Source organism: Pseudophryne corroboree, chromosome 1, assembly GCF_028390025.1.
Source record: "Pseudophryne corroboree isolate aPseCor3 chromosome 1, aPseCor3.hap2, whole genome shotgun sequence".
Taxonomy (NCBI): domain Eukaryota; kingdom Metazoa; phylum Chordata; class Amphibia; order Anura; family Myobatrachidae; genus Pseudophryne; species Pseudophryne corroboree.
Window position 1 is genome coordinate 1,231,439,540 of NC_086444.1, and position 509,945 is coordinate 1,231,949,484.

The window sequence follows — 509,945 nt, forward strand, 5'->3', positions numbered from 1 at the left end:
TATAGACTGACAAGTAGCAGTACAGGTCATAGAGTGACATAGTGCAGTATAGTGCATAGCGGCACAGTGCAGTATAGTGCATAGCGGCACAGTGCAGTATAGTGCATAGCGGCACAGTGCAGTATAGTGCATAGCGGCACAGTGCGGTATAGTGCATAGCGGCACAGTGCATAGCGGCACAGTGCAGTATAGTGCATAGCGGCACAGTGCAGTATAGTGCATAGCGGCACAGTGCAGTATAGTGCATAGCGGCACAGTGCAGTATAGTGCATAGCGGCACAGTGCGGTATAGTGCATAGCGGCACAGTGCGGTATAGTGCATAGCGGCACAGTGCATAGCGGCACAGTGCAGTATAGTGCATAGCAGCACAGTGCAGTATAGTGCATAGCGGCACAGTGCAGTATAGCGCATAGCGGCATAGTATAGTATATAGCGGCACAGTACAGTATAGTGCACAGCGGCACAGTATAGTGCATAGCGGCACAGTACAGTATAGTGCATAGCGGTACGGTATAGTCCATAGCGGCACAGTACAGTATAGTGCATAGCGGTACAGTATAGCGCATAGCGGCACAGTACGGTATAGCGCATAGCGGCACAGTACGGTATAGCGCATAGCGGCCCAGTACGGTATAGCGCATAGCGGCCCAGTACGGTATAGCGCATAGCGGCCCAGTACGGTATAGCGCATAGCGGCCCAGTACGGTATAGCGCATAGCGGCCCAGTACGGTATAGCGCATAGCGGCCCAGTACGGTATAGCGCATAGCGGCCCAGTACGGTATAGCGCATAGCGGCCCAGTACGGTATAGCGCATAGCGGCCCAGTACGGTATAGCGGCATAGTGCGGTATAGCGCATAGCGGCCCAGTGCGGTATAGCGCATAGCGGCCCAGTGCGGTATAGCGCATAGCGGCCCAGTGCGGTATAGCGCATAGCGGCCCAGTGCGGTATAGCGGCCCAGTGCGGTATAGCGCATAGCGGCCCAGTGCGGTATAGCGCATAGCGGCCCAGTGCGGTATAGCGCATAGCGGCCCAGTGCGGTATAGCGCGTAGCGGCCCAGTGCGGTATAGCGCGTAGCGGCCCAGTGCGGTATAGCGCGTAGCGGCCCAGTGCGGTATAGCGCGTAGCGGCCCAGTACGGTATAGCGCGTAGCGTCACAGTACGGTATAGCGCGTAGCGGCACAGTACGGTATAGCGCGTAGCGGCACAGTACGGTATAGAGCGTAGCGGCACAGTGCGGTATAGTGCATAGCGGCACAGTGCAGTATAGTGCATAGCGGCATAGTGCATAGCGGCACAGTACGGTATAGCGCATAGCGGCACAGTACGGTATAGCGCATAGCGGCACAGTACGGTATAGCGCATAGCGGCACAGTACGGTATAGCGCATAGCGGCACAGTACGGTATAGAGCATAGCGGCACAGTGCAGTATAGTGCATAGCGGCACAGTGCAGTATAGTGCATAGCGGCATAGTGCATAGCGGCACTGTACGGTATAGCGCATAGCGGCACAGTACGGTATAGCGTATAGCGGCACAGTACGGTAATAGCGTATAGCGGCACAGTACGGTATAGCGCATAGCGGCACAGTACGGTATAGCGTATAGCGGCACAGTACGGTATAGTGCATAGCGGCACAGCACAGTATAGCGCATAGTGACTTTATCGGAGCCTCGCTGCTCTCTGCCATGTCCAGACTGGAACCGGCGGCCAATGTCATCCTGCGAGTGCCAGGTATCGTTCTCCTGGATCTGCTGTACCGCTGGGACATCCAGGAACTGGCAGAGTCCCCGCATCCCACCTACCTCACCTCTGTCTTCAGGACAACATACCTGCAGTGTGCCTACTACCTGGGTAAGACGCAGCACTGTACATGGCTGTAGTGAGTGTTGTAGTGCAACCTTTATCATTAGTGAACTACAATTCCCAGCATCTATTGCCAGTCATCAGCAGTTGTGAGAGCACCGTGATGTCCGCAGTAGGGGTGGCGGCGGCAGCGGGGCGCGTGTTCTACGGGTGGCGGCAGGATGATGCCAGTAGTAGGGGTGGAGGCAGGGTGATGCCAGTAGTAGGGGTGGAGGCAGGGTTATGCCAGTAGTAGGGGTGGCGGCAGGGTGATGCCAGTAGTAGGGGTGGCGGCAGGGTTATGCCAGTAGTAGGGGTGGCGGCAGGGTGATGCCAGTAGTAGGGGTGGAGGCAGGGTTATGCCAGTAGTAGGGGTGGAGGCAGGGTGATGCCAGTAGTAGGGGTGGAGGCAGGGTGATGCCAGTAGTAGGGGTGGCGGCAGGGTTATGCCAGTAGTAGGGGTGGAGGCTGGGTGATGCCAGTAGTAGGGGTGGAGGCTGGGTGATGCCTGTAGTAGGGGTAGCGGCAGGGTGATGCCAGTAGTAGGGGTGGCGGCAGGGTGATGCCAGTAGTAGGGGTGGAGGCAGGGTTATGCCAGTAGTAGGGGTGGCGGCAGGGTGATGCCAGTAGTAGGGGTGGCGGCAGGGTTATGCCAGTAGTAGGGGTGGCGGCAGGGTGATGCCAGTAGTAGGGGTGGCGGCAGGGTGATGCCAGTAGTAGGGGTGGCGGCAGGGTGATGCCAGTAGTAGGGGTGGCGGCAGGGTGATGCCAGTAGTAGGGGTGGCGGCAGGGTGATGCCAGTAGTAGAGGTGGCGGCAGGGTGATGCCAGTAGTAGGGGTGGCGGCAGGGTGATGCCAGTAGTAGGGGTGGCGGCAGGGTGATGCCAGTAGTAGGGGTGGCGGCAGGGTGATGCCAGTAGTAGGGGTGGCGGCAGGGTTATGCCAGTAGTAGGGGTGGAGGCAGGGTTATGCCAGTAGTAGGGGTGGCGGCAGGGTGATGCCAGTAGTAGGGGTGGTGGCAGGGTTATGCCAGTAGTAGGGGTGGAGGCAGGGTTATGCCAGTAGTAGGGGTGGCGGCAGGGTGATGCCAGTAGTAGGGGTGGAGGCAGGGTTATGCCAGTAGTAGGGGTGGCCAATTACTGCCCTCCCCTCTCCTCCCCTACACCTCCAATCTCCCGGAGCAGGTGGTATACACCCGCCTCCCCTCCTTCCTTGCCACCCGCCCCCTCCTAGACCCTCTTCAGTCTCTTCATTCCACCGACACAATAGCATGCCTGAAAAGCACAGAACTGCGCTAAAAACAGAACGCGGGGGGTATAATGAATGTGCACTTTGCTCTGACGCAGGGACCAGCCCAACCCAAGAGAAAATCACTTTTTGTTGAGCTCTTTTTATATACATTATGAAGTCCTATAAAACTTAGGGACAAGCTTCATATAATAGACATACATAAAACATATAAAAGCAGGTCATCACATTCTTTCAATATATATACGGGGTAAAGTACCCCATACAATTGTGGCTCAATGCAGTCTTCCTTCAGGTATCATCCAATATACTGACATTAATGCAAGGTGTATACATCTGACTGAGATTATTGGAGGCTAAAGATGTCCTCAACATTCCGTATCAGCACACAGAGATTTGAGCACAAGGCATATACATACAGCCGCCATCAGTAGAGGATGAGAGCGTCCTCAGAATCCACCTGACACCTCTACCAAAGCCAAATATAAGAGGGACTATAGCAATCCCTAACTTGGGGAGTACCTTCTTATGGAGGCTCGATTGGTCAATAAACGCCGTAGTCTGTGGTGAAGTGCGGTCCAGGGCCCGATATTTATCAAGTCCTATTTAGTTTCTACGTCTTTAGTAATGCTGACGGTTTCATCAGAGGGTATGCAGAGCATCCAGGATGTTTATATTGCACATGTAGCTTTTCTGACGTGTTTGCCAGTACAGTTCCCTTGTGCATGTTCCGCACATCTTCCCTTTTCATGTACAATGAATATAACAGGAATTGGAGTATGCTGATAGTTGTGACATTCCTCCCTGTTCCCCCAGCTCACCTGGCCTGTGCAGTCCTGCTTCTACTACCTCTGTGGTGCCTGGTCAGCATCTACCTGTATCTTCTCACGGTGCTGCTCCTGTACGTGGCTCACCAGATGGTCAGGTGAGTTTCCACGTGGCGTATCACGTATGTATGTACAGCGCTAATCCCTGACTGTTGCTGAGGGGGAATTCATTCCAATTTACAGCCAGTGGGGGGGTCAGTGATGCAGTGTAAGTCAGGCAGTGAGGAGGCGGAGTGTTGTTATACAGAGCCGCCTGCTGGGAGCGCTGTGCGGGTCTTATGGCCATAATTACTACTCTTGATCTCTGTGATCCTTTAGCTACGTGGTCCCCCCCCTTCCCTGCGCTCGCTGCCCCCACATCCTTGCATTTCCCGTGTTCCTCTCCAGCCCAACTTCTTCCATTCACCACGTCGCACTATAAACGGTTGGCGCCTTTATACCCGATTGTCCCCCCGCTATTTGCTCACATAAGCTCCCCGGTTCCGCTTCTCCTGCACGGTCACCAGTCACCCTCCATCTGCAAGTAGTGTGCCAGTAGTCTCTGGGATTTCATCCATTCCATAAGCCTGTGAGAGATAGGGCACCTTGGTGATATTCAGAAGACAAGACTCCGTTGTGACAGTAGTAATATGTAGTAGTAATGTTGATGACGTGACGTTCTCCCAGTAACCGGTGTCTGTCTGTGTCGCCTCCCTTCTTTGTTTCCCAGAGATTACATCCGGCAAGAGATGGAGACGGGAATGTCGGGGTCTGTGTACGATGACCCGGCCTCATTGACTCGAAGCGTCAGCGCACTTGTTGGTAAGCACAATCCCATAGTCTGGTCTGTACAGATAGTATAAGACTAGGGTGGTCATTCCGAGTTGATCGCTCGCTAGCAGTTTTTCTCTAACGTCCTAGTGGATGCTGGGGACTCCGAAAGGACCATGGGGAATAGCGCTCCGCAGGAGACTGGGCACAAAAGTAAAAAGCTTTAGGACTACCTGGTGTGCACTGGCTCCTCCCCCTATGACCCTCCTCCAAGCCTCAGTTAGATTTTTGTGCCCGAACGAGACGGGTGCAGGCTAAGGGGCTCTCCTGAGCTGCTTAGTGTAAAAGTTTAAAGTAGGTTTTTTATTTTCAGTGAGACCTGCTGGCAACAGGCTCACTGCACCGAGGGACTAAGGGGAGAAGAAGCGAACTCACCTGCGTGCAGAGTGGATTGGGCTTCTTAGGCTACTGGACATTAGCTCCAGAGGGACGATCACAGGCCCAGCCATGGATGGGTCCCGGAGCCGCGCCGCCGGCCCCCTTACAGAGCCAGAAGAGTGAAGAGGTCCGGAAAATCGGCGGCAGAAGACGTCCTGTCTTCAATAAGGTAGCGCACAGCACCGCAGCTGTGCGCCATTGCTCTCAGCACACTTCACACTCCGGTCACTGAGGGTGCAGGGCGCTGGGGGGGGGGGCGCCCTGAGACGCAATAAAAAACCTTTTTTTTGGCAAAAAATACATCACATATAGCTCCTGGGCTATATGGATGCATTTAACCCCTGCCAATTTTTCCATTAAAAAGCGGGAGAAAGGCCGCCGTGAAGGGGGCGGAGCCTATCTCCTCAGCACACTGGCGCCATTTTTTCCTCACAGCTCCGTTGGAGGAAGGCTCCCTGACTCTCCCCTGCAGTCCTGCACTACAGAAACAGGGTAAAACAAGAGAGGGGGGGCACAAAATTGGCATATTAATATATACAGCAGCTATATTAGGGAAAAACACTTATATAAGGTTATCCCTGTATATATATAGCGCTCTGGTGTGTGCTGGCAAACTCTCCCTCTGTCTCCCCAAAGGGCTAGTGGGGTCCTGTCCTCTATCAGAGCATTCCCTGTGTGTGTGCTGTGTGTCGGTACGCTGTGTCGACATGTATGAGGAGGAAAATGGTGTGGAGGCGGAGCAATTGCCTGTGTTAGTGATGTTACCCCCTAGGGAGTCGACACCTGACTGGATGGTCTTATGGAAAGAATTACGTGATAGTGTCGGCACTTTACAAAAGACTGTTGACGACATGAGACAGCCGGCAAATCAGTTAATACCTGTACAGGCGTCTCAAACACCGTCAGGGGCTATAAAACGCCCGTTACCTCAGGTCGATACAGACACTGACACGGACACTGACTCCAGTGTCGACGGTGAGGAAACAAACGTATTTTCCAGTAGGGCCACACGTTACATGATCACGGCAATGAAGGAGGTTTTGAACATTTCTGATACTACAAGTACCACAAAAAAGGGTATTATGTGGGGTGTGAAAAAACTACCCGTAGTTTTTCCTGAATCAGATGAATTAAATGAGGTGTGTGATGAAGCGTGGGTTTCCCCCGATAAAAAACTGCTAATTTCTAAAAAATTATTGGCATTATACCCTTTCCCGCCAGAGGTTAGGGCGCGTTGGGAAACACCCCCTAGAGTGGATAAGGCGCTCACACGCTTATCAAAACAAGTGGCGTTACCGTCTCCTGATACGGCCGCCCTCAAGGAACCAGCTGATGGGAAGCTGGAAAATATCCTAAAAAGTATATACACACATACTGGTATTATACTGCGACCAGCAATCGCCTCAGCCTGGATGTGCAGTGCTGGGGTGGCTTGGTCGGATTCCCTGACTGAAAATATTGATACCCTGGACAGGGACAATATATTATTGACTATAGAGCATTTAAAGGATGCATTTCTATATATGCGTGATGCACAGAGGGATATTTGCACTCTGGCATCAAGAGTAAGTGCGATGTCCATTTCTGCCAGAAGAGGGTTATGGACGCGACAGTGGTCAGGTGATGCGGATTCCAAACGGCATATGGAAGTATTGCCGTATAAAGGGGAGGAGTTATTTGGGGTCGGTCTATCGGACCTGGTGGCCACGGCAACGGCTGGAAAATCCACCTTTTTACCCCAAGTCACCTCACAGCAGAAAAAGATACCGTCTTTTCAGGCTCAGTCCTTTCGTCCCCATAAGGGCAAGCGGGCAAAAGGCCACTCATATCTGCCCCGGGGCAGAGGAAGGGGAAAAAGACTGCAGCAGACAGCCTCTTCCCACGAACAGAAGCCCTCCCCCGCTTCTGCCAAGTCCTCAGCATGACGCTGGGGCCTTACAAGCGGACTCAGGCAAGACGGTGGGGGCCCGTCTCAAGAATTTCAGCGCGCAGTGGGCTCACTCGCAAGTGGACCCCTGGATCCTGCAGGTAGTATCTCAGGGGTACAAATTGGAATTCGAGACGTCTCCCCCTCGCCGGTTCCTGAAGTCTGCTTTACCAACGTCTCCTCCCGACAGGGAGGCGGTATTGGAAGCCATTCACAAGCTGTATTCCCAGCAAGTGATAATCAAGGTACCCCTCCTACAACAGGGAAAGGGGTATTATTCCACGCTGTTTGTGGTACCGAAGCCGGACGGCTCGGTGAGACCCATTTTAAATCTGAAATCCTTGAACACTTACATAAAAAGGTTCAAGTTCAAGATGGAGTCACTCAGAGCAGTGATAGCGAACCTGGAAGAAGGGGACTATATGGTGTCTCTGGACATCAAGGATGCTTACCTCCATGTCCCAATTTGCCCTTCTCACCAAGGGTACCTCAGGTTTGTGGTACAGAACTGTCACTATCAGTTTCAGACGCTGCCGTTTGGATTGTCCACGGCACCCCGGGTCTTGACCAAGGTAATGGCCGAAATGATGATTCTTCTTCGAAGAAAAGGCGTCTTAATTATCCCTTACTTGGACGATCTCCTGATAAGGGCAAGGTCCAGAGAACAGTTAGCGGTCGGAGTAGCACTATCTCAAGTAGTACTACGACAGCACGGATGGATTCTAAATATTCCAAAATCGCAGCTGATTCCGACGACACGTCTGCTGTTCCTAGGAATGATTCTGGACACAGTACAGAAAAAGGTGTTTCTCCCGGAAGAGAAAGCCAGGGAGTTATCCGACCTAGTCAGGAACCTCCTAAGACCAGGCCAAGTGTCAGTACATCAATGCACAACGGTCCTGGGAAAGATGGTGGCTTCTTACGAAGCGATTCCATTCGGCAGATTCCACACAAGAACTTTTCAGTGGGATCTGCTGGACAAATGGTCCGGATCGCATCTTCAAATGCATCAGCGGATAACCCTGTCTCCAAGGACAAGGGTGTCTCTCCTGTGGTGGTTACAGAGTGCTCATCTCCTAGAGGGCCGCAGATTCGGCATTCAGGATTGGGTCCTGGTGACCACGGATGCCAGCCTGAGGGGCTGGGGAGCAGTCACACAGGGAAGAAATTTCCAGGGCTTGTGGTCAAGCATGGAAACGTCACTTCACATAAATATCCTGGAACTCAGGGCCATTTACAATGCCCTAAGTCAGGCAAGACCTCTGCTTCAGGGTCAGCCGGTGTTGATCCAGTCGGACAACATCACGGCAGTCGCCCACGTAAACAGACAGGGCGGCACAAGAAGCAGGAGGGCAATGACGGAAGTGGCAAGGATTCTTCGCTGGGCGGAAAATCATGTGATAGCACTGTCAGCAGTGTTCATTCCGGGAGTGGACAACTGGGAAGCAGACTTCCTCAGCAGACACGATCTTCACCCGGGGGAGTGGGGACTTCACCCAGAAGTCTTCCACCTGATTGTAAACCGTTGGGAAAAACCAAAGGTGGACATGATGGCGTCCCGCCTCAACAAAAAACTGGACAGATATTGCGCCAGGTCAAGGGACCCTCAGGCAATATCTGTGGACGCTCTGGTAACACCGTGGGTGTACCAGTCAGTGTATGTGTTCCCTCCTCTTCCTCTCATAGCAAAAGTACTGAGAATCATAAGAAGGAGAGGAGTAAAGACTATACTCGTGGCTCCGGATTGGCCAAGAAGGACTTGGTACCCGGAAATTCAAGAGATGCTCACGGAAGACCCGTGGCCTCTACCTCTAAGAAAGGACCTGCTCCAGCAGGAACCATGTCTGTTCCAAGACTTACCGCGGCTGCGTTTGACGGCATGGCGGTTGAACGCCGGATCCTGAAGGAAAAAGGCATTCCGGATGAAGTCATCCCTACCCTGATCAAAGCCAGGAAGGATGTGACCGTACAACATTATCACCGTATTTGGCGAAAATATGTTGCGTGGTGCGAGGCCAGGAAGGCCCCTACAGAGGAATTTCAACTGGGTCGTTTCCTGCATTTCCTGCAAACAGGACTGTCTATGGGCCTAAAATTAGGGTCCATTAAGGTTCAAATTTCGGCCCTGTCAATATTCTTCCAAAAAGAACTAGCTTCTGTTCCTGAAGTTCAGACGTTTGTCAAGGGAGTACTGCATATACAGCCTCCTTTTGTGCCTCCAGTGGCACCTTGGGATCTCAATGTAGTTTTGGGGTTCCTAAAATCACATTGGTTTGAACCACTCACCACTGTGGACTTAAAATATCTCACATGGAAAGTGGTAATGCTGTTAGCCCTGGCTTCAGCCAGGCGTGTTTCAGAATTGGCGGCTTTATCCTATAAAAGCCCTTACCTAATTTTTCATACTGACAGGGCAGAATTGAGGACTCGTCCTCAATTTCTCCCTAAGGTGGTTTCAGGGGCCCTCATTCCGAGTTGTTCGCTCGCAAGGCGAATGTAGCAGAGTTACACACGCTAAGCCGCCGCCTACTGGGAGTGAATCTTAGCTTCTTAAAATTGCGACCGACGTACGCGCAATATTGCGATTACAAACGAGTTAGCAGTTTCAGAGTAGCTCCAGACTTACTCTGCCTGTGCGATCATTTCAGTGCTTGTCGTTCCTGGTTGACGTCACAAACACACCCAGCGTTCGCCCAGGCACTCCCACCGTTTCTCCGGCCACTCCTGCGTTTTTTCCGGAAACGGTAGCGTTTTCAGCCACACGCCCCTGAAACGCCGTGTTTCCGCCCAGTAACACCCATTTCCTGTCAATCACATTACGATCGCCGGAGCGAAGAAAAAGCCGTGAGTAAAAATACTTTCATCATAGTAAAGTTACTTGGCGCAGTCGCAGTGCGAACATTGCGCATGCGTACTAAGCGGATTTTCACTGCGATGCGATGAAAAATACCGAGCGAACAACTCGGAATGAGGGCCAGCATTTCACTAAAACCAGCCTATTTTGGTGCCTGCGGCTACTAGGGACTTGGAGGATTCCAAGTTACTGGACGTAGTCAGGGCCCTGAAAATATATGTTTCCAGGACGGCAGGAGTCAGAAAATCTGACTCGCTGTTTATCCTGTATGCACCCAACAAGCTGGGTGCTCCTGCTTCTAAGCAGACGATTGCTCGTTGGATTTGTAGTACAATTCAGCTTGCACATTCTGTGGCAGGCCTGCCACAGCCAAAATCTGTAAAAGCCCATTCCACAAGGAAAGTGGGCTCATCTTGGGCGGCTGCCCGAGGGGTCTCGGCTTTACAACTTTGCCGAGCAGCTACTTGGTCAGGGGCAAACACGTTTGCTAAATTCTACAAATTTGATACCCTGGCTGAGGAGGACCTGGAGTTCTCTCATTCGGTGCTGCAGAGTCATCCGCACTCTCCCGCCCGTTTGGGAGCTTTGGTATAATCCCCATGGTCCTTTCGGAGTCCCCAGCATCCACTAGGACGTTAGAGAAAATAAGAATTTACTTACCGATAATTCTATTTCTCATAGTCCGTAGTGGATGCTGGGCGCCCATCCCAAGTGCGGATTGTCTGCATTACTTGTACATAGTTATTGTTACAAAAATCGGGTTATTGTTGTTGTGAGCCATCTTTTCAGAGGCTCCTTCTGTTATCATGCTGTTAACTGGGTTCAGATCACAAGTTGTACAGTGTGATTGGTGTGGCTGGTAAGAGTCTTACCCGGGATTCAAAATCCTTCCTTATTGTGTACGCTCGTCCGGGCACAGTATCCTAACTGAGGCTTGGAGGAGGGTCATAGGGGGAGGAGCCAGTGCACACCAGGTAGTCCTAAAGCTTTTTACTTTTGTGCCCAGTCTCCTGCGGAGCGCTATTCCCCATGGTCCTTTCGGAGTCCCCAGCATCCACTACGGACTATGAGAAATAGAATTATCGGTAAGTAAATTCTTATTTTAGCAGCCGTGCAAACGCTATGCCGCCGCCGCCCACTGGGAGTGTATTTTAGCTTAGCAGAAGTGCACACGAAAGGAGCGCAGAATGGAGGCAAATTTTTTTTTTGTGCAGTTTTAGAGCAGCTCAAAACCTACTCGGCGCTTGTGATGACTTCAGACTGTTCGGTTCCTGTTTTAACGTCACAAACACGCCCTGCGTTCACCCAGCCACGCCTGCGTTTTTCCTGGCACGCCTGCGTTTTTCCGAACACTCCCTGAAAACGGTCAGTTGACACCCAGAAACGCCCACTTCCTGTCAATCACTCTGCGGCCAGCAGTGCGACTGAAATGCATCGCTAGACCCTGTGTGAAACTACATAGTTCGTTGTAATAGAACGACGCGCGTGCGCATTGCGCCGCATGCGCAGAAGTGCCGTTTTTTTGCCTCATCGCTGCACAGCGAACGAATGCAGCTAGCGATCAACTCGGAATGACCACCCTAGATCCTGACACTTCTCTTCATGTATATTTGTCACCACAGCTTACTGATGCCGTTCACTATCCAGTTTCCACTAAGCCTCAAATATAACAGCCCAAAGCATTTGGTCTCAGGGCCTAATTCAGACCTGATCGTAGCAGCAACTTTGTTAGCAGATGGACAAAACCATGTGCAGTGCAGGGGAGGCAGGTGTAACATGTGCAGAGAGAGTTAGATTTGGGTGGGGTGTGTTCAAACTGAAATCTAAATTGCAGTGTAAAGATAAAGCAGCCAGTATTTACCCTGCACAGAAACAAAATAACATACCCAAATCTAACTCTCTCTGCACATGTTACATCTGCCCCACCTGCAGTGCACATGGGCCCTCATTCCGAGTTTATCGCTCGCTAGCTGTTTTTAGCAGCCGGGCAAACGCATAGTCGCCGCCCACGGGGGAGTGTATTTTCTCTTTGCAAGTATGCGAACGCCTGTGCAGCCGAGCTCTGCAAAAACAGTTTGTGCAGTTTCTGAGTAGCTCTGGACTTACTCAGCCGCTGCGATCATTTCAGTCTTTTTGGTACCGGAATTGACGTCAGACACCCGCCCTCCAAACGCCCGGACACGCCTGCGTTTTTCCTGCCACTCCCAGAAAACGGTCAGTTGCCACCCATAAACGCCTTCTTCCTGTCAATCACCTTGCGATCGGCCGCGCGTATGGATTCTTCGTTAAATCCATCGCTCAGCAACGATCCGCATTGTACCCATACAGCGCGCATGCGCAGTAGAGACCTGATGGCAGCGCAGCAAAAATCGTCAGCGAGCGATCTACTCAGAATGACCCCCATGGTTTTGCCCATCTGCTAACAAAGTTGCTGCTGTGATCAACTCTGATTTACCCCCTCAGTCTTGCATATAACCCCACTCAAAATACATGCGTAATATCATGCTGGATAGAAGAAGCCAGTGTGAAACCTCTGCGAGCAGGGCCCTCACCACCTTACGTCTCCCGTCTGGCCCCTGTCTGTCTACCCCTCTCGTATCTGTTATGTTTTATGTGTTATTTTGTAATGTGACATGTGGAATCTGGACTCCATCTGTGTTCATGGTCATTGCAGCTGAAGAGCTCATCCTTGGATTTGCACTGCATTTATTGTTGCTGTGCCTAATTTGTACTCGTGTATTCCTACATATGTCGACTATCCAGCGCTGTAGGATTTGTGGCAGCGGAAACGATGATGATGGTGCTGAAGTTAACGCATCATGGTGGTCATTCCGAGTTGATCGCTAGCTGTTTTCGTTCGCTGCGCAGCGATCAGGAAAAAAACGGCACTTCTGCGCATGTGTATGCGTCGCAATGCGCACACTCGTTTTACTATTACAATGAGCGATGTAGTTTCACACAAGGTCTAGCGAAGCTTTTCAGTCGCACTGCTGGCTGCAGAGTGATTGACAGGAAGTGGGCGTTTCTGGGTGTCAGCTGACCGTTTTCAGGGAGTGTTCGGAAAAACGCAGGTGTGCCAGGAAAAACGCAGGCGTGGCTGGGCGAACGCAGGGTGTGTTTGTGATGTCAAATCAGGAACTGAACGGTCTGAATTGATCGCAAGTGCTGAGTAGGTATTGAGCTACTCTGAAATTGCACAAAATTAATTTGTAGCCGCTCTGCGATCCTTTCGTTCGCACTTCTGCTAAGCTAAAATACACTCCCAGAGGGCGGCGGCGGCATATCGTTTGCACGGCTGCTAAAAACAGCTAGCGAGCGAACAACTCGGAATGACCCCCATGTCCACTCTTCACAACACAAATGCTGTTGATGCCATGTATACCACTGTCGGACAGAAGTCGGGTGAAAGGGTCCACTCGGGTCCAAATTGCCGGTGCTTTAACCCTGGTCGCGAGAAAGGGTCTGGGGTGACCAGGCTCGCCCCCCGGCAAATTCCCGGGCCCTTTCTGTCTGACAGGAGTATTACTTGGCAGCATCTGTATTAATAGAAAATATCCGCACAGTTCAGTGATTGCAGGTGTTGTGACTGAAGTTCTGTTATTCCCATACTAGCAATCACATGAAAGCGGCAGTGTACAGGCATTTCCAGGCAGAAGTCCGGCGTTACCCCCGGATGCTGTAGCTACCAATACAGTGATTCTGTCCAGGTGGAGCGCACTAATAAGACTGTAAAAGTCGTCTTCATACAGAAATCTTAATCTTGTAGTGAAGTCCGACGTAGTAATTCCTGTAATGATCATACATTGTGACTGTAGTTAGCAGCCCCGTTATTTGAGCCCGCCCGGATTTTGTGTGCCGTGGCCCTTTAACTCAATGATCCCTGGAGACCTCCTACAGCAAGGAGAGCAGGCCCACGTTCATGCTTTCTCCGTGCGAGCTTCTTTCTTATTCCGCACAGGGAAATGTTATATTGCTTATATGGAGACATTGCAGGAGACCTCTAAACCATTTACATCTGTTCCCCTGCCGACGGCGACTTCCGTGTTCTGCCTGCAGTCTGCGCAGATCCGTCTGTAGTGCCTATGTGTAGGGATCGGGGATTCCTGTGATGGATACAGATGGTGATCTCTCGGGGTTGATCTATTGACTGTAGATTCCATTGGCTGAGTCAGCCAATTACCCACTGTCAGCGTCCATACACGTGGAATTACCCACTGTCAGCGTCCGTACACGCTGTAATACCGATACAGAATGGTGCGTCCTTCTACGCCACCATCGGTGGCACTATGTAAACTTGTATCAGCCCGGTCACAGCTGCAATGTCTCCGTCTGAACACGCCATCCTGTGCGACTGGGAACTCAGCCGCTTGCAGTGACGCGCCCCCCGGCACTCCTCTACCACGCCTACTGAGCGGCCCATGGGTACATGTGCTAGTTGCCGCCTCCCAGTCTCCACCCATTTCTGCCACATTTTTGATACCATCTAAACCAGGCGTTCCCACACTCGGTCCTCAAGGCACGCTAAGTCCAGATTTTGGTGATATCCAGGTTTAAGCCCAGATTGTAAAGTAATTAAGTCACATGTGCTCAAGTATGGCTTTCCTTAAAACCTGGATTGTTAGTGAGCCTTGAAGACCACGCTTGGGGAACTCCTGATCTAAACCAATGGCATCAACACACTCCTATGTAGAGCGTGCACCATGGGGGAGGAGTTTCAGAAACAGGCCCCAAGTGTATCTACCACCAGCTCCCGAGGCTGCTTCTTACTGCCACACTGGGAAGCCAGGATCTCTGACACAGACCCCAGAGCAAGACTGGTCTTGGGGTCTCCATGCTACAGTGGAAATCAGCCTAGGGGTCCATCTGTAGGTTAGTTGAGCACTTGCCTGTTTATATAATGTTTTCCCTGCAGCTTGTAGCATCTGTGGGCTGAGTGGTGGTTAGTCACAGTATTCAGCTGCTCAGCCGCGATCATCCTTGGCGTTGAACGTTGCGTCTGGAGATATTGCACTGCACGGTCTATGCACTGGCAGCGGAATGGCCCAGACGCATCTGTAACTTGTCTACTGTGAGACTTCTGGCTGCCTCTGATCATGGTGTGTGTTGTGTCCTTCCTGCAGGACTGGTGATGGTGGGCACACTCTGCTCACTGCTAATGCGGACACGCCAGCTGTGGCTCTTCAGTGCCCCCGCCCTGCCCCTGTTAGCCCGGATGGCAATGCTTCCTCTGCTCACTTTGCCTCTTCTGAACACGGTGTCCACAGGCCTGTCTCTGATGGTGGTGTTCTACATCGGGCTGTCCAGCCTGCGAGTGCTCCTCAGCCTCTTCCAGGAGGCCTGGGAGGAGGTGTTACAGGTACGATGAGGGGGGGCGGGAGGAGGTGTTACAGGTACAATGAGGGTGGCGGGAGGAGGTGTTACAGGTACGGTGAGGGTGGCGGGAGGAGGTGTCACAGGTACGATGAGGGTGCCGGGAGGAGGTGTTACAGGTAGGATGAGGGTGGTGGGAGGAGGTGTTGCAGGTACGATGAGGGTGGTGGGAGGAGGTGTTACAGGTAGGATGAGGGTGGTGGGAGGAGGTGTTACAGGTACGATGAGGGTGGCAGGAGGAGGTGTTACAGGTACGGGCGGGAGGAGGTTTTGCAGGTACGATGAGGGTGGCGGGAGGTGTCACAGGTACGATGAGGGTGTCGGGAGGAGGTGTTACAGGTAGGATGAGGGTGGTGGGAGGAGGTGTTACAGGTACGATGAGGGTGGCGGGAGGAGGTGTTACAGGTACGGGCGGGAGGAGGTGTTACAGGTACGATGAGGGTGGCGGGAGGAGGTGTTACAGGTACGATGAGGGTGGCGGGAGGAGGTGTTACAGGTACGATGAGGGTGGCGGGAGGAGGTGTTACAGGTACGATGAGGGTGGCGGGAGGAGGTGTTACAGGTACGATGAGGGTGGCAGGAGGAGGTGTCACAGGTACGATGAGGGTGCCGGGAGGAGGTGTTACAGGTAGGATGAGGGTGCCAGGAGGAGGTGTTACAGGTAGGATGAGGGTGGTGGGAGGAGGTGTTACAGGTAGGATGAGGGTGGCGGGAGGAGGTGTTACAGGTACGATTAGGGTGGCGGGAGGAGGTGTTACAGGTACGGTGAGGGTGGTGGGAGGAGGTGTTACAGGTAAGATGAGGGGGGCGGGAGGAGGTGTTACAGGTAGGATGAGGGTGGTGGGAGGAGGTGTTGCAGGTACGATGAGGGTGGTGGGAGGAGGTGTTACAGGTACGATGAGGGTGCCGGGAGGAGGTGTTACAGGTAGGATGAGGGTGGCGGGAGGAGGTGTTACAGGTACGATGAGGGTGGCGGGAGGAGGTGTCACAGGTACGATGAGGGTGGCGGGAGGAGGTGTCACAGGTACGATGAGGGTGCCGGGAGGAGGTGTTACAGGTAGGATGAGGGTGGTGGGAGGAGGTGTTACAGGTACGATGAGGGTGGCGGGAGGAGGTGTTACAGGTAGAGATGTGCACTTGAAATTTTTCGGGTTTTGGGTTCGGTTCCGCGGCCGTGTTTTGGGTTCGACCGCGTTTTGGCAAAACCTCACCGAATTTTTTTTGTCGGATTCGGGTGTGTTTTGGATTCGGGTGTTTTTTTCAAAAAACACTAAAAAACAGCTTAAATCATAGAATTTGGGGGTCATTTTGATCCCAAAGTATTATTAACCTCAAAAACCATAATTTCCACTCATTTTCTGTCTATTCTGAACACCTCACAATATTATTTTTAGTCCTAAAATTTGCACCGAGGTCGCTGGATGACTAAGCTAAGCGACCCTAGTGGCCGACACAAACACCTGGCCCATCTAGGAGTGGCACTGCAGTGTCACGCAGGATGGCCCTTCCAAAAAACACTCCCCAAACAGCACATGACGCAAAGAAAAAAAGAGGCGCAATGAGGTAGCTGTGTGAGTAAGATAAGCGACCCTAGTGGCCGACACAAACACCTGGCCCATCTAGGAGTGGCACTGCAGTGTCACGCAGGATGGCCCTTCCAAAAAACACTCCCCAAACAGCACATGACGCAAAGAAAAAAAGAGGCGCAATGAGGTAGCTGTGTGAGTAAGATAAGCGACCCTAGTGGCCGACACAAACACCTGGCCCATCTAGGAGTGGCACTGCAGTGTCACGCAGGATGGCCCTTCAAAAAAATACTCCCCAAACAGCACATGACGCAAAGAAAAATGAAAGAAAAAAGAGGTGCAAGATGGAATTGTCCTTGGGCCCTCCCACCCACCCTTATGTTGTATAAACAGGACATGCACACTTTAACCAACCCATCATTTCAGTGACAGGGTCTGCCACACGACTGTGACTGAAATGACGGGTTGGTTTGGACCCCCACCAAAAAAGAAGCAATTAATCTCTCCTTGCACAAACTGGCTCTACAGAGGCAAGCAAGATGTCCACCTCATCATCATCCTCCGATATATCACCGTGTACATCCCCCTCCTCACAGATTATCAATTCGTCCCCACTGGAATCCACCATCTCAGCTCCCTGTGTACTTTGTGGAGGCAATTGCTGCTGGTCAATGTCTCCACGGAGGAATTGATTATAATTCATTTTAATGAACATAATCTTCTCCACATTTTCTGGAAATAACCTCGTACGCCGATTGCTGACAAGGTGAGCGGCGGCACTAAACACTCTTTCGGAGTACACACTTGTGGGAGGGCAACTTAGGTAGAATAAAGCCAGTTTGTGCAAGGGCCTCCAAATTGCCTCTTTTTCCTGCCAGTATAAGTACGGACTGTCTGACGTGCCTACTTGGATGCGGTCACTCATATAATCCTCCACCATTCTTTCAATGGGGAGAGAATCATATGCAGTGCCAGTAGACGACATGTCCGTATCCGTAATCGTTGGCAGGTCCTTCAGTCCGGACCAGATGTCAGCATCAGCAGTCGCTCCAGACTGCCCTGCATCACCGCCAGCGGGTGGGCTCGGAATTCTGAGCCTTTTCCTCGCACCCCCAGTTGCGGGAGAATGTGAAGGAGGAGATGTTGACAGGTCGCGTTCCGCTTGACTTGACAATTTTCTCACCAGCAGGTCTTTGAACCCCAGCAGACTTGTGTGTGCCGGAAAGAGAGATCCAAGGTAGGTTTTAAATCTAGGATCGAGCACGGTGGCCAAAATGTAGTGCTCTGATTTCAACAGATTGACCACCCGTGAATCCTTGTTAAGCGAATTAAGGGCTCCATCCACAAGTCCCACATGCCTAGCGGAATCGCTCTGTGTTAGCTCCTCCTTCAATGTCTCCAGCTTCTTCTGCAAAAGCCTGATGAGGGGAATGACCTGACTCAGGCTGGCAGTGTCTGAACTGACTTCACGTGTGGCAAGTTCAAAGGGCAGCAGAACCTTGCACAACGTTGAAATCATTCTCCACTGCGCTTGAGACAGGTGCATTCCACCTCCTATATCGTGCTCAATTGTATAGGCTTGAATGGCCTTTTGCTGCTCCTCCAACCTCTGAAGCATATATAGGGTTGAATTCCACCTCGTTACCACTTCTTGCTTCAGATGATGGCAGGGCAGGTTCAGGCGTTTTTGGTGGTGCTCCAGTCTTCTGTACGTGGTGCCTGTACGCCGAAAGTGTCCCACAATTCTTCTGGCCACCGACAGCATCTCTTGCACGCCCCTCTCGTTTTTTAAATAATTCTGCACCACCAAATTCAAGGTATGTGCAAAACATGGGACGTGCTGGAATTTGCCCATATTTAATGCACACACAATATTGCTGGCGTTGTCCGATGCCACAAATCCACAGGAGAGTCCAATTGGGGTAAGCCATTCCGCGATGATCTTCCTCAGTTGCCGTAAGAGGTTTTCAGCTGTGTGCGTATTCTGGAAACCGGTGATACAAAGCGTAGCCTGCCTAGGAAAGAGTTGGCGTTTGCGAGATGCTGCTACTGGTGCCGCCGCTGCTGTTCTTGCGGCGGGAGTCCATACATCTACCCAGTGGGCTGTCACAGTCATATAGTCCTGACCCTGCCCTGCTCCACTTGTCCACATGTCCGTGGTTAAGTGGACATTGGGTACAACTGCATTTTTTAGGACACTGGTGAGTCTTTTTCTGACGTCCGTGTACATTCTCGGTATCGCCTGCCTAGAGAAGTGGAACCTAGATGGTATTTGGTAACGGGGGCACACTACCTCAAGAAATTGTCTAGTTCCCTGTGAACTAACGGCGGATACCGGACGCACGTCTAACACCAACATAGTTGTCAAGGCCTCAGTTATCCGCTTTGCAACAGGATGACTGCTGTGATATTTCATCTTCCTCGCAAAGGACTGTTGGACAGTCAATTGCTTACTGGAAGTAGTACAAGTGGTCTTCCGACTTCCCCTCTGGGATGACCATCGACTCCCAGCAGCAACAACAGCAGCGCCAGCAGCAGTAGGCGTTACACGCAAGGATGCATCGGAGGAATCCCAGGCAGGAGAGGACTCGTCAGAATTGCCAGTGACATGGCCTGCAGGACTATTGGCATTCCTGGGGAAGGAGAAAATTGACACTGAGGGAGATGGTGGGGTGGTTTGCGTGAGCTTGGTTACAAGAGGAAGGGATTTACTGGTCAGTGGACTGCTTCCGCTGTCGCCCAAAGTTTTTGAACTTGTCACTGACTTATTATGAATGCGCTGCAGGTGACGTATAAGGGAGGATGTTCCGAGGTGGTTAACGTCCTTACCCCTACTTATTACAGCTTGACAAAGGCAACACACGGCTTGACAAATGTTGTCCGCATTTCTGTTGAAATACTTCCACACCGAAGAGCTGATTTTTTTGGTATTTTCACCAGGCATGTCAATGGCCATATTCCTCCCACGGACAACAGGTGTCTCCCCGGGTGCCTGACTTAAACAAACCACCTCACCATCAGAATCCTCCTTGTCAATTTCCTCCCCAGCGCCAGCAACACCCATATCCTCCTCATCCTGGTGTACTTCAACACTGACATCTTCAATCTGACTATCAGGAACTGGACTGCGGGTGCTCCTTCCAGCACTTGCAGGGGGCGTGCAAATGGTGGAAGGCGCATGCTCTTCACGTCCAGTGTTGGGAAGGTCAGGCATCGCAACCGACACAATTGGACTCTCCTTGTGGATTTGGGATTTCGAAGAACGCACACTTCTTTGCTGTGCTTTTGCCAGCTTGAGTCTTTTCATTTTTCTAGCGAGAGGCTGAGTGCTTCCATCCTCATGTGAAGCTGAACCACTAGCCATGAACATAGGCCAGGGCCTCAGCCGTTCCTTGCCACTCCGTGTGGTAAATGGCATATTGGTAAGTTTACGCTTCTCCGACGACAATTTTATTTTAGATTTTGGAGTCCTTTTTTTTACTGATATTTGGTGTTTTGGATTTTACATGCTCTGTACTATGACATTGGGCATCGGCCTTGGCAGACGACGTTGCTGGCATTTCATCGTCTCGGCCATGACTAGTGGCAGCAGCTTCAGCACGAGGTGGAAGTCGATCTTGATCTTTCCCTATTTTTGGAACCTCAACATTTTTGTTCTCCATATTTTAATAGGCACAACTAAAAGGCACCTCAGGTAAACAATGGAGATGGATGGATACTAGTATACTTATGGATGACGAGCGACTGCCGACACAGAGGTAGCTACAGCCGTGGACTACCGTACTGTGTCTGCTGCTAATATAGACTGGATGATAATGAGATAAAATTAATATATATATATATATATATATATATATATCACACTAGTACTGCAGCCGGACAGGTATATATTATGTAATGACGGACCTGCTGGACACTGTCTGTCAGCACTGCAGACTCCTAAAGTAAGCTACTAGTATCAAGAAGATAGAAAAAAAAAACCACGGGTAGGTGGTATACAATTATGGATGGACGAGCGACTGCCGACACAGAGGTAGCTACAGCCGTGGACTACCGTACTGTGTCTGCTGCTAATATAGACTGGATGATAATGAGATAAAATTAAAATATATATATATATCACACTAGTACTGCAGCCGGACAGGTATATATTATGTAATGACGGACCTGCTGGACACTGTCTGTCAGCACTGCAGACTCCTAAAGTAAGCTACTAGTATCAAGAAGATAGAAAAAAAAAAAAACACGGGTAGGTGGTATACAATTATGGATGGACGAGCGACTGCCGACACAGAGGTAGCTACAGCCGTGGACTACCGTACTGTGTCTGCTGCTAATATAGACTGGATGATAATGAGATAAAATTAAAATATGTATATATCACACTAGTACTGCAGCCGGACAGGTATATATTATGTAATGACGGACCTGCTGGACACTGTCTGCAGAATGCGTTTATAAAAACACCACACGACGAGTGTTTAACTTTTTCAGGCAGACAATCACAATATACTGGTGGTCAGCAGACAATCACAATACTGGTGGTCAGTGGTCACTGGTCAGTCACACTGGCAGTGGCACTCTGGCAGCAAAAGTGTGCACTGTACTTAAAATATGTACTCCTGCTATAACTGCTCCCCAGTCTCCCCCACAATTAAGCTGTGTGAGCAGTGAGCACTCAGCACAGTCAGATAATGATATACAGTATTACATATGATGCAGCACACTGGGCTGAGCACAGATATGGTATGTGACTGTGTCACACTGTGTATCGTTTTTTATCAGGCAGAGAACGGATTAATTAAACTGGTGGTCACTGGTCACACTATCAGCAGCAAGTAGTACTCCTCCTAATAATATGCTCCCCAAAATTTGTGTCTCTCTCTAGTACTCTAGTCTAAACGGAGAGGATGCCAGCCACGTCCTCTCCCTATCAATCTCAATGCACGTGTGAAAATGGCGGCGACGCGCGGCTCCTTATATAGAATCCGAGTCTCGCGATAGAATACGAGCCTCGCGAGAATCCGACAGCGGGATGATGACGTTCGGGCGCGCTCGGGTTAACCGAGCAAGGCGGGAAGATCCGAATCGCTCGGCCCCGTGTAAAAAAACATGAAGTTCGGGCGGGTTCGGATTCCGAGGAACCGAACCCGCTCATCTCTAGTTACAGGTACGATGAGGGTGGCGGGAGGAGGTGTTACAGGTACGGTGAGGGTGGTGGGAGGAGGTGTTACAGGTACGATGAGGGTGGCAGGAGGAGGTGTTACAGGTAGGATGAGGGTGGTGGGAGGAGGTGTTACAGGTAGGATGAGGGTGGTGGGAGGAGGTGGTACAGGTAGGATGAGGGTGGCGGGAGGAGGTGTTACAGGTACGATGAGGGGGGCGGGAGGAGGTGTTACAGGTACGATGAGGGGGGCGGGAGGAGGTGTTACAGGTACGATGAGGGGGGTGGGAGGAGGTGTTACAGGTACGATGAGGGTGGTGGGAGGAGGTGTTACAGGTAGGATGAGGGTGGCGGGAGGAGGTGGTACAGGTAGGATGAGGGTGGCGGGAGGAGGTGTTACAGGTACGATGAGGGTGGCGGGAGGAGGTGTTACAGGTACGATGAGGGTGGTGGGATTAGGTGTTACAGGTACGATGAGGGTGGCGGGATGAGGTGATACAGGTACGATGAGGGTGGCGGGAGGAGGTGTTACAGGTACGATGAGGATGGCGGGAGGAGGTGTTACAGGTACGATGAGGGTGGCGGGAGGAGGTGTTACAGGTAGGATGAGGGTGGCGGGAGGAGGTGTTACAGGTAGGATGAGGGTGGCGGGAGGTGGTGGTACAGGTAGGATGAGGGTGGCTGGAGGTGGTGGTACAGGTAGGATGAGGGTGGCGGGAGGAGGTGTTACAGGTACGATGAGGGTGGCGGGAGGAGGTGGTACAGGTAAGATGAGGGTGGCGGGAGGAGGTGGTACAGGTAGGATGAGGGTGGCGGGAGGAGGTGGTACAGGTAAGATGAGGGTGGCGGGAGGAGGTGGTACAGGTAGGATGAGGGTGGCGGGAGAAGGTGGTACAGGTAGGATGAGGGTGGCGGGAGGAGGTGTTACAGGTAGGATGAGGGTGGCGGGAGAAGGTGGTACAGGTAGGATGAGGGTGGCGGGAGGAGGTGTTACAGGTAGGATGAGGGTGGCGGGAGGAGGTGTTACAAGTACGAGAGGGGGGCGGGAGGAGGTGTTACAGGTACGATGGGGGAGGTGTTACAGGTACGATGAGGGTGGCGGGGGGGAAGTGTTACAGGTACGATGAGGGTGGCGGGGGGAAGTGTTACAGGTACGATGAGGGTGGCGGGAGGAGGTGTTACAGGTAGGATGAGGGTGGTGGGAGGAGGTGTTACAGGTACGATGAGGGTGGCGGGAGGAGGTGTCACAGGTACGATGAGGGTGCCGGGAGGAGGTGTTACAGGTAGGATGAGGGTGGTGGGAGGAGGTGTTACAGGTACGATGAGGGTGGCGGGAGGAGGTGTTACAGGTACGATGAGGGTGGCGGGAGGAGGTGTCACAGGTACGGTGAGGGTGGTGGGAGGAGGTGTTACAGGTACGATGAGGGTGGCGGGAGGAGGTGTTACAGGTAGTATGAGGGTGGTGGGAGGAGGTGTTACAGGTAGTATGAGGGTGGTGGGAGGAGGTGTTACAGGTAGGATGAGGGTGGTGGGAGGAAGTGGTACAGGTAGGATGAGGGTGGCGGGAGGAGGTGTTACAGTTACGATGAGGGGGGCGGGAGGAGGTGTTACAGGTACGATGAGGGGGGCGGGAGGAGGTGTTACAAGTACGATGATGGGTGCGGGAGGAGGCGGTACAGGTAGGATGAGGGTGGCGGGAGGAGGTGTTACAGGTAGGATGAGGGTGGCGGGATGAGGTGATACAGGTACGATGAGGGTGGCGGGAGGAGGTGTTACAGGTACGATGAGGATGGCGGGAGGAGGTGTTACAGGTACGATGAGGGTGGCGGTAGGAGGTGTTACAGGTAGGATGAGGGTGGCGGGAGGTGGTGGTACAGGTAGGATGAGGGTGGCTGGAGGTGGTGGTACAGGTAGGATGAGGTTGGCGGGAGGAGGTGTTACAGGTACGATGAGGGTGGCGGGAGGAGGTGGTACAGGTAAGATGAGGGTGGCGGGAGGAGGTGGTACAGGTAGGATGAGGGTGGCGGGAGGAGGTGGTACAGGTAAGATGAGGGTGGCGGGAGGAGGTATTACAGGTAGGATGAGGGTGGCGGGAGAAGGTGGTACAGGTAGGATGAGGGTGGCGGGAGGAGGTGTTACAGGTAGGATGAGGGTGGCGGGAGGAGGTGGTACAGGTAGGATGAGGGTGGCGGGAGGAGGTGGTACAGGTAGGATGAGGGTGGCGGGAGGAGGTGTTACAGGTACGATGAGGGGTGCGGGAGAAGGTGTTACAGGTACGACGAGGGGTGCGGGAGGAGGTGTTACAGGTACGATGAGGGGGGCGGGAGGAGGTGTTACAGGTAGGATGAGGGGGGCGGGAGGAGGTGTTACAGATAGGATGAGGGTGGCGGGAGGAGGTGTTACAGGTGCGATGAGGGTGGCGGGAGGAGGTGGTACAGGTAGGATGAGGGTGGCGGGAGGAGGTGGTACAGGTACGATGAGGGTGGCGGGAGGAGGTGTTACAGGTACGATGAGGGGGGTGGGAGGAGGTGTTTTAGGTACGATGAGGGTGGTGGGAGGAGGTTTTACAGGTAGGATGAGGGTGGCGGGAGGAGGTGTTACAGGTACGATGAGGGTGGCGGGAGGAGGTGTTACAGGTACGATGAAGGTGGTGGGATTAGGTGTTACAGGTACGATGATGGTGGCGGGATGAGGTGATACAGGTACGATGAGGGTGGCGGGAGGAGGTGTTACAGGTACGATGAGGGTGGCGGGAGGAGGTGTTACAGGTAGGATGAGGGTGGCGGGAGGAAGTGGTACAGGTAGGATGAGGGTGGCGGGAGGAGGTGTTACAGGTACGATGAGGGTGGCGGGAGGAGGTGGTACAGGTAAGAAGAGGGTGGCGGGAGGAGGTGTTACAGGTAGGATGAGGGTGGCGGGAGGAGGTGGTACAGGTAAGATGAGGGTGGCGGGAGGAGGTGTTACAGGTACGGTGAGGGGGCGGGAGGAGGTGTTACAGGTAGGATGAGGGTGGCGGGAGGAGGTGTTACAGGTAGGATGAGGGTGGCGGGAGGAGGTGTTACAGGTAGGATGAGGGTGGCGGGAGGAGGTGGTACAGGTAGGATGAGGGTGGCGGGAGGAGGTGTTACATGTACGATGAGGGTGGCGGGAGGAGGTGTTACAGGTACGATGAGGGTGGCGGGAGGAGGTGTTACAGGTACGATGAGGGTGGTGGGAGGAGGTTTTACAGGTACGATGAGGGTGGCGGGAGAACGAGTTACGGGTACGATGAGGGGGGCGGGAGGAGGTGTTACGGGTACGATGAGGGGGGCGGGAGGAGGTGTTACAGGTACGATGAGGGGGGCGGGAGGAGGTGTTACAGGTACGATGAGGGTGGTGGGAGGAGGTGTTACAGGTAGGATGAGGGTGGTGGGAGGAGGTGTTACAGGTAGGATGAGGGTGGTGGGAGGAGGTGTTACAGGTACGATGAGGGTGGCAGGAGGACGTGTTACAGGTACGATGAGGGTGGCGGGAGGAAGTGTTACAGGTAGGATGAGGGTGGCGGGAGGAGGTGTTACAGGTACGATGCGGGTGGCGGGAGGAGGTGTTACAGGTACGATGAGGGGGGCGGGAGGAGGTGTTACAGGTACGATGAGGGTGGCGGGAGGAGGTGTTACAGGTACGGTGAGGGGGGCGGGAGGAGGTGAGGGGGGCAGGAGGAGGTGTTACAGGTACGGTGAGGGGGGTGGGAGGACGTGTTACAGGTAGGATGAGGGTGGTGGGAGGAGGTGTTACAGGTAGGATGAGGGTGGTGGGAGGAGGTGTTACAGGTACGATGAGGGTGGTGGGAGGAGGTGTTACAGGTACGATGAGGTTGGTGGGAGGAGGTGTTACAGGTAGGATGAGGGTGGTGGGAGGAGGTGTTACAGGTACGATGAGGGTGGTGGGAGGAGGTGTTACAGGTAAGATGAGGATGGTGGGAGGAGGTGTTACAGGTAGGATGAGGGTGGTGGGAGGAGGTGTTACAGGTAGGATGAGGGTGGCGGGAGGAGGTGGTACAGGTAGGATGAGGGTGGCGGGAGGAGGTGTTACAGGTACGATGAGGGTGGCGGGAGGAGGTGTTACAGGTACAATGAGGGTGGTGGGATTAGGTGTTACAGGTACGATGAGGGTGGCGGGATGAGGTGATACAGGTACGATGAGGGTGGCGGGAGGAGGTGTTACAGGTACGATGAGGGTGACGGGAGGAGGTGTTACAGGTAGGATGAGGGTGGCGGGAGGAGGTGTTACAAGTACGAGAGGGGGGCGGGAGGAGGTGTTACAGGTACGATGGGGGAGGTGTTACAGGTACGATGAGGGAGGTGGGAGGAGGTGTTACAGGTACGATGAGGGTGGTGGGGGGAGGTGTTACAGGTACGATGAAGGTGGCGGGAGGAGGTGTTACAGGTACGATGAGGGTGGCGGGAGGAGGTATTACAGGTAGGATGAGGGTGGCGGGAGGAGGTGTTACAGGTAGGATGAGGGTGGCGGGAGGAGGTGGTACAGGTAGGATGAGGGTGGCGGGAGGAGGTGGTACAGGTACGATGAGGGGTGCGGGAGGAGGTGTTACAGGTAGGATGAGGGGTGCGGGAGGAGGTGTTACAGGTAGGATGAGGGGGGCGGGAGGAGGTGTTACAGGTACCGTGAGGGGGGCGGGAGGAGGTTTTACAGGTAGCATGAGGGTGGCGGGAGGAGGTGTTACAGGTACGATGAGGGTGGCGGGAGGAGGTGGTACAGGTAGGATGAGGGTGGCGGGAGGAGGTGGTACAGGTACGATGAGGGTGGCGGGAGGAGGTGTTACAGGTACGATGAGGGGGGTGGGAGGAGGTGTTTTAGGTACGATGAGGGTGGTGGGAGGAGGTGTTACAGGTAGGATGAGGGTGCCGGAAGGAGGTGTTACAGGTACGATGAGGGTGGCGGGAGGAGGTGTTACAGGTACGATGAGGGTGGTGGGATTAGGTGTTACAGGTACGATGAGGGTATCGGGATGAGGTGATACAGGTACGATGAGGGTGGCGGGAGGAGGTGTTACAGGTACGATGAGGATGGCGGGAGGAGGTGTTACAGGTACGATGAGGGTGGCGGGAGGAGGTGTTACAGGTAGGATGAGGGTGGCGGGAGGTGGTGGTACAGGTAGGATGAGGGTGGCGGGAGGAGGTGTTACAGGTACGATGAGGGTGGCGGGAGTAGGTGATACAGGTAAGATGAGGGTGGCGGGAGGAGGTGGTACAGGTAGGATGAGGGTGGCGGGAGGAGGTGGTACAGGTAAGATGAGGGTGGCGGGAGGAGGTGTTACAGGTAGGATGAGGGTGGCGGGAGAAGGTGGTACAGGTAGGATGAGGGTAGCGGGAGGAGGTGTTACAGGTAGGATGAGGGTGGCGGGAGGAGGTGGTACAGGTAGGATGAGGGTGGCGGGAGAAGGTGGTACAGGTAGGATGAGGGTGGCGGGAGAAGGTGGTACAGGTAGGATGAGGGTCGCGGGAGGAGGTGTTACAGGTAGGATGAGGGTGGCGGGAGGAGGTGTTACAAGTACGAGAGGGGGGCGGGAGGAGGTGTTACAGGTACGATGGGGGAGGTGTTACAGGTACGATGAGGGAGGTGGGAGGAGGTGTTACAGGTACGATGAGGGTGGTGGGGGGAGGTGTTACAGTTACGATGAGGGTGGCGGGAGGAGGTGTTACAGGTACGATGAGGGTGGCGGCAGGAGGTATTACAGGTAGGATGAGGGTGGCGGGAGGAGGTGTTACAGGTAGGATGAGGGTGGCGGGAGGAGGTGGTACAGGTAGGATGAGGGTGGCTGGAGGAGGTGGTACAGGTACGATGAGGGGTGCCGGAGGAGGTGTTACAGGTAGGATGAGGGGTGCGGGAGGAGGTGTTACAGGTAGGATGAGGGGGGCGGGAGGAGGTGTTACAGGTAGGATGAGGGGGGCGGGAGGAGGTGTTACAGGTAGCATGAGGGGGGCGGGAGGAGGTGTTACAGGTACGATGAGGGTGGCGGGAGGAGGTGGTACAGGTAGGATGAGGGTGGCGGGAGGAGGTGTTACAGGTAGGATGAGGGTGGCGGGAGGAGGTGTTACAGGTACGATGAGGGGGGTGGGAGGAGGTGTTTTAGGTACGATGAGGGGGGTGGGAGGAGGTGGTACAGGTAGGATGAGGGTGCCGGGAGGAGGTGTTACAGGTACGATGAGGGTGGCGGGAGGAGGTGTTACAGGTACGATGGGGGAGGTGTTACAGGTACGATGAGGGAGGTGGGGGGAGGTGTTACAGGTACGATGAGGGTGGTGGGGGGAAGTGTTACAGGTACGATGAGGGTGGTGGGGGGAGGTGTTACAGTTACGATGAGGGTGGCGGGAGGAGGTGTTACAGGTACGATGAGGGTGGCGGGAGGAGGTATTACAGGTAGGATGAGGGTGGCGGGAGGAGGTGTTACAGGTAGGATGAGGGTGGCGGGAGGAGGTGGTACAGGTAGGATGAGGGTGGCTGGAGGAGGTGGTACAGGTACGATGAGGGGTGCGGGAGGAGGTGTTACAGGTAGGATGAGGGGTGCGGGAGGAGGTGTTACAGGTAGGATGAGGGGGGCGGGAGGAGGTGTTACAGGTAGGATGAGGGGGGCGGGAGGAGGTGTTACAGGTAGCATGAGGGTGGCGGGAGGAGGTGTTACAGGTACGATGAGGGTGGCGGGAGGAGGTGGTACAGGTAGGAGGAGGGTGGCGGGAGGAGGTGGTACAGGTACGATGAGGGTGGCGGGAGGAGGTGTTACAGGTACGATGAGGGGGGTGGGAGGAGGTGTTTTAGGTACGATGAGGGTGGTGGGAGGAGGTGTTAAAGGTAGGATGAGGGTGCCGGGAGGAGGTGTTACAGGTACGATGAGGGTGGCGGGAGGAGGTGTTACAGTTACGATGAAGGTGGTGGGATTAGGTGTTACAGGTACGATGATGGTGGCGGGATGAGGTGATACAGGTACGATGAGGGTGGCGGGAGGAGGTGTTACAGGTACGATGAGGGTGGCGGGAGGAGGTGTTACAGGTACGATGAGGGTGGCGGGAGGAGGTGTTACAGGTACGATGAAGGTGGTGGGATTAGGTGTTACAGGTACGATGATGGTGGCGGGATGAGGTGTTACAGGTACGATGAGGGTGGCGGGAGGAGGTGTTACAGGTACGATGAGGGTGGCGGGAGGAGGTGTTACAGGTACGATGAGGGTGGTGGGAGGAGGGTTAACAGGTACGATGAGGGTGGCGGGAGAACGAGTTACGGGTACGATGAGGGGGGCGGGAGGAGGTGTTACGGGTACGATGAGGGGGGCGGGAGGAGGTGTTACAGGTACGATGAGGGGGGCGGGAGGAGGTGTTACAGGTACGATGAGGGTGGTGGGAGGAGGTGTTACAGGTAGGATGAGGGTGGTGGGAGGAGGTGTTACAGGTAGGATGAGGGTGGTGGGAGGAGGTGTTACAGGTACGATGAGGGTGGCAGGAGGAGGTGTTACAGGTACGATGAGGGTGGCGGGAGGAGGTGTTACAGGTAGGATGAGGGTGGCGGGAGGAGGTGTTACAGGTACGATGAGGGTGGCGGGAGGAGGTGTTACAGGTAGGATGAGGGTGGTGGGAGGAGGTGTTACAGGTAGGATGAGGGTGGTGGGAGGAGGTGGTACAGGTAGGATGAGGGTGGCGGGAGGAGGTGTTACAGGTACGATGAGGGGGGCGGGAGGAGGTGTTACAGGTACGATGAGGGGGGTGGGAGGAGGTGTTACAGGTAGGATGAGGGTGGCGGGAGGAGGTGGTACAGGTAGGATGAGGGTGGCGGGAGGAGGTGTTACAGGTACGATGAGGGTGGCGGGAGGAGGTGTTACAGGTACGATGAGGGTGGTGGGATTAGGTGTTACAGGTACGATGAGGGTGGCGGGATGAGGTGATACAGGTACGATGAGGGTGACGGGAGGAGGTGTTACAGGTACGATGAGGATGGCGGGAGGAAGTGTTACAGGTACGATGAGGGTGGCGGGAGGAGGTGTTACAGGTAGGATGAGGGTGGCGGGAGGAGGTGTTACAGGTAGGATGAGGGTGGCGGGAGGTGGTGGTACAGGTAGGATGAGGGTGGCTGGAGGTGGTGGTACAGGTAGGATGAGGGTGGCGGGAGGAGGTGTTACAGGTACGATGAGGGTGGCGGGAGGAGGTGGTACAGGTAAGATGAGGGTGGCGGGAGGAGGTGGTACAGGTAGGATGAGGGTGGCGGGAGAAGGTGGTACAGGTAGGATGAGGGTGGCGGGAGGAGGTGTTACAGGTAGGATGAGGGTGGCGGGAGGAGGTGGTACAGGTAGGATGAGGGTGGCGGGAGAAGGTGGTACAGGTAGGATGAGGGTGGCGGGAGGAGGTGTTACAGGTAGGATGAGGGTGGCGGGAGGAGGTGTTACAAGTACGAGAGGGGGCGGGAGGAGGTGTTACAGGTACGATGGGGGAGGTGTTACAGGTACGATGAGGGAGGTGGGGGGAGGTGTTACAGGTACGATGAGGGTGGTGGGGGAAGTGTTACAGGTACGATGAGGGTGGCGGGAGGAGGTGTTACAGGTACGATGAGGGTGGCGGGAGGAGGTGTTACAGGTACGATGAGGGTGGCGGGAGGAGGTGTTACAGGTAGGATGGGGGTGGCGGGAGGAGGTGTTACAGGTACGATGAGGGTGGCGGGAGGAGGTGTTACAGGTAGGATGAGGGTGGCGGGAGGAGGTGTTACAGGTAGGATGAGGGTGGCGGGAGGTGGTGGTACAGGTAGGATGAGGGTGGCTGGAGGTGGTGGTACAGGTAGGATGAGGGTGGCGGGAGGAGGTGTTACAGGTACGATGAGGGTGGCGGGAGGAGGTGGTACAGGTAAGATGAGGGTGGCGGGAGGAGGTGGTACAGGTAGGATGAGGGTGGCGGGAGAAGGTGGTACAGGTAGGATGAGGGTGGCGGGAGGAGGTGTTACAGGTAGGATGAGGGTGGCGGGAGGTGGTGGTACAGGTAGGATGAGGGTGGCTGGAGGTGGTGGTACAGGTAGGATGAGGGTGGCGGGAGGAGGTGTTACAGGTACGATGAGGGTGGCGGGAGGAGGTGGTACAGGTAAGATGAGGGTGGCGGGAGGAGGTGGTACAGGTAGGATGAGGGTGGCGGGAGAAGGTGGTACAGGTAGGATGAGGGTGGCGGGAGGAGGTGTTACAGGTAGGATGAGGGTGGCGGGAGGAGGTGGTACAGGTAGGATGAGGGTGGCGGGAGAAGGTGGTACAGGTAGGATGAGGGTGGCGGGAGGAGGTGTTACAGGTAGGATGAGGGTGGCGGGAGGAGGTGTTACAAGTACGAGAGGGGGCGGGAGGAGGTGTTACAGGTACGATGGGGGAGGTGTTACAGGTACGATGAGGGAGGTGGGGGGAGGTGTTACAGGTACGATGAGGGTGGTGGGGGAAGTGTTACAGGTACGATGAGGGTGGCGGGAGGAGGTGTTACAGGTACGATGAGGGTGGCGGGAGGAGGTGTTACAGGTACGATGAGGGTGGCGGGAGGAGGTGTTACAGGTAGGATGGGGGTGGCGGGAGGAGGTGTCACAGGTACGATGAGGGTGGCGGGAGGAGGTGTCACAGGTACGATGAGGGTGGCGGGAGGAGGTGTCACAGGTACGATGAGGGTGCCGGGAGGAGGTGTTACAGGTAGGATGAGGGTGGTGGGAGGAGGTGTTACAGGTACGATGAGGGTGGCGGGAGGAGGTATTACAGGTACGATGAGGGTGGCGGGAGGAGGTGTTACAGGTACGGTGAGGGTGGTGGGAGGAGGTGTTACAGGTACGATGAGGGTGGCGGGAGGAGGTGTTACAGGTAGTATGAGGGTGGTGGGAGGAGGTGTTACAGGTAGTATGAGGGTGGTGGGAGGAGGTGTTACAGGTAGGATGAGGGTGGCGGGAGGAGGTGTTACAGGTAGGATGAGGGTGGCGGGATGAGGTGATACAGGTACGATGAGGGGGGCGGGAGGAGGTGTTACAGGTACGATGAGGATGGCGGGAGGAGGTGTTACAGGTACGATGAGGGTGGCGGGAGGAGGTGTTACAGGTAGGATGAGGGTGGCGGGAGGTGGTGGTACAGGTAGGATGAGGGTGGCTGGAGGTGGTGGTACAGGTAGGATGAGGGTGGCGGGAGGAGGTGTTACAGGTACGATGAGGGTGGCGGGAGGAGGTGGTACAGGTAAGATGAGGGTGGCGGGAGGAGGTGGTACAGGTAGGATGAGGGTGGCGGGAGGAGGTGGTACAGGTAAGATGAGGGTGGCGGGAGGAGGTATTACAGGTAGGATGAGGGTGGCGGGAGAAGGTGGTACAGGTAGGATGAGGGTGGCGGGAGGAGGTGTTACAGGTAGGATGAGGGTGGCGGGAGGAGGTGGTACAGGTAGGATGAGGGTGGCGGGAGAAGGTGGTACAGGTAGGATGAGGGTGGCGGGAGAAGGTGGTACAGGTAGGATGAGGGTGGCGGGAGGAGGTGTTACAGGTAGGATGAGGGTGGCGGGAGGAGGTGTTACAAGTACGAGAGGGGGGAGGGAGGAGGTGTTACAGGTACGATGGGGGAGGTGTTACAGGTACGATGAGGGAGGTGGGGGGAGGTGTTACAGGTACGATGATGGTGGTGGGGGGAGGTGTTACAGGTACGATGAGGGTGGCGGGAGGAGGTATTACAGGTAGGATGAGGGTGGCGGGAGGAGGTGTTACAGGTAGGATAAGGGTGGCGGGAGGAGGTGGTACAGGTAGGATGAGGGTGGCGGGAGGAGGTGGTACAGGTACGATGAGGGGTGCGGGAGGAGGTGTTACAGGTACGACGAGGGGTGCGGGAGGAGGTGTTACAGGTACGATGAGGGGGGCGGGAGGAGGTGTTACAGGTAGGATGAGGGGGGCGGGAGGAGGTGTTACAGGTAGGATGAGGGTGGCGGGAGGAGGTGTTACAGGTGCGATGAGGGTGGCGGGAGGAGGTGGTACAGGTAGGATGAGGGTGGCGGGAGGAGGTGGTACAGGTACGATGAGGGTGGCGGGAGGAGGTGTTACAGGTACGATGAGGGGGGTGGGAGGAGGTGTTTTAGGTACGATGAGGGTGGTGGGAGGAGGTGTTACAGGTAGGATGAGGGTGCCGGGAGGAGGTGTTACAGGTACGATGAGGGTGGCGGGAGGAGGTGTTACAGGTACGATGAAGGTGGTGGGATTAGGTGTTACAGGTACGATGATGGTGGCGGGATGAGGTGATACAGGTACGATGAGGGTGGCGGGAGGAGGTGTTACAGGTACGATGAGGGTGGCGGGAGGAGGTGTTACGGCGGGAGGAAGTGGTACAGGTAGGATGAGGGTGGCGGGAGGAGGTGTTACAGGTACGATGAGGGTGGCGGGAGGAGGTGGTACAGGTAAGATGAGGGTGGCGGGAGGAGGTGTTACAGGTAGGATGAGGGTGGCGGGAGGAGGTGGTACAGGTAAGATGAGGGTGGCGGGAGGAGGTGTTACAGGTACGGTGAGGGTGGCGGGAGGAGGTGTTACCGGTAGGATGAGGGTGGCGGGAGGAGGTGTTACAGGTAGGATGAGGGTGGCGGGAGGAGGTGGTACAGGTAGGATGAGCGTGGCGGGAGGAGGTGTTACATGTACGATGAGGGTGGCGGAAGGAGGTGTTACAGGTACGATGAGGGTGGCGGGAGGAGGTGTTACAGGTACGATGAGGGTGGCGGGAGGAGGTGTTACAGGTACGATGAGGGTGGTGGGAGGAGGTTTTACAGGTACGATGAGGGTGGCGGGAGAACGAGTTACGGGTACGATGAGGGGGGCGGGAGGATGTGTTACGGGTACGATGAGGGGGGGCGGGAGGAGGTGTTACAGGTACGATGAGGGGGGCGGGAGGAGGTGTTACAGGTACGATGAGGGTGGTGGGAGGAGGTGTTACAGGTAGGATGAGGGTGGTGGGAGGAGGTGTTACAGGTAGGATGAGGGTGGTGGGAGGAGGTGTTACAGGTACGATGAGGGTGGCAGGAGGAGGTGTTACAGGTACGATGAGGGTGGCGGGATGAGGTGTTACAGGTAGGATGAGGGTGGCGGGAGGAGGTGTTACAGGTACGATGCGGGTGGCGGGAGGAGGTGTTACAGGTACGATGAGGGGGGCGGGAGGAGGTGTTACAGGTGCGATGAGGGTGGCGGGAGGAGGTGTTACAGGTACGGTGAGGGGGGCGGGAGGAGGTGAGGGGGGCAGGAGGAGGTGTTACAGGTACGGTGAGGGGGGTGGGAGGAGGTGTTACAGGTAGGATGAGGGTGGTGGGAGGAGGTGTTACAGGTAGGATGAGGGTGGTGGGAGGAGGTGTTACAGGTACGATGAGGGTGGTGGGAGGAGGTGTTACAGGTACGATGAGGTTGGTGGGAGGAGGTGTTACAGGTAGGATGAGGGTGGTGGGAGGAGGTGTTACAGGTAGGATGAGGGTGGCCGGAGGAGGTGTTACAGGTAGGATGAGGGTGGTGGGAGGAGGTGTTACAGGTAGGATGAGGGTGGCGGGAGGAGGTGTTACAGGTACGATGAGGGTGGTGGGAGGAGGTGTTACAGGTAAGATGAGGATGGTGGGAGGAGGTGTTACAGGTAGGATGAGGGTGGTGGGAGGAGGTGTTACAGGTAGGATGAGGGTGGCGGGAGGAGGTGGTACAGGTAGGATGAGGGTGGCGGGAGGAGGTGTTACAGGTACGATGAGGGTGGCGGGAGGAGGTGTTACAGGTACGATGAGGGTGGTGGGATTAGGTGTTACAGGTACGATGAGGGTGGCGGGATGAGGTGATACAGGTACGATGAGGGTGGCGGGAGGAGGTGTTACAGGTACGATGAGGATGGCGGGATGAGGTGTTACAGGTACGATGAGGGTGGCGGGAGGAGGTGTTACAGGTAGGATGAGGGTGGCGGGAGGTGGTGGTACAGGTAGGATGAGGGTGGCGGGAGGAGGTGTTACAGGTACGATGAGGGTGGCGGGAGGAGGTGATACAGGTAAGATGAGGGTGGCGGGAGGAGGTGGTACAGGTAGGATGAGGGTGGCGGGAGGAGGTGGTACAGGTAAGATGAGGGTGGCGGGAGGAGGTGTTACAGGTAGGATGAGGGTGGCGGGAGAAGGTGGTACAGGTAGGATGAGGGTGGCGGGAGGAGGTGTTACAGGTAGGATGAGGGTGGCGGGAGGAGGTGGTACAGGTAGGATGAGGGTGGCGGGAGAAGGTGGTACAGGTAGGATGAGGGTGGCGGGAGAAGGTGGTACAGGTAGGATGAGGGTGGCGGGAGGAGGTGTTACAGGTAGGATGAGGGTGGCGGGAGGAGGTGTTACAAGTACGAGAGGGGGGCGGGAGGAGGTGTTACAGGTACGATGGGGGAGGTGTTACAGGTACGATGAGGGAGGTGGGAGGAGGTGTTACAGGTACGATGAGGGTGGTGGGGGGAGGTGTTACAGGTACGATGAGGGTGGCGGGAGGAGGTGTTACAGGTACGATGAGGGTGGCGGGAGGAGGTATTACAGGTAGGATGAGGGTGGCGGGAGGAGGTGTTACAGGTAGGATGAGGGTGGCGGGAGGAGGTGGTACAGGTAGGATGAGGGTGGCTGGAGGAGGTGGTACAGGTACGATGAGGGGTGCGGGAGGAGGTGTTACAGGTAGGATGAGGGGTGCGGGAGGAGGTGTTACAGGTAGGATGAGGGGGGCGGGAGGAGGTGTTACAGGTAGGATGAGGGGGGCGGGAGGAGGTGTTACAGGTAGGATGAGGGTGGCGGGAGGAGGTGTTACAGGTAGGATGAGGGGGGCGGGAGGAGGTGTTACAGGTAGGATGAGGGTGGCGGGAGGAGGTGTTACAGGTACGATGAGGGTTGCGGGAGGAGGTGGTACAGGTAGGATGAGGGTGGCGGGAGGAGGTGGTACAGGTACGATGAGGGTGGCCGGAGGAGGTGTTACAGGTACGATGAGGGGGGTGGGAGGAGGTGTTTTAGGTACGATGAGGGTGGTGGGAGGCGGTGTTACAGGTAGAATGAGGGTGCCGGGAGGAGGTGTTACAGGTACGATGAAGGTGGTGGGATTAGGTGTTACAGGTACGATGATGGTGGCGGGATGAGGTGATACAGGTACGATGAGGGTGGCGGGAGGAGGTGTTACAGGTACGATGAGGGTGGCGGGAGGAGGTGTTACAGGTACGATGAGGGTGGCGGGAGGAGGTGTTACGGCGGGAGGAAGTGGTACAGGTAGGATGAGGGTGGCGGGAGGAGGTGTTACAGGTACGATGAGGGTGGCGGGAGGAGGTGGTACAGGTAAGATGAGGGTGGCGGGAGGAGGTGTTACAGGTAGGATGAGGGTGGCGGGAGGAGGTGGTACAGGTAAGATGAGGGTGGCGGGAGGAGGTGTTACAGGTACGGTGAGGGGGGCGGGAGGAGGTGTTACAGGTAGGATGAGGGTGGCGGGAGGAGGTGTTACAGGTAGGATGAGGGTGGCGGGAGGAGGTGGTACAGGTAGGATGAGGGTGGCGGGAGGAGGTGTTACATGTACGATGAGGGTGGCGGAAGGAGGTGTTACAGGTACGATGAGGGTGGCGGGAGGAGGTGTTACAGGTACGATGAGGGTGGCGGGAGGAGGTGTTACAGGTACGATGAGGGTGGTGGGAGGAGGTTTTACAGGTACGATGAGGGTGGCGGGAGAACGAGTTACGGGTACGATGAGGGGGGCGGGAGGAGGTGTTACGGGTACGGTGAGGGGGGCGGGAGGAGGTGTTACTTGTACGATGAGGGGGGCGGGAGGAGGTGTTACAGGTACGATGAGGGTGGTGGGAGGAGGTGTTACAGGTAGGATGAGGGTGGTGGGAGGAGGTGTTACAGGTAGGATGAGGGTGGTGGGAGGAGGTGTTACAGGTACGATGAGGGTGGCAGGAGGAGGTGTTACAGGTACGATGAGGGTGGCGGGAGGAGGTGTTACAGGTAGAATGAGGGTGGCGGGAGGAGGTGTTACAGGTACGATGAGGGTGGCGGGAGGAGGTGTTACAGGTACGATGAGGGGGGCGGGAGGAGGTGTTACAGGTACGATGAGGGTGGCGGGAGGAGGTGTTACAGGTACGGTGAGGGGGGCGGGAGGAGCTGAGGGGGGCAGGAGGAGGTGTTACAGGTACGGTGAGGGGGGTGGGAGGAGGTGTTACAGGTAGGATGAGGGTGGTGGGAGGAGGTGTTACAGGTAGGATGAGGGTGGTTTGAGGAGGTGTTACAGGTACGATGAGGGTGGTGTGAGGAGGTGTTACAGGTACGATGAGGTTGGCGGGAGGAGGTTTTACAGGTACGAAGAGGGGGGTGGGAGGAGGTGTTACAGGTACGATGAGGGGGGCGGGAGGGGGTATTACAGGTAGGATGAGGGTGGTGGGAGGAGGGGTTACAGGTACGATGAGGGTGGTGGGAGGAGGTGTTACAGGTAGGATGAGGGTGGTGGGAGGAGGTGTTACAGGTAAGATGAGGATGGTGGGAGGAGTTGTTACAGGTAGGATGAGGGTGGCGGGAGGAGGTGTCACAGGTACGATGAGGGGGGCGGGAGGGGGTGTTACAGGTAGGATGAGGGTGGTGGGAGGAGGTGTTACAGGTACGATGAGGGTGGTGGGAGGAGGTGTTACAGGTAGGATGAGGGTGGTGGGAGGAGGTGTTACAGGTAGGATGAGGGTGGTGGGAGGAGGTGTTACAGGTAAGATGAGGATGGTGGGAGGAGGTGTTACAGGTAGGATGAGGGTGGTGGGAGGAGGTGTTACAGGTAAGATGAGGATGGTGGGAGGGGGTGTTACAGGTAGGATGAGGGTGGTGGGAGGAGGTGTTACAGGTACGATGAGGATGGTGGGAGGGGGTGTTACAGGTAGGATGAGGGTGGTGGGAGGAGGTGTTACAGGTACGATGAGGGTGGTGGGAGGAGGTGTTACAGGTAGGATGAGGGTGGTGGGAGGAGGTGTTACAGGTAAGATGAGGATGGTGGGAGGAGTTGTTACAGGTAGGATGAGGGTGGTGGGAGGAGGTGTTACAGGTAGGATGAGGGTGGTGGGAGGAGGTGTTACAGGTAAGATGAGGATGGTGGGAGGAGGTGTTACAGGTAGGATGAGGGTGGTGGGAGGAGGTGTTACAGGTAAGATGAGGATGGTGGGAGGGGGTGTTACAGGTAGGATGAGGGTGGTGGGAGGAGGTGTTACAGGTACGATGAGGGTGGTGGGAGGAGGTGTTACAGGTAGGATGAGGGTGGTGGGAGGAGGTGTTACAGGTAAGATGAGGATGGTGGGAGGAGTTGTTACAGGTAGGATGAGGGTGGCGGGAGGAGGTGTCACAGGTACGATGAGCGGGGCGGGAGGGGGTGTTACAGGTTTGATGAGGGTGGTGGGAGGAGGTGTTACAGGTACGATGAGGGTGGTGGGAGGAGGTGTTACAGGTAGGATGAGGGTGGTGGGAGAAGGTGTTACAGGTACGATGAGGGTGGTGTGAGGAGGTGTTACAGGTACGATGAGGTTGGCGGGAGGAGGTTTTACAGATACGATGAGGGGGGTGGGAGGAGGTGTTACAGGTACGATGAGGGGGGCGGGAGGGGGTATTACAGGTAGGATGAGGGTGGTGGGAGGAGGTGTTACAGGTAAGATGAGGATGGTGGGAGGAGTTGTTACAGGTAGGATGAGGGTGGCGGGAGGAGGTGTCACAGGTACGATGAGGGGGGCGGGAGGGGGTGTTACAGGTAGGATGAGGGTGGTGGGAGGAGGTGTTACAGGTAAGATGAGGATGGTGGGAGGAGGTGTTACAGGTAGGATGAGGGTGGTGGGAGGAGGTGTTACAGGTAAGATGAGGATGGTGGGAGGGGGTGTTACAGGTAGGATGAGGGTGGTGGGAGGAGGTGTTACAGGTACGATGAGGTTGGCGGGAGGAGGTTTTACAGGTACGATGAGGGGGGTGGGAGGAGGTGTTACAGGTACGATGAGGGGGGCGGGAGGGGGTATTACAGGTAGGATGAGGGTGGTGGGAGGAGGTGTTACAGGTACGATGAGGGTGGTGGGAGGAGGTGTTACAGGTAGGATGAGGGTGGTGGGAGGAGGTGTTACAGGTAAGATGAGGATGGTGGGAGGAGTTGTTACAGGTAGGATGAGGGTGGCGGGAGGAGGTGTCACAGGTACGATGAGGGGGGCGGGAGGGGGTGTTACAGGTAGGATGAGGGTGGTGGGAGGAGGTGTTACAGGTACGATGAGGGTGGTGGGAGGAGGTGTTACAGGTAGGATGAGGGTGGTGGGAGGAGGTGTTACAGGTAAGATGAGGATGGTGGGAGGAGGTGTTACAGGTAGGATGAGGGTGGTGGGAGGAGGTGTTACAGGTAAGATGAGGATGGTGGGAGGAGTTGTTACAGGTAGGATGAGGGTGGCGGGAGGAGGTGTCACAGGTACGATGAGGGTGGCGGGAGGAGGTGTTGCGGGTACGGTGAGGGTGGCGAGAGGAGGTGTTACAGGTAAGATGAGGGTGGTGGGAGGAGGTGTTACAGGTAGGATGAGGGTGGCGGGAGGAGGTGTTACGGGTACGATGAGGGGGGTGGGAGGAGGTGTCACAGGTACGATGAGGGGGGCGGGAGGAGGTGTCACAGGTAAGATGAGGGTGGCGGGAGGAGGTGTTACGGGTACGATGAGGGGGGTGGGAGGAGGTGTTACAGGTACGATGAGGGTGGTGGGAGGAGGTGTTACAGGTACGATGAGGGTGGCGAGAGGAGGTGTTACAGGTAAGATGAGGATGGTGGCAGGAGGTGTTACAGGTAGGATGAGGGGTGCGGGAGGAGGTGTTACGGGTACGATGAGGGGGGTGGGAGGAGGTGGTACAGGTAGGATGAGGGTGGCGGGAGGAGGTGTTACAGGTAGGATGAGGGTGGTGGGAGGAGGTGTTACAGGTGGGATGAGGGTGGCGGGAGGAGGTGTTACGGGTACGATGAGGGGGGGTGGGAGGAGGTGTTACAGGTACGATGAGGGGGGTGGGAGGAGGTGTTACAGGTACGATGAGGGTGGCGGGAGGAGGTGTTACAGGTAGGATGAGGGTGGTGGGAGGAGGTGTTACAGGTACGATGAGGGGGGTGGGAGGAGGTGTTACAGGTACGATGAGGGTGGCGGGAGGAGGTGTTACAGGTACTATGAGGGGGGTGGGAGGAGGTGTTACAGGTACGATGAGGGTGGTGGGAGGAGGTGTTACAGGTACGATGAGGGGGGCGGGATGATAAGTGTGAGCTCACACCCTGTAAGTGAGGGGGGTAGTGTATCAGAAGGTTCTCCCTACGCTGTGTGTCCTGTAGATTACATGTGCCTAGTGTTTCCAGGCGGTAACCTATTCCCCTCTGCTAGGTGACTGAGCCGTACCGATTAGTGGCTCTGGCGATGTCTCTCTGGTCCCGGCTGGCTGTACCCCTGATCTTCCTGGTCTTCTGGCTGGTGTTATTCATCCTTCACCTACACAACACCTTGTCTGCTAAGGCGGGAATGCTGGGGCTCCAGGGGTCAGTCTTCATCTTTCTGAGCAGGTAAGGCTATTCTCTGCCTGTAGTGATTGTACTGGCTCCTCTTTATTTAGGAGACTCCAGAAGAGTGGTCAGTTTATTCCTAGCTATCCTTATCTCCATGTAATGTTTCTCTGAAGGGCACTAAATATGACTGCCATATGCCCACATTTCTCGCCATGTCATGGTGGTAGAGGGTGAGGATGTCACAGTGCACAGAGCAGACACAGGACACATTGGCCGGGATATAACGAAGTCCGAGTTCTGCGGTCGCGCAGGATGCCTGCCGAACTCGGACCTTTAAGGTCAATCATGTACAAGGCTAAACCATGCCAAACATGATTGACCATTTAAAAAAATCGTCCAAGTTCGGCTGGAATCCCGCACAGCTGCCAAACTCTGACTTCATTACATCCGCCGATTGTCTGGCAGCGAGATACAGGGAGTCTGCTGCCCAGACATAGGAACACATCGCTCTCACCATGTCCATGTGACGGCAGAGAAGGGGAAAGATACAAAGGACGTCACATAGTGTACACACGTCACATTACCTGACTGCCAGTGTGTCTGTGTGACATTCTACAGTGGTGCTGCGTGTCTCTGTGTATATATCATTGTGTCTGTGTATATTACTCAGTGGTACTGAGTGCTGCGTGTCTATATATATCATTGTGTCTCTGGGTATATTATTATACAGTGTTGCTGAGTGCTGCGTGTCTGTATGTATGTATCATTGTGTCTCTGTGTATATTATTATACAGTGTTGCTGAGTGCTGCGTGTCTGTATGTATGTATCATTGTGTCTCTGTGTATATTATTATACGGTGTTGCTGAGTGCTGCGTGTCTGTATGTATGTATCATTGTGTCTCTGTGTATATTATTATACAGTGTTGCTGAGTGCTGCGTGTCTGTATGTATGTATCATTGTGTCTCTGTGTATATTATTATACAGTGTTGCTGAGTGCTGCGTGTCTGTATGTATGTATCATTGTGTGTCTGTGTATATTATTATACGGTGTTGCTGAGTGCTGCGTGTCTGTATGTATGTATCATTGTGTCTCTGTGTATATTATTATACGGTGTTGCTGAGTGCTGCGTGTCTGTATGTATGTATCATTGTGTCTCTGTGTATATTATTATACGGTGTTGCTGAGTGCTGCGTGTCTGTATGTATGTATCATTGTGTCTCTGTGTATATTATTATATAGTGTTGCTGAGTGCTGCGTGTCTGTATGTATGTATCATTGTGTCTCTGTGTATATTATTATATAGTGTTGCTGAGTGCTGCGTGTCTGTATGTATGTATCATTGTGTCTCTGTGTATATTATTATACAGTGTTGGTGAGTGCTGTATCTCTGTGTATATTATTATACAGTGTTGCTGAGTGCTGCGTGTCTGTATGTATGTATCATTGTGTGTCTGTGTATATTATTATACGGTGTTGCTGAGTGCTGCGTGTCTGTATGTATGTATCATTGTGTCTCTGTGTATATTATTATACGGTGTTGCTGAGTGCTGCGTGTCTGTATGTATGTATCATTGTGTCTCTGTGTATATTATTATACGGTGTTGCTGAGTGCTGCGTGTCTGTATGTATGTATCATTGTGTCTCTGTGTATATTATTATACGGTGTTGCTGAGTGCTGCGTGTCTGTATGTATGTATCATTGTGTCTCTGTGTATATTATTATACGGTGTTGCTGAGTGCTGCGTGTCTGTATGTATGTATCATTGTGTCTCTGTGTATATTATTATACGGTGTTGCTGAGTGCTGCGTGTCTGTATGTATGTATCATTGTGTCTCTGTGTATATTATTATATAGTGTTGCTGAGTGCTGCGTGTCTGTATGTATGTATCATTGTGTCTCTGTGTATATTATTATATAGTGTTGCTGAGTGCTGCGTGTCTGTATGTATGTATCATTGTGTCTCTGTGTATATTATTATACAGTGTTGGTGAGTGCTGTATCTCTGTGTATATTATACAGTGTTGGTGAGTGCTGTAGCTCTCTGTGTATATTATGCAGTGTTGCTGGGTGCTGTGTCTCTGTATATTATTATACGGTGTTGGTGAGTGCTGTAGCTCTCTGTATATTATGCAGTGTTGCTGGGAGCTGTGTCTCTGTATATTATTATACAGTGTTGCGGAGCACTGCGTGTGTCTCTGTATATTGTTATCTGGTGTTGCTGAGTGATGTGGGACTCTGTGTGTATTATTATGTAGTTTTGCTGAGTGCTGCGTGTCTGTATGTATGTATCATTGTGTCTCTGTGTATATTATTATACGGTGCTGCGTGTCTGTATGTATGTATCATTGTGTCTCTGTGTATATTATTATACGGTGTTGCTGAGTGCTGCGTGTCTGTATGTATGTATCATTGTGTCTCTGTGTATATTATTATACAGTGTTGCTGAGTGCTGCGTGTCTGTATGTATGTATCATTGTGTCTCTGTGTATATTATTATACAGTGTTGCTGAGTGCTGCGTGTCTGTATGTATGTATCATTGTGTCTCTGTGTGTATTATTATGTAGTTTTGCTGAGTGCTGCGTGTCTGTATGTATGTATCATTGTGTCTCTGTGTATATTATTATACGGTGTTGCTGAGTGCTGCGTGTCTGTATGTATGTATCATTGTGTCTCTGTGTATATTATTATACGGTGTTGCGGAGTGCTGCGTGTCTGTATGTATGTATCATTGTGTCTCTGTGTATATTATTATACGGTGTTGCTGAGTGCTGCGTGTCTGTATGTATGTATGTATCATTGTGTCTCTGTGTATATTATTATACGGTGTTGCTGAGTGCTGCGTGTCTGTATGTATGTATCATTGTGTCTCTGTGTATTATTATGTAGTTTTGCTGAGTGCTGCGTGTCTGTATGTATGTATCATTGTGTCTCTGTATATTATTATACGGTGTTGCTGAGTGCTGCGTGTCTGTATGTATGTATCATTGTGTCTCTGTGTATATTATTATACGGTGTTGCTGAGTGCTGCGTGTCTGTATGTATGTATCATTGTGTCTCTGTGTATATTATTATACAGTGTTGCTGAGTGCTGCGTGTCTGTATGTATGTATCATTGTGTCTCTGTGTGTATTATTATGTAGTTTTGCTGAGTGCTGCGTGTCTGTATGTATGTATCATTGTGTCTCTGTGTATATTATTATACGGTGTTGCTGAGTGCTGCGTGTCTGTATGTATGTATCATTGTGTCTCTGTGTATATTATTATACAGTGTTGCTGAGTGCTGCGTGTCTGTATGTATGTATCATTGTGTCTCTGTGTGTATTATTATGTAGTTTTGCTGAGTGCTGCGTGTCTGTATGTATGTATCATTGTGTCTCTGTGTATATTATTATACGGTGTTGCTGAGTGCTGCGTGTCTGTATGTATGTATCATTGTGTCTCTGTGTATATTATTATACGGTGTTGCTGAGTGCTGCGTGTCTGTATGTATGTATCATTGTGTCTCTGTGTATATTATTATACGGTGTTGCTGAGTGCTGCGTGTCTGTATGTATGTATCATTGTGTCTCTGTGTATATTATTATACGGTGTTGCTGAGTGCTGCGTGTCTGTATGTATGTATCATTGTGTCTCTGTGTATATTATTATACGGTGTTGCTGAGTGCTGCGTGTCTGTATGTATGTATCATTGTGTCTCTGTGTATATTATTATACGGTGTTGCTGAGTGCTGCGTGTCTGTATGTATGTATCATTGTGTCTCTGTGTATATTATTATACGGTGTTGCTGAGTGCTGCGTGTCTGTATGTATGTATCATTGTGTCTCTGTATATTATTATACGGTGCTGCGTGTCTGTATGTATGTATCATTGTGTCTCTGTGTATATTATTATACGGTGTTGCTGAGTGCTGCGTGTCTGTATGTATGTATCATTGTGTCTCTGTGTATATTATTATACGGTGTTGCTGAGTGCTGCGTGTCTGTATGTATGTATCATTGTGTCTCTGTGTATATTATTATACGGTGTTGCTGAGTGCTGCGTGTCTATATGTATGTATCATTGTGTCTCTGTGTATATTATTATACGGTGTTGCTGAGTGCTGCGTGTCTGTATGTATGTATCATTGTGTCTCTGTGTATATTATTATACGGTGTTGCTGAGTGCTGCGTGTCTGTATGTATGTATCATTGTGTCTCTGTGTATATTATTATACGGTGTTGCTGAGTGCTGCGTGTCTGTATGTATGTATCATTGTGTCTCTGTGTATATTATTATACGGTGTTGCTGAGTGCTGCGTGTCTGTATGTATGTATCATTGTGTCTCTGTGTATATTATTATACGGTGTTGCTGAGTGCTGCGTGTCTGTATGTATGTATCATTGTGTCTCTGTGTATATTATACGGTGTTGCTGAGTGCTGCGTGTCTGTATGTATGTATCATTGTGTCTCTGTGTATATTATTATACAGTGTTGCTGAGTGCTGCGTGTCTGTATGTATGTATGTATCATTGTGTCTCTGTGTATATTATTATACGGTGTTGCTGAGTGCTGCGTGTCTGTATGTATGTATCATTGTGTCTCTGTGTATATTATTATACAGTGTTGCTGAGTGCTGCGTGTCTGTATGTATGTATCATTGTGTCTCTGTGTATATTATTATACGGTGTTGCTGAGTGCTGCGTGTCTGTATGTATGTATGTATCATTGTGTCTCTGTGTATATTATTATACGGTGTTGCTGAGTGCTGCGTGTCTGTATGTATGTATCATTGTGTCTCTGTGTATATTATTATACGGTGTTGCTGAGTGCTGCGTGTCTGTATGTATGTATCATTGTGTCTCTGTGTATATTATTATACGGTGTTGCTGAGTGCTGCGTGTCTGTATGTATGTATCATTGTGTCTCTGTGTATATTATTATACGGTGTTGCTGAGTGCTGCGTGTCTGTATGTATGTATCATTGTGTCTCTGTGTATATTATACGGTGTTGCTGAGTGCTGCGTGTCTGTATGTATGTATCATTGTGTCTCTGTGTATATTATTATACAGTGTTGCTGAGTGCTGCGTGTCTGTATGTATGTATGTATCATTGTGTCTCTGTGTATATTATTATACGGTGTTGCTGAGTGCTGCGTGTCTGTATGTATGTATCATTGTGTCTCTGTGTATATTATTATACAGTGTTGCTGAGTGCTGCGTGTCTGTATGTATGTATCATTGTGTCTCTGTGTATATTATTATACGGTGTTGCTGAGTGCTGCGTGTCTGTATGTATGTATCATTGTGTCTCTGTGTATATTATTATACGGTGTTGCTGAGTGCTGCGTGTCTGTATGTATGTATCATTGTGTCTCTGTGTATATTATTATACGGTGTTGCTGAGTGCTGCGTGTCTGTATGTATGTATCATTGTGTCTCTGTGTATATTATTATACGGTGTTGCTGAGTGCTGCGTGTCTGTATGTATGTATCATTGTGTCTCTGTGTATATTATTATACGGTGTTGCTGAGTGCTGCGTGTCTGTATGTATGTATCATTGTGTCTCTGTGTATATTATTATACGGTGTTGCTGAGTGCTGCGTGTCTGTATGTATGTATCATTGTGTCTCTGTGTATATTATTATACGGTGTTGCTGAGTGCTGCGTGTCTCTATGTATGTATCATTGTGTCTCTGTGTATATTATTATACGGTGTTGCTGAGTGCTGCGTGTCTGTATGTATGTATCATTGTGTCTCTGTGTATATTATTATACGGTGTTGCTGAGTGCTGCGTGTCTGTATGTATGTATCATTGTGTCTCTGTGTATATTATTATACGGTGTTGCTGAGTGCTGCGTGTCTGTATGTATGTATGTATCATTGTGTCTCTGTGTATATTATTATACGGTGTTGCTGAGTGCTGCGTGTCTGTATGTATGTATCATTGTGTCTCTGTGTATATTATTATACGGTGTTGCTGAGTGCTGCGTGTCTCTATGTATGTATCATTGTGTCTCTGTGTATATTATTATACGGTGTTGCTGAGTGCTGCGTGTCTGTATGTATGTATCATTGTGTCTCTGTGTATATTATTATACGGTGTTGCTGAGTGCTGCGTGTCTGTATGTATGTATCATTGTGTCTCTGTGTATATTATTATACGGTGTTGCTGAGTGCTGCGTGTCTGTATGTATGTATCATTGTGTCTCTGGGTATATTATTATACGGTGTTGCTGAGTGCTGCGTGTCTGTATGTATGTATAATTGTGTCTCTGTGTATATTATTATACAGTGTTGCTGAGTGCTGCGTGTCTGTATGTATGTATCATTGTGTCTCTGTGTATATTATTATACAGTGTTGCTGAGTGCTGCGTGTCTGTATGTATGTATCATTGTGTCTCTGTGTATATTATTATACGGTGTTGCTGAGTGCTGCGTGTCTGTATGTATGTATCATTGTGTCTGTGTATATTATTATACAGTGTTGCTGAGTGCTGCGTGTCTGTATGTATGTATCATTGTGTCTCTGTGTATATTATTATACGGTGTTGCTGAGTGCTGCGTGTCTGTATGTATGTATCATTGTGTCTCTGTGTATATTATGCAGTGTTGCTGAGTGCTGCGTCTCTGTGTATATTATTATACAGTGTTGCTGAGTGCTGCATCTCTGTGTATATTATACAGTGTTGCTGAGTGATGTATCTCTGTGTATATTATTATACAGTGTTGCTGAGTGATGTGTCTCTGTGTATATTATACAGTGTTGCTGAGTGATGTATCTCTGTGTATATTATTATACAGTGTTGCTGAGTGATGTATCTCTCTGTGTATATTATTATACAGTGTTGCTGAGTGATGTGTCTCTGTGTATATTATACAGTGTTGCTGAGTGATGTATCTCTGTGTATATTATTATACAGTGTTGCTGAGTGATGTATCTCTGTGTATATTATACAGTGTTGCTGAGTGATGTATCTCTGTGTATATTATTATACAGTGTTGCTGAGTGATGTATCTCTGTGTATATTATGCAGTGTTGCTGAGTGATGTGTCTCTGTGTATATTATACAGTGTTGCTGAGTGATGTATCTCTGTGTATATTATTATACAGTGTTGCTGAGTGCTGCATCTCTGTGTATATTATTAGACAATGTTGCTGAGTGCTGCGTGTCTGTGTGTATATTATTATACGGTGCTGCGTGTCTGTGTATATTATTATTATTATTATTATTATACAGTGTTGCTGAGTGATGTATCTCTGTGTATATTATTATACAGTGTTGCTGAGTGATGTGTCTCTGTGTATATTATGCAGTGTTGCTGAGTGCTGCGTCTCTGTATATTATTATACAGTGTTGCTGAGTGCTGCATCTCTGTGTATATTATTAGACAATGTTGCTGAGTGCTGCGTGTCTGTGTGTATATTATTATACGGTGCTGCGTGTCTGTGTATATTATTATTATTATACAGTGTTGCTGAGTGCTGTGTGTCTCTGTGTATATTATTATTATACGGTGTTGCTGAGTGCTGCGTGTCTGTATGTATGTATCATTGTGTCTCTGTGTATATTATTATACGGTGTTGCTGAGTGCTGCGTGTCTGTATGTATGTATCATTGTGTCTCTGTGTATATTATTATACGGTGTTGCTGAGTGCTGCGTGTCTGTATGTATGTATCATTGTGTCTCTGTGTATATTATTATACGGTGTTGCTGAGTGCTGCGTGTCTGTATGTATGTATCATTGTGTCTCTGTGTATATTATTATACGGTGTTGCTGAGTGCTGCGTGTCTGTATGTATGTATCATTGTGTCTCTGTGTATATTATTATACGGTGTTGCTGAGTGCTGCGTGTCTGTATGTATGTATCATTGTGTCTCTGTGTATATTATTATACGGTGTTGCTGAGTGCTGCGTGTCTGTATGTATGTATCATTGTGTCTCTGTGTATATTATACGGTGTTGCTGAGTGCTGCGTGTCTGTATGTATGTATCATTGTGTCTCTGTGTATATTATTATACAGTGTTGCTGAGTGCTGCGTGTCTGTATGTATCATTGTGTCTCTGTGTATATTATTATACGGTGTTGCTGAGTGCTGCGTGTCTGTATGTATGTATCATTGTGTCTCTGTGTATATTATTATACGGTGTTGCTGAGTGCTGCGTGTCTGTATGTATGTATCATTGTGTCTCTGTGTATATTATTATACAGTGTTGCTGAGTGCTGCGTGTCTGTATGTATGTATCATTGTGTCTCTGTGTATATTATTATACGGTGTTGCTGAGTGCTGCGTGTCTGTATGTATGTATCATTGTGTCTCTGTGTATATTATTATACGGTGTTGCTGAGTGCTGCGTGTCTGTATGTATGTATCATTGTGTCTCTGTGTATATTATTATACGGTGTTGCTGAGTGCTGCGTGTCTGTATGTATGTATCATTGTGTCTCTGTGTATATTATTATACGGTGTTGCTGAGTGCTGCGTGTCTGTATGTATGTATCATTGTGTCTCTGTGTATATTATTATACGGTGTTGCTGAGTGCTGCGTGTCTGTATGTATGTATCATTGTGTCTCTGTGTATATTATTATACGGTGTTGCTGAGTGCTGCGTGTCTGTATGTATGTATCATTGTGTCTCTGTGTATATTATTATACGGTGTTGCTGAGTGCTGCGTGTCTCTATGTATGTATCATTGTGTCTCTGTATATTATTATACGGTGTTGCTGAGTGCTGCGTGTCTCTATGTATGTATCATTGTGTCTCTGTGTATATTATTATACGGTGTTGCTGAGTGCTGCGTGTCTGTATGTATGTATCATTGTGTCTCTGTGTATATTATTATACGGTGTTGCTGAGTGCTGCGTGTCTGTATGTATGTATCATTGTGTCTCTGTGTATATTATTATACAGTGTTGCTGAGTGCTGCGTGTCTGTATGTATGTATCATTGTGTCTGTGTATATTATTATACAGTGTTGCTGAGTGCTGCGTGTCTGTATGTATGTATCATTGTGTCTCTGTGTATATTATTATACGGTGTTGCTGAGTGCTGCGTGTCTGTATGTATGTATCATTGTGTCTCTGTGTATATTATGCAGTGTTGCTGAGTGCTGCGTCTCTGTGTATATTATTATACAGTGTTGCTGAGTGCTGCATCTCTGTGTATATTATACAGTGTTGCTGAGTGATGTATCTCTGTGTATATTATTATACAGTGTTGCTGAGTGATGTGTCTCTGTGTATATTATACAGTGTTGCTGAGTGATGTATCTCTGTGTATATTATTATACAGTGTTGCTGAGTGATGTATCTCTCTGTGTATATTATTATACAGTGTTGCTGAGTGATGTGTCTCTGTGTATATTATACAGTGTTGCTGAGTGATGTATCTCTGTGTATATTATTATACAGTGTTGCTGAGTGATGTATCTCTGTGTATATTATACAGTGTTGCTGAGTGATGTATCTCTGTGTATATTATTATACAGTGTTGCTGAGTGATGTATCTCTGTGTATATTATGCAGTGTTGCTGAGTGATGTGTCTCTGTGTATATTATACAGTGTTGCTGAGTGATGTATCTCTGTGTATATTATTATACAGTGTTGCTGAGTGCTGCATCTCTGTGTATATTATTAGACAATGTTGCTGAGTGCTGCGTGTCTGTGTGTATATTATTATACGGTGCTGCGTGTCTGTGTATATTATTATTATTATTATACAGTGTTGCTGAGTGATGTATCTCTGTGTATATTATTATACAGTGTTGCTGAGTGATGTGTCTCTGTGTATATTATACAGTGTTGCTGAGTGATGTATCTCTGTGTATATTATTATACAGTGTTGCTGAGTGATGTGTCTCTGTATATTATTATACAGTGTTGCTGAGTGATGTATCTCTGTGTATATTATTATACAGTGTTGCTGAGTGCTGCGTGTCTGTATGTATGTATCATTGTGTCTCTGTGTATATTATTATACGGTGTTGCTGAGTGCTGCGTGTCTGTATGTATGTATCATTGTGTCTCTGTGTATATTATGCAGTGTTGCTGAGTGCTGCGTCTCTGTGTATATTATTATACAGTGTTGCTGAGTGCTGCATCTCTGTGTATATTATACAGTGTTGCTGAGTGATGTATCTCTGTGTATATTATTATACAGTGTTGCTGAGTGATGTGTCTCTGTGTATATTATACAGTGTTGCTGAGTGATGTATCTCTGTGTATATTATTATACAGTGTTGCTGAGTGATGTATCTCTCTGTGTATATTATTATACAGTGTTGCTGAGTGATGTGTCTCTGTGTATATTATACAGTGTTGCTGAGTGATGTATCTCTGTGTATATTATTATACAGTGTTGCTGAGTGATGTATCTCTGTGTATATTATACAGTGTTGCTGAGTGATGTATCTCTGTGTATATTATTATACAGTGTTGCTGAGTGATGTATCTCTGTGTATATTATGCAGTGTTGCTGAGTGATGTGTCTCTGTGTATATTATACAGTGTTGCTGAGTGATGTATCTCTGTGTATATTATTATACAGTGTTGCTGAGTGCTGCATCTCTGTGTATATTATTAGACAATGTTGCTGAGTGCTGCGTGTCTGTGTGTATATTATTATACGGTGCTGCGTGTCTGTGTATATTATTATTATTATTATACAGTGTTGCTGAGTGATGTGTCTCTGTGTATATTATACAGTGTTGCTGAGTGATGTATCTCTGTGTATATTATTATACAGTGTTGCTGAGTGATGTATCTCTGTGTATATTATTATACAGTGTTGCTGAGTGATGTATCTCTGTGTATATTATGCAGTGTTGCTGAGTGATGTGTCTCTGTGTATATTATACAGTGTTGCTGAGTGATGTATCTCTGTGTATATTATTATACAGTGTTGCTGAGTGATGTATCTCTCTGTGTATATTATTATACAGTGTTGCTGAGTGATGTATCTCTGTGTATATTATTAGACAATGTTGCTGAGTGCTGCGTGTCTGTGTGTATATTATTATATGGTGCTGCGTGTCTGTGTATATTATTATTATTATACGGTGTTGCTGAGTGCTGCATGTCTCTATAATATTATTATTATTATTTCTCTGACGTCCTAAGTGGATGCTGGGACTCCGTAAGGACCATGGGGAATAGCGGCTCCGCAGGAGACTGGGCACAACTAAAGAAAGCTTTTGGACTACCTGGTGTGCACTGGCTCCTCCCACTATGACCCTCCTCCAGACCTCAGTTAGAATCTTGTGCCCGGCTGAGCTGGATGCACACTAGGGGCTCTCCTGAGCTCCTAGAAAAGAAAGTATATTTTAGTTTTTTTATTTTCAGTGAGATCTGCTGGCAACAGGCTCACTGCAGCGAGGGACTAAGGGGAGAAGAAGCGATCCTACCTGACTGGAGATAGTTTGGGCTTCTTAGGCTACTGTTCGCCATTGCTCCTCATGCACACCTCACACTCCGGTCACCGAGGGGTGCAGGGCGCTGGGGAGGGGGGGGGGGGCGCCCTGAGCAGCAATATTAAACACCTTGGCTGGCAAATCTACACAATATATAGTCATATAGGCTATATATGAGTAAAATACCCCTGCCAGAGATCCATAAAAAAGCGGGAGAAAGTCAGCCGAAAAAGGGGCGGGGCTATCTCCCATAGCACACTGGCGCCATTTTTTCTTCACAGTGCAGCTGGAAGACAGCTCCCCAGGCTCTCCCCTGTAGTTTTCAGGCTCAAAGGGTTAAAAAGAGAGGGGGGGCACTAAATTTAGGCGCAATATGTGTATACAAGCAGCTATTGGGGAAAAAATGACTCAGTTATAGTGTTTATCCCTGCATTATATAGCGCTCTGGTGTGTGCTGGCATACTCTCTCTCTGTCTCCCCAAAGGACTTTGTGGGGTCCTGTCCTCAGTCAGAGCATTCCCTGTGTGTGTGCGGTGTGTCGGTACGGCTGTGTCGACATGTTTGAGGAGGAAGTTTATGTGGAGGCGGAGCAGATGCCGATAAATGTGATGTCGCCCCCTGGGGGGCCGACACCAGAGTGGATGGATAGGTGGAAGGTATTAACCGACAGTGTCAACTCCTTACATAAAAGGCTGGATGACGTAACAGCTATGGGACAGCCGGCTTCTCAGCCCGCGCCTGCCCAGGCGTCTCAAAGGCCATCAGGGGCTCAAAAACGGGCGCTACCTCAGATGGCAGACACAGATGTCGACACGGAGTATGACTCCAGTGTCAACGAGGTTGAGACATATACACAATCCACTAGGAACATCCGTTGCATGATCTCGGCAATGAAAAATGTGTACACATTTCTGACATTAACCCAGATACCACAAAAAAGGGGTTTTATGTTTGGGGAGAAAAAGCAGACCGTGTTTTGTTCCCCCATCAGATGAGTGAATGAAGTGTGTGAAGAAGCGTGGGTTCCCCCGATAAGAAACTGGTAATTTCTAAAAAGTTACTGATGGCGTACCCTTTCCCGCCAGAGGATAGGTCACGTTGGGAGAATATCCCCTAGGGTGGATAAGGCGCTCACACGTTTGTCAAAAAAGGTGGCACTGCCGTCTTAGAGTACGGCCACTTTGACGGAGCCTGCTGATAAAAGCAGGAGGCTATCCTGAAGTCTGTATATACACACTCAGGTACTATACTGAGACCTGAAATTGCCTCAGCATGAATAGGGCTGCTGCAGCGTGGTCTATTACCCTGTCAGGACAGGGATACTATTTGCTAACCATAGTGCATATTAAAGACGTCGTCTTATATATGAGGGATGCACAGAGGGATATTTGCCGGCTGGCATCCAGAATTAATGCAATGTCCATTCTGCCAGGAGGGTATTAGGGACCCGGCAGTGGACAGGCGATGCTGACTTTAGAAGGCACATGAAGATTCTGCCTTATAAGGGTGAGGAATTGTTTGGGGATGGTCTCTGGGACCTCGTATCCACAGCAACTGCTGGGAAGGAAAAAATTTACCTCAAGTTTCCTCACAGCCTAAGAAAGCACCGTATTATAAGGTACAGTCCTTTCGGCTTCAGAAAAGCAAGCGGGTCAAAGGCGCTTCCTTTCTGCACAGAGACAAGGGAAGAGGGAAAAAGCTGCACCAGACAGCCAGTTCCCAGGATCAAAAATCTTCCCCCGCTTCCTCTGAGTCCACCGCATGACGCGGGGGCTCCACAGGTGGAGCCTGGTGCGGTAGGGGCGCGTCTCGGGAACTTCAGCGACCAGTGGGCTCGCTCACAGGTGGATCCCTGGGTTCTGCAAGTAGTATCACAGGGATACAAGCTGGAGTTCGAGGCGACTCCCCCTCGCCGTTACCTCAAATCAGCCTTGCCTGCTGCCCTCGAGGAGAGGTAGTACTGGCGGCAATTCACAAGCTGTACTTCCAGCAGGTGAAAATCAAGGTACCCCTCCTTCTACAAGGCCGGGGTTACTATTCCACAATGTTTGTGGTACCGAAACCAGACGGTTCGGTGAGACCCATTCTAAAATTGAACTCCTTGACGGTTCAAGTTCAAAATGGAATCGCTCAGGGCGGTTACTGCAAGCCTGGACGAAGGGGATTACATGGTATCACTGGACATCAAGGATGCTTACCTGCATGTCCCCATTTACCCTCCTCACCAGGAGTACCTCAAAATTGTGGTACAGGACTGTCATTACCAATTCCAGACGTTGCCGTTGGTCTGTCCCCGGCACCGAGGGTATTTACCAAGGTAATGGCCGAAATGATGATACTCCTTCGAAAAAAGGGAGTTATAATTTCTCTAATGTCCTAAGTGGATGCTGGGGACTCCGTAAGGACCATGGGGATTAGCGGCTCCGCAGGAGACTGGGCACAACTAAAGAAAGCTTTAGGACTACCTGGTGTGCACTGGCTTCTCCCACTAAGACCCTCCTCCAGACCTCAGTTAGATTCTTGTGCCCGGCTGAGCTGGATGCACACTAGGGGCTCTCCTGAGCTCCTAGAAAGAAAGTATATTTTAGGTTTTTTATTTTACAGTGAGATCTGCTGGCAACAGACTCACTGCAGCGAGGGACTAAGGGGAGAAGAAGCGAACCTACCTAACTGGTGGTAGCTTGGGCTTCTTTGGCTACTGGACACCATTAGCTCCAGAGGGATCGACCGCATGGAACCGGCCATTGATGTTCGGTCCCGGAGCCGCGCCGCCGGCCCCCTTACAGAGCCAGAAGCAAGAAGAGTCCGGAAAATCGGCGGCAGAAGACATCAGTCTTCACCAAGGTAGCGCACAGCACTGCAGCTGTGCGCCATTCCTCATACACACTTCACACTCCGGTCACTGAGGGTGCAGGGCGCTGGGGGGGGGCGCCCTGAGCAGCAATAAAAACACCTTGGCTGGCAAATATATCACAATATATAGCCCCAGAGGCTATATATGTGATAAATACCCCTGCCAGAATCCATAAAAAAGCGGGAGAAAAGTCCGCGAAAAAGGGGCAGAGCTATCTCCCTCAGCACACTGGCGCCATTTTCTCTTCACAGTGCAGCTGGAAGACAGCTCCCCAGGCTCTCCCCTGTAGTTTTCAGGCTCAAAGGGTTAAAAAGAGAGGGGGGGCACTAAATTTAGGCGCAATATGTGTATACAAGCAGCTATTGGGGAAAAAATCACTCAGTTATAGTGTTAATCCCTGCATTATATAGCGCTCTGGTGTGTGCTGGCATACTCTCTCTCTGTCTCCCCAAAGGACTTTGTGGGGTCCTGTCCTCAGTCAGAGCATTCCCTGTGTGTGTGCTGTGTGTCGGTACGGCTGTGTCGACATGTGGGATGAGGATGGTTACGTGGAGGTTGAGCAGAGGCCGATAAATGGGATGTCGCCCCCTGTGGGGCCGACACCAGGGTGGATGGATAGGTGGAAGGTATTAACCGACAGTATCAACTCCTTACATAGAAGGCTGGATGACGTAAAACAGTGGTGGGACAGCCGGCTTCTCAGCCCGCGCCTGCCCAGGCGTCTAAAAGGCCATCAGGGGCTCAAAAAAGCGCCCGTTACCTCAGATGGCAGACACAGATGTCGACACGGAGTCTGACTCCAGTGTCGACGAGGTTAAGACATATACACAATCCACTAGGAACATCCGTTACATGATCTCGGCAATGAAAAATGTGTTACGCATTTCTGACATGAACCCAAGTACCACATAAAAGGGGTTTTATTTTTGGGGAGAAAAAGCAGCCAGTGTTTTGTTCCCCCATCAGATGAATGAATGAATGAATGAATGAAGTGTGTAAAGTAGCGTGGGTTCCCCCGATAAGAAGTTCGAGGCGACTCCCCCTCGCCGTTACTTCACATCAGCCTTGCCTGCTGCCCTCGGAGAAAGGTAGTACTGGCGGCAATTCACAAGCTGTACTTCCAGCAGGTGAAATCAAGGTACCCCTCCTTCAACAAGGCCGGGGTTACTATTCCAAAATGTTGTGGTACCGAAACCAGACGGTTCGGTGAGACCCATTCTAAAATTGAATGCCTTGAACACTTATATGCGAAGGTTCAAGTTCAAAATGGAATCGCTCAGGGCGATTATTGCAAGCCTGGAGAATTTCATGGTATCACTGGACATCAAGGATGCTTACCTGCATGTCCCTATTTACCCTCTTCACCAGGAGTACCTCAAAATTGTGGTACAGGATTGTCATTACCAATTCCAGACGTTGCTGTTGTTCGGTCCCCGGCACAGAGGTATTTACCATGGTAATGGCCGAAATAATTATCCCATACTTGGACGATCTCCTTATAAAGGCGAGGTCCAGGGAGCAGTTGTTTGGCGGAGTAGCACTATCTCGGGAAGTGCTACAACAGCACGGCTGGATTCTGAATATTCCAAAGTCGCAGCTGGTTCCTACGACGCGTCTACTGTTCCTGGGTATGGTTCTGGACACAGAACAGGATAAAAAGGGTTTCTCCCGGAGGAGAAGTCCAAGGAGTTGGCGTCTCTAGACAGAGACCTCCTAATACGTATACAGATGTCGGTGCATCAATGCACGTGAGCCCTGGGAAGGATGGTAGCTTCTTACGAAGAAATTCCATTCGCCAGGTCCCATGCAAGGATTTTCCAGTGGGATCTGTTGGACAAGTGGTCCGGGTCGCATCTTCAGATGCATCGGCGGATAACCCTGTCTCCAAGGGCCAGGGTGTCGCTGTTGTGGTGGCTGCAGAGTGCTCATCTTCTAGGGGGCCGCAGATTCGGCATACAGGACTGGGTCCTGGTGACCACGGATGCCAGCCTTCAAGGCTGGGGGGCAGTCACACAGGGAAGAAACTTCCAAGGCTATGGAAAAGTCAGGAGACTTCCCTACACATAAATATTCTGGAACTAAGGGCCATTTACAATGCCCTAAGTCAGGCTAGACCCCTGCTTCAACACCGGCCGGTGCTGATCCAGTCAGACAATATCACGGCAGTCGCTCATGTAAACCGACAGGGCGGCACAAGAAGCAGGATGGTGATGGCAGAAGCCACAAGGATTCTCCGATGGGCGGAAAATCATGTGTTAGCACTGTCAGCAGTGTTCATTCCCGGAGTGGACAACTGAGAAGCAGACTTTCTCAGAAGACACGACCTCCACCCGGGAGAGTGGGAACTTCATCCAAGAGTTTTCCAAATGATTGTACACCGTTGGGAAAGGCCACAGGTGGACATGATGGCGTCCCGCCTCAACAAAAAGCTACAAAGATATTGCGCCAGGTCAAGGGACCCTCAGGCGATAGCTGTGGACGCTCTGGTAACACCGTGGGTGTACCAGTCGGTGTATGTGTTCCCTTCTCTGCCTCTCTTACCCAGGGTAATGAGAATAATAAGAAGGAGAGGAGTAAGAACTATACTCATTGTTCCGGGTTGGCCAAGAAGAGCTTGGTAACCAGAACTCCAAGAAATGATCTCAGAGGACCCATGGCCTCTGCCGCTCAGACAGGACCTGCTGCAGCAGGGGGCCTGTCTGTTCCAAGACGTACCGCGGCTGCGTTTGACGGCATGGCGGTTGAACGCCGGATCCTGAAGGAAAAGGGCATTCCGGAGGAAGTTATCCCCACGCTATTTAAAGCTAGGAAAGAAGTGAACGCAAACCATTATCACCGCATATGGTGGAAATATGTTGCGTGCTGTGAGGCCAGGAAGGCCCCAAAGGAGAAATGTCAGCTAGGTCGATTTCTGCACTTCCTACAGTCAGAGGTGACTATGGGCCTAAAATTGGGTTCCATGAAGGTCCAGATTTCGGCTCTATCGATTTTCTCCCAAAATAGAACTGGCTTTACTGCCTGAAGTTCGGACTTTTGTTAAGGGAGTGCTGCATAGTCAGCCCCCGTTTGTGCCTCCAGTGGCACCGTGGGATCTCAACGTAGTGTTGGATTTCCTGAAGTCGCATTGAGTTGAGCCACTTAAATCCGTGGAGCTACAATACCTCACGTGGAAAGTGGTCATGCTGTGGGCCTTGGCGTCGGCCAGGCGTGTATCAGAATTGGCGGTTTTGTCATGCAAAAGCCCTTATCTGTATTTTATATGGATAAGGCGGAATTGAGGACTCGTTCCCTATTCCTTCCTAAGGTGGTATCAGTTTTTCATGTGAACCAACCTATTGTGGTGCCTGCGGCTACTTGGGACTTGGAGGATTCCAAGTTTTCTGGACGTAGTCAGGGCCCTGAAAAATATATGTTTCCAGGACGGCTGGAGTCAGAAAGACTGACTCGCTATTTATCCTGTATGCACCCAACAAGCTGGGTGCTCCTGCTTCTAAGCAGACTATTGCTCGCTGGATCTGTAGCACGATTCAACTTGCACATTCTGCGGCTGGACTGCCGCACCCTAAATCTGTAAAAGCCCATTCCACGAGGAAAGTGGGCTCTTCTTGGGCGGCTGCCCGAGGGGTCTCGGCTTTACAAATTTGCCGAGCTGTTACTTGATCAGGGTCAAACACTCTTGCAAGAGTCTACAAGTTTGATACCCTGGCTGAGGAGGACCTAGAGTTTGCTCATTCGGTGCTGCAGAGTCATCCGCACTCTCCCGCCCATTTGGGAGCTTTGGTATAATCCCCATGGTCCTTACGGAGTCCCCAGCATCCACTTAGGACGTTAGAGAAAATAAGATTTTACTCACCGGTAAATCTATTTCTCGTAGTCCGTAGTGGATGCTGGGCGCCCATCCCAAGTGCGGATTGTCTGCAATACTTGTATATAGTTATTGCCTAACTAAAGGGTTATTGTTGAGCCATCTGTAGAGAGGCTCAGTTGTTATCATACTGTTAACTGGGTATTGTATCACAAGTTATACGGTGTGATTGGTGTGATTGGTGTGGCTGGTATGAGTCTTACCCGGGATTCAAAATCCTTCCAATTTGTGTCAGCTCTTCCGGGCACGGTATCCTAACTGAGGTCTGGAGGAGGGTCTTAGTGGGAGGAGCCAGTGCACACCAGGTAGTCCTAAAGCTTTCTTTAGTGGTGCCCAGTCTCCTGCGGAGCCGCTAATCCCCATGGTCCTTACGGAGTCCCCAGCATCCACTACGGACTACGAGAAATAGATTTACCGGTGAGTAAAATCTTATTTATCCCGTACTTGGACGATCTCCTTATAAAGGCGAGGTCCAGGGAGCAGTTGTTCGTCGGAGTAGCACTATCTCGGGAAGTGCTACAACAGCACGGCTGGATTCTGAATAGTCCAAAGTCGCAGCTGGTTCCTACGACGCGTCTACTGTTCCTGGGTATGGTTCTGGACACAGAACAGGAAAAAGGGTTTCTCCCGGAGGAGAAGGCCAAGGAGTTGTCATCTCTAGTCAGAGACCTCCTAATACAAATACAGGTGTCGGTGCATCAATGCACGCGAGTCCTGGGAGAGATGGTAGCTTCTTACGAAGAAATTCCATTCGGCAGGTTCCATGCAAGGATCTTCCAGTGGGATCTGTTGGACAAGTGGTCCGGGTCGCATCTTCAGATGCATCGGCTGATAACCCTGTCTCCAAGGGCCAGGGTGTCGCTGTTGTGGTGGCTGCAGATTGCTCATCTTCTAGAGGGCCGCAGATTCGGCATACAGGACTGAGTCCTGGTGACCACGGATGCCAGCCTTCGAGGCTGGGGGGCAGTCACACAGGGAAGAAACTTCCAGGGACTGTGGTCAAGTCACGAGACTTCCCTACACATAGATATTCTGGGACTAAGGGCCATTCACAATGCCCTAAGTCAGGCTAGACCCCTGCTTCAACACCAGCCGGTGCTGATCCAGTCAGACAACATCACGGCGGTCGCCCATGTAAACCAGCAGGGCGGCGCAAGAAGCAGGATGGTGATGGCAGAAGCCACAAGGATTTTCCGATGGGCGGAAAATCATGTGTTAGCACTGTCAGCAGTGTTCATTCCCGGAGTGGACAACTGGAAAGCAGACTTTCTCAGCAGGCACGACCTCCAACCGGGAGAGTGGGGACTTCATCCAGAAGTCTTCAAAATGATTGTACACCATTGGGAAAGGCCACAGGTGGACATGACGGCGTCCCGCCTCAACAAAAAGCTAAAAAGGTATTGCGCCAGGTCAAGGTACCCTCAGGCGATAGCTGTGGACGCTCTGGTAACACCGTGGGTGTACCAGTCGGTGTATGTGTTCCTTCCTTTGCCTCTCATACCCAAGGTACTGAGAATACTAAGAAGGAGAGGAGTAAGAACTATACTCGTGGTTCCGGATTGGCCAAGAAGGGCTTGGTACCCAGAACTTCAAGAAATGATCTCAGGGTATCTAGGGGCGTGGCCTGGCTGGCATCGAGGAAGGTCGGGTCTCTGCTGAGCTCCAGCCGGCAATACATTAAAATACACCCCTGAGCTGGATTTGGAGGCCCACCTGCAAGGGAATAGTCCCCTAAGCCTTGCCACATCACCCTGCACCCGGAGGAAGAGGCTGCGGAATCGGGGGGACCCTGCGTTGCCCCCTGCGGATTGCGGCCTACCTCCGCCCCAGAAGCCGGGGCCTCGATTTTGGAGCGGCGCCGGCGATCCGTGGGACCCGGTGCGGCGACCCTGCGGACTCCCTCCCCCACCTGAAAGGCACTCCCTAACACCAGAGGACTCACCCATCGGGCGCTGGCCCTCACGGGAGACCGGTGACCGGACGATCTGCGGGAGGTGAGGGCCGAGACGTGTGTGGCTGGCGGCCGGCGGCCATCTTGTGGTTGGCGCCGCCCGGCCTTTGGACTCTACCTAGCCGATCCCCGGCCTCTCCGGGCGCCTGCCCTTCAACCCCCGTCTCACACATCATTGCTGGCAAGATCTCTCCCCCCGCTGGCGGGGATCAACGACCGGGGGACCTCCGGAGGGCCTGTATCTCGCTGATAAGTGGCGGCCATCTTGGGACTGGCACAGCACTCATCTCACTCCCTGACTGGGGCTGGCTGTAACTAGGGCTCCCTCTTGTGGCGAATACTGGAATAGTCAGCTCACAGCCACTATACCTATATTTCTATAACCCTGCCTGTTCTCATATCTCCTGTTTGGCAGCCGGGAAGGAGTCATTATATTGGCCCTCATTCCGAGTTGTTCGCTCGGTATTTTTCATCGCATCGCAGTGAAAATCCGCTTAGTACGCATGCGCAATGTTCGCACTGCGACTGCGCCAAGTAACTTTACTATGAAGATAGTATTTTTACTCACGGCTTTTTCTTCGCTCCGGCGATCGTAATGTGATTGACAGGAAATGGGTGTTACTGGGCGGAAACACGGCGTTTCAGGGGCGTGTGGCTGAAAACGCTACCGTTTCCGGAAAAAACGCAGGAGTGGCCGGAGAAACGGTGGGAGTGCCTGGGCGAACGCTGGGTGTGTTTGTGACGTCAACCAGGAACGACAAGCACTGAACTGATCGCACAGGCAGAGTAAGTCTGAAGCTACTCTGAAACTGCTAAGTAGTTAGTAATCGCAATATTGCGAATACATCGGTCGCAATTTTAAGAAGCTAAGATTCACTCCCAGTAGGCGGCGGCTTAGCGTGTGTAACTCTGCTAAATTCGCCTTGCGACCGATCAACTCGGAATGAGGGCCATTATACCTTAAAACAACAGGTGTGATGCTTTAACGGCCCTGCCGCCATCTGCTGTGCCCGGAAGCTGCGGACTCGTCGCTGTGGATGCCTGGCTCCCGCTGCCTCACCCTGAGCCTTTTGACATATACGACACGCTGCTGTGACGTTCAGGAGTATCACACTGTGACACCTTTAACACGTTGTTTCTGGCAAATCCGATCCGCTACGTCCTGATATGCCTGCTATCTTCATAGCAATGTAACTTTCCAATACCCTCCCGACGCTGATGTGACCTTCATTAAACTGCTCACTGCGCCCTACATGGCTTCTACTCTACGTATCTATTTCTAGCGACTTCATATGGAGAAATTCCTGGTGTCCACCCCAATGTCCTCGACTGGTCCTATTTCAAGCACACGCGAGGACACATCCCACAGAAATTCCTCGGACTCCGACTGCTCCACCACCCGATCTCGGTCCCAAAGAAAACGTACTAACGCTACAACTACTAAACCGCCTAAAATGAAACCCACTGACATTGCTGCAGTTCTTGGACCTCTCTTAGACGAAAAACTGGCGGGCCTTAAAGAAGCTATTGATTCCACCTTGGCCCAGCTGACTCAACACAGTAGCCGTTTGGATGATGTCGAGCAGAGGGTCTCCACATTGGAGGATGATCTACAAGCCGCACAGTCTACTATAAAGACCCAGACCACGGAAATCAAAGGCCTCACGGAAAAACTCGACGACTTGGAAAATCTGAGCCGTCGGAACAACCTGAGGGTGGTGGGCATCTCGGAGTCGGTGAGGGGCCACGCGCTGCTGGACCTTCTATCCAACTGGCTACCCGACAAATTAGGTATGGACCTTCAGGGTTCACCTCTGGCCATTGAAAGGGCACACAGAATTGGCCCTGAACGCAGAGAATCCGCGGGACGCCCTAGACCTGTTATCCTACGGATTCTAAACTACGCGGATAAAGCCAGGCTCTTAGACCATTAACGAAAGTCAGAGAACCTCCTCTATAAGGGAGAAAGACTGCTCATCTTCCAGGACTTCTCCACTCATGTCGCCAACAAGCGCAGAGAGTTCGCCCCGATTTGCAAGCGACTGTTTGAAGACAACGTCAAGTTCTCACTGTTATACCCTGCTCGTCTTCGGGTCTTTGTCAATGGAAAACCATGCTTCTTTGACGATCCGATGGCGGCAAAGACCCATTTTGCACACCCTGACACTTGACTGTCCACCCTTACTTAAAGCTTGCATATCTTTATAACCGCTTTAATCAATAGGTCACACAATGTTCGGGATATGATTTAGGCATGCTATTTGCGCATGCTGAAGGCTATGCCTCCCATTGTTCTATGTCTGTTAGTTTGATATTTTTATCTGTTTGTTTGTTTGCTCGTTCTGCCTGCTGGGATAATGTGTCTCGATCCTCCATAGGTTGGCCCCTCCTTGCTCATTGGGACGGGGGGGGGGACACCATTTCACCTATACGATTTTGATATTCTGCTTTCAATCTACGGGGGTAGGATAGCATAGCTACCCATGCTGCCACTCAGACCTCAACTCCGGTGACAGCCCCACTTTTAGATTTTAATATAGTTTCGTGGAATGTAGAGGGTCTCAACAGCCCCATTAAACGCAAGAAGGTGACTGCACACCTCTCGCCTGTCCCCCCAAGTCGTGTTCCTACAAGAAACACACTGGGTGCATGATTCCCCTGTGTCACTAAAAGCCCCCTGGATTGGGGAATGTATATCTGCTCCTTACACCAATAAAACCAGAGGGGTTGCTATACTCTTTCATAGAAATCTTCAATTCTCCATCCTTAAAAAATATATCGACCCAGAGGGCTGATTTATCCTCCTAGATGTCTCCATCGACAATGTGATATATACCTTTTTGAATCTGTATGCACCCACTGGCTCTAACAATCTCTTCTTTGCAGATATCCTTCAGAGAGTCCTGTCCTGGGGCGGCAAAAATTTAATTTTAGGGGGAGATTTCAACACGGTCGTTGATCCATCCATGGACAGGTCGGGGGGTGAGTACCAAAAAACCCGGATCCTCTTCTACTCTGCTTTCCTCTCTTTGCTCTCAACTTACCTTACTAGACCCTTGGCGTACACACCATCCCCTTCAACGAGATTATTCTTTTTATTCACACCCGCACTCCACCCACTCTCGCATTGACTATCTATTTCTATCTAAACACCTTTTCTTTAAAGTCACCCACACCTCAATCAAGGACATCATTATTTCAGACCACGCCCCCATCACCCTGTCCCTACATTTATCTCTACCCCAGAACATTTCTAAATGTTGGAGATTCCCAGCATATCTCATACACTCAGAGGATTTCTTATTACATCTCAAACATTCCTGGCATAATTATACTACTGATAACTTGGATCAAATTTCTAACACTCCACTCTTTTGGGGGGCCTCTAAGGCAGTCCTTCCAGGCCATATTATTTCCTATGTTAATTCTAAGCGTAAGAAATTCAACACCAAATTGCAGGAACTTAGCGCGGCTCTCACACTCGCATATCGCACCTACAAACAATGTGACAATCCTACCCATAGAGAAACGTACCTCATGGCAAAACAAATCTATGATACCTTTCTCACCGAACAGGCCCAGATCAGCTATGATTACGGCAGAAACAGGTTCCATAGGTGGGGGAACAAGTCTGGCAGACTCTTGGCCAACTTGGTTAGGGGGCCCCGAAACAAAACATGGGTTAACTCGTTGCACAGTTCTGGAGGTGTTCTCTCTGATCCCACTGACATTTGCCCGGCTTTCATGAGGTTCTATAAATCCTTATATACTGCCGACACTGATAACGCAACTGATGGTCAACTATTCCTGGTTGAGGCGCAGTTACCAAGGCTGGAGGTGGAGGAAAGGGACTCGCTGGATGCTCCCATAACTGACGATGAGGTACGGGCCATCATTAAGTCCTTACCCAATGGAAAGAGCCCTGGCCCTGACGGCTTCAGTGCCGAATTTTATAAGATGCTGGATGCCGATATACTCCCTACATTAACACGATTATATAACCACATCCTAACAACAGGGGAGACTCCCCTTCGTTTTAACGAAGCCAAGCTTATAGTACTCGCAAAACCGGGTAAAGATCCTGCCCAAGTAGGGTCATACCGCCCCATTTCACTCCTCAATCAGGACTTTAAAATATTGACCAAAATCATAGCTAATAGGTTGCAAGCCTACCTACCCCGCCTTATCTCACCCGCGCAGATGGGGTTTGTCAAGGGTAGACAATCCACACGAGGAGTGCGAGCGGCCCTGACTGCGATATCTCACACCCGCTTCAATCAGGCCAAAAACAACATCATTGTGAATTTGGACGCAGAGAAGGCGTTTGACAAAATTGCCTGGCCTCACCTATCCCGAGTACTCGCCCACCAGGGATTCGGCGCAGCGTTTTGCAACTTGGTTCAGACCTTGTACAATAACCCAGTGGCACAGGTCTTAGTCAACAATGTGACATCTCCATCCTTCACGTTGGAAAGAGGCACTAGACAAGGATGCCCCTTATCCCCCCTCCTTTTTGACCTAGCATTAGAACCTCTTATACGCCATATTCTGCTACACCAAAACTATAGGGGCATCGAGGTGGGTACACAGGAATTACGGGTGGTGGCATTTGCAGATGACCTCCTCCTTTTTATGTCAGACCCTCACCGTACGATCCCACAGCTGATTGCTGTGATTGATCGTTTCTCCTCTTTTGCAGGGTTTTCCATTAATTACAGTAAGTCGGAGGCACTAGCCATATATGGACAGGCGAGATTAGGTTGGGGGACCACTTTTCCCTTTAAATGGGCGAATACACATATTACCTATCTAGGCGTTGCACTCCCTACTCACCCCTGCCACCTGTATAGGCTTAATATCACCCCGGTGCTCCATAAGATTAGAACCGAACTTGGTCTCTGGCAATCCCTCCCCCTTAACATGCTAGGGAGATGTAACCTATTTAAGATGGCCAGCTTCCCAAAACTCCTCTATGTTCTACAGATGACCCCCCTTCTATTATCCAAGTCGGATATATCTTCTCTGAATACCTCTATCTCCAGATACATCTGGGCTGGTAAACATCCAAGGATTAGCATGAAAAAATTGTCCCAGACGGTACCTAGAGGAGGAATCAATTTACCTGATGTTAAACAATATAATCTTGCATGCCTCCTCCGCATTGCTATGGACTGGCTTGGAGACAATAATTACTACACAGACTCCAGCCTAGACTCTCAACTTTGCGCCCCCTTATCCCTCAGTTATCTTCTCCATGCCAAACCCTCCAAGTTGGCGCTACATATCACCACTAACTCATTACTACTCCCCATAATACAGGCGTGGCAAATGGCGAGGAAATCTCTCAATCTTCAACACCTATACTCACTCTCGATGCCCCTTATAGGCAACCTGGAGTTTCAGGAGGGAGAGGCTCTGCAACCCTTCATTGCCTGGCACTCTCTTGGCATCCGCAATCTGCGCAACTTGCTTCATTCCTCTCGCGTCCCGCTGTCTTTCGCAGAGGCACGAGGAAAATATGGCCTGCCCCCTCACCACGAGTTTGCCTACTTCCAGGCAATACATTATCTTAAAAATGTACTTTCTAAATTGACGGGGAATGACTTTCTTAACTCTCTAGATACATTACTCCAATCAACATGCTACTCTATATCAACCATCTATACACGTATCCGTCATGAACTCATTCCTGACACGGACCTTCCAGAGCTGTCCCAATGGTCCTCCCACATCTCAACGGTAACCCCTGAATCCCTTCTAAATCACTTTCAACTCACCCTAAAACTTATCCCTGCAAGCTCCTATCAAGAGATGGCCTATAAAATGCTCCATAGGGCATACATCTCACCTAAACGCCGATCTTTGATGGGCATCTCAGAAGACAGCAAATGCACTAAATGCTCAACGGAGGGGGCCGACCTCTTCCATTGCTTCTGAAAGTGTGCTCTGGTGTCACAGTTTTGGCATGAGGTACATCATTATGGAACCACCTCCTTAGGCATATCCTTTAGTTGCACTGTTTCTTGGGCATTGTTTGGGTGTTTGACTGACCAGCCAGACATCCCCAGGTCTAACAAAAAATTACTTATGATACTATCTGCGGCTGGCAGGAAGGCAATCCTACAACAATGGATCCACAACATACCTCCTAATCTTTCGATGGTGACCTCTAGATTATTTTTTCTATTCACCATGGACTGGCTGGAGGCCTCTATCCATAAGGAGAGGCTCACCCCTGCCTTGTTCCAATGTTGGGACACATACATTCTGACACTACCCTTACACACTAAACAAGCCATTGACAAATGCTTTCAATCTACCTCATGGTACCTCCTCCACACCTTAGCCCAACCTAACCCCTTGAACATCTGATTTACCCTCTCTTCTTTCCTTTTTCCGGATTCCTCCTCTGCTCCGTTTTACTCTCAATCGTCTACCGGGTTGACTAGAAATATGGACCCTCGATATGGGAAGATTGCTCTGTGGATGGATCGACGGCCCGTGTCCCATAGCAGGCATTACATGTTAGTTTATTTTCTTATGTTTTAGATATTATGTATATGTTGAGGGAATTCGAAATACTCTGTCCATATTGGCGGAGAACCGAGGTTTAAACCACCCCTTTTCATCTTTAGTCTGCTCCGCTTGGAGAACTAAAACATATCCTCAATTCCCTGATACCCTTAGTTATACATGAGTTACCTTTCTTGGAAGGGTATAAAGGTTTTATGTAGAGAAAAGTTTGAAAATATGTTTTGATCTCTACCAGGTTTTATATGAGACTGAATACTTTATATCTTCCTGTCTTTTGTCTAGAGGCTTATATTTCTCTAACGTCCTAGTGGATGCTGGGGACTCCGTCAGGACCATGGGAATAGCGGCTCCGCAGGAGACAGGGCACAAAAAGTAAGCTTTTAGGATCACATGGTGTGTACTGGCTCCTCCCCCTATGACCCTCCTCCAAGCCTCAGTTAGGTTTTTGTGCCCGTCCGAGCAGGGTGCAATCTAGGTGGCTCTCTTAAAGAGTTGCTTAGAAAAAGTTTTTAGGTTCTTTATTTTCAGTGAGTCCTGCTGGCAACAGGCTCACTGCATCGAGGGACTTAGGGGAGAGAAGTGAACTCACCTGCGTGCAGGATGGATTGGCTTCTTAGGCTACTGGACACCATTAGCTCCAGAGGGAGTCGGAACACAGGTCTCGCCCTGGGGTTCGTCCCGGAGCCGCGCCGCCGACCCCCCTTGCAGATGCTGAAGATTGAAGAGGTCCGGAACCAGGCGGCAGAAGACTTTCAGTCTTCATCAGGTAGCGCACAGCACTGCAGCTGTGCGCCATTGTTGTCAGCACACTTCACACAGCGGTCACGGAGGGTGCAGGGCGCGGGGGGGGGGGCGCCCTGGGCAGCAATGTATAATACCTGTATGGCGAAAAATACATCACATATAGCCCTTGAGGCTATATGGATGTATTTAACCCCTGCCAGATATCACAGACTCCGGAGAAGAAGCCCGTCGAAAAGGGGGCGGGGCCTATTCTCCTCAGCACACCGCGCCATTTTCCCTCACAGAAATGCTGGTGGGAAGGCTCCCATGCTCTCCCCTGCACTGCACTACAGAAACAGGGTTAAAACAGAAAGGGGGGGCACTGATTTGGCGATATGAATATATATTAAAATGCTATAAGGGAGGAACACTTATATAAAGGTTGTCCCTGTATAATTATAGCGTTTTGGTGTGTGCTGGCAAACTCTCCCTCTGTCTCCCCAAAGGGCTAGTGGGTCCTGTCCTCTATCAGAGCATTCCCTATGTGTGTGCTGTATGTCGGTACGTGTGTGTCGACATGTATGAGGAAAATGTTGGTGAGGAGGCGGAGCAAATTGCCTGTAATGGTGATGTCACTCTCTAGGGAGTCGACACCGGAATGGATGGCTTATTTATGGAATTACGTGATAATGTCAACACGCTGCAAGCCGGTTGACGACATGAGACGGCCGGCGAACAAATTAGTACCTGTCCAGGCGTCTCAAACACCGTCGGGGGCTGTAAAACGCCCATTTACCTCAGTCGGTCGACACAGACCCAGACACGGACACTGATTTCAGTGTCGGCGGTGAAGAAAAAAAACGTATTTTCCTTTAGGGCCACACGTTAAGGGCAATGAAGGAGGTGTTACATATTTCTGATACTACAAGTACCACAAAAAAGGGTATTATGTGGGATGTGAAAAAACTACCTGTAGTTTTTCCTGAATCAGATAAATTAAATGAAGTGTGTGATGATGCGTGGGTTTCCCCCGATAGAAAATTATTGGCGGTATACCCTTTCCCGCCAGAAGTTAGGGCGCGTTGGGAAACACCCCTTAGGGTGGATAAGGCGCTCACATGCTTATCAGAACAAGTGGCGGTACCATCTACAGATAGGGCCGTACTTAAGGAGCCAGCTGATAGGAGGCTGGAAAATATCCTAAAAAGTATACACACACATGCTGGTGTTATACTGCGACCAGCGATTGCCTCAGCCTGGATGTGCAGAGCTGAGGTGGCTTGGTCGGATTCCCTGACTAAAAATATTGATACCCTTGACAGGGACAGTTTTTTATTGACTATAGAGCATTTAAAGGATGCATTTCTATATATGCGAGATGCGCAGAGGGATATTTGCACTCTGGCATCAAGAGTAAATGCGATGTCCTTATCTGCAAGAAGATGTTTATGGACACGACAGTGGTCAGGTGATGCAGATTCCAAACGGCACAAAGATGTATTGCCGTATAAAGGGGAGGAATTATTTGGGGTCGGTCCATGGGACCTGGTGGCCACGGCAACTGCTGGAAAATCCACCGTTTTTTACTCTAAGTCACATCTCTGCAGAAAAAGACACCGTCTTTTCAGCCTCAGTCCTTTCGTCCCTATAAGAGTCATATCTGCCCAGGGATAGAGGAAAGGGAAGAAGACTGCAGCAGGCAGCCCATTCCCAGGAACAGAAGCCCTCCACCGCTTCTACCAAGTTCTCAGCATGACGCTGGGACCGTACAGGACCCCTGGATCCTACAAGTAGTATCCAAGGGGTACAGATTGGAATGTCGAGACGTTTCCCCCTCGCAGGTTCCTGTAGTCTGCTGTACCAATGTCTCCCTCCGACAGGGAGGCAGTATTGAAAACAATTCACAAGCTGTATTCCCAGCAGGTGATAATAAAATTACCCCTCCTACAACAAGGAAAGGGGTATTATTCCACACTATATGGTGGTACTGAAGCCAGAAGGCTAGGTGAGACCTATTCTAAATCTGAAATATTTGAACACTTACAAAGGTTCAAATCCAGATGCAGTCACTCAGAGCAGTGATAGCGAACCGGGAAGAAGGGGACTATATGGTGTCCCGGGACATCAGGGATGCTTACCTCCATGTCCCAAAATTTGCCTTTCTCACCAAGGGTACCTCAGGTTCGTGGTACAGAACTGTCACTATCAGTTTCAGACGATGCCGTTGGATTGTCCAAGGCACCCCGGGTCCTTACCAAGGTAATGACCGAAATGAGGATTCGTCTTCAAAGAAAATGGACGACCTCCTGATAAGAACAAGGTCCAGAGAACAGTTGGAGGTCGGAGTAGCACTATCTCAAGTAGTTCTACGACAGCACGGGTGGATTCTAAATATTCCAAAACCGCAGTTGTTCCGACGACACGTCTGCTGGTCCTAGGGATGATTCTGGACACAGTCCAGAAAAAGGTGTTTCTCCCAGAGGAGAAAGCCAGGGAGTTATCCGAGCTAATCGGGATCCTCCTAAAACCAGGAAAAGTGTCAGTGCATCATTGCACAAGAGTCCTGGTAAAAATGGTGGCTTATTACGAAGCGATTCCATTCGGCAGATTTCACGCAAGAACTCTTCAGTGGGATCTGCTGGACAAATGGTCCGGATCGCATCTTCAGATGCATCAGCGGATAACCCTATATCCAAGGACAAGGGTGTCTCTCCTGTGGTGATTACAGAGTGCTCATCTTCTAGAGGGCCGCAGATTCGGCATTCAGGATTGGATGCTGGTGACCACGGAGGCCAGCCTGAGAGGCTGGGGAGCAGTCACACAGGAAAAAAAAATTTTTTTCCAGGGAGTGTGATCAAGTCTGGAGAATTCTCTCCACATAAATATACTGGAGCTAAGAGCAAATTTATAATGCTCTAAGCTTAGCAAGACCTCTGCTTCAAGGTCAGCCGGTATTGATCCAGTGGGATAACATCACGGCAGTCGCCCACGTAAACAGAAAGGGCGGCACAAGAAGCAGGAGGGCAGTGGCAAAACTGCAAGGATTTTTCGCTAGGCGGAAAATCATGTGATAGCACTGTCAGCAGTGTTCATTCCGGGAGTGGACGACTGGGAAGCAGACTTCCTCAGCAGGCACGACCTCCACCCGGGAGAGTGGGAACTTCATCGGGAAGTTTTCCGCATGATTGTGAACCGTTGGGAAAGACCAAAGGTGGACATGATGGCGTCCCGCCCGAACAAAAAACGGGACAGGTATTGCGCCAGGTCACGAGACCTTCAGGCGATAGCTGTGGACGTCCTGGTAACACCGTGGGTGTAACAGTCGGTGTATGTGTTCCCTCCTCTGCTTCTCATAACCAAGGTATTGAGAATTATAAGACGTAGAGGAGTAAGAACTATACTCGTGGCTCCGGATTGGCCAAGAGGGACTTGGTACCCGGAACTTCAAGAGATGCTCACAGAGGACTAATGGCCTCGGGAGCTAAGAAGGGACTTGCTTCAGCAAGTACCATGTCTGTTCCAAGACTTACCGCGGCTGCGTTTGACGGCAGGGCGGTTGAACGCCGGATCCTAAGTGAAAAGGCATTTCGGAAGAGGTCATACCTACCCTGGTCAAAGCCAGGAAGGAGGTGACCGCACAACGTTATCACCACATGTGGTGAAAATATGTTGCGTGGGTGAGGCCAGGAAGGCCCCACGAAGAAATTTCAACTAGGTCGATTTCTGCACTTCCTGCAAACAGGAGTGTCTATGAGCCTCAAATTGGGGTCCATTAAGGTTCAAGTTTCGGCCCTGTAGATTTTCTTCCAGAAAGAATTGGCTTCGGTTCCTGAAGTCCAGACGTTTGTCAAGGGAGTATTGCATATACAGCCCCTTTTGTGCCTCCAGTGGCACCGTGGGATCTCAACGTAGTGTTGGGATTCCTCAAATCATATTGGTTTGAACCGCTCAAATCTGTGGATTTGAAATATCTCACATGGAAAGTGACCATGCTGTTGGCCCTGGCCTCGGCCAGGCGATTGTCAGAATTGGCGGCTTTGTCTTACAAAAGCCCATATTTAATTTTCCATTCGGACAGGGCAGAACTGCGGACTTGTCCCCAGTTTCTTCCTAAGGTGGTGTCAGCGTTTCACCTGAAACAACCTATTGTGGTGCCTGCGGCTACTAGGGACTTGGAGGACTCCAAGTTGCTAGACGTTGTCAGGGCCCTGAAAATAAATAAATATATATATATATATATATATATATATATATATTTATATATATATAATTCCAGGACGGCTGGAGTCAGAAAGTCTGACTTGCTGTTTATATTGTATGCACCCAAAAAGCTGGGTGCTCCTGCTTCTAAGCAGACTATTGCTCGTTGGATTTGTAGTACAATTCAGCTTGCACATTCTGTGGCAGGCCTGCCACAGCCAAAATCTGTAAATGCCCATTCCACAAGGAAGGTGGGCTCATCTTGGGCGGCTGCCCGAGGGGTCTCGGCTTTACAACTTTGCCGAGCAGCTACGTGGTCAGGGGGGAACACGTTTGTAAAATTCTACAAATTTGATACCCTGGCTGAGGAGGACCTGGAGTTTCTCTCATTCGGTGCTGCAGAGTCATCCGCACTCTCCCGCCCGTTTGGGAGCTTTGGTATAATCCCCATGGTCCTGACGGAGTCCCCAGCATCCACTAGGACGTTAGAGAAAATAAGATTTTACTTACCGATAAATCTATTTCTCGTAGTCCGTAGTGGATGCTGGGCGCCCATCCCAAGTGCGGATTGTCTGCATTACTTGTACATAATAATTGTTACAAAAATCGGGTTGTTATTGTTGTGGGCCATCTTTTCAGAGGCTCCTTCGTTGTTATCATACTGTTAACTGGGTTCAGATCACAAGTTGTACGGTGTGATTGGTGTGGCTGGTATGAGTCTTACCCGGGATTCAAGATCCTTCCTTATTGTGTACGCTCGTCCGGGCACAGTACCTAACTGAGGCTTGGAGGAGGGTCATAGGGGGAGGAGCCAGTACACACCATGTGATCCTAAAAGCTTACTTTTTGTGCCCTGTCTCCTGCGGAGCCGCTATTCCCATGGTCCTGACGGAGTCCCCAGCATCCACTACGGACTACGAGAAATAGATTTATCGGTAAGTAAAATCTTATTATAGTGCATATTATGTTGTACAATGCTAACTATATATTCCACTCGATGTCTCAAAATACTGTATATCTATTCTGTATGGTGTGAGATTATAATAAAAATAATTTGAAAAAAAAAAAAAAAGAAATGATCTCAGAGGACCCATGGCCTCTGCCACTCAGACAGGACCTGCTGCAGCAGGGGCCCTGCCTGTTCCAAGGCTTGCCACGGCTGTGTTTGACGGCATGGCAGTTGAACACCGGATCCTAAAGGAAAAAGGCATTCCGGAGGAAGTCATTCCTACGCTGATTAAGGCTAGGAAAGATGTGATCGCAAAATATTATCACCGAATATGGCAAAAATATGTTGCTTAGTGTGAGGCCAGGAAGGCCGCAACGGAGGAATTTCCACTGGGTCGATTTCTGCACTTCCTACAGTCAGGAGTGACTACGGGCCTAAAATTGGGTTCCATTAAGGTCCAGATTTCGGCTCTGTACATTTTCTTCCAAAAAAGAACTGGCTTCACTGCCTGAAGTTCAGACTTTTGTTAAGGGAGTGCTGCATATTCAGCCCCCGTTTGTGCCTCTAGTGGCACCGGGGGATCTCAACGTGGTGTTGGATTTCCTGAAGTCGCATTGGGTTGAGCCACTTAAATCCGTAGAGCTAAAATACCTCACGTGGAAAGTGGTCATGCTGTTGGCCTTGGCGTCGGCCAGGCGTGTATCAGAATTGGCGGCTTTGTCATGCAAAAGCCCTTATCTGATTTTCATATGGATGGGGCGGAATTGAGGACTCGTTCCCAATTCCTTCCTAAGGTGGTATCAGCTTTTCATGTGAACCAACCTATTGTGGTGCCTGCGGCTACGTGGGACTTGGAGGACTCCAAGTTACTGGACGTAGTCAGGGCCCTGAAAAATATATGTTTCCAGGATGGCTGGGGTCAGGAAAACTGATTCGCTATTTATCCTGTATGCACCCAACAAGCTGGGTGCTCCTGCTTCTAAGCAGACTATTGCTCGCTGGATCTGTAGCACGATTCAACTTGCACATTCTGCGGCTGGACTGCCGCATCCTAAATCAGTGAAAGCCCATTCCACGAGGAAGGGGGCTCTTCTTGGGCGGCTGCCCGAGGGGTCTCGGCTTTACAACTTTGCCGAGCAGCTACTTGGTCGGGGTCAAACACGTTTGCTAAATTCTACAAGTTTGTCACCCTGGCTGAGGAGGACCTAGAGTTTGCCCATTCGGTGCTGCAGAGTCATCCGCACTCTCCCGCCCGTTTGGGAGCTTTGGTATAATCCCCATGGTCCTTACGGAGTCCCAGCATCCACTTAGGACGTCAGAGAAAATAAGATTTTACTCACCGGTAAATCTATTTCTCGTAGTCCGTAGTGGATGCTGGGCGCCCATCCCAAGTGCGGATTGTCTGCAATACTTGTATATAGTTATTGCATAACTAAAGGGTTATTGTTATGAGCCATCTGTAGTGAGGCTCAGTTATATTTCATACTGTTAACGGGGTATAATATCACGAGTTATACGGTGTGATTGGTGTGGCTGGTATGAGTCTTACCCGGGATTCAAAATCCTTTTCCTATTGTGTCAGCTCTTCCGGGCACAGTATCCTAACTGAGGTCTGGAGGAGGGTCATAGTGGGAGGAGCCAGTGCACACCAGGTAGTCCAAAAGCTTTCTTTAGTTGTGCCCAGTCTCCTGCGGAGCCGCTATTCCCCATGGTCCTTACGGAGTCCCAGCATCCACTACGGACTACGAGAAATAGATTTACCGGTGAGTAAAATCTTATTTATTATTATAATTATACGGTGTTGCGGAGTGCTGCGTGTCTCTGTATATTGTTATCCGGTGTTGCTGAGTAATGTGGGTCTCTGTGTATATATCATTGTGTCTGTGTATATTATTATACAGTGTTGCTGAGTGATGCAGGTCTGTGTGTATATATCATTGTGTCTCTGTGTATATGATACAGTGTTGCTGAGTGATGTATCTCTGTGTATATGATACAGTGTTGCTGAGTGATGTATCTCTGTGTATATTATACAGTGTTGCTGAGTGATGTATCTCTCTGTATATTATTCAGTGTTGCTGAGTGCTGTTTTTGTGTATATTATACAGTGTTGCTGAGTAATGTGGGTCTCTGTGTATATTATTTTACGGTGTTGCTGAGTGATGTATCTCTCTGTGTATATATCAGTGTGTCTCTGTGTATATTATTATACAGTGTTGCTGAAGTGATGTATCTCTCTGTGTATATTATTATACAGTGTTGCTGAGTGATGTATATCTGTGTATATTATACGGTGTTGCTGAGTGATGTATCTCTGTGTATATTGGGGGTAATTCCAAGTTGATCGCAGCAGGATTTTTGTTAGCAGTTGGGCAAAACTATGTGCACTGCAGGGGGGGCAGATATAACATGTGCAGAGAGAGTTAGATTTGGGTGGGGTGTGTTCAATCTGAAATCTAAATTGCAGTGTAAAAATAAAGCAGCCAGTATTTACCCTGCACAGAAACAATATAACCCACCCAAATCTAACTCTTTCTGCACATGTTACATCTGCCCCCCCTGCAGTGCACATGGTTTTGCCCAACTGCTAAAAAATGTCCTGCTGCGATTAACTTGGAATTACCCCCATTATACAGGGATGCTGAGTGATGTATCTCTGTGTATATTATTATACAGGGATGCTGAGTGATGTGTCTCTGTATATTATACAGTGTTGCTGAGTGATGTATCTCTGTGTATATTATTATACAGTGTTGCTGAGTGATGTATCTCTGTGTATATTATTATACAGTGTTGCTGAGTGATGTATCTCTGTGTATATTATTATACAGTGTTGCTGAGTGATGTATCTCTCTGTGTATATTATTATACAGTGTTGCTGAGTGATGTATCTCTCTGTGTATATTGGGGGTAATTCCAAGTTGATCGCAGCAGGAAATTTTTTAGCAGTTGGGCAAAACCATGTGCACTGCAGGGGGGGGCAGATGTAACATGTGCAGAGAGAGAGAGATTTGGGTGTGGTGAGTTCAATCTGCAATCTAAATTGCAGTGTAAAAATAAAGCAGCCAGTATTTACCCTGCACAGAAACAATATAACCCACCCAAATCTAACTCTTTCTGCACATGTTACATCTGCCCCCCCTGCAGTCCACATGGTTTTGCCCAACTGCTAAAAAATATCCTGCTGCGATCAACTTGGAATTACCCCCATTATACAGTGTTGCTGAGTGATGTATCTCTGTGTATATTATTATACAGTGTTGCTGAGTGATGTGTCTCTCTGTGTATATTATACAGTGTTGCTGAGTGCTGAATGTCTCTGTGTATATTATACAGTGTTGCTGAGTGATGTATCTCTCTGTATATATTATTATACGGTGTTGCTGACTGATATATCTCTCTTTGTATATTATACGGTGTTGCTGAGTGCTGCGTGTCTGTATGTATATTATTATACAGTGTTGCTGAGTGCTGCGTGTCTCTGTGTATATTATTATACAATGTTGCTGAGTGTCTCTGTGTATATTATTATACAATATTGCTGAGTGCTGCGTGTCTCTGTGTATATTATTATACAATGTTGCTGAGTGCTGCGTGTCTCTGTGTATATTATTATACAATGTTGCTGAGTGCTGCGTGTCTCTGTGTATATTAATATACAGTGTTGCTGAGTGATGTATCTCTCTGTGTATATTATTATACAGTGTTGCTGAGTGATGTATCTCTCTGTGTATATTATTATACGATGTTGCTGAGTAATGTGGGTCTCTGTGTATATTATACAGTGTTGCTGAGTGATGTATCTCTGTGTATATTATACAGTGTTGCTGAGTGATGTATCTCTGTGCATATTATTATACAGTGTTGCTGAGTGATGTATCTCTCTGTGTATATTATTATACGGTGTTGCTGAGTGATGTATCTCTGTGTATATTGGCCCTCATTCCGAGTCGTTCGCTCTGTATTTTTTATCGCATCGCAGTGAAATTCCGCTTAGTACGCATGCGCAATAATCGCACTGCGACTGCGCCAAGTAATTTTACAATGGAGATAGTATTTTTACTCACGGCTTTTTCATCGCTCCGGCGATCGTAATGTGATTGACAGGAAATGGGTGTTACTGGGCGGAAACAGGCCGTTTTATGGGCGTGCGGGAAAAAACGCTACCGTTTCCGGAAAAAACGCAGGAGTGGCCGGGGAAACGGGGGAGTGTCTGGGCGAACGCTGGGTGTGTTTGTGACGTCAAACCAGGAACGACAAGCACTGAACTGATCGCAGATGCCGAGTAAGTCTGAAGCTACTCTGAAACTGCTAAGTAGTTTGTAATCGCAATATTGCGAATACATCGGTCGCAATTTTAAGAAGCTAAGATACACTCCCAGTAGGCGTAGGCTTAGCGTGAGCAACTCTGCTAAATTCGCCTTGCGAGCGATCAACTCGGAATGAGGGCCATCATACAGTGCTGCTGAGTGATGTATCTGTGTATATTATTATAAAGTGTTGCTGAGTAATGTGGGTCTCTGTGTATATTATACAGTGTTGCTGAGTGATGTATCTCTGTGTATATTATTATACAGTGTTGCTGAGTGATGTGTCTCTCTATGTATATTATTATACAGTGTTGCTGAGTAATGTGGGTCTCTGTGTATATTATACAGTGTTGCTGAGTGATGTATCTCTGTGTATATTATACAGTGTTGCTGAGTGATGTATTTCTGTGTATATTATTATACAGTGTTGCTGAGTGATGTATCTCTCTGTGTATATTATTATACAGTGTTGCTGAGTGATGTATCTCTGTGCATATTATTATACAGTGTTGCTGAGTGATGCAGGTCTCTGTGTATATTATACAGTGTTGCTGAGTGATGTATCTCTGTGTATATTATTATACAGTGTTGCTGAGTGATGTATCTCTGTGTATATTATTATACAGTGTTGCTGAGTGATGTATCTCTGTGCATATTATTATACAGTGTTGCTGAGTGATGTATCTCTCTGTGTATATTATACAGTGTTGCTGAGTGATGTATCTCTGTGTATATTATTATACAGTGTTGCTGAGTGATGTATCTCTCTGTGTATATTATACAGTGTTGCTGAGTGATGTAATCTCTCTGTGTATATTATTATACAGTGTTGCTGAGTGATGCAGGTCTCTTTGTATATTATACAGTGTTGCTGAGTGATGTATCTCTCTGTGTATATTATTATACAGTGTTGCTGAGTGATGTATCTCTGTGTATATTATTATACAGTGTTGCTGAGTGATGTATCTCTGTGTATATTATACAGTGTTGCTGAGTGATGTAATCTCTCTGTGTATATTATTATACAGTGTTGCTGAGTGATGTATCTCTCTGTGTATATTATTATACAGTGTTGCTGAGTGATGTATCTCTGTGTATATTATTATACAGTGTTGCTGAGTGATGTATCTCTGTGTATATTATACAGTGTTGCTGAGTGATGTAATCTCTCTGTGTATATTATTATACAGTGTTGCTGAGTGATGTATCTCTGTGTATATTATTATACAGTGTTGCTGAGTGATGTATCTCTGTGTATATTATTATACAGTGTTGCTGAGTGATGTGTCTCTGTGTATATTATACAGTGTTGCTGAGTGATGTATCTCTGTGTATATTATTATACAGTGTTGCTGAGTGATGTATCTCTCTGTGTATATTATTATACAGTGTTGCTGAGTGATGTATCTCTCTGTGTATATTATTATACAGTGTTGCTGAGTGATGTATCTCTGTGTATATTATACAGTGTTGCTGAGTGATGTATCTCTCTGTGTATATTATTATACAGTGTTGCTGAGTGATGTATCTCTGTGTATATTATTATACAGTGTTGCTGAGTGATGTATCTCTGTGTATATTATACAGTGTTGCTGAGTGATGTAATCTCTCTGTGTATATTATTATACAGTGTTGCTGAGTGATGTGTCTCTTTGTATATTATACAGTGTTGCTGAGTGATGTATCTCTCTGTGTATATTATTATACAGTGTTGCTGAGTGATGTATCTCTCTGTGTATATTATTATACAGTGTTGCTGAGTGATGTATCTCTGTGTATATTATTATACAGTGTTGCTGAGTGATGTATCTCTCTGTGTATATTATTATACAGTGTTGCTGAGTGATGCAGGTCTCTTTGTATATTATACAGTGTTGCTGAGTGATGTATCTCTCTGTGTATATTATTATACAGTGTTGCTGAGTGATGCAGGTCTCTTTGTATATTATACAGTGTTGCTGAGTGATGTATCTCTCTGTGTATATTATTATACAGTGTTGCTGAGTGATGTATCTCTGTGTATATTATTATACAGTGTTGCTGAGTGATGTATCTCTGTGTATATTATACAGTGTTGCTGAGTGATGTAATCTCTCTGTGTATATTATTATACAGTGTTGCTGAGTGATGTATCTCTCTGTGTATATTATTATACAGTGTTGCTGAGTGATGTGTCTCTGTGTATATTATTATACAGTGTTGCTGAGTGATGTATCTCTGTGTATATTATACAGTGTTGCTGAGTGATGTAATCTCTCTGTGTATATTATTATACAGTGTTGCTGAGTGATGTAATCTCTCTGTGTATATTATTATACAGTGTTGCTGAGTGATGTGTCTCTTTGTATATTATACAGTGTTGCTGAGTGATGTATCTCTCTGTGTATATTATTATACAGTGTTGCTGAGTGATGTATCTCTGTGTATATTATACAGTGTTGCTGAGTGATGTAATCTCTCTGTGTATATTATTATACAGTGTTGCTGAGTGATGTAATCTCTCTGTGTATATTATTATACAGTGTTGCTGAGTGATGTCTCTTTGTATATTATACAGTGTTGCTGAGTGATGTATCTCTCTGTGTATATTATTATACAGTGTTGCTGAGTGATGTATCTCTGTGTATATTATACAGTGTTGCTGAGTGATGTATCTCTCTGTGTATATTATACAGTGTTGCTGAGTGATGTATCTCTGTGTATATTATACAGTGTTGCTGAGTGATGTATCTCTGTGTATATTATACAGTGTTGCTGAGTGATGTATCTCTGTGTATATTATTATACAGTGTTGCTGAGTGATGTGTCTCTGTGTATATTATTATACAGTGTTGCTGAGTGATGTATCTCTGTGTATATTATTATACAGTGTTGCTGAGTGATGTATCTCTGTGTATATTATACAGTGTTGCTGAGTGATGTAATCTCTCTGTGTATATTATTATACAGTGTTGCTGAGTGATGTGTCTCTTTGTATATTATACAGTGTTGCTGAGTGATGTATCTCTCTGTGTATATTATTATACAGTGTTGCTGAGTGATGTATCTCTGTGTATATTATTATACAGTGTTGCTGAGTGATGTGTCTCTGTGTATATTATTATACAGTGTTGCTGAGTGATGTATCTCTGTGTATATTATTATACAGTGTTGCTGAGTGATGTATCTCTGTGTATATTATTATACAGTGTTGCTGAGTGATGTATCTCTGTGTATATTATTATACAGTGTTGCTGAGTGATGCAGGTCTCTGTGTATATTATACAGTGTTGCTGAGTGATGTATCTCTGTGTATATTATTATACAGTGTTGCTGAGTGATGTATCTCTGTGTATATTATTATACAGTGTTGCTGAGTGATGTATCTCTGTGTATATTATACAGTGTTGCTGAGTGATGTATCTCTGTGTATATTATTATACAGTGTTGCTGAGTGATGTATCTCTGTGTATATTATTATACAGTGTTGCTGAGTGATGTATCTCTCTGTGTATATTATTATACAGTGTTGCTGAGTGATGTATCTCTGTGTATATTATTATACAGTGTTGCTGAGTGATGTATCTCTGTGTATATTATACAGTGTTGCTGAGTGATGTATCTCTGTGTATATTATACAGTGTTGCTGAGTGATGTATCTCTGTGTATATTATTATACAGTGTTGCTGAGTGATGTATCTCTCTGTGTATATTATTATACAGTGTTGCTGAGTGATGTATCTCTGTGTATATTATACAGTGTTGCTGAGTGATGTATCTCTGTGTATATTATTATACAGTGTTGCTGAGTGATGTATCTCTGTGTATATTATTATACAGTGTTGCTGAGTGATGTATCTCTGTGTATATTATACAGTGTTGCTGAGTGATGTATCTCTGTGTATATTATACAGTGTTGCTGAGTGATGTATCTCTGTGTATATTATTATACAGTGTTGCTGAGTGATGTATCTCTGTGTATATTATACAGTGTTGCTGAGTGATGTATCTCTGTGTATATTATACAGTGTTGCTGAGTGATGTATCTCTGTGTATATTATTATACAGTGTTGCTGAGTGATGTATCTCTGTGTATATTATACAGTGTTGCTGAGTGATGTATCTCTGTGTATATTATTATACAGTGTTGCTGAGTGATGTATCTCTGTGTATATTATTATACAGTGTTGCTGAGTGATGTATCTCTGTGTATATTATACAGTGTTGCTGAGTGATGTATCTCTGTGTATATTATACAGTGTTGCTGAGTGATGTATCTCTGTGTATATTATTATACAGTGTTGCTGAGTGATGTATCTCTGTGTATATTATACAGTGTTGCTGAGTGATGTATCTCTGTGTATATTATTATACAGTGTTGCTGAGTGATGTATCTCTGTGTATATTATACAGTGTTGCTGAGTGATGTATCTCTGTGTATATTATACAGTGTTGCTGAGTGATGTATCTCTCTGTGTATATTATACAGTGTTGCTGAGTGATGTATCTCTGTGTATATTATACAGTGTTGCTGAGTGCTGCGGGACGCCGTACTGCCTGATTGGACTGACGTTCACAGTCTCGTACCTGGCTCTGGGAATGCTGAATCTCTGCAAATTCTTCCTGTTGGGGTTTGCGGCCTTTGAGAATGGGAATGTCGTGCACAGGTGAGTGTGTGCTGCATGTACAACGTCTGATAATGCCGGCTCCTCGTGTGCACTACATGGCCAGAGTGTGCAGACACCCTCTCTCATTGGTCTGTTGCCATATCAGCCACACCCTTAGCGAGCGGCTGCAAATGATCCTGCATACGTCTGCGCGGTCACACATAGGCAGTAGCATGGCGTATAATGAGCATCCAACTGCATGCCAGACCTTATCGCCCAACAAGTCCCAACCTCACAAAGGGGCCCAGATAGCAACCTCTCTGCCCATTCGTCATGCAGAGATCACAGTTGCTACAGCGCTGACAGTAACATAACTACCATTAGACCTATAAGATGCGTATAGGTGCAGATTGCAGCCCCGAACAGTGTAACCATCCTATTTATCAATATGTGGCCTGTTTGCTAATGCCATCATTGACTAGTGACACCACGCTCATTCCATTGGTAAGTTGTGCAGTGCATTTAGCTTCCCGTGCCTCTTCCGGCTCTCGCAGTGCGTGTGTGACCTCATGCAGTGCATGTGCAGTAATGCCTACACAGAGGAGTGACATGCTGCATGTCTGGCTGCACAGGGGAGTAACATGCTGTGTGTCTGGCTGCACAGGGGAGTAACATGCTGCGTGTCTGGCTGCACAGGGGAGTAACATGCTGCGTGCCTGGCTGCACAGGGGAGTAACATGCTGCGTGTCTGGCTGCACAGGGGAGTAACATGCTGCGTGTCTGGCTGCACAGGGGAGTGACATGCTGCGTGCCTGGCTGCACAGGGGAGTAACATGCTGTGTGTCTGGCTGCACAGGGGAGTGACATGCTGCGTGTCTGGCTGCACAGGGGAGTAACATGCTGTGTGTCTGGCTGCACAGGGGAGTGACATGCTGCGTGTCTGGCTGCACAGGGGAGTAACATGCTGTGTGTCTGGCTGCACAGGGGAGTAACATGCTGCGTGTCTGGCTGCACAGGGGAGTAACATGCTGCGTGTCTGGCTGCACAGGGGAGTAACATGCTGTGTGTCTGGCTGCACAGGGGAGTAACATGCTGCGTGTCTGGCTGCACAGGGGAGTAACATGCTGTGTGTCTGGCTGCACAGGGGAGTGACATGCTGCGTGTCTGGCTGCACAGGGGAGTAACATGCTGTGTGTCTGGCTGCACAGGGGAGTAACATGCTGTGTGTCTGGCTGCACAGGGGAGTAACATGCTGCGTGTCTGGCTGCACAGGGGAGTAACATGCTGTGTGTCTGGCTGCACAGGGGAGTGACATGCTGCGTGTCTGGCTGCACAGGGGAGTAACATGCTGCGTGTCTGGCTGCACAGGGGAGTAACATGCTGCGTGTCTGGCTGCACAGGGGAGTAACATGCTGCGTGTCTGGCTGCACAGGGGAATAACATGCTGCGTGTCTGGCTGCACAGGGGAGTAACATGCTGTGTGGCTGCACAGGGGAGTGACATGCTGCGTGTCTGGCTGCACAGGGGAATAACATGCTGCGTGTCTGGCTGCACAGGGGAGTAACATGCTGTGTGTCTGGCTGCACAGGGGAGTAACATGCTGTGTGTATGGCTGCACAGGGGAGTGACATGCTGCGTGTCTGGCTGCACAGGGGAGTAACATGCTGCATGTCTGGCTGCACAGGGGAGTAACATGCTGCGTGTCTGGCTGCACAGGGGAGTGTCTGGCTGCACAGGGGAGTAACATGCTGTGTGTCTGGCTGCACAGGGGAGTAACATGCTGCGTGTCTGGCTGCACAGGGGAGTAACATGCTGTGTGTCTGGCTGCACAGGGGAGTAACATGCTGTGTGTCTGGCTGCACAGGGAGTAACATGCTGTGTGTCTGTCCGCACAGGGGAGTAACATGCTGCGTGTCTGGCTGCACAGGGGAGTAACATGCTGCATGTCTGGCTGCACAGGGGAGTAACATGCTTCGTGTCTGGCTGCACAGGGGAGTGACATGCTGCGTGTCTGGCTGCACAGGGGAGTAACATGCTGTGTGGCTGTACAGGGGAGTGACATGCTGCGTGTCTGGCTGCACAGGGGAGTAACATGCTGCGTGTCTGGCTGCACAGGGGAGTAACATGCTGTGTGTCTGGCTGCACAGGGGAGTGACATGCTGCGTGTCTGGCTGTACAGGGGAGTAACATGCTGCATGTCTGGCTGCACAGGGAGTAACATGCTGCGTGTCTGGCTGCACGGAGTGACATGCTGCGTGTCTGGCTGCACAGGGGAGTAACATGCTGTGTGTCTGGCTGCACAGGGGAGTAACATGCTGCATGTCTGGCTGCACAGGGGAGTAACATGCTACGTGTCTGGCTGCACAGGGGAGTAACATGCTGCGTGTCTGGCTGCACAGGGGAGTAACATGCTGTGTGTCTGGCTGCACAGGGGAGTAACATGCTGCATGTCTGGCTGCACAGGGGAGTGACATGCTGCGTGTCTGGCTGCACAGGGGAGTAACATGCTGTGTGTCTGGCTGCACAGGGGAGTAACATGCTGCGTGTCTGGCTGCACAGGGGAGTAACATGCTGCGTGCCTGGCTGCACAGGGGAGTAACATGCTGCGTGTCTGGCTGCACAGGGGAGTAACATGCTGCGTGTCTGGCTGCACAGGGGAGTGACATGCTGCGTGCCTGGCTGCACAGGGGAGTAACATGCTGTGTGTCTGGCTGCACAGGGGAGTGACATGCTGCGTGTCTGGCTGCACAGGGGAGTAACATGCTGTGTGTCTGGCTGCACAGGGGAGTGACATGCTGCGTGTCTGGCTGCACAGGGGAGTAACATGCTGTGTGTCTGGCTGCACAGGGGAGTAACATGCTGCGTGTCTGGCTGCACAGGGGAGTAACATGCTGCGTGTCTGGCTGCACAGGGGAGTAACATGCTGTGTGTCTGGCTGCACAGGGGAGTAACATGCTGCGTGTCTGGCTGCACAGGGGAGTAACATGCTGTGTGTCTGGCTGCACAGGGGAGTGACATGCTGCGTGTCTGGCTGCACAGGGGAGTAACATGCTGTGTGTCTGGCTGCACAGGGGAGTAACATGCTGTGTGTCTGGCTGCACAGGGGAGTAACATGCTGCGTGTCTGGCTGCACAGGGGAGTAACATGCTGTGTGTCTGGCTGCACAGGGGAGTGACATGCTGCGTGTCTGGCTGCACAGGGGAGTAACATGCTGCGTGTCTGGCTGCACAGGGGAGTAACATGCTGCGTGTCTGGCTGCACAGGGGAGTAACATGCTGCGTGTCTGGCTGCACAGGGGAATAACATGCTGCGTGTCTGGCTGCACAGGGGAGTAACATGCTGTGTGGCTGCACAGGGGAGTGACATGCTGCGTGTCTGGCTGCACAGGGGAATAACATGCTGCGTGTCTGGCTGCACAGGGGAGTAACATGCTGTGTGTCTGGCTGCACAGGGGAGTAACATGCTGTGTGTATGGCTGCACAGGGGAGTGACATGCTGCGTGTCTGGCTGCACAGGGGAGTAACATGCTGCATGTCTGGCTGCACAGGGGAGTAACATGCTGCGTGTCTGGCTGCACAGGGGAGTGTCTGGCTGCACAGGGGAGTAACATGCTGTGTGTCTGGCTGCACAGGGGAGTAACATGCTGCGTGTCTGGCTGCACAGGGGAGTAACATGCTGTGTGTCTGGCTGCACAGGGGAGTAACATGCTGTGTGTCTGGCTGCACAGGGAGTAACATGCTGTGTGTCTGTCCGCACAGGGGAGTAACATGCTGCGTGTCTGGCTGCACAGGGGAGTAACATGCTGCATGTCTGGCTGCACAGGGGAGTAACATGCTTCGTGTCTGGCTGCACAGGGGAGTGACATGCTGCGTGTCTGGCTGCACAGGGGAGTAACATGCTGTGTGGCTGTACAGGGGAGTGACATGCTGCGTGTCTGGCTGCACAGGGGAGTAACATGCTGCGTGTCTGGCTGCACAGGGGAGTAACATGCTGTGTGTCTGGCTGCACAGGGGAGTGACATGCTGCGTGTCTGGCTGTACAGGGGAGTAACATGCTGCATGTCTGGCTGCACAGGGAGTAACATGCTGCGTGTCTGGCTGCACGGAGTGACATGCTGCGTGTCTGGCTGCACAGGGGAGTAACATGCTGTGTGTCTGGCTGCACAGGGGAGTAACATGCTGCATGTCTGGCTGCACAGGGGAGTAACATGCTACGTGTCTGGCTGCACAGGGGAGTAACATGCTGCGTGTCTGGCTGCACAGGGGAGTAACATGCTGCGTGTCGGGCTGCACAGGGGAGTAACATGCTGTGTGTCTGGCTGCACAGGGGAGTAACATGCTGTGTGTCTGGCTGCACAGGGGAGTAACATGCTGGGTGTCTGGCTGCACAGGGGAGTAACATGCTGCGTGTCTGGTTGCACAGGGAGTAACATGCTGGGTGTCTGGCTGCACAGGGGAGTAACATGCTGCGTGTCTGGCTGCACAGGGGAGTAACATGCTGCATGTCTGGCTGCACAGGGGAGTAACATGCTGTGTGTCTGGCTGCACAGGGGAGTGACATGCTGCGTGTCTGGCTGCACAGGGGAGTAACATGCTGTGTGTCTGGCTGCACAGGGGAGTAACATGCTGCGTGTCTGGCTGCACAGGGGAGTAACATGCTGCGTGTCTGGCTGCACAGGGGAGTGACATGCTGCGTGTCTGGCTGCACAGGGGAGTAACATGCTGCGTGTCTGGCTGCACAGGGGAGTAACATGCTGCGTGTCTGGCTGCACAGGGGAGTAACATGCTGTGTGTCTGGCTGCACAGGGAGTAACATGCTGTGTGTCTGGCTGCACAGGGGAGTAACATGCTGTGTGTCTGGCTGCACAGGGGAGTAACATGCTGTGTGTCTGGCTGCACAGGGGAGTAACATGCTGTGTGTCTGGCTGCACAGGGGAGTAACATGCTTTGTGTCTGGCTGCACAGGGGAGTAACATGCTGTGTGTCTGGCTGCACAGGGGAGTAACATGCTGCGTGTCTGGCTGCACAGGGAGTAACATGCTGTGTGTCTGGCTGCACAGGGGAATAACATGCTGTGTGTCTGGCTGCACAGGGGAGTAACATGCTGGGTGTCTGGCTGCACAGGGAGTAACATGCTGGGTGTCTGGCTGCACAGGGGAGTAACATGCTGCGTGTCTGGCTGCACAGGGGAGTAACATGCTGCGTGTCTGGCTGCACAGGGGAGTGACATGCTGCGTGTCTGGCTTTACAGGGGAGTGACATGCTGCATGTCTGGCTGCACAGGGGAGTAACATGCTGTGTGTCTGGCTGCACAGGGGAGTAACATGCTGCGTGTCTGGCTGCACAGGGGAGTAACATGCTGCGTGTCTGGCTGCACAGGGAGTAACATGCTGCGTGTCTGGCTGCACAGGGAGTAACATGCTGTGTGTCTGGCTGCACAGGGGAGTAACATGCTGTGTGTCTGGCTGCACAGGGAGTAACATGCTGTGTGTCTGGCTGCACAGGGAGTAACATGCTGCGTGTCTGGCTGCACAGGGAGTAACATGCTGCGTGTCTGGCTGCACAGGGAGTAACATGCTGCGTGTCTGGCTGCACAGGGAGTAACATGCTGCGTGTCTGGCTGCACAGGGAGTAACATGCTGTGTGTCTGGCTGCACAGGGGAGTAACATGCTGTGTGTCTGGCTGCACAGGGAGTAACATGCTGTGTGTCTGGCTGCACGGGGAGTAACATGCTGGGTGTCTGGCTGCACAGGGGAGTAACATACTGTGTGTCTGGCTGCACAGGGTAGTAACATACTGTGTGTCTGGCTGCACAGGGAGTAACATGCTGGGTGTCTGGCTGCACAGGGGAGTAACATGCTGGGTGTCTGGCTGCACAGGGGAGTAACATGCTGCGTGTCTGGCTGCACAGGGGAGTAACATGCTGCGTGTCTGGCTGCACAGGGGAGTGACATGCTGCGTGTCTGGCTGCACAGGGGAGTGACATGCTGCGTGTCTGGCTGCACAGGGGAGTGACATGCTGCGTGTCTGGCTGCACATGGGGAGTAACATGCTGGGTGTCTGGCTGCACAGGGGAGTAACATGCTGGGTGTCTGGCTACACAGGGGAGTAACATGCTGCGTGTCTGGCTGCACAGGGGAGTGACATGCTGCGTGTCTGGCTGCACAGGGGAGTAACATGCTGCGTGTCTGGCTGCACAGGGGAGTGACATGCTGCGTGTCTGGCTGCACAGGGGAGTGACATGCTGGATGTCTGGCTGCACAGGGGAGTAACATGCTGGGTGTCTGGCTGCACAGGGAGTAACATGCTATGTGTCTGGCTGCACATGGGGAGTAACATGCTGTGTGTCTGGCTGCACAGGGGAGTAACATGCTGTGTGTCTGGCTGCACAGGGGAGTAACATGCTGTGTGTCTGGCTGCACAGGGGAGTAACATGCTGTGTGTCTGACTGCACAGGGGAGTAACATGCTGTGTGTCTGGCTGCACAGGGGAGTAACATGCTGTGTGTCTGGCTGCACAGGGGAGTAACATGCTGTGTGTCTGCCTGCACAGGGGAGTAACATGCTGTGTGTCTGCCTGCACAGGGGAGTAACAGAGGGAGTAACACTAATGCTGCTGGCTGTACAGACTGGACTCCTGGATCTGCAGGTCCTACAGAGAACATTCCTTCTCAGCATCATCCTCTTCATCGTGGTCACCTCCACCCTCCAGTCCATGATTGATATAGCAGATCCCATAGTGCTGGCCCTGGCTGCTACTGGTAACAGGTATTGTGTGTGTGTGTGTGTGTGTGTGTGTGTGTGTGTGTGTGTGTGTGTGTGTGTGTGTGTGTGTGTGTGTGTGTGTGTGTGTGTGTGTGTGTGTGTGTATTATACAGCGCCACTGCCCTTGGAGTGGGTGTAGGATCAGGATAGATGTGTCGTTGTCCCTGCAGGTGGTGCGTTCTGGGTCTATACTGCGCCCCCCCAGCACAGAGGGGAAGTATACCGCTCCCATCATCCTGTAATCTAGCAGCGCAGTGGCCGTCGTGTACCGCTCCCATCCTCCCATCATCCTGTAATCTAGCAGCGCAGTGGCCGTCGTGTACCGCTCCCATCCTCCCATCATCCTGTAATCTAGCAGCGCAGGGGCCGCCGTGTACCCCTCCCATCATCCTGTAATCTAGCAGCGCAGGGGCCGCCGTGTACCGCTCCCATCCTCCCATCATCCTGTAATCTAGCAGTGCAAGGGCCGCCGTGTACCGCTCCCATCCTCCCATCATCCTGTAATCTAGCAGCGCGGGGGCCGCCGTGTACCGCTCCCATCATCCTGTAATCTAGCAGCGCGGGGGCCGCCGTGTACCCCTCCCATCATCCTGTAATCTAGCAGCGCGGGGGCCGCCGTGTACCCCTCCCATCATCCTGTAATCTAGCAGCGCGGGGGCCGTCGTGTACCCCTCCCATCATCCTGTAATCTAGCAGCGCGGGGGCCGCCGTGTACCCCTCCCATCATCCTGTAATCTAGCAGCGCTTGGGCCGCCGTGTACCCCTCCCATCATCCTGTAATCTAGCAGCACCGGGGCTGCCGTGTACCCCTCCCATCATCCTGTAATCTAGCAGCACCGGGGCTGCCGTGTACCGCTCCCATCCTCCCATCATCCTGTAATCTAGCAGTGCAAGGGCCGCCGTATACCCCTCCCATCATCCTGTAATCTAGCAGCACCGGGGCTGCCGTGTACCGCTCCCATCCTCCCATCATCCTGTAATCTAGCAGTGCAAGGGCCGCCGTGTACCCCTCCCATCATCCTGTAATCTAGCAGCACCGGGGCTGCCGTGTACCGCTCCCATCCTCCCATCATCCTGTAATCTAGCAGTGCAAGGGCCGCCGTGTACCCCTCCCATCATCCTGTAATCTAGCAGCGCGGGGGCCGCCGTGTACCCCTCCCATCATCCTGTAATCTAGCAGCGCGGGGGCCGCCGTGTACCCCTCCCATCATCCTGTAATCTAGCAGCGCGGGGGCCGCCGTGTACCGCTCACATCTTCTCATCATCCTGTAATCTAGCAGCGCGGGGGCCGCCGTGTACCGCTCACATCCTCCCATCATCCTGTAATCTAACAGCGCGGGGGCCGCCGTGTACCGCTCCCATCATCCTGTAATCTAGCAGCGCGGGGGCCGCCGTATACCGCTCCCATCATCCTGTAATCTAGCAGTGCAAGGGCCGCCGTGTACCCCTCCCATCATCCTGTAATCTAGCAGCGCGGGGGCCGCCGTGTACCCCTCCCATCATCCTGTAATCTAGCAGTGCAAGGGCCGCCGTGTACCCCTCCCATCATCCTGTAATCTAGCAGCGCGGGGGCCGCCGTATACCGCTCCCATCATCCTGTAATCTAGCAGTGCAAGGGCCGCCGTGTACCCCTCCCATCATCCTGTAATCTAGCAGCGCGGGGGCCGCCGTGTACCCCTCCCATCATCCTGTAATCTAGCAGCGCGGGGGCCGCCGTGTACCCCTCCCATCATCCTGTAATCTAGCAGCGCGGGGGCCGCCGTGTACCGCTCACATCTTCTCATCATCCTGTAATCTAGCAGCGCGGGGGCCGCCGTGTACCGCTCACATCCTCCCATCATCCTGTAATCTAACAGCGCGGGGGCCGCCGTGTACCGCTCCCATCCTCCCATCATCCTGTAATCTAGCAGCGCGGCGGCCGCCGTGTACCGCTCCCTTTCTCCCATCATCCTATAATCTAGTAGCGCGGGGGCCGCCGTGTACCGCTCACATCCTCCCATCATCCTGTAATCTAGCAGCGCAGGGGCCGCCGTGTACCGCTCCCGTCATCCTGTAATCTAGCAGCGCGGGGGCTGCCGTGTACTGCTCCCATCATCCTGTAATCTAGCAGCACGCGGGCCGCTTTGTACCGCTCCCATCATCCCATCATCCTGTAATCTAGCAGCGCGGGGGCCGCCGTGTACCGCTCCCATCCTACCATCATCCTGTAATCTAGCAGCGCGGGGGCCGCCGTGTACCGCTCACATCCTCCCATCATCCTGTAATCTAGCAGCGCGGGGGCCGCCGTGTACCGCTCCCATCCTCCCATCATCCTGTAATCTAACAGCGCGGGGGCCGCCGTGTACCGCTCCCATCCTCCCATCATCCTGTAATCTAGCAGCGTGGGGGCCGCCGTGTACCGCTCCCTTTCTCCCATCATCCTATAATCTAGCAGCGCGGGGGCCGCCGTGTACCGCTCACATCCTCCCATCATCCTGTAATCTAGCAGCGCAGGGGCCGCCGTGTACCGCTCCCGTCATCCTGTAATCTAGCAGCGCGGGGGCTGCCGTGTACCGCTCCCATCCTCCCATCATCCTGTAATCTAGCAGTGCAAGGGCCGCCGTGTACCCCTCCCATCATCCTGTAATCTAGCAGCGCGGGGACCGCCGTGTACCGCTCCCATCATCCTGTAATCTAGCAGCGCGGGGGCCGCCGTGTACCGCTTACATCCTCCCATCATCCTGTAATCTAGCAGCGCAGGGGCCGCCGTGTACTGCTCCCGTCATCCTGTAATCTAGCAGCGCAGGGGGCCGCCGTGTACCGCTCCCATCATCCTGTAATCTAGCAGCACCGGGACTGCCGTGTACCGCTCCCATCCTCCCATCATCCTTTAATCTAGCAGTGCAAGGGCCGCAGTGTACCCCTCCCATCATCCTGTAATCTAGCAGCGCGGGGGCCGCAGTGTACCCCTCCCATCATCCTGTAATCTAGCAGCGCCGGGGCCGCCGTGTACCCCTCCCATCATCCTGTAATCTAGCAGCGCTTGGGCCGCCGTGTACCCCTCCCATCATTCTGTAATCTAGCAGCGCAGGGGCCGCCGTGTACCCCTCCCATCATCCTGTAATCTAGCAGCGCAGGGACCGCCGTGTACCGCTCCCATCCTCCCATCATCCTGTAATCTAGCAGCGCAGGGGCCGCCGTGTACCCCTCCCATCATCCTGTAATCTAGCAGCGCAGGGGCCGCCGTGTACCACTCCCATCATCCTGTAATCTAGCAGCGCAGGGGCCGCCGTGTCCCGCTCCCATCATCCTGTAATCTAGCAGCACGGGGGCTGCCGTGTACCGCTCCCATCCTCCCATCATCCTGTAATCTAGCAGCGCGGGGGCCGCCGTGTACCGCTCACATCCTCCCATCATCCTGTAATCTAGCAGCGCGGGGGCCGCCGTGTACCGCTCACATCCTCCCATCATCCTGTAATCTAGCAGCGCGGGGACCGCCGTGTACCGCTCCCATCATCCTGTAATCTAGCAGCACGCGGGCCGCCTTGTACCGCTCCCACCCTCCCATCATCCTGTAATCTAGCAGCGCGGGGGCCGCCGTGTACCGCTCACATCCTCCCATCATCCTGTAATCTAGCAGCGCAGGGGCCGCCGTGTACCCCTCCCATCATCCTGTAATCTAGCAGCGCGGGGGCCGCCGTTTACCCCTCCCATCATCCTGTAATCTAGCAGCACGGGGGCCGCCGTGTACCGCTCCCATCATCCTGTAATCTAGCAGCGCGGGGGCCGCCGTGTACTGCTCCTATCATCCTGTAATCCTAGCAGCGCAGCAGCCGCCGTGTACTGCTCCCATCCTCCCATCATCCTGTAATCTAGCAGCGCGGGGGCCGCCGTGTACCGCTCCCATCGTCCCGTCATCCTGTAATCTAGCAGCGCAGGGGCCGCCGTGTACCGCTCACATCCTCCCATCATCCTGTAATCTAGCAGCGCAGGGGCCACTGTGTACCGCTCACATCCTCCCATCATTCTGTAATCTAGCATCGCGGGGGCCGCCGTGTACCGCTCCCATCCTCCCATCATCCTGTAATCTAGCAGCGCAGGGGCCGCCGTGTACCGCTCCCATCCTCCCATCATCCTGTAATCTAGCAGTGCGGGGGCCGCCGTGTACCGCTCCCATCCTCCCATCATCCTGTAATCTAGCAGTGCGGGAGGCGCCGTATACCGCTCACATCCTCCCATCATCCTGTAATCTAGCAGGGCGAGGGCCGCCGTGTACCGCTCCCATCCTCCCATCATCCTGTAATCTAGCAGCACGGGGGCCGCCGTGTACTGCTCACATCCTCCCATCATCCTGTAATCTAGCAGCGCAGGGGCCGCCGTGTGCCGCTCACATCCTCCCATCATCCTGTAATCTAGCAGCGCAGGGGGCGCCGTGTACCGCTCACATCCTCCCATCATCCTGTAATCTAGCAGCGCGGGGGGCGCCGTGTACCGCTCACATCCTCCCATCATCCTGTAATCTAGCAGCGCGGGAGCCGCCGTGTACCGCTCCCGTCATCCTGTAATCTAGCAGCGCGGGGGCCGCCGTGTACCGCTCACATCCTCCCATCATCCTGTAATCTAGCAGCGCGGGGGCCGCCGTGTACCGCTCCCATCCTCCCATCATCCTGTAATCTAGCAGCGCAGTGGCCGTCGTGTACCGCTCCCATCCTCCCATCATCCTGTAATCTAGCAGCGCAGGGGCCGCCGTGTACCCCTCCCATCATCCTGTAATCTAGCAGCGCAGGGGCCGCCGTGTACCGCTCCCATCCTCCCATCATCCTGTAATCTAGCAGTGCAAGGGCCGCCGTGTACCGCTCCCATCCTCCCATCATCCTGTAATCTAGCAGCGCGGGGGCCGCCGTGTACCCCTCCCATCATCCTGTAATCTAGCAGCGCGGGGGCCGCCGTGTACCCCTCCCATCATCCTGTAATCTAGCAGCGCGGGGGCCGCCGTGTACCCCTCCCATCATCCTGTAATCTAGCAGCGCGGGGGCCGCCGTGTACCCCTCCCATCATCCTGTAATCTAGCAGCGCGGGGGCCGCCGTGTACCCCTCCCATCATCCTGTAATCTAGCAGCGCGGGGGCCGCCGTGTACCCCTCCCATCATACTGTAATCTAGCAGCGCTTGGGCCGCCGTGTACCCCTCCCATCATCCTGTAATCTAGCAGCACCGGGGCTGCCGTGTACCCCTCCCATCATCCTGTAATCTAGCAGCACCGGGGCTGCCGTGTACCTCTCCCATCCTCCCATCATCCTGTAATCTAGCAGTGCAAGGGCCGCCGTGTACCCCTCCCATCATCCTGTAATCTAGCAGCACCGGGGCCGCTGTGTACCGCTCCCATCCTCCCATCATCCTGTAATCTAGCAGTGCAAGGGCCGCCGTGTACCCCTCCCATCATCCTGTAATCTAGCAGCGCGGGGGCCGCCGTGTACCCCTCCCATCATCCTGTAATCTAGCAGCGCGGGGGCCGCCGTGTACCCCTCCCATCATCCTGTAATCTAGCAGCGCGGGGGCCGCCGTGTACCCCTCCCATCATCCTGTAATCTAGCAGCGTGGGGGCCGCCGTGTACCCCTCCCATCATCCTGTAATCTAGCAGCGCGGGGGCCGCCGTGTACCCCTCCCAACATCGTGTAATCTAGCAGCGCGGGGGCCGCCGTGTACCCCTCCCATCATCCTGTAATCTAGCAGCGCTGGGGCCGCCGTGTACCCCTCCCATCATCCTGTAGTCTAGCAGCGCTTGGGCCGCCGTGTACCCCTCCCACCATTCTGTAATCTAGCAGCGCAGGGGCCGCCGTGTACCCCTCCCATCATCCTGTAATCTAGCAGCGCAGGGACCGCCGTGTACCGCTCCCATCCTCCCATCATCCTGTAATCTAGCAGCGCAGGGGCCGCCGTGTACCCCTCCCATCATCCTGTAATCTAGCAGCGCAGGGGCCGCCGTGTACCACTCCCATCATCCTGTAATCTAGCAGCGCGGGGGCCGCCGTATACCGCTCCCATCCTCCCATCATCCTGTAATCTAGCAGTGCAAGGGCCGCCGTGTACCCCTCCCATCATCCTGTAATCTAGCAGCGCGGGGGCCGCCGTGTACCCCTCCCATCATCCTGTAATCTAGCAGCGCGGGGGCCGCCGTATACCGCTCCCATCATCCTGTAATCTAGCAGTGCAAGGGCCGCCGTGTACCCCTCCCATCATCCTGTAATCTAGCAGCGCGGGGGCCGCCGTGTACCCCTCCCATCAACCTGTAATCTAGCAGCGCGGGGGCCGCCGTGTACCCCTCCCATCATCCTGTAATCTAGCAGCGCGGGGGCCGCCGTGTACCACTCACATCTTCTCATCATCCTGTAATCTAGCAGCGCGGGGGCCGCCGTGTACCGCTCACATCCTCCCATCATCCTGTAATCTAACAGCGCGGGGGCCGCCGTGTACCGCTCCCATCCTCCCATCATCCTGTAATCTAGCAGCGCGGCGGCCGCCGTGTACCGCTCCCTTTCTCCCATCATCCTATAATCTAGTAGCGCGGGGGCCGCCGTGTACCGCTCACATCCTCCCATCATCCTGTAATCTAGCAGCGCAGGGGCCGCCGTGTACCGCTCCCATCATCCTGTAATCTAGCAGCACGCGGGCCGCTTTGTACCGCTCCCATCATCCCATCATCCTGTAATCTAGCAGCGCGGGGGCCGCCGTGTACCGCTCCCATCCTACCATCATCCTGTAATCTAGCAGCGTGGGGGCCGCCGTGTACCGCTCACATCCTCCCATCATCCTGTAATCTAGCAGCGCGGGGGCCGCCGTGTACTGCTCCCATCATCCTGTAATCTAGCAGCACGCGGGCCGCTTTGTACCGCTCCCATCATCCCATCATCCTGTAATCTAGCAGCGCGGGGGCCGCCGTGTACCGCTCCCATCCTACCATCATCCTGTAATCTAGCAGCGCGGGGGCCGCCGTGTACCGCTCACATCCTCCCATCATCCTGTAATCTAGCAGCGCGGGGGCCGCCGTGTACCGCTCCCATCATCCTGTAATCTAGCAGCGCAGGGGCCGCCGTGTACCGCTCCCGCCATCCTGTAATCTAGCAGCGCGGGGGCTGCCGTGTACTGCTCCCATCATCCTGTAATCTAGCAGCACGCGGGCCGCTTTGTACCGCTCACATCATCCCATCATCCTGTAATCTAGCAGCGCGGGGGCCGCCGTGTACCGCTCCCATCCTACCATCATCCTGTAATCTAGCAGCGCGGGGGCCGCCGTGTACCGCTCACATCCTCCCATCATCCTGTAATCTAGCAGCGCGGGGGCCGCCGTGTACCGCTCCCATCCTCCCATCATCCTGTAATCTAACAGCGCGGGGGCCGCCGTGTACCGCTCCCATCCTCCCATCATCCTGTAATCTAGCAGCGTGGGGGCCGCCGTGTACCGCTCCCTTTCTCCCATCATCCTATAATCTAGCAGCGCGGGGGCCGCCGTGTACCGCTCACATCCTCCCATCATCCTGTAATCTAGCAGCGCAGGGGCCGCCGTGTACCGCTCCCGTCATCCTGTAATCTAGCAGCGCGGGGGCTGCCGTGTACCGCTCCCATCCTCCCATCATCCTGTAATCTAGCAGTGCAAGGGCCGCCGTGTACCCCTCCCATCATCCTGTAATCTAGCAGCGCGGGGACCGCCGTGTACCGCTCCCATCATCCTGTAATCTAGCAGCGCGGGGGCCGCCGTGTACCGCTTACATCCTCCCATCATCCTGTAATCTAGCAGCGCAGGGGCCGCCGTGTACTGCTCCCGTCATCCTGTAATCTAGCAGCGCAGGGGGCCGCCGTGTACCGCTCCCATCATCCTGTAATCTAGCAGCGCCGGGGCCGCCGTGTACCCCTCCCATCATCCTGTAATCTAGCAGCGCTTGGGCCGCCGTGTACCCCTCCCATCATTCTGTAATCTAGCAGCGCAGGGGCCGCCGTGTACCCCTCCCATCATCCTGTAATCTAGCAGCGCAGGGACCGCCGTGTACCGCTCCCATCCTCCCATCATCCTGTAATCTAGCAGCGCAGGGGCCGCCGTGTACCCCTCCCATCATCCTGTAATCTAGCAGCGCAGGGGCCGCCGTGTACCACTCCCATCATCCTGGTAATCTAGCAGCGCAGGGGCCGCCGTGTCCCGCTCCCATCATCCTGTAATCTAGCAGCGCGGGGGCCGCCGTGTACCGCTCCCATCCTCCCATCATCCTGTAATCTAGCAGCGCGGGGGCCGCCGTGTACCGCTCCCATCCTCCCATCATCCTGTAATCTAGCAGCGCGGGGGCCGCCGTGTACCGCTCACATCCTCCCATCATCCTGTAATCTAGCAGCGCGGGGACCGCCGTGTACCGCTCCCATCATCCTGTAATCTAGCAGCACGCGGGCCGCCTTGTACCGCTCCCATCCTCCCATCATCCTGTAATCTAGCAGCGCAGGGGCCGCCGTGTACCGCTCACATCCTCCCATCATCCTGTAATCTAGCAGCGCGGGGACCGCCGTGTACCGCTCCCATCATCCTGTAATCTAGCAGCGCGGGGGCCGCCGTGTACCACTTACATCCTCCCATCATCCTGTAATCTAGCAGCGCAGGGGCCGCCGTGTACTGCTCCCGTTATCCTGTAATCTAGCAGCGCGGGGGGCGCCGTGTACCGCTCCCATCATCCTGTAATCTAGCAGCGCGGGGGCCGCCGTATACCGCTCCCATCCTCCCATCATCCTGTAATCTAGCAGTGCAAGGGCCGCCGTGTACCCCTCCCATCATCCAGTAATCTAGCAGCGCGGGGGCCGCCGTGTACCCCTCCCATCATCCTGTAATCTAGCAGCGCGGGGGCCGCCGTTTACCCCTCCCATCATCCTGTAATCTAGCAGCACGGGGGCCGCCGTGTACCGCTCCCATCATCCTGTAATCTAGCAGCGCGGGGGCCGCCGTGTACCGCTCCCGTCATCCTGTAATCCTAGCAGCGCAGCAGCCGCCGTGTACTGCTCCCATCCTCCCGTCATCCTGTAATCTAGCAGCGCAGGGGCCGCCGTGTACCGCTCACATCCTCCCATCATCCTGTAATCTAGCAGCGCAGGGGCCGCCGTGTACCGCTCACATCCTCCCATCATTCTGTAATCTAGCATCGCGGGGGCCGCCGTGTACCGCTCCCATCCTCCCATCATCCTGTAATCTAGCAGCGCGGGGGTCGCCGTGTACCGCTCCCATCCTCCCATCATCCTGTAATCTAGCATCGCGGGGGCCGCCGTGTACCACTCCCATCCTCCCATCATCCTGTAATCTAGCAGCGCGGGGGTCGCCGTGTACCGCTCCCATCCTCCCATCATCCTGTAATCTAGCAGTGCGGGAGGCGCCGTATACCGCTCACATCCTCCCATCATCCTGTAATCTAGCAGGGCGAGGGCCGCCGTGTACCGCTCCCATCCTCCCATCATCCTGTAATCTAGCAGCACGGGGGCCGCCGTGTACTGCTCACATCCTCCCATCATCCTGTAATCTAGCAGCGCAGGGGCCGCCGTGTACCGCTCACATCCTCCCATCATCCTGTAATCTAGCAGCGCGGGGGGCGCCGTGTACCGCTCACATCCTCCCATCATCCTGTAATCTAGCAGCGCGGGGGCCGCCGTGTACCGCTCCCGTCATCCTGTAATCTAGCAGCGCGGGGGCCGCCGTGTACCGCTCACATCCTCCCATCATCCTGTAATCTAGCAGCGCGGGGGCCGCCGTGTACCGCTCCCATCCTCCCATCATCCTGTAATCTAGCAGCGCGGGGGCCGCCGTGTACCGCTCACATCCTCTCATCATCCTGTAATCTAGCAGCGCGGGGGCCGCCGTGTACCGCTCACATCCTCCCATCATCCTGTGATCTAGCAGCGCGGGGGCCGTCGTGTACCGCTCCCATCCTCCCATCATCCTGTAATCTAGCAGCGCGGGGGCCGTCGTGTACAGCTCCCATCCTCCCATCATCCTGTAATCTAACAGCGCGGGGGCCGTCGTGTACCGCTCCCATCCTCCCATCATCCTGTAATCTAGCAGCGCTGGGGCCGCCGTGTACCGCTCCCTTTCTCCCATCATCCTATAATCTAGCAGCGCGGGGGCCGCCGTGTACCGCTCGCATTCTGTAATCTAGCAGCGCAGGGGCCGCCGTGTACCGCTCCCGTCATCCTGTAATCTAGCAGCGCGGGGGCTGCCGTGTACCGCTCCTATCCTCCCATCATCCTGTAATCTAGCAGCACGCGGGCCGCTTTGTACCGCTCCCATCCTCCCATCATCCTGTAATCTAGCAGCGCGGGGGCCGCCGTGTACCGCTCACATCCTCCCATCATCCTGTAATCTAGCAGCGCAGGGTCCGCCGTGTACCGCTCCCATCCTCCCATCATCCTGTAATCTAGCAGCACGCGGGCCGCCTTGTACCGCTCCCATCCTCCCATCATCCTGTAATCTAGCAGCGCGGGGGCCGCCGTGTACCGCTCACATCCTCCCATCATCCTGTAATCTAGCAGCGCGGGGACCGCCGTGTACCCCTCCCATCATCCTGTAATCTAGCAGCGCGGGGGCCGCCGTGTACCCCTCCCATCATCCTGTAATCTAGCAGCGCGGGGGCCGCCGTGTACCCCTCCCATCATCCTGTAATCTAGCAGCGCGGGGGCCGCCGTGTACCGCTCACATCTTCTCATCATCCTGTAATCTAGCAGCGTGGGGGCCGCCGTGTACCGCTCACATCCTCCCATCATCCTGTAATCTAACAGCGCGGGGGCCGCCGTGTACCGCTCCCATCCTCCCATCATCCTGTAATCTAGCAGCGCGGCGGCCGCCGTGTACCGCTCCCTTTCTCCCATCATCCTATAATCTAGTAGCGCGGGGGCCGCCATGTACCGCTCACATCCTCCCATCATCCTGTAATCTAGCAGCGCAGGGGCCGCCGTGTACGCTCACGTCATCCTGTAATCTAGCAGCGCGGGGGCTGCCGTGTACCGCTCCCATCATCCTGTAATCTAGCAGCACGCGGGCCGCTTTGTACCGCTCCCATCATCCTGTAATCTAGCAGCGCGGGGGCCGCCGTGTACCGCTCCCTTCCTACCATCATCCTGTAATCTAGCAGCGCGGGGGCCGCCGTGTACCGCTCACATCCTCCCATCATCCTGTAATCTAGCAGCGCGGGGGCCGCCGTGTACCGCTCCCATCCTCCCATCATCCTGTAATCTAACAGCGCGGGGGCCGCCGTGTACCGCTCCCATCCTCCCATCATCCTGTAATCTAGCAGCGTGGGGGCCGCCGTGTACCGCTCCCTTTCTCCCATCATCCTATAATCTAGCAGCGCGGGGGCCGCCGTGTACCGCTCACATCCTCCCATCATCCTGTAATCCAGCAGCGCAGGGGCCGCCATGTACCGCTCCCGTCATCCTGTAATCTAGCAGCGCGGGGGCTGCCGTGTACCGCTCCCATCCTCCCATCATCCTGTAATCTAGCAGCGCGGGGGCCGCCGTGTACCGCTCCCATCCTCCCATCATCCTGTAATCTAGCAGCGCGGGGGCCGCCGTGTACCGCTCACATCCTACCATCATCCTGTAATCTAGCAGCGCGGGGACCGCCGTGTACCGCTCCCATCATCCTGTAATCTAGCAGCGCGGGGGCCGCCGTGTACCGCTTACATCCTCCCATCATCCTGTAATCTAGCAGCGCAGGGGCCGCCGTGTACTGCTCCCGTCATCCTGTAATCTAGCAGCGCAGGGGGCCGCCGTGTACCGCTCCCATCATACTGTAATCTAGCAGCACCGGGGCTGCCGTGTACCGCTCCCATCCTCCCATCATCCTTTAATCTAGCAGTGCAAGGGCCGCCGTGTACCCCTCCCATCATCCTGTAATCTAGCAGCGCCGGGGCCGCCGTGTACCCCTCCCATCATCCTGTAATCTAGCAGCGCTTGGGCCGCCGTGTACCCCTCCCATCATTCTGTAATCTAGCAGCGCAGGGGCCGCCGTGTACCCCTCCCATCATCCTGTAATCTAGCAGCGCAGGGACCGCCGTGTACCGCTCCCATCCTCCCATCATCCTGTAATCTAGCAGCGCAGGGGCCGCCGTGTACCCCTCCCATCATCCTGTAATCTAGCAGCGCAGGGGCCGCCGTGTACCCCTCCCATCATCCTGTAATCTAGCAGCGCAGGGGCCGCCGTGTACCGCTCCCATCATCCTGTAATCTAGCAGCGCGGGGGCTGCCGTGTACCGCTCCCATCCTCCCATCATCCTGTAATCTAGCAGCGCGGGGGCCGCCGTGTACCGCTCCCATCCTCCCATCATCCTGTAATCTAGCAGCGCGGGGGCCGCCGTGTACCGCTCACATCCTCCCATCATCCTGTAATCTAGCAGCGCGGGGACCGGCGTGTACCGCTCCCATCATCCTGTAATCTAGCAGCACGCGGGCCGCCTTGTACCGCTCCCATCCTCCCATCATCCTGTAATCTAGCAGCGCGGGGGCCGCCGTGTACCGCTCACATCCTCCCATCATCCTGTAATCTAGCAGCGCGGGGACCGCCGTGTACCGCTCCCATCATCCTGTAATCTAGCAGCGCGGGGGCCGCCGTGTACCACTTACATCCTCCCATCATCCTGTAATCTAGCAGCGCAGGGGCCGCCGTGTACTGCTCCCGTTATCCTGTAATCTAGCAGCGCGGGGGCCGCCGTGTACCGCTCCCATCATCCTGTAATCTAGCAGCGCGGGGGCCGCCGTATACCGCTCCCATCCTCCCATCATCCTGTAATCTAGCAGCACCGGGACTGCCGTGTACCGCTCCCATCCTCCCATCATCCTGTAATCTAGCAGTGCAAGGGCCGCCGTGTACCCCTCCCATCATCCTGTAATCTAGCAGCGCGGGGGCCGCCGTGTACCCCTCCCATCATCCTGTAATCTAGCAGCGCGGGGGCCGCCGTTTACCCCTCCCATCATCCTGTAATCTAGCAGCACGGGGGCCGCCGTGTACCGCTCCCGTCATCCTGTAATCCTAGCAGCGCAGCAGCCGCCGTGTACTGCTCCCATCCTCCCATCATCCTGTAATCTAGCAGCGCGGGGGCCGCCGTGTACCGCTCCCATCGTCCCGTCATCCTGTAATCTAGCAGCGCAGGGGCCGCCGTGTACCGCTCACATCCTCCCATCATCCTGTAATCTAGCAGCGCAGGGGCCGCCGTGTACCGCTCACATCCTCCCATCATTCTGTAATCTAGCATCGCGGGGGCCGCCGTGTACCGCTCCCATCCTCCCATCATCCTGTAATCTAGCAGCGCGGGGGTCGCCGTGTACCGCTCCCATCCTCCCATCATCCTGTAATCTAGCAGTGCGGGGGCCGCCGTGTACCGCTCCCATCCTCCCATCATCCTGTAATCTAGCAGTGCGGGAGGCGCCGTATACCGCTCACATCCTCCCATCATCCTGTAATCTAGCAGGGCGGGGGCCGCCGTGTACCGCTCCCACCCTCCCATCATCCTGTAATCTAGCAGCACGGGTGCCGCCGTGTACTGCTCACATCCTCCCATCATCCTGTAATCTAGCAGCGCAGGGGCCGCCGTGTACCGCTCACATCCTCCCATCATCCTGTAATCTAGCAGCGCGGGGGGCGCCGTGTACCGCTCACATCCTCCCATCATCCTGTAATCTAGCAGCGCAGGGGCCGCCGTGTACCGCTCCCGTCATTCTGTAATCTAGCAGCGCGGGGGCCGCCGTGTACCGCTCACATCCTCCCATCATCCTGTAATCTAGCAGCGCGGGGTCCACCGTGTACCGTTCCCATCCTCCCATCATCCTGTAATCTAGCAGCGCGGGGGCCGCCGTGTACCGCTCCCATCCTCCCATCATCCTGTAATCTAGCAGCGCGGGGGCCGCCGTGTACCGCTCACATCCTCTCATCATCCTGTAATCTAGCAGCGCGGGGGCCGCCGTGTACCGCTCACATCCTCCCATCATCCTGTAATCTAGCAGCGCGGGGGCCGTCGTGTACCGCTCCCATCCTCCCATCATCCTGTAATCTAGCAGCGCGGGGGCCGTCGTGTACCGCTCCCATCCTCCCATCATCCTGTAATCTAACAGCGCGGGGGCCGTCGTGTACCGCTCCCATCCTCCCATCATCCTGTTATCTAGCAGCGCTGGGGCCGCCGTGTACCGCTCCCTTTCTCCCATCATCCTATAATCTAGCAGCGCGGGGGCCGCCGTGTACCGCTCGCGTTCTGTAATCTAGCAGCGCAGAGGCCGCCGTGTACCGCTCCCGTCATCCTGTAATCTAGCAGCGCGGGGGCTGCCGTGTACCGCTCCCATCCTCCCATCATCCTGTAATCTAGCAGCACGCGGGCCGCTTTGTACCGCTCCCATCCTCCCATCATCCTGTAATCTAGCAGCGCGAGGGCCGCCGTGTACCGCTCACATCCTCCCATCATCCTGTAATCTAGCAGCGCGGGGTCCGCCGTGTACCGCTCCCATCCTCCCATCATCCTGTAATCTAGCAGCACGCGGGCCGCCTTGTACCGCTCCCATCCTCCCATCATCCTGTAATCTAGCAGCGCGGGGGCCGCCGTGTACCGCTCACATCCTCCCATCATCCTGTAATCTAGCAGCGCGGGGACCGCCGTGTACCGCTCCCATCATCCTGTAATCTAGCAGCGCGGGGGCCGCCGTGTACCGCTTACATCCTCCCATCATCCTGTAATCTAGCAGCGCAGGGGCCGCCGTGTACTGCTCCCGTTATCCTGTAATCTAGCAGCGCGGGGGCCGCCGTGTACCGCTCCCATCATCCTGTAATCTAGCAGCGCGGGGGCCACCGTATACCGCTCCCATCCTCCCATCATCCTGTAATCTAGCAGTGCAAGGGCCGCCGTGTACCCCTCCCATCATCCTGTAATCTAGCAGCGCGGGGGCCGCCGTGTACCCCTCCCATCATCCTGTAATCTAGCAGCGCGGGGGCCGCCGTGTACTGCTCCTATCATCCTGTAATCTAGCAGCGCGGGGGCCGCCGTGTACCGCTCCCGTCATCCTGTAATCCTAGCAGCGCAGCAGCCGCCGTGTACTGCTCCCATCCTCCCATCATCCTGTAATCTAGCAGCGCGGGGGCCGCCGTGTACCGCTCCCATCGTCCCGTCATCCTGTAATCTAGCAGTGCAGGGGCCGCCGTGTACCGCTCACATCCTCCCATCATCCTGTAATCTAGCAGCGCAGGGGCCGCCGTGTACCGCTCACATCCTCCCATCATTCTGTAATCTAGCATCGCGGGGGCCGCCGTGTACCGCTCCCATCCTCCCATCATCCTGTAATCTAGCAGCGCGGGGGTCGCCGTGTACCGCTCCCATCCTCCCATCATCCTGTAATCTAGCAGTGCGGGGGCCGCCGTGTACCGCTCCCATCCTCCCATCATCCTGTAATCTAGCAGTGCGGGAGGCGCCGTATACCGCTCACATCCTCCCATCATTCTGTAATCTAGCATCGCGGGGGCCGCCGTGTACCGCTCCCATCCTCCCATCATCCTGTAATCTAGCAGCGCGGGGGTCGCCGTGTACCGCTCCCATCCTCCCATCATCCTGTAATCTAGCAGTGCGGGGGCCGCCGTGTACCGCTCCCATCCTCCCATCATCCTGTAATCTAGCAGTGAGGGAGGCGCCGTATACCGCTCACATCCTCCCATCATCCTGTAATCTAGCAGGGCGGGGGCCGCCGTGTACCGCTCCCATCCTCCCATCATCCTGTAATCTAGCAGCGCGGGGGCCGCCGTGTACCGCTCACATCCTCCCATCATCCTGTAATCTAGCAGCGCGGGGGCCGTCGTGTACCGCTTCCATCCTCCCATCATCCTGTAATCTAGCAGCGCGGGGGCCGTCGTGTACCGCTCCCATCCTCCCATCATCCTGTAATCTAACAGCGCGGGGGCCGTCGTGTACCGCTCCCATCCTCCCATCATCCTGTAATCTAGCAGCGCTGGGGCCGCCGTGTACCGCTCCCTTTCTCCCATCATCCTATAATCTAGCAGCGCGGGGGCCGCCGTGTACCGCTCGCATTCTGTAATCTAGCAGCGCAGAGGCCGCCGTGTACCGCTCCCGTCATCCTGTAATCTAGCAGCGCGGGGGCTGCCGTGTACCGCTCCCATCCTCCCATCATCCTGTAATCTAGCAGCACGCGTGCCGCTTTGTACCGCTCCCATCCTCCCATCATCCTGTAATCTAGCAGCGCGGGGGCCGCCGTGTACCGCTCACATCCTCCCATCATCCTGTAATCTAGCAGCGCGGGGTCCGCCGTGTACCGCTCCCATCCTCCCATCATCCTGTAATCTAGCAGCACGCGGGCTGCCTTGTACCGCTCCCATCCTCCCATCATCCTGTAATCTAGCAGCACGCGGGCCGCCTTGTACCGCTCCCATCCTCCCATCATCCTGTAATCTAGCAGCGCGGGGGCCGCCGTGTACCGCTCACATCCTCCCATCATCCTGTAATCTAGCAGCGCGGGGACCGCCGTGTACCGCTCCCATCATCCTGTAATCTAGCAGCGCGGGGGGCGCCGTGTACCGCTTACATCCTCCCATCATCCTGTAATCTAGCAGCGCGGGGGCCGCCGTGTACCGCTCCCATCATCCTGTAATCTAGCAGCGCGGGGGCCGCCGTATACCGCTCCCATCCTCCCATCATCCTGTAATCTAGCAGCACCGGGGCTGCCGTGTACCGCTCCCATCCTCCCATCATCCTGTAATCTAGCAGTGCAAGGGCCGCCGTGTACCCCTCCCATCATCCTGTAATCTAGCAGCGCGGGGGCCGCCGTGTACCGCTCCCATCATCCTGTAATCTAGCAGCGCGGGGGCCGCCGTGTACTGCTCCTATCATCCTGTAATCCTAGCAGCGCAGCAGCCGCCGTATACCGCTCCCATCCTCCCATCATCCTGTAATCTAGCAGCGCGGGGGCCGCCGTGTACCCCTCCCATCATCCTGTATTCTAGCAGCGCGGGGGCCGCCGTGTACTGCTCCCATCATCCTGTAATCTAGCAGCACGGGGGCCGCCGTGTACCGCTCCCATCGTCCCGTCATCCTGTAATCTAGCAGCCCAGGGGCCGCCGTGTACCGCTCACATCCTCCCATCATCCTGTAATCTAGCAGCACGGGGGCCGCCGTGTACCGCTCCCATCGTCCCGTCATCCTGTAATCTAGCAGCGCAGGGGCCGCCGTGTACCGCTCACATCCTCCCATCATTCTGTAATCTAGCATCGCGGGGGCCGCCGTGTACCGCTCCCATCCTCCCATCATCCTGTAATCTAGCAGCGCGGGGGTCGCCGTGTACCGCTCCCATCCTCCCATCATCCTGTAATCTAGCAGTGCGGGGGCCGCCGTGTACCGCTCCCATCCTCCCATCATCCTGTAATCTAGCAGCGCGGGGGCCGCCGTATACTGCTCACATCCTCCCATCATCCTGTAATCTAGCAGCGCAGGGGCCGCCGTGTACCGCTCACATCCTCCCATCATCCTGTAATCTAGCAGCGCGGGGGGCGCCGTGTACCGCTCACATCCTCCCATCATCCTGTAATCTAGCAGCGCAGGGGCCGCCGTGTACCGCTCCCGTCATCCTGTAATCTAGCAGCGCGGGGGCCGCCGTGTACCGCTCCCATCCTCCCTTCATCCTGTAATCTAGCAGCGCGGGGGCCGCCGTGTACTGCTCCCATCCTCCCATCATCCTGTAATCTAGCAGCGCGGGGGCCGCCGTGTACCGCTCCCATCCTCCCATCATCCTGTAATCTAGCAGTGCGGGGGCCGCCGTGTACCGCTCACATCCTCTCATCATCCTGTAATCTAGCAGCGCGGGGGCCGCCGTGTACCGCTCACATCCTCCCATCATCCTGTAATCTAACAGCGCGGGGGCCGTCGTGTACCGCTCCCATCCTCCCATCATCCTGTAATCTAGCAGCGCGGGGGCCGCCGTGTACCGCTCCCTTTCTCCCATCATCCTATAATCTAGCAGCGCGGGGGCCGCCGTATACCGCTCACATCCTCCCATCATCCTGTAATCTAGCAGCGCAGGGTCCGCCGTGTACCGCTCCCGTCATCCTGTAATCTAGCAGCGCGGGGGCTGCCGTGTACCGCTCCCATCATCCTGTAATCTAGCAGCACGCGGGCCGCTTTGTACCGCTCCCATCCTCCCATCATCCTGTAATCTAGCAGCGCAGGGGCCGCCGTGTACCACTCCCATCCTCCCATCATCCTGTAATCTAGCAGCGCGGGGGCCGCCGTGTACCGCTCCCATCATCCTGTCATACTGTAATCTAGCAGCGCGGGGGCCGCCGTGTACCGCTCCCATCCTCCCATCATCCTGTAATCTAGCAGCGCGGGGGCCGCCGTGTACTGCTCACATCCTCTCATCATCCTGTAATCTAGCAGCGCGGGGGCCGCCGTGTACCGCTCACATCCTCCCATCATCCTGTAATCTAACAGCGAGGGGGCCGCCGTGTACCGCTCCCATCCTCCCATCATCCTGTAATCTAGCAGCGCGGGGGCCGCCGTGTACCGCTCCCTTTCTCCCATCATCCTATAATCTAGCAGCGCGGGGGCCGCCGTGTACCGCTCACATCCTCCCATCATCCTGTAATCTAGCAGCGCGGGCACCGCCGTGTACCGCTCCCATCATCCTGTAATCTAGCAGCGCGGGGGCCGCCGTGTACCGCTTACATCCTCCCATCATCCTGTAATCTAGCAGCGCAGGGGCCGCCGTGTACCGCTCCCGTCATCCTGTAAACTAGCAGCGCGGGGGCCGCCGTGTACCGTTCCCATCATCCTGTAATCTAGCAGCGCGGGGGCCGCCGTGTACCGCTCCCATCATCCTGTAATCTAGCAGCACCGGGGCTGCCGTGTACCACTCCCATCCTCCCATCATCCTGTAATCTAGCAGCGCGGGGGCCGCCGTGTACCGCTCACATCCTCCCATCATCCTGTAATCTAGCAGCTCGGGGGCCGCTGTGTACCGCTCCCATCCTCCTGTCATACTGTAATCTAGCAGCGCAGGGGCCGCTGTGTACAGCTCCCATCCTCCCATCATCCTGTAATCTAGCAGCGCGGGGGCTGCCGTGTACCGCTCACATCCTCCCGTCATCCTGTAATCTAGCAGCGCGGGGGCCGCCGTGTACAGCTCCCATCCTCCCATCATCCTGTAATCTAGCAGCACAGGGGCCGCCGTGTACCGCTCACATCCTCCCATCATCCTGTAATCTAGCAGCGCAGGGGCCGCCGTGTACCGCTCCCGTCATCCTGTAATCTAGCAGCGCAGGGGCCGCCGTGTACCGCTCCCGTCATCCTGTAATCTAGCAGCGCGGGGGGCGCCGTGTACCGCTCCCATCCTCCCATCATCCTGTAATCTAGCAGCGCAGGGGCCGCCGTGTACCGCTCCCATCCTCCCATCATCCTGTAATCTAGCAGCGCAGGGGCTGCTGTGTACCGCTCCCATCCTCCCATCATCCTGTAATCTAGCAGCGCGGGGGCCGCCGTGTACCGCTCCCATCCTCCCATCATCCTGTAATCTAGCAGCGCGGGGGCCGCCGTGTACCGCTCCCTTTCTCCCATCATCCTATAATCTAGCAGTGCGGGGGCCGCCGTGTACCGCTCACATCCTCCCATCATCCTGTAATCTAGCAGCGCAGGGGCTGCCGTGTACCGCTCCCGTCATCCTGTAATCTAGCAGCGCGGGGGCTGCCATGTACCGCTCCCATCATCCTGTAATCTAGCAGCACGCGGGCCACTTTGTACCGCTCCCATCCTACCATCATCCTGTAATCTAGCAGCGCGGGGGCCGCCGTGTACCGCTCACATCCTCTCATCATCCTGTAATCTAGCAGCGCGGGGGCCGCCGTGTACCGCTCACATCCTCCCATCATCCTGTAATCTAACAGCGCGGGGGCCGCCATGTACCGCTCCCATCCTCCCATCATCCTGTAATCTAGCAGCGCGGGGGCCGCCGTGTACCGCTCCCATCCTCCCATCATCCTGTAATCTAGCAGCGCGGGGGCCGCCGTGTACCGCTCCCATCCTCCCATCATCCTGTAATCTAGCAGCGCGGGGGCCGCCGTGTACCGCTCCCTTTCTCCCATCATCCTATAATCTAGCAGCGCGGGGGCCGCCGTGTACCGCTCACATCCTCCCATCATCCTTTAATCTAGCAGCGCGGGGGCCGCCTTTTACCGCTCCCATCCTCCCATCATCCTGTAATCTAGCAGCGCAGGGGCCGCCGTGAACCGCTCCCATCCTCCCATCATCCTGTAATCTAGCAGCGCAGGGGCCGCTGTGTACCGCTCCCATCCTCCCATCATCCTGTAATCTAGCAGCGCGTTGGCCGCCGTTTACCGCTCACATCCTCCCATCATCCTGTAATCTAGCAGCGCAGGGGCCGTCGTGTACCGCTCACATCCTCCCATCATCCTGTAATGTAGCAGCGCAGGGGCCGCCGTTTACCGCTCACATCCTCCCATCATCCTGTAATCTAGCAGCGTAGGGGCCGCCGTGTACCGCTCCCGTCATCCTGTAATCTAGCAGCGCAGGGGCCGCCGTGTACCGCTCACATCCTCCCATCATCCTGTAATCTAGCAGCACGCAGGCCACTGTGTACCGCTCCCATCCTCCCATCATCCTGTAATCTAGCAGCGCGGGGGCCGCCGTGTACCGCTCACATCCTCCCATCATCCTGTAATCTAGCAGCGCGGGGGCCGCCGTGTACCGCTCCCGTCATCCTGTAATCTAGCAGCGCAGGGGCCGCCGTGTACCGCTCCCGTCATCCTGTAATCTAGCAGCGCGGGGGGCGCCGTGTACCGCTCCCATCCTCCCATCATCCTGTAATCTAGCAGCGCAGGGGCCGCCGTGTACCGCTCCCATCCTCCCATCATCCTGTAATCTAGCAGCGCAGGGGCTGCTGTGTACCGCTCCCATCCTCCCATCATCCTGTAATCTAGCAGCGCGGGGGCCGCCGTGTACCGCTCCCATCCTCCCATCATCCTGTAATCTAGCAGCGCGGGGGCCGCCGTGTACCGCTCCCGTTCTCCCATCATCCTATAATCTAGCAGCGCGGGGGCCGCCGTGTACCGCTCCCATCCTCCCATCATCCTGTAATCTAGCAGCGCAGGGGCTGCTGTGTACCGCTCCCATCCTCCCATCATCCTGTAATCTAGCAGCGCGGGGGCCGCCGTGTACCGCTCCCATCCTCCCATCATCCTGTAATCTAGCAGCGCGGGGGCCGCCGTGTACCGCTCCCTTTCTCCCATCATCCTATAATCTAGCAGCGCGGGGGCCGCCGTGTACCGCTCACATCCTCCCATCATCCTGTAATCTAGCAGCGCAGGGGCCGCCGTGTACCGCTCCCGTCATCCTGTAATCTAGCAGCGCGGGGGCTGCCATGTACCGCTCCCATCATCCTGTAATCTAGCAGCACGCGGGCCACTTTGTACCGCTCCCATCCTACCATCATCCTGTAATCTAGCAGCGCGGGGGCCGCCGTGTACCGCTCACATCCTCTCATCATCCTGTAATCTAGCAGCGCGGGGGCCGCCGTGTACCGCTCACATCCTCCCATCATCCTGTAATCTAACAGCGCGGGGGCCGCCGTGTACCGCTCCCATCCTCCCATCATCCTGTAATCTAGCAGCGCGGGGGCCGCCGTGTACCGCTCCCATCCTCCCATCATCCTGTAATCTAGCAGCGCGGGGGCCGCCGTGTACCGCTCCCATCCTCCCATCATCCTGTAATCTAGCAGCGCGGGGGCCGCCGTGTACCGCTCCCTTTCTCCCATCATCCTATAATCTAGCAGCGCGGGGGCCGCCGTGTACCGCTCACATCCTCCCATCATCCTTTAATCTAGCAGCGCGGGGGCCGCCTTTTACCGCTCCCATCCTCCCATCATCCTGTAATCTAGCAGCGCAGGGGCCGCCGTGTACCGCTCCCATCCTCCCATCATCCTGTAATCTAGCAGCGCAGGGGCCGCTGTGTACCGCTCCCATCCTCCCATCATCCTGTAATCTAGCAGCGCGTTGGCCGCCGTTTACCGCTCACATCCTCCCATCATCCTGTAATCTAGCAGCGCAGGGGCCGTCGTGTACCGCTCACATCCTCCCATCATCCTGTAATGTAGCAGCGCAGGGGCCGCCGTTTACCGCTCACATCCTCCCATCATCCTGTAATCTAGCAGCGTAGGGGCCGCCGTGTACCGCTCCCGTCATCCTGTAATCTAGCAGCGCAGGGGCCGCCGTGTACCGCTCCCATCCTCCCATCATCCTGTAATCTATCAGCACGCAGGCCACTGTGTACCGCTCCCATCCTCCCATCATCCTGTAATCTAGCAGCGCGGGGGCCGCCGTGTACCGCTCACATCCTCCCATCATCCTGTAATCTAGCAGCGCGGGGGGCGCCGTGTACCGCTTCCATCCTCCCATCATCCTGTAATCTAGCAGCGCGGGGGCCGCCGTGTACCGCTCACATCCTCCCATCATCCTGTAATCTAGCAGCGCGGGGGCTGCCGTGTACCGCTCCCTTCCTCCCATCATCCTGTAATCTAGCAGCGCGGGGGGCGCCGTGTACCGCTCACATCCTCCCATCATTCTGTAATCTAGAAGCGCGGGGGCCGCCGTGTACCGCTCCCATCATCCTGTAATCTAGCAGCGCAGGGGCCGCCGTGTACCGCTACCATCCTCCCATTATCCTGTAATCTAGCAGCGCGGGGGCCGCCGTGTACCGCTCCCGTCATCCTGTAATCCTAGCAGCGCAGCAGCCGCCGTGTACTGCTCCCATCATCCTGTAATCTAGCAGCGCAGGGGCCGCCGTGTACCGCTCCCATCCTCCCATCCTGTAATCTAGCAGCGCGGGGGCCGCCGTGTACCGCTCACATCCTCCCATCATCCTGTAATCTAGCAGCGCGGGGGCCGCCGTGTACCGCTCCCTTTCTCCCATCATCCTATAATCTAGCAGCGCGGGGGCCGCCGTGTACCGCTCACATCCTCCCATCATCCTTTAATCTAGCAGCGCGGGGGCCGCCTTTTACCGCTCCCATCCTCCCATCATCCTGTAATCTAGCAGCGCAGGGGCCGCCGTGTACCGCTCCCATCCTCCCATCATCCTGTAATCTAGCAGCGCAGGGGCCGCTGTGTACCGCTCCCATCCTCCCATCATCCTGTAATCTAGCAGCGCGTTGGCCGCCGTTTACCGCTCACATCCTCCCATCATCCTGTAATCTAGCAGCGCAGGGGCCGTCGTGTACCGCTCACATCCTCCCATCATCCTGTAATGTAGCAGCGCAGGGGCCGCCGTTTACCGCTCACATCCTCCCATCATCCTGTAATCTAGCAGCGTAGGGGCCGCCGTGTACCGCTCCCGTCATCCTGTAATCTAGCAGCGCAGGGGCCGCCGTGTACCGCTCACATCCTCCCATCATCCTGTAATCTAGCAGCGCGGGGGCCGCCGTGTACCGCTCCCATCCTCCCATCATCCTGTAATCTAGCAGCACGCAGGCCACTGTGTACCGCTCCCATCCTCCCATCATCCTGTAATCTAGCAGCGCGGGGGCCGCCGTGTACCGCTCACATCCTCCCATCATCCTGTAATCTAGCAGCGCGGGGGGCGCCGTGTAACGCTCCCATCCTCCCATCATCCTGTAATCTAGCAGCGCGGGGGCCGCCGTGTACCGCTCACATCCTCCCATCATCCTGTAATCTAGCAGCGCGGGGGCCGCCGTGTACCGCTCCCATCCTCCCATCATCCTGTAATCTAACAGCGCGGGGGCCGCCGTGTACCGCTCCCATCCTCCCATCATCCTGTAATCTAGCAGCGTGGGGGCCGCCGTGTACCGCTCCCTTTCTCCCATCATCCTATAATCTAGCAGCGCGGGGGCCGCCGTGTACCGCTCACATCCTCCCATCATCCTGTAATCCAGCAGCGCAGGGGCCGCCGTGTACCGCTCCCGTCATCCTGTAATCTAGCAGCGCGGGGGCTGCCGTGTACCGCTCCCATCCTCCCATCATCCTGTAATCTAGCAGCGCGGGGGCCGCCGTGTACCGCTCCCATCCTCCCATCATCCTGTAATCTAGCAGCGCGGGGGCCGCCGTGTACCGCTCACATCCTACCATCATCCTGTAATCTTGCAGCGCGGGGACCGCCGTGTACCGCTCCCATCATCCTGTAATCTAGCAGCGCGGGGGCCGCCGTGTACCGCTTACATCCTCCCATCATCCTGTAATCTAGCAGCGCAGGGGCCGCCGTGTACTGCTCCCGTCATCCTGTAATCTAGCAGCGCAGGGGGCCGCCGTGTACCGCTCCCATCATCCTGTAATCTAGCAGCACCGGGGCTGCCGTGTACCGCTCCCATCCTCCCATCATCCTTTAATCTAGCAGTGCAAGGGCCGCCGTGTACCCCTCCCATCATCCTGTAATCTAGCAGCGCCGGGGCCGCCGTGTACCCCTCCCATCATCCTGTAATCTAGCAGCGCTTGGGCCGCCGTGTACCCCTCCCATCATTCTGTAATCTAGCAGCGCAGGGGCCGCCGTGTACCCCTCCCATCATCCTGTAATCTAGCAGCGCAGGGACCGCCGTGTACCGCTCCCATCCTCCCATCATCCTGTAATCTAGCAGCGCAGGGGCCGCCGTGTACCCCTCCCATCATCCTGTAATCTAGCAGCGCAGGGGCCGCCGTGTACCCCTCCCATCATCCTGTAATCTAGCAGCGCAGGGGCCGCCGTGTACCGCTCCCATCATCCTGTAATCTAGCAGCGCGGGGGCTGCCGTGTACCGCTCCCATCCTCCCATCATCCTGTAATCTAGCAGCGCGGGGGCCGCCGTGTACCGCTCCCATCCTCCCATCATCCTTTAATCTAGCAGCGCGGGGGCCGCCGTGTACCGCTCACATCCTCCCATCATCCTGTAATCTAGCAGCGCGGGGACCGGCGTGTACCGCTCACATCCTCCCATCATCCTGTAATCTAGCAGCGCAGGGGCCGCCGTGTACCGCTCCCATCATCCTGTAATCTAGCAGCACGCGGGCCGCCTTGTACCGCTCCCATCCTCCCATCATCCTGTAATCTAGCAGCGCGGGGGCCGCCGTGTACCGCTCACATCCTCCCATCATCCTGTAATCTAGCAGCGCGGGGACCGCCGTGTACCGCTCCCATCATCCTGTAATCTAGCAGCGCGGGGGCCGCCGTGTACCACTTACATCCTCCCATCATCCTGTAATCTAGCAGCGCGGGGGCCGCCGTGTACCGCTCCCATCATCCTGTAATCTAGCAGCGCGGGGGCCGCCGTATACCGCTCCCATCCTCCCATCATCCTGTAATCTAGCAGCACCGGGACTGCCGTGTACCGCTCCCATCCTCCCATCATCCTGTAATCTAGCAGTGCAAGGGCCGCCGTGTACCCCTCCCATCATCCTGTAATCTAGCAGCGCGGGGGCCGCCGTGTACCCCTCCCATCATCCTGTAATCTAGCAGCGCCGGGGCCGCCGTTTACCCCTCCCATCATCCTGTAATCTAGCAGCACGGGGGCCGCCGTGTACCGCTCCCGTCATCCTGTAATCCTAGCAGCGCAGCAGCCGCCGTGTACTGCTCCCATCCTCCCATCATCCTGTAATCTAGCAGCGCGGGGGCCGCCGTGTACCGCTCCCATCGTCCCGTCATCCTGTAATCTAGCAGCGCAGGGGCCGCCGTGTACCGCTCACATCCTCCCATCATCCTGTAATCTAGCAGCGCAGGGGCCGCCGTGTACCGCTCACATCCTCCCATCGTTCTGTAATCTAGCATCGCGGGGGCCGCCGTGTACCGCTCCCATCCTCCCATCATCCTGTAATCTAGCAGCGCGGGGGTCGCCGTGTACCGCTCCCATCCTCCCATCATCCTGTAATATAGCAGTGCGGGGGCCGCCGTGTACCGCTCCCATCCTCCCATCATCCTGTAATCTAGCAGTGCGGGAGGCGCCGTATACCGCTCACATCCTCCCATCATCCTGTAATCTAGCAGGGCGGGGGCCGCCGTGTACCGCTCCCATCCTCCCATCATCCTGTAATCTAGCAGCACGGGTGCCGCCGTGTACTGCTCACATCCTCCCATCATCCTGTAATCTAGCAGCGCAGGGGCCGCCGTGTACCGCTCACATCCTCCCATCATCCTGTAATCTAGCAGCGCGGGGGGCGCCGTGTACCGCTCACATCCTCCCATCATCCTGTAATCTAGCAGCGCAGGGGCCGCCGTGTACCGCTCCCGTCATTCTGTAATCTAGCAGCGCGGGGGCCGCCGTGTACCGCTCACATCCTCCCATCATCCTGTAATCTAGCAGCGCGGGGTCCACCGTATACCGTTCCCATCCTCCCATCATCCTGTAATCTAGCAGCGCGGGGGCCGCCGTGTACCGCTCCCATCCTCCCATCATCCTGTAATCTAGCAGCGCGGGGGCCGCCGTGTACCGCTCACATCCTCTCATCATCCTGTAATCTAGCAGCGCGGGGGCCGCCGTGTACCGCTCACATCCTCCCATCATCCTGTAATCTAGCAGCGCGGGGGCCGTCGTGTACCGCTCCCATCCTCCCATCATCCTGTAATCTAGCAGCGCGGGGGCCGTCGTGTACCGCTCCCATCCTCCCATCATCCTGTAATCTAACAGCGCGGGGGCCGTCGTGTACCGCTCCCATCCTCCCATCATCCTGTTATCTAGCAGCGCTGGGGCCGCCGTGTACCGCTCCCTTTCTCCCATCATCCTATAATCTAGCAGCGCGGGGGCCGCCGTGTACCGCTCGCATTCTGTAATCTAGCAGCGCAGAGGCCGCCGTGTACCGCTCCCGTCATCCTGTAATCTAGCAGCGCGGGGGCTGCCGTGTACCGCTCCCATCCTCCCATCATCCTGTAATCTAGCAGCACGCGGGCCGCTTTGTACCGCTCCCATCCTCCCATCATCCTGTAATCTAGCAGCGCGGGGGCCGCCGTGTACCGCTCACATCCTCCCATCATCCTGTAATCTAGCAGCGCGGGGTCCGCCGTGTACCGCTCCCATCCTCCCATCATCCTGTAATCTAGCAGCACGCGGGCCGCCTTGTACCGCTCCCATCCTCCCATCATCCTGTAATCTAGCAGCGCGGGGGCCGCCGTGTACCGCTCACATCCTCCCATCATCCTGTAATCTAGCAGCGCGGGGACCGCCGTGTACCGCTCCCATCATCCTGTAATCTAGCAGCGCGGGGGCCGCCGTGTACCGCTTACATCCTCCCATCATCCTGTAATCTAGCAGCGCGGGGGCCGTCGTGTACCGCTCCCATCCTCCCATCATCCTGTAATCTAACAGCGCGGGGGCCGTCGTGTACCGCTCCCATCCTCCCATCATCCTGTTATCTAGCAGCGCTGGGGCCGCCGTGTACCGCTCCCTTTCTCCCATCATCCTATAATCTAGCAGCGCGGGGGCCGCCGTGTACCGCTCGCATTCTGTAATCTAGCAGCGCAGAGGCCGCCGTGTACCGCTCCCGTCATCCTGTAATCTAGCAGCGCGGGGGCTGCCGTGTACCGCTCCCATCCTCCCATCATCCTGTAATCTAGCAGCACGCGGGCCGCTTTGTACCGCTCCCATCCTCCCATCATCCTGTAATCTAGCAGCGCGGGAGCCGCCGTGTACCGCTCACATCCTCCCATCATCCTGTAATCTAGCAGCGCGGGGTCCGCCGTGTACCGCTCCCATCCTCCCATCATCCTGTAATCTAGCAGCACGCGGGCCGCCTTGTACCGCTCCCATCCTCCCATCATCCTGTAATCTAGCAGCGCGGGGGCCGCCGTGTACCGCTCACATCCTCCCATCATCCTGTAATCTAGCAGCGCGGGGACCGCCGTGTACCGCTCCCATCATCCTGTAATCTAGCAGCGCGGGGGCCGCCGTGTACCGCTTACATCCTCCCATCATCCTGTAATCTAGCAGCACCGGGGCTGCCGTGTACCGCTCCCATCCTCCCATCATCCTGTAATCTAGCAGCGCGGGGGCCGCCGTGTACCCCTCCCATCATCCTGTAATCTAGCAGTGCAAGGGCCGCCGTGTACCCCTCCCATCATCCTGTAATCTAGCAGCGCGGGGGCCGCCGTGTACCCCTCCCATCATCCTGTAATCTAGCAGCGCGGGGGCCGCCGTTTACCCCTCCCATCATCCTGTAATCTAGCAGCACGGGGGCCGCCGTGTACCGCTCCCATCATCCTGTAATCTAGCAGCGCGGGGGCCGCCGTGTACTGCTCCTATCATCCTGTAATCTAGCAGCGCGGGGGCCGCCGTGTACCGCTCCCGTCATCCTGTAATCCTAGCAGCGCAGCAGCCGCCGTGTACTGCTCCCATCCTCCCATCATCCTGTAATCTAGCAGCGCGGGGGCCGCCGTGTACCGCTCCCATCGTCCCGTCATCCTGTAATCTAGCAGTGCAGGGGCCGCCGTGTACCGCTCACATCCTCCCATCATCCTGTAATCTAGCAGCGCAGGGGCCGCCGTGTACCGCTCCCATCCTCCCATCATCCTGTAATCTAGCAGCGCGGGGGTCGCCGTGTACCGCTCCCATCCTCCCATCATCCTGTAATCTAGCAGTGCGGGGGCCGCCGTGTACCGCTCCCATCCTCCCATCATCCTGTAATCTAGCAGCGCAGGGGCCGCCGTGTACCGCTCCCATCCTCCCATCATCCTGTAATCTAGCAGCGCAGGGGCCGCCGTGTACCGCTCCCATCGTCCTGTCATCCTGTAATCTAGCAGTGCAGGGGCCGCCGTGTACCGCTCACATCCTCCCATCATCCTGTAATCTAGCAGCGCAGGGGCCGCCGTGTACCGCTCCCATCCTCCCATCATCCTGTAATCTAGCAGCGCGGGGGTCGCCGTGTACCGCTCCCATCCTCCCATCATCCTGTAATCTAGCAGTGCGGGGGCCGCCGTGTACCGCTCCCATCCTCCCATCATCCTGTAATCTAGCAGTGCGGGAGGCGCCGTATACCGCTCACATCCTCCCATCATCCTGTAATCTAGCAGGGCGGGGGCCGCCGTGTACCGCTCCCATCCTCCCATCATCCTGTAATCTAGCAGCGCGGGGGCCGCCGTGTACCGCTCGCATCCTCCCATCATCCTGTAATCTAGCAGCGCGGGGGCCGTCGTGTACCGCTTCCATCCTCCCATCATCCTGTAATCTAGCAGCGCGGGGGCCGTCGTGTACCGCTCCCATCCTCCCATCATCCTGTAATCTAGCAGCGCTGGGGCCGCCGTGTACCGCTCCCTTTCTCCCATCATCCTATAATCTAGCAGCGCGGGGGCCGCCGTGTACCGCTCGCATTCTGTAATCTAGCAGCGCAGAGGCCGCCGTGTACCGCTCCCGTCATCCTGTAATCTAGCAGCGCGGGGGCTGCCGTGTACCGCTCCCATCCTCCCATCATCCTGTAATCTAGCAGCACGCGTGCCGCTTTGTACCGCTCCCATCCTCCCATCATCCTGTAATCTAGCAGCGCGGGGGCCGCCGTGTACAGCTCACATCCTCCCATCATCCTGTAATCTAGCAGCGCGGGGGCCGCCGTGTACCGCTCACATCCTCTCATCATCCTGTAATCTAGCAGCGCAGGGGCCGCCGTGTACCGCTCCCATCCTCCTGTAATCTAGCAGCGCGGGGGCCGCCGTGTACTGCTCCTATCATCCTGTAATCTAGCAGCGCGGGGGCCGCCGTGTACCGCTCCCGTCATCCTGTAATCCTAGCAGCGCAGCAGCCGCCGTATACCGCTCCCATCCTCCCATCATCCTGTAATCTAGCAGCGCGGGGGCCGCCGTGTACAGCTCACATCCTCCCATCATCCTGTAATCTAGCAGCGCGGGGGCCGCCGTGTACCGCTCACATCCTCCCATCATCCTGTAATCTAGCAGCGCGGGGGGCGCCGTGTACCGCTCCCATCATCCTGTAATCTAGCAGCGCGGGGGCCGCCGTGTACTGCTCCTATCATCCTGTAATCTAGCAGCGCGGGGGCCGCCGTGTACCGCTCCCGTCATCCTGTAATCCTAGCAGCGCAGCAGCCGCCGTATACCGCTCCCATCCTCCCATCATCCTGTAATCTAGCAGCGCGGGGGCCGCCGTGTACCCCTCCCATCATCCTGTATTCTAGCAGCGCGGGGGCCGCCGTGTACTGCTCCCATCATCCTGTAATCTAGCAGCACGGGGGCCGCCGTGTACCGCTCCCATCGTCCCGTCATCCTGTAATCTAGCAGCGCGTGGGCCGCCGTGTACCGCTCACATCCTCCCATCATCCTGTAATCTAGCAGCGCAGGGGCCGCCGTGTACCGCTCACATCCTCCCATCATTCTGTAATCTAGCATCGCGGGGGCCGCCGTGTACCGCTCCCATCATCCTGTAATCTAGCAGCGCGGGGGTCGCCGTGTACCGCTCCCATCCTCCCATCATCCTGTAATCTAGCAGTGCGGGGGCCGCCGTGTACCGCTCCCATCCTCTCATCATCCTGTAATCTAGCAGTGCGGGGGGTGCCGTATACCGCTCACATCCTCCCATCATCCTGTAATCTAGCAGCGCGGGGGCCGCCGTGTACCGCTCCCATCCTCCCATCATCCTGTAATCTAGCAGCGCGGGGGCCGCCGTATACTGCTCACATCCTCCCATCATCCTGTAATCTAGCAGCGCAGGGGCCGCCGTGTACCGCTCACATCCTCCCATCATCCTGTAATCTAGCAGCGCGGGGGCCGCCGTGTACCGCTCACATCCTCCCATCATCCTGTAATCTAGCAGCGCGGGGGGCGCCGTGTACCGCTCACATCCTCCCATCATCCTGTAATCTAGCAGCGCAGGGGCCGCCGTGTACCGCTCCCGTCATCCTGTAATCTAGCAGCGCGGGGGCCGCCGTGTACCGCTCCCATCCTCCCATCATCCTGTAATCTAGCAGCGCGGGGGCCGCCGTGTACTGCTCCCATCCTCCCATCATCCTGTAATCTAGCAGCGCGGGGGCCGCCGTGTACCGCTCCCATCCTCCCATCATCCTGTAATCTAGCAGTGCGGGGGCCGCCGTGTACCGCTCACATCCTCTCATCATCCTGTAATCTAGCAGCGCGGGGGCTGCCGTGTACCGCTCCCATCATCCTGTAATCTAGCAGCACGCGGGCCGCTTTGTACCGCTCCCATCCTCCCATCATCCTGTAATCTAGCAGCGCAGGGGCCGCCGTGTACCGCTCCCATCCTCCCATCATCCTGTAATCTAGCAGCGCGGGGGCCGCCGTGTACCGCTCCCATCATCCTGTCATACTGTAATCTAGCAGCGCGGGGGCCGCCGTGTACCGCTCCCATCCTCCCATCATCCTGTAATCTAGCAGCGCGGGGGCCGCCGTGTACTGCTCACATCCTCTCATCATCCTGTAATCTAGCAGCGCGGGGGCCGCCGTGTACCGCTCACATCCTCCCATCATCCTGTAATCTAACAGCGAGGGGGCCGCCGTGTACCGCTCCCATCCTCCCATCATCCTGTAATCTAGCAGCGCGGGGGCCGCCGTGTACCGCTCCCTTTCTCCCATCATCCTATAATCTAGCAGCGCGGGGGCCGCCGTGTACCGCTCACATCCTCCCATCATCCTGTAATCTAGCAGCGCGGGCACCGCCGTGTACCGCTCCCATCATCCTGTAATCTAGCAGCGCGGGGGCCGCCGTGTACCGCTTACATCCTCCCATCATCCTGTAATCTAGCAGCGCAGGGGCCGCCGTGTACCGCTCCCGTCATCCTGTAATCTAGCAGCGCGGGGGCCGCCGTGTACCGTTCCCATCATCCTGTAATCTAGCAGCGCGGGGGCCGCCGTGTACCGCTCCCATCCTCCCATCATCCTGTAATCTAGCAGCACCGGGGCTGCCGTGTACCACTCCCATCCTCCCATCATCCTGTAATCTAGCAGCGCGGGGGCCGCCGTGTACCGCTCCCATCCTCCCATCATCCTGTAATATAGCAGCGCGGGGGCCGCCGTGTACCGCTCCCTTTCTCCCATCATCCTATAATCTAGCAGCGCGGGGGCCGCCGTGTACCGCTCACATCCTCCCATCATCCTTTAATCTAGCAGCGCGGGGGCCGCCTTTTACCGCTCCCATCCTCCCATCATCCTGTAATCTAGCAGCGCAGGGGCCGCCGTGTACCGCTCCCATCCTCCCATCATCCTGTAATCTAGCAGCGCAGGGGCCGCTGTGTACCGCTCCCATCCTCCCATCATCCTGTAATCTAGCAGCGCGTTGGCCGCCGTTTACCGCTCACATCCTCCCATCATCCTGTAATCTAGCAGCGCAGGGGCCGTCGTGTACCGCTCACATCCTCCCATCATCCTGTAATGTAGCAGCGCAGGGGCCGCCGTTTACCGCTCACATCCTCCCATCATCCTGTAATCTAGCAGCGTAGGGGCCGCCGTGTACCGCTCCCGTCATCCTGTAATCTAGCAGCGCAGGGGCCGCCGTGTACCGCTCACATCCTCCCATCATCCTGTAATCTAGCAGCGCGGGGGCCGCCGTGTACCGCTCCCATCCTCCCATCATCCTGTAATCTAGCAGCACGCAGGCCACTGTGTACCGCTCCCATCCTCCCATCATCCTGTAATCTAGCAGCGCGGGGGCCGCCGTGTACTGCTCACATCCTCCCATCATCCTGTAATCTAGCAGCGCGGGGGGCGCCGTGTACCGCTCCCATCCTCCCATCATCCTGTAATCTAGCAGCGCGGGGGCCGCCGTGTACCGCTCACATCCTCCCATCATCCTGTAATCTAGCAGCGCGGGGGCTGCCGTGTACCGCTCCCTTCCTCCCATCATCCTGTAATCTAGCATCGCGGGGGGCGCCGTGTACCGCTCACATCCTCCCATCATTCTGTAATCTAGAAGCGCGGGGGCCGCCGTGTACCGCTCCCATCATCCTGTAATCTAGCAGCGCAGGGGCCGTCGTGTACCGCTACCATCCTCCCATCATCCTGTAATCTAGCAGCGCGGGGGCCGCCGTGTACCGCTCCCGTCATCCTGTAATCCTAGCAGCGCAGCAGCCGCCGTGTACTGCTCCCATCATCCTGTAATCTAGCAGCGCAGGGGCCGCCGTGTACCGCTCCCTTCCTCCCATCCTGTAATCTAGCAGCGCGGGGGCCGCCGTGTACCGCTCACATCCTCCCATCATCCTGTAATCTAGCAGCGCAGGGGCCGCCGTGTACCGCTCCCTTCCTCCCATCATCCTGTAATCTAGCAGCGCGGGGGCCACCGTGTACCGCTCACATCCTCCCATCATTCTGTAATCTAGCAGCGCGGGGGCCGCCGTGTACCGCTCCCATCCTCCCATCATCCTGTAATCTAGCAGCACGGGGGCCGCCGTGTACAGCTCACATCCTCCCATCATTCTGTAATCTAGCAGCGCAGGGGCCACCGTGTACCGCTCCCGTCATCCTGTAATCTAGCAGCGCAGGGGCCGCCGTGTACCGCTCCCGTCATCCTGTAATCTAGCAGCGCGGGGGGCGCCGTGTACCGCTCCCATCCTCCCATCATCCTGTAATCTAGCAGCGCGGGGGCCGCCCTGTACTGCTCCCATTCTCCTGTAATCTAGCAGCGCAGGGGCCGCCGTGTACCGCTCCCATCCTCCCATCATCCTGTAATCTAGCAGCGCAGGGCCCGCTGTGTACCGCTCCCATCCTCCCATCATCCTGTAATCTAGCAGCGCGGGGGCCGCCGTGTACCGCTCCCATCCTCCCATCATCCTGTAATCTAGCAGCGCGGGGGCCGCCGTGTACCGCTCCCTTTCTCCCATCATCCTATAATCTAGCAGCGCTGGGGCCGCCGTATACCGCTCACATCCTCCCATCATCCTGTAATCTAGCAGCGCAGGGGCCGCCGTGTACCGCTCCCGTCATCCTGTAATCTAGCAGCGCGGGGGCTGCCGTGTACCGCTCCCATCATCCTGTAATCTAGCAGCACGCGGGCCGCTTTGTACCGCTCCCATCCTCCCATCATCCTGTAATCTAGCAGCGCAGGGGCCGCCGTGTACCGCTCCCATCCTCCCATCATCCTGTAATCTAGCAGCGCGGGTGCCGCCGTGTACCGCTCCCATCATCCTGTCATACTGTAATCTAGCAGCGCGGGGGCCGCCGTGTACCGCTCCCATCCTCCCATCATCCTGTAATCTAGCAGCGCGGGGGCCGCCGTGTACCGCTCCCATCATCCTGTCATACTGTAATCTAGCAGCGCGGGGGCCGCCGTGTACCGCTCACAACCTCCCATCATCCTGTAATCTAACAACGAGGGGGCCGCCGTGTACCGCTCACATCCTCCCATCATCCTGTAATCTAGCAGCGCGGGGGCCGCCGTGTACCGCTCCCTTTCTCCCATCATCCTATAATCTAGCAGCGCGGGGGCCGCCGTATACCGCTCACATCCTCCCATCATCCTGTAATCTAGCAGCGCAGGGGCCGCCGTGTACCGCTCCCGTCATCCTGTAATCTAGCAGCGCGGGGGCTGCCGTGTACCGCTCCCATCATCCTGTAATCTAGCAGCACGCGGGCCGCTTTGTACCGCTCCCATCATCCTGTAATCTAGCAGCGCAGGGGCCGCCGTGTACCGCTCCCATCCTCCCATCATCCTGTAATCTAGCAGCGCGGGGGCCGCCGTGTACCGCTCCCATCATCCTGTCATACTGTAATCTAGCAGCGCGGGGGCCGCCGTGTACCGCTCCCATCCTCCCATCATCCTGTAATCTAGCAGCGCGGGGGCCGCCGTGTACCGCTCACATCCTCTCATCATCCTGTAATCTAGCAGCGCAGGGGCCGCCGTGTACCGCTCCCGTCATCCTGTAATCTAGCAGCGCGGGGGCCGCCGTGTACCGTTCCCATCATCCTGTAATCTAGCAGCGCGGGGGCCGCCGTGTACCGCTCCCATCCTCCCATCATCCTGTAATCTAGCAGCACCGGGGCTGCCGTGTACCACTCCCATCCTCCCATCATCCTGTAATCTAGCAGCGCGGGGGCCGCCGTGTACCGCTCACATCCTCCCATCATCCTGTAATCTAACAGCGAGGGGGCCGCCGTGTACCGCTCCCATCCTCCCATCATCCTGTAATCTAGCAGCGCGGGGGCCGCCGTGTACCGCTCCCATCATCCTGTAATCTAGCAGCGCGGGGGCCGCCGTGTACCGCTTACATCCTCCCATCATCCTGTAATCTAGCAGCGCAGGGGCCGCCGTGTACCGCTCCCGTCATCCTGTAATCTAGCAGCGCGGGGGCCGCCGTGTACCGTTCCCATCATCCTGTAATCTAGCAGCGCGGGGGCCGCCGTGTACCGCTCCCATCCTCCCATCATCCTGTAATCTAGCAGCACCGGGGCTGCCGTGTACCACTCCCATCCTCCCATCATCCTGTAATCTAGCAGCGCGGGGGCCGCCGTGTACCGCTCACATCCTCCCATCATCCTGTAATCTAGCAGCTCGGGGGCCGCCGTGTACCGCTCCCATCCTCCTGTCATACTGTAATCTAGCAGCGCAGGGGCCGCCGTGTACAGCTCCCATCCTCCCATCATCCTGTAATCTAGCAGCGCGGGGGCTGCCGTGTACCGCTCACATCCTCCCGTCATCCTGTAATCTAGCAGCGCGGGGGCCGCCGTGTACAGCTCCCATCCTCCCATCATCCTGTAATCTAGCAGCACGGGGGCCGCCGTGTACCGCTCACATCCTCCCATCATCCTGTAATCTAGCAGCGCAGGGGCCGCCGTGTACCGCTCCCGTCATCCTGTAATCTAGCAGCGCAGGGGCCGCCGTGTACCGCTCCCGTCATCCTGTAATCTAGCAGCGCGGGGGCGCCGTGTACCGCTCCCATCCTCCCATCATCCTGTAATCTAGCAGCGCAGGGGCCGCCGTGTACCGCTCCCATCCTCCCATCATCCTGTAATCTAGCAGCGCAGGAGCTGCTGTGTACTGCTCCCATCATCCTGTAATCTAGCAGCGCGGAGGCCGCCGTGTACCGCTCCCATCCTCCCATCATCCTGTAATCTAGCAGCGCGGGGGCCGCCGTGTACCGCTCCCTTTCTCCCATCATCCTATAATCTAGCAGCGCGGGGGCCGCCGTGTACCGCTCACATCCTCCCATCATCCTGTAATCTAGCAGCGCAGGGGCCGCCGTGTACCGCTCCCGTCATCCTGTAATCTAGCAGCGCGGGGGCTGCCGTGTACCGCTCCCATCCTCCCATCATCCTGTAATCTAGCAGCACGCGGGCCACTTTGTACCGCTCCCATCCTCCCATCATCCTGTAATCTAGCAGCGCGGGGTCCGCCGTGTACCGCTCACATCCTCTCATCATCCTGTAATCTAGCAGCGCGGGGGCCGCCGTGTACCGCTCACATCCTCCCATCATCCTGTAATCTAACAGCGCGGGGGCCGCCGTGTACCGCTCCCATCCTCCCATCATCCTGTAATCTAGCAGCGCGGGGGCCGCCGTGTACCGCTCCCATCATCCTGTAATCTAGCAGCGCGGGGGCCGCCGTGTACCGCTCCCATCCTCCCATCATCCTGTAATATAGCAGCGCGGGGGCCGCCGTGTACCGCTCCCTTTCTCCCATCATCCTATAATCTAGCAGCGCGGGGGCCGCCTTGTACCGCTCCCATCCTCCCATCATCCTGTAATCTAGCAGCGCAGGGGCCGCCTTGTACCGCTCCCATCCTCCCATCATCCTGTAATCTAGCAGCGCAGGGGCCGCTGTGTACCGCTCCCATCCTCCCATCATCCTGTAATCTAGCAGCGCGTGGGCCGCCGTTTACCGCTCACATCCTCCCATCATCCTGTAATCTAGCAGCGCAGGGGCCGCCGTGTACCGCTCACATCCTCCCATCATCCTGTAATGTAGCAGCGCAGGGGCCGCCGTTTACCGCTCACATCCTCCCATCATCCTGTAATCTAGCAGCGTAGGGGCCGCCGTGTACCGCTCCCGTCATCCTGTAATCTAGCAGCGCAGGGGCCGCCGTGTACCGCTCACATCCTCCCATCATCCTGTAATCTAGCAGCGCGGGGGCCGCCGTGTACCGCTCCCATCCTCCCATCATCCTGTAATCTAGCAGCACGCAGGCCACTGTGTACCGCTCCCATCCTCCCATCATCCTGTAATCTAGCAGCGCGGGGGGCGCCGTGTACCGCTCCCATCCTCCCATCATCCTGTAATCTAGCAGCGCGGGGGCCGCCGTGTACCGCTCCCATCCTCCCATCATCCTATAATCTAGCAGCGCGGGGGCCGCCGTGTACCGCTCACATCCTCCCTTCATCCTGTAATCTAGCAGCGCGGGGGCTGCCGTGTACCGCTCCCTTCCTCCCATCATCCTGTAATCTAGCAGCGCGGGGGGCGCCGTGTACCGCTCACATCCTCCCATCATTCTGTAATCTAGAAGCGCGGGGGCCGCCGTGTACCGCTCCCATCATCCTGTAATCTAGCAGCGCAGGGGCCGCCGTGTACCGCTACCATCCCCCCATCATCCTGTAATCTAGCAGCGCGGGGGCCGCCGTGTACCGCTCCCGTCATCCTGTAATCCTAGCAGCGCAGCAGCCGCCGTGTACTGCTCCCATCATCCTGTAATCTAGCAGCGCAGGGGCCGCCGTGTACCGCTCCCATCCTCCCATCCTGTAATCTAGCAGCGCGGGGGCCGCCGTGTACCGCTCACATCCTCCCATCATCCTGTAATCTAGCAGCGCGGGGGGCGCCGTGGACCGCTCCCTTCCTCCCATCATCCTGTAATCTAGCAGCGCGGGGGCCACCGTGTACCGCTCACATCCTCCCATCATTCTGTAATCTAGCAGCGCGGGGGCCGCCGTGTACCGCTCCCATCATCCTGTAATCTAGCAGCGCAGGGGCCACCGTGTACCGCTCCCGTCATCCTGTAATCTAGCAGCGCAGGGGCCGCCGTGTACCGCTCCCGTCATCCTGTAATCTAGCAGCGCGGGGGGCGCCGTGTACCGCTCCCATCCTCTCATCATCCTGTAATCTAGCAGCGCGGGGGCCGCCTTGTACCGCTCCCATCCTCCTGTAATCTAGCAGCGCAGGGGCCGCCGTGTACCGCTCCCATCCTCCCATCATCCTGTAATCTAGCAGCGCAGGGCCCGCTGTGTACCGCTCCCATCCTCCCATCATCCTGTAATCTAGCAGCGCGGGGGCCGCCGTGTACCGCTCCCATCCTCCCATCATCCTGTAATCTAGCAGCGCGGGGGCCGCCGTGTACCGCTCCCTTTCTCCCATCATCCTATAATCTAGCAGCGCGGGGGCCGCCGTGTACCGCTCACATCCTCCCATCATCCTGTAATCTAGCAGCGCAGGGGCCGCCGTATACCCCTCCCATCATCCTGTAATCTAGCAGCACGCGGGCCACTTTGTACCGCTCCCATCCTCCCATCATCCTGTAATCTAGCAGCGCGGGGGCCGCCGTGTTCCGCTCACATCCTCCCATCATCCTGTAATCTAGCAGCGCGGGGGCCGCCGTGTACCGCTCCCATCATCCTGTAATCTAGCAGCGTGGGGGCCGCCGTGTACCGCTCACATCCTCTCATCATCCTGTAATCTAGCAGCGCGGGGGCCGCCGTGTACCGCTCACATCCTCCCATCATCCTGTAATCTAACAGCGCGGGGGCCGCCGTGTACCGCTCCCATCCTCCCATCATCCTGTAATCTAGCAGCGCGGGGGCCGCCGTGTACCGCTCCCTTTCTCCCATCATCCTATAATCTAGCAGCGCGGGGGCCGCCGTGTTACGCTCACTTCCTCCCATCATCCTTTAATCTAGCAGCGCGGGGGCCGCCTTGTACCGCTCCCATCCTCCCATCATCCTGTAATCTAGCAGCGCAGGGGCCGCCGTGTACCGCTCCCATACTCCCATCATCCTGTAATCTAGCAGCGCGGGGGCCGCCGTGTACCGCTCACATCCTCCCATCATCCTGTAATCTAGCAGCGCAGGGGGCGCCGTGTACCGCTCACATCCTCCCATCATCCTGTAATGTAGCAGCGCAGGGGCCGCCGTTTACCGCTCACATCCTCCCATCATCCTGTAATCTAGCAGCGCAGGGGCCGCCGTGTACCGCTCCCGTCATCCTGTAATCTAGCAGCGCAGGGGCCGCCGTGTACCGCTCCCGTCATCCTGTAATCTAGCAGCGCAGGGGCCGCCGTGTACCGCTCCCATCCTCCCATCATCCTGTAATCTAGCAGCGCGGGGGCCGCCGTGTACCGCTCCCATCCTCCCATCATCCTGTAATCTAGCAGCGCGGGGGCCGCCGTGTACCGCTCCCTTTCTCCCATCATCCTATAATCTAGCAGCGCGGGGGCCGCCGTGTACCGCTCACATCCTCCCATCATCCTGTAATCTAGCAGCGCAGGGGCCGCCGTATACCCCTCCCATCATCCTGTAATCTAGCAGCACGCGGGCCACTTTGTACCGCTCCCATCCTCCCATCATCCTGTAATCTAGCAGCGCGGGGGCCGCCGTGTTCCGCTCACATCCTCCCATCATCCTGTAATCTAGCAGCGCGGGGGCCGCCGTGTACCGCTCCCATCATCCTGTAATCTAGCAGCGTGGGGGCCGCCGTGTACCGCTCACATCCTCTCATCATCCTGTAATCTAGCAGCGCGGGGGCCGCCGTGTACCGCTCACATCCTCCCATCATCCTGTAATCTAACAGCGCGGGGGCCGCCGTGTACCGCTCCCATCCTCCCATCATCCTGTAATCTAGCAGCGCGGGGGCCGCCGTGTACCGCTCCCTTTCTCCCATCATCCTATAATCTAGCAGCGCGGGGGCCGCCGTGTTACGCTCACTTCCTCCCATCATCCTTTAATCTAGCAGCGCGGGGGCCGCCTTGTACCGCTCCCATCCTCCCATCATCCTGTAATCTAGCAGCGCAGGGGCCGCCGTGTACCGCTCCCATACTCCCATCATCCTGTAATCTAGCAGCGCGGGGGCCGCCGTGTACCGCTCACATCCTCCCATCATCCTGTAATCTAGCAGCGCAGGGGGCGCCGTGTACCGCTCACATCCTCCCATCATCCTGTAATGTAGCAGCGCAGGGGCCGCCGTTTACCGCTCACATCCTCCCATCATCCTGTAATCTAGCAGCGCAGGGGCCGCCGTGTACCGCTCCCGTCATCCTGTAATCTAGCAGCGCAGGGGCCGCCGTGTACCGCTCCCGTCATCCTGTAATCTAGCAGCGCAGGGGCCGCCGTGTACCGCTCACATCCTCCCATCATCCTGTAATCTAGCAGCGCGGGGGCCACCGTGTACCGCTCCCTTTCTTCCATCATCCTATAATCTAGCAGCGCGGGGGCCGCCGTGTACCGCTCACATCCTCCCATCATCCTGTAATCTAGCAGCGCGGGGGCCACCGTGTACCGCTCCCATCCTCCCATCATCCTGTAATCTAGCAGCGCGGGGGCCGCCGTGTACCGCTCCCTTTCTCCCATCATCCTATAATCTAGCAGCGCGGGGGCCGCCGTGTACCGCTCACATCCTCCCATCATCCTGTAATCTAGCAGCGCAGGGGCCGCTGTGTACCGCTCCCATCCTCCCATCATCCTGTAATCTAGCAGCGCGGGGGCCGCCGTGTACCGCTCCCATCCTCCCATCATCCTGTAATCTAGCAGCGCGGGGGCCGCCGTGTACCGCTCCCTTTCTCCCATCATCCTATAATCTAGCAGCGCGGGGGCCGCCGTGTACCGCTCACATCCTCCCATCATCCTGTAATCTAGCAGCGCAGGGGCCGCCGTGTACCGCTCCCGTCATCCTGTAATCTAGCAGCGCGGGGGCTGCCGTGTACCGCTCCCATCCTCCCATCATCCTGTAATCTAGCAGCACGCGGGCCACTTTGTACCGCTCCCATCCTCCCATCATCCTGTAATCTAGCAGCGCGGGGGCCGCCGTGTACCGCTCACATCCTCCCATCATTCTGTAATCTAGCAGCGCGGGGGCCGCCGTGTACCGCTCCCATCCTCCCATCCTGTAATCTAGCAGCGCGGGGGCCGCCATGTACCGCTCACATCCTCCCTTCATCCTGTAATCTAACAGCGCGGGGGCCGCCGTGTACCGCTCCCATCCTCCCATCATCCTGTAATCTAGCAGCACGCGGGCCACTTTGTACCGCTCCCATCCTCCCATCATCCTGTAATCTAGCAGCGCAGGGGCCGCCGTGTACCGCTCACATCCTCCCTTCATCCTGTAATCTAACAGCGAGGGGGCCGCCGTGTACCGCTCCCATCCTCCCATCATCCTGTAATCTAGCAGCGCGGGGGCCGCCGTGTACCGCTCCCATCATCCTGTAATCTAGCAGCGCGGGGGCCGCCGTGTACCGCTTACATCCTCCCATCATCCTGTAATCTAGCAGCGCAGGGGCCGCCGTGTACCGCTCCCGTCATCCTGTAATCTAGCAGCGCGGGGGCCGCCGTGTACCGTTCCCATCATCCTGTAATCTAGCAGCGCGGGGGCCGCCGTGTACCGCTCCCATCCTCCCATCATCCTGTAATCTAGCAGCACCGGGGCTGCCGTGTACCACTCCCATCCTCCCATCATCCTGTAATCTAGCAGCGCGGGGGCCGCCGTGTACCGCTCACATCCTCCCATCATCCTGTAATCTAGCAGCTCGGGGGCCGCCGTGTACCGCTCCCATCCTCCTGTCATACTGTAATCTAGCAGCGCAGGGGCCGCCGTGTACAGCTCCCATCCTCCCATCATCCTGTAATCTAGCAGCGCGGGGGCTGCCGTGTACCGCTCACATCCTCCCGTCATCCTGTAATCTAGCAGCGCGGGGGCCGCCGTGTACAGCTCCCATCCTCCCATCATCCTGTAATCTAGCAGCACGGGGGCCGCCGTGTACCGCTCACATCCTCCCATCATCCTGTAATCTAGCAGCGCAGGGGCCGCCGTGTACCGCTCCCGTCATCCTGTAATCTAGCAGCGCAGGGGCCGCCGTGTACCGCTCCCGTCATCCTGTAATCTAGCAGCGCGGGGGCGCCGTGTACCGCTCCCATCCTCCCATCATCCTGTAATCTAGCAGCGCAGGGGCCGCCGTGTACCGCTCCCATCCTCCCATCATCCTGTAATCTAGCAGCGCAGGAGCTGCTGTGTACTGCTCCCATCATCCTGTAATCTAGCAGCGCGGAGGCCGCCGTGTACCGCTCCCATCCTCCCATCATCCTGTAATCTAGCAGCGCGGGGGCCGCCGTGTACCGCTCCCTTTCTCCCATCATCCTATAATCTAGCAGCGCGGGGGCCGCCGTGTACCGCTCACATCCTCCCATCATCCTGTAATCTAGCAGCGCAGGGGCCGCCGTGTACCGCTCCCGTCATCCTGTAATCTAGCAGCGCGGGGGCTGCCGTGTACCGCTCCCATCCTCCCATCATCCTGTAATCTAGCAGCACGCGGGCCACTTTGTACCGCTCCCATCCTCCCATCATCCTGTAATCTAGCAGCGCGGGGTCCGCCGTGTACCGCTCACATCCTCTCATCATCCTGTAATCTAGCAGCGCGGGGGCCGCCGTGTACCGCTCACATCCTCCCATCATCCTGTAATCTAACAGCGCGGGGGCCGCCGTGTACCGCTCCCATCCTCCCATCATCCTGTAATCTAGCAGCGCGGGGGCCGCCGTGTACCGCTCCCATCATCCTGTAATCTAGCAGCGCGGGGGCCGCCGTGTACCGCTCCCATCCTCCCATCATCCTGTAATATAGCAGCGCGGGGGCCGCCGTGTACCGCTCCCTTTCTCCCATCATCCTATAATCTAGCAGCGCGGGGGCCGCCTTGTACCGCTCCCATCCTCCCATCATCCTGTAATCTAGCAGCGCAGGGGCCGCCTTGTACCGCTCCCATCCTCCCATCATCCTGTAATCTAGCAGCGCAGGGGCCGCTGTGTACCGCTCCCATCCTCCCATCATCCTGTAATCTAGCAGCGCGTGGGCCGCCGTTTACCGCTCACATCCTCCCATCATCCTGTAATCTAGCAGCGCAGGGGCCGCCGTGTACCGCTCACATCCTCCCATCATCCTGTAATGTAGCAGCGCAGGGGCCGCCGTTTACCGCTCACATCCTCCCATCATCCTGTAATCTAGCAGCGTAGGGGCCGCCGTGTACCGCTCCCGTCATCCTGTAATCTAGCAGCGCAGGGGCCGCCGTGTACCGCTCACATCCTCCCATCATCCTGTAATCTAGCAGCGCGGGGGCCGCCGTGTACCGCTCCCATCCTCCCATCATCCTGTAATCTAGCAGCACGCAGGCCACTGTGTACCGCTCCCATCCTCCCATCATCCTGTAATCTAGCAGCGCGGGGGGCGCCGTGTACCGCTCCCATCCTCCCATCATCCTGTAATCTAGCAGCGCGGGGGCCGCCGTGTACCGCTCCCATCCTCCCATCATCCTATAATCTAGCAGCGCGGGGGCCGCCGTGTACCGCTCACATCCTCCCTTCATCCTGTAATCTAGCAGCGCGGGGGCTGCCGTGTACCGCTCCCTTCCTCCCATCATCCTGTAATCTAGCAGCGCGGGGGGCGCCGTGTACCGCTCACATCCTCCCATCATTCTGTAATCTAGAAGCGCGGGGGCCGCCGTGTACCGCTCCCATCATCCTGTAATCTAGCAGCGCAGGGGCCGCCGTGTACCGCTACCATCCCCCCATCATCCTGTAATCTAGCAGCGCGGGGGCCGCCGTGTACCGCTCCCGTCATCCTGTAATCCTAGCAGCGCAGCAGCCGCCGTGTACTGCTCCCATCATCCTGTAATCTAGCAGCGCAGGGGCCGCCGTGTACCGCTCCCATCCTCCCATCCTGTAATCTAGCAGCGCGGGGGCCGCCGTGTACCGCTCACATCCTCCCATCATCCTGTAATCTAGCAGCGCGGGGGGCGCCGTGGACCTCTCCCTTCCTCCCATCATCCTGTAATCTAGCAGCGCGGGGGCCACCGTGTACCGCTCACATCCTCCCATCATTCTGTAATCTAGCAGCGCGGGGGCCGCCGTGTACCGCTCCCATCCTCCCATCATCCTGTAATCTAGCAGCGCAGGGGCCACCGTGTACCGCTCCCGTCATCCTGTAATCTAGCAGCGCAGGGGCCGCCGTGTACCGCTCCCGTCATCCTGTAATCTAGCAGCGCGGGGGGCGCCGTGTACCGCTCCCATCCTCTCATCATCCTGTAATCTAGCAGCGCGGGGGCCGCCTTGTACCGCTCCCATCCTCCTGTAATCTAGCAGCGCAGGGGCCGCCGTGTACCGCTCCCATCCTCCCATCATCCTGTAATCTAGCAGCGCAGGGCCCGCTGTGTACCGCTCCCATCCTCCCATCATCCTGTAATCTAGCAGCGCGGGGGCCGCCGTGTACCGCTCCCATCCTCCCATCATCCTGTAATCTAGCAGCGCGGGGGCCGCCGTGTACCGCTCCCTTTCTCCCATCATCCTATAATCTAGCAGCGCGGGGGCCGCCGTGTACCGCTCACATCCTCCCATCATCCTGTAATCTAGCAGCGCAGGGGCCGCCGTATACCCCTCCCATCATCCTGTAATCTAGCAGCACGCGGGCCACTTTGTACCGCTCCCATCCTCCCATCATCCTGTAATCTAGCAGCGCGGGGGCCGCCGTGTTCCGCTCACATCCTCCCATCATCCTGTAATCTAGCAGCGCGGGGGCCGCCGTGTACCGCTCCCATCATCCTGTAATCTAGCAGCGTGGGGGCCGCCGTGTACCGCTCACATCCTCTCATCATCCTGTAATCTAGCAGCGCGGGGGCCGCCGTGTACCGCTCACATCCTCCCATCATCCTGTAATCTAACAGCGCGGGGGCCGCCGTGTACCGCTCCCATCCTCCCATCATCCTGTAATCTAGCAGCGCGGGGGCCGCCGTGTACCGCTCCCTTTCTCCCATCATCCTATAATCTAGCAGCGCGGGGGCCGCCGTGTTACGCTCACTTCCTCCCATCATCCTTTAATCTAGCAGCGCGGGGGCCGCCTTGTACCGCTCCCATCCTCCCATCATCCTGTAATCTAGCAGCGCAGGGGCCGCCGTGTACCGCTCCCATACTCCCATCATCCTGTAATCTAGCAGCGCGGGGGCCGCCGTGTACCGCTCACATCCTCCCATCATCCTGTAATCTAGCAGCGCAGGGGGCGCCGTGTACCGCTCACATCCTCCCATCATCCTGTAATGTAGCAGCGCAGGGGCCGCCGTTTACCGCTCACATCCTCCCATCATCCTGTAATCTAGCAGCGCAGGGGCCGCCGTGTACCGCTCCCGTCATCCTGTAATCTAGCAGCGCAGGGGCCGCCGTGTACCGCTCCCGTCATCCTGTAATCTAGCAGCGCAGGGGCCGCCGTGTACCGCTCACATCCTCCCATCATCCTGTAATCTAGCAGCGCGGGGGCCACCGTGTACCGCTCCCTTTCTTCCATCATCCTATAATCTAGCAGCGCGGGGGCCGCCGTGTACCGCTCACATCCTCCCATCATCCTGTAATCTAGCAGCGCGGGGGCCACCGTGTACCGCTCCCATCCTCCCATCATCCTGTAATCTAGCAGCGCGGGGGCCGCCGTGTACCGCTCCCTTTCTCCCATCATCCTATAATCTAGCAGCGCGGGGGCCGCCGTGTACCGCTCACATCCTCCCATCATCCTGTAATCTAGCAGCGCAGGGGCCGCTGTGTACCGCTCCCATCCTCCCATCATCCTGTAATCTAGCAGCGCGGGGGCCGCCGTGTACCGCTCCCATCCTCCCATCATCCTGTAATCTAGCAGCGCGGGGGCCGCCGTGTACCGCTCCCTTTCTCCCATCATCCTATAATCTAGCAGCGCGGGGGCCGCCGTGTACCGCTCACATCCTCCCATCATCCTGTAATCTAGCAGCGCAGGGGCCGCCGTGTACCGCTCCCGTCATCCTGTAATCTAGCAGCGCGGGGGCTGCCGTGTACCGCTCCCATCCTCCCATCATCCTGTAATCTAGCAGCACGCGGGCCACTTTGTACCGCTCCCATCCTCCCATCATCCTGTAATCTAGCAGCGCGGGGGCCGCCGTGTACCGCTCACATCCTCCCATCATTCTGTAATCTAGCAGCGCGGGGGCCGCCGTGTACCGCTCCCATCCTCCCATCCTGTAATCTAGCAGCGCGGGGGCCGCCATGTACCGCTCACATCCTCCCTTCATCCTGTAATCTAACAGCGCGGGGGCCGCCGTGTACCGCTCCCATCCTCCCATCATCCTGTAATCTAGCAGCACGCGGGCCACTTTGTACCGCTCCCATCCTCCCATCATCCTGTAATCTAGCAGCGCAGGGGCCGCCGTGTACCGCTCACATCCTCCCTTCATCCTGTAATCTAACAGCGCGGGGGCCGCCGTGTACCGCTCACATCCTCCCATCATCCTGTAATCTAGCAGCGCGGGGGCCGCCGTGTACCGCTCCCTTTCTCCCATCATCCTATAATCTAGCAGCGCGGGGGCCGCCGTGTACCGCTCACATCCTCCCATCATCCTTTAATCTAGCAGCGCGGGGGCCGCTGTGTACCGCTCCCATCCTCCCATCATCCTGTAATCTAGCAGCGCGGGGGCTGCCTTGTACCGCTCCCATCCTCCCATCATCCTGTAATCTAGCAGCGCAGGGGCCGCCGTGTACCGCTCCCATCCTCCCATCATCCTGTAATCTAGCAGCGCAGGGGCCGCTGTGTACCGCTCCCATCCTCCCATCATCCTGTAATCTAGCAGCGCGTGGGCCGCCGTTTACCGCTCACATCCTCCCATCATCCTGTAATCTAGCAGCGCAGGGGCCGCCGTGTACCGCTCACATCCTCCCATCATCCTGTAATGTAGCAGCGCAGGGGCCGCCGTTTACCGCTCACATCCTCCCATCATCCTGTAATCTAGCAGCGCGGGGGCCGCCGTGTACCGCTCCCTTTCTCCCATCATCCTATAATCTAGCAGCGCGGGGGCCGCCGTGTACCGCTCCCATCCTCCCATCATCCTGTAATCTAGCAGCGCAGGGGCCGCCGCGTACCGCTCCCATCCTCCCATCATCCTGTAATCTAGCAGCGCAGGAGCCGCTGTGTACCGCTCCCATGCTCCCATCATCCTGTAATCTAGCAGCGCGGGGGCCGCCGTGTACCGCTCACATCCTTCCATCATCCTGTAATCTAGCAGCGCAGGGGCCGCCGTGTACCGCTCCCATCCTCCCATCATCCTGTAATCTAGCAGCGCGGGGGCCGCCGTGTACCGCTCACATCCTCCCATCATTCTGTAATCTAGAAGCGCGGGGGCCGCCGTGTACCGCTCCCATCATCCTGTAATCTAGCAGCGCAGGAGCCGCCGTGTACCGCTACCATCCCCCCATCATCCTGTAATCTAGCAGCGCGGGGGCCGCCGTGTACCGCTCCCGTCATCCTGTAATCCTAGCAGCGCAGCAGCCGCCGTGTACTGCTCCCATCATCCTGTAATCTAGCAGCGCAGGGGCCGCCGTGTACCGCTCCCATCCTCCCATCCTGTAATCTAGCAGCGCGGGGGCCGCCGTGTACCGCTCACATCCTCCCATCATCCTGTAATCTAGCAGCGCGGGGGGCGCCGTGTACCGCTCCCTTCCTCCCATCATCCTGTAATCTAGCAGCGCGGGGGCCACCGTGTACCGCTCACATCCTCCCATCATTCTGTAATCTAGCAGCGCGGGGGCCGCCGTGTACCGCTCCCATCCTCCCATCATCCTGTAATCTAGCAGCGCAGGGGCCACCGTGTACCGCTCCCGTCATCCTGTAATCTAGCAGCGCAGGGGCCGCCGTGTACCGCTCCCGTCATCCTGTAATCTAGCAGCGCGGGGGGCGCCGTGTACCGCTCCCATCCTCTCATCATCCTGTAATCTAGCAGCGCGGGGGCCGCCTTGTACCGCTCCCATCCTCCTGTAATCTAGCAGCGCAGGGGCCGCCGTGTACCGCTCCCATCCTCCCATCATCCTGTAATCTAGCAGCGCAGGGCCCGCTGTGTACCGCTCCCATCCTCCTATCATCCTGTAATCTAGCAGCGCGGGGGCCGCCGTGTACCGCTCCCATCCTCCCATCATCCTGTAATCTAGCAGCGCGGGGGCCGCCGTGTACCGCTCCCTTTCTCCCATCATCCTATAATCTAGCAGCGCGGGGGCCGCCGTGTACCGCTCACATCCTCCCATCATCCTGTAATCTAGCAGCGCAGGGGCCGCCGTATACCCCTCCCATCATCCTGTAATCTAGCAGCACGCGGGCCACTTTGTACCGCTCCCATCCTCCCATCATCCTGTAATCTAGCAGCGCGGGGGCCGCCGTGTTCCGCTCACATCCTCCCATCATCCTGTAATCTAGCAGCGCGGGGGCCGCCGTGTACCGCTCCCATCATCCTGTAATCTAGCAGCGTGGGGGCCGCCGTGTACCGCTCACATCCTCTCATCATCCTGTAATCTAGCAGCGCGGGGGCCGCCGTGTACCGCTCACATCCTCCCATCATCCTGTAATCTAACAGCGCGGGGGCCGCCGTGTACCGCTCCCATCCTCCCATCATCCTGTAATCTAGCAGCGCGGGGGCCGCCGTGTACCGCTCCCTTTCTCCCATCATCCTATAATCTAGCAGCGCGGGGGCCGCCGTGTTACGCTCACTTCCTCCCATCATCCTTTAATCTAGCAGCGCGGGGGCCGCCTTGTACCGCTCCCATCCTCCCATCATCCTGTAATCTAGCAGCGCAGGGGCCGCCGTGTACCGCTCCCATACTCCCATCATCCTGTAATCTAGCAGCGCGGGGGCCGCCGTGTACCGCTCACATCCTCCCATCATCCTGTAATCTAGCAGCGCAGGGGGCGCCGTGTACCGCTCACATCCTCCCATCATCCTGTAATGTAGCAGCGCAGGGGCCGCCGTTTACCGCTCACATCCTCCCATCATCCTGTAATCTAGCAGCGCAGGGGCCGCCGTGTACCGCTCCCGTCATCCTGTAATCTAGCAGCGCAGGGGCCGCCGTGTACCGCTCCCGTCATCCTGTAATCTAGCAGCGCAGGGGCCGCCGTGTACCGCTCACATCCTCCCATCATCCTGTAATCTAGCAGCGCGGGGGCCACCGTGTACCGCTCCCTTTCTTCCATCATCCTATAATCTAGCAGCGCGGGGGCCGCCGTGTACCGCTCACATCCTCCCATCATCCTGTAATCTAGCAGCGCGGGGGCCACCGTGTACCGCTCCCATCCTCCCATCATCCTGTAATCTAGCAGCGCGGGGGCCGCCGTGTACCGCTCCCTTTCTCCCATCATCCTATAATCTAGCAGCGCGGGGGCCGCCGTGTACCGCTCACATCCTCCCATCATCCTGTAATCTAGCAGCGCAGGGGCCGCTGTGTACCGCTCCCATCCTCCCATCATCCTGTAATCTAGCAGCGCGGGGGCCGCCGTGTACCGCTCCCATCCTCCCATCATCCTGTAATCTAGCAGCGCGGGGGCCGCCGTGTACCGCTCCCTTTCTCCCATCATCCTATAATCTAGCAGCGCGGGGGCCGCCGTGTACCGCTCACATCCTCCCATCATCCTGTAATCTAGCAGCGCAGGGGCCGCCGTGTACCGCTCCCGTCATCCTGTAATCTAGCAGCGCGGGGGCTGCCGTGTACCGCTCCCATCCTCCCATCATCCTGTAATCTAGCAGCACGCGGGCCACTTTGTACCGCTCCCATCCTCCCATCATCCTGTAATCTAGCAGCGCGGGGGCCGCCGTGTACCGCTCACATCCTCCCATCATTCTGTAATCTAGCAGCGCGGGGGCCGCCGTGTACCGCTCCCATCCTCCCATCCTGTAATCTAGCAGCGCGGGGGCCGCCATGTACCGCTCACATCCTCCCTTCATCCTGTAATCTAACAGCGCGGGGGCCGCCGTGTACCGCTCCCATCCTCCCATCATCCTGTAATCTAGCAGCACGCGGGCCACTTTGTACCGCTCCCATCCTCCCATCATCCTGTAATCTAGCAGCGCGGGGGCCGCCGTGTACCGCTCACATCCTCCCTTCATCCTGTAATCTAACAGCGCGGGGGCCGCCGTGTACCGCTCACATCCTCCCATCATCCTGTAATCTAGCAGCGCGGGGGCCGCCGTGTACCGCTCCCTTTCTCCCATCATCCTATAATCTAGCAGCGCGGGGGCCGCCGTGTACCGCTCACATCCTCCCATCATCCTTTAATCTAGCAGCGCGGGGGCCGCTGTGTACCGCTCCCATCCTCCCATCATCCTGTAATCTAGCAGCGCGGGGGCTGCCTTGTACCGCTCCCATCCTCCCATCATCCTGTAATCTAGCAGCGCAGGGGCCGCCGTGTACCGCTCCCATCCTCCCATCATCCTGTAATCTAGCAGCGCAGGGGCCGCCGTGTACCGCTCCCATCCTCCCATCATCCTGTAATCTAGCAGCGCAGGGGCCGCTGTGTACCGCTCCCATCCTCCCATCATCCTGTAATCTAGCAGCGCGTGGGCCGCCGTTTACCGCTCACATCCTCCCATCATCCTGTAATCTAGCAGCGCAGGGGCCGCCGTGTACCGCTCACATCCTCCCATCATCCTGTAATGTAGCAGCGCAGGGGCCGCCGTTTACCGCTCACATCCTCCCATCATCCTGTAATCTAGCAGCGCGGGGGCCGCCGTGTACCGCTCCCTTTCTCCCATCATCCTATAATCTAGCAGCGCGGGGGCCGCCGTGTACCGCTCCCATCCTCCCATCATCCTGTAATCTAGCAGCGCAGGGGCCGCCGCGTACCGCTCCCATCCTCCCATCATCCTGTAATCTAGCAGCGCAGGGGCCGCTGTGTACCGCTCCCATGCTCCCATCATCCTGTAATCTAGCAGCGCGGGGGCCGCCGTGTACCGCTCACATCCTTCCATCATCCTGTAATCTAGCAGCGCAGGGGCCGCCGTGTACCGCTCCCATCCTCCCATCATCCTGTAATCTAGCAGCGCGGGGGCCGCCGTGTACCGCTCACATCCTCCCATCATCCTGTAATGTAGCAGCGCAGGGGCCGCCGTTTACCGCTCACATCCTCCCATCATCCTGTAATCTAGCAGCGTAGGGGCCGCCGTGTACCGCTCCCGTCATCCTGTAATCTAGCAGCGCAGGGGCCGCCGTGTACCGCTCCCGTCATCCTGTAATCTAGCAGCGCAGGGGCCGCCGTGTACCGCTCCCATACTCCCATCATCCTGTAATCTAGCAGCGCGGGGGCCGCCGTGTACCGCTCACATCCTCCCATCATCCTGTAATCTAGCAGCGCAGGGGGCGCCGTGTACCGCTCACATCCTCCCATCATCCTGTAATGTAGCAGCGCAGGGGCCGCCGTTTACCGCTCACATCCTCCCATCATCCTGTAATCTAGCAGCGCAGGGGCCGCCGTGTACCGCTCCCGTCATCCTGTAATCTAGCAGCGCAGGGGCCGCCGTGTACCGCTCCCGTCATCCTGTAATCTAGCAGCGCAGGGGCCGCCGTGTACCGCTCACATCCTCCCATCATCCTGTAATCTAGCAGCGCGGGGGCCACCGTGTACCGCTCCCTTTCTTCCATCATCCTATAATCTAGCAGCGCGGGGGCCGCCATGTACCGCTCACATCCTCCCATCATCCTGTAATCTAGCAGCGCGGGGGCCACCGTGTACCGCTCCCATCCTCCCATCATCCTGTAATCTAGCAGCGCGGGGGCCGCCGTGTACCGCTCCCTTTCTCCCATCATCCTATAATCTAGCAGCGCGGGGGCCGCCGTGTACCGCTCACATCCTCCCATCATCCTGTAATCTAGCAGCGCAGGGGCCGCTGTGTACCGCTCCCATACTCCCATCATCCTGTAATCTAGCAGCGCGGGGGCCGCCGTGTACCGCTCCCATCCTCCCATCATCCTGTAATCTAGCAGCGCGGGGGCCGCCGTGTACCGCTCCCTTTCTCCCATCATCCTATAATCTAGCAGCGCGGGGGCCGCCGTGTACCGCTCACATCCTCCCATCATCCTGTAATCTAGCAGCGCAGGGGCCGCCGTGTACCGCTCCCGTCATCCTGTAATCTAGCAGCGCGGGGGCTGCCGTGTACCGCTCCCATCCTCCCATCATCCTGTAATCTAGCAGCACGCGGGCCACTTTGTACCGCTCCCATCCTCCCATCATCCTGTAATCTAGCAGCGCGGGGGCCGCCGTGTACCGCTCACATCCTCCCATCATTCTGTAATCTAGCAGCGCGGGGGCCGCCGTGTACCGCTCCCATCCTCCCATCCTGTAATCTAGCAGCGCGGGGGCCGCCATGTACCGCTCACATCCTCCCTTCATCCTGTAATCTAACAGCGCGGGGGCCGCCGTGTACCGCTCCCATCCTCCCATCATCCTGTAATCTAGCAGCACGCGGGCCACTTTGTACCGCTCCCATCCTCCCATCATCCTGTAATCTAGCAGCGCGGGGGCCGCCGTGTACCGCTCACATCCTCCCTTCATCCTGTAATCTAACAGCGCGGGGGCCGCCGTGTACCGCTCACATCCTCCCATCATCCTGTAATCTAGCAGCGCGGGGGCCGCCGTGTACCGCTCCCTTTCTCCCATCATCCTATAATCTAGCAGCGCGGGGGCCGCCGTGTACCGCTCACATCCTCCCATCATCCTTTAATCTAGCAGCGCGGGGGCCGCTGTGTACCGCTCTCATCCTCCCATCATCCTGTAATCTAGCAGCGCGGGGGCTGCCTTGTACCGCTCCCATCCTCCCATCATCCTGTAATCTAGCAGCGCAGGGGCCGCCGTGTACCGCTCCCATCCTCCCATCATCCTGTAATCTAGCAGCGCAGGGGCCGCTGTGTACCGCTCCCATCCTCCCATCATCCTGTAATCTAGCAGCGCGTGGGCCGCCGTTTACCGCTCACATCCTCCCATCATCCTGTAATCTAGCAGCGCAGGGGCCGCCGTGTACCGCTCACATCCTCCCATCTTCCTGTAATGTAGCAGCGCAGGGGCCGCCGTTTACCGCTCACATCCTCCCATCATCCTGTAATCTAGCAGCGCGGGGGCCGCCGTGTACCGCTCCCTTTCTCCCATCATCCTATAATCTAGCAGCGCGGGGGCCGCCGTGTACCGCTCCCATCCTCCCATCATCCTGTAATCTAGCAGCGCAGGGGCCGCCGTGTACCGCTCACATCCTCTCATCATCCTGTAATCTAGCAGCGCGGGGGCCGCCGTGTACCGCTCACATCCTCCCATCATCCTGTAATCTAACAGCGCGGGGGCCGCCGTGTACCGCTCCCATCCTCCCATCATCCTGTAATCTAGCAGCGCGGGGGCCGCCGTGTACCGCTCCCTTTCTCCCATCATCCTATAATCTAGCAGCGCGGGGGCCGCCGTGTACCGCTCACATCCTCCCATCATCCTGTAATCTAGCAGCGCGGGGGCCGCCTTGTACCGCTCCCATCCTCCCATCATCCTGTAATCTAGCAGCGCAGGGGCCGCCGCGTACCGCTCCCATCCTCCCATCATCCTGTAATCTAGCAGCGCAGGGGCCGCTGTGTACCGCTCCCATGCTCCCATCATCCTGTAATCTAGCAGCGCGGGGGCCGCCGTGTACCGCTCACATCCTTCCATCATCCTGTAATCTAGCAGCGCAGGGGCCGCCGTGTACCGCTCCCATCCTCCCATCATCCTGTAATCTAGCAGCGCGGGGGCCGCCGTGTACCGCTCACATCCTCCCATCATCCTGTAATGTAGCAGCGCAGGGGCCGCCGTTTACCGCTCACATCCTCCCATCATCCTGTAATCTAGCAGCGTAGGGGCCGCCGTGTACCGCTCCCGTCATCCTGTAATCTAGCAGCGCAGGGGCCGCCGTGTACCGCTCCCGTCATCCTGTAATCTAGCAGCGCAGGGGCCGCCGTGTACCGCTTACATCCTCCCATCATCCTGTAATCTAGCAGCGTAGGGGCCGCCGTGTACCGCTCACATCCTCCCGTCATCCTGTAATCTAGCAGCGCAGGGGCCGCCGTGTACCGCTCCCATCCTCCTGTAATCTAGCAGCGCGGGGGCCGCCATGTACCGCTCCCATCCTCCCATCATTCTGTAATCTAGCAGTGCGGGGGCCGCCGTGTACCGCTCCCATCCTCCCATCATCCTGTAATCTAGCAGCGCGGGGGCCGCCGTGTACCGCTCCCATCCTCCCATCATCCTGTAATCTAGCAGCGCGGGGGCCGCCGTGTACCGCTCACATCCTCCCATCATCCTGTAATCTAGCAGCGCGGGGGCTGCCGTGTACCGCTCCCTTCCTCCCATCATCCTGTAATCTAGCAGCGCGGGGGGCGCCGTGTACCGCTCACATCCTCCCATCATTCTGTAATCTAGCAGCGCGGGAGCCGCCGTGTACCGCTCCCATCATCCTGTAATCTAGCAGCGCAGGGGCCGCCGTGTACTGCTCCCATCATCCTGTAATCTAGCAGCGCAGGGTCCGCCGTGTACCGCTCCCATCCTCCCATCCTGTAATCTAGCAGCGCGCCGTGTACCGCTCACATCCTCCCATCATCCTGTAATCTAGCAGCGCGGGTGCCGCCGTGTACCGCTCCCTTCCTCCCATCATCCTGTAATCTAGCAGAGCGGGGGCCGCCGTGTACCGCTCACATCCTCCCATCATTCTGTAATCTAGCAGCACGGGGGCCGCCGTGTACAGCTCACATCCTCCCATCATCCTGTAATCTAGCAGCGCAGGGGCCACCGTGTACCGCTCCCGTCATCCTGTAATCTAGCAGCGCAGGGGCCGCCGTGTACCGCTCCCGTCATCCTGTAATCTAGCAGCGCGGGGGGCGCCGTGTACCGCTCCCATCCTCCCATCATCCTGTAATCTAGCAGCGCGGGGGCCGCCTTGTACCACTCCCATCCTCCTGTAATCTAGCAGCGCAGGGGCCGCCGTGTACCGCTCCCATCCTCCCATAATCCTGTAATCTAGCAGCGCAGGGCCGCTGTGTACCGCTCCCATCCTCCCATCATCCTGTAATCTAGCAGCGCGGGGGCCGCCGTGTACCGCTCACATCCTCCCATCATTCTGTAATCTAGCAGCGCGGGGGCCGCCGTGTACCGCTCCCATCCTCCCATCCTGTAATCTAGCAGCGCGGGGGCCGCCATGTACCGCTCACATCCTCCCTTCATCCAGTAATCTAACAGCGCGGGGGCCGCCGTGTACCGCTCCCATCCTCCCATCATCCTGTAATCTAGCAGCACGCGGGCCACTTTGTACCGCTCCCATCCTCCCATCATCCTGTAATCTAGCAGCGCGGGGGCCGCCGTGTACCGCTCACATCCTCCCTTCATCCTGTAATCTAACAGCGCGGGGGCCGCCGTGTACCGCTCACATCCTCCCATCATCCTGTAATCTAGCAGCGCGGGGGCCGCCGTGTACCGCTCCCTTTCTCCCATCATCCTATAATCTAGCAGCGCGGGGGCCGCCGTGTACCGCTCACATCCTCCCATCATCCTTTAATCTAGCAGCGCGGGGGCCGCTGTGTACCGCTCCCATCCTCCCATCATCCTGTAATCTAGCAGCGCGGGGGCTGCCTTGTACCGCTCCCATCCTCCCATCATCCTGTAATCTAGCAGCGCAGGGGCCGCCGTGTACCGCTCCCATCCTCCCATCATCCTGTAATCTAGCAGCGCAGGGGCCGCTGTGTACCGCTCCCATCCTCCCATCATCCTGTAATCTAGCAGCGCGTGGGCCGCCGTTTACCGCTCACATCCTCCCATCATCCTGTAATCTAGCAGCGCAGGGGCCGCCATGTACCGCTCACATCCTCCCATCATCCTGTAATGTAGCAGCGCAGGGGCCGCCGTTTACCGCTCACATCCTCCCATCATCCTGTAATCTAGCAGCGCGGGGGCCGCCGTGTACCGCTCCCTTTCTCCCATCATCCTATAATCTAGCAGCGCGGGGGCCGCCGTGTACCGCTCCCATCCTCCCATCATCCTGTAATCTAGCAGCGCAGGGGCCGCCGTGTACCGCTCACATCCTCTCATCATCCTGTAATCTAGCAGCGCGGGGGCCGCCGTGTACCGCTCACATCCTCCCATCATCCTGTAATCTAACAGCGCGGGGGCCGCCGTGTACCGCTCCCATCCTCCCATCATCCTGTAATCTAGCAGCGCGGGGGCCGCCGTGTACCGCTCCCTTTCTCCCATCATCCTATAATCTAGCAGCGCGGGGGCCGCCGTGTACCGCTCACATCCTCCCATCATCCTGTAATCTAGCAGCGCGGGGGCCGCCTTGTACCGCTCCCATCCTCCCATCATCCTGTAATCTAGCAGCGCAGGAGCCGCCGCGTACCGCTCCCATCCTCCCATCATCCTGGAATCTAGCAGCGCAGGGGCCGCTGTGTACCGCTCCCATGCTCCCATCATCCTGTAATCTAGCAGCGCGGGGGCCGCCGTGTACCGCTCACATCCTTCCATCATCCTGTAATCTAGCAGCGCAGGGGCCGCCGTGTACCGCTCCCATCCTCCCATCATCCTGTAATCTAGCAGCGCGGGGGCCGCCGTGTACCGCTCACATCCTCCCATCATCCTGTAATGTAGCAGCGCAGGGGCCGCCGTTTACCGCTCACATCCTCCCATCATCCTGTAATCTAGCAGCGTAGGGGCCGCCGTGTACCGCTCCCGTCATCCTGTAATCTAGCAGCGCAGGGGCCGCCGTGTACCGCTCCCGTCATCCTGTAATCTAGCAGCGCAGGGGCCGCCGTGTACCGCTCACATCCTCCCATCATCCTGTAATCTAGCAGCGTAGGGGCCGCCGTGTACCGCTCACATCCTCCCGTCATCCTGTAATCTAGCAGCGCAGGGGCCGCCGTGTACCGCTCCCATCCTCCTGTAATCTAGCAGCGCGGGGGCCGCCATGTACCGCTCCCATCCTCCCATCATTCTGTAATCTAGCAGTGCGGGGGCCGCCGTGTACCGCTCCCATCCTCCCATCATCCTGTAATCTAGCAGCGCGGGGGCCGCCGTGTACCGCTCCCATCCTCCCATCATCCTGTAATCTAGCAGCGCGGGGGCCGCCGTGTACCGCTCACATCCTCCCATCATCCTGTAATCTAGCAGCGCGGGGGCTGCCGTGTACCGCTCCCTTCCTCCCATCATCCTGTAATCTAGCAGCGCGGGGGGCGCCGTGTACCGCTCACATCCTCCCATCATTCTGTAATCTAGCAGCGCGGGAGCCGCCGTGTACCGCTCCCATCATCCTGTAATCTAGCAGCGCAGGGGCCGCCGTGTACTGCTCCCATCATCCTGTAATCTAGCAGCGCAGGGTCCGCCGTGTACCGCTCCCATCCTCCCATCCTGTAATCTAGCAGCGCGCCGTGTACCGCTCACATCCTCCCATCATCCTGTAATCTAGCAGCGCGGGTGCCGCCGTGTACCGCTCCCTTCCTCCCATCATCCTGTATTCTAGCAGAGCGGGGGCCGCCATGTACCGCTCACATCCTCCCATCATTCTGTAATCTAGCAGCACGGGGGCCGCCGTGTACAGCTCACATCCTCCCATCATCCTGTAATCTAGCAGCGCAGGGGCCACCGTGTACCGCTCCCGTCATCCTGTAATCTAGCAGCGCAGGGGCCGCCGTGTACCGCTCCCGTTATCCTGTAATCTAGCAGCGCGGGGGGCGCCGTGTACCGCTCCCATCCTCCCATCATCCTGTAATCTAGCAGCGCGGGGGCCGCCTTGTACCGCTCCCATCCTCCTGTAATCTAGCAGCGCAGGGGCCGCCGTGTACCGCTCCCATCCTCCCATAATCCTGTAATCTAGCAGCGCAGGGCCGCTGTGTACCGCTCCCATCCTCCCATCATCCTGTAATCTAGCAGCGCGGGGGCCGCCGTGTACCGCTCCCATCCTCCCATCATCCTGTAATCTAGCAGCGCGGGGGCCGCCGTGTACCGCTCCCATCATCCTGTAATCTAGCAGCGCGGGGGCCGCCGTGTACCGCTCCCTTTCTCCCATCATCCTATAATCTAGCAGCGCGGGGGCCGCCGTGTACCGCTCACATCCTCCCATCATCCTGTAATCTAGCAGCGCAGGGGCCGCCGTGTACCGCTCCCGTCATCCTGTAATCTAGCAGCGCGGGGGCTGCTGTATACCGCTCCCATCCTCCCATCATCCTGTAATCTAGCAGCACGCGGGCCACTTTGTACCGCTCCCATCCTCCCATCATCCTGTAATCTAGCAGCGCGGGGGCCGCCATGTACCGCTCACATCCTCCCATCATCCTGTAATCTAGCAGCGCGGGGGCCGCCGTGTACCGCTCCCATCCTCCCATCATCCTGTAATCTAGCAGCGCGGGGGCCGCCGTGTACCGCTCACATCCTCTCATCATCCTGTAATCTAGCAGCGCAGGGGCCGCCGTGTACCGCTCCCGTCATCCTGTAATCTAGCAGCGCGGGGGGCGCCGTGTACCGCTCCCATCCTCCCATCATCCTGTAATCTAGCAGCGCGGGGGCCGCCTTGTACCGCTCCCATCCTCCTGTAATCTAGCAGCGCAGGGGCCGCCGTGTACCGCTCCCATCCTCCCATCATCCTGTAATCTAGCAGCGCAGGGCCGCTGTGTACCGCTCCCATCCTCCCATCATCCTGTAATCTAGCAGCGCGGGGGCCGCCGTGTACCGCTCCCATCCTCCCATCATCCTGTAATCTAGCAGCGCGGGGGCCGCCGTGTACCGCTCCCGTCATCCTGTAATCTAGCAGCGCGGGGGCTGCTGTATACCGCTCCCATCCTCCCATCATCCTGTAATCTAGCAGCACGCGGGCCACTTTGTACCGCTCCCATCCTCCCATCATCCTGTAATCTAGCAGCGCGGGGGCCGCCGTGTACCGCTCACATCCTCCCATCATCCTGTAATCTAGCAGCGCGGGGCTGCCGTGTACCGCTCCCATCCTCCCATCATCCTGTAATCTAGCAGCGCGGGGGCCGCCGTGTACCGCTCACATCCTCTCATCATCCTGTAATCTAGCAGCGCGGGGGCCGCCGTGTACCGCTCACATCCTCCCATCATCCTGTAATCTAACAGCGCGGGGGCCGCCGTGTACCGCTCCCATCCTCCCATCATCCTGTAATCTAGCAGCGCGGGGGCCGCCGTGTACCGCTCCCTTTCTCCCATCATCCTATAATCTAGCAGCGCGGGGGCCGCCGTGTACCGCTCCCATCCTCCCATCATCCTGTAATCTAGCAGCGCAGGGGCCGCCGTGTACCGCTCCCATACTCCCATCATCCTGTAATCTAGCAGCGCAGGGGCCGCTGTGTACCGCTCCATCCTCCCATCATCCTGTAATCTAGCAGCGCGGGGGCCGCCGTGTACCGCTCACATCATCCTGTAATCTAGCAGTGCAGGGGGCGCCGTGTACCGCTCACATCCTCCCATCATCCTGTAATGTAGCAGCGCAGGGGCCGCCGTTTACCGCTCACATCCTCCCATCATCCTGTAATCTAGCAGCGTAGGGGCCGCCGTGTACCGCTCCCGTCATCCTGTAATCTAGCAGCGCAGGGGCCGCCGTGTACCGCTCCCGTCATCCTGTAATCTAGCAGCGCAGGGGCCGCCGTGTACCGCTCACATCCTCCCATCATCCTGTAATCTAGCAGCGCAGGGGCCGCTGTGTACCGCTCCCATCCTCCCATCATCCTGTAATCTAGCAGCGCGGGGGCCGCCGTGTACCGCTCCCATCCTCCCATCATCCTGTAATCTAGCAGCGCGGGGGCCGCCGTGTACCGCTCCCTTTCTCCCATCATCCTATAATCTAGCAGCGCGGGGGCCGCCGTGTACCGCTCACATCCTCCCATCATCCTGTAATCTAGCAGCGCAGGGGCCGCCGTGTACCGCTCCCGTCATCCTGTAATCTAGCAGCGCGGGGGCTGCCGTGTACCGCTCCCATCCTCCCATCATCCTGTAATCTAGCAGCACGCGGGCCACTTTGTACCGCTTCCATCCTCCCATCATCCTGTAATCTAGCAGCGCGGGGGCCGCCGTGTACCGCTCACATCCTCCCATCATTCTGTAATCTAGCAGCGCGGGGGCCGCCGTGTACCGCTCCCATCCTCCCATCATCCTGTAATCTAGCAGCGCGGGGGCCGCCGTGTACCGCTCACATCCTCTCATAATCCTGTAATCTAGCAGCGCGGGGGCCGCCGTGTACCGCTCACATCCTCCCATCATCCTGTAATCTAGCAGCGCAGGGGCCGCTGTGTACCGCTCCCATCCTCCCATCATCCTGTAATCTAGCAGCGCAGGGGCCGCTGTGTACCGCTCCCATCCTCCCATCATCCTGTAATCTAGCAGCGCAGGGGCCGCTGTGTACCGCTCCCATCCTCCCATCATCCTGTAATCTAGCAGCGCGGGGGCCGCCGTGTACCGCTCACATCCTCCCATCATCCTTTAATCTAGCAGCGCGGGGGCCGCCTTGTACCGCTCCCATCCTCCCATCATCCTGTAATCTAGCAGCGCAGGGGCCGCTGTGTACCGCTCCCATCCTCCCATCATCCTGTAATCTAGCAGCGCAGGGGCCGCTGTGTACCGCTCCCATCCTCCCATCATCCTGTAATCTAGCAGCGCGGGGGCCGCCGTTTACCGCTCACATCCTCCCATCATCCTGTAATCTAGCAGCGCAGGGGCCGCCGTGTACCGCTCACATCCTCCCATCATCCTGTAATGTAGCAGCGCAGGGGTCGCCGTTTACCGCTCACATCCTCCCATCATCCTGTAATCTAGCAGCGTAGGGGCCGCCGTGTACCGCTCCCGTCATCCTGTAATCTAGCAGCGCAGGGGCCGCCGTGTACCGCTCCCGTCATCCTGTAATCTAGCAGCGCAGGGGCCGCCGTGTACCGCTTACATCCTCCCATCATCCTGTAATCTAGCAGCGCGGGGGCCGCCGTGTACCGCTCCCATCCTCCCATCATCCTGTAATCTAGCAGCGCGGGGGCCGCCGTGTACCGCTCCCTTTCTACCATCATCCTATAATCTAGCAGCGCGGGGGCCGCCGTGTACCGCTCACATCCTCCCATCATCCTGTAATCTAGCAGCGCAGGGGCCGCCGTGTACCACTCCCGTCATCCTGTAATATAACAGCGCGGGGGCTGCCGTGTACCGCTCCCATCCTGCCATCATCCTGTAATCTAGCAGCACGCGGGCCACTTTGTATCGCTCCCATCCTCCCATCATCCTGTAATCTAGCAGCGCGGGGGCCGCCGTGTACCGCTCCCTTTCTACCATCATCCTATAATCTAGCAGCGCGGGGGCCGCCGTGTACCGCTCACATCCTCCCATCATCCTGTAATCTAGCAGCGCAGGGGCCGCCGTGTACCACTCCCGTCATCCTGTAATATAACAGCGCGGGGGCTGCCGTGTACCGCTCCCATCCTGCCATCATCCTGTAATCTAGCAGTACGCGGGCCACTTTGTACCGCTCCCATCCTCCCATCATCCTGTAATCTAGCAGCGCGGGGGCCGCCGTGTACCGCTCACATCCTCCCATCATCCTGTAATCTAGCAGCGCGGGGGCCGCCGTGTACCGCTCCCATCCTCCCATCATCCTGTAATCTAGCAGCGCGGGGGCCGCCGTGTACCGCTCACATCCTCTCATCATCCTATAATCTAGCAGCGCGGGGGCCGCCGTGTACCGCTCACATCCTCCCATCATCCTGTAATCTAACAGCGCGGGGGCCGCCGTGTACCGCTCCCATCCTCCCATCATCCTGTAATCTAGCAGCGCAGGGGCCGCCGTGTACCGCTCCCTTTCTCCCATCATCCTATAATCTAGCAGCGCGGGGGCCGCCCGTGTACCGCTTACATCCTCCCATCATCCTGTAATCTAGCAGCGCGGGGGCCGCCTTGTACCGCTCCCATCCTCCCTTCATCCTGTAATCTAGCAGCGCAGGGGCCGCCGCGTACCGCTCCCATCCTCCCATCATCCTGTAATCTAGCAGCGCAGGGGCCGCTGTGTACCGCTCCCATCCTCCCATCATCCTGTAATCTAGCAGCGCGAGGGCCGCCGTGTACCGCTCACATCCTCCCATCATCCTGTAATCTAGCAGCGCAGGGGCCGCCGTGTACCGCTCACATCCTCCCATCATCCTGTAATGTAGCAGCGCAGGGGCCGCCGTTTACCGCTCACATCCTCCCATCATCCTGTAATCTAGCAGCGTAGGGGCCGCCGTGTACCGCTCCCGTCATCCTGTAATCTAGCAGCGCAGGGGCCGCCGTGTACCGCTCCCGTCATACTGTAATCTAGCAGGGCAGGGGCCGCCGTGTACCGCTCACATCCTCCCATCATCCTGTAATCTAGCAGCGTAGGGGCCGCCGTGTACCGCTCACATCCTCCCGTCATCCTGTAATCTAGCAGCGCGGGGGCCGCCGTGTACCGCTCCCATCCTCCCATCATCCTGTAATCTAGCAGCGCGGGGGCCGCCGTGTACCGCTCCCATCATCCTGTAATCTAGCAGCGCGGGGGCCGCCGTGTACCGCTCCCATCCTCCCATCTTCCTGTAATCTAGCAGCGCGGGGGCCGCCGTGTACCGCTCCCATCCTCCCATCATCCTGTAATCTAGCAGTGCGGGGGCCGCCGTGTACCGCTCCCATCCTCCCTTCATCCTGTAATCTAGCAGCGCAGGGGCCGCCGCGTACCGCTCCCATCCTCCCATCATCCTGTAATCTAGCAGCGCAGGGGCCGCTGTGTACCGCTCCCATCCTCCCATCATCCTGTAATCTAGCAGCGCGGGGGCCGCCGTGTACCGCTCACATCCTCCAGTCATCCTGTAATCTAGCAGCGCAGGGGCCGCCGTGTACCGCTCCCATCCTCCCATCATCCTGTAATCTAGCAGCGCAGGGGCCGCCGTGTACCGCTCCCATCCTCCCATCATCCTGTAATCTAGCAGCGCAGGGGCCGCCGTGTACCGCTCCCATCCTCCCATCATCCTGTAATCTAGCAGCGCAGGGGCCGCTGTGTACCGCTCACATCCTCCCATCATCCTGTAATCTAGCAGCGCGGGGGCCGCCGTGTACCGCTCCCATCCTCCTGTCCTACTGTAATCTAGCAGCGCGGGGGCCGCCGTGTACCGCTCCCATCCTCCCATCATCCTGTAATCTAGCAGCGCAGGGGCCGCCGTGTACCGCTCACATCCTCCCATCATCCTGTAATCTAGCAGCGCAGGGGCCGCCGTGTACCGCTCCCATCCTCCCATCATCCTGTAATCTAGCAGCGCAGGGGCCGCCGTGTACCGCTCACATCCTCCCATCATCCTGTAATCTAGCAACGCAGGGGCCGCCGTGTACCGCTCCCATCCTCCCATCATCCTGTAATCTAGCAGCGCAGGGGCCGCCGTGTACCGCTCACATCCTCCCATCATCCTGTAATCTAGCAGCACGGGGGCCGCCATGTACCGCTCACATCCTCCCATCATCCTGTAATCTAGCAGCGCAGGGGCCGCCGTGTACCGCTCCCATCCTCCCATCATCCTGTAATCTAGCAGCGCAGGGGCCGCCGTGTACCGCTCACATCCTCCCATCATCCTGTAATCTAGCAGCGCAGGGGCCGCCGTGTACCGCTCCCATCCTCCCATCATCCTGTAATCTAGCAGCGCAGGGGCCGCCGTGTACCGCTCACATCCTCCCATCATCCTGTAATCTAGCAGCGCAGGGTCCGCCGTGTACCGCTCACATACTCTAACGCGTCGCTGTGACCTTTGTGGTGTCTTCCTTCAGGAGTCCATGGAAACACGTGCGCGGAGTCGCCGTATGCCTCTTCCTGCTGGTGCTGCCGTCTGTCATGGCATACAAGATCTCCTCTCTCTTCCATATGGACTTCTGGCTGCTCATCCTTGTGTCCAGCTGTCTCCTGACTTCCCTGCAGGTAACCAGTCATGGGATCTGGGAGGTTCTCTCCACACACAGTTCCCACAGAGTATATCAGGAGATGAGGGATGTGTCAGTGAGGAAAGGGATGCATGTGACAGGGGCAGTGACATGATGTGAGGAGGGGAATGGAGGCAGCAGGAAGCCACAGACTGAGAGTTATATAGTGGGAGGAGCAGGGTCCCCAGCAGCACATAGTATATCAGGAGATGAGTGATGTGTCAGTGAGGACAGGGCTGCATGTGACAGGGGCAGTGACATGATGTGAGGAGGGGAATGGAGGCAGCAGGAAGCCACAGACTGAGAGTTATATAGTGGGAGGAGCAGGGTCCCCAGCAGCACAGAGTATATCAGGAGATGAGTGATGTGTCAGTGAGGACAGGGCTGCATGTGACAGAGGCAGTGACATGATGTGAGGAGGGGAATGGAGGCAGCAGGAAGCCACAGACTGAGAGTTATATAGTGGGAGGAGCAGGGTCCCCAGCAGCACAGAGTATATCAGGAGATGAGTGATGTGTCAGTGAGGAGAGGGCTGCATGTGACAGTGACATGATGTGAGGAGGGGAATGGAGGCATCAGGAAGCCACAGACTGAGAGTTATATAGTGGGAGGAGCAGGGTCCCCAGCAGCACAGAGTATATCAGGAGATGAGTGATGTGTCAGTGAGGACAGGGCTGCATGTGACAGAGACAGTGACATGATGTGAGGAGGGGAATGGAGGCAGCAGGAAGCCACAGACTGAGAGTTATATAGTGGAAGGAGCAGGGTCCCAGCAGCACAGAGTATATCAGGAGATGAGTGATGTGTCAGTGAGGACAGGGCTGCATGTGACAGGGGCAGAGACGGGATGTGAGGAGGGGAATGGAGGCAGCAGGAAGCCACAGACTGAGAGTTATATAGTGGAAGGAGCAGGGTCCCCCAGCAGCACAGTTATATCAGGCGATGAGTAATGTGTCATTGAGGACAGGGCTGCATGTGACAGGGGCAGTGACATGATGTGAGGAGGGGAATGGAGGCAGCAGGAAGCCACAGACTGAGAGTTATATAGTGGGAGGAGCAGGGTCCCCAGCAGCACAGAGTATATCAGGAGATGAGTGATGTGTCAGTGAGGACAGGGCTGCATGTGACAGGGGCAGTGACATGATGTGAGGAGGGGAATGGAGGCAGCAGGAAGTCACAGACTGAGAGTTATATAGTGGGAGGAGCAGGGTCCCCAGCAGCACAGAGTATATCAGGAGATGAGTGATGTGTCAGTGAGGAGAGGGCTGCATGTGACAGTGACATGATGTGAGGAGGGGAATGGAGGCAGCAGGAAGCCACAGACTGAGAGTTATATAGTGGAAGGAGCAGGGTCCCAGCAGCACAGAGTATATCAGGAGATGAGTGATGTGTCAGTGAGGACAGGGCTGCATGTGACAGGGGCAGAGACGGGATGTGAGGAGGGGAATGGAGGCAGCAGGAAGCCACAGACTGAGAGTTATATAGTGGAAGGAGCAGGGTCCCCCAGCAGCACAGTTATATCAGGCGATGAGTAATGTGTCATTGAGGACAGGGCTGCATGTGACAGGGGCAGTGACGTGATGTGAGGAGGGGAATGGAGGCAGCAGGAAGCCACAGACTGAGAGTTATATAGTGGGAGGAGCAGGGTCCCCAGCAGCACAGAGTATATCAGGAGATGAGTGATGTGTCAGTGAGGACAGGACTGCATGTGACAGGGGCAGTGACATGATGTGAGGAAGGGAATGGAGGCAGCAGGAAGCCACAGACTGAGAGTTATATAGTGGAAGGAGCAGGGTCCCAGCAGCACAGAGTATATCAGGAGATGAGTGATGTGTCAGTGAGGACAGGGCTGCATGTGACAGGGGCAGAGACAGGATGTGAGGAGGGGAATGGAGGCAGCAGGAAGCCACAGACTGAGAGTTATATAGTGGGAGGAGCAGGGTCCCCAGCAGCACAGAGTATATCAGGAGATGAGTGATGTGTCAGTGAGGACAGGGCTGCATGTGACAGTGACATGATGTGAGGAGGGGAATGGAGGCAGCAGGAAGCCACAGACTGAGAGTTATATAGTGGAAGGAGCAGGATCCCCCAGCAGCACAGTTATATCAGGCGATGAGTAATGTGTCATTGAGGACAGGGCTGCATGTGACAGGGGCAGTGACATGATGTGAGGAGGGGAATGGAGGCAGCAGGAAGCCACAGACTGAGAGTTATATAGTGGGAGGAGCAGTGTCCACAGCAGCACAGAGTATATCAGGAGATGAGTGATGTGTCAGTGAGGACAGGGCTGCATGTGACAGGGGCAGTGACATGATGTGAGGAGGAATGGAGGCAGCAGGAAGCCACAGACTGAGAGTTATATAGTGGGAGGAGCAGGGTCCCAGCAGCACAGAGTATATCAGGAGATGAGTGATGTGTCAGTGAGGACAGGGCTGCATGTGACAGGGGCAGTGACATGATGTGAGGAGGGGAATGGAGGCAGCAGGAAGCCACAGACTGAGAGTTATATAGTGGAAGGAGCAGGGTCCCCAGCAGCACAGAGTATATCAGGAGATTAATGATGTGTCACTGAGGACAGGGCTGCATGTGACAGAGGCAGTGACATGATGTGAGTAGGGGAATAGTGGCAGCAGGAAGCCACAGACTGAGAGTTATATAGTGGGAGGAGCAGGGTCCCCAGCAGCACAGAGTATATCAGGAGATGAGTGATGTGTCAGGGAGGACAGGGCTGCATGTGACAGGGCAGTGACATGATGTGAGGAGGGGAATGGAGGCGGCTGATATGAGATTACTGTATATATCGCAGCCCTATATGAAATACAGATCCCGTTGCACATTCTGTACTCACTGCTGCACTCGCTGGTTTATGACGCTGGTTATTCTGCCTCTAGGTCCTGGGAACACTCTTTATTTATGCCCTGTTTATGGTGGAGCTCTTCCAGGACAGTCGGGTGGGGCAGATGGATGAGATTATTTACGGCGTGAACGGCGTGAGCCGGGTGCTGGAGTTCCTGGTGGCGCTGTGCGTGGTGACTTACGGCATGTTGGAGTCCATGTTTGGCGAGTGGAGCTGGTTGGGGGTCTCGATCCTCATCGTCCATTCTTACTTCAACCTCTGGCTGAGGGCGCAGTCTGGATGGAGAAGCTTCCTGCTGAGGAGAGACGCCTCTAAGAAGATCGGATCTTTGCCCAGGGCCACTAAGGGGCAGCTGAGGGTCCACAATGACATCTGCTCCATTTGTTACCAGGTAGGTGATGCCGGCGGGGTAGTAATACAGGGTAAAGCCACTTCCAGGCATTAATGCATTTAATAGCCTAACGTCATGGAGACGGTTCACGGGGACTGTCCCATCTGCGTGGTGACAGGTGACATTATGGAGAGCAGAGCTTGGTACATCCCCGCCATGGAATGAGGTAGAGAAAGAGATCCCGCTGTGTCCACACTAATTGTGCAGTATATTGTGGAATGCGTTCTGCTCCTGGTTTCATCACCGTTACACTCGTCTTCTCCAGCTTTCTTGCCTGATGAATGCATGAGAATATATTCCTCTTTCTCTCCCACCTTGCAGGAGATGTCCGTGGCAGTCGTCACCCCATGCAGCCACTTCTTCCACGCGGACTGCCTGCGGAGGTGGCTCTACGTTCAGGACACCTGCCCCTTGTGCTACCAGCAGGTGAAGCCACCTGGTGCTGGCAGATCGGATACAGAGTCCCTGACGCAGGAGGAAGACGCAGACCCTGGATCGGAAACCGGTCACGCTGGAGCACAGGAGGAAGTTAGGCCGGAGATGGAGGCGATGGAAGGATCCAGTACGGTGGAGCAGGTCCATGCCGGGCTGGCAACAGCTGCAGGAGGACACGGAGGTGTGGTGGTGACCACCGATAAGGAGATGGTGGGAAGGTGAAGGGGTGTTGATGATTAAACTTGGAAAGTGCAATAAGCCAGAGATGAGACTGAAGAGTAGATGAAGAACTGAATAAGGCCAGGGACAGAAACGTGTGGACTCTGAAGAACTGAGCCTCAGTGATGGGATTTATGTGGATGCCTTCAGGAGATGTTGGGAAAAACCTTGCAAATATGGAGGAGAAATGACAACCACTTGCTGGTGTGATACTGTATATCAGGACCCACTGTGACTTTCCAGAAATCCTGTGTCTTTCTAGTAGAGAGCAGTGGATGAGGTAATGGAGGTACTACAGGGATTAACTATTACAGATGTTAATTACAGCAATGAGGAGAGCCACATCTCTTCCAACGTGGAACAAGCAATGAGGAATCAGTCTGTACGGATTTTAGCCACTTGATCAGTGAGACCACGGCACAAACCTCTATGTGTAATACAGTAATGAAGCCATAAACCCAGCTGGACTGGTGGCTCCTGGGGAATGGAGCAGCACATTGTGGCTGCAGGTTCTTTTGTTTATTCTAGAATGATACAATTTAACAAGAGTCCTTTATTAGGATCAGCACAAGAATTTAGCCTTCAGATGGAGTCGTGCAGCAATTGGCGTAGCGAGCCAGTCAGTCACAGGCCAGGTTTTCCTGGCTTTATGCATTACTCTCACTGAGCCATAACGAGGACTCGCGTCAGCTGCACATCTCCCTATTCTACCTTGCCTTACCTCATTTTGTTATACCTTGCTGCCTTCTCCTCCAAATGCACTATGCATAGTAATGTACCAAATAAATATGACCGCCAAACAATTGTCTCCTCCTCTGTGTCATCTTATTTCCACGTTGCCAGATACTAGAATGTGTTTCCAATGTACTGTACTAACTGTACTGTTTCCAATGCCTGTACTAACCTGTGTATAAACCATTCAGGGGCTGCTGCTGAACATCACATATTAGATTCCGGTCACACGCTTTGCTTCATCCTCACTTGTTTCCTACAGAAGAATGGACATTTCTCTAACGTCCTAAGTGGATGCTGGGGACTCCGTCAGGACCATGGGGAATAGCGGCTCCGCAGGAGACAGGGCACAAAAATAAAGCTTTAGGATCAGGTGGTGTGTACTGGCTCCTCCCCTATGACCCTCCTCCAAGCCTCAGTTAGGTTTTTGTGCCCGTCCGAGCAGGGTGCAATCTAGGTGGCTCTCTTAAAGAGCTGCTTAGAAAAAGTTTTTTAGGTTTTTTATTTTCAGTGAGTCCTGCTGGCAACAGGATCACTGCATCGAGGGACTTAGGGGAGAGAATTTCAACTCACCTGCGTGCAGGATGGATTGGATTCTTAGGCTACTGGACACCATTAGCTCCAGAGGGAGTCGGAACACAGGTCTCGCCCTGGGGTTCGTCCCGGAGCCGCGCCGCCGACCCCCCTTACAGATGCTGAAGATTGAAGGTCCGGAAACAGGCGGCAGAAGGCTTTTCAGTCTTCATGAAGGTAGCGCACAGCACTGCAGCTGTGCGCCATTGTTGTCACACACTTCACACCAAGCGGTCACGGAGGGTGCAGGGCGCTGCTGGGGGCGCCCTGGGCAGCAATATTTTATTACCTTAAGGCAAAAGAATACATCACATATAGCCATTAAGGCTATATGTATGTATTTAACCCATGCCACTTATCTAAATCCACGGGAGGAAAGCCCGCCGAAATAGGGGGCGGGGCTTATTCTCCTCAGCACACAGCGCCATTTTCCTGCTCAGCTCCGCTGTGAGGAAGGCTCCCAGGACTCTCCCCTGCACTGCACTACAGAAACAGGGTAAAACAGAGAGGGGGGGCATTTTTTGGCGATATACTGGATATATTTAAGCTGCTATAAAGAACAACACTTATATAAGGTTGTTCCCATATATATTATAGCGCTTGGGTGTGTGCTGGCAAACTCTCCCTCTGTCTCCCCAAAGGGCTAGTGGGGTCCTGTCTTCGATAAGAGCATTCCCTGTGTGTCTGCTGTGTGTCGGTACGTGTGTGTCGACATGTATGAGGACGATGTTGGCGTGGAGGCAGAGCAATTGCCGATAATGGTGATGTCACCCCCCAGGGAGTCGACACCGGAATGGATGGCTTTGTTTATGGAATTACGTGATAATGTCAGCACATTACAAAAATCAGTTGACGACATGAGACGGCCGGCAAACCAGTTAGTACCTGCCCAGGCGTCTTAGACACCGTCAGGGGCTGTAAAGCGCCCTTTACCTCAGTCGGTCGACACAGACCCAGACACTGAATCTAGTGTCGACGGTGATGAAACAAACGTATTTTCAAGTAGGGCCACACGTTATATGATCACGGCAATGAAGGAGGCTTTGCATATCTCTGATGCTGCAAGTACCACAAAAAGGGGTATTATGTGGGGGGTGAAAAAACTACCTGTAGTTTTTCCTGATTCAGAGGAATTAAATGATGTATGTGATGAAGCGTGGTTTAACCCAGATAGAAAAATGCTAATTTCAAAAAAGTTATTAGCATTATACCCTTTCCCGCCAGAGGTTAGGGCGCGCTGGGAAACACCCCCTAGGGTGGATAAGGCGCTCACACGCTTATCAAAACAAGTGGCGTTACCGTCTCCGGATACGGCCGCCCTCAAGGATCCAGCAGATAGGAGACTGGAAACTACCCTAAAAAGTATATACACACATACTGGTGTTATACTGCGACCGGCCATCGCCTCAGCCTGGATGTGCAGTGCTGGGGTCGTCTGGTTGGATTCCCTGACTGAAAATATTGATACCCTGGATAGGGACAGTATTTTATTGACTATAGAGCAATTAAAGGATGCTTTCCTTTATATGCGAGATGCGCAGAGAGATATTTGCACTCTGGCATCGAGAGTAAATGCGATGTCCATATCTGCCAGAAGGAGTTTATGGACGCGACAGTGGTCAGGTGATGCGGATTCCAAACGACATATGGAAGTATTGCCGTATAAAGGGGAGGAATTATTTGGCGTCGGTCTATCGGATCAGGTGGCCACGGCAACTGCCGGAAAATCCACCTTTTTACCTCAGACCCCCTCCCAACAGAAAAAGACACCGTCTTTTCAGCCGCAGTCCTTTCGGTCCTATAAGAACAAGCGGACAAAAGGACAGTCATATCTGCCTAGGGGCAGAGGAAGGGGTAAGAGAGGGCAGCAAGCAGCCCCTGCCCAGGAACAGAAGCCCTCCCAGGGTTCTGCAAAGCCCTCAGCATGACGCTGGGGCCTTACAAGCGGACTCAGGAACGGTGGGGGGTCGACTCAAGAATTTCAGCGCACAGTGGGCTTGCTCACAGGTGGACCCCTGGATTCTGCAGGTAGTATCTCAGGGTTACAGGTTGGAATTCGAGAAGTCTCCCCCTCGCCGGTTCCTAAAGTCTGCTTTGCCAACGTCTCCCTCAGACAGGGAGACGGTATTGGAAGCCATTCACAAGCTGTTTGCTCAGCAGGTGATAGTCAAGGTACCCCTCCTACAACAGGGAAAGGGGTATTACTCCACGCTATTTGTGGTACCGAAGCCGGACGGCTCGGTAAGACCTATTCTAAATCTGAAATCTTTGAACCTGTACATACAAAAATTCAAGTTCAAGATGGAGTCACTCAGAGCAGTGATAGCGAATCTGGAAGAAGGGGACTTTATGGTGTCCCTGGACATAAAGGATGCTTACCTGCATGTCCCAATTTGCCCTTCACATCAAGGGTACCTCAGGTTCGTGGTGCAAAACTGTCATTATCAGTTTCAGACGCTGCCGTTTGGATTGTCCACGGCACCTCGGGTCTTTACCAAGGTAATGGCCGAAATGATGATTCTTCTGCGAAGAAGAGGCGTATTAATTATCCCTTACTTGGACGATCTCCTGATAAGGGCAAGGTCCAGAGAACAGCTGGAGGACGGAGTAGCACTAACCCAAGTAGTGCTGCAACAACACGGGTGGATTCTGAATTTTCCAAAATCTCAGTTGACCCTGACAACACGTCTGCTGTTCCTGGGAATGATTCTGGACACGGTTCAGAAAAAGGTGTTTCTTCCGGAGGAGAAAGCCAGGGAGTTATCCGAACTTGTCAGGAACCTCCTAAAACCAGGGACAGTGTCTGTACATCAATGCACAAGAGTCCTGGGAAAGATGGTGGCTTCTTACGAAGCGATTCCATTCGGCAGATTCCACGCACGAACTTTTCAGTGGGATCTGCTGGACAAATGGTCCGGATCGCATCTGCAGATGCATCAGCGGATAACCTTATCGCCACGGACAAGGGTGTCTCTTCTGTGGTGGTTGCAGAGTGCTCATCTGTTAGAGGGCCGCAGATTCGGCATACAGGACTGGGTCCTGGTGACCACGGATGCCAGTCTGAGAGGCTGGGGAGCGGTCACACAAGGAAGAAACTTCCAGGGAGTATGGTCAAGCCTGGAGATGTCTCTTCACATAAATATACTGGAGCTAAGAGCGATTTACAATGCTCTAAGTCTGGCAAAACCCCTGCTTCAGGGTCAGCCGGTGTTGATCCAGTCGGACAACATCACGGCAGTCGCCCACGTAAACAGACAGGGCGGCACAAGAAGCAGGACAGCAATGGCAGAAGCTGCAAGGATTCTTCGCTGGGCGGAAGATCATGTGATAGCACTGTCAGCAGTATTCATTCCTGGAGTGGACAACTGGGAAGCAGACTTCCTCAGCAGACACGATCTACACCCGGGAGAGTGGGGACTTCATCCAGAAGTCTTCCACATGATTGTGAACCGTTGGGAAAAACCAATGGTGGATATGATGGCGTCCCGCCTCAACAAAAAACTGGACAGGTATTGCGCCAGGTCAAGAGATCCTCAGGCAATAGCTGTGGACGCTCTGGTAACACCGTGGGTGTTCCAGTCAGTGTATGTGTTCCCTCCTCTGCCTCTCATACCAAAAGTACTGAGAATTATACGGCAGAAGGGAGTAAGAACGATACTAGTGGCTCTGGATTGGCCAAGAAGAACTTGGTACCCGGAACTTCAAGAGATGCTCACGGAGGATCCGTGGCCTCTACCTCTAAGACGGGACCTGCTTCAGCAGGGACCGTGTCTATTCCAAGACTTACCGCGGCTGCGTTTGACGGCATGGCGGTTGAACGCCGAATTCTAAAGGAAAAAGGCATTCCGGAAGAGGTCATTCCTACACTGGTAAAAGCCAGGAAGGAGGTGACTGCACAACATTATCACCGCATTTGGAGAAAATATGTTGCGTGGTGTGAGGCCAGGAAGGCCCCCACGGAGGAATTTCAACTGGGTCGATTCCTACATTTCCTGCAAACAGGATTGTCTATGGGCCTCAAATTGGGGTCCATTAAGGTTCAAATTTCGGCCCTGTCGATTTTCTTCCAGAAAGAATTGGCTTCAGTTCCTGAAGTCCAGACTTTTGTAAAAGGAGTACTACATATACAGCCCCCGGTTGTGCCCCCAGTGGCACCGTGGGATCTTAATGTAGTCTTGGATTTTCTCAAATCCCATTGGTTTGAGCCGCTCAAATCGGTGGAGCTGAAGTATCTCACATGGAAAGTAACCATGCTACTGGCCCTGGCTTCAGCCAGGAGAGTATCAGAATTGGCGGCTTTATCATATAAGAGCCCATATCTGATTTTCCATACGGACAGGGCAGAACTGCGGACGCGTCCTCATTTTCTGCCTAAGGTGGTGTCAGCGTTTCACCTGAACCAGCCTTTTGTGGTGCCTGCGGCTACTAACGAGTTGGAGGATTCCAAGTTGTTGGACGTGGTCCGGGCATTGAAAATATATATTTCAAGAACGGCGGGAGTCAGAAAGTCTGACTCACTGCTTATATTGTATGCACCCAACAAGATGGGTGCTCCTGCTTCTAAGCAGACGATTGCTCGTTGGATTTGTAGCACAATTCAACTTGCACATTCTGTGGCAGGCTTGCCACAACCTAAATCTGTCAAGGCCCATTCCACAAGGATAGTGGGCTCATCCTGGGCGGCTGCCCGGGGAGTCTCGGCATTACAACTCTGCCGAGCTGCTACTTGGTCAGGGGCAAATACGTTTGCAAAATTCTACAAATTTGATACCCTGGCTGAGGAGGACCTTGAGTTCTCTCATTCGGTGCTGCAGAGTCATCCGCACTCTCCCGCCCGTTTGGGAGCTTTGGTATAATCCCCATGGTCCTGACGGAGTCCCCAGCATCCACTTAGGACGTTAGAGAAAATAAGAATTTACTTACCGATAATTCTATTTCTCGTAGTCCGTAGTGGATGCTGGGCGCCCATCCCAAGTGCGGATTGTCTGCAATACTTGTACATAGTTATTGTTACAAAAAAATCGGGTTGTTATTTGTTGTGAGCCGTCTGTTCAGAGGCTCCTACGTTTGTCATACTGTTAACTGGGTTCAGATCACAAGTTATACGGTGTGATTGGTGTGGCTGGTATGAGTCTTACCCGGGGTTCAATATCCTTCCTTATTGTGTACGCTCGTCCGGGCACAGTATCCTAACTGAGGCTTGGAGGAGGGTCATAGGGGGAGGAGCCAGTACACACCACCTGATCCTAAAGCTTTATTTTTGTGCCCTGTCTCCTGCGGAGCCGCTATTCCCCATGGTCCTAACGGAGTCCCCAGCATCCACTACGGACTACGAGAAATAGAATTATCGGTAAGTAAATTCTTATTTATAGTGAGGCCTTATCCTAACTACTGTATATAAATGTGTTCTATTAATCCTGTCCTGAATTCCGTCCATTCCCACCCTCTAATAAACCCAATTCTCTGACGCAAGAGACCAGGACTCTGCTGCACTCTCAAGTCAACCAGTGCCTACAGGTGTGCCAAGCCGTAAAAGCGTGGGGCACAAGTCTGTCACTCCCATGCCCCAACATCCCTCACTGATGTAGTTGTAGATGGGTCATTTTACACAACGTCAGTGGTAAATGCAGACAACGGGCAAGCTCACAGTGACCAATCTGCAAAGTGCACACAAGCCATCCAGCACTTTCACGCTGCATTTTTTATGGAAACGCGCAAACTCGTCTGTGCTGATTCAGAGACGCGCAGATGCAGCGCGTGCGTTATACAGTGTGCGCTCAGAGGGTATCTAAAATGTTGTGGAGAAGTGATGGGTGTTCCTGGGTTGTGCTCCGCTCAGGGAGCGTGTTATGCGAGTGTTGCAGGAGTGATGTGCAACTGCGCTTTTGCATGCAACTCTGAGTCCGCCTCTGCATGTTGAAGGCCCCTCAAGCACACAAGCACCTTCTTCTGGTTAGAAAGGATGGGCACCTGGCTATAGATTGTCCCAACAAACCGAGCTGCCGATTCAGAAATAATTTTGTACTCTAGTAATTGTCTAATTTGTGTCGCCCTAGTGCTTTATAAGCCTCTTACCTAGCGTGTTTACACTAAAATAGCTCTGTCACTGCAGGAATGTGCGAGGAAAATGTGATTGCGATACTTTTTCTTTCCACCACCAGGGGGAGCACTGGGGCCAGTTACTGTAAACTATGATCCTCTTCATGCGTATGGCATGTACTACTTTCAGATAACCACTAGATGGTGCTACTGTTACAGTATTTAAGATAAAGTCCTGCTTGGCAGTGTGACTCCTTGATGGCGCCATAGAATTGTCCCAGATGTAAATCATCCGTAGTAGCCGGCACGTTGTCCCTTGTGTCCCCAACCTACAGATCTCTGACGCAGTATAGTTATTTTATAAGTGTACGGAAAGCATGCGGGTGGGGAATGCTGCCTCGCAGCGCTTGGGTCATGGCTTTGCATGTTTACCCCGTGTCTGCATTTGTGCCTGTCTCCCCTCCAGAAACATACTGTTACTGGGAGCTTCATTGGCTTCTGACTGCGTTATCTCTTACGTTTGTCCCCATGCGTGCTGCGTCTGACCGGATTGTGGTGCAGACACGGATTGCATTGCGTGTGTAAATCATGTTACACGGCGATCTGTGGCCCTAGCTAAGTCCAGCAGGCAACGTGGGGCAGATATAACGCCGAGTAATATTCTTGTTATCACTCGTTGCATATGATAGATGCTGCTCCAGCCAATCAGCTTCTAACTATCGTTTTTCAAACTCATGACAGGATCTGATTGGCTGGAGCGCCATTCATCATACGTAACGAGTGTTATCCCTCTTTAGTAAATCTGCTCCAGTGTAGAGTATTTCCTTTATCATGCCGAGGTGAATTCATCTAATAGAGGGAGTCTGCAAAAGGATATCGTGCTGGAGCCTCCTGTATATATGGCTGTACGTGACCTATAATCATTGCTGGCGGTGGGGCCCCCGGAAAGTGTAATCATTGCTGGCGGTGGGGGCCCCCGGGAAGTGTAATAATTGCTGGCGGTGGGGCCCCCGGGAAGTGTAATAATTGCTGGCGGTGGAGCCCCCGGGAAGTGTAATCATTGCTGGCGGTGGGGGCCCCCGGGAAGTGTAATCATTGCTGGCGGTGGGGGCCCCCGGGAAGTGTAATCATTGCTGGCGGTGGGGCCCCCGGAAAGTGTAATCATTGCTGGCGGTGGTGGCCCCCGGGAATTGTAATCATTACTGGCAGTGGGGCCCCCGGGAAGTGTAATCATTACTGGCAGTGGGGCCCCCCGGGAAGTGTAATCATTACTGGCGGTGGGGCCCCCGGGAAGTGTAATCATTACTGGCGGTGGGGCCCCCGGGAAGTGTAATCATTACGGGCAGTGGGGCCCCCGGGAAGTGTAATCATTGCTGGCAGTGGTGGCCCCCGGGAAGTGTAATCATTGCTGGCGGTGGGGGCCCCCGGGAAGTGTAATCATTACTGGCAGTGGGGCCCCCGGGAAGTGTAATCATTACTGGCAGTGGGGCCCCCGGGAAGTGTAATCATTACTGGCAGTGGGGCCCCTGGGAAGTGTAATCATTACTGGCAGTGGGGCCCCCGGGAAGTGTAATCATTACTGGCGGTGGGGCCCCTGGGAAGTGTAATCATTACTGGCGGTGGGGCCCCCGGGAAGTGTAATCATTACTGGCGGTGGGGGCCCCCGGGAAGTGTAATCATTACTGGCGGTGGGGCCCCCGGGAAGTGTAATCATTACTGGCGGTGGGGCCCCCGGGAAGTGTAATCATTACTGGCAGTGGGGCCCCCGGGAAGTGTAATCATTACTGGCGGTGGGGCCCCCGGGAAGTGTAAGCAGTGGGGCCCCCGGGAAGTGTAATCATTACTGGCGGTGGGGCCCCCGGGAAGTATCCTTTATCACCCCATATCAGAGAAAGCCACTTATTCAATGAAGAATAGTATGCGGTAAGTTTTGTTACTTGTTACTCTGTAACAGAGGGCAGGAGAGATCTCCGGCTCCTGCGTTCACCTCTTAATAAATAGGAGTGATACTAGCTACGCGTGGAGACTGCAGTTTGTGCATCAAGTTGGGGTAGAATCTTAATAAACAGTAAAGGAAAGCACGGTCATATTACCGTCTGCGTGAAAACACACAAATTTTATACGTTCGTGGCGTCGGCTGTATCTTACCAGCACACGCCTTACTGCAGAGGTCATATCAGAGCAAAGCTTTCCCCATAAATGTAACACGGGGGTGGGACCTGCGGCCAGTTACAGTGATCTACAGCCCTCCTCATTCATCATATGTTTCTCTCACATCACCTCTAGATGGCGCTACTGTATAGAGTTTAAGATGAGCTACTTTGCAACTTGACTCCTTGGTTTGAAGATCAGATTTACTCTAGAAATTAATGTTTACCTTACTTATTATGTAATTCATACTTGTTCCCTATTTCCCATAAAGCATCCTGAAACCGTGGAGTATTGGGGAATGTGCGGGCTAGTGATGTAAGTGAGCGGACATAGGATGGGATGCTCCGGCCGCCTTGCAACGTTTATAGGGATTAGCTGTAGGACTAGGTCCAGCTGCAGATTCCCAGGATCCTCACCCTTAATCCTAGTGAGCAACCTTCAATCTCAAGGAAATGGAATTTTATGTAAAGGGGTCAAGGGTGCGAATTATGGAGTAATTTTCTCTATGCACCACTAGAGGGCGCTGTGTGTGCACAGGTCTATACATGGGGCTTATTAGCATCATTCTGAACGTCCCAGAGAGTCGGCTCGGGCTTATTCACAAATATAGGACGGGTAGAACGCATGAAAACTAAAGCGCACTTTGGTGGCGTACTTTGGAAGCAGTTTCCCTGCATTACGCTTGTTGTACTTATTGTAGCACTGAGTTACTGGGAATGTTCTGCGTTCTGAAACTAGTGTAATAATCAACTAAACAGCTGAAATCACGTAACTGAGACCGGTTTACATTCAACACAAAACACGACTTTGGTTTTTAAATCTAAGTTCTGAACTGACAACAGACCCGAGCCGGAACCCCAAAATGTCTCAGAACCGGGGCTCCATTCAGATCGGAACCCCTAAGTTCAGATGTGTTCGTATTTCAGCAAAACCGAGCGGCACATCTACACTTTAAGGCGGTTTTAGAACGCACTGGTGCGTAAGCCACTAATTGTCTGTCTTGTATGTATGGTTTATACCCCTATTAGTGTCTGGAAAGCTTTACACCAACCAGATTAATTTTGTTGTGCCGTTTGGTGGAAAAGAGAACGTTGTTTGGATAATAGAATCTTTTATCGGCGTACACTGTGCTGCGCAGTCACATAAACCGATCTGACGGAGATAGGACCTTACTGTCTACAGGTATTGTCTCTGCTGGTCCAGGTTCTGTCCATCTGAGGTCCGCGCCCTGGGGGATATCCGTAACTGCATCCATAGGTCACGTTGCTGTTGTTACTGCAATTATACCTACAGTACAAGATGCTTCTAGGAAAGAACACTCACCTGGGGTCAGTCAGAGCACTAACCTCCCCAGTATATGACATTACACTGACCGATCACTGGCTCTGACTGATGTCTACTGGGAGTTGGGTGATTGATTGGGTAGCTGTTTGAGCTACATAGAGCGTAATCACTATCGGAGGACAGTATCTGTTTAACAGTGGCCGCCATTTAGATGCCAGTTTTTGATGTGTAGAATGATATGTAAATGAGCATTGCAGGTAATGTAGATGAAAATATGAAGAAACCTCTCAGGATGTTGGGGAGAGGGTGCGATGCCTCTAACAGGGGATTCAGCTCATACTATGCAGCAGTTCTTGTATCTGGTCAATGACTGGGATTTACAATTCTGCAGTTTCCATGCAGCCACCCCTAGTTCTCAGGGCCAGTGGTGCCTTGGAGAAGGCAGCGTTGCACCCATTCTCTGCAATGCACCTAAGGGGAGGGAGGGGAGGGGACCTGCTAATGCCATTAAGTAGGTGGTGCACTCCCTGGCCAAGTTTCCTCAGACAATAGGGATTAGCTGGAGGACCAGGTACGGCTGCAGACTCCCAGGGTCCACGTCATTAAAGCCAATTGTGGCCAGACCTGGCTGCAAATGTTAATTCTACAAAATTATTGATTACTTTCCAGTTCTTAGAGAAGGTACTGTTTGGTCTACAAGAGGACTTGAACATCAAACACATTGCAGGTGCACGGTAGAGCTTCCATCCCTAGAAAAGGGCGAAGCAGCAAAGACTGCGGTGTGCACCTTTTTCTGATGTAAAAAACCACGGTCTACTGTACTTAAGGAGCAATAGGCTCCCTAGAACTCCAATAAATCCAACACAATAGGATTACCATGGGAGGACTTGTTCTGGTTCATTGTGCTCGTTGAATATAATTTTTTATCTTCCTGTCTGATGACTTGTCTGGAACATCACAACGGAGTGCTGGACAGGCACAAATTCTTTTACTCTTGTGATTGCCCTAACTTCTATAGGACTCCCCTTTGAAACAGTCCAGCGAGAAGTCCTGTGGTGGTAGGAGGGTTGCTCCAGGAAAAAGTTGGTGCCCCTCATGTGATCAAATCATAAGATCTTGATGCACCCATTGCATGATGTAAGCCATAAAGATGATCTGTTTTGTTCAATTTTATCTCCGAACCCCACCAATGACACTGGCCCATGTCTTGCCATCACCTCTCGCTGCTCAGTCATTTTGCGCCAGAGGTAGGCCATTGGTTCTGATGTAGATGGACTCGGGAAATGTGTGCAGGGTCATTCACTCCTGATTACAGTCACCACGATACAGCCTGTAGGGTTTGGGGCACACAACGATTTTACCTCAAACATCAGAACTGCTGGTCTCTAAAAGAGTCATCCGTTCCTGATAGATATGTTGGCGCTTCTGACCAGCTGCACTTTTGGTATGGCCATTGGTGAGGATTCGTACAGACGGTGGCGCTGAGATTCTGCACTTGCCAGAGGTGGGTCCTTCTGGCTTTTCCACTCAAATTTAAATCTGATAATGTGTTGGGCAAGGCTGGAGGACTTCAGAGCATTAATAACGGAAGTGCTGGTGGAAGGAGATTTCATGACGTGCAGCTGATCAGGGAAATGTACAGGCCATGGGATGGTGGAAATGATGGTATGTAGACTTTTTATTTGTCTTCTGGCATCGGCAGTCTGGAAGGCTAGTGGATGCTTCATTACCCTTATTTGTCCAGAACAGTCATAGTTTTGGACACTGAAATGGTTCATCTAGTATCCTAACATCCAGGCTCAGGATACCGCACACCCTAAATCAGGCATTCCCAACCTCAGGCCACAGTGCAGATATTAGTGATATCTAGGCTTCAGCTCAGATGGTTAAATCAAAATAACTCAGGTAAAGTACTAATTAAGTCACCTGTGCTTAAGCCTGGATATCAGTAAATCCTGGACTATAAGTGTGCCTTGAGGAATGAGGTTCGGAATGCCTGCCCTAAATGAAGCGTGTGTGCATTGTGAATGGAGAGACCTACCTTGGCCACCTGTTCTCCTGACCACTGATGGCAGACACGGGTGTTACTGAGTAGGTGTTTCTAGAGTCACATCTGTAGTTACTGACTGTCTCCCCCACACACCGGAGAGGCCCCGGCCGGGCCTAGAGCTAGCTCCAGAGCTGGTCATCGTTGGGGGGGGGGGGGGGGTGATGGGACAGCTCAGGCAATCCATATAGAACGTAATGGGAATAACAAAATCATCACTCAGCATACGTTACTCAGCAAATCATGGTGGAGGCCTTCAAACACGCTCAGGCACAGCAGGTGATGGGCTATCACCAACATGGCAGCGACTGCGGATGCCCGGAATGTATGTGTCACGATGCGGGGTCGCCATGTCGTACAGAGTCTGCCATTACTGACTTATCACTATTGCCAGGAGAACATTTCCTATATCTCCCTTCCCCGGGGTGATCTGAGGATCTGTGCCAGGCTATAGTAAGATGTGATGGGGTGGGCATGTCACCTTACCCAGCTGGGGCACCCTCAGATACACGTGCTGGGTCTCTAACCAATGGGCCCTGTGAAGTCATCCACATTTCATGTATTTATTCAGTTATTAACCATTTTATATATATATATATATATGTATGGCGCCAGCATAAGAGCGGAGAAGTGAGCCAGTGGAGAAGTTGCCCATGGCAACCAATCAGCACTGAAGTAACCTCTATAATTTACATACTATAAAATGATACTGAGCTGCTGATTGGTTGATGGGGCAACTTCTCCACTGGCTCACTTCTCCGCTCTTATCACTGCTTAGTAAATGTCCCCTTGTGTTCTGTAATCCTGGCCCAGTCTGCAGACCCCTCTGGATTGATTGGAAGCCAGACCACCAGTTACGGGCCTGTTAGAAGGCAGCTCCGGTGAACTTGTGGTATGACCTACGCAGATGCACCCTGATGATGACTAGTCCTGGGCTGAGCATATACGCAGTACGACTGTTACAAAGGCTTACAATCTAATGGGCAGATGGTGGCATGACGTTAGTCTTTGGTCATAGGCAATGTACGGTAAGGTGGGTGTCCAGCAAATGCAGAGCCTAGAGAAGGCGAAGGAACGCCAGGAACAGATGGATCATTGGCAATAATAAATACGGGTGATAGTAGTGTTGGTTGTCGGACTTACGGGTCTATTTACTAAGCCTTGGATGGAGATAAAGTCCCAGCCAACCAGCTCCTAACTGTCATTTTTGAAACCTAGCCTGTGACATGCCAGGTAGTTGCTGATTGGCTGGTACTTTATCTCCATCCAAGGCTTAGTAAATAGACCCGTAAGTGAATCGCTAGACATTGGCCCCTTGCACACACTGATTGGGCCCCCTCATCTCCGGAGTTTTGAAAGTGGAAACTTTTTGTTTTTGTTTTTTTATTTCCTTCTCTATGTGTGATAGGAGACGCATGCGTTGCGGGGACGTCACGGTCCAAACGGGGGCGTGACGACCTGAATCAGGCCTCATTGTGCAATAGTCCTCACAGCGATGTGAAATATTTCTCTGATTGTACAGTTGATTGCGGTGTGTTTGTAGCGTACGTTACGTGTACTGGTTGTTACTGCGGGGCTCTGTTTATATCTCTCCAGTAAAACTTTTTCTCTCTTCATTTAGTCTTTTTGTCTTTATTTGTCTTTCATCATTGAGGTGGCGGCGTTCATTGGCCCTCATTCCGAGTTGTTCGCTCGCTAGCTGCTTTTAGCAGCCGTGCAAACGCTAAGCCGCCGCCCTCTGGGAGTGAATCTTTGCTTAGCAGAAGTGCAAACGAAAGGATCGCAGAGCGGTGGCAAAATATTTTCAAGCAGTTTCTGAGTAGCTCCAGACCTACTCAGCGCTTGCGATCACTGCAGACTATTTAGTTCCTGTTTTGACGTCACGGACACGCCCTGCGTTCGGCCAGCCACGCCTGCGTTTCCCCAGGCACGCCTGTGTTTGTATCTGACACGCTTGCGTTTTTCCACACACTCCCCGAAAACGGTCAGTTACCGCCCAGAAACACCAACTTCCTGTCAATCACTCTGCGGTCAGCAGTGCGACTGAAAAGCGTCGCTAGACCTTGTGTGAAACTGCATCGGCTGTTGTGAAAGTACGTCGCGCGTGCACATTGCGCCCCATACGCATGCGCAGAAGTGCCGCTTTTTTGCCTAATCGCTGCGCTGCGAACAACGGCAGCTAGCGATTAACTCGGAATGATTCCCTTTGTTTCATGATGTCCTTGCTCCCCAATCTCATACCCGTGCTCCTGATGTGGTACTTGGCGATCTCGTGCGAGGCGATTTGGCGTCTGTGTAAGTGGACGGTACGTGGCATCATCCTGCCTCGGCAGACGAAATCTGAATTGAAGACATTTGGATCCCATATAGCCGTATACATTCCCATCTTATCTCCACACCGCAAGCTGCGACGTGTTCCAGGACATGTTCGGGAAAGGCCACAAGAGCTGGAACCTTGCACAGAATTTTTGTTTATTAACAATGTGGGGGGGGGGGCCTCGGATTCTGCGGAGATGAAGCCGTTCCATGCACAGACCCCAACATGTCGGCGTGTGATGAGTATACAGTGTGCGCCTTCCGCAGCCAAGACGTCAGTTAAGCCCCTTTCCCACCAGGCTTACGCCGCTCTGGTTTGTTTGACAATGGGGAATTTTAATCATATTCACATGTGTTTCTCCCATACTAAACCCCAAAAATGGAGGAAGAGCAGGATGAATGGCACTTATAGTAACAGAGGACTTGGCTGGGGCTGCCGGCCCGGGATTACTTGTCTTGCTTTTGAGAAATATTTAGTATTTTTCACATTAAGCCTCATACTGTATATGAGACAGAAACGTGGAGGCATCTGCTGGGGCAATTACTGCAGATCTGGAGGATTTTTTATTTACAGGAATTCAGATGAGAAAGCCCCCTGATACATTGCACAGGGATTGCGGTATGATAGCACACAGCATGGTGTGCTGAATGCCAGATGGGAGCAGAGAGGTACCATCAGTGGATAACCTCGATGGTGGGCAACCATCTGTAAGGGAACTATCAATGGTTTTGCCCATCGATGGTCCCCATTACTTTAGTATTGAACTAGTCCCGGGCCAATCAGAGCCAGGGGGCGTGGCTACACAGGCGTTGGGGGGTGGAGCTATGCTCCGTTTCTCTGACACCCAAGAGAGAGAAAAAATAAAATTTGATAGCTCTAAACCATCTGGTTCTCCCCCATTGATGATTTTGAATCATCGATGGTCGATGGCCATTTCTAAGCAGGGGACATCCCACCCATAAGCTCTCAGAGGTGAGAGGTCAGATGAGTGTGAGGTGCAGGTAGAGAAAGCTGGTTAGATTGTATCGGGTGGTTGGTACAAGGTTTGGGTAGATTATTATGGTGCCAGGAGGGGTAATTGCCTCATAGATGGGCTGGTTCACAGGTTCTCAAACTCAGTTCTCAGAACGCCAAACAGTGCATGTTTTCCAGATCTCCTCACATATCACCAGTGAAATACTTAGCTCCGCCTGCAGATCTTTTGAAACATGTCAGTGAGTAAGGAGTACACCTGTGCACCTGCCAGGTGACCTGGGAAATGTGTCAGTAAGTAATGAGTACACCTGTGCACCTGCCGGGTGACCTGGTAAATGTGTCAGTAAGTAATGAGTACACCTGTGCACCTACTGGGTGACCTGGGAAATGTGTCAGTGGGTAATGAGTACACCTGTGCTCCTGCTGGATGACCTGGGAAATATGTCAGTAAGTAATTAGTACACCTGTGCACCTGCTGGGTGACCTGGGAAATGTGTCAGTGAGTAATGAGTACACCTATGCTCGTGCTCGGTGACCTGGGAGATGTGTCAGTAAGTAATGAGTACACCTGTGCACCTGCCGGGTGATCTGGGAAATGTGTCGGTGAGTAATGAGTACACCTGTGGACCTGCTGGGTGACCTGGGAAACGTGTCAGTGAGTAATGAGTACACCTGTGCTCCTCTACGGTGACCTTGGTAATGTGTCAGTGAGTAATGAGTACACCTGTGCTCCTGCTGGGTGACCTGGGAAATGTGTCAGTGAGTAATGAGTACACCTGTGCTCCTGCTGGGTGACCTGGGGAATGTGTCAGTGAGTAATGAGTACACCTGTGCTCCTGCTGGGTGACCTGGGAAATGCGTCAGTGAGTAATGAGTACACCTGTGCTCCTGCTGGGAGACCTGGGAAACGTGTCAGTGAGTAATGAATACACCTGTGCACCTGCTGGGTGACCTGGGAAACGTGAGCTGTCCGGGGTCCTGAGGAATGAGTTTGAGAACCACTGGGCTACTTGTACCGCAGCATGGTATTTCCATGGGGTGAGTACGGCATAATGGAACATGTGATGTGCAGCTTTTCTCATGCACGTGTCCCAAAAGACTTTTCATAGTTTCTCTTTAAACACAATTGGGGGATTATTCTCTAAGTGGCTGTAAGTTTAAGGGCAGTTTACCCCCACGTTCTGCTTATTCACCATGTACAGAATACCTCCTCTCCCCGTAGCTTTCTTACTAACTTTGCACATATGGAAGATAGATAAGACATGTACATTATACCGCAATGCAGTCAGTATGTTGACAGCAAAGTGTTGTATTTGAAGTGTTGGAAGCAGGTGTGTCGCTGAAAGCAGCTGCGTAAATACGATTCACAACCTAATTTGTTTGTACGCAATAGCGATGTTCACGCAACTGAGCAATTAGCGGTAGACGGCGCATGCGCCAAGGTACCTTTCATGTACATACAGAAAGATAGCGTCTGCGTCGCTGCTGCCGACTCTCTCCGTGAGCTGTATCCAACCCCCACTCCTGTCCATCACCAGAGTACGTGTAACAGTGAGTACGGATGTACCTGCTATCTATCAATAACCCAACATCACTGGTCATAGTGTGAGTCATCTGCTGGTGCCTATATACAGTAACGCTGCATTATCAACACATACATAATTTCCAACGCCATCTTCATTAAAGGAGAGAGGTTCTTCTGATACAGTAGGCGACTTCTTCTCAGCCTCCTTTAAACAAGTTTTTGATACTTTGGTCACACGGCAGCAGCATGACACAGGAAAAGGTGGCCATCCAACCTCCAAGCATGCCCACAACATCTAGAAGCAATAATAAACTGTTACTCGTAGCCTTCCAGCATGGAATCTCAGAGGAATAAAGGATGCGTCTATCTGCCACGATATTACAGGTGCTGTAAGAGGGGATATAACTCTCTGTATCTAGCTTAACATTCACCTGCAAGAACTGCAGCTACGGATATGGCGTCATCCTTACGGTAGTCACCGTCTCCTACTCAACATATGATGTTCTGTAGGTCTTGTATTGAGAATTATGATGACCCAATAAAGGCAGGTCATATTGTACAGAGATATAGAACATACATTCAGATCACAGTATTTAGCAGGAACCTCTACTGTGTTGAACCATGCAATTGGAGACTACAGTGTCCAAGGACAGTCCAGAGCTCATGGGAAATTCCAACACTCAGAGCAAGAGAAGACCAACCTAGACAGCAGGGCGTGGCATTTCTCTCGTCCCACCAGTGTCGATTGGAAAAGGCTTGTCCAAATACTGGAGCAGTTGAAAGTAACATTGGCTTGAAATTCGTCTCCAGGATCAGTCTTCCCTTCTTATGACCTTCAACTGATTTATGTTAAGACTAAGGATGGCCATCTACTGTCCCCACTTTTGTGACAGACCATGTGTACCAGGGCTGACACCAGGAAGTCATCACCGTAATGCCATCCTCACCCTAAGTCGGTGACCTGCGGTGGGGTGACGCAGAGCCTTTCCTGTCATTACGTTTGTGCCAGAGTTTTTACTGTATAAAGTATATCAAAAATACAAAGAATATATTTGAAATATCTTCTTTGCATTATTCAAATCACTTTTATAGCCAAAACTCTGGAGTAAAAAGTTTATGGCAGGTGAGACAGTGCCCCCTCCCCCCCACCCCACTACTCCACTCATCTCTGATCAAAGCTCACACTATTTCCAAAGGTTTATATTGCTGCAACTGTGTATAATGCCCAGATGTATATACAGCTGCACCTGTGTATAATGCCCACATGAACCCTTTGGCCCATATATTGCGTGTAAATCTGGCTCTGGTGCTAGCCAGTGCCTCCTGAGCCATTTAGCTGCTGTTGGTGCCCATGGTGTATTCATAACTACTGTATTGCCTAAAGACTAACGCAGATTATTGTCTGGGACAGTACATGTTTTCTGCTAGCAAGATTCACCAAGGCTGCTTAACCAGCAACAATGAGGACAATATCTGCATAAAAGAAGATAAACTAGTGTATCAGAAGAAGAAAAAATACTTCCATCAGACCTTCAACCAAGAGAATGAGACTGCCTAATGGATTTGCAGTTGGTTATAAGCCCCCAAACTGAAAAAAAAAACACTTGTTCCACAAGTCAGAGACTAAATCCATGGGGGAACCATAAAAAAGGCTTCATCTCAAGATTATGGGTAACAGTTGGTGGAAAGTATGCATTCTTGATAGCTAAGAAGGTGCATTAATTACATACACCCATATGGTAGCATATTAAAAACATTACTGGATTATTAGTTCTACACTAAAAAGGTCTACAGTCGATAGGTATCCAACTAATGCTCAACAGGGACAGAAGGTCAACACCAAAATAGGTAGACACTATTTTATTTTTTTCATTTTTTGGGTGTTTTGTCACTTTTCTGTCACAAACAAGCCCCATTACTGTACTGCGTATCCGCGCATGGTTCGGTTCGCTCGGCCTGCGGGCAAGGTGCCTCGCTCTGCTACCGCTGCACTCGCCACAGGTTACTGTTCCCAATCGCAGTCCACGTGGATGGTATGTAAAAGTTGAAAAAAATGAAAAATTAAAAAAACTTGTGTCTACCATATGTGGGTCGACAATTGTCATGTCGACCTTTTGACCCTGTTGAACTTTCAAACTTTTGACCATGTCGACCTAATGCATGTCTACCGTTAGTGGTAGACCTATTAACTGTAGACCTTTTTAGTGTAGATGTATAGTACGGAGACAACTGAAGTGTCTTAAAGCCAGAACCCCCAGAACCCTGCCTGAATTATTGATGCCCCTCCCCAAGTTGACAATGGTTAATAGTAACCCCTCCATTGTTTAATATAACCCTTCCCTTCACCTCTTTTCCACTCTCTGCAATGCCAGGTCAGTCTGCACTAAACTAAGCTCCATCTCTGACCTCTTCATCTCTAGCTCCTTCAACGTACTCACCATCACCAAACCTTGGCTATCTCACACTTTTATCACCTGCTCCCTTTTATAGAAGTCTTTCTTTCTCCCATATTCCCTGACACTATTCCTCCAATTAGATAGTGTTGGGGTTCTAATTCCCCATCACTACTGTATATCTGCTGTGACATTCTCCCTGAATCCTCTTTCCTTTTTCTTCTTTCAACTCTACTCTGTCTGCCTCTTCTACCCTTTCCACATTTGCCTTACCCCCTGGTCCAGTGTCCCAATTACTGAATGACCTCTCTGCCTGGCATTCCCACTTTCTCACCTCAGATCTCCCCTCCCTTAATTTGGGTTTCTTTATTACTTTAACAACCTGATAAATTATTCCAATAATCCTGCTGCCTGTAAGCTTCTGTCCCTCACATCTTCATTTGGCCTCTCTCAATGGACCTTGTCTTCCTCAGCACCAACTCCCTTGGTTTGGTCTTCTCTCACTACTTTCCTATCCTTGGCTTCAACAATTACACCTTCCCTCTCTCCAAGCAACAACTCCTCTCCTTCAACATTCCCCATCCCTCTGCTCTTGCTCCATCTCTGAAGGCAACTCTCACAAGGCATAAACTTCTTGATACTAATGCTATTTCTCTGACGTCCTAAGTGGATGCTGGGACTCCGTAAGGACCATGGGGAATAGCGGCTCCGCAGGAGACTGGGCACAACTAAAGAAAGCTTTAGGACTACCTGGTGTGTACTGGCTCCTCCCACTATGACCCTCCTCCAGACCTCAGTTAGAATCTTGTGCCCGGCTGAGCTGGATGCACACTAGGGGCTCTCCTGAGCTCCTAGAAAGAAAGTATATTTAGGTTTTTTATTTTACAGTGAGATCTGCTGGCAACAGACTCACTGCAGCGAGGGACTAAGGGGAGAAGAAGCGAACCTACCTAACAGGTGGTAGTTTGGGCTTCTTAGGCTACTGGACACCATTAGCTCCAGAGGGATCGACCGCAGGACCCGACCTTGGTGTTCGTTCCCGGAGCCGCGCCGCCGGCCCCCTTACAGAGCCAGAAGCAAGAAGTGTTCCGGAAAATCGGCGGCAGAAGACTTCTGTCTTCAACAAGGTAGCGCACAGCACTGCAGCTGTGCGCCATTGTTCCTCATGCACACCTCACACTCCGGTCACTGATGGGTGCAGGGCGCTGGGGGGGCGCCCTGAGGGCAATATAAGACACCTTGGCTGGCAAATCATCACAATATATAGTCCCAGGGCTATATATGTGATAAATTACCCCTGCCAGAATCCATAAAAAAGCGGGAGAAAAGTCTGCCAAAAAAGGGGCGGGGCTATCTCCCTCAGCACACTGGCGCCATTTTTTCTTCACAGTGCAGCTGGAAGACAGCTCCCCAGGCTCTCTCCTGTAGTTTTCAGGCTCAAAGGGTTAAAAAGAGAGGGGGGGCACTAAATTTAGGCGCAATATATGTATACAAGCAGCTATTGGGGGAAAAATCACTCAGTTATAGTGTTAATCCCTGCATTATATAGCGCTCTGGTGTGTGCTGGCATACTCTCTCTCTGTCTCCCCAAAGGACTTTGTGGGGTCCTGTCCTCAGTCAGAGCATTCCCTGTGTGTGTGCGGTGTGTCGGTACGGCTGTGTCGACATGTTGGATGAGGAAGGTTACGTGGAGGCGGAGCAGAGGCCGATAAATGGGATGTCGCCCCCTGTGGGGCCGACACCAGAGTGGATGGATAGGTGGAAGGTATTAACCGACAATGTCAACTCCTTACATAAAAGGCTGGATGACGTAACAGCTGTGGGACAGCCGGCTTCTCAGCCCGCGCCTGCCCAGGCGTCTCAAAGGCCATCAGGGGCTCAAAAAACGCCCGTTACCTCAGATGGCAGACACAGATGTCGACACGGAGTCTGACTCCAGTGTCGACGAGGTTGAGATATATACACAATCCACTAGGAACATCCGTTACATGATCTCGGCAATGAAAAATGCGTTACACATTTCTGACATGAACCCAAGTACCACATAAAAGGGGTTTTATTTTTGGGGAGAAAAAGCAGCCAGTGTTTTGTTCCCCCATCAGATGAGTGAATGAAGTGTGTAAAGAAGCGTGGGTTCCTCCGATAAGAAACTGGTAATTTCTAAAAAGTTACTGATGGCGTACCCTTTCCCGCCAGAGGATAGGTCACGTTGGGAGATATCCCCTAGGGTGGATAAGGCGCTCACACGTTTGTCAAAAAAGGTGGCACTGCCGTCTTAGGATACGGCCACCTTGAAGGAGCCTGCTGATAAAAAGCAGGAGGCTATCCTGAAGTCTGTATATACACACTCAGGTTCTATACTGAGACCTGCAATTGCCTCAGCATAAATAGTGCTGCTGCAGCGTGGTCTGATACCCTGTCAGATAATATTAATACCCTAGACAGGGATAATATTTTGCTAACATAGAGCATATTAAAGACGTCGTCTTATATATGAAGGATGCACAGAGGGATATTTGCCGGCTGGCATCCAGAATTAATGCAATGTCCATTCTGCCAGGAGGGTATTAGAAACCCGGCAGTGGACAGGTGATGCTGCCTTTAAAAGGCACATGGAGATTCTGCCTTATAAGGGTGAGGAATTGTTTGGGGATGGTCTCTGGGACCTCGTATCCACAGCAACAGCTGGGAAGAAAAAATTTTACCTCAGGTTTCCTCACAGCCTAAGAAAGCACCATATTTTCAGGTACAGTCCTTTCGGCTTCAGAAAAGCAAGCGGGTCAAAGGCGCTTCCTTTCTGCACAGAGACAAGGGAAGAAGGAAAAAGCTGCACCAGACAGCCAGTTCCCAGGATCAAAAATCTTCTCCCGCTTCCTCTGAGTCCACCGCATGACGCTGGGGCTCCACAGGTGGAGGCAGGTGCGGTGGGGGCGCGTCTCGGGAACTTCAGGGACCAGTGGGCTTGCCCACAGGTGGATCCCTAGGTTCTGCAAGTAGTATCACAGGGATACAGGCTGGAGTTCGAGGCGACTCCCCCTCGCCGTTACCTCACATCAGCCTTGCCTGCTGCCCTCGGAGAAAGGTAGTACTGGCGGCAATTTACAAGCTGTACTTCCAGCAGGTGAAATCAAGGTACCCCTCCTTCAACAAGGCCGGGGTTACTATTCCAAAATGTTGTGGTACCGAAACCAGACGGTTCGGTGAGACCCATTCTAAAATTGAAATCCTTGAACACTTATATACGAAGGTTCAAGTTCAAAATGGAATCGCTCAGGGCGATTATTGCAAGCCTGGATAATTTCATGGTATCACTGGACATCAAGGATGCTTACCTGCATGTCTCTATTTACCCTCTTCACCAGGAGTACCTCAAAATTGTGGTACAGGATTGTCATTACCAATTCCAGACGTTGCCGTTGGTCTGTCCCCGGCACCGAGGTATTTACCAAGGTAATGGCCGAAATAATTATCCCGTACTTGGACGATCTCCTTATAAAGGCGAGGTCCAGGGAGCAGTTGTTCGTCGGAGTAGCACTATCTCGGGAAGTGCTACAACAGCACGGCTGGTTCTGAATATTCCAAAGTCGCAGCTGGTTCCTACGACGCGTCTACTGTTCCTGGGTATGGTTCTGGACACAGAACAGGATAAAAAGGGTTTCTCCCGGAGGAGAAGTCCAAGGAGTTGTCGTCTCTAGACAGAGACCTCCTAATACAAATACAGGTGTCGGTGCATCAATGCACGCGAGCCCTGGGAAAGATGGTAGCTTCTTACGAAGAAATTCCATTCACCAGGTCCCATGCAAGGATCTTCCAGTGGGATCTGTTGGACAAGTGGTCCGGGTCGCATCTTCAGATGCATCGGCGGATAACCCTGTCTCCAAGGGCCAGGGTGTCGCTGTTGTGGTGGCTGCAGAGTGCTCATCTTCTAGGGGGCCGCAGATTCGGCATACAGGACTGGGTCCTGGTGACCACGGATGCCAGCCTTCGAGGCTGGGGGGCAGTCACACAGGGAAGAAACTTCAAAGGCTATGGAAAAGTCAGGAGACTTCCCTACACATAAATATTCTGGAACTAAGGGCCATTTACAATGCCCTAAGTCAGGCTAGACCCCTGCTTCAACACCGGCCGGTGCTGATCCAGTCAGACAACATCACGGCGGTCGCTCATGTAAACCGACAGGGCGGCACAAGAAGCAGGATGGCGATGGCAGAAGCCACAAGGATTCTCCGATGGGCGGAAAATCATGTGTTAGCACTGTCAGCAGTGTTCATTCCCGGAGTGGACAACTGAGAAGCAGACTTTCTCAGAAGACACGACCTCCATCCGGGAGAGTGGGGACTTCATCCAGAAGTCTTCCAAATGATTGTACACCGTTGGGAAAGGCCACAGGTGGACATGATGGCGTCCCGCCTCAACAAAAAGCTACAAAGATATTGCGCCAGGTCAAGGGACCCTCAGGCGATAGCTGTGGACGCTCTGGTAACACCGTGGGTGTACCAGTCAGTGTATGTGTTCCCTTCTCTGCCTCTCTTACCCAGGGTAATGAGAATAATAAGAAAGAGAGGAGTAAGAACTATACTCATTGTTCCGGGTTGGCCAAGAAGAGCTTGGTACCCAGAACTCCAAGAAATGATCTCAGAGGACCCATGGCCTCTGCCGCTCAGACAGGACCTGCTGCAGCAGGGGGCCTGTCTGTTCCAAGACGTACCGCGGCTGCGTTTGACTGCATGGCGGTTGAACGCCGGATCCTGAAGGAAAAGGGCATTCCGGAGGAAGTTATCCCTACGCTATTTAAAGCTAGGAAAGAAGTGAACGCAAACCATTATCACCGCATATGGCGGAAATATGTTGCGTGCTGTGAGGCCAGTAAGGCCCCAAAGGAGGAATTCCAGCTAGGTCGATTTCTGCACTTCCTACAGTCAGAGGTGACTATGGGCCTAAAATTGGGTTCCATTAAGGTCCAGATTTCGGCTCTATCGATTTTCTTCCAAAATAGAACTGGCTTCACTGCCTGAAGTTCAGACTTTTGTTAAGGGAGTGCTGCATAGTCAGCCCCCGTTTGTGCCTCCAGTGGCACCGTGGGATCTCAACGTGGTGTTGGATTTCCTGAAGTCGCATTGGGTTGAGCCACTTAAATCCGTGGAGCTACAATACCTCACGTGGAAAGTGGTCATGCTGTGGGCCTTGGCGTCGGCCAGGCGTGTATCAGAATTGGCGGCTTTGTCATACAAAAGCCCTTATCTGTATTTTATATGGATAAGGCGGAATTGAGGACTCGTTCCCAATTCCTTCCTAAGGTGGTATCAGTTTTTCATGTGAACCAACCTATTGTGGTGCCTGCGGCTACTTGGGACTTGGAGGATTCCAAGTTACTGGACGTAGTCAGGGCCCTGAAATGTATATCCAGGACGGCTGGAGTCAGGAAAACTGACTCGCTATTTATCCTGTATGCACCCAAGAAGCTGGGTGCTCCTGCTTCTAAGCAGACTATTGCTCGCTGGATCTGTAGCACGATTCAACTTGCACATTCTGCGGCTGGACTGCCGCACCCTAAATCTGTAAAAGCCCATTCCACGAGGAAAGTGGGCTCTTCTTGGGCGGCTGCCCGAGGGGTCTCGGCTTTACAACTTTGCCGAGCTGTTACTTGGTCGGGTTCAAACATTTTTGCAAGAGTCTACAAGTTTGATACCCTGGCTGAGGAGGACCTAGAGTTTGCTCATTCGGTGCTGCAGAGTCATCCGCACTCTCCCGCCCGTTTGGGAGCTTTGGTATAATCCCCATGGTCCTTACGGAGTCCCAGCATCCACTTAGGACGTCAGAGAAAATAAGATTTTACTCACCGGTAAATCTATTTCTCGTAGTCCGTAGTGGATGCTGGGCGCCCATCCCAAGTGCGGATTGTCTGCAATACTTGTTTATAGTTATTGCCTAACTAAAGGGTTATTGTTGAGCCATCTGTTGAGAGGCTCAGTTATATTTCATACTGTTAACTGGGTATAGTATCACGAGTTATGCGGTGTGATTGGTGTGGCTGGTATGAGTCTTACCCGGGATTCAAAATCCTTCCCAATGGGTGTCAGCTCTTCTGGGCACAGTATCCTAACTGAGGTCTGGAGGAGGGTCATAGTGGGAGGAGCCAGTGCACACCAGGTAGTCCTAAAGCTTTCTTTAGTTGTGCCCAGTCTCCTGCGGAGCCGCTATTCCCCATGGTCCTTACGGAGTCCCAGCATCCACTACGGACTACGAGAAATAGATTTACCGGTGAGTAAAATCTTATTTTTCTCCTCCTTGATGGTCTTCCTTATCACCTCCAATTCTGCCGTCTCCATGCTCTGATGTGATGTTTATGATGTGCCTTTATTTCTGTCCACAAGCCTGCTGCCCCTGTTGTAACTATTAGCCTATGTCAGGCCCAGCCTCAACCGTGACATTTCACTTTAAACACCGCTCAAAAATGCTTTTGCTCTGCTGAGTTCTGCTGGAGGAATTCATGCTCTCAACTTGACTTCCAATTTACGTTCATCCTCTCCTTCAGCTCTGTCCTCTCACTATCCAAACAATTCTACTTAAAGTCTTCCATCTCCTTCCATTCCATCCCTGGCCACCTGTTCACCACCTTCACCTCTATCCACTGAGGCATTTTCTCTTAACAAATCCTCCCACCCCATACCTGAATACCTACCCTATATTCCTTTCGCCCATTCTCAGGACACAAGCTCTGTGCACTACTTTTTGCCTAACCAATTTCCACCTCCTACTGCCCTATCAACCTCATCCCCTAGCACCTCCTCTGGTATCTCTGTCCGGATACCTGTTCCCACATTGCCCCACCATCCTCAACCTGTTGGAAGCATAGTATCACTATCCTGCAATAAAAAACACTGACATTCTTCACAGGATATGATTTTGGGACCTTGTGGTCTTTGTGTCAGCAGATGTGCCAGATGAGCCACAACAGATGATGTTGTGGCTGTTTATTATTCTTTATTGACTGTGGCCCCTTTGTGGCCCTAGTCAATCACCTGCATGATGTGGGTATTTAAGGCAAGAAGGCAGCAGGTTATATTGCCTGCTTCCTCTGTGGTACCTGCTCTCTGCTACTTTGCTTGATTCATGTTGTTGAGACAGTTTGTTTTGATTACATACAGATGGAGTCATCTTTACCTTGGCCTTTAATAGGATTAACTGAGCCACGGCAGTCAGACCTGGGGGGTCATTCCGAGTTGATCGCTCGCTAGCAGCTTTTTGAAGCGCTGTGATCAGGTTAAAACTCGGCAAAACTGCGCATGCGTATGCACCGCAATGCACAGGCGCGTCGTACTGGGCGATGGATTTAACGAAGAATCCATTCGCACAGACGATCGCATGTTGATTGACAGGAAGAAGGCGTTTATGGGTGTCAACTGACCGTTTTCTGGGAGTGTTTGGAAAAACGCAGGCGTGTCCAAGCGTTTGCAGGGCGGGTGTCTGACGTCAATTCCAGGACCAAAAAGTCTGAAGTGATCGCAGCGGCTGAGTATGTCCAGAGCTACTCAGAAACTGCAACAAACTTTTTTGTGCCATCGGCTGCAAAAGCGTTCGCACACTTGCAAAGTGAAAATACACTCCCCCATAGGCGGCGACTGTCTGATCGCAGCGCTGCAAAAAGTTGCTTGTGAGCGATCAACTCAGAATGACCCCCTTAATCCTCTGCTGCAATGACTTAATTCCCTGATGTAGTGTTCTCTCTGTATTGTATTGCAGCTGAGAACAATAGATGAAGGGTTTATGCTAATAAACCATGGTGTGACTAGGCGCAGCAGAGAAGTCAAGATTAGTGAGGCTCCATCTGTATGATTCTCTATACTTCTGAGCTCAGCCTGTTGACTGGATATACTTTCTGCCTCCTACCTGCCCTGAACCATACTGTGTCCTGACTATTCTGCCTGCTACCTGCCCTGCACATGGATGGTGACCTGAATAATCTGCTTGCCACCTGCCCTGAGTTCTGACCGACCCCTGGATCACAATTCTATTACACCTTTCCTCCACTGTACTGCTGATGTCTTACCCACACCTCATCAATCAAATGTAGCACTTACCCAGGGGGTAACTTACTTGCAGGGCTACCTGGTGAACACCTGACCCTCATTCAAATGTGTGTCCTTGGGCTAAGCTGTGCTAAACTGTACTTGTTGCATCAGAAACTTAATTCTGACACAACCTATCCATGTCTTCTGGTGACTTCTACTCCTCCTTCAAAATTGCTCTGGGCTCTGTTCTCAAGAAAACCTCCTCCAACTAGCACTACATCTTTCATCTCCTTTTTGCCTCCAGGCTCCTTGAGAGGGTTGTCCACAATTGCCTTACCTCCTTTCTATCTTCCCATTTCCGACTAGATCCCATTCAGTCTTTTTGGTATCTTGGGACTACTGAAACTGCCCTCACCAGGTTCACCACTTCCTCACATCCAAATCCAAATGCCACTTCTTGGTTCTTATTCATCTTGACCTCAGAACAACATTCAATATCATTGACCATGTGAGTCTGCAATCTCATAGTTTACCTTCTACTTTCTAACCACACCTTCTCTAGTCCTACTCCTGTATCCACCTCCCTCATCTTCCTCATCTCCCCCTTTATATCAAAGTTCCCCAAAGACCTGTCCTGTGCCTTCTCTTCTCGCTTTAAACTTCTTCCTTTGAAAAGATTATAAGCTTCTTCTGCTTCCATTGCCAACTGAACCCTGATTGCTTTCATTTTTACATCTGTTCCTCTGCCCTCTCCGCATGCATCTTCTCATGTGTCCCTAACGGTCTATCATCTACTCATGGATAACAAAGAGCTTCCTAAAACTAAATTTCTCAAACAGAAATCATTGACTTTCCCCTCTCTTTCTCCCCCTTGTGAGAGCAAGTTATGGAGTGATGACATTTTATGGTTCACATTATAGATTGATAATTTTTGATAGAACAGTTTAAGGAGTGATACTTTTGATGGATCAAGTGTGGAGTGATGACTTTTGATGGATCAGGTTATGGAGTGAAGACTTTTGATGGATCAGGTTACTGAGTGATGACTATTAAATGAACAGGTTATCTACTGATGACTTTTGATGGGTCAGGTTATGGAGGGATGACTGTATCAGACAGATTATGGAGTGATGTTTTTTCATGGGTCAGGTTATAAAGTCATGACTTTTGAGGAAGCAAGTTAGCGAGGGATGACTTTTGATGAAATGGGTTATGGTGTGATGTTTTTTATGGGATCAGGTTATGGAGTGATTGCTTAATGTATCAGGTTATGGAGTGATGCGATTTCATGGAACAGGTTATGTAGTGATGATTTATGATGTGTCAGATTATGTAGTGATGACTTGATGAATCTGGTTATGAAATTATTTATTTTGAAGGAGAAGGTTATGTTTTGATGATTTTGGATAGGTCAGGTTATGTAGTGATAGCTTTTGATGGAACTGGTTATGGAGTATTTCCCCAAGCACCAGGATCCTGATACCATCCCCTTCATAACATGACATTTCCAACATAAGACATCACTCCAAAACCTGGGATGTAACGGCGGTATGCTAACCGGATTCCGTTATGGTTATGGAGCGATGACTTTTTATTGAAGCAGGGTATAGTATTCAGTATGACTTTCAATGGGTCTTGTTATGTAGTGATGACCAATTATGGAAATGGTTATTTTGTAATGACTTTTGAGGGGCCAGGATATATACAGTAGTGATGACTTTTGAAGAATAATGTAGTGACGATTTTTCATGTGTCAGGTTGTTTTGTGATGACTTTTGATAGATCAGGTTATGTTGTGATAACTTTTGATGGAGCAGTTTATAGACTGATGATTTTTATGGATCAGGTTATGGAGCAATGACTTTTGATGGAACCTGTTATGGATTTCTGACTATAATGGGTCAGTTTTTGGAGCAATTTGATGGGTCAGGTTACGTTGTAATGACTTTTTTTTTTTTTTAACGTAATCATTTTATTGTCAATGCATCACTTCACAGTACAAAAGTATCAGGTTAAGTAATATAAAGAAATATGTACATGCAGATAGCCAAATACAATAAGTAAGAAAAACCTCAATGTCAAATAACACCAGGTCTTCGGTGTCTTATCAAAAGTAGTTTTGAACAGAGGCATGTACACATCATAACATAATTGAGTATCCATCAGTGTAAATAGGTTATAAGCGATAGAACCCCCGAATAAAAATAAAAATAGAAAGATTTGGGGAAAAGAGAACAACTCCCTGCTAGTCTCCATACCATGGGGTTATGAGGGGGCCGGGACCGTGCAACACCACAAGCCGTCAATTTGCTATTACTATAGGAGGGTCACCAACTGCCAATCTAGTCTCATACCATAGTGTTTCTTTCAATGAATTTTTTATTCTAATTTGAAAATCAGTGGGGAGGGTGGCGATATAGCTTTCCCAAGATTCAAAGAATTGCCCCACCAATTTATCTTTTTGTATAGTAGTTTCTATCCAGTGCATTTGGAATAGGTGGTGCAGCTTCCCTTTGAATAGAGGTAAGGTAGGAGGATCCTTAAGGATCCATGCCTGTAGAATGGCCTTTCTCGCTGCCGCACTTATTGCCAAAAGTAGCCGTTTGCATCCCTTTGTAACTCTCTGCCCCGACGGAAGAATTCCGAAAATTGCCCATTCTGCCGTGAAGGGAATAAAATTAATCAGCTCTTCCATGGCATATTGCCGTACTTGCAGCCAGAAGTGGCGGATAATCGGGCATGTCCACAAGCAATGCATGAGATCGGATTCGGGTGTATGGCATTTGAGACACCTATCCGAGTCCGTCATGCCTGCCAAGTATTGCTTATATGGGGAGAAATAGGTCCTATGAGTGATATTATAGAACATTTCTTGATACTGTGCCGAAGGCAATAGTTTACAGGATTGAAGCAGGCTGTTTAAAATTATTTCACATGTAAGCCTAGGGAAATCAGATGTCCATTTCTGCATCCCATATTGTGATGCAGAATGGTCGAGTAGAGTGGTAAGTTTTCTATAATGTATGGACATAGCTCTTTTCGTGGCAGGCGGAGTCAATAGCATAGTATCTAAATCGTTAGTGAAATCCGCCCCCGAAAGAGATTTGATCACTGAGCTGGCATAATGTTGCACGTTGTAATGACTTTTAATGGGACCAGTTATGGAGTATTAACTTTTGGTGGAATAGGTTATAGATTAATGACTTTTGATGGAACTGGTTGTTGAGTGATAACTTTTGATAGGTCAGCACAATTGGGAAAAATGTGCCTCATTGCCCTGTCCCTCTGTATATGTCCATTTGATCGCCCTCTTTTCCTCATGCCTTAACGTGTATTTCTTGGATAACTTTTAAATAAATACCAGGAAAGGTTCTGAGATAGGGGTTATGAGTATTCTCCTGAGACTACCTGGAAACCATCAGATGCCAGGTGGGGTGTGAGAAGCTGTGGTGCCCTCTGTCTCTAGTGGGGTCTTCTGTAAAGCTGGAGAGCATGGTGGAAGCTCGTAGTACATGATAATAACCCTGCTTGTGCTGCTGTGTAATCAAAGGGACTGGTCCCATCACTAATAGACTCTGGGCACTAGTCTGCAAGAGGTGATGACTGGGTGGGTTATAGACACCTTGTTGTGCACTGCACAGCATTACTATAGGCTCTGCTGCTCAGGATTGGTCTATGTGGCTCCACAGGAATGTTCTAGGATACATCAATTGGTAACTCATAAATGACGTCACAGGACACTTACATTTAGGTGAAGCAGTACAGTGATGAGTATACTACATTTAGTTATTTAACCAAGATGTCCAGAGAGATGTTCCTATTATGGGATGGCATTAATGGACTAAGTACTATTAGATAGGTGACATGGGCAGCCAGTGACCCAGAGAATACTCAGTGTCAGTACTAAATACATTGTGGCAGTGTCCACAGGCTCACCAAGCTGGACTGGCTGGGGCAGCCTGTGACTCTACTGGACTGATAATGTTTCCTCAACAGGGAAAGCAGCTCGCCCACCTCTGTAATGTTACATCTGCAGTATGAGCACAGTGACCCTTAACGTGCATACACACGGTGCAATATAGCCTTCCGATATTCACTATACAGTGTTACAGTATTACATTATTACAGTCAGTGTTACATTATTACAGTCAGTGTTACATTATTACATTATTACAGTCAGTGTTACATTATTACAGTCAGTGTTACAGTATTACATTATTACAGTCAGTGTTACATTATTACATTATTACAGTCAGTGTTACAGTGTTACATTATTACAGTCAGTGTTACAGTATTAGTCAGTGTTACATTATTACAGTCAGTGTTACAGTATTACAGTCAGAGTTACAGTGTTACATTATTACAGTCAGTGTTACAGTGTTACAGTCAGTGTTACAGTATTACATTATTACAGTCAGTGTTACATTATTACATTATTACAGTCAGTGTTACCGTATTACAGTCAGTGTTACATTATTACAGTCAGTGTTACAGTATTTCTATCAGTGTTACAGTTTTACATTATTACAGTCAGTGTTACAGTATTACATTATTACAGTCAGTGTTACAGTATTACATTATTACAGTCAGTGTTACATTATTACAGTCAGTGTTACATTATTACAGTCAGTGTTACAGTATTACATTATTACAGTCAGTGTTACAGTATTAGTGTTACAGTGTTACATTATTACAGTCAGTGTTACATTATTACAGTCAGTGTTACAGTATTACATTATTACAGTCAGTGTTACAGTATTACATTATTACAGTCAGTGTTACATTATTACAGTCAGTGTTACATTATTACAGTCAGTGTTACAGTATTACATTATTACAGTCAGTGTTACAGTATTAGTGTTAGTGTTACATTATTACAGTCAGTGTTACATTATTACAGTCAGTGTTACAGTATTACATTATTACAGTCAGTGTTACATTATTACAGTCAGTGTTACAGTATTACATTATTACAGTCAGTGTTACATTATTACAGTCAGTGTTACAGTATTACATTATTACAGTCAGTGTTACAGTATTAGTGTTACAGTGTTACATTATTACAGTCAGTGTTACATTATTACAGTCAGTGTTACAGTATTACATTATTACAGTCAGTGTTACATTATTACAGTCAGTGTTACAGTGTTACATTATTACAGTCAGTGTTACATTATTACAGTCAGTGTTACAGTATTACATTATTACAGTCAGTGTTACATTATTACAGTCAGTGTTACAGTATTACATTATTACAGTCAGTTTTACAGTATTAGTGTTACAGTGTTACATTATTACAGTCAGTGTTACATTATTACAGTCAGTGTTACAGTATTACATTATTACAGTCAGTGTTACAGTATTAGTGTTACAGTGTTACATTATTACAGTCAGTGTTACAGTATTACATTATTACAGTCAGTGTTACAGTATTACAGTCAGTGTTACAGTGTTACATTATTACAGTCAGTGTTGCATTACTACATTGTTACACTCAGTGTTACAGTATTACAGTCAGTGTTACAGTATTACATTATTACAGTCAGTGTTGCATTATTACATTGTTACACTCAGTGTTACAGTGTTACAGTCAGTGTTACAGTATTACAGTCAGTTACATTATTACAGTCAGTGTTACAGTATTACATTATTACAGTCAGTGTTACAGTATTACATTATTACAGTCAGTGTTGCATTATTACATTGTTACACTCAGTGTTACAGTGTTACAGTCAGTGTTACAGTATTACAGTCAGTTACATTATTACAGTCAGTGTTACAGTATTACATTATTACAGTCAGTGTTACATTATTACAGTCAGTGTTACAGTATTACAGTCAGTGTTACAGTATTACATTATTACAGTCAGTGTTACAGTATTACGCTCAGTGTAATTGTTACAGTCAGTGAAACATTATTACACTCAGTGTTACAGTATTACAGTCAGTGTTACAGTATTACATTACAGTCAGTGTTAGTGTTACATTATTACAGTCAGTGTTACAGTATTACATTATTACAGTCAGTGTTACATTATTACAGTCAGTGTTACAGTCAGTGTTACAGTATTAGTCAGTGTTACAGTATTACATTATTACAGTCAGTGTTACATTATTACAGTCAGTGTTAGTCAGTGTTACAGTATTACAGTCAGTGTTACAGTATTACATTATTACAGTCAGTGTTACAGTATTACATTATTACAGTCAGTGTTACAGTATTACGCTCAGTGTAATTGTTACAGTCAGTGAAACATTATTACACTCAGTGTTACAGTATTACAGTCAGTGTTACATTATTACATTACAGTCAGTGTTAGTGTTACATTATTACAGTCAGTGTTACAGTATTACATTATTACAGTCAGTGTTACATTATTACAGTCAGTGTTACAGTCAGTGTTACAGTATTACAGTCAGTGTTACAGTATTACATTATTACAGTCAGTGTTAGTGTTACATTATTACAGTCAGTGTTACAGTATTACGCTCAGTGTAATTGTTACAGTTAGTGTTACATTATTACACTCAGTGTTACAGTATTACAGTCAGTGTTACATTATTACAGTCAGTGTTACAGTATTACATTATTACAGTCAGTATTACATTATTACACTCAGTGTTACAGTCAGTGTTACAGTATTACAGTCAGTGTTACAGTGTTACAGTATTACAGTCAGTGTTACATTATTATAGTCAGTGTTACAGTATTACATTATTACAGTCAGTATTACAGTATTACATTATTACAGTGAGTGTTACAGTATTACAGTCAGTGTTACAGTATTACAGTCAGTGTTACAGTATTACATTATTACAGTCAGTGTTACAGTATTACAGTCAGTGTTACAGTGTTACATTATTACAGTCAGTGTTGCATTACTACATTGTTACACTCAGTGTTACAGTATTACAGTCAGTGTTACAGTATTACATTATTACAGTCAGTGTTGCATTATTACATTGTTACACTCAGTGTTACAGTGTTACAGTCAGTGTTACAGTATTACAGTCAGTTACATTATTACAGTCAGTGTTACAGTATTACATTATTACAGTCAGTGTTACAGTATTACATTATTACAGTCAGTGTTGCATTATTACATTGTTACACTCAGTGTTACAGTGTTACAGTCAGTGTTACAGTATTACAGTCAGTTACATTATTACAGTCAGTGTTACAGTATTACATTATTACAGTCAGTGTTACAGTATTACAGTCAGTGTTACAGTATTACATTATTACAGTCAGTGTTACATTATTACAGTCAGTGTTACAGTCAGTGTTACAGTATTACAGTCAGTGTTACAGTATTACATTATTACAGTCAGTGTTACAGTATTACGCTCAGTGTAATTGTTACAGTCAGTGAAACATTATTACACTCAGTTACAGTATTACAGTCAGTGTTACAGTATTACATTACAGTCAGTGTTAGTGTTACATTATTACAGTCAGTGTTACAGTATTACATTATTACAGTCAGTGTTACATTATTACAGTCAGTGTTACAGTCAGTGTTACAGTATTACAGTCAGTGTTACAGTATTACATTATTACAGTCAGTGTTACATTATTACAGTCAGTGTTAGTCAGTGTTACAGTATTACAGTCAGTGTTACAGTATTACATTATTACAGTCAGTGTTACAGTATTACGCTCAGTGTAATTGTTACAGTCAGTGAAACATTATTACACTCAGTGTTACAGTATTACAGTCAGTGTTACATTATTACATTACAGTCAGTGTTAGTGTTACATTATTACAGTCAGTGTTACAGTATTACATTATTACAGTCAGTGTTACATTATTACAGTCAGTGTTACAGTCAGTGTTACAGTATTACAGTCAGTGTTACAGTATTACATTATTACAGTCAGTGTTAGTGTTACATTATTACAGTCAGTGTTACAGTATTACGCTCAGTGTAATTGTTACAGTTAGTGTTACATTATTACACTCAGTGTTACAGTATTACAGTCAGTGTTACATTATTACAGTCAGTGTTACAGTATTACATTATTACAGTCAGTATTACATTATTACACTCAGTGTTACAGTCAGTGTTACAGTATTACAGTCAGTGTTACATTATTATAGTCAGTGTTACAGTATTACATTATTACAGTCAGTATTACAGTATTACATTATTACAGTGAGTGTTACAGTATTACAGTCAGTGTTACAGTATTACATTATTAGTCAGTGTTACATTATTACAGTGTTACAGTCAGTGTGTTACAATATTAAATTTTTACAGTCAGTGTTACAGTATTACATTATTGCTGTCAGTGTTACAGTATTACAGTCAGTGTTACAGTATTACATTATTACAGTCAGTGTTGCATTATTACATTATTACAGTAAGTGTTACAGTATTACGCTCAGTGTAATTGTTACAGTCAGTGTTACATTATTACACTCAGTGTTACAGTCAGTGTTACAGTATTACAGTCAGTGTTACAGTATTACAGTATTACAGTCAGTGTTACAGTATTACATTATTACAGTCAGTGTTACAGTATTACATTATTACAGTCCGTGTTACATTATTACAGTCAGTGTTACAGTATTACATTATTACAGTCAGGGTTACATTATTACATTATTACACTCAGTGTTACAGTCAGTATTACATTATTACAGTCAGTGTTACAGTGTTACAGTATTACAGTCAGTGTTACAGTATTACATTATTACAGTCAGTGTTACAGTATTACATTATTATAGTCAGTGTTGCATTATTACATTGTTACACTCAGTGTTAGTGTTACAGTATTACAGTCAGTGTTACAGTATTACATTATTACAGTCAGTGTTACAGTATTACAGTCAGTGTTACAGTATTACATTATTACAGTCAGTGTTACAGTATTACGCTCAGTGTTACAGTCAGTGTTACATTATTACACTCAGTGTTACAGTCAGTGTTACAGTATTACATTATTACAGTCAGTGTTACAGTATTACGCTTAGTGTAATTGTTACAGTCAGTGTTACATTATTACATTATTACAGTCAGTGTTACAGTATTACAGTCAGTGTTACATTATTACAGTCAGTGTTACAGTATTACATTATTACAGTCAGTGTTACATTATTACATTATTACACTCAGTGTTACAGTCAGTATTACATTATTACAGTCAGTGTTACAGTGTTACAGTATTACAGTCAGTGTTACATTATTATAGTCAGTGTTACAGTGTTACATTATTACAGTCAGTGTTACAGTATTACATTGTTACAGTCAGTGTTACAGTATTAGTCAGTATTACATTACAGTCAGTGTTACAGTATTACATTATTACAGTCAGTGTTACAGTATTACAGTCAGTGTTACAGTATTACATTATTACAGTCAGTGTTACAGTATTACAGTCAGTGTTACAGTATTTTAGAGTCAGTGTGTTACAGTATTACATTATTACAGTCAGTGTTACAGTATTACATTGTTACAGTCAGTGTTACAGTATTACATTATTGCAGTCAGTGTTACAGTATTACAGTCAGTATTACATTACAGTCAGTGTTACATTATTACAGTCAGTGTTACAGTATTACATTATTACAGTCAGTGTTGCATTATTACATTGTTACACTCAGTGTTACAGTGTTACAGTATTACAGTCAGTGTTACAGTATTACAGTCAGTGTTACATTATTACACTCAGTGTTACAGTCAGTGTTACAGTATTACATTATTACAGTCAGTGTTACATTATTACAGTCAGTGTTACAGTATTACGCTCAGTGTAATTGTTACAGTCAGTGTTACATTAATACACTCAGTGTTACAGTCAGTGTTACATTATTACAGTCAGTGTTACATTATAATACTGTAACACTGACTGTAACACTGAATGTAATAATGTAATAATAGGATTTTAATACCTACCGGTAAATCCTTTTCTCTTAGTCCGTAGAGGATGCTGGGGATGCTTCAAGAACCATGCGGTATAGACGGGATCCGCAGGAGACATGGGCACTTTAAGACTTTAAAAGGGGTGTGAACTGGCTCCTCCCTCTATGCCCCTCCTCCAGACTCCAGTTATAGGAACTGTGCCCTGGGAGATGGACATTTCGAGGAAAAGGATTTATTTAATTTTTTTAAACTAAGGTGAGACACATACCAGCTCACACCTCAACACACCGTACAACATGGCATTCAACGACAACGCATGCAACGGCATGATTAACATCAGCCACAGACTGACTGAACTCAACACAACATGTGTGCAACCATAACCAATAACTGCAGATACAGCCCGCACTTGGACGGGCGCCAAGCATCCTCTACGGACTAAGAGAAAAGGATTTACCGGTAGGTATTAAAATCCTATTTTCTCATACGTCCTAGAGGATGCTGGGGATGCTTCAAGACCCATGGGGTTTATACCAAAGCTCTAGAACGGGCGGGAGAGTGCGGATGACTCTGCAGCACCGATTGACCAAACAAGAGGTCCTCCTCAGCCAGGGTATCAAACTTGTAAAACTTTGCAAAGGTTTTTGATCCCTACCAAGTAGCAGCCCGACAAAGCTGTAATGCCGAGACCCCTCGGGCAGCCGCCCAGGATGAGCCCAGCTTTCTGGTAGAATGGGCCTTCACCGATGTTGGTAACGGCAATCCCGCCGTTGAACGAGCTTGCTGAATCGTATTACAAATCCAGCGTGCAATAGTCTGCTTGGAAGCAGGAGCCCCAATCTTGTTGGAAGCCCACAGGACAAACAGACCCTCTGTTTTCCTAACTTGTTACAGTCAGTGTTACAGTGTTACATTATTACAGTCAGTGTTACAGTGTTACATTATTACAGTCAGTGTTACAGTATTACGCTCAGTGTAATTGTTACAGTCAGTGTTACATTATTACATTAATACACTCAATGTTACAGTATTATAGTCAGTGTTACATTATTACAGTCAGTGATACAGTATTACATTATTACACTGTGTTACATTATTACATTATTACACTCAGTGTTACAGTCAGTGTTACATTATTACAGTCAGTGTTACAGTATTACAGTCAGTGTTACAGTATTACATTATTACAGTCAGTATTACAGTATTACAGTATTACAGTCAGTGTTACAGTATTACATTATTACAGTCAGTATTACAGTATTACATTATTACAGTCAGTGTTACATTATTACAGTGTTACAGTCAGTGTTACAGTGTTACGCTCAGTGTAATTGTTACAGTCAGTGTTACAGTATTACAGTCAGTGTGTTATAGTATTACATTATTACAGTCAGTGTTACAGTATTACATTGTTACAGTCAGTGTTACAGTGTTACGCTCAGTGTAATTGTTACAGTCAGTGTTACAGTCAGTGTTACAGTATTACATTGTTACAGTCAGTGTTACAGTGTTACGCTCAGTGTAATTGTTACAGTCAGTGTTACAGTGTTACAGTCAGTGTTACAGTATTACATTGTTACAGTCAGTGTTATAGTATTACAGTCAGTGTTACAGTATTACATTATTACAGTCAGTGTTACAGTGTTACGCTCAGTGTAATTGTTACAGTCAGTGTTACAGTATTACATTATTGCAGTCAGTGCTACAGTATTACAGTCAGTGTTACAGTATTACAGTATTACAGTCAGTGTTATAGTATTACAGTCAGTGTTACAGTATTACATTGTTACAGTCAGTGTAATTGTTACAGTCAGTGTTACAGTATTAAATAATTACAGTCAGTATTACATTGTTACGCTCAGTGTAATTGTTACAGTCAGTGTTACAGTATTACATTATTACAGTCAGTGTTACATTATTACAGTCAGTGTTACAGTATTACATTATTACAGTCAGTGTTACATTATTACAGTCAGTGTTACAGTATTACATTATTAGTCAGTGTTACAGTATTACAGTCAGTGTTACAGTATTACAGTCAGTGTTACAGTATAACATTATTACGGTCAGTGTTACAGTGTTACGCTCAGTGTAATTGTTACAGTAAGTGTTACAGTATTACATTATTACAGTCAGTGTTACAGTATTACATTATTACAGTCAGTGTTACAGTATTACAGTCAGTGTTACAGTATTACATTATTACAGTCAGTGTTACAGTATTACAGTCAGTGTTACAGTATTACATTATTACAGTCAGTGTTACAGTATTACATTATTACAGTCAGTGTTACATTATTACAGTCAGTGTTACAGTATTACATTATTACAGTCAGTGTTACAGTATTACAGTCAGTGTTACAGTATTACATTATTACAGTCAGTGTTACAGTATTACATTATTACAGTCAGTGTTACAGTATTACAGTCAGTGTTACAGTATTACAGTCAGTGTTACAGTATTACATTATTACAGTCAGTGTTACAGTATTACAGTCAGTGTTACAGTATTACAGTCAGTGTTACAGTATAACATTATTACGGTCAGTGTTACAGTGTTACGCTCAGTGTAATTGTTACAGTCAGTGTTACAGTATTACATTATTACAGTCAGTGTTACAGTATTACATTATTACAGTCAGTGTTACAGTATTACAGTCAGTGTTACAGTATTACAGTCAGTGTTACAGTATTACATTATTACAGTCAGTGTTACAGTATTACAGTCAGTGTTACAGTATTACATTATTACAGTCAGTGTTACAGTATTACATTATTACAGTCAGTGTTACAGTATTACAGTCAGTGTTACAGTATTACATTATTACAGTCAGTGTTACAGTATTACAGTCAGTGTTATAGTATTACAGTCAGTGTTACAGTATTACATTATTACAGTCAGTGTTACATTATTACAGTCAGTGTTACAGTATTACATTATTACAGTCAGTGTTACAGTATTACAGTCAGTGTTACAGTATTACAGTCAGTGTTACAGTATTACATTATTACAGTCAGTGTTACAGTATTACAGTCAGTGTTACAGTATTACATTATTACAGTCGGTGTTACAGTATTACATTATTACAGTCAGTGTTACAGTATTACAGTCAGTGTTACAGTATTACAGTCAGTGTTACAGTATTACATTATTACAGTCAGTGTTACAGTATTACAGTCAGTGTTATAGTATTACAGTCAGTGTTACAGTATAACATTGTTACAGTCAGTGTTACATTATTACATTGTTACAACAACAAGCATGGGTACAGTCCGGACTGTCACTGTAAGCGATACAAGGAGGGAGAGAGGGGATAGGTATGAGGGGGATATGGTTGGGCGGGATACGGTCATTAGGTCGACACCACTTAGGTCGACAGTCATTAGGTTGACCACTATTGGTTGACATGCATTAGGTCGACAGGTTAAAAGGTCGACATTATTTTTTTCAAATTTTGTTTAAATTTTTGGACTTTTTCATACTTTACGATCCTCGTGGACTACGATTGGGCATAGTAACTTGTGCCGAGCGCAGCGGTAGCGGAGCGAGGCACCTTGCCCGAAGCATGGCGAGTGAAGCGAGCCATGTGAGGGGACACGGTGCACTAATTGGGGTTCCCCATCACTTTATGAAGAAAACGACACTAAAAAAAGTAAAAAAAAACCTCATGTCGACATTTTGACCTGTCGACCTAGTACATGTCGACCAAATTACCATGTTGACCTAATGCATGTCGAGCTAAATTGTGTCAATCCAATGACCCATAACCGGTTGGGCAGAGATTGAGAGAGGGGATAGGTGAGAGGGGGGATATGATTTGGCAGGGAGGGAGATAGGGGGTAGGTGAGAGGGGGGGTATGGTTGGGCAGGGAGGGAGAGAGGGGGTAGGTGAGAGGGGGGGTATGGTTGGGCAGGGAGGGAGAGGGGGTAGGTGAGGGGGGGTATGGTTGGGCAGGGAGGGAGATAGGGGGTAGGTGAGAGGGGGGGTATGGTTGGGCAGGGAGGGAGAGAGGGGGTAGGTGAGAGGGGGGGTATGGTTGGGCAGGGAGGGAGAGAGGGGGGTAGGTGAGAGGGGGGATATGATTTGGCAGGGAGAGAGGGGGTAGGTGAGAGGGGGGATATGGTTGGGCAGGGAGGGAGATAGTGGGTAGGTGAGAGGGGGGATATGGTTGGGCAGGGAGGGAGAGAGGGGGTAGGTGAGAGGGGGGATATGGTTGGGCAGGGAGGGAGAGAGGGGGTAGGTGAGAGGGGATATGATTTGGCAGGGAGAGGGGGTAGGTGAGAGGGGGGATATGGTTGGGCAGGGAGGGAGAGAGGGAGTAGGTGAGAGGGGGGATATGGTTGGGCAGGGGGGGAGAGTTGGGTAGGTGAGAGGGGGTATGGTTGGGCAGGGAGGGAGATATGGGTAGGTGAGAGAGGGGATATGGTTGGGCAGGGAGGGAGAGAGGGGATAGGTGAGAGGGGGGATATGGTTGGGCAGCTAGGGAGAGAGGGGATAGGTGAGAGGGGAGATATGGTTGGGCAGGTAGGGAGAGAGGGGTATGGTTGGGCAGGGTGGGAGAGGGGGTAGGTGAGAGGGGGGATATGGTTTGGCAGGGAGAGAGGGGGTAGGTGAGAGGGGGGATATGGTTGGGCAGGGAGGGAGAGAGGGGGTAGGTGAGAGGGGGAATATGGTTGAGCAGGGAGGGAGAGAGGGGGTAGGTGAGAGGGTATGGTTGGGCAGGGACGGAGAGAGGGGATAGGTGAGAGGGGGGGTATGGTTGGGCAGGGAGGGATAGACGGGGTAGGTGAGAGGGGGATATGGCTGGGCAGGGAGGGAGAGAGGGGTTAGGTAAGAGGGGAATATGGTTGGGCAGGGAGGGTGAGAGGGGGGGTATGGTTGGACAGGGAAGGAGAGAGGGGTAGCTGAGAGGGGGTATGGATGGGCAGGGAGGGAGAGAGGGGTAGGTGAGAGGGAGGATATGGTTTGGCAGGGAGGAGGAGAGGGAGTAGGTCAGAGGGGGGATATGGTTGGGCAGGGAGGGAGAGAGGGGGTAGGTAAGAGGGTATGGTTGGGCAGGGAGGGAGAGATGGGTAGGTGAGAGGGAGGATATGGTTGGGCAGGGGGGGAGAGAGGGGGTAGGTGAGAGGGGGTATGGTTGGGCAGGGAGGGAGAGATGGGTAGGTGAGAGGGGGATATGGTTGGGCAGGGAGGGAGAGATGGGTAGATGAGAGGGGGGATATGGTTGGGCAGGGAGGGAGAGAGGGGATAGGTGAGAGGGGCGGTATGGTTGGGCAGGGAGGGAGAGAGGGGATAGGTGAGAGGGGGGATATGGTTGGGCAGGGAGGGAGAGAGGGGGTATGGTTGGGCAGGGAGGGAGATATGGATAGGTGAGAGGGGGGATATGGTTGGGCAGGGAGGGAGAGATGGGTAGGTGAGAGGGGATATGGTTGGGCAGGGAGGGAGAGAGGGGGTAGGTGAGAGGGGGTATGGTTGGGCAGGGATGGAGAGATGGGTAGGTGAGAGGGGGATATGGTTGGGCAGGGAGGGAGAGAGGGGATAGGTGATAGGGGCGGTATGGTTGGGCAGGGAGGGAGAGAGGGGATAGGTGAGAGGGGGGATATGGTTGGGCAGGGAGGGAGAGAGGGGGGTATGGTTGGGCACAGAGGGAGAGGGTAGGTGAGAGGGGGTAGGGTTGGGCAGGGAGGGAGGGGGTAGGTGAGAGAGGATTTGGTTTGGCAGGGAGAGAGGGGGTAGGTGAGAGGGGGGATATGGTTGGGCAGGGAGGGAGAGAGGGGGTATGGTTGGGCAGGGAGGGAGATATGGGTAGGTGAGGGGGGGTATGGTTGGGCAGGGAGGGAGAGATGGGTAGGTGAGGGGGATATGGTTGGGCAGGGAGGGAGAGGAGATAGGTGAGAGGGGGGATATGGTTGGGCAGGGAGGGAGAGAGGGGGTAGGTGAGAGGGTTGATATGGTTGGGCAGGGAGGGAGAGAGGGGGTAGGTGAGAGGGGGTACGGTTGGGCAGGGAGGGAGAGAGGGGGTAGGTGAGAGGGGGGATATGGCTGGGCAGGGAGGGAGAGAGGAGGTAGGTCAGAGGGGGATACGGTTGGTCAGGGAGAGAGGAGATAGGTGAGAGGGGGGATATGGTTGGGCAGGGAGGGAGAGAGGGGGTAGGTGAGGGGGGATATGGTTGGGCAGGGAGGGAGAGAGGGGGTAGGTGAGGGGGGATATGGTTGGGCAGGAAGGGAGAGAGGGGGTAGGTGAGAGGGGAATATGGTTGGGCAGGGAGGGAGAGAGGGGTTAGGTGAGAGGGGGATATGGTTGGGCAGGGAGGGTGAGAGGGGGGGTATGGTTGGGCAAGGAGGGAAAGAGGGGGTAGGTGAGTGGGGGGTATGGATGGGCAGGGAGGGAGAGGGGTAGGTGAGAGGGAGGATAATGTTGGGCAGGGGGGGAGAGAGGGGGTAGGTGAGAGGGGATATGGTTGGGCAGGGAGGGAGAGATGGGTAGGTGAGAGGGGGGATTTGGTTGGGCAGGGAGGGAGAGAGGGGATAGGTGAGAGGGGCGGTATGGTTGGGCAGGGAGGGAGAGAGGTGATAGGTGAGAGGGGGGATATGGTTGGGCAGGGAGGGAGAGAGGCGGTATGGTTGGCAGGGAGGGAGATATGGATAGGTGAGGGGGATATGGTTGGGCAGGGAGGGAGAGATGGGTAGGTGAGAGGGGATATGGTTGGGCAGGGAGGGAGAGAGGGGGTAGGTGAGAGGGGGTATGGTTGGGCAGGGAGGGAGTGATGGGTAGGTGAGAGGGGGATATGGTTGGGCAGGGAGGGAGAGAGGGGGGTATGGTTGGGCACGGAGGGAGAGGGGGTAGGTGAGAGTGGGTAGGGTTGGGCAGGGAGGGAGGGGGTAGGTGAGAGAGGATTTGGTTTGGCAGGGAGAGAGGGGGTAGGTGGGAGGGGGATATGGTTGGGCAGGGAGGGAGAGAGGGGGTATGGTTGGGCAGGGAGGGAGATATGGGTAGGTGAGGGGGGTATGGTTGGGCAGGGAGGGAGAGATGGGTACGTGAGGGGGATATGGTTGGGCAGGGAGGGAGAGGAGATAGGTGAGAGGGGGGATATGGTTGGGCAGGGAGGGAGAGAGGGGGTAGGTGAGAGGGTTGATATGGTTGGGCAGAGAGGGAGAGAGGGGTTAGGTGAGAGGGGGATACGGTTGGGCAGGGAGGGAGAGAGGGGGTAGGTGAGAGGGGGGATATGGCTGGGCAGGGATAGAGAGAGGAGGTTGGTCAGAGGGGGATACGGTTGGGCAGGGAGAGAGGGGGTAGGTGATAGGGGAATATGGTTGGGCAGGGAGGGAGAGAGGGGTTAGGTGAGAGGGGGATATGGTTGGGCAGGGAGGGTGAGAGGGGGGGTATGGTTGGGCAAGGAGGGAAAGAGGGGGTAGGTGAGTGGGGGGTATGGATGGGCAGGGAGGGAGAGGGGTAGGTGAGAGGGAGGATAATGTTGGGCAGGGGGGGAGAGAGGGGGTAGGTGAGAGGGGATATGGTTGGGCAGGGAGGGAGAGATGGGTAGGTGAGAGGGGGGATTTGGTTGGGCAGGGAGGGAGAGAGGGGATAGGTGAGAGGGGCGGTATGGTTGGGCAGGGAGGGAGAGAGGTGATAGGTGAGAGGGGGGATATGGTTGGGCAGGGAGGGAGAGAGGCGGTATGGTTGGCAGGGAGGGAGATATGGATAGGTGAGGGGGATATGGTTGGGCAGGGAGGGAGAGATGGGTAGGTGAGAGGGGATATGGTTGGGCAGGGAGGGAGAGAGGGGGTAGGTGAGAGGGGGTATGGTTGGGCAGGGAGGGAGTGATGGGTAGGTGAGAGGGGGATATGGTTGGGCAGGGAGGGAGAGAGGGGGGTATGGTTGGGCACGGAGGGAGAGGGGGTAGGTGAGAGTGGGTAGGGTTGGGCAGGGAGGGAGGGGGTAGGTTAGAGAGGATTTGGTTTGGCAGGGAGAGAGGGGGTAGGTGGGAGGGGGATATGGTTGGGCAGGGAGGGAGAGAGGGGGTATGGTTGGGCAGGGAGGGAGATATGGGTAGGTGAGGGGGGTATGGTTGGGCAGGGAGGGAGAGATGGGTACGTGAGGGGGATATGGTTGGGCAGGGAGGGAGAGGAGATAGGTGAGAGGGGGGATATGGTTGGGCAGGGAGGGAGAGAGGGGGTAGGTGAGAGGGTTGATATGGTTGGGCAGAGAGGGAGAGAGGGGTTAGGTGAGAGGGGGATACGGTTGGGCAGGGAGGGAGAGAGGGGGTAGGTGAGAGGGGGGATATGGCTGGGCAGGGATAGAGAGAGGAGGTAGGTCAGAGGGGGATACGGTTGGGCAGGGAGAGAGGGGGTAGGTGATAGGGGGGTACGGTTCGGCAGGGAGGGGACACAGGTGAGATATGGGGATAGGGCAGTAGCGGGGATACGGGAGAGGAGCAGTGAGAAGGGTCAGTCTGGTGACGGGAGAGGTAGGCAGTGATACAGGAGCAGGGAGGAGGTTATAGGGGAGACGGGAGAGAACTGATGTGGGAGATTCTGTACGCCGGGCTGTGGTGCGAAGTGCAGGAAGAGAGTGCGTGCGGGGAATAGGGGAGAGTACAGAGATGGAGGAGAGTGCTGGAGAGAGTGCGGGGATGGGGGAGAGTGCGGGGATGGAGGAGAGTGCGGGGATGGAGGAGAGTGCAGGGATGGAGGAAAGTGCAGGAGAGAGTGGAGGGATGGAGGAGACTGCTGGAGAGAGTGCAGGGATGGAGGAGAGTGCAGTAGAGAGTGCAGGGATGGAGGAGAGAGTGCAGGGATGGAGAGAGTGCAGGGATGGAGGAGAGTGCAGGAGAGAGTGCAGGGATGGAGGAGAGCACTGGAGAGAGTGCAGGGATGGAGGAGAGTGCAGGGATGGGGGAGAGTGCTGGAGAGAGTGCAGGGATGGAAGAGAGTGCTGGAGAGAGTGCAGGGATGGAGGAGAGTGCAGGAGAGAGTGCAGGGAAGGAGGATACTGCTGGAGAGAGTGCAGGGATGGAGGAGAGTGCAGGGATGGAGGAGAATGCAGGAGAGAGTGTAAGGATGGAGGAGAGTGCAGGAGATAGTGCGGGGATGGAGGAGAGTGCAGAGAGTGCGGGGATGGAGGAGAATGCAGGAGAGAGTGCAGGGATGAAGGAGAGTGCAGGAGAGAGTGCAGGGATGGAGGAGAGTGCTGGAGAGAGTGCAGGGATGGAGGAGAGTGCAGGAGAGAGTGCAGGGATGGAGGAGAGTGCAGGAGAGAGTGCAGGGATGGAGTAGAGTGCAGGGATGGAGGAGAGTGGTGGAGAGAGTGCAGGGATGGAGGAGAGTGGTGGAGAGAGTGCATGGATGGAGGAGAGTGCAGGAGAGAGTGCAGGGATGGAGGAGAGTGCAGGGATGGAGGAGAATGCTGGAGAGAGTGCAGGGATGGAGGAGAGTGCAGGAGAGAGTGCAGGGATGGAGAAGAGTGCAGGAGAGAGTGCAGGGATGGAGAAGAGTGCAGGAGAGAGTGCAGGGATGGAGGAGAATGCAGGAGAGAGTGCAAGGATGGAGGAGAGTGCAGGGGAGAGTGCAGGAGATAGTGTGGGGATGGAGGAGAGTGCAGGGATGGAGGAGAGTGCAGGAGAGAGTGCAGGGATGGAGGAGAGTGCAGGGATGGAAGAGAGTGCAGGGATGGAGGAGAGTGCTGGAGAGAGGGATGGAGGAAAGTGCAGGAGAGAGTACAAGGATGGAGGAGAGTGCAGGAGAGAGTGCAGGGATGGAGGAGAGTGCTGGAGAGAGTGCAGGGATGGAGGAGAGTGCAGGAGAGAGTGGAGGGATGGAGGAGACTGCTGGAGAGAGTGCAGGGATGGAGGAGAGTGCAGTAGAGAGTGCAGGGATGGAGGAGAGCGCAGGAGAGAGTGCAGGGATGGAGGAGAATGCTGGAGAGAGTGCAGGGATGGAGGAGAGTGCAGGAGAGAGTGCAGGGATGGAGGAGAGCGCTGGAGAGAGTGCAGGGATGGAGGAGAGTGCAGGGATGGGGGAGAGTGCTGGAGAGAGTGCAGGGATGGAAGAGAGTGCAGGGATGGAGGAGAGTGCTGGAGAGAGTGCAGGGATGGAGGAGAGTGCAGGGATGGAGGATACTGCTGGAGAGAGTGCAGGGATGGAGGAGAGTGGTGGACAGAGTGCAGGGATGGAGGAGAGTGCAGGAGAGAGTGCAGGGATGGAGGAGAGAGTGCAGGAGAGAGTGCAGGGATGGAGGAGAATGCTGGAGAGAAAGCAGGGATGGAGGAGAGTGTAAGGATGGAAGAGACTGCTGGAGAGAGTGCAGGGATGGAGGAGAGTGGTGGAGAGAGTGCAGGGATGGAGGAGAGTGCAGGAGAGAGTGCAGGGATGGAGGAGAGTGCAGGAGAGAGTGCAGGGATGGAGGAGAATGCTGGAGAGAGTGCAGGGATGGAGGAGAGTGCAGGAGAGAGTGCAGGGATGGAGAAGAGTGCAGGAGAGAGTGCAGGGATGGAGGAGAGTGCTGGAGAGAGTGCAGGGATGGAGGAGACTGCTGGAGAGAGTGCAGGGATGGAGGAGACTGCTGGAGAGAGTGCAGGGATGGAGGAGAGTGGTGGAGAGAGTGCAGGGATGGAGGAGAGTGCAGGAGAGAGTGCAGGGATGGAGGAGAGTGCAGGAGAGAGTGCAGGGATGGAGGAGAATGCTGGAGAGAGTGCAGGGATGGAGGAGAGTGCAGGAGAGAGTGCAGGGATGGAGAAGAGTGCAGGAGAGAGTGCAGGGATGGAGGAGAATGCAAGGATGGAGGAGAGTGCAGGGGAGAGTGCAGGAGATAGTGCGGGGATGGAGGAGAGTGCAGGGATGGAGGAGAGTGCAGTAGAGAGTGCAGGGATGGAGGAGAGTGCAGGCGAGAGTGCAGGGATGGAGGAGAGTGCAGGGATGGAAGAGAGTGCAGGGATGGAGGAGAGTGCTGGAGAGAGACATGGAGGAAAGTGCATTAGAGAGTACAGGGATGGAGGAGAGTGCAGGAGAGAGTGCAGGGATGGAGGAGAGTGCTGGAGAGAGTGCAGGGATGGAGGAGAGTGCAGGAGAGAGTAGAGGGATGGAGGAGACTGCTGGAGAGAGTGCAGGGATGGAGGAGAGTGCAGGAGAGAGTGCAGGGATGGAGGAGAGTACAGGAGAGAGTGCAGGGATGGAGGAGAATGCTGGAGAGAGTGCAGGGATGGGGGAGAGTGCAGGGATGGGGGAGAGTGCAGGGATGGAAGAGAGTGCAGGGATGGAGGAGAGTGCTGGAGAGAGTGCAGGGATGGAGGAAAGTGCTGGAGAGAGTGCAGGGATGGAGGAGACTGCTGGACAGAGTGCAGGGATGGAGGAGAGTGCAGGGATGGAGGAGAGTGCAGGAGAGAGTGCAGGGATGGAGGAGAGTGCTGGAAGAGTGCAGGGATGGAGGAGAGTGCTGGACGAGTGCAGGGATGGAGGAAAGTGCAGGAGAGAGTGCAGGGATGGAGGAGAGTGGTGGACAGAGTGCAGGGATGGAGGAGAGTGCAGGAGAGAGTGCAGGGATGGAGGAGAGTGCAGGAGAGAGTGCAGGGATGGAGGAGAGTGCTGGAAGAGTGCAGGGATGGAGGAGAGTGCTGGAAGAGTGCAGGGATGGAGGAGAGTGCAGGAGAGAGTGCAGGGATGGAGGAGAGCGCAGGAGAGAGTGCAGGGATGGAGGAGAATGCTGGAGAGAGTGCAGGGATGGAGGAGAGTGCAGGAGAGAGTGCAGGGATGGAGGAGAGCGCTGGAGAGAGTGCAGGGATGGAGGAGAGTGCAGGGATGGGGGAGAGTGCTGGAGAGAGTGCAGGGATGGAAGAGAGTGCAGGGATGGAGGAGAGTGCTGGAGAGAGTGCAGGGATGGAGGAGAGTGCAGGGATGGAGGATACTGCTGGAGAGAGTGCAGGGATGGAGGAGAGTGGTGGACAGAGTGCAGGGATGGAGGAGAGTGCAGGAGAGAGTGCAGGGATGGAGGAGAGTGCAGGAGAGAGTGCAGGGATGGAGGAGAATGCTGGAGAGAAAGCAGGGATGGAGGAGAGTGTAAGGATGGAAGAGACTGCTGGAGAGAGTGCAGGGATGGAGGAGAGTGGTGGAGAGAGTGCAGGGATGGAGGAGAGTGCAGGAGAGAGTGCAGGGATGGAGGAGAGTGCAGGAGAGAGTGCAGGGATGGAGGAGAATGCTGGAGAGAGTGCAGGGATGGAGGAGAGTGCAGGAGAGAGTGCAGGGATGGAGAAGAGTGCAGGAGAGAGTGCAGGGATGGAGGAGAGTGCTGGAGAGAGTGCAGGGATGGAGGAGAGTGCAGGAGAAAGTGCAGGGATGAAGTAGAGTGCAGGGATGGAGGAGACTGCTGGAGAGAGTGCAGGGATGGAGGAGAGTGGTGGAGAGAGTGCAGGGATGGAGGAGAGTGCAGGAGAGAGTGCAGGGATGGAGGAGAGTGCAGGAGAGAGTGCAGGGATGGAGGAGAATGCTGGAGAGAGTGCAGGGATGGAGGAGAGTGCAGGAGAGAGTGCAGGGATGGAGAAGAGTGCAGGAGAGAGTGCAGGGATGGAGGAGAATGCAAGGATGGAGGAGAGTGCAGGGGAGAGTGCAGGAGATAGTGCGGGGATGGAGGAGAGTGCAGTGATGGAGGAGAGTGCAGTAGAGAGTGCAGGGATGGAGGAGAGTGCAGGAGAGAGTGCAGGGATGGAGGAGAGTGCAGGGATGGAAGAGAGTGCAGGGATGGAGGAGAGTGCTGGAGAGAGACATGGAGGAAAGTGCATTAGAGAGTACAGGGATGGAGGAGAGTGCAGGAGAGAGTGCAGGGATGGAGGAGAGTGCTGGAGAGAGTGCAGGGATGGAGGAGAGTGCAGGAGAGAGTAGAGGGATGGAGGAGACTGCTGGAGAGAGTGCAGGGATGGAGGAGAGTGCAGGAGAGAGTGCAGGGATGGAGGAGAGTACAGGAGAGAGTGCAGGGATGGAGGAGAATGCTGGAGAGAGTGCAGGGATGGGGGAGAGTGCAGGGATGGAAGAGAGTGCAGGGATGGAGGAGAGTGCTGGAGGGAGTGCAGGGATGGAGGAAAGTGCTGGAGAGAGTGCAGGGATGGAGGAGACTGCTGGACAGAGTGCAGGGATGGAGGAGAGTGCAGGGATGGAGGAGAGTGCAGGAGAGAGTGCAGGGATGGAGGAGAGTGCTGGAAGAGTGCAGGGATGGAGGAGAGTGCTGGAAGAGTGCAGGGATGGAGGAAAGTGCAGGAGAGAGTGCAGGGATGGAGGAGAGTGGTGGACAGAGTGCAGGGATGGAGGAGAGTGCAGGAGAGAGTGCAGGGATGGAGGAGAGTGCAGGAGAGAGTTCAGGGATGGAGGAGAGTGCCGGAAGAGTGCAGGGATGGAGGAGAGTGCTGGAAGAGTGCAGGGATGGAGGAGAGTGCAGGAGAGAGTGCAGGGATGGAGGAGAGTGCTGGAAGAGTGCAGGGATGGAGGAAAGTGCAGGAGAGAGTGCAGGGATGGAGGAGACTGCTGGAGAGAGTGCAGGGATGGAGGAGAGTGGTGGACAGAGTGCAGGGATGGAGGAGAGTGCAGGGATGGAGGAGAGTGCAGGAGAGAGTGCAGGGATGGAGGAGAGTGCAGGAGAGAGTGCAGGAAAGGAGGAGAGTGCAGGAGAGAGTGCAGGGATGGAGGAGAGTGCAGGAGAGAGTGCAGGGATGGAGGAGAGTGCAGGAGAGAGTGCAGGGATGGAGGAGACTGTTGGAGAGAGTGCAGGGATGGAGGAGAGTGGTGGACAGAGTGCAGGGATGGAGGAGAGTGCAGGATAGAGTGCAGGGATGGAGGAGGGTGCAGGAGATAGTGCAGGGATGGAAGAGAGTGCAGAAGAGAATGCAGGGATGGAGGAGAGTGCAGGAGAGCGTGCAGGGATGGAGGCGACTGCTGGAGAGAGTGCAGGGATGGAGGAGACTGCTGGAGAGAGTGCAGGGATGGAGGAGAGTGGTGGACAGAGTGCAGGGATGGAGGAGAGTGCAGGAGAGAGTGCAGGGATGGAGGAGAGTGCAGGAGAGAGTGCAGGGATGGAGGAGAGTGCTGGAGAGAGTGCAGGGATGGAGGAAAGTGCAGGAGAGAGTGCAGGGATGGAGGATACTGCTGGAGAGAGTGCAGGGATGGAGGAGAGTGGTGGACAGAGTGCAGGGATGGAGGAGAGTGCAGGAGAGAGTGCAGGGATGGAGGAGAGTGCAGGAGAGAGTGCAGGGATGGAGGAGAGTGCTGGAGAGAGTGCAGGGATTGAGGAAAGTGCAGGAGAGAGTGCAGGGATGGAGGAGACTGCTGGAGAGAGTGCAGGGATGGAGGAGAGTGGTGGACAGAGTGCAGGGATGGAGGAGAGTGCAGGGGAGAGTGCAGGGATGGATGAGAGTGCAGGAGAGAGTGCAGGGATGGAGGAGAGTGCAGGGATGGAGGAGAGAGTGCAGGGATGGAGGAGAGTGCAGGAGAGAGTGCAGTGATGGAGGAGAGTACTGGAGAGAGTGCAGGGAGTCCTGGAGAGAGTGCAGGGATGGAGGAGAGTGCAGGAGAGGGTGCAGGGATGGAGGAGAGTGCAGGAGAGAGTGCAGGGATGGAGGAGAGTGCAGGAGAGAGTGCAGGGAGTCCTGGAGAGAGTGCAGGGATGGAGGAGAGTGCAGGGATGGAGGAGAGTGCAGGAGAGAGTGCAGGGATGGAGGAGAGTGCAGGAGAGAGTGCAGGGATGGAGGAGAGTGCAGGAGAGAGTGCAGGGATGGAGGAGAGTGCAGGAGAGAGTGCAGGGAGTCCTGGAGAGAGTGCAGGGATGTTGGAGAGTGTAACGGAGGGGGGTGGATGTTACGGAAGGGAGGAAGCCCAGCTCTACTTCCCACTCCCCTCCTGTCTCCCCTGGGACAGCTGCCTCCCAGCCTCCTGCCGGAGGATCTCTCAGCCTCAGTCCTGTACTGCTCTGACTGAGAGGCGCATCCTCCGCCCGGCGCAGCTTCTGGATGGTACCCGGGCTCCTGTGCGCCCCGGAATAGTCACCTGCGCGCCCCGGAATAGTCACCTGTGCGCCCCGGAATAGTCACCTGTGTCCTGGATACACCTGCACCGCTGCACACCGGGGTCTCCGCCGAGCTCCGGAATCCGGGAGTTGTGGCCGCGGTTTGGAACTCATGTTCTCCATCCAGGACACTCTCTCCCGGGGAGGACTCACCATGAAGGAGGAACCTCTGTCTGCTGGACTCTCCCGGTCCTGGATGCAATCTTCAGGGATACTGGACTCCAGCACTGCAGCGCAGAGGTAAGACCCCTGTCCCAACACATGCAGAGCCTCTTGCACTGTGCCTCATGCAGAGCATTCCATACTGCACCCAATATCTGCAGGGCCATTCATATGCGCAGCATGCACAGCACAGCACACATAGTTACATCTGATCACTGAGACTTCATAGAACTTCTCTCTGTACAAGTATCTGACTGTGACTTCCTTATACTGTACACCAAGTGCCAGGGTCCCACTTCTACTGATAGTCCCAGCCAGGTACTGTATATCACAGGACATGTCCCACTGACACTGAGACCCAGAACCATCACAGGACATGTCCTACTGACACTGACCCAGAACCATCACAGGACATGTCATACTGACCAGAACCATCACAGGACATGTCATACTGACCAGAACCATCACAGGTCATGTCCTACTGACCAGAACCATCACAGGACATGTCATACTGACCAGAACCATCACAGGACATGTCCTACTGACCGGAACCATCACAGGACATGTCCTACTGACCGGAACCATCACAGGACATGTCCTACTGACACTGAGACCCAGAACCATCAGAGGACATGTCCTACTGACACTGAGACCCAGGACCATCACAGGACATGTCCTACTGACACTGAGACCCAGAACCATCAGGGGACATTTCTTACTGACACTGAGACCTAGGACTATCACAGAACATTAACCACTGACACTGACCCAGTACTATGACAGGACATGTCCCACTGACACTGAGACCCAGAACCATCACAGGACATGTCCTACTGACACTGAGACCTAAGACTATCACAGGACATTAACCACTGACACTGACCCAGAACTATGACAGGATATGTCCTACTGACAATTAAGCCAAGGAATATCACAGTACGTGTCCCTATGACACTGACCCAGGATTATCACAAGACATGTCCTACCAACATTAAGACCCAGGACTATCACAGGACATGTGCCTCCTGCGACCCAGGACTATTGCAGGACATTTCCCAATGTGACCCAGGACATGTCCCACTGACACTTACCCAGGACTATCACAGGATATTTCCCACTGCTACTGTGATCCAAGACTATCGCAAGACATGTCCCACTGACTCTCAGATTCAGGGCTAACACAGGACATGTCCCACTGGCACTGATGCTGGACTATAGCAGGACATGTCCCACTGACACTGACCCAGGACTATCACAGGACATGTCCCACTGACCCTCAGACTCAGAACTGACACAGGACATGCCCCACTGACACTGACCCAGGACTATCACAGGACATGTCCCACTGAAACTAACCCAGGACTATCACAGGACATGTCCCACTGACACTGACCCAGGACTATCACAGGACATGTCCCACTGAAACCCTGGAATAACACAGGTCATGGTCCACTGACACAGATACCCAGCACTATCACAGAACATGTACCACTGAGTCTCAGATTCAGGGCTAACACAGGACATGTCCCACTGGCACTGATGCTGGACTATAGCAGGACATGTCCCACTGACACTGACCCAGGACTATCACAGGACATGTCCCACTGACCCTCAGACTCAGAACTGACACAGGACATGCCCCACTGACACTGACCCAGGACTATCACAGGACATGTCCCACTGAAACTAACCCAGGACTATCACAGGACATGTCCCACTGACACTGACCCAGGACTATCACAGGACATGTCCCACTGAAACCCTGGAATAACACAGGTCATGGTCCACTGACACAGATACCCAGCACTATCACAGAACATGTCCCACTGACCCTCAGACTCAGGACTGACACAGGACATGTCCTACTGACCCTCAGACTCAGGACTGACACAGGACATGTCCCACTGACCCTCAGACTCAGGACTGACACAGGACATGTCCCACTGACCCTCAGACTCAGGACTGACACAGGACATGTCCCACTGACCCTCAGACTCAGGACTGACACAGAACATGCCCCACTGACACTGACCCAGGAATAACACAGGACATGTCCCACTGACACTGACCCACGACTATCACAGGACATGTCCCACTGACACTGACCCAGGACTATCACAGGACATGTCCCACTGACACTGACCCAGGACTATCACAGGACATGTCCCACTGGTGCTGGACTATAGCAGGACATGTCCCACTGACACTGACCCAGGACATGTCCCACTGACACTGACCCAGGTCTATCACAGGACATGTCCCACTGACACTGACCAAAGGACTATCACAGGACATGTCCCACTGACACTGACCAAAGGACTATCACAGGACATGTCACACTGACACTCAGGACTCTCACAGGACATGTCCCACTGACACTGACCCAGGTCTATAACAGAACATGTCCCACTGACACTGACCAAAGGACTATCACAGGACATGTCACACTGACACTGACCAAAGGACTATCACAGGACATGTCACACTGACACTCAGGACTCTCACAGGACATGTCACACTGACACTGACCAAAGGACTATCACAGGACATGTCCCACTGACACTGACCAAAGGACTATCACAGGACATGTCACACTGACACTGACCAAAGGACTATCACAGGACATGTCCCACTGACACTGACCAAAGGACTATCACAGGACATGTCACACTGACACTGACCAAAGGACTATCACAGGACATGTCACACTGACACTGACCAAAGGACTATCACAGGACATGTCACACTGACACTCAGGACTCTCACAGGACATGTCACACTGACACTCAGGACTCTCGCAGAACATGCCCCACTGACACTGACCCAGGACTATCACAGGACATGTACCACTGACTCTCAGACTCAGGACTATCACAGGACATCTCCTACTGACACTGACCCAGGACTATCACAGGACATGTCCTACAGACACTGGGACGCCATGACGTGTATCTCTGTATGAAACCTACATTTTATTGGATTTTATTTAGATTTTTTCTATACTGGAATATGTCTGGGAAGCTGATAAATAAGAAGTGTGTGTACAATGACATGAAATGACAGCGTGTCATGTAGTTATTGGAGTTTATAGGTTGTGCAGGTATTGTCCAGGTGCTGTATAACACAGTCCAGCAGTAGGTGGTACCTGCCTGTGGTGCTGTGCGTAGCCCAGGATGGGTGGAATAACACTGTGTGACCTATGATAATGAGACCCATATCTCTGCTGCCTCCAGCCTGCCCTGACAGAATATGATGGACATATCTCAGCAGACGTCTCTGGGAAGATAGGAGCTTACACTCTCTTATGTCATCACAGCCTATCACTGTCTGTGGTGCAAACAAGGTATTGGAACCCCGAAGCCTGCAGCCTATCCAGCTCTAGTCTTCTGATGATCACAATCTCCCTGCGGTGTATGGGAGAACTTGCTGAGGGGTTTCCATGTATACTGAACAAGTGCTGGTTCCTCTGAGCTTCTCAGGCGGCAGTCACAGCCACAGAGGCATATGTCTGGGGCAGCAGCCTTCAGGGGGCTCCATACAAATAGTTCAAATGGACTAGGGGGCGTTGGATAAAAGGCACACATACTAATGTAATGTATGTAGGCCACATAGCTAGGACAGTGTTAGGCCACACATTCAGTATGTAAGGACTTGTGTGCGGACCCTTAGCTGTGTCGTGTGAGAAACACACTTCCTCAACTTCTGTTCTATCCTGTAACCGGCCTTATGCCTAACATCAGCCCCTTCTCCTACACCAGGAGGACCCGGCACTGCCAGGAGCCAGAACTCCCCAGTAATGGGCACACATTAGTCTCCTGAGGTGACACCGCCGGTAGCCCGGGGATCACTGTCACCCACAGACAGAAAGGGAATTTACCAGCCGGCTGTAATTATCTCCCATGCAGCGGAATATGAAACCTTTCCCTGTGAGTGATTCCACTGGGATGGCATAAATCCGGCCTACTGTTATCCCAGTACGATGACATCTTCACCATCTGGCTAGTTTCATTTTATCATTAATTGTTGCTTAATTGTCTTGGCCTCCTGACTACAGAAACATGGTCGCTACACACAGCAGCAGACTATTACTATTGTTTGCAGGCTGACACATCGTACAATAAACAGACTTTAATAATTAGCCCACAGCTAGTAAACACATGTTCCGCAGGACGGCGGTGTATGTAAGAATGCAGGGTGATCAGAGCCAACAGGACATACAGAATATCTATACGTGTCTGTAGATAGTTATAAGCACGAACAGGACATACAGAATATCTATACTTATCTGTAGCTAGCTATAAGTGCCAACCAGACATACAGAATATCTATACATATCTGTAGCTAGCTATAAGCACGAACAGGACACACAGAATATCTATACGTGTCTGTAGCTAGCTATAAGTGCCAACAGGACATACAGAATATCTATACGTGTCTGTAGCTAGCTATAAGTGCCAACAGGACATACAGAATATCTATACGTATCTGTAGATAGTTATAAGCACGAACAGGACATACAGAATATCTATACGTGTCTGTAGCTAGCTATAAGCACCAACAGGACATACAGAATATCTATACGTATCTGTAGCTAGCTATAAGCACCAACAGGACATACAGAATATCTATACGTGCCTGTAGCTAGATATACGCACCAACAGGACATACAGAATATCTATACGTGCCTGTAGCTAGATATACGCACCAACAGGACACACAGAATATCTATACGTATCTGTAGCTAGCTATAAGTGCCAAAAGGACATACAGAATATCTATACGTGTCTGTAGCTAGCTATAAGCGCCAACAGGACATACAGAATATCTATATGTGTCTGTAGCTAGCTATAAGCACCAACAGGGCATACAAAATATATATATACGTATCTGTAGCTAGCTATAAGCGCCAACAGGACATACAGAATATCTATACGTATCTGTAGCTAGCTATAAGCATGAACAGGACATACAGAATATCTATACGTATCTGTAGCTAGCTATAAGCGCCAACAGGACATACAGAATATCTATACGTATCTGTAGCTAGCTATAAGCACGAACAGGACATACAGAATATCTATATGTATCTGTAGCTAGCTATAAGCACCAACAGGACATACAGACTATGTATACTTATCTGTAGCTAGCTATAAGCACCAACAGGACATACAGAATATCTATACGTATCTGTAGCTAGCTATAAGCACCAACAGGACATACAGAATATCTATACGTATCTGTAGCTAGCTATAAGCACCAACAGGACATACAGAATATCTATACGTATCTGTAGCTAGCTATAAGCACGAACAGGACATACAGAATATTTATAGGTATCTGTAGCTAAAACTGAATCCTATCTGAATCGCAAGTAAATACTTAAATATGTAACAGTCCCTTTTTTTTAAACATTTTTAGATTTTATAATTAGCGCATTAATTCACATCTTCGTACATTTGCTGGAGACATGAGCCATAGGGAAAATGAAACATACCGTTACAGAAAACTGGTGCACAAAATAATATACGCTTTGCGTTAATAAAAAACAAAACTGCTTATATACACTATGTAGCTGCATTATTCATATAACTATAGGTAGAAAATAACAATTACACTTTGCGTTCTCTCTGCCTGTTCTTGTAGGAAATGTTATAAACTGCTTAGAACAAAATACTTGTATGTAATATATTTTTAATCCAGAGTACATAATTATGCCAATATTATAGAGAGAATAATTAGTATTGTTTAATCAATAATTTATTCATTTACTTTTCATATGAAATATGTTTACAATAGGAACAGTTTACTCTTCAATCTATTTATATGTTTAGATACAGGAGGAATATCTATATATAAATGGAGATATATGTATGTGTAAATACAGAAGTATATAGCTGTGTGTGTGTGTGTGTGTGTGTGTGTGTGTGTGTGTGTGTGTGTGTGTGTATAGATATATATATATATTTATATATATATAATTCTTCTTTGTGTGTTAGATAATTGAACACCCATATATTATTACTATATAAAAGAGAATAAGGGAGAGTGTTACAATACGAAAAAGAAAAAGAAAAAATATATATTTTGGGAAACAGAAATTTTGGGTGACTGGAAATAGCAGGAGATGTTTTATCAGAGCAGGATAGAGATACACAGACGGTCAGACTGTACAGCTAAATAGCCCATCAGTGTGTACCCTGCTTCTGCTCAGTCTGCCCTCTGATGTCAGACAGAGGAACAATTGTTATTATTAATAATAATATAATCCATATCTTCGTTGTATAGAGCCTGTATCTTGATTATTATATAAAGTGCATATATAACACCTATACATAGCCAGTATACAGTATATCTGCGGCCGAGGCTCCTCGCAGTGACTGTACCCTAGAATCGGCGTTACAGGGCAGCAGGCTCCAGATTACAGCGCTGCGTCAGTAAGGCCGGGATCCTGGCAGCATTTGCGGATCATGGTACATAGCAATACCTCGTCATTGCGCACGCTGGTCTGATAATAGCACGTGATAAGTAACTTAGAAGTCGTATCCATTGATGAACATTCATGATAATATTAGATTTCAGCTATATTTGGATATCTGAGGTCAGGACAAAGTTTAGTAACTTGCGTTGGCAAAGCGTTGGCAGATGGTGGGACTGGCTGCTTGCTGTGTGTCTTCTCTCCCGGGTCTCAGGCTGATAGATGGTGTCAGTGTTAGGATATTCTGCATGTGAGGGGAACTCTAACCCAGGATATGTGTCAGTCAGAGGGTGAGTAGAGGGTGAGCTGTCTGGTCACAGTCAGAGGGTGAGGACGGGGTGAGCTGTGTAGTCACAGTCAGAGGGTGAGGAGAGGGTGAGCTGTGTAGTCACAGTCAGAGGGTGAGGACGGGGTGAGCTGTGTAGTCACAGTCAGAGAGTGAGGAGAGGGTGAGCTGTGTAGTCACAGTCAGAGGGTGAGGACGGGGTGAGCTGTGTGGTCACAGTCAGAGGGTGAGGACGGGGTGAGCCGTGTAGTAACAGTCAGAGGGTGAGGACGGGGTGAGCTGTGTGGTCACAGTCAGAGGGTGAGGAGAGGGTGAGCTGTGTGGTCACAGTCAGAGGGTGAGGACGGGGTGAGCTGTGTAGTCACAGTCAGAGGGTGAGGAGAGGGTGAGCTGTGTGGTCACAGTCAGATGGTGAGGACAGGGTGAGCTGTATGGTCACAGTCAGAGGGTGAGGAGAGGGTGAGCTGTATGGTCACAGTCAGAGGGTGAGGACGGGGTGAGCTGTGTAGTCACAGTCAGAGGGTGAGGAGAGGGTGAGCTGTGTGGTCACAGTCAGAGGGTGAGGACGGGGTGAGCTGTGTGGTCACAGTCAGAGGGTGAGGAGAGGGTGAGCTGTATGGTCACAGTCAGAGGGTGAGGACGGGGTGAGCTGTATAGTCACAGTCAGAGGGTGAGTAGAGGGTGAGCTGTGTGGTCACAGTCAGAGGGTGAGGACGGGGTGAGCTGTGTGGTCACAGTCAGAGGGTGAGGACGGGGTGAGCTGTATGGTCACAGTCAGAGGGTGAGGACGGGGTGAGCTGTGTCGTCACAGTCAGAGGGTGAGGACGGGGTGAGCTGTGTGGTCACAGTCAGAGGGTGAGGAGAGGGTGAGCTGTGTAGTCACTGTCAGAGGGTGAGGACGGGGTGAGCTGTGTGGTCACAGAGGGTGAGGAGAGGGTGAGCTGTGTGGTCACAGTCAGATGGTGAGGACAGGGTGAGCTGTATGGTCACAGTCAGAGGGTGAGGAGAGGGTGAGCTGTATGGTCACAGTCAGAGGGTGAGGACGGGGTGAGCTGTGTAGTCACAGTCAGAGGGTGAGGAGAGGGTGAGCTGTGTGGTCACAGTCAGAGGGTGAGGAGGGGGTGAGCTGTGTGGTCACAGTCAGAGGGTGAGGAGAGGGTGAGCTGTATGGTCACAGTCAGAGGGTGAGGACGGGGTGAGCTGTGTAGTCACAGTCAGAGGGTGAGTAGAGGGTGAGCTGTGTGGTCACAGTCAGAGGGTGAGGACGGGGTGAGCTGTGTGGTCACAGTCATAGGGTGAGGACGGGGTGAGCTGTATGGTCACAGTCAGAGGGTGAGGACGGGGTGAGCTGTGTAGTCACAGTCAGAGGGTGAGTAGAGGGTGAGCTGTGTGGTCACAGTCAGAGGGTGAGGAGGGGATGAGCTGTGTGGTCACAGTCAGAGGGTGAGGATGGGGTGAGCTGTATGGTCACAGTCAGAGGGTGAGGACGGGGTGAGCTGTGTAGTCACAGTCAGAGGGTGAGGACGGGGTGAGCTGTGTGGTCACAGTCAGAGGGTGAGGACGGGGTGAGCTGTATGGTCACAGTCAGAGGGTGAGGACGGGGTGAGCTGTGTAGTCACAGTCAGAGGGTAAGGACGGGGTGAGCGGTGTAGTCACAGTCAGAGGGTGAGTAGAGGGTGAGCTGTGTGGTCACAGTCAGTCAGAGGGCAAGGACGGGGTGAGCTGTGTAGTAACAGTCAGAGGGTGAGGAGAGGGTGAGCTGTGTGGTCACAGTCAGTCAGAGGGTAAGGACGGGGTGAGCCGTGTAGTAACAGTCAGAGGGTGAGGAGAGGGTGAGCTGTGTGGTGACAGTCAGTCAGAGGGTAAGGACGGGGTGAGCTGTGTAGTAACAGTCAGAGCGTGAGAAGAGGGTGAGCTGTGTGGTGACAGTCAGTCAGAGGGTAAGGACGGGGTGAGCTGTGTAGTAACAGTCAGAGCGTGAGAAGAGGGTGAGCTGTGTGGTCACAGTCAGAGCGTGAGGACGGGGTGAGCTGTGTAGTCACAGTCAGAGGGTGAGGAGAGGGTGAGCTGTGTGGTCACAGTCAGAGGGTGAGGACGGGGTGAGCTGTGTAGTCACAGTCAGAGGGTGAGGACGGGGTGAGCTGTGTGGTCACAGTCAGAGGGTGAGGACGGGGTGAGCTGTATGGTCACAGTCAGAGGGTGAGGACGGGGTGAGCTGTGTAGTCACAGTCAGAGGGTAAGGACGGGGTGAGCGGTGTAGTCACAGTCAGAGGGTGAGTAGAGGGTGAGCTGTGTGGTCACAGTCAGTCAGAGGGCAAGGACGGGGTGAGCTGTGTAGTAACAGTCAGAGGGTGAGGAGAGGGTGAGCTGTGTGGTCACAGTCAGTCAGAGGGTAAGGACGGGGTGAGCCGTGTAGTAACAGTCAGAGGGTGAGGAGAGGGTGAGCTGTGTGGTGACAGTCAGTCAGAGGGTAAGGACGGGGTGAGCTGTGTAGTAACAGTCAGAGCGTGAGAAGAGGGTGAGCTGTGTGGTGACAGTCAGTCAGAGGGTAAGGACGGGGTGAGCTGTGTAGTAACAGTCAGAGCGTGAGAAGAGGGTGAGCTGTGTGGTCACAGTCAGAGCGTGAGGACGGGGTGAGCTGTGTAGTCACAGTCAGAGGGTGAGGAGAGGGTGAGCTGTGTGGTCACAGTCAGAGCGTGAGGACGGGGTGAGCTGTGTAGTCACAGTCAGAGGGTGAGGAGAGAGTGAGCTGTGTGGTCACAGTCAGAGGGTGAGGACGGGGTGAGCTGTGTAGTAACAGTCAGAGGGTGAGGAGAGGGTGAGCTGTGTGGTCACAGTCAGAGGGTGAGGAGGGGGTGAGCTGTGTGGTCACAGTCAGAGGGTGAGGAGGGGGTGAGCTGTGTAGTCACAGTCAGAGGGTGAGGACGGGGTGAGCTGTGTGGTCACAGTCAGAGGGTGAGGAGAGGGTGAGCTGTGTAGTCACAGTCAGAGGGTGAGGACGGGGTGAGCTGTGTAGTCACAGTCAGAGGGTGAGGAGAGAGTGAGCTGTGTGGTCACAGTCAGAGGGTGAGGACGGGGTGAGCTGTGTAGTAACAGTCAGAGGGTGAGGAGAGGGTGAGCTGTGTGGTCACAGTCAGAGGGTGAGGACAGGGTGAGCTGTGTGGTCACAGTCAGAGGGTGAGGAGGGGGTGAGCTGTGTAGTCACAGTCAGAGGGTGAGGACGGGGTGAGCTGTGTGGTCACAGTCAGAGGGTGAGGAGAGGGTGAGCTGTGTAGTCACAGTCAGAGGGTGAGGACGGGGTGAGCTGTGTGGTCACAGTCAGAGGGTGAGGAGGGGGTGAGCTGTGTGGTCACAGTCAGAGGGTGAGGAGAGGGTGAGCTGTGTAGTCACAGTCAGAGGGTGAGGACGGGGTGAGCTGTGTAGTAACAGTCAGAGGGTGAGGACGGGGTGAGCTGTGTGGTCACAGTCAGAGGGTGAGGACGGGGTGAGCTGTGTGGTCACAGTCAGAGGGTGAGGACGGGGTGAGCTGTGTAGTAACAGTCAGAGGGTGAGGACGGGGTGAGCTGTGTGGTCACAGTCAGAGGGTGAGGACGGGGTGAGCTGTGTAGTAACAGTCAGAGGGTGAGGAGAGGGTGAGCTGTGTGGTCACAGTCAGAGGGTGAGGAGGGTGTGAGCTGTGTGGTCACAGTCAGAGGGTGAGGAGGGGGTGAGCTGTGTGGTCACAGTCAGAGGGTGAGGAGAGGGTGAGCTGTGTAGTCACAGTCAGAGGGTGAGGACGGGGTGAGCTGTGTGGTCACAGTCAGAGGGTGAGGACGGGGTGAGCTGTGTGGTCACAGTCAGAGGGTGAGGACGGGGTGAGCTGTGTGGTCACAGTCAGAGGGTGAGGACGGGGTGAGCTGTGTGGTCACAGTCAGAGGGTGAGGACGGGGTGAGCTGTGTGGTCACAGTCAGAGGGTGAGGACGGGGTGAGCTGTGTGGTCACAGTCAGAGGGTGAGGACGGGGTGAGCTGTGTAGTCACAGTCAGAGGGTGAGGACGGGGTGAGCTGTGTAGTAACAGTCAGAGGGTGAGGACGGGGTGAGCTGTGTGGTCACAGTCAGAGGGTGAGGACGGGGTGAGCTGTGTGGTCACAGTCAGAGGGTGAGGACGGGGTGAGCTGTGTGGTCACTGTACTGATGGCTGCAGAACAGGCGTAAGATCCGGCCACTGCTCCCTGTGTCTGGCTTCTCCAGCATTTTGCCCTCCGAGAGCTGGATCAGCTGCAGACTTCAGGGGGTGACAGGTCATATGTGAGCAGCACTCGGTTCCGCTGAGATTACTGAAGCCAGTAACTAACCTGAGACCATACCTCCCAACATGACCCTCTGCAGGAGGGACACAATGCTCTGCTTCTGGACTTCCCTTTTAATTTATGATTGTCGGCACCTGTGTTGAACAGGTAAATGGATAAGAAAGGTGTCTTACCACAGGTGCTGGCAATCGTAAATTAAGAGAAAAGTCCAGACGCAGAGCATTCTGTTCCTCCTGGAGAGGGTCATGTTGGGAGGTATGCCTGAGACACTGTGGAATATAGAGACATACAGTCTTCAGGAGAGAGACATGAAGCAAATAAGTCATTGCGTAACCCTAGATAGGACCAGAGACTCCCGTCAGTGTCACAGCTGTCAGGACATGTCACACGTCACGCTTTATTCACATCGTTCAAATGAGCAGATTTACAAATGGTTAATTTCTTCCTGCTGCCTTGTGGTGGGAAACATCATCATGTATCACCGCTGGCTTCACAGCAGAACAAAGGGTTAACTTACAAATATGGTGTTCTTATTACAGACACTCTAAGGGTTAACTGATTTACAAAGAGCTGTAACATTGATATAATAACACAAAGGATTAACTGATTTACAAAGAGATGTAATATTACTGCAATAACACTAAGGGTTAACTGTTATACAGAGAGCTGTAATATTGCTACAATAACACTAAGGGTTAACTGTTATACAGAGAGATGTAATATTGCTACAATAACACTAAGGGTTAACTGTTTTACAGAGAGATGTAACATTGCTATAATAACACTAAGGGTTAACTGTTTTACAGAGAGATGTAACATTGCTATAATAACACTAAGGGTTAACTGTTTTACAGAGAGCTGTAACATTGCTATAATAACACTAAGGGTTAACTGTTTTACAGAGCTGTAATATTGCTACAATAACACAAAGGGTTAACTGTTTTACAGAGAGATGTAATATTGCTACAATAACACAAAGGGTTAACTGTTTTACAGAGAGCTGTAACATTGCTATAATAACACTAAGGGTTAACTGTTTTACAGAGCTGTAATATTGCTACAATAACACAAAGGGTTAACTGTTTTACAGAGAGATGTAATATTGCTACAATAACACAAAGGGTTAACTGTTTTACAGAGAGCTGTAACATTGCTATAATAACACTAAGGGTTAACTGTTTTACAGAGCTGTAATATTGCTACAATAACACAAAGGGTTAACTGTTTTACAGAGAGCTGTAATATTGCTACAATAACACTAAGGGTTAACTGTTTTACAGAGAGATGTAACATTGCTATAATAACACTAAGGGTTAACTGTTTTACAGAGAGCTGTAACATTGCTATAATAACACTAAGGGTTAACTGTTTTACAGAGCTGTAATATTGCTACAATAACACAAAGGGTTAACTGTTTTACAGAGAGATGTAATATTGCTACAATAACACAAAGGGTTAACTGTTTTACAGAGAGCTGTAACATTGCTATAATAACACTAAGGGTTAACTGTTTTACAGAGCTGTAATATTGCTACAATAACACAAAGGGTTAACTGTTTTACAGAGAGATGTAATATTGCTACAATAACACAAAGGGTTAACTGTTTTACAGAGAGCTGTAACATTGCTATAATAACACTAAGGGTTAACTGTTTTACAGAGCTGTAATATTGCTACAATAACACAAAGGGTTAACTGTTTTACAGAGAGATGTAATATTGCTACAATAACACAAAGGGTTAACTGTTTTACAGAGAGCTGTAACATTGCTATAATAACACTAAGGGTTAACTGTTTTACAGAGCTGTAATATTGCTACAATAACACAAAGGGTTAACTGTTTTACAGAGAGCTGTAATATTGCTACAATAACACTAAGGGTTAATTGATTTACAGAGAGCAGTAACATTGCTATAATAACACTAGGGGTTAATTGATTTACAGAGAGCTGTAATATTGCTACAATAACACTAAGGGTTAATTAATTTACAGAGAGCTGTAACATTGCTACAATAACACTAGTGCCCCATACACACTATGGGGCACTACGATTTGAACAATATTGTTAGTTTCTTAATGATATTGTATAATGTGTACGCAGCATCCGACTTACAATGCGCGCTCCCGCGGGTCGCATGCAACATTGTACGTCTGACTGCATGCAGCCTTGATGAGGTGATATTGTGTGGTTTTGAACTACAGTGATGATTTTGTTCCTTGACATCTTTTGACATTGTTTGTAGTGTGTACACACGATCCAATCCGATATGATATCTTATACAATGTCATACGATATTGTATCTTATGGGATCGCATAATGTGTACATAGCATAAAGGTTAACTGATTACCTGAAAGCTGTAGCATTATTATAATAACACTAAGGGTTAACTGTTTACAGAGAGCTGTAGCATTATTATAATAACACTAAGGGTTAACTGTTTACAGAGAGCTGTAGCATTATTATAATAACACTAAGGGTTAACTGTTTACAGAGAGCTGTAGCATTATTATAACAACACTAAGGGTTAACTGTTTTACAGAGAGATGTAATATTGCTACAATAACACAAAGGGTTAACTGTTTTACAGAGAGCTGTAACATTGCTACAATAACACTAAGGGTTAACTGTTTTACAGAGCTGTAATATTGCTACAATAACACTAAGGGTTAACTGTTTTACAGAGAGCTGTAATATTGCTACAATAACACTAAGGGTTAATTGATTTACAGAGAGCAGTAACATTGCTATAATAACACTAAGGGTTAACTGTTTTACAGAGAGCTGTAACATTGCTATAATAACACTAAGGGTTAACTGTTTTACAGAGCTGTAATATTGCTACAATAACACAAAGGGTTAACTGTTTTACAGAGAGATGTAATATTGCTACAATAACACTAAGGGTTAACTGTTTTACAGAGAGCTGTAACATTGCTATAATAACACTAAGGGTTAACTGTTTTACAGAGCTGTAATATTGCTACAATAACACAAAGGGTTAACTGTTTTACAGAGAGCTGTAATATTGCTACAATAACACTAAGGGTTAATTGATTTACAGAGAGCAGTAACATTGCTATAATAACACTAGGGGTTAATTGATTTACAGAGAGCTGTAATATTGCTACAATAACACTAAGGGTTAATTAATTTACAGAGAGCTGTAACATTGCTACAATAACACTAGTGCCCCATACACACTATGGGGCACTACGATTTGAACAATATTGTTAGTTTCTTAATGATATTGTATAATGTGTACGCAGCATCCGACTTACAATGCGCGCTCCCGCGGGTCGCATGCAACATTGTACGTCTGACTGCATGCAGCCTTGATGAGGTGATATTGTGTGGTTTTGAACTACAGTGACGACTTTGTTCCTAGACATCGTTTGACATTGTTTGTAGTGTGTACACACGATCCAATCCGATATGATATCTTATACAATGTCATACGATATTGTATCTTATGGGATCGCATAATGTGTACATAGCATAAAGGTTAACTGATTACCTGAAAGCTGTAGCATTATTATAATAACACTAAGGGTTAACTGTTTACAGAGAGCTTAACATTGCTACAATAACACTAAGGGTTAACTGTTTACAGAGAGCTGTAGCATTATTATAATAACACTAAGGGTTAACTGTTTACAGAGAGCTGTAGCGTTATTATATTAACACTAAGGGTTAACTGTTTACAGAGAGCTGTAGCATTATTATAATAACACTAAGGGTTAGCTGCTCCTGGACTTACCTCTTAATTTATCATTGCAGCCAACTGTGCTGAAACTCCCATCCCCTCAATTAACTAGTTCAACACAGGTGTCTGCAGTCATACATTAGGTGTGAAGTCCAGGAGCAGAGCATTTTGTACCTGAAGGAAGGGGTCATGTTGGAGGGTCTGCTATAATAACACAAAGGATTAACTGTTTTACAGAGAGCTGTACAATAACACTAATGGTGCATACACACAATGCGGTATCGCTCATTTTCAGCCTTCTGAGATACATTGTTTGTAATATCGCATAGTGTGTATACTGCGAATGATGAGCAACGCACGCTCCCGTGCATCATTATCGACCCCCCGCTGTTGGCTGTGCATGCAGCTCAATTTGGATGTATCGTCCAAAGCTGCATGACGTCACTGTACCATATCGCTAGTGATATCGTACAGTGTGTATGCACTAGATCAGCCACCCGGTGGGTAGGGAAACACTATGCGATATCGCTCATTGAATGTATCACATAAGGTGTGTACACACCTTAAGTGTTTCACAGAGAGAGTTCAAATTAATACACTAACACTAAGGGTTAATTATTTTACAGAGAGCTGCAACAGTAATATAACAATACTGATGGGTAACTGTTTTACACTGAGCTGCACCATTATTATAATAAAATTAAGGGTTAACAGAGAGCTGCTGCATTACTATAATAATAAGGGTTCATTGTTTTACAGACAGCTGTATAATAACACTAAGGGTTAACCGTTTTACAGACAGCTGCATCGTTACTATAATAACACTAAGGGTTAACTGTTTACATAGAGGAGCAATGCTACTATAATGCCACTAATGGTTAACTGTTTTACATGGAGCTGCACTATTCTTATAATTACCCTAAGGGTTAACGGTTTATCATGGAGCTGCAACTTTATTATAATAACACTAAGGGTTAACGGTTTATCATGGAGCTGCAACTTTATTATAATAACACTAAGGGTTAACGGTTTATCATAGAGCTGCAACTTTATTATAATAACACTAAGGGTTAATTGTTTAACAAAGATGTGTAACACTACTAAAATAATACAGAGAGCTTTAACAGTATTATAATAAAAGTAAGTTACCTGAATCACTTACAGCTGTCATTTTTCTATACATTACTCTGTTTCTAAAGGGTAACTATTTAATCACAGGGGTGGTATTCATGTGACTGCCGGTCAGCTGACCGACGGGTCACTGTCCCGATGGTCGGCATGCCGACCAACAGGGACTATTTCCACTTGTGGGTGTCCACGACACCCATAGAGTGGGAATAGAACCCGTGGCTACCGCAGGTCGCCACCGAGCCCGCAGCGTGGCGAGCGCAGCGAGCCCGCAAGGGGCTTGCTGCACTCGCCCCTCCCCGCCGGGATCCCGGCGTCGGTATGCTGCCGGGATCCCGGCGTCGGTAAGCTGACCTGACCGCCGGTCAGCCGTACTACACCCAATCACAGTTGTGTCATTATTATTATGACTTTAAGGGTTAATTACATTACAGAAAATGGTGACATTGCGCGTAATTCAGAGGTTTCACAATGACATATCCCCCGGAGCGCTGCGTATGATGCAGAACGTTGCCCTATTCCACCTACTCCTGACATATTGGTGTACCTGCAGAGCATCTCATGTTTACTGAATTTCACTCATTGCTTTTCCATTGTTCACCTACGTTACATGAAACATACGAGTTTGGTTGCATTCTGTAACGTTTCTATCACATTTAGGGGGACATGTACTAAGCAGTGATAAAAGTTGAGAAGTGAGCCAATGGAGAAGTTGCCCATGGCAACCAATCAGCTGCTCTGTTTACTTTTATAGTATGTAAATTGTAAATGTTACGTCAATGTTGATAGGTTGCCATGGGCAACTTCTCCACTGGCTCACTTCTCCACTTTTATCTCTGCTTAGTAAATCTCCCCCTTAATATCTTATCCAACTTCATATCTAGCAGCATTGCAATGATCCACTCAGCAGCTAGGGGGCGCTGGAGGTAATGGAAATGCTGCGCTGTATTACCGGCATTTCACCTGATTAGATGACGGGCGCTGAAGGTGACACTATACATCAGAAGTGATGGCGTTTCTGCGTGTTATATAAATGCTGTATTGCATTATTCCCGTGGGTTTTGGCAAGAACCAGAAAATATGTAGAATATTTTGTAAGATTGTCGCCCCCAACTCTAGCACAGAAAACACACAAAATGTTATAAGATAAAAAGCACAGCGCTACATACAAAAACAGCCAGTATTTACCCTGCAGGCAAACATTGCCCCCACTGTATGTATTGCAGCATGGTTTGGTCCAGGGGGTATGGATCATTAGCCAGGTACAAAGTTACCGGCTCATTCTTACATTACTCCGAACTCAGAATCAGGGAACCGGGCCCAGTGTGTACAGATCTGTGGCTTATAGTGTGAGTCAAGACTGAGTCCGGGAAGGAGCCGGAGGGCACAGCGCGCGCCTCTCCTGTGTCCCTCCTGGGTCTCCGGCGGCTGCGTGTCAATCCAAACAGCTGCCGGTCCGCGAGCTCTGATTGGCTTACAAACCGGCACTTCATTTGACAGACACGCCGCCGGAGACACAAGAGAGGCGGCTCCTTCCCGTACTGTACCACTACCCTCCTTCCCGGACAGCACAGCAGCGGGGGAGGATGTGTAGCTGCCACTGGGGGGCATATTTGGCACTGGGGGCATATGTGTAGCTGGCACTGGGGGCATATGTGTTTCTGGCACTATGGGGGCATATTTTTATCTGGCTCTGTGGGGGAATATCTGGCACTGTGGACATATGTGGCACTGGGGGCACAGCCCTAGCAACAAGCATTACCCTCTGGTAACAAGCACCACACCCAGCTCATGAAATTCCTGGCAACAAGCATTACCCACTAGCAACAAGCATGACACCCAGTACATGAAACCCCTGGCAACTAATATTACCCCCTTGCAACGAGCATGACACCCTGAGCATGACAACCCCTGGCACCGTGCATGGAACCAAGAGCATGAAACCCCTGGCAACGAGCAGGTAATTTAAAAGTAATTAGAAGCCTTACTGTAGGACTTAATGTGTAATGGGCATTGCGGTGTGTGGCATAATGTATCACGGACATTGCGGTTTGTGGCATAATGTATCACGGACATTGCGGTGTGTGTCATAGTGTATCACGGACATTGTGGTGTGTGGTATAATGTATCACGGACATTGCGGTGTATGGCATATTGTATCACGTACATTGTGGTGTGTGGTATAATGTATCACGGACATTGCGGTGTGTGGCATACTATATCACGGACATTGCTGTGTGTGACATAATGTGTCACAGGCATTACGGTGTGTGTCATAATGTGTCATAGGCATTACGTTGTGTGGTATACTATATCACGGGCATTGTGGTATGTGGTATAATGTCTCAGGGGCATTGCAGTGTGGCATAATGTATAACGGGCATTGCGGTGTGTGGCATAGGGTATAACGGGCATTGCGGTATGTGTCACAGGCATTACGGTGTGTGGTATACTATATCACGGGCATTGTGGTATGTGGTATAATGTCTCAGGGTCATTGCAGTGTGGCATAATGTATCACGGACATTGCGGTGTGTGTCATAATGTATCACGGACATTGCGGTGTGTGGCATAATGTATCACGGACATTGCGGTTTGTGGCATATTGTGTCACAGGCATTACGGTGTGGTATACTATATCACGGGCATTGTGGTATATGGTATAATGTCTCAGGGTCATTGCAGTGTGTGGCATAATGTATCACGGACATTGCAGTGTGTGGCATAATGTATCACGGACATTGCGGTGTGTGGCATAATGTGTCACAGGCATTGTATGTGCTATAATGTATCAGGGGCATTGCAGTGTGTAACATAATGTATAACGGGCATTGTGGTATAATGTCTCAGGGTCATTGCGGTGCGTATCATAATGTATCACGGACATTGCGGTGTGTGTCATAATGTGTCACAGGCATTACGGTGTGTGTTATACTATATCACGGGCATTGTGTTATGTGGTATAATGTCTCGGTCAATGCAGTGTGTGGCATAATGTATCACGGACATTGCGGTGTGTGTCATAATGTGTCAGGCATTACGGTGTGTGGTATACTATATCACGGGCATTGTGGTATGTGGTATAATGTCTCAGGATCATTGTGGTGTGTGGCATAATGTGTCACAGGCATTGTATGTGCTATAATGTATCAGGGGCATTGCAGTGTGTAACATAATGTATAACGGGCATTGTGGTATAATGTCTCAGGGTCATTGCGGTGTGTATCATAATGTATCACGGACATTGTGGTGTGTGTCATAATGTGTCACAGGCATTACGGTGTGTGTTATACTATATCACGGGCATTGTGTTATGTGGTATAATGTCTCGGTCAATGCAGTGTGTGGCATAATGTATCACGGACATTGCGGTGTGTGTCATAATGTGTCAGGCATTACGGTGTGTGGTATACTATATCACGGGCATTGTGGTATGTGGTATAATGTCTCAGGGTCATTGCAGTGTGTGGCATAATGTGTCACAGGCATTGTATGTGCTATAATGTATCAGGGGCATTGCAGTGTGTAACATAATGTATAACGGGCATTACGGTGTGTGGCATAATGTGTCAGGGGCATTATGGTGTGTGGCATAATGTGTCACAGGCATTACGGTGTGTGGCATAATGTGTTGGGGGCATTACGGTATGTGGCATAATGTGTCACAGGCATTACGGTGTGTGGCATAATGTGTCACAGGCATTACGGTGTGTGGCATAATGTATCAGGGCCATTGCAGTGTGTAGCATAATGTATAACGGGCATTGCGATTCCTGTCGTCATGTGTCACAGGCATTACGGTGTGTGGCATAATGTGTCACAGGCATTATGGTGTGTGCATATTGTGTCATGTGCATTATTGTGTGTGGCATAATGTCTAAGGGCCATTGCAGTATGTGGCATAATGTATACTGGGCATTACTATAAGGAGGAAAAATGACAAATAATGCAAGGGGCATGAACCAGGATTATTATTTTCCCTGTGGTGGCCAACGTCTGGGCGTGCAGGTTGCAAAACTGGGGTATAAGGTAGTCTTTTCCTGCAATGCCACGCCCCTTTAAGCAAAGCCACACCCATTTCAGTAAGGTCACGCCCCCTTTTTTGGCACGCGCCGTAGCATATTCATCACTTTATTAGTGGCAATTCTGGGTGGGAGGACTCTAGAGAATGTTTTGGCTTGGCGGAGAAAACTTTCTAGTTACGCCACTGGCCTGGGGTGACCAGTTTGGGGCAGGATGTAATGGCAGGGGACCCGGTGATGTGTGTCTTCCTGCTATGGCATTACCCCGTGGCTGGTTGAGCTTGGTGCTGGTGACCGGTTATACGGGGGACCCCACGCAGGTTTTTCCAGTACCAGAATGGGCTCAGGAGACCGGGGCAGGTTATGCTTGTGAATGGGAACCACACGCCATCTTTAAAACAAAAATACGTAATAATTTGAACTCTTTGACAACCGTGTAACCCTGAAAAGCACCGCGCAGGTATGAGTGGTCAGTGCAGTGCATATATGTGGGCGGGCTTGCAGCTTCTCGCAGTCATGTTTTAGCTTCCATTAGCTATCGGGTTGCAACGGAGAAATTAAACCCGGCGGACGATTAGGATTTTGCGTCGGAAATACAGCCGATGTCAGTTGCTTTTAAATCGATTTAAAATCGATCTTGAACCGACCGTTAGTAAATGTATCTCTGGGTGGACTTGCATACTTGCCTACTTTTGAAAAGTAGTTTCAGGGAGATTGTAGATGTTCAACAAACAAAGAGGAAGGGGGGTGCAAATCCCCACCCCCAAATTCCCTTCCGCACACTGAAAATTACCTGTAACCATCCCTGAATCTATCTGGTAATAAAATTCAGAGAATTCGTCACAAATGTTTGCAAACACATGTTTAGCTGCTGGCCACTTCACGGCTTCTCTGATACAGCAGTCCTAACTACTTGATAGCAGTGCCCACATAGGGCCATGTAATTTGTCACAGTAGGCCTCATGATAAAGGCTATTACTAAAACACTTCCAGACAGAGAGCTAACTTACCCGGGAGCCACCCCCAGGATCTCCCATTGGCACTACAAGGAACAGCATGCCTTCCAAATGCTGCTCCCATTCAATGCCTCATGCACACAAGCAGACAAACAATTTGGAAGCTGCTCAATCATACCTGGAGGTAATTATATATCAGGTGCTGGAAGGGGGAGGGGTCACAGACAAACAACAAACAAAGAGGAAGGGGTGCAAATCCCCACCCCCAAATTCCCTTCCGCACACTGAAAATTACCTGTAACCATCCCTGAATCTATCTGGTAATAAAATTCAGAGAATTCGTCACAAATGTTTGCAAACACATGTTTAGCTGCTGGCCACTTCACGGCTTCTCTGATACAGCAGTCCTAACCTACATAATAGCAGTGCCCACATAGGGCCATGTAATTTGTCACAGTAGGCCTCACGATAAAGGCTATTACTAAAACACTTCCAGACAGAGAGCTAACTTACCCAGGAACCACCCCCAGGATCTCCCATTGGCACTACAAGGAACAGCATGCCTTCCAAATGCTGCTCCCATTCAATGCCTCATGCACACAAGCAGACAAACAATTTGTTCCTTGTAGTGCCAATGGGAGATCCTGGGGGTGGCTCCCGGGTAAGTTAGCTCTCTGTCTGGAAGTGTTTTAGTAATAGCCTTTATCGTGAGGCCTACTGTGACAAATTACATGGCCTTATGTGGGCACTGCTATTATGTAGGTTAGGACTGCTGTATCAGAGAAGCCGTAAAGTGGCCAGCAGCTAAACATGTGTTTGTAAACATTTGTGACGAATTCTCTGAATTTTATTACCAGATAAATTCAGGGATGGTTACAGGTAATTTTCAGTGTGCGGAAGGGAATTTGGGGGTGGGGATTTGCACCCCCCTTCCTCTTTGTTTGTTGTTTGTCTGTGACCCCTCCCCCTTCCAGCACCTGATATATAATTACCTGCAGGTATGATTGAGCAGCTTCCAAATTGTTTGTCAGATTGTAGATGTTAGCAGAATGTGTGGCACGCCATTGAGTGGGCGTGTCATGTCCCACCCAATGGGCGTGTCTAGCTCCACCTATGGGCGTATCTATTTCAACATTGGGTATGCAAGTATTCATTTGAAGAGCCACTGGCTTGGAGTCCAATTGATTGGTGTGTTATGATCTAGTGCAGGGCTGGCCAACCAGTCACAGGCAAAGAGCCAGAAAAGATCTGTAGTTAAGGGTAAGTGCAACTGGCATGCATGCACGCACCTTTCGGTATGACGTTTGCAGGAGTATGACCTTGTGTCATAACACCATTTTTAGTCATGTTGTACAGTGCAACATACATATAGTGCCCCAGTACAGTGCCACATACATATAATGCCCCAGTACAGTGCCACATACATATAATACCCCAGTATAGTGCCACATACATATAATGCCCCAGTACAGTGCCACATACATATAATGCCCCAGTACAGTGCCAGATACATATAATGCCCCAGTACAGTGCCACATACATATAATACCCCAGTACAGTGCCACATACATATAATACCCCAGTACAGTGTCACATACATATAATACCCCAGTACAGTGTCACATACATATAATGCCCCAGTACAGTGCCACATACATATAATGCCCCAGTACAGTGCCACATACATATAATACCCCAATACAGTATCACATACATATAATGCCCCAGTACAGTGCCACATACATATAATGCCCCAATACAGTGCCACATACATATAATGCCCCAGTACAGTGTCACATACATATAATGCCCCAGTACAGTGCCACATACATATAATGCCCCAGTACAGTGCCAGATACATATAATGCCCCAGTACAGTGCCACATACATATAATGCCCCAGTACAGTGCCACATACATATAATGCCCCAGTACAGTGCCACATACATATAATGCCCCAGTACAGTGCCACATACATATAATGCCCCAGTACAGTGCCAGAGACATATAATGCCCCAGTACAGTGCCACATACATATAATGCCCCAGTACAGTGCCACATACATATAATGCCCCAGTACAGTGCCACATACATATAATGCCCCAGTACAGTGCCACATACATATAATACCCCAGTACAGTGCCACATACATATAATGCCCCAGTACAGTGCCACATACATATAATGCCCCAGTACAGTGCCAGATACATATAATGCCCCAGTACAGTGCCACATACATATAATGCCCCAGTACAGTGCCACATACATATAATGCCCCAGTACAGTGCAACATACATATAATGCCCCAGTACAGTGCCACATACATATAATGCCCCAGTACAGTGCCAGATACATATAATGCCCCAGTACAGTGCAACATACATATAATGCCCCAGTACAGTGCCACATACATATAATGCCCCAGTACAGTGCCACATACATATAATGCCCCAGTACAGTGCCACATACATATAATGCCCCAGTACAGTGCCACATACATATAATGCCCCAGTACAGTGCCACATACATATAATGCCCCAGTACAGTGCCACATACATATAATGCCCCAGTACAGTGCCAGATACATATAATGCCCCAGTACAGTGCCACATACATATATTGCCCCAGTACAGTGCTACATACATATAATGCCCCAGTACAGTGCCACATACATATAATGCCCCAGTACAGTGCCAGATACATATAATGCCCCAGTACAGTGCCACATACATATAATGCCCCAGTACAGTGCTACATACATATAATGCCCCAGTACAGTGCCACATACATATAATGCCCCAGTACAGTGCCACATACATATAATGCCCCAGTACAGTGCAACATACATATAATGCCCCAGTACAGTGCCACATACATATAATGCCCCAGTACAGTGCCACATACATATAATGCCCCAGTACAGTGCAACATACATATAATGCCCCAGTACAGTGCTACATACATATAATGCCCCAGTACAGTGCCACATACATATAATACCCCAGTACAATGCCACATACATATAATGCCCCAGTACAGTGCCACAAACATATAATGCCCCAGTACAGTGCCAGATACATATAATGCCCCAGTACAGTGCCACATACATATAATGCCCCAGTACAGTGCCACATACATATAATGCCCCAGTACAGTGCCACATACATATAATGCCCCAGTACAGTGCCACATACATATAATGCCCCAGTACAGTGCCAGATACATATAATGCCCCAGTACAGTGCCACATACATATAATACCCCAGTACAGTGTCACATACATATAATACCCCAGTACAGCGTCACATACATATAATGCCCCAGTACAGTGCCACATACATATAATGCCCCAGTACAGTGCCACATACAAATAATGCCCCAGTACAGTGCCACATACATATAATGCCCCAGTACAGTACCAGATACATATAATGCCCCAGTACAGTGCCACATACATATAATACCCCAGTACAGTGTCACATACATATAATGCCCCAGTACAGTGCCACATACATATAATACCCCAGTACAGTGCCACATACATATAATGCCCCAGTACAGTGCCACATACATATAATGCCCCAGTACAGTGCCACATACATATAATGCCCCAGTACAGTGCCACATACATATGATACTCCAGTACAGTGCCACATACATATAATACCCCAGTACAGTGTCACATACATATAATGCCCCAGTACAGTGCCACATACATATAATGGCCCAGTACAGTGCCACATACATATAATGCCCCAGTACAGTGCCACATACATATAATGCCCCAGTACAGTGCCACATACATTTAATGCCCCAATACAGTGCCACATACATATAATGCCCCAGTACAGTGCCACATACATATAATGCCCCAGTACAGTGCCACATACATATAATGCCCCAGTACAGTGCCACATACATATAAAAACACCAAAACATGGGTGCCTCAACAGTGCCAAATACATATTTGCCCCCACAGTGCCAGATACACATGTAACCACAGTGCCAGATACATATATGTCCCCACAGTGCCAGATACACATGCCCCCACAGTGCCAGATACATATATGCCTCCAATGCCAGATACAGAAATGCTCCCAGTGCCAGATACACATGTCTCCACAGTGCCAGATACACATATGTCCCCAGTGCCAGATAGATATGCCCCCAGTGCCAGATAGATATGCCCCCAGTGCCAGATAGATATGCCCCCAGTGCCAGAAATTTTGCCAAAGAAGCAGTGTTCGTGTTGTTCTTTATGATATGATCGGAGTGCCGCCTATGGAACTTATATATAAATATATAAAAAACCCTCTTCCAAGCGTCCACTGCTGCCCAGCGCACAGAACCCCACGGTGGGGCCAACATTTACATAAAATAACATCCACTTCATGACATCACCCGGGAAGCCTCGCACCCGGCATTCTGAGCTTGCGGAAAATGCGAACTGCGCATATGTGAGTACAGAATGCCAGGGACTGCGCGGGGGACGTCATGATGTGGGCAGGCCCGCCCACCAGCATTCCGGCGTACTCGCGCATACGCAGTACATATTTTCGCTGAGCCGTACCTAAAAACCGGGAGGACCCAGTGGTTTTTACGGGGCAGCGGGAGGGTAACTCGAAAATCGGGAGCCTCCCGCGATAGGCAACCCTGCCATAACACAAGCAGTAAGTAAAAGTGACATCAGACTTCTGTATAAGAGAGAGTTGAAAGAAAAAAAGGCCTCATTGCCACAGTTCAATGATCACTCTTCCCTTCACAGACATCACGCAGCTCCATGATGCTGTTTAAATTAATTCATTACGGAATTTTTTGAGTGAGACTGAGATAGTGAAACCTTTGTTTCCTGATGGCTCAATGTACACAAAGGTATTACAAATTAGAGATGAGCGCCTGAAATTTTTCGGGTTTTGTGTTTTGGTTTTGGGTTCGGTTCCGCGGCCGTGTTTTGGGTTCGAACGCGTTTTGGCAAAACCTCACCGAATTATTTTTGTCGGATTCGGGTGTGTTTTGGATTCGGGTGTTTTTTTCCAAAAACACTAAAAAACAGCTTAAATCATAGAATTTGGGGGTCATTTTGATCCCAAAGTATTATTAACCTCAAAAACCATAATTTACACTAATTTTCAGTCTATTCTGAATACCTCACACCTCACAATATTATTTTTAGTCCTAAAATTTGCACCGAGGTCGCTGTGTGAGTAAGATAAGCGACCCTAGTGGCCGACACAAACACCGGGCCCATCTAGGAGTGGCACTGCAGTGTCACGCAGGATGTCCCTTCCAAAAAACCCTCCCCAAACAGCACATGACGCAAAGAAAAAAAGAGGCGCAATGAGGTAGCTGTGTGAGTAAGATTAGCGACCCTAGTGGCCGACACAAACACCGGGCCCATCTAGGAGTGGCACTGCAGTGTCACGCAGGATGTCCCTTCCAAAAAACCTGAACCACTAGCCATGAACATAGGCCAGGGCCTCAGCCGTTCCTTGCCACTCCGTGTGGTAAATGGCATATTGGCAAGTTTACGCTTCTCCTCCGACAATTTTATTTTAGGTTTTGGAGTCCTTTTTTTTCTGATATTTGGTGTTTTGGATTTGACATGCTCTGTACTATGACATTGGGCATCGGCCTTGGCAGACGACGTTGCTGGCATTTCATCGTCTCGGCCATGACTAGTGGCAGCAGCTTCAGCACGAGGTGGAAGTGGATCTTGATCTTTCCCTAATTTTGGAACCTCAACTTTTTTGTTCTCCATATTTTATAGGCAGAACTAAAAGGCACCTCAGGTAAACAATGGAGATGGATGGATTGGATACTAGTATACAATTATGGACGGACTGCCACGGTTAGGTGGTATAAAAAAACCACGGTTAGGTGGTATATATTGTAATACAATTATGGATGGACGGACTGCCTGCCGAGTGCCGACACAGAGGTAGCCACAGCCGTGAACTACCGCACTGTACACTGGTTGATAAAGAGATAGTAGTATACTCGTAACAACTAGTATGACTGACTATGACGGTATAAAGAATGAAAAAAAAACCACGGTTAGGTGGTATATATTGTAATACAATTATGGATGGACGGACTGCCTGCCGAGTTCCGACACAGAGGTAGCCATGCCGTGAACTACCGCACTGTACACTGGTTGATAAAGAGATAGTAGTATACTCGTAACAACTAGTATGACTGACTATGACGGTATAAAGAATGAAAAAAAAACCACGGTTAGGTGGTATATATTATAATACAATTATGGATGGACGGACTGCCTGCCGACTGCCGACACAGAGGTAGCCACAGCCGTGAACTACCGCACTGTACACTGGTTGATAAAGAGATAGTAGTATACTCGTAACAACTAGTATGACACTATGACGGTATAAAGAATGAAAAAAAAACCACGGTTAGGTGGTATATATTATAATACAATTATGGATGGACGGACTGCCTGCCGACTGCCGACACAGAGGTAGCCACAGCCGTGAACTACCGCACTGTACACTGGTTGATAAAGAGATAGTAGTATACTCGTAACAACTAGTATGACACTATGACGGTATAAAGAATGAAAAAAAAACCACGGTTAGGTGGTATATATTATAATAATACAATTATGGATGGACGGACTGCCTGCCGACTGCCGACACAGAGGTAGCCACAGCCGTGAACTACCGCACTGTACACTGGTTGATAAAGAGATAGTAGTATACTCGTAACAACTAGTATGACTATGACGACGGTATAAAGAAAGAAAAAAAAATACCACGGTTAGGTGGTATATAATTATACAATTATGGATGGACGGACTGCCTGCCGAGTGCCGACTGCCGACACAGAGGTAGCCACAGCCGTGAACTACCGCACTGTACTGTGTCTGCTGCTAATATAGACTGGTTGATAAAGAGATAGTATACAACAATATACTACTATACTGGTGGTCAGGCACTGGTCACCACTAGTCACACTGGCAGTGGCACTCCTGCAGCAAAAGTGTGCACTGTTTAATTTTAAATTAATATAATATTATGTACTCCTGGCTCCTGCTATAACAACCTGCAGTGCTCCCCAGTCTCCCCCACAATTATTATAAGCTTTTATACATTGATGTGCAGCACACTGGGCTGAGCTGAGTGCACACAGACTGAGTCACACTGTGTGACTGCTGTGTATCGTTTTTTTCAGGCAGAGAACGGATATAGCAGAGAACGGATATATTAAATAAAAGTTAACTTAACAACAACTGCACTGGTCACTGTGGTAAACTCTGTCTGCACAATCTCTCTCTCTCTCTCTCTCTTCTAATCTATTCTAATGGAGAGGACGCCAGCCACGTCCTCTCCCTATCAATCTCAATGCACGTGTGAAAATGGCGGCGACGCGCGGCTCCTTATATAGAATCCGAGTCTCGCGAGAATCCGACAGCGTCATGATGACGTTCGGGCGCGCTCGGGTTAACCGAGCAAGGCGGGAAGATCCGAGTCGCTCGGACCCGTGAAAAAAAACATGAAGTTCTGGCGGGTTCGGATTCAGAGAAACCGAACCCGCTCATCTCTATTACAAATATTGTATTAAATGACTTCAGGCTGTGTGTATAAGGTGTATATGGAACATAAATACATTCTGTGCTTAGACTTGGGTCCCATCTCCATGATATCTCATTATGATATGCAATTATTCCAAACTACGGAAAAATCCCATATCCAAAATACCTCTGGTCCCAAGCATTTTGGATAAGGGATACTCAACCTGTGTGTGTGTATGTGTGTGTATATATATATATATATATATATATATATATATATATTTATTTATTTTTTTTTTCTGTAAGGACTTTGTTGTTTCACTGCATTAACCCTCTCACAGCCAACTGCAACAGTATCACTAAAATAAATAGGAGCTAGCAATCTTGGTTGGGGGGATTTGGTTAAGTGTAATATCGGTCTAGATTACAGATTGAAACACTTGGTTTAATGGCATCTGGCATCACATGGCGTATTGAGGCTGGATGTATGAGGCATCTGGCATCACATGGCGTATTGAGGCTGGATGTATGAGGCATCTGGCATCACATGGCGTATTGAGGCTGGATGTATGAGGCATCTGGCATCACATGGTGTATTAAGGCTGGATGTATGAGGCATCTCACTGTGTGGCATATTGAGGCTGGATGTATGAGGCATTTCACACTGTGGCATATTGAGGCTGGATATAAGAGGCATCTCGCACTTGGTTTAATGGCATCTGGCATCACATGGCGTATTGAGGCTGGATGTATGAGGCATCTGGCATCACATGGCGTATTGAGGCTGGATGTATGAGGCATCTGGCATCACATGGCGTATTGAGGCTGGATGTATGAGGCATCTGGCATCGCATGGCGTATTGAGGCTGGATGTATGAGGCATCTGGCATCACATGGTGTATTGAGGCTGGATGTATGAGGCATCTGGCATCGCATGGCGTATTGAGGCTGGATGTATGAGGCATCTGGCATCGCATGGCGTATTGAGGCTGGATGTATGAGGCATCTAGCATCGCATGGCGTATTGAGGCTGGATGTATGAGGCATCTTGCACTGCATGGCGTATTGAGGCTGGATGTATGAGGCATCTCGCACTGCATGGCGTATTGAGGCTGGATGTATGAGGCATCTCCCGCTGCATGGTGTATTAAGGCTGGATGTATGAGGCATCTCACTGTGTGGCATATTGAGGCTGGATGTATGAGGCATTTCACACTGTGGCATATTGAGGCTGGATATAAGAGGCATCTCGCACTGCATTGAGGCTGGATGTATGAGGCATCGTGCTGCATGGCGTATTGAGGCTGGATGTATGAGGCATCTCGCTGCGTGGCGTATTGAGGCTGGATATAAGAGGCATCTCGCACTGCATGGTGTATTGAGGCTGGATGTATGAGGCATCTGGCATCGCATGGTGTATTGAGGCTGGATATATGAGGCATCTCGCGCTGCATGGCGTATTGAGGCTGGATATATGAGGCATCTCCCGCTGCATGGTGTATTAAGGCTGGATGTATGAGGCATCTGGCATCAGATGGCGTATTGAGGCTGGATGTATGAGGCATCTCTCACTGTGTGGCATATTGAGGCTGGATGCATGAGGCATCTCACACTGTGTGGCATATTGAGGCTGAATATAAGAGGCATCTCGCACTGCATTGAGGCTGGATGTATGAGGCATCGTGCTGCATGGCGTATTAAGGCTGGATGTATGAGGCATCTCGCACTGCATGGCGTATTGAGGCTGGATGTATGAGGCATCTCCCGCTGCATGGTGTATTAAGGCTGGATGTATGAGGCATCTGGCATCGCATGGCGTATTGAGGCTGGATGTATGAGGCATCTCCCGCTGCATGGTGTATTAAGGCTGGATGTATGAGGCATCTGGCATCGCATGGCGTATTGAGGCTGGATATATGAGGCATCTCGCACTACATGGCGTATTGAGGCTGGATGTATGAGGCATCTCGCACTGCATGGCGTATTGAGGCTGGATGTATGAGGCATCTCCCGCTGCATGGTGTATTAAGGCTGGATGTACTGTATGAGGCATCTCTCACTTTGTGGCATATTGAGGCTGGATGTATGAGGCATCTCACACTGTGGTATATTGAGGCTGGATATAAGAGGCATCTTGCACTGCATTGAGGCTGGATGTATGAGGCATCGTGCTGCATGGCGTATTGAGGCTGGATGTATGAGGCATCTCGCACTGCATGGTGTATTGAGGCTGGATGTGTGAGGCATCTCGCACTGCATGGCGTATTGAGGCTGGATGTATGAGGCATCTCTCGCTGCATGGTGTATTAAGGCTGGATGTATGAGGCATCTGGCATCGCATGGCGTATTGAGGCTGGATGTATGAGGCATTTCTCACTGTGTGGCATATTGAGGCTGGATGTATGAGGCATCTCACACTGTGTGGCATATTGAGGCTGGATATAAGAGGCATCTCGCACTGCATTGAGGCTGGATGTATGAGGCATCGTGCTGCATGGCGTATTGAGGCTGGATGTATGAGGCATCTCGCTGCATGGCGTATTGAGGCTGGATATAAGAGGCATCTGGCATCGCATGGCGTATTGAGGCTGGATGTATGAGGCATCTGGCATCGCATGGCGTATTGAGGCTGGATGTATGAGGCATCTGGCATCACATGGTGTATTGAGGCTGGATGTATGAGGCATCTGGCATCGCATGGCGTATTGAGGCTGGATGTATGAGGCATCTGGCATCGCATGGCGTATTGAGGCTGGATGTATGAGGCATCTAGCATCGCATGGCGTATTGAGGCTGGATGTATGAGGCATCTTGCACTGCATGGCGTATTGAGGCTGGATGTATGAGGCATCTCGCACTGCATGGCGTATTGAGGCTGGATGTATGAGGCATCTCCCGCTGCATGGTGTATTAAGGCTGGATGTATGAGGCATCTCACTGTGTGGCATATTGAGGCTGGATGTATGAGGCATTTCACACTGTGGCATATTTAGGCTGGATATAAGAGGCATCTCGCACTGCATTGAGGCTGGATGTATGAGGCATCTCACACTGTGGCATATTGAGGCTGGATATAAGAGGCATCTTGCACTGCATTGAGGCTGGATGTATGAGGCATCGTGCTGCATGGCGTATTGAGGCTGGATGTATGAGGCATCTCGCTGCGTGGCGTATTGAGGCTGGATATAAGAGGCATCTCGCACTGCATGGTGTATTGAGGCTGGATGTATGAGGCATCTGGCATCGCATGGTGTATTGAGGCTGGATATATGAGGCATCTCGCGCTGCATGGCGTATTGAGGCTGGATATATGAGGCATCTCGCACTGCATGGCGTATTGAGGCTGGATGTATGAGGCATCTCCCGCTGCATGGTGTATTAAGGCTGGATGTATGAGGCATCTGGCATCAGATGGCGTATTGAGGCTGGATGTATGAGGCATCTCTCACTGTGTGGCATATTGAGGCTGGATGTATGAGGCATCTCACACTGTGTGGCATATTGAGGCTGAATATAAGAGGCATCTCGCACTGCATTGAGGCTGGATGTATGAGGCATCGTGCTGCATGGCGTATTAAGGCTGGATGTATGAGGCATCTCGCACTGCATGGCGTATTGAGGCTGGATGTATGAGGCATCTCCCGCTGCATGGTGTATTAAGGCTGGATGTATGAGGCATCTGGCATCGCATGGCGTATTGAGGCTGGATATATGAGGCATCTCGCACTACATGGCGTATTGAGGCTGGATGTATGAGGCATCTCGCACTGCATGGCGTATTGAGGCTGGATGTATGAGGCATCTCCCGCTGCATGGTGTATTAAGGCTGGATGTACTGTATGAGGCATCTCTCACTTTGTGGCATATTGAGGCTGGATGTATGAGGCATCTCACACTGTGGTATATTGAGGCTGGATATAAGAGGCATCTTGCACTGCATTGAGGCTGGATGTATGAGGCATCGTGCTGCATGGCGTATTGAGGCTGGATGTATGAGGCATCTCGCACTGCATGGTGTATTGAGGCTGGATGTATGAGGCATCTCGCACTGCATGGCGTATTGAGGCTGGATGTATGAGGCATCTCTCGCTGCATGGTGTATTAAGGCTGGATGTATGAGGCATCTGACATCGCATGGCGTATTGAGGCTGGATGTATGAGGCATTTCTCACTGTGTGGCATATTGAGGCTGGATGTATGAGACATCTCACACTGTGTGGCATATTGAGGCTGGATATAAGAGGCATCTCGCACTGCATTGAGGCTGGATGTATGAGGCATCGTGCTGCATGGCGTATTGAGGCTGGATGTATGAGGCATCTCGCTGCATGGCGTATTGAGGCTGGATATAAGACGCATCTAGCACTGCATTGAGGCTGTATGTATGAGGCATCTCACACTGTATGGTGTATTGAGGCTGGATGTATGAGGCATCTCGCTGCATGGCGTATTGAGGCTGGATATAAGAGGCATCTCGCACTGCATTGAGGCTGGATGTATGAGGCATCTCACACTGTATGGTGTATTGAGGCTGGATGTATGAGGCATCTAGCATCGCATGGCGTATTGAGGCTGGATGTATGAGGCATCTCGCACTGCATGGCGTATTGAGGCTGGATGTATGAGGCATCTGGCATCGCATGGCGTATTGAGGCTGGATGTATGAGGCATCTCACACTGTGTGGCATGTTGAGGCTGGATACATGAGGCATCTCGCACTGCATGGCGTATTGAAGCTGGATGTATGAGGCATCTCGCACTGCATGGCGTATTGAGGCTGGATGTATGAGGCATCTCTCACTGTGTGGCATATTGAGGCTGGATGTATGAGGCATCTCACACTGTGTGGCATATTGAGGCTGGATATAAGAGGCATCTCGCACTGCATTGAGGCTGGATGTATGAGGCATCTCTCACTGCATGGCGTATTAAGGCTGGATGTATGAGGCATCTTGCACTGCATGGCGTATTGAGGCTGGATGTATGAGGCATCTCCCGCTGCATGGTGTATCAAGGCTGGATGTATGAGGCATCTGGCATCGCATGGCGTATTGAGGCTGGATGTATGAGGCATCTCTCACTGTGTGGCATATTGAGGCTGGATGTATGAGGCATCTTACACTGTGTGGCATATTGAGGCTGGATATAAGAGGCATCTCGCACTGCATTGAGTCTGGATGTATGAGGCATTGTGCTGCATGGCGTATTGAGGCTGGATGTATGAGGCATCTCGCACTGCATTGAGGCTGGATGTATGAGGCATCTCACACTGTATGGTGTATTGAGGCTGGATGTATGAGGCATCTCGCTCTGCATGGCGTATTGAGGCTGGATGTATGAGGCATCTCCTAATGCATGGCGTATTGAGGCTGGATGTATGAGGCATCGGGCATTGAATGGCGTATTGAGGCTGGATGTATGAGGCATCTCGCGCTGCATGGCGTATTGAGGCTGGATGTATGAGGCATCTTGTGCTGCATGGCATATTGAGGCTGGATGTATGAGGCATCTCGCGCTGCATGGCGTATTGAGGCTGGATGTATGAGGCATCTTGTGCTGCATGGCATATTGAGGCTGGATGTATGAGGCATCTCGCGCTGCATGGCGTATTGAGGCTGGATGTATGAGGCATCCGGCGTTGCATGGTGTATTGAGGCTGGATGTATGAGGCATCTAGCATTGCATGGCGTATTGAGGCTGGATGTATGAGGCATCTCGCGCTGCGTGGTATATTGAGGCTGGATGTATGAGGCATCTCCCGCTGCAGGTTGTATTGAGGCTGGATGTATGAGGCATCTGGTGTTACGTGGCATATTGAGGCTGGATGTATGAGGCATCTCCCGTTGCATGGTGTATTGAGGCTGGATGTATGAGGCATCTGGTGTTACGTGGTGTATTGAGGCTGGATGTATGAGGCATCTCGCTGTGTGGTGTATTGAGGCTGGAGGTATGAGGCATCTGGTGTTACGTGGAGTATTGAGGCTGGATGTATGAGGCATCTCGCTGTGTGGCGTATTGAGGCTGGAGGTATGAGGCATCTCACTGTGTGGTGTATTGAGGCTGGAGGTATGAGGCATCTCACTGTGTGGTGTATTGAGGCTGGAGGTATGAGGCATCTCACTGTGTGGTGTATTGAGGCTGGAGGTATGAGGCATCTTGTGCTGAATGGCGTATTGACGCTGGATGTATGAGGACACATGTAGCTTGGTGGGCTGCAGCGACTACTCTGGATCTGAATAAACAACAACTGGCTGTTGCCGCTGCGCTCATGGGATCAGTAACAGCATCGCATTAATTAGAGGGGAAGAACAATTAGCAGCAGGCGTCAAAAAAACAACAAAAAAAACATAATAGGTCAAATTCCCAGAGGAGAGAAGTTTTACTCCCTCCGCCAGCAGCTGAGCCCTGCTCTCCTCACTCCCAGAAATCACTGCCCTGCTCTCCTCACTCCCAGAAATCACTGCCCTGCTCTCCTCACTCCCAGAAATCACTGCCCTGCTCTCCTCACTCCCAGAAATCACTGCCCTGCTCTCCTCACTCCCAGAAATCACTGCCCTGCTCTCCTCACTCCCAGAAATCACTGCCCTGCTCTCCTCACTCCCAGAAATCACTGCCCTGCTCTCCTCACTCCCAGAAATCACTGCCCTGCTCTCCTCACTCCCAGAAATCACTGCCCTGCTCTCCTCACTCCCAGAAATCACTGCCCTGCTCTCCTCACTCCCAGAAATCACTGCCCTGCTCTCCTCACTCCCAGAAATCACTGCCCTGCTCTCCTCACTCCCAGAAATCACTGCCCTGCTCTCCTCACTCCCAGAAATCACTGCCCTGCTCTCCTCACTCCCAGAAATCACTGCCCTGCTCTGTGTTATAGTACAAGTGACAGGATCCTGTCCTCAGTTACTGTACAGTGTACACCCGCCGCATTGTACTACACTAACTGCTTACATGTGTGACCTCACTATAGGCTCACTCACAGGGTGCACACCCATCATGGTGCCGGACAGGGGACAGGCTCACACAGCTGAGAAAGGAAGGAAGGAAGGAAGGAAGGAAGGAAGGAAGGAAGGAAGGAAGGGAAAGAAAGGAAAGAAAGAAGAGAAAAAAAGGAAGGAAGGAGAGAAGAGAAGAGAAAGGAAGGAAGGAAGGAGAGAAGAGAAAGGAAGGAAGGAAGGAAGGAAGGAAGGAAGGAAGGAAGGAAGGGAAAGAAAGGAAAGAAAGAAAGGAAAGAAGAGAAAAAAGGAAGGAAGGAAGGAGAGAAGAGAAGAGAAAGGAAGGAAGGAGAGAAGAGAAAGGAAGGAAGGGAAAGAAAGGAAAGAAAGAAAGGAAAGAAGAGAAAAAAAGGAAGGAAGGAAGGAGAGAAGAGAAGAAAAAGGAAGGAAGGAGAGAAGAGAAGAGAAAGGAAGGAAGGAAGGAAGGAGAGAAGAGAGAGAGAGAAAGAAAGAAAGAAAGAAAGAAAGAAAGAAAGAAAGAAAGAAAGAAAGAAAGAAAGAAAGAAAGAAAGAAAGAGAAAGAAAGAAAGAAAGAAAGAGAAAGAAAGAAAGAAAGAGAAAGGAGAGAAGAGGAAGGAAGGAAGGAAGGAAGGAAGGAGAGAAGAAAGAAAGAGAAAGAAAGAAAGGAAGGAGAGAAGAGAAGAGAGAAAGAAAGAGAAAAAGAAGAGAAAGGAAGGAAGGAGAGAAGAGAGAAAGGAAGGAAGGAGAGAAAAGAAAGAAAAAAAAAGAAAGAAAGAAAGAAAGAAAGGAAGGAAGGAAGGAGAGAAGAGAAAGAAAGAAAGAAAGAAAGAAAAAGAAGAGAAAGAGGGAAAGATCAGAGTGATAGATAGACAGACATATAGATAGCAGCAACGTGCGGTGCCCGGGAGGCACTGGCTAGTATCAGATTACCAGAGTTACACACACATATATGAACCCGAGGTTATATTATACACAGGTGCGGCGGCATATATATGTGGGCGTTACGCACAGGTGCGGCGGTATATACATGCGGGCGTTACGCACAGGTGCAGCGGTATATACATGCGGGCGTTACACACAGGTGCGGCAGTATATACATGCGGGCGTTACGCACAGGAGCGGTGGTTTATGCATGCGGGCGTTACGCACAGGTGCGGCGGTATATACATGCGGGCGTTACACACAGGTGCGGCAGTATATACATGCGGGCGTTACACACAGGTGTGGCGGTATATACATGCAGGCGTTACGCACAGGTGCGGCGGTATATACATGCGGGCGTTACGCACAGGTGCGGCAGTATATACATGTCCTCTAACCTCCGAATAGATAGATAGATAGATAGATAGATAGATAGATAGATATAGATGATGTGAGAAAGGGAGGGGTCACTGATAGAATGTTCTCTATGTTCTCATTATCACCATTATTGGGCCTATTTACCAAGCCTTTTTCTCTTACGTCCTAGAGGATGCTGGGGACTCCGTAAGGACCATGGGGTATAGACGGGCTCCGCAGGAGACATGGGCACTATAAAGAACTTTTAGTATGGGTGTGCACTGGCTCCTCCCTCTATGCCCCTCCTCCAGACCTCAGTTAGATTTTGTGCCCTGAGGAGAATGGATGCACTACAGGGGAGCTCTCCTGAGTTTCTCTGAAAAGGACTTTTGTTAGGTTTTTTATTTTCAGGGAGCACTGCTGGCAACAGGCTCCCTGCATCGTGGGACTGAGGGGAGAGAAGCAGACCTACTTAAGTGATAGGCTCTGCTTCTTAGGCTACTGGACACCATTAGCTCCAGAGGGTCGGAACACAGGTCTCCTCCTCGCTGTTCGTCCCGAAGCCGCGCCGCCGTCCTCACAGAGCCGGAAGATAGAAGCTGGGTGAGTATAAGAAGAAAAGAAGACTTCAAGGCGGCAGAAGACTTCAGATCTTCACTGAGGTAAGCGCGCAGCGTTGCTCCCACATTCACACACACTGATGGCACTGTATGGGTGCAGGGCGCAGGGGGTGCGCCCTGGGCAGCAATAAACTTCTGGACTGGCATATATGGGCATATTAGGCTGCGGAGGCAGTAAATACATAGATCCCCCACCATTTTTGAATATTGAAGCGGGACCGAAGCCCGCCGCTGGTGGGGGCGGAGCTTGATCCCTCAGCACTAACCGCCATTTTCTCCACAGGAGCTGCAGAGACGCTGGCTCCCCGGACTCTCCCCTGCTGAACTCAGTGACAGAGGGCTGGAAAAGAGGGGGGGGGGGGGCACAATTATTGGCGCAGTGAGTGTATAACATTGTGATATATTATAAAAGCGCTATCTGGTTTTATTCCAGTGTCAGTTGGTGCTGGGTGTGTGCTGGCATACTCTCTCTCTGTCTCTCCAAAGGCCTTGTTGGGGAACTGTCCCCTTATAGATATATCCGTGCGTGTGTGTGTGTGTGTGTGTGTGTGTGTGTGTGTGTGTGTGAGGGGGGGGGGGGGGAGGGGGAGGGTGTCGGTACGCTTGTGTCGGCATGTCTGAAGCGGAATGCTCATCCAAGGAGGAGGTGGAGCAGATGATTGTGGTGTCTCCGTCGGCAACGCCGACTCCTGATTGGTATGATATGTGGAATATTTTAAATGCAAATGTGACCTTATTACATAAGAGAATGGACAAAGCTGAGTCCAGGGAAACAGCAGGGAGTCAATCAGCGGATTTGGCTGGGTCACAGGGCCCGTCAGGGTCTCAAAAGCGTCCCCTATCACAAATAGCAGACACTGATACCGACACGGATTCTGACTCCAGTGTCGACTATGATGAGGCAAGGTTACACCCAAAGGTGGCCAAAAGTTATCATTATATGATTATGGCAGTAAAAGATGTTTTGCATATCACAGATGACCCCTCTGTCACGGACACGAGGGTGCGCATGTATAAGGAAAAGAAACCTGAGGTAACCTTTCCCCCATCTCATGAACTGAACAAATTATTTGAAAAAGCTTGGGAAACTCCAGACAAAAAACTGCAGATTCCCAAGAGGATCCTTATGGCGTATCCTTTCCCTGCAAAGGACAGGATACGGTGGGAATCCTCGCCCAGGGTGGACAAGGCTTTAACGCGTCTGTCCAAGAAGGTGGCGCTACCATCTCCAGACACCGCAGCCCTCAAGGATCCTGCGGATCGTAGACAGGAAACTACCTTAAAATCTATTTATACACTTACGGGTGCTTTGCTCAGACCGGCAATAGCATCGGCATGGGTTTGTAGCGCGGTTGCAGCATGGACAGATACTTTGTTGGCTGACATGGATACCCTGGACAAGGATACCATTGTACTGACTTTAGGTCACATTAAAGACGCAGTCTTATATATGAGAGACGCTCAAAGAGACGTTGGGCTGCTAGGTTCCAGAGCCAACGCCATGGCAGTTTCGGCAAGACGAGCTCTGTGGACCCACCAATGGTCGGGTGATGCCGACTCAAAGAAACATATGGAGGTTTTACCTTTATAAGGGTGAAGTTTTGTTTGGGGATGGTCTCGCGGACCTGGTTTCCACAGCTACCGCGGGTAAATCTACATTTTTACCTTTTGTTCCCCCACAGCAAAAGAAAACCCCACAATACCAGATGCAGTCCTTTCGGTCGCATAAGTCCAGAAGAGGTCGGGGCTCCTCTTTCCTCGCCAGAGGTAAAGGTAGAGGTAAGAGAACACCTGCTTCGGCTAGTTCCCAGGAGCAGAAGTCCTCCCCGGCTTCTGCTAAATCCACCGCATGACGCTGGGGCTCCACTGAGGGAGTCCGCACCGGTGGGGGCACGTCTTCGACTCTTCAGCCAGGTCTGGGTTCTATCAGACGTGGATCCTTGGGCGTTGGAAATTGTATCCCAAGGTTACAAGAAGAGGTGCCCCCTCGCCGATTTTTCAAGTCGGCCTTTCCCAGCCTCTTCCCCGGAGAGGGAAGTGGTATTAGACGCAATTCAAAAGCTGTGTCAACAGCAAGTGATTGTCAAGGTTCCCCTGGGCCAACAGGGGAAAGGGAACTATTCAACCCTGTTCGTGGTACCGAAGCCGGATGGTTCGGTCAGACCCATTTTAAATCTAAAATCCCTAAACCTATACTTGAAAAAGTTCAAGTTCAAGATGGAATCACTCCGGGCTGTGATATCCAGTCTGGAAGCAGGGGATTTTATGGTGTCCCTGGACGTGAAGGAGGCCTACCTTCATGTCCCCATATATCCTCCTCATCAGGAGTACCTGCGTTTCGCGGTACAGGACTGTCATTACCAGTTTCAGACGTTGCAGTTTGGGCTTTCCACGGCCCCGAGAATTTTCACCAAAGTAATGGCGGAAATGATGGAACTCCTGCGCAGGCAGGGAGTCACAATTATCCCGTACTTGGACGATCTCCTGATAAAGGCGAGTTCAAGAGATCAATTGCTGAAAAGCGTGTCACTCTCCCTGAGAGTGTTACAACAACACGGTTGGATTCTCTATCTGCCAAAGTCACAGTTGATTCCAACAACTCGACTATCATTCCTAGGCATGATTCTGGACACGGAACAAAAGAGGGTTTTTCTACCAATAGAAAAAGCCCAGGACCTCCAGAACATGGTCAGGGACCTGCTAAAACCAAAAAGAGTGTCTGTTCATCAATGCACTCGAGTTCTGGGAAAAATGGTGGCAGCCTACGAGGCCATCCCCTTCGGCAGGTTCCATGCGAGGACGATTCAGTGGGACCTTCTGGACAAATGGTCGGGGTCCCATCTGCACCTACATCAAAAGATAAGCCTGTCCCCCAGGGCCAGGGTATCTCTCCTGTGGTGGCTGCAGAGTGCTCACCTTCTAGAGGGTCGCAGGTTCGGCATTCAAGACTGGGTTCTGGTGACCACGGACGCAAGCCTCCGAGGATGGGGAGCAGTCACAAAAGGAAGAAATTTTCAGGGACTATGGTCAAGCCAGGAGTCTTGTCTACACATCAACGTGCTGGAATTGAGGGCCATATACAACGGCCTACGACAAGCGCAGTATCTTCTCCGATACCTACCGGTTCTGATTCAATCAGACAACGTCACAGCCGTGGCTCATGTAAACCGTCAAGGCAGGACAAGGAGCAGAGTGGCAATGGCGAAAGCCACCAGGATTCTGCGCTGGGTGGAAAATCACGTAAGCGTTCTGTCAGCAGTCTTCATACCGGGAGTGGACAACTGGGAAGCAGACTTCCTCAGCAGACACGATCTCCATCCAGGAGATTGGGGACTTCATCAAGAGGTCTTTGCAGAGATAACAAGTCTTTGGGGAGTTCCTCAAATAGACATGATGGCGTCACGCCTCAACAAGAAGCTTCGGAGGTATTGTGCCAGGTCAAGGGACCCTCAGGCAGTAGCGGTAGATGCCCTAGTGACACCATGGGTGTTTCGGTCGGTCTATGTGTTCCCTCCTCTGCCTCTCATCTCAAAAGTGTTGAGAATCATAAGACAAAACAGAGTACAGGCAATACTCGTGGTTCCAGATTGGCCTCGAAGGACCTGGTATTCGGATCTTCAGGGGATGCTCACAGAAGATACGTGGCCTCTTCCTCTCAGGGAAGATCTGTTGCAGCAGGGGCCTTGCATGTTCCAAGACTTACCGCGGTTGCGTTTTGATGGCATGGCGGTTGAACACCGCATCCTAGCTGAGAGAGGTATTCTGGAGGAAGTTATTCCTACTCTGATAAAGGCTAGGAAGGAAGTAACGGCGAAGCATTATCACCGCATCTGGAGGAAGTATGTATCTTGGTGTGAAACCAAGAATGCTCCTACGGAAGATTTCCATCTGGGCCGTTTTCTCCATTTCCTACAGACAGGAGTGGATATGGGCCTAAAGTTAGGCTCCATTAAGATACAGATTTCGTCCCTATCTATATTTTTTCAGAAGGAATTGGCTTCTCTCCCAGAAGTCCAAACTTTCGTGAAGGGAGTGCTGCACATCCAACCTCCTTTTGTGCCACCAGTGGCACCATGGGACCTTAACGTGGTGTTACAGTTCCTTAAATCACACTGGTTTGAACCTCTTCAAACGGTGGAATTAAAATTTCTCACCTGGAAGGTGGTCATGTTATTAGCCTTAGCATCTGCAAGGCGGGTGTCAGAGTTGGCAGGCCTAGTCTCACATGAGCCCCTACTTGATTTTTCATGTGGATAGAGCAGAGTTGAGGACTCGCCCTCAATTTCTGCCTAAGGTGGTTTTGTCGTTTCATATGAACCAACCTATTGTGGTACCTGTGGCTACGAGTGACTTGGAGGACTCCAAGTCCCTGGATGTAGTCAGGGCCTTAAAAATTTATGTAGCCAGGACGGCTAGGGTTAGGAAAACAGAGGCACTGTTTGTCCTGTATGCAGCCAACAGGGTTGGCGCGCCTGCTTCTAAGCAGACTATTGCTCGCTGGATCTGTAACACGATTCAGCAGGCTCATTCTACGGCTGGATTGCCGTTACCAAATTCAGTAAAGGCCCATTCCACTAGGAAGGTGGGCTCTTCTTGGGCTGCTGCCCGAGGCGTCTCGGCATTACAGCTGTGCTGAGCAGCTACTTGGTCGGGTTCAAACACTTTTGCAAAATTCTACAAGTTTGATACCCTGGCTGATGAGGACCTCGCGTTTGCTCAATCGGTGCTGCAGAGTCATCCGCACTCTCCCGCCCGGTCTGGAGCTTTGGTACAAACCCCATGGTCCTTACGGAGTCCCCAGCATCCTCTAGGACGTAAGAGAAAATAAGATTTTAAACCTACCGGTAAATCTTTTTCTCCTAGTCCGTAGAGGATGCTGGGCGCCCGTCCCAGTGCGGACTAAATCTGCAAGACTTGTATATGGTTGTTGCTTACATAAGGGTTATGTTACAGTTAAGATCGGTCTTTGACTGATACTGTTTTTTGTTCATACTGTTAACTGGTTGCGTATATTCCAGGTTATACGGTGTGTTTGGTGTGGGCTGGTATGAATCTTGCCCTTAGATTAACAAAATCCTTTCCTCGTATTGTCCATCTCCTCTGGGCACAGTTTCTCTAACTGAGGTCTGGAGGAGGGGCATAGAGGGAGGAGCCAGTGCACACCCATACTAAAAGTTCTTTATAGTGCCCATGTCTCCTGCGGAGCCCGTCTATACCCCATGGTCCTTACGGAGTCCCCAGCATCCTCTACGGACTAGGAGAAAAAGATTTACCGGTAGGTTTAAAATCTTATTTTCTCCTTATAAACAGTTGACTCTCAAGCATTCACATGATATAAGTATGTAATAGCCAATCACAGACATACATAATATTATATTTATTATAATTATTTTCAGTGGGGACTGTGTACCTATTTGCTAAGCTCCACATAGCATTGCGTCTGGGAGCTTGGCCCCTCCTCAGATAGGGTCATCCTCAGAGGTGAGGAATCTTGCAGTCCCTCTCCTGTAGCCTCCAGTCTCCGCCATAGATTGTCAGAAGCCGGCAGAAACTCACAGGGACAGCGCCTTTGTCAGAGCTATTTCCTGCAGATATTTGTAATCCATATATTGTAGGTTTACAAGAGAACAAAAGAAAAGACAATATCTAATTTTGGGGCAAACTTTGTAACTAAATTACCATATAATCATTAAATATTGAAACATAAAACTTGAATAACGAATAAATAGAGGCTCTCAGGTTTTACAGTAGTGTGTGTATACATTTCAAGCAGGGCTGCCATCAGAAATTGTGGGGCTCTGGACTGACAAAAGATATAGGATCCCCCCCCCCCCAAAAAAAAAAAAGAAAATAAATATTTTGCAACACCACTCCAGCCCTATTTGATGTCATATATTGCGATATTACATATAGGTGGACCTACAGGAACGGTTCAGAGAGCTGATGCACAGGGAAGGATTGTTTTAAGAAGTCCTCCCTGTGCATTATCCAACTGTTGTCACACAGCCTGGTGCAGCTCTCCAGGTATTGGTGGAAGGAGTCAGGGGTGGGCCCAGGACACTGGTCCCCACAGTCCCCCCCTGGTGGCTGCCCTGATTCCAAGTAACAATAACATTGCATTAAATCAAAATAAGGCTGGTGGAATAGGATTTTTAAGGAGTGTATACATTGGGTTATCTCCTATTGCATCTCCCAGTGAGCTGACTGGCACATATATGTAGGTTCCCTCTTCCTTGTTGTGTAACATTTCCTAGTTCAATCCAGCGGTGTAATCAGTGTATAATCTCAGGTGGAGCATTGATCCGGCATCAGCGGCGGCAGAGTCAGCGAGGAGGGAACAGAAGTCGTCACTAATAGTGACACATTGTATCATAGAAATACTTACTGCGCTGCTGACGCCATGTCCCACGCTGCTTCTACGGTGACGACCACCAGTAGCATCATCCAGGAGATGGCATGCCGTTACACTAGATGCGGTGGAGTCTGAACATACTTCTAAAGGATTTACTACAGAAAATCTGTACTAATAATAATAATAATAATAATAATAATATTACTACTACTACTACTACTACTAATAATAATAATATAATAATAATAATAAAAAGAATAATATAATAATTAAAATAATAATAAGATTAATACAAAGAAACATAGAATTTGACGGCAGATAAGAACCACTTGGCCCATCTAGTCTGCCCCTTTTTTATCCTTTAGGTAATCGCAACCCTTTTTGAACCTTAATTCTTTGTAAGGATATCCTTATGTCTATCCCAAGCATGTTTAAATTGCTCTACAGTCTTAGCCTCTACCACCTCTGATGGGAGGCTGTTCCACTTATCCACTACCCTTTCTGTAAAGTAATTTTTCCTTAAATTTCCCCTGAACCTGCCTCCCTCCAGTTTCAGTGTATGTCCTCGAGTTCTAATACTTCTCTTCCTTTGAAGAATGTTTCCCTCCTGAACTTTGTTAAAACCTTTGGTATATTTGAAAGTATCTATCATGTCTCCCCTTTCCCTTCTCTCCTTCATACTATACATGTTAAGATCTTTTAGCCTTTCCGGGTAAGTTTTGTGATGTAGGTCATGCACCATTTTAGTTGCCCTTCTTTGTACACTCTCTAATGTATTTATATCCTTCTGGAGATATGGTCTCCAGAACTGGACACAGTATTCCAGATGAGGCCGCACCAATGACCTATTCAGTGGCCTTATCACTTCTTTTTTCCTGCTACTGATTCCTCTCCCTATGCAACCAAGCATCTGACTTGCCTTTCTCATTGCTTTGTTGCATTGCTTTCCTGCGTTTAAGTCACTTGAAAGTGAAATAGTGACTCCTAAATCCCTTTCCTCCTCAGTAGTTTCCATTATAGTACCCTTGATACTATATTTAGCCTTTGGTTTTTTGAGACCCAAGTGCATGATTTTGCATTTTTTAGCATTAAACTTTAGTTGCCATGTTCTTGACCATTTTTCAAGCCTAGCTAGGTCATCAATCATTTGTTTTACCCCTCCTGGTGTGTCTACCCTTTTGCATATCTTTGTATCATCTGCAAAAAGGCATACTTTCCCTTCAATACCATTTGCAATGTCACCAACAAAGATATTAAAGAGAACTGGTCCGAGTACAGATCCCTGGGGTACTCCACTGGTAACATTTCCCTCCATAGATTGCACTCCATTTACTACAACTGTCTGTTTCCTATCCTGCAACCAGTTTCTTATCCATTTAACTATTTTATAATCCACCCCCACACTTTCAAGTTTATTTAGCAGTCTGCGATGTGGGACAGTGTCAAATGCCTTACTAAAGTCTAGATATGCTACATCTACAGCTCCTCCTTGATCTATTATTTTCATCACAGAGTCAAAAAAGTCAATTAGATTTGTTTGGCATGATCTCAAACCAGTAAATTCATGCTGTTTTGGATCCTGTAAGTTGTCTGATTTAAGATATTCCACAACTCTTTCTTTTAGTAGTTTTTCCATTACTTTCCCTACTACTGATGTAAGGCTTACTGGTCTGTAGTTACTTGCTTCTTCCTTGCTTCCACTTTTGTACAGTGGAACTACATTTGCTCTTTTCCAGTCCTCTGGAATGGCACCTGTATTTAGTGACTGGTTAAATAATTCTGTTAATGGTGCCACCAGCACATCTTTTAGCTCTTTTAGTATCCTTGGGTGTATCCCATCTGGCCCCATTGATTTATCCACTTTTAGTTTTGAAAGTTCAGTTAGGACCTTCTCCTCTGTAAATGTACTTTCATCTACCTTATTACTATTAATACTATTACTACTACTACTACTACTACTACTACTACTAATAATAATAATAATAATAATAATAATAATAATAAACAAATATTATAATAATAATAATAATAATTAAAATACTACTACTACTACTACTACTACTACTAATTTAATAATAATTAAAATGATAATATTAATAATATTATTACTACTACTGATAATAATAAATAATATAATAATAATTAAAATAATAATATTCATAATATTATTACTACTACTACTACTACTAATAATAATAATAATAATAATAATAATAATAATAATAATAATAATAATAATAAAAAAACAAGATTAATAATAAAAAAGTAATAATAAAATAAATAAATAATATAATAATAATTAAAATAATTATAATATTAGTATTACTACTAATATTAATAATAAAATTAATAAATACTATTATAATAATAATAGTTTAAAGAATCTTACTACTAATAATATTAGTAATAATAATAATAATAAAATCATAATAATAATTATTATTATTATAATAACTTTTATTTTAAAGTGTAAGCAGCATCATCATCAGCATTATGTACAATCATTATCCATAGCATGGTCTGACCTTTGCTCCGGTTATTATTTATTGTGAAACATTGCTGATATGTTAGTCACTCAGTCTCGATTGTCAGCTCTTGTACACAGCCCTAATACCCACGCTGTCACCCCCTCCAACATGTGAGACGGCCAAAGGTAATCATAGGGTTGGGCCAAACCATAATTACTCGTTACATGTTAGACAGCTTAGAGTCCTCTATAATAAACATGTATCTATCTCATATCTTTGTAGACATGAATGGCATTTTCAGCTATTCAGTGTTATTTTCAGCTCATTGCACATTTGGCGCCACTCCATCCGCCTGTCGCAAAGACTTACTATGGCTGTTACAGTTCCATTCATATACTATACTTTCCATGAGATCCGATGCATAAAGGTGATCCGTATAATGAAGAAACAAAACTAGGGCTAGGGTAGTAATGGCAGAATTTTACCCCTCCGTAATGAACACACAGAGATTAGGGACGGTGCAGTTTCTGCTGAGAGTACCAATGCCACAGTCTTAGCCCACTGGACTGTCCGCTCAGACCCCTAGAATCACTGACATACAGAACATAGCACGTGGATGGCTGGGACGGTAAATAATTAATGGGGTGCTGATCGGTGTGAGGTCATTCAAAACCGTCTCTGTCATGGAGACACTAACAGGTTCAGCTCTGGGTTCGTGATCTGAGGACGCACAGAACATACAGGCAGAGGCCACTTACTTCTAATCCAGTTTGCTGCTTGTAATTATTCTATACTCCTATACTGAATGTGCAGACCTGTGCTCCCTCGCTGTTGCTGAGCGCCTTTTTCCCGAAAATTAGTCTTACGTCTCTATGCAAATAAGACGCACAAGCAGACTGTGGAAAATACTATAACATAGCATTGCATTTGCAGATACAGTTTCAGTCGCACACAGAATATACACGTGCCACATATAATTTTAATCAGTGTAGTCTGCTTGTGTGTCTTGTTTGCATAGCAATGCGAATAAGATGCATTTTCAAGGGAAAAAGGCGCTCAGTCCTGGCCGAGTCGCAAAGGAGTTGGCGGCTTTTATGTGCCCTGTGTGCCGCGACTCATGACGTATGGGCAGTGAAGGGCCCACCGGGGAAATGCAGTGGTAGGGGCCCATTTAAAGAGGCTTGGCTAACCACTAGTGCATGGTCTGGGCCCCTTGATATTTTTTTTGTAAATACTGCTAGTGCATGCACAATGTACCAGATTAATAACAACAATGCACTGATGAAAATACACCATAGTCCTGTGGAGAATAAGGTAACATATACATAATGTATAATTCAAGTGTACAATCGGGAGGATTCCAGAGGAGGGGGTGGGGCCCACCGGGGGTTTCCCCTGTACCCCTATGGGCCAGTGTGACCCTGCAAACGGGTAGACCAGGAAGGACGCATCTGTAGCTATATCTAAATGTGCTTTGTGTAACACTTCATATGTGCTCCTGATTACAGGGATATTACAGAATCCCTAACTTCGTTATTAAGTTTGGAGCTGCCCGTGTGAAAGATATACTACATAGTGCTTTGATAACTTGGTACCCATTACACAGAATACATTACTTGGTTCTGGCAGCTTATTTTCTCATTCCATTTAGTTGAATTGGTACAAAAACCCAAAATGTAAGCGGAATTTCTAAAATTTTGGGGATATATAAAAAAACAAACCAAGCTGTATTGAGACTGTGAAATACAGAGGCGCAAGGCTTAATTGATGAGGAATTACATGAGATATTTATAAATTTGTGGAATCTGATGTATTAAGGTCTGCTTGTGGGTCTTTAATAGGAGATAGTGAGGCATGTGAGGGGTTAAGGTCTATTTGTAGGTCATTAGTAGGAGATAGTGAGGCATGCGGCATATGAGGGGTTAAGACCTGCTCTTCTCTGCACAAGGAGGAGACAATGAGGAGTGTGTGGCATGTGAGGGGTTACGTCCTGATCTCTGTACATAAGGAGGAGACAGTGAGGAGTGTGTGGCATGTGAGGGGTTACGGCCTGATCTCTGTACATATAGAGAAAACAGTGAGGTGTATGTGGCATGTGAGGGGTTAATGCCTGATCTCTGTACATAAGGAGGAGACAGTGAGGTGTGTGTTTGGCATGTGAGGGGTAAAGGCCTGATCTCTGTACATAAGGAGGAGACAGTGAGGAGTGTGTGGCATGTGAGGGGTTACGACCTGATCTCTGTACATAAGGAGGAGACAGTGAGGTGTGTGTGGCATGTGAGGGGTTACGGCCTGATCTCTGTACATAAGGAGGAGACAGTGAGGAGTGTGTGGCATGTGAGGGGTTACGGCCTGATCTCTGTACATAAGGAAATGAGGTGTGTGTGGCATTTGAGGGGTTACGGCCTGATCTCTGTACATAAGGAGAAGACAGTGAGGTGTGTGTGGCATGTGAGGGGTTACGGCCTGATCTCTGTACATGAGGAGGAGACAGTGAGGTGTGTGTGGCATGTGAGGGGTTACAGCCTGATCTCTGTACATGAGAAGGAGACAGTGAGGTGTGTGTGGCATGTGAGGGGTTACGGCCTGATCTCTGTACATAAGGAGGAGACAGTGAGGAGTGTGTGGCATGTGAGGGGTTACGGCCTGATCTCTGTACACAAGGAGGAGACAGTGAGGAATGTGTGGCATGTGAGGGGTTACGGCCTGATCTCTGTACACAAGGAGGAGACAGTGAGGAGTGTGTGGCATGTGAGGGGTTACGGCCTGATCTCTGTACATAAGGAGACAGTGAGGTGTGTGTGGCATGTGAGGGGTTACGGCCTGATCTCTGTACATAAGGAGGAGACAGTGAGGTGTCTGTTTCCTTCTGCTGAGACCAGTTGGCTGCACAGTTCTGAGAAGCTGATACAATCCTCTCATTCCCCCATTTAGCAGCCTTTATGAGGCCGGGGCCGTTAGCGCTGAGCTTTCCATGAGCTGTCTAATTGCATTAAGTCGGCTTCTGGCTGCTGGCATCTCAGGGAGGGCCCATGGGCTCTGGATGCTGCTTACTGTAACAGCCTCATTTACTAGAAAACGCAGCGATTTGCTTGAATAATTAATGGCAGCCGGTCACAGCACTCAGAGGAACTATAAGGGATGAGATGGAATTATGATGGATGAGATCTCTGTGCGGATCATTCACAGTCTAGCGGCTTAGATACACCCTTCCATCCCCGGCCAGATCACACCTGTAACCGTGCATTATGCGCAAGCCATGTAAAGGTAAAGTCTTGCTCAATAGAAGTTTCATTTCGGAACCGGCAATTTTGACCACCTCACAACATTTTTCTCCCCACCAATATTGGCCAAAGGCTACAGTGACCTGGCAGGTTACTAAGCCACAGAGCAGCAAGGCAAACACAAGGCAGTTTATAGCACATCTATGAAACATTGCCACATCGTACTGGGGTACAGTGCACAGAACAGTACAAACAATAGAACTGAGCTATATATTTTTTTCTTTCTCTGAATTTGCAGCTCAATTCAGACTGCTTGGAGTCACAGGGTTTATACACGCACGTGAACAAAGCACACTTAGGTAAAGTGCACCAAATAGTACAAACAATAGAACTATATATTTTTTTCTTTTTCTGGTTTTGAACTTGCAGCTCGGTTCAAACTGCATGGATCACAGGGCTTATAGATGCACAAAGCGCACCAAACAGTACAAACAATAGAACGTAACTATATATATATATATTTTTTTTTTTTTTTTTTTTAACTTGCAACTTGGTTCAAACTGTGTGGAATAACAGGGCTTATAAATGCACGTGAACAAAGCGCACTAAGGTAAAGTGCACCAAACAGTACAATTTACAGTAGCACAGCACAGCGTGCCCCCTATATACAGTCACGTTTATATACAGTTGTGAGTCTGGACACAGCACAGCCAATACAGCAGAGAGTAGCACAGCATAAAGCAGCGTGCCCCCATACACAGTCACTTTATGTACAGTTGTGAGTCTGGACACAGCACAGCCAATACAGCAGAGTACAGCGCAGTATTCAGCAGCATGCATGAGAGTGAAATGGTGCAGAGTCCCGGATGCGGTGCCTTATACAGAATCCAAATTCCATGAGAATCCGACACTGGAAGGATGCAGAGTCTGACAGGAACAGCGGATATACTCGGATCCCAGGAGTTCGGAGCAGTTCAGATTCCTTGTTCCGGTCAGTGGGCGTACTATGGGATTGTCACAGGTGTGTCAGTGCAAGCAGCTGGCAACGTTTCCAGCAACAGGCATAGGGCGGAGGCCATAGGCAGATGGAGAAATTACACCTACAAGTTGTGCAAGTTTCGACGGTGTGACTGAGAGTGGTGCACCAATCGGTATTACAGCGTGCTCGGACTCTAGAAGGGGTGTCCCAGTCCTTACACATGTGGCCGCACGGATATACACAGGGGAAGGGGTCTGTACCTGCATTTGCATAAAGTCGCAGATAACAATCGTCAATAGATGCTGCTGCTTGTGCCCACTATTGTGTCAGACCAGAACAGCTGATCAGGGGTTGCAGAAGGACAGACCCCGTTGTCTGTCCTTGCTCTCCATGGCAACAGTTCCACTTCCAATCAACTGCATTACCATCATTGCACTCAGTATACTGTCACTCATAGACAACTGGTGAAAAGACTGAGTCACCTGTACAGGCAGGCCCATCTTAGTGTATAGGCACATCGGGCAGCTGCCCAGGGCCCCACGATTCTAGGGGCCTCCAAGCAGGGTCGGCTGGTGGTCATACAATCAGAGTGGCCAGGCAGCAGTCTCTACCTGCCTCCCAGCCTGCATCCAGACTGAATGGCTGTCAGCATGCTGACTGGTGGATGGCTGGAGCTATCCTCCAATCAGAGCACAGCATTCTCTACCTGCCTCCCAGACTGTGAATGGCTGTCAGCATGCTGACTGGTGGGTGGTTGGAGCTATCCTCCAATCAGAGTGCAGCATTCTCTACCAGCCTTCCAGTGAATGGCTGTCAGCATGTTGATTGGTGGATGGCTGGAGCTATCCACCAATCAGAGTGCAGCATTCTCTACCTGCCTCCCAGCCTGCAGCCAGAATGTGAGTGGCTGTCAGTAGCCTGACTGGTGGATGGTTGGAGCTATCCTCCAATCAGAGTGCAGCATTCTCTACCAGCCTTCCAGTGAATGGCTGTCAGCATGTTGATTGGTGGATGGCTGGAGCTATCCACCAATCAGAGTGCTATCAGGCAGTCACTGTATGGAAGCATGTGGAGCGACGGTGCAGGGCCGCAGGAGGGGCATGTTCTGATTTTTTATTATTGGTTCCCATGAATGGGGGTGCAGGGGCCCCAGTGCAGAGCTTTGCCCAGGGCCTACAATGCTCTTAAGACGGCATCGTGAACAGGGTCTGGAATAATGTAAAGTCCTCAGGATTTCTTGGGATATTAGTTATCAAGCCAATTTCTCAGCGAGGGCCGGATTCAGAGGTCGCGGACGTTCCACACAGTGGAGCGATATTTTGCCACTGCACGTGCGGCGATGGATTAGCGATGGCGCAGGCACAGTGGATTTATTTGCATAGCGAGTGACAAGTAGGTAGCGTTTGGGGGAGGTAGCGGAGATGGCTAGAAAAACACAGGCGTGTGGGGACCATTGTCTGGGTGCTCCCTAGTCAGCCTCTGTGAAGAGGCCGCGGCTTCTTAGGAGAGCCGTGCAGTCTGAGACAGCGCAGGGTCACTCAGGGGCCCGGTGATTGGACCAATGTTCCAGCTTATGTAAGTGAGCGGCGGATGTGAGAGGCTGGCCGTGCGTACAGAAGGGCGCTGCTACATCCATAGTGTGCACCTTTCCTATGATTGTAATATCGCCCCATGAACTCAGCTTCTGCAAACCCATTTTCTTTGGCCCCTTACTTCATACTTTGCTAGAATGTCCTCTACCCAATATGCTCACTTGCTCTGCAAAGGCCTAGGCACATGAGCTTACCATCTAGGAGGTATGGTGGTAAAAATCAATACGTACGGTAGTGGGATAACTGCTATAGCTGTTGGTGGATATACATGCTCATCTATACAGCCCAAGGGCAAACGCAGGATTTCTTCAGAGGAATTTCCAAATCCTTGCAGGGAAATGCCGCAACACCTGCCCTCCTCTGTGCCCTGACAGGAGCACATCCTGCTTTCCCCTGGCGAAACGCTGACCACTACTCTATGGGGGTAATTCAGACCTGATCGCTAGCTATTTTCTCTTACGTCCTAGAGGATGCTGGGGACTCCGTAAGGACCATGGGGTATAGACGGGCTCCGCAGGAGACATGGGCACTATAAAGAACTTTAGAATGGGTGTGCACTGGCTCCTCCCTCTATGCCCCTCCTCCAGACCTCAGTTAGATTTTGTGCCCTGAGGAGAATGGATGCACTACAGGGAGCTCTCCTGAGTTTCTCTGAAAAAGACTTTTGTTAGGTTTTTTATTTTCAGGGAGCACTGCTGGCAACAGGCTCATTGCATCGTGGGACTGAGGGGAGAGAAGCAGACCTACTTAAGTGATAGGCTCTGCTTCTTAGGCTACTGGACACCATTAGCTCCAGAGGGTCGGAACACAGGTCTCATCTTCGCTGTTCGTCCCAGAGCCGCGCCGCCGTCCTCCTCACAGAGCCGGAAGATAGAAGTCGGGTGAGTATATGAAGAAAGAAGACTTCAAAGGCGGCAGAAGACTTCAGATCTTCACTGAGGTAACGTACAGAGGTAACGCTGCGCGCCATTGCTCCCACACAGATCACACACAGCAGGCACTGTACGGGTGCAGGGCGCAGGGGGGGCGCCCTGGGCAGCATTGTTAACCTCAAGGACACTGGCATGTATAAATAGATACTGCAGAGGCAGTATTTTGATAAAACCCCACCAGTATAAATATTTTGAGCGGGACCGAAGCCCGCTGGGGAGGGGGCGGAGCTTGATCCTCAGCACTAACCAGCGCCATTTTCTCCACAGCACTAGCAGAGAAGCTGGCTCCCCGGACTCTCCCCTGCTGAACAACGTTACAGAGGGCATAAAAGAGGGGGGCACATAATATTGGCGCAGTGAGTGTATATTATATTTATATATATTACTATATAAAGCGCTGTACTACTGGGATTTTCTTCCAGTCCGGTGGCGCTGGGTGTGTGCTAGCATACTCTCTCTCTGTCTCTCCAAAGGGCCTTATTGGGGGATTGTCTCCATATAGATATATCCCTGAGTGTGCGGGGGTGTCGGTACGTGTGTGTCGGCATGTCTGAAGTGGAAGGCTCATCTAAGGAGGAGGTGGAGCAGATGATTGTGGTGTCTCCGTCGGCAACGCCGACACCTGATTGGTTGGACATGTGGAATGTTTTAAGTGCAAATGTGACTTTATTACATAAAAGATTGGACAAAGCAGAGTCCAGTGATAATACAGGGAGTCAATCAATGGCTTTGACTGGGTCACAGGGCCCTTCAGGGTCTCAAAAACGTCCCCTATCCCAATTAGCTGACACTGATACCGACACAGATTCTGACTCTAGTGTCGACTACGATGATGCGAGGTTACACCCAAAGGTGGCCAAAACTCAAAAGTATTCATTATATGATTATTGCAATTAAAGATGTTTTGCATATCACAGATGACCCCTCTGTCCCTGACACGAGGGTGCGCATGTTTAAGGAAAAGAAACCTGAGGTAACGTTTCCCCCATCTCATGAGCTGAACGCGTTATTTGAAAAGGCTTGGAAACTCCAGACAAAAAACTGCAGATTCCCAAAAGAATTCTTATGGCGTACCTTTTCCCTGCACAGGACAGGGTACGGTGGGAATCCTCGCCCACGGTGGACAAGGCTTTAACGCGCTTGTCCAAAAAGGTGGCGCTGCCGTCTCCAGACACGGCAACCCTCAAGGATCCTGCTGATCGCAGACAGGAAACTACCTTAAAATCTATTTATACACATACAGGGGCTCTACTCAGACCGGCTATAGCCTCGGCGTGGGTTTGTAGCGCGGTAGCAGCTTGGACAGATACCTTGTCAGCTGACATTGATACCCTAGATAGGGATACCGTTTTATTGACCTTAGGTCACATTAAAGACGCAGTCTTATATATGAGAGACGCTCAGAGAGACGTTGGGCTGCTAGGTTCGAGAGAAAACGCCATGGCGATTTCTGCTAGACGAGCCCTGTGGACCCGCCAATGGACGGGTGATGCCGACTCAAAGAGGCATATGGAAGTTTTGCCTTACAAGGGTGAGGTTTTATTTGGGGAAGGTCTCGCGGACCTGGTTTCCACGGCTACCGCGGGTAAATCTACTTTTTTGACTTATGTTCCCCCACAGCAAAAGAAAACTCTGCAATATCAGATGCAGTCCTTTCGGTCGCACAAGTCCAGAAGAGGTCGGGGCTCATCCTTCCTTGCCAGAGGTAAAGGTAGAGGAAAAAGAATGCCTGCTACGGCTAGTTCCCAGGAGCAGAAGTCCTCCCCGGCTTCTACTAAATCCACCGCATGACGCTGGGGCTCCACTGAGGGAGTCCGCACCGGTGGGGGCACGTCTTCGACTCTTCAGCCAGGTCTGGGTTCTGTCAGACGTGGATCCTTGGGCGATGGAAAATTGTATCCCAAGGCTACAAACTGGAATTCGGAGAGGTGCCTCCTCGCCGATTCTTCAATTCGGCTTTGCCAGTTTCTCCCCCAGAGAGGGAGATAGTTTTAGCTGCAATTCAAAAGCTGTGTCAACAGCAGGTGATTGTCAAGGTTCCCCTAGTCCAACGGGGGAAAGGGTACTATTCAACCCTGTTTGTGGTCCCAAAACCGGATGGTTCGGTCAGACCCATTCTGAATCTAAAATCCCTAAACCTATACTTGAAAAAGTTCAAATTCAAGATGGAATCGCTCCGGGCAGTGATCTCCAGCCTGGAAGGGAGGGGATTTTATGGTGTTACTGGATATAAAGGATGCGTACCTTCACGTCCCCATATATCCTCCTCATCAGGTCTACCTGAGATTCGCTGTACAGGACTGTCATTACCAGTTTCAGACGTTGCCGTTTGGGCTTTCCACAGCCCCGAGGATTTTCACCAAGGTGATGGCGGAAATGATGGTGCTCCTGCGCAGGCAGGGAGTCACAATTATCCCGTACTTGGACGATCTCCTGATAAAAGCGAGATCGCGAGATCAATTGCTGAAAAGCGTGTAGCTCTCCCTGACAGTGCTGCAGCGACACGGTTGGATTCTAAATCTTCCAAAGTCACAATTGGTTCCAACGACTCGGCTATCATTCTTAGGCATGATTCTGGACACGGAACAGAAGAGGGTTTTTCTCCCAATGGAAAAAGCCCTGGAACTCCAGAACATGGTCAGAGACCTGCTAAAACCAAAAAGAGTGTCAGTTCATCAATGCACTCGAGTTCTGGGGAAAATGGTGGCGGCCTACGAGGCCATCTCCTTCGGCAGGTTCCATGCGAGGACATTTCAGTGGGACCTTCTGGACAAGTGGTCATGGTCCCATCTACAGATACATCAAAAGATAAGCCTGTCCCCCAGGGCCAGGGTGTCTCTCCTGTGGTGGCTGCAGAGTGCTCACCTTCTAGATGGTCACAGATTCGGCATTCAGGACTGGGTTCTGGTGACCACGAACGCGAGCCTCCGAGGTTGGGGAGCAGTCACACAGGGAAAACAATTTCAGGGAATATTATCAAGCCAGGAGGTTTGTCTGCACATCAACGTGCTTGAATTAAGGGTCATATACAACGGCCTACGACAAGCGGAGAATCTTCTTCGCGACCTACCGGTTCTGATTCAATCAGACAACGTCACAGCCGTGGCTCATGTAAACCGCCAAGGCGGACAAGGAGCAGAGTGGCAATGGCGGAAGCCACCAGGATTCTTCGCTGGGCGGAAAACCACGTAAGCGCTCTGTCAGCAGTCTTCATCCCGGGAGTGGAGAACTGGGAAGCAGACTTCCTCAGCAGACACGATCTCCATCCAGGAGAGTGGGGACTTCATCGAGAAGTTTTTGCAGAGATAACAAGTCTTTGGGGACTTCCTCAAATAGACATGATGGCGTCACGCCTCAACAAGAAGCTTCGGAGGTATTGTGCCAGGTCAAGGGACCCTCAGGCAGTAGCGGTAGACGCCCTGGTGACACCATGGGTGTTTCAGTCGGTCTATGTGTTCCCTCCTCTTCCTCTCATATCAAAAATATTGAGAATCATAAGATGAAAAAAAGAGTGCGGACAATACTCATTGTTCCAGATTGGCCTCGAAGGGCCTGGTATTCAGATCTTCAGGAAATGATCACAGAAGATCCGTGGCCTCTTCCTCTCAGGGAGGACCTGTTGCAGCAGGGGCCCTGTGTGTTCCAGGACTTACCGCGGTTACGTTTGACGGCATGGCGGTTGAACACCGAATCCTAGCTGGGAAAGGTATTCCGGAGGAAGTCATTCCTATACTGATAAAGGCTAGGAAGGAGGTGATTGCGAAACATTATCACCGTATCTGGAGGAAGTATGTTATCTTGGTGTGAAGCCGAGAATGCTCCTACGGAAGATTTCCATCTGGGCCGTTTTCTCCACTTTCTACAGACAGGGGTGGATATGGGCCTGAAGTTAGGCTCCATTAAGGTACAGATTTCGGCCCTATCTATATTCTTTCAGAAGAAATTGGCTTCTCTCCCAGAAGTCCAGACTTTTGGAAAAGGAGTGCTACACATCCAGCCTCCATTTGTGCCACCTGTGGCACCATGGGACCTTAACGTGGTGTTACGGTTCCTGAAATCTCACTGGTTTGAACTTTGAACCTCTCCAAACGGTTGAGTTAAAATTTCTCACTTGGAAGGTGGTCATGTTGTTGGCCTTGGCATCGGCCAGGCGGGTGTCCGAATTGGCGGCCTTGTCTCACAAGAGCCCCTATTTGATTTTCCATGTGGATAGAGCAAAATTGAGGACTCGTCCTCAATTTTTGCCAAAAGTAGTTTCTTCATTTCATATGAACCAACCTATTGTGGTGCCTGTGGCTACGGGTGACTTGGAGGACTCCCAAGTCCCTGGATGTAGTCAGGGCCTTCAAAATTTATGTAGCCAGGACGGCTCGGGTTAGGAAAACAGAAGCACTTTTTGTCCTGTATGCAGCCAACAAAGTTGGCGCTCCTGCTTCTAAGCAGACTATTGCTCGCTGGATCTGTAGCACGATTCAGCAGGCTCATTCTACGGCTAGGCCCATTTCACTAGGAAGGTGGGCTCTTCTTGGGCGGCTGCCCGAGGCATCTCGGCTTTACAAATTTGCCGAGCAGCTACTTGGTCGGGTTCAAACACGTTTGCAAAATTCTACAAGTTTGACACCCTGGCTGATGAGGACCTCATGTTTGCTCAGTCGGTGTTGCAGAGTCATTCGCACTCTCCCGCCCGATCTGGAGCTTTGGTATAATCCCCATGGTCCTTACGGAGTCCCCAGCATCCTCTAGGACGAAAGAGAAAATAAGATTTGAAACCTACCGGTAAATCTTTTTCTCCTAGTCCGTAGAGGATGCTGGGCGCCCGTCCCAGTGCGGACATATTACTGCAAGACTTGTATATAGTTCTTGATTACATAAGGGGTATGTTACAGTTGTGATCAGTCCTTGGCTGATGCTGTTTTGTTCATACTGTTAACTGGTTTGGTATAATATTCCAGGTTATACGGTGTGGATGGTGTGGGCTGGTATGAATCTTGCCCTTAGATTAACAAAAATCCTTTCCTCGTACTGTCAGTCTCCTCTGGGCACAGTTCTCTAACTGAGGTCTGGAGGAGGGGCATAGAGGGAGGAGCCAGTGCACACCCATACTAAAGTCTTTTAGAGTGCCCATGTCTCCTGCGGAGCCCGTCTATACCCCATGGTCCTTACGGAGTCCCCAGCATCCTCTACGGACTAGGAGAAAAAGATTTACCGGTAGGTTTAAAATCTTATTTTTTGCAGCGCTGCGATCAGATAGTCGCCACCTATACTGGAGTGTATTTTCGCTTTGCAAGTGTGCGATCGCATGTGCAGCCGAGCGGTACAAAAAAGTTTTGTGCAGTTTCTGAGTTGCCCAGAACTTACTCAGCCGCTGCGATCACTTCAGCCTGTCCGGTCCCGGAATTGACGTCAGACACCCGCTCTGCAAACGCTTGGACACGCCTGCGTTTTTCCAAACACTCCCAGAAAACGGTCAGTTGCCACCCACAAACGCCTTCTTCTTGTCAATCTCCTTGCAATCGGCTGTGCGAATGGATTCTTCGTTAAATCCATTACTCAGCAACGATCCGCTTTGTACTCGTGCGATGCGTCTGCGCAATGCGCTGCATGCGCAGTAGTGACCTGATCGCAGCGCAGCGAAAAAACCTAGCGTGCGATCAGGTCTGAATGAGGCTCTATGTACTGGAGCAAAAAAAAGCATCCTAGGTCCTGGTGACAGGTACAGGGCGAGGGTCTCAGTTCCTGGTAATTGCATCGTTACTAGGCAGTCAGTAATAATTACAGCATGATCTTTTCTACAAATTGGCTGTCATTCCAGGTTCCAACACTTGTCTCTATCATGAGGAACATGGGGGTAGATGTACTAAGCTGTGAAAAGAGTGGAGAAGTCAGTCAGTGGAGAAGTTGCCCATGGCAACCAATCAGCTGCTCTGTATAATTTTGTAGTATGCAGATTATAAATGTTACTTCAGTGCTAATTGGTTGCCATGGGCAACTTCTTCACTGGCTCACTTCACTCTGAAGTTCTCTCTGTAGTACCTCTGACCAGCAGTGTCCAGGATACCACTGTCTGTGGCCGCTGTGCTGTGATATCTGTTACTCCTGGCATTTGTAGTGCAGCAGACAGACGTGAGTTTGTTTATTGTACATATGTCTGTGGTCTGTGCTCGGTGAGTCTTCGGTGCTATGTAGGATCTCTCTCTCTTACGATGGAGCAATAGAATAACGCAGAGCTTTATAGGATGGTGTAGAAATGAGTTTTGTAACATACATAAGTGTTGTAACATTGATTCCTACCTGATTGCAAGCAGGCATAGGGGCTGATTGTAAGTGGTGAGCAAAACAAAACGGCAAATGACTGTACCTGGAACAAACCACTCTGCAATACGAGGGTGTACATACATTTATTATGTCCGCATGCAGGATAAATACCGGCTGCTTCTGCATGTAGCCCACACATACTGGGCTGATTTATTCTCAAGGCCCCCGTCAGCAATCGGTTGGGGCAATTCTGGCATTTTGCAGATGATTGTGTAAATAAATCTGCTCACAGATCGCAGATTCCGACCAAAAATCAGTTGGGATTGGTAAATCAGGTTTTTCGACATGTTTCATTTCACAGATGAATACAATATAACAAGGTTCAAAGCCCGCATCACCCCCCATTATGTGTCGTCCAGCCTCCTCTTACAGGCTACAGTGTACTTCTGCCTTGTGGTGTGTCCCCCTTACCCCTTACTTCACTGTGGCATCTCTTTCCTCTCATGCCTTGAGGTTTATCCAGGGTTCCCTCTTGCTTGTTGGGGGACCCCCACAGTAATTCTGGTGCCCTTGCTGCATTGGACCCTGCACCAGCTCCCACTTATTCTTAGGACAGCCTAGGACCTCCACCCTCCATCTTGGATCCCCACCCACGTACCTGCCGCTTTCAGTGAGTGTCCACCGTGTCACTGCCTTGGCCGAGCCACAATATAATAGCTCCAGTGGCTGGCCCAGCAACCACCTCCGGTGAATAGCAACCCATTACAATGACGCCCCCACTGCCGGGCGTAAAACGTGCCAGGAGGATTCTGTTCCTGGATATCTCTAGACGTACTGTTTCCTACATATGCCAGAAAGTTCCACTTCCATCTCATCTGCCCACAGAACACTCTTCCAATAGCCTCCTGGATCTGCCGGTAGGTATTTGGCAGAGAGTCTGCACTTCTTGCGGGTTCCTCCCATGCTCTCCACTCTTGTGCACTTTCCTGATGTCAGACTCATGAACATTAGATGTTGCGGCCTGCGCGGTGTTACCTGGCGTCTGAGCGACCCTCTGTAATACCCTATGCCTTGCCAATGGACAGACTCTTGTTCTTAGGGGACAGCTGGGAAGAATCTGGATTCAGAGCTGCTGTAATAAGTCGGCCAGTCAGACGTGATAGTAAATCTGGAGCATTTATGTGGCGATCGCATAACTCATTAGTCTTAATATAAACCAAAGAAACCCAAAACTGATTACTGGGAACGTAGATGTGCATAGTCTGTGTATAATGCACTAGCAGCAATCATACTGTGTACCCGGAGGAAACTCACGCAAGCACAGAGAGAATATACAAACTCCAAACAGTTAGGGCCGTGGTGTTAATTGAACCCATGACCTCAGTGACGTGGGGCAGCAATGCTAACCATTACACCGTCCATACTGATGTGACTGCAATGAGTGTGAGCACTGGTTCCCCCAGATACATGCCCCAATGATGTGACAAAGCCGTCCCTCATCATCCCCTTTAGCTCATTAGTTCTCACAGGTCACAGAATTGTCACGCCTGTGCCCAAAGGGCTGTACATACGGGAATGACTAACTGGTCGTTGCAGATAGTGATGGTAATTATAGCGTCACTGCAAAGGTCAGGCAAGGGGGTGGGTGACCTCAAAGATATATATGACAGTAAAAAGCTTAGTGGGTGATGGTGAAGGGGTTAATGGGTGACTGACAGGTCACTATGGAGTGTAATGTCAGTGAAGGGGATAATGGGTGATTGACAGGTCACTATGGAGTGTAATGACAGTGAAGGGGTTAATGGGTGACTGACAGGTCACTATGGAGTGTAATGTCAGTGAAGGGGATAATGGGTGACTGACAGATCACAGTGGTAGAGTGTAATGTCAGTAAAGGGGTTAATGGGTGACTGACAGGTCACTGTGGTAGAGTGTAATGTTAGTGAAGGGGTTAATAATAGAGATGAGCGGGTTCGGTTCTCAGAGAACTGAACCCCCCCGAACTTTGCCTTCCGAGTCCGGATCGGAGCCAGGCTCGGATCTTCCCTTTTGACTCGGAAACCCGAACTCTGCAAAATGTCATCATCCCGCGGTCGGATTCTCGCGGGATTTGGATTCCATATAAGGAGCCATGCGTCGCGGCCATTTTCACTCCAGGCTCGGAGATTGTATAGGGAGGACGTGTCCTCAGTGTTCAGTGTCTGTGTTTTGGGGCGGGAAAGTGGGGTGACAAGTGTTGTGCTGCTCAGTCCAGTCCATATATCCAGTGTAGCTGTAAAGTGGGGCTGTGTTGTGCAGACCAGTCCAGTGTAGTCAGTGTATTGTGCTGCATCAGTCCAGCCAGTCACAGTGTTGGTGTTCTCTGCTGCCATATATCCGGTGTCCTGTGTCATCAGTAATTCCAGTGACGATATACGCTGCTGCTATATATATCCACTGCTGCAGTATAACAAATTACAATTATATTATTATTAAAATGCTGTTGTGCTGCATCAGACCAGTTGTAGTGTTTGCATCATGTGCTACTTGGGGCCTATTTTTTAAATCTGCCATCCTGTCTGACACTGCAGTGCCACTCCTAGATGGGCCAGGTGTTTGTGCCGCACACTTGTGTCACTTAGCTTAGTCATACAGCCACCTCTGTGCAACTTTTAGGCCTAAAAACAATATAGTGAGGTGTGAGGTGTTCAGAATAGACTGGAAATGAGTGGAAATGATTGTTATTGAGGTTAATAATACCGTAGGATCAAAATTACCCCCAAATTCTGTGATTTTAGCTGTTTTTATGGGGGTTTTTTCAAAAATCATCCAGATCCAAAACCAAAACACGAAAGGGTGGTTTTGGCAAAACCAAGCCTAAACCAAAACACGAAAATGGAATTAGAACCAAAACACAAAACACGAAAAGTGCCAGCCGCACATCTCTAGAACTTAATAGTGACTGACAGGTCACTGTGGTAGAGTGTAATGTTGGTGAAAGTCTTAATGGGTGACTAACAGGTCACTGTGGTAGAGAGTGTAATGTCAGTTAAGGGGTTAATGGGTGACTGACAGGTCACTGTGGTAGAGTGTAATGTTGGTGAAGGGGTTAATGGATGACTGACAGGTCACTGTGGTAGAGTGTAATGTCGGTGAAGGGGTTAATGGGTGACTGACAGGTCACTGTGGTAGAGTGTAATGTCGGTGAAGGGGTTAATGGGTGACTGACGGGTCACAGTGGTAGAGTGTAATGTCGGTGAAGGTGTTAATGGGTGACTGACAGTTCACTGTGGTAGAGTGTAATGTCAGTGAAGGGGTTGGTGGGTGACTGACAGGTCACTGTGGTAGAGAGAGTGTGATGATACATGACCCCACCACTAGGGGGCCTGCCACTAGAAGCCTCTATTGCTCCGCACAGGTAGCTCTCAGCCTGGATGCCTGTGTGCTGCGACATCAGGTCACAGGAGACGGCACAGAGCCGGTTTTCCCGGGAAAGGCATCGGACTGACTGCTTAGTAATCAGTAATTCCCTCATATATTCATAGACTTGCACAGCTGATTGCTTTAGAGAGCTCTCTGCCTGCAAGTGGCTGAAAAAAACCTGGTAAAGTAGCTGCGAACTAAATTGCTGCTGTCAGAGCCTCTGTAGCATTGGAGGGAAGCGAATCAGGCATGGTAATGTGTGGTATAATATTATTACATGTGCAGGAGGATGGCGCAGCTTGTACTGACAACTGTAATACGGTACATTCTGTGTACATACATCTCCGCCTGTAAGTCTGCTCTCATCCCATGACACGTCTATCCTGTAATAACGCATAGCCTGAGGACGCCTCATGGCTCCATAAATGGACGATGGGACGTTTCTGAGCAATTTGTACTGTATACAGTGTGTATACAGCATCACCATATCACAGAGCACACAGCCCTCCCTCCGTACAGAGTATATATGCTGAGCAATTTGTACTGTATACAGTGTGTATACAGCATCCCCATATCACAGAGCACACAGCCGTCCCTCCGTACAGAGTATATATGCTGAGCAATTTGTACTGTATACAGTGTGTATACAGCATCACCGTATCACAGAGCACACAGCCGTCCCGCTGTACAGAGTATACATGCTGAGCAATTTGTACTGTATACAGTGTGTATACAGCAGAGGCGGAACTACCGCCAGTGCAACCAGTGCGTTGCACTGGGGCCCGCCTCTGTCCAGGGGCCCAAAGCATGTAATGAGTCAAACTGACTCATTACATGCTGCTGTGTGCTGCGGGCAACCGCTGCCCGCAGCACACAGCCGCCCGGACAGGAGAGGAGAGCAGCGCAGGCAGCGGACACGGGGGAAGGAGGAGGAGGGAGGTGGAGGAGGGAGCCGCAGCAGCGCTGTGTTACTGGTGGAGGCGCTGCTGCTGCTGTCCCTCTGCTTCACTATAGGCTTTCTTCCACCACTGTGAAGCGCATCCCAGCCATTCACAGCGGCGGAGAACAGCCTATAGTGAAGCAGAGGGCCAGCAGCAGCAGCGCCTCCACCAGTAACTAGAGATGAGCGCCGGAAATTTTTCGGGTTTTGTGTTTTGGTTTTGGGTTCGGTTCCACGGCCGTGTTTTGGGTTCGACCGCGTTTTGGCAAAACCTCACCCAATTTTTTTTGTCGGATTCGGGTGTGTTTTGGATTCGGGTGTTTTTTTCAAAAAACACTAAAAAACAGCTTAAATCATAGAATTTGGGGGTCATTTTGATCCCAAAGTATTATTAACCTCAAAAACCATAATTTACACTCATTTTCAGTCTATTCTGAATACCTCACACCTCACAATATTATTTTTAGTCCTAAAATTTGCACCTAGGTCGCTGGATGACTAAGCTAAGCGACCCTAGTGGCCGACACAAACACCGGGCCCATCTAGGAGTGTCACTGCAGTGTCACGCAGGATGTCCCTTCCAAAAAACCCTCCCCAAACAGCACATGACGCAAAGAAAAAAAGAGGCGCAATGAGGTTGCTGTGTGAGTAAGATAAGCGACCCTAGTGGCCAACACAAACACCGGGCCCATCTAGGAGTGTCACTGCAGTGTCACGCAGGATGTCCCTTCCAAAAAACCCTCCCCAAACAGCACATGACGCAAAGAAAAAAAGAGGCGCAATGAGGTAGCTGTGTGAGTAAGATAAGCGACCCTAGTGGCCGACACAAACACCGGGCCCATCTAGGAGTGTCACTGCAGTGTCACGCAGGATGTCCCTTCCAAAAAACCCTCCCCAAACAGCACATGACGCAAAGAAAAAAAGAGGCGCAATGAGGTAGCTGTGTGAGTAAGATAAGCGACCCTAGTGGCCGACACAAACACCGGGCCCATCTAGGAGTGGCACTGCAGTGTCACGCAGGATGTCCCTTCCAAAAAACCCTCCCCAAACAGCACATGACGCAAAGAAAAAAAGAGGCGCAATGAGGTAGCTGTGTGAGTAAGATAAGCGACCCTAGTGGCCGACACAAACACCGGGCCCATCTAGGAGTGTCACTGCAGTGTCACGCAGGATGTCCCTTCCAAAAAACCCTCCCCAAACAGCACATGACGCAAAGAAAAAAGAGGCGCAATGAGGTAGCTGTGTGAGTAAGATAAGCGACCCTAGTGGCCGACACAAACACCGGGCCCATCTAGGAGTGGCACTGCAGTGTCACGCAGGATGTCCCTTCCAAAAAACCCTCCCCAAACAGCACATGACGCAAAGAAAAATTAAAGAAAAAAGAGGTGCAAGATGGAATTGTCCTTGGGCCCTCCCACCCACCCTTATGTTGTATAAACAGGACATGCACACTTTAACCAACCCATCATTTCAGTGACAGGGTCTGCCACACGACTGTGACTGAAATGACGGGTTGGTTTGGACCCCCACCAAAAAAGAAGCAATTAATCTCTCCTTGCACAAACTGGCTCTACAGAGGCAAGATGTCCACCTCATCATCATCCTCCGATATATCACCGTGTACATCCCCCTCCTCACAGATTATCAATTCGTCCCCACTGGAATCCACCATCTCAGCTCCCTGTGTACTTTGTGGAGGCAATTGCTGCTGGTCAATGTCTCCACGGAGGAATTGATTATAATTCATTTTAATGAACATCATCTTCTCCACATTTTCTGGATGTAACCTCGTACGCCGATTGCTGACAAGGTGAGCGGCGGCACTAAACACTCTTTCGGAGTACACACTTGTGGGAGGGCAACTTAGGTAGAATAAAGCCAGTTTGTGCAAGGGCCTCCAAATTGCCTCTTTTTCCTGCCAGTATAAGTACGGACTGTGTGACGTGCCTACTTGGATGCGGTCACTCATATAATCCTCCACCATTCTTTCAATGGTGAGAGAATCATATGCAGTGACAGTAGACGACATGTCCGTAATCATTGTCAGGTCCTTCAGTCCGGACCAGATGTCAGCATCAGCAGTCGCTCCAGACTGCCCTGCATCACCGCCAGCGGGTGGGCTCGGAATTCTGAGCCTTTTCCTCGCACCCCCAGTTGCGGGAGAATGTGAAGGAGGAGATGTTGACAGGTCGCGTTCCGCTTGACTTGACAATTTTCTCACCAGCAGGTCTTTGAACCCCAGCAGGCTTGTGTCTGCCGGAAAGAGAGATCCAAGGTAGGTTTTAAATCTAGGATCGAGCACGGTGGCCAAAATGTAGTGCTCTGATTTCAACAGATTGACCACCCGTGAATCCTTGTTAAGCGAATTAAGGGCTCCATCCACAAGTCCCACATGCCTAGCGGAATCGCTCCCTTTTAGCTCCTCCTTCAATGCCTCCAGCTTCTTCTGCAAAAGCCTGATGAGGGGAATGACCTGACTCAGGCTGGCAGTGTCTGAACTGACTTCACGTGTGGCAAGTTCAAAGGGCATCAGAACCTTGCACAACGTTGAAATCATTCTCCACTGCGCTTGAGACAGGTGCATTCCACCTCCTATATCGTGCTCAATTGTATAGGCTTGAATGGCCTTTTGCTGCTCCTCCAACCTCTGAAGCATATAGAGGGTTGAATTCCACCTCGTTACCACTTCTTGCTTCAGATGATGGCAGGGCAGGTTCAGTAGTTTTTGGTGGTGCTCCAGTCTTCTGTACGTGGTGCCTGTACGCCGAAAGTGTCCCGCAATTCTTCTGGCCACCGACAGCATCTCTTGCACGCCCCTGTCGTTTTTTAAAAAATTCTGCACCACCAAATTCAAGGTACAGTATGTGCAAAACATGGGACGTGCTGGAATTTGCCCATATTTAATGCACACACAATATTGCTGGCGTTGTCCGATGCCACAAATCCACAGGAGAGTCCAATTGGGGTAAGCCATTCCGCGATGATCTTCCTCAGTTGCCGTAAGAGGTTTTCAGCTGTGTGCGTATTCTGGAAAGCGGTGATACAAAGCGTAGCCTGCCTAGGAAAGAGTTGGCGTTTGCGAGATGCTGCTACTGGTGCCGCCGCTGCTGTTCTTGCGGCGGGAGTCCATACATCTACCCAGTGGGCTGTCACAGTCATATAGTCCTGACCCTGCCCTGCTCCACTTGTCCACATGTCCGTGGTTAAGTGGACATTGGGTACAACTGCATTTTTTAGGACACTGGTGAGTCTTTTTCTGACGTCCGTGTACATTCTCGGTATCGCCTGCCTAGAGAAGTGGAACCTAGATGGTATTTGGTAACGGGGGCACACTGCCTCAATAAATTGTCTAGTTCCCTGTGAACTAACGGCGGATACCGGACGCACGTCTAACACCAACATAGTTGTCAAGGCCTCAGTTATCCGCTTTGCAGCAGGATGACTGCTGTGATATTTCATCTTCCTCGCAAAGGACTGTTGGACAGTCAATTGCTTACTGGAAGTAGTACAAGTGGTCTTACGACTTCCCCTCTGGGATGACCATCGACTCCCAGCAGCAACAACAGCAGCGCCAGCAGCAGTAGGCGTTACACGCAAGGATGCATCGGAGGAATCCATGGCAGGAGAGGACTCGTCAGAATTGCCAGTGACATGGCCTGCAGGACTATTGGCATTCCTGGGGAAGGAGGAAATTGACACTGAGGGAGTTGGTGGGGTGGTTTGCGTGAGCTTGGTTACAAGAGGAAGGGATTTACTGGTCAGTGGACTGCTTCCGCTGTCGCCCAAAGTTTTTGAACTTGTCACTGACTTATTATGAATGCGCTGCAGGTGACGTATAAGGGAGGATGTTCCGAGGTGGTTAACGTCCTTACCCCTACTTATTACAGCTTGACAAAGGCAACACACGGCTTGACACCTGTTGTCCGCTTTTCTGTTGAAATACCTCCACACTGAAGAGCTGATTTTTTTGGTATTTTCACCAGGCATGTCAACGGCCATATTCCTCCCACGGACAACAGGTGTCTCCCCGGGTGCCTGACTTAAACAAACCACCTCACCATCAGAATCCTCCTGGTCAATTTCCTCCCCAGCGCCAGCAACACCCATATCCTCCTCATCCTGGTGTACTTCAACACTGACATCTTCAATCTGACTATCAGGAACTGGACTGCGGGTGCTCCTTCCAGCACTTGCAGGGGGCGTGCAAATGGTGGAAGGCGCATGCTCTTCACGTCCAGTGTTGGGAAGGTCAGGCATCGCAACCGACACAATTGGACTCTCCTTGTGGATTTGGGATTTCGAAGAACGCACAGTTCTTTGCGGTGCTTTTGCCAGCTTGAGTCTTTTCAGTTTTCTAGCGAGAGGCTGAGTGCTTCCATCCTCATGTGAAGCTGAACCACTAGCCATGAACATAGGCCAGGGCCTCAGCCGTTCCTTGCCACTCCGTGTGGTAAATGGCATATTGGCAAGTTTACGCTTCTCCTCCGACAATTTTATTTTAGGTTTTGGAGTCCTTTTTTTACTGATATTTGGTGTTTTGGATTTGACATGCTCTGTACTATGACATTGGGCATCGGCCTTGGCAGACGACGTTGCTGGCATTTCATCGTCTCGGCCATGACTAGTGGCAGCAGCTTCAGCACGAGGTGGAAGTGGATCTTGATCTTTCCCTAATTTTGGAACCTCAACATTTTTGTTCTCCATATTTTAATAGGCACAACTAAAAGGCACCTCAGGTACACAATGGAGATGGATGGATACTAGTATACTTATGGATGGACTGCCGAGTGCCGACACAGAGGTAGCTACAGCCGTGGACTAACGTACTGTGTCTGCTGCTAATATAGACTGGATGATTGATAATGAGATGAAATCAATATATATATGTATGTATATATAATATCACTAGTACTGCAGCCGGACAGGTAGATAATATATTTATTAGGTAATGATGACTGATGACGGACCTGCTGGACACTGTCAGCTCAGCAGCACCGCAGACTGCTACAGTAAGCTACTATACTATAGTAGTATGTACAAAGAAGAAAGAAAAAAAAAAAAACCACGGGTAGGTGGTATACAATTATGGATGGACTGCCGAGTGCCGACACAGAGGTAGCTACAGCCGTGGACTAACGTACTGTGTCTGCTGCTAATATAGACTGGATGATTGATAATGAGATGAAATCAATATATATATGTATGTATATATAATATCACTAGTACTGCAGCCGGACAGGTAGATAATATATTTATTAGGTAATGATGACTGATGACGGACCTGCTGGACACTGTCAGCTCAGCAGCACCGCAGACTGCTACAGTAAGCTACTATACTATAGTAGTATGTACAAAGAAGAAAGGAAAAAAAAAAACCACGGGTAGGTGGTATACAATTATGGATGGACTGCCGAGTGCCGACACAGAGGTAGCTACAGCCGTGGACTAACGTACTGTGTCTGCTGCTAATATAGACTGGATGATTGATAATTAGATGAAATCAATATATATATGTATGTATATATAATATCACTAGTACTGCAGCCGGACAGGTAGATAATATATTTATTAGGTAATGATGACTGATGACGGACCTGCTGGACACTGTCAGCTCAGCAGCACCGCAGACTGCTACAGTAAGCTACTATACTATAGTAGTATGTACAAAGAAGAAAGAAAGAAAAAAAACCACGGGTAGGTGGTATACAATTATGGATGGACTGCTGAGTGCCGACACAGAGGTAGCTACAGCCGTGGACTAACGTACTGTGTCTGCTGCTAATATAGACTGGATGATTGATAATGAGATGAAATCAATATATATATGTATGTATATATAATATCACTAGTACTGCAGCCGGACAGGTAGATAATATATTTATTAGGTAATGATGACTGATGACGGACCTGCTGGACACTGTCAGCTCAGCAGCACCGCAGACTGCTACAGTAAGCTACTATACTCTATAGTAGTATGTACAAAGAAGAAAGAAAAAAAAAAAACCACGGGTAGGTGGTATACAATTATGGATGGACTGCCGAGTGCCGACACAGAGGTAGCTACAGCCGTGGACTAACGTACTGTGTCTGCTGCTAATATAGACTGGATGATTGATAATGAGATGAAATCAATATATATATGTATGTATATATAATATCACTAGTACTGCAGCCGGACAGGTAGATAATATATTTATTAGGTAATGATGACTGATGACGGACCTGCTGGACACTGTCAGCTCAGCAGCACCGCAGACTGCTACAGTAAGCTACTATACTATAGTAGTATGTACAAAGAAGAAAGAAAAAAAAAACCACGGGTAGGTGGTATACAATTATGGATGGACTGCTGAGTGCCGACACAGAGGTAGCTACAGCCGTGGACTAACGTACTGTGTCTGCTGCTAATATAGACTGGATGATTGATAATGAGATGAAATCAATATATATATGTATGTATATATAATATCACTAATACTGCAGCCGGACAGGTAGATAATATATTTATTAGGTAATGATGACTGATGACGGACCTGCTGGACACTGTCAGCTCAGCAGCACCGCAGACTGCTACAGTAAGCTACTATACTCTATAGTAGTATGTACAAAGAAGAAAGAAAAAAAAAAAACCACGGGTAGGTGGTATACAATTATGGATGGACTGCCGAGTGCCGACACAGAGGTAGCTACAGCCGTGGACTAACGTACTGTGTCTGCTGCTAATATAGAGTCTAGACTGGATGATAAATTATTGATAATGAGATGAAATCAATATAATATCACTAGTACTGCAGCCGGACAGGTACTATATATATTTATTATGTAATGACTGATGACGGACCTGCTGGACACTGTCAGGTCAGCACAGCACCGCAGACTGCTACAGTAAGCTACTATAGTAGTATGTATAAAGAAGAATGAAAAAAAAAAACCACGGGTAGGTGGTATACAATATTATATATATATATATATATATATATATATATATATATATATTATATACAATTATATATATATATATATATATATATTAAACTGGTGGTGATTGATTATTAAACTGGTGGTCACTTCAGGACAGGTCACGTTGCAACTTGCAACTAGTACTCCGAGGCCTAAGCAGACAATCACAAAATATATTATTATACTGGTGGTCAGTGTGGTCACAACAATGGCAGTGTGGCACTGACTCTGGCAGCAAAAGTGTGCACTGTACGTTATATGTACTCCTGAGTCCTGCTCTCAGACTCTAACTGCTCCCCACTGTCAGTGTCTCCCCCACAAGTCAGATAATACACTTACAGTCACACTATCTAATCTATAAATATCACTTCAGCAAGTAGTTTAGTAGTATACAGTATAGTAGTACTCCTCCTAATAATGCTCCCCAAAATACTGTGTCTCTCTCTTCTCTAAACGGAGAGGACGCCAGCCACGTCCTCTCCCTATGACTCTCAATGCACGTGTGAAAATGGCGGCGACGCGCGGCTCCTTATATAGAATCCGAGTCTCGCGATAGAATCCGAGCCTCGCGAGAATCCGACAGCGTGATGATGACGTTCGGGGCGCGCTCGGGTTAGCCGAGCAAGGCGGGAAGATCCGAGCCTGCTCGGACCCGTGTAAAAAACCTGAAGTTCGGGCGGGTTCGGATTCAGAGGAACCGAACCCGCTCATCTCTACCAGTAACACAGCGCTGCTGCAGCTCCCTCCTCCACCTCCCTCCTCCTCCTCTCCAGCCCGGGAATCGTGATCTGCCAGAAGCTGCACCGAGGAGCCTGAGCCAGCGGAGAGAGTAAGTATAATTCTTTCTTTCTTTCTTTCTTTCTTTCTTTCTTTCTTTCTTTCTTTCTTTCTTTCTTTCTTTCTTTCTTTCTTTCTTTCTTTCTTTCTTTCTTTCTTTCTTTCTTTCTTTCCCTTTCTTTCTTTCCCTTTCTTTCTTTCTTTCTTTCTTTCTTTCTTTCTTTCCCTTTCTTTCCCTTTCTTTCTTCATGTGCAAAAAGGGGGACTGTCTGCCGTAATGTGTAAAAAAAGGGGGAATCTGCCTGACGGAATGTGTAAAAAGGGGGAATCTGCCTGCCGTAATGTGTAAAAAGGGGACGCTGTCTGCCGCAATGTGTAAAAAGTGTACGCTGTATGCCGCTATGTGTAACAAGGGCACGCTGTCTGCCGCAATGTGTAAAAAGGGGACGCTGTCTGCCGTAATGTGTAACAAGGGCACGCTGTCTGCCGTTGTGTGTAAAAAGGGGACTCTGTCTGCCGCAATGTGTAAAAAGGGGACGCTGTCTGCCGCTATGTGTAAGAAGGGCACGCTGTCTGCCGTTATGTGTAAAAACGGCAAGCTGTCTGCCATAATGTGTAAAAAATGGGATGCTGTCTGCCGTAATATGCAAAAAATGGGATGCTGTCTGCCGTAATATGCAAAAAATGGGATGCTGTCTGCCGTAATGTGTAATAAATGGGATGCTGTCTGCCGTAATGTGCAAAAAATGGGACGCTGTCTGCCGTAATGTGTAAAAAGGGGACGCTTTCTGCCGTAATGTGTAATAAATGGGACGCTGTCTGCCGTAATATGCAAAAAATGGGACGCTGTCTGCCGTAATGTGTAATAAATGGGACGCTGTCTGCCGTAATGTGCAAAAAATGGGACGCTGTCTGCCGTAATGTGTAAAAAGGGGATGCTGTCTGCCGTAATGTGTAAAAGGGGGACGCTGTCTGCCGTAATGTGTAAAAAAGGGACGCTGTCTGCCTTAATGTGTAAAAAGGCGACGCTGTCTGCCGTAATGTGTAAAAATGGGACGCTGTCTGCCGTAATGTGTTTAATAAGGGGACGCTGTCTGTCGTAATGTGTAAAAAGGGCACGCTGTCTGTCGTAATGTGTAAAAAGAGGGACGCTGTCTGCCGTAATGTGTAAAAAAGGGGACGCTGTCTGCCTTAATGTGTAAAAAAGGGGGACGCTGTCTGCCTTAATGTGTAAAAAAGGGGGACGCTGTCTGCCGTAATGTGTAAAAAAGGGGACGCTGTCTGCCTTAATGTGTAAAAAAGGGGGACGCTGTCTGCCGTAATGTGTAAAAAGGGGAAGCTGTCCGCAGTAATGTGTAAAAGGGTCTCTACCTGGTGTAGTGGTGCTACTGTGTGGCGTAATTTGAATAATGGAGACTACTGTGCACTGTTATATGAATTGGTATTATTTTGTGGCCACACCCCTTCCCCACGAAGCCACGCCCCTATATATTTTTTGCACGCGCCTGCGGCGCGCACTGCCCCTGTTTTACATAGAGGGGCGGGGCTCCGATGCCGTTTCTTACACACAGCACTAAAATGACTAATTACGGCACTGTTGCTAGGTATCCATCTCCCTGGCCCTGAGTAGGTCCCCCTCACCAGATCCTCTCCAGGGGTGAGGCGGTGGACTTAGATGGGGGGGGGGGGGCAAAGCATTTTGTTGCACATGGGCCCACCGCTCGCTAGTTCCGCCACTGGTATACAGCATCCCCATATCACATAGCACACAGCCGTCCCGCTGTACAGAGTATACACGCTGAGCAGTTTGGAGTATACAGTGCGGAATAGCAGTGAATGGAGATTCAAAAGGGGAACACAGATATATTACCACCAGAGTGTCACGCTAGTTAGGGGGGAATCACCCACAGCAATACTTCTCTGTGGGGGTGATAGTAGAACCATCCTATAACAGAGCACTAATGTGCCCGGCCAGCCTTGTCACCCTGGCACAAGTGACTTCATGACATCAGAGAGGAATGGACCTGCCCTGGCAAGCTGAGTGCCTGTCGTGTCCTAAGGACATACCAGGTAGCCCTCGTTTAGCTCTCCAGGCTGCAGGGTGCCTTTCTAGGTTTTAGGGTGCTGCTCCAGGCTGCAGTGTGCCTCTCCAGGTTGTAGGGTGCTGCTCCAGGCTGCAGGGTGCCTCTCCAGGTTACAGGGTGCCTCTCCAGGTTGCAGGGTGCTTTGCAGGCTGCAGGGTGCCTCTTCAGGTTACAGGGTGCATCTTTAGGTTGCATAGGAGAACGAATTGACAGAATAGGAGAGGAGTGGGTTAAACCTCAGCTAGTCTGGGGGGCAGGACGGTAAGGCATTATGGGAGTTTATTGTTAGCCAATAGGAGTGAACGTTGGGGGTAGGTGGAAAGGGTTTTTAAGTATGGTAAAGGGGCTGGGTCAGCCTCTTCTGCTGTAATCGTCCCACCCTCCCTCCCTACTGGTTGTGTTTGTTTTATTGTGTTGTGTGCGTTGGCTATTTCCGTGGTCTGGGTTGTCACGGTTTTTGTTGTGGCGGGAAAGAACGGCAAGTTTACTTTTGTTGTATTAAAGGAATTGATTGGAGGTCGTTTGGTGGTTGGATTTTTAGGTGCGCTCTCCTTTGTTGACTGGTATTACATCTGCTGGACCACCTTCTCGGGTGGCAGCCTCATCACCTTCACGGGTGGGTAGTCAGGATGGAGGTTGAGCGGATACCTATTGTTTGTTGGAAGGTTTATGTCAGTTTTTTAGAAGATAGTTTTTTTGTTCATGGGATAGGGTTGTTTTAGCCATTCTTTCTGGCCACCATACTTTAGTTTAATTATTCATCAGTTAATGGTTCATTTAAATAAATAGCTAACATTTTCTGCCAAATTCAAGTCTCCGGGTCTTTATTTATTATAGTTAAGTGTTAAGATGTTATGGTTTAAGTTTACGGACAATCCTCAGACTATATGAGGTTTAGTGCTACTTCAAGCTGCAGAGTGCTGGTTCAGAATGCAAGGTGCCTCTCCAGGCTGCATGGTGCCTCTCCAGGCTGCAGGGTGTCTCTCAGGTTGTAGGGTACCTATCCAGGCTCCAGGGTGCCTATCCAGGCTGCAGCGTACTGTTCTAGGTTGCCTCTCCAGGTTGTAGTGTTCCTCTCCAGGTTGCAGGGTGCTTTGCAGGGTGCCTCTCCAGGCTGCTGCTTCAGGTTGTAGAGTACCTCTACATGCTGCAGGGGTGTGTGGTATGCAAGGTCGACAGTAACTAGGTCGACCACTATTCGTCAACAGTAACTAGGTCGACAGGTCAAAAGGTCAACATGAGTTTTTAATGTTTTTTTGGTGCTGTTTCTCCGTACAGTGACCAGGAACCCCAATTAGTGCACCGTGTCCCCTCACATGCTTAGGGCAAGGTGCCTCGCTCCGCTACCGCTGCGCGTGGCACAGATTACTATTCTCAGTCGTAGTCCGCATGGATCGTTAAGTATGAAAAAGGTAAAAAAAGGGAAAAAATTGTGAAAAACTCATGTCGACCTTTTGACCTAAAACATGTCGACCTAGAAACCCTGTCGACCTAGAGACCCTGTCAACCAATAGTGGTCGACCTAGTTACTGTCAACCTAGAGACCGGATCCTGCTGCAGGGTGCCTCTTCAGGCTGCAGCGCGCTGTTCTAGGTTGCCTCTCCAGGTTGTAGTGTTCCTCACCAGGTTGCAGGGTGCTTTTGCAGGCTGTAGGGTGCCTCTCCAGGCTGCTACTCCAGGTTGTAGGGTACAGTACCTCTCCATGCTGCAGGGTGCCTCTCCAGGCTGCTGCTCCAGGTTGTAGGGTACCTCTCCATGCTGCAGGGTGCCTCTTCAGGCTGCAGCGCGCTGTTCTAGGTTGCCTCTCCAGGTTGTAGTGTTCCTCACCAGGTTGCAGGGTGCTTTTGCAGGCTGTAGGGTGCCTCTCCAGGCTGCTACTCCAGGTTGTAGGGTACAGTACCTCTCCATGCTGCAGGGTGCCTCTCCAGGCTGCTGCTCCAGGTTGTAGGGTACATCTCCATGCTGCAGGGTGCCTCTTCAGGCTGCAGCGCGCTGTTCTAGGTTGCCTCTCCAGGCTGTAGAGTGTCTCTTCAGGCTGCAGAGGGCTGCTTTAAGCTACAGGGTGCTTTTCCAGGCTGTAGGTATTGCTTCAATTGTAGGATGTCTCTTCAGGCTGCAGGGTACTGTTCCAGGCTCCAGGCTGCCATGTGCTGTTCCAGATTGCCTCTCCAGGCTGCCGCGTGCTGTTCCAGGTTGTCTCTCCAGGCTGCCGCGTGCTGTTCCAGGTTGTCTCTCCAGGCTGCAGGGTGCTGTTCCAGGCTCCAGGCTACCATGTGCTGTTCCAGATTGCCTCTCCAGGCTGCCGCGTGCTGTTCCAGGTAGCCTCTTCAGGCTGCAGAGTGTGGCTCCAGGATGCAGCTCTAGGCTGTAGGATGCTTGTCAAAGCTGCAGGGTGCTGTTCCAGACACTCTGCAAGTCAAACAGAGGCCTTGCCCCCAGGGCGGCAGCACTGCTCACACATCCCTAGTTGCAGCCCTGTGAGGAACTAGGGAGTATGCAATGGAATGCAAGTGGGCACCAGCAGCTTCTCCTGCTCAGTCGGTTACTGCAACCAGTCAATAGCAGATATGCATGTTGTGCTGAAGTGATAAGATTCAGGCAAGTGTCAGTGTGTAACCCCTTAGCTGCCATTATATGTGACAGAATACAGCATCTCTGGGAGCGTGGCCTCATATTACATCTCACAGCTGGTTTATGTTGGAAACAGATCTCCTGGAAGCAAAGGTTCATTATGACCCAGTGATACTTTATATCCAAATGAGATCTTAATGAGAACAATGTTCTGCACGCTCCACCTTTATCTCCGCTCTGTACATACTGGATTTCATTGCTAGTTATCCAGCTTCTCTATCTGTCCCTGTCCACCCTCACGGCTAGATCTATAAGACTTCTGTAACCTCTCCCCAGCTCCTTCATATCCACCTCCACCTTTGTAATACGGGCCATGGTCACATCCATTCAGCTGCTGTGACTATTGCTCTCCTCATCTATATTCTGATCTACCCACCTTCTCAAAGTGTCCTTCTTTACTACACATGTAGGCCTATCCATTTTTCTCTCACTAGTCACCTCCACAAACTGTCCCTCTTCACCCTCATGGCCAGGTCGTATCCATCTTCTCTAACCAACCACCCTCATAATCCGATCTATCCACCTCCACAAACTGTCCCTCTTCACCCTCATGGCCAGGTCGTATCCATCTTCTCTAACCAACCACCCTCATAATCCGATCTATCCACCTCCACAAACTGTCCCTCTTCATCCTCATGGCCAGGGCCTATCCATCTTCTCTAACCAGCCACCTTCATAATCCGATCTATCCACCTCCACAAACTGTCCCTATTCATCCTCATGGCGAGGGCCTATCCATCTTCTCTAACCAACCACCCTCATAATCCGATCTATCCACCTCCACAAACTGTCCCTCTTCACCATCATGGCCAGGGCCTATCCATCTTCTGTAACCAACCGCCTTCATAATCCGATCTATCCTCCTCAACAAACTGTCCCTCTTCATCCTCATGGCCAGGGCCTATCCATCTTCTCTAACCAACCACCCTCATAATCCGATCTATCCACCTCCACAAAAAACTGTCCCTCTTCACCACCAGGGCCTATCCACCTTCTCTAACCAGTCCCCTCCAACTTCATAACCCTATGTATCCATCTCCACAAACTCTCCCTCTTCACCCTCATGGCCAAGGCCTACCCATCTTCTCTAACCAACCACCTTCATTATCCGATTTATCCACCTCCACAAACTGTCCCTCTTCACCACCAGGGCCTATCCATCTTCTGTAACCAACCGCCTTCATAATCCGATCTATTCACCTCCACAAACTGTCCCTCTTCACTACCAGGGCGTATTAATATTCTCTACCCAGCCACCTCCACCTTCATAATCCGATCTAGCCACCTCCACAAACTGGACCATTCTCCTCTAATGAGCAATCATGGTTACTGAAGTTTCTACGTGTCACATTGTCTCATGCAAAACAATTTCCGTGATTTACATCCTTCAGAAATCCAAGCACCGATCCGACTGTTCAAACAAGAAATGAAATATATTTATTTAATACCTATTTTACTTCATATGATATGGGGCCTAATTCAGACCTGATCGCACGTTAGGTTTTTTTCGCTGCGCTGCGATCAGGTCAGAACAGCGCGTGTGTTTGCGCGGCAATGTGCAGACGCGTCGTACGAGTACAAAGCGGATCGTTGCTGTGAGATGGGTTTTACATAGAATCCATTCGCAGCGGCGATCGCAAGGAGATTGACAGGAAGAAGGCGTTTGTGGGTGGCAAGTGACCGTTTTCTGTGAGTGTTTGGAAAAACTCAGGCGTGTCCAAGCGTTTACAGGGCGGGTGTCTGACGTCAGTTCCGGGACCGGACAGGCTGAAGTGATCGCAGCAGCTGAGTAAGTTCTGGGCAACTCAGAAACTGCACAAACTGTTTTTGTACCGCTCGGCTGCACATGCGATCACACACTTGCACAGCGAAAATACACTCCCCTATAGGCGGCGACTATCTGATCTCATCGCTACCAAAAAAAACCTAGCGAGAGATCAGGTCTGAATTAGGCCCCATGATCCGTACGGTTGCTAATTCTTGGGTTACTTACCGATTTTTGCTCTATTAATATGTTTACATTCTCTATAGTTCCATCTGTAAATAGTGTTTCCTTGTCTGCCACCGGTGGTTTATGTGATTTCCATGGCTGCAAGAAAAGCCTAGTCTCCTGTGGAGCAGCAGCGGGAACCTGCACATATGGATCCCGTCTCAGATTTCAGGCCTGACCCTCGCTGCGCCACGTGACAGAATGGGAAGTATTGTCAGGGTTGGCCCGGCCACATGTTTGTGAATTGCAAGATGTCACATGGAATTAGGGAGATATTAATAGCTGAGCAATCCACTAATAAAACTCCTGTAACCAGACTTTGAACTGCTGTGGATAAAATCAGACGTATTGCAGTATTCTTGTGGACTGGGATTCAGTCAGCGCCAGGGCGGCCGCGTCACACAGAGTCACGGAGCAGTCTCAGTTTTGTCACTACCTGCCATTGCGGCACCAGATCATAGCAGGGAACCACAAAGCAAAATGGTGGAGACCCCAGCAATCAGAGCAGTGGCCTGCGATAGGTGGGCTGGCATAGGCCCCCCTCACTACAGTGCCCACCGGTAGTGTCAGTAGTTCCCCACAGCCCTGGGGGGGAATTTACTAAGACTCGATTTTGGGTGAGATTACAAATCGCCCTGAATCGCTGGAACACAAACTGCACATTTACTAACAAGCGTTTTCACTTTGTCTTCCGATGGTGTATGTTGTCGCTTTTGGGCGTGTGCGATTTGTGTCATTTTTGCCGCTTTCGCAGGGGATGTCGCTGCAGGTCACGTGTGAATGCGTTATAATTCGCAGCAGAGTGCCTCACAAGTCGCATGCCAGTACATACCAACTCACGCCTCAATTTGCTCCGCAAGTCGCCGTAATGCGACAAAATCCCCAATCAGATGGTGCAGGACACATGAAATCAGCGCCTGGATGCAGCCTGCAGCAAAACCTCCATCTGCCATGGTTCACAGCAGAAAGTGAGTGCTGCAAGTAATTTGGGCTTCTATTAGCGTTCTGATTGCTTTAGTCTTAATTATAATGGTTTGCTTTTTTTGTTGCTTTTTAGAAGCGGTGCATTGAGGTGCATTTTTGTAGGTTAGGGGTGAGGTTAGGGTAAGGCTGCAGGAGGGAAGGCAAAGGTTAGGGTGGAGGTTGGGGTAAGGCAGTGTGATGAGAGGTTAGGCGGAGGTCATGGAGAGGCTGTGGGGCAGGAGGTTGGGGTAAGGCAGTGTGATGAGGGGTTAGGGGGAGGTTATGGAGAGGCTGTGGGGCAGGAGGTTGGGGTAAGGCAGTGTGATGAGGGGTTAGGGGGAGGTTATGGAGAGGCTGTGGGGCAGGAGGTTGGGGTAAGGCAGTGTGATGAGGGGTTAGGGGGAGGTTGTGGTAGGGCAGTGTGATCAGAGGTTAGGGGTAAGAAGGAGGTTATGGAGAGGCTGTGGGAAAGGAGGTTGGGGTAAGGCAGTGTGATGAGAGGTTAGGGGTAAGGGGGAGGTTATGGAGAGGCCATGGACAGGAAGTTGGGGTAAGGCAGTGTGATGTGGGGTTAGGGGTAAGGGGGAGGTTAAGGAGAGGCTGTGGGACAGGAGGTTGGAGTAAGGCAGTATGTTGAGGGGTTAGGGGGAGGTTGGGGTAAGGCAATGTTATGAAGGGATAGGGGTAAGGGGGAGGTTATGGAGAGGCTGTGGGGCAGGAGGTTGGAGTAAGGCAGTGTGATGAGAAGTTAGGGGGAAGTTGGGGTAAGGCAGTGTTATGAGGGGTTAGGGGGGGTTGGGGTAAGGCAGTGTGATGAGGGGTTAGGGGGAAGGGGGAGGTTATGGAGAGGTTGTGGGGCAGGAGGTTGGGGTAAGGCAGTGTGATGAGAGAGTAGGGGTAAGGGGGAGGTTATGGAGAGGCTGTGGGGCAGGAGGTTGGGGTAAGGCAGTGTGATGAGAGAGTAGGGGTAAGAAGGAGGTTATGGAGAGGCTGTGGGACAGGAGGTTGGGGTAAGGCAGTGTGATGAGAGGTTAGGGGGAAGTTGGGGTAAGGCAGTGTGATGAGAGGTTAGGGGTAAGGGGGAGGGTATGGAGAGGCTGTGGGGCAGAAGGTTGGGGTAAGACAGTGTGATGAGGGGTTAGAGGGAGGTTGGGGTGAGGCAATATGATGAGGGGTTAGGGGTAAGGGGGAGGTTATGCAGAGGCTGTGGGACATGAGGTTGTGGTAAGGCAGTGTGATGAGGGGTTATGGGTAAGCGGGAGGTTATGGAGAGGTTGTGGGGCAGGAGGTTGGGGTAAGGCAGTGTGATGAGCAGTTAGGGGTAAGGGGGAGGTTATGGAGAAACTGCGGGGCAGTAGGTTGGGGTAAGGCAGTGTGATGAGAAGTTAGGGATAAGGGGGAGGTTATGGAGAGGCTGTCGGACAGGAGGTTGGGGTAAGGCAGTGTGATGAGAGGTTAGGGGGGGGTTGAGGTAAGTCAGTGTGATGAGAGGTTAGGGGGAGGTTGAGGTTAAGCAGTTTGATGAGAGGATAGGGGTAAGGGGGAGGTTATGGAGAGGCTGTGGGACAGGAGGTTGGGATAAGGCAGTGTGATGAGAGGTTAGGGGTAAGGGAGAGGTTATGGAGAGGCTGTGGGACAGGAGGTTGAGGTAAAGCAATGTGATGAGAGGTTAGGGGTAAGTTATGGAAAGGCTGTGGGGCAGGAGGCTGGGGTAAGGCAGTGTGATGATGGGTTAGGGATATGGGGAGGGTTTGGAGAAGCTGTGGGGCAGGAGGCTGGGGTAAGGCAGTGTGATGAAAGGTTAGGGGTAAGGGGGAGGTTATGGAGATGCTGTGGGGCAGGAGGTTGGGGTAAGGCAGTGTGATGAGAGGTTAGGGGTAAGAAGGAGGTTATGGAGAGGCTGTGGGACAGGAGGTTGGGGTAAGGCAGTGTGATGAAAGGTTAGAGGTAAGGGGGAGGTTATGGAAAGGCTTTGGGGCAGGAGGTTGGGGTAAGGCAGTGTGATGAGGGGTTAGGGAGAGGATGTGGGGCAGGAGGTTGGGGTAAGGCAGTGTGATGAGGGGTTAGGGAGAAGCTGTGGTGCACGAGGTTGGGGTAAGGCAGTGTGATCAGAGGTTAGGGGGAGGTTATGGAGAGGCTGTGGGGCAGGAGGTTGGGGTAAGGCAGTGTGATGAGAGGTTAGGGGTAAGAAGGAGGTTATGGAGAGGCTGTGGGACAGGAGGTTGGGGTAAGGCAGTGTGATGAGAGGTTAGGGGTAAGGGGGAGGTTATGGAAAGGCTTTGGGGCAGGAGGTTGGGGTAAGGCAGTGTGATGAGGGGTTAGGGAGAAGATGTGGGGCAGGAGGTTGGGGTAAGGCAGTGTGATGAGGGGTTAGGGAGAAGCTGTGGTGCACGAGGTTGGGGTAAGGCAGTGTGATGAGAGGTTAGGGGGAGGTTATGGAGAGGCTGTGGGGCAGGAGGTTGGGGTAAGGCAGTGTGATGAGAGGTTAGGGGTAAGAAGGAGGTTATGGAGAGGCTGTGGGACAGGAGGTTGGGGTAAGGCAGTGTGATGAGAGGTTAGGGGTAAGGGGGAGGTTATGGAAAGGCTTTGGGGCAGGAGGTTGGGGTAAGGCAGTGTGATGAGGGGTTAGGGAGAAGATGTGGGGCAGGAGGTTGGGGTAAGGCAGTGTGATGAGGGGTTAGGGAGAAGCTGTGGTGCACGAGGTTGGGGTAAGGCAGTGTGATGAGAGGTTAGGGGGAGGTTATGGAGAGGCTGTGGGGCAGGAGGTTGGGGTAAGGCAGTGTGATGAGAGGTTAGGGGTAAGAAGGAGGTTATGGAGAGGCTGTGGGACAGGAGGTTGGGGTAAGGCAGTGTGATGAGAGGTTAGGGATAAGGGGGAGGTTATGAAAAGGCTTTGGGGCAGGAGGTTGGGGTAAGGCAGTGTGATGAGGGGTTAGGGAGAAGCTCTGGGGCAGGAGGTTGGGGTAAGGCAGTGTGATGAGGGGTTAGGGAGAAGCTGTGGGGCAGGAGGTTGGGGTAAGGCAGTGTGATGAGAGGTTAGGGGGAGGTTATGGAGAGGCTGTGGGGCAGGAGGTTGGAGTGGCAATGTGATGAGAGGTTAGGGAGAAGCTGTGGGGCAGGAGGTTGGGGTTAGGCAGTGTGATGAGAGGTTAGGGGGAGGTTATGGAGAAGCTGTGGGCAGGAGGTTGGGGTAAGGCAGTGTGATGAGAGGTTAGGGGTAAGAAGGAGGTTATGGAGAGGCTGTGGGACAGGAGGTTGGGGTAAGGCAGTGTGATGAGAGGTTAGGGATATGGGGAGGTTATGGAGAGGCTGTGGGCAGGAGGTTGGGGTAAGGCAGTGTGATGAGAGGTTAAGGGTAAGGTTATGGAGAGGCTGTGGGCAGGAGGTTGGGGTAAGGCAGTGTGATGAGAGGTTAGGGGTAAGGGGTAGGCTATGGAAAATAGGATTTTGGTACTTACCGATAAATCCTTTTCTCCTAGTCCGTAGAGGATGCTGGGGACTCCAAAAGGGCCATGGGGTATAGACGGGATCCGCAGGAGCTTGGGCACACTGAAAAGACTTAATCTGGGTGTGAACTGGCTCCTCCCTCTATGCCCCTCCTCCAGACCTCAGTTATAGGAACTGTACCCAGGAGAGACGGACATTTCGAGGAAAGATTTTTGTTTAAACTAAGGGCTACAAACATACCAGCCCACACCACAAACATACCGTACAACCAGAGTAACATTAAACCAGATAACAGTATGAATTAACAACAGCAACAAGCTGAAACCAGAAATACACAACCCGTGTATAAACTAATTTAACTAGCATGAAAACACTGCAAGTAACAGTCCGCACTGGGACGGGCGCCCAGCATCCTCTACGGACTAGGAGAAAAGGATTTATCGGTAAGTACCAAAATCCTATTTTCTCTTACGTCCTAGAGGATGCTGGGGACTCCAAAAGGACCATGGGGTTTATACCAAAGCTCCAGAACGGGCGGGAGAGTGCGGACGACTCTGCAGCACCGACTGAGCAAACGCAAGGTCCTCATCAGCCAGGGTATCAAACTTATAGAACTTAGCAAAAGTGTTTGAACCCGACCAAGTAGCTGCTCGGCAAAGCTGTAACGCCGAGACGCCTCGGGCAAGCCGCCCAAGATGAGCCCACTTTTCTGGTAGAATGGGCTTTTACTGACTTCGGCACCGGTAGTCCGGCCGAAGAATGAGCCTGCTGAATCGTACTACAAATCCAGTGTGCAATAGTCTGTTTTGAAGCAGGATGACCAATTTTGTTGGAAGCATACAAGACAAAAAGCGCCTCAGTTTTTCTGGCAACAGCTGTCCTAGTGACGTAGATCTTCAACGCTCTTACAACATCCAGAGATTTTGGAATCGCCACAGCCTCCGTAGCCACCGGGACCACAATAGGTTGGTTAATGTGAAATGAAGAAACCACCTTCGGCAGAAATTGTTGACGAGTCCTCAATTCCGCCCTATCCAAATGAAAAATCAAGTACGGGCTCTTATGAGATAAGGCCGCCAACTCTGACACCCGCCTGGCAGACGCCAGCGCCAACAGCATAACTACCTTCCAAGTGAGAAATTTCAATTCAACCTTACACAAAGGTTCAAACCAGGAAGACATGAGAAACCGTAAGACCACATCAAGCTCCCATGGAGCTACAGGAGGCACAAACGGAGGATTGATATGCATTACTCCTTTCACAAAAGTCTGAACCTCTGGGAGGACAGCTAATTATTTTTGAAAGAAAATAGACAAAGCCGAAATCTGCACTTTGATGGAACCTAATTTCAGGCCTGCGTCTACTCCCGCCTGTAAAAAGTGGAGAAAGCGCCCCAAGTGAAAATCTTCCGCAGGAGCCATTTTAGACTCACACCAGGAAACACACTTTCTCCAAATACGGTGATAATGTTTCGCCGTAACCTCCTTCCTAGCCTTAATGAGAGTTGGAATGACCTCCCTGGGGATACCCTTACGAGCTAAGATCTGGCGCTCAACCTGCATGCCGTCAAACGCAGCCGCAGTAAGTCTGGAAACACGCATGGACCCTGCAACAAAAGGTCCTCTCTTAGAGGAAGCGGCCAAGGATCTTCCACCAGTAATTCCTGAAGATCCGGGTACCAGGCCCTTCTTGGCCAATCTGGAACGACGAGAATCGCCTGAACCCTTGCTCGTCGAATGATCCCCAGTACCTTTGGAATGAGAGGAAGTGGAGGGAACACATACACCGACTGGAACACCCACGGAGACACCAGGGCGTCCACTGCACTGGCTTGGCGGTCCCTTGACCTGAAACAATACGAGGTATTTCTTGTTGAGACGAGACGCCATCATGTCGATCAACGGAATTCCCCAACGTTTTGTCACCTCTGCAAATACCTCTTGGTGAAGAGCCCACTCTCCCGGATGGAGATCGTGTCTGCTGAGGAAATCTGCTTCCCAGTTGTCCACTCCCGGTAGGAAGACTGCTGACAGGGCGCTCACGTGTTGTTCCGCTCAGCGAAGGATTCTTGTGGCCTCCGCCATTGCCGCTCTGCTCCTTGTTCCGCCTTGACGGTTTATATGTGCCACCGCTGTGATGTTGTCTGACTGTACCAGGACAGGTCGACCCTGAAGAAGGTTTTTGCTTGCAGCAGGCCGTTGTAAATGGCTCTTAACTCGAGAACATTTATGTGGAGACAAGCTTCCTGGAGCGACCATTTCCCCTGGAAGTTCCTTCCTTGGGTGACTGCGCCCCAGCCCCGGAGACTTGCATCTGTTGTCAGAAGTACCCAATCCTGGATACCGAACCGGCGTCCCGTTAGGAGGTGAGGACTTTGTGGCCACCACAGGAGAGAAATTCTGGCTCTGGGAGATAGACTTATCTTCCGGTGCATGTGCAGGTGAGACCCGGACCATTTGCACAGCAAGTCCCACTGAAACACCCGGGCATGAAACCTGCCAAATGGAATGGCTTCGTACGCCGCAACCATTTTCCCCAGAACCCGAGTACAGTGATGGATCGACACACTCGTCGGCCTCAGAAGTTCCCTGACCATCGTCTGCAGTTCCAGAGCTTTTTCTTCTGGAAGAAATACTTTCTGTAAATCCGTGTCCAGAATCATGCCCAGAAAAGGCAGCCGAGTGGTCGGAATCAACTGAGATTTTGGCAAATTGAGTACCCAACCGTGCTGTCGCAGAACCGACAGTGACAAATTTACACTTCTCAGCAACCGTTCCTTGGACCTCGCCTTTATCAGGAGATCGTCCAAGTACGGGATAATTGTAACCCCTTGTTTGCGAAGGAGAACCATCATTGCCGCCATGACTTTGGTGAAAACCCTCAGAGCCGTGGAAAGCCCAAACGACAACGTCTGAAATTGGTAATGAGAATCCTGTATCGCAAACCTGAGGAAGGCCTGATGTGAAGGACATATCGGGACATGTAAGTAGGCATCCTTTATATCGACTGACACCATAAAATCCCCCCCTTCCAGTCTGGCAATTACCGCTCGAAGAGATTCCACCTTGAACTTGAAAACTTTCAAGTATGGATTGAGGGATTTTAGATTTAGAATTGGTCTGACCGAACCGTCCGGTTTCGGCACAACAAAGAGGCTCGAGTAGAACCCCTCCCCCCGTTGGGACGAGGGAACGGGAACAATGACCCTCTGTAGACACAGTTTTTGTATCGCTGCCAGCACCACCTCCCTGTCCGGAAGAGCTACTGGTAACGCCGAAATGAAGAACCGGTGAGGGGGTATCTCCCGAAACTCCAGCTTGTAATCCCTGAGACACAATCTCTAGGACCCAAGGATCCAGGTCTGATTGAATCCAGACCTGACTGAATATTTGTAGACGGCCCCCCACCGGTCCGGACTCCCCCAGAGAATCCCCAGCGTCATGCGGTGGACTTGGTAGAAGCAGGGGAGGACTTTTGGTCCTGGGCGCCTGACACTGCAGGTGGTTCCCTTCCCCTTCCTCTACCTTTTGAAGCGAGGAAGGATGAACCTTTTCCACGCCTGTATTTATTGTGACGAAAGGACTGCATCTGCTGATGTGGTGCCTTTTTCTGTTGTGTGGGAACATAAGGCAGAAAAGAGGACTTACCCGCAGTCGCGGTCGAGACCAGGTCAGCCAAGCCGTCCCCAAACAAGACAGTACCTTTGAAGGGTAACGCTTCCATAGCCCTCTTGGAGTCGGCATCAGCATTCCATTGATGGATCCACAGCGCCCTCCTTGCTGATATCGACATGGCATTGGCTCTTGATCCCAAGAGACAGACATCCCTCGCCGCATCCTTTATGTAATTTGCAGCGTCCTTAATATAACCAAGAGTCAAAAGAACATTATCTTTATCAAGGGTATCCATCTCATTAGCTAAATTCTCAGCCCATTTAGCAATAGCACTACTCACCCATACCGACGCCACAGCAGGTCTGAGCAATGCACCCGAATTAGCGAAAATGGACTTCAGAGACGTCTCCAGCTTGCGATCCGCCAGATCTTTGAGAGCTGCCGTGTCAGGAGACGGAAGCGCCACTTTCTTAGACAAGCGAGATAGAGCTTTGTCAACATTTGGAGACGCCTCCCATTTTTCCCTGTCATCAGAGGGGAACGGATATGCCATGTAAATCCTCTTGGGAATCTGCCACCTCTTATCCGGTGACTCCCAAGCCTTTTCACAAAGAGTATTCATTTCATGAGAGGGGGGGAAACTTCACCTCAGGTTTTTTTTCCCTTAAACAAGCAAATCCTTGTTTCCTGTACCGCAGGTTCATCAGAAATGTGTAAAACATCTTTTATAGCCACAATCATGTACTGAATACTCTTAACTAATTGTGGATGTAAAGCAGCCTCAGTGAAATCGACCTCGGAATCAGAGTCCGTGTCGGTATCCTTATCTACCACTTGAGTAAATGGCCGCTTTTGCGACCCAGATGGAGTCTGTACCTGAGACAAAGCCTCTTCCATGGACTTTTTCCACACCTGTGTCTGTGACTCAGACTTATCCAACCTCTTTGATAAAGAAGCTACATTCGAATTTATCGTACTGAGCAATGAGAGTAAATCAGGTGTCGGCTGCATCGACAGTCCCAAATCTAGCCCCGCATCCGCTCCCCCAATAACCTCCTCTGGTGAATAACATTCAGCCTCAGACATGCCGACACATAGTACCGACACACAGATACACACAGAACGTCCCAGCTAGGTGACAGGCCCACAATGAAGCCCAGATAGAGGACACAGAGGGAGTATGCCAGCTCACACCCCAGCACCCATATATCCCGACAAAAGATATATGTACCCAGCGCTGCTTAATTTATAATGATAAGAAGCACCACACTGCGGCCCCCCCCTTCTGAATATCTCCCCGTTACTTGTGAGAGGAATGTGGAGGTCCCGGCAGCATCTCCTTCAGCCGCGTGTTGAAGGAGAAGATGGCGCCTGTGAGCCGCGGGACGAAGCTCCGCCCCCTTCCCGGCGCGCTTCGGCCCGCCAAATTTGAAAATGAAAAAGATGCCGGCGGGGGTTTAAGAAACGGTGCCGAGGCACCGAAAAGGCTTCTGCCGGTCCCCGACCTCAGTAACATGCTGCCCAGGGCGCCCCCCAGCGCCCTGCACCCTGTAACTACCGTTGGTGATGTGTGTGGGAGCATGGAGCACCTTCCGTTACTGAGGTCTTCTGCCGTCCTGAAGTCTTCTGATCTTCTCACACTCACCCGACTTCTTTCTTCGGGCTTCTGTGAGGGGGTGACGGCGTGGCTCCGGGAACAAGCAGCTAGGCGCACCAAGTGATCGAACCCTCTGGAGCTAATGGTGTCCAGTAGCCGAGAAGCAGAGCCCTTAACTAAGAAGAAGTAGGTCTGCTTCTCTCCCCTCAGTCCCACGAAGCAGGGAGCCTGTAGCCAGCAGGTCTCCCTGAAAATAAAAAACCTAACAAAAAGTATTTTCCAGAGAAACTCAGTAGAGCTCCCCTGTGAGTGTCCAGTCAGTCCTGGGCACAAAGTCTAACTGAGGTCTGGAGGAGGGGCATAGAGGGAGGAGCCAGTTCACACCCAGATTAAGTATTTTCAGTGTGCCCAAGCTCCTGCGGATCCCGTCTATACCCCATGGTCCTTTTGGAGTCCCCAGCATCCTCTAGGACGTAAGAGAAAGGCTGTGGAGCATAAGGTTGGGGTTACTAGTTACGGGGGGATAATAAAGTAGACTTTACAAAATGAAAAGAAAGTTGGGGCTGCTCAGTGTGTGCTCCCACTATAGTGCAGGAACTGCAGACAGCGCCGCACATGGCTGACCTGGGAACTTATGGGGGTGTGGCCTAATCGAGACCAGCGTGGTCACGCCCCCTTTGGCGCAAATTTTGCTGACACCCCTGGGCCTGCTGACATTAATCCCCCGCCTCCCCTGCACTGGCTGATGCACGGCGGCCGCACACTCGCCAGCCACACGGGGCTCTAAGGAGAGAGAGGCGGACAGCAGGAGTGAGTGTAGACCCAGAGGCAGGGGAGAGGTGACCCGTTGTTTTTTAGTGGAAGTTTGAAAACATTTTAAGGGACATTTTTTGAAAATTAAACACTGTGTTTGAGGTTCAACATTCAAAAATGATGTACTCAGCCTTGGAGAGTGATAAAGTGGAGAGAGGTAAAGTACCAGTCAATCAGCTCCTATCTGCTGTGTTACAGGCTGTGTTTGGAAAATGACAGGAGCTGGTTGGTTGGTACTTTATCTCTCTACAAGGCTTGGTGCATCTGCCCCTGGGTATCACTCAAACCAATCCATGCTGCAGTCTCATGCAGCTCAGTTTGGGCCCTGGTGTACGTACGTGCGTCCACATGTGCTAAGACTCCTGCTGCCAGCATCTATAGATGCTAGAGTACTGCTTGGTGTGTCTATAGACACCAGCAAGGTTCCCAGCCACCTCCCAATGTGCTTCTCCGCACGAGCATATGAAATTGCAAATGCTTATTAGACGCGTGCACAGTAAAGGAAAATAGAAAGCTATGTCCGACATCATGTGCTACTGAGAACCAGGACCTGTATGTGCTGTGCATGACCTTGGGTGGAGAACACCGCTGACGTGTAGGACCCCTGGAAAGCTAGCAATGCTTACTGCACCCTTATTGGCCACATAGGGGATTTCCGTAGATGGATCTGATGTGAAAGGGTAATTGGGTCAGTCACGGAATGTCAGGGAACCTGTTTGATGTGGAGGGTAATGTGGAGGGGTGTATATGTGTAAGTATGTGTATTGATATGAATGTGTGTATATACACCTATCAGCCAGAGCATTAAAACCACCTGTCATCAAGGCATGGACTACACAAGACTTCTGAAGGTCCCTGTAGTATCTGGCAGCAATATGTTAGCAGAAGATGCTGTAAGTCCAGTAAGATGAGAGGTGGGGCCTCCATGGCTTGGACTTGTGTTTCCAGCACATCCCACAGATCCTTGATCAGACTGAGATCTGGGGAATTTGGAGGCCAAGTCACCACCTTGATCTCTGTCATGTTCCTCAGACCATACCATTTGTAGTGTGGCCGGGCGCATTATCCTGCTGAGAGAAGCCACTGCCATCAGGGAACACCATTGCCATGAAGGGGTGTACTTGGTCTGTAGTTGGTACGTGTCATAGTAACATGTGCATGAATGCCAGTACCAAAGGTTTCCCAGCAGAACATTGCCCAGAGCATCACATTGCCTCCGCCGGCTTGCCTTCTTCCAATAGTGCATCCTGGTGCCATCTCTTTCCTAGGTCAATGGTGCACACTCACCCATCCGTCCACATGATGGAAGAGAAAACGTGATTCATCAGCACAGGCCACTTGCCTACTTTGCTCCATGGTCCCGTCCTGATGCTCACTAACCCTCTCATCGGTGGTCAGGACCAGTCTGCGGCGACGCAGCAAGTTGTGGTGCCCTGTGTATTCTGACGCTATCCTTTGCTCCCTACATGCATAAGTGAGTGCCCATAGCCTTGTCACCGCTTCACTACCTTATGCTGGAAACACCACACAAGACCTGACATTTTATAGATGCTCTGCATCCTTGTCTAGCCATCACAGTTTGGCCCTTGTGAAACTCGCTCAGATCCCTACACTTGCCCAATTTTCCTTCTTATAACACATCAACTTCAGGAACTGAAGGTTCACTTGCTGCCTGATATGTCCCACTCATTGACAGGTGCCATTGTAACAAGATAATCAATGTTATTCACTTCAGCTGTCTGTAGTTTTAATGTTTTGGCTGATCCGTGTATCTAGATATATGTGTCTGAAAAACAGTGCATCCGAAAGTATTCACAGCGCTTCACTTTTTCCACATTTTGTTATGTTACAGCTTTATTCCAAAATGGAATAAATTTATTTTTTCCCTCAAAATTCTACACACAATACCCCATAATGACAACGTGAAAAAAGTTTTTTTTAAAGATTTTAGCAAGTTTCTTCAAAATAAAAGAACTAAGAAATCACATGTACATAAGTATTCACAGCCTTTGCTCAATACTTTTTTGATGCACCTTTGGCAGCAATTACAGCTTCAGGTCTTTTTGAATATGATGCCACAAGCTTGGCACACCTATTATTTGGGCAGTTTCGCCCATTCCTCTTTGCAGCACCTCTCAAGCTCCATCAGGTTGGATGGGAAGCGTCGTTGCACAGCCATTTTCAGATCTCTCCAGAGATGTTCAATCGGATTCAAGACTGGGCTCTGGCTGGGCCACTCAAGGACATTCACAGAGTTGTCCTGAAGCCACTCCTTTGCTATCTTGGCTGTGTGCTTAGGGTCGTTGCACTGAGGTCTAGAGCGCTCTGGAGCAGGTTTTCATTACAGGATGTCTCTATACATTGCTGCATTCTTCTTTCCCTCTATCCTGACTAGTCTCCCAGTTCCTGCCACTGAAAAACATCCCCACAGCATGATGCTGCCACCACCATGCTTCACTGTAGGGATGGTATTGGCTTGGTGATAAGTGGTGCCTGGTTTCCTCCAAACGTTACACCTGGCATTCACACCAAAGAGTTCAATCTTTGTCTCATCAGACCAGAGAATTTTGTTTCTCATGGTCTGAGAGTCCTTCAGCGCACCGCATCGCGCACCGCACCGCGCACCGCACCGCATCGCGCACCGCACAGTAAAGGACCTCTCCACGAAGGGAAACTCTAGTTTCCCTTCACAGCGGCCAGCGGCAGCGGGGGGCACAGCAGCAGCGGATCTTGCCCTGGTGCGGCGCCCTCCGGATGGCGCCGGCGTCCTCCGGAAGGCGGCGCCCCGGGCAAAAGTCCTGCTTGCCCGTGGCAAGATCCGCTACTGAGTCCTGGTGGTTCCGAACTTCTTCAATTTACGGATGATGGAGGCCGCTGTGCTCATTGAGACCTTTAAAGCAGCAGATATGTATCTGTACCCTTCACCAGATTTGTGCCTCAAGACAATCCTGTCTTGGAGGTCTACAGACAATTCCTTTGACTTCATGCTTGGTTTGTGCTCAGATATGCACTGTCAAGTATGGGACCTTATATAGACAGGTGTGTGCCTTCCCAAATCATGTCCAATCAACTGAAATTACCACAGGTGGACTCCAATTAAGAAACATGTAGAAACATCTCAAGGATGATCAGTGGAAACAGGATGCACCTGAGCACAATTTTGAGCTTCATGGCAAAGCCTGTGAATACTTATGTACGTGCGATTTCTTAGTTTTTTATTTTTAATAAATTAGCAAAAATTAAAAAAAACTTTTTTCACGTTGTCATTATGGGGCATACTTACCTACTCTCCCGGAAGCTGCGGGAGGCTCCCGTTTTTTGGGGTAGCCCCCCGCACCCCCGGAAGAGTGGGCAGGTCTCCCACATCCTGCTCGCACCCTAGTGATGCGAGCAGGATGGAGAGATAACCTCTGTTGGGTGAAGAAGGGGTTAAAATGACGCAAATCGCGTCATTTTAGCCCCGCCCCCTTCCCGCGGACCCGCGAATCGCGGCATTTCCCGATGCAGGGGGCGGGGCTTAGTGATGTCACAGTCCGGCCCCGCCTCCCGAAGACACCTGCAGCGTCTCCTCTCCGGGCTTCTCCCGGAGAGGAGACTTACAATGTAGGTAAGTATGTTATGGGGTATTGTGTGTATTTTGAGGGAAACATTGAATTTATTCCATTTTGGGATAAGGCTGTAACATAACAAAATGTGGAAAAAGTGAAGCTCTGTATGTGTATGCGTGTGTTGGAGGTGTGCATGTTATTGAAAGGTCCTTCCCGGAAATACACGGTAATTCTTTTAGCTGTGCTTTGTAGCTGCATAACCTGAATCTATAGAGAGTAAATATCACTGAGCTCTATATCCAGAACAACACAGGGGGATATATTTTGTATTGCCTTCTGTTGGAAAAATAATCATACATTTTTAGGTAGTTGTAAGGGCACCCCATCAAAAAGGGCTGCTAAACGCCTCACTGGCTGTACAGCCTATCTTAGCCTTAACCGGTGGATGTGTCCATGAAGACGAGTGAAATTTTAGTGATATAGATGTATTCAGAAGCGGTATTTGTGCTACACTTCCCCTATCATTACCTCTGCTTCATAAATGGCCTTTGGTGTACAGAGAATTAAATGTGTGCCGCATGTAATGTATATGTCTCCATGCTGTACAGAAGTGGCTCCTCTAGACAGCCTTGAGAGCCCTTCTTGCTCCAGCCAAAGACTGTACATAAATGTACACTCTCCAAATATCCCTCATTGGTACCCAATTTCCCCTGTCCACCTTTCCTCAAATATAAATAGCTTACACTTTTTGCATTTCATCTGAGTAAGATGTGTATGTTTCATGAATACATTTAGATGTGTCTATTAAGCTGCCTGTTATTTGTGGATTTGTACACAAGACACTGGCATTTCTGTTGGTGCACATATATCTTCTGTCCCACTACTGTATTTGACCGCTTGAGCTGATTATTTGTCATTATATTAGATCAAGTAAAGTAATTGAACAGGAATATTTTATTGACTTCCCAGTGTTGTTACTAAGTCGTGTTTCAAACAATGTGAAATGTGCTCCGGTTGATCTTCTGAGTCTTGCATCAAACTAGAATGTAAAAAAAGAGAAAATGCAGGTGCACACTCTAAGCACTAAGAACACTAATAATCAGAACAATTATAATAAACTCTGCCATTTAACATGGAGTAAAATTGAGGTTCTTAGCATAATTTTGGGGCACAAAATATGGGCCCACCTACCACAGCCAGGTGACCTCATTAGGTGGATCGCTAACATTCCCAAGGTTCAAGTCCAGAGCACGGGACCCCCACTGTGGTAGGTGGGCCCCTATTTTTTTTCAAAAAAAATTATGCTAAGACCTCAATACTCCATGTTAAATCGCAAAGTTTATTAGAATTGTTCTGATTACCACTGTTCTCTTATCAGGTTTGGAATTTGGGTGTGCCGTTTGGCCTCTCCCCCCCCCTTTCCCATATATCAAATTAGAATGTGGATGACACATTTGGCGCACACAAGGCTGAAGCTTAACATGGCTGACACATTATATTGGCATGCAGTGCCCTCCGTTATAGAAATGCTCTATATAAGGAGCAGGCAGTATGCAGACAGATATTGGTATTTGCACCACTTGTGGCTCTGACTGTGAGGTTTACTCATCTGTATATTGGTCGCTTTGTGTTCATGTTGTTGTTATAAATGCTTCTCTCCTAGGGGTTGTATCTCCTAATGGGTAAATCCCAATGATACGTTCTTACTAGACATCTCCGTGTCTCTCCTCCCAGTGGGATATGTGTTACTATGTATCCATGCTCTACCTATATGCCCTCTGTGTCTCTCCTCCTGGTGGTGTAAGTGTTACTTAAGTGCTTATTTAAGTGAGAAAGTAGTCTGTGACCGATTAATAAAAATTAAGATTAATAAATCACCTGGTCCCGACAGAATTCACACAAGAGTTCTCATGGAGATTCAATCCGAATTAACAAGACCCCTATGTTTGATTTTCATTGACTCACTTACATCAGGCATGGTTCTCAAAGAATGGTGTATAGCTGAAGTAGAGCCAATATTTAAAAAGGGAAGTAAATCTGAACCGGGTAATTACATACCAGTAAGTCTTACATCTATAGTGGGAAAAGTACTGAAAGGTATTTTAAGGGATAGAATACAGGAGTTCCTTGAAACAAATAAGGTTATTAATAGGAACCAACATGGATTTGTGAAGGATAGATCATGTCAAACTAACTTAATAGGCTTTTATGAAACAGTTAGTGCAAACCTACATCAGTATAAAGAGGTGGATGTAATCTTTTTAGACTTTGCTAAAGCTTTCGATATACTACCTCACATGAGACTAATCTGCAGGTTAAGAGAACTTGGGCTAGGGAGCACATTATGCACTTGGGTGAGTAATTGGTTGGATAAAAGGGAGCAACGAGTGGTGGTAAATGGAACTTTTTCTAAATGTACTGAGGTACTCAGTGATGTGCCACAGGGGTCTGTACCACTATTGTTCAATATTTTCATAAATGATCTAGAAGCAGGTCTAGAGAGCATGGTGTCAATTTTTGCAGACTATACCAAATGATGTAAGGTTATAAATTCTGTGGAGGATGCTGAGTCTCTTCAGAACTACTTATTTAAATTGGAAGCATGGGCTTCAAAATGGAGAATGAGGTTCAATATAGACAAGTGTAAGGTAATGCACTTCGGTATAAAGAACAAGAACACTACCTACATACTAAATGGGGAGAAACTAGGGGATTCTGTACTGGAAAAAGATTTAGGTGTTCAAATAGATAACAAACTAAACAGTAGTACCCAAAGTAGGCTTGCAGCAAAAAAGGCAAACAAGGTATTAGAATGCATTAAGTGGGGAATTGATGCAAGAAAGTGTTATACTTCCATTATATAAATCACTAGTGAGGCCACATCTCGAATACTGTGCACAATTATGGGCACCATACTACAAAAAGGATATCCTGGAACTAGAAAAGGTTCAGAGATGGACGACCAAATTGATATAGGAGATGGAGACTAGAATACGAGGAAAGGCTTGCTAGGCTAGGCATGTTTACACTGGAAAAAAGGAGATTAAGAGGGGACATGATTAACATTTACAAAAATATAAGGGGTCAATACACAGCTAGCGGGGGATTTGTTTTTGGTTAGATCATCAAAAAGGACACGTTGATACCTGCTTAGGTTGGAGAAGAGGAGATTTTGCACACAGAGACGGAAAGGTTTCTTCACAGTAAGGACAATACGTATATGGAATTCCCTGCCTGGGAGAGTAGTGATGGCAGACTCAGTCATTACTTTTAAGAATGGGCTTGATAAATTCCTAATGGATAAGGATATACAGGGTTATGGTGGGTAAATCATGCACTATAGTAATAAAAAACTGAGTATTTTAGTTTACAGCTAAACATTCACCACAGTTAAAATTAGTCTTAAAAATATTTCAGTGTAGGAGACCACTATCAGGTTGAACTTGATGGACAAATTGTCTTTTTTTCAACCTCAGAAACTATGTTACTGTGTATCCATACTGTGTCTATTGGCCCTCTATGTCTCTTCTCCCAGAAATTATGTCACTCTTTGCCCCATATGTAACTAACCACCTCCAATTTCTCTCCTTGCAGTGGTATCGGCCTGGCCAGAGCTCACTTTGAAAAGCAACCACCTTCAAACCTCAGAAAATCCAACTTCTTCCATTTTGTTCTTGCACTATACGATCGCCAGGGCCAGCCGGTGGAGATCGAGAGGACGTCATTTATCGACTTTGTGGAAAAAGACAAAGTAAGGCATGTCCTAGCATCTCCTATTCCCCATAATATCCTGCCTTCAGGTGTAAGAATGCAGTGGTGGTGTAATGGTTTCATATCTGCTTGGTTACAGTACTGTATATCACCGCGATTTGAAATATGCTCTTCTTCCACATTATACATTTAGATAAAGGGACTCGGGTTAAGCTAAACACTTGGACAAAATGTTACTTGTTTTGTCTAAAACCCAATGAGCCAACATGCAGAGTTTTTGTTGGAAATATGAGACCGTGTACATTTGCTCCTCAAAGGGTATAGACTGACTATCATGGATTGGTCAATCGGAGGACAATCAGGTGTGAGTACAGGGTCTTCATTTCTGTAAGAAGAAACCACAAGCTTTGGTTGTCACTGCCCGAGACTTTTAGGTTTGTGGAAGTAATTCATATCCAATTCAAAAAAGGTTTCATATAAAAAGGGTTAAAGACCGGCAGCTAACGACTTTGACACCCATCAATCTTAAGTGTTCAGTTGGAGGAGCTTCAGTAGTTGCTGCTTCTAAAAAACCCACAACAAATCGATAGAGCTACAGCAATATGCACAACACTATGGGCAGGCGTCAAGAGCCCTGGGGTAATACTTAAGGATCTGGCATCTACTCCAGGTCTTTATGGGATGACATTGAGGAATTAAAGCACTGACCTGCGTTGGACACTGTCATATGAAACAGCTTTCCCATTGGCTCATAAAGCTGTTGGAAAAATGTTGTTCATGGATACGTTGGTGAAAGTAAACTTCTTGGCATCAATGAAAAGGAAAACCTTTGGAGCAGACAACGCATGCATTGCCCATTCTGAGCAGAAGGCTGCATCCCGGCTATGAAGCATAGTAATGGGATTACCGTGTTTGAAGGGCTCTGCTGCATCTGACAATTTACACATGACATAATTCATAAATTGTACGTTACACCAGAATGTAGTGGAAACCTTTTATTTCTCCCAGGCAAGTCCCTGGCAGTAAATTTAGGATATGAAATCATTCCGTTGGATAACCACCAGTATACGAAGGGCCAATCCATCCTAAAAGGGCTGTAAAGCTGCCGTATCTTTCTGGCCGGTCTGGAGACGAGTCACAGTACACTTATAATGGGGCAGTTGTTGTGTTTTGAAAAAAAAAAAAAAAGGCAGATAATATTAATAATCCTCTTGTGGGGGCATTATCATTTTATCAGTGTATTAGGGAGTATTAGGGATTATTGTGTAATTTTACTAGGAGAGCAATCTTTAATACAATCAAAGCAGCGATTTTAATTAATTAATTAATTAATTGTTAATTGTTTGAAGAAAACTGTTTTTGTGATGGGGCAAAGTTTATTATTTTAAAAACTTTTACTGAGTATAGAGATCACAATCAGATTACACTGATGTCAGGCATTGCCCGTCTGTACCTATAATTGAGACACAGCCTGGGGCACATGAAAAGCCATCGCCTGCAATGAGCCATGACTGCTAGGGACCTAGTGCACATGCGTGACTTTGTAGTAGCATGTATCATGCAGCATGATCTAATATAGTGTACAGCCAACCACAAAATATATAACATGTGTATCTGTTTTATTTGGATGCCCTGGCAGGAAACTCTTGTACAGATCTGTTCAGCATCTGAGTATAGCAGAGATTAAAAGGAATTTGAAAGTGCTTAAAACTTTGTTATTAGGTGGATTATTTTCAGCCATTGCTCATCCATTAAATGCACACAGGGTAATTATATTATATATATATATATATATATATATATATATATATATATAATAAATATATAAATGTATTACAACTGTATTGTTGGATGGAATGTGTCCATACACTGCTCTTCCGTTAAGCACAGTAGTTGTCATTCTAATGAATGTTTTACGGTTCACAGGAGCAGAGTGGTGAGAAGACAAACAATGGGATTCACTACAGATTGCAACTTCTCTACAGTAATGGTGAGAGCGCAACCAGCTCCAAGGCATGACTAACAATCCTGCCAATCAGTCAGTAAGCATTAGTATATTAACTGGGTCCTAGGCATCGCTAATCAACAGCTCTATGTGCCCAAGTGATCAGTACCTTAGCTGTTAAAGGTTAAGGGGCATCAGCAGTCAGCTTCTTTATAAGCCACAGTTCAGTTCTGTATTTGTATGTATCCATATATTTTAGTGCATAATTATAAAACATTTTTTTTTACATATTCTAGGGATGGCCATGGGCACCAGAGTTGGACCCAATTTTGGTCATCAGTATACTATGCATTTTGAATAACAAATACAATAAATGGGATGGAGACTTTTACTAAAATCTGGAATTCTGTGATGTATTTTAGATTCAAGGTGGAGATACTTTTCTTCTTTGGATAAGAGTGACAAAAATCTGAAGTTTACATACATTTGTCACCTATCACAAATTAATTATCCCAGTGTCACAGTCTTAGAAGGATAACATCCTCAAGCGGTTATTGTTATGAATAAGGAGCAGTTATCTAATAATAACTATCACTTATTTTATATTGTTGCCAAGATTGCAATGTACTTACTGTTTGAATATCCCATTTTCTTTTGTACATTTCTGACATTTGAATCATTACTTAGCTATCATTAATTACACTATAGTGGACCCCAAAACCCCCTCTCGCATGTCTGCCTTCCACAAAGTGATTCTGTAACAAAGCCTAATACACCTCGTTACCATCACTGTCCTCAGGACTGATGTAAATAAGACACAATGACAGGGGGAGGGTGACTGCGCCCATTCTACTTCAGTTACACTGTGGTTATATTTGTCTCTAGTACACAAGTATAATGGTCTATTCTGCACCATCCTGTGGCATTGCAGTTTCCTAGTCACGTTACATTAAATATATCATATGACTTCCATCCCAAACTCTATATCACCGCGGCATGTATTTATACTTACTAGATGAGGCCAATCAGACTGATGAGAAACTTATTATCTGTGCAGGTCTCAGAACGGAGCAGGATCTATACGTGCGACTCGTGGACTCTATGTCCAAACAGGTAACTCTGAATTTATAATCTCCCCCCTCCACCGTGCCTCACCTCGCACACACTAGCACCTGCAATAAGAGTAGCACCTGTAATGGACCAATACATTGATTTGAGCAACTTGGAATTATTTATGTATCACTATACTGAGGCATACGTGGGATCAGTAGTTGGAGGGCATGCTGGTCCTTGTAGTGCCATTTACAGGATCTGGGGTGCCTCCAGGTGAATTAGCTCTCAATTTAGAAATACAGATGGGTCCACGATCATCTTGGCTACTCTGCTGCACCTAGGCACACCATGGCTTATTAGCATAAGCCTTTCATCTATTGTTCTAAGATGCAATACAATACAGAGAACATTACAGCAGGGGAGTAAGTCTGACTGGCCAGTCTCAGTTGATCCTATTAAAGGTCAAGATAAATGTGGACCCATCTCTATATAAATGTATGGCTGTTATCATACAGCAATACACAAATGTATGACCCAAAGTGGGTACTAGTATTATACCATGATAGAGAGTGAAGATGGAATAACTGACGCCCCAGGCTCATCCAAACTCTGGGCTAATGAAGGTGTCTCCTCATTATAATACATAGGTGCTTTATAGTGTGTTCCGCTAACATCTTCCAGTAAACGCTGTACTAAATGCTGAAGAAACGTATCAGATTATCATATACAAAAACCATACAGATGGCGCTGCGCTCGTCTAGTGCGGCTCCATGGCAAAAGTACACTCCCAGCGGGACTAGGTGATCCGGTGCCTAGCCCCGCTACGGGAGTGCACAGAGACGCTCCCATTATAGTGAATAGGGCGCGTGCACATTACAGACGCGCGCGCAGCCCAGACGCACATAGGCACAGACGGAGCCACGATTTTCATGGCTACGTCTGTAGGTAAATGTACAAAAACATTTATGGAGGTTTTGGTGGAGGGGAGGGGAATCATCCCATGTGATATAACTGGCTGCGCACTGTTTACAAGCACACCTGCTGTGATCACATTCTTATTGTGGTACGTCTGTAGGTGGATTATGTGTAACAACTGCAAATCACAATGCAATACAGTATATAACTAAATGTTATAAAGTGTTAGCAAATGATGACAAGTCCTTAATCTCTTGGTTCCAGGCAATCATCTATGAAGGACAGGATAAGAATCCGGAGATGTGCCGCGTCCTTCTTACCCATGAGATTATGTGCAGGTGAGGCGTGTACGGAACATGCTGACGCGTTTCTTTGGTTTTAGCATCTTCACTATGTAATAGCTACCCCTAGCTGTTCTGCCTCCTCCGTCTAGCAGGATGTATATAAACTGTAGACTCCGGATGGCAGCGTTATCATTGCAGCTGGAACGCCATCTCTACAGCGTTACTGATTGTGCGTCTCACAGATTTACACTCTGGATTGGGCTTCCCTGATATCACTTGTAGATGTGATGGGGCTGCGTCTGTGCTCTGTCCTGGCTGTGCTGTACGTAATATAGTATATTGTTATACGCGGCAGTGCTTTATGTTGTGCTAGCTTTATATGGTGTTTTCTAGCATCAGTTCAACTTTCTCAGTTTAGGTTACAGACGATAGGGCTTTGTATTGTAGTTACTGGAGATTTGTATTCTACGCAATCAAACTTTATATTATAGTCAGAGATTTATATTATAGAAAATTAGAACTTATTACAGGCAACAGACCATTATATTGCAGATAAAAGAGAAGTCTATTATACTAAATGGAACAGTAAATTAGTAATTAGAGCTTTATATTAAAAGATACCAGAACTTTACAGTATATTCTAGATAATGGTATTTTGTATTATATGCAATATAGCTTATACAGCATAGAAGTATCAGAGCTTTATATTGCAGATAATGTGACTTTGTATCCTGGGTATTATACAGTAGCTTTGCATTATAGGTATTAGAGCTTTATAGTGCAGTTAATGGTACTCTTTATTATAGGTATTAGAGCTTTATAGTGCAGTTAATGGTACTCTTTATTATAGGTATTAGAGCTTTATATTGCAGATAATGGTACTCTGTATTATAGGTATTAGAGCTTAATATTGCAGATAATAGTACTCTGTATTATAGCTTACAGGTATTAGAGCTATATATTGCAGATAATGGTACTCTGTATTATAGCTTACAGGTATTAGAGCTATATATTGCAGATAATGGTACTCTGTATTATGGGTGGTCTTCAGTATGCTGAATGTCGGGATCCCGGTGCACAGTATACCGGCGCTGGGATCCCGACACCCGGCATACCGACAAATATTCTCCCTCGTGGGGGTCCACGACCCCCCTGGAGGGAGAATAAATAGCGTGGCACGCGTAACCCGCAAGGGGCTCATTTGCGCCCGCCACGCTGTCGGTATGCAGGCGGTCGGTCTCCTGGTGCCGGTATGCTGGTCGCCGGGAGCCCGGCCGCCGGCATACCATACTACACTCCTGTATTATAGGTATTAGAGCTTTATATTGCAGATAAGAGTACGCTGTACTATAGGTATCAGAGCTTTATATTGCAGTTAATGGTACTCTGTATTATAGCTTATAGGTATTAGAGCTTTATATTGCAGATAATAGTACTCTGTATTATAGGTATTAGAGCTTTATAATGCTGATAATAGTACTCTGTATTATAGGTATTAGAGCTTTATATTGCAGATAAGAGTACTCTGTATTATAGGTATCAGAGCTTTATATTGCAGTTAATGGTACTCTGTATTATAGCTTATAGGTATTAGAGCTTTATATTGCAGATAATAGTACTCTGTATTATAGGTATTAGAGCTTTATAATGCTGATAATAGTACTCTGTATTATAGGTATTAGAGCTTTATATTGCAGATAATAGTACTCTGTATTGTAGCTTATGGGTATCAGAGCTTTATTTTGCAGATAATGGTACTCTGTATTATAGGTATTAGAGATTTATTTTGCAGATAATGGTACTCTGTATTATAGGTATTAGAACTTTATATTGCAATTAATGGCACTCTGTATTATAGGTATTAGAGCTTTATATTGCAGATAATGGCACTCTGCGTTAAACGTATTAGACCTTTATATTGCAGATAATAGTACTCTGTATTTTAGCTTATAGGTATTAGAGCTTTATATTGCAGATAATTGTACTCTGTATTATAGGTATTAGAGCTTTATATTGCAGATAATAGTACTCTGTATTATAGGTATTAGAGCTTTATATTGCAGATAATGGTACTCTGTATTATACGTATTAGAGCTTTATATTGCAGATAATGGTACTCTGTATTATAGGTATTAGAGCTATATATTGCAGATAATGGTACTCTGTATTATACGTATTAGACCTTTATATTGCAGATAATAGTACTCTGTATTTTAGCTTATAGGTATTAGAGCTTTATATTGCAGATAATAGTACTCTGTATTATAGGTATTAGAGCTTTATATTGCAGATAATAGTACTCTGTATTATAGGTATTAGAGCTTTATATTGCAGATAATGGTACTCTGTATTATACTTATTAGAGCTTTATATTGCAGATAATGGTACTCTGTATTATAGGTATTAGAGCTTCATATTGCAGATAATAATACTCTGTATTATAGGTATTAGAGCTTTATATTGCAGATAATGGTACTCTGTATTATAGCTTATAGTTTTTAGAACTTTATATTGCAGATAATAGTACTCTGTATTATAGCTTATACTGTAGGTATTAGAGCTTTATATTGCAGATAAGAGTACGCTGTACTATAGGTATCAGAGCTTTATATTGCAGTTAATGGTACTCTGTATTATAGCTTATAGGTATTAGAGCTTTATATTGCTGATAATAGTACTCTGTATTATAGGTATTAGAGCTTTATATTGCAGATAATAGTACTCTGTATTATAGGTATTAGAGCTTTATATTGCAGATAATAGTACTCTGTATTGTAGCTTATGGGTATCAGAGCTTTATTTTGCAGATAATGGTACTCTGTATTATAGGTATTAGAGCTTTATTTTGCAGATAATGGTACTCTGTATTATAGGTATTAGAACTTTATATTGCAATTAATGGCACTCTGTATTATAGGTATTAGAGCTTTACATTGCAGATAATAGTACTCTGTATTATAGCTTATAGGTATTAGAGCTTTATATTGCAGATAATGGCACTCTGCGTTAAACGTATTAGACCTTTATATTACAGATAATAGTACTCTGTATTTTAGCTTATAGGTATTAGAGCTTTATATTGCAGATAATGGCACTCTGCGTTAAACGTATTAGACCTTTATAATATATTGCAGATAATAGTACTCTGTATTTTAGCTTATAGGTATTAGAGCTTTATATTGCAGATAATTGTACTCTGTATTATAGGTATTAGAGCTTTATATTGCAGATAATAGTACTCTGTATTATAGGTATTAGAGCTTTATATTGCAGATAATGGTACTCTGTATTATACGTATTAGAGCTTTATATTGCAGATAATGGTACTCTGTATTATAGGTATTAGGCTATATATTGCAGATAATGGTACTCTGTATTATACGTATTAGACCTTTATATTGCAGATAATAGTACTCTGTATTTTAGCTTATAGGTATTAGAGCTTTATATTGCAGATAATAGTACTCTGTATTATAGGTATTAGAGCTTAGTTTATATTGCAGATAATAGTACTCTGTATTATAGGTATTAGAGCTTTATATTGCAGATAATGGTACTCTGTATTATACTTATTAGAGCTTTATATTGCAGATAATGGTACTCTGTATTATAGGTATTAGAGCTTCATATTGCAGATAATAATACTCTGTATTATAGGTATTAGAGCTTTATATTGCAGATAATGGTACTCTGTATTATAGCTTATAGTTTTTAGAACTTTATATTGCAGATAATAGTACTCTGTATTATAGCTTATACTGTAGGTATTAGAGCTTTATATTGCAGATAAGAGTACGCTGTACTAAAGGTATCAGAGCTTTATATTGCAGTTAATGGTACTCTGTATTATAGCTTATAGGTATTAGAGCTTTATATTGCTGATAATAGTACTCTGTATTATAGGTATTAGAGCTTTATATTGCAGATAATAGTACTCTGTATTATAGGTATTAGAGCTTTTTTTGCAGATAATAGTACTCTGTATTGTAGCTTATGGGTATCAGAGCTTTATTTTGCAGATAATGGTACTCTGTATTATAGGTATTAGAGCTTTATTTTGCAGATAATGGTACTCTGTATTATAGGTATTAGAACTTTATATTGCAATTAATGGCACTCTGTATTATAGGTATTAGAGCTTTACATTGCAGATAATAGTACTCTGTATTATAGCTTATAGGTATTAGAGCTTTATATTGCAGATAATGGCACTCTGCGTTAAACGTATTAGACCTTTATATTGCAGATAATAGTACTCTGTATTTTAGCTTATAGGTATTAGAGCTTTATATTGCAGATAATGGCACTCTGCGTTAAACGTATTAGACCTTTATATTGCAGATAATAGTTCTCTGTATTTTAGCTTATAGATATTAGAGCTTTATATTGCAGATAATTGTACTCTGTATTATAGGTATTAGAGCTTTATATTGCAGATAATAGTACTCTGTATTATAGGTATTAGAGCTTTATATTGCAGATAATGGTACTCTGTATTATACGTATTAGAGCTTTATATTGCAGATAATGGTACTCTGTATTATAGGTATTAGAGCTTTATATTGCAGATAATGGTACTCTGTATTATACGTATTAGACCTTTATATTGCAGATAATAGTACTCTATATTTTAGCTTATAGGTATTAGAGCTTTATATTGCAGATAATAGTACTCTGTATTATAGGTATTAGAGCTTTATATTGCAGATAATAGTACTCTGTATTATAGGTATTAGAGCTTTATATTGCAGATAATGGTACTCTGTATTATACTTATTAGAGCTTTATATTGCAGATAATGGTACTCTGTATTATAGGTATTAGAGCTTCATATTGCAGATAATAATACTCTGTATTATAGGTATTAGAGCTTTATATTGCAGATAATGGTACTCTGTATTATAGCTTATAGTTTTTAGAACTTTATATTGCAGATAATAGTACTCTGTATTAGTGATGAGCGGATTCGGTTTTACTCGGTTTTACTCGGTTCTCAAAACCGAATCTTATTGGCTATCCAAAACACGTGACATCAGTGAGCCAATAAGATTCGGTTTTGAGAACCGAGTAAAACCGAGTAAAACCGAATCCGCTCATCACTACTCTGTATTATAGCTTATACTGTAGGTATTAGAGCTTTATATTGCAGATAAGAGTACGCTGTACTATAGGTATCAGAGCTTTATATTGCAGTTAATGGTACTCTGTATTATAGCTTATAGGTATTAGAGCTTTATATTGCTGATAATAGTACTCTGTATTATAGGTATTAGAACTTTATATTGCAATTAATGGCACTCTGTATTATAGGTATTAGAGCTTTACATTGCAGATAATAGTACTCTGTGCTGCATTGTTGTGAGCAGTATATAGTAGTACAGTGCAGCATTTTGGTGACCACCAGTATATAGTAGTACAGTACAGTAGGCCATAGCGTTATCTTGCAGCTCCGTGTCAGACTCAGTTCTATTCTCCGGATCAGTGCTCAATATCTTTGCTGCATTGTGGGGACCAGTATATAGTAGTACAGTGCTGCATTGTGGTGACCAGTATACTACAGTACAATAGTCCAGTGCTGTTCTCGCTACTCAGTGTCAGTTCTCCGTAGTATCATCAGTGCTCAGTATAATCAGTTCTCAGTATAATCAGTGATTGATCAGTATAATCAGTTCTCAGTATAATCAGTGCGCTGTTAGACGTGCGCCCGTTTTCCGCCATTAGTGCATTGGAATTTAGACAATTGATGAAGTTATTGTGTCCCCGGTACAAAATCCCATCTAGATTCCACTTCACTAGGCAGGTGATAGTGAGATTTTACCAATTAATATCAGTGATTTATAATTAATTATTAATTGCAGTGATCTTGCCAAATAATTCCAGTGATTTTGTCATTTTCTTCCAGTGATTTGGACCAATAATACCATTGATTAGAACGAATAATTCCTGTGATATTGAGGTGTTTGTGTCGCTTAGCTTAGCCGTCCAGCGACCTCATGTGCACCTCTTTTCCTCCTTTCTTTGCATCATGTGCTGTTTGGGGACTATTTTTGAAGTGCCATCCTGACTGACACTGCAGTGCCACTCCTAGATGGGCCAGGTCTTTGTGTCGGCCACTTGTGTCGCTTAGCTTAGTCACACAGCGACCTTGGTGCACCTCTTTTTTTCTTTGCATCATGTGCTGTTTGGGGACTATTTTTTTAAGTGCCATCCTGCCTGACACTGCAGTGCCACTCCTAGATGGGCCAGGTGTTTGTGTCGGCCACTTGGGTCGCTTAGTTTAGTCACACAGCGACCTCGGTGCAAATTTTAGGACTAAAAATAATATTGTGAGGTGTTCAGAATAGACTGGAAATGAGTGGAAATTATGGTTATTGAGGTTAATAATACTATAGGATCAAAATTACCCCCAGATTCTAGCTGTTTTTGAGGGGTTTTTGAAAAAAAAACACCCAAATCCAAAACACACCCATATCCGACAAAAAAATTTCAGGGAGGTTTTGCCAAAACGCGTTCAAATCCAAAACACGGCCGCGGAACCGAATCCAAAACCAAAACACAAAACCCGAAAAATTTCCGGTGCACATCTCTATTGTAGTAGAGCTTTATCTTTGTATTGCAGGTAATGGAACTTTGTATTATACAGTAGCTATTAGAGCTTTATATTATAAGTATTAGAGCTTTATATTACAGATCATGGGACTTTTTTCTATAGGTATTCAATCTTTATATTATTTGTAGTAGAGCTTTATATTTGTAATGCAGGTAATGGAACTTTTTATTATAGATATTATAGCTTTGTATTGCAGGTAATTGCAATGTACATTGTAGTTAATAGTACTTTGTATGTATTATTATCATTTAATGATATGGCGCCACAAGAGTTCCACAGCACCTAACAAACGACATAAACAAATGAGCAAAACAAGAACACGGGATCCGGTCTCTAGGGCGACAAGACTTTGGTTGACTCTGTCTAGGTCGACAACTATTGGTCGACAGTAAGTAGGTTGACATGGTTTCTAGGTCAAGAATAAATAAAATGGAGAGTAATACTTAACCAGCGCTTCAGATTGCTCTCCGATGGAAACGCTGGTTAAGTCTTACTCTCCATTTTATTTATTCTTGACCTAGAACCCATGTCAACCTACTTACTGTCGACCAAGAGTTGTTGACCTAGACAGTGTCAACCTAAGTCTATTCTATCTAACATACCACGCCCCTAGAAAACAGCATAGACAATGTAGAACAGGTACAGGGTATATAAACATCGCTACATCAGGGGATATGACACTGAAACAAGTATCAAGGTAGCAGAAACTGGGGGCTAGGTGCCACAAAAGGGAATGTGGAGTAAATGATAGTCTAAATAAGAGAAGGAAAAGCACATGAGGGAGGAGGGCCCTGCTCGAGAGAGCTTACATTCTAAAGGGGAGGGGCAGACAGACAGGGTGACACAGATGGGGTAGACAGTGAGCGAGGAACAGAGGGTTAGAATGAGAGCTGGCTGGGTGTAATCAAGAAGTGGATCTTGGGAGCCCGTTTGAAATTTTGTAGAGCTGAAGAGACTAACGGGAAGAGGAAGAGAGTTCCAGAGGTAGGGAGCAGCACGTGCAAAATGTACTGCAGTACTGCAGGTATTGGGACATATTACAGGTAATAGCGTTTTGTACTATAGGTATTAGAGATTTGTATTGCATGTAATGGGACCAGCGGCGGCTTCTACTTAGGTTTGGTAGGGGGCTGACGCTACCCCCGTGCCCAGTGAGGAGACAGCCAGTCCCCAGCACCTGCGCAATGGATCCGGCAGCGGTGCAACTGCGCATGCGCAAACCCCCAGCTTCTGTGCATCTGCTGCAGCCCATAGAAGCCAGAATGGGCTGAGGTATAGAAAGTCACAGTGAAGTCACTGCAGTCACTCACTGACACTGAGAGGGGGGGGGGGAATCCCCCCCCCCCCCCAGAATGTGAAGGGGGGCTGGGTTGCTGCCCATAGGTAACATCCACCACCTCGGGGACTATTTATTATACGTATTGTAGCTTTCTTTTGCATGCAATTGAAATGTGCATTGTAGTTAATAGAACTTGGGACTGTGAGTATTCAGGCCTTTGCACTATAGCTAAAGTAAAGATATTGGTGATCATTCCGAGTTGATCGCAGCCAGCAACTTTTTGCTGCTGCTGCCATCAACTAGACGCCGCCTACGGGGGAGTGTATTTTAGCTTAGCAGGGCTGCGATCGCTTGTGCAGCCCTGCTAAGCTAAAAAAAAATTCCTGCAAAACAAGACCAGCCCTATACCTACTTACCCTGTGCGATGATCTCTGCGACGCTGAAGCTGCCTCTGATATCAGACATCCGCCCTCCGTTGTTCTGGACACGCCTGCGTTTTCCAATCCACTCCCCGAAAACGGCTGCAAACGCTGTGGAGACGCCGAGGTCCGCCTTCTTCCTGCCCATCTTCTTTGTGGTCCGCTCTGCGACCGCTTCCTTCTCAAGACGCGGCGTATCCCGACGACCCCTGTCACCGGGCAACGTCGCGCACGTGCACTGCGGCCACCGCGCATGCGCATTCCGCCCCCGTTCGCACCGCAGTGATAAACCGCGGTGTGCAAAGGGGTCGGAATGACCCCCATTGTGACTTTGTATTGTAGTTATTAGAGGCTGATATTGCTTGTAATGAGACTCTGTGTTATAGGTAATAGAGCTCTGTATATGAGTGGTATTAGAGACTCGTATTGGAAGTAATGACTGTGTATTACAGGCAGTAGAGCACTGCAGTATAGATATTAGAGCTTTGTATTCCAGGTATTTGGACTTGGTATTATAACATGTAATACTGATATTAGAGCGTTGTACTGCAGGTATTGGAACTTCGTGATATAGGTATTAGAGCCTTGTGCTATATAGTTAGCAGAGCTTTGTATTATAGTGGTCATTCCGAGTTGTTCGCTCGCTAGCAGTTTTTAGCAGCAGTGCATACGCTATGCCGCCGCCCACTGGGAGTGTATTTTAGCTTAGCAGAAGTGCGAACGAAAGGATCACAGAGCGGCTGCAAAATATTTTTGTGCAGTTTCAGAGTAGCTCCAGACCTACTCAGCATAGCGTCTAGTTTCCCTTCACAGCGGACAGCGGGCCGCGGCAACGGGGGGCACCACAGCAGCAGCGGATCTTGCCATGGTGCGGCGCCCTCCGGATGGCGCCGGCGCGCTCCGGAAGGCGGCGCCCCGGGCAAAAGTCCTGCTTGCCCGTGGCAAGATCCACTACTGATGACACACACATCCTCGGAGGTGCGTGGGCAGGTGTGGTGGCATTCCTGGCTGCATCTGGGTGCATCCGTCACCTCCCAGGAGTCCCCACACTGGCTAGACGCCGGGAAGCAGCAGCAGGCTGCCACCGGCGCCTCCTCCTCCCCCCTGCAGCCGGAAGGACGTCCGGCTGCGTTGCTAGGGGGGGGAGGAAACTACCTTCCGGGTCCAGGGCAGCCTGGAGGAAGGTAAGCCGGAAGGGGGGGGGGGGTCAGCGTTTTTGGCGGTGTCGGCGGTCGGTGAAAAGAAGCCCATAGGCTTCTATAGGGTATCGCCATCCAGAGATGGCGATACTCTGGACGCCGAAAACGCGGCGGTAGGGTGTTAGTAAATATGAAAATGCGGTAAAACCCCCGTTTTCGGGGATTTTACCGCATTTTTGCTTTAGTACATACCGCCCTGAGTCACACACAGAGTGAACACAGCAGCGTCAATTGGCAGTCGCCCATCTACGAGTTTATGTTCTCGGTAATGAAGGCTGAGGAACCAGAAACCATACACCTACCTGGGTGACATGTACTGGGACATAGCAGAGCTTATAGGAGACAGTATAACATCCAGCTTATAAATAAAACTGTATCCAGATTCCACACAAAACATTCCTAAAGTCACACACGTAGGATGGGGAGGGATAATACAGTGACACACGTAGGATGGGGGGAGGGATGATACAGTGACACACGTAGGATGGGGGAGGGATGATACAGTGACACACGTAGGATGGGGGGAGGGATGATACAGTGACACACGTAGGATGGGGGAGGGATGATACAGTGACACACGTAGGATGGGGGGAGGGATGGTACAGTGACACACGTAGGATGGGGGAGGGATGACACAGTGACACACGTAGGATGGGGGAGGGATGATACAGTGACACACGTAGGATGGGGGGAGAGATGATACAGTGACACACGTAGGATGGGGGAAGGGATGATACAGTGACACACGTAGGATGGGGGAGGGATGATACAGTGACACACGTAGGATGGGGGGAGGGATGATACAGTGACACACGTAGGAAGGGGGAAGAGATGATACAGTGACACACGTAGGATGGGGGAAGGGATGATACAGTGACACACGTAGGATGGGGGGAGAGATGATACAGTGACACACGTAGGATGGGGGGAGAGATGATACAGTGACACACATAGGATGGGGGAGGGATAATACAGTGACACACGTAGGATGGGGGAAGGGATGATACAGTGACACACGTAGGATGGGGGAGGGATGATACAGTGACACACGTAGGATGGGGGAAGGGATGATACAGTGACACACGTAGGATGGGGGAGGGATGATACAGTGACACACGTAGGATGGGGGAGGGATGATACAGTGACACACGTAGGATGGGGGAAGGGATGATACAGTGACACACGTAGGATGGGGGGAGGGATGATACAGTGACACACGTAGGATGGGGGAAGAGATGATACAGTGACACACGTAGGATGGGGGAAGGGATGATACAGTGACACACGTAGGATGGGGAGAGAGATGATACAGTGACACACGTAGGATGGGGGGAGAGATGATACAGTAACACACGTAGGATGGGGGAGGGATGATACAGTGACACACGTAGGATGGGGGAGGGATGATACAGTGACACACGTAGGATGGGGGAGGGATGATACAGTGACACACGTAGGATGGGGGAGGGATGATACAGTGACACACGTAGGATGGGGGAGGGATGATACAGTGACACACATAGGATGGGGGGAGGGATGATACAGTGACACACGTAGGATGGGGGAGGGATGATACAGTCACACACGTAGGATGGGGGAGGGATGATACAGTGACACACGGAGGATGGGGGAGCGATAATACAGTGACACACGTAGGATGGGGGGAGGGATAATACAGTGACACACGTAGGATGGGCGGAGGGATGATACAGTGACACACGTAGGATGGGGGGAGGGATGATACAGTGACACACGTAGGATGGGGGGAGGGATGATACAGTGACAAACGTAGGATGGGGGAGGGATGATACAGTGACACACGTAGGATGGGGGAGGGATGATACAGTGACACACGTAGGATGGGGGAGGGATAATACAGTGACACACGTAGGATGGGGGGAGGGATGATACAGTGACACACGTAGGATGGGGGGAGAGATGATACAGTGACACACGTAGGATGGGGGAGGGATAATACAGTGACACACGTAGGATGGGGGAGGGATGATACAGTGACACACGTAGGATGGGGGAGGGATGATACAGTGACACACGTAGGATGGGGAGGGATGATACAGTGACACACGTAGGATGGGGGAGGGATGATACAGTGACACACGTAGGATGGGGGGAGGGATGATACAGTGACACACGTAGGATGGGGGAGGGATGATACAGTGACACACGTAGGATGGGGAGGGATGATACAGTGACACACGTAGGATGGGGAGGGATGATACAGTGACACACGTAGGATGGGGGAGGGATGATACAGTGACACACGTAGGATGGGGGGAGGGATGATACAGTGACACACGTAGGATGGGGGAGGGATGATACAGTGACACACGTAGGATGGGGGGAGGGATGATACAGTGACACACGTATGATGGGGGAGGGATGATACAGTGACACACGTAGGATGGGGGAGGTATGATACAGTGACACACGTATGATGGGGGAGAGATGATACAGTGACACACGTAGGATGGGGAGGGATGATACAGTGACACACGTAGGATGGGGGAGGGATTATACAGTGACACACGTAGGATGGGGGAGGGATAATACAGTGACACACGTAGGATGGGGGAGGGATAATACAGTGACACACGTAGGATGGGGAGGGATGATACAGTGACACACGTAGGATGGGGGAGGGATGATACAGTGACACACGTAGGATGGGGGAGGGATGATACAGTGACACACGTAGGATGGGGGGAGGGATGATACAGTGACACACGTAGGATGGGGGGAAGGATGATACAGTGACACACGTAGGATGGGGGGAGAGATTATACAGTGACACACGTAGGATGGGGGGAGGGATGATACAGTGACACACATATGATGGGGGAGGGATGATACAGTGACACACATATGATGGGGGAGGGATGATACAGTGACACACGTATGATGGGGGAGGGATGATACAGTGACACACGTATGATGGGGGAGGGATGATACAGTGACACACGTATGATGGGGGAGGGATGATACAGTGACACACGTAGGATGGGGAGGGATGATACAGTGACACACGTAGGATGGGGGAGGGATGATACAGTGACACACGTAGGATGGGGGAGGGATGATACAGTTACACACGTAGGATGGGGGGAGGGATGATACAGTGACACACGTAGGATGGGGAGGGATGATACAGTGACACACTTAGGATGGGGAAGGGATGATACAGTGACACACGTAGGATGGGGGGAGGGATGATACGGTGACACACGTAGGATGGGGGGAGGGATGATACAGTGACACACGTAGGATGGGGGAGGGATGATACAGTGACACACGTAGGATGGGGGAGGGATGATACAGTGACACACGTAGGATGGGGAGGGATGATACAGTGACACACGTAGGATGGGGGAGGGATGATACAGTGACACACGTAGGATGGGGGAGGGATAATACAGTGACACACGTAGGATGGGGGAGGGATAATACAGTGACACACGTAGGATGGGGGGAGGGATGATACAGTGACACACGTAGGATGGGGGAGGGATGATACAGTGACACACGTAGGATGGGGGAGGGATGATACAGTGACACACGTAGGATGGGGGAGGGATGATACAGTGACACACGTAGGATGGGGGGAAGGATGATACAGTGACACACGTAGGATGGGGGGAGAGATTATACAGTGACACAGGTAGGATGGGGGAGGGATGATACAGTGACACACGTAAGATGGGGAGGGATGATACAGTCACACACGTAGGATGGGGGAGGGATGATACAGTGACACACGTAGGATGGGGGAGGGATGATACAGTGACACACGTAGAATGGGGGAGGGATGATACAGTGACACACGTATGATGGGGGAGGGATGATACAGTGACACACGTAGGATGGGGGGAGGGATGATACAGTGACACACGTAGGATGGGGGAGGGATAATACAGTGACACACGCAGGATGGGGGGAGGGATGATACAGTGACACACGTATGATGGGGGAGGGATGATACAGTGACACACGTAGGATGGGGGAGGGATGATACAGTGACACACGTAGGATGGGGGAGGGATGATACAGTGACACACGTAGGATGGGGGGAGGGATGATACAGTGACACACGTAGGATTGGGGAGGGATGATACAGTAACACACGTAGGATGGGGGGAAGGATGATACAGTGACACACGTAGGATAGGGGGAGGGATGATACAGTGACACACGTAGGATGGGGGGAGGGATGATACAGTGACACACGTAGGATGGGGGGAAGGATAATACAGTGACACACGTAGGATGGGGGATAGATGATACAGTGACACACGTAGGATGGGGGACGGGTGATACAGTGACACACGTAGGATGGGTGAGGGATGATACAGTGACACACGTAGGATGGGGGGAGGGAAGATACAGTGACACACGTAGGATGGGGGAGGGATAATACAGTGTCACACGTAGGATGGGGGGAGGGATGATACAGTGTCACATGTAGGATGGGGGTAGGATGATACAGTGACACACGTAGGATGGGGGGGAGGGATAATACAGTGACACACGTAGGATGGGGGGAGGGATGATACAGTGACACACGCAGGATGGGGGGAGGGATGATACAGTGACACACGTAGGATGGGGGAGGGATTATACAGTGACACACGTAGGATGGGGGAGGGATAATACAGTGACACACGTAGGATGGGGGAGGGATAATACAGTGACACACGTAGGATGGGGGAGGGATGATACAGTGACACACGTAGGATGGGGGGAGGGATGATACAGTGACACACATATGATGGGGGAGGGATGATACAGTGACACACGTATGATGGGGGAGGGATGATACAGTGACACACGTATGATGGGGGAGGGATGATACAGTGACACACGTATGATGGGGGAGGGATGATACAGTGACACACGTAGGATGGGGAGGGATGATACAGTGACACACGTAGGATGGGGGAGGGATGATACAGTGACACACGTAGGATGGGGGAGGGATGATATAGTGACACACATAGGATGGGGGAGGGATGATACAGTGACACACGTATGATGGGGGAGGGATGATACAGTGACACACGTAGGATGGGGGGAAGGATGATACAGTGACACACGTAGGATGGGGGGAGGGATGATACAGTGACACACGTAGGATGGGGGAGGGATGATACAGTGACACACGTAGGATGGGGGGAGGGATGATACAGTGACACACGCAGGATGGGGGAGGGATGATACAGTGACACACGTAGGATGGGGGAGGGATAATACAGTGACACACGTAGGATGGGGGAGGGATAATACAGTGACACACGTAGGATGGGGGAGGGATAATACAGTGACACACGTAGGATGGGGGGAGAGATGATACAGTGACACACGTAGGATGGGGGGAGGGATAATACAGTGACACACGTAGGATGGGGGAGGGATAATACAGTGACACACGTAAGATGTGGGAGGGATGGTACAGTGACACACGTAGGATGGGGGAGGGATGATACAGTGACACACGTAGGATGGGGGGAGGGATGATACAGTTACACACGTAGGATGGGGGAGGGATGATACAGTGACACACGTATGATGGGGGAGGGATGATACAGTGACACACGTAGGATGGGGGAGGGATAATACAGTGACACGCGTAGGATGGGGGAGGGATGATACAGTGACACACGTAGGATGGGGAGGGATGATACAGTGACACACGTAGGATGGGGGAGGGATGATACAGTGACACACGTAGGATGGGGGGAGGAATGATACAGTGACACACGTAGGATGGGGGAGGGATGACACAGTGACACACGTAGGATGGGGAGGGATGATACAGTGACACACGTAGGATGGGGGAGGGATGATACAGTGACACACGTAGGATGGGGAGGGATGATACAGTGACACACGTAGGATGGGGAGGGATGATAGAGTGACACACGTAGGATGGGGAGGGATGATACAGTGACACACGTAGGATGGGGAGGGATGATAGAGTGACACACGTAGGATGGGGAGGGATGATAGAGTGACACACGTAGGATGGGGGGAGGGATGATACAGTGACACACGTAGGATGGGGAGGGATGATAGAGTGACACACGTAGGATGGGGGAGAGATGATACAGTGACACACGTAGGATGGGGGAGAGATGATACAGTGACACATGTAGGATGGGGGAGGGATGATACAGTGACACACGTAGGATGGGGAGGGATGATACAGTGACACACGTAGGATGGGGGGAAGGATGATACAGTGACACACGTAGGATGGGGAGGGATGATAGAGTGACACACGTAGGATGGGGAGGGATGATACAGTGACACACGTAGGATGGTGAGGGATGATACAGTGACACAGGTAGGATGGGGGAGGGATGATACAGTGACACACGTAAGATGGGGAGGGATGATACAGTCACACACGTAGTATGGGGGAGGGATGATACAGTGACACACGTAGGATGGGGGAGGGATGATACAGTGACACACGTAGGATGGGGGAGGGATGATACAGTGACACACGTAGGATGGGGGGAGGAATGATACAGTGACACACGTAGGATGGGGGAGGGATGATACAGTGACACACGTAAGATGGGGGAGGGATGATACAGTGACACACGTAGGATGGGGGAGGGATGATACAGTGACACACGTAGGATGGGGGAGGGATGATACAGTGACACACGTAGGATGGGGGGAGGGATGATACAGTGACACACGTAGGATGGGGAAGGGATGATACAGTGACACACGTAGGATGGGGGGAGGGATGATACAGTGACACACGTAGGATGGGGGAGGGATGATACAGTGACACACGTAGGATGGGGGAGGGATGATACAGTGACACACGTAGGATAGGGGAGGGATGATACAGTGACACACGTAGGATGGGGGAGGGATGATACAGTGACACACGTAGGATAGGGGAGGGATGATACAGTGACACACGTAGGATGGGGGAGGGATGATACAGTGACACACGTAGGATGGGGGAAGGATGATACAGTGACACACGTAGGATGGGGGAGGGATGATAGAGTGACACACGTAGGATGGGGAGGGATGATAGAGTGACACACGTAGGATGGGGGGAGGGATGATACAGTGACACACGTAGGATGGGGAGGGATGATAGAGTGACACACGTAGGATGGGGGAGAGATGATACAGTGACACACGTAGGATGGGGGAGAGATGATACAGTGACACATGTAGGATGGGGGAGGGATGATACAGTGATACACGTAGGATGGGGGAGGGATGATACAGTGACACACGTAGGATGGGGGGAAGGATGATACAGTGACACACGTAGGATGGGGAGGGATGATAGAGTGACACACGTAGGATGGGGAGGGATGATACAGTGACACACGTAGGATGGGGAGGGATGATACAGTGACACAGGTAGGATGGGGGAGGGATGATACAGTGACACACGTAAGATGGGGAGGGATGATACAGTCACACACGTAGGATGGGGGAGGGATGATACAGTGACACACGTAGGATGGGGGAGGGATGATACAGTGACACACGTAGGATGGGGGAGGGATGATACAGTGACACACGTAGGATGGGGGGAGGAATGATACAGTGACACACGTAGGATGGGGGAGGGATGATACAGTGACACACGTAAGATGGGGGAGGGATGATACAGTGACACACGTAGGATGGGGGAGGGATGATACAGTGACACACGTAGGATGGGGGGAGGGATGATACAGTGACACACGTAGGATGGGGAAGGGATGATACAGTGACACACGTAGGATGGGGGGAGGGATGATACAGTGACACACGTAGGATGGGGGAGGGATGATACAGTGACACACGTAGGATGGGGGAGGGATGATACAGTGACACACGTAGGATGGGGGAAGGATGATACAGTGACACACGTAGGATGGGGGAGGGATGATACAGTGACACACGTAGGATGGGGAGGGATGATACAGTGACACACGTAGGATGGGGGGAGGGATGATACAGTGACACACGAATGATGGAGGAGGGATGATACAGTGACACACGTAGGATGGGGGAGGGATGATACAGTGACACACGTAGGATGGGGGAGGGATGATACAGTGACACACGTAGGATGGGGGAGGGATGATACAGTGACACACGTAGGATGGGGGAGGGATGATACAGTGACACACGTAGGATGGGGGAGGGATGATACAGTGACACACGTAGGATGGGGGAGGGATGATACAGTGACACACGTAGGATGGGGGGAGGGATGATACAGTGACACACGTAGGATGGGGGGAGGGATGATACAGTGACACACGTAGGATGGGGGAGGGATGATACAGTGACACACGTAGGATGGGGGGAGGGATGATACAGTGACACACGTAGGATGGGGGAGGGATGATACAGTGACACACGTAGGATGGGGGAGGGATGATACAGTGACACACGTAGGATGGGGGAGGGATAATACAGTGACACACGTAGGATGGGGAGGGATGATACAGTGACACACGTAGGATGGGGGAGGGATGATACAGTGACACACGTAGGATGGGGGGAGGGATGATACAGTGACACACGTAGGATGGGGGAGGGATGATACAGTGACACACGTAGGATGGGGGGAGGGATGATACAGTGACACACGTAGGATGGGGAGGGATGATACAGTGACACACGTAGGATGGGGGAGAGATGATACAGTGACACACGTAGGATGGGGGGAGGGATAATACAGTGACACACGTAGGATGGGGAGGGATGATACAGTGACACACGTAGGATGGGGGAGAGATGATACAGTGACACACGTAGGATGGGGGGAGGGATGATACAGTGACACACGTAGGATGGGGGGAGAGATGATACAGTGACACACGTAGGATGGGGGGAGGGATGATACAGTGACACACGTAGGATGGGGGAGGGATGATACAGTGACACACGTAGGATGGGGGGAGGGATGATACAGTGACACACGTAGGATGGGGGAGGGATGATACAGTGACACACGTAGGATGGGGGGAGGGATGATACAGTAACACACGTAGGATGGGGGGAGGGATGATACAGTGACACACGTAGGATGGGGGGAGGGATGATACAGTGACACACGTAGGATGGGGGGAGGGATGATACAGTGACACACGTAGGATGGGGGGAGGGATAATACAGTGACACACGTAGGATGGGGAGGGATGATACAGTGACACACGTAGGATGGGGGAGAGATGATACAGTGACACACGTAGGATGGGGGGAGGGATGATACAGTGACACACGTAGGATGGGGGGAGGGATGATACAGTGACACACGTAGGATGGGGGGAGGGATGATACAGTGACACACGTAGGATGGGGGGAGGGATGATACAGTGACACACGTAGGATGGGGGGAGAGATGATACAGTGACACAGGTAGGATGGGGGAGGGATAATACAGTGACACACGTAGGATGGGGGGAGGGATAATACAGTGACACACGTAGGATGGGGGAGGGATGATACAGTGACACACGTAGGATGGGGGAGGGATGATACAGTGACACACGTAGGATGGGGGGAGGGATGATACAGTGACACACGTAGGATGGGGGAGGGATAATACAGTGACACACGTAGGATGGGGGGAGGGATAATACAGTGACACACGTAGGATGGGGGAGGGATGATACAGTGACACACGTAGGATGGGGGAGGGATGATACAGTGACACACGTAGGATGGGGGGAGGGATGATACAGTGACACACGTAGGATGGGGGGAGGGATGATACAGTGACACATGTAGGATTAGGGGAGGGATGATACAGTGACACACGTAGGATGGGGGAGGGATGATACAGTGACACACGTAGGATGGGGGAGGGATGATACAGTGACACACGTAGGATGGGGGAGGGATGATACAGTGACACACGTAGGATGGGGGGAGGGATGATACAGTGACACACGTAGGATGGGGGAGGGATGATACAGTGACACACGTAGGATGGGGGGAGAGATGATACAGTGACGCACGTAGGATGGGGGAGGGATGATACAGTGACACACGTAGGATGGGGGAGGGATGATACAGTGACACACGTAGGATGGGGGAGGGATGATACAGTGACACACGTAGGATGGGGGAGGGATGATACAGTGACACACGTAGGATGGGGGGAGAGATGATACAGTGACACACGTAGGATGGGGGAGGGATGATACAGTGACACACGTAGGATGGGGGGAGGGATGATACAGTGACACATGTAGGATGGGGGAAGGGATAATACAGTGACACACGTAGGATGGGGGAGGGATGTTACAGTGACACACGTAGGATGGGGGAGGGATGATACAGTGACACACGTAGGATGGGGGGAGAGATGATACAGTGACACACGTAGGATGGGGGAGGGATGATACAGTGACACACGTAGGATGGGGGAGGGATGATACAGTGACACACGTAGGATGGGGGGAGGGATGATACAGTGACACACGTAGGATGGGGGGAGGGATGATACAGTGACACACGTAGGATGGGGGAGGGATGATACAGTGACACACGTAGGATGGGGGGAGGGATGATACAGTGACACACGTAGGATGGGGGAGGGATGATACAGTGACACACGTAGGATGGGGGAGGGATGATACAGTGACACACGTAGGATGGGGGAGGGATAATACAGTGACACACGTAGGATGGGGAGGGATGATACAGTGACACACGTAGGATGGGGGAGGGATGATACAGTGACACACGTAGGATGGGGGGAGGGATGATACAGTGACACACGTAGGATGGGGGAGGGATGATACAGTGACACACGTAGGATGGGGGGAGGGATGATACAGTGACACACGTAGGATGGGGAGGGATGATACAGTGACACACGTAGGATGGGGGAGAGATGATACAGTGACACACGTAGGATGGGGGGAGGGATAATACAGTGACACACGTAGGATGGGGAGGGATGATACAGTGACACACGTAGGATGGGGGAGAGATGATACAGTGACACACGTAGGATGGGGGGAGGGATGATACAGTGACACACGTAGGATGGGGGGAGAGATGATACAGTGACACACGTAGGATGGGGGGAGGGATGATACAGTGACACACGTAGGATGGGGGAGGGATGATACAGTGACACACGTAGGATGGGGGGAGGGATGATACAGTGACACACGTAGGATGGGGGAGGGATGATACAGTGACACACGTAGGATGGGGGGAGGGATGATACAGTAACACACGTAGGATGGGGGGAGGGATGATACAGTGACACACGTAGGATGGGGGGAGGGATGATACAGTGACACACGTAGGATGGGGGGAGGGATGATACAGTGACACACGTAGGATGGGGGGAGGGATAATACAGTGACACACGTAGGATGGGGAGGGATGATACAGTGACACACGTAGGATGGGGGAGAGATGATACAGTGACACACGTAGGATGGGGGGAGGGATGATACAGTGACACACGTAGGATGGGGGGAGGGATGATACAGTGACACACGTAGGATGGGGGGAGGGATGATACAGTGACACACGTAGGATGGGGGGAGGGATGATACAGTGACACACGTAGGATGGGGGGAGAGATGATACAGTGACACAGGTAGGATGGGGGAGGGATAATACAGTGACACACGTAGGATGGGGGGAGGGATAATACAGTGACACACGTAGGATGGGGGAGGGATGATACAGTGACACACGTAGGATGGGGGAGGGATGATACAGTGACACACGTAGGATGGGGGGAGGGATGATACAGTGACACACGTAGGATGGGGGAGGGATAATACAGTGACACACGTAGGATGGGGGGAGGGATAATACAGTGACACACGTAGGATGGGGGAGGGATGATACAGTGACACACGTAGGATGGGGGAGGGATGATACAGTGACACACGTAGGATGGGGGGAGGGATGATACAGTGACACACGTAGGATGGGGGGAGGGATGATACAGTGACACATGTAGGATTAGGGGAGGGATGATACAGTGACACACGTAGGATGGGGGAGGGATGATACAGTGACACACGTAGGATGGGGGAGGGATGATACAGTGACACACGTAGGATGGGGGAGGGATGATACAGTGACACACGTAGGATGGGGGGAGGGATGATACAGTGACACACGTAGGATGGGGGAGGGATGATACAGTGACGCACGTAGGATGGGGGGAGAGATGATACAGTGACGCACGTAGGATGGGGGAGGGATGATACAGTGACACACGTAGGATGGGGGAGGGATGATACAGTGACACACGTAGGATGGGGGAGGGATGATACAGTGACACACGTAGGATGGGGGAGGGATGATACAGTGACACACGTAGGATGGGGGGAGAGATGATACAGTGACACACGTAGGATGGGGGAGGGATGATACAGTGACACACGTAGGATGGGGGGAGGGATGATACAGTGACACATGTAGGATGGGGGAAGGGATAATACAGTGACACACGTAGGATGGGGGAGGGATGTTACAGTGACACACGTAGGATGGGGGAGGGATGATACAGTGACACACGTAGGATGGGGGGAGAGATGATACAGTGACACACGTAGGATGGGGGAGGGATGATACAGTGACACACGTAGGATGGGGGAGGGATGATACAGTGACACACGTAGGATGGGGGGAGGGATGATACAGTGACACACGTAGGATGGGGGAGGGATGATACAGTGACACACGTAGGATGGGGGGAGAGATGATACAGTGACACACGTAGGATGGGGGGAGAGATGATACAGTGACACACGTAGGATGGGGGAGGGATGATACAGTGACACACGTAGGATGGGGGAGGGATGATACAGTGACACACGTAGGATGGGGGGAGGGATGATACAGTGACACACGTAGGATGGGGGAGGGATGATACAGTGACACACGTAGGATGGGGGAGGGATGATACAGTGACACACGTAGGATGGGGGGAGAGATGATACAGTGACACACGTAGGATGGGGGAGGGATTATACAGTGACACACGTAGGATGGGGGGAGGGATGATACAGTGACACACGTAGGATGGGGGAGGGATGATACAGTGACACACGTAGGATGGGGGGAGGGATGATACAGTGACACATGTAGGATGGGGGAAGGGATAATACAGTGACACACGTAGGATGGGGGAGGGATGTTACAGTGACACACGTAGGATGGGGGAGGGATGATACAGTGACACACGTAGGATGGGGGGAGAGATGATACAGTGACACACGTAGGATGGGGGAGGGATGATACAGTGACACACGTAGGATGGGGGAGGGATGATACAGTGACACACGTAGGATGGGGGGAGGGATGATACAGTGACACACGTAGGATGGGGGGAGAGATGATACAGTGACACACGTAGGATGGGGGAGGGATGATACAGTGACACACGTAGGATGGGGGAGGGATGATACAGTGACACACGTAGGATGGGGGGAGGGATGATACAGTGACACACGTAGGATGGGGGAGGGATGATACAGTGACACACGTAGGATGGGGGAGGGATGATACAGTGACACACGTAGGATGGGGGGAGAGATGATACAGTGACACACGTAGGATGGGGGAGGGATTATACAGTGACACACGTAGGATGGGGGGAGGGATGATACAGTGACACACGTAGGATGGGGGAGGGATGATACAGTGACACACGTAGGATGGGGGGAGGGATGATACAGTCACACGTAGGATGGGGGAGGGATGATACAGTGACACACGTAGGATGGGGGGAGGGATGATACAGTCACACGTAGGATGGGGGGAGAGATGATACAGTGACACACGTAGGATGGGGAGGGATAATACAGTGACACACGTAGGATGGGGGAGGGATGATACAGTGACACACGTAGGATGGGGGGAGGGATGATACAGTCACACGTAGGATGGGGGGAGAGATGATACAGTGACACACGTAGGATGGGGAGGGATAATACAGTGACACACGTAGGATGGGGGAGGGATGATACAGTGACACACGTAGGATGGGGGAGGGATGATACAGTGACACACGTAGGATGGGGGGAGGGATGATACGGTGACACACGTAGGATGGGGAGGGATGATACAGTGACACACGTAGGATGGGGGAGGGATGATACAGTGACACACGTAGGATGGGGAGGGATAATACAGTGACACACGTAGGATGGGGGAGGGATGATACAGTGACACATGTAGGATGGGGGGAGGGATGATACAGTCACACGTAGGATGGGGGGAGAGATGATACAGTGACACACGTAGGATGGGGAGGGATAATACAGTGACACACGTAGGATGGGGGAGGGATGATACAGTGACACACGTAGGATGGGGGAGGGATGATACAGTGACACACGTAGGATGGGGGGAGGGATGATACGGTGACACACGTAGGATGGGGAGGGATGATACAGTGACACACGTAGGATGGGGGAGGGATGATACGTAGGATGGGGGGAGAGATGATACAGTGACACACGTAGGATGGGGAGGGATAATACAGTGACACACGTAGGATGGGGGAGGGATGATACAGTGACACACGTAGGATGGGGGAGGGATGATACAGTGACACACGTAGGATGGGGGGAGGGATGATACAGTGACACACGTAGGATGGGGGAGGGATGATACAGTGACACACGTAGGATGGGGGAGGGATGATACAGTGACACACGTAGGATGGGGGAGGGATGATACAGTGACACACGTAGGATGGGGGAGGGATGATACAGTGACACACGTAGGATGGGGGAGGGATGATACAGTGACACACGTAGGATGGGGGGAAGGATGATACAGTGACACACGTAGGATGGGGGAGGGATAATACAGTGACACACGTAGGATGGGGGGAGGGATGATACAGTGACACACGTAGGATGGGGGACGGGTGATACAGTGACACACGTAGGATGGGGAGAGATGATACAGTGACACACGTAGGATGGGGGGAAGGATGATACAGTGACACACGTAGGATGGGGGAGGGATGACACAGTGACACACGTAGGATGGGGAGGGATGATACAGTGACACACGTGCGATGGGGGAGGGATGATACAGTGACACACGTAGGATGGGGGAGGGATGATACAGTGACACACGTAGGATGGGGGGAGGAATGATATTCTCAGGGGTGAGAGGTCGCATACGATCACCCTTGAACCGCCCGGCTGATTCTCAGCTGCAGGTTTGCATATGATACATACAGTAGTGTGCAGTCCTTTTGCATACGATGTATCGTATGTGACCCCAGCCAGGGCTGCTGGTACGATATATCTATAGTGTAGTACTTCCGATATAGGATCGTATCGGAGGTAAAACATAGGCGATTTGCCAGTTTTCATCCCATTTATCGGCCCAAAATGTCGGAATCGGATGAAATCTGGCAAAATCGCACTAGTGTATGGGCACCTATACAGCAAACACTGCACAGCACTTAGCAGTGGCTGCAGCAGGAGGAGACGGCTGGATGCACAACACTTAGCACTGGCTGCAGCAGTAGGAGACGGCTGGTTGCACAGCACTTAGCACTCGCTGCAGCAGGAGGAGACGGCTGGATGCACAGCACTTAGCAGTGGCTGCAGCAGGAGGAGACGGCTGGGTGCACAGCACTTAGCACTGACTGCAGAAGGAGGTGACGGCTGGATGCACAGCACTTAGCACTGGCTGCAGCAGGAGGAGACGGCTGGATGCACAGCACTTAGCAGTGGCTGCAGCAGGAGGAGACGGCTGGGTGCACAGCACTTAGCACTGACTGCAGAAGGAGGTGACGGCTGGATGCACAGCACTTAGCACTGGCTGCAGCAGGAGGAGACGGCTGGATGCACAACACTTAGCACTGACTGCAGAAGGAGGTGACTGCTGGATGCACAGCACTTAGCACTAGCTGCAGCAGGAGGAGACGGCTGGATGCACAACACTTAGCACTGGCTGTAGCAGGAGGAGACGGCTGGATGCACAGCACTTAGCACTGGCTGCAGAAGGAGGAGACGGCTGGATGCACAGCACTTAGCACTGGCTGCAGAAGGAGGAGACGGCTGGATGCACAGCACTTAGCACTGGCGGCAGAAGGAGGAGACGGCTGGATGCACAGCACTTAGCACTGACTGCAGAAGGAGAAGACGGCTGGATGCACAACACTTAGCAATGGCTGCAGCAGGAGGAGACGGCTGGATGCACAGCACTTAGCACTGGCGGCAGAAGGAGGAGACGGTAGGATGCACAGCACTTAGCACTGGCTGCAGAAGGAGGAGACGGCTGGGTGCACAGCACTTAGCACTGGCTGCAGAAGGAGGAGACGGCTGGGTGCACAGCACTTAGCACTGGCTGCAGAAGGAGGAGACGGCTGGATGCACAGCACTTAGCACTGACTGCAGAAGGAGGAGACGGCTGGGTGCACAGCACTTAGCACTGGCTGCAGAAGGAGGAGACTGCTGGGTGCACAGCACTTAGCACTGGCTGCAGAAGGAGGAGACGGCTGGGTGCACAGCACTTAGCACTGGCTGCAGAAGGAGGAGACGGCTGGGTGCACAGTGCCCTAGAACACCTGAAGTTTATTCCTTTTTTTCGTACGTCTGCTCCTTGAAGTGACATCTCTGGTGGCCTGACGAGACCTCCTGCCTGGTAACTGTCGCTATCATCTCCACTTGTTTGTCCCAAAGGCAGAGCGTCAGGGGAACGCGTTACTGTAACGTATATAGGGGATCCGGAGTAATGAGGAGCGAATGAGTAATGAGAACCTTTATCTGCAAACCTCAGAGGATTACAGCATGAGATCACTCATTTACAATGTTCAGACGTAAAGATGGAAAGAAGGAAAGTTGGATAAAAGCATGGATGCATTATAACAATGTAACATCACAGGAGGGAACATTTGTACACATCCATCAGTGCTTCTGCTGTGTTACATGAGGTTACAGCAAGCCAAGCAGTATTGTATGGTGGTGATAATGCACCAGTCACACCCAACTGTCCTGATTACAGCTGGACAGTCCCCATGCAAGGAAATTGAAATGGGTGGAGCTTATAATGAAGTGGGTGGGGCTTCACAAAAGTGTTCTGGGTGGATCCTTGGATGGCTTGGATAAATCATTTGGTGATGGCCATTGGAAGGGGACCATTGAATTCTTGCAACGGTCACGTAGCCATCGCCGGTTAACCATTTAATAGTTAAACATCGATGGTATTTTGGTGCACGATGGCCCTCATTCCGAGTTGTTCGCTCGCTAGCTACTTTTAGCAGCTTTGCACACGCTAAGCCGCCGCCTACTGGGAGTGTATCTTAGCTTAGCAGAATTGCGAACGAAAGATTAGCAGAATTGCGAATAGAAATTTCTTAGCAGTTTCTGAGTAGCTCGAGACTTACTCTGCCACTGCGATCAGTTCAGTCCTTTTCGTTCCGGGTTTGACGTCACAAACACACCCAGCGTTCGCCCAGCTACTGCCCCGTTTCTCCAGCCACTCCCGCGTTTTTCCCTGAAACGCCTGCGTTTTTCCGCACACTCCCATAAAACGGCCAGTTTCCGCCCAGAAACACCCACTTCCTGTCAATCACACTATGATCAGCAGAACGATGAAAAAACGTTGTTACGCCGTGAGTAAAATACCAAACTTTTGTGCTAATTTACTTGGCGCAGGCGCACTGCGAACATTGCGCATGCGCAGTTTACGACTAATCGCTCCGTAGCGAAAAAAAAATAACGAGCGAACAACTCGGAATGAGGGCCTATTGTATGGCCGTGTGGAGCTCAGATAACCCCACCGCTGACCGCAAAGTTCCCACCATTGAAAGTAATGGAGGGAGCTATGCGATGCGCTGTCTGACAGCTCAGAAGCGCAAAGCCAATCAGGAGAGTGCCACGACGTGGCGCTTCCTGATTGGCTGAAGGGACCCTCTGTGACAGTAGTCACAGGGGGTCTCTGCATTCGGGGAAAGGGGTCCCATGTGTAAACATGGGACCCCTTTCAGTCCGGCTGTTCGTGTATTCGTTTTTTGTTTTTTTTCCCAAGTACGTGGATTACAATAACCGGACACTGGATCAGGTGAGTATAAATTTTATTTGCAGGTAACCCGGACGTCGCCATTGGAGACGTGGACACAGTCGGCGTGTCAACATAGGTAAGTATGTATGTGTCGGCATGTATGTAATAAAGTTTTACTTTCAAGGTGTCTGTCCTGTTTTTATTTGGGTATTTTTTTTGCAGAAGAACTACAGGTACCAGTGGGCCATTTCCCCCCCGCATGCTGGTACTTGTGGTTCTCCAAGTACCAGCTTGCGGGGGATGCTTGCTGGGACTTGTAGTTCTTCTGCAAAAAACAATATTCACATTTTTTACTCAATCCACAGCCCATGGATGGGGGGGGCAGCCTCGGGCTTCACCCCTGGCCCTTGGGTGGCTGGGGGGGGACCCCTTGATTGAAGGGGTCCCCACTCCTCCAGGGTACCCCAGCCAGGGGGGACTAGTTGGGTATTTAATGCCACGGCTGCAGGGAGCGGTATAAAAGTGTCCCCCGGCTGTGGCATTATCTGTCCAGCTAGTGGAGCCCGGTGCTGGTACAAAAAATACGGGGACCCCTACGTCTTTTGTCCCCCGTATTTTTTGCACCAGGACCAGGCGCAGAGCCCGGTGCTGGTTGTTAAAATACAGGGGATCCCCTGTCATTTTTCCTCCCGTATTTTGGCAACCAGGACCGACTCAAAGAGCCCGAGGCTGGTTATGCTTAGGAGGGGGGACCCCACGCATTTTTTTTTCTGATTTTTAACCCATTCCATAAAAATAAAAATATTTAAAAAAATATATAAATAATACTTGTGCCTCCTAAATAGACAAACCAAGTACCTAATCCCTTCTAATATAAATAGATATGCTATTAGCAATAAAAAAAAACACAAAAAAAAACATGTTTTTAATTTTTTTTTATTAGATTCCGCCAGCAAAGTGTGGCGGATTGAAAATGACGAATTTACTGACGAAAAGCACTAATGTCGAATTTACATTCTTCAATTGAATATACTTTTGTCGAAAAGTCGCATTTGTACCACTGCTGAAATGTCAAATTTGTCAAATGTCGAATTTCAAAAAGTCGAATTTGAAAAGTAATTTTTTTTGACGAAAAGTACTGAATTGCATTGTCGAAATTTTTTTTTGGGCGAAAATGTCCCGTTTTTCGACATTTTCGGGAATTCGACCGCAATTGCATATACCCCTATGACTACGTATGGACGGGTTACTCTGACAATGTGTGAAATTGTATCTTCTCTTTCGCTTTCCTGGGGTAAACTCATTATCTTTTCTGCTTTTCAATTCCAGTCGCTGCTGTGACAAGAAGAGCTGCGGGAATCGCAACGAGACCCCCTCAGACCCGGTCATCATAGACAGGTAATGTGTGCCGTGCTAGACTGATGTACTAGCCGCAGGTGGAGTGGACTTTATAACACATCATAATACACATACCACACACATTAGTAGCTGTTTGACTTCACTATGGTTGGTGTAGTGGTTAGCATTATTGCCTCACAGCACTGAGATGTTGGGTTTGATTCCCACCAAGACCCTGTATGTGTGGAGTTTGTATGTTCTCCTGTGTATTCTCTGTAAAGCGCTGGGGAATATGTGTGCGCAGTATAAATTACATAATATGTAGAGGTGTCCTGCCTGTACGGGACATTGTGTGTCTTGTGTTGCAGCACAGTGCTGCATGTGTATAAGACGCAGTTGTGTATCTGTATAGGACATGTACAGTATAGTAATAGTGTTCTGTGCATCCCTGAGGTCCAGTGCTGTTCTGTAGGTGTATAACAGTGGTATCAGCACAGTATATGTATGGCTATATAACACAGCCCTCAGCTCAGGCATCCTGTGTGGTCAGACTGTGATAAGGTGACTGTGTGCCTGCTATCTGGGCATTGTGCAATCTGCGCTCCGTCTACGCACTGCCCCACGTCTTCCCTCTTGCTGTCTGCCCCCCTCTCCCACCCGGGCTGCTATCTATAGCATCTTCTACACATCTAGAGTTGTTATGTGAATGTGAGACCTCTCTATTGATGAGAGACAGCTGCTGCGTGAGACTGCCAATCAGTCGCTGGAGATAAGAGATATTCTGCACAACAAAAGCCGCCCTGGTCTTGTGGCCACAATGGCTGCCTGATCTCAGCACAATGCCCCGGTAATGGCCTGTACGGCTCCATTCAGGGAGTAAGCCTCATGTGTCAGACGCGTCCTCCTCTGCTCGGCCTTATGTGATGAGAGGGACCGGATGCTGGGGTGGGGGGTCACATCATGTGTCAGAGGGTTCCGCGTGGCTTCAAGTGATATCTGGAGGCCTGGAGATTGGACAGGGAGATTCCCAACCTTATCCCCCCCCAAAAAAAAAAAACCAATGTGAATCCGTGTGGTTACTGAAAACATCTGTGGTCTAGGAAACACGGACACCGGAAGCCGGGTCACTGTGATGATCTAATGCAGGGAGGAGACCGTGAGCGTTACACAATGATGAAATTATTACAACGTTACAGCGCTGAATTGCATACATTTATTGTGCATTGGGAACGGTGGCAGTCAGAAGACCATGGGGGTCATTCCGAGTTGATCGCTCGCTAGCAGTTTTTAGCAGCCGTGCAAACGCATTGCCGCCGCCCACCGGAGAGTGTATTTTCGCTTTGCAGAAGTGCGAACGCCTGTGCAGCAGAGCGCCTGCAAAAACTTTTTGTGCAAAACAAGACCAGCTCTGTAGTTACTCTTCGTGTGCGTTGATTCTAACGACGGAGGGACGGCTTTTGACGTCACACACCCGCCCAGCGTTCGCCCAGCCACGCCTGCGTTTTCCCCGACACTCCTATGTTTTTCTAAGCACTCCCTGAAAACGGTCAGTTGACACCCAGAAGCGCCCACTTCATGTCAATCTTCCTGCGTTGTGCCGTGCGACTGAAAGCTTCGCTAGAACCAATGCAAAACCACAAAGGACTTTGTACCCGTACGTTGCGCGTGCGCATTGCGGTGCATACGCATGCGCAGATTAGCCGTTTTCTTCACTGATCGCTGCGCTGCGAACAACTGCAGCTAGCGATCAACTCGGAATGACCCCCTATGTTAGTCCTAGGATGTTGCACAGTATATACTCTGGTGGTTCCAGGTTTCACCAGCAGTCCCTTCCTAGTCATGGGGACTATTTTCCAATTAACCCAGAAAGACCCCAAGAACCCCAGATGTATTATATGTTTAAGGCGTGTCCAGTAGATCTCTCACCCTTGGCCCAAGCTACTGTAGTTGTATTGCAGAAAAGGGTGTAGGACTTGTGTTATATGTTGGTGCGTCACGTGAAAAGCAAAGACTCCGATTCTCCAAGGTAGGTTAGCACCGGCCGCAATGTCTTCATACTGTGGTCAGGGCCATTTCTAGACAATTTGGCTCCCAGTGCGAGCATTAAAAAAATGTGTGTGTGTCCCCCTTAGACTTTCACAAATGCCCCCCCCCCCCCCCCCGCCTCCAGACATAAAAAAAAAACACAGGCGTAGGGGGCGTGTCCTCGCTAAAATGGTCGTGACCTCCCAGGAAAAGAGTATCCTCACACCCCAATTGTTGACCCTGCAACAACAGACCTCGGCCAAATTCCACCATATTAAGCCCCACACGGTAATGCCCCCCTGCACCATATTGGTATCCGTTCAGATCATCGACAATGATTAGGTCGACCACTATTGGTTGACATTGACATGGCCAACATGGTCAAATGGTCGACACGTGAACGGTCGACACATGAAAAGGCCGACATGAGTTTTTAAAAAATATATATTTTTTGGAACTTTTTCATACTTTACGATCCACGTGGACTACGATTGGGAACGGTAACCTGTGCCGGGCGCAGCGAGGCACCTTGCCCGAAGCAATGTGAGCGAAGTGAGTCATGCGAGGGGACATGGTGCACTAAATGTGGTTCCACGTCACTCTACGCAAAAAAGACACCAAAAAAAAGTTAAAAAACTCACGTCAACATTTTCTCGTGTCGACCATTTGTCCACGTCGACCATGTCAGTGTCGACCAATAGTGGTCGACATAATGAATGTCGACCTTTAACATTGTCGACCATTCATACCGGAACCCACCATATTATGCCCCCCTGCACCATACTATGCCCCACACTGCAATGCGCATGATACATTATTGTCTACAGTAAAGCTCCTAATTACTTGTTTGTTGCCAGTGGTTTCATACGCTGGGTGTCATGCTCGTGGCAAGGGGGTCATTCTCATTGCCAGGGATTTCATGCGCTGGGTGTCAGGGGTTTCATGTGCTGGGTGTCATGCTCGTTGCCAGGGGTTTCATGCGCTGGATATCATGCTCGTTGCCAGGTGTTTCATGTGCTGGGTGTCATGCTCGTTGACAGGGCTTTCATGGGCTGGCTGTCATGCTGGTTGCCAGGGGTTTCATTCACTGGGTGTCCTGCTTGTTGCCAGGGGTTTCATGGGCTGGGTGTCATGCTGGTTGCCAAGGGTTTCATTCACTGGGTGTCCTGCTTGTTGCCACGGGTTTCATGGGCTGGGTGTCATGCTTGTTGATAGCGGTATCATGCGCTGGGTGTCATGCTTGTTGCCAGGGGTTACATGCGCTGGGTGTCATGCTCATTGCCAGGGGTTTCATGTGCTGAGTCTCATGCTCATTGCCAGGGGTATCATGTGCTGGGTGTCACACTAGTTGCCAGGGGTTTCATGTGCTGAGTCTCATGCTCATTGCCAGGGGTATTATGTGCTGGGTGTCACACTAGTTGCCAGGGGTTTCATGTGCTGGGTGTCACACTAGTTGCCAGGGGTTTCATTCACTGGGTGTCATGCTCGTTGCCAGGGGTTTCATACGCTTGGTGTCATGCGTGTTGCCAGAGGTTTCATGCGCTGGGTGTCATGCTCGTTGCCAGGGGTTTCATGCGCTGGGTGTCATGCTTGTTGCCAGGGGTTTCATGTGCTGGGTGTCATGCTCATTGCTAGGTGTTTCATGCGCTGGGTGTCCTGCTTGTTGCCAGGGGTTTCATGAGCTGGGTGTCATGCTCATTGCTAGGTGTTTCATGTGCTGGGTGTCATGCTTGTTGCCAGGGGTTTCATGCGCTGGGTGTCATGCTCATGGCTAGGTGTTTCATGCCTGGGTGTCCTGCTTGTTGCCAGGGGTTTCATGTGCTGGGTGTCATGCTCATTGCTAGGTGTTTCATGTGCTGGGTGTCATGCTTGTTGCCAGGGGTTTCATGCGCTGGGTGTCATGCTCATGGCTAGGTGTTTCATGTGCTGGGTGTCCTGCTTGTTGCCAGGGGTTTCATGAGCTGGGTGTCACACTAGTTGCCAGGGGTTTCATGGGCTGGTTGTCATGCTCGTTGACAGGGGTATCATGCGCTGGGTGTCATGCTTGTTGCCAGGGGTTTCATGTGCTGGGTGTCATGCTCGTTGACAGGGGTATCATGCGCTAGGTGTCATGCTTGTTGCCAGGGGTTTCATGTGCTGGGTGTCACACTAGTTGCCAGGGATTTCATGGGCTGGGTGTCATGCTCATTGCCAGGGGTTTCATGGACTGGGTGTCATGCTCGTTGACAGGGGTTTCATGCGCTGGGTGTCATGTTCGTTGCCAGGGGTTTCATGCGCTGGGTGTCATGCTCGTTGCCAGGGGTTTCATGTACTGGGTGTCATGCTCATTGCCAGGGGTTTCATGCGCTGGGTGTCATGCTTGTTGCCAGCGGTTTCATGTGCTAGGTTTCATGCTCGTTGCCAGGGGTTTCATGCGCTGGGTGTCACACTAGTTGCCAGGGGTTTCATTCACTGGGTGTCATGCTCGTTGCCAGGGGTATCATGCGCTCGGTGTCATGCTAGTTGCCAGAGGTTTCATGCGCTGGGTGTCATGCTTGTTGCCAGAGGTTTCATGCGCTGGGTGTCATGCTCGTTGCCAGGGGTTTCATGCGCTGGGTGTCATGCTTGTTGCCAGGGGTTTCATGCGCTGAGTCTCATGCTCGTTGCCAGGTATATCATGCGCTCGGTGTCATGCTTGTTGCCAGAGGTTTCATGCGCTGGGTGTCATGCTCATTGCCAGGGGTTTCACGCGCTGGGTGTCATGCTCATTGCCAGGGGTTTCATGTGCTGGGTGTCACACTAGTTGCCAGGGGTTTCATGTGCTGGGTGTCACACTAGTTGCCAGGGGTTTCATTCACTGGGTGTCATGCTCGTTGCCAGGGATTTCATACGCTTGGTGTCATGCGTGTTGCCAGAGGTTTCATGTGCTGGGTGTCATACTCATTGCTAGGTTTTTCATGTGCTAGGTGTCATGCTTGTTGTCAGGGGTTTCATGTGCTGGGTGTCATGCTCATTGCTAGGTGTTTCATGCGCTGGGTGTCCTGCTTGTTGCCAGGGGTTTCATGAGCTGGGTGTCACACTAGTTGCCAGGGGTTTCATGGGCTGGTTGATATGCTCATTGACAGGGGTATCATGCGCTGGTTGTCATGCTTGTTGCCAGAGGATTCATGGGCTGGGTGTCATGCTCGTTGACAGGGGTATCATGCGCTGGGTGTCATGCTTGTCGCCAGGGGTTTCATGCGCTGGGTGTCTTGCTTGTCGCCAGGGGTTTCATGCGCTGGGGGTCATGCTCGTTGCCAGGGGTTTCATGCGATGGGTGTCATGCTTGTTGCCATGGGTTTCATGTGCTGGGTGTCATGCTCATTGCTAGGTGTTTCATGTGCTGGGTGTCATGCTCATTGCCAGGGTTTCACGCGCTGGGTGTCACACTAGTTGCCAGGGGTTTCATGGGCTTGGTGTCATGCTCGTTGCCAGGGGTTTCATGGACTGGGTGTCATGCTTGTTGACAGGGGTTTTATGCGCTGGGTGTCATGCTTGTTGCCAGGGGTTACATGCGCTGGGTGTCATGCTCATTGCCAGGGGTTTCATGTGCTCAGTCTCATGCTCATTTCTAGGGGTATCATGTGCTGGGTGTCACACTAGTTGCCAGGGGTTTCATGTGCTGGGTGTCACACTAGTTGCCAGGGGTTTCATTCTCTGGGTGTCATGCTCGTTGCCAGGGGTTTCATACTCTTGGTATCATGCGTGTTGCCAGGGGTTTCATGCGTTGGGTGTCATGCTTGTTGCCAGGGGTTTCATGTGCTGGGTGTCATGCTCATTGCTAGGTGTTTCATGTGCTGGGTGTCATGCTTGTTGCCAGGGGTTTCATGTGCTGGGTGTCATGCTCATTGCTAGGTGTTTCATGCGCTGGGTGTCCTGCTTGTTGCCAGGGGTTTCATGAGCTGGGTTTCACACTAGTTGCCAGGGGTTTCATGGGCTGGTTGTCATGCTTGTTGCCAGGGGTTTCATGTGCTGGGTGTCATGCTCGTTGCCAGGGGTATCATGCGCTGGGTGTCATGCTTGTCGCCAGGGGTTTCATGCGCTGGGTGTCATGCTTGTTGCCTGGGGTTTCATGCGCTGGGTGTCTTGCTCGTTGCCAGGGGTTTCATGCGATGGGTGTCATGCTTGTTGCCATGGGTTTCATGTGCTGGGTGTCATGCTCATTGCTAGGTGTTTCATGTGCTGGGTGTCATGCTCATTACCAGGGGTTTCACGCGCTGGGTGTCATGCTCGTTGCCAGGGGTTTCATGTGCTGCTGGGTGTCATGCTCGTTGCCAGGGGTTTCATGTGCTGGGTGTCATGCTCATTGCTAGGTGTTTCATGTGCTGGGTGTCATGCTCATTAGCAGGGGTTTCACGCGCTGGGTGTCATGCTCGTTGCCAGGGGTTTCATGTGCTGGGTGTCATGCTCATTACCAGGGGTTTCATGCGCTGGGTGTCATGCTCGTTGCCAGGGGTTTCATGTGCTGGGTGTCACACTAGTTGCCAGGGATTTCATGGGCTGGGTGTCATGCTCGTTGCCAGGGGTTTCATGTACTGGGTGTCATGCTCATTGCCAGGGGTTTCATGCGCTGGGTGTCATGCTCGTTGCCAGGGGTTTCATGTGCTAGGTTTCATGCTCGTTACCAGGGGTTTCATTCACTGGGTGTCATGCTCGTTGCCAGGGGTATCATGCGCTGGGTGTCATGCTAGTTGCCAGAGGTTTCATGCGCTGGGTGTCATGCTCATTGCCAGGGGTTTCATGCGCTCGGTGTCATGCTTGTTGCCAGGGGTTTCATGCGCTGGGTGTCATGCTCATTGCCTGGGGTTAAATGCGCTGGGTGTCATGCTTGTTGCCAGGGGTTAAATGCACTGGGTGTCATACTTGTTGCCATCGGTTTCATGTGCTGTGTATCATGCTCATTGCTAGGGGTTTCATGTGCTGGGTGTTACACTAGTTGCCAGGGGTTTCATTCACTGGGTGTCATGCTCGTTGCCAGGGGTTTCATGCGCTGGGTGTCATGCTTGTTGCCAGGGGTTTCATGAGCTGGGTGTCACACTAGTTGCCAGGGCTTACATGCGCTGGGTGTCATGCTTGTTGCCAGAGGTTTCATGTGCTGGGTGTCACACTAGTTGCAAGGGCTTTCATGCGCTGGGTGACATGCTTGTTGCCAGGGGTTTCATGTGCTGTGTATCATGCTCATTGCTAGGGGTTTCATGTGCTGGGTGTCACACTAGTTGCCAGGGGTTTCATTCACTGGGTGTCATGCTCGTTGCCAGGGGTATCATGGGCTGGGTGTCATGCTTGTTGCCAGGGGTTTCATGTGCTGGGTGTCACACTAGTTGCCAGGGCTTTCATGCGCTGGGTGTCATGCTTGTTGCCAGGGGTTTCATGTGCTGGGTGTCCTGCTTGTTGCCAGGGGTTTCATGTGCTGGGTGTCACACTAGTTGCCAGGGGTTTCATGCGCTGGGTGTCACACTAGTTGCCAGGGGTTTCATGCGCTGGGTGTCATGCTTGTTGCCAGTGGTTTCATGCGCTGGGTGTCATGCTGTTTCCAGGGATTTCATTCAAAGTGTATGATGCTAGTTGCCAGAGGTTTCATGTGCTGGGTGTCATGCTTGTGGCCAGGGGTTTCATAGACTGGGTGTCATGCTGATTGCCAGGTGTTTCATGCGCTGGGTGTCATGCTCATTGCCAGGGGTTAAATGCGCTGGGTGTCATGCTCATTGCCAGGGATTTTATGCGCTGGGTGTCATGCTTGTTGCCAGGGGATAAATGCACTGGGTGTCATGCTTGTTGCCAGGGGTTAAATGCACTGGATGTCATACTCGTTGCCAGGGGTTTCTTGCTCTGGGATCCATGCTCATTGCCAAGAGTAATGCTCAATGCCCGGGGTGTACACTCGCTGGCGGGCACCAGCCCACCAGCACTGCTATCCTGCTCCCCGCACCCATAGTACTCAGCTTGGGTTGGTAAATACTGTCAGGGAATGCACTATAATGTACCAGATTAATAACAGCAATGCACTGTAGAAAATACACCATAGTCCAGTATAATGTAACATATGTATAATGCATAATTCAAGTGCAGTCTGGAACCTGATCCCTAGATCAGGGGGTGGGATCCCAGAAAGTGAGGCCCACCGGGAATTTCCTCTGTACCCCTATGGGACAGTCTGACCCTGACAGTAATGAGTTAATCATGGTCCAACGATTTGCAGCCATGGACTAGACAGACACAGAGAAATCCAGGGCAGGCAGCACAGATCTGTGGTCAACAGTGAAAGCCAAGGTCATTCCATGTACAGCAATATACTGATCCCAGTCCAGCAGCGCGGTAACTGGCAGAGCCTCCGTGTGACCCTGCAGTGTGCAGTCCAGCAGTGCAGTAACTGGCAGTGCCTCCGTGGACTGCAGTGCCTCCGTGGACTGCAGTGTGCAGTCCAGTATCCCGCGGTAACTGGCAGAGCCTCCGTGTGACCCTGCAGTGTGTAGTCCAGTATCCCGCGGTAACTGGCAGTGCCTCCGTGTGATCCTGCAGTGTGCAGTCCAGTATCCCGCGGTAACTAGCAGTGCCTCCGTGTGACCCTGCAGTGTGCAGTCCAGCAGCGCAGTAACTGGCAGTGCCTCCGTGTGACCCTGCAGTGTGCAGTCCAGTATCCCGCGGTAACTGGCAGTGCCTCCGTGTGACCCTGCAGTGTGCAGTCCAGCAGCGCAGTAACTGGCAGAGCCTCCGTGTGACCCTGCAGTGTGCAGTCCAGTATCCCGCGGTAACTGGCAGTGCCTCCGTGTGACCCTGCAGTGTGCAGTCCAGTATCCCGCGGTAACTAGCAGTGCCTCCGTGTGACCCTGCAGTGTGCAGTCCAGTATCCCGCGGTAACTAGCAGTGCCTCCGTGTGATCCTGCAGTGTGCAGTCCAGTATCCCGCGGTAACTAGCAGTGCCTCCGTGTGACCCTGCAGTGTGCAGTCCAGTATCCCGCGGTAACTAGCAGAGCCTCCATGTGACCCTGCAGTGTGCAGTCCAGTATCCCGCGGTAACTGGCAGTGCCTCCGTGTGATCCTGCAGTGTGCAGTCCAGTATCACGCGGTAACTGGCAGTGCCTCCGTGTGACCCTGCAGTGTGCAGTCCAGTATCCCGCGGTAACTGGCAGTGCCTCCGTGAGATCCTGCAGTGTGCAGTCCAGTATCCCGCTCACTGCGCAACAGGCGGATGGAAGCGGAAGTAAATGGACCGCCAAGTTCTAGGAAGCTTCTTGGAATATGGAAACATTTTCCGGAAACCAAGTTATTATACAGGACACATAGGTGTATATTTACTTATAGGATTTTTAGACCACACAGCGATGTATTCCTTCATCACCCCCTGTGCCAGTGCCCCCTTATTAATGGCTGATGTACAGTGGCCACCCCCCCCATAAACCATAGTATGCCCCCCATACATCTCCCATGTACAGTATTCAGCATGACTGGTGCAGAGATTTCCTGCTGCTCGCGCCCGGGCAGACCACACCTACCACGCCGCCCAGGAACCAGCTTCACGCTGCTGTAGCCTGGGCTCCCTCCAGACTCGGGTGGTCTTCTGGTCTCTCCTCCGTCTGCCTTCTTTAAGCCCCTCTTATCCCAGCCCGGCCCCAGTGGTTTAGAGAGCTTGATAAGTGCCCTATCAACATGTTAATCAAATTACTTATGAGCCAAAATTGACGCTTTTCATTAATTATACAAGATTATTCTAATTGCAAATTCAAATTTATTCACTCTGAACAGAAGGTGTTCTGCAATGTTTCAGGGAATTTGCATATTAAATGGGGAGATTGGTGCATTATGTATGCTAATTTATGCGTATTGTCTTTATTTTTAACTGGCAGACCATATGCACGGCTGCTGCCTAAGTAGGTGAAGAAGTCGCAGGGAGTTTGATTCGCTGGCTGCTCGGAGATCTTGGCTCCGGCAGCGGTGAGGGGAGACGGCATCACCTGGTGCTTTCTCTAGTCTCATTTCCATCACCCGAGCGTCGGCTCGGTGGCTTGTGTATAAATAGATGGGATCATCGTGCCCCCTCCTCCGATCTATGGCCTAGGTCACAGGACCTTGGCAGAGTCCACAGAGAGTCCTGGAGTTAGGCCGGTGGATTTATACAGACGCCTGTTCCCAAGTTGCACCAAGTAGCCCAGTTTTGGCTGGCCACGGATTATGCAACGGTGGTTACTGCAAGTTCCACGGTTCAACCGTTGGTGGGGTATATACTATAAATACTCATCAAGCGCTATTATTGCGTGTACGGACGCTGACAGTGGGAGCGTCAGTCCTGGTATATTCCGCCGCATGGTTGTACACAAGGGAAAGGCTCTGTAGTAGCATTTCAGGCATCTGGTGCTGGTACAGTATGTAGCTGGTATTTCATGTAGTTCCTGTGTGAGATTTAGGGGGTCATTCCGAGTTGATCTCACGTAGCAACATTTTGCTGCCCGTGCGATCAACTAGACGCCACCTATGGGGGTGAGTGTATTTCTGCGAACGCTTGTGCAGCCCTGCTATGCAAAAAAGTTAGTTACTTACCCTGTGTTATCGATCCAGCGATGCAGGTCCCGGAATTGACGTCAGACATCCGCCCTCCAAACGCCTGGACACGCCTGCATTGGACTCGCCACTCCCAGAAAACGGTGTGTTGCCGGCCGGATCCGTCTTCCTCCTGTCAATCTTCTTGCGGTCGCCACTGTGACCACTTTCTTCACTAGCGGCGTCGCTACCTTGCGACGGCTGTCGCCGGGCAATGACGCACCTGCGCAATGCGGCTGCCACGCATGCGCAGTTTCGTCCTGATCGCACGGCTGTGAAGAAGCGCAGCGTGCGATCGGGTTGGAATGACCCCCTTAGTTGCTAATTTGGGTAAAAAGGCGAAAGACAGAGGTCCAGTATGCTGAATTGGCCTCAGCCCTCAGTGCTGCTGCTGGGGAGTACAGTACTATCTGGAGTGTCCTGAAGAAGCTTCGGTTGACTACACAGGCTGCAGAGTATGTGCTCGGAGCATTCAAATTAGACTGAACCACGGCTGTAAGTGTCCCTGACGTGTGCCTGGCGTAAGCCCAACGCACATATTACTGTTGCTGACCAGAAGCATCTTCTGCTCTGTGCATGGGCAGAAATGTGCAGTTTATGCGCACGCTTTTTATTTACACTAACTCAGTGGGGTAACTATAAATTTTGCTCCCTTCGGGCCAAAAAAGTTTAACCCAGTGTGACAAGTTAAAAATGCGCCACGACCCCATTAGACATTTTAAAAATAAAGAATTTGTTCCATAAAGAGGGTGTGGCCTCGCTGTAAGGGGCGTGTCCGCGCAGGAAAAGACTACCTTATACCCCAGTTTTTCAGCCTGCACTCCCAGACATTGGCCATCACAGTGGGGGGGGGGGGGGAGAATATCCTCTTTGTCAGGGGTTTCATGCTTGTTGCCAGGGGTTTCATGCTCGTTGCTAGGGGTTTCATGCTCTGGGTTCCATTCTCATTGCTAAGGGTTTCATGCTCGTTGCCAGGGATTTCATGCCTTGGGTTCCTTGCTCATTGCTATGGGTTTCATGCTCGTTGCCAGTGGTTTCATGCCTTGGGTTCCTTGCTCATTGCTATGGGTTTCATGCTCGTTGCCAGGGGTTTCATGCCTTGGGTTCCTTGCTCATTGCTATGGATTTTATGCTCATTGCCAGGGGTTTCATGCCTTGACTTCCTTCTCATTGCTATGGGTTTCATGCTCGTTGCCAGGGATTTCATGCCTTGGGTTACTTGCTCATTGCTATGGGTTTCATGCTTGTTGCCAGGGGTTTCATGCCTTGGGTTCCTTGCTCATTGCTATGGGTTTCATGCTCGTTGCCAGGGGTTTCATGCCTTGGGTTCCTTGCTCATTGCTATGAGTTTCATGCTCGTTGTCATAGGTTTCATACTCTGGGTTCCATGCTCGTTGCCAGGGGTTTTATGCTTGATGCCAGGGGTTTCATGCTCATTGTTAGGGGTTTCACAGCAGAAGATGCAGCTTTCTGCATCTTCTCCTGGCGGCGCCAGCATTCTCAACACTTCCAGGTTACACTATACCATTCTGCTTCCCTGACAGTTGCTAGAGGTACAATAGGATCTCTCCCATTTGTCTCCTCCTATGTGATGGACATTTTTGGAGGAACATTTGCAGCTGATTACATGTGGACGGCTAGACTGCATGTGATCTGCATAAACACTGGCGGGAGCATCAGCGCCGGTGCCTCCAAGCCATTGCAGGGTCTGTGGGGGCTGATGCTACACCACTGCAGTAACTGGCACCGACTTTGTGGCTGGTCTGCTTATGTATAACAATGTTATGTGTGACCCACACCATAAGTCATTGCAGGCCCCCTATGTATAACAATGTTATGTGTGACCCACACAATAAGTCATTGCAGGCCCCCTATGTATAACAATGTTATGTGTGACCCACACAATAAGTCATTGCAGGCCCCCTATGTATAACAATGTTATGTGTGACCCACACAATAAGTCACTGCAGGCCCCCTATGTATAACAATGTTATGTGTGACCCACACAATAAGTCATTGCAGGCCCCCTATGTATAACAATGTTATGTGTGACCCACACAATAAGTCATTGCTGATCTCCTATGTATAACAATGTTATGTGTGACCCACACAATAAGTCATTGCAGGCCCCCTATGTATAACAATGTTATTTGTGACCCACATAAGTCATTGCAGACTCCCTATGTATAACAATGTTATGTGTGACCCACACAATAAGTCATTGCTGACCTCCTATGTATAACAATGTTATCTGTGACCCACACAATAAGTCATTGCAGGCCCCCTATGTGTAACAATGTTATGTGTGACCCACACAATAAGTCATTGCTGACCTCCTATGTATAACAATGTTATGTGTGACCCACATAAGTCATTGCAGACTCCCTATGTATAACAATGTTATGTGTGAACCGCACAATAAGTAGTTGCTGACCTCCTATGTATAACAATGTTATATGTGACCCACACAATAAGTCATTGCTGACCTCCTATGTATAACAATGTTATGTGTGACCCACACAATAAGACATTGCAGGCCCCCTATGTATAACAATGTTATGTGTGACCCACAAAGTCATTGCAGACTCCCTATGTATAACAATGTTATGTGTGACCCACACAATAAGTAATTGCATGCCCCCTATGTACTGTATAACAATGTTATGTGTGACCCACACAATAAGTCATAGCAGACCCCCCATGTGTAACAATGTTATGTGTGACCCAAACAATAAGTCATTGCAGGCCCCCTATGTATAACAATGTTATGTGTGACCGACACAATAAGTCATTGCAGGCCCCTATGTATAACAATGTTATGTGTGACCCACACAATAAGTCATTGCAGGCCCCCTATGTATAACAATGTTATGTGTGACCCACACAATAAGTCACTGCAGGCCCCCTATGTATAACAATGTTATGTGTGACCCACACAATAAGTAATTGCAGGCCCCCTATGTATAACAATGTTATGTGTGACCCACACAATAAGTCATTGCAGGCCCCCTATGTATAACAATGTTATGTGTGACGCACACAATAAGTCATTGCAGGCCCCCTATGTATAACAATGGTATGTGTGACCCACACAATAAGTTATTAAACAAGAAGAAATTAACAGCATAAAACAAAACCTGAAAAAATCAGGAATAAGAAATACACTACTTTAAGATGTTACAGTACCTACCTACATAGGGTGCGTCACCTTCCTCAATACTGTGAGCCAGATACCTACCTCCACAGCATGTGACACCTACCTCCATAGTGTGTGCACTTTTGAACACTCAAGGTGCTGTGTGGCAAGGTGCAGGGTGCACCAGGGGTTTCCTGGTTTACTGGAGGCAAAACACACCAGGGAGCATCAGACTGCACCCACAGGGACATATGTAAGTAAGTGAGGGAGATTTATGTGGTGGAGAGCGCAGTGATAAGATCTGTACATGTCACTGGCTGCGCAGCGGTGTCAGAGGTCAGTCGCTCAGCACTGTGACACACTTCTCCCGAAGGACAAACAGGGCTTCCCATGGTATCTGAGGTCTGTCTGGGCGGGCGATTGGCACAGCCCGTTCCCTCCTAGCCCCACCAGTGCCACGTGCTGTATAACTGATTGCATCATTGTGGCATGAGATAATATACAGCCACTCTGTGATACGCTGCCAGCTGGCAGACGTTGTGCAGGGCATATGGGCACACAGGTGGGAATATAGGTTGTACTGTTTGTGTATAAACATTGGCACACAGCTCGGCTGCGATGTATAAATATGTGTGCGTCTCTATAGCATGTTTTTATGTCTTACCATATGTCAGCGCGCCGACATGCCCACGTGTGTCTCCTTCAGGCGACACAGCAGCCATGTATAATTCACGGAGCGGTGCCCAGGACAGGCTGTGTCGTCCCAGCACTATAAATATTTCATGACTCCTGGAAGCCTGTGGGAATGGATCTGTCTGGCTCGTGTCTCTGTCTGGCTGCTGCTCAGTGATTTTCTCTCCATATCCTCCTTCCTGTGTCTGCAGCGTCCTCTGCCATCTCTATCACACTAACGTTGGCCTGTTCCTACACTCGCAGCTCTTCTACGCCTCAGGAACACTCCTTCTAAGAGTTCTGAGACCCAAACTTATAAATAAGTCTTCGATTGTCAAATGCAACCTGAGTTTCCTGAATTAAATGGCTCCTTCCTCTCTCTTCTGGAAGAGGAGAACATGTAGAAGGTAGTCTGAGCGACTGCTCAACGGCACAATTGTCTCGTCCACCCAGTGGAGACTCGTTGACCAGTATACTGGTGGACAGATGTCCTCTGTGGCCTGAGTATGGGTGGATGTCTCAGGCAGAGTTATGTGTGTCCTTTGGGGTTTGTAGGAATATTATGCCTGGACCTTCGGAGTGACCGCCATCACCAGAGCTGAGTGACCAGCCTTTATCATACCTCCCAACATGACCCTCTTCAGGAGGGACACAATGCTCTACTTCTGGACTTCCCTCTTCATTTATGACTGACGGAACCTGTGTTGAACAGGTGAATGGATAAGAAATGTGTTTCAGCACAGGTGATGGCAGTCATACAGTAAGAGGGAAATCCAGGAGCAGAGCATGGTGTCCCTCCTGGAGAGGGTCATGTTGGGAGGTATGCTTTGTTGGTCTCCACCACACCAGCAGGACCAGGACTGGCCAGCCACAGTCACACCTTATGTGAATCCTAGGTGATTTATTCCCAGGTCCTACCCAACACAGTTGGGGCTATATTAGGAGCTGGACGGAGACGTGGCTGCATCTTATGGTGGTCGCCCGTCTGCTACTTTATGCAAACGCTGCTACAAAGCCCTTCCCTGGTGTACATCCGTGCTAGGCCTGAGACGCCCACTGCCAGCTTCCATATATGCCATAATACCGCCTGGTGCAGCTGTACACACCAGCATCCATCGCACCATGGAAACTGAGTGACCTCGCTCTGGTGCCGGCGCGGTCCCCCAGGCGCACGCAATAGTGATTGACACATAGATCTGTGCAACAAGGGCAGTAATGTAAGTGCAGCTACAGGAGCTGACAGGTGAGGGGAACAGAGACATGTGCTTAGTACATGGGAAAGATACCCTTAATTATTCATGTTATTGTGCTTTCATGTGGCGGGGCGGTAAGTGCTGCAGCCATTTCCCGGAAAGCGGAGAGTGCACGGGCTCCTGGACAAAGGGGCCGCGCCGAGTATCTGTTTTATAGCTAAGAAATGTATCTAGTTATATATAGATGAAAAGTCCAAACGCCGTATAAAATATCTGTGTTTTTATCTCTACGGTGTGTTATCTCTTTATACGTCACTTACTGTATGTCCGTCTGACTTACCTGACAGGAAATAGCTGTCTTACAGATGAATAAATTCATGACGGGATGCATACGTTATGCTGGTGATCATGCAGTCGACACACAGTAGGCTACGTTGACTGCATAATGTCAACATTTACTCTATATCGACATAGTACATGCACAACGTGGACTTGTAACATGTCAACACCACCACCATATTCACAATGTCAGCATCTAACCATAATGCAAATGCTGACATCATAACTTTCAACGCTCTGGATTTGGCATAGTGACTGCTGGTAAATAGTGCCAGATTTAGAAGGGGGGGGGGGGGGGGTTACGTACCCCCGGGTACCCCCTCTCTCAGGGGACCCCCGGCCGGAGCTGCAGTATAGGGACACTTCTGTCCATCTCCAGGCTCCACCCCCAGCAGCAGCAGCACTCCCAGCAGTAGCGTGACGGAGGGGGCCCCAATGCCTTTATTGCTCGAGGCCCGCTGAAAGCTTTATCCAGCCCTGCATGCAATACCTGCGGCGGGCGTGCAATTACCCAGTACAGGCCCGCACATCTTACCAGCAGCGCTACAAGGACTCATTGTAACTGGAGAAGAGTGACAAGTACAAAATTAGGGGCATATGTACTAAGCCTTGCAGAGAGATAAAGTAGAGAGAGAGAGAAAGTAGCAGCCAATCAGCTCCTACCTGCCATGTTACAGCCTGTGTTTGAAACAGGCACTTTGAAGCTCATCTATTAACGAGTGATAACACTTGTGGATCTGGTAAATGGGGCTCCGGCCAATCAGCTCTCAACTGTCACGGGTCCAGCTCCTGTCATGTGTTCATTTCCTGTTATGTGTTTGAACATTGACAGTTGGGAGCTAATTGGCTGGAGCACCATTTATCCGTCACAATGAGTTTTATCACTAGTTGATAAATGGGTCCTTTTATATCTCTCAACTTTATCTCTCTCCGAGGTTTAGTACGTCGGCCCCATAACCACTTCCCTGGCTTATTTATTTTTTTCAAAATGTAATTAACATTTTTTAATACTTTTTATTATTTACGATGTAGATTTACAATATCTATTTAAAAGCCGCAGATTAGTGACAGCGATTTGACGCTGCTGCGTACGACTCTGAATAAGCCCCAATTTGCGCACGTGCAGCCAACATGTGCGCAGGCGCCCATTACCAAGAGGGCGATATCTGCTGTGGTAACCTCTTAGTACATCACGGGAATATTGAATGTGAAAGTCCTCAGAACATGGTTAATAAATGCGATTGTGGCAGTGATAGAAACGCTTCCTTGCGGCAGTGTGTCGGTAACAGCCGCCACTATACGTCTCTGAGCGCCCGCCGCGCCCGCCTCACCCGCCCATTGTTTGTCTTGTAGGTTCTTCTTAAAGTTCTTCCTGAAATGCAACCAGAACTGTCTGAAGAACGCCGGGAACCCGCGGGACATGAGGAGGTTTCAGGTGAGTGCAGAACCGCAGCTCAGTCACTCTGTATATGGCATGTCCCAGGAGAGGTAGGTGGCCATCACCGGAAATGTCACACTTACCCCAGAGGAAGAGGCCAGTGACCGGGCGTTAGGCCAGTGAGACACATGGTTTCTTCATTTATCTCCTCTTATTCTCCTGGGTGTCTTGTGCTGCTATGTAAGTACATACGGAGAGGCAGACATCTATCCTGCAGACACTGCTTGCTAAGCTGTACATGTATTCTCCAGTACCAGGGTGGAAGCCACCATGGTGGCAGCTGAGAGGCATTCCTGTGATCCTGGCGTCCCACGGTAGGGCCTTAGTCAATCACGTGATCATGGTATCCCTGTGGCCCTCTCGCTGACCATCTATGCTCCATTTCTGCCGCGTTTCCCAGTCAGTCATAATAAATACTGCAATGCAGCCTGAGGCGTCCATCCCTTCCAGGAAGGTTTGACATAACCTGATCTCATTAGGAATAACTGATGCTCCATCTTTATGAAGGATCTCATTTGGTATTAGCCTGGTGTATCATCGATGTATTGTGTACACAGTTCATGTGAAGGTCAGGTGTGCACTATTGTACTACAAGTAGAGATATGCACGGACCCCCGTGTTTTTGTCTCTAATTCATCGTCCGGTTTTGTCAAAACCACCCTCAAGAATTTTGGTTCAAATTGGAATTTTGGTTCGAATTAGAATTTTGGTTCGGATTGGAATTTTGGTTCAGATTAGAATTTTGGTTCGAATTTGAATTTTGGTTCGGATTAGAATTCCAGTTCGGTTTAAAATCGATTAAAAAAATCGATAATCATTGATAAAAATGGATAAAAACAAATAAAATCATGTAATTTTTACAATCCAAAACCCTAAATTCAGATTCAAAATCCAAATTCAGAACCGTGGGATGATTCGAATCAGAACTCGGTTTGGATCAGATTTTTCTCGAGGAATCCGGACTGGGTTTTTGTTCAGTTTGAATGCACAAAATTCAGATTGATGCAGATCCAAACCACACATCTCCAATTATATGTGTAGATGTTTTATTATTGAATATGTAGCAGTTGCATTATTACATGTGCAGCTGTTATATTACTGTATGTGTAGCAGTTGTATTACTGTATGTGTAGCAGTTGTATTACTGTATGTGTAGCAGTTGCATTATTACATGTGTAGCAGTTGTATTATTATTTCTGTAGCAGTTGTATTACAGTATGTGTAGCAGTTGCATTATTACATGTGTAGCAGTTGAATTATTATATATGTAGCAGTTGTATTATTATATGTGTAGCAGTTGTTGTATTATTATATGTGTAGCAGTTGTATTACTGTACGTGTAGCAGTTGTATTATTACATGTGTAGCAGTTGTATTATTACATGTGTATCAGTTGTATTATATGTGTAGCAGTTGTATTATTATGTGTAGCAGTTGTATTATTATTATATATGTAGCAGTTGTATTATTATGTGTAGCAGTTGTATTATTATTATACACGTAGCAGTTGTATTATTATGTGTAGCAGTTGTATTATTATTATACGTGTAGCAGTTGTATTATTATATGTGTAGCAGTTGTATTACTGTACGTGTAGCAGTTGTATTATTATATGTGTAGCAATTGCATTATTACATGTGTAGCAGTTGTATTATTATGTGTAGCAGTTGTATTATTATTATACGTGTAGCAGTTGTATTACTGTACGTGTAGCAGTTGTATTATTATATGTGTAGCAGTTGCATTATTACATGTGTAGCAGTTGTATTATTTATTATGTGTAGCAGTTGTATTATTATTATACGTGTAGCAGTTGTATTACTGTACGTGTAGCAGTTGTATTATTATATGTGTAGCAGTTGCATTATTACATGTGTAGCAGTTGTATTATTATGTGTAGCAGTTGTATTATTATTATACGTGTAGCAGTTGTATTACTGTACGTGTAGCAGTTGTATTATTACATGTGTAGCAGTTGTATTATTACATGTGTATCAGTTGTATTATATGTGTAGCAGTTGTATTATTATGTGTAGCAGTTGTATTATTATTATATATGTAGCAGTTGTATTATTATGTGTAGCAGTTGTATTATTATTATACACGTAGCAGTTGTATTATTATGTGTAGCAGTTGTATTATTATTATACGTGTAGCAGTTGTATTATTATATGTGTAGCAGTTGTATTACTGTACGTGTAGCAGTTGTATTATTATATGTGTAGCAATTGCATTATTACATGTGTAGCAGTTGTATTATTATGTGTAGCAGTTGTATTATTATTATACGTGTAGCAGTTGTATTACTGTACGTGTAGCAGTTGTATTATTATATGTGTAGCAGTTGCATTATTACATGTGTAGCAGTTGTATTATTTATTATGTGTAGCAGTTGTATTATTATTATACGTGTAGCAGTTGTATTACTGTACGTGTAGCAGTTGTATTATTATATGTGTAGCAGTTGCATTATTACATGTGTAGCAGTTGTATTATTTATTATGTGTAGCAGTTGTATTATTATTATACGTGTAGCAGTTGTATTACTGTATGTGTAGCAGTTGCATTATTACATGTGTAGCAGTTGTATTATTATGTGTAGCAGTTGTATTATTATTATACGTGTAGCAGTTTTATTCTTATATGTGTAGCAGTTGTATTACTGTATGTGTAGCAGTCAGTGTCGGACTGGGGCATGTAGGGCCCACCGGGGGAATACAGTGGTAGGGGCCCATGTTTAGGGGTGTGGTCAGTCTCTAGAGGGGGTGTGCCCAGCCACCACATTGGTTTGCCTAACCATTTTGCAAGTGTTGGTCCCCTAGATAAATATATACAGTAAATACTGTAGTGCATGCAAGATAATGTACTAGATTAGTAACAGCACAGTCTGGAACCTGATCCCTAGAGGAGGGGGTGGGCCTCCAGGTAGTAGGGCCCACCGGTGGTTTCCCCTGCACCCCTGTGGGCCAGTCCAACCCTGGTAGCAGTTATATTATTGTATGTGAGGTATTATTAATGCTCTGGCAGTGCTCTTGGGGTTAAGTCCCCGGGATACAGTGTGGTGGATCTGACGAGGAACTTCAGCTATTTTCTCACAGCGGGGCTCGACTGCTCATTAGGGGGCTCCTTAAAGAGCTGATAATTATGGCATTCTAACGTGATTAGCATCCCACTTCATTTACATTGCTTAAAGTAGGAAGCGCGCACCGCCTGCCTGATCACGTCCTACACTGAGGGTCCCCCGTCCCTTCCCTCACACGTCTCTGCGGCAGGAAGTCCTGAGCGACACTGGACCGTATATATGTGGCGGATGTACAGTGGGGCGCACTATGCACCAAATCCTCAGGGGTCACGTGCCTGAGGAAGATGCAGTGTGGGCAGCGCGCAGAGCTGGCTTTTATTACTGCTCCTTATTACATTAACTCCTGTTATTCCCTCGTCACAGGTCGTGGTTTCCACAACCATCAATGTGGACGGCCATGTGCTCGCTGTGTCCGATAATATGTTTGTGCACAATAACTCCAAGCATGGGCGCCGTGCACGTAGACTGGACCCTACAGAAGGTGGGTCACTCACTATATTACTATATATATATATATATATATATATATATATATATAATACTACTACTACACGGCCGAGTCACATTATTATGACCCCCAGCTAATAGCCGGAGCAACCGCTGTGTGCGGCACGGACAGCAGCTAGACGGGATGAGCTGCCATATTAGACACACGTCTGGTAGCCCCCAGGTCACTGACGGTGAGCTGCTCCTCTGTAGTGTGTCGGTCGTCCCTCACGCACCTTCATAGCCGACGTTTCCCTCTCACATCACTGGCACGTGGCGCTCCACAGTTTCCACGTCATTTAATTGGCAGTGGTGCCATTTGTCCAGTCACCATACACCTTCACCGCAGCAGCACGCGGACAGGTCACACACTGCGCTGTGTCAGACATACCGCCGCCCTTGGCCCGAAAGCCAATAATAATCCCTTCCTGTAACCCGGATAAATCTCCCCTTTTACCCACGACAGCAACGAGTGATAGGTGTGCAGACGGCCTATCCCACACCTTATATACCCACCAAGCCAGCGCACGTCATGTGACGCACTTCATGTAGGAGATGGTCATAATAACGTGACTCCACCGTGTATATAACACTGCTATATATAATGCTTCCTCCGCCCAATGCAGGAGGTGTGTCTGTATATTCCTTTCAATAGAACCTCCTCCAGCCTCTATAGAAACAGCCTGTACCGTATATAGGGAGTAATTCTGAGTTGATCGCACCAGGAATTTTGTTAGCATTTGGGCAAAACCATGTGCACTGCAGGTGGGGCAGATGTAACATGTGCAGAGAGAGTTAGATTTAGGTGGGTTTTAGATTTCAGCTTGAACAAACCCCACCCAAACCTAACTCTCTCTGCACATGTTACATCTGCCCCACCTGCAGTGCACATGGTTTTGCCCAACTGCTAACAAATTCGCTGCTGTGATCAGGTCTGAATTAGGCCCACTGTCTGGTCACCTTTGTGATCTCTGAGGACAGTATGTCACGTCCCGGCACTGGTGACCACAGCCTACATCTGATACTACAATAAAGCCCGGATGACTATTCATAGCAGTGTAAGATGAGGATGATTAGACAGCTACACCGGAACGTGATTGGCTTCCTCTGAGCGATGATAAACATTACTCTTATCCTATATTCGGATTAATAAGCCTACATCAGACTAGGGGCAAAGAGGGCCAATGTAAGCCCACATCACTGAGTACATTGTACAAGAAAAGGAGCAATGCCTATGCCAGTGCTAACGAAGAGCAGAATGGTAGAGCTGATGTATATGCTTCCCCTCTTCCAAAATGTAATGGTGCTCTATGCAAAGCATTATATGGTGCAGGTTACATAGCCTCACACTATGACATTATAATAGACAGCAAATTTTATGACACTGTTTATAATGTATCAATCAGTGATGACGAAGAGGAATCCATCATAAAACTAGATACAAATTTTAGTCACTAGAATTAGTAAAAGTTTAAGGGGTCTATTCATGAAGCAGTGGAAAGAGTGGAGAAGTGAGCCAGTGGAGAAGTTGCCCATGGCAACCAATCAGCATTGAAGTAACATTTATAATTTGTATACTATACAATTGTTCGGAACAGCTGATTGGTTGCCATGGACGACTTCTCCACTGGCTCACTTCTTCACTCTTCACGGCTTCATGAATAGACCCCTTACAATGTTGCCAGCCCAATGCACAAACATGGGAAACACAGCTACCCCATCCCTCGCACCCCCAAATTACAGTTAATCAGGACTAATGGGTCTATTTACTAAACCTTGGATGGAGATAAAGTGTAGAGAGATAAAGTAGCAGCCAATCAGCTCTTAACTGCCATGTTACAGGCTGGGTTTGAAAAATGACAGGAGCTGATTGGCTGGTACTTTATCTCCTTTCACTTTATCTCCATCCAAGGTTTAGTAAATAGACCCCTAAGTGAGACCCCTACTTGTGGCCACTATTGTGTACTGACAACCAGATGTTTTTGAGAGGGTCATTGGAAAGCTATAAACCAAGAGCGTAACAAGACCCCTTCCACCCAAGGCTGCTTCTTCTCCACCGGTGTGAACCCTTTCTCCTCTTACTGGTGTCCACTCTTATACACATAACGTATATTTGTTAAGATTTAGTAAGATGAGTAACATGAAACGCCCATGCTAATCCTGGGTATAAAAATAAGGCAGTGGTTCTGAAACGCGGTCCTCAAAGCACCTCAACGGTCCAGGTTTTAAGTATCTCCATGGCTCAGCACAGATGGTTAAATCAAATTGACTGAGGTGCTGTACTAAGTAAGTCACCTGTGGCCAAGCATGGTTATACTTAAAACCTGGACTGTTGAGGTGCCTTGGGGACCGCATTTGAGTACATCTGGTATATATTATATATTCAGGCTTTGTGCTGATTGGCTGTTGGAATGAGACGCTGGCTGCGATGTGGAATTATTCTACATTCTCTGTGTAACATTCTTTATAACCTTCTCCCCTGACATGTGTGTGAAGCAGCCACTCCCTGCATCAAAGCCATCAGCCCCAGCGAAGGATGGACCACGGGGGGAGCCACAGTCATCCTGATAGGAGACCACTTTTTTGATGGGCTGCAGGTGGTGTTTGGCACGATGCTGGTGTGGAGTGAGGTAGGTCACTAATCACAGACTGAGAGTGAGATCCTGAGAGGAGAGGTGGCCCTGCTGTTCACAGTATTACCCCAGGGTAACATGTATGATCTGGTCCTCAGCTGAAGGTGAGATCTTGGGAGGAGAAGTGGCCCAGCTGGTTACAGTATTACCCTGGGGTAACATGTATGATCTGGTCCTCAGCTGAAGGTGAGATCCTGGGAGTAGAAGTTGCCCAGCTGGTTACAGTATTACCCCGGGGTAACATGTCTGATCTGGTACTCAGCTGGAGGTGAGATCCTGGGCGGAGAAGTGGCCCAGCTGGTTACAGTATTACCCTGGGGTAACATATGATCTGGTCCTCAGTTTGAGGTGAGATCCTGAGAGAAGAAGTGGCCCTGCTCTTCACAGTATTATCCCAGGGTAACATGTATGATCTGGTCCTCAGCTGGAGGTGAGATCCTGAGATGAGAAGTTGCCCAGCTGGTTACAGTATTACCCTGGGGTAACATTTATGATCTGGTCCTCAGCTTGAGGTGAGATCCTGGGAGGAGAAGTGGCCCAGCTGGTTACAGTATTACCCTGGGGTAACATGTATGATCTGGTCCTCAGCTTGAGGTGAGATCCTGAGATGAGAAGTTGCCCAGCTGGTTACAGTATTACCCTGGGGTAACATGTATGATCTGGTCCTCAGCTTGAGGTGAGATCCTGGGAGGAGAAGTGGCCCAGCTGGTCATAATATTTCCCCGGGGTAACATATGATCTGGTACTCAACTGGAGGTGAGATCATGGGAGGAGATGTGAATTAGCTTGTATTGACCACCATAAGGTCCTCCGATGGTCTTAAAATAATTTATTTGTCCCCTCATGGATGGTAGATTTCAGTGTGAGAGAGCTTTGTGTACAGCTGAATGGTAATCTCTCCTCTTTACAGTTAATTACCCCCCATGCTATCCGAGTGCAGACACCCCCGAGGCACATCCCTGGAGTGGTGGAGGTCACACTGTCCTACAAATCCAAGCACTTCTGCAAAGGAGCTCCGGGACGATTTGTCTACACAGGTGAGAATGCTTGTGCGTGTTTTCCATGGAACATCAATGTTTTGCGGCCCGTGTTGTAGTTATACATCAGTGCCGCGTTATATTCGGTAATACCGCAGCTATACAGGTCACTGTCCCGAGCCATCTACGGGGACTAGACTTGGTGCACCCATATCACATATCAAAGCGTCTGAGGCATCTACTCAAGTAAGCGTGGGAGGAGACATGCAACCACTCACCACACAGTTCCCTAGGTGAAGAGTATTTGTGTCATTTGGTCTTATGATTTTGTGACACCCTTATACTATAATGTACCATAGGAGAAGGTGTGAATACTACTGTGCTTGTGTTAATAAGGTTATTTCTATACTTCTGAGGGATCTCTTGTCCATCTCACCCTAAGCATGATAGATGACCTCTATGATCTTGATGTAGGGCTCTAATGAGACAGATGGTCTCTTAAGTAAGTTTAGGAGAAATCCGTTTGCTCTGTAATGTACATACATGTAAGGAGAACATGAATAATTCTGAAGGCCGGGATCTCAGTCTCTTCATGGCGAAGAGTTTAGAAGGCTGAAGAATCTCTGTCTTTTGTCTTGGAGCATTACCAAATGTGTGAAATGCAGCTGCTAAGAGGGAATGGGTTGTCCTGCCAGGAAGACTTCTGACTACTGCAAGGAGCATTATATTATTACTGACCACTGACTGCAACCCACGGCCACCACCAGGCCTGAGAGAGCTGCCTATCCCGTCACTGCTCCTCTCTCCTGTGATCCGTAGCCAGCTAGACCTGGAGTGTAGGGAAGCTAGACCTGGAGTGTAGGGAAGCTAGACCTGGAGTGTAGGGAAGCTAGACCTGGAGTGTAGGGAAGCTAGACCTGGCGTGTAGGGAAGCTAGACCTGGAGTGTTTGGAAGCTAGACCTGGAGTGTAGGGAAGCTAGACCTGGAGTGTAGGGAAGCTAGACCTGGAGTGTATGGAAGCTAGACCTGGAGTGTAGGGAAGCTAGACCTGGAGTGTAGGGAAGCTAGACCTGGAGTGTAGGGAAGCTAGACCTGGAGTGTAGGGAAGCTAGACCTGGAGTGTATGGAAGCTAGACCTGGAGTGTATGGAAGCTAGACCTGGAGTGTAGGGAAGCTAGACCTGGAGTGTATGGAAGCTAGACCTGGAGTGTAGGGAAGCTAGACCTGGAGTGTAGGGAAGCTAGACCTGGAGTGTATGGAAGCTAGACCTGGAGTGTATGGAAGCTAGACCTGGAGTGTATGGAAGCTAGACCTGGAGTGTATGGAAGCTAGACCTGGAGTGTATGGAAGCTAGACCTGGAGTGTTTGGAAGCTAGACCTGGAGTGTATGGAAGCTAGACCTGGAGTGTATGGAAGCTAGACCTGGAGTGTTTGGAAGCTAGACCTGGAGTGTATGGAAGCTAGACCTGGAGTGTAGGGAAGCTAGGAAGCTAGACCTGGAGTGTATGGAAGCTAGATCTGGAGTGTAGGGAAGCTAGACCTGGAGTGTAGGGAAGCTAGACCTGGAGTGTAGGGAAGCTAGACCTGGAGTGTAGGGAAGCTAGACCTGGAGTGTAGGGAAGTTAGACCTGGAGTGTAAGGAAATCCTGATGAGCTCTAGTAACTGTAATAGCACCATATGGTTTATTTTATTATCGTTAGATTGTGCGCTCATAATGGGGCGGATTTGGAGGCGCACGCAGGTGCTACTGATGCACCCATTGTGGCAACATGGTAGACTGCGCCAGCTCTGCTTCAGGTGCGATTTTGCCGTCTGAACATGGCTGCCTGTGTCAGTACAACTGCATCTATGGAAGCGGCCGCTGACCATAACACACCGCATCTGGCTAACCACTCCGGCCTTACCTCCCAGGAACGCCCACTGAAAATCATCTCTTTGCGTGCAATTTCCATCTTTGTCTTAGAGCGTTAACCAGAGCCGGCCCTAACCAATATGATGCCCTAGGCAAGATTTTGGCTGGTGCCCCCTAGCACCGCCGCTAGTTCTGCAGGAGATGCCTGGCATGAGTCAGCTGGCAGCTCTGCTAACGTCGGGCGCCTTTTGTTTATGAAAATGCATCATATTATTTGCAGTACTATGTGGCTAGGATGCACAAGCAGCTTCTGCTGATTAAAATGATATGCGGCATGCCTATATGCTGTGTGCAACTGCGGCTGTATCTGCATACGAAATGCTACATTACAGTGATTTCCAGGAATACACACAACGTAGCATTTCATATGCAGATACAGCCGCAGTCACACACAGAATATAGGCATGCTGCATATCATTTTAATCAGCAGAAGCTGCTGGTGCCCCTAAGCATACCAAATGCCCTAGGGATTTGCCTTGTTTGCATATGCCTAAGGCCGGCTTTGGCGTTAACCATCCGGAAGCATGCGCAGCATGACTAGGACGCACGTGCAAACTGAACACCTAGTCAGCTTGCTTCCGACGTCGAAACCGTGTGCAGCAGGCCCAGTATGTTTCCCATTGGAGGTGACAGATACAACAGCACTCACATTTGCCGATGTCACATCAGATGTGACACCGTGCCAGATCCCCCTGTAAAAGGTATCGTTCATACACACTGAACGATATTGTTTGCTTATCGCCAGTGCATGCCGTCTTGTACAATATCTTTAGAAAGATATTGTATGTCATTAATGACCTGCAGGAGTGCGCATCGTTAACGACACTGAGTGTACACACTGGACGAGATTGTAAAATATCTCGCTCGGAATGGCCCTTCTGAGCGATATCTCTGATTTTCTCGTCTCGTGTGTAAGGGAGGTGAATGCAGAAGATCTCTGCTTTTAATAAGGTTTCTGCAGTCTATTTTTCCCCACTAATTAAAATCCTCCAGTTGATAATAAAATGATTTGCAAATTAATCCGAAACACAGGTGCGTTTTGACCCGTTTTTATCCGATTCCGACGGATCGTTCCGATAAATCGGATGAAAAGTGGCCAAATCGTCTGTGTTTGACATGCGATTGGATCCGATGCGCGTTCCCGTGCGCATCGGATCGGACCCTACAGATCCCATGTGCAGCACATAGGGTAAATCGGATGTAGGGCCATCAGCGGCACATCGCGGGTGCTTTTTAAGCACCTGATGAGATTGATCTGATGCAAATCGCATGTGAAAAATGTCACACCAAGCGCCAAATCTAATAGTAAGGAACAATAGAATGTGTTTCTTCTCAGCCAGGACGCAGGCGGTGGTGACGGACGTAAGGCGCTACTGAGTATGTTGGAGATATACAAATAATGTTACTAAGGAGCGCCCTGTAAAATGATAGCGCTACAGAGAGAGACAGACGTCTGTATAAAGTTATTTTGTGCAACAATAAGGGGGAAGAGGACGGTAACCCTGGAGACTTGCAGTGACACGCATGTTTAGAGGAAATCCTGTGTAAATGGCTGTCGCTGTGGTATAGGGCGGCAGATGTGCAGCGTGTTACTCCGCCTGTGTACCAGGAACCCGTTTTACAGTCTCCTCATGTCAGTGTGTGGAGACGCAGACAGATCACAGGGAGAGAAGCCGCGCTAATAGGGCGCCCATGTTTAGTCTGAATCCGACCATTTATCTTCATTCTGGGGTGCAACGAGATGACACGTCCGGGAGGGGGTGTAGGTCAGGGGTCAGGATAAGCCGCTCTCCCCCCTCCCTTCGGGATATCATCACGCCATTACTCATAGATTGCCGAGAAGGAAAAGGCTTATTGATCATGTGCTGGGAAGAGATATCACAGAGAAATGATGTCAGGGAGGAGGGGTGAGCTGTAATCATACACACAAGGGCAGTGCGGCCTGTCCTGGCGCCTGAGGGGTTAATGACCCAGCCCTGGAGGGGCCTAATCCTCAAACCGGGAATGAGCCGTGTTACCCAAGTACAAGGCTGCCTGGAGCCAGGACCATGATCCGGAGAACACATTTATTTCTATCATTGCAGCACAGCTGTCATGAAAATCCAGAAAACATGGCCTGCTGTTGTCTCCCAAAGACAAAAACTGTATAGGCGTCACATCTCAAAATAAAGAGAAAAATGTGTTCAGGAACGCCAATAAGACACAAAGCTCCTCGCACAGCACGTGTGACATGTGGGCCTATCATTGCATGGACACGTGTCAGGGATGGCAGTACCTGGGGGATGTGGACTTCATCATCTCCTGACAGAAGGCGCTGGTGCCCTGAGTGTTGGCTCGGGGCAAATACGCTCAAAAACAAGAATTCATTCTGTACGACAGCATAATGACAATGGAATGGAAGAGGCCTCCATGTCTGAGTGCCGTCTCCCCGTGTTCCCCATGTCTGAGTGCCGTATACCCGTGTTCCCCGTGTCTGAGTGCTGTCTTCCCGTGTTCCCCATGTCTGAGTGCTGTCTCACCGTGTTCCCCATGTCTGAGTGCTGTCTCCCCGTGTTCCCCATGTCTGAGTGCTGTCTCCCTGTGTTCCCCGTGTCTGAGTGCTGTCTCCCCGTGTTCCCCATGTCTGAGTGCTGTCTACCCATGTTCCACATGTCTGAGTGCTGTCTACCCGTGTTCCCCATGTCTGAGTGCTGTCTCACCGTGTTCCCCATGTCTGAGTGCTGTCTCCCCGTGTTCCCCATGTCTGAGTGCTGTCTCCCTGTGTTCCCCGTGTCTGAGTGCTGTCTCCCCGTGTTCCCCATGTCTGAGTGCTGTCTACCCATGTTCCACATGTCTGAGTGCTGTCTACCCGTGTTCCCCATGTCTGAGTGCTGTCTACCCGTGTTCCCCGTGTCTGAGTGTTGTCTCACCGTGTTCCCCATGTCTGAGTGCTGTCTACCCATGTTCCCCATGTCTGAGTGCTGTCTCCCCGTGTTCCCCATGTCTGAGTGCTGTCTACCCGTGTTCCCCATGTCTGAGTGCTGTCTACCCGTGTTCCCCGTGTCTGAGTGTTGTCTCACTGTGTTCCCCGTGTCTGAGTGCTGTCTCACCGTGTTCCCCATGTCTGAGTGCTGTCTACCCATGTTTCACATGTCTGAGTGCTGTCTACCCGTGTTCCCCGTGTCTGAGTGTTGTCTCCCCGTGTTCCCCATGTCTGAGTCCTGTCTACCCATGTTCCCCGTGTCTGAGTGCTGTCTGCCCGTGTTCCCCATGTCTGAGTGCTGTCTCACCGTGTTCCCCGTGTCTGAGTGCTGTTTCACCGTGTTCCCCATGTCTGAGTGCTGTCCACATGTGTTCCCCATGTCTGAGTGCTGTCTACCCGTGTTCCCTCTGCCTGAGTGCTGTCTACCCGTATTCCCTGTGTCTGAGTGTTGTCTACCTGTGTTCCCCATGTCTGAGTGCTGTCTTCCCGTGTTCCCCGTGTCGGAGTGCTGTCTACCCGTGTTCCCTCTGCCTGAGTGCTGTCTACCCGTGTTCCCTCTGCCTGAGTGCTGTCTCCCTGTGTTCCCCGTGTCTGAGTGCTGTCTCCCCGTGTTCCCCATGTCTGAGTGCTGTCTACCCATGTTCCCCATGTCTGAGTGCTGTCTACCCGTGTTCCCCGTGTCTGAGTGTTGTCTCACCGTGTTCCCCATGTCTGAGTACTGTCTACCCATGTTCCCCATGTCTGAGTGCTGTCTCCCCGTGTTCCCCATGTCTGAGTGCTGTCTACCCATGTTCCACATGTCTGAGTGCTGTCTACCCGTGTTCCCCATGTCTGAGTGCTGTCTACCCGTGTTCCCCGTGTCTGAGTGTTGTCTCACTGTGTTCCCCGTGTCTGAGTGCTGTCTCACCGTGTTCCCCATGTCTGAGTGCTGTCTACCCATGTTCCACATGTCTGAGTGCTGTCTACCCGTGTTCCCCGTGTCTGAGTGTTGTCTCCCCGTGTTCCCCATGTCTGAGTCCTGTCTACCCATGTTCCCCGTGTCTGAGTGCTGTCTGCCCGTGTTCCCCATGTCTGAGTGCTGTCTCACCGTGTTCCCCGTGTCTGAGTGCTGTCTCACCGTGTTCCCCATGTCTGAGTGCTGTCCACATGTGTTCCCCATGTCTGAGTGCTGTCTACCCGTGTTCCCTCTGCCTGAGTGCTGTCTACCCGTATTCCCTGTGTCTGAGTGTTGTCTACCTGTGTTCCCCATGTCTGAGTGCTGTCTTCCCGTGTTCCCCGTGTCGGAGTGCTGTCTACCCGTGTTCACTCTGCCTGAGTGCTGTCTACCCGTGTTCCCTCTGCCTGAGTGCTGTCTACCTGTGTTCCCTCTGCCTGAGTGCTGTCTCCCTGTGTTCCCCGTGTCTGAGTGCTGTCTACATGTGTTCCCCATGTCTGAGTGCTGTCTACATATGTTCCCCATGTCTGAGTGCTGTCTACATGTGTTCCCCATGTCCGAGTGCTGTCTACCCGTGTTCCCCATGTCCGAGTGCTGTCTACATGTGCCCATGTCTGATTGCTGTCTACATGTGTTCCCTGTGTCTGAGTGCTGTCTACCCATGTTCCCTGTATCTGAGATGCCGCCTACATGTGTTCTCCATGTCTGAGTGCAGTCTACCCATGTTCCCCATGTCTGAGTGCTGTCTACCCGTGTTCTCTCTGCCTGAGTGCTGTCTACCCGTGTTCCTTGTGTCTGAGTGCTGTCTACCCATGTTCCCTGTGTCTGATTGCTGTCTACATGTGTTCCCCATGTCTGAGTGCTGTCTACATATGTTCCCCATGTTTGAATGCAGTCTACATGTGTTCCCCATGTCTGAGTGTTGTCTACATGTGTTCCCCGTGTCTGAGTGCTTTCTACATGTGCCCGTGTCTGAGTGCTGTCTACCCGTGTTCCCCTTGTCTGAGTGCTGTCTACATGTGCCCATGTCTGAGTGCTGTCTACATGTACCCATGTCTGAGTGCTGTCTACATGTGTTCCCCATGTCTGAGTGCAGTTTACCCGTGTTCCCAATGTCGGAGTGCTGTCTACCCATGTTCCCTCTGCCTGAGTGCTGTCTACCCGTGTTCCCTCTGCCTGAGTGCTGTCTCCCTGTGTTCCCCGTGTCTGAGTGCTGTCTACATGTGCTCCCCATGTCTGAGTGCTGTCTTCATATGTTCCCCATGTCTGAGTGCTGTCTACATGTGTTCCCCATGTCCGAGTGCTGTCTACACGTGTTCCCCATGTCTGAGTGCTATCTACATGTGTCCCCCGTGTCTGAGTGCTGTCTACATGTGTCCCCCGTGTCTGAGTGCTGTCTACATGTGTTCCCTATGTCTGAGTGCTGTCTACCCGTGTTCCCCATGTCTGAGTGCTGTCTACCCGTGTTACCCATGTCTGAGTGCTGTCTACATGTGCCCGTATCTGAGTGCTGTCTACCCGTGTTCCCTCTGCCTGAGTGCTGTCTACCCGTGTTCCTAGTGTCTGAGTGCTGTCTACCCATGGTCCCTGTGTCTGAGTGCTGTCTACATGTGTTCCCCATGTCTGAGTGCTGTCTACATATGTTCCACATGTCTGAATGCTGTCTACATGTGTTCCCCGTGTCTGAGTGCTGTCTACCCGTGTTCCCTCTGCCTGAGTGCTGTCTACCCGTGTTCCCCATGTCTGAGTGCTGTCTACATGTGTTCCCCGTGTCTGAGTGTTGTCTACATGTGTTCCCGGTGTCTGAGTGCTTTCTAAATGTGCCCGTGTCTGAGCGCTGTCTACCCGTGTTCCCCTTGTCTGAGTGCTGTCTACATGTGCCCATGTCTGAGTGCTGTCTACATGTACCCATGTCTGAGTGCTGTCTACATGTGTTCCCCATGTCTGAGTGCAGTTTACCCGTGTTCCCAGTGTTGGAGTGCTGTCTACCCGTGTTCCCTCTGCCTGAGTGCTGTCTCCCTGTGTTCCCCGTGTCTGAGTGCTGTCTACATGTGCTCCCCATGTCTGAGTGCTGTCTTCATATGTTCCCCATGTCTGAGTGCTGTCTACATGTGTTCCCCATGTCCGAGTGCTGTCTACACGTGTTCCCCATGTCTGAGTGCTATCTACATGTGTCCCCCGTGTCTGAGTGCTGTCTACATGTGTCCCCCGTGTCTGAGTGCTGTCTACATGTGTTCCCTATGTCTGAGTGCTGTCTACCCGTGTTCCCCATGTCTGAGTGCTGTCTACCCGTGTTACCCATGTCTGAGTGCTGTCTACATGTGCCCGTATCTGAGTGCTGTCTACCCGTGTTCCCTCTGCCTGAGTGCTGTCTACCCGTGTTCCTAGTGTCTGAGTGCTGTCTACCCATGGTCCCTGTGTCTGAGTGCTGTCTACATGTGTTCCCCATGTCTGAGTGCTGTCTACATATGTTCCACATGTCTGAATGCTGTCTACATGTGTTCCCCGTGTCTGAGTGCTGTCTACCCGTGTTCCCTCTGCCTGAGTGCTGTCTACCCGTGTTCCCCATGTCTGAGTGCTGTCTACATGTGTTCCCCGTGTCTGAGTGTTGTCTACATGTGTTCCCGGTGTCTGAGTGCTTTCTAAATGTGCCCGTGTCTGAGCGCTGTCTACCCGTGTTCCCCTTGTCTGAGTGCTGTCTACATGTGCCCATGTCTGAGTGCTGTCTACATGTACCCATGTCTGAGTGCTGTCTACATGTGTTCCCCATGTCTGAGTGCAGTTTACCCGTGTTCCCAGTGTTGGAGTGCTGTCTACCCGTGTTCCCTCTGCCTGAGTGCTGTCTCCCTGTGTTCCCCGTGTCTGAGTGCTGTCTACATGTGTTCCCCATGTCTGAGTGCTGTCTACATATGTTCCCCATGTCCGAGTGCTGTCTACCCGTGTTCCCCATGTCTGAGTGCTGTCTACATGTGTTCCCCATATCTGAGTGATGTCTACATGTGTTCCCCATGTCTGAGTGCTGTCTACATGTGTTCCCTATGTCTGAGTGCTGTCTACCCGTGTTCCCCGTGTCTGAGTGCTGTCTACATGTGCCCGTGTCTGAGTGCTGTCTACCCGTGTTACCCGTGTCTGAGTGCTGTCTACATGTGCCCGTGTCTGAGTGCTGCCTACATGTGTTCCCCGTGTCTAAGTGCTGTCTACCCGTGTTCCCTGTGTCTGAGATGCCGCCTTCATGTGTTCTCCATGTCTGAGTGCAGTCTACCCATGTTCCCCATGTCTGAGTGCTGTCTACCCATGTTCCCTCTGCCTGAGTGCTGTCTACCCGTGTTCCCTCTGCCTGAGTGCTGTCTACCCGTTTTCCTAGTGTCTGAGTGCTGTCTACCCATGTTCCCTGCGTCTGAGTGCTGTCTTCATGTGTTCCCCATGTCTGAGTGCTGTCTACATGTGTTCCCCATGTCTGAGTGCTGTCTACATGTTTTCCCCGTATCTGAGTGCTGCTTACCCGTGTTCCCTCTGCCTGAGTGCTGTCTACCCGTGTTCCCCATGTCTGAGTGTTGTCTACATGTATTCCCCGTGTCTGAGTGTTGTCTACATGTGTTCCCCGTGTCTGAGTGCTTCCTACATGTGCCCGTGTCTGAGTGCTGTCTACCCGTGTTCCCCGTGTCTGAGTGCTGTCTACATGTGCCCATGTCTGAGTGCTGTCTACATGTACCCGTGTCTGAGTACTGTCTACCCATGTTCCCTGTGTCTGAGTGCTGTCTACATGTGTTCCCCATGTCTGAGTGCTGTCTACCCGTGTTCCCTCTGCCTGAGTGCTGTCTACCCGTGTTTTGATGTCTGAATGCAGTCTGCCCGTGTTCCCTATATCTGAGTGCTGTCTCCCTGTTTTCTGATGTCTGAGTGCAGTCTACCCGTGTTCCCTGTGTCTGAGTGCTGCCTACCCGTGTTCCCTATATCTGAGTACTGTCTACCCGTGTTCCCCATGTCTGAGTGCTGTCTACCCGTGTTCCCTGTATCTGAGTGCTGTCTACCCGTGTTCCCCATGTCTGAGTGCTGTCTACCCATGTTCCCCATGTCTGAGTGCTGTCTACCCGTGTTCCCCATGTCTGAGTGCTGTCTGCCCGTGTTCCCCATGTCTGAGTGCTGTCTACCCATGTTCCCTGTGTCTGAGTGCTGTCTACCCGTGTTCCCCGTGTCTGAGTCCTGTCTACCCGTGGTCCCCATGTCTGAGTGCTGTCTACCCATGTTCCCTGTGTCTGAGTGCTGTCTACCCGTGTTCCCCATGTCTGAGTCCTGTCTACCCGTGTTCCCCATGTCTGAGTGCTGTCTACCCGTGTTTCTGATGTCTGAGTGCTGTCTACCCGTGTTCCTGATATCTGAATGCTGTCTACCCATGTTCCCCATGTCTGAGTCCTGTCTACCCGTGTTCCCTGTGTCTTATTGCTGTCTACCCATGTTCCCTGTGTCTGAGTGCTGTCTACCCGTGTTCCCTGTGTCTTATTGCTGTCTACCCATGTTCCCCGTGTCTGAGTGCTGTCTACCCGTGTTCCCTATGTCTGAGTGCTGTCTACCCGTGTTCCCTATATCTGAATGCAGTCTACCCGTGTTCCCTATATCTGAATGCAGTCTACCCGTGTTCCCTCTGCCTGAGTGTTGTCTACCCGTGTTCCCTATATCTGAGTGTTGTCTACCCGTGTTCCCTATATCTGAGTGCTGTCTACCCATGTTCCCCATGTCTGAGTGCTGTCTACCCGTGTTCCCCATGTCTGAGTGCTGTCTGCCCGTGTTCCCCATGTCTGAGTGCTGTCTACCCATGTTCCCTGTATCTGAGTGCTGTCTACCCGTGTTCCCAGTGTCTGAGTCCTGTCTACCCGTGTTCCCCGTGTCTTAGTCCTGTCTACCCGTGGTCCCCATGTCTGAGTCCTGTCTACCCGTGGTCCCCATGTCTGAGTGCTGTCTACCCATGTTCCATGTGTCTGAGTGCTGTCTACCCGTGTTCCCCATGTCTGAGTCCTGTCTACCCGTGTTCCCCATGTCTGAGTGCTGTCTACCTGTGTTTCTGATGTCTGAGTGCTGTCTACCCGTGTTCCTGATATCTGAATGCTGTCTACCCGTGTTCCCCATGTCTGAGTGCTGTCTACCCGTGTTCCCTGTGTCTTATTGCTGTCTACCCATGTTCCCCGTGTCTGAGTGCTGTCTACCCGTGTTCCCCATGTCTGAGTGCTGTCTACCCGTGTTCCCTATATCTGAATGCAGTCTACCCGTGTTTCCTCTGCCTGAGTGTTGTCTACCCGTGTTCCCTATATCTGAGTGCTGTCTACCCGTGTTCCCTCTGCCTGAGTGCTGTCTACCCGTGTTCTGATGTCTGAATGCAGTCTACCCGTGTTCCCTGTGTCTGAGTGCTGCCTACCCGTGTTCCCTATATCTGAGTACTGTCTACCCATGTTCCCCATGTCTGAGTGCTGTCTACCCGTGTTCCCCATGTCTAAGTGCTACCTACCCGTGTTCCTCATGTCTGAGTGCTGTCTACCTCACGTATGTGCTCTCTGTTGTCCTCATGTTTAGGTTATGTGTGTTGGGCAGAGCTGATGCCCACATGTTGGGTTCAGAGCTGTAAGACGCCGTCCAATGATTGGTCTCAGGGAGATCCATGATGTTGTATCATTGCACGTTCTACACTTTATATCTTCTTTCCTTGTATGATTATAATATCCTGTCCTAACCAATCCTATCTTCTTTCACAGCTTTAAATGAACCTACAATAGACTACGGATTTCAGAGGCTGCAGAAAGTGGTTCCTAGGCATCCAGGTGATCCAGAGAGACTACCGAAGGTAAGACCACCTTCACTGTAACTAGAGTATGGCCTCAAGCAGCAGGGGACATAACTGATGTGTACTGTATCCTACCTGGTCAGGAGCCCATGCTGTGATCTGCTAAGGTCCAAGCTGCAGGGGACATAACTGCTGTGTTCTGTAACCTACCTGGTCAGGAGTCCATGCTGTGATCTGCTATGGCCCAAGCTGCAGGGCACATAACTGTTGTGTACTATAACCTACCTGGTCAGGAGTCCATGCTGTGATCTGCTATGGTCCAAGCTGCAGGGGACATAACTGCTGTGTACTATAACCTACCTGGTCAGGAGTCCATGCTGTGATATGCTATGGTCCAAGCTGCAAGGGACATAACTGTTGTGTACTATAACCTACCTGGTCAGGAGCCCATTCTGTGATCTGCTATGGTCCAAGCTGCAGGGGACATAACTGTTGTGTACTATAACCTACCTGGTCAGGAGCCCATGCTGTGATCTGCTATGGCCCAAGCTGCAGGGGACATAACTGCTGTGTACTGTAACCTACCTGGTCAGGAGTCCATGCTGTGATCTGCTATGGTCCAAGCTGCAGGGGACATAACTGCTGTGTACTGTAACCTACCTGGTCAGGAGCCCATGCTGTGATCTGCTATGGCCCAAGCTGCAGGGAACACAACTGGTGTGTACTGTAACCTACCTGGTCAGGAGCCCATGCTGTGATCTGCTATGGTTCAACCTGCAGGGGACATAACTGTTGTGTACTGGAACCTACCTGGTCAGGAGTCCATGCTGTGATCTGCTATGGTCCAACCTGCAGGGGACATAACTGTTGTGTACTGGAACCTACCTGGTCAGGAGCCCATGCTGTGATCTGCTATGGTCTCAAGCTGCAGGGGACATAACTGCTGTGTACTGTAACCTACCTGGTCAGTAGCCCATGCGGTGATCTGCTATGGTCCAAGCTGCAGGGAACACAACTGGTGTGTACTGTAACCTACCTGGTCAGGAGCCCATGCTGTGATCTGCTATGGCCTCAAGCTGCAGGGAACATAACTGCTGTGTACTGTAACCTACCTGGTCAGGAGTCCATGCTGTGATCTGCTATGGTCCAAGCTGCAGGGGACATAACTGCTGTGTACTGTAACCTACCTGGTCAGGAGCCCATGCTGTGATCTGCTATGGTCCAAGCTGTGTGACTAGTGTGCTCTGGATCCATGCGCTAATGCTCCATACTGACATACATGTGCTGGCTATATGTCCCCAGTCTCTATCTGTCTCAGTCCCTCTCTCATCTCTCTCTTTCCTCTTTCTTGTCTCTCCTTTCTTTCTTTCTCCCTCTCCCCCTTTGCTCTCCGTCTGTTCTCCCTCTAGCCGCTCTCTCCTGCTGACGTCTCTCTCTGTCTCCTATCTCTGTCTCCCTGTATGCCCCCCGCTCTCTCTCTCTTGCGCTCTCTCTCTATCTCTACTCTCTCTTCTGTCTCTGTCCCTTTCTCCCCTTACTCTCATCTCCATTCATTCTTCCAGCTGTGAGTCCTTGATCCTGACACTCAGCCTAGTCTTACCCCGGGATATTCTGGTCCCTGTCTGCACAGTGCACTTGCAGCTCTTCCCTCCCAGAGACCCACACTTAGTGACCTGTAAATTGACAGTAATGTATACAGGCTGGTACAACTTCCATGGGGATTTGAGTTGGTCTTATCAGGGATGACAGGCTAAAACAGATGCCAAATTGAAGCCATTCATCAAAACGTGGCAGGTCGCAGCCGCTAACGACACAAATGGTTATATTCATTTGTGCGCCTTTGTCGATGGTCTGGCCACAGGATGGGGCAGCGGTACATCAGACTCAGATGTGTGTATCGCAGTGATCTCACAATGCCAGCCGTATAGATGTGATTCTGTATCACACTCACCAGCAGGACAGATGTGTATATCACTGTGATCTCACAATGCCAGCCGTATAGATGTGATTCTGTATCACACTCACCAGCAGGACAGATGTGTATATCACAGTGATCTCACACTGCCAGCCGTATAGATGTGATTCTGTATCACACTCACCAGCAGGACAGATGTGTATATCACAGTGATCTCACACTGCCAGCCGTATAGATGTGATTCTGTATCACACCAGCAGGACAGATGTGTATGTCACAGTGATCTCACACTGCCAGCCGTATAGATGTGATTCTGTATCACACTCACCAGCAGGACAGATGTGTATATCACAGTGATCTCACAATGCCAGCCGTATAGATGTGATTCTGTATCACACTCACCAGCAGGACAGATGTGTATATCACTGTGATCTTACAATGCCAGCCGTATAGATGTGATTCTGTATCACACTCACCAGCAGGACAGATGTGTATGTCACAGTGATCTCACAATGCCAGCCGTATAGATGTGATTCTGTATCACACTCACCAGCAGGACAGATGTGTATGTCACAGTGATCTCACAATGCCAGCCGTATAGATGTGATTCTGTATCACACTCACCAGCAGGACAGATGTTTATATCACAGTGATCTCACAATGCCAGCCGAATAGATGTGATTCTGTATCACACTCACCAGCAGGACAGATGTGTATCGCAGTGATCTCACAATGCCAGCCGTATAGATGTGATTCTGTATCACACTTACCAGCAGGACAGATGTGTATATCACTGTGATCTCACACTGCCAGCCGTATAGATGTGATTCTGTATCACACTCACCAGCAGGACAGAAGTGTATGTCACAGTGATCTCACACTGCCAGCCGTATAGATGTGATTCTGTATCACACTCACCAGCAGGACAGAAGTGTATGTCACTGTGATCTCACACTGCCAGCCGTATAGATGTGATTCTGTATAACACTCACCAGCAGGACAGATGTGTATATCACTGTGATCTCACAATGCCAGCAGTATAGATGTGATTCTGTATCACACTCACCAGCAGGACAGATGTGTATCGCAGTGATCTCACAATGCCAGCCGTATAGATGTGATTCTGTATCACACTCACCAGCAGGACAGATGTGTATATCACTGTGATCTCACACTGCCAGCCGTATAGATGTGATTCTGTATCACACTCACCAGCAGGACAGAAGTGTATATCACAGTGATCTCACACTGCCAGCCGTATAGATGTGATTCTGTATCACACTCACCAGCAGGACAGATGTGTATATCACTGTGATCTCACAATGCCAGCCGTATAGATGTGATTCTGTATCTCACTCACCAGCAGGACAGATGTGTATATCACTGTGATTTCACACTGCCAGCCGTATAGATGTGATTCTGTATAACACTCACCAGCAGGACAGATGTGTATATCGCAGTGATCTCACACTGCCAGCCGTATAGATGTGATTCTGTATCTCACTCACCAGCAGGACAGATGTGTATATCACTGTGATTTCACACTGCCAGCCGTATTGATGTGATTCTGTATCACACTCACAAGCAGGACAGATGTGTATCGCAGTGATCTCAAAATGCCAGCCGTATAAATGTGATTCTGTATCACACTCACCAGCAGGACAGATGTGTATCGCAGTGATCTCGCAATGCCAGCCGTATAGATGTGATTCTGTATCACACTCACCAGCAGGACAGATGTGTATATCACTGTGATCTCACACTGCCAGCCGTATAGATGTGATTCTGTATCACACTCACCAGCAGGACAGATGTGTATATCACAGTGATCTCACAATGCCAGCCGTATAGATGTGATTCTGTATCACACTCACCAGCAGGACAGATGTATCGCAGTGATCTCACAATGCCAGCCGTATGGATGTGATTCTTTATCACACTCACCAGCAGGACAGATGTGTATATCACTGTGATCTCACACTGCCAGCCGTATAGATGTGATTCTGTATCACACTCACCAGCAGGACAGATGTATATATCACAGTGATCTCACACTGCCAGCCGTATAGATGTGATTCTGTATCACACTCACCAGCAGGACAGATGTGTATATCACTGTGATCTCACAATACCAGCCGTATAGATGTGATTCTGTATCACACTCACCAACAGGACAGATGTGTCTCACAGTGATCTCACAATGCCAGCCGTATAGATGTGATTCTGTATCACACTCACCAGCAGGACAGATGTGTATCGCAGTGATCTCACAATGCCAGCCGTATAGATGTGATTCTGTATCACACTCACCAGCAGGACAGATGTGTATATCACTGTGATCTCACACTGCCAGCCGTATAGATGTGATTCTGTATCACACCAGCAGGACAGATGTGTATATCACTGTGATCTCACAATGCCAGCCGTATAGATGTGATTCTGTATCACACCAGCAGGACAGATGTGTATACCACTGTGATCTCACACTGCCAGCCGCATAGATGTGATTCTGTATCACACTCACCAGCAGGACAGATGTGTATGTCACAGTGATCTCACACTGCCAGCCGTATAGATGCGATTCAGTATCACACCAGCAGGACAGATGTGTATATCACTGTGAGCTCACACTGCCAGCCGTATAGATGTGATTCTGTATCACACTCACCAGCAGGACAGATGTGTATGTCACAGTGATCTCACACTGCCAGCCGTATAGATGTGATTCTGTATCACACCAGCAGGACAGATGTGTATATCACGGTGATCTCACACTGCCAGCCGTATAGATGTGATTCTGTATCACACTCACCAGCAGGACAGATGTGTATATCACTGTGATCTCACACTGCCAGCCATATAGATGTGATTCTGTATCACACTCACCAGCAGGACAGATGTGTATCACAGTGATCTCACAATACCAGCCGTATAGATGTGATTCTGTATCACACCAGCAGGACAGATGTGTATATCACTGTGATCTCACACTGCCAGCCGTATAGATGTGATTCTGTATAACACTCACCAGCAGGATCTCACACTGCCAGCCGTATAGATGTGATTCTGCATCACACTCACTAGCAGGACAGATGTGTATATCACTGTGATCTCACACTGCCAGCCACATAGATGTGATTCTGTATCACACTCACCAGCAGGACAGATGTGTATATCACTGTGATCTCACACTGCCAGCCGTATAGATGTGATTCTGTATCACACTCACCAGCAGGACAGATGTGTATATCACTGTGATCTCACACTGCCAGCCATATAGATGTGATTCTGTATCACACTCACCAGCAGGACAGATGTGTATCACAGTGATCTCACAATACCAGCCGTATAGATGTGATTCTGTATCACACCAGCAGGACAGATGTGTATATCACTGTGATCTCACACTGCCAGCCGTATAGATGTGATTCTGTATCACACCAGCAGGACAGATGTGTATATCACAGTGATCTCACAATACCAGCCGTATAGATGTGATTCTGTATAACACTCACCAGCAGGACAGATGTGTATATCACTGTGATCTCACACTGCCAGCCGTATAGATGTGATTCTACATCACACTCACCAGCAGGACAGATGTGTATATCACTGTGATCTCACAATACCAGCCGTATAGATGTGATTCTGTATAACACTCACCAGCTGGACAGATGTGTATCGCAGTGATCTCACACTGCCAGCCGTATAGATGTGATTCTGTATCACACTCACCAGCAGGACAGATGTATATATCACAGTGATCTCACACTGCCAGCTGTATAGATGCGAATCTGTATCACACTCACCAGCAGGACAGATGTGTATATCACTGTGATCTCACACTGCCAGCCGTATAGATGTGATTCTGTATCACACTCACCAGCAGGACAGATGTGTATATCACTGTGATCTCACAATGCCAGCCGTATAGATGTGAATCTGTATCACACTCACCAGCAGGACAGATGTGTATATCACTGTGATATCACAATGCCAGCCATATAGATGTGATTCTGTATCACACTCACCAGCAGGACAGATGTGTATATCACTGTGATCTCACACTGCCAGCCATATAGATGTGATTCTGTATCACACTCACCAGCAGGACAGATGTGTATATCACTGTGATCTCACAATACCAGCCGTATAGATGTGATTCTGTATCACACTCACCAACAGGACAGATGTGTCTCACAGTGATCTCACAATGCCAGCCGTATAGATGTGATTCTGTATCACACTCACCAGCAGGACAGATGTGTATCGCAGTGATCTCACAATGCCAGCCGTATAGATGTGATTCTGTATCACACTCACCAGCAGGACAGATGTGTATATCACTGTGATCTCACACTGCCAGCCGTATAGATGTGATTCTGTATCACACCAGCAGGACAGATGTGTATATCACTGTGATCTCACAATGCCAGCCGTATAGATGTGATTCTGTATCACACCAGCAGGACAGATGTGTATACCACTGTGATCTCACACTGCCAGCCGCATAGATGTGATTCTGTATCACACTCACCAGCAGGACAGATGTGTATGTCACAGTGATCTCACACTGCCAGCCGTATAGATGCGATTCAGTATCACACCAGCAGGACAGATGTGTATATCACTGTGAGCTCACACTGCCAGCCGTATAGATGTGATTCTGTATCACACTCACCAGCAGGACAGATGTGTATGTCACAGTGATCTCACACTGCCAGCCGTATAGATGTGATTCTGTATCACACCAGCAGGACAGATGTGTATATCACGGTGATCTCACACTGCCAGCCGTATAGATGTGATTCTGTATCACACTCACCAGCAGGACAGATGTGTATATCACTGTGATCTCACACTGCCAGCCATATAGATGTGATTCTGTATCACACTCACCAGCAGGACAGATGTGTATCACAGTGATCTCACAATACCAGCCGTATAGATGTGATTCTGTATCACACCAGCAGGACAGATGTGTATATCACTGTGATCTCACACTGCCAGCCGTATAGATGTGATTCTGTATAACACTCACCAGCAGGATCTCACACTGCCAGCCGTATAGATGTGATTCTGCATCACACTCACTAGCAGGACAGATGTGTATATCACTGTGATCTCACACTGCCAGCCACATAGATGTGATTCTGTATCACACTCACCAGCAGGACAGATGTGTATATCACTGTGATCTCACACTGCCAGCCGTATAGATGTGATTCTGTATCACACTCACCAGCAGGACAGATGTGTATATCACTGTGATCTCACACTGCCAGCCATATAGATGTGATTCTGTATCACACTCACCAGCAGGACAGATGTGTATCACAGTGATCTCACAATACCAGCCGTATAGATGTGATTCTGTATCACACCAGCAGGACAGATGTGTATATCACTGTGATCTCACACTGCCAGCCGTATAGATGTGATTCTGTATCACACCAGCAGGACAGATGTGTATATCACAGTGATCTCACAATACCAGCCGTATAGATGTGATTCTGTATAACACTCACCAGCAGGACAGATGTGTATATCACTGTGATCTCACACTGCCAGCCGTATAGATGTGATTCTACATCACACTCACCAGCATGACAGATGTGTATATCACTGTGATCTCACAATACCAGCCGTATAGATGTGATTCTGTATAACACTCACCAGCTGGACAGATGTGTATCGCAGTGATCTCACACTGCCAGCCGTATAGATGTGATTCTGTATCACACTCACCAGCAGGACAGATGTATATATCACAGTGATCTCACACTGCCAGCTGTATAGATGCGAATCTGTATCACACTCACCAGCAGGACAGATGTGTATATCACTGTGATCTCACACTGCCAGCCGTATAGATGTGATTCTGTATCACACTCACCAGCAGGACAGATGTGTATATCACTGTGATCTCACAATGCCAGCCGTATAGATGTGAATCTGTATCACACTCACCAGCAGGACAGATGTGTATATCACTGTGATATCACAATGCCAGCCATATAGATGTGATTCTGTATCACACTCACCAGCAGGACAGATGTGTATATCACTGTGATCTCACACTGCCAGCCATATAGATGTGATTCTGTATCACACTCACCAGCAGGACAGATGTGTATATCACTGTGATCTCACAATGCCAGCCGTATAGATGTGATTCTGTATCACACTCACCAGCAGGACAGATGTTTATATCACTGTGATCTCACACTGCCAGTCGTATAGATGTGATTCTGTATCACACCAGCAGGACAGATGTGTATATCACAGTGATCTCACACTGCCAGCCGTATAGATGTGATTCTGTACCACACCAGCAGGACAGATGTGTATATCACTGTGATCTCACACTGCCAGCCGTATAGATGTGATTCTGTATCACACTCACCAGCAGGACAGATGTGTATATCACTGTGATCACACAATGCCAGCCGTATAGATGTGATTCTGTATCACACTCTCCAGCAGGACAGATGTGTATATCACAGTGATCTCACAATGCCAGCCGTATAAATGTGATTCTGTATCACACTCACCAGCAGGACAGATGTGTATATCACTGTGATCTCACACTGCCAGCCGTATAGATGTGATTCTGTATCACACTCACCAGCAGGACAGATGTGTATATCACTGTGATCTCACACTGCCAGCCGTACAGATGTGATTCTGTATCACACTCACCAGCAGGACAGATGTGTATGTCACAGTGATCTCACACTGCCAGCTGTATAGATGTGATTCTGTATCACACTCACCAGCAGGACAGATGTGTATGTCACTGTAATCTCACACTGCCAGCCGTATATATGTGATTCTGTATCACACTCAACAGCAGTACAAATGTGTATATCACTGTGATCTCACACTGCCAGCCGTATAGATGTGATTCTGTATCACACTCACCAGCAGGACAGATGTATATCGCAGTGATCTCACAAAGCCAGCCGTATAGATGTGATTCTGTATCACACTCACCAGCAGGACAGATGTGTATATCACTGTGATCTCACACTGCCAGCCGTATAGATGTGATTCTGTATCACACTCACCAGCAGGACAGATGTGTATATCACTGTGATCTCACACTGCCAGCCGTATAGATGTGATTCTGTATCACACTCACCAGCAGGACAGATGTGTATGTCACAGTGATCTCACACTGCCAGCCGTATAGATGTGATTCTGTGTCACACTCACCAGCAGGACAGATGTGTATATCACTGTGATCTCACACTGCCAGCCGTATAGATGTGATTCTGTATCACACTCACCAGCAGGACAGATGTGTATGTCACTGTGATCTCACAATGCCAGCCGTATAGATGTGATTCTGTATCACACTCACCAGCAGGACAGATGTGTATATCACTGTGATATCACACTGCCAGCCATATAGATGTGATTCTGTATCACACTCACCAGCAGGACAGATGTTTATATCACTGTGATCTCACACTGCCAGCCGTATAGATGTGATTCTGTATCACACTCACCAGCAGGACAGATGTTTATATCACTGTGATCTCACACTGCCAGCCGTATAGATGTGATTCTGTATCACACTCACCAGCAGGACAGATGTTTATATCACTGTGATCTCACACTGCCAGCCGTATAGATGTGATTCTGTATCACACTCACCAGCAGGACAGATGTTTATATCACTGTGATCTCACACTGCCAGCCGTATAGATGTGATTCTCTATCACACCAGCAGGACAAATGTGTATATCACTGTGTTCTCACACTGCCAGCCGTATAGATGTGATTCTGTATCACACTCACCAGCAGGACAGATGTGTATATCACTGTGATCACACAATGCCAGCCGTATAGATGTGATTCGGTGTCACACTCACCAGCAGGACAGATGTGTATGTCACAGTGATCTCACACTGCCAGCCGTATAGATGTGATTCTGTATCACACCAGCAGGACAGATGTGTATATCACGGTGATCTCACACTGCCAGCCGTATAGATGTGATTCTGTATCACACTCACCAGCAGGACAGATGTTTATATCACTGTAATCTCACACTGCCAGCCGTATAGATGTGATTCTGTATCACACTCACCAGCAGGACAGATGTTTATATCACTGTAATCTCACACTGCCAGCCGTATAGATGTGATTCTGTATCACACCAGCAGGACAAATGTGTATATCACTGTGTTCTCACACTGCAAGCCGTATAGATGTGATTCTGTATCACACTCACCAGCAGGACAGATGTGTATATCACTGTGATCACACAATGCCAGCCGTATAGATGTGATTCGGTGTCACACTCACCAGCAGGACAGATGTGTATGTCACAGTGATCTCACACTGCCAGCCGTATAAATGTGATTCTGTATCACACCAGCAGGACAGATGTGTATATCACGGTGATCTCACACTGCCAGCCGTATAGATGTGATTCTGTATCACACTCACCAGCAGGACAGATGTGTATATCACTGTGATCTCACAATACCAGCCGTATAGATGTGATTCTGTATAACACTCACCAGCAGGACAGATGTGTATATCACAGTGATCTCACACTGCCAGCCGTATAGATGTGATTCTGTATCACATCAGCAGGACAGATGTGCATTTCACTGTGATCTCACACTGCCAGCCGTATAGATGTGATTCTGCATAACACTCACCAGCAGTACAGATGTGTATCGCAGTGCTCTCACAATGCCAGCCGTATAGATGTGATTCTGTATCACACTCACCAGCAGTACAGATGTGTATCGCAGTGCTCTCACAATGCCAGCCGTATAGATGTGATTCTGTATCACACTCACCAGCAGGACAGATGTGTATATCACTGTGATATCACACTGCCAGCCATATAGATGTGATTCTGTATCACACTCACCAGCAGGACAGATGTGTATATCACTGTGATCTCACAATGCCAGCCGTATAGATATGATTCTGTATCACACTCACCAGCAGGACAGATGTTTATACCACTGTGATCTCACAATGCCAGCCGTATAGATGTGATTCTGTATCACACTCACCAGCAGGACAGATGTGTATATCACTGTGATCACACAATGCCAGCCGTATAGATGTGATTCTGTGTCACACTCACCAGCAGGACAGATGTGTATATCACTGTGATCTCACACTGCCAGCCGTATAGATGTGATTCTGTATCACACTCACCAGCAGGACAGATGTGTATATCACTGTGATCTCACACTGCCAGCCGTATAGATGTGATTCTGTATCACACTCACCAGCAGGACAGATGTGTATGTCACAGTGATCTCACACTGCCAGCCGTATAGATGTGATTCTGTATCACACTCACCAGCAGGACAGATGTGTATGTCACAGTGATCTCACACTGCCAGCCGTATAGATGTGATTCTGTATCACACTCACCAGCAGGACAGATGTGTATCGCAGTGATCTCACAAAACCAGCCGTATAGATGTGATTCTGTATCACACTTACCAGCAGGACAGATGTGTATATCACTGTGATCTCACAATGCCAGCTGTATAGATGTGATTCTGTATCACACTCACCAGCAGGACAGATGTGTATGTCACAGTGATCTCACACTGCCAGCCGTATAGATGTGATTCTGTATCACACTCACCAGCAGGACAGATGTGTATATCACTGTGATCTCACAATGCCAGCCGTATAGATTTGATTCTGTATCACACTCACCAGCAGGACAGATGTTTATATCACTGTGATCTCACACTGCCAGCCGTATAGATGTGATTCTGTATCACACCAGCAGGATAAATGTGTATATCACTGTGTTCTCACACTGCCAGCCGTATAGATGTGATTCTGTATCACACTCACCAGCAGGACAGATGTGTATATCACTGTGATCTCACAATGCCAGCCGTATAGATGTGATTCGGTGTCACACTCACCAGCAGGACAGATGTGTATGTCACAGTGATCTCACACTGCCAGCCGTATAGATGTGATTCTGTATCACACCAGCAGGACAGATGTGTATATCACGGTGATCTCACACTGCCAGCCGTATAGATGTGATTCTGTATCACACTCACCAGCAGGACAGATGTGTATATCACTGTGATCTCACACTGCCAGCCGTATAGATGTGATTCTGTATCACACTCACCAGCAGGACAGATGTGTATATCACTGTGATCTCACAATACCAGCCGTATAGATGTGATTCTGTATAACACTCACCAGCAGGACAGATGTGTATATCACAGTGATCTCACACTGCCAGCCGTATAGATGTGATTCTGTATCACATCAGCAGGACAGATGTGTATATCACTGTGATCTCACACTGCCAGCCGTATAGATGTGATTCTGTATAACACTCACCAGCAGGATCTCACACTGCCAGCCGTATAGATGTGATTCTGTATAACACTCACCAGCAGGACAGATGTGTATATCACTGTGATCTCACACTGCCAGCCGTATAGATGTGATTCTGCATCACACTCACCAGCAGGACAGATGTGTATATCACTGTGATCTCACAATACCAGCCGTATAGATGTGATTCTGTATCACACTCACCAGCAGGACAGATGTGTATCGCAGTGATCTCACAATGCCAGTCGTATAGATGTGATTCTGTATCACACTCACCAGCAGGACAGATGTGTATGTCACAGTGATCTCACACTGCCAGCCGTATAGATGTGATTCTGTATAACACTCACCAGCAGGACAGATGTGTATCGCAGTGATCTCACAATGCCAGTCGTATAGATGTGATTCTGTATCACACTCACCAGCAGGACAGATGTGTATATCACTGTGATCTCACACTGCCAGCCGTATAGATGTAATTCTGTATAACACTCACCAGCAGGACAGATGTGTATATCACTGTGATCTCACACTGCCAGCCGTATAGATGTGATTCTGTATCACACTCAGCAGCAGGACAGATGTGTATATCACAGTGATCTCACACTGCCAGCCGTATAGATGTGATTCTGTATCACACTCACCAGCAGTACAGATGTGTATCGCAGTGCTCTCACAATGCCAGCCGTATAGATGTGATTCTGTATCACACTCACCAGCAGTACAGATGTGTATCGCAGTGATCTCACACTGCCAGCCGTATAGATGTGATTCTGTATCACACTCACCAGCAGGACAGATGTGTATATCACTGTGTTCTCACACTGCCAGCCGTATAGATGTGATTCTGTATCACACTCACCAGCAGGACAGATGTGTATATCACTGTGATCACACAATGCCAGCCGTATAGATGTGATTCTGTATCACACTCACCAGCAGGACAGATTTGTATCGAAGTGATCTCACAATGCCAGCCGTATAGATGTGATTCTGTATCACACTCACCAGCAGGACAGATGTGTATATCACGGTGATCTCACACTGCCAGCCGTATAGATGTGATTCTGTATCACACTCACCAGCAGGACAGATGTGTATATCACTGTGATCTCACAATGCCAGCTGTATAGATGTGATTCTGTATCACACTCACCAGCAGGACAGATGTGTATGTCACAGTGATCTCACACTGCCAGCCGTATAGATGTGATTCTGTATCACACTCACCAGCAGGACAGATGTGTATGTCACAGTGATCTCACACTTCCAGCCGTATAGATGTGATTCTGTATCACACTCACCAGCAGGACAGATGTGTATGTCACAGTGATCTCACACTGCCAGCCGTATAGATGTGATTCTGTATCACACTCACCAGCAGGACAGATGTGTATATCACTGTGATCTCACACTGCCAGCCGTATAAATGTGATTCTGTATAACACTCACCAGCAGGACAGATGTGTATATCACTGTGATCTCACACTGCCAGCCGTATAGATGTGATTCTGTATCACACTCACCAGCAGGACAGATGTGTATCGCAGTGATCTCACAATGCCAGCCGTATAGATGTGATTCTGTATCACACTCACCAGCAGGACAGATGTGTATATCACTGTGATCTCACACTGCCAGCCGTATAGATGTGATTCTGTATCACACTCACCAGCAGGACAGATGTGTATATCACAGTGATCTCACACTGCCAGCCGTATAGATGTGATTCTGTATAACACTCACCAGCAGGACAGATGTGTATATCACTGTGAATTCACACTGCCAGCCGTATAGATGTGATTCTGTATCACACTCACCAGCAGGACAAATGTGTATTACAGTGATCTCACAATTCCAGCTGTATAGATGTGATTCTGTATCACACTCACCTGCAGGACAGATGTGTATATCACTGTGATCTCACAATGCCAGCTGTATAGATGTGATTCTGTATCACACTCACCAGCAGGACAGATGTGTATGTCACAGTGATCTCACACTGCCAGCCGTATAGATGTGATTCTGTATCACACTCACCAGCAGGACAGATGTGTATCACAGTGATCTCACAATGCCAGCTGTATAGATGTGATTCTGTATCACACTCACCAGCAGGACAGATGTGTATATCACTGTGATCTCACAATGCCAGCCGTATAGATGTGATTCTGTATCACACTCACCAGCAGGACAGATGTGTATATCACTGTGATCTCACACTGCCAGCCGTATAGATGTAATTCTGTATAACAGTCACCAGCAGGACAGATGTGTATATCACTGTGATCTCACACTGCCAGCCGTATAGATGTGATTCTGTATCACACTCAGCAGCAGGACAGATGTGTATATCACAGTGATCTCACACTGCCAGCCGTATAGATGTGATTCTGTATCACACTTACCAGCAGTACAGATGTGTATCGCAGTGCTCTCACAATGCCAGCCGTATAGATGTGATTCTGTATCACACTCACCAGCAGTACAGATGTGTATCGCAGTGCTCTCACAATGCCAGCCGTATAGATGTGATTCTGTATCACACTCACCAGCAGGACAGATGTGTATATCACTGTGATATCACACTGTCAGCCAAATAGATGTGATTCTGTATCACACTCACCAGCAGGACAGATGTGTATATCACTGTGATCTCACAATGCCAGCCGTATAGATGTGATTCTGTATCACACTCACCAGCAGGACAGATGTTTATACCACTGTGATCTCACACTGCCAGCCGTATAGATGTGATTCTGTATCACACCAGCAGGACAAATGTGTATATCACTGTGTTCTCACACTGCCAGCCGTATAGATGTGATTCTGTATCACACTCACCAGCAGGACAGATGTGTATATCACTGTGATCACACAATGCCAGCCGTATAGATGTGATTCTGTATCACACTCACCAGCAGGACAGATGTGTATGTCACAGTGATCTCACACTGCCAGCCATATAGATGTGATTCTGTATCACACTCACCAGCAGGACAGATGTGTATGTCACAGTGATCTCACACTGCCAGCCGTATAGATGTGATTCTGTATCACACTCACCAGCAGGACAGATTTGTATCGAAGTGATCTCACAATGCCAGCCGTATAGATGTGATTCTGTATCACACTCACCAGCAGGACAGATGTGTATATCACGGTGATCTCACACTGCCAGCCGTATAGATGTGATTCTGTATCACACTCACCAGCAGGACAGATGTGTATATCACTGTGATCTCACAATGCCAGCTGTATAGATGTGATTCTGTATCACACTCACCAGCAGGACAGATGTGTATGTCACAGTGATCTCACACTTCCAGCCGTATAGATGTGATTCTGTATCACACTCACCAGCAGGACAGATGTGTATATCACTGTGATCTCACACTGCCAGCCGTATAGATGTGATTCTGTATCACACTCACCAGCAGGACAGATGTGTATATCACTGTGATCTCACACTGCCAGCCGTATAGATGTGATTCTGTATAACACTCACCAGCAGGATCTCACACTGCCAGCCGTATAGATGTGATTCTGTATAACACTCACCAGCAGGACAGATGTGTATATCACTGTGATCTCACACTGCAAGCCGTATAGATGTGATTCTGCATCACACTCACCAGCAGGACAGATGTGTATATCACTGTGATCTCACAATACCAGCCGTATAGATGTGATTCTGTATCACACTCACCAGCAGGACAGATGTGTATCGCAGTGATCTCACAATGCCAGTCGTATAGATGTGATTCTGTATCACACTCACCAGCAGGACAGATGTGTATGTCACAGTGATCTCACACTGCCAGCCGTATAGATGTGATTCTGTATAACACTCACCAGCAGGACAGATGTGTATCGCAGTGATCTCACAATGCCAGTCGTATAGATGTGATTCTGTATCACACTCACCAGCAGGACAGATGTGTATATCACTGTGATCTCACACTGCCAGCCGTATAGATGTAATTCTGTATAACACTCACCAGCAGGACAGATGTGTATATCACTGTGATCTCACACTGCCAGCCGTATAGATGTGATTCTGTATCACACTCAGCAGCAGGACAGATGTGTATATCACAGTGATCTCACACTGCCAGCCGTATAGATGTGATTCTGTATCACACTCACCAGCAGTACAGATGTGTATCGCAGTGCTCTCACAATGCCAGCCGTATAGATGTGATTCTGTATCACACTCACCAGCAGTACAGATGTGTATTGCAGTGCTCTCACAATGCCAGCCGTATAGATGTGATTCTGTATCACACTCACCAGCAGGACAGATGTGTATATCACTGTGATCTCACACTGCCAGCCGTATAGATGTGATTTTGTATCACACCAGCAGGACAAATGTGTATATCACTGTGTTCTCACACTGCCAGCCGTATAGATGTGATTCTGTATCACACTCACCAGCAGGACAGATGTGTATATCACTGTGATCACACAATGCCAGCCGTATAGATGTGATTCTGTGTCACACTCACCAGCAGGACAGATGTGTATATCACTGTGATCTCACACTGCCAGCCGTATAGATGTGATTCTGTATCACACTCACCAGCAGGACAGATGTGTATCGCAGTGATCTCACAAAACCAGCCGTATAGATGTGATTCTGTATCACACTCACCAGCAGGACAGATTTGTATCGAAGTGATCTCACAATGCCAGCCGTATAGATGTGATTCTGTATCACACTCACCAGCAGGACAGATGTGTATATTACGGTGATCTCACACTGCCAGCCGTATAGATGTGATTCTGTATCACACTCACCAGCAGGACAGATGTGTATATCACTGTGATCTCACAATGCCAGCTGTATAGATGTGATTCTGTATCACACTCACCAGCAGGACAGATGTGTATGTCACAGTGATCTCACACTGCCAGCCGTATAGATGTGATTCTGTATCACACTCACCAGCAGGACAGATGTGTATGTCACAGTGATCTCACACTTCCAGCCGTATAGATGTGATTCTGTATCACACTCACCAGCAGGACAGATGTGTATGTCACAGTGATCTCACACTGCCAGCCGTATAGATGTGATTCTGTATCACACTCACCAGCAGGACAGATGTGTATATCACTGTGATCTCACACTGCCAGCCGTATAAATGTGATTCTGTATAACACTCACCAGCAGGACAGATGTGTATATCACTGTGATCTCACACTGCCAGCCGTATAGATGTGATTCTGTATCACACTCACCAGCAGGACAGATGTGTATCGCAGTGATCTCACAATGCCAGCCGTATAGATGTGATTCTGTATCACACTCACCAGCAGGACAGATGTGTATATCACTGTGATCTCACACTGCCAGCCGTACAGATGTGATTCTGTATCACACTCACCAGCAGGACAGATGTGTATATCACAGTGATCTCACACTGCCAGCCGTATAGATGTGATTCTGTATAACACTCACCAGCAGGACAGATGTGTATATCACTGTGATCTCACACTGCCAGCCGTATAGATGTGATTCTGTATCACACTCACCAGCAGGACAAATGTGTATTACAGTGATCTCACAATTCCAGCTGTATAGATGTGATTCTGTATCACACTCACCAGCAGAACAGATGTGTATCACTGTGATCTCACAATGCCAGCTGTATAGATGTGATTCTGTATCACACTCACCAGCAGGACAGATGTGTATATCACTGTGATCTCACACTGCCAGCCGTATAGATGTGATTCTGTATCACACTCACCAGCAGGACAGATGTGTATCACAGTGATCTCACAATGCCAGCTTTATAGATGTGATTCTGTATCACACTCACCAGCAGGACAGATGTGTATATCACTGTGATCTCACAATGCCAGCCGTATAGATGTGATTCTGTATCACACTCACCAGCAGGACAGATGTGTATATCACTGTGATCTCACACTGCCAGCCGTATAGATGTGATTCTGTATCACACCAGCAGGACAAATGTGTATATCACTGTGTTCTCACACTGCCAGCCGTATAGATGTGATTCTGTATCACACTCACCAGCAGGACAGATGTGTATATCACTGTGATCACACAATGCCAGCCGTATAGATGTGATTCTGTGTCACACTCACCAGCAGGACAGATGTGTATATCACTGTGATCTCACACTGCCAGCCGTATAGATGTGATTCTGTATCACACTCACCAGCAGGACAGATGTGTATGTCACAGTGATCTCACACTGCCAGCCGTATAGATGTGATTCTGTATCACACTCACCAGCAGGACAGATGTGTATGTCACAGTGATCTCACACTGCCAGCCGTATAGATGTGATTCTGTATCACACTCACCAGCAGGACAGATGTGTATCGCAGTGATCTCACAAAACCAGCCGTATAGATGTGATTCTGTATCACACTCACCAGCAGGACAGATTTGTATCGAAGTGATCTCACAATGCCAGCCGTATAGATGTGATTCTGTATCACACTGACCAGCAGGACAGATGTGTATATCACGGTGATCTCACACTGCCAGCCGTATAGATGTGATTCTGTATCACACTCACCAGCAGGACAGATGTGTATATCACTGTGATCTCACAATGCCAGCTGTATAGATGTGATTCTGTATCACACTCACCAGCAGGACAGATGTGTATGTCACAGTGATCTCACACTTCCAGCCGTATAGATGTGATTCTGTATCACACTCACCAGCAGGACAGATGTGTATATCACTGTGATCTCACACTGCCAGCCGTATAGATGTGATTCTGTATCACACTCACCAGCAGGACAGATGTGTATGTCACAGTGATCTCACACTGCCAGCCGTATAGATGTGATTCTGTATCACACTCACCAGCAGGACAGATGTGTATATCACTGTGATCTCACACTGCCAGCCGTATAGATGTGATTCTGTATCACACTCACCAGCAGGACAAATGTGTATTACAGTGATCTCACAATTCCAGCTGTATAGATGTGATTCTGTATCACACTCACCAGCAGAACAGATGTGTATCACTGTGATCTCACAATGCCAGCTGTATAGATGTGATTCTGTATCACACTCACCAGCAGGACAGATTTGTATATCACGGTGATCTCACACTGCCAGCCGTATAGATGTGATTCTGTATCACACTCACCAGCAGGACAGATGTGTATATCACTGTGATCTCACAATGCCAGCTGTATAGATGTGATTCTGTATCACACTCACCAGCAGGACAGATGTGTATGTCACAGTGATCTCACACTGCCAGCCGTATAGATGTGATTCTGTATCACACTCACCAGCAGGACAGATGTGTATCACAGTGATCTCACAATGCCAGCTGTATAGATGTGATTCTGTATCACACTCACCAGCAGGACAGATGTGTATATCACTGTGATCTCACAATGCCAGCCGTATAGATGTGATTCTGCATCACACTCACCAGCAGGACAGATGTGTATATCACTGTGATCTCACACTGCCAGCCGTATAGATGTAATTCTGTATAACACTCACCAGCAGGACAGATGTGTATATCACTGTGATCTCACACTGCCAGCCGTATAGATGTGATTCTGTATCACACTCAGCAGCAGGACAGATGTGTATATCACAGTGATCTCACACTGCCAGCCGTATAGATGTGATTCTGTATCACACTCACCAGCAGTACAGATGTGTATCGCAGTGCTCTCACAATGCCAGCCGTATAGATGTGATTCTGTATCACACTCACCAGCAGTACAGATGTGTATCGCAGTGCTGTCACAATGCCAGCCGTATAGATGTGATTCTGTATCACACTCACCAGCAGGACAGATGTGTATATCACTGTGATATCACACTGCCAGCCATATAGATGTGATTCTGTATCACACTCACCAGCAGGACAGATGTGTATATCACTGTGATCTCACAATGCCAGCCGTATAGATGTGATTCTGTATCACACTCACCAGCAGGACAGATGTTTATACCACTGTGATCTCACACTGCCAGCCGTATAGATGTGATTCTGTATCACACCAGCAGGACAAATGTGTATATCACTGTGTTCTCACACTGCCAGCCGTATAGATGTGATTCTGTATCACACTCACCAGCAGGACAGATGTGTATATCACTGTGATCACACAATGCCAGCCGTATAGATGTGATTCTGTGTCACACTCACCAGCAGGACAGATGTGTATATCACTGTGATCTCACACTGCCAGCCGTATAGATGTGATTCTGTATCACACTCACCAGCAGGACAGATGTGTATGTCACAGTGATCTCACACTGCCAGCCGTATAGATGTGATTCTGTATCACACTCACCAGCAGGACAGATGTGTATGTCACAGTGATCTCACACTGCCAGCCGTATAGATGTGATTCTGTATCACACTCACCAGCAGGACAGATGTGTATCGCAGTGATCTCACAAAACCAGCCGTATAGATGTGATTCTGTATCACACTCACCAGCAGGACAGATGTGTATATCACTGTGATCTCACACTGCCAGCCGTATAGATGTGATTCTGTATCACACTCACCAGCAGGACAGATGTGTATGTCACAGTGATCTCACACTTCCAGCCGTATAGATGTGATTCTGTATCACACTCACCAGCAGGACAGATGTGTATGTCACAGTGATCTCACACTGCCAGCCGTATAGATGTGATTCTGTATCACACTCACCAGCAGGACAGATGTGTATATCACTGTGATCTCACACTGCCAGCCGTATAGATGTGATTCTGTATAACACTCACCAGCAGGACAGATGTGTATATCACAGTGATCTCACACTGCCAGCCGTATAGATGTGATTCTGTATCACACTAACCAGCTGGACAGATGTGTATCGCAGTGATCTCACAATGCCAGCCGTATAGATGTGATTCTGTATCACACTCACCAGCAGGACAGATGTGTATATCACTGTGATCTCACACTGCCAGCCGTATAGATGTGATTCTGTATCACACTCACCAGCAGGACAGATGTGTATATCACAGTGATCTCACACTGCCAGCCGTATAGATGTGATTCTGTATAACACTCACCAGCAGGACAGATGTGTATATCACTGTGATCTCACACTGCCAGCCGTATAGATGTGATTCTGTATCACACTCACCAGCAGGACAAATGTGTATTACAGTGATCTCACAATTCCAGCTGTATAGATGTGATTCTGTATCACACTCACCAGCAGAACAGATGTGTATCACTGTGATCTCACAATGCCAGCTGTATAGATGTGATTCTGTATCACACTCACCAGCAGGACAGATGTGTATATCACTGTGATCTCACAATGCCAGCCGTATAGATGTGATTCTGTATCACACTCACCAGCAGGACAGATGTGTATCGCAGTGATCTCACAATGCCAGCCGTGTAGATGTGATTCTGTATCACACTCACCAGCAGGACAGATGTGTATATCACTGTGATCTCACAATGCCAACCGTATAGATGTGATTCTGTATCACACTCACCAGCAGGACAGATGTGTATCGCAGTGATCTCACAATGCCAGCCGTATAGATGTGATTCTGTATAACACTCACCAGCAGGACAGATGTGTATATCACTGTGATCTCACAATGCCAGCCGTATAGATGTGATTCTGTATCACACTCACCAGCAGGACAGATGTGTATCACAGTGATCTCACAATGCCAGCCGTGTAGATGTGATTCTGTATCACACTCACCAGCAGGACAGATGTGTATATCACTGTGATCTCACAATGCCAACCGTATAGATGTGATTCTGTATCACACTCACCAGCAGGACAGATGTGTATCGCAGTGATCTCACAATGCCAGCCGTATAGATGTGATTCTGTATAACACTCACCAGCAGGACAGATGTGTATATCACTGTGATCTCACAATGCCAGCCGTATAGATGTGATTCTGTATCACACTCACCAGCAGGACAGATGTGTATCACAGTGATCTCACAATGCCAGCTGTATAGATGTGATTCTGTTTCACACTCACCAGCAGGACAGATGTGTATATCACTGTGATCTCACAATGCCAGCCGTATAGATGTGATTCTGTATCACACTCACCAGCAGGACAGATGTGTATATCACTGTGATCTCACAATGCCAGCTGTATAGATGTGATTCTGTATAACACTCACCAGCAGGACAGATGTGTATATCACAGTGATCTCACACTGCCAGCCGTATAGATGTGATTCTGTATCACACCAGCAGGACATATGTGTATATCACTGTGATCTCACACTGCCAGCCGTATAGATGTGATTCTGTATCACATTCACCAGCAGGACAGATGTGTATATCACTGTGATCTCACACTGCCAGCCGTATAGATGTGATTCTGTATCACACTCACCAGCAGGACAGATGTGTATGTCACTGTAATCTCACACTGCAGCCGTATAGATGTGATTCTGTATCACACTCACCAGCAGGACAGATGTGTATATCACTGTGATCTCACACTGCCAGCCGTATAGATGTGATTCTGTATCACACTCACCAGCAGGACAAATGTGTATTACAGTGATCTCACAATTCCAGCTGTATAGATGTGATTCTGTATCACACTCACCAGCAGAACAGATGTGTATATCACTGTGATCTCACAATGCCAGCTGTATAGATGTGATTCTGTATCACACTCACCAGCAGGACAGATGTGTATATCACTGTGATCTCACAATGCCAGCTGTATAGATGTGATTCTGTATCACACTCACCAGCAGGACAGATGTGTATATCACTGTGATCTCACAATGCCAGCCGTATAGATGTGATTCTGTATCACACTCACCAGCAGGACAGATGTGTATCGCAGTGATCTCACAATGCCAGCCGTGTAGATGTGATTCTGTATCACACTCACCAGCAGGACAGATGTGTATATCACTGTGATCTCACAATGCCAACCGTATAGATGTGATTCTGTATCACACTCACCAGCAGGACAGATGTGTATCGCAGTGATCTCACAATGCCAGCCGTATAGATGTGATTCTGTATAACACTCACCAGCAGGACAGATGTGTATATCACTGTGATCTCACAATGCCAGCCGTATAGATGTGATTCTGTATCACACTCACCAGCAGGACAGATGTGTATATCACTGTGATCTCACAATGCCAGCTGTATAGATGTGATTCTGTATAACACTCACCAGCAGGACAGATGTGTATATCACAGTGATCTCACACTGCCAGCCGTATAGATGTGATTCTGTATCACACCAGCAGGACATATGTGTATATCACTGTGATCTCACACTGCCAGCCGTATAGATGTGATTCTGTATCACACTCACCAGCAGGACAGATGTGTATGTCACTGTAATCTCACACTGCCAGCCGTATAGATGTGATTCTGTATCACACTCACCAGCAGGACAGATGTGTATATCACTGTGATCTCACACTGACAGCCGTATAGATGTGATTCTGTATCACACTCACCAGCAGGACAGATGTGTATGTCACTGTAATCTCACACTGCCAGCCGTATAGATGTAATTCTGTATCACACTCACCAGCAGGACAGATGTATATCGCAGTGATCTCACAATGCCAGCCGTATAGATGTGATTCTGTATCACACTCACCAGCAGGACAGATGTGTATATCACTGTGATCTCACACTGCCAGCCGTATAGATGTGATTCTGTATCACACTCACCAGCAGGACAGATGTTTATATCACTGTGATCTCACACTGCCAGCCGTATAGATGTGATTCTGTATCACACTCACCAGCAGGACAGATGTGTATGTCACAGTGATCTCACACTGCCAGCCGTATAGATGTGATTCTGTATCACACTCGCCAGCAGGACAGATGTGTATCGCAGTGATTTCACACTGCCAGCCGTATAGATGTGATTCTGTATCACACTCACCAGCAGGACAGATGTGTATATCACTGTGATCTCACACTGCCAGCCGTATAGATGTGATTCTGTATCACACTCACCAGCAGGACAGATGTGTATGTCACAGTGATCTCACACTGCCAGCCGTATAGATGTGATTCTGTATCACACTCACCAGCAGGACAGATGTGTATGTCACAGTGATCTCACACTGCCAGCCGTATAGATGTGATTCTGTATCACACTCACCAGCAGGACAGATGTGTATATCACAGTGATCTCACAATGCCTGCCGTATAGATGTGATTCTGTATCACACTCACCAGCAGGACAGATGTGTATATCACAGTGATATCACACTGCCAGCCGTATAGATGTGATTCTGTATCACACTCACCAGCAGGACAGATGTGTATATCACAGTGATCTCACACTGCCAGCTGTATAGATGTGATTCTGTATCACACTCGCCTATGACTGTTCTACTGCTCTGATTGGCTACAGTTTGATCTAGTTCTATGACCGCTGTAATGCTTTGATTGGCTACTGGTTGGTGTAGTCCACTGATGGTCTGATTGGCTACAGCCAGTTCTTGTTCTGTCTATTCCTTAGCTGCCTACAGCAGGCAACTCTGAGGACAAGAAAATAATTGTCATAGGAGTTTATACTTAAATAGATCTCACCTCACAATGCATTGCTATTATTGGATTGCGGGCAATAATCAGTAAGGATTGCAAATTATGCTTTTTAGCCTCGCATCGCCACCCAGGATGCTCTCTGCCGCCTCCTCCCGCGACCACGCACTAATTGCGATCATGCCACATTTAGTGCGCGGTCGCAGAACGTAGTAAGCCTAGTTGCAACGAACGGCAGGAGGTCTGGTTTCATCTTTTTGATCTGAGCGGCTGCGTGTGACATCACGCAGCTGCCCCGATCACGCCCCCCCCCCATTTGGATGACATCGCCACCCGTTTCCCTGCCGCCGCCCCCCGCAATGCTCCATCTCTACCTTGGAAACGGAGCGTTGCCCCCCCCCCCCTCCCGCTCCTCTAACTCCTCCAACGCAGTAAACGCAAGCGCAGGGCGGGACCTGCACATGCACCCACCGGGCGAACGCAAAAATTCCTGCTGAATAGCGATTTTCAATCCAACCTGAATTAGGCCCTCTATGCAATATATGACCAGTTTGTTTTCTTGCGCCATCAAACTCCGAGGGGTATATATTTACTAAGTGGCGGGTTTTCAAAACCACTGATCTTCTGCAGAATTGGAGGCGAGATTTAAAAGCACAATAATACTGAACACAAAACCAGGCGTGTTCTGCGTTCTATAGTATCGCCATACTGGCAAATCCACAGAGAATCTGCGTTTGGTACATTTCCCCCTCAAGTCTTTATAACAGCCTTTGTTATATATATGCACAAGTGATGCGTTCTCATTCAGAGGGACAGAGATGAGTATCTGTAATTGTCAGTTAATATGCCAGGCAGAGGGGGTTACAGAGGCGGCCGAGCCGGAGCGAGATGAGGACTCGGCAGATGAGAAGAACAAAGTGAAGACAGGTCCCCTAACAATGATAAATGCTCTGTGCTCCATGTAGCTGTGACAGGACCACTGGCCCTCAGCGGCCGCCAGCATTTAACCCTCTCATCTCCCGAGCATTGGTCCTCCTAGGACTCACGGCATCCATGTTCCCATCAGCGCAGACAGGCGTTATCACTGCACCAAGGATGTGTCCCGGGGACGGGCTGGGGGATCCACTCCTGGGATTACGGCTTTATTCCTTCTGGATTGAAGCATGAAATCCATATGAGAGCAGTGAGGCCTTAGTGAGCTTCTGCCATTTCTCTGCCTTTCCAGGTATATGTCTGTGGGGTTTATTGCCAGCTCCCAGGGATAACAATTGGGACCGCGATCTGCAGCGCTAACGAGCCTTCTGTGGGAGAGTTCTGCGCTATCTCCTGCGTTAGGCTGTTAGTACATAGCAACCGTTCATAACACGATGCAGAAACTGCACTGTACACCGTGCATTTATACAGAAACCAAAAACCTTGATAAATAGATCCCTTGTAGTGAGGAAGGAAAACGCACTTGTAGAACTGCGCACCCTGGAAATTACAGCGAGATGGTAAATTGCAGGAAGAAGTCAGCAGACTGTGTATTTACAGACGCAGCGCAGAACGGCGAATCAGAGACCGTGCCGCCGGAGAGTCGCACCTCTGCGCAGCGGTCACAGGAAATGTCACCGTAACGTCACTCATTCCTATCAGACAGGAAGAGGCAGCACCGTGCGTTTATGCTGAGCTGCGCTCCCGAATGACAGATAGGAAAGCCGTATTGTAGTGGTTATTACACAATGCTATTCTGTGTCTGAGGATATGTGTATTGTACTGTCCTGTATATACAGTACAGTGCACATACATTACATATACAGCTAATCGATATACCCCACCCGTATACATATACAGCTAATGGTTATACCCCAGCCATTTACATATACAGCTACTGATTATACCCCAGCCATATACATATACAGCTACTGATTATACCCCAGCCATATACATATACAGCTACTGATTATACCCCAGCCATATACATATACAGCTACTGATTATACCCCAGCCATATACATATACAGCTACTGATTATACCCCAGCCATATACATATACAGCTACTGATTATACCACAGCCATATACATACCTATACAGTTACTGATTATACCCCAGCCATATACATATACAGCTACTGATTATACCCCAGCCATATACATACCTATACAGTTACTGATTATACCCCAGCCATATACATATACAGCTACTGATCATACCCCAGCCATATACATATACAGCTAATGATTATACCCCAGCCATATACATATACAGCTACTGATAATACCCCAGCCATATACATATACAGCTACTGATTATACCACAGCCATATACATATACAGCTACTGATTATACCACAGCCATATACATATACAGCTACTGATTATACCCCAGCCATATACATATACAGCTACTGATAATACCCCAGCCATATACATATACAGCTACTGATTATACCCCAGCCATATACATATACAGCTACTGATTATACCCCAGCCATATACATATACAGCTACTGATTATACCCCAGCCATATACATACACAGCTACTGATTATACCCCAGCCATATACATATACAGCTACTGATTATACCCCAGCCATATACATATACAGCTACTGATTATACCCCAGCCATATACATATACAGCTACTGATTATACCCCAGCCATATACATATACAGCTACTGATTATACCCCAGCCATATACATATACAGCTACTGATTATACCCCAGCCATATACATATACAGATACTGATTATACCCTAGCCATATACATATACAGCTACTGATTATACCCCAGCCATATACATATACAGATACTGATTATACCCTAGCCATATACATATACAGATACTGATTATACCCCAGCCATATACATATACAGCTACTGATTATACCCAGCCATAAACATATACAGCTAATGATTATACCCCAGCCATATACATATACAGATACTGATTATACCCCAGCCATATACATATACAGCTACTGATTATACCCCAGCCATATACATATACAGCTACTGATCATACCCCAGCCATATACATATACAGCTACTGATCATACCCCAGCCATATACATATACAGCTACTGATTATACCCCAGCCATATACATATACAGCTACTGATTATACCCCAGCCATATACATACCTATACAGCTACTGATAATACCCCAGCCATATACATATACAGCTACTGATTATACCCCAGCCATATACATATACAGCTACTGATTATACCCCAGCCATATACATGTACAGCTACTGATTATACCACAGCCATATACATATACAGCTACTGATCATACCCCAGCCATATACATACCTATACAGCTACTGATAATACCCCAGCCATATACATATACAGCTACTGATTATACCCCAGCCATATACATATACAGCTAATGATTATACCCCAGCCATATACATATACAGCTACTGATAATACCCCAGCCATATACATATACAGCTACTGATTATACCCTAGCCATATACATATACAGCTACTGATTATACCCCAGCCATATACATATACAGCTACTGATTATACCCCAGCCATATACATATACAGCTACTGATTATACCCCAGCCATATACATATACAGCTACTGATTATACCCCAGCCATATACATATACAGCTACTGATTATACCCCAGCCATATACATACACAGCTACTGATTATACCCCAGCCATATACATATACAGCTACTGATTATACCCCAGCGATATACATATACAGCTACTGATTATACCCCAGCCATATACATATACAGCTACTGATTATACCCCAGCCATATACATATACAGCTACTGATTATACCCCAGCCATATACATATACAGCTACTGATTATACCCCAGCCATATACATATACAGCTACTGATTATACCCCAGCCATATACATATACAGCTACTGATTATACCCCAGCCATATACATATACAAGCCATATACATATACAGCTACTGATTATACCCCAGCCATATACATATACAGCTACTGATTATACCCCAGCCATATACATATACAGCTACTGATTATACCCTAGCCATATACATATACAGCTACTGATTATACCCCAGCCATATTCATATACAGCTACTGATTATACCCCAGCCATATACATATACAGCTACTGATTATACCCAGCCATAAACATATACAGCTAATGATTATACCCCAGCCATATACATATACAGATACTGATTATGCCCCAGCCATATACATATACAGCTACTGCTTATACCCCAGCCATATACATATACAGCTACTGATTATACCCCAGCCATATATACATATACAGCTAATGATTATATCCCAGCCATATATATATATATATATATATACAGCTAATGATTATATCCCACCCATATACATATACAGCTACTGATTATATCCCAGCCATATACATATACAGCTACTTATTATATCCCAGCCATATATATATATATATATATATATATATATATATATATATACAGCTAATGATTATATCCCACCCATATACATATACAGCTACTGATTATACCCCAGCCATATACATATACAGCTACTGATTATATCCCAGCCATATACATATACAGCTACTTATTATATCCCAGCCATATATATATATATATATATATATATACAGCTAATGATTATATCCCACCCATATACATATACAGCTACTGATTATACCCCAGCCATATACATATACAGCTACTGATTATACCCCAGCCATATACATATACAGCTACTGATTATACCCCAGCCATATACATGTACAGCTACTGATTATACCCCAGCCATATTCATATACAGCTACTGATCATATACATATACAGCTACTGATTATACCCCAGCCGTATACATATACAGCTATTGATTATACCCCAGCCATATACATATACAGCTACTGATTATACCCCAGCCATATACATATACATCTACTGATTATACCCCAGCCATATACATATACAGCTACTGGTTATACCCCAGCCATATGCATATACAGCTAATGGTTATACCCCAGCCATATACATATACAGCTACTGATTATACCCCAGCCATATACATATACAGCTACTGATTATACCCCAGCCATATGCATATACAGCTAATGGTTATACCCCAGCCATATACAGCTACTGATTATATCCCAGCCATATACATATACAGCTACTGATTATACCCCAGCCATTACATATACAGCTACTGATTATACCCCAGCCATATACATATACAGCTACTGATTATACCCCAGCGATATACATATACAGCTACTGATTATACCCCAGCCATATACATATACAGCTACTGATTATACCCCAGCCATATACATATACAGCTACTGATTATACCCCAGCCATATACATATACAGCTACTGATTATACCCCAGCCATATACATACACAGCTAATGATTATACCCCAGCCATATACATATACAGCTACCGATTATGTCCCAGCCATATACATATACAGCTACTGATTATACCCCAGCCATATACATATACAGCTACTGATTATACCCCAGCCATATACATACCTATACAGCTACTGATAATACCCCAGCCATATACATATACAGCTACTGATAATATCCCAGCCATATACATATGCAGCTACTGATTATACCCCAGCCATATACATATACAGCTACTGATTATATCACAGCCATATACATATACACCTAATGGTTATACCCCAGCCATATGCATATACAGCTACTGATTATATCCCAGCCATATACATATACAGCTATTGGTTATACCCCAGCCATATGCATATACAGCTACTGATTATACCCCAGCCATATACATATACAGCTACTGATTATACCCCAGCCATATACATATACAGCTACTGATTATACCCCAGCCATATACATATACAGCTACTGATTATACCCCAGCCATATACATATACAGCTACTGATTATACCCCAGCCATATACATATACAGCTACTGATTATACCCCAGCCGTATACAGCTACTGATTATACCCCAGCCATATACATATACAGCTACTGATTATACCCCAGCCATATACATATACAGCTACTGATTATACCCCAGCCATATACAGCTACTGATTATACCTCAGCCATATACATATACAGCTACTGATTATACCCCAGCCATAAACATACACAGCTAATGATTGTACCCCAGCCATATACATATACAGCTACTGATTATACCCCAGCCATATACATATACAGCTACTGATTATACCCCAGCCATATACAGCTACTGATTATACCTCAGCCATATACATATACAGCTACTGATTATATCCCAGCCATATACATATACAGCTACTGATTATACCCCAGCCATAGTTATTATAGACATAAGGGAATTAATATTCTAGGAAATGGTGAAACAATAAAAGTTACATGTAGGTTGAGTCTTTTTTTCTGGTTTGCATTTTTGAATATCTGGAATGGCGCTCAGACAATTGTGCATGCATTACTGCATTCATTCCGGGTATCCTGCAGAGAGTGCCAGAGTACGCGTATACGGAACACGTCCGGAATCAGTACACTTATATCATCGCTAATAATGCTGAATTATTAATCAATTGTCATACCACCAGGGTTAAATACGTATTTTAAATATGTATTCAACATATATTAAAACTGTAAGTGATGTCTGTACATAGCATTTTTTTTTTTTAAGAAATATACTTCTAGGGACTGTTAATGAACTATAGAGATGTTCTTTCTAATTAGTGACCTAAAAAGAAACTGAGGTATGTACAGTATGGTCTAGATGTGACATAGGGGGCAATAAAGGAAAAAACATAAACATATATTGCACACCCCAAAAAGCACTCGGGGCTGCAGGTGTAGTTCTCAGGACCTGCTGCTTCTCCCATGGTCAGCTTTACGTGGCTTGCTCACCAGTTAGTAGCCCTAAGCATCTTTTTGTGTTTTTCCCTAAAGGAAAAACTGCAAATATTGTTTACAAAGATTTTTTCTGATCAAAGGCCTAATTCAAGGTTGATTGCAAAACAACATTTTCCTCTAATGGGCAAAACCATGCGGCACTACAGGTGGGGCAGATGTAACATGTGCAGAGAGAGTTAGATTTGGGTGGGGCGTGTTCAAACTAAAATCTAGATTGCAGTGTAAAAAATAAAGCAGCCAGTATTTACCCTGCACAGAAACAAAATAACCCACCCAAATCTATCTCTCTCTGCACATGTTACATCTGCCCCCCCTGTAGTGCATATGGTTTTACTCATCAGAGGAAAATGTTGTTTTGCAATCAACCTTGAATTAGGCCCAGTGTGTACAATATAAAATATACATCACAATATTAGATGGCACTACTGTCTTGTAACATTTTTTACTCTGAGCAATAACAGACAGCCACGCGGGCAAACGCTAGTTATTATATCAATAATGACTTGGCGGCCCTCTGGTGTTAGTGAACTTTATACCACTATGGCAATTGGTCAAAAAGATGCTCACTAATACTATGCTATTACATACATAAAAAAAATCTTCAAATTCATATACATTTACTAAAAATATTTGCATAAAAAAACAGTATAGAGTCCGTTATACACGAAGTTCCTTTTCTCCGCCTCCTTTTTTTCGAAGGTCGGAGATCACAATAATAACAATAACCCAACGCATTTCGTCTCGTATAGACGATATCAGATATATACCAAACTAATAGGATCTGTAAGAGGATTCTTACTATCTGATAGGTGGTTGGTTCCATTGCAGATTCCCCCTAATTCAATTATCTGGTTTTTGAATACATTCTTTGGTTTACGAGCCATTCCATTCAACCAGGTGATTGGGCTACATATCAAAGAACCCTGAGCCCCTTTTAATAAAAAAATGAGTGTCTACATCTTTCTTGTATGCCAGGTTCTCATTTGGTTGAATAATAAAAGAAATAGCCCTGATGAAGTCTCTATACAAGATGAAACGCGTTGGGTTATTGTTATTATTGTGATCTTCGAAAAAAGGAGGAGGAGACAAGGAACTTTGTGTATAACGGACACTATACTGTTTTGTTTGCAAATATTTTTAATAAATGTATATGAATTTTAACATGTTTTTTATGTATGTAATAAATAGTATTAGTGAGCCATTTTTGACTAATTGCTATAGTGGTATAAAGTTCACTAGTACCAGAGGGGCGCCAACTCACTATTGTAGCGCAGAAGGAGGGTCATTTTTAGTAGCTAGTTATTATATATTTTTAAAAAAAATCATAACTGCTGTATGAAAAATTATTTAATTTATCATTTTGATAGTAGCAATCCTGCTATGATCAAGAATGTTGATAAGGGCCAATTATCCTAGATAGTAAGAGTGTTTAAAGCTCACGTTCATGCACATTATACTAGGGCTAGCCACTGACTGTCGATGATCTATGGCCGATATCAAGTGTTTTGCCATCGATGATGGCCACTGATGCCCACCATTGATGGCAGTGTCCCCACCCCTTCCTCGATGTTAGGAACACAGAACGCATCCATTGATAGTTTTCTAACAGTGGTTTAAAACCATCGGTCGTCAATAGTACTGCCGCCAATAGCCATCACAACAGTATTCCATAAACATTGCCATTTGTATGTTATACTGTAATTCAAAAGTAATAATAGAAGTTTTAAGCAGATGTTCTAATTCTAATTCAGTCATAAAACCCGACAATTTCTAAATCGTTTTAGGAAAAAACTTAAGGCGGTTAAGAATCTTAACATACAACATGTCAGACATTGGCATTTAGACATTGACCACGTCGACAATGATGACATGTCAACATGGTTAGAATGTCAACAAAACATTCCTGGTAGTCTAGCGGTGACTTATCTGGTTCGGCAGGTCCGGTGGCTCCAGCGGTGTCTTCCGGGTCCGGCTGTCAGCTAACAGTGACTACTGGCTGTTCCTGCGGTGGTTCCGGCAGTGAGTATCGCTAACCCCTAACCCTTCCTCCGGTGCCTAACCCTTACCTCACTTCCTGTAGCCTAACCCTAATCCTCTCTAGTGCCTAACCCTAACTTCCCCTCCTGTGGTCTAACCCTAACCCTTCCTCCGGTGCCTAACCCTTACCTCACTTCCTGTAGCCTAACCCTAATCCTCTCTAGTGCCTAACCCTAACTTCCCCTCCTGTGGTCTAACCCTAACCCTTCCTCCAGTACCTAAACCAAACCTCCCTTCCCACAGTCTAACCCTACGCCTAGTGGCTAACAATAACCTCCCCTCCCGTACCCTAACCCTACCTCCGGTGCCTAACACTTACCTCACTTCCTGTAGCCTAACCCTAATTCTCTCTAGTGCCTAACCCTAACTTCCCCTCCTGTGGTCTAACCCTAACCCTTCCTCCAGTGCTTAACCCTTACCTCTCTTCCTGTAGCCTAACCCTAATCCTCTCTAGTGCCTAACCCTTACCTCACTTCCTGTAGCCTAACCCTAATCCTCTCTAGTGCCTAACCCTAACTTCCCCTCCTGTGGTCTAACCCTAACCCTTCCTCCAGTGCCTAAACCAAACCTCCCTTCCCACAGTCTAACCCTACGCCTAGTAGCTAACAATAACCTCCCCTCCCGTACCCTAACCCTAACCCTTCCTCCAGTGCCTAACCCTTACCTCTCTTCCCGTAGCCTAACCCTAATCCTCTCTAGTGCCTAACCCTAACTTCCCCTCCAGTGGTCTAACCCTAACCCTTCCTCCAGTGCCTAACCCTTACCTCTCTTCCCGTAGCCTAACCCTAATCCTCTCTAGTGCCTAACCCTAACTTCCCCTCCAGTGGTCTAACCCTAATCCTTCCTCCAGTGCCTAACCCTTACCTCTCTTCCCGTAGCCTAACCCTAATCCTCTCTAGTGCCTAACCCAAACTTCACCTCCTATGGTCTAACCCTAACCCTTCCTCCAGTGCCTAACCCTTACCTCTCTAGTGCCTAACCCTAACTTCCCCTCCTGTGGCCTTACCCTAACCCTCCCTATAGTGCCTAAACCAAACCTCCCTTCCCACAGCCTAACCCTACTTCTAGTGCCTAACAATAACCTCCCCTCCCGTAGCCTAACCTTAACCCTCCCTCTAGTACCCTACCCCTAGTGTCTAACCTCCCTTCCCATAGCCTAACCCTGCCCCTAGTGTCTAACCTCCCCTCCTGGTTCCTAACCTTAAACCTCCCCCTGGTGTCTAACCCTAACCTCTCTTCCTGTAGCCTATCCCTTACCCTATACCTAGTGCTTTACATTATCCTCACCTCCCGTATCCTAACCCTGATCCTCTTACTAGCGCTTATTCTCCCTTCCCATAGCCTAGCCCTACCTACCTGTAGTGCCGAATCCTAACCGTCCCTCTACCCTAGTGCCTAACACTAACCTCCCCTCCCGTTGCTTAACCTTAACACTTCCCCTAGTGCCTAACCCCCACTCCAGTAGCTTAACCCTAATCCTACCCCTAGTGCCTAACACTAACTTCCCCCCCAGCAGCCTAACCCTAACTCTTCCCATAGCGCCTAACCCTAAAGCACCACCGCCAGAGCCTAGCCCTAAACTTCCCCTCCTGTAACCTAACCCTAACTCTCCCCGTAGTACCTAACACTTACCTCCTTTCCCAGTGCCTAAAACTAATCTTTTCTCCAGCAGCGCAGCCCTGACTCTCCCCTAGTGCCCAACCCTAACCCTCTACTGCCAGTGTCTGTTCCTCATCCTCCACTGCAACAGCTTAGCCCTAACCTCCTCCCGTAGCCTAACCCTCTGCTGCCATAGCCTAACCCTAACCCTCTGCTGCCACAACCTAACCCTCTGCTGCTGAAGCCTAACCCTAACCCTCTGCTGCCACAGCCTAACCCTAACCTTCCCCTCCCATACCCAGGGCCGGTTCCGGGTCTTCTGGCGCCCCGGGCGGCATTAGGGGGCGTGGCTTCGTACACGGGGCGTGGTCATTTACGCCCCCTGTACAGACTGAAATGATGTGCGGTGCGCGATGACGTCATCGCGCACCGCACAGCAAAGGTCCTCTCCACGAAGGGAAACTAGACGCGTACGCGTCTAGTTTCCCTTCCCAGCGGCAGCGGGGGGGGCAGCAGCCAGCGGCTGCAGGGGGGCAGCGGGGGGCACACAGCAGCAGCGGATCTTGCCCTGGTGCGGCGCCCTCCGGATGGCGTCCTGCGCCCTCCGGAAGGCGGCGCCCCGGGCAAAAGTCCTTCTTGCCCGTGGCAAGATCCGCTACTGCCCGTACCCTAACCCTCTGCCGCCACAACCTAGCCCTAACCATCTCCTCCCACAGCCTAACCCTCCGTTGCCACAGCCTATCCCTAATCCTGCGCTGGCACAGCCTAACCCTCTGCTGCCACAGCCTAACCCTATATGTACAGTCCTGTAACCTAACCCTCTGCTGCCGGAGCCTAACCCTAACCCACTGCTGCCACAGCCTAGCCCTAACCATCCCCTCCCGTACCCTAACCGTCTGATGCCACAGCCTAGCCCTAACCTTTTCCTCCCATAGCCTGACCGTCTGCTGCCACAGCCTAACCCTAACCCTCTGTTGCCACAATCCCTAACCCTAACTCTCTGCTGCTGGACCCTAACCCCCTGTTGCCACAGCCTAGCCCTAACCTTACCCTCCCGTACTCTAACCCTAACCCTCTGCTGCCACAGCCTAGCCCTAAAAGTCTCCTCCCATTGTCTATCCTTCCGCTGCCACATCCTAACCCTCTGCTGCCCAGCCTAACCCTCTGTTGCCACAGCCTAACCCTAACCCTCTGCTGCCACAGCCTAACACTAACCCTCTATTACCACAGCCTAACCATAACCCCCTGCCACCACAGCCTAGCCCTAACCATCTCCTCCCGTAGCCTTAACCCTCCACTGCCACAGCCTAACTCTAACCCTCTGCTGCCACAGCCTAACCCCAACTTTACACTCCTGTAGCCTTACCCTAACCCTCTGCTGCTGGAGCCTAAACCAAACCCCCTGCTGCCACAGCCTAGCCCTAACGTTCCCCTCCCATACCCTAACCCTCTGCTGCCACAGCCTAGCCCTAACCTTCTCCTCCCATAGCTTAACCCTCTGCTGCCACAGCCTAACCCTCTGCTGCCACAACCTAACCCTAACCTTCCCCTCCTATACTGTAACCCTAACCCTCTGCTACCACAGCCTAGCCCTAAACGTCTCCTCCCATTGCCTATCCTTTTGCTGCCACAGACTAACCCTAACCCCCTGCTGCCACAGCCTAAACCTAATCTTGCCCTCCTGTACCCTAACTTTAACCCTCCGCTGCCACAGCCTAACCCTACCCCTCTGCTGCCACAGCCTAACCCGAAATATACACTCCTGTAGCCTTACCCTAACCCTCTGCTGCTGGAGCCTAAACCTAACCCTGTGCTGCTACAGCCTAGCCCTAACCTTCCCCTCCCGTACCCTAGCTCTCTGCTGCCATAGCCTATCCCTAACCCTCCGCTGCCACAGCCTAACCCTTACCTTCTCCTCCCGTAGCCTAACCCTCTGCTGCCACAGCCTAACCCTAAACCCTCTGCTGTCACAACCTAACCCTAACCCCCTGCTGCCACAGCCTAGCCCTAACGATCTCCTCCCACTGCCTAACCTTTTGCTGCCACAGCCTAACCCTAACCCTCTGCTGCCACAGCCTAACCCTAACCTTCCCCTCCCATACTCTTAACCCTAACCCTCTGCTACTGGAGCCTACACCTAACCCCCTGCTTCCAAAGCCTAGCCCTATCCTTCCCCTCGCGTACCCTAACCCTCTGCAGCCACAGCCTAGCCTTAATCATCTCCTTCCGTAGCCTAATCCGCGGTTGCCACAGCCTAACCCTATACTTCCCCACCCATATCGTAACTGCTGGAGCACAACCCTAGCCCTCTGCTGCCACATCCTAGCCCTAACCATCTCCTCCCGTAGTCTAACCCTCCTCTGCCACAGCCTAACTGTAACCCTCTGCTGACACAGCCTATCCCTAACCTTCCCCTCCCGTATCCTAACCCGCCACTGCCACCGCCTAGCCCTAACCTTCGCCTCCCATAGTCTAACCCTAACCATCCTCTGCCACAGTCTAACCCTTACCTTCCCCTTCCATTGCCTAACCCTAACCCTCTGCTGCCACAGCCTAACCCTAACCCTCTGCTGCTACAGCCTAGCCTTAACCCTCTGATCACATGATCCCTAACCCTCCACCTAAGCCTCTGTTTGTGTAGAATGTCAACATTTCGCATGTCAACATTCTGCATTTCGACAACATAACTGTTGACATTGTGAGTCGACATTATTTTTGTCGACATTGTAAATGTCGGCATAATGACTGCATCCCATTATATGTATACACTTACTGCCCCAATACAGGTACTGCGTTCCTCCATCTATAAATATACTGTATGGTAAAACTATCCCAGCTTTGGAACCATCTCAGTGGATCTGCTTTATGTTTGGGGTTGCGTCCATCTCACAGGACACCGTGCAATGTGGGAGCACAGTCCTGGTTACACCTGTAACCCACATATAATATAGAGAGAGTTACTGTAACTCTCACTCAATAAAGTCAGACATCTGGACTAGGTAAGTACAGCAAAGGCATCTCCATGGTAACTAGAATGCCAGCCAATCAGGAGGGTACATGGGCCTTGGGTCAGAGGGGCCCACAACCTGCAGATGATCTCACCTGTGAGCAAGAAGCAGTTTACATTTGCTTACCTGCAGTGGTTTTATACTGACCATTACTGCTAGCTTCATACAGTATTACCAGGCTTCCACTGCAGAAGCACATGCGTAGCACCATGTGTAAGGTGTCTGACTGCAATGTGTGAGGTCCTGGGTTGGAGTCCCAATTGTGACATTTCAGGAATGTGTATGTGTGTTAAATGTAGCTCTCATGTTAAGTGTATGAATGTGGTATTTCGGGGTGTTCAAATTTTGGTATTTAATTTTGATTGGTGTTCAGATCCCTTTGTTTGAGTGCTTTGAAAGTCTGCATAGATGTGCTACAATTGTGTATATGCCATAGTATCACAGCATGTGCTTGTTGGTCCTCCAGTGAGGGGCAGGGTGAGGGGACCTGTCTGTCTCCTCTGCCCTGGGTCCCACAGCCCTGTAGCGCATGCCTCGCTGACACCTGTAGGCGCAGTCAGGAGGTAGCACATTACATACTTCAGGTGTACACTATGTCGTCTTCCTGAGTCCCTGGACAGCTCATCACAGCAGGCGGTCCCCAGTGAGAGGTTTGGAGAGAGCAGCCGGGATGCTCCATTGAGCTGGTGAAAGGCTGGCCATTGGGAATAGTATTATGCCACCGCTTCACTGATCCTGCCATCCGCAGAGACCCCTGTCCTTTCATCAGCCCTGTTACAGACGTTCCTTCTTACAGTAATACATATTGCTGAGATCACATCACAGCGACACATTATGCATACGCTTCTCTGACTGTACGTCATGTACCTGTCTGTTACACGTCCAGTACTTATTCTAGACTACTTCTAAGTCTACCCGCCCTGGTGTCCCCATGTATGGCTAACCCTGTCCGCTCAACTTATCGCTGGGGAAGGGGCTGAAACTGGGGGTGTAATACTGCGTTTAGGACAGACTGACGGATAATTCCTGATATGGCAGCGGTTAATGTTCCTCTCTGTATGGGGAAGTGATGGATAATTCCCTGATATGGCAGCGGTTAATATTCCGCTCTCTGTATGGAGAAGTGACGGATAATTCCCTGATATGGCAGCGGTTACTGTTCTCCTCTCTGTATGGGGAAGTGATGGATAATTCCCTGATATGGCAGCGGTTAATGTTCTGCTCTCTGTATGGAGAAGTGATGGATAATTCCCTGATATGGCAGCGGTTAATGTTCTGCTCTCTGTATGGAGAAGTGATGGATATTTCCCTGATATGGCAGCGGTTAATGTTCCGCTCTCTGTATGGGGAAGTGACGGATAATTCCCTGATATGGCAGTGGTTAATATTCCGCTCTCTGTATGGAGAAGTGACGGATAATTCCCTGATATGGCAGCGGTTAATGTTCCGCTCTCTGTATGGGGAAGTGACGGATAATTCCCTGATATGACAGCGGTTAATGTTCCGCTCTCTGTATGGGGAAGTGATGGATAATTCCCTGATATGGCAGCGGTTAATGTTCCGCTCTCTGTATGGGGAAGTGATAGATAATTCCCTGATATGGCAGCGGTTAATATTCCGCTCTCTGTATGGGGAAGTGATGGATAATTCCCTGATATGGCAGCGGTTAATGTTCTGCTCTCTGTATGGGGAAGTGACGGATAATTCCCTGATATGGCAGCGGTTAATGTTCCGCTCTCTGTATGGGGAAATGACGGATAATTCTCTGATATGGCAGCGGTTAATATTCCGCTCTCTGTATGGGGAAGTGACGGATAATTCCCTGATATGGCAGCGGTTACTGTTCTGCTCTCTGTATGGGGAAGTGACGGATAATTCCCTGATATGGCAGCGGTTACTGTTCCGCTCTCTGTATGGGGAAATGACGGATAATTCCCTGATATGGCAGCGGTTAATGTTCCGCTCTCTGTATGGGGAAATGACGGATAATTCCCTGATATGGCAGCGGTTAATATTCCGCTCTCTGTATGGGGAAGTGATGGATAATTCCCTGATATGGCAGCGGTAAATGTTCTGCTCTCTGTATGGGGAAGTGACGGATAATTCCCTGATATGGCAGCGGTTAATGTTCCGCTCTCTGTATGGGGAAGTGACGGATAATTCCTGATATGGCAGCGGTTAATGTTCCGCTCTCTGTATGGAGAAGTGACGGATAATTCCCTGATATGGCAGCGGTTAATGTTCCGCTCTCTGTATGGGGAAGTGACGGATAATACCCTGATATGGCAGCGGTTACTGTTCCGCTCTCTGTATGGGGAAGTGATGGATAATTCCCTGATATGGCAGCGGTTAATGTTCCGCTCTCTGTATAGAGAAGTGACGGATATTTCCCTGATATGTCAGCGGTTAATGTTCCGCTCTCTGTATGGGGAAGTGACGGATAATTCTCTGATATGGCAGCGGTTACTGTTCTCCTCTCTGTATGGGGAAGTGACGGATAATTCCCTGATATGGCAGCGGTTAATGTTCCGCTCTCTGTATGGGGAAGTGACGGATAATTCCCTGATATGGCAGCGGTTACTGTTCTCCTCTCTGTATGGGGAAGTGACGGATAATTCCCTAATATGGCAGCGGTTACTGTTCTCCTCTCTGTATGGGGAAGTGACAGATAATTCCCTGATATGGCAGCGGTTACTGTTCTCCTCTCTGTATGGGGAAGTGACGGATAATTCTCTGATATGGCAGCGGTTAATGTTCCGCTCTCTGTATGGAGAAGTGATGGATAATTCCCTGATATGGCAGCGGTTACTGTTCTCCTCTCTGTATGGAGAAGTGATGGATAATTCCTGATATGGCAGCGGTTACTGTTCTCCTCTCTGTATGGGGAAGTGACGGATAATTCCCTGATATGGCAGCGGTTAATGTTCCGCTCTCTGTATGGGGAAGTGACGGATAATTCCCTGATATGGCAGCGGTTACTGTTCTCCTCTCTGTATGGGGAAGTGACGGATAATTCCCTGATATGGCAGCGGTTAATGTTCCGCTCTCTGTATGGGGAAGTGACGGATAATTCCCTGATATGGCAGCGGTTAATGTTCCGCTCTCTGTATGGGGAAGTGACGGATAATTCCCTGATATGGCAGCGGTTACTGTTCTCCTCTCTGTATGGAGAAGTGACGGATATTTCCCTGATATGGCAGCGGTTAATGTTCTCCTCTCTGTATGGGGAAGTGACGGATAATTCCCTGATATGGCAGCGGTTAATGTTCCGCTCTCTGTATGGGGAAGTGACGGATCATTCCCTGATATGGCAGCGGTTAATGTTCCGCTCTCTGTATGGGGAAGTGATAGATATTTCCCTGATATGGCAGCGGTTACTGTTCTCCTCTCTGTATGGGGAAGTGACGGATAATTCCTGATATGGCAGCGGTTAATGTTCCGCTCTCTGTATGGGGAAGTGATGGATATTTCCCTGATATGGCAGCGGTTACTGTTCTCCTCTCTGTATGGGGAAGTGACGGATAATTCCCTGATATGGCAGCGGTTAATGTTCTCCTCTCTGTATGGAGAAGTGACGGATAATTCCCTGATATGGCAGCGGTTACTGTTCTCCTCTCTGTATGGGGAAGTGACGGATAATTCCTAATATGGCAGCCGTTACTGTTCTCCTCTCTGTATGGGGAAGTGACGGATATTTCCCTGATATGGCAGCGGTTACTGTTCTCCGCTCTGTATGGGGAAGTGATGGATATTTCCCTGATATGGCAGCGGTTACTGTTCTCCTCTCTGTATGGGGAAGTGACGGATAATTCCTGATATGGCAGCGGTTACTGTTCTGCTCTCTGTATGGGGAAGTGATGGATATTTCCCTGATATGGCAGCGGTTACTGTTCTCCTCTCTGTATGGGGAAGTGACGGATAATTCCTGATATGGCAGCGGTTAATGTTCCGCTCTCTGTATGGGGAAGTGACGGATCATTCCCTGATATGGCAGCGGTTAATGTTCCGCTCTCTGTATGGGGAAGTGATGGATATTTCCCTGATATGGCAGCGGTTACTGTTCTCCTCTCTGTATGGGGAAGTGACGGATAATTCCTGATATGGCAGCGGTTAATGTTCCGCTCTCTGAATGGGGAAGTGATGGATATTTCCCTGATATGGCAGCGGTTACTGTTCTCCTCTCTGTATGGGGAAGTGACGGATAATTCCCTGATATGGCAGCGGTTAATGTTCCGCTCTCTGTATGGAGAAGTGACGGATAATTCCCTAATATGGCAGCGGTTAATGTTCCGCTCTCTGTATGGAGAAGTGACGGATAATTCCCTAATATGGCAGCGGTTAATGTTCCGTTCTCTGTATAGGGAAGTGACGGATAATTCCCTGATATGGCAGCGGTTACTGTTCCGCTCTCTGTATAGGGAAGTGACGGATATTTCCCTGATATGGCAGCGGTTACTGTTCTCCTCTCTGTATGGGGAAGTGACGGATAATTCCTGATATGGCAGCGGTTAATGTTCCGCTCTCTGTATGGGGAAGTGACGGATAATTCCCTGATATGGCAGCGGTTACTGTTCTCCTCTCTGTATGGGGAAGTGACGGATAATTCCTGATATGGCAGCGGTTAATGTTCCGCTCTCTGTATGGAGAAGTGACGGATATTTCCCTGATATGGCAGCGGTTACTGTTCTCCTCTCTGTATGGGGAAGTGACGGATAATTCCTGATATGGCAGCGGTTACTGTTCTCCTCTCTGTATGGGGAAGTGACGTATAATTTTCTGATATGGCAGCGGTTACTGTTCTCCTCTCTGTATGGGGAAGTGATGGATAATTCCCTGATATGGCAGCGGTTAATGTTCCGCTCTCTGTATGGGGAAGTGACGGATATTTCCCTTATATGGCAGCCGTTACTGTTCTCCTCTCTGTATGGGGAAGTGACGGATAATTCCCTGATATGGCAGCGGTTAATGTTCCGCTCTCTGTATGGGGAAGTGACGGATATTTCCCTGATATGGCAGCCGTTACTGTTCTCCTCTCTGTATGGGGAAGTGACGGATAATTCCCTGATATGGCAGCGGTTACTGTTCTCCTCTCTGTATGGGGAAGTGACGGATAATTCCCTGATATGGCAGCGGTTAATGTTCCGCTCTCTGTATGGGGAAGTGACGGATAATTCCTGATATGGCAGCGGTTACTGTTCCGCTCTCTGTATGGGGAAGTGACGGATCATTCCCTGATATGGCAGCGGTTACTGTTCTCCTCTCTGTATGGGGAAGTGACGGATAATTCCCTGATATGGCAGCGGTTACTGTTCTCCTCTCTGTATGGGGAAGTGACGGATAATTCCCTAATATGGCAGCGGTTAATGTTCTCCTCTCTGTATGGGGAAGTGACGGATAATTCCCTGATATGGCAGCGGTTACTGTTCTCCTCTCTGTATGGGGAAGTGACAGGTAATTCCCTGATATAGCAGCGGTTAATGTTCCGCTCTCTGTATGGGGAAGTGACGGATAATTCCCTGATATGGCAGCGGTTACTGTTCTCCTCTCTGTATGGGGAAGTGACGGATAATTCCCTGATATGGCAGCGGTTACTGTTCTCCTCTCTGTATGGGGAAGTGACGGATAATTCCCTGATATGGCAGCGGTTACTGTTCTCCTCTCTGTATGGAGAAGTGACGGATATTTCCCTGATATGGCAGCGGTTACTGTTCTCCTCTCTGTATGGGGAAGTGATGGATAATTCCCTGATATGGCAGCGGTTACTGTTTCGCTCTCTGTATGGGGAAGTGATGGATATTTCCCTGATATGGCAGCGGTTAATGTTCCGCTCTCTGTATGGGGAAGTGACGGATAATTCCCTGATATGGCAGCGGTTACTGTTCTCCTCTCTGTATGGGGAAGTGACGGATAATTCCCTGATATGGCAGCGGTTACTGTGCTCTCTGTATGGAGAAGTGACGGATAATTCCCTGATATGGCAGCGGTTACTGTTCCGCTCTCTGTATGGAGAAGTGATGGATATTTCCCTGATATGGCAGCGGTTACTGTTCTCCTCTCTGTATGGGGAAGTGACGGATAATTCCCTGATATGGCAGCGGTTACTGTTCTCCTCTCTGTATGGGGAAGTGACGGATAATTCCCTGATATGGCAGCGGTTACTGTGCTCTCTGTATGGAGAAGTGACGGATAATTCCCTGATATGGCAGCGGTTACTGTTCCGCTCTCTGTATGGGGAAGTGACGGATAATTCCCTGATATGGCAGCGGTTAATGTTTCGCTCTCTGTATGGGGAAGTGACGGATATTTCCCTGATATGGCAGCGGTTACTGTTCTCCTCTCTGTATGGGGAAGTGACGGATAATTCCCTGATATGGCAGCGGTTACTGTTCTCCTCTCTGTATGGGGAAGTGACGGATAATTCCCTGATATGGCAGCGGTTACTGTTCTCCTCTCTGTATGGGGAAGTGACGGATAATTCCCTGATATGGCAGCGGTTACTGTTCTCCTCTCTGTATGGAGAAGTGACGGATATTTCCCTGATATGGCAGCGGTTACTGTTCCGCTCTCTGTATGGGGAAGTGATGGATAATTCCCTGATATGGCAGCGGTTACTGTTTCGCTCTCTGTATGGGGAAGTGATGGATATTTCCCTGATATGGCAGCGGTTACTGTTCTCCTCTCTGTATGGAGAAGTGATGGATATTTCCCTGATATGGCAGCGGTTACTGTTCTCCTCTCTGTATGGGGAAGTGACGGATAATTCCCTGATATGGCAGCGGTTACTGTTCTCCTCTCTGTATGGAGAAGTGACGGATATTTCCCTGATATGGCAGCGGTTAATGTTCTCCTCTCTGTATGGGGAAGTGACGGATATTTCCCTGATATGGCAGCGGTTAATGTTCTGCTCTCTGTATGGAGAAGTGACGGATAATTCCCTGATATGGCAGCGGTTACTGTTCTCCTCTCTGTATGGAGAAGTGACGGATAATTCCCTGATATGGCAGCGGTTACTGTTTCGCTCTCTGTATGGGGAAGTGACGGATATTTCCCTGATATGGCAGCGGTTAATGTTCTCCTCTCTGTATGGGGAAGTGACGGATAATTCCCTGATATGGCAGCGGTTACTGTTCTCCTCTCTGTATGGAGAAGTGACGGATAATTCCTGATATGGCAGCGATTAATGTTCCGCTCTCTGTATGGGGAAGTGACGGATAATTCCCTGATATGGCAGCGGTTAATGTTCCGCTCTCTGTATGGAGAAGTGACGGATAATTCCCTGATATGGCAGCGGTTACTGTTCTCCTCTCTGTATGGGGAAGTGACGGATATTTCCCTGATATGGCAGCGGTTACTGTTCTCCTCTCTGTATGGGGAAGTGACGGATATTTCCCTGATATGGCAGCGGTTAATGTTCCTCTCTCTGTATGGGGAAGTGACGAATAATTCCCTGATATGGCAGCGGTTAATGTTCCGCTCTCTGTATGGGGAAGTGATGGATAATTCCCTGATATGGCAGCGGTTACTGTTCCGCTCTCTGTATGGAGAAGTGACGGATAATTCCTGATATGGCAGCGGTTACTGTTCCGCTCTCTGTATGGAGAAGTGACGGATAATTCCTGATATGGCAGCGGTTACTGTTCTCCTCTCTGTATGGGGAAGTGACGGATAATTCCCTGATATGGCAGCGGTTAATGTTCCGCTCTCTGTATGGGGAAGTGATGGATATTTCCCTGATATGGCAGCGGTTAATGTTCTTCTCTCTATATGGGGAAGTGACGGATAATTCCCTGATATGGCAGCGGTTACTGTTCTCCTCTCTGTATGGGGAAGTGATGGATAATTCCCTGATATGGCAGCGGTTACTGTTCTCCTCTCTGTATGGGGAAGTGACGGATAATTCCCTGATATGGCAGCGGTTACTGTTCTCCTCTCTGTATGGGGAAGTGACGGATAATTCCCTGATATGGCAGCGGTTACTGTTCTCCTCTCTGTATGGGGAAGTGACGGATAATTCCCTGATATGGCAGCGGTTACTGTTCTCCTCTCTGTATGGGGAAGTGATGGATATTTCCCTGATATGGCAGCGGTTACTGTTCTCCTCTCTGTATGGAGAAGTGACGGATAATTCCCTGATATGGCAGCGGTTAATGTTCTCCTCTCTGTATGGAGAAGTGACGGATAATTCTCTGATATGGCAGCGGTTACTGTTCTCCTCTCTGTATGGGGAAGTGATGGATATTTCCCTGATATGGCAGCGGTTACTGTTCTCCTCTCTGTATGGGGAAGTGACGGATATTTCCCTGATATGGCAGCGGTTAATGTTCTGCTCTCTGTATGGGGAAGTGACGGATATTTCCCTGATATGGCAGCGGTTAATGTTCTGCTCTCTGTATGGGGAAGTGACGGATAATTCCCTGATATGGCAGCGGTTACTGTTCCGCTCTCTGTATGGGGAAGTGATGGATAATTCCCTGATATGGCAGCGGTTACTGTTCCGCTCTCTGTATGGGGAAGTGACGGATATTTCCCTGATATGGCAGCGGTTAATGTTTCGCTCTCTGTATGGGGAAGTTACGGATATTTCCCTGATATGGCAGCGGTTACTGTTCTCCTCTCTGTATGGGGAAGTGACGGATAATTCCCTGATATGGCAGCGGTTACTGTTCTCCTCTCTGTATGGGGAAGTGACGGATAATTCCCTGATATGGCAGCGGTTACTGTTCTCCTCTCTGTATGGAGAAGGGACGGATAATTCCCTGATATGGCAGCGGTTACTGTTCCGCTCTCTGTATGGGGAATTGACGGATATTTCCCTGATATGGCAGCGGTTACTGTTCTCCTCTCTGTATGGGGAAGTGACGGATAATTCCCTGATATGGCAGCGGTTACTGTTCTCCTCTCTGTATGGGGAAGTGACGGATAATTCCCTGATATGGCAGCGGTTACTGTTCTCCTCTCTGTATGGAGAAGTGATGGATAATTCCCTGATATGGCAGCGGTTACTGTTCTCCTCTCTGTATGGGGAAGTGACGGATAATTCCCTGATATGGCAGCGGTTACTGTTCTCCTCTCTGTATGGGGAAGTGACGGATATTTCCCTGATATGGCAGCGGTTAATGTTCTGCTCTCTGTATGGGGAAGTGACGGATATTTCCCTGATATGGCAGCGGTTAATGTTCTGCTCTCTGTATGGGGAATTGACGGATATTTCCCTGATATGGCAGCGGTTAATGTTCTGCTCTCTGTATGGGGAAGTGACGGATAATTCCCTGATATGGCAGCGGTTACTGTTCCGCTCTCTGTATGGGGAAGTGACGGATATTTCCCTGATATGGCAGCGGTTACTGTTCCGCTCTCTGTATGGGGAAGTGACGGATATTTCCCTGATATGGCAGCGGTTAATGTTTCGCTCTCTGTATGGGGAAGTGACGGATATTTCCCTGATATGGCAGCGGTTACTGTTCTCCTCTCTGTATGGGGAAGTGACGGATAATTCCCTGATATGGCAGCGGTTACTGTTCTCCTCTCTGTATAGGGAAGTGACGGATAATTCCCTGATATGGCAGCGGTTACTGTTCCGCTCTCTGTATGGAGAAGTGACGGATAATTCCTGATATGGCAGCGGTTACTGTTCTCCTCTCTGTATGGGGAAGTGACGGATAATTCCCTGATATGGCAGCGGTTACTGTTCTCCTCTCTGTATGGAGAAGTGACGGATAATTCCCTGATATGGCAGCGGTTACTGTTCTCCTCTCTGTATGGAGAAGTGACGGATAATTCCCTGATATGGCAGCGGTTACTGTTCTCCTCTCTGTATGGAGAAGTGACGGATAATTCCCTGATATAGCAGCGGTTACTGTTCTCCTCTCTGTATGGGGAAGTGACGGATATTTCCCTGATATGGCAGCGGTTACTGTTCTCCTCTCTGTATGGGGAAGTGACGGATAATTCCTGATATGGCAGCGGTTACTGTTCTCCTCTCTGTATGGAGAAGTGACGGATAATTCCTGATATGGCAGCGGTTACTGTTCTCCTCTCTGTATGGGGAAGTGATGGATATTTCCCTGATATGGCAGCGGTTACTGTTCTCCTCTCTGTATGGTGAAGTGATGGATATTTCCCTGATATGGCAGCGGTTACTGTTCTCCTCTCTGTATGGGGAAGTGACGGATAATTCCTGATATGGCAGCGGTTACTGTTCTCCTCTCCGTATGGAGAAGTGACGGATAATTCCTGATATGGCAGCGGTTACTGTTCTCCTCTCTGTATGGGGAAGTGACGGATATTTCCCTGATATGGCAGCGGTTACTGTTCTCCTCTCTGCATGGAGAAGTGACGGATATTTCCCTGATATGGCAGCGGTTAATGTTCTGCTCTCTGTATGGGGAAGTGACGGATAATTCCCTGATATGGCAGCGGTTACTGTTCCGCTCTCTGTATGGGGAAGTGACGGCTAATTCCTGATATGGCAGCGGTTAATGTTTCGCTCTCTGTATGGGGAAGTGACGGATAATTCCCTGATATGGCAGCGGTTACTGTTTCGCTCTCTGTATGGGGAAGTGACGGATATTTCCCTGATATGGCAGCGGTTACTGTTCTCCTCTCTGTATGGGGAAGTGACGGATATTTCCCTGATATGGCAGCGGTTAATGTTTCGCTCTCTGTATGGGGAAGTGACGGATAATTCCCTGATATGGCAGCGGTTACTGTTCCGCTCTCTGTATGGGGAAGTGACGGATAATTCCCTGATATGGCAGCGGTTACTGTTCCGCTCTCTGTATAGGGAAGTGACGGATATTTCCCTGATATGGCAGCGGTTACTGTTCCGTGCTCTGTATGGAGAAGTGACGGATATTTCCCTGATATGGCAGCGGCTACTGTTCCGCTCTCTGTATGGGGAAGTGACGGATATTTCCCTGATATGGCAGCGGTTACTGTTCCATGCTCTGTATGGAGAAGTGACGGATAATTCCCTGATATGGCAGCGGTTAATGTTTCGCTCTCTGTATGGGGAAGTGACGGATATTTCCCTGATATGGCAGCGGTTACTGTTCTCCTCTCTGTATGGGGAAGTGACGGATAATTCCTGATATGGCAGCGGTTAATGTTCCGCTCTCTGTATGGGGAAGTGACGGATAATTCCCTGATATGGCAGCGGTTACTGTTCTCCTCTCTGTATGGGGAAGTGACGGATAATTCCCTGATATGGCAGCGGTTACTGTTCTCTCTGTATGGGGAAGTGACGGATATTTCCCTGATATGGCAGCGGTTAATGTTCTCCTCTCTGTATGGGGAAGTGACGGATAATTCCTGATATGGCAGCGGTTACTGTTCTCCTCTCTGTATGGGGAAGTGACGGATAATTCCTGATATGGCAGCGGTTACTGTTCTCCTCTCTGTATGGAGAAGTGATGGATAATTCCCTGATATGGCAGCGGTTAATGTTCCGCTCTCTGTATGGAGAAGTGACGGATATTTCCCTGATATGGCAGCGGTTACTGTTCTCCGCTCTGTATGGGGAAGTGACGGATATTTCCCTGATATGGCAGCGGTTACTGTTCTCCTCTCTGTATGGAGAAGTGATGGATAATTCCCTGATATGGCAGCGGTTAATGTTCCGCTCTCTGTATGGGGAAGTGACGGATATTTCCCTGATATGGCAGCGGTTAATGTTCCGCTCTCTGTATGGGGAAGTGACGGATAATTCCCTGATATGGCAGCGGTTACTGTTCTCCTCTCTGTATGGGGAAGTGACGGATATTTCCCTGATATGGCAGCGGTTACTGTTCTCCTCTCTGTATGGGGAAGTGATGGATAATTCCCTGATATGGCAGCGGTTACTGTTCTCCTCTCTGTATGGGGAAGTGACGGATATTTCCCTGATATGGCAGCGGTTACTGTTCTCCTCTCTGTATGGGGAAGTGACGGATATTTCCCTGATATGGCAGCGGTTACTGTTCTCCTCTCTGTATGGAGAAGTGACGGATAATTCCCTGATATGGCAGCCGTTACTGTTCTCCTCTCTGTATGGGGAAGTGACGGATATTTCCCTGATATGGCAGCGGTTACTGTTCTCCTCTCTGTATGGGGAAGTGACGGATATTTCCCTGATATGGCAGCGGTTACTGTTCTCCTCTCTGTATGGGGAAGTGATGGATAATTCCCTGATATGGCAGCGGTTACTGTTCTCCTCTCTGTATGGGGAAGTGACGGATATTTCCCTGATATGGCAGCGGTTACTGTTCTCCTCTCTGTATGGAGAAGTGATGGATATTTCCCTGATATGGCAGCGGTTACTGTTCTCCTCTCTGTATGGGGAAGTGACGGATAATTCCCTGATATGGCAGCGGTTACTGTTCTCCTCTCTGTATGGGGAAGTGACGGATAATTCCTGATATGGCAGCGGTTAATGTTCCGCTCTCTGTATGGGGAAGTGACGGATAATTCCTGATATGGCAGCGGTTACTGTTCTCCTCTCTGTATGGGGAAGTGATGGATATTTCCCTGATATGGCAGCGGTTACTGTTCTCCTCTCTGTATGGGGAAGTGATGGATAATTCCCTGATATGGCAGCGGTTAATGTTCTCCTCTCTGTATGGAGAAGTGACGGATCATTCCCTGATATGGCAGCGGTTACTGTTCTCCTCTCTGTATGGAGAAGTGACGGATAATTCCCTGATATGGCAGCGGTTACTGTTCTCCTCTCTGTATGGGGAAGTGACGGATAATTCCCTGATATGGCAGCGGTTACTGTTCTCCTCTCTGTATGGGAAAGTGACGGATAATTCCCTGATATGGCAGCGGTTACTGTTCTCCTCTCTGTATGGGAAAGTGACGGATAATTCCCTGATATGGCAGCGGTTACTGTTCTCCTCTCTGTATGGGGAAGTGACGGATTTTTCCCTGATATGGCAGCGGTTACTGTTCTCCTCTCTGTATGGGGAAGTGACGGATAATTCCCTGATATGGCAGCGGTTACTGTTCTCCTCTCTGTATGGGGAAGTGACGGATATTTCCCTGGTATGGCAGCGGTTACTGTTCTCCTCTCTGTATGGGGAAGTGACGGATAATTCCCTGATATGGCAGCGGTTACTGTTCTCCTCTCTGTATGGGGAAGTGACGATATTTCCCTGATATGGCAGCGGTTACTGTTCTCTCTGTATGGGGAAGTGACGGATCATTCCTAATATGGCAGCGGTTAATGTTTCGCTCTCTGTATGGGGAAGTGACGGATAATTCCCTGATATGGCAGCGGTTACTGTTCTCTCTGTATGTGGAAGTGATGGATATTTCCCTGATATGGCAGCGGTTACTGTTTCGCTCTCTGTATGGGGAAGTGACGGATCATTCCTAATATGGCAGCGGTTAATGTTTCGCTCTCTGTATGGGGAAGTGACGGATATTTCCCTGATATGGCAGCGGTTACTGTTCTCTCTGTATGTGGAAGTGATGGATATTTCCCTGATATGGCAGCGGTTACTGTTCCGCTCTCTGTATGGGGAAGTGACGGATCATTCCTAATATGGCAGCGGTTAATGTTTCGCTCTCTGTATGGGGAAGTGACGGATAATTCCCTGATATGGCAGCGGTTAATGTTCCGCTCTCTGTATGGGGAAGTGACGGATAATTCCCTGATATGGCAGCGGTTACTGTTCTGCTCTCTGTATGGGGAAGTGATGGATATTTCCCTGATATGGCAGCGGTTACTGTTCTCCTCTCTGTATGGGGAAGTGACGGATAATTCCTGATATGGCAGCGGTTAATGTTCCGCTCTCTGTATGGGGAAGTGACGGATAATTCCCTGATATGGCAGCGGTTACTGTTCTCCTCTCTGTATGGGGAAGTGACGGATAATTCCCTGATATGGCAGCGGTTACTGTTCTCCTCTCTGTATTGGGAAGTGATGGATAATTCCCTGATATGGCAGCGGTTACTGTTCTCCTCTCTGTATGGAGAAGTGACGGATAATTCCTGATATGGCAGCGGTTACTGTTCTCCTCTCTGTATGGGGAAGTGACGGATATTTCCCTGATATGGCAGCGGTTACTGTTCTCCTCTCTGTATGGAGAAGTGACGGATAATTCCTGATATGGCAGCGGTTACTGTTCTCCTCTCTGTATGGAGAAGTGACGGATATTTCCCTGATATGGCAGCGGTTAATGTTCTCCTCTCTGTATGGGGAAGTGATGGATATTTCCCTGATATGGCAGCGGTTAATGTTCCGCTCTCTGTATGGGGAAGTGACGGATATTTCCCTGATATGGCAGCGGTTAATGTTCTCCTCTCTGTATGGAGAAGTGATGGATAATTCCTGATATGGCAGCGGTTAATGTTCTCCTCTCTGTATGGAGAAGTGATGGATAATTCCCTGATATGGCAGCGGTTAATGTTCCGCTCTCTGTATGGAGAAGTGACGGATAATTCCTGATATGGCAGCGGTTACTGTTCTCCTCTCTGTATGGGGAAGTGACGGATATTTCCCTGATATGGCAGCGGTTAATGTTCCGCTCTCTGTATGGAGAAGTGATGGATAATTCCTGATATGGCAGCGGTTAATGTTCTCCTCTCTGTATGGAGAAGTGATGGATAATTCCCTGATATGGCAGCGGTTACTGTTCTCCTCTCTGTATGGAGAAGTGACGGATATTTCCCTGATATGGCAGCGGTTACTGTTCTCCTCTCTGTATGGGGAAGTGACGGATATTTCCCTGATATGGCAGCGGTTACTGTTCTCCTCTCTGTATGGAGAAGTGACGGATATTTCCCTGATATGGCAGCGGTTACTGTTCTCCTCTCTGTATGGAGAAGTGACGGATAATTCCCTGATATGGCAGCGGTTACTGTTCTCCTCTCTGTATGGGGAAGTGACGGATCATTCCTGATATGGCAGCGGTTACTGTTCTGCTCTCTGTATGGTGAAGTGACGGATAATTCCCTGATATGGCAGCGGTTACTGTTCTCCTCTCTGTATGGGGAAGTGACGGATAATTCCCTGATATGGCAGCGGTTACTGTTCTCCTCTCTGTATGGGGAAGTGACGGATAATTCCCTGATATGGCAGCGGTTACTGTTCTCCTCTCTGTATGGGGAAGTGACGGATAATTCCCTGATATGGCAGCGGTTACTGTTCTCCTCTCTGTATGGAGAAGTGACGGATATTTCCCTGATATGGCAGCGGTTAATGTTCTCCTCTCTATATGGGGAAGTGACGGATAATTCCCTGATATGGCAGCGGTTACTGTTCTCCTCTCTGTATGGGGAAGTGACGGATAATTCCCTGATATGGCAGCGGTTACTGTTCTCCTCTCTGTATGGGGAAGTGACGGATAATTCCCTGATATGGCAGCGGTTACTGTTCTCCTCTCTGTATGGAGAAGTGACGGATAATTCCCTGATATGGCAGCGGTTACTGTTCTCCTCTCTGTATGGAGAAGTGACGGATATTTCCCTGATATGGCAGCGGTTACTGTTCTCCTCTCTGTATGGAGAAGTGATGGATATTTCCCTGATATGGCAGCGGTTACTGTTCTCCTCTCTGTATGGAGAAGTGACGGATATTTCCCTGATATGGCAGCGGTTACTGTTCTCCTCTCTGTATGGAGAAGTGATGGATAATTCCCTGATATGGCAGCGGTTACTGTTCTCCTCTCTGTATGGGGAAGTGACGGATAATTCCCTGATATGGCAGCGGTTACTGTTCTCCTCTCTGTATGGAGAAGTGATGGATATTTCCCTGATATGGCAGCGGTTACTGTTCTCCTCTCTGTATGGAGAAGTGATGGATATTTCCCTGATATGGCAGCGGTTACTGTTCTCCTCTCTGTATGGGGAAGTGACGGATCATTCCTGATATGGCAGCGGTTACTGTTCTCCTCTCTGTATGGGGAAGTGACGGATAATTCCCTGATATGGCAGCGGTTACTGTTCTCCTCTCTGTATGGAGAAGTGACGGATATTTCCCTGATATGGCAGCGGTTACTGTTCTCCTCCCTGTATGGAGAAGTGATGGATATTTCCCTGATATGGCAGCGGTTACTGTTCTCCTCTCTGTATGGGGAAGTGACGGATCATTCCTGATATGGCAGCGGTTACTGTTCTCCTCTCTGTATGGGGAAGTGACGGATAATTCCCTGATATGGCAGCGGTTACTGTTCTCCTCTCTGCATGGGGAAGTGACGGATCATTCCTGATATGGCAGCGGTTACTGTTCTCTCTGTATGGGGAAGTGATGGATATTTCCCTGATATGGCAGCGGTTACTGGTCTCCTCTCTGTATGGGGAAGTGATGGATATTTCCCTGATATGGCAGCGGTTACTGGTCTCCTCTCTGTATTGGGAAGTGATGGATATTTCCCTGATATGGCAGCGGTTACTGGTCTCCTCTCTGTATGGGGAAGTGACGGCCTCGCGGCTCATATCCCCCCAGCTGGAATATTGATGTGCACATTTATCTGTTATTTAATGGCTATTACATTTGTTTCTTGGATCAGGATTTCAGTATCTCGGTGTTTATGGAGCCACTGAGATCAGTCAATAAATTCATATTACAGATAATCCACTTTTTACATAATGGCCACTGAAAAAGAAGTTACTAAGTAGATTGGGCGCTAAGTGTGTGCGCCGTCCTGTAACAGCCCTATTCCCCAGCGTCAGGCAGAAACACAATTAGCAGCTGATGGAGGCTTCAGGCTTGGCCTTGGTGTGATGTTGGATGGATAGGGGTGGGGCGGCAGCAGTAATGGAAGATAAATGCATTGATGTGTAGGAGATCGGGGAAGACGCTGAGTGTGGAGAGAACATCACTAAGGGGTGGGGAAGAGGATAAAGTACTTACAGCAGGATAATGAAATAAGCCAACAGGATGCAGATATATCTGTGACAAGATTCTGCACTTGGCACCTTCCCATGTATCAATATGCCAAAGACAGGAAGAATCTTCCAAACGGAAATGTGTGTGTTACAGAAGTTATGTGAAAGTGGTAGCATCTGAAAAGGAACACAGTACGCACAAAGAATCACTCTCACACAGTCCACACAACGAGTCACTCTCACACAGTCCACACTACGAGTCACTCTCAAACAGTCCACACGAGTCACTCTCACACAGTCCACACAACGAGTCACTCTCACACAGTCCACATAAAGAGTCACTCTCACACAGTCCACACGAGTCACTCTCACACAGTCCACACAAGTCACTCTCACACAGTCCACACAAGTCACTCTCACACAGTCCACACAAGTCACTCTCACACAGTCCACACAAGTCACTCTCACACAGTCCACACAAGTCACTCTCACACAGTCCACACAAGTCACTCTCACACAGTCCACACAAGTCACTCTCACACAGTCCACACAAGTCACTCTCACACAGTCCACACAAGTCACTCTCACACAGTCCACACAAGTCACTCTCACACAGTCCACACAAGTCACTCTCACACAGTCCACACTACGAGTCACTCTCACACAGTCCACACTACGAGTCACTCTCACACAGTCCACACTACGAGTCACTCTCACACTGTCCACACTACGAGTCACTCTCACACAGTCTACACAACGAGTCACTCTCACACAGTCTACACAACAAGTCACTCTCACACAGTCTACACAATGAGTCACTGTCACTTAGTCTACACGAGTCACTCTCACACAGTCTACACAACAAGTCACTCTCACACAGTCTACACAATGAGTCACTGTCACTTAGTCTACACGAGTCACTCTCACACAGTCCACACGAGTCACTCTCACACAGTCTACACAATGAGTCACTCTCACACAGTCTACACAATGAGTCACTCTCACACAGTCTACACAATGAGTCACTGTCACTTAGTCTACACGAGTCACTCTCACACAGTCTACACAATGAGTCACTGTCTTACAGTCTACACAATGAGTCACTCTCACACAGTCTACACAATGAGTCACTGTCTTACAGTCTACACAATGAGTCACTGTCACTTAGTCTACACGAGTCACTCTCACACAGTCTACACAACAAGTCACTCTCACACAGTCCACACAATGAGTCACTGTCACTTAGTCTACACGAGTCACTCTCACACAGTCGACACAACAAGTCACTCTCACACAGTCTACACAACAAGTCACTCTCACACAGTCTACACAATGAGTCACTGTCACTTAGTCTACACGAGTCACTCTCACACAGTCTACACAATGAGTCACTCTCACACAGTCTACACAATGAGTCACTGTCACTTAGTCTACACGAGTCACTCTCACACAGTCTACACAACAAGTCACTCTCACACAGTCTACACAATGAGTCACTGTCACTTAGTCTACACGAGTCACTCTCACACAGTCTACACAATGAGTCACTGTCATACAGTCTACACAATGAGTCACTCTCACACAGTCTACACAATGAGTCACTGTCATACAGTCTACACAATGAGTCACTCTCACACAGTCTACACAATGAGTCACTGTCACTTAGTCTACACGAGTCACTCTCACACAGTCTACACAACAAGTCACTCTCACACAGTCTACACAATGAGTCACTGTCACTTAATCTACACGAGTCACTCTCACACAGTCTACACAACAAGTCACTCTCACACAGTCTACACAATGAGTCACTCTCACACAGTCTACACAATGAGTCACTCTCACACAGTCTACACAATGAGTCACTGTCACTTAGTCTACACGAGTCACTCTCACACAGTCTACACAATGAGTCACTGTCTTACAGTCTACACAATGAGTCACTCTCACACAGTCTACACAATGAGTCACTGTCTTACAGTCTACACAATGAGTCACTGTCACTTAGTCTACACGAGTCACTCTCACACAGTCGACACAACAAGTCACTCTCACACAGTCTACACAACAAGTCACTCTCACACAGTCTACACAATGAGTCACTGTCACTTAGTCTACACGAGTCACTCTCACACAGTCTACACAATGAGTCACTGTCTTACAGTCTACACAATGAGTCACTCTCACACAGTCTACACAATGAGTCACTGTCACTTAGTCTACACGAGTCACTCTCACACAGTCTACACAACAAGTCACTCTCACACAGTCCACACAATGAGTCACTGTCACTTAGTCTACACGAGTCACTCTCACACAGTCGACACAACAAGTCACTCTCACACAGTCTACACAACAAGTCACTCTCACACAGTCTACACAATGAGTCACTGTCACTTAGTCTACACGAGTCACTCTCACACAGTCTACACAATGAGTCACTCTCACACAGTCTACACAATGAGTCACTGTCACTTAGTCTACACGAGTCACTCTCACACAGTCTACACAATGAGTCACTGTCACTTAGTCTACACGAGTCACTCTCACACAGTCTACACAACAAGTCACTCTCACACAGTCTACACAACGAGTCACTGTCACTTAGTCTACACGAGTCACTCTCACACAGTCTACACAACAAGTCACTCTCACACAGTCTACACAATGAGTCACTGTCACTTAGTCTACACGAGTCACTCTCACACAGTCTACACAATGAGTCACTGTCATACAGTCTACACAATGAGTCACTCTCACACAGTCTACACAATGAGTCACTGTCACTTAGTCTACACGAGTCACTCTCACACAGTCTACACAATGAGTCACTGTCACTTAGTCTACACGAGTCACTCTCACACAGTCTACACAATGAGTCACTCTCACACAGTCTACACAATGAGTCACTGTCACTTAGTCTACACGAGTCACTCTCACACAGTCTACACAACAAGTCACTCTCACACAGTCTACACAATGAGTCACTGTCACACAGTCTACACAATGAGTCACTCTCACACAGTCTACACAATGAGTCACTGTCACTTAGTCTACACGAGTCACTCTCACACAGTCTACACAATGAGTCACTGTCACTTAGTCTACACGAGTCACTCTCACACAGTCTACACAATGAGTCACTGTCACACAGTCTACACAAAAAGTCACTCTCGCACAGTCCTCACAACTAGTCACTCTCGCACAGTCTACACAATGAGTCGCTCTCATACAGTCTTCACAGTGAGTCGCTCTCGCAATAAGTCACTCTCACACAGTCCACACAATGAGTCACTCTCACACAGTCCACACAATGAGTCACTCTCGCAATAAGTCACTCTCACACAGTCCACACAATGAGTCACTCTCACACAGTCCACACAATGAGTCACTCTCGCAATAAGTCACTCTCACACAGTCCTCACAGCGAGTCACTCTCACACAGTCCACAGCAATGTGCAGATGTGTCCTCCTACATCCATGCTGCAATCATGTTAGATAGCCCTTCTAGTTTCGCCGAGCTTTGGCATTACTCAGTAGCACCAAGCATCTTGACAAGCAACTTTTTACAGTTAAAATGATTCTTATTCACATTGCTATGTGAATAAGAAGCACAAGCAGCTTATGCTGCGTAAAATGGTATACGGCAGGCTATATTTTGTGTGCGACTGCGCCTGTATCTGCATACGTAATGCTATGCTACAGTGTCAGTGGCAGTTTTCCAGGAAATCACTGTGACGTAGCATTTCGTATGCAGATGCAATTGCACACAGAATATAGGCATGCCGCATATCATTCTAATCAGCATTTTCGGCAAAAAAGAAGACTCCTGATGTCAGCAGAGGTGCCGGGAACTGCAGGTTGACTCACGCCAGGCATCTCGTGGTTCTAGAGTTCCATCACGACCGTGGTATGACAACCATAATGTATAATAACCACACTAATTCTGTTTTCTGCAGCAAATTATTGAATTTATTCAGCTTTATAGATATGACATGATATATTTAACATAGTTTATACAAGGTATCAGATTACATATTATTGTGGTGTAGACCCAGTATCTTTTTATATATATATATATATATATATATACACACACACACACACATGTAAATGCATATGCTTGTATATTGTTCTTATCTCTATATACTGTAGTTACATTAGCAGACGTCTGGACGGAGGTGTGGGTGGAGCCATCCTCACTAATGTGATAGGACCTGTGTATTTCTTATATCTCACTAAGGTCACAATACTAACCATCCTTCTTGTCTCTCCTTCAGGAGGTCCTGCTGAAGAGGGCTGCCGATCTGGTGGAAGCGTTGTACGGCATGCCGCACAATAACCAGGTAACGCAGTGCGTAGAGATCCTTCTCATGGTCTTACAGACATAGTAATGAATGCATTGGGAATTCCCTGCTGTACTCTTATCAGGGTGGCTGGTGACCTCTGCCTTGCACTCAAAAACATTAAGTAACATCTGATTGGATGGGCTCATCCAATCAGCTAGTGCTATCCCGCCAACCTGTATAAGCGTTCCACACTCTGACTCCTGGAGATTATGATTAGAGAAGGATGAATCAATATATAAATTTACCAAAATTCCGAGATGTTCCATTATGTCTTCATCGAACACACAACTTTCACTGGAGATATCAGCCAATCATACTGCTTGGAACTTACTAATAACCAATCAGCGAGCATCAACACACACAGGAGCTTATGGCCCCTTGGACTCTCGCTCGAATTGTTCCTGGATCATACCAAGGGGTAACGTCTGTGGGTATTCTCCATGACACATGGCGTGACTGTCCCTGACCTTTGTCACCAATTCGCCTATTGAAATAGAGAAATGTTAATTTTTTTGTAGACGCATGGCAGTGAAATTAATTTCAGGAGACCCAGACATAAAAAAGGAAATAGTCTGACACAGGGTAACCAACTATTATAACTATAGTTGTCTCTCGCACATGCTCATTAAGTTCGTATACCCAACACACAGAATATCTGAGATACACCATCAGATTCTATAGCCCCTTTGTCCAGAATTAACCCATAATCCTTTGCTTCTCTCATTCCATTGTAATGTGGTTAAAGTCTACTGCTAAACCACAAAATGTAATGCCTACTAGATGACCATTGTATCTTATGGGGCCTCTCAATGTATGTCTTGTGTGACACTAAAGGTGACAACCAAGTCTCACCCTGAATAGGTTCTTCTTAAAGCCTCAAGGAGTCCTAATCACGTATTAAACTCTTACATGCTATGTTGAAATCAAATAATTACCTCCACTGGCTACACAGACTTTCCATGAGAAGGAACCCAGATGTCAGGCTAGTCAGGGGAGCAGGTGACCTCTGTAAGATCCATCCTTGAATCACGGATGTGGGTTCTGGTCAAAGAGGAACAGATAGACCATGAATGTATTGAGGCTGAAACCTTCCATTTAGTTGTATCATGCATGTGTAGAATGAAAAGATGGCCAAGGTCTGTAGATAATTCTACTCAGAATAAAACAGAATATTAAATATAGGATCCTAGGTGGTCTATGTACTTAGCTTTGGAGAGAGATAAAGTGGACGGAGATCAAGTACCAGCCAACCAGCTCCTAACTGTCATGTTACAGTGTTTGAATAATGACAGTTAGGAGCTGGTTGTGACTTTATCTCCGTCCACTTTATCTTTTGCCAAGTCTTAGTACATAGGCCTCTTTAATCACTGTCCCCTGATGAATCTCTTCTTCCCACAGGACATTATTTTAAAAAGAGCAGCAGATATCGCTGAGGCACTGTACAGCGTGCCGCGCACCTCCAACCAGCTGTCCTCGCTAGCCACCAACCACCCTCATGCCGGAATGATGGGGGTCAACTCTTTCGGAAGCCAACTGGCCATCAATATCGCAGAATCTTCCCAGAACTCCGACCAAGGTAAGGGGGACCGGACTGCAGTGACACCACTAGTCCCGGTTCCTGGGCTTCTACAGAGCAGGAAAGGGTCTGAGGTCTAGCGCGATGCTTCTACAGAGCAGGAAAGGGTCTGAGGTCTAGCGCGATGCTTCTACAGAGCAGGAAAGGGTCTGAGGTCTAGCGCGATGCTTCTACAGAGCAGGAAAGGGTCTGAGGTCTAGCGCGATGCTTCTACAGAGCAGGAAAGGGTCTGAGGTCTAGCGCGATGCTTCTACAGAGCAGGAAAGGGTCTGAGGTCTAGCGCAATGCTTCTACAGAGCAGGAAAGGGTCTGAGGTCTAGCGCGAAGCTTCTACAGAGCAGGAAAGGGTCTGAGGTCTAGCGCAATGCTTCTACAGAGCAGGAAAGGGTCTGAGGTCTAGCGCGATGCTTCTACAGAGCAGGAAAGGGTCTGAGGTCTAGTGCGAAGCTTCTACAGAGCAGGAAAGGGTCTGAGGTCTAGCGCAATGCTTCTACAGAGCAGGAAAGGGTCTGAGGTCTAGCGCGATGCTTCTACAGAGCAGGAAAGGGTCTGAGGTCTAGCGCGATGCTTCTACAGAGCAGGAAAGGGTCTGAGGTCTAGCGCAATGCTTCTACAGAGAAGGAAAGGGTCTGAGGTCTAGCGCAATGCTTCTACAGAGCAGGAAAGGGTCTGAGGTCTAGCGCGATGCTTCTACAGAGCAGGAAAGGGTCTGAGGTCTAGTGCGAAGCTTCTACAGAGAAGGAAAGGGTCTGAGGTCTAGCGCAATGCTTCTACAGAGCAGGAATGGGTCTGAGGTCTAGCGCAATGCTTCTACAGAGAAGGAAAGGGTCTGAGGTCTAGCGCGATGCTTCTACAGAGCAGGAAAGGGTCTGAGGTCTAGTGCGAAGCTTCTACAGAGAAGGAAAGGGTCTGAGGTCTAGCGCAATGCTTCTACAGAGCAGGAAAGGGTCTGAGGTCTAGCACAATGCTTCTACAGAGAAGGAAAGGGTCTGAGGTCTAGCGCAATGCTTCTACAGAGCAGGAAAGGGTCTGAGGTCTAGCGCGATGCTTCTACAGAGCAGGAAAGGGTCTGAGGTCTAGCGCGATGCTTCTACAGAGCTGGAAAGGGTCTGAGGTCTAGCGTGATGCTTCTACAAAGCAGGAAAGGGTCTGAGGTCTAGCGCAATGCTTCTACAGAGAAGGAAAGGGTCTGAGGTCTAGCGCGATGCTTCTACAGAGCAGGAAAGGGTCTGAGGTCTAGCGCGATGCTTCTACAGAGCAGGAAAGGGTCTGAGGTCTAGCGCGATGCTTCTACAAAGCAGAAAAGGGTCTGAGGTCTAGCGCAATGCTTCTACAGAGAAGGAAAGGGTCTGAGGTCTAGTGCGAAGCTTCTACAGAGTAGGAAAGGGTCTGAGGTCTAGCGCAATGCTTCTACAGAGCAGGAAAGGGTCTGAGGTCTAGCGCAATGCTTCTACAGAGAAGGAAAGGGTCTGAGGTCTAGCGCGATGCTTCTACAGAGCAGGAAAGGGTCTGAGGTCTAGTGCGAAGCTTCTACAGAGCAGGAAAGGGTCTGAGGTCTAGCGCGATGCTTCTACAGAGAAGGAAAGGGTCTGAGGTCTAGCGCGATGCTTCTACAGAGCAGGAAAGGGTCTGAGGTCTAGCGCGATGCTTCTACAGAGCAGGAAAGGGTCTGAGGTCTAGCGCGATGCTTCTACAGAGCAGGAAAGGGTCTGAGGTCTAGCGCGATGCTTCTACAGAGCAGGAAAGGGTCTGAGGTCTAGCGCGATGCTTCTACAAAGCAGGAAAGGGTCTGAGGTCTAGCGCAATGCTTCTACAGAGCAGGAAAGGGTCTGAGGTCTAGCGCGATGCTTCTACAGAGCAGGAAAGGGTCTGAGGTCTAGCGCGATGCTTCTACAGAGCAGGAAAGGGTCTGAGGTCTATCGCGATGCTTCTACAGAGCAGGAAAGGGTCTGAGGTCTAGCGCGATGCTTCTACAGAGCAGGAAAGGGTCTGAGGTCTAGTGCGAAGCTTCTACAGAGCAGGAAAGGGTCTGAGGTCTAGCGCGATGCTTCTACAGAGCAGGAAAGGGTCTGAGGTCTAGCGCGATGCTTCTACAAAGCAGGAAAGGGTCTGAGGTCTAGCGCGATGCTTCTACAGAGCAGGAAAGGGTCTGAGGTCTAGCGCGATGCTTCTACAGAGCAGGAAAGGGTCTGAGGTCTAGTGCGATGCTTCTACAGAGCAGGAAAGGGTCTGAGGTCTAGTGTGAAGTTTCTACAGAGCAGGAAAGGGTCTGATGTCTAGCGCGATGCTTCTACAGAGCAGAAAAGGGTCTGAGGTCTAGTGCGAAGCTTCTACAGAGCAGGAAAGGGTCTGAGGTCTAGCACGATGCTTCTACAGAGCAGGAAAGGGTCTGAGGTCTAGCGCGATGCTTCTACAAAGCAGGAAAGGGTCTGAGGTCTAGCGCGATGCTTCTACAGAGCAGGAAAGGGTCTGAGGTCTAGCGCGATGCTTCTACAGAGCAGGAAAGGGTCTGAGGTCTAGCGCGATGCTTCTACAGAGCAGGACAGGGTCTGAGGTCTAGCGCGATGCTTCTACAGAGCAGGAAAGGGTCTGAGGTCTAGCGCAATGCTTCTACAGAGAAGGAAAGGGTCTGAGGTCTAGCGCAATGCTTCTACAGAGCAGGAAAGGGTCTGAGGTCTAGCGCGATGCTTCTACAGAGCAGGAAAGGGTCTGAGGTCTAGCGCGATGCTTCTACAGAGCAGGACAGGGTCTGAGGTCTAGCGCTATGCTTCTACAGAGCAGGAAAGGGTCTGAGGTCTAGCGCAATGCTTCTACAGAGAAGGAAAGGGTCTGAGGTCTAGCGCGATGCTTCTACAGAGCAGGAAAGGGTCTGAGGTCTAGTGCGAAGCTTCTACAGAGCAGGAAAGGGTCTGAGGTCTAGCGCGATGCTTCTACAGAGAAGGAAAGGGTCTGAGGTCTAGCGCGATGCTTCTACAGAGCAGGAAAGGGTCTGAGGTCTAGCGCGATGCTTCTACAGAGCAGGAAAGGGTCTGAGGTCTAGCGCGATGCTTCTACAGAGCAGGAAAGGGTCTGAGGTCTAGCGCGATGCTTCTACAGAGCAGGAAAGGGTCTGAGGTCTAGCGCGATGCTTCTACAAAGCAGGAAAGGGTCTGAGGTCTAGCGCAATGCTTCTACAGAGCAGGAAAGGGTCTGAGGTCTAGCGCGATGCTTCTACAGAGCAGGAAAGGGTCTGAGGTCTAGCGCGATGCTTCTACAGAGCAGGAAAGGGTCTGAGGTCTAGCGCGATGCTTCTACAGAGCAGGAAAGGGTCTGAGGTCTAGCGCGATGCTTCTACAGAGCAGGAAAGGGTCTGAGGTCTAGCGCAATGCTTCTACAGAGCAGGAAAGGGTCTGAGGTCTAGTGCGAAGCTTCTACAGAGCAGGAAAGGGTCTGAGGTCTAGCGCAATGCTTCTACAGAGCAGGAAAGGGTCTGAGGTCTAGCGCGATGCTTCTACAGAGCAGGAAAGGGTCTGAGGTCTAGTGCGAAGCTTCTACAGAGCAGGAAAGGGTCTGAGGTCTAGCGCAATGCTTCTACAGAGCAGGAAAGGGTCTGAGGTCTAGCGCGATGCTTCTACAGAGCAGGAAAGGGTCTGAGGTCTAGCGCGATGCTTCTACAGAGCAGGAAAGGGTCTGAGGTCTAGCGCAATGCTTCTACAGAGAAGGAAAGGGTCTGAGGTCTAGCGCAATGCTTCTACAGAGCAGGAAAGGGTCTGAGGTCTAGCGCGATGCTTCTACAGAGAAGGAAAGGGTCTGAGGTCTAGCGCGATGCTTCTACAGAGCAGGAAAGGGTCTGAGGTCTAGTGCGAAGCTTCTACAGAGAAGGAAAGGGTCTGAGGTCTAGCGCAATGCTTCTACAGAGCAGGAATGGGTCTGAGGTCTAGCGCAATGCTTCTACAGAGAAGGAAAGGGTCTGAGGTCTAGCGCGATGCTTCTACAGAGCAGGAAAGGGTCTGAGGTCTAGTGCGAAGCTTCTACAGAGAAGGAAAGGGTCTGAGGTCTAGCGCAATGCTTCTACAGAGCAGGAAAGGGTCTGAGGTCTAGCGCAATGCTTCTACAGAGAAGGAAAGGGTCTGAGGTCTAGCGCAATGCTTCTACAGAGCAGGAAAGGGTCTGAGGTCTAGCGCGATGCTTCTACAGAGCAGGAAAGGGTCTGAGGTCTAGCGCGATGCTTCTACAGAGCTGGAAAGGGTCTGAGGTCTAGCGTGATGCTTCTACAAAGCAGGAAAGGGTCTGAGGTCTAGCGCAATGCTTCTACAGAGAAGGAAAGGGTCTGAGGTCTAGCGCGATGCTTCTACAGAGCAGGAAAGGGTCTGAGGTCTAGCGCGATGCTTCTACAGAGCAGGAAAGGGTCTGAGGTCTAGCGCGATGCTTCTACAAAGCAGAAAAGGGTCTGAGGTCTAGCGCAATGCTTCTACAGAGAAGGAAAGGGTCTGAGGTCTAGTGCGAAGCTTCTACAGAGTAGGAAAGGGTCTGAGGTCTAGCGCAATGCTTCTACAGAGCAGGAAAGGGTCTGAGGTCTAGCGCAATGCTTCTACAGAGAAGGAAAGGGTCTGAGGTCTAGCGCGATGCTTCTACAGAGCAGGAAAGGGTCTGAGGTCTAGTGCGAAGCTTCTACAGAGCAGGAAAGGGTCTGAGGTCTAGCGCGATGCTTCTACAGAGAAGGAAAGGGTCTGAGGTCTAGCGCGATGCTTCTACAGAGCAGGAAAGGGTCTGAGGTCTAGCGCGATGCTTCTACAGAGCAGGAAAGGGTCTGAGGTCTAGCGCGATGCTTCTACAGAGCAGGAAAGGGTCTGAGGTCTAGCGCGATGCTTCTACAGAGCAGGAAAGGGTCTGAGGTCTAGCGCGATGCTTCTACAAAGCAGGAAAGGGTCTGAGGTCTAGCGCAATGCTTCTACAGAGCAGGAAAGGGTCTGAGGTCTAGCGCGATGCTTCTACAGAGCAGGAAAGGGTCTGAGGTCTAGCGCGATGCTTCTACAGAGCAGGAAAGGGTCTGAGGTCTATCGCGATGCTTCTACAGAGCAGGAAAGGGTCTGAGGTCTAGCGCGATGCTTCTACAGAGCAGGAAAGGGTCTGAGGTCTAGTGCGAAGCTTCTACAGAGCAGGAAAGGGTCTGAGGTCTAGCGCGATGCTTCTACAGAGCAGGAAAGGGTCTGAGGTCTAGCGCGATGCTTCTACAAAGCAGGAAAGGGTCTGAGGTCTAGCGCGATGCTTCTACAGAGCAGGAAAGGGTCTGAGGTCTAGCGCGATGCTTCTACAGAGCAGGAAAGGGTCTGAGGTCTAGTGCGATGCTTCTACAGAGCAGGAAAGGGTCTGAGGTCTAGTGTGAAGTTTCTACAGAGCAGGAAAGGGTCTGATGTCTAGCGCGATGCTTCTACAGAGCAGAAAAGGGTCTGAGGTCTAGTGCGAAGCTTCTACAGAGCAGGAAAGGGTCTGAGGTCTAGCGCGATGCTTCTACAGAGCAGGAAAGGGTCTGAGGTCTAGCGCGATGCTTCTACAAAGCAGGAAAGGGTCTGAGGTCTAGCGCGATGCTTCTACAGAGCAGGAAAGGGTCTGAGGTCTAGCGCGATGCTTCTACAGAGCAGGAAAGGGTCTGAGGTCTAGCGCGATGCTTCTACAGAGCAGGACAGGGTCTGAGGTCTAGCGCGATGCTTCTACAGAGCAGGAAAGGGTCTGAGGTCTAGCGCAATGCTTCTACAGAGAAGGAAAGGGTCTGAGGTCTAGCGCAATGCTTCTACAGAGCAGGAAAGGGTCTGAGGTCTAGCGCGATGCTTCTACAGAGCAGGAAAGGGTCTGAGGTCTAGCGCGATGCTTCTACAGAGCAGGACAGGGTCTGAGGTCTAGCGCTATGCTTCTACAGAGCAGGAAAGGGTCTGAGGTCTAGCGAATGCTTCTACAGAGAAGGAAAGGGTCTGAGGTCTAGCGCGATGCTTCTACAGAGCAGGAAAGGGTCTGAGGTCTAGTGCGAAGCTTCTACAGAGCAGGAAAGGGTCTGAGGTCTAGCGCGATGCTTCTACAGAGAAGGAAAGGGTCTGAGGTCTAGCGCGATGCTTCTACAGAGCAGGAAAGGGTCTGAGGTCTAGCGCGATGCTTCTACAGAGCAGGAAAGGGTCTGAGGTCTAGCGCGATGCTTCTACAGAGCAGGAAAGGGTCTGAGGTCTAGCGGGATGCTTCTACAGAGCAGGAAAGGGTCTGAGGTCTAGCGCGATGCTTCTACAAAGCAGGAAAGGGTCTGAGGTCTAGCGCAATGCTTCTACAGAGCAGGAAAGGGTCTGAGGTCTAGCGCGATGCTTCTACAGAGCAGGAAAGGGTCTGAGGTCTAGCGCGATGCTTCTACAGAGCAGGAAAGGGTCTGAGGTCTATCGCGATGCTTCTACAGAGCAGGAAAGGGTCTGAGGTCTAGCGCGATGCTTCTACAGAGCAGGAAAGGGTCTGAGGTCTAGTGCGAAGCTTCTACAGAGCAGGAAAGGGTCTGAGGTCTAGCGCGATGCTTCTACAGAGCAGGAAAGGGTCTGAGGTCTAGCGCGATGCTTCTACAAAGCAGGAAAGGGTCTGAGGTCTAGCGCGATGCTTCTACAGAGCAGGAAAGGGTCTGAGGTCTAGCGCGATGCTTCTACAGAGCAGGAAAGGGTCTGAGGTCTAGTGCGATGCTTCTACAGAGCAGGAAAGGGTCTGAGGTCTAGTGTGAAGTTTCTACAGAGCAGGAAAGGGTCTGATGTCTAGCGCGATGCTTCTACAGAGCAGAAAAGGGTCTGAGGTCTAGTGCGAAGCTTCTACAGAGCAGGAAAGGGTCTGAGGTCTAGCGCGATGCTTCTACAGAGCAGGAAAGGGTCTGAGGTCTAGCGCGATGCTTCTACAAAGCAGGAAAGGGTCTGAGGTCTAGCGCGATGCTTCTACAGAGCAGGAAAGGGTCTGAGGTCTAGCGCGATGCTTCTACAGAGCAGGAAAGGGTCTGAGGTCTAGCGCGATGCTTCTACAGAGCAGGACAGGGTCTGAGGTCTAGCGCGATGCTTCTACAGAGCAGGAAAGGGTCTGAGGTCTAGCGCAATGCTTCTACAGAGAAGGAAAGGGTCTGAGGTCTAGCGCAATGCTTCTACAGAGCAGGAAAGGGTCTGAGGTCTAGCGCGATGCTTCTACAGAGCAGGAAAGGGTCTGAGGTCTAGCGCGATGCTTCTACAGAGCAGGACAGGGTCTGAGGTCTAGCGCTATGCTTCTACAGAGCAGGAAAGGGTCTGAGGTCTAGCGCAATGCTTCTACAGAGAAGGAAAGGGTCTGAGGTCTAGCGCGATGCTTCTACAGAGCAGGAAAGGGTCTGAGGTCTAGTGCGATGCTTCTACAGAGCAGGAAAGGGTCTGAGGTCTAGCGCGATGCTTCTACAGAGCAGGAAAGGGTCTGAGGTCTAGCGCGATACTTCTTCAAAGCAGGAAAGGGTCTGAGGTCTAGCGCAATGCTTCTACAGAGAAGGAAAGGGTCTGAGGTCTAGCGCGATGCTTCTACAGAGCAGGAAAGGGTCTGAGGTCTAGCGCGATGCTTCTACAGAGCAGGAAAGGGTCTGAGGTCTAGCGCGATGCTACTACAGAGCAGGGTGGCAGCATAATCTGAGCAATGCAGTAGGAAGTACACAGTGCAGTCACATTACTAGGCCTCCCTGCAAACCCAAACTTCTTCTAGATACTGGGGCATGTGGGGTGGGGTGGGGGGCACGCTTTCTCCTTCGAAGGGTATGGGGTGACGGTGCAAGGATAAGTGCACTTTGCTTTGTGCATTGGGTGCGATTTGCGTATGGAGACATTTGCACCATTTCTGCACCCGCAGCCCAGGCTTGTAGAGGCTTTTCGGGAATTGTGCCACAAATATTGAATGACAAATGTGCGCCATAGAGGTATATTCATCTAAAGAAGAAAATCTTTATGTCTGGATTTGCCCTATACATCAAGGTGCTGCATCATTGGGGCTGCGTTGCATGGGGAAAGCTATATCTCAGACCTTTCCTAGGTTCCTGTCACATTGCTTGTTCTGTCATTGCAGTCCCTTCATTGTTCTCCAGTGATCAATAGATTTCTGATTTATCTATTTATGTTGGACTTAGTGGGGTTGAGGGAACAAGTCAGGTCTTGTAGCCCCACTGCGCTAATACTCTAGAGTAATACTCTAGTTATACCTCCCAATGGTTATACCTGCAGAATCGGGGCAAAATAAACTCCGCCCTGTTCCGCACGTCTCCTAGGAAGCTCCACCCACTTAGACATAGGCTCCAGCAATCTCCAGCTATTTTGGTTCGTAGATACAGTTACAGTTAGGGGTATGCTGCATATTTCTGATACTGCAGAATGACTGATGCCTTGCTGCCCTCTCTATACCCGCAATGTCCCCACCTACCTACAGTGTCCCCACCTACCTACAGTGTACCCACCTACCTACAGTGTACCCACCTACCTACAGTGTCCCCAGCTATCGGCAGTGTCCCCAGCTATCCGCAGTGCCCCCACCATGCCCCCAGCTACCCACAGTGCCTCCAGCTACCCGCAGTGCCAGCTACCTGCAGTGTCCCCAGCTACCCGCAGTGCCCCAAGCTACCCGCAGTGCCAGCTACCTGCAGTGTCCCCAGCTACCCGCAGTGCCCCAAGCTACCTGCAGTTTCCCCAGCTACCCGCAGTGTCCCCAGCTACCCGCAGTGTCCCCAGCTACCCGCAGTGCCCCAAGCTACCTGCAGTTTCCCCAGCTACCCGCAGTGTCCCCAGCTACCCGCAGTGTCCCCAGCTACCCGCAGTGTCCCCAGCTACCCGCAGTGCCCCCAGCTACCCGCAGTGTCCCCAGCTACCCGCAGTGCCCCCAGCTACCTGCAGTGTCCCCAGCTACCCGCAGTGTCCCCAGCTACCCACAGTGTCCCCACCTACCTACAGTGTCCCCAGCTATCGGCAGTGTCCCCAGCTATCCGCAGTGCCCCCACCATGCCCCCAGCTACCCACAGTGCCTCCAGCTACCCGCAGTGTCCCCAGCTACCTGCAGTGCCCCCAGCTACCCGCAGTGCCCCCAGCTACCTGCAGTGTCCCCAGCTACCCGCAGTGTCCCCAGCTACCCGCAGTGTCCCCAGCTACCTGCAGTTTCCCCAGCTACCCACAGTGTCCCCAGCTACCCACAGTGCCCCCAGCTACCCGCAGTGCCCCCAGCTACCGGCAGTGCCCCCAGCTACCTACAGTGTCCCCAGCTACCCGCAGTGCCCCCAGCTACCTGCAGTGTCCCCAGCTACCCGCAGTGTCCCCAGCTACCCGCAGTGTCCCCAGCTACCTGCAGTTTCCCCAGCTACCCGCAGTGTCCCCAGCTACCCGCAGTGTCCCCAGCTACCCACAGTGCCCCCAGCTACCCACAGTGCCTCCAGCTACCCGCAGTGTCCCCAGCTACCTGCAGTGCCCCCAGCTACCCGCAGTGCCCCCAGCTACCTGCAGTGTCCCCAGCTACCCGCAGTGTCCCCAGCTACCCACAGTGTCCCCAGCTACCCACAGTGCCCCCAGCTACCCGCAGTGCCCCCAGCTACCGGCAGTGCCCCCAGCTACCTACAGTGTCCCCAGCTACCCACAGTGTCCCCAGCTACCTATAGTGTCCCCACCTACCCGCAGTGACCCAAGCTATAGTATGAATGATAGTTACATTATTTTTGGCTATTTCAGGATTGATCCCAATATATATTTTTACTTTATTATACTTCACAGAAGGGTCACCATTAAGCACGAGCTCTACGCATGTTGGTGGAGCCTCTTGGCTTGATGGGAGGAGGTCGGTATCGCCGCACCCCACGGGGGAGCACGTGAACCCCTATTTTGCATTGCATTTGGGCAAGTACTACTTTTCAGATTCTATTCCAGTGGTTTATCATCCATAGATTGACCTGCACACACTTCTTCCATATGCTGTAGCCTCATTTATATCTGCTCCTTCTATTTACCGGCTGATGGTGATAGCTGCCGTCAGTGAGATAGCGCAGCCATTGTTTGGGCTGAACCTCTTGGTGCCCCATGCCTCAGTGACATCATTACTTTATGGTGAATTGGAAAGCCTGGAAATGTCTGCCGCCAGTGTGTGCGTGTGATGGAGACGCATTACCAGTAAATAATCAGTCCCTCTGTGTCTGAGTCATACATAGCGCTGATTCCTTTGCCCCCTCATTATTGGTGTGACTCTGAGTCAGATGCAGCCGTCTTCCATATGCTAATGTGATACACGCCTGCAGAATCTCTTCATGCCTACATGTGTGGTCTCCAACCGCCATCATCAGTGTCTGAGCTAGCTCCAACCGCATGCTGGGTGTGCGGATCCGCCTGACACAGACATCCCATCACTGTGCACATGCTAGGACACACGCCCACCGCACTCCCCTGACACGCCCACTACACTCCCCTGACATGCCCACTATGCTCCTGACACGCCCACCACACTCCCCTGACACTCCCGCTATGCTCCCCTGACACGCCCACTATGCAACCTGACACGCCCACCACACTCCCCTGACACGCCCACCACACTCCCCTGACACTCCCGCTATGCTCCCCTGACACGCCCACCACACTCCCGACACGTCCACCGCATTCCCCTGACACGCCCACTGCGCTCCCCTGACACGCCCACCACACTCCCGACACATCCACCGCATTCCCCTGACACGTCCACTGCGCTCCCCTGACACGCCCACCACACTCCACTGACACATCCACCGCGCTCCCCTGACACGCCCACTATGCTCCCCTGACATCCCACCACACTCCCCTGTCACGCCCACTATGCTCCCCTGACACGCCTACCACACTCCGCTGACACGTCCACGGCACTCCCCTGACACGCCCACCACACCCCCTGACACGCCCACCGCACTCCCCTGACACCCCCATAACGTGTCTGCCAAACTCCCCTGACACGCCCACCACGCTCCACTGACACCTCCACCACACTCCCCTGTCATGCCCACTATGCTCCCCTGACACGCCCACTATGCTCCCCTGACATGCCGGCCGCAATCCCTTGACACACCCACCACACTCCCCTGACACGCCCACCACACTTCCTTGACAAGCCCACCACACCCCCTGGCATGCCCACCTCACTCCCCTGACACCCCCATGAGGTGTCTGCCAAACTCCCCTGACTCGCCCACCACACTCCACTGGCACCCCCACCACACTCCCCTGTCATGCCCACTATGCTCCCCTGTCACGCCCACTATGCTCCCCTGACACGCCCACTACGCTCCCCTGACATGCCCGCCGCACTCCCCTGACACACCCACTATGCTTCCCAGACACGCCCGCCACACTCCCCTGTCACACCCACTATGCTCCCCTGGCACGCCCACTACGCTCCCCTGACACGCCCGCCGCAATCCCCTGACACGCCCGCTGCACTCCTCTGACACGCCCACCACACTCCCTTGACAAGCCCACCACACACCCCTGACACACCCACCACATTCCCCTGACACCCCCACCACACCCCCATGATGTGTCTGCCAAACTCCTCTGACACGCCTACTGCACTCATATGCCATGCCCTCAAAACTCCTGACACGCCCACCAAACTCCCCTGACACACCCACCACAGTCCACTGAGACGCCCAACACAGTCCCATGACACGCCCGCCACAGTCCCATGACATGCCCCCAACAGTCCACTGATACGCCCACCACAGTCCATTGACGCGCCCAAAACTGTCCTATGACAGTCCCTGCCTTCCTCCCATCTCACTTCTCACCCGAGCCTTCCTCCAGTCTTACTTCTCTCACCAGCCTTATCCAGTCTCACTTCTCACCAGCCTTATCCAGTCTCACTTCTCACCCCAGCCATATCCAGTCTCACTTCTCACCAGCCTTATCCAGTCTCACTTCTCACCAGCCTTATCCAGTCTCACTTCTCACCCCAGCCTTATCCAGTCTCACTTCTCACCAGCCTTATCCAGTCTCACTTCTCACCTGCCTTATCCAGTCTCACTTCTTACCAGCCTTCCTCCAGTCTCACTTCTTACCAGCCTTCCTCCAGTCTCACTTTTCACCCCAGTCATCCTCCAGTCTCCCTTCTCACACCAGCTATATCCAGTCTCACTGCTCACTCCAGCCATCCTCCAGTCTCACTTTTCATCCCAGTCGTCCTCCAGTCTCCCTTCTCACACCAGCCTTCCTCCCGTCTCACTTCTCACCCCAGATGTCCTCCAGTCTCACTTCTCACCCCAGCCGTCCTCCAGTCTCACATCTCACCCCAGTCTTCATCCTGTCTCACTTCTCACCCCAGCCTAATCCAGTCTCACTTCTCACCAGCCTTATCCAGTCTCACTTCTCACCAGCCTTGCTCCAGTCTCACTTTTCACCCCTGTCATCCTCCAGTCTCCCTTCTCACACCAGCCTTATCCAGTCTCACTTCTCACCCCAGCCGTCCTCCAGTCTCACTTTTCATCCCAGTCGTCCTCCAGTCTCCCTTCTCACCCCAGATGTCCTCCAGTCTCACTTCTCACCCCAGCCGTCCTCCAGTCTCACATCTCACCCCAGTCTTCATCCTGTCTCACTTCTCACCCCAGCCTTCATCCTGTCTCACTTCTCACCCCAGCCTTCATCCAGTCTCACTTCTCACCCCAGCCTTCCTCCAGTCTCACTTCTCAACCCAATCTTCCTCCAGTCTTACTTCTCACCCCAGCCTTCCCCCAGTCTCACTTCTCACCCCAGCCTTCCTCCCGTCTCACATCTTACCCCAGCCTTCCTCCAGTCTCACTTCTCACCCCAGCCTTCCTCCCGTCTCACTTTTCACCCCAGATGTCCTCCAGTCTCACTTCTCAACCCAGCCGTCCTCCAGTCTCACATCTCACCCCAGTCTTCATCCTGTCTCACTTCTCACCCCAGCCTTCGTCCAGTCTCACTTCTCACCCCAGCCTTCCTCCAGTCTTACTTCTCAACCCAGCCTTCCTCCAGTCTCACTTCTCACCCCAGATGTCCTCCAGTCTCATTTCTCACCCCAACCTTCCTCTAGTCTCATTTCTCACCCCTGCCTTCGTCCAGTCTCACTTCCCACCCCAGCTTTCCTCCAGTGTCACTTCTCACCTCACTTCTCACCCCATCATTCCTCCCATCTCAATATTCACCCAAGCCTTCCTCCAGTCTCACTTCTCACCCCAGCTATCTTCCCGTCTTATTTCTCACCCCAGCCTTCCGCCAGTCTCACTTCTCACCCCAGCCGTCCTCCAGTCTCACTTCTCAGCCCAGCCTTCCCCCAGTCTCACTTCTCACCCCAGCCTTCCTCCAGTCTCACTTCTCACCCCAGCTGTCCTCCAATCTCACTTCTCACCAAAGCCTTCCTCCAGTCTCACTTCTCACCCCAGCCTTCCTCCAGTCTCACTTCTCACACCAGCCTTCCTCCAGTCTCGCTTCTCACACCAGTCGTCCCCCCGTCTCACGTCTCACCCCAGCCTTCCGCCAGTCTCACTTCTCACCCAAACCTTCCTCCAGTCTCACTTCTCACCCCAGCCTTCCTCCCGTCTCACTTTTCACCCCAGATGTCCTCCAGTCTCACTTCTCACCCAGCATTCCTCCAGTCTCACTTCTCACCCCAGCCTTCATCCAGTCTCACTTCTCACCCCAGCCTTCCCCCGGTCCCACTTCTCACCCCAGCCTTCCCCCGGTCCCACTTCTCACCCCAGATGTCCTCCAGTCTCATTTCTCACCCCAACCTTCCTCCAGTCTCATTTCTCACCCCAGCCTTCCTCCAGTCTCACTTCACACCCCAGCCTTCATCCAGTCTCACTTCTCACCCCAGTCTTCATCCTATCAAACTTCTCACCCCAGCCTTCATCCAGTCTCACTTCTCACCCCAGCTTTGTCCAGTCTCACTTCTCACCCCAGCTGTCTTCGTCCTGCCTCACTTCTCACCCCAGCCGTCCTCCAGTCTCACAGCCTTCCTCCATCCTCATCTCTAACCATAGCCACACTCCTCACCCCAGCCTTCCTCAATCCTCACCATAGCCACACCTCTCACCACAGCCTTCCTCCATTCTCACCTCTAACCACAGCCACACATCTCACCCCAGCCTTCCTCCAGTCTCACATCTCACCCCAGCCTTTCCCCAGTCTCACTTCTCACCCCGGCCTTCCCCCAGTCTCACTTCTCACCCCAGCCGTCCTCCAGTCTCATTTCTCACCCCAACCTTCATCCAGTCTCATTTCTCACCCCAGCCTTCGTCCAGTCTCACTTCTCACCCCAGCTGTCTTCCAGTCTCATTTCTCACCCCATCCTTCCTCCAGTCTCACTTCTCACCCCAGCCTTCCTCCAGTCTCACTTCTCACCCCAGCCTTCCTCCAGTCTCACTTCTCACCCCAGCCTTCCTCCAGTCTCACTTCTCACCCCAGCCGTCCTCCAGTCTCACTTCTCACCCCAGCCTTCCTCCAGTCTCACTTCTCACCCCAGCCGTCCTCCAGTCTCACTTCTCACCCAAACCTTCCTCTAGTCTCATTTCTCACCCCTGCCTTCGTCCAGTCTCACTTCCCACCCCAGCTTTCCTCCAGTGTCACTTCTCACCTCACTTCTCACCCCATCATTCCTCCCATCTCACTATTCACCCAAGCCTTCCTCCAGTCTCACTTCTCACCACAGCCATCTTCCCGTCTCATTTCTCACCCCAGCCTTCCGCCAGTCTCACTTCTCACCCCAGCCGTCCTCCAGTCTCACTTCTCAGCCCAGCCTTCCCCCAGTCTCACTTCTCACCCCAGCCTTCCTCCAGTCTCACTTCTCACCCCAGCTGTCCTCCAATCTCACTTCTCACCAAAGCCTTCCTCCAGTCTCACTTCTCACCCCAGCCTTCCTCCAGTCTCACTTCTCCCACCAGCCTTCCTCCAGTCTCGCTTCTCACACCAGTCGTCCCCCCGTCTCACGTCTCACCCCATCCTTCCGCCGGTCTCACTTCTCACCCAAACCTTCCTCCCGTCTCACTTCTCACCCCAGCTGTCTTCCAGTCTCACTTCTCACCCCAGCCTTCATCCAGTCTCACTTCTCACCCCAGCCTTCCCCCGGTCCCACTTCTCACCCCAGCCTTCCCCCGGTCCCACTTCTCACCCCAGATGTCCTCCAGTCTCATTTCTCACCCCAACCTTCCTCCAGTCTCATTTCTCACCCCAACCTTCCTCCAGTCTCACTTCACACCCCAGCCTTCATCCAGTCTCACTTCTCACCCCAGTCTTCATCCTATCATACTTCTCACCCCAGCCTTCATCCAGTCTCACTTCTCACCCCAGCTTCGTCCAGTCTCACTTCTCACCCAAGCTGTCTTCGTCCTGCCTCACTTCTCACTCCAGCCGTCCTCCAGTCTCACAGCCTTCCTCCATCCTCATCTCTAACCATAGCCACACTCCTCACCCCAGCCTTCCTCAATCCTCACCATAGCCACACCTCTCACCACAGCCTTCCTCCATTCTCACCTCTAACCACAGCCATACATCTCACCCCAGCCTTTCTCCAGTCTCACCTCTCACCCCAGCCTTTCCCCAGTCTCACTTCTCACCCCGGCCTTCCCCCAGTCTCACTTCTCACACCAGCCATCCTCCAGTCTCATTTCTCACCCCAACCTTCGTCCAGTCTCACTTCTCACCCCAGCTGTCTTCCAGTCTCATTTCTCACCCCATCCTTCCTCCAGTCTCACTTCTCACCCCAGCCTTCCTCCAGTCTCACTTCTCACCCCAGCCTTCCTCCAGTCTCACTTCTCACCCCAGCCGTCCTCCAGTCTCACTTCTCACCCCAGCCGTCCTCCAGTCTCACTTCTCACCCCAGCCGTCCTCCAGTCTCACTTCTCACCCAAACCTTCCTCTAGTCTCATTTCTCACCCCTGCCTTCGTCCAGTCTCACTTCCCACCCCAGCTTTCCTCCAGTGTCACTTCTCACCTCACTTCTCACCCCATCATTCCTCCCATCTCACTATTCACCCAAGCCTTCCTCCAGTCTCACTTCTCACCACAGCCATCTTCCCGTCTCATTTCTCACCCCAGCCTTCCGCCAGTCTCACTTCTCACCCCAGCCGTCCTCCAGTCTCACTTCTCAGCCCAGCCTTCCCCCAGTCTCACTTCTCACCCCAGCCTTCCTCCAGTCTCACTTCTCACCCCAGCTGTCCTCCAATCTCACTTCTCACCAAAGCCTTCCTCCAGTCTCACTTCTCACCCCAGCCTTCCTCCAGTCTCACTTCTCACACCAGCCTTCTTCCAGTCTCGCTTCTCACACCAGTCGTCCCCCCGTCTCACCCCAGCCTTCCGCCGGTCTCACTTCTCACCCAAACTTTCCTCCCGTCTCACTTCTCATCCCAGCTGTCTTCCAGTCTCACTTCTCACCCAGCATTCCTCCAGTCTCACTTCTCACCCAGCATTCCTCCAGTCTCACTTCTCACCCCAGCCTTCATCCAGTCTCACTTCTCACCCCAGCCTTCCCCCGGTCCCACTTCTCACCCCAGCCTTCCCCGGTCCCACTTCTCACCCCAGATGTCCTCCAGTCTCATTTCTCACCCCAACCTTCCTCCAGTCTCATTTCTCACCCCAACCTTCCTCCAGTCTCACTTCACACCCCAGCCTTCATCCAGTCTCACTTCTCACCCCAGTCTTCATCCTATCATACTTCTCACCCCAGCCTTCATCCAGTCTCACTTCTCACCCCAGCTTCGTCCAGTCTCACTTCTCACCCCAGCTGTCTTCGTCCTGCCTCACTTCTCACCCCAGCCATCCTCCAGTCTCACAGCCTTCCTCCATCCTCATCTCTAACCATAGCCACACTCCTCACCCCAGCCTTCCTCAATCCTCACCATAGCCACACCTCTCACCACAGCCTTCCTCCATTCTCACCTCTAACCACAGCCACACATCTCACCCCAGCCTTCCTCCAGTCTCACCTCTCACCCCAGCCTTTCCCCAGTCTCACTTCTCACCCCGGCCTTCCCCCAGTCTCACTTCTCACCCCAGCCGTCCTCCAGTCTCATTTCTCACCCCAACCTTCATCCAGTCTCATTTCTCACCCCAGCCTTCGTCCAGTCTCACTTCTCACCCCAGCTGTCTTCCAGTCTCACTTCTCACCCCATCCTTCCTCCAGTCTCACTTCTCACCCCAGCCTTCCTCCAGTCTCACTTCTCACCCCAGCCTTCCTCCAGTCTCACTTCACACCCCAGCCTTCATCCAGTCTCACTTCTCACCCCAGTCTTCATCCTATCATACTTCTCACCCCAGCCTTCATCCAGTCTCACTTCTCACCCCAGCTTCGTCCAGTCTCACTTCTCACCCCAGCTGTCTTCGTCCTGCCTCACTTCTCACCCCAGCCGTCCTCCAGTCTCACAGCCTTCCTCCATCCTCATCTCTAACCATAGCCACACTCCTCACCCCAGCCTTCCTCAATCCTCACCATAGCCACACCTCTCACCACTGCCTTCCTCCATTCTCACCTCTAACCACAGCCACACATCTCACCCCAGCCTTCCTCCAGTCTCATCTCTCACCCCAGCCTTTCCCCAGTCTCACTTCTCACCCCGGCCTTCCCCCAGTCTCACTTCTCACTCCAGCCGTCCTCCAGTCTCATTTCTCACCCCAACCTTCATCCAGTCTCATTTCTCACCCCAGCCTTCGTCCAGTCTTACTTCTCACCCCAGCTGTCTTCCAGTCTCATTTCTCACCCCATCCTTCCTCCAGTCTCACTTCTCACCACAGCCTTCCTCCAGTCTCACTTCTCACTCCAGCCTTCCTCCAGTCTCACTTCTCACCCCAGCCGTCCTCCAGTCTCACTTCTCACCCCAGCCTTCCTCCAGTCTCACTTCTCACCCCAGCCGTCCTCCAGTCTCACTTCTCACCCAAACCTTCCTCTAGTCTCATTTCTCACCCCTGCCTTCGTTCAGTCTCACTTCCCACCTCAGCTTTCCTCCAGTGTCACTTCTCACCTCACTTCTCACCCCATCATTCCTCCCATCTCACTATTCACCCAAGCCTTCCTCCAGTCTCACTTCTCACCACAGCCATCTTCCCGTCTCATTTCTCACCCCAGCCTTCCGCCAGTCTCACTTCTCTGCCCAGCCGTCCTCCAGTCTCACTTCTCAGCCCAGCCTTCCCCCAGTCTCACTTCTCACCCCAGCCTTCCTCCAGTCTCACTTCTCACCCCAGCTGTCCTCCAATCTCACTTCTCACCAAAGCCTTCCTCCAGTCTCACTTCTCACCCCAGCCTTCCTCCAGTCTCACTTCCCACACCAGCCTTCCTCCAGTCTCGCTTCTCACACCAGTCGTCCCCCCGTCTCACGTCTCACCCCAGCCTTCCGCCAGTCTCACTTCTCACCCAAACCTTCCTCCCGTCTCACTTCTCACCCCAGCTGTCTTCCAGTCTCACTTCTCACCCAGCATTCCTCCAGTCTCACTTCTCACCCCAGCCTTCATCCAGTCTCACTTCTCACCCCAGCCTTCCCCCGGTCCCACTTCTCACCCCAGCCTTCCCCCGGTCCCACTTCTCACCCCAGATGTCCTCCAGTCTCATTTCTCACCCCAACCTTCCTCCAGTCTCATTTCTCACCCCAACCTTCCTCCAGTCTCACTTCACACCCCAGCCTTCATCCAGTCTCACTTCTCACCCCAGTCTTCATCCTATCATACTTCTCACCCCAGCCTTCATCCAGTCTCACTTCTCACCCCAGCTTCGTCCAGTCTCACTTCTCACCCCAGCTGTCTTCGTCCTGCCTCACTTCTCACCCCAGCCGTCCTCCAGTCTCACAGCCTTCCTCCATCCTCATCTCTAACCATAGCCACACTCCTCACCCCAGCCTTCCTCAATCCTCACCATAGCCACACCTCTCACCACAGCCTTCCTCCATTCTCACCTCTAACCACAGCCACACATCTCACCCCAGCCTTCCTCCAGTCTCACCTCTCACCCCAGCCTTTCCCCAGTCTCACTTCTCACCCCGGCCTTCCCCCAGTCTCACTTCTCATTCCAGCCGTCCTCCAGTCTCATTTCTCACCCCAACCTTCATCCAGTCTCATTTCTCACCCCAGCCTTCGTCCAGTCTCACTTCTCACCCCAGCTGTCTTCCAGTCTCACTTCTCACCCCATCCTTCCTCCAGTATCACTTCTCACCCCAGCCTTCCTCCAGTCTCACTTCTCACCCCAGCCTTCCTCCAGTCTCACTTCTCACCCCAGCCTTCCTCCTGTCTCACTTCTCACCCCAGCCGTCCTCCAGTCTCACTTCTCACCCCAGCCGTCCTCCAGTCTCACTTCTCACCATCTGCACATGTGCAGTCGCAGTGCTTCTTAAGCTGCAGCACCATTTGAGGGCGGGAAAGGGTCAGTGACAAGCAGCGCTTCAGAAAAGGGGGCTTGCTGAGGCCAGTGGCAGCATCTTCAGATGCCTGACTAGCCCGCCATGCTGAGTAGCCTACAGTGGTCATGCTGATCATCCAATGCTGCATCATAGGCCACAGCAGCGAATCAGTAAAGTTGGTAGGAGGCATCTATTTACACAAGATGCCTCCTGCTGTATTACCATATTATAGGACATGTACAGTATATATATATATATATATATATATACACAGTATATATACATATATATACATATACATATATATATATATATATATATATAATATAATATACAGGTTGAGTATCCCTTATCCAAAATGCTTGGGACCAGAGGTATTTTGGATATCGGATTTTTCCGTATTTTGGAATAATTGCATACCATAATGAGATATCATGGTGATGGGACCTAAATATAAGCACAGAATGCATTTATGTTACATATACACCTTATACACACAGCCTGAATGTCATTGTAGCCTATATTTTTTGTAACTTTGTGCATTAAACAAAGTGTGTGTACATTCACACAATTCATGTATGTTTCAAATACACCTTATACACACAGCCTGAAGGTCATATAATACAATATTTTTAATAACTTTGTGTATTAAACAAAGTTTGTATACATTAAGACATCAAAAAACAAAGGTTTCACTATCTCACTCTCACTAAAAAATGTCCGTATTTCGGAATATTCCGTATTTCGGAATATTTGGATATGGGATACTCAACCTGTAATATAAATATAGACAAACCCTCTGTATCAGCTAATGATGTAGGAATGCAGGAAAAAGTTGATTTGGATACATTGGGGTAAATTTACTAAGATTCGTAATTTCCGAAAAAAGGTCAAAGTTCAATCACGAATGACATCGACAGTGTAAAACTGCAACTTTTTGAATTGATTACGATGGATTTACTAAGCTGTCGTATTCGGGTTTTTCTTTTCTTCCGATGTCGATGTCATTCGTTTTTTTTTACCTATTTTTACGGCAGTGATTAGCAAAACACTGCCGTTTTTTTTTACAATCAATCTCGGCCGGATCTGTGTGATCCGTGCTGGGGTTCTTATTTTTTTTTTTTTTAATTAAACAATGTAAAATCCCCAAAAAAAATGCGTGGGGTCCCCCCTCCTAAGCATAACCAGCCTCGGGCTCTTTGAGCCGATCCTGGTTGCAGAAATATGGGGAAAAAAATGACAGGGGTTCCCCCATATTTAAGCAACCAGCATCGGGCTCTGCGCCTGGTCCTGGTCCCAAAAATACGGGGGACAAAAAGAGTAGGGGTCCCCCGTATTTTTAAAACCAGCACCGGGCTCCACTAGCTGGACAGATAATGCCACAGCCGGGGGTCACTTTTATATAGTGCCCTGCGGCCGTGGCATCAAAAATCCAACTAGTCACCCCTGGCCGGGGTACCCTGGGGGAGTGGGGACCCCTTCAATCAAGGGGTCCCCCCCCCCCAGCCACCCAAGGGCCAGGGGTGAAGCCCGAGGCTGTCCCCCCCCATCCAATGGGCTGCGGATGGGGAGGCTGATAGCCTTTGTTGTAAAAGAAAAGATATTGTTTTTAGTAGCAGTACTACAAGGCCCAGCAAGCCTCCCCCGCATGCTGGTACTTGGAGAACCACAAGTACCAGCATGCGACGGAAAAACGGGCCCGCTGGTACCTGTAGTACTACTACTAAAAAAATACCCAAAAAAAGACAAGACACACACACCGTGAAAGTATAATTTTATTACATACATACACACATACATACATACTTACCTTAAGTTCCCACGCAGGTCGGTCCTCTTCTCCAGTAGAATCCAAGGGGTACCTGTTGAAGAAATTATACTCACGAGATCCAGGGGTCCAGGCTCCTCGGGAAATCCAGGGGTAATCCACGTACTTGACAAAAAAAACAAAACGGTGTCCCGACCACGAACTGAAAGGGGACCCATGTTTGCACATGGGTCACCTTTCCACGAATGCCAGAAAGCCACTTTGACTTCTGTCTAAGTGGGTTTCTTCAGCCAATCAGGGAGCGCCACGTTGTAGCACTCTCCTGATCAGCTGTGTGCTCCTGTCCTCACTGACAGGCAGCACACGGCAGTGTTACAATGTAGCGCCTATGCGCTACATTGTAACCAATGATGGGAACTTTCAGCTCAGCGGTGACGTCACTTTAGGTCAACCGCAGGGCAGAAAGTTCCCATCATTGGTTACAATGTAGCGCATAGGCGCTACATTGTAACACTGCCGTGTGCTGCCTGTCAGTGAGGACAGGACCACACAGCTGATCAGGAGAGTGCTACAACGTGGCGCTCCCTGATTGGCTGAAGAAACCCACTTAGACAGAAGTCAAAGTGGCTTTCTGGCATTCGTGGAAAGGTGACCCATGTGCAAACATGGGTCCCCTTTCAGTTCGTGGTCGGGACACCGTTTTGTTTTTTTTGTCAAGTACGTGGATTACCCCTGGATTTCCCGAGGAGCCTGGACCCCTGGATCTCGTGAGTATAATTTCTTCAACAGGTACCCCTTGGATTCTACTGGAGAAGAGGACCGACCTGCGTGGGAACTTAAGGTAAGTATGTATGTATGTGTGTATGTATGTAATAAAATTATACTTTCACGGTGTGTGTGTCTTGTCTTTTTTTGGGTATTTTTTTAGTAGTAGTACTACAGGTACCAGCGGGCCCGTTTTTCCGTCGCATGCTGGTACTTGTGGTTCTCCAAGTACCAGCATGCGGGGGAGGCTTGCTGGGCCTTGTAGTACTGCTACTAAAAACAATATCTTTTCTTTTACAACAAAGGCTATCAGCCTCCCCATCCGCAGCCCATTGGATGGGGGGGGACAGCCTCGGGCTTCACCCCTGGCCCTTGGGTGGCTGGGGGGGGGGACCCCTTGATTGAAGGGGTCCCCACTCCCCCAGGGTACCCCGGCCAGGGGTGACTAGTTGGATTTTTGATGCCACGGCCGCAGGGCACTATATAAAAGTGACCCCCGGCTGTGGCATTATCTGTCCAGCTAGTGGAGCCCGGTGCTGGTTTTAAAAATACGGGGGACCCCTACTCTTTTTGTCCCCCGTATTTTTGGGACCAGGACCAGGCGCAGAGCCCGATGCTGGTTGCTTAAATATGGGGGAACCCCTGTCATTTTTTTCCCCATATTTCTGCAACCAGGATCGGCTCAAAGAGCCCGAGGCTGGTTATGCTTAGGAGGGGGGACCCCACGCAATTTTTTTTGAAAAAATAATCACTTTCCCACCCCTTCCCACTGATATACATGCACGGATCTCATGGATCCGTGCATGCCTATCCAATCACGAATAAAAAAAGCAGGTCTGGTTTTTTTTAGCACTTTTTTACGAGTTGTAATTTTTCACGGCAGTGTTTGTTCTTTTTTTGCTTTGCACTTCTTAGTAAATGACCGAGATTCATACTTAAACAGCCGCGTTTTGACCGATGGTGTATTCATTCGTAATTTTTTACCTGAACTTGCAAAAAATTACGAATGCCCTCATCACTGCCGTGATTAGTGCTTAGTAAATTACCGAGATGACACTTTGATGAAAAAACGGCATCTCGGTCAAAATCGGGAGCTTTGTAAATTTACCCCATTGTATCTCTTGCGTAATCCTATGCTGTAATAGAACAGCCAGTATGTGTGCACCATATTATTAAAGCCTTGGAGCATGCACATAAATAAGGATTACTCCAGTCTTACTCTCACCACAGCCACACCCCTCACCACAGCCATACCTCCCAACTTTGGGGGTCATTCCGAGTTATTTGCTCGTTGCCGACTTTCGCTATGCTGCGATTTGTTGCTAATTGCGCATGCGCAAGATACGCAGAGCGCATGCGCTTTGTTATTTTACTAAAAACTTAGTAATTTAGCTGTTGCTCGAGCGACGCTTTTCAGTCGCACTGCTGATCGGTGAGTGATTGACAGGAAGTGGGTGTTTCTGGGCGGCAACTCAGCGTTTTCCCGGCGTTTGCTAAAAAACGCAGGCGTGTCAGGGAAAATCGCGTGAGTGTCTGGAGAAACGGGGGAGTGGCTGGCCGAACGCAGGGCGTGTTTGTGACTTCAAACCAGGAACTAAACGGACTGATCTGATCGCAATCTGTGAGTAAGTTCGGAGCTACTCTGAAACTGCTAAGAAATACTTAATAGCAGAATTGCTAATCTTTCGTTAGCAATTCTGCTAAGCTAAGATACACTCCCAGAGGGCGGCGGTCTAGCATGTGCAATGCTGCTAAAAGCAGCTAGCAAGCGAACAACTCGGAATGACCCCCTTTGTCCGCCCTGTAAGAGGGACACACGCTCCGAAAGGGGGCGTGGTCTATGAAAAGGGGACGTGGCTTCACGGGAGGACCCGCGATCGCGAGCCATGCCCCCGATTTCGTCACTGAGGGGGCATGCCCAGGGCTCCGTGAGCTGCTGGCATGCCCTCTCTCCCTCTGTCTGCGCAGAATAGACGCTGTGCACATGCGCACAGCATCTATTCACCGCTGCTCTGCTAAGCAGAGCAGTGAGTGCAGGAGCCTCCCAACTGCCCCTCCCACCGCGGGACACTGCACACCTCTAACCACAGCCACACCTCTCATCCCAGCCTTCCTCCATCCTCACCTCTAACCACAGCCACACCTCTCACCACAGCATACTTACTGATATTTTAAATCTCCTCCCTGGGAGATGACCGGAGAGGAGAAGCAGGTGGGCGGTGATGAGGGAGGAGCCAAGCTGGTTACATCAGTAGGCCCCGCCCACTCACCGGTAAAATACTGTAATTGGATGAAATATGGCTAGGGGCGGGGCTAAAATGACGCGATTAGCAGCTGATCGCGTCATTAGGCTCCACCCCCCGCCGGGTCCGTGATTTTACTGTGTTATTATCCCTATTCTGCCCACTCCACTAGGAAGTGGGCAGAATGCGGGAGGGGTGCCCACTCTTCTGGGGGCTGCGGGGGACTACCCGAAAACCGGGTGTCTCCAGCAGAATCCGGGAGAGTAGGTAAGTATGCACCACAGCCTTCCTCCATCCTCGCCTCTAACCCACACTCCTTACCCCAGCATTCCTCCATCCTCACCTCTAACTACAGCCACACTCCTTACCCCAGCCTTCCTCCATCCTCACCATAGCCACACCCCTCACCCCAGCCTTCCTCCATCCTCATCTCTAACCATAGCCACACTCCTCACCCCAGCCTTCCTCCATCCTCACCATAGCCACACCTCTCACCCCAGCCTTCCTCCATCCTCACCTCTAACCACAGCCACACTCCTTACCCCAGCCTTCCTCCATCCTCATCTCTAACCATAGCCACACTCCTCACCCCAGCCTTCCTCCATCCTCACCATAGCCACACCTCTCACCCCAGCCTTCCTCCATCCTCACCTCTAACCACAGCCACACTCCTTACCCCAGCCTTCCTCCATCCTCATCTCTAACCATAGCCACACTCCTCACCCCAGCCTTCCTCCATCCTCACCATAGCCACACCTCTCACCCCAGCCTTCCTCCATCCTCAACATAGCCACACCCCTCACCCCAGCCTTCCTCCATCCTCATATCTAACCATAGCCACACTCCTTACCCCAGCCTTCCTCCATCCTCACCATAGCCACACCTTTCACCCCAGCGTTCCTCTATCCTCACCATAGCCACACCCCTCGCCCCAGCCTTCCTCCATCCTCATATCTAACCATAGCCACACTCCTTACCCCAGCCTTCCTCCATCCTCACCATAGCCACACCTCTCACCCCATCCTTCCTCCATCCTCACCATAGCCACACCCCTCACCCCAGCCTTCCTCCATCCTCACCATAGCCACACCTCTCACCCCATCCTTCCTCCATACTCACCATAGCCACACCCGTCACCCCAGCCTTCCTTCATCCTCACCTCTAACCACAGCCACACTCCTTACCCCAGCCTTCCTCCAGCCTCACCATAGCCACACCCCTCACCCCAGCCTTCATCCATCCTCACCTCTAACCACAGCCACACCCCTCACCCCAGCCTTCCTCCATCCTCACCTCTAACCATAGCCACACCTCTCATCACAGCTTCCTCCATCCTCGCCTCTAACCCACACTCCTTACCCCAGCCTTCCTCCATCCTCACCTCTAACCACAGCCACACTCCTTACCCCAGCCTTCCTCCATCCTCATCTCTAACCATAGCCACACTCCTCACCCCAGCCTTCCTCCATCCTCACCATAGCCACACCTCTCACCCCAGCCTTCCTCCATCCTCAACATAGCCACACCCCTCACCCCAGCCTTCCTCCATCCTCATATCTAACCATAGCCACACTCCTTACACCAGCCTTCCTCCATCCTCACCATAGCCACACCTTTCACCCCATCGTTCCTCCATCCTCACCATAGCCACACCCCTCACCCCAGCCTTCCTCCATCCTCATATCTAACCATAGCCACACTCCTTACCCCAGCCTTCCTCCATCCTCACCATAGCCACACCTCTCACCCCATCCTTCCTCCATCCTCACCATAGCCACACCCCTCACCCCAGCCTTCCTCCATCCTCACCATAGCCACACCTCTCACCCCATCCTTCCTCCATACTCACAATAGCCACACCCATCACCCCAGCCTTCCTTCATCCTCACCTCTAACCACAGCCACACTCCTTACCCCAGCCTTCCTCTAGCCTCACCATAGCCACACCTCTCACCACAGCCTTCCTCCATCCTCATCTCTAACCCCAGCCACACCTTACACCACAGCCTTCCTCCATCCTCACCTCTAACCACAGCCACACTCCTTACCCCAGCCTTCCTCCATCCTCACCATAGCCACACCCCTCACCCCAGCCTTCATCCATCCTCACCTCTAACCACAGCCACACCCCTCACCCCAGCCTTCCTCCATCCTCACCTCTAACCACAGCCACACCTCTCACCACAGCCTTCCTCCATCCTCGCCTCTAACCCACACTCCTTACCCCAGCCTTCCTCCATCCTCACCTCTAACCACAGCCACACTCCTTACCCCAGCCTTCCTCCATCCTCACCATAGCCACACCCCTCACCCCAGCCTTCCTCCATCCTCATCTCTAACCATAGCCACACTCCTCACCCCAGCCTTCCTCCATCCTCACCATAGCCACACCTCTCACCCCAGCCTTCCTCCATCCTCACCATAGCCACACCCGTCAACCCAGCCTTCCTCCATCCTCACCTCTAACCACAGCCACACTCCTTACCCCAGCCTTCCTCCAGCCTCACCATAGCCACACCCCTCACCCCAGCCTTCCTCCATCCTCACCTCTAACCATATCCACACCCCTCACCCCAGCCTTCCTCCATCCTCACCTCTAACCATATCCACACCCCTCACCCCAGCCTTCCTCCATCCTCACCTCTAACCACAGCCACACCTCTCACCACATCCTTCCTCCATCCTCACCTCTAACCACAGCCACACCTTACACCACAGCCTTCCTACATCCTCACCTCTAACCACAGCCACACTCCTTACCCCAGCCTTCCTCCATCCTTACCATAGCCACACCCCACACCCCTCACCCCAGCCTTCCTCCATCCTCACCTCTAACCATAGCCACACCCCTCACCCTAGCCTTCCTCCATCCTCACCTTTAACCACAGCCACACCTCTCACCACAGCCTTCCTCCATCCTCGCCTCTAGCCCACACTCCTTACCCCAGCCTTCCACCATCCTCACCTCTAACCACAGCCACACCTCTCACCACAGCCTTCCTTCATCCTCGCCTCTAACCCACACTCCTTACCCTAGCCTTCCTCCATCCTCACCTCTAACCACAGCCACACTCCTTACCCCAGCCTTCCTCCATCCTCACCATAGCCACACCCCTCACCCCAGCCTTCCTCCATCCTCATCTCTAACCATAGCCACACTCCTCACCCCAGCCTTCCTCAATCCTCACCATAGCCACACCTCTCACCACAGCCTTCCTCCATTCTCACCTCTAACCACAGCCACACTCCTTACCCCAGCCATCCTCCATCCTCACCTCTAACCACGGCCACACCCCTTACCCCAGGCTTTTTCCATCCTCACCTCTAACCACAGCCACACCTCTCACCACAGCCTTCCTCCATTCTTGCTTCTAACCACAGCCACACTACTTACCCCAGCCTTCCTTCATCCTTACCTCTAACCACAACCCACACCCCAGGCTTCCTCCATCCTCACCTCTAACCATATCCACACCCCTCACCCCAGCCTTCCTCCATCCTCACCTCTAACCATATCCACACCCCTCACCCCAGCCTTCCTCCATCCTCACCTCTAACCACAGCCACACCTCTCACCACATCCTTCCTCCATCCTCACCTCTAACCACAGCCACACCTTACACCACAGCCTTCCTACATCCTCACCTCTAACCACAGCCACACTCCTTACCCCAGCCTTCCTCCATCCTCACCATAGCCACACCCCACACCCCTCACCCCAGCCTTCCTCCATCCTCACCTCTAACCATAGCCACACCCCTCACCCTAGCCTTCCTCCATCCTCACCTTTAACCACAGCCACACCTCTCACCACAGCCTTCCTCCATCCTCGCCTCTAGCCCACACTCCTTACCCCAGCCTTCCACCATCCTCACCTCTAACCACAGCCACACCTCTCACCACAGCCTTCCTCCATCCTCGCCTCTAAACCACACTCCTTACCCCAGCCTTCCTCCATCCTCACCTCTAACCACAGCCACACCTCTCACCACAGCCTTCCTCCATCCTCGCCTCTAACCCACACTCCTTACCCTAGCCTTCCTCCATCCTCACCTCTAACCACAGCCACACTCCTTACCCCAGCCTTCCTCCATCCTCACCATAGCCACACCCCTCACCCCAGCCTTCCTCCATCCTCATCTCTAACCATAGCCACACTCCTCACCCCAGCCTTCCTCAATCCTCACCATAGCCACACCTCTCACCACAGCCTTCCTCCATTCTCACCTCTAACCACAGCCACACTCCTTACCCCAGCCATCCTCCATCCTCACCTCTAACCACGGCCACACCCCTTACCCCAGGCTTTTTCCATCCTCACCTCTAACCACAGCCACACCTCTCACCACAGCCTTCCTCCATTCTTGCTTCTAACCACAGCCACACTCCTTACCCCAGCCTTCCTTCATCCTTACCTCTAACCACAACCCACACCCCACGCTTCCTCCATCCTCACCTCAAACCACATCCACACCTCTCACCACAGCCTTTCTCCATCCTTGCCTCTAACCACAGCCACACTCCTTACCCCTGCCTTCCTCCATCCTCACCATAGCCACCCCCCTCACCCCAGGCTTCCTCCATCCTCACCTCTCACCACAGCCTTTCTCCATCCTCACCTTTAACCACTGCCACACCCCTCACCCCAGCCTTCCTCCATCCTCACCTCTAACCACAGCCACACTCCTTACCCCAGCCTACCTCCATCCTTTCCTCTAACCACAGCCACACTCCGTACCGCAGCCTTCCTCACCAAAGCCACACCCCTCACTCCAGCCTTCCTCCATCCTCACCTCTAACCACAGCCACACCTCTCACCAGAGCCTTCCTCTATCCCTGCCTATAGCCAAAGCCGCACTTCTTACCCCAGCCTTCCTCCATCCTCACCATATCCACACTCCTCACCCCAGCCTTCCTCCATCCTCACCTCTAACCACAGCCGCACCACTAACCACAGCCTTCCTCCATCCTTGCCTCTTACCACAGCCACACCACTCACCACAGCCTTCCTCCATCCTTGCCTCTTACCACAGCCACACTCCTTACCCCAGCCTTCCTCCATCCTATCCTCTAACCACAGCCACACCCCTCACCCTAGCCTTCTTCCATCCTCACCTCTCACCGCAGCCACACCTCTCAACACAGCCTTTCTCCATCCTTGCCTCTAACCACAGGCACACTCCTTACCCCAGCCTTCCTCTATCCTCTCCTCTAACCACAGCCACACTCCTTACCCCAGCCTTCCTCCATCCTCACCTCTAACCACAGCCACACCTCTCACCACAGCCTTCCTCCATCCTCGCCTCTAACCCACACTCCTTACCCCAGCCTTTCTCCATCCTCACCTCTAACCACAGCCACACCCCTCACCACAGCCTTCCTCCATTCTTACCATAGCCACACCCCTCACCCCAGCCTTCCTCCATCATCACTATAGCCACACCCCTCACTTCAGCCTTCCTCCATCCTTACCTCTAACCACAGCCACACCTCTCACCCCAGCCTTCCTTTATCCTCTACTCTAACCACAACCACACCTCTCACCCCAGCCTTCTTTTATCCTCACCTCTCACCACAGTCACACTTCTCACCACAGCCTTCCTCCATCCTCTACTCTAACCACAGCCACACTGCTCACCCCAGCCTTCCTCCATCCTCACCTCTCACCACAACCATACCTCTCACCACAGCCTTCATTCATCCTCACCTCTCACCACAGCCATGCCTCTCAACCCAGCCTTCTTTCTTCCTCACCTCTCACCACAGCCACACAGCCACACCTCTCACCTCAGCCTTTCTCCATCCTTGCCTCTAACCACAGCCACACTCCTTACCTCAGCCTTTCTCCACCCTCACTGCTGTCTTCCTCCAGCCTCACGTTTAACCACAGCCACACCCCTCATCCCAGCCTTTCTCCAGCCTCACTCCAGCCTTCCTCTCATCTCACCTCTCACCACAGGCACACACGTCACCCCAGCCTTCTTCCAGCCTCACCCCAGCCTTTTACTAGTCACACTGCTCACCACAGCACCCCCCCCCCCAGGCTTACTTCATCCTCACATCTAACCACAGCCACACCCCTTTTTCCAGCCTTTCTCTAGTCTCATCTATCACCACAGCCACACACATCACCCCAGCCTTCTTCCAGCCTCACCTCTCACCATAGCCACACCCCTCACTCCAGCCTTCCTCCAGCCTCACCTCTCACCACAGCTGCACCCCTCACTCCAGCCTTCCACCATCCTCACCCCAGCCTTCCTCGGTCCTCAACTTTCACCACACTTACACCCCTCAGCCCAGCCTTCCTCCAGCCTTACCCCATCCTTCCTACAGTCTTACCTCTTCTTCTAGCCATGCCCCTTAAACCGTCCTCATCCAGCCTTCCTTCATTCTCACCTCTCATCCCAATCACCCTCCTGCCTTCCTGTAGCCTCACCTCTCACCTCAGCCGCACCTCTCACTCCTGCCTTCCTCCGTCCCCATCACAGCCACACCTTTCACTCCAGCCTTCATCCATCCTCACCCAAGCCTTCCTCCAGCCTCAACTCTCATCCCAGCCACACCTCTCACTCCAGCCTTCCGCCATTCTTCCTCTAGCCTTACCTCTCACCACAGCCACACATTTTACTCCAGCCTTCTGCCATCCTCACCCCAGCCTTCCTTTAGCCTCAACTCTCACCACAGCCACACCCCTTACTCCATCCTCATCCCTGCATTCCTCCAGCCTTACCTCCCACTCCAGCCTTCCTTCAGTCTTCCATACACCTTCCTCCATCCTCACAATAGCCACACCCCACACTCCAGCCTTCCTCCATCTTCACCCCAACCTCAACTCTCATCACAACCACACTACTCACTCCAGCATTCCTCCATCGTCACCACAGCATTCCTCCAGCCTCAACACTTTGTCCACAGCCACACCCCTCACTCCAGCCTTCTTCTATCCTCACCTCTCACTGCAGCCTTCCTTCAACCTTCCATACCCTTTACTCCAGCCTTCCTCCATCGTCACCACAGCATTCCTCCAGCCTCAACACTTTGTCCACAGCCACACCCCTCACTCCAGCCTTCCTCTATCCTCACCTCTCACTGCAGCCTTCCTTCAAACTTCCATACCCTTTACTCCAGCCTTCCTCCATCCTCACCCCAGCCTTCCTTTAGCCTCAACTCTCACCACAACCACACCCCTTACTCCATCCTCATCCCTGCATTCCTCCAGCCTTATCTCTCACCCCAGCCTTCCTTCAGCCTTCCATACACCTTCCTCCATCCTCACCCCAGCCTTCCTCCGGCCTCAACTATCAACACAGCCACACCCCTTACTCCCGACTTCCTCCAGCCCCACCCCAGCCTTCCTTCATCCTTAACTCTCACCACAGCCACACCCCTGACTCCATCCTCATCCCAGTATTCCTCCAGCCTCACCTCTCATCCCAACCACACCCGTCACTACACAGCATTATGTACTATAGAGATATATCACATTAGAGGACTTTGTGGCATCCAGTATGGTGACAGTGTATCTCTGAGTGTGGCCCCTATCTCCTTAGACCCTGGTGACGGTGTATCTCTAAGTGAAGCCCTTGTCATCCTAGGCCCTGGTGACAGCGTATCTCTGAGTGGGACCCCTGTCTCCCTGGACTCTGGTGACAGTGTATTTAATAGTGGGGCCCCTGTATCCTTAGACCCTGGTGACAGTGTATCTGAGTGGGTGCCCTGTCTCCCTAGCTCTGGTGACAGTGTATTTCTTAGGGGAGCCCCTGTTTCCCTAGACCCTGGTGACCATGTATCTCTGAGTGGGGCCCGTGTCATCCCATGCCCTGGTGACAGTGTATCTGAGTGTGTTCCCTGGTGACAGTGTATCTGAGTGGGTGCTCTGTCTCCCAAGGCCCTGGTGACAGTGTATCTGAGTGGAGGCCCTGTCTCCCTAGGTCCTGGTGATGGTGTATATCTGGGGCCCGTGCCATCATAGGCCCTGGTGATGGTGTATCTCTGAGTGGGGCCCTTGTCATCCTAGGCCCTAGTGACAGTGTATCTCTGAGTTGGGCCCCTGTCTCGCTAGACTCTGGTGACAGTGTATTTATTAATGGGGCCCCTGTATCCTTAGACCCTGGTGACAGTGTATCTGAGTGGGGGCCCTGTCTCCCTAGGCCTAGGTGACAGTGTATCTGATTGGCGGCCCTGTCTCCCTAGGCCCTGGTGACGGTGTATCTGAGTAGGGGCCCTGTCTCACTAGCCCTGGTGACAGTGTATTTCTTAGGGGGGCTCTTTCTCCCTAGGCCCAGGTGACAGTGTATCTCTGAGTAGGGATGCAAGCTTTGTGAATAGACCTAATTGTCCTACACCTCGTAACAATGAAGGAGTCACTTATAGAATTATTATAGTTGGAGACTGATAGGATTATTATGATAATTGGAGAATGTGCTTTGTCCTGGTATATTATGTTGTCTTATGGACAGTCATGTTCCGTGATTTTATCTGTGATATGTTACTTTATATGACGTTCTGTGTTCTGTGATATTTTATTATGTGATATGATATGTGATAGTATGTTATGTGACACTTCCTGTCAATCACTCACCGATCAGCAGTGCGACTGAAAAGCGTCGCTCGAGCAACAGCTAAATTACTAAGTTTTTAGTAAAATAACAAAGCGCATGCGCATTTAACAGCAAATCGCAGCATAGCGAAAATCGGCAACGAGCGAACAACTCGGAATGACCCCCAATAGCAGAATTGCTAATCTTTCATTATCAATTCTGCTATGATAAGATACACTCCAACTCGGAATGACCCCCAGTGTTCTGTGTGATAGTGTTCTGTGTGATAGTGTTCTGTGTGATAGTGTTCTGTGTGATGGAGTGCTGTGTGATGGAGTGCTATGTGATAGCGTGCTATGTAATACGGTGCTGTGTGATAGTGTGCTGTGTGACAGTGTGCTGTGTAATAGGGTGCTGTGTAATAGGGTTCCATGTGATAGCATGCTGTGTGATGGGGAGCTGTGTGATGGGGTGCTGTGTGATAGGGTACTCTGTGATAGCATGCTATGTAATAGTGTGCTGTGTGATAGGGTGCTTTGTGATAGGTTGCTGTGTGATTGCGTGCTATGTGATAGGGTGCTGTGTGATAGGATGCTGTGTGAAAGGGTGCTGTGTGATAGCATGCTATTGTACTGTATGTGATAGAGTGCTGTGTGATAAGGTGCTATTCTTTTGTACTGTATGTAATAGGCTGCTGTGTGATAGGGTGCTGTGTAAGAGTGTGCTGTGTGATAGGGTGCTGTGTGATGGGGTGCTTTGTGATAGGTTGCTGTGTGATTGCGTGCTATGTGATAGGGTGCTGTGTGATAGGATGCTGTGTGAAAGGGTGCTGTGTGATAGCATGCTATTGTACTGTATGTGATAGAGTGCTGTGTGATAGAGTGCTGTGTGATAGGGTGCTATGTGATAGCATGCTGCGTGATAGGTTGCGGTGTGATAGGTTGCTGTGTGATAGGTTGCTGTCTGATTAGTTGCGGTGTGTGATAGGGTGCGGTGTGATATGTTGCTGTGTGATTGTGTGATAGGTTGCGGTGTAATAGGGTGGTGTCTGATCGCATGCTGTGTGATAGGTTGCTGTGTAATTGTGTGATAGGTTGCAGTGTGATAGGGTGGTGTGTGATGGGATGCTATGTGATAGGTTGCTGTGTGATAGGGTGTTGTGTGATAGTGTGCTGTGTGATAGGTTGCTGTGTGATTGTGTGATAGGGTGCGGTGTGATAGCATGCTGTATGATAGGGTGCTGTGTGATAGGTTGCTGTGTTATAGGTGCTGTGTGACAGGGTGCTGTGTAATAGGGTGATGTGTGATAGGGTGCTGTGTGATAGTGTGCTTAGTTATAGCGTGCTGTGTGATAGGGTGCTGTGTGATGGGGTGCTGTGTGATGGAGTGTTGTGTGGTAGGGTGCTGTGGGATAGGGTGCTGTGGGATAGGGTGCTGTGTGATAGCGTGCTGTGTGATAGCGTGCTGTGTGATAGCGTGCTGTGTGATAGGGTGCTTAGTTATAGCGTGCTGTGTGATGGGGTGCTGTGTGATGGAGTGTTGTGTGGTAGGGTGCTGTGGGATAGGGTTCTGTGTGATAGGGTGCTGTGTGATAGCATGCTGTGTGATAGGGTGCTGTGTGATAGGTTGCTGTATGATAGGGTGGTGCATGATAGTGTGCTGTGTGATAGGGTGCGGTGTGATAGGGTGCGGTGTGATAGGGTGCGGTGTGATAGGGTGTGGTGTGATAGGTTGCTGTGTGATAGGGTGGTATGTGATAGCGTGCTGTGTGATAGGTTGCTGTGTGCTGTGTGATAGGATGTGGTGTGACAGGGTGCGGTGTGATAGGGTGCTGTGTGATAGGTTGCTGTGTGATAGGATGGTGTGTGATGGGGTGCTATGTGATAGGGTGGTGTGTGATAGTGTGCTGTGTGATTGTGTGATAGCATGCTGTGTGATAGCGTGCTGTGTGATAGCATGCTGTGTGATAGGGTGCTGTGTGATAGGGTGCTGTGTGATAGTGTGCTGTGTGATAGGTTGCTGTATGATAGGGTGGTGCGTGATAGTGTACTGTGTGATAGGGTGCGGTGTGATAGCATGCTGTATGATAGGGTGCTGTGTGATAGGTTGCTGTGTGATAGGGTGCTGTGTGATAGGTTGCTGTGTGATAGCATGCTGTGTGATAGGGTGCTGTGTAATAGGGCGCTGTGTGATAGGGTGCTGTGTGATAGGGTGCTGTGTGATGGGACTGATTTAGAGGTGGGCGCAGTTGAGCCATGTGTGTGTCTTTTTACACAACTAATGTTTTGCTGCAGCTGGTGGAATTCATACAGAGATGCCACCTCCACACCACTGAACTGCCGATTTGCGCATAAACTAAAAAGTCGACCATCGGATGCAATCGGTCGCACCAGCGCACATTAGAGCAGATCTCTGATTGCTCAGAATGTCTGTCGGAATATGATTGCCAGTGATATTAAAGAAATATAGAAACATAGAATGTGACGGCAGATGTATGTAATATGTATTATGTTATGTGATATTATGTTATGTGATAGTATGTTGCAGTATGTGTTAGTATGTTATGTGACATTATGTTATGTGATAGTATGTTGCAGTATGTGTTAGTATGTTATGTGTTAGTATGTAATTTGATATTATGTTATGTGCTAGTATGTTACACTGTGTGATATTAGTATGTTCTGAGTTATATGTATAAATCTCCCCTGTCTCAGGCTACTCCCGGAATACGAGCAGCGCCTCCCCACGAGGCTACGTCCCCAGCTCCACCCCTCAGCAGTCCCATTATAACACCATCACCTCCAGCATGAACGGCTATGCAGGGACAGGGATGACCAGCCTGGGAGTACCGGCATCTCCAAGCTTCCTCAACGGCTCCACCGCCAACTCTCCGTATGCAAGTAAGTGTAGCACCCTGCCTGCCCGGTGTCCAGTCCCTGGGCTATTACCAGCTGTCCCCCGTACGTCCGCCCATAGACAGCTCAGGTGCAGTACGGGGGGGCCTGTATTACACAGTGACATGTCTGTGCATAACTCCCAGGGCTTACTCACCCCCTGCGCCCGCTCAAGGTTCTATCAGACGGGTGATTGTCTTATTGCCTAACATAGCAGCAATGGGACAGGGCCGTGTCTCTACCTGCTGTGCATTACACAGTATCAGATGTGGCAGCTAGAATCAAGTAACCATGTCAGTATGCTTCTGTACAGTTCCGCTGGTGACATAAAGGTCGGGGCGCCCCCTATACCGAGCATCATTAACCCTAGCATGCCAAACACACTGTATACTGAATTAGACTCTGTCACCTATGTCTCTGTCTGTCCGCCAGTTATGCCGGCCAGTCCCCCCCTCGGAGCATCCTCCATCACCCTCTCATCCAGCGGGAACTCCGCCACCACCGCCGGGGTCTTCTCCTTCTCGCCAGTCAACATGATCTCCGCTGTCAAGCAGAAAAGCGCCTTTGCGCCAGTGGTGCGGCCCCAGAATTCTCCCCCACCTACCTGTACCAGCTCTGGTGCAAACAGTCTCCAAGGTAAGTGACCCAGGTAATCCCCTTTCTCATCCAGCAGTGTCTCCACTATTTTACTCCCAACGTATATAGGGGGTCATTCCGAGTTGATCGCTCACTACGGATTTTCGCAGCGCAGCGATCAGGGCAGAACGGGGCTAATCTGCGCATGCGTATGCACCGCAATGCGCAGGCGCGTTGTACAAGTACAAAGAGCTTTCTGGTTTTGCACAGGTTCTAGCGACGCTTCCAATCGCACTGGCGGTCGCAAGGCGATTGACAAGGAGTGGGCGTTCATGGGTGTCAACTGTCCGTTTTCTGGGAGTGTTTGGAAAAACGCAGGAGTGGCCGGGCATTTGCAGGTCGAGTTTCTGACATCAAATCCGGGACCTTCGTCGCAGCAATCATCACACAGCATAAGTAACTACAGGGCCGGTCTTGTTCTGCACAAAATGTGTTTGCTGCCACGCGGCTGCACAGGCGTTCGCACTCCTGCAAAAGCGAAAATACACTCCCCCGTGGGCCGCGACTATGCGTTTGCACGGCTGCTAAAAGTAACTAGCGAGCTAATAACTTGGAATGACCCCCATATTGGTTGTCATACTCCAAGCGGCGCACAATGCCCGGCGGGGCTGAGTCACACCTAGCGGAGTAGCGTTATTACATATTGCATCTTATCCACGCGGCAGATGCAGCGAAACACAGTGCACTAGAGACGCTGGGCTGCGGCTTCATCCGCGCAGGAATTACTGCTACATGCGCACAAAGTTGCAGATGAGGCAAGGAAGACGCTCGGCATGGTCAAGTCATACGGGAGCTGGCGCGCTGTGAGGGGCTGTTTGGCACCATTAAACCAACAGGGAGAGAGGACACATCTGTACCTCCGAATGTTTCAAGAAATGTGGTTCCCTGTTCCCCGATTTTCCATTGTATCCAACACCATTGTCTCCTATAAACTGGCCTTGTGAGTTGCATAAAGCAATATAATATTGAGGCAGCGCTGTATCCGGGGGTGAGCGAGCTGGGCAATTGTACAGGGAGCCTGCCAAGCCCCGGACCCCTGCTGGCTCCTTTGCTGTCACACCACCTGCTGCCCACCATTGCTGGAGAGCTGTTTGAGAGGACGACCCACCAGCCTGCTGGTATTCTGGCTGTCGGATTCCCGGCGGCGATCTACTGACCACCGGGAACCCAACCACCAGGATCCCATACTGGTCCCATTTCTGTATAGAAAACAGCATTTCTTTGTAGACATCTGGATAATGTATGCTATTTGGGAACAATTATAGATTTTTTTATAGCTTCTGGGTATAAAAGTCCAGATTTGCCTCCAGATGACATAGAATCAGGAAACCTAGAGATGCATTTTCCCTTAATGTTATTACATGATATTAATTTGATTTGGGGCAGGTCCCCTGTACCATATATACTCAATGTCATATTAGGGACACCCCTTGATGTGCCCCCGAAGTCTCACAGCACCTTCATGGGTAGCAATCTAGTGGCCACCATCATTGCTAGCGCTCATTTTTATCTCTCTGTCTTCTCTACAGCCATGACTGGCCTCATAGTGCCACCTATGTAGGAGGAGCAGCCCAAATACGGGTACCCTAGACTGGCCCTCCGCTCTGGTGAACATGGACCTTTGAGGCTAGTTTGATTTGGACCTTCTCACTGGGACAACAGGACACGAGAATCCATGACGTCAGACTGGTTGCCTGAAGGGATTCATATGTTACACCACGGGATCTATCAGACATGGGACATGCCACTTACCTGCTATAACCATCTCTGTGTGAAGGACAAGCATTACACAGAAAAGGACACCAGTTATTGTAGGACCAAACTTTCCATATACATTGTGATGGACCATTTCCCTGCATAAGTGGAAGAAGTGGGACCATCCCTTATTGGGTTCTATCATTTGTACCCTAAAATGCACTGAGGGTCCATCCCTCTCCATTCGCTGAAACTGGACAGAGCGGGAGACCTTGATATCGGGGAGAGACCTGTCTCAGGAGATGTTGCACCTTCATCCAGTCCAAGGCCTGAAGCCAGAAACGTGGCACCTGGTCTGGAGGGATCACACACAACCTAGAACATCCGAGTTCTCTCCAATCATTTACGTGAAGCCGTGATGTAGTCTCAGACATGTTCTCCATACCATAATGACCTGGGGAAGTTTAAGGTGAAGGGTGAATACTGATTGTTTTTGTACTGCACTTTCTATGAGTTTTTGGACACTAAGATTAGAATACAGTAAGAGATGTTTTAGTTTTGGTCCAGAATTAAATTATATGAATACGTTCTTCCGTCTGTTGTGAAGCTATCATGATTACAATACAGGGACAGTGCATACTCTTAAATAGATGGGTTACTAGATATTACCCAACATGACTTATAGCGGTCAGTTCATTAGGCTTTTATACTGATGTGTTTTGCATTAAATGACAAATAAAAATGAAGAGTGTACCTTGTGGACGAATGAACCAGGGTGACTTACAGTAAACTATACAGTATGCCCTACTATATATATATAGAATGGTCTTCTCCTCCCCTGACACTGTCTGGCAAACCCTTCAATGAACGGAAATCTGATTCTGTGACCGAAGACACGAAGTAAAGGACTAGGTTAGGGGCAAGATGGTGGGACCTTAGAACCGGGACATGATTCTTACATGTTGATGTCATTATTTATGTCATATATTATTTATTGTTCATGTATCTGTCACCAACCCCATGTATGTTTGTGCATCACCCCATCTGGCCCGTGTTTAACCCTCCTCACCTACTGCTGCCCCTTTCTCCTGAAGAGCTGACACTCCTGAAATAAGGTGAAAGTTAATTCTTTAAGAATTTAAATAAAGAACCTTTTTTGAAACACCAGAAAGAAAAAGAACCTTTGTCCATTCCTGCCGTACTGTACCGCATATACACCATACTGTGCTGTTAAATGGGAAGGGGACCATAGGTGGCCCATTTCTGTATCACACGCAATCATTGGCTGACCAGCGTCTGTGTGCCCCCCGTAATTACAGTATCTCTCCGCTGTTGGGTGGTTGGTCGGGTTTGTGGTTCATTCCTTCACATGCAACTCCTAACGTTCTGCAGGAAGATAATGACGTTGTCCCACCTCATACCCACAACCGGACACGTCAATGGGAAATTCTGGAACCAGTGAAACGCTCCCTAAGATCTGCCCCAGTTTGTTAGCCGACAGATTTCCAGACAGATACTGACAATAAAGTGGTTCAGTCCAGCTCACAATTAACAGCAATTTTACCTATTTAATAAATACTGTGTTTCAGTTTAAGCTGGGGTTCTGTTTTTTTTTCTGCATTGTACTGTTTTTATCACAACAAAGAAAGCCGGACTGGAATGCACCATTGTACAATGAAATAATATTGGTAACAAAAAAATGGAACAAATAAACTTTTTCATGATAGTCTTATATCTGCTTTCTTTGTGTCTTGTTGTCATATTAAACATAAACGAGCTGGGACTGTAGCAATATTTATCAAGGTGCCGGATGAGCTTTGCGCATCACCAATATTGCACACAGGCAATGCCATTTTCATGGACTGAATGGTGTTCCGATCAAGGGTGGTTCTGAATGGGGTAAGTGAAATCCAAGAGTCACAGTCCAACAATTACCTGTCGAACTATTGACCCTGTCAACCTATACACTGTCAATCATCTGGTTACAACCATGTTACTGGCGATCGATCATTCCACACCTGGATAATACAAATAAATGATCCCCCTGTACCCTGGAGTCAGACAAGTATGGAGGAGTGCATGTTGGTGATGGACCTGCTACTAACCCCAGTGGTAGTATTCTACTAACCATTAATGGATAAACGTAGGCAACCTGTCCCTCAGGGGTTGCTAATAAGTTATTGAGGACCGCGTTTGAGAACCACTGGTCTATATGAAGCATAATACATATCCTTTACATTATTGGTGCTGGCTGTAATTATTAGAGGGAACTAGCCTGGCCGTATATACAATGTAACTCACCACTGGGGCTTTTCTCACCCTTGTGCTGAGCAGACAAATATAAAGAATGCTGTAGGTGATCTGAACAGAGCTTGTAAAATCCTGCGAGCCAATCCTCCAGATATGCCAATATGAGAATCGCCGCTTGTGACATTTAGTGGTTACCTCAGCGCATGTGGTTAATCAACACGGTTACTGCCACCAGCTGAAGTGACTTTTTGAGACAACGCCCAGGGCAAGCTTCAGCTCTCACCCGCACACTCAATTATTTACTACTAGCAAAATAGGTAACATGGGCCACTTGAGGTTTCAGGTTTCAAAATACAGAACCAGAACTAGATTTTACTATTTTATTTCATGAATATTTTCAAAGCTTATAGTTACAAAAAAGGTTACATGATTCTAATAGTTTTTAAATGGTCACACAAGTAATGACAATTTTGTAAAACAAATAAATGGGGGGAAAAAACAACGTTCATATTAGAGATGAGCGGGTTCGGTTCCCTGAGAACCGAACCCTACCGGACTTCACTACCTGAGCTTGGATCCGAGCCCGGCTTGGGTTTTCACGCCTGACTCGGAAACCAGAACGAGGCAAAACGTCATCATCCCGATGTCGGATTCTCGCGGGGTTTAGATTCCATATAAGGAGCCGCGCGTCGCCACCATTTTCACTCCGGCATTGGAGAGTGTAGTGAGAGGACGTGTCTCCGTCCTTAGTGTCTGTGTGGAAGGGAAAGTGGGGTGGCGATTCCAGTGCTGTCTTGTGCTGCTCAGTCCAGTGTAGTGTTTTATGCTGCATCAGTCCAGTCACAGTGGTGGTGCTACTCCTAGATGGGCCAGGTGTTTGTGCCGCCCACTTGTGTCGCTTAGCTTAGTCATATAGCTTCCTCGGTGCAACCTTTTGGCCTAAAAACAATATTGTGAGGTGTTCAGAATAGACTGGAAATGAGTGGAAATTAATGTTATTGGTGTTAATAATACCGTAGGATCAAAATTACCCCCAAATTCTGTGATTTTAGCTGTTTATATGTTTTTTTCAAACATTATTTAGATCCAAAACCAAAACATGAAAGGGTGGTTTTGGCAAAACCTATCCAGATCCAAAACACAAGCATGGAACCAGAACCAAAACACAAAAAGTGCCCGCCGCACCTAGACAGTGTTGAGCATTGGTGGAAGTGAAGTCTCCTCCTGTACCTTGATCATATAGATCCTTTCATGACAATGAACCCGGTCTGTTGAGTGTTTCTCATATCTAAGTCAACTGCAGTTCCCTCTCAGCCTCCACCCTTGGAAGTATTTTAACCCTTCAAAAACCAGAATTAATCGATTGTGCTACGGGGTCCTCAGGTCACCTGAGCAAGGGCTTATCTCTATTACTTGTTTGAAGCTCAAAGTGATGGTCCAATACGAGCAAGATGGCCTTATGGAGCTGACGCATGAAAGGGAAGGGAAGCAATGCTGGTGGTAACAAGAGTGGAACTGGCTGGGCCTGAAGGACCCTCCTGAAAGAAGAACCAGGTCCCGTATTTTTGTACATAAGTCGAGATGGTTATATTTGTACATCAGTATCAGTAAATAGTAAATATACAGCACCTGCACAATTAAAAGTTAGTTGTTTTAAAAAATAATTAGAATTTCTGGAAAATATCATTAATCTGCTTCTATCTCCTGACATGGAAACCTACATCCTGTACTGTATAATGGCTAAAGAGGGGTTATATTGTTTTTTTTACTTTGTTAACTCAGAATCAGGCCGATTATATAGAGTATATGGGGTCTATTTACAAAGATTCGTGTTTTTGCCGTTTTGAAGGGAGTTTGATCTTGAATGGTATCGGGTGCATTTTACTGCAACTTTTTGAATTCTGATACGGTCATTCACTAAGCTGCCGACTTTTCCCAATTCGTTTTTTCCGATGTCGATGTGATTCGTAATATCAGGCAGTGTTTTACGGGAGTGATGAGTAAAACACTGCCTGACAAAACACAAGGAATCCCGGCCGGATCTGTGAGATCCATGCAGGGCTTTATTGTGTACCTTAAAAAGGTTTTTAAAGTGCTAAAAAATCTGAAAAAAATTGCGTGGGGTCCCCCCTCCTAAGCACAACCAGCCTCGGGCTCTTTGAGCCGGTCCTGGTTGACAAAATATGGGGGGGAAAATGACAGGGGTTACCCCATATTTCATCAACCAGCACCGTGCTCTGCGCCTGGTCCTGGTTCCAAAAATACGGGGGACAAAAAGTGTAGGGGTCCCCCGTATTTTTAAAACCAGCACCGGGCTCCACTAGCCAGGTACATAATGCCACAGCCGGGGGACACTTTTATAGTGGTCCCTGCGGCCCTGGCATTACATACCCAACTAGTCACCCCTGGCTGGGGTACCCTGGAGGAGTGGGAACCCCTTAAATCAAGGGGTCCTCCCCCTCCAGCCACCCAAGGGCCAGGGGTGAAGCCCGAGGCTGTCCCCCCCATAAAAGGGCGGCGGATGGGGGGCTGATAGCCTTGTTTACAAAATGTGAATATTGTTTTTAGTAGCAGTACTACAAGTCCCAGCAAGCCTCCCCCGCAAGCTGGTACTTGGAGAACCACAAGTACCAGCATGCGGTGGCAAACCAGGGCCGCTGGTACCTGTAGTACTACTACTAAAAAAATACCCCCCAAAAAACAGGGCACACACACCGTGAAAGTATAAATTTATTACATACATGCACACCTCCAAACATACATACTTACCTATTTTTTTGCTGCTTTTTTTAACGAATCGGAAAAAAACAGACCCGCACTTGAGCACTCAGAGACTAACACCCAAATACGAATGAATAGTTAATTCCCGTATTCTATGAAATAACAGCCGTGTTTGACCGATGGTCTATTCATTCGCATTTCTGAACGTTGTCATTCAAACCATTACGAATAGTCCAAACACTGCCCAGATTGGTGCTTAGTGAATTCCCGGATTGGGACTTAGAAAAAAAAACACAGGCCCTCATTCCGAGTTGTTCGCTCGCAAGGCGATTTTAGCAGAGTTACACACGCTAAGCCGCCGCCTACTGGGAGTGAATCTTAGCTTCTTAAAATTGCGAACGATGTATTCGCAATATTGCGATTACAAACTACTTAGCAGTTTCAGAGTAGCTTCAGACTTACTCTGCCAGTGCGATCAGTTCAGTGCTTGTCGTTCCTGGTTTGACGTCACAAACACACCCAGCGTTCGCCCAGACACTCCCCCGTTTCTCCGGCCACTCCTGCGTTTTTTCCGGAAACGGTAGCGTTTTCATCCACACGCCCATAAAACGCCGTGTTTCCGCCCAGTAACACCCATTTCCTGTCAATCACATTATGTTCGCCGGAGCGAAGAAAAAGCCGTGAGTAAAAAAACTATCTTCATAGCAAAATTACTTGGCGCAGTCGCAGTGCGAACATTGCGCATGCGTACTAAGCAGAAAAACGCTGCGATGCAAAGAAAATTACCGAGCGAACGACTCGGAATGAGGGCCACAAATCGGCCAAACTCAGATTTTTAGTAAATACTGGCCTATGTCTTTGTTAGGTTGTGTTGCCTTCATGAAATGTACAAAATGTGTAGGAAAAATATTAGTGATGAGCGGGTTCGGTTCCTCGGAATCCGAACCCGCCCGAACTTCAGCTTTTTTCCACGGGTCCGAGCAGGCTCGGATCCTCCCGCCTTGCTCGGTTAACCCGAGCGCGCCCGAACGTCATCATCCCGCTGTCGGATTCTCGCGAGGCTCGGATTCTATCGCGAGACTCGGATTCTATATAAGGAGCCGCGCGTCGCCGCCATTTTCACACGTGCATTGAGATTGATAGGGAGAGGACGTGGCTGGCGACCTCTCCGTTTAGAATAGATAGAGAGTGAGACACTTGATTTACTGGAGCATTAGGAGTACTCAGAGAGTGCAGAGTTTTGCTGATAGTTATACTAGTGACCACCAGTGCAGTTTTATTTATTATTTAATATATAATCCGTTCTCTGCCTGAAAAAAAACGATACACAGTCACATACCATATCTGTGCTCAGCCTCAGTGTGCTGCATGATAATATCATCTATGTATATCTGACTGTGCTGAGTGCTCACTGCTCACACAGCTTAATTGTGGGGGAGACTGGGGAGCAGTTATAGCAGGAGTACATATATTTAGCACACTTTTGCTGCCAGAGTGCCACTGCCAGTGTGACTGACCAGTGACCAGTGACCACCAGTATATTGTGATTGTCTGCCTGAAAAAGTTAAACACTCGTGTGGTGTTTTTTTTTTTTATTCTATAAACGCATTCTGCTGACAGTGTCCAGCAGGTCCGTCATTATATAATATATACCTGTCCTGCAGTAGTGATATATATATATTTTTTATATCATTATCATCCAGTCTATACTAGCAGCAGATGCAGTACGGTAGTCCACGGCTGTAGCTACCTCTGTGTCGGCAGTCGCTCGTCCATAATTGTATACCTACCTGTGGTGGTTTTTTTTTTTTTCTATCTTCTTCATACTAGTAGTTAACTTTAGGAGTCTGCAGTGCTGACAGTGTCCAGCAGGTCCGTCATTATATAATATATACCTGTCCTGCAGTAGTGATATATATATATTTTTTATATCATTATCATCCAGTCTATACTAGCAGCAGACGCAGTACGGTAGTCCACGGCTGTAGCTACCTCTGTGTCGGCAGTCGCTCGTCCATAATTGTATACCTACCTGTGGTGGTTTTTTTTTTTTTCTATCTTCTTCATACTAGTAGTTAACTTTAGGAGTCTGCAGTGCTGACAGTGTCCAGCAGGTCCGTCATTATATAATATATACCTGTCCTGCAGTAGTGATATATATATATTTTTTATATCATTATCATCCAGTCTATACTAGCAGCAGACGCAGTACGGTAGTCCACGGCTGTAGCTACCTCTGTGTCGGCAGTCGCTCGTCCATAATTGTATACCTACCTGTGGTGGTTTTTTTTTTCTATCTTCTTCATACTAGTAGTTAACTTTAGGAGTCTGCAGTGCTGACAGTGTCCAGCAGGTCCGTCATTATATAATATATACCTGTCCTGCAGTAGTGATATATATATTTTTTTTATATCATTACCATCCAGTCTATACTAGCAGCAGACGCAGTACGGTAGTCCACGGCTGTAGCTACCTCTGTGTCGGCAGTCGCTCGTCCATAATTGTATACCTACCTGTGGTGGTTTTTTTTTTTTTCTATCTTCTTCATACTAGTAGTTAATTTTAGGAGTCTGCAGTGCTGACAGTGTCCAGCAGGTCCGTCATTATATAATATATACCTGTCCTGCAGTAGTGATATATATATATTTTTTATATCATTATCATCCAGTCTATACTAGCAGCAGACACAGTACGGTAGTCCACGGCTGTAGCTACCTCTGTGTCGGCAGTCGCTCGTCCATAATTGTATACCTACCTGTGGTGGGTTTTTTTTTTCTATCTTCTTCATACTAGTAGTTAACTTTAGGAGTCTGCAGTGCTGACAGTGTCCAGCAGGTCCGTCATTATATAATATATACCTGTCCTGCAGTAGTGATATATATATATTTTTTATATCATTATCATCCAGTCTATACTAGCAGCAGACGCAGTACGGTAGTCCACGGCTGTAGCTACCTCTGTGTCGGCAGTCGCTCGTCCATAATTGTATACCTACCTGTGGTGGGTTTTTTTTTTCTATCTTCTTCATACTAGTAGTTAACCTTAGGAGTCTGCAGTGCTGACAGTGTCCAGCAGGTCCGTCATTATATAATATATACCTGTCCTGCAGTAGTGATATATATATTTTATATCATTATCATCCAGTCTATACTAGCAGCAGACGCAGTACGGTAGTCCACGGCTGTAGCTACCTCTGTGTCGGCAGTCGCTCATCCATAATTGTATACCTACCTGTGGTGGGTTTTTTTTTTCTATCTTCTTCATACTAGTAGTTAACTTTAGGAGTCTGCAGTGCTGACAGTGTCCAGCAGGTCCGTCATTATATAATATATACCTGTCCTGCAGTAGTGATATATATATATTTTTTATATCATTATCATCCAGTCTATACTAGCAGCAGACGCAGTACGGTAGTCCACGGCTGTAGCTACCTCTGTGTCGGCAGTCGCTCGTCCATAATTGTATACCTACCTGTGGTGGGTTTTTTTTTTCTATCTTCTTCATACTAGTAGTTTAGGAGTCTGCAGTGCTGACAGTGTCCAGCAGGTCCGTCATTATATAATATATACCTGTCCTGCAGTAGTGATATATATATATTTTTTATATCATTATCATCCAGTCTATACTAGCAGCAGACGCAGTACGGTAGTCCACGGCTGTAGCTACCTCTGTGTCGGCAGTCGCTCGTCCATAATTGTATACCTACCTGTGGTGGTTTTTTTTTTTTTCTATCTTCTTCATACTAGTAGTTAACTTTAGGAGTCTGCAGTGCTGACAGTGTCCAGCAGGTCCGTCATTATATAATATATACCTGTCCTGCAGTAGTGATATATATATATTTTTTATATCATTATCATCCAGTCTATACTAGCAGCAGACGCAGTACGGTAGTCCACGGCTGTAGCTACCTCTGTGTCGGCAGTCGCTCGTCCATAATTGTATACCTACCTGTGGTGGGTTGTTTTTTTTCTATCTTCTTCATACTAGTAGTTAACTTTAGGAGTCTGCAGTGCTGACAGTGTCCAGCAGGTCCGTCATTATATAATATATACCTGTCCTGCAGTAGTGATATATATATATTTTTTATATCATTATCATCCAGTCTATACTAGCAGCAGACGCAGTACGGTAGTCCACGGCTGTAGCTACCTCTGTGTCGGCAGTCGCTCGTCCATAATTGTATACCTACCTGTGGTGGTTTTTTTTTTTTCTATCTTCTTCATACTAGTAGTTAACTTTAGGAGTCTGCAGTGCTGACAGTGTCCAGCAGGTCCGTCATTATATAATATATACCTGTCCTGCAGTAGTGATATATATATTTTTTTTATATCATTATCATCCAGTCTATACTAGCAGCAGACGCAGTACGGTAGTCCACGGCTGTAGCTACCTCTGTGTCGGAAGTCGCTCGTCCATAATTGTATACCTACCTGTGGTGGGTTTTTTTTTCTATCTTCTTCATACTAGTAGTTAACTTTAGGAGTCTGCAGTGCTGACAGTGTCCAGCAGGTCCATCATTATATAATATATACCTGTCCTGCAGTAGTGATATATATATATATTTTTTATATCATTATCATCCAGTCTATACTAGCAGCAGACGCAGTACGGTAGTCCACGGCTGTAGCTACCTCTGTGTCGGCAGTCGCTCGTCCATAATTGTATACCTACCTGTGGTGTTTTTTTTTTCTTTCTATCTTCTTCATACTAGTAGTTAACTTTAGGAGTCTGCAGTGCTGACAGTGTCCAGCAGGTCCGTCATTATATAATATATACCTGTCCTGCAGTAGTGAGATATATATATTTTTTATATCATTATCATCCAGTCTATACTAGCAGCAGACGCAGTACGGTAGTCCACGGCTGTAGCTACCTCTGTGTCGGCAGTCGCTCTTCCATAATTGTATACCTACCTGTGGTGGTTTTTTTTTTTCTATCTTCTTCATACTAGTAGTTAACTTTAGGAGTCTGCAGTGCTGACAGTGTCCAGCAGGTCCGTCATTATATAATATATACCTGTCCTGCAGTAGTGATATATATATATTTTTTATATCATTATCATCCAGTCTATACTAGCAGCAGACGCAGTACGGTAGTCCACGGCTGTAGCTACCTCTGTGCCGGCAGTCGCTCGTCCATAATTGTATACCTACCTGTGGTGGTTTTTTTTTTTTCTATCTTCTTCATACTAGTAGTTAACTTTAGGAGTCTGCAGTGCTGACAGTGTCCAGCAGGTCCGTCATTATATAATATATACCTGTCCTGCAGTAGTGATATATATATTTTTTATATCATTATCATCCAGTCTATACTAGCAGCAGACGCAGTACGGTAGTCCACGGCTGTAGCTACCTCTGTGTCGGCAGTCGCTCGTCCATAATTGTATACCTACCTGTGGTGGTTTTTTTTTTTTCTATCTTCTTCATACTAGTAGTTAACTTTAGGAGTCTGCAGTGCTGACAGTGTCCAGCAGGTCCGTCATTATATAATATATACCTGTCCTGCAGTAGTGATATATATATATATTTTATATCATTATCATCCAGTCTATACTAGCAGCAGACGCAGTACGGTAGTCCACGGCTGTAGCTACCTCTGTGTCGGCAGTCGCTCGTCCATAATTGTATACCTACCTGTGGTGGGTTTTTTTTTCTATCTTCTTCATACTAGTAGTTAACTTTAGGAGTCTGCAGTGCTGACAGTGTCCAGCAGGTCCGTCATTATATAATATATACCTGTCCTGCAGTAGTGATATATATATATTTTTTATATCATTATCATCCAGTCTATACTAGCAGCAGACGCAGTACGGTAGTCCACGGCTGTAGCTACCTCTGTGTCGGCAGTCGCTCGTCCATAATTGTATACCTACCTGTGGTGGGTTTTTTTTTTCTATCTTCTTCATACTAGTAGTTTAGGAGTCTGCAGTGCTGACAGTGTCCAGCAGGTCCGTCATTATATAATATATACCTGTCCTGCAGTAGTGATATATATATATTTTTATATCATTATCATCCAGTCTATACTAGCAGCAGATGCAGTACGGTAGTCCACGGCTGTAGCTACCTCTGTGTCGGCAGTCGCTCGTCCATAATTGTATACCTACCTGTGGTGTTTTTTTTTTTTTTCTATCTTCTTCATACTAGTAGTTAACTTTAGGAGTCTGCAGTGCTGACAGTGTCCAGCAGGTCCGTCATTATATAATATATACCTGTCCTGCAGTAGTGATATATATATATTTTTTATATCATTATCATCCAGTCTATACTAGCAGCAGACGCAGTACGGTAGTCCACGGCTGTAGCTACCTCTGTGTCGGCAGTCGCTCGTCCATAATTGTATACCTACCTGTGGTGGTTTTTTTTTTCTATCTTCTTCATACTAGTAGTTAACTTTAGGAGTCTGCAGTGCTGACAGTGTCCAGCAGGTCCGTCATTATATAATATATACCTGTCCTGCAGTAGTGATATATATATATTTTTTATATCATTATCATCCAGTCTATACTAGCAGCAGACGCAGTACGGTAGTCCACGGCTGTAGCTACCTCTGTGTCGGCAGTCGCTCGTCCATAATTGTATACCTACCTGTGGTGGTTTTTTTTTTTTCTATCTTCTTCATACTAGTAGTTAACTTTAGGAGTCTGCAGTGCTGACAGTGTCCAGCAGGTCCGTCATTATATAATATATACCTGTCCTGCAGTAGTGATATATATATTTTTTTATATCATTATCATCCAGTCTATACTAGCAGCAGACGCAGTACGGTAGTCCACGGCTGTAGCTACCTCTGTGTCGGAAGTCGCTCGTCCATAATTGTATACCTACCTGTGGTGGTTTTTTTTTTCTATCTTCTTCATACTAGTAGTTAACTTTAGGAGTCTGCAGTGCTGACAGTGTCCAGCAGGTCCATCATTATATAATATATACCTGTCCTGCAGTAGTGATATATATATATATTTTTTATATCATTATCATCCAGTCTATACTAGCAGCAGACGCAGTACGGTAGTCCACGGCTGTAGCTACCTCTGTGTCGGCAGTCGCTCGTCCATAATTGTATACCTACCTGTGGTGGGTTTTTTTTTTTCTATCTTCTTCATACTAGTAGTTAACTTTAGGAGTCTGCAGTGCTGACAGTGTCCAGCAGGTCCGTCATTATATAATATATACCTGTCCTGCAGTAGTGAGATATATATATTTTTTATATCATTATCATCCAGTCTATACTAGCAGCAGACGCAGTACGGTAGTCCACGGCTGTAGCTACCTCTGTGTCGGCAGTCGCTCGTCCATAATTGTATACCTACCTGTGGTGGTTTTTTTTTTTCTATCTTCTTCATACTAGTAGTTAACTTTAGGAGTCTGCAGTGCTGACAGTGTCCAGCAGGTCCGTCATTATATAATATATACCTGTCCTGCAGTAGTGATATATATATATTTTTTATATCATTATCATCCAGTCTATACTAGCAGCAGACGCAGTACGGTAGTCCACGGCTGTAGCTACCTCTGTGCCGGCAGTCGCTCGTCCATAATTGTATACCTACCTGTGGTGGTTTTTTTTTTTTCTATCTTCTTCATACTAGTAGTTAACTTTAGGAGTCTGCAGTGCTGACAGTGTCCAGCAGGTCCATCATTATATAATATATACCTGTCCTGCAGTAGTGATATATATATATATTTTTTATATCATTATCATCCAGTCTATACTAGCAGCAGACGCAGTACGGTAGTCCACGGCTGTAGCTACCTCTGTGTCGGCAGTCGCTCGTCCATAATTGTATACCTACCTGTGGTGGTTTTTTTTTTCTATCTTCTTCATACTAGTAGTTAACTTTAGGAGTCTGCAGTGCTGACAGTGTCCAGCAGGTCCGTCATTATATAATATATACCTGTCCTGCAGTAGTGATATATATATATTTTTTATATCATTATCATCCAGTCTATACTAGCAGCAGACGCAGTACGGTAGTCCACGGCTGTAGCTACCTCTGTGTCGGCAGTCGCTCGTCCATAATTGTATACCTACCTGTGGTGGTTTTTTTTTTTCTATCTTCTTCATACTAGTAGTTAACCTTAGGAGTCTGCAGTGCTGACAGTGTCCAGCAGGTCCGTCATTATATAATATATACCTGTCCTGCAGTAGTGATATATATATATATTTTATATCATTATCATCCAGTCTATACTAGCAGCAGACGCAGTACGGTAGTCCACGGCTGTAGCTACCTCTGTGTCGGCAGTCGCTCATCCATAATTGTATACCTACCTGTGGTGGGTTTTTTTTTTCTATCTTCTTCATACTAGTAGTTAACTTTAGGAATCTGCAGTGCTGACAGTGTCCAGCAGGTCCGTCATTATATAATATATACCTGTCCTGCAGTAGTGATATATATATATTTTTTTATACCATTATCATCCAGTCTATACTAGCAGCAGACGCAGTACGGTAGTCCACGGCTGTAGCTACCTCTGTGTCGGCAGTCGCTCGTCCATAATTGTATACCTACCTGTGGTGGTTTTTTTTTTTCTATCTTCTTCATACTAGTAGTTTAGGAGTCTGCAGTGCTGACAGTGTCCAGCAGGTCCGTCATTATATAATATATACCTGTCCTGCAGTAGTGATATATATATATTTTTTATATCATTATCATCCAGTCTATACTAGCAGCAGACGCAGTACGGTAGTCCACGGCTGTAGCTACCTCTGTGTCGGCAGTCGCTCGTCCATAATTGTATACCTACCTGTGGTGGTTTTTTTTTTTTCTATCTTCTTCATACTAGTAGTTAACTTTAGGAGTCTGCAGTGCTGACAGTGTCCAGCAGGTCCGTCATTATATAATATATACCTGTCCTGCAGTAGTGATATATATATATTTTTTATATCATTATCATCCAGTCTATACTAGCAGCAGACGCAGTACGGTAGTCCACGGCTGTAGCTACCTCTGTGTCGGCAGTCGCTCGTCCATAATTGTATACCTACCTGTGGTGGTTTTTTTTTTTTCTATCTTCTTCATACTAGTAGTTAACTTTAGGAGTCTGCAGTGCTGACAGTGTCCAGCAGGTCCGTCATTATATAATATATACCTGTCCTGCAGTAGTGATATATATATATTTTTTATATCATTATCATCCAGTCTATACTAGCAGCAGACGCAGTACGGTAGTCCACGGCTGTAGCTACCTCTGTGTCGGCAGTCGCTCGTCCATAATTGTATACCTACCTGTGGTGGTTTTTTTTTTTCTATCTTCTTCATACTAGTAGTTAACTTTAGGAGTCTGCAGTGCTGACAGTGTCCAGCAGGTCCATCATTATATAATATATACCTGTCCTGCAGTAGTGATATATATATATATTTTTTATATCATTATCATCCAGTCTATACTAGCAGCAGACGCAGTACGGTAGTCCACGGCTGTAGCTACCTCTGTGTCGGCAGTCGCTCGTCCATAATTGTATACCTACCTGTGGTGGTTTTTTTTTTTCTATCTTCTTCATACTAGTAGTTAACTTTAGGAGTCTGCAGTGCTGACAGTGTCCAGCAGGTCCGTCATTATATAATATATACCTGTCCTGCAGTAGTGAGATATATATATTTTTTATATCATTATCATCCAGTCTATACTAGCAGCAGACGCAGTACGGTAGTCCACGGCTGTAGCTACCTCTGTGTCGGCAGTCGCTCGTCCATAATTGTATACCTACCTGTGGTGGTTTTTTTTTTTTCTATCTTCTTCATACTAGTAGTTAACTTTAGGAGTCTGCAGTGCTGACAGTGTCCAGCAGGTCCGTCATTATATAATATATACCTGTCCTGCAGTAGTGATATATATATATTTTTTATATCATTATCATCCAGTCTATACTAGCAGCAGACGCAGTACGGTAGTCCACGGCTGTAGCTACCTCTGTGCCGGCAGTCGCTCGTCCATAATTGTATACCTACCTGTGGTGGTTTTTTTTTTTTTCTATCTTCTTCATACTAGTAGTTAACTTTAGGAGTCTGCAGTGCTGACAGTGTCCAGCAGGTCCGTCATTATATAATATATACCTGTCCTGCAGTAGTGATATATATATATTTTTTATATCATTATCATCCAGTCTATACTAGCAGCAGACGCAGTACGGTAGTCCACGGCTGTAGCTACCTCTGTGTCGGCAGTCGCTCGTCCATAATTGTATACCTACCTGTGGTGGTTTTTTTTTTTTCTATCTTCTTTATACTAGTAGTTAACTTTAGGAGTCTGCAGTGCTGACAGTGTCCAGCAGGTCCGTCATTATATAATATATACCTGTCCTGCAGTAGTGATATATATATATATTTTATATCATTATCATCCAGTCTATACTAGCAGCAGACGCAGTACGGTAGTCCACGGCTGTAGCTACCTCTGTGTCGGCAGTCGCTCGTCCATAATTGTATACCTACCTGTGGTGGGTTTTTTTTTTCTATCTTCTTCATACTAGTAGTTAACTTTAGGAGTCTGCAGTGCTGACAGTGTCCAGCAGGTCCGTCATTATATAATATATACCTGTCCTGCAGTAGTGATATATATATATTTTTTATATCATTATCATCCAGTCTATACTAGCAGCAGACGCAGTACGGTAGTCCACGGCTGTAGCTACCTCTGTGTCGGCAGTCGCTCGTCCATAATTGTATACCTACCTGTGGTGGGTTTTTTTTTTCTATCTTCTTCATACTAGTAGTTTAGGAGTCTGCAGTGCTGACAGTGTCCAGCAGGTCCGTCATTATATAATATATACCTGTCCTGCAGTAGTGATATATATATATTTTTTATATCATTATCATCCAGTCTATACTAGCAGCAGACGCAGTACGGTAGTCCACGGCTGTAGCTACCTCTGTGTCGGCAGTCGCTCGTCCATAATTGTATACCTACCTGTGGTGTTTTTTTTTTTTTTCTATCTTCTTCATACTAGTAGTTAACTTTAGGAGTCTGCAGTGCTGACAGTGTCCAGCAGGTCCGTCATTATATAATATATACCTGTCCTGCAGTAGTGATATATATATATTTTTTATATCATTATCATCCAGTCTATACTAGCAGCAGACGCAGTACGGTAGTCCACGGCTGTAGCTACCTCTGTGTCGGCAGTCGCTCGTCCATAATTGTATACCTACCTGTGGTGGTTTTTTTTTTTTCTATCTTCTTCATACTAGTAGTTAACTTTAGGAGTCTGCAGTGCTGACAGTGTCCAGCAGGTCCGTCATTATATAATATATACCTGTCCTGCAGTAGTGATATATATATATTTTTTATATCATTATCATCCAGTCTATACTAGCAGCAGACGCAGTACGGTAGTCCACGGCTGTAGCTACCTCTGTGTCGGCAGTCGCTCGTCCATAATTGTATACCTACCTGTGGTGGGTTTTTTTTTTTCTATCTTCTTCATACTAGTAGTTAACTTTAGGAGTCTGCAGTGCTGACAGTGTCCAGCAGGTCCGTCATTATATAATATATACCTGTCCTGCAGTAGTGATATATATATTTTTTTTATATCATTATCATCCAGTCTATACTAGCAGCAGACGCAGTACGGTAGTCCACGGCTGTAGCTACCTCTGTGTCGGAAGTCGCTCGTCCATAATTGTATACCTACCTGTGGTGGGTTTTTTTTTCTATCTTCTTCATACTAGTAGTTAACTTTAGGAGTCTGCAGTGCTGACAGTGTCCAGCAGGTCCATCATTATATAATATATACCTGTCCTGCAGTAGTGATATATATATATATTTTTTATATCATTATCATCCAGTCTATACTAGCAGCAGACGCAGTACGGTAGTCCACGGCTGTAGCTACCTCTGTGTCGGCAGTCGCTCGTCCATAATTGTATACCTACCTGTGGTGGTTTTTTTTTTTCTATCTTCTTCATACTAGTAGTTAACTTTAGGAGTCTGCAGTGCTGACAGTGTCCAGCAGGTCCGTCATTATATAATATATACCTGTCCTGCAGTAGTGAGATATATATATTTTTTATATCATTATCATCCAGTCTATACTAGCAGCAGACGCAGTACGGTAGTCCACGGCTGTAGCTACCTCTGTGTCGGCAGTCACTCGTCCATAATTGTATACCTACCTGTGGTGGTTTTTTTTTTTTCTATCTTCTTCATACTAGTAGTTAACTTTAGGAGTCTGCAGTGCTGACAGTGTCCAGCAGGTCCGTCATTATATAATATATACCTGTCCTGCAGTAGTGATATATATATATTTTTTATATCATCATCCAGTCTATACTAGCAGCAGACGCAGTACGGTAGTCCACGGCTGTAGCTACCTCTGTGCCGGCAGTCGCTCGTCCATAATTGTATACCTACCTATGGTGGTTTTTTTTTTTTCTATCTTCTTCATACTAGTAGTTAACTTTAGGAGTCTGCAGTGCTGACAGTGTCCAGCAGGTCCGTCATTATATAATATATACCTGTCCTGCAGTAGTGATATATATATATATATTTTTTATATCATTATCATCCAGTCTATACTAGCAGCAGACGCAGTACGGTAGTCCACGGCTGTAGCTACCTCTGTGTCGGCAGTCGCTCGTCCATAATTGTATACCTACCTGTGGTGGTTTTTTTTTTTCTATCTTCTTCATACTAGTAGTTAACTTTAGGAGTCTGCAGTGCTGACAGTGTCCAGCAGGTCCGTCATTATATAATATATACCTGTCCTGCAGTAGTGATATATATATATTTTTTTTATATCATTATCATCCAGTCTATACTAGCAGCAGACGCAGTACGGTAGTCCACGGCTGTAGCTACCTCTGTGTCGGCAGTCGCTCGTCCATAATTGTATACCTACCTGTGGTGGGTTTTTTTTTTCTATCTTCTTCATACTAGTAGTTAACTTTAGGAGTCTGCAGTGCTGACAGTGTCCAGCAGGTCCGTCATTATATAATATATACCTGTCCTGCAGTAGTGATATATATATATTTTTTATATCATTATCATCCAGTCTATACTAGCAGCAGACGCAGTACGGTAGTCCACGGCTGTAGCTACCTCTGTGTCGGCAGTCGCTCGTCCATAATTGTATACCTACCTGTGGTGTTTTTTTTTCTTTCTATCTTCTTCATACTAGTAGTTTAGGAGTCTGCAGTGCTGACAGTGTCCAGCAGGTCCGTTATTATATAATATATACCTGTCCTGCAGTAGTGATATATATATATTTTTTATATCATTATCATCCAGTCTATACTAGCAGCAGACGCAGTACGGTAGTCCACGGCTGTAGCTACCTCTGTGTCGGCAGTCGCTCGTCCATAATTGTATACCTACCTGTGGTGGTTTTTTTTTTTCCTATCTTCTTCATACTAGTAGTTAACTTTAGGAGTCTGCAGTGCTGACAGTGTCCAGCAGGTCCGTCATTATATAATATATACCTGTCCTGCAGTAGTGATATATATATATATTTTTTATATCATTATCATCCAGTCTATACTAGCAGCAGACGCAGTACGGTAGTCCACGGCTGTAGCTACCTCTGTGTCGGCAGTTGCTCGTCCATAATTGTATACCTACCTGTGGTGGTTTTTTTTTTTTCTATCTTCTACATACTAGTAGTTAACTTTAGGAGTCTGCAGTGCTGACAGTGTCCAGCAGGTCCGTCATTATATAATATATACCTGTCCTGCAGTAGTGATATATATATATTTTTTATATCATTATCATCCAGTCTATACTAGCAGCAGACGCAGTACGGTAGTCCACGGCTGTAGCTACCTCTGTGTCGGCAGTCGCTCGTCCATAATTGTATACCTACCTGTGGTGGTTTTTTTTTTTCTATCTTCTTCATATTAGTAGTCAACTTTAGGAGTCTGCAGTGCTGACAGTGTCCAGCAGGTCCGTCATTATATAATATATACCTGTCCTGCAGTAGTGATATATATATATTTTTTATATCATTATCATCCAGTCTATACTAGCAGCAGACGCAGTACGGTAGTCCACGGCTGTAGCTACCTCTGTGTCGGCAGTCGCTCGTCCATAATTGTATACCTACCTGTGGTGGTTTTTTTTTTTTCTATCTTCTTCATACTAGTAGTTAACTTTAGGAGTCTGCAGTGCTGACAGTGTCCAGCAGGTCCGTCATTATATAATATATACCTGTCCTGCAGTAGTGATATATATATATTTTTTATATCATTATCATCCAGTCTATACTAGCAGCAGACGCAGTACGGTAGTCCACGGCTGTAGCTACCTCTGTGTCGGCAGTCGCTCGTCCATAATTGTATACCTACCTGTGGTGGTTTTTTTTTTTTTCTATCTTCTTCATACTAGTAGTTAACTTTAGGAGTCTGCAGTGCTGACAGTGTCCAGCAGGTCCGTCATTATATAATATATACCTGTCCTGCAGTAGTGATATATATATTTTTTTTTATATCATTATCATCCAGTCTATACTAGCAGCAGACGCAGTACGGTAGTCCACGGCTGTAGCTACCTCTGTGTCGGCAGTCGCTCGTCCATAATTGTATACCTACCTGTGGTGGTTTTGTTTTTTTTTCTATCTTCTTCATACTAGTAGTTTAGGAGTCTGCAGTGCTGACAGTGTCCAGCAGGTCCGTCATTATATAATATATACCTGTCCTGCAGTAGTGATATATATATATATTTTTTATATCATTATCATCCAGTCTATACTAGCAGCAGACGCAGTACGGTAGTCCACGGCTGTAGCTACCTCTGTGTCGGCAGTCGCTCGTCATCCATAAGTATACTAGTATCCATCCATCTCCATTGTTTACCTGAGGTGCCTTTTAGTTGTGCCTATTAAAATATGGAGAACAAAAATGTTGAGGTTCCAAAAATAGGGAAAGATCAAGATCCACTTCCACCTCGTGCTGAAGCTGCTGCCACTAGTCATGGCCGAGACGATGAAATGCCATCAACGTCGTCTGCCAAGGCCGATGCCCAATGTCATAGTACAGAGCATGTAAAATCCAAAACACCAAATATCAGTAAAAAAAGGACTCAAAAATCTAAAATTGTCGGAGGAGAAGCGTAAACTTGCCAATATGCCATTTACCACACGGAGTGGCAAGGAACGGCTGAGGCCCTGGCCTATGTTCATGGCTAGTGGTTCAGCTTCACATGAGGATGGAAGCACTCAGCCTCTCGCTAGAAAACGGAAAAGACTCAAGCTGGCAAAAGCACCGCAAAGAACTGTGCGTTCTTCGAAATCCCAAATCCACAAGGAGAGTCCAATTGTGTCGGTTGCGATGCCTGACCTTCCCAACACTGGACGTGAAGAGCATGCGCCTTCCACCATTTGCACGCCCCCTGCAAGTGCTCGAAGGAGCACCCGCAGTCCAGTTCCTGATAGTCAGATTGAAGATGTCAGTGTTGAAGTACACCAGGATGAGGAGGATATGGGTGTTGCTGGCGCTGGGGAGGAAATTGACCAGGAGGATTCTGATGGTGAGGTGGTTTGTTTAAGTCAGGCACCCGGGGAGACACCTGTTGTCCGTGGGAGGTATATGGCCATTGACATGCCTGGTGAAAATACCAAAAAAATCAGCTCTTCGGTGTGGAAGTATTTCAACAGAAATGCGGACAACATTTGTCAAGCCGTGTGTTGCCTTTGTCAAGCTGTAATAAGTAGGGGTAAGGACGTTAACCACCTCGGAACATCCTCCCTTATACGTCACCTGCAGCGCATTCATCATAAGTCAGTGACAAGTTCTAAAACTTTGGGCGACAGCGGAAGCAGTCCACTGACCAGTAAATCCCTTCCTCTTGTAACCAAGCTCACGCAAACCACCCCACCAACTCCCTCAGTGTCAATTTCCTCCTTCCCCAGGAATGCCAATAGTCCTGCAGGCCATGTCACTGGCAATTCTGACGAGTCCTCTCCTGCCTGGGATTCCTCCGATGCATCCTTGCGTGTAACGCCTACTGCTGCTGGCGCTGCTGTTGTTGCTGCTGGGAGTCGATGGTCATCCCAGAGGGGAAGTCGTAAGACGACTTTTACTACTTCCACCAAGCAATTGACTGTCCAACAGTCCTTTGCGAGGAAGATGAAATATCACAGCAGTCATCCTGCTGCAAAGCGGATAACTGAGGCCTTGGCAGCCTGGGCGGTGAGAAACGTGGTTCCGGTATCCATCATTACTGCAGTGCCAACTATAGACTTGTTTGAGATACTGTGTCCCCGGTACCAAATACCATCTAGGTTCCATTTCTCAAGGCAGGCGATACCGAAAATGTACACAGACCTCAGAAAAAGACTCACCAGTGTCCTAAAAAATGCAGTTGTACCCAATGTCCACTTAACCACGGACATGTGGACAAGTGGAGCAGGGCAGACTCAGGACTATATGACTGTGACAGCCCACTGGGTAGATGTATTGACTCCCGCCGCAAGAACAGCAGCAGCGGCACCAGTAGCAGCATCTCGCAAACGCCAACTCGTTCCTAGGCAGGCTACGCTTTGTATCACCGCTTTCCAGAATACACACACAGCTAAAAACCTCTTACGGCAACTGAGGAAGATCATTGCAGAATGGCTTACCCCAATTGGACTCTCCTGTGGATTTGTGGCATCGGACAACGCCAGCAATATTGTGTGTGCATTAAATTTGGGCAAATTCCAGCACGTCCCATGTTTTGCACATACCTTGAATTTGGTGGTGCAGAATTATTTAAAAAACGAGAGGGGCGTGCAAGAGATGCTGTCGGTGGCCAGAAGAATTGCGGGACACTTTCGGCGTACAGGCACCACGTACAGAAGACTGGAGCAACACCAAAAACGCCTGAACCTGCCCTGCCATCATCTGAAGCAAGAAGTGGTAACGAGGTGGAATCCAACCCTCTATATGCTTCAGAGGTTGGAGGAGCAGCAAAAGGCCATTCAAGCCTATACAACTGAGCACGATATAGGAGGTGGAATGCACCTGTCTCAAGCGCAGTGGAGAATGATTTCAACGTTGTGCAAGGTTATGCAACCTTTTGAACTTGCCACACGTGAAGTCAGTTCAGACACTGCCAGCCTGAGTCAGGTCATTCCCCTCATCAGGCTTTTGCAGAAGAAGCTGGAGACATTGAAGGAGGAGCTAACACAGAGCGATTCCGCTAGGCATGTGGGACTTGTGGATGGAGCCCTTAATTCGCTTAACAAGGATTCATGGGTGGTCAATCTGTTGAAATCAGAGCACTACATTTTGGCCACCGTGCTCGATCCTAGATTTAAAACCTACCTTGGATCTCTCTTTCCGGCAGACACAAGTCTGCTGGGTTTCAAAGAACTGCTGGTGAGAAAATTGTCAAGTCAAGCGGAACGTGACCTGTCAACATCTCCTCCTTCACATTCTCCCGCAACTGGGGGTGCGAGGAAAAGGCTCAGAATTCCGAGCCCACCCGCTGGCGGTGATGCAGGGCAGTCTGGAGCGACTGCTGATGCTGACATCTGGTCCGGACTGAAGGACCTGACAACGATTACGGACATGTCGTCTACTGTCACTGCATATGATTCTCTCCCCATTGAAAGAATGGTGGAGGATTATATGAGTGACCGCATCCAAGTAGGCACGTCAGACAGTCCGTACTTATACTGGCACGAAAAAGAGGCAATTTGGAGGCCCTTGCACAAACTGGCTTTATTCTACCTAAGTTGCCCTCCCACAAGTGTGTACTCCGAAAGAGTGTTTAGTGCCGCCGCTCACCTTGTCAGCAATCGGCGTACGAGGTTACATCCAGAAAATGTGGAGAAGATGATGTTCATTAAAATGAATTATAATCAATTCCTCCGTGGAGACATTCACCAGCAGCAATTGCCTCCACAAAGTACACAAGGAGCTGAGATGGTGGATTCCAGTGGGGACGAATTGATAATCTGTGAGGAGGGGGATGTACACGGTGATATATCGGAGGATGATGATGAGGTGGACATCTTGCCTCTGTAGAGCCAGTTTGTGCAAGGAGAGATTAATTGCTTCTTTTTTGGTGGGGGTCCAAACCAACCCGTCATTTCAGTCACAGTCGTGTGGCAGACCCTGTCACTGAAATGATGGGTTGGTTAAAGTGTGCATGTCCTGTTTATACAACATAAGGGTGGGTGGGAGGGCCCAAGGACAATTCCATCTTGCACCTCTTTTTTCTTTCATTTTTCTTTGCATCATGTGCTGTTTGGGGAGTATTTTTTTGAAGGGCCATCCTGCGTGACACTGCAGTGCCACTCCTAGATGGGCCGGTGTTTGTGTCGGCCACTAGGGTCGCTTAGCTTAGTCACACAGCTACCTCATTGCGCCTCTTTTTTTCTTTGCGTCATGTGCTGTTTGGGGGGTAGTTTTTTGAAGGGCCAGCCTGCGTGACACTGCAGTGCCACTCCTAGATGGGCCAGGTGTTTGTGTCGGCCACTAGGGTCGCTTAGCTTACTCACACAGCTACCTCATTGCGCCTCTTTTTTTCTTTGCGTCATGTGCTGTTTGGGGGGTGTTTTTTGGAAGGGCCATCCTGCGTGACACTGCAGTGCCACTCCTAGATGGGCCAGGTGTTTGTGTCGGCCACTTGGGTCGCTTATCTTAGTCACACAGCTACCTCATTGCGCCTCTTTTTTTCTTTGCGTCATGTGCTGTTTGGGGAGTAGTTTTTTGAAGGGCCAGCCTGCGTGACACTGCAGTGCCACTCCTAGATGGGCCAGGTGTTTGTGTCGGCCACTAGGGTCGCTTAGCTTACTCACACAGCTACCTCATTGCGCCTCTTTTTTTCTTTGCGTCATGTGCTGTTTGGGGGGTGTTTTTTGGAAGGGCCATCCTGCGTGACACTGCAGTGCCACTCCTAGATGGGCCAGGTGTTTGTGTCGGCCACTTGGGTCGCTTATCTTAGTCACACAGCTACCTCATTGCGCCTCTTTTTTTCTTTGCGTCATGTGCTGTTTGGGGAGTAGTTTTTTGAAGGGCCAGCCTGCGTGACACTGCAGTGCCACTCCTAGATGGGCCAGGTGTTTGTGTCGGCCACTAGGGTCGCTTAGCTTACTCACACAGCTACCTCATTGCGCCTCTTTTTTTTCTTCTTTGCGTCATGTGCTATTTGGGGGGTGTTTTTTGGAAGGGCCATCCTGCGTGACACTGCAGTGCCACTCCTAGATGGGCCAGGTGTTTGTGTCGGCCACTAGGGTCGCTTAGCTTAGTCACACAGCTACCTCATTGCGCCTCTTTTTTTTCTTCTTTGCGTCATGTGCTGTTTGGGGGGTGTTTTTTGGAAGGGCCATCCTGCGTGACACTGCAGTGCCACTCCTAGATGGGCCAGGTGTTTGTGTCGGCCACTTGGGTCGCTTAGCTTAGCCATCCAGCGACCTCGGTGCAAATTTTAGGACTAAAAATAATATTGTGAGGTGTGAGGTATTCAGAATAGACTGAAAATGAGTGGAAATTATGGTTTTTGAGGTTAATAATACTTTGGGATCAAAATGACCCCCAAATTCTATGATTTAAGCTGTTTTTTAGGGTTTTTTGAAAAAAACACCCGAATCCAAAACACACCCGAATCCGACAAAAAAAATTCGGTGAGGTTTTGCCAAAACGCGTTCGAACCCAAAACACGGCCGCGGAACCGAACCCAAAACCAAAACACAAAACCCGAAAAATTTCCGGTGCTCATCACTAAAAAATATGAGAAGTCCAAATAATAATAATAATAATAATAAACAACCTTCCGCATGGAATGAGGGTAGAGTACCCCATCCATGTATAGAGTAACACTTTTGCAGTGTTACTGACTGCTTTCACCAGGAATAAGTATAGTACTTCGGAGGCACATACTGTAATTTAAAACAACGGGAATTGTCTTCTTTCCAATGATGGTCCCCTGTAGCTACTTGGAGTCAGTATGAGGCAGATCTGGGCATTACAAAACCCATCCCTAAACTGAGCTGCTTAATGTTTCCTGTAGGGTAGGGTGTATCTGCCAGTCACGTGATTACCAAATAGCAGCTACTAAGGGGCCAACACTTTTCAAGGAAGGAACATAAAGCTAATCTTCCCCTTGCCACAATTGTAGAAGGTCCCAATGAGGGACATGGAAAAAAGTTTCTTTCCTACTACAACACCTGCATTGTTGAGTACAAGCGTAACTCAGCTGTAGCATTGTTTATGTACATGATGAGGATGAGTCACACTTGTCCTTAGCACTGAAAGAGTCAAACAATGATCCCATCTATGATCAGTCTGAGTCTTATCACTATGGTCCCCTACCGTCTAATTCTCCACTAAATTGGTATCCAGCACAGCTGGTTTATATTACTCTAACTGGTTTTTATGGTCCCCATTTGGTAAAAATTACCAGTCCACGTGGACTACCTCTTGGGTTTTTCTGCTGTTATTAAGGCTGCCCCAATGTTACACAAGGGATTTTTGCATATTATATGTGTCAACTCTTGGGGGTTCAATAATTGCCCCAGCAGCAGACACCAAAGTGCCGACAGTACTCGTTGCTTAGGTTGCTTTGTCTTTAGTATAGAACAGAGGCATCATTTTTTTTCTATACTGGTGCAGTGATACTGTGTCACCTTACTGTAGAGTCTGACAGTGGGTGACACTAGCCACATGTGACATGTAATGTGCAGAGATGGTGCAGTGATACTGTGTTACCTTACTGTAGAGTCTGACAGTGGGAGACACTAGCCACATGTGACATGTAATGTGGCGTGCAGAGATGGTGCAGTGATACTGTGTTACCTTACTGTAGAGTCTGACAGTGGTTGACACTAGCCACATGTGACATGTAATGTGCAGTGATACTGTGTTACGTTACTGTAAAGTCTGACAGTGGGTGACCCTAGCCACATGTGACATGTACTGTGCAGAGATGGTGCAGTGATACTGTGTTACCTTACTGTAAAGTCTGACAGTGGGTGACCCTAGCCACATGTGACATGTACTGTGCAGAGATGGTGCAGTGATACTGTGTTATGTTACTGTAGTGTCTGACAGTGGTTGACACTAGCCACATGTGACATGTACTGTGCAGAGATGGTGCAGTGATACTGTGTTACCTTACTGTAGAGTCTAACATTGGTTGACACTAGCCACATGTGACATGTACTGTGCAGAGATGGTGCAGTGATACTGTGTTACCTTACTGTAGAGTCTAACATTGGTTGACACTAGCCACATGTGACATGAACTGTGCAGAGATGGTGCAGTGATACTGTGTTACCTTACTGTAGAGTCTAACATTGGTTGACACTAGCCACATGTGACATGTACTGTGCAGAGATGGAGCAGTGATACTGTATTACCTTACTGTAGTGTCTGACAGTGGGTGACACTAGCCACATGTGACATGTACTGTGCAGAGATGGTGCAGTGATACTGTGTTACCTTACTGTAGAGTCTGACAGTGGGTGACACTAGCCACATGTGACATCTAATGTGCAGAGATGGTGCAGTGATACTGTGTTACGTTACTGTAAAGTCTGACAGTGGCTGACCCTAGCCAAATGTGACATGTACTGTGCAGAGATGGTGCAGTGATACTGTGTTACGTTACTGTAAAGTATGACAGTGGGTGACCCTAGCCACATGTGACATGTACTATGCAGAGATGGTGCAGTGATACTGTGTTACGTTACTGTAGAGTCTGACAGTGGGTGACACTAGCCACATGTGCCATGTACTGTGCAGAGATGGTGCAGTGATACTGTGTTACCTTACTGTAGAGTCTGACAGTGGTTGACAGTGACACTAGCCACATGTGACATGTACTGTGCAGAGATGGTGCAGTGATACTGTGTTACCTTACTGTAGTGTCTGACAGTGAGTGACCCTAGCCACATGTGACATGTACTGTGCAGAGACGTTACTGTAGTTGATGAGACACGGAGATGGTGCAGTGGTACTGTGTTACGTTACTGTAGTGGGTGACAGCATGTGCGGAGATGGAGCAGTGAGACTGTGTTACAATACTGTAGTGGGTGACACGATACTGTGTTACGTTACTGTAGTGGGTGACACAGGATGTGCAGAGATGGTGCAGTGACACTGTGTTACGTTACTGTAGTGGGTGACACAGGATGTGCAGAGATGGTGCAGTGATATTGTGTTATGTTACTGTAGTGGGTGACACAGGATGTGCAGAGATGGTGCAGTGACACTGTGTTACGTTACTGTGGTGGGTGACACGCGGAGATGGTGCAGTGATACTATGTTACGTTACTGTAGTGAGTGACATGCGGAGATGGTGCAGTGATACTGTGTTACGTTACTGTAGTGAGTGACATGCGGAGATGGTGCAGTGATACTGTGTTACGTTACTGTAGTGAGTGACACGCGGAGATGGTGCAGTGATCCTGTGTTACGTTACTGTAGTGGGTGACACGCAGAGATGGTGCAGTGATACTGTGTTACGTTACTGTAGTGGGTGACACGCGGAGATGGTGCAGTGATCCTGTGTTACGTTACTGTAGTGAGTGACACGCGGAGATGGTGCAGTGATACTTTGTTACATTACTGTAGTGAGTGACACGCGGAGATGGTGCAGTGATCCTGTGTTACGTTACTGTAGTGGGTGACACGCAGAGATGGTGCAGTGATACTTTGTTACGTTACTGTAGAGAGTGACACGCGGAGATGGTGCAGTGATACTTTGTTACGTTACTGTAGTGGGTGACACGCGGAGATGGTTCAGTGAATACTATGTTACGTTACTGTAGTGAGTGACACGCGGAGATGGTGCAGTGATACTATGTTACGTTACTGTAGTGGGTGACACGCGGAGATGGTGCAGTGATACTATGTTACGTTACTGTAGTGGGTGACACGTGGAGATGGTGTAGTGATACTGTGTTACGTTACTGTAGTGGGTGACACGCGGAGATGGTGCAGTGATACTGTGTTACGTTACTACAGTGGGTGACACGTGGAGATGGTGCAGTGATACTATGTTACGTTACTGTAGTGAGTGACACGCGGAGATGGTGCAGTGATACTATGTTACGTTACTGTAGTGGGTGACACGCGGAGATGGTGTAGTGATACTGTGTTACGTTACTGTAGTGGGTGACACGCGGAGATGGTGCAGTGATACTATGTTACGTTACTGTAGTGGGTGACACGCGGAGATGGTGTAGTGATACTGTGTTACGTTACTGTAGTGGGTGACACGCGGAGATGGTTCAGTGAATACTATGTTACGTTACTGTAGTGAGTGACACGCGGAGATGGTGCAGTGATACTATGTTACGTTACTGTAGTGGGTGACACGCGGAGATGGTGTAGTGATACTGTGTTACGTTACTGTAGTGGGTGACACGCGGAGATGGTGCAGTGATACTATGTTACGTTACTGTAGTGGGTGACACGCGGAGATGGTGTAGTGATACTGTGTTACGTTACTGTAGTGGGTGACACGCGGAGATGGTGCAGTGATACTGTGTTACGTTACTACAGTGGGTGACACGTGGAGATGGTGCAGTGATACTATGTTACATTACTACAGTGGGTGACACGTGGAGATGGTGCAGTGATACTGTGTTACGTTACTGTAGTGGGTGACATGCGGAGATGGTGCAGTGATACTGTGTTACGTTACTGTAGTGGGTGACACGCGGAGATGGTTCAGTGATCATGTGTTATGTTACTGTAATGGGTGACACGCGGAGATGGTGCAGTGATATTGTGTTACGTTACTGTAGTGGGTGACACGCGGAGATGGTACAGTGATACTGTGTTACGTTACTGTAGTGGGTGACACGCGGAGATGGTTCAGTGATTATGTGTTATGTTACTGTAATGGGTGACACACGGATATGGTGCAGTGATATTGTGTTACGTTACTGTAGTGGGTGACGCGCCGAGATGGTGCAGTGATACTGTGTTACGTTACTGTAATGGGTGACGCGCGGAGATGGTGCAGTGATACTGTGTTACGTTACTGTAGTGGGTGACACGCGGAGATGGTGCAGTGATCCTGTGTTACGTTACTGTAGTGGGTGACACGCGGAGATGGTTCAGTGATCATGTGTTATGTTACTGTAATGGGTGACACGCGGAGATGGTGCAGTGATATTGTGTTACGCTACTGTAGTGGGTGACATGCGGAGATGGTGCAGTGATACTATGTTACGTTACTGTAGTGGGTGACACGCGGAGATGGCGCAGTGATACTGTGTTACGTTACTGTAGTGGGTGACACTCGGAGATGGTGCAGTGATCCTGTGTTACGTTACTGTAGTGGGTGACACGCGGAGATGGTTCAGTGATCATGTGTTATGTTACTGTAATGGGTGACACGCGGAGATGGTGCAGTGATATTGTGTTACGCTACTGTAGTGGGTGACATGCGGAGATGGTGCAGTGATACTATGTTACGTTACTGTAGTGGGTGACACGCGGAGATGGTGCAGTGATACTATGTTACGTTACTGTAGTGGGTGACATGCGGAGATGGTGCAGTGATACTATGTTACGTTACTGTAGTGGGTGACACGCGGAGATGGTGCAGTGATACTGTGTTACGTTATTACAGTGGGTGACACGTGGAGATGGCGCAGTGATACTATGTTACGTTACTGTAGTGGGTGACATGCGGAGATGGCGCAGTGATACTGTGTTACGTTACTGTAGTGGGTGACGCGCGGAGATGGTGCAGTGATACTGTGTTACGTTATTACAGTGGGTGACACGTGGAGATGGCGCAGTGATACTATGTTACGTTACTGTAGTGGGTGACACGCGGAGATGGTGCAGTGATACTATGTTACGTTACTGTAGTGAGTGACACGCGGAGATGGTGCAGTGATCCTGTGTTACGTTACTGTAGTGGGTGACACGCGGAGATGGTGCAGTGATACTGTGTTACGTTATTACAGTGGGTGACACGTGGAGATGGTGCAGTGATACTGTGTTACGTTACTGTAGTGGGTGACACACGGAGATGGTGCAGTGATCCTGTGTTACGTTACTGTAGTGAGTGACACGCGGAGATGGTGCAGTGATCCTGTGTTACGTTACTGTAGTGGGTGACACGCGGAGATGGTGCAGTGATCCTGTGTTACGTTACTGTAGTGGGTGACGCGCGGAGATGGTGCAGTGATACTATGTTACGTTACTGTAGTGGGTGACACGCGGAGATGGTGCAGTGATACTATGTTACGTTACTGTAGTGGGTGACACGCGGAGATGGCGCAGTGATACTGTGTTACGTTACTGTAGTGGGTGACACGCGGAGATGGTGCAGTGATACTGTGTTACGTTACTACAGTGGGTGACACGCGGAGATGGTGCAGTGATACTGTGTTACGTTACTGTAGTGGGTGACACGCGGAGATGGTGCAGTGATACTATGTTACGTTACTGTAGTGGGTGACACGCGGAGATGGTGCAGTGATACTATGTTACGTTACTGTAGTGGGTGACACGCGGAGATGGTGCAGTGATACTATGTTACGTTACTGTAGTGGGTGACACGCGGAGATGGTGCAGTGATCCTCCCTTATCCCGGACAATGTGAATCTTGCAGGATATTATAGGAATGAGTCACTGCTTGGAAAACATCTCCTAACAGTCATTTATCCCGATGTGGGAGAACGTCTAAGGGTGGTTTTAATTCAGAGGGAGCGTTCGTTCCCACAATCTGGCATTCAGAGAATTAGGATTGCAGAGCAGTAAAATTGGCAACACAGCGGAGGCCTGTGGGAAGCAGAGAGAGCGTCCATGTCTCACCCCCCAGCACTACATGAGAGAGCGTCCATGTCTCACCCCCCAGCACTACACGAGAGAGCGTCCATGTCTCACCCCCCAGCACTACACGAGAGAGCGTCCATGTCTCACCCCCCAGCACTACACGAGAGAGCGTCCATGTCTCACCCCCCAGCACTACATGAGAGAGTGTCCATGTCTCACCCCCCAGTACTACATGAGAGAGTGTCCATGTCTCACCCCCCAGCACTACATGAGAGAGTATCCATGTCTCACTCCCCAGCACTACATGAGAGAGCGTCCATGTCTCACCCCCCAGCACTACATGAGAGAGTTTCCATGTCTCACCCCCCAGCACTACATGAGAGAGTTTCCATGTCTCACCCCCCAGCACTACATGAGAGAGTTTCCATGTCTCACCCCCCAGCACTACATGAGAGAGTTTCCATGTCTCACCCCCCAGCACTACATGAGAGAGTGTCCATGTCTCACCCCCCAGAACTACATGAGAGAGCGTCCATGTCTCACCCCCCAGCACTACATGAGAGAGTTTCCATGTCTCACCCCCCAGCACTACATGAGAGAGCGTCCATGTCTCACCCCCCAGCACTACATGAGAGAGTGTCCATGTCTCACCCCCCAGCACTACATGAGAGAGTTTCCATGTCTCACCCCCCAGCACTACATGAGAGAGTGTCCATGTCTCACCCCCCCCGCACTACATGAGAGAGCGTCCATGTCTCACCCCCCAGCACTACATGATAGAGTGTCCATGTCTCACCCCCCCCCCCGCACTACATGAGAGAGTGTCGATGTCTCACCCCCCAGCACTACATGAGAGAGTTTCCATGTCCAGTCTCACCCCCCAGCACTACATGAGAGAGTTTCCATGTCTCACCCCCCCCCCCGCACTACATGAGAGAGTGTCCATGTCTCACCCCCAGCACTACATGAGAGAGTTTCCATGTCTCACCCCCCAGCACTACATGAGAGAGCGTCCATGTCTCACCCCCCCCCCCCGCACTACATGAGAGAGTTTCCATGTCTCACCCCCCAGCACTACATGAGAGAGTGTCCATGTCTCACCCCCCAGCACTACATGAGAGAGCGTCCATGTCTCACCCCCCCCCCGCACTACATGAGAGAGTTTCCATGTCTCACCCCCCAGCACTACATGAGAGCGTTTCCATGTCTCACCCCCGCACTACATGAGAGAGTTTCCATGTCTCACCCCCCAGCACTACATGAGAGAGTGTCCATGTCTCACCCCCCAGCACTACATGAGAGAGTGTCCATGTCTCACCCCCCAGCACTACATGAGAGAGTGTCCATGTCTCACCCCCAGCAATATACGAGAGAGTGTCCATGTCTCACCCCCCAGCACTACATGAGAGAGCGTCCATGTCTCACCACCACCCCCCGCACTACATGAAAGAGTGTCCATGTCTCACCCCCCAGAACTACATGAGAGAGTGTCCATGTCTCACCCCCAGCACTACACAAGAGAGCGTCCATGTCTCACCCCCCAGCACTACACGAGAAAGCGTCCATGTCTCACCCCCCAGCACTACACGAGAGAGTATCCATGTCTCACCCCCCAGCACTACATGAGAGAGTGTCCATGTCTCACCCCCCCAGCACTACATGAGAGAGTGTCCATGTCTCCCCCCAAAGCACTACATGAGAGAGTGTCCATGTCTCACCACCCAGCACTACATGAGAGAGTGTCCATGTCTCACCCCCCCCAGCACTACACGAGAGAGTGTCCATGTCACCCCCCAGCACTACATGAGAGAGCGTCCATGTCTCACCCCCCAGCACTACATGAGAGAGTGTCCATGTCTCCCCCCAAAGCACTACATGAGAGAGTGTCCATGTCTCACCCCCCAGCACTACACGAGAGAGTGTCCATGTCACCCCCCAGCACTACATGAGAGAGCGTCCATGTCTCACCCCCCAGAACTACATGAGAGAGTGTCCATGTCTCACCCCCCCAGCACTACACGAGAGAGTGTCCATGTCACCCCCCAGCACTACATGAGAGAGCGTCCATGTCTCACCCCCCAGCACTACATGAGAGAGTGTCCATGTCTCCCCCCAAAGCACTACATGAGAGAGTGTCCATGTCTCACCCCCCAGCACTACACGAGAGAGTGTCCATGTCACCCCCCAGCACTACATGAGAGAGCGTCCATGTCTCACCCCCCAGCACTACGTGAGAGAGTTTCCATGTCTCACCCCCCCCCCCCGCACTACATGAGAGAGTGTCCATGTCTCACCCCCAGCACTACATGAGAGAGTTTCCATGTCTCACCCCCCAGCACTACATGAGAGAGCGTCCATGTCTCACCCCCCCCCCGCACTACATGAGAGAGTTTCCATGTCTCACCCCCCAGCACTACATGAGAGAGTTTCCATGTCTCACCCCCCAGCACTACATGAGAGAGTGTCCATGTCTCACCCCCCAGCACTACATGAGAGAGTGTCCATGTCTCACCCCCCAGCACTACATGAGAGAGTGTCCATGTCTCACCCCCCAGAACTACATGAGAGAGTGTCCATGTCTCACCCCCCAGCACTACACGAGAGAGTGTCCATGTCTCACCCCCCAGCACTACATGAGAGGGTGTCCATGTCTCACCCCCCAGCACTACATGAGAGAGTGTCCATGTCTCACCCCCCAGCACTACACGAGAGAGTGTCCATGTCTCACCCCCCCAGCACTACATGAGAGAGTGTCCATGTCTCACCCCCCAGCACTACACGAGAGAGTGTCCATGTCTCACCACCCAGCACTACATGAGAGAGTGTCCATGTCTCGCCCCCAGCACTACATGAGAGAGTGTCCATGTCTCACCCCCCCAGCACTACATGAGAGAGTGTCCATGTCTCCCCCCAAAGCACTACATGAGAGAGTGTCCATGTCTCACCACCCAGCACTACATGAGAGAGTGTCCATGTCTCACCCCCCCAGCACTACACGAGAGAGTGTCCATGTCACCCCCCAGCACTACATGAGAGAGCGTCCATGTCTCACCCCCCAGCACTACATGAGAGAGTGTCCATGTCTCCCCCCAAAGCACTACATGAGAGAGTGTCCATGTCTCACCCCCCAGCACTACACGAGAGAGTGTCCATGTCACCCCCCAGCACTACATGAGAGAGCGTCCATGTCTCACCCCCCAGAACTACATGAGAGAGTGTCCATGTCTCACCCCCCAGCACTACATGAGAGAGTGTCCATGTCTCACCCCCCAGCACTACATGAGAGGGTGTCCATGTCTCACCCCCCAGCACTACATGAGAGAGTGTCCATGTCTCACCCCCCAGCACTACATGAGAGAGTGTCCATGTCTCACCCCCCAGCACTACACGAGAGAGTGTCCATGTCTCACTCCCCAGCACTACATGAGAGAGCGTCCATGTCTCACCCCCCAGCACTACATGAGAGAGTGTCCATGTCTCACCCCCCAGCACTACACGAGAGAGTGTCCATGTCTCACCCCCCAGCACTACATGAGAGGGTGTCCATGTCTCACCCCCCAGCACTACATGAGAGAGTGTCCATGTCTCACCCCCAGCAATATACGAGAGAGTGTCCATGTCTCACCCCCCAGCACTACATGAGAGGGTGTCCATATCTCACCCCCCAGCAATATACGAGAGAGTGTCCATGTCTCACCCCCCAGCACTACATGAGAGAGTGTCCATGTCTCACCCCCAGCAATATACGAGAGAGTGTCCATGTCTCACCCCCAGCAATATACGAGAGAGTGTCCATGTCTCACCCCCCAGCACTACATGAGAGGGTGTCCATGTCTCACCCCCCAGCAATATACGAGAGAGTGTCCATGTCACCCCCCAGCACTACATGAGAGAGCGTCCATGTCTCACCCCCCAGAACTACATGAGAGAGTGTCCATGTCTCACCCCCCAGCACTACATGAGAGAGTGTCCATGTCTCACCCCCCAGCACTACATGAGAGGGTGTCCATGTCTCACCCCCCAGCACTACATGAGAGAGTGTCCATGTCTCACCCCCCAGCACTACATGAGAGAGTGTCCATGTCTCACCCCCCAGCACTACACGAGAGAGTGTCCATGTCTCACTCCCCAGCACTACATGAGAGAGCGTCCATGTCTCACCCCCCAGCACTACACGAGAGAGTGTCCATGTCTCACCCCCCAGCACTAAACGAGAGAGTGTCCATGTCTCACCCCCCAGCACTACATGAGAGGGTGTCCATGTCTCACCCCCCAGCACTACATGAGAGAGTGTCCATGTCTCACCCCCAGCAATATACGAGAGAGTGTCCATGTCTCACCCCCCAGCACTACATGAGAGGGTGTCCATGTCTCACCCCCCAGCAATATACGAGAGAGTGTCCATGTCTCACCCCCCAGCAATACATGAGAGAGTGTCCATGTCTCACCCCCAGCAATATACGAGAGAGTGTCCATGTCTCACCCCCAGCAATATACGAGAGAGTGTCCATGTCTCACCCCCCAGCACTACATGAGAGGGTGTCCATGTCTCACCCCCCAGCAATATACGATAGAGTGTCCATGTCTCACCCCCCAGCACTACATGAGAGAGTGTCCATGTCTCACCCCCCAGCACTACATGAGAGAGTGTCCATGTCTCACCCCCCAGCACTACATGAGAGAGTGTCCATGTCTCACCCCCCAGCACTACACGAGAGAGTGTCCACTGCCGTTTAGGGGGCGCGGTCCAGCGTGACACGCAGCCGCTGCGACCCGGGCAGCGAAGAGGTTCTCCTGGTCAGCCGCAGGAGCTGCGCTGTCCGGGAGGTACTCCTGAAATGCAAAAGCATCGCCGCTGTGCGATGCTTTTGCATTTCTGCAGGGGGGCCGGCACTGACATGCGGGGCGGAGTAGCCCTGAGCTGGGCGTCCCCCCGGCATGTCTGAGTGCCTGATCGTAGCTGTGCTAAATTTAGCACAGCTACGATCAACTCGGAATGACCCCCAAAGTCATTACAGCAGGGGATTAAGTCTGACTGACCTGGCTCAATTAATCCTATTAAAGGCCAAGATAAACATGGATCCATCTGTACATCTTACATGCTGGAACCTTGCGCTCATGTACCAGGTCTAATGTTGTTGGTCTCTGGGGTTCGCAATGGGTCTGCCACAGGCTTGTGCTCTAACTCTATCTGGCCGACTGTTCCCCCTCTGGTGGCTGGTCTCCCCCTCCAGTCACTGTGGCTCCCGGCAGCAACAGGCGGCCATGGCTCCCATAGGGACGCACACGCCCGCTCTGTTTAACTTTAAAGGGCCAGTTGCTCCAAAATGTGACGACATGTTTGACACCAAATGTAAATCTCCACCTATAAATGAAGTTCCCGGCCTCTCTCCTGTGCCAGAGTACAGGCTCTTATACCCTATTCCAGCATTACAGTCCTGTGCCAGAGTACAGGCTCTTATACCCTATTCCAGCATTATAGTCCTGTGCCAGAGTACAGGCTCTTATACCCTATTCCAGCATTACAGTCCTGTGCCAGAGTACAGGCTCTTATACCCTATTCCAGCATTACAGTCCTGTGCCAGAGTACAGGCTCTTATACCCTATTCCAGCATTACAGTCCTGTGCCAGAGTACAGGCTCTTATACCCTATTCCAGCATTACAGTCCTGTGCCAGAGTACAGGCTCTTATATCCTATTCCAGCATTACAGTCCTGTGCCAGAGTACAGGCTCTTATACCCTATTCCAGCATTACAGTCCTGTGCCAGAGTACAGGCTCTTATACCCTATTACAGCATTACAGTCCTGTGCCAGAGTACAGGCTCTTATACCCTATTCCAGCATTACAGTCCTGTGCCAGAGTACAGGCTCTTATATCCTATTCCAGCATTACAGTCCTGTACCAGAGTACAGGCTCTTATACCCTATTCCAGCATTACAGTCCTGTGCCAGAGTACAGGCTCTTATACCCTATTCCAGCATTACAGTCCTGTGCCAGAGTACAGGCTCTTATACCCTATTCCAGCATTACAGTCATGTGCCAGAGTATAGGCTCTTATACCCTATTCCAGCATTACAGTCCTGTGCCAGAGTACAGGCTCTTATACCCTATTCCAGCATTACAGTCCTGTGCCAGAGTACAGGCTCTTATACCCTATTCCAGCATTACAGTCCTGTGCCAGAGTACAGGCTCTTATACCCTATTCCAGCATTACAGTCATGTGCCAGAGTATAGGCTCTTATACCCTATTCCAGCATTA

General features: G+C 50.1%; 2 protein-coding genes across 6 annotated transcripts; both read left to right on the top strand.

Annotated features, from left to right (window-relative positions):
* The first annotated feature begins 962 nt into the window (after positions 1-962).
* Positions 963-157,136, top strand: LOC134931675 (RING finger protein 145-like). Of its 2 annotated transcripts, XM_063925434.1 has the most exons (10): positions 972-1,858; positions 3,914-4,022; positions 4,634-4,725; positions 15,014-15,249; positions 40,327-40,502; positions 81,737-81,877; positions 88,402-88,584; positions 152,282-152,429; positions 155,323-155,679; positions 156,001-157,136. In XM_063925434.1, exons 1-10 carry the CDS (start codon positions 1,693-1,695, stop codon positions 156,334-156,336), a joined length of 1,944 nt encoding a protein of 647 aa, XP_063781504.1. In that variant the 5' UTR covers positions 972-1,692; the 3' UTR covers positions 156,337-157,136. The 2 variants fall into 2 exon arrangements, with proteins under 2 accessions (XP_063781505.1, XP_063781504.1); XM_063925435.1 differs by lacking the exon at positions 88,402-88,584 and having other exon boundaries at positions 963-1,858.
* Positions 157,137-209,186: 52,050 nt separating this feature from the next.
* On the top strand, positions 209,187-474,782 carry LOC134931701 (transcription factor COE3-like). Of its 4 annotated transcripts, none has more exons than XM_063925436.1 (17): positions 209,187-209,530; positions 304,856-305,012; positions 306,899-306,962; positions 307,975-308,030; positions 309,150-309,223; positions 338,015-338,083; positions 355,295-355,376; positions 358,824-358,941; positions 361,443-361,576; positions 362,490-362,616; positions 374,111-374,199; positions 433,541-433,606; positions 435,008-435,185; positions 444,932-445,054; positions 470,540-470,725; positions 471,152-471,355; positions 472,885-474,782. In XM_063925436.1, exons 1-17 carry the CDS (start codon positions 209,403-209,405, stop codon positions 472,914-472,916), a joined length of 1,887 nt encoding a protein of 628 aa, XP_063781506.1. In that variant the 5' UTR covers positions 209,187-209,402; the 3' UTR covers positions 472,917-474,782. The 4 variants fall into 4 exon arrangements, with proteins under 4 accessions (XP_063781506.1, XP_063781507.1, XP_063781508.1 ...); XM_063925437.1 differs by having other exon boundaries at positions 361,446-361,576; XM_063925438.1 differs by lacking the exon at positions 444,932-445,054.
* Positions 474,783-509,945: the final 35,163 nt, after the last annotated feature.

Bases quoted from the DNA above. Each gene is read 5' to 3' on its own strand.
- LOC134931675 (XM_063925434.1), top strand. From the start codon at position 1,693: ATGTCCAGACTGGAACCGGCGGCCAATGTCATCCTGCGAGTGCCAGGT. The intron at 4,726-15,013 runs GTAAGCACAATC...TCCTTCCTGCAG, and splicing joins AAGCGTCAGCGCACTTGTTG to GACTGGTGATGGTGGGCACA. The intron at 152,430-155,322 runs GTAACCAGTCAT...TTCTGCCTCTAG, and splicing joins GTCTCCTGACTTCCCTGCAG to GTCCTGGGAACACTCTTTAT.
- LOC134931701 (XM_063925436.1), top strand. From the start codon at position 209,403: ATGTTCTCCATCCAGGACACTCTCTCCCGGGGAGGACTCACCATGAAG. The intron at 308,031-309,149 runs GTAACTCTGAAT...TCTTGGTTCCAG, and splicing joins TGGACTCTATGTCCAAACAG to GCAATCATCTATGAAGGACA. The intron at 361,577-362,489 runs GTAGGTCACTAA...TCCTCTTTACAG, and splicing joins CGATGCTGGTGTGGAGTGAG to TTAATTACCCCCCATGCTAT.